The sequence below is a fragment of the Vanessa atalanta genome, chromosome 14 (assembly GCF_905147765.1).
Source record: "Vanessa atalanta chromosome 14, ilVanAtal1.2, whole genome shotgun sequence".
NCBI lineage: Eukaryota > Metazoa > Arthropoda > Insecta > Lepidoptera > Nymphalidae > Vanessa > Vanessa atalanta.
Genome location: NC_061884.1, coordinates 8,429,036 through 9,005,751, shown reverse-complemented (window position 1 = coordinate 9,005,751; position 576,716 = coordinate 8,429,036). Strand labels below are relative to the sequence as shown.

Genomic DNA, 576,716 nt, shown 5'->3' with positions numbered 1-576,716 from the left:
TTTAAAACTATACACCTAGCTTTAAAACTTTAACATTTTAAAGTCAACAACAATTGGAAAGACGAACAACAACGCTGTTACTATTCAAATTCTATTTAATACTTTAATACTGTGCTAAGACCACCTCTTCTTTTCTGAGGTAGATTTTAAGCTTGTTCCAAAAGATGAGTTAATATGTTTTGATTTATTATCTAACACATCAGTAATGCATGTACGACACGTGCAGTTTTCCTCAGGGTGTTTTCCTTCACCAACGATGTTTGACTTAGATGATTACCCGGATATGAAACCTGTTATATATGCTAAGGAGTAGGACTACGTCATAAAACTGCATCAATTAAACCGCGAGGTTATTTACACACCGATATAATAGAAGAGTTGCACTGACGGCGACGAAGCCACACGCACACACGTAAATTCTTACTTAACTACATATTATATAACAAAACCAAAATCTAGAGTTAAAATTGTCGTATTGTATCCATATAATATTTGTACCATATTTACATATATAAATTTTCCTTGTATGCTTAACTTGCACATGTTAAAATTTAATCAATATCCCTAGAATTCATAAAAGTGTACAACAATACCATTATTCGAATTCTTCCTACCTTGGGTTTATCGAGGTATGATTAACGCACAAAACTTTCTTCGAAAATGTCAATGTAATAAAAAAACAGGGTAAAAACTAATTTTATACATTTTGAGATAACTTCGAAATAGATACAAGACAATGACATATTTTTTTAACATTGTGTGCTCCGATTCTGACAGAATAGGTATTGATATATGCATAATTTTTATAGCTTGAAGATACATTTCATACAAGTCGTTAAAGTGGTCGCTTGTCGATATCACAATCCTTTTATAATGATTAATGTTTCCAATCCTTTTCTTTACTAACCACTCTTCACACACTAAAAAACGGTAAAACTATTGTAATTTCAGTAGTTCGGGATGGCAAAATAATATTATGTTGTACAATGATGTTTCAATCTCTCTCTATATTTTTACAATGATCACAATCATCCAATTGTTTTCCTTATGACAGCTCAATCACTTTTAAAATAAGTAATAGTGTTACATGCCAGTATTAAATGTTATTAAATATAAAATAATATTAACTAAAGTTTAATAATAATAATTTGTAATAATAATAATTTGATATTATTAATGATATAATTAATTATGATATCCTATGACGTAGCACCGTATTGGAGGCTAGGGCTAGTCTCTAACACTATATATATGTTATTATAATAGTGCCTGTAATTAAACTGGCTCACTTTAAGCTAGTATATATCTAGGTTACAGTAGTTTGAAGTAATCATAACGTGTTCCTGACCGTCTTCGATCAAGACAGACAATTTTAAGGACTACTCAATAACTTAAAAGACCTATTATATATTATTATTAAGATATATTGAAGTGAATTAGTCTAATGGAATAGCATTTCAACATGATCAAAGATAGATATAGACTTTACCATATTTTTCTATCTGGTGAGATATTGAAAATTTATGACTAATATATATTAATTTAAGCCTACTACTGAATTAAGCAGCTAGTAAAATTATAGATCGTATCAATAATATGTTCAAATAAGTTTACCATTTTAAAACTAAAATATTCAAATTGGTTTACACCTCTGATTAGTGTTCTAATAAAAAAAGATCCTCGACAATTATTATCCCAATGAACACGTCCTTCATCAAAGCGGCCATAACAAGATATAAGAAGAATAGACGTCCCAAACCAACATTAATCTGTTATATCGATCTCCAAATAAATTGCTTTAGTCGACTTCGGGGATTCTTTCCGCTATTTTCCTTAACAGCTTCCAGTGATTAACGTCAATACGACGCACAGATAAATAATTACAAATGTATACGTACGCTACGCTACTTATAATTCTTAAAAAGGTTAAAAAAAAATTGTTTTCGTTTGTATATTTTTTTTTTTCGAATAAATTTGTGCCTAGAAACATTTTTTTTATTTTTTAATTATGTTAAATGCTAACAAATAATAATAAATGATTACTATTAAATGGCGTTAGCACTGAAGAAAAATCTCTTCCTAATACCATGCCTTGCAAACAAAGAAAATTATAGGTGTACTCATTAATAGTTACTGAAGATCAGATAAAATAACAAATTATTGAGAAAATATATTCGTATTATGTTTTGGGTTTTTCTTTCATTTTACCCCTTTCACCCCCTACTGGGAGTAAATCAAATTAAATCAAAACCAATCTTTTTACTAAGTAAATATTCTTTCTGATCCTACTTTTGTAACTAATCGTAACAACGGTTAACTTACAGTTATCAAAGTTAAAAAGATTTCTTTAAATATATATACGTATCTAATACTATGCGGATTATAATAGGTTCTTAATACTAAAATTACCTACGTAAATTGCGTCATTTAGGGTGTGTCATTTTTCGTTTTGATCTCTTAGGGGGCTCCAATGATAGTCATAATGTTCCTATGAAAGATGTTTTCATACTAAAATTGACACGATCATGCTATGATCTCAAATCAATAAAACAATTGAAAGTTAGACTTGTTATTTGATATGGATATCGATTATTTAACTCCAACAAAAGTCGTGTGAATATGCCAAAATTGTCTTTACTTTAAATAACTGTAATACCATTTGTATTATTGTTCCATATTCCAAAATATTATCTTACAATAAATCAGAAACGCAATTATTTACACACGGGTGAGAGAATACGGCCCGAATAAAAAGTCCGTATGAATTGTTGGGACATTGATTAATTATCATCTATTTCAACGAAATCTTGTTGAGATTTTAAGTTATTGTTTTATTTTCCCTTTGAAAGCTTTATCTGATCTCGTGAACATTATTTCGATAAAAGTTGCAAAGTCAATGGTTGCAAAATAAGTATATTCTCTTGCTGTTTGAATCATCCGAAGTTTTATAAATAGTTCCATTATTATCGGCTTGTTTATTTATCAAACTAAAAACTTGCTTTAATGAAATGAAATTAAGTCTTAAATTAATTATTTTTTTAGTAAAATTACTTGTTGAGTTAACAAATATAATCTAATTTGAATGATTTGCTGCTGCACACTGAGCTACTTGTAAGCACAAACGTCACTAACTCATACTTATGCACACAAATAATAATTTAACATTTAACAAGGCCCTTGTGAGTGAATAGATTTGTTACTAAGTATAGTGTGAATGTGTGAGTCTGTGTGTGTATGTGTGTGTAAAGTAAATTACATCTTCTCTATAACGTGTAAATTCCATTCAATTTTATTTAATTATTGAAACAAAATAGCATAGGACTCCTACACTAAAACAACAACAAATTAGAATAGGCAACTTTTAAAATATACTTCCAGCCCACAAATCCACAGTGAGGTCGCCGGATAAGCTGGCTTTAAAATTTTTGTTTATCTTTTTCATGCAACGCTCTCAATTTTCAGTGCTATGTGGCTTTGAGCCATCAAATATACACCCGTAATAAAATAGCGTTAGGTTTTCCTTTCAATACATTCAGGCTCGATAAAACTATATACAGAGCCGAAAAACCTTTTATTCGAACTACATAGTTTTTGTATTACTTTTATTTCTGGATTTAAATTTAAAAGGCTTACGGTTCATACATATACAAAGGATTTAATAAAGTTATGGTACCTACTTATATATAGGTAGGTGGTCCTGATGGTAAGTGGTCACCACCGCCCATAGACATTGCCGCTGGGAGAACTATTAAACATTCAACAACACCAATGTGCCACCAACCTTGGGAACTAAAATGTTGAGTCCCTTGTGCCTGTAGGTACACTGGCTTACTCATTTTTCAAATCGGAACACAATAATACTAAGTATTGCTGCTTGTCGGTAGAATATCTGATGAGTGAGTGGTAGTTACCCAGATGATCTTGCATGAAGCTCTACCACCAAGTAAACCTAAACGCAGCAGTTTTATATTATTTTTACAATATATATATATATATATATATATATATATATATATATATATATATATATATATTGTATATATCAATTATACAATAATAACTAATTTATAATAGTACTAAGCAGAGCTACATAAAATAGTTAGTCACGATTTAAGATAACAGATCATTAACATTTAGTTCGAGCTTTTCAGTAATACTTAAATGGAAGCTACACGACTCTATCGGCTTGAAACAGGTTCGTAGCGTAAGTGATTAGTCTCACGATAAACAGCGTATCGGTGGATGATAGTTTCTGACACTCAACCTAAGGTTTTAGTTAATATTATGTAGTGAGAAAATAATTTAAGTCATTTTTTTTTAAATATATTTTACGATAAGTTAATTCTAAATGCAATTAGAGTTACGTACATAATGTAAAAAAGTACATATACAATGAATACGATTTTTTTCTTAGGAACGTATAATACGTTTGTTTTGCACCTTGCACGAAAGAATAAGGAAATGAAAACCTTTCAAAATTTCCATACAGCAAGTACAAAGGCATTGGACGATCAAAGATCTTTGCAATTTTATAAGCCATTGTTATCTTTGTGATACATTAATATCAATTTTTCTAGACGGGCTTTAGGCCTTGGCTGAGGGATGAAAGCGTTGAATTACTGAAAATGTGGAATAAAACTAGAAGGATAGAGCTCTTTATCGAGGTCTTGTGTAGAAATTAATTTTCTTCGGCGGATAAAAGGATTTTTTTTTCTAAATCCTAATATTATTAAGATGTTTTATTGGACTTTGTTCTATTCTGAATCGAGTCTATTAAGTTTATTAGATTTATTATATTTCCAAATATTTTTATACTGCTGCAGATTCGGTTTCAAAGACCTTGTCGGGACTTTGTTACGTTTTTGACTAAAGCCTACTGGGTATTTAATTATACCTAATATTCATTATACTATTTAAAAATACATTTATCCAGTGGTTTTCTTAGAAGGTTAATCCCATTTTGGGGTAGGAACACGTTATTTAGTTTACTACTAAAGAATACTAAGAAACTTACGAAAAATACTTAGTGACAATAATTCTTATGTAAATAAAGGTTTATTTTATATTAAATCTATCGGATTTTTAAGGCGATGATTGAATCGCTATTGATTATACTTTTAATTATCAAAATGACTTTAAATAGCGGATTCCGGAAAATAGCGTATACCCTTTGCTATTTCATTGAATTTCAAAAAAATACATACATAAATATATAAGCAACTTAGTAATTGAATGTTCGTATTTGTCGTGTTTACGTGATATAAAAAAAAAATCTTTATTTTTTTTTATAAATAATTTTTGAAACAGACAAACTATTTGAGTGAATTCAGTGGCTTGATTTTTTTATAAACATACAAAAAACTTCTGTGTTTCTCCGGTAAATTAACAATAGGGTACGATTTAGTAGTTCCACTATTTGTGGAACGTTGGACCAACATAAGTAGCTTAAAATAAATTTACTGAATTGTGTTTAAGAAGATCGTCTACTAAAATATGCAAACTACTTTAACGTAATTTCATTTGCAATTCATATTTAAACTCTTGGACAGCGTTAAATAGCTCAATAGTTTGAGTAATTTAAAGATATTTAAATAATTCTGCCATTATTTCATATCATCACATACCTAATTACGAAATGAAACGAAGAAGGAATTATTCGGTAAATATTAGCTGTATGAATGGCAACACTTTGAAATTTTCCATACTGTATACAAATACAAATAAATTATATATATATATATATATATATATATATATTTATTTTTTTTATTCTAGGAAAAATTAAGATTTTTTTTTACTTATGATTTTTAAAAATAAATAAAACTTAAATACTATATTGATGTCTATAATACAATATTTTAATCCAGATCGTTGCATTTGGTTTTTAACATACAGGATTTTGTTTCCCCCATTCTCTTTGTCAGCAAAATAAGGAAATACTGAAACTCGAAAGCCCGTTACGTAATTCTCGAATGTCCTTTGAATGTATGAATAAAATATATAAAGAACAAAATAACAAATATCAATCAGTACTTAAAATAATCTTCTTTTTTTCCACTGATTCAAAATCCGTATTGATTCGGTATCTATTGAAGTTGTACGCTGAATTAAATGAGCTAAAACATAAAGTAGGTCGAAACTAGGATTTTATTCGAATCATGAAAATTTATCCGCTCGACTGCAGAAGTAATCAACGTTTAATGAAATCGGGAAATTGTGAGAAAATTGATGTCACATTATTTATAACGTAAAATTAATATTACTTTCAAATATAGAACATAATGTGAATACTGTTATGTCAAATATTATTTCGGAAATACGATAAATATAATAATATACTAGAATTTACTTAAATTTCAGACGTTTTAAATGACAAAAGATATGAAAGCTATTAATTACAGCTTGCCACGCCTACCGTTTAACATTTCGTATGAATTATGAGCACATCTTTATTCTTTTGTTTCATGTATTATTAGCTGAATATAATAAAGTACATTAAATTTTAAAAACAAGTCATCATCGCGTGGAATACTATCTTTGAATAAGAATTGAAAAATGAGATTCGACGCTGTGGGCAGCCGTTGCGATTTAAATCATCGAAATTTTTGGCTATTCCTCGAAAATGTCGTTTAGTGTCGTTTTAAAAAGAAATATATTTATAATATTATAATAACAATACTTTATAGCTACGCACAAGTACTCACAAGGGGCTACAGAGCTGAGACAGAGGGGGCCATGACGGCATAAGAGAGCATTATGCCATTTTTCTTATTGTGTGTTACTGATCGAGTTCTACATGGTTTTATATCGCATTTTATATATGTACATATATACTAATATTCATATATTGACTATGTAAACATTTTAACGTAAACCTGTCTTGTCACTTTAGTGACATATGAATATTATGTTTGTCGGCGGGAAATCCCGAAAAAAAAAACCCGTATTCAGAAATGACTATTCGTTCATCATCAATGCTGACGTCATGTTTTTAAAAACAAGCTGAGACAAGCTACTTCGACATATTTTATATTAGGCGTCCATAATCTACGGAGAAATAACATATAAAAACATTTTTTTCTATTCCATATTATTTTAGTCTTCTACTTTTTAAGTGCGTCAAAAAACCCTTCTAATAATATTAACTTATGATAGAGCAATATGAAAGTATGAGTGTTTGATTGAGTCAAACGCGATTGACGGCGTCAAGAATGGATAATAATTTGTGTGGCGTTTTATTATTTACATAATTTTATTTAACCTTACTGTTTATTTTCTTAATAAAGGTTTGCTTACCAAGTCATATTCGTATCAAAAGTCAACAACGAATTGTAAGGACGTAATGTGTTGCCATGGCAATGTTTGTTATAAAAACGTTTTATAAATAAATAATTTAAAAAATCGATCAAAATATATCCACATTATAAACCGAAAAATTATGATTATTTAGTCGATGTATATACCCGCAAAATTCGTATAATTAAGGTGTTACGATATGAAATCAATAAAAATCAATGACATGACAGTTCAACGGGCGGCCATGTTTGACGTTTACGGCTGAGTTCAGAAAGTGTGTTCCAAATAATAATTTTGTACAGGGGTACGGTAGACTCGATTCACATTAAATTATAGATTTATCAATATACAATCTATCTAAAGTGTATATATATACATAAGTATATACATACGGACATACGGATAAAACTAAACAAATACGGTATATCCGTGATATACCGTATTCGTTTAGTTTTATTTATATTAGCGAAGCCGGATTGCATCATCCGGGTCATGTAAGAAAAATATAATATTAAATTTTTTTTATTATCAAATATCGATAGGCATGCTTTAGGGTGATTGGAATGCTGTAACGGCAAACGTCACGACGCTCTCTCATGCCGTTCGACTTCCGTGCGTTGCACGTATAGTATATAATATACTTTGTTACTTTATATTATTTTAATATATGCTTTTTGTAAACAAATGTATTTTTTTTTATTCAAATTTTAGCTTCTTTAAATAATTAATTCTTACAATCGAGTGTCCCGTGATGATATTTTTTTAAATACATAGAGAAAATTAAAGTTACAAGCGTTTAATTGCTTATTTTTTTTTTAACTTATAAATTTATTTTTATTTATAAACGTCAAAATAATGCTATTTGTTTGTTAAGCCAATTTTTTAATCATGAAGTTATATAAGTTTATTGAAATTGTTTGACGGCATTTTTATTTTAGTTTAAAAAGCGGATTACTCTTAATTGACATTGGACGTTGACAATTTACTAAATTGAGATATGTTAGATAACTGCCAACAAGCTGTTTGAAACAGCACTTTTGAAATGGCTTTAATGTTTTTTCATTATATTTTGTTTTTAACCCGCCTCTGATCTCGATCCATGTCAGTGAAGCCAGGTACGTCAAAAAAGTCAAATAATTTATACGACCAACGATTTAGATTTCAAATAGCTGCCTTATTTCATGTCCTTTGCAAGAGGTCGACGTGGACGTATTTCGAAATTGTTGTAGTGCCAACCCCCAACTAAATGCCCGGTTTGTGATAGTTGGCGGAGAGTGGGCAGATAAGGCGTTGAATGGATATGGTCTCATTTGTGAGCGTAAGGAGAGTCCTTCGGAAAGCCTTCTAGAGTGAAGTGAAGTGCCGAAGAAAACCGAGAATAAGAAGAAATATAAAATAAGAAACTCTTCTTAGGCTCGTTTCATGCGAATCATCCCCGAGCCAAGTGTTGTTAGTTTTTAGCACTGGTCAAAGGGCGCGTGAGTAAAATGGATGACCGCGAAAAAACTTACGAACTTATTACAATATTTAGAGCACATGACTTGGGACTTTAAACACCCTTTTTGTTATAACTCACACAATTCGACGATGAATTTCAACTTCTAACCGTAATATTAGCTGGGACTACTATTGTCAATATTCGAACCGACTATCCCGGAAGAGACGGTATGATTCAAACATACTCCCCCACTTTAGATGGGAAAGACGCTTGAAAAGGTTTTTCTAGAAACATCATATATATATATATATGATTATAATAATAATAACATATAATAGAGCTATACCAACAAATCCATAAACACTTCTACTTCCCAACCATCTATTGTATGGATTGAATTCATTTTTTTTTTCTCTCACAGATTATAAAGCATAGCATATACCAATAACAGTAATTATATTTATACAAAATCAGTCAAACAAAAATAAAGTCATTTTAAAACATTTTTTTTTATCATTCCTTTCATCTCTGCATGGGAATTGCCACACTTAAGTGGCAGTGGGCGGGGCACATTGCTCGAAGAACAGATGGCCCATGGGGCCGACGAGTTCTCGAGTGGCAACCATGGACCGGAAGACGCAGCGTAGGTAGGTCCCCCACATGGTGGTCTGACGACCTGGTGAAGGTCACGGGAAGCCTCTAGTTGCGGGCTGCATAAAACCGGTCGTTGTGGTGATCTTCGGCTCAGAGATGAGATGATTCCTTTCATTTCAAGGCCAAGACACAACAATGCGTAAAGTAAGTGTTCAATTGAATGGTTCGTTTACTCGAAGAATTTATTTTCGCTAGAATACTTTCAGTTACTTCCCTATTTATTTCATAACACTCGGAACCACAGCAAAGCGTGGACGGCCTAGCTAGTAGATGTTCAATAATGAAAAGGGGGTTAGTGTTCGTTTATTTGAATATATCTTGCATATTTAAATTTAATCGTGTTTTTGCTGTTCGTCTCAATATACTCTTCTATATTAATATAATCTTGTAAAATTACCTTTTAAAAGTGCTTGTAACATCCCTCTTGAATGAAATATAATTAGATTTGAAGTATGTTTTTCGGCTCTAGAACTTTATTAATTCTTTCTAAATAACCGTATAACACTTTTCTGTTATAATTGCCTTAACATGGATACAAGCAAAACGGTCGAATTTCTGGCTTGCGGACCATTACGCCAATAACAGTTATTTGATTACGAAACACAGGATTAAATGAGTGATAAATGAGTCATTCAATTATTCTCTCGTTCTTTATTTGCGTTTTTACTTTTTCTGATTTGAAGTACTCATACTACTAGCGTTATATAACCAAATAATTGTGCCCGCGACTTCGTGCGCGTTTGAATTTAATAAAAAAACATGACTTTATTAATACTTTACATATAATTCTAAAATAAAAGTAGCCTAAGTTACTTCTTATTACATCAGCTATCTGCCAGTGAAAGTCCCGTCAAAATTGGTCCAGACAGTCAGACAGACTGACAGACAAAAATTGTAAAAAATATTATTTAGGTATATGTACCATGTATACATATGCATTTAGTAAAACGCGGTAATTTAATATTACAAACATACACTCCAATTTTATTATATGTAATAGATAATATAGTATGACGCACTATTCATTGAAAAAGTACAAACGGTAGCATTAATATCAACTCGGTTTTTCGTAGTTGTTCGTTTGTGTAGAAATATAAATATATAATATTACGTATATCTTTTATAAACAAGAATATTTACAATTAACTTCCGAATTCGTCAATACGTAATTCATAAAGCAATATGTTAATAAAATTATTATTGAAATAAATCAACTATATCCTTGATCTATTGACTAACTTATTAGTTTCAGAACTTGAGGTCCTGTCATTCAAAGCCCTGGTCGAGCGAATAAATTTGTTTAGTTCTACTATCAAGATGTTCTCAGTAGCAGACTGGTGTTTGGAAGTTGGCAATATTTTTACTCCCTTGCCTTTAAAGCCGTTCGTCCTGCGCCTGAACTCTGCAGTCCTCTTGGAAGAACAACAACACGACTTATTCACTCTTATTAATCTAATAGGATCATAAGAGTGAGCGAGTAGGATATATAGGATAGAATTTCAATTAAATTTTCTCCTATGTTATTAATTTCTATAAGACTGCACTCGTAAAATAAATGTTAATTAATATTGATATGCACTTATAACGTTAATTAATCTTATGTCGCAGTACACACACATTGTAAAACAATGCTATTTTAGATTTATTGTAATGTTCCTGTAGCATAATTTTTTTTTTCATTAGTCTTAATTGTTAGCAGTAATCAAAATAACGAAAACATAATTCGTGAATAATTAACGCACGTAAATCTAACACAGTTATTAAATGAAAATATTTTATATAAATTTATATATAGATTACAGTTATTGTGTGCGTTCCGATTCAGACTATATTGTTTTAAAATTTGCAGTCGTTTGTTGTAGTTTTCTATTTAAATGAAATTAGTTAAATATCAAAATTGTATCTGTAAATATTTGGATAGAGATGGCTATTAAAAGTGACAGACGATTTACTTCAAAAACACATTGAATCGAGGAATATTACCAATATTTTTGGGATCCAGAAACTAATATCCGGTCTGGGCGTAACTCGAAAACAAATATTATGACTTATTGATATCAAACGCTTATTGTCATATCACGACTTGACTGTAACGATGAACTACTATTTTCTAAAAAAATTCAATTCTTGTTACAGTTGAAACACAATAACAAAGATAGGCCTATAAAATTATGTATAATGGGTTAATAGTTAAACACTGATTTCATCCCGTTCTCTCAACCCTAATTTGACATTCAAAAGAAGGAGAAGAAGCAATGTTTAACTTTCAAACAGCTGTATAAAATTTTCTGGGGATAAAACTTAAGACTTCGAAATCGATAACTTCATAAATCAGTCACACATAGAACAAACAAATACTGCTTAGTGTAATATAACAGATTTCTAATGCTTCATTTTGATTTGTATGAATATTATATGCCCTTTGATCCTTTTCATTTATTAAGTTAAGTCTACATATAGGATTCTAATAAGGCTAACAATACTTGTCTACTCTAACTAAGAAAGGTTGTTGTATAAATAATATATTCCCTGAAGAACGAGTAACTCCGATAAAATGAACCGTCGCTCGGGTTTTTATTTCAACGATAAAACTTTGCATTTATCCATTCCTAGAATAATTTTTAATTGCACAAATGGTAGTCTCGGAGTTGCTTTTAAAGTCATGGGAAGAATGGAAATGAAAGTCTTCATACAGAACGGGAATGTTGTCTTCGAGATTGTTCGGACTGGTGCATTTAGTTTGCTATAACATTTTTAAAAGCATCTCTTTCCAATTAGTCCACTTTTAGGACCATTTGTTCTTTTTTTGAAATGCAGTTTTAGTCTATTTATACATTTCTCTCAACATATGGTATTATTTGAGTTGTATTTAAGTGAATAATAAATAAATATTTGACAACATCACATACATTACTCTGATCCCAATGTAAGTAGCTAAAGCACTTGTGTTATGGAAAATCAGAAGTAACGACGGTACCACAAAGACCCAGACCCAAGACAACATAGAAAACTAATGACCTTTTTCTACATAGACTCCGGCCAGGAATCAAACCCGGGACCTCGGAGTGGCGTTCCCATGAAAATCAGTGTACACACTACTCCACCACGGAGGTCGTCAAAAAGTCAATATTTACTATGGAATGTATTTAAATAGTACTACTAAAAACTACAACATCGACGTCTAAACGAATAAATTCTTCGTAGTATTTCTACCGCAACTATTTCATCTTATATTTATATAGTAAAAAATATAAGACGACAACACATCATTTATATTTTTATTATTAAAAAAATATATATATTTTATTTTCTGACTTTCAAATTAGTTATACAATAAATGGATAATGCACATGTTTCGAGAAAATCAAGAAAAAAACTATTATTACCTATAAATGGATATTGATAGCAACAAACTCTGCAGAAATTGACTCCTCCCCGCTTATTTATGAAAACACAGGACTTGTGGCTAAGCGCACAATGTCTTAAAATAATATCCTACGTGATTAAGCATTGTGATATTCACGCAACCATGAAAACGAATGTTTTACATGTACTAAGCACTATTAGGCCGCATTGGCTACCTTCGCCCGCAGTTTTTACGCGAACTCCCGAACTCTATAAATCCTCGTAAGTGCCTCGTTAGTAGTTTCAGCTCAGTTTAAGCTCAATATGTGACTAATAAAAAATTTTAGGTTATTCGGTCAATTTATTGTTACTTTAGTATTTACGAACGTGTGAGTAAAAATAAAAGTGATATGCTACATTGACAACATACAAAACATATTAATAGTTTCTTGCCGGTTCTCGGTAGAATCTGCATTCCGAACCGATGGTAGCTTCACTTAATATATTTTGTTAAATGATGATTCAGAAGTGCTTGTAAAAGCCTACTTGAAAAAAGTATATTTTGATTTGAATAAGTATGACCAATCTATGTTATATAAAATGTTGGAGTGATTTAAGCAATGGTTTAACCATAGTATAAAGTTAGAAGTTTAAAATTATAGTGTATTAAATTTACGACTGCGAGAAGACATTTGAACGCTTTGACAACATTATATTTAAATCACTTTCGCTAAGTTAAAAGATGCAAAACGAATAGGAGTATATTTTAGTCAAAGTTCGCACTAAAAAAATATCACCTTTAGCAACTGCTTTAAATAGAAAACATTTTTAAAAATAATTCTTTTTGGAATACACATTTAGCATCATGTAAATTTTATAGTTATAATTTTTTTATATAGATTACACACGCACAGATATTTATATACATATCTATATTTGACTATATATTATGCTTGATATGATGATATTTGCAAAAAAATTGTAACCAATTCGATAGAACAAATTTGAATCTTTCCACGATCTTCGTTTAAGATCTTAAACAAAAATCGCAGGTTCAAACAAGAGAAAGCAAAAGTTTATTTGATTTAATCGAATTCGATTATAGATAGATCTTCCTGTGCTAGAAAAGAAACTGAGAGACGAGACGACTTTTGTGTCCTCCGAGATGAGAAGAAGCTAGGAAGGAGATATCGAAATGAGTTTGATCCCACATAATTCGGTTTTTACAAATCTTGGATAGCAACAAACATAAGTGATACAATTCCTACCTCTTTTTCTCAATACGTTTCAAATTCAAATTTAAGTCCAAGTTTTTGCTATTTTCATTTTACTTTGATACAGCTATAAGCAAAACGGCTTAAATTTGGTGAACTGTCCAGTTCTGAAGTTATGAATCAAGCTCGCATCGTCATCTATTTTCGAGCCCACCATGACGCTCATACCAATTAAGCGGGGACCGTTTTGTGCAATTCACAACACTTAGTTGTAACAACGCTTGGTGACCAGCAACGGTGATTCGTATCAGCGAACGTAAATTTCGTAGTTCGAGATCCGCTTTATAATAGAGATAAATCAGACTTTCAACGTGTTATTAATATTATAAATTAATAAGGATTGATTAAGAAGGATTGATTGATTGGAAGGATGGTTGACCATAATCGTTTCAGAGAATATATTAGACATATATTTATGATACGTTTTATTTTCTTTATGTTAATACCTCTACCCTAAGGTTACATCGAAAAAATCTATATGTCTTAACGATAAGGCCGCCTCTGCAAATCTTTAATGCGTATATTCTATTTTTGGAACGAAGTTTACGCGACTTACAGTAGAGCGAACTGGCAGAAATCATTACGTATGAATAAAGAGTTTCATCCCATCTAGACGACATTTCCCTCTCTTCTCTATCTCTTTGACTCATTTTACTGTATATGGTTTTATATAATATTATTTAATTTTTTTTTAATTTTAAGCAACATCACATACATTACTCTGATCTGAAATTAGCTCAAGCATTTGTGTTATGGAAAATCAGAAGTAACGTCGGTACCACAAACACCCAAACCCAAGACAACTCAGCCGGTAATCGAACCCGGGACCTCGGAATGGCGCACCCATGAAAACCGGCGTACACACTACTCGACCAAGGAAGTCGTCAAATTATTACAATTCGCACAAAATTTTTAATAACAATTTAGTAACTTTTTTAATTTATTTTATTGTATGTTATTTGAAACATAATACATAGCCTACGCATTACGTAAGCGACTTCGTTCAAACCAGGTCTCCCGCGATACCTATAATTTTTAATTTAATTATTTTCCCATACAAAAATATTTGTACTGTTTTTGCATCATTCAATATTAAATAAATAATTGTTTGAACTCAATTGCTAATACAAACTCGAGTAAATAGTGATCACACGTGTATCTAACTAATAAACACTAGAAAGTATCAGATAAGGAAGACACGTTTCAGACATTAACATTTACAACAATCTTAATTTTAAATCAGCCCTCTGGTATGAATGTCTTCATCGTATTCAAAACTAGTTATTAGCCGCCGCTTCGCCCTCGAGCATTTTTCCAAGATGAAACATAGCCTACTTCATTCTCCTATAAACTAACTAACATAAGGAGCAAACTGACACATATACAAACGTTCGTATTTGTAATGTTAGTAGGGATTAAACTTTGGAACAATTTCGCACTCAGTATAATACAAATTGTACGCCAATTCCGAAGCAATTACTGCGATAACTAAAGGTTAATCGTTCTAAGATATGATATAATTATTCATCCATAGTATGATGTACAAACATCATAAAAATTTGGTTTGGCGGATTGTTTACCCTTTGTTGTCGATTTTTATTTAATATTCATTTTTAAAAAAATACATTTTCTTTGTAGTTTTTAGTAAGTGCAAATTACCCGATGAAGTCAATAATATCATTGCTACTTTAATAATTGACATTGTTTTAAAATCGCTAAAAATATATTAATTATGAAATATATAATTCCTAGCTGGTATTATGCTACCAAATTGGAAACCCATAACAAACAACATTCCATACATTACATGAAATTCTTTATTTTTAAGTTGGTAGGGTGACGTACAAACATTCCATCTGATAGTAAGTGATTACCGCCAATAGACATTGTCGCCGTCGGAAACATTTACCATTCCTTATAAATTAGCTTCTAAAATTAAAAATGAATGATAAATCCCTTGAGCCTGTAGTTACACAAGCTCAGGGTGAGTGAGCTTGTTTTGTTCAACCGGACCACAAACTATACTAAGCAGTGCTGTTTAGCGGTAGCGGTGTTGCTGATAAATAAAAACGATTAGGGATTTATGGATATTAATATAATATACCCGGAATCTGCAACCTTATAACCTAGCTCCTACTTTTAATATGATTTCCATGAGTGCTATACTCGTATATAAATTGTATATTCGTAACTAAAATTCAACCATAAATCTGAATGTAGATGCCAGCAAGACTGCTTTAACATTTCCTTGATATTTTATCTAAAGAAATATATTTCATGCAAATCCTTAAACATTCGCATAGATATTTTATATTTTCAAAGTATTACTGTTTATGGAAATTGCGAGTATACAGGGCTATTGAAAAAATACCTAAACCTTCTCAGGTAGGAATTAATAGCACTAGAATATTTCGTGCTTAAAGACTTCTTGAAGCTTTCACATTTAATTTATAAAAATATATATGCACACGAGATCGTACTAAAAATCTTAGTGATATTGATTTTGCCGCTTATAAAGCTTAAACAAAAAAAATGGAGAAAAATGAAAATTATAATGCAATTAATTCAATATAGGTATACATCGAGACATATACGATACATCGAGTTTATTTTATTTTAGTTTTAATAGAAATAAAAAATAATAATAATGAACCTACTTTCAGCATAATTTGCTTGTACGCGATACAGATAATTGGTGAATTCTTAAAATGTCATACAGATTATAATTTTACTTCAATAATTTCAATTATACTCCTTTTCACATCGCATGGGTACGGCAGCGTTTGATTAATTCGGATTTACGCAGTTATTCTGCAAAACAATTAAAATAGGGATAATGAACCAGAATTTATAGATAAACGAGAAAACTGTTTTAATTTTCACCTTAAATTATAATATATGACACTCTTTTTAAATCGTCGTGATTAAAAAAATATAACTTAATTGAAAAAAGTCAAATTTTGAAAGAGCGACACAATCTAATTGTTAACTTGAAAGTATTTTAGCTCTTAGTGCCCAACTGCTGACTTCCCTGAACTATTTTCACATTTATCTTGAAAAGTCGCCCAAAGAATTTAAGTCATCGCATCTCATCACTTTCAGACCCTACCTTGGAGTCAGCTTCTTGGGGCAAAAGTACATTAGGAATGAGTTCTTATTTTAATCTAGCGAATTTAAGAACGATTTGCGGACTATATATATAACAATTTATTGCTTAAAAACAATTGTCAGCTTATTAGTAAAGTAAAACGAGTTTAAATAGCTTTTATTAGATGTAAGAATTTGTTTGAAGCATTGCCTTATATAAAAATAGCATATGTACGCTCGTTTGTACAGTGCACTGCAGTGTAGAACGTTCGTTTTCCAAGCTCAAAAGAATCAAAAATTATTTATATTTCCGAATAAAGATGACGCAGTTATAAAGTGAGAAGAAGGCGCTTTGAGTTCGATGCAACATTCTTGCACGTAAATTTCTGAATTGTACTATAGGTGCCAAGACAATTCTATTTTAAGTATATTGTCAATATACTGCACGTGATATTTTTTTATTCTATTTTAAAAGTAGTTATGTATTTGTAATATGTGTAAATTCCATGTTAAGAGCTCTAGTAAGTCTATATTAAACATACATGTTTTCATGTTTTTCATGTCTTTACTAACAGTAGGAATCCTACAATTTTCAGTTGGCAAAATCTACTGGCAATGCCCAATATAAAAATTGATTTAAATAAAAAAAAACAATATAAGTGTGTACCCCAAAGTTTTAATTGATATCCGATTTGGGTTTGATTTATAAGTATAGATTTTATAGATAAAATATTATAAGTTTTAGGAAAATTGATTCAGATATTAGAGATGGGATTTTTTTAAATAACCCTGTATAGTGTAGCAACTCTAATGGAGGCCCCAAATATAAGTACAAGGGTACATCTGTATGTGTGGTGTATAAAACTGTTTTATTCAGATAGAATGTACCTCGCTTTTTTCATTGTATGTAAAGCGAAAGAGGAAAACGTTAAAACTAAATATAAAGAATATGTGAGAAAATTTTACTAAAGCTCCGTCTTGTTACTTTACGTTAGATATATTTTAAGCTTAAGTGTATTAGAATAACCCTTAGCTAGACAACGTTATTAAGACATTACGATCTAAATACAAAATTATGGAATATTAAATATTATGTAATTTGGTAGAAATATTTTTTTCATTAAGCTATTTTTTGACTTTTTTTATATATCTTTATTAATTAATTTCTTAGTTAAGTAATGTAAAATTAATTAATAAAAATGTTGATATTAGTTGATTGTTTATTTTAGACTAAAAATGTTTTAGATGGGTTCCTTTTTATATTATGAATGACTATTGTTGCTTGACGACCTCCGTGGTCGAGTAGTGAGTAGACCGGTTTTCATGGGTACGCCACTCCGAGGTCCCGGGTACGATTCCCGGCCGAGTCGATATAGAAAAAGTTCATTAGTTTTCTACGTTGAGATCGGAGTAATGTAAGTGATGTTGTCCAATATTTATTTATTTGTTCTTTAAACAAGTCAATTTTACTTGGTTATATTTTATCGAGGCAATACAGAGAATCGGAAATCGGTATGTACTAGGGAGCTCACTCATCATTGTCATTCCACATAAGAGTCTACGTATCAGGATTTCATTGAACGACAAATATACAAAAATAATTCTTGATCTAGTTTTTCTTTTAGGCCAATAACCTTACGCGGAATCATACGCGGGTGTACAGAGAACCAATCACCAAAGGTCCGTCACAATCCAATGGTTTAACAACGAACACATAACAAGCATATGAATATTCATTCTTAATTATTAGATTAGATCATATTCCGCTCGGCTGTCATAATTACAGACACAATAAAACTTAGGTCGCATGCTTTGATATATTTTAAAATAAATTCATTCAATATTACTGAGTTTGGTTCTCAGTAGAATATTTTTTTCGGACAGGTGGTATTATCATATTTAATTTAATACTAAAACGCTATTGCTATTGAATGAAATGGCTATTGAAAAACTTATTTGAAAAAATAATATTTCGATTCGATTTTCTTAGAAAGTAAATGAGCCTTTTAATTCAAACTAAGTTTGAAAAACAAATCACGATTTCATTGGAATTATGAACTTAGCCTTATATTCTAGATAAATTAATTTTGGGTAAATACTGAGCCGAGATGGCCCAGTGGCTAGAACGCGTGCATCTTAACCGATGATTTCGGGTTCAAACCCAGGCAGGCACCACTGAAATTTCATGTGCTTAATTTGTGTTTATAATTCATCTCGTGCTCGGCGGTGAAGGAAAACATCGTGAGGAAACCTGCATGTGTCTAATTTCAACGAAATTCTGCCACATGTGTATTCCGCCAACCCGCATTGGAGCAGCGTGGTGGAATATGCCTCAAAACCTTCTCCTCAAAGGGAGAGGAGGCCTTTATCCCAGCAGTGGGACATTTACGGGCTGCTAATGCTAAATACTGAGCAGTCGGTGGTGCCTCAAATATTGAATTATAATTTATGGTGATGTCTTAAAATTATACGATTAGATAATGTGGTCCATTAAATTCTTGTATGTGAGATGAAACGTCAATAAAAATAAGAAGAAAATAATTGACGCATTTCAAATATTAATGAAAGGGTTCGTTGTTGATATTAATAGGGCTTCAAACTTTTCTTGATGAGTAACACCACTCCTCCGGCTTTCATGCAATTTCTGGCAATGATTTCGTGTACGTGTAGCCAAAATGGACAACGGTTAGTCAAAATAACCTTTTAAACTTTGTACTAAAAGTTAAAAAGTGAGTAAGGTATGTTTTAATATATATTAGCTATTAATTTTTACACGCCGCTCGCATTTTTGGGCTGGTGGAGTTTTAGACATAAAAATCAGTTCAGTAGTTAAATTGGCATTGAAAGAACAACGGACCATCATACAAACAAATAGGGTTACTTTCACATTTATAATATTCATATAGTTATACAAGACGTGTCAATAGTTTAATTCCGCAGACATTTTTAACTATGCCGTTTCATAGATTCAAGTCATTTGTAAAAAATACATTGGTAAAGAAAGCATATTATTCGATACAAGATTATATAGATGTTGACTTCCAGGTAGGATATATTACCTACATACATATATAATGATATTTAACTAACATGACTGTATTTTTAGATGTTGGAAAAGAGTAACTACTAAATTTCTTGCCGGTTCTTCTGGTACATTCCGAACCAGTAGTAGCTTTACATTAAATAGTTTGTTAAATGATGATTCAAAAGTGCTTGTAAAAGTCTACTTGAATAAATTATATTTTGATTGATTGATTGAGTACATACCTCTACGTGGAAATAATTTGGTCAAACGCTGATCTATAATATTAACTTACATGGCTGTATCATTATTTAAATAATGACCATGCGAAATCGAGCCGGAGAGATAGTCTTTAATAAATGCACTACTCGCCGTTCAGCTTGACCGCTGGTCACCGCATGCATTAGCATAGCATTACCCTGATAGGCCACTGTTTATTAAACCTAACAGCCACTGATTTGCATGCCGATTCATGTACGTGTAACTTTATTGGCTATTACTGTCTCTCTGTAGACCTGTTATATCGATCAAGGAGATGTGGTATGCGTTAGGACAAGATGTGTAGTAGTTGCTTAGATATGGTTGGACGAAAATGTTTCAATCAACCCCCGACGTCCCTGATATAACTGGTTAGGCTGGCCACAGACGCAGGCTAGGCAAATTTTATAACATTCAATTGTTTTTTGCAATCAATAAACTCAGAAATTTCTGAACCGATTGTTATAATTCTTTCACCATTAGAAAGATACTTTATCCAGAAGTAACTTTTGTGTAGTATATTTTATTTAAAATAATAATATTTCAGTATTTATGTAATTCCATGCGGGTGAAACCGCGAAAATAATATGTACTAATATTTCAAAGAGGTAAAATTTGTTTGCTTAAATTTAAATTTCTTTATTCCTGAAGCTTCATTATTCCTGAGTGATATAGAGTAAAGATAAAATTTATGTCAAATTATTTTCTTTATTAATAAATTACAGACGTGCGAAACTGAGGCGGATTGCTACTATTTTATATTTCGAATATACCCAAAGCTGATGAAGATATAGATTCGTATTTAAAAATGATTAACTACTTTAAATTTAATACATACTTCATTTTATGACATATTTGAATCAAATAAGTATGAAATCGACATATAAGTCACCGTTTTTTTTCAGGTGAAACGAAAAAAACAATTTTTTAAACAGTTGCTGGCAATATAAAGTTTACGTGATTTTTAATTTATATGACGTTTTAGACGTACTGGTATCTTTTTCATAATTCCTTATAAAACATGTGACTTTGCAAAAACGTATACCGATATTAATTTCCATATTCAAGTAACTTATTCTGTCATCTCTTCACGCATAAACCGATACTCTGATTTTTGATTAAATTTGGTGTGGACATAGTTTTACTCTCGGGGAAGAACATAAGCCACTCTTTTTTAATTCACCTCTCGAAGGGATAAAACGGGGGTGACTGTTTGTGTGCTATAGTTTAGTTTAGTTTAGTTTATGGTAAAGTTTTATAAATTTCGCGCGGTTAAAACCGCAGGTTCATTTAGTTATGTTATATAATTTAATTTTAAATAAATTGTGCCATTTTAGTTAGGTGTAGGGGCCGCCTAAGACGTCGCCCGCAATTAAGATAACTGTCCGGCAACGTACGACGGTGTGTAATATTGTGAATTTAAACATGAAGGATATTGATATAATATATATATTGATATATTTATACACAATATTGTAATGTTTTAGAATCACCGAAGTGAATGTGAGTAAGTCATGTCTTGTTTTTGCAACAGATTGATTTGAGTTGATGAAGAGCTGGATTGATAGCGATTTAAATTTTTTGTTTTAGTTTTTAATTAAATGAATTTAAATCGATTGAATGAAAACTTAAATCAATTAAAATATTTAAAATTTTATTTTTAAAGATAGATTGAATGAAAAAAATGTTAATGTTAATTCACACGGTTAATCAGCAATTACGTGTACAGATCATTATTTCGGTGGATAAAATTAATTAAGCTCAAAATAAAATTAAAAATCTATTCATAGCGACGACATAAGCTTGTAGATTACAAATGAATTGGTAACCCTGTTCTTTATTTAAAAGTTGGGTAAAAAAAAGAAACATATTATGTAATTAAAATCATAATCCTCTTATTAGGCTACCTGAAGAGGTGTTAATGAAAATTGTCATCAGTCACGAAAAAAGATCGAACTCAAAACTATTGTTGCAGAAGCCGATTGCAGAGACTCGATCGTGAAGGAAAGACATTTAAAAATATGTTTTTACACATTATATAATATTTATGACGTAACGAAATATTGATATATTTTTAATTAAAATGTATTTATTATTTCATACGTTACGTTAATTCATCTTTACACTTTATTAACTGTCTATTATCTTGTTGCAAAATGTGATCTATAATATAATTACAAAATAATTTCTTACGATATGAATAATTTCTTAGTATTTTATTTTATTTATTTTATTTAAGCCTCTATTATTCCCTAGTATAATAATAGTAATAAGAGTTTTTTTTTAATATAAATCTAATTTTAACTAAGGACCTCTCGACGAGTATAGGCCTCCTCCATCTCACTCCATTTTTTTCTGTCTTGAGCTATTCTCATCCAGTCTTTGTTTAAGAATTTTAAAAGTTTGTCTTCCCATCTTTCAATGGGGCGACCTCTTTTCCTTTTTCCGGGACGGCCAGTCCATGCAGTGATTTTCTTAGTCCACCACTCTTTTTCCTGACGTGCAATGTGACCAGCCCACTTCCACTTTAGTTTCTTGCAGTGGGTTAATGCATCAATAATTTTTGTCCTGTCTCTTATTTCAATGTGTCGTTTTTTGTCACTGAGTATCAGATTTAGAATGCTTCTCTCCATGGCTCTTTGGCATTTTCAATTCTTTCCTTCGTGTGCGTATTGAAGAAATTTTTTAGTTTATCAAATACATATTTTCATATGTACCTACATATATATGCACGTATTTCACTCAAATTCATACATTTTCCTTTTTTTTATAATATAGGTAGGCGGATGGGCTAATAGGCCACCGGATGGTAAGAGATCACCACCCATAGGGTTTAGCTCAGCAACAAATCCAACATTGGGAGCGAAGATGTCCCTTGTGCCTGTAGTTACGCTGGCTCACTTACTAACTAACTATAACACAACAATACTAAGTATTGCCGTTTGGCGATAGAATCACATAAATGGGTGGTACTCAACCGGACGGGCTTGCAGAAAGTCCAACCACAGAGAAACGCACCATTGCACACTGACGAACTTTTCTGAATTTCCCAAGGAAAATTAGTATAGAATCATTAGATCCTTTCGTACAATATATATTTCATGTTGTATAAAAACGAAATTTATAAGTTGATCAATTATATAATCACGTTAATACAACTCCGAATTTCATTGTTTTAATTGTAATCATATTCATTTTAATAATAACACATTAATGATATCTATGCACCGAGGTGGCGCTAGATAACGTTATCTCGACGTTGTTGTTGCAGGCCTGTGACAATACAACAATTGATGTTTAAACATCAGTAACAATAAACGCTAACAAAGCGTTATCTTCAAGGGATTATCATGTAACGGGGTCATTCAATTGTAAGCCGTGGTCAGTAAGTGAATGCCTTCGCTCTAAGTTAGGTATGCAGTACTGTTACTTCTCAGAGAACTTTGTCTTGTTTTTATATAAAACATTCATATATTTTTATTTAAAGTTACCGAGTACTAATAGTAAATTATTTTATTTAAAAGTTTTATTTTTTTGATTTTATATTCATAATCTTCTCGAAGGGTTTTGTTTAAGAATAATAATAATAGTAAGAAAATACTTTATTCGCTGTCCAACTTGTACTTGTACTTGTAAATAACTTAGAACACTATTAGATTAAATCTAGTATAATAAATTTAATTAATTTAAGTATTATGTAGAATTCTTCAGCAACCAATTTTTTAGTTAGGTGGTCTTTCGACACAGGCATCCCCTAGTTTCTTCCGTTCATCTCTGTAAAGACGTCTCCAACCTTTAGGTTGGTCATCTTCCCATCACTTGATTTGACGTCCCTTTTGTCTTTTTCCATTTGATTTTCTTTTGTTTTTTTTTATAATGGAAGGTTTTGAACACTAATTAAATGATTGGATTTTCTAGGATACTAATGGCACGTTCGTTAACCGACTTAATAGAATACGTTGGAATTTAAATTAGTTGATCTCAAGTTTCGGAAGTTAAAACTTGTTGAAATTAAATTCTGGAATTGTATTAAAATTCTTAAGTTATAACAAAACTTCTGAATTAAAATTATAGTTACATTTAATTACTATACTTACTTATAATGTTTTATTTTAATATTAAGTAAGTTTTTTAAACTTGATTATTATACGCGAAAAAGCGCAATGTTTTAGAAGATGATAATAATATTTAAAATGTTATTTGAATTATAAAAAATAATAAAATTTTTTTTGTAAATCATAAGAAAATAAAAAGACAATCCTTCAACGAATATTCGCAGTAAAAATAAACAAGAGTACAAACTTATAAAGTCTTCAAACAAAGAAATGTTTTATCTCAATATGTTTTACTACGCAAAAAAATCATAAATGAAATCGAATGGAATGAGTACGACCATACAAAGGTCTACGGATCATTTACCTAAATGAACATGATTTTTTTGCAGCCATATAAAATACAATAGACGAATATGTGATATACTAAAAACGCGTGAAAAATGGCTATTGGAAAAACTCAGCGAGCAAGTAATTCGTAATATGTAGGGATTCACACATCTGCGTCTATATAAATTTTATATGATTATGTAACAAAAAACACGCCACGAGAATTGGAAATGAAGATTGTGGTCGAATGGTCGGCTTTCATAAAGCTTTGTTCGGATTACAAGGATTTTTATTGCCTTCTCGACCATACGCGGTTTTAGAGGATTTTCAGTTGGAGAGTAAATGCGTGTGGGTTAGACAGTTCTTAAAGTTGATTTAGTATTAGTTAGGTTAACACAGTCAAACGTTGGAATTTTATCAACATTTGGAACTTTGATCTTATTAAGCATGACATCGTTTTGACAGATTTCATGTGAATCATCAATTGGTGCACAGTAGGCTAGACTCGACTCTTATCATACCCAATCTCCGCCATCGCACACTATCCGCTTGTGTGTGTGTGGCGCGTATACTCTATACTTCACGTATTTATTACACACACTTTAATCGCTTCAGTCGCGTCACATTTGTTGCTCTATTGGGGAATAAGAATCACGGATAAGAGAATGCACTTTTATTTGCTGCACATACTTTTGCACTATAATAAATCCTGCGTAATTGACTAGTCCCTTGAAAGAGACTAAATAAGTAAATGGGACAACTAACATAAATAATACTTAAAATAATAAATAAACAAAAGTTGTATGAGGTCCAAGAGTAACCTCTTTTTCTAATCCAAATATTAATTTAGTTTTAAGTATTGGAGTGCAATAAAGAATAAATTAAATAATTATACTCTAATAATTAGGAAACATACAAGTTAAATGGGCTTTAAATAATCTTGCGCTGTAAAATAGCAGTAAGAAATTGAGACTTTAACATTTTACTCTTAGGATTGACTTTATAATTGCTAATACCATATTTTAATATTGCATTAGAATTTTAATGGAAATGGTTTTCATGAGTCTTATCAAAATATTAAAGTAAATATTTTCAATGTTTAATTCTAATTATTCTTTGTAGAATTTAATTGCTCGAGACGCGTAATTAAATTCGTAGCGTTGTTGACAAAATAGTTTTAATAATATTTATATATATATTATATTTGTTATGTTATTTTTGTCACTCACTCACTCATCTCATATAAATTGATTCAAATCAGGTCAAATTATACTTTATTTAAATTGCGGACTTTATAATTGTCAATGACAGAGACTCATTAAATTAAATTATTATCGATTTGTCATGTACATTCTAATGAGAAGAACCGGAAAGATACTCATTTGTTATCCCCTCTTTATATCTTCCTTGCATTTTATTACCTTTTTCACTAGTCTTGGCATACAAACAATCAATTTATCGATTGTAGCTTGTGAAATATTGTTCCTTGTTATATCTTGTAAATTGTTGTTAGAATCCCTCAATCGTCTTCTTACAGCTGTCAACGACACCGTTTTAGATCGGGATTTGTTCATTTCTGCGCGTATTTCTGGTGCTGTCGGGCGCCTATTTCGCTTACTAGTAATGACGGTGAAATTATCCTTACTGAAGTGGTAGCTATCAGCCTTCCCGGTCGCGAACGATCTTCAAAACTGCCTGTCTCCCTGTATCGAGTTATTGTGCTATTACCACAAATCTTCGATAACTTCAGTTGTGAAGTAATCTCACGTTCAAATTTGCCTTGGTTATGTAAAACTACTATGGCAGACCGCACTTGCCTACTAATTTCGCGTGTTTTTCCCATTTTAGGAAGTCTTCGTTATAGAAACCACAAGTTTAAACTAACTGCGATTGTGAATAAACCCAGCTAAACTCAGGAAATAATACGTCAAAAATTCGTGTTTTCAGAAGCTAAATATTGACCAATGCGAGACAAAAGCAAAGTAATCATTAATGAGCACTCAATAAACAGATTATTTCACCTCTACCGCCTGGCACTAGGGCAGCGTTTGTCAGTATTTGAAAACAATAGAAGTTTATTGTAACTTCCAATCCAATAGCTTGAATGTAAACAAAAGAGTAATTTCTTTAAATATTTGATATTAATAATAGAATCTGCAGGTGTGCATTTATTTTATTTATCTTATGCTATTTTATTTAAAGTAGAGTAATATGCTTTGTATTTAAAAAAGAGCTAAGGATATTGAGCAAGAAGTTAGAGGAGAGGAAAGGTAGAAACGAACACCTGCTTGAAGAAGGCTGACTTAACTTGGCAGATAATTTTTAATGAATGAATAAGAAGAAAGAATATGATGAAAAACTAATGTGTTCTTAATCAAGTTTTTCTTTACTTCTTGTGTTTGTATGGCATCAGTCAATATTTTTTGTCAACAAAATCCTTATTGCAGCATAGAATTCCAAGTTTTTTTTTTTTTCTAAAATATATCTTAAGTAAATTTGGTATTCTCGTCTCGTAGAAGCGATAGCGACTGATTTATGATTGAATGACGAATAAAATATATACATATATATGTTTATGAAAAGTGAACTGAAATGCGATAGATCTTTCGTGAAAAGAAAATGAGGTAAGCGCGAAAAAGCTTTTTTGGAATACTCGACACTCATTGCACCCAAGATGCTCATAACAAAATATGTGATTGTCAACTGTTTCGCGACTATTGATATAACTCAGTACTAAAAATAATAACAAAACGTGACGTTGGACACTCGCTTTTAACGATCTGCCTTTTGTTAATAAATATTATTATATATAAAATAGGTAGCATTTTTTTTATGATTATGAAAATAAAAACAAATTATAAAAATTAATTTGTAATTTAATTGACGCATGCACCACACGGTTTACCTCCAGTACTGTACTTGTAAACGCACAAGCATACATAGTTTCGGCCTAGCTTCCATTTACCAAAATTGTTATTTGAATATAAATGTAATATACGATCCAAATATGTGTCTAATTCCAAATTATTTTTCTATCCCATTTGCTGTTGAAATACTTGGATCTTGGAGCAGTAGTGCAAAAAGCTTCATTAAAAGTATAACACCTCGCCTTATTGCCTTCACCGGTGATGGGAGTTTTGATTCGTTTTTGTACAGAGGATCGTAAATGCAAATGAATGGAGAAATCCTGCTATCATTCTTGCCACCATTTCACACGGTCAAGATCTATGCAGTAACTTTTTTTAATTAAAAACACTCTTATGTAAATAAAACGAACTGAATAAAATAAATATATAATACACAAGACAAACTTTTCACGGGGTATAGAGAACCCTTAAATTCCCGGCGATTTACATTATTAATTTACAGCGAGGAGATTAGTTAAATCGTCCACGCCTTCTTCTCCGGTCTTCTTCGGTGGAGCTGGTCAAGCGGGCCATTCTCTATGGTCCCGCTATAACGTAAAACAAACTCCTAGTTCAACCGTTCCGTTAAGCATTTATAGACAAATATAAATCACAGCCAACGGTGGAATACCTTTTAGACTTAGTACCTACACATTGATATTATTAGTATATATATTATTAGTAGGGATCACATCTACGAACCAAAATAAAGCTTAAGGAAAATGAAAACGTTAAGATTTATTAAAATATGCATTTGCAACACACCAACCCACCACCACACACTCATCAGATATTCTACCGCCAAATAACAGTACACTGTATTGTTGTGTTCCGCTTAGAAGGGTGAGTGAGCCAGGGTAATCACAGGCACAAGGGACATAACATCTTAGTTCCCAAGGTTGGTGGCGCATAGGTGATGTAAGGAATGGTTAATATTTCTTACAGCACCTTTGTCTATGGGCGGTGGTGACCACTTACCATCAGGTGGCCCATATGCTCGTCCGCCAACAAATGCCATAAAAAAAAAACAATTTACATAATCCTCTCAAATAGTAGGTTCAAAGTAATATAAAAATAAGTACATACATACATACATATACTATTTTAACCATTTATAACAAAATAAGATACATTGAACATGATAAGAAACTGCAATATATGTATATACTATATGTACCTAAAAAAAAGTCTTCAATGAAAAAGGTATCAATTAATTAATTCCACAGACAACTAGTAAATTTATATTATAAATAAGTTTATCTATAAACATTTTTGATAGTAATTATACTTTCATTTGATTACCATATTCGTTACAACGAAATACGAAGCTTAAAACTCATTGAGTATTATTAACAATGATTGTGGTAACATTACTCAGGCTTACAAATTCATTCGTATTCATTGTAACGTACTTCGAGGATTAAACAAATTCCATTCAATCAGTCGTTGACTTATCAAAGTATATGCAACATTTTGAAAACTTGTTCGCTAGAGTTTTCCGTTTTATTTCGTTTATGCCACTTTCACGAGTGAGAAAATTGCTTCCAGAATGTTCGCATGCTCGTAAACTAAAATTGAAAGTGTTGCAACGTAGCCCAATCCACTTAGAGTTGTTAGGCAGATTGGATCCTAACTTCAGCAAAGATTTCGCGATTTAAGCTGTATAGTTCGTTAAATAATTACTGCTGATGACTGTTTGAACCAATGTTGTACCCCCAAATTAACTTTTTACAGCTATGACATTTTTGTATTTTTTTTTCGGACGAGTAAATGGGTACCACCTGACGGTATGTAGTCGTCACCGCCTATAGACAATTGCGCTGTTAATAAAATTAACCATTCCTTACATCGCCAATGCACCACCAACCTTGGGAACTATGATGTTATGTCCTTTGTGCCTGTAGTTGCACTAGCTCACTCACCCATCAAACCGGAACACAAAATTACTGAATACTGCTTGGTAGTAGAATATTTGCTGACCTACCTAGACGGGCTTGCACTATTTGCTGAGTGATAAGTAACAAAACGGGCTTGTACAAAACCCTACTGCTAATAAATTATTTTCTAACTTAACTTTAACAACCACGGGGTTGTGGTATACGCATCATTCAGCCAATCGTTCAGTTCGAAGCGACGTCTCTATGCAGCTATTAAAATTCAAATAAACTAACTATTTGGTTAGATAATTTAAATCATGATGACATCGAAAACCTATTAAAATTGAAATTAATTAATTTATAAAGCTCAATATTTTAGTTGTAATTTACGGTTACATATTAATACGAACTAAATAATAGTCAAGTGACAAATACAAAACATGCACACACACACACACACACACACATACACACACAAATACACACGCATTGTATACTAATTTATTTATATTTTTGTAAATCACTGCTAGCCGAGGGTGTCCCCCAAAGATCTCCCAGCAGTCAGTCTTGCGTTAAACAAATCCAATGGCTTCTCGCGACTCTCACCACGTCTGCCCACGCTGCCCTCTTCCGTTTCGTGGTCGCCTCTCGACAACTTTTCTGCACCGAAGACTGTCAGTTTCAGTAGCTTTGTGCTCCGCCGACAGCCACTTCAGTGCGGCTATTCATTGGGCTATATCGGTAATTTTGGTTTGCCTACGGATTTCCTAATTTCTGATTCGATCTCGTAGGAAACTTCCAAACATAACCCTCTTGATTGCTCTTTGAGTGAATTTGAACCTTCTTATGAGGCGCTCTGACCACGTCTCTGTTCCATAAATTATCACTGGCAGCACACACTGGTCGAAGACTTTCGACTTGAGACACTGTGGTATTTATATGTTACGCAGCTGCCGTAAATTGACCTCTTTCTCAAAATTGGACCTGCCTAGTTTGATAGTCTGTCCTAGGTAAATATAATCGTCTACAATTTCGAATGCAGAGTATTCAATCTTTACCTGAGTGGGTTCAAAATAGTTATTCAACATCATTTTTGTCTTGTTATTATTCATTTTCATTTTTAGATCTATGTGCTGAGATCAGCATAGTCCTGAGTTCTTTCTTTTTAATAAAAACTGCATGAACTGACCGTGATGATGAATTTTTTTAAAACCTTATATTTAAATGTCCTACACTACTGTGACTGATACATAAGTTTTAATTTTATTTCATCAGTTTATCTGGGTGAGGAGCGTCATGTATTGCGATTGCTGAATCGAAGTTTCCTTTCTATAATTTGTCTTCAAACAGCCATGGCTTCTTCGATATAAGTGACCAAGCCATTATCATTTCATCCAGCTAATTTTGGTAAGCTATTTTGGTTGCTTTATTTCTTCTCCAGTTAATCTTATTTGTCTTTTTTTTTTCAAAGATATTCATTCACGCACAGTGACTTCAAAATTTTAGACTAGTTCATATATTTTCAATCAAAACAAATCAACAAGAGCAATTCTGAATAGTCAGTTTACAGGATTATATTATGGTTCAATTAATTAGAAATTATTCAAGCAATAAAGAGTTTAAAATCAGATAAAAGCCCAAGTCCAGACAAAGTTACAAATGAGGCTATTAGGTATGGTGGAACTCTGCTAGTCAAGCCATTGGTGCACCATTTTAATTTCATCTTAGACAGAGCGATTATATGGAAGCAATGGCTTGAATCAAATATAATTTTACTCTATAAAAAAGGTGACCCACAAGAGATTGATAACAATCGACTCATTAGTCTCTTACCGACGCTATATAAACTTTTTTCCTCAATCATAAATAAGCGGCACGCTAGACAAATGGCAACCGGTGGAACAAGCAGGCTTTCGAAAGATTTTTTCCACAATGGACCACATACATGCTCTAGAATTAGTGATTGAGAAGTACCAAGAAAAACAGAGACCTCTGTACTTCGCTTTTGTCTACTACCAAAAAGCATTTGATACAATATCTCAGAAAAGTATCTGGGAGGCCTTAAAAGCTCAAAAAATGGTAAACATGTACATAAAAATTATAAGAGCCATACATAGAAATAGCACAATTAAAGTTAAACTAGAAAAAATTGGTCAAAGCTTTCCTATAAAGACAGGGTGATCCACTCTCACCGAATTTTTTTTTGGCTGTACTAGAAAGCATCATAAACAAACTGGAATTTGAAAACATGCGGCTTGAACATCATTGGCAAGTACCTAAGCCACTTAAGATTAAGACTTAAGACATCGTATTATTATCAGAGACCAGGAATGGTCTGCACTATATGCTGGAAACACTTCACACTAATAGCAAACAGGTGAGACTAGAGATGAATCTCCCAAAAACGAGTCAAAGAAGTCAAAGAAGACTATTAGAATTAAAAAAAATACCGCTTGATACGTGGACCAATACGTCTACCTTGGTAAATAAATAAGCTGCACAAAAGTCGGTAATGAAATGGAAATAGAGCGTGGAGTCAAAAACGCCTGGAATAAATACTGGAGTTTAAAAGACGTATTCAAAATTAACATGCTTATAAAACTACCCTCTACCCCCTTTAACAAGTGGCTGCCAGACGGGAAAATTCACGAAAAAATGAAAAATATAATTAGTTCATGCCAGAAGGGTATGGAACGACATGTTAAATATAAAAAAGATGCACAAGATTCGACACACAAAGATAAAAAACGATAGATGCGCTGTCGTATGCCCAAACACAAAAACTGAGATGGGCTGGCCATACAGCCTGAAATAACTGGCTTATAACAGCAAAGAACAGAGACAAATGGAAAGCCTTGGACGAGGAATTCACCTGAGAGGGGTCCATGCATACACAAAATTGCAAGAAACTTTTTTACCTATGAAATCACATTGAATTATATTTATTTAATCATTTCAAATATTCTATTTAATATTCAATAATTTATTTTTATACAACTTGTAAAAAAACAAAAATTTGTAACTGTAGATTTATGCATAGAATAAAAAGGCTTTTCATTTTATTTATTTTTGAGGATAAAAGCACCGCTGGTTCGAAATGAATATTCTACTGAGATGTATCGGCAAGAAATTCAGTAGTTACTCTTTATAGACAATCAGTTACATAGATTATTATTATGAACACAATAATTGCATTTATTATTCGAGCAATTTCAATGTGATTTAGGTGTAAGAAGGTTATTCTTGATCGTATTTGTTGCAGATCTAAGACTATCAGCAATGGATGACGAATAAAAATACAACAAATTATCAACACAGACTTACAAAAAATCAAGCAAATAAAAATATACCACATATTAAATATTCTAATATCCATCCATAAATTATAATCCATAAAATATAAGCTGTCATTACGTAAACGTTTTTGAAAAGGGTCAGTCGACGGTTTTTTCTTCCGTAAGAAGTTTATATACTCTTTGGGTTTTTATGTGTAACCGGAAAAATACAAACGAAACTTACCTCTTTATAATATATAATATATCATAAGCGTGATCGACGCGGTCCATTTCCTAAAATATTAAGAGAGAAAATGCTGTATGTAAAGATTGTTTAAAAATGTTATTATTTACTATTTATGAAAAAATATTGTTCGTAAAAGAATAGCTCAGAAAATAAATATAAATACCTGAATAAGAATATCATACATCATTATAAAAATATAACCAATTTTAAGCGTCCGTGCTAAATTAACCGCTATTATTCATTGCTTAATAAAAATATCTTATAAAAATATATATCTAGCATTAAAACTATATATTGAAAGTAGACCACTGAAAATTCTTTTCAGTTTTATAGAATCGCAAAAGAACGAAGGCGAAATGTTTTCCTATTCGTATATTCGTAGGTAACCCGTCACCTGGATTCAGGATCGGTCCTCAATTCTGATCTAGACCAAAAATGTCAGTTGGTATTTTTCCCACGTGCCAATAACGTTTTTTCGGTTGTCAATGGATGTAATGCACGAAACTTTTATACGTATTTATGGACTTTCATGAAATAAAATTTGACGAAACGTAAATTTTATATATAAAATATTTGTTTTTTAAGCAAGTCTAAGTATTTAAACATTTCAAATATTTAAAAAAGTAAATATTGCACGGCCACAGAAGTCAGCATCATCATCCTCCTGCCCCTATCCCAATTTTATTTGAGGACGGCGCAGCATGTCTTCTTCTTCTCTGTCTGACGTCATCTCACATATAACATTCTTTCCAGCCATATCGTCTTTCACTCAGTCGGAAAATAAGTCGTAATAATAATGAATGAATTATAAGAAATCGATATTAACTTTTGGCATTTTCTGTAAATTTTATTTTCTTTATTTTCTTACTTTACAAGAAAAGTAAATGTTCTAGATTTAATTTTAATAGTTTCTGTAACATTAAACTTGCTCAACAAAACATGTATTCAAATAAAGTGAGCGAGAAAGTATTTTTAATAAGCAGTAAATTTTAGATGCTCTTAAAACTTATTTCTGTTTTCATTTCGTTCTGTTTAATAATATAAAATAGTTGTAAGAAAATTAAACTTGTGTAGTCGGAAGTGCATATCTGTGGTTGAGATTAAGCTGTGAACAGGTAATGCGTTTTTTATTTTTGATTTTATCTTCATCGAGATTAGCTGATTCTCTAGGCTGAGGACTAAGGCGTAAGGCGTAACTGACATTAGCAAAATATTATGTGACCTATTGTGACAAATATAATTCATTAAACAAATAATTAGTTCATTTTTTATATGTATCTTCAAATTTACTACCTAGCTTAAATAATATGCTAGACGAATTAAGTTTTTGATATTTTGTAACATCAACTCCTATTCCAGTATATTTCATAATACATTTTATACAAGAACTTGAAATTCGCGTCAATAGTATAAATAAAAAAAGAGGTAGAACTGCGAAGCGAACCTAAATTTATGAAACTTTACCTTAAAAAAGTATCCTATATACTTTCCTGGGTCTCAAACCACCTTCATACCAAATTTCATCTAAATCGGTTCAGCGATTTAAGCATGAAGAGGTAACAGACAGATTTACTTTTGCATTTATAATATTAGTACATATATTACTTTACTAAAGCCTTTTTGCTTCGTTCGGTTAAGTATTTGTTCAATTAGGCATACCAAATATTTACTTCACGTGTATTAGTATAGTACTAACTCTTGAAAAAAGTTAAATGCATTATGCAAAATTTATTACATTGAGCATTCAATAAATTTAAAAAAAAAAAACCTCAAAAATCTCATCAAAACTGTCCTTTGTAAAAGCATATTATACTACATTAACAAATTATTTATTTATTATTACGAATTGTGTATTCTACCCACAATAAAACGCATTAGCAGAATGGTGCCATTTACAGAGAATTTCATTAGTAATTTCCGAGGTGAGTATTCCATCATACATTCTTCTCGAGCCGCGGATGCTTTGAGATAAATATTGAAAAGCCGGTTGAATTCCTAGCGGATACCATTACGCGGTTTGTTACAGGCTATTATTTGAAATACTTTAAAAATATCTAGAATAGTAATGTCTATTTAATTATATTTTGTTATGATGAATATTTCATCTACGTTCCAAATTCCCGATATCATACTAAAACGTATTTTTTTTAATATTTTTTGATATTTACAATATACAATTTTATATCATTTTAGAAAATTTGCCAAGGGTAAAAAATAAATCAATCGTTACAGCGTCAAAGCAAAACCAACCACGGGGTCTAAGTTATTATGATGGTAATACCGACGCCGACGGGTGCGAAATCCCTGCCAGTAGTTCAAATAAAACAAATACTACATTGTATTAAGGTTTTTAATGGTTTTTCAGCTCTATTTATTTTGATCTCTACAATTTGCTGCAAACTACTTAATTATTCTACAGTTAACCATCACTGCTTTTTATTTGTATGCGACAGTATTAAAGTTCAGCGCGGTAGTAATATATTCAACATACCAACCCTCCCATCCCGCCCTTTCATGTGGGCGAAATGCGTAAATGCATCTTTCTGACAAAATAAAAAAAATGTCAATAATCCTTTTTAAATACCCGTATCGGCTATTACAACGGAAAATTAAATAAATATAATAATAATATACATATATCAAATATGCGTGAGGCATGATTTTCTTTTATTAAAAATGTATAAAAAATCTCTTTTGTATTACTGAAACGGACGACACTACTTTTCAGTTGCTACATGGCGAATAAATCATTTTTTACGTTTTATCAGTAGCAAATTGAAAAGTTAGCGATGTAAAAGCCGCCGGCTTACGCTTGATCCACATCGGTTATTATATCGATAAGTTTCACGACAAATAAATACGATAAAAGTACTGGTTGGTTAACAACTTTTTTTTAATACTATATTGAAAAAGAATATTTCAGATTAAAATATAAACTCTTCTAAGTATAAAATTATAATTATACATTTGAACAGTCCCAAGTAAGACTTTGTCCATGTGAACTATCACAGAATATAAAACTGTTACTAAGGTTTTATCTATTAAACAACGTAAGTATATAACCTCAATCCTCCTTTCTAACCACTTAAAGATATAATTCTAAAACACAATGTTGACATATATCTTTAGACACGTTTGAAAACGTTGTTTGTATCTTGTCTATCTCTGAAATTTGTATTAAAAAACATTGTGAAAATTTGCGTGTATATCGCATCGAAAACATTTTTTTCCGTACAAACTTCAATCCTCAAGGAGAAACGTTCAAGGAGGTTAAGCGAAATACATTATAGTCTATTCTTATACAGATAGAACGATTTAAATTATAATAATTTCTTAAATCAAATAATATTGCATAATAATAGTAAACGACAAAAATCTAAGTTGAGAAAATTGAAGTTTAAATGTCGAATATATATTTAATTATTTAATTTGCTTAAATATCAAAAAGTAACGCAATTTTTTTTTTACGTAACGGCTAAATACAATCCCAATTTTACAGAAAAAGAATCGATAAGGTTTTTCCGAATTTGAGAAAGTTCCGGGAAACTTTTCTGATTTCTCTTTTCATAAAAACCTAATTCGGACTATTACGAAAATTCAGAAACAAAAAATAGCCAATCGGTCCAGCCATTCTCGTTTAAGAGATGCGCTTATCAACGGACACAGTTAGATTTTACTTCATATAAATTATTTTCTATTTGGGGCCGTCTAATATATTTTAAAATACAAACAATATTACCAATTCATATGGTAATGCTAGAATCTTTTGATGATTCTGTAATGTATTCCAATTAATTATAACTATGAATTGGAATATTCCTTGTAATTACCATTACAAAGTAAGGTTGCCTTCACAATTAAGGGCATTATTCGAAACTAAAGCCATTATATCGTATACGTCTTCATTATTTACGTCTTTGTATAATAAACAAATATCCATTTAATTATAAGGATTTACATATTCATCAGTAAGAGATTTTTTTTATCAAATATTACGATTATAAATGAAATAATTATTAATAGGGATAGAAACCATCCAAAAAACTAAAGATCGGCGTCAACTTAATATTTGTTGATTTTAATAGATAAAGATTTAAATTAAATATGATTAAATTATTTTTATTTTAATCCTATGTAATTTAATTCGTAGAATAGAGTACCAACATGAGTTCCTTCTCTGTAAAACTGGTAACAAAGTCAATAGTTAGTCAACTAACTATTACCTCACTAGTGAGATCAGAGACTACATTTTGGTTGTATTTGAGTATGTATCACTGTGACATATGTATTGTCTTTTAAATGATGAAATAAACACAAATATAGCTGAGAAGAGTGTTACTGTTTACCATTAGCAATAAAATTATTTATTCATTTCTAATTGGTGACTCTGACCATCGTTATAGTTAGAGTGTACATAAATACACGTACGGATATAACTTGATATAAAGGCCGGTTGCGCTTCTTCATCTGACTTACCTTACAAATACTATACCATATTTGAGGCTGATATTTTACTACTGAAAACATGGTATATTTTAATTCTGGATAAAGTAGCTTCCTTATCGTGAAATATTGTTTATAAAGGGTTGAGTAACTTCAGGTTTTATGGATTACTAACTAGCAAATCTTTCCTCTTTATAATATTAGAATTGATTACATGGTGGTAGGGCTTTGTTGTCTAGCTACCACCCACTTATCATATATTCTACCTGCCAAACAGTAATACTTTGTTAGTGTCCCGGTTTGAGTGGTGATTGACCCAATATCACAACATGCGCATGGGACATAATATCTTATGAGGGTGATGGCTTATTGGTGTCATGTAAGGAATGGACATTATTTCTTACAGCGTCAATTTCTATAGACGGTAGTGACTAATTACTATCAGGTGCCATGCCGGTCCGCCTACCTTTAAATTTAAAAATAATAATAATAAAGTTATTTCATACAAAACTAAACCAGGGCAATACTACTGAGAATCAGGCTATACTGAAGAGTTCGGGATTTATATTCGTCCTATGAGTGCTTCCTTTCAGGCCATCGGCTTAGGAAGTCTTTGATGCCCGAATAGAAAATATTTAATATCCTAATACACTACACACAAGGCGTGAATATTAAGGGACGCAACAGATTTGCGATCGTGTCTTGGGGCTCGTTGATTAATTTTATCATATGAGTAAGATGATAACATAACGTATATTGGTTAGAAGTCATTAAAGTCACCATACCCTTACTAATGGATGAGGAAATAAGATTGGTGGACAAACAAACAGGCCATCTGATGGTAAGTGATCACAAATGTAAGTAATGTGTTTATGTGTGTAAGAAATATTAACCATTCATTACATACGCCACCAACCAAGTTGGCAACTAAGTTGTTGTGGCCTGTAGTTACACTGCAGAGTAACTACCAAGCACAAGCTACAAAGTAATACCAAGTAGTTTGGTGGCAAAATATAAGATCATTGGTGGAGTTACCTACCCAAAAAGGCTTGCACAAAGCCCTTCCAACAAGTACAATTTCTTTAATAAATTACGCTTTGTTCTATACTTTTCTCAAGTAATACCTTTAAAGCTTTATTCATTTAAACGTAACGCTATATAGATGATGAAAAGGTTAGATTTATTATTCCTTGATTTACTTGCAGGAATAATATTTATGTATTAATATCTTCTTGTATCAGTTATATATTTATAAAGGTTAGGGATCGATTGGGGTCGAGGCGCCATCTTAACGTTTTTGGTAAGAATAACGCAGTAATAATGTACTCTGGAAGAAAGAGAGAGCCGAGATAGCTACTACGAGCCGAGATGGCCCAGTGGTTAGAACGCGTGCATCTTAACCGATGATTGCGGGTTCAAACCCATTCATGCACAACTGAATTTTCATGTGCCTAATTTGTGTTTATAATTCATCTTGTGCTCGGCGGTGAAGGAAAACATCCTGAGGAAACCTGCATGTGTCTAATTTTAACGAAATTCTGTATGTATTCACCAACCCGCATTGGAGCAGCGTGGTGGAATATGCTCCTAACCTTCTCCTCAAAGGGAGAGGACGTAACAAATAACGCGGGTCTGAAGGTAAGTCTCTGAAGGTCTCTACTACGACAAAAATGTTACTACGCTAATGATATTTTATAGTAATAATAACTGTGATATAATAATTTTGAAGTAATTAAACATTGTGAAACTTTAATTAAATTGTACGAAACAGCTAATGCTTAGTTTTGTGCCCGCATTCCATCCTAATGACGCCCACAAGACCTGTAATCACTAATGATGATGTCAAGGAGGAATATACATATATATATGTATTTATATGACGGCAGCAATGATGGCGTTAGAGTTGTCTTTTTCTATGTTCGGTGGTACGGGGTCCGTCACGATTTTGTATCAAAATAAACTAGTTGTAGGTACAACCAAAGATTTATTACTGCGAATTACACTTCACTATAATTAGGTATGGATAGGTAAACCGGCAGTATCGCCTTGGAGGTGTAGGCTGATCGGATTCTTAAACGCAAGTGTCCGTTATACAGTCCCCGTACTCTCAAAAACGACTCTGTCCACGTGACTTCAACATCAAATGACATCACCGCGTTTACCCGTTACTACAATCATGTCAAAGACTTTTAATTAAAATTATTGGCTTTCCATGACATATATCGAAAGGGGTTAGGCATCAACTTATTATCAGACATTATGATATAAGTCTATTCGTTCACGATCGTAATATAACTCTTTTTTGATATTCCCTTAACCATGACACTTTCGGCTCTCCCGTTTTCTCTACGTCATACTGACGTTGCCAGCATGTACGATAAAAATAAGTAAATCCTAATTAAACTTATTGATGCTTCGACATATATATATTGGTTCAGCTATTTCCTGTTAGGTATTCAAACAAAAATTGCCTCTTCATTTATTACTATGGATTTTTAAAATTATATAATATTGTATTTATTTCAAATTACAGTTTCTATCAATAATTGATATTAAGCAAAATTTAGCAATGAAATTGATTTTGGTAACTGGTACGATAATAATGAAAATGTACATCGAATTTCTCGTAATGTAATTGGTTGTGAGCTGCGCTGTTCGTATTATTTATTGAACGTCAATTAGAAGCTAATGCTGGGAACGAACCAAGCAGTACAATACTGCAAATTGATTAAAACTATAAGGCTTTTATTAAAAAAAAGGAATGAGCACAAATTGAAACATTATTTTAATGGAATTGCTTTATTTAATGTATCTTATCTATAATAATATCTATTTTTAATGTGCCTGTATGTTTTAATTATCAGGCAGACAATATGGTCTTGACTTGATGGTAGATCATTGGCCCGTCTGGGTAGGTACCACCCGCTCATCATATATTCTACCGCCAAGCAGCAATACTTGGTATTGCTGTGTTCTGTTTTGAAGAGGGAGTCAGCCAGTATTATTACAGGCACGAGGGACATCACATCTGATTTATAAGGTGGCGAATTAGTTATCTAAGAAATAGTTAAAATTTCATTCAATGACTATCTATATATATATATCTATTTGTAGTTTTACTTAACCTTTGCCATAAAATAATTAGACGCCAATACAATTACGCATTTGACGTCATAAGGACAAGGCAACTTCTTCACCGATTCAAAATAGACCTGCTACTTTCCTTGGGGTGTTATATATTTTCTTGATTCTGGATTCCTGTTGGGATGCTATTGATACAATTCACCCAATGATGAAGACTAGGTGCAATTCTGCTACTTTATAAATGTCGATTCAACTTCGATTTTTCCTCCCAAAATTTAACCAAAGCTTAATCCTAACTGAGGATTAATTCTACTTATTTATATTACGATACGATCCCAATTATATTCTAATCCAACTTTGACTAAACTGCAACTGGATCGTTGTTTGTATAATAGGAAAAGCTGAACGACAACGATTATATTTCGATTTGATTGCGATAAACTGATATTTTTTTAGTACAATACCTTTAGTCAGTTCAGATATCTGTAAGGTTTTTAAGTAGGGGTCAAAAACTTCTTCGTAGTCCCCATGAGTAAAACCTATTTATAAGTTATCCTGTATACAATAAACATTTAGTTGACGTATTGATAAGGGTATATTTTCGCTATTGACTACCTGTCTTTACAGTTGACAGTTCCTATACATGCTGTGAAGTTCCGTCCAACAAATTGATTTACTTTTATAAAGGCACACATCAATCGTTATGTATATTGAGTGGATATGAAGTAGATTGTGATTTGTCTTATAAAATACTAGTGATCCGTACCGGCTTTTCACGGCCGCAATTTCTTAATAAAGAAACGTATATTAATATAAATTCAGCATTGTTGGCGTCACGAATGTCAGGGTTTGGATTTCTATTCATCCTCGAAGGTATGAAATTAAACTTAGGAAATATTCTTCTCTGATTTATTCCAAGCTGAGAAGGTCCGATCGCTCCGACGACTCGAACAAGCCTTTTGATACCGACGGGCGTTTGGCCTTTCATAACAAAAATGGGTGGGCCACTATTCACTCAATATAACACCTATTTATGAACGGTAAAATATTTCAAACTAATTTAATAATCAAACAGCTTTAAATTATTAAAATAATTAAAACAATAATTTCCGGGCACGTGTTTTTCTTAACTACGTGATTTTCCGCCGACATATCTATACTAATATTATAAAGCTAAAGAGTTTGTTTGTTTGTTTGTTTGAACGCGCTAATCTCAGGAATTACTGGTTCGAATTGAAAAATTCTTTTTGTGCTGAATAGACCATTTATCGAGGAAGGCTTTAAGCTATATAACATCACGCTGCAATTATTAGGAGCGAAAAAAATAATTGAAAATGTGAAAAAAACGGGGAAAATTATTCATCCTTGAGGGCTTCCGTTGCGTGCGCTGCGAAAACGGTTCAAGATATCAAAAATATATGTATGAAAGAATTATTCCTCTTGAAATGATCTAAAAAAATGTCAGTGACAGTATATGTCTATCTTTTAAGATTAACTCACTAGAACCGTTTTTATGGTAATCAAATTTGGTCGAAATCGACGCGCGGTCGGCTCCCTTCTGAACGTTTGTATGCAGCGTTATTTGTGTTGCGTGTCGTGTATAATAATACTTTTTAAATACTATTTAATTTTGTTTTAAGGATAATATTTTGGTTCTAATAATTTCACAATTATTGGCACTTTTTTTAGTTTTGATGTAGATAAAATTAATTATAATTAGGTGTCATAGTTTTCTTTATAGTATTGTTTGTATTAAGGATAGTATTTTGTTTCTAATAATCCATACTATCCATACTTCCATACAATAATATTATAAATGCGAAAGTAACTCTGTCTGTCTGTCTGTCTCGCTTTTACGCCAAAACTACTGGACCGATTTAAATGAAATTTGATATACAAATAGTCTAGAACCTAAAAAAGGACATAGGCGATGTTTTAATTGAAAAAAAATGCTGTAAAGGGTTGAAAAGGGGGATGAAAGGTTGTAAGTTGTTGAAGATATTGTAATTTTTAGAACTAGAAGCATAAAACTTATATTTTAGGCTGTACACTTATAAACTAACATATCATGATACCCACTAAGAAGGGAATTTTGGAAATTCTACCCCTAAAGGGGTGAAATAGGGGTTGAACTTTTGTATGGAAGTCCGTTATTTTTTAAGTTGGAAACATAATACTTTTTTTTATAGGATACTTATTAAAAATGAGTACATAAACATTTAAGCGTTTCTGCATATTCTACTCCTAAGGGGGTGGAATAAGGGACGAAAGTACGTAGTAAAGTAGTTACGGACGGGTCCATAATTTTTTAAGTTAGAAACACTAATCTTTATTTTTTTGATACTGATTAAAAATGACTAGATATGTATTAAAGCGTTTCTAGATAATCTACCACTAAGGAGGTGAAATAAGGGTTGAAAGTTATTATGAGAGTCAGTCATTTTATAAGTTAAAAACATGAAACTCTATTTTTGGAATTCTGATTAAAAATGATAAGGTACGTATTTAAGCGTTTCTAGATAATCTACCACTAAGGGCGTGAAATAAGGGTTGAAAGTTTTTATGGAAGTCGATAATTTTTTAAGTTAAAAACATGAAAGTTTATTTTTGGGATACTGATTAAATGATTAAATACGTATTAAAGGCTTTTTCGATATCTAACTCTAAGGGGTTTAATAGGGGTTGACATTTCTTATATAGATTAGTCTGGAAGTCCATCATTTTTTTAGTTTGAAGCATGAAATTTTATATTTGTGTTACTAATTAAAAATGAGTTAATACGTATTTAAAAGTTTCTTGATATTCTACCTCTGAGGGGCTGAAATAAGGGATGTAAAATTTTTATGAAAGTCCGTCATTTTTTCAATTAAAAATATGAAACTTTATTTTTGTGCTACCGATTAAAAATGAGTTGATTCGCATTTAAGCATATTTGCATATTTTACGCCTAAGGGGAGAAATAGAGGTTGACATTTCGTATACAGGATAGTCTAGAAGTCCGTCATTTTTTAAGTTAGAAGCAGGAAACTATTTTTGGGCTACTGATTAAAAATAAGTAGATACGTATTTAAGCGTTTCTGAATATTTTACGCTTAAGGGGAGAAATAGAGGTTGATATTTCGTATACGGGTTAGTCTGGAAGTCTGTCATTTTTGAAGTTAGAAGCATGAAACTTTATATTTGGGCTACTGATTAAAAATGAATAGATACGTATTTAAACGTTTCTGAATATTATAAATACACACCAATGTGGTATATAAAGAGGTCTTACATTAACGTAATTTTTGAAGTTAATTTGTAAATATATTTATATTCTACGCGGGCAAAGCCGCGGGTAACAGCTAGTATGATATAAACATAATTGATACCCTGTAACACTCAGGAATAATGTAGTTTTCTAACAGTCTTTTTAGAATTGAATAGTTCCGGAGACTACAAACTAACAAACAAATTTTACCTCATTATTATATTAGTTAATGTTATTATTTATGACTGTAGCGTATTTAGGTTTTATGCATATATTGAAACGTCAATAATTTTGTCCATGGTATGATTTTGACGTATGACGTACTTCCCTTCTCGTGTGGGCCGCGGTTTTTACCTGTGAAATAATATATTAAATTGGATTATTAGTTCCAGAGATAACCCACTTTATACAAACAAAGTTGTAGGATTTTGTGTAAAGCCGTTTCATCCACATAGATTAGGTACCGCTCATTCATCAGTTATTTGACTAAATGATGAGTGGGCGTCTTCCAAACATAATTATTTGTATTGTCCCGTTTTGAACTTTGAAGGCCTCTACCCTCTAAGAAAGGGTCCGAAGGTAAGCCAATACATATACTATGTAGTTACATATATATCATAGTCATGGAAGATTAATTAATTAATAAAAATTTTAAGTAATTTATTAGTTATTATTACTAGTTTTATTAGTAATTTATAAGTTGTCCTATTTATTATTATTTTATATCCCAAATCTAGACACTAGTCACTCTTGTTAGTTCTTTAAAATAATCTATAGTATATAAATAAAAATAATTTTTGGACTGTACAGACATAGGCAATATTGTATACAACTTGATGAAAGAAAAAAAAAGAAACAAAAGACATACGAACTAACGAAGAAGCACAATTATATGGTTTAGCGTCAATAAATATATATATATATATATATATATATATATATATATATATATATTTATATATATAACTATAAGGACGACTACTTTGGTCGAGCAAAAAAGCCACCCGATGGACGTTACCACTGCCCACACACATGAACACTGTAAGAAATACTACCTACCTTATAACTAGAATGCGCCACCAAAATTGAGAACAAAGTAGGCACGTCCCGCGTACATTCACAAAGGTCATTCACCCTATAAGCCGGAACACAGCAATAGTAAGTCTTGATGGCGGTGGTTTATATGTATGTTAAAAAAATTAAGTGTGCGACATAAAGCGACTTTTCATAGAATAGTAGTGCAAAGCATTGCTGTATTTGCAATTCCAGAAGAAGCTTCTAACAGATATTTCTTAAATATGGTACCTTACTTTCAATTTACAGTGACGTTATGAAAGGAATTGTGAAATTAAATGTCGCTTTGAAATAAGATATTCTTAAGCATTGAGGTTCATTGGATCGCCTAACTAGATTATCCTTTTAAGTTAATATTATCGTGAACTCAGTATACGCTTTAACTATAATACCTTTTAGATTATTATGTGAATAGCCTTACTTTATGCAATATCGAGCGTCTTTGAAGTTACTTATTTAAAAATAGAAAGGCTTGTTAATTTCCCACAAATGGGTGAAGCTATTACGTTAAGAAAAAAGACACGATAATTGTATAGTGAATTTACAGACATTAATATATCCATGTCGATATTTTTATAAGTGGATAAAAGAAATGAGCTACACGATAGTCACCAACGCCCAAAGTCGCTGTACCATTCCTTAACCGCTGTTGCCAAAGCACCAACCTTGGACACTAAGTTTGTAATTACATTGGCTCACTCAACCTTCAGATCGGAACACAACATTACTGCATAGTGCTGCTTCGTAGTGGAATAAGTGATGAGTGGGTGGTACTTTCCCAGACTGACCAGTCTGCAACAAAATATTAGTTACTAGTAGCTGGAGTTAGTTGTGAAATGTTAGTAGAAAAAATATTTCTTATGGGACTTTCTTCACACCAAATTTTATCAAATTCTATACTGTGGTTTGGCGATAAAAGCATAACTGACGGATAGAGTTATTTTAACTTTAATATCTGGAAACCGGCTGTCATGGTATAGGCATGTTATGCGGAGGAATTAGGACCATGTTGTGAGAAAGGTTTTGAGAATGGATGTGGATGGATATAGAGGAAGGGGACGAACGACCAAACAAACGATGGATGGATTGTGTGAAAGACGATATGGTTAGAAGGAATGTTACTTGTGAGATGACGTCCGACAGAGAAGTATGGAAGAAGAAGACATGCTGCGCCGACCCCATATAATATTGGGATAAGGGCAGGAGGGTGATGATGATGATGACTCTTAAAAACATACGCATGAAAAATGAATAATTTGCTCGAGTTCTTATTCACTACCGTCGATTAAGATAAAGCAAGATTAAATCAAATCAAATTAGGTTCGATCAGACTACATTATTATTTAATATGTTTTTTTTTTTACTTTAATGACATCGATAAATATTTTTTACTATTACAAAACAAAATTACATTATAAGAAATTTATTTTTTGTTGTTTTTTAGTAACTTAAATACTATATGCATTTGTAAACGAAGCTCTTTTACTCTCCATTTTATTTAAATTGCCCGCGCATTCCCTTACGTCAAAATATGCCATATCTATACAAGTGCTAAACTTTACTCTATGTCCATTCCAGAAATTCATCAATAGGAAAATTGTTTCTGGCTTCGTACAATAAAACGTGATTTTTAAAGGAATTAATTTCTATTCAGATTGTAATAATATTTAAAGCAACAGCTTTTAATGTTGATTATCTTAACAGGTTAGTGATTAATAATAATAGTACATAAGCTTAGAAATATATTTGTGTTTGCAAAAATAATTTGTGATAATGTTAAGAATAAATTTCTCTTAACAGAGCATCAACTTTTGTTTTTACTTTAATAAACAACTTTACACATATATAGACCATTGGTCTTGCACCTGAATTTCTATCCTGTCTATCGTGATGGATAATGATAACGTGAAAATAAAAATTATAATTGTGTTGCGCACAAACACGTTAACAATTACACGAATTGTGAGAATAGCTCTATTATAGTGTGATATATTCACACAATGATAGAGCTATTCTCCCTTAGCCGAGCTGGCCGAAATCGGTCAGCAGGACATGATAAGGTCAAAGACATTAGTTTTGTATATTATACGGCAAACATAACATTTTACATTCGTGACAAACTTTACATTTAAAAAAAAACAAATGCTTACTTTCTAATTATACTTGTACCACAACAGTTTTCGAATGAGCTTCGTTTATTTTAACTTTAGGTATGCACTTGACCGCTAATTAGGTACATTAACTGTATCAAAGTAACACGCTAACTGACCGTAACATTTATTTGATCATAACACTTATTTTGGATTACTTTTCTTAATCTAAAATAATAAATAAACTAACTTTAGTCCACGCTAACCCGCCAATCATTAGATTTAAGACACTATCCCTTGTCTGAAACTACCCAGCAACATACAGTATAGATCTAATGATGTGTCTGGTGTATCGTAATTTACCCAAATATCTTTAAACTTATCGATACTTACAGTAAACAGCTATCGCAGGTACAAAATCAAAATGACTTTGGAACCTCTAAGAAAAAAAACCTATTCATTCTTAAAAGGCCAGCAGTGCATCCGCAAGTTCTGCGGTGTTGCAGATGACCTTGAGCGGTAATAGTCACTTTTTATCTGAGGAACCAACTGTTCTTAATTTAAAAAAGCAAGCTGATAAAATGTTGGTAAAAATATAAAATAATGAAAGTATATATTTTTAACTTTATTTCTATTTTTAAATATATTATTGATGATGATATCTCCTGATTTTTAACATGGCGACCATACTCAAGTATAATACTTGATATATGCCTAATATGAGCGCCAATATAAGTACTCTCTCTATTCCATCACTCTCATAATCCAATGGGACGGCAAATCCGATAATACCGGACGAGTTCAGGCGCAGGACGAACGTCTCAACATTCTGTCCGAAACTCGGACGTGGCACTTTCAACTTCCAAGCTAGACTGCTTCCTATTTCCCAAACCCCAATATTTTTTTTACTGGTATGACACTCAGATTATACACAGGATCTGCAGCCTTATAAATTAGCCACCTACAAAGCAGTCAAATATCATATTTTACTAATTTGTAATGTACACTGTACATGACATCTAACTCAAACTCTTTTAAAAAAAACCTTATTCATATATAAACCATATTTGATTGAATTTAATTCAATTTTGCTTTAACATACTTTTATTTACTGTTGATAACATTACCTTTTTTACACAAAGATAAAAGAAGTAATAAACAAAAAGGTATATTTTCCGCTTTTCCTTGTTACGGAAAATTCATAACGCATATATTATGAAACTTTGTTAATATTTAGGTGAGTCGCTTTGTAACCTTTAATAAAAAACAACATGGTAAAATGAGCCCTCTGTCCTGTCAAATATATACAACAATGTAATATAATAATGTTATGAGTAAACATATATTATAGTAGATAAAGACCATAGATAAAATAAAAAATAATGCCGTCTCGGATGCCCTGCATGTGAAACAACGGAATTGATGAATATTAAAAAAAGGAGTACAATAAATACAAATAAATATTTTAGTTAATATAATAAATATATTTTTCTTATTATTAAAATGATATATAGTAACGAAGTATATATAATACCTGCCGTGCATGTTACAGGGAGAGCAGAGAGTATACAATTCGAGCTACGAGTACCAGTAGAAGTATTAAGGCGTTTAAGGCTCGTACAAAAATAGAAAAGGGAAATATCTCCAGACGTCACATACAGCAAATCTTTAGAAGTAATGTGTACAATTATTATGAAATGCATGCATATTATAATTGAATTGATTTTGTTTACTAATATATATATAGTTTTTTTGGAATAAACATCTTAGCCTAGCGACATCTGCGTCACGTCAAACAAATACCCTTTAAAAAAAAGGCGGGAATTTTTGGCGGCAGACACATTGGATCGCGATTATTATTTTGACTGTGTAGTGTGATTATTGATGGTTATTTGTCTTGTAGATTAAATGTTTTTTTTTTTTTTAATTTTGTAGTTGTTATTGTAAATTAAAGGTCATTGTTGTAGAGGTTAGCCTATTTGATTTTTTTCTTAAGTAATTCCTACTTCTGGTTCTAAAAATATATATAAATCTGGATGTACTATGTACACTTATAATTTACGTGTACCTACGCTTAAAAACAACATATGTTTATGTTATATCAAAACAAAATTTAAAAGAACGAATATTATGGAAATACTTAAGTAAAGACTAAATATAAGCTTTAGCTAAATATTTAATATGGTATAACCATCCGATATCTCTCGCATCGGAATTTCATATGCGTATTGGATTACTATTTCCGTCAAAATATGAAGCTATATATTTAATACTAGCGATCCGTCCCACCTTCGTACGGGTAAAATCCATATAGCGTTACACCTCTCATTTTTCCACTTAAAGTTGAAATTTCCGAAAATCCTTTCTGAGGAAACGTCTACGTCGCAAATGGGGTAACTAAGCTAAACCAGTTCGCACGCGACTTTGCTCGCATTTTAAGGGTTTATCAGGCATAAAATGTACAAGCCTATATCCTTCCTACTTGACTATAAACGAGTAAAATACAGACAGACAAAGTTACTGTCGAACCTATAGTTTTGGAGATTTCTATATATACTTAATCGCGAGATCTCCGAAAATATTACATGATAATTTTTAACTAATATTAACGAAATTAGTAGAATACTTATAATATCAAGTAAATTACATTGAAATCAAAGTACGAGACGCATCGGTGAACCTACTTTTACGCTTTAATGAAACACAAACACCACCAATCATTGTAGATTATTTTTCTTATTAATATAATAAATAATCATAATATACAAGAAAATATTTGTATGTATGAAAATAATTATAAAGCAAGACATATATTCACAGATAAAATAATTAAAAGTCTGTTATGTCGATGAAAACGAAATAATGAATGCCGTTGGACTGTATTGAAAAAGTTTTTCATCATCATTCAAACTTTATTTTTTTGTTTCTTTTATATTAATAAGCGAGTCCATTTACTTCCGAAACACAATAAAACTAATTAAGTTAGAGTTCGCCGTAATTAGCTCGCTGAATATCATAGAAAAAGTAAAACAATAAATGATAACGGCTGAACTGGGTTTCAGCTGCTTCTTATCGTTGTTATTATTATAGGATTGCGTTGCTTGTGGCTTTACTCGCGTCGAATTATTTGTTTTGAACTAGTTTCTGCTAACAACAATTATAATGTTATTCAATCAGAGCCGAGTGGGTCCGGTGGTTAGAACACGTGAATCTTAACCGAATATTTTATATTAACCGGAAATCTGTATGTGTTGGAAAGTATTCCACGAATGCATCCAACAATCTGCATTGAAGCAGCATGAGAGTAAGCTCCAAGCCTTCTCCTCAAAAATCAGAGGCCGCTAGGCCCAGCAGTGACATATTTTGAGGCCGTTACTGTAAGCTAAAAGTCTTATTTTTGTATTGAAGTAACTGTTAAATACAGATTCACGGTTCTTTTCATTTTAAATGCTCTGTAAAGTCACTGAAGTTTATCTACTTACTTTTAACGTTCTTTTGCAGGTGTTTAGTTAAACACTAATATCTTTCTTTCTGTCATCGTTGATTTGTCATTCATAACAAGAAGATACATCATTATTAAATAAATCACGCTACACATAATCTACAATATTCAATTAAGATGGATGAAAAGATAGGATGAAATGCGTCAATAGCGCAAAAAACGGGCCGCCTAGCGATGTAAAAAGTCGAAGGATCTATCCTGAATCCTAGGGCTATTTTCGTCCCTACTCCTAACAACAAGTATATAACACAAAGAATATTAGTAATTCCTTAATTAATTTAGGCTATTGCTAAAAATAATAATTATATATTATTTGCACTACCTACTACACCGGTGCTTGGAATCTACATTATAAATAAAATAAATATTAAAGATAAAGCCTGATAAAGTTTTTTTTATACATTATTTTATTGTTTGGTTGCGATCATTCGTCCTAGCATGTTGTCCAACGTTTCGACAGAAATGCACCTGACTATGACAAGTGATATAAATATATGAACATAATATCGTATTAAATGGATAAATATTTATATCAAAATATAATTAATATATTATTTGCCTCCACTGGTGACAAGACTGATACATTTTTGCCCAGAGAATCGGAATTGCGACTCAACGGGGAAATGCTACTAGAATTCTTGCCACCATACCACACGTTTATGTTGTATACAGTATCAAATTTTAGTTTTATTTGTACATAGTTACACACACATATACCTACATCACACTCGCCTCACACAAACACACAGGCACATTGTAATAATTATTAATTTCAGTTATCTTTTTTTTTTATATACTTTATTTATAATAATTAAAAGTTTCTTATATTACTTACGACGTATGGAAGAGTGGCTCCCTCTGACACTCACTAGAAACCTTAAATATGCTATGTATACTGTGGTGAAGAATTTATTATATTTTAAGGCCTTGGGGCTAATTATTCTTATATATGAATATATAATTAATATAACATAATAAATAATACTACGTTATAATCACTTAGATAACATCAATTGCCTGTTACGTCTTGTCACACGCCACGGACATTCATCTGAACATGTCCATTTCCGTACGTTGAATAGCTCTAATACAGCGTTGAGTATCATCCCTAGACTACTAGAGATCTAATTTTCTCACATAATATTGCTCACACTATAATTCTAAAACTAGGTACATATTTCAAGCACTCCTTAATATTTAATTGTAATGCTGTTTGAAATTTGGATAATAAATATACACCTTTTGTGATAATTAAGCAAACACTGGAATTTATTATCCCACTACTCCTTACTTTTTCTTGGTGGTAGGGTGGTGGTAGGGTTTTGTGAGAGGTCGTCTAGATAGGTACTCATTCATGAGGTATTCGGCCCCCAAACAGAAATACTTAGTATTGTTGAGTCCTGGTTTGAAGGCGAAATGAGCCAGTGTAACTACAGGCACAAGGGACATAACATTTAAGTTTCCAAGGTCTGTGGCACATTAGCGATGTAAGGAATACATAATATTTCTTAAAGCGCACATGTCTATGGGCGGTGGTGGCCACTCAACATCAGGTGGTCCGTTTTCCCGTACGCCTACCTATTACATAGCTAAAATAATCCTAATTGTATACTCTTATTAATAAAATAGTAAAAATCTAACGCAGCTAACGAATCTAGCTTGCCACGAAAGCTCTACGTTCAATATTAATTTCTACGTATGACAGCATGCATTTAATTTATGCTTTATACACAAAGTGCAGTACTTAAATGCACAAAGATAAAAATTAAAAACTATGGCAAGAAAGCCAGCGTCTCCGATGCATTGCAATACGATTCTCTGACTAAAAATGATCCAACGATCATCGTGAGCGCAATATCCTGAAGCTGATATTTTTTTATTTTATTTAGCTTAAAGTATTTTCTACGTACAATTATTTAAAATTTTTATTAGGATATAATAAAATACGTTCCATCATAACTTAATATGATTATGTTTTACGCATCGATGTTATCTTTGTCAAAATATTGTCAGGACAAAAAAAAGGTTATTTTCATATAAAAAATGAATATGAAATTTGTAGTTTCGTTACAGTATAGTTAAAATACGGAATATTTTTTATCAAAAGGCTGCGCGTTTTGTTAGGCGGGAAGTTAAAATTTGTGACGGGCTCGTGCTCAAAACGTTTTTGGACAAGGTTAGTTATTTCAATTTTTACTATCCGCCCTCGACCCTAACTGAGTTATTTTATTGTTTTGGATCTACGCGACCGCATCGGTTTTATTCGATGCATAATAATTCATGAGAACTTTTCAGTTGAAATAATTTATTTCATTGGAAATCGATACATCCACGCATAGTGTTATTAAATGTAAAAATAAATCTCATACAAATTAATTATAAATTTAATTGCACTTTAGTTTGAATGTGGTAATTTTTAATTTGACAATCAATAAGTAAGAGAAAAAATCTTTTATATTGAATAAAGAAGTTCATTTGATTTAGGATAATAAAAATAATATATTAAATGACAATTAAAAAATATACAGTCATGTCATTGTTGTAATGTTTAATTTGAATGGCAGTTTTATTTTCTTGACTCAAAGACTTGCACACAAATACTATTTAAAACAATATATTACACGCGTTAAGTACATTCTAAGCCAAAAAAACGAATAGCCCGACTGAGACAGCAGTCTGACACGCCCGGAAAGAGATAGGAATGAACAGCTTTACACAGAATTCGTTAACAGACCACCCGAAATAAACTGTATTAACTAAGCCCAAGATTTCAACTCGGGTCTTTTTAATCTACAGTCGTTATAGCTACTAAACCAATACAATAAAATTCTTGGTAGATTATTTGGTGATAGGGCTTTGTGCAAGCCCGCCTGGTGCTTACCACCTATTCATTAGATATTTTGTCCGTCAAACAGCTCTATTTAGTATTGTTGTTTTCTGGTTGGAAAGTTGAGTGACCCAGTTTAACTACAGCCACACACTCAGGGGACATAACATCTTCGTTCCCAAGATTGGTGGCGTATTGGCGACCTAAGACATTAGTTAATATTTCTTGCAGCGCAATGTCTATAGGCGGTGGTGACCACTTACCATCAGGTCCATTTGTCATTATCATTTTCGTAATATCATCATTGATTAATAAAAGGAACACACTCATTTTTATTTGTATATGAAAAATATAACTATAGTAAAGACACATATAAAAATGTACATTTTTAAAACTGAAAACCAAATAGCAGACGTAATGAAAGCTTAATAAAAACGGAAATCGTGTGAATATTTGTGTAACAGCTTTATAGTAGAGTTGGAATAGTCTACTTTGTATCACATTCAAACTAAACGATTGTTATAAAAAAGAACAAACGGTATTGAAACTGATTCTATAGAATATAACATCATATTGATGATATACATATTTGTACATTCGGTTTAACTTTATTCGAATATTCAAAAAAAAAATCCATGAAAATTATTAAATATTCTGATAAATAAATAACTTTCTTTTTATATGATAGCTTATAGAGTTTGGAGAGCCAAATGACCCAGTGCTTAGGAGGTCGAACCCAGGCAAGCACGACTGAGTTTTCAAGTGATTTATTTTTTTGACTAATACAGTGAAGAAACTTGAACTTAAATTAAGGTGATGGAATAAACTTCAATCCTTCTTTCCAACAGAACTTTAACCCAGTAGTAGGACATTTACAAATTGTAATAATAATAATATTTATATACTATGCCTTAATGTACTTCATAGTCATTAAATATAGTGGCATTTGTTATATCACTAGGTTAAGCAATTCCAATATATTCGAATTATTGGTCCAAAATATAAATATATTATACTATGAATACATACGTATATGCTTTTTCATTTTTAGTTGGAATTAAAATTCCGAAAAGGTATTTTGGCCACGAATTCTATTGAAATTAATATTTCACTACGCAGGATATTTTAAAATTTGTTACTCTTTATATACTTGTCAAAAGTAAAATTGAGTATTGCGACAATTTCAAAATTAAAAAATCTTTATTAAATATATATGCATTACACTTGCTTATAGATGGTAATATTCGTAACTAGCTTGTGTTTGTTCCTACTACTAATAGTAAGTACGATTATATCACGATTTCTAAAATTAAATAAAATTTCGATATTTTTACGGACATACATATATAACTAATAATTTTCTTAAATGCGAATACTGCAGTGTTTAGTCTACTCGCCAATTCTTTAATATGAGAACCTCATTGCAGGTTAGGTACACTCTGCACTGTTACCGAGAAATTTTGTAGGGTCTAACGCTTCCTAATAGCAGTTTTTATACATTTAATTTATGTAGTCAAAAATATTATACGTTTAATTTTCGTAATATTTATTAGTAGGCATCTTTTTGTTTTAAAAATCAAATAATTTTCATCAGCAAATAATACCAACTTATGCGTGGCGTTCATCAGTAGGTCATTTATATAAATGAGGAATATGAATGGACCAAAAATACAACCTAGAGTAACCCATCTTTATAGGAGCCTCAGGAGATCTTCTGCTATTCACATCAACTCAATATAGTTTATAGACACTGAAGTACTACCTGATTTAAATATCGGAATAATGGATATGAGTTTCATTGAGCCAAGAATGGCTCAATGAAACTTAGGGAGATTATTGCGCTCGCTGCTGACAATACAATTATTAAATATTAAGTACAGCGAGGTAAGGTAGAATTAGATCAATTACAACGACCTAAACAGATCTCTGATATAAAGATACATTCACAGTTTTTTTCTTGTGTAAAGATTTTAACTTTTTAAATTTCTTTAGCGTTTACAGTATGAAATATAAAGCTAGCGCCACAATCTTTAATACAATTCTACAGTTAAGCTAAAAATCAGTGACGGTTGGAGCGGAATGTAACTGTTTAGAGTTTCACGTCGGAATGTCAAGAAAAAAATTTCAAAGGGTCCTGAGGACAGAATACATTGATTTATTAACATATTAAGTGAATGATCGGATAGAGCGCCTTATGACTATCTACATATATAATATATAGCATATTTTTTTTATTTCTGGATTGTATGCACTTTACTCAGTATAAATACCACCACCATATAGTAAGTATATATTTGTAATATAATACAATTTCCCTTATTGTTATGCAATAAATGCATTTGATTTAAATGAGCCAAAAAATACTTATTCTGTAAATATTAAAAATATAAACCTTTTAAAATTGTCAGTAAAGGGTAATTTTGCCCGATAATGAGCGATGACTGTACAAATAATAACTGTACGCCGAATATATTCCTACGAGTTTAAAATATGAATACAAACAAAAAACATTTTCTGATCGATAAATATAAACATATAGTTTATTTTATTTGAATCTTGAATTTAATTGACAAACTTTGTAAGCGATGCTCAAGGGACGTGGAGCAGCCGCATTTCTGATTTAAGTCTCTTAATATGATTCTTAGATAGTTGAGTACATGTAAATTATATTACTTTCGAAAAATGAGCTTGGAACAAATTTGTTTTAATTAACAAGTATTCAATAGACTTAATACCCATTGTCACTTAAAGGTGTCATTTAAAGTGGATATTACCGTTCATATTGAAATATTGGAAACTAAAAATTATGTCAGCTTATGCATGTAGTTTTAATGGCTCACTGGCCTTTCAGAGACAGGTAAGTGATATATTCATAAAAGGTAACTCTTGAGGGGCATTTTTATCAACACATCTATGAGAAACAGTTTTAAAGTACTTAATAATGAAATAACACACTCGTTTGTCTATATCACAATACCGCACTATAACTTGAACTAAATAGTGACATTAACAGCCTGTAAATTTTCCCACTACTGGGCTAAGGCCTCATCTCCCTTTGAGGAAATAGTTGGAGCATATTCCACCACGCTGCATTAATGCGGGATGATGGATACACATGTGGCAGAATTTCGTTGAAATTAGACACACATTTCCTCACGATGTTTTCCTTCACCGCCCAGCACGAGATGAATTATAAGCACAAATTAAGCACATGAAAATTCAGTGGCGCTTCCTGGGTGAACCCGGAATCATCGGTTAAGATGAACGCGTTATAACCACTGGGCCTAGCTTAATACTTTTATCCTAAATTTTAAAAATATAATGAATATCTTGATCTTGAACGACTAAGCATGCAGCGTCTCTATACTCGTAGAATTTAGCTCAGAGACAAAACAATTTCTGTTCTAATTTTGAATCTAAGGATAAAGTCTTCTTAATTATTCGGTCTCAACCTCCAGTGCTAGTATTTTATAAACTTGAACGTAACTGTATTCCGAGATTAGCTGCTAATGGCCGTCTATAAATTGTAAGAACATAATAGCTCAAAAGCAAATTACGTTGAAGGTGAAATTTGTTGCTCGTTTTCCTCATTGAAAGTAATTAGTGGTTGATTCAAAAAACATTATGAATAAATCACCTTCCGACTGACATTAGAGTTTAAGAGAATATTATTTTTTTTAATTGCAAATATAATATAATTACCTTGTAATATTATTGTATTTTATAATACAATCAAAGAATCGTGATGGCCCAGTGGTAAGAAAACGTGAATAGTGACGGATGATTCCGAGGCCTTTTTTGTTCTATATATAAAAAGCCAAATAAAAATTTTTTTTTTTTAAGTATTGACATAGTCCGTTGGAACCGTACTTTTTGAAATTTATTGACTGCTAAATGTGTAATTTGTTTACGGAAAGAGAATTTATATAATAAATAAAGTAATCTCACTCCTAGACTTTCACAAAAATCACTTCTCACTATTATCGTTCTAAATTAGAACTATTTCTTCCTATTTATTTTATTAAAACGCAAAACCATATCATCAACACAAACTCGGCTTACTCGTATTTAATTTATTTCTTTTGTTCTTATCTCGTTCTACATTTGAAAATAACACATATTTATTTAAATGTATGGAATACGTGACAGTATTATTGCAGCATACATCAGCACTACATAATATATGAAAGAAATTACTTACTGCAACATACAAAAGGTTTTCAATTATCATAATTTACGGTACCTAATCGTCTTTTTATTATAATAAAGCTTGGATTAATATATTGTTGTATATATATATATATACAAAATACACCTCACAAAATCACTTTTGTTTATATATTAAACTATTTTTACTACATCCACACGTCCATGCTACCATGTGCCTTTCTACTTAAAATAAATAAATAAATAAAGCCTTTATTGCTGTTCTTTTTTATACAAAAAAAATATAATAAGATATATTTTTTTTTTAAATTGTCTTAAGCTTTTGAAGTAAAATATCGGCTCACGGTCGTTAATCTCCTACAGCTTGTCTTCCGACAAAGGCTTTCTCTAAAGAACCGCTGCTTTTTAATGTCGGCCTCCCATCTCATAGGCTGTCTGCCTCTGTTTCTTTTGCTGTCTCGGGGGTACCATTCCGTTATGAGCCTTGTCCATATTTCTTTCTTCTTCTTTTCTCTCGTCATTTTATGTTTATTTACAAAAAAAAAAAGGTTAAATTAAATACCTTTTAATTTTTACCTTTAGTTAGATAATCGATTTTTTTAAATACATTATAAAATTGAATCTCGTTGACTCCATATAGAACACGTAAATCCTTACAGAAAAAATCGAAATCAATCTCGTTTAATAATTTTGTTTCAATTTGAATTCTTCAATGGAAACAAAAGCTGGACTAAAATTTTTAATGAGATATATGTTTTTCCGAATATACTAAATAAATAACAACAGAACATTACATTATAAACAATATACGCATATTCAGTTTATTCAAATTATAAATAATAATTATAATTCATAAGCTTAATAATAACGACACACAAAAACAAATTAACGTAATAAATTCACATATAAGAATAACGATCTAAATAGAAATTGTTTCTGTTCTGTCAACAATATAGTGCTAATTTGTGTTTCTATGTATATTACGGTCAATAAACTTTATGAATCATAAGCATGAGCGTTATTTCATTGCATTCTCGTACAATGTAAAAACTAGTAATAATAAAGAGGTAAGAAGTAAATTATTTATATCGTTATTTGAATTCATTCAACTTAGTAACTCGATTAATATTAATTTGCACATTATATTTAAGTTATATAATAAACATAGAGTTTATATATTGTTGTCTATATTTTGATATAAAGTTTGTGAACGTAATCAGACAGAACATAAGAGGTATTCTAGAAATATTTTTAATTAAAAACGCTGTATTTTATCATCAAAAATCCAAATAGAAAATAAATCATTGATTGACAAAATTAACGTAAAATAATAAAATGTAACGTTTATAATCAGGAACATGGTTTTTAAATGAAATTAATTATTTATTATTAAATAAGTCGTAACGAAAAATTACTAATATGCTTACGTGAGCTGAGATAGCCCTGTGATCAGACCATGACAATCATTAAATGATTGTGGGTTCAAACCTGAGCTTTCATTTGCTTCATTATATTTATAAGTCATCTTGTTATCGGTGATACAAACAACCTGTATCTGTGTATCTACCAACCTGTATTGGAGCAGCGTGATAGAATAAGCTCCAAGCCATCCCACAAAAGGTGAAGGCTTAGCCCATTAGTGGACATGTTCTGTTTCTTTACTTTTTAACTAGTAGATTTTTTAATTATTAAGTTAAGTTATTAGGGTAAGTTACGTCTAAAAATAAGTATGTCCTCATAATATCATGCAATATTGAAGTGCGGTTTTGCTAATATGTTTCAACCTTGTTTCATTTTATTCCAAAATCTTGTTATGAAACGCTGCATTTGAGAGTCCAAGTTACATAGAATGTAGAGTATTTTATTTAAGATGCTAAGGAAATACAGATAGCAACGTCCAAGATTGGTAAATTTAGCACGTAATACAAAACTTTATCCGATTGAAATATGGGTTATAATCGCGTGGATGTTATCTGATTATGTGACGTGGGTGGATAATTGTAACTGTTTGGATGACATAAATAACTTCAGGAGGACAGAGGAGGGCGGAATTAGGTGCCTGGGGTCGGAGGGTAATTTGAATTCAGAGATTAAACCGTATGCGTCAGATTAAGTCAAATATATTTTATTTCTTTTGCCATTATTTTATGGTAAAACTCCATTCGGCGCTCAAAAATAACTCGAATAAATCAAATATGATATAATTATATATATAATAAAATTGGAGTGTCTGTTTGTAATATTAAAACAACCGTTTTTTACTAAATGCATGCAAATGTTATCATGGTACATGTACAAAAATAAAATTTTTTACAATCTGTCTGTCCGTTTGTCTATTTGTTCCGGCTAATCTCTGGAATGACTGGACCAATATTGATGGGACATTCGTTGATAGAGAGCTGGTGTAATAAGGGGTAACTTAGGCTACAACAATACTTAAATAAAATGTTGGCCATTATATGAAAACAGTAAGTAGTTAGAGTAAAATAACTATGTAATCTCAAACAGTTAAAAAATATTTTCTCCTATTATATATTTTCTTCTATAATATATGTATCTAGGCGGAAATGGCAGGTAGATGGCCGTCGGTCCAAAAGGGCCACCTGATGGTAAGTGGTCATCGCCACCCATTAAAAATGGCGCTGTAATATTAGCCCTATCTTACATCGCTAAAATGCCACTGACCTTGAGAGCTACATAGCAGAATAACTCTAGTTTCTACCTTGTAAATCTAAAAATATTGGTATCCCGGATTCGAAGCCCGCATCAGACCATTTAATGTTATTATATTTTTCTATAAAAAAAATCTCATCAGCAGTCTAAAGCTAGAAATCGGCAGTATTACACGACCATACTATGAATTACTTTGACGTGGAATGTAATGTTTCCCACTCCAACTTTAAGGTGTTATTATTATTTTATTACAATAAAGTTCTTAGTGCTCTTAATATAAACTAATTTTATTTTTTTATTTTTAATATAATGCATGCGCCTTTTTTGTCTATGCAAAATATTTCTGAAAAATCTTTAATGGGTTGTGTAATACAAATTATGTATGTAAATATTGTATATTTATTTAGGAATTGTGTATATGTCTGTTTTTCAAATAAATAAATGTGCAGCAACGTCCTGTAGCAGCTTATATAGAGTATAGTATAAATCCTCATACGTGAAAAATGCATTTACAGTTTCATGGTCATCGTGATAACTGTATCAAAGTGTATTAATGTAAAAAAAAAAAAACAATATAATTATATATAAACTATTCTCATTCCTTTGGAAAGGCTGAATATAAATCAAAATAAAGATTAAATCCCACTTCCTACAAGATGATCATAACTGATGTAATCAATGAGTACATGCATAATATTTCCATTGCTAGACCAAAGAACCGATTATGATAGCCATACATTAATTCAACGCTGTTAGCGGCGAGCGTTTCATGCAATAACTTAATTTACCGTTATACCTCTTGCTGTATTAAAATGCAAATATTTTCGTAACTACGAATAGCTTATGTTTCCACGAGCATGTAAATAGACCGCTCTTTATCTCTTATTGTATTTTGAATATATAATAGAACTCGCCAACGGGCCATCTGGTGGTAAGTGGTCACCACCGCGAGTGGACATATGGATGACATTAATCTAGATTATAAAAATTAAAAAGAAAACAATTATTGAAAAAGCTATGTTGTTTTATAAATTTTACGTAATGAAAATGATTATTGTTTGAATAAACTAAAACACGCTTTCATCACTGGCTTTTATTAGTGTCTCTGGGCTCACATACGCCTACAAAAACAAATCAAATGAACCCAAACGAGCGATTTACTAATGGCCATTGAAGATCTATTGTCTGCTCCAAGCTTCATCATCAGATCTAATACTCATTTTTTTCTCTATGTAAAATTATTCTGATTTTTTTTTATTGGATTGTGTTTCTTTTATGTAATATATTCATTTATGAATTGAGTAACTGTTTGCTTTCCTAATATAAATGTGGTGCAAATTCCTTTAGGAGCTAATTGCTACTAGAATAAAAATCTCATCCATGAGAAAATGAATGTGGAAACTCTATTATCCACCTCTTATTGCCATCATCAGATCTGATACTAAATTATTTTATTTTCATCCGAATTACTTAATTTGGACAGTTACAATTAAGATATTAAATCTAGTCACCTTCCTAATATGCGTTTGTCGTATGATACAAATCTTGTAAAACGGAAATAAATATAGATATAGACTGTAAAATATTTACTGACGGATGGAATAACGTAACCAATATATCTTAAATAAAAAAATACATATAATTGACCGAGAAGGATTGGTCACATTACTTTTCGATCACAAGGGATTCACTTGAAAACTTTTTAAATAAAGGATCACGTATTTGCGGTAGTTAGCCATTTCAGAGAAACTGAAATATAAATGTTGGTTTTATAAATAAATATGTAATATATATTTATCTGTAATGCAATTCAATAAGAATTCACTTCACGTCAATCGACTCACGCCATTTTGATACGTGTGTCCTAAGGATTTTATAATTATTTATCATAGACAATGTCGCATATCACATTCGGACATTCACACACGTGTTATGCGGTGAATTTCGAGTTGCGAATAGAGTACCCCTGTACTATAAACATCCCACTATTATGTTAAGCCCTCTTCTCCTTTTGAGTAATACGCTTGAGACTTATTCCACCACTACAAAGGTTGGTAGCAAGTGGTACTGGTGGCTGGCTCAAGTTGTTAGATATACATAGCAGATTTTTATCAGACATGCACGTTTCCTAACGATGGTCTTTCGCCGCCCAACATATTATGATACATTATAAGCACCATTTAAGCACATAATTTAACCACTGACCATTTTGGTTTATTATTTTTCTATAGGTTACTAAAATAAGACTAACTTACCTTACCATTAAGGTGATTTACTTTCTGAGTTATTTAACGATTTTTTTTTATCACACCAAAATGGTACAAAAATATTTCTGAAATGTATATATGTTTTATGCTATAATGAAATCATATTTTATTCAACTATCCTTTATTCTAGAGATTTTTATGAAAATATTTTAAATATTCATAGGCATAGTGTAAATTATCCGCGGATATTATTTTACATACAAAAACTAATACCTCTGCAACTTCAATACATCCTTTGTTAAGTCTATCAATATAATAAATAAAATATTTAAAAAATATATTTTATAGTGTATTCTATATCACCTCATAAGTATTGTGTATAAATACCAACTATTCGAATCATAATTCAGCTTAATAGTTGTGTGATAAAAGTGAGCCAGTGTAATATCACGAACGGTATAACCACTTAATTTCTACGGCTCGTAACGCATTGACAACGTAAGGCTCTCCATATACCTATTATTGCCATACACAATGACCGCACATTGGCAGAGATCCAGGAACAATCATTTAAATGTACACCATTGTATTTATTTTTAAAGTAAATTTTTCCTCTAACCATTTTAACACGTTTGCGCAAACTTTCGTACGAACCACTTTTGTAAAGTGAGCTATCACCGATGTTTGCTTATGAGACGACAGGCAAATGTTGGCTCGAAGCAATGGCCGGCAGTCCAGCTTGTCCGGCAGACATCAATATGCATTTACTTGCGTTTCACTTTGAAAGCTAACTTGCGTCAGTAAATACAACTCAAGTGAGAGATAACACTTTCTATTGAATATACGTTACGTTTGCACAATGAATTAGGTATTAGCGATTATAATTAACTTTATCTATATATAAATTGCGACTCAGGAAGGAAGGTTTACATGACTTTTAATTTTATAAGATTAAAGCAACAAAACCAGTAATTGAGATCTAATTGTGATCAATTAATATGAGTTAATGGATAAAACAAAGACCCTGTCGTTTTTCGTCTTTTTTTATGGCAATGGTTGCCGGACGAGCATATGAGCCACCTGATGGTTAGTGGTCACAACCGCCCATAGACAAAGGCGCTGTAAGAAATATTAACCATTCCTTACATCACCTATGCGCCACCAACCTTGGGAACTAAGATGTTATGTCCCTTGTGCCTGTGATTACACTGGCTCACTCACCCTTCTAACCGGAACACAACAATACACTGTAACCCACTCATAACAGTACACTGTACTGTTATGAGTGGGTGGTACCTACCCAGACGGGCTTGCACAAAACCCTACCACCCAGTACTATCTACTTAATTAAATATAAAGAGCATATACATAATTAAGGTGATAGTCTATATGTTAGTGAATAAACGTTGTAGATCTCAAATAAAGTCGCAGGTTCGTATCCAGAGAAGCAACATTTGACTATGTATAAGCTTTTTAAAATTCAACTCATCTTATCGTTGAAAAAAAATAAACGAAAATAAACTTTTATATATCAGAATTACTAAGGCTTTAAGGCTTATAAACTACCAAGTAGTGAAAAAATATAAAAAAAGACAAAAGCCTTTCCCGTTTTAGGAACACTTTACTCGGTAGAGATATATTAAGGAGATGTTTCTTTATACTTTATACACATAAAAAATTACCGGAGCTTGGGTTTTGTACAAGCCGGTCAGGATAACTTTCTAACCATATAATCCATAGCTAAACATATACAAATATTATTACATGTTTTAATTTTCCGGAAAACGTAAAAAATGTTTGTTTTGATTTGCTTCTGTTAGAACGCGTGTGTTAGACTTTTTATAGAGACTTAATACATTATGTCAGGATATTTTAAGAATAATTTCTATTTCTTTATTATTTTTTATATTTTAAGGTTATAAGATAATAAAAGATTATATATGAAACACAGATATTTATTTAGCCATTATAATAGCTGTAGTAAACGTAATATTGTATCAATTAATAATTACAATAAAACCAATTACCTTAATCAAAATATACTTTATTCAAGTAGGCTTTTATAAGCACCTTTGAATCGTCATTTAACAAACTATTTAAAGTAAAGCTACCACTGGTTCGGAATGTAGATTCTACCGAGAAGAACAGACATGAAACTCAGTAGTTACTCTTTTTCAATATCCAAAAATACAATCATGTTAGTTAAATACAATTATACTAACTTTGTATATATATAATACTAACTTTGTATATTGATAATTGCAAAAACACAATTCATATATTCATCATCAATAATTTAACAAGCAATTACAATTATACTATATCACAAAATTATATCGTACCTTAAATATTAGCAGCAGCTTGCTGGTCCAGGATCAAAGTGAAAAATAAAAGTCAAAGTAGTCCAAAGTAAATAGTAAACTCGAAGTGTTCTGTACCGAGCTTCCATCACTTATATAAGCCTCACTACAAATCACGTGACTCACAATAATGAACAGAAAAGTCAAAGTACTCTCTTAATTAATATCAATGTTATCAACACAATTCAAAAATAACTTAAATTAAATTATTATTATCACAGAATTAGTTAAAACATACAATACATAGTGTAAGCCTTGTTTGTAATTGTCTAATTATTTATTTATTTCTGACACGTGCATCTTAACTGATTCATCTTGTGTTCAACGGTGAAGGAAAACATCCTGAAGAAACCTACATGTGTTTAATTTCAAGGAAATTCTGCCAAATGTGTATTCGACCAACCCACATTGAAGCAGCGTGATGAAATATGCTCCAAACTTTCTCCTCAAAGAGAGGCCTTAGCCCAGCAGTGAGGAATTTACAGGCTACTAATGTGTAATATGGTAATGTGAAGAGTGAAAGTTACACGCCCAAGCCTCTTGGACCCCATAGGAAATGGTGCAAGGGATAGTGCAAGTCGATTTCTTCTTGCAGACACAATCTATAACTGAAGATAACAACTGACCCTTAGGTGGCCGATTTAATAGGATTTCCAAAAATAAATAAAAAATGAATGCAATTTTATCCTTGCTATTTCAAATTAATAGAAAATAGAATTCACACAATATTATATTAGAGTGTGGCATCGCGCCAATATTTCTGAATGCCTGAAACTAATATCCGTTCCGGACGTAACTTCGAAACAAATATTATGATATCAGAGCACTGATTTCCAGATTCAATATTCTAACAATTTGAAGATAAAATTAACAAAAGTGTTTATTAATTTGATATTGAATGGAAACGCCGGCTGTGAATGCTGAAATTATAATTTTAGATATAAGTTAAAAGGAATTATGGAAATAAAAAGTGATTACAATATCTTCTTCCAAATTAATATTTATTAAGTTACAAAACAGTGGTATAAGCAAAATTAGTAAAATAAGCGTATAACCCACAGCTGGGAATTTGTCTTCGCCCAAATAAGTCTAAGAGCTCATTTCATCGCCAATTCCAATTTCATCTTACACATATAGGTTCCTTATGATGATTTACTTCATCACTGACTCGCGTTGAATAATAATCTATACAAAAAAATATAAACACAGTATATTTTTTTATAATTTCAAGCGGAAAAAAAATATCTACCAATAAGGATCGAACTTATACAAATGCAGAGCGTGTCAAAAAAGACTATAAGTATAGAGTATTAATATCACTGAATAGCTGCACCTCATAGTTTCTCCCATTTTAGACTATCGTCGTGACAAGAGTGAATTCTTCTTGTATGAACATAACTTAACCACATAAACAATCAAAATCATTAAATCCATGCTGAACCATCACAGCTGGACCACCACAGCTCTTGTATCAGTATAGTTTGACTGATCTCGTTAACTTACCAAACCGTACAATCGTTAAATGTCATCGAAGCTTTATCGATAATAAGTTAATTTTAGTAGACCATATTCATATACTTCTGTGCAATGACCAAATTCAACGTTGACTAACCAACTATGAAGTAGATTTCATCATATCATAGTGCAAAATTGTCCAATTTCTGCCAAGGCGAACGACATCAAGTATCGAAGTAAATGCTTAAATCTGTTTATAGCAAATAACATAAACAATTGTTGGAAATAATGATAATGATGGTAGTTCCACCGAGTTATTTCTAACAAGACTAGTGTCGAGCACGAAAGTTCTAAAATGGATTCCTCGATAATGTCTCTCGGAAAAACAACTCCAATAAAATGAACATGCAATTTTTATTTTAACGATAAATCTTCACTCAGTTCTTACATAATATTTAATTGCACAAATGAGTTGAGTTGCTTTTAGTTGTAGAAATAATAGGAATGCAAGTCTCCATTCAGAGCGGGTATGTCGCCGAGACTGTACGAAGGTCGACGCATTTATTTCACTGCAAACTTGTTTAAAAGCATACCTTTCAATGCATTCAATTTGTCTGTTTTCTATTCGGGTACATTTGTATTATTTTCAATTATAATGACGTTTCTCAGATCTAGTTTTCCAACTTGCTTTGTAATGACTGCAGTGCTCGTTTCATTGACCAAATTGTTTTTACTTTGATATAAAATGTTATATGTAACTACGTAATAAGTATTTCAATAAAATTCGTCGTCTGTTAATGTAGAGTATGGCAGAAATGTATTCAATAAAGTTGTATAGTTAGAAATAAAATGAAACGTTGTTTTAAAATGTTTGTATCTTTGAAGTACGTTGTAGAGGAAATAATATAATGGGCTATTATATTATTGATATTCAGCTAGAAAATTAGTACGTCATTATATAATTCATTGAGTGCTTCTGACTATGAATTGATGTTTATGACGAATGCAAATAAAAATATTAATAATCTGACTTGAACAAATTGTTGTGGAATAAATAGTTTTATATCCGTGAGTTTGTATATTGTAAACAATTATGTTTTTTTCGCTAACTTAGAATTAAAATGTTGAAGAACCATTTATTTCTGTTAACTCCTAACTCCTCAATTATAAACAAATTTAAAATTAAAATAGTTAACGAATAAATCATGACCGCGTGGAATTATAAGAAATCTAACAGCATTTCCCCGTTGAATCACTATTTCAATTATTTGGGAAAAAAAATTAGCAACCCTCCTGGCTACAGTGTCGTCAACAAGGCGAGGTGTTATACTTTCAATTAAGGTCTTTGCACTATTACTTCAAGGTCCGAATGTGTTTCAACTGCAAATGGGACAAAAATATAACTCGGAATAATATACAAATATTTGAATCGATTCGCTGGATGGATCGTTATAGCTTTTTTCGCAGCGGCTCCAGCGCTTAACACCGTTTCCCTGATATGTTCTTTATACGTATATTAATTCACAAACACATACCCTATCTCTCTATATATTTAATTTATTTAAATATATTAACTGATGCTAGATCTGTAACGAAGTATTATATTACGACTTCATTATAAAATAGAGAATATAATGTCATAAATGTAATTTAGAATAAAGTTTTATTTTAAGTAAGTGTATGGAACTCAGATAGCGTCTGATAAGTCTTGCTATCGGTGATAAAGTACTTTTGTTGAAAACAAGCGAATACGACTAATATATCACGAAGTTTAAATTTCAGGACCCAGGAGGGTCCTCGCCACATACCAAATAATAATATGCTTCTGATTTTTACAAAAAAAGACATAATTTTTTTATGCAAATATCCATTGAAAATGTCGATTAATTAAAACTTTTTTATTATATTTATTTATTTATTTATGGATTTTTCGAAACACCATCGGCATATTTACAAATTTTTAAGAAAAAGTAGGAATATTAAAATACATGCTATATACATACTTAGGATGCTTAAATAGTAAGCGATGTTATTTTTTGCTGTCCTTTTTTTAATTATTTCTCCTACACAATATGGCGGATTTTGATGTTTTTACTAACTTACTATAGATAGCTTTAAACACAACTATGAAAGGATGTTTAGAGAAACATCACTTATAATTTACGAATCAAGACATGGATGTGAAATAAAATACTCGCGTACAAAAATAAATAAATGATTAAATATTCGCTAATCCGTTTTAATTTTTTTTTATATAATATAAGTAGGCGGACGAACAAATGGGCCACCTGGTGGTTAGTGGTCACCACTGCCCTTAGACAATGGTATTTGTAAGTAATATTAACCATTTCTTACATCACCATCAACCAATCAAAAATCAAAGTTGGAATTACTCATTCAACTTTTAAACCGAAACACAACAATACTAAGTACTGCTGTTTGGTGGTAGAATAAATAAATAAATATTGGACAACATCACATACATTACTCTGATCTGATCTGAAAGTAAGTAGCTAAAGCACTTGTGTTATGGTAAATCAGAAGTAACGACGGTACCACAACCACCCAGACAAAGACAACATAGAAAACTACTGAGAAAACAAACTTTTTCTAGATTGACTCGGCCGGGAATCGAACCCGGAACCTCTGAGTGGCGTACCCATGAAAACCGGTGTACACTACTCGGCAACGGAGATCCTCTTACCATTATTTATTGTATTATATTTATCTATAGCAACACAACTCTGGATGGACCTAAAGACTTGAAGCCAAGCAATACGCAACATTGAACGCGCACACTGTTGAAACGAACAGTCTAACTTGGATAACTCTTTGTACGTTAGATAGTATGTTTATTGAGGAATGTGAGGTTAACACCGCTACTTTTATCAAACACAGTAACTATAAACTTCAATGAATATAACAAACCATATAAAACAGACATGAACAGTGAAAATTAAATTAACTCGAGTAAACTACGGAACACAACTAATATAATAAAAATAATAGTGTGAAGCGTATTTTTGTCAACAATTGTAATTTATGGTATAATTTTTAAAGTAGTTGTTTCGGAAAATGCTCTACATTTTGTTTAATCTGTATACGCCATTATGGTTTCATATGACTTCGTTAGGGATAATTATGATATGATTATGATTATATTATAGTATGCGTAGATCAAATCACATTATACATATAGAAATAAGCTAAATCTGTATATATATATATATTTTAATTATAGTGTAAGCCACTTGATCCTAAGTCATCATCGCTCTACTTTATCAATGTTTCTTCAAAGGAGTCTACGATGTTATACATGTGTAATTATACTGGTCCACACACATAAGATGTAGTTACGTACACTAACATTGTTCTTTAATGTTAATATAGTCATATCTTTATACCTTCACGAAATACCGATTAAAAACTTTTCCGATTAAAAGTTTTGTACGTACACTAAAATGTGTGAGCAGTAAAATTAACGTGTCAACAATTGAACATATATATGTTATTAATTTTAAGTTAGATCATTAATTAGCATGAATAAATTAAAAGACAACTCAGTAACCTTGACCGACTCAAATAGACTGACAAGACCAATAGCTAGCGCATAGAACAAACTGATAATCCGTGATATTGTCAATGTATTTGATACGTCAACGTCGAAGCTATTTAAAGAGCGCTGGCACACAACGTGTGCCTTTCTATACGATATATTTATAGGTATATAATTATGCACATAAAGCAAATCGTTAAAAGGCACCAGATAGAGAGACTTACTGAAGTGTTCGACTCTGTGGTCGCTTGCGTTCAAATGACATCAGCGGTATCTGTTACGAAGACAGCACACTAAAGCGTCACTGCAGGGTTAAGTTCAAGAGTTCGCAGTAAAAAGTACCCATCTGCAAAGACCGGGTACATTACGAGTAACACACCCGGACATACAAGACCTTGCAATTTTGCAATCATCCCACGAAAATAGTAAATTATATTTGATTAAAACTTACTGTAACATGAATATTGTATTCTTAAAAAATATACATCCGACAAAAAACTTTATTGTATCCTTTAGTGTGAACCTTATCCAATTTAATCAAAACACTATTGTGACAATACTATCGTGCGCTATAACTGTTAACAGATACACAGAACTAACAAAGGGAAATACTACATTATATTATTCTGCATCGAAAAATAATATTCGTAACAGCCTCACTGCCTTTTGTGTCTTGTTTGTTTATTGTTTGAATGGAACGTGCAATTTAGATACTTCGTTCATATTATTATTCGACAAGTGCTCATTCAAGGAGGATTTATCGAAATATATTTCAATTAAAATATAAGTGAATTGTTTTTTCAGTGTCTGTCATTTGCTTAATAAATCAATTAAAGTTTCAACCATAGATTTTTAATTTGGGATGATTTGTTAAAACAATCCTGCGGTTTCCGTTTGTGAATGTCAAATCCTTGATGATTTGATTGGAATGTTTACTTGCTCTACCCCATGTCTAGAGCTCTACCACAGCTTTGTACAAGCCTGTCCGTTTATATAGCATCCAGTCATTATATACTCCATCGCCAATCAGCAATATTATTGTGTTGAGCTTGGAAGGCAGAGTAAGCCAGTGTAACTGCATGCCTAAGGGATCTAACATAGGGCGGCAGCAGCAGGTAATTTCTATCGATGCTGGTGACCACTTACCATCAAGTGAGACATTTGCTCAACTGTTTAATTAAAAAAAAAGACAAAAAGCTAGTAAGCAGCTTTTATTAGTGAGGCTGTTAAATAATTAAGTTTTCATAAAAATATATTTTTTACTTTGCTTGTTGTATTGCAAATCGTAACGTTAAACAGCCGCTAAAACCAATATGAGATGGTTTAAAAGATAGTAAACTATACTTCTAAACATAAAAATGAGAAAATGAAGACATCAATTCTTTTATTATTTCGTTCGAACAAGTCTGTATAACCTTTGTTCAAATAATGGTATGTCTATGCAATGTTGACTCGAACTACCTTCTTACAACTTATTCAAATTTAATTTATAATTTTTTTACATATGTTCGATTCTACTAGGCGTAATTCATAAGCGTCCGTATAATAAAACGTTTTGTACATAACGTTTAATATATGAACTTACCTTCATATAGGTATATGAAGGAACTGAAAATAAACATTTACTGTTGTACAATAATAAATATAATAGATAAATAAAGCAGTAAATGTTCATAAAATAATTTTATAGATTTTATAATTTTTATATATATTTATAAAGTTTCCATGATCATAGAATCGTTGACGTAAATCGTAGCGTTTGTAAGACACGTCGAGAATCTTCTGATAACTAAGATAAGTGAAACCGGAATAAGTAATAACAATAATAACATTGTATTGTATATATATTTTTATTATTTTTGAAACACTTTTAAACAAGTCTGTTACATTTTTTTTTATTTACCAAGAATTGCCATCTTGTTTATGTTTTTGTTTTGTTTATTTTGTTTATATTATGTCAAGTAGAATAAAGAATAGTGTATGTCTAACAACTAGGTATTAAAGTTAACAAGCAAATAATAGGAAAGGGTTATCTAAAATGCCTCTTATATTATATGAGCTGAAGTGATCACATACAACAAATAATATGTGTACAAAAGGTAATGTTGGACTTAAACATAAATAACAATTAAATTTATTTACAACAGAACCAACTCATTATATTATATTCAACAGATATATTACAAATAGTATTTATCATATATAAGTTATCACATCAGTTCAGTTAAATGTGACTGTGATATAAAAAGTACGTAATTGTAACACGATATAAGCAAAACATAAATGTAACAGACGTAGAACGCTACGAATGTAGCTGTTCGTAGCGCATTCAATCGACTCTAACATACAAGTTACGTAACTACCAGGTTCTTTGTCGGCAATAAATCAAATGACGTAGCGGTGGCGTAGCGCTAGCGTAGCACTTCCGAAGCATTTGGGTACTTGACTATTTTTAAATCTTTTTGTTTCTGAGTGAATATTCTTTCGTATTCACGTAATTTATTCCTCGTAAACATTTATATTACATCATGGAATTGGACCATGATAAAATTTAAAAAGTATTCTTTAGAAAATTATTTTATTTTAAACAGTTGTCGTATTAAAACATTCTATAAATCTACCATTTAAGATATCTAATGAGCAAGCAATGTAGAATACAAAAAAAAATTAAGTTATATTAAGGCTTAACAATAGGTAACACGATAGTGTAAGATTGATAATTATGTGAAGACGGTGATAATTATCACAGTTATTTGGACATTCAGGCCTCCATGAAAACGAGTGTTTAACATATTACTAAGCACTCTATTAGCCCGCAGTGGCTGCTTTCGCCCACAGTTTTTGCGCGGTCTGCCGCGATCTCTATAAATCTTCGTAAGTGCCTCATTAGTAGTTTCAGCTCGGTTCAAGTTCACTTTCTACCTAATACAAATTTTTGGGCTCCTTTGCACTTTATTTTACGTATTAAGACGACCGGTTTTTATTACAAGAAAAAAGCATTAAATTTATTATTTCAATAATAGTTTTGATATTGTTCAAATGTTCAGAAAAATTAAAAAGTCATTCTAGTATTGGACATTTTTTATAATATTTAATAAGAAAGGTTATTTTGGATGCATTATTATTATATATAAATATAATTAATTCATGTCATTTCATAGTTATTAAAGTAATTATATACAAAAATTTAATATAATAAAAAACATTTTGTCTAAAAATTTCTCAGAAGCAATTTTTCTCTAAGATTCAATTTTCATATTGAAATTTTAGATATTACAGATCTTATAATGTAGTAAGCCAATAAATCACTGAGACATGAATGATTCAATCATAATAGTCTTGACAGTAAAGTAAATAGTGAAAAATAAAACAGTATATATAAATGTATCCAATTTAAAAAGCTTCGTCATTTTTAAAATATATTTTATTTTAGAGTTCGTGAATGTGAATATCAATAGTGAGATATAACGAGGTAAAATCAAAAGTTATCCATAAATCAATGAAGTTTTCAGTTTAAAATATGCAAAATACGTTATTTTATAGCGGCACATAAGTTTCGATCATGGGATTAATATAACCAACGAGCATCAGGCACCTAATTTCACTCCCAGTGATTTTCAACATATTTATTTAACCCAAACAAATACGGTCAGCTCAGCAAATACAGAATGATAAACAATTCACGTAATTCGCTTCCATAACGTATTCACGTAGAGGTCAAAATTGTATGAGCTGCTTTAAATTTAATACAAGAGTATGTCTTTTAACGTCTTCAGTAAAATACTTGGAATGCTATGTAGCTCGTTTGAATTCTGGATAGCTGGCTTTCTTGTATAACGAAATACCGTGAATGTAAGAATATCGTTTGTATGCAATATAATTTACTATTAATAATTAAATCACTTCTTTGTGTTTAACACAAAGCTTAGTTTCAAAGGCTGAGTTTACACGGGAAAATAATTACACAGTTAATAAGCTGTTTGCTCGCGTATAATTAATAATTCCTCGCCTAAGAAGTATTTTATTGACCAGAATGAAGCATCTATACGCAAGGGATTTTGTAAAATATTTCTTAATTTGTGTATTTGTATTAAACAATTTATAATTATAATTACTTATCCATTATGAGAATTTGATTTTATTTATTTTTATATTCAAAATTCCTTCGTATTCAATATAAATTTTTGTATTATTTTTGTTATAATATATATTATATTATTAGTAATATATACAAATTCTCAAAAAAACTATTCTTTTTCTAAAGATAGATAGAGATATGTTAAAGAAGAAATTAAATATATCTTAAACTCTAAAGTTAAAAAATAATATTATATTTTACTTCTATGCAATATGAAAGTATCGAATCTAAAATTCTTGAAAATATTTGACTATTAATGAAAAAGATAGTAATAGTGCATTAGCATTAGCAGCCCGTAAATGTCCCACTGCTGGGATAAAGGCCTCCTCTCCTTTGAGGAGAAGGTTTGGAGCATATTCCACCACGCTGCTCCAATGCGGGTTGGTGGAATACACATGTGGCAGAATTTCGTTGAAATTAGACACATGCAGGTTTCCTCACGATGTTTTCCTTCACCGCCGAGCACGAGATGAATTATAAACACAAATTAAGCACATGAAATTTCAGTGGTGCCTGCCTGGGTTTGAACCCGAAATCATCGGTTAAGATGCACGCGTTCTAACCACTGGGCCATCTCGACTCTTACTCAACTCAGTAATAGTGAAATATTTTTAATAATTGAACATTCTATGTGACAAACATATTATAACATTATATAACATGACGACCTCCGTGATCGAGTAGTGTGTACACCGGTTTTCATGGGTACGCCACTCCGTGGTTCTCTCCCGGGTTCGATACCCGGCCGAGAGGACGTAGAAAAAGTTCATTAGTTTTCTATGTTGTCATGGGTCTGGATGTATGTGGTACCGTCGTTACTTCTGATTTTCCATAACACAAATGCTTTAGCTACTTACATTGGGATTAGAGTAATGTATGTGATGCTGTTGTTGTTGTCCAATGTTAATACCACAAAGTTACAAAACATATAAAAAGTAATTATAATCGATATTAATATATATCTTCTATCTATCTGTATATGTAAAATAACAAGTCTTGACTGACTGATTCATAATCGCCGAGCGTAAACTATTAAAGTTAGGCCCTAGAAATTTGGTGAGTAGGATTGTTTTATGAAGTAGACACTCACTAAGAAAGGTATTTTGAAAATTCAACCGCTAATTGGGTGAAATAAGGGTTGAAAGTTTGTATGGAAGTCCATCATATTTGAAGTTAGAATCATGAAAATTTATTTTTAGGATACTGATTAAAAATGAGTAGATACGTATTTAACCGTTTCTGGATATTCTAGCCCTAAGGATGTGAAATAAGGGTTGAAAAATTGTATGGAAGTCCGTCATTTTTAAGTTAGAAACTTGAACTTTATTTTTTGCCTACTGTATAAAAATGAGTAGGTAAGTATTTAAGCGTTTCTGAATATTCTAGCCCTAAGGAGCGAAATAGGGGTTACTATTGTTTATATAGGTTAGTCTGGAAGTTCGTCATTTTTGAAATTATAACCATGAATCTTTGTCTTCAGGCGTTTGATTACAAATAAATAAATACGTAATATATATAATATCAGCAATTATGGAAATTCTATTCCTAAGGGGGTAAAATAATGTAAATATAATCAAATTCAATGCACGCAAAGCCGTGAGGCAACAGCTAGTAATATATATCTTAAATATCAATTTGAGAAAATCGACGTACAGTCATTTGAATTGAACGATGATAAATTTGACATTCAAATTGATAGAAAATTAACCTACAAATTGAAATTAGAACTAAATTAAAAACATATTATATGCAACTACAGAAATAATGTCAGTTATTTAAATAAGCCTCCATACGTCAACAGAAATATATATACGAGCATATTATTTCGTATGTTATCTAGATATAATCAGATATATGTATATCATATATAGTAATAGTTATATGTATACTATTCAATTAATTCAACAGTTTTAAACCGAAATATGCAATAAATTGTTCTCTGTCGTACAAAATGTAGCGAGCCGCATCGGTCGAGATTGAAAACAATTACATAACTCAATTAGTGTTCGGCAACTGATAGCAGAAATACCGATTACTTTTAGGAGGAATTTTAACATTTTATTTTGTAAAATAGTTTCTATCGAATATGATAAATTCAATTCATATTAAAATTTCATTAATTAATTCAGTATAATAAATTTTATAGAGTTACCATAAAATATATTTTTAAATTCGAAATTGGAACGAATTAGTTGTTTTTACGAGACTGTGGCAGACCGAAATTAAACCGATTTAAAAAAAAAATCTGAGTCCATTAAATTATTATGTAATAAAATTGTTTCTTTACGTTATTGCTATGTGATATGATTTAAACGAGAAATAACAGTCTTAACGATTATGTGTATACTAATATTATAAGTGTGAAAGTTAGTCGGCCTGTCTGGCTTGTTTTACGACTTAACTATCGAAATTTGACATTGAGGTTGCCCAAAACCTGGAAAAGTCGACAATGTGTAAATAATTAATATGGACGGCCTTACACCTACTATGAATATCTATATAAATAAAGAAGAATGTTTGTATATTTGTTCTCTATTCGATGCTAAATCATTCGATTGTAAATAAACTTTGGTAAGTTGTTATAAATACGCCGAAAACCCGAAACATTCTGCACCAAAAAAACTCGTATTCAACAAATAATACGTGTAAAGCCAGGACGGACGGCTAGTATAATTATATAGATTATTCTACTAAATATATTCATATATAGACCTAAATTAAATTTCTCAATATTTTTACAAAGCTAAAAATAAAACTAGGATTTAATAATACGGTACATAAAAAATAAAAATTGGCGAGATTGCTATTTGGTCAGTCCATCGAATTTCCATTTAATGCCCTTTGAGGATATTCCCCTAAATATACACTCCTGTCTTTTGAACATACAGTTTTTTTTTTTCAATCAAGTTATTTAAAACTGATTCCGTTTATTAAATGCAAATGTGCGCAAAATGTAGTTAACTTTATTTGTAGTTAAAGCATTAGTTACAGTAGTAATTTTTCGATCTGATATTTACAATGGGGCTAGTGCTCTTGCCACCACTGCACACGTTCATCATTTGTACTGCACAAAGCTTTCTTTCGATGAATTTCTTTAGAAATATTAAATCCTCGATGCAAATAATTCTTATATAAGTATTTGTACAAATAACGACTATTTGTATTTATAATATGGGACATGTCACAATGTATACACACACATACGAACGTAATCTATCTCTATCAGTCATTTATGAAAATATTGTGATTTCAATTTAATGGTAATTTTTTCCCTCACTATCATAATCCGATTGGACGGTAAATTTGACATGCTAGAGAAAATTCAAGAGCAAGCAGTACGGAATTATACATCTTTAAAGGAGCGGGAGTGTAAAACTTTGTGCAAGCCAATCTAACTATATATCCTCATCTCATATTCTACTGAGAAACAGTAACATTTTGTAATATTTATTTTCCAGATTTAAGGATGACTAAGCCAGTGTAACTACTACTGATGTATAAAGGACATCACATCTTACTTCTCAAGTTTGACACATTGGTTATGTAATTCTTACAGCACCATTCTCAATGGTTGAAGGTGACTAGCTAACATGAGGTACATATGCCCGTCCGTCGAAATATATTTTAAATAAAAAGTGTAGTCACTACTAAGTTCCTACTCAGAATATCTCGACAAAAATCCTATCCAATTACTTTTCTAATAGTCCAACCCAATGTTTGAACCTAGTGGCATTCGATCATATAAACTAGCCACTATAATAACGAGGAAAGCAAACAAATCAACTGCCGTCGCTTTATTAACGGCACTAAAATATAAATGTATTTGTTATTTTCCTTTATACGTAAATTGAACATGTATGTATATATTAAAGTCCACGTATCAATTTCCTCATTCTGTTGGGGGTGGAATTTCAATACAATACAATACAAAATACTCTCCATCAAAATAGCGGAGTGACACTTGAAATCAAAATAAAACTTTTCAACGAATTTATTTTTATAAACCTTATAACAAGACTTCAAACAGCTGTCATGAATATAACATTTTACACGTTGTCGAAGTGAGGAATGTTTTTGACTTCAAAAAATATTCTATACGTAACAAGCTATGTACCCGCTAGGATTTCCTATTGGAACATTATTCAGGAACGATCTTAAACTTTAGGATTAATTTCCATATCTATAATAATACAAAGACGAAATTTTACTATTCATTTCTATTAAAAATGAATAAAATCGTTAATAAAATAAATATATTATTCTTATTATAACAATAACATGTATATAACAAATAATTATATATAATACCCATTTTTATAACGGGCTGTATTAAACAACAATCGCGAGCTTTTTAATAAGTTATTTATGTACTTATTTATATAAAAATTTTCTTCCGTTTTCTAATGTAATGACGTATCTCTAAACGTTGTCTGAAAAAAAATATTAATGATATAATGATAAAGTTGAAAGAAAATTAATTGTTTTTTTTTATAATGAAAATGAATATTATAGGTGTCCTACGAGTATGTATATTATATGAAAATGTGTAATATATGAAAATTAATATTACCACTTTCAAGTCCCACATTTCTATATATTTTACATATATAAACGGCTAGCAAACGGTGATCGTACATCAATTCTCGTTTTAAATTAACATTCATTCAAAAATACGCAGTTTATCTGAACGATACACCAGTGAAAGGCTTAATAGTCCAATCAGCATCAATATTAAAGGGTATCCGTTGTTTCATTGGTATTAATCCACTCATATGTATATGTACATAACACAGTATAACTTAGTCGTATATAACACTAAGAAACTCTTTTGACATAAGAAAAAATGATTATTTTTTGACTACACCTATAAATTATATTTTTAGCTTTATCTAAAAGTTTATATGAACGTTCTATTTGTTCGATCAAACAATATTTTCATAAAAAACGTATCTTCGCAATTATAGAGTCTATACTAATTAGTGTACTCTCTATTTTATACAGGTTATATTTGAATTGTACTAGTATGAAGTTGAAACAATCGAAACTGATTTAATATAGAGTTTTATCCATGTGACATGTGATAATTAAATAATTATTGTTTGGCTTCATAATCACGAGGAGATTGATTGAAAATACCTCGGTAACGAACTGACGTCGTGGACAAATTTTATATCATTCCATTACTGTGATTACGGTGTTACAAAGAGTTTTGTCATCTTCTTTTAAGTGAGCTCTAAGTTTAAATATAGTCGAATCAATTTCAAACGTTTTTAATTCAGCGTGTGAATACAAGAACGCGTTAAACGTCGATTAAATGAAATCAAAGAAAATTTGGTGCTGCGCCCCACTTAAAAAATTAAAAACATTTGTCTCCACATTATAAAACTTTTCATTTTCAAATATCTATGCGTTCACGTATAAAGTATATTATATATATAGAATAATCTGTGCGAAAGTTAGTCATGACCTTTTGACCCTTTATATAGCCTATTCTCTATGATATATTGACTATTTTCATCAATAGTGTATTTATTTATGTAATACAAATAATTAAATTCATTGCTAAAATAAACTAAAACAACAAAACAACAGTGAATTGAATCAATTAATTATAATTACGAAAGTGTATTTTTATCAATTAATCCAAATACTTCATTATATTTTTTGTTCAAAACTCAATGCTAATTAAATATAAAATACGATGTTTAATTAAGGAAATAGAGATCTAACGATGACATATAAATACAATTCAGTATAATAAGTTGAAAAAGAATTACGCAACGTTTTTAATTAACTACAGACGAATTAATTTCATTCTTTTGTAATGTTCGAATATGAAGCATGGGTATATCAGGGATGCTATGGATGTCATTTCGGATCTGGATATGGATACGGATATATGAATACGGTTACGGATACGAAATTATTTCGGATTATCCGATTGCTTAAAATGTTTTCGGTTATTAATATTACATTATTTTGAAATTGTAAAAAAAAGCATTACAAGATATTAGTTTGACTTTATTTTTAGGCTAATGTTTAGTACTAAGTAAATTCACAAAAAATAATAACTTTAAAACAAAATTATAAAAAATATATTTTATCGGTTACGGTTAAGGAGCTCCATGACATCTCTGGTATATACATATAATATTATGTAGATTATACAGTGTAGAGAATTTCCATATTTTATCTTTAAATGCGAGAGTTTGATAGTTGGTTTGATGTTCGTTATTCTTTGCGCAACGAATCGATGCAAAATTTTGGATAAAGAAGATAAATCAGAAAAAAATACACTAGTCCACATCTGCGCATCAAAAAATTAAATCAAGTTGATAATATATATACTTTAAATAGTAAAAGTAATATCTTATTATGACGGTGATAATGAAGATCAAGGTGTCTATCAACTGTTTCCAACTTTCCGATATTACTGACAACGGACTGTAACGTGCCAATTGCTATAGAGGTATATATGGAGGGAGGTAGGTAAAGAGACCAACCTTGAATGATATTCAGCCGAATCATCTCCCATTCATAGTATTACTTTCAGCACATTTTTGAATGTAAAAAATTGCGAATTTAGTTTTTGTTAGGTCGCAGATTGAACGACGCCGCTTAGTAAAAAACAGGTCTGCTAAATGGCGGAACAATCAAGTCGCCTGCGACAGATACACCTTGTATTTTTCTATTAAACTTTATGTACAAATTTTTTTGACAATACATCAATAGACAATACGACAATACTTTCGATTGATATTATTTGCTCATATCTCAATTAAAATCAAAATCAAAATATACTTTAAGTATGCTTTTACGAGTACTTTTGAATCGTCATTTAACAAGTGTATGTATAGAAGCTACCGCCGGTTTGGAAAGCAAATTCTACCAAGAACAACCGGCAACAAACTCAGTAGTTCCTCTTTTTCAACATTTAAATATACAAAGTCATTTTAGTTAAATACAATTACATATGTATATAATACATTCTGCCTGGAAGTCAACAAGTATTAGCTCCACCTTTATTTATCATCTGTATATTCTTGTATTGAATAAAATACCTTCTTTACCAATTTATTTTTTTACAAATGAATGATGAAGAAGTTATGAAATAAATAAAAATAATATATGAAAAATCTTGCCCTCTCAACGATTCTCAGCACTTTTTCGATTTAGGTCGTAGATCATTTGTATGATGGATTGCCCAGTCTCTCATCTCGACCAATATTATCAACATTTTATTAATTAACTCAGTCGAATTGACTTGACCTCAGATAAAAAATATATTTAAATATATTTTTAATCATACGTAACATAGCTTTGTGCATTGTAAATTCGCTTGTAAGAGCTCTTCAGAACTTCATCAGGTCGTGATAATTTCGTAATGAGGTCGTCGGAATGTTATTAAAACTACATTTCCATATTTATTTTCATTCCTCTTGTATCTTGCTTTTGTTACGACTTAAATATACTTAATTAAGACTCCATTTCCAATTAATTATCTTCCGAGATAATTATTATTGTTTTTTTTTTTATTTAAAATAATATAATATGTATTAATGAAAAGATTTCTAGTATTTTCTTATAACAAAGAGAATGAAAGAAAAATTGGATCGAGAAAACTTCAACGTAATGGTATCGATGGATTTATTTGTAATAATTAATTAAATATTTCACAAAGAGGAGTGGCGACTTATGAAACTCAGAGTCCACTAGAGTTGTATTACATATCAACGAGCTCTTTCCAATTGATATCTTATCAAGTGTAGACAACATTTTGATAAGCTACTTTGAAACAATTTTTATATTGCTTATAATTGGTTGTTTCTTTAGATTAATATATCGTAGATCATAGGTCCTACGTCTCTATGGTAATTTCTTAATACTCTGTTACATTATTAATCTTACTTTAACTAGGGCTTTGTGTGAGCCCGTCTGAGTAGTATCTACTGCCAAACAACAATGCTCAGTGTTGTTGTGTGCCTGTTTGAAGCGTGACTACATCAGTGTAATTACAGATACAAGGGACATAACATCTTAGTTCCCAAGTTTGATGGTGCATTGGCGAAATGAGAAATGGTTAATTTTACCAACGGACCCAACGTCTAATTGCAGTGATCACTTACTATCAGATGGCCTATTTGCTTATCCGTTTTATTTACTATAAATACATATAAACAAACTGGAACAAAGGTTTCAATGCAAGAAGTCTGTATTTTGAGTTAGGTAAGTATTTTCGTTCAGTACAATCTTATAATTAGGTGCCACTTCTTGGCCTTAGTGGGTAAATAACGCGCTGCAATTCTTCATAATAATAACATGTACGCCTCACCACTTTTTAACGTGATTTCCAGTAGTATCCGCACGATCGCAGGTCCAATAGTATCCAATAATTTCAACAATAAAAAGTTCAATCATTTTATAAAATGGATCCCAAAGATCATTAAAATAAACTTAACTATTTTCTAAGAAGACAAAGGCATTAATATTATTGGAAAAATATTGTAATAAATTATTATGTAACAAAGAACCATTGGCAGACGTTTTCTATTGATTATATACTAATACCTTCTTATTATCTCGAGAAAGCCTATGATAGGGTGCCTCGTGAAGTGTTATGGTGGGCATTGAAAGAGAAAGGTTTGCCTGGGAAGTATGTGGAGTTAGTCCGTGCTATGTACAGGGGATCCTGTACCTACGTCCGATCGTCTGCCGGCAACACTGACCAGTTCAGTGTGGCTGTAGGGTTGCACCAAGGGTCGGCTCTAAGTCCTTACCTCTTCCTGCTGATTATGGACGCTCTAACGGCGAACATACAGGAGGAGGCACCCTGGTGCATGCTTTTTGCCGACGACATTGTACTGGTTGGTGAAGATGGACCTGAGATCCAGAATAGATTGGAAGATTGGCAACAGAAACTGGAGAATGTTGGCTTGAAAATCAGTAGAACGAAGACTGAATACATGTTCTGCGATTTCGGCGGTCTCTCCGGTCCTGAAGCCATAGCGCTTGATGGCGTAGCCCTTCCAGTCTGTTCCGACTTCCGGTATCTCGGTTCACTCATTCAAGGCGATGGCGAAATAGATCGAACGGCAAAGCACAGGATTAACACAGGGTGGATGAAATGGCGGCAGGTTACGGGAACAATTTGTGACCCCCGTATTCCCCTTAGACTTAAGGGGAAGATCTATAAGACCATGATCAGACCTGCTATTCTATATGGATCAGAGTGTTGGGCTATAAAAGGGATGACTGAAAGACAATTGCATGTGGCGGAGATGAGAATGCTGAGAGCAATGTGTGGTGTTACGCGAATGGATAGAGTAAGGAATGAGTACGTAAGAGGAAGTTTGAAAGTGGCACCGGTAACCGAGAAGCTATCTGGAAACCGGCTGTCTTGGTATGGGCATGTTATGCGGAGGAATGAGGACCATGTTGTGAGAAAGGTTTTGAGTATGGATGTGGATGGATATAGAGGTAGGGGACGACCCAAGAAACGATGGATGGATTGTGTGAAAGACGATATGGTTAGAAAGAATGTTACTTGTGAGATGACGTCTGACAGAGAAGTATGGAAGAAGAAGACATGCTGCGCCGACCCCAAGTAAAATTGGGATAAGGGCAGGAGGATGATGATGATATACTAATACCTTCTTCGAAACGTGCTGCATCTTCTGGTAATTTTTTTTACGTAAATTTGTTTCATACTTTTTTCCAATTAAGGAACACAAAATAATCCAATTTATTAATATGGATTAAACTAAATACTTTTTGCTCGAAACTTCGATTAAGGTCATATAACAATGACGTCAGCGATATAATGAATTTTTAAAAAGAGAATTAAACACGCCCATGGGAGTATGTTTTATTTCGTTTATGTTTATATTGTGTACCGCAGTCAGACGGGCCATCAAATATGCATGAACCACGTTACGCATCTGAATGACAAATATTAAAGTGAAACTGAAGTCTGTACTTTAGTTTAAATTTTTAATGATTTTTAATTCGCTCGGAAATCAAAATAAAAATAAAATATGTGTATGATTAGTATTCGTTCGTCAATTCGAGCAATTTAACTTATAATTTTTTTTAAATAATTCTACATTTTTGTTTAAATTTTAATGCTTAAATTTTCAAGCTCTATTTTTATAACGTCAATGTCCACCCAAAGTTTTATTTTTTATAATAAGTGCAGTGCTAAATAGAGGACCTGATGGTAATTAGTATAATTTACATTGACGCCGTAAGATTTTTTTACCATTCCTTACATCGCCAATGCGCCACTTGTGCCCGTTTGTTATACTGGCTCACTCACCCTTTATACCTACAAAATTAAGAATTGCTGTTTAACGGTAGGATATATGATGAGTGAATGGTACCGACCCTGACGGTCAGACAAAGCTAAGTAAAATTAATTGGGTCAAATTTGTTCCTACTCCAGGCACACTCACCCAAACCAAAACATTACTATGCCAATTATTGCAGCTTAGCGTTGGAATATGTGATTGGTGAAAGGGCCCTTGCATAACGTCTTCTTACTCTCATAATCCGATAGCAATCCGACATGGCCAGAAAGGATCAACGGCTTTCATGCTTTTCGGGGTAAAGAAATATTATCCTTCTAACTTCCTAGTAATAATTAATATATTGATAAAAAACGCCTCACATAAAGACTAGATCAGAAGTGGTGCATTAATTCAGTTGTATCGAGGGTAACCAAATTATATCAATAATCGAATCAATAATAGTCAATAGGAATGAAAACGTGATAGAATTATTGAACTGTGAAATTTAATTTAGCGGAAAACTAAAAAATTGTTTCAACGCCCTCCTTTCACGTTTAAAGGTCAAACTTTCAATTCTTAACATTCCGGTAGAGTATAGCAGGCAAATACTAGCGAGGGAATAAATAAATCAGTACGTGGTACAAGTCTTCATAACATTTATCGATATGATATAACTTAGTAAATATTTATTTATTATGGAACATCTACAGATATATATCGAAATAATTCTAAACATAATATTTTATATTTTTTTTTTTTTCGAAGTTTTCAGTGGCATCGGACACGTAATACGGAAAATATATTGCGTTTTTAAATCTAGGTAATTACTTCTGATTTTTCATTCAGTTAATTGGTGTTTTAAGTTTAATTCGTTCTCGGCGTTTAAGGAAAACATCCAAAGAAAACATTGTATGGAATGTTGCTACGCGTAATAAAATGGGCCCCAAGTCCCTACTCTTCTCAAAAACAGAGAAGCAACGATGAAACAATTACAGACTTTTACTTTACTTTACTTAAATTCAACAATATGAATAAACACTAACCTAATCTTACAAAAAATAAAGGAAGAACAATAAAATTAAACTCAAAAGTTATATTTACACATACAAAAATCGCTATAGTAACTAAATATTATATAACCATACGGTAAAATTATTCGCATTCCTTGGCGGTTAAGAAAAGCATATCCAGTACCTGTAGGTACTTACTGTAGTAAATCTCTCTCATAAAGTTAAGAATGAATCATTGCTTTGCAGCAGAATTTTATAACTTTGTAGTAATATATTACACTGAATATAAACGGGAATGAACTTAATAACGGCTAACAGTAGTTTCTGCAAGTGTTTTTTCGCTTGTCCCTTTATAAGCGGTGTCATTGTCTAGTGTTTAACTTGTAAAGCCGCAGATCACAAGGCCCTGGATCTAAACCCGGGTCTGATCAATACAACGATAGCGGGTTGTCTTGGCCTGAATTATTTCTGGTGGTGTTTCTTTAGATGAAAGTTGATACTGGATGTACTTATGTTTGCACACACTTGTGTACTATTATGTGTTCTGCCCAAATAGCTAGGCTCCCTTGAGAATGTTAATTGTTAAATAAGAATAAGAAATATCAGTTAGGACGAAATACTATGATATATAAAATAAATTAACTCACGGTAACTTTAAATGAATATCTTGTCTGGCCAATTGTAAGTCTTTGCACGGTCGACTCAGTTCATTTGTGTAAAAAAAAAATATTTAGTATTTTTTTATCTCTATACCTGTTATAAATCTCCTAAAAAAATATTATTACGTTTGCCTATATATGATAATATTGCATTTCTATGCCTTTTTCGTTTTAATATAGATAACATAGGATTAATTGAGCTAAATGATTTCGCCTTTAACTTGTATCATACAACAGAAACATTCTACAGGCGTCAAAGAAAAATCGTAACAATTTATTAGGCGCGGCCGGCCCTGAAACGAATGGAGTGAAATTCGCTGTCCCGCATTAATGTCTATTTTTTACATGAATAGCTCAGCTACTTAGGTGTAAAACTATTTTAAGCAGTTATGTGGCTTACTTTGTTATGTTTAGTATTATTTTTTTACTATTCCTTGTAAATATATTAAATAGCCGCATTGACTGCACAGATCTTTTGAGCAAGCTTAATTTGATAACACCTAAAACCATAAATCGATTTCGTCAGCCCCTACTGTATGTCCTAACGGCTAAGACAAATTATAGGCAGAATTATTTTCTGATAAGAGCGTCTGCTAGTCTTAATGAGCTTGTCGAAGTTTGTGAAGATTTTGATATTTTCTGCAGAAGGCATAATAATGTTAAGCGATACATGACAGAAATGTTTGCAAAGATATAGTATTTTTTAACTTTTTAACTTGTGGTCTCACTGGCTTTTTTATTACAGATACTTAGTTTTATATGTATTGTTGTTATCATTTTTGTTTTTTTTTTCTTTTATTTTCCTATTCTCAGTCTCTTTAGTATGTTCTCTGTTATATGTGAGAACTGTTATTGGCCTAATAGTTATTAAGTATTTGTTATTTTCGTTTATCAACGGCTGTATGTTCTCCAATTAAATAAATAAATATTCAAAATTGACACGCACGCCAGCCTAATTAAAAAATCAATGGACGTTGTTGACATACCCAAAATTCGAACCAAACGGTTTGACAGCTCGTTTTTGGTGAGAGTCGCCAAAATTTGGAACGACCTGCCTGGGTTTATTTTTCCTGATGAGTTGAACTCTGGAACCTATAAGAGTAACAGGTTTCTTTTGGATGGGCGTGTACCACCTTCGTCTTCATCTACACTTTCCATCAGGTGAGATGGAAGACAAACGCCTATTCTACTACAACGACAAAAAGAAAAAGAGACGTATTAGTTTCAATTGCCTTACCATGCAATATACCCTTAGGTGTCCCGTATGTATATTTGTCTGATATACATATGGGACACCTTTATACGAAAAATAATTTAATATAAATTATATGAAAGTATTTTTTTCTTTATAAATTTTATTTTATTTATTCAAATTGATGATGATGTATTTTTTTTATTACGACTATTAATCGACTACAATTCAAATGATAGCGAACGCTGATTGGTTATTTCATAACCTAAAATCATTTTCAATTGGTTGCTTATTATTATTTTATTTTTAACCCAACCCTGGACACCTTATTATATACTGCGAAACAACTACTATGAGATCTATTACAGTTAAATATGTTAAAATTAATAATATCATAAAGGAAAAAATTATACTAATATGCATGTAGTTGCTTATTTTTAAAAACCTATAAAAAAACAAATGAACTCAAATCGTCTTTAGTATTCATTATAATAAAGTTCTTCAGAAAATGTACATTTTAAATCAAATCCAGAATGATCACAGCGTGAAGATAAGACTTGTGACTTGAGACTTTCTTAGAATAATGAACTCAATATTTTTTTCCAATAGAGACGCAAACATCCAAAATTTCTGCGAATTTAATATAACATGGGTTTTACACTAGTAATAATAATACGGTCTTTCATAAAACAAAGAAATTCATTAAAACTTTTTTCCCTATCTCAGATAATGTTCTTCGTAAAGAACAGGTGATGGTGTTTTCGTATAATCATTAAAGTTATAATTACAATCAACGTTGCCCTTAAAATAATGTATAAATTTTCTTAAATGTCTTGTACTTAGTTTATCATAGCAAACCTATTTCGTTTTCTTATCCGCTTCATGTCTAGAAATTTCCCTAGAGCTATTTTCGGCTTAGAATTTTATTTTATCAAAAGAAAAATAGTGAACAGTTGAGGGAGCTCCACACGAGCGTCGCCCGAGGCGTTGAGGCTTAAGGAACATGGTGTAGTTCACGGTCTTTTAGCAATAAAATTATTTTTGTATGGAATTGAATATAAAGCCCCTTCGTCCCACCTCGTCTTCGAACTATTCACGATATTAAAATATCTCGGATGCCGGTTCTTCACTTATTTCTAAGGAAGTACTTGAACACTATTACGATAAATATTCAAAATATCATGCATATACGAACAGTTTATTTGTTCTCTGAAATAAAAAAGAATTGTAAGAATGAAAAATCGAACATTTATCAAAATAATAGTATACTTCGACATTCGACAAGGTTCCTAGCACCGGATCTGAATGTTAATCCTACTGAGAACAACCGGCAAGAAACTCGTTAGTTACTCTTTTTCATCAATAGCCTATAATTATAACAGGTATAGTGTACATGACAATTAAATTTATCTATCCTGTAATAGAATGATATAATAATAAAAGCTGATGGAATCTTTTATTGTTTCGTCATTTTGTCAAGAGTTATACATTATAAATACAAAAGAGTTGTGTCAATAATAACATAACCCACTTTCCTATCCATCAGAGAATAAGAGATAAATCCTGAACAGTAAGCTGCTTTGCTAATTATCAGAACCCAAACAAGAGCATCTGCCGCCAGCCGCTGTCGCACCCACGTCAAATCTTATACACCATAAATGTGTCAATACATTTCAACGCAGCTTTAAACACATACTCAAATAATTACCCAATCTATAAATAAAATAGTTTGCGAATTTATACTCAATTATTAAATTGTGATTGTAAGTATAAAACTATTATAAATGTGATTATGAGTTTGTTTCTTTATTGAAGTGGTATGTCTTAACTATTTTTGTTTAATTCTATTGTCGATGTTCCTCTATTAATAAACATTAAAAAAAAACATTATCCTTTTAAAATTAAAATCATTCTGTATAAATTATGTATACTTATCGTAGAAGATATTGTCAAGGGACGTTATTGTCTTTTCCGATTATAGAATTGAAATAGAAACCGGTGATATATATGTTCCTTTATATGCTAAAATTATTAAATTCAATATTGCTTATTACTTCACGATTATACAATAGTTAAATGAAAGAAAGGCATAAGTCTGTTCTCGCAGATAGAACAGATCTACTGATCACCAAATGTCTGTCAATCATTTTTTTTTTTTAAATACTTTATTGTACACCACAAATTAAACAGATTAGCCTTATAGTAAGTATATATAAATAAAAGATGGTACAACCGGCGGTCTCATCGCTTTAAAGCGATTTCTTCCAGACAACCGAGGTGATATGGAGTAGTAGCCAACAGAGAGATGGTAGGTGGTGTAAAATAGACTACATACATACATACAAATAATATAATACATACATAAACTACTACATACATATAGCTAGGTACATAAATACATTTATACATGCATATATACATAAAGTCATCGTTTCTGGAATAGGGTAAAGACTACGGAGGTTCGGAGGTAGATATATATGTATGTATATAATGTAAATCGCAATTAACGCAGTGCAATAACACAGATAACTCATTAAATTGCACAACAAAACATAATAATGCGTCGAGGTGAAAATAAATGTATGAATCGTACCACAACTATTTTATCACGAATTAGAAACCTTAACATGGCACCTGGACTTCTGGAGGGGAAATCGGGTTATGTGGGATTCCTACTCACTAAAACCACTACGACACATGGTCTGTTGTCCTCGACACGGATCGGAGAAGCTGAAGAATCGTGTCGACATAACGCATCCATAACACATCGTTTCCGGAATAGCGTAAAGACTTACGCGTATTCTTTGCGGGTATGCAACATGTAACCAAGTAAATTCTAAGATAAATGAGCATGCATACATGAGAGTATATACGCCAACCCACATGAGTGAATTACGATAGATAGATAGGCTTTTTATTTAATCAGTAAAATTACTGTAAAGTTATCTGTTCATATCTCCATCTTAAAATGTTAACAACTGACTAACGGTGATAAGCAATTTTGATACTTGTATACTATAAATAATATAAAAATTATAGATAATATCGCATATCACATTCGGACATGTCACGCTTGTGTTTCCAGTGAGTTTCGAGTTTCTTAACAATATTTATAAGTCATTATGAAATTAATTGATTCAGGCTGGTTATTTAAATATTATACACATTAAAAAAAATATATATATTAAAATTTTTGTGTACTTTATTTTTATGTGTGACATCAGAATGAATGAATAAGCATTAATAGTTACTGTGTTATAAGTTTTCGTGATACATTATTGTTACACAACGTACTCAATGCTCTGATATAATAACATAAAAACAACCTCGTATGCGACCCTAAAGACCCTAAGGGGTCGCATACTAAACTAAAACTAAACTCGTCATTTACAAGAATGTAAATGTCTAAAAATTGTGAAATGTTTGAACTATATAATAGAACTAGCTGTGCCTACACTACACTACACACACACAAACATTACATACACTTAAAAATAATCTTAAAAGAACAACTTTATTGTTATTTATTTTATAAATAATTCTAAAATAAAAGTTTAAGTTAGTCTTTATTCCATCAGCTAGCTAGTGAAAGTCCCATCATAATCGGTCATGCCGTTCCAGAAATTAGCCAGAACAAACAGACAGACAAAAAATTGTAAAAAAAATGTTATTTTGGTGTATGTACCGTGTGTGTATATGTATGTAGCATATGCATTAAGAAAAAAGCGGTTAATTTAATACTACAAACAGACACTCCAATTTTATTATATGTAATAATAGATTTTAAAAAACATGCACATATATTTCTATAATAATTTATTTATTTAAATTGTTATTTTCATTATATTTTCCTAGTTCTCTGTTACATTGATGTCATATGGTATACATTTAAATTAAAACAACATTTGCTTACAACAAACACAAAAATGGTTTCGTGTAAATAAATCCAAGTCCATTTAAACATCTAAATATTGCGCTTTATACTCGAGTCTTCATCTGCTTGAAGGTCAGCTATTAAGGCTATTTGCCTAAATGCTCGAAATAAACCTTTATTTGCCGTCCTGAATGGACGGCTATTGGTGTCTGAATGAACATGCATGGCTATCTTAACTCGCTATCTCGATTCAAAACTGTGAATACCCTGCGTCGGCTGACTTGCGTCTTTTAATGAGCTCGCATGTTGAAACAAGGTGATACAAAAGTTGAATACGGAAGGTCATCAATCTTTGCTAAAACCCATTTTCAGTCTAAATTCGACTTCGTTAATTAGCGTTTCTTTAGTCTACTGCTGGGAAACGCCTTGGATGTGCTCATCTAGGTAAATATTCTCGGAAGAATCAACATCATATCAACACTGCACACATAAGCTCCAATACAAAAAATATTGAAAAAAAAACACAAGCGTGAGAGTAAGAATAACATTAGATGTAGTTAGATATGCTATGATAGATGTAGATATATATATGTATATAATGTAAATCGCGATTAACGGTAAGTGCATAAACCCAAAAATCTCGTTACACGGATCGGAGAGGCTGCAGGATCGTGTCGTCAACGCATCCGCCGTCCCATCCTTGCAGTGCTCCGTTCGTTACTAGTGGAGATATCCTCAGGGGCGAAGGTGATCCTTCCCCGTCGCACTCCTCGCACCGTACGACGAGGGCGTCTCGGCCATCATCCACATCAAGGCCGTTTGAAATAGTACACGCAAGGTGCGTCCACGGCCCCAGGGTCACGCTATATATATCAACTCCTCCGGCTTTTACGGCTTGGGGCCGAACTGTATGCCGTGGCGGCTAACGTCATGACGCTCTCTCATGCCGTACGCCTCAACTGCTGGCCTCCCTTGTGTGCACATGACGCGTTTATTATATATTATTATTCTAAATTCAAATAAACATTTGCACAAATCCTTAACACTTTATTCGACCGTAACCAAAGGCTGTTTAAAAGAAGTTATTTAAGCGATAATACCACCTTTTAGATAAGCTCTTTGTAAGATTTATTTTATCGATGTATGTTATTTTATTCCTTAGTATACAAAAGAGCATATTTGTATTGTATTGTATTGTATTGTAAGCAACATTTCCTGTTTTAGTACTGTACTTCGGTTTGAATAGCAAACGAGCAAGTTTAATTACAGGTACAAATTACGTACCAACTTTGATTCAATGGCTGCTAGTGTATTTGCAATGTGACGAATAAGATTTACTTACAGTAATGTATTGTTAGGAATGACCGTTTACCTATAATTTAGATTTGATAAATTTCGACCAATAAAGGACCACTTTAGCAACACATTACCGGAACTTTAGGAACTGAAACCTACAAATTACTAAGACCTACCTTAAAGTCTTTAATAAACAGCAAAGGTTATTTTTTTTAAAACGACGACGAAATAACCTAAGTGCCTCTCGGGACGCCCGAAAGAAGTGTTAATCTAGACTAATCTAGGTTGAAATTTTTAATATTGAAATTGTTTCACTTGAGAAAAGCTTAGGTTATTACTTAAATTTTATGTCCATTTATATAACAATGTGAGGAAAAGTTATTTATTAATAAAATCGTTCATTATATATTACATTAGAATTTTGTGTATGTACATTATATAATTAGTATCATTATTGCCTATCAACTGCTGCTATATGCGTAAGAGAAAAATAAGCCAGACAGACTGACGCCGTAACGCGTTACGTAACGAAGCGGTTAATTTTAATTAACTGGTAATTATTATTATTATTTTTTATGGCATTGGTTGGCGGGCGAGCATATGGGCCACCTGATGGTAAGTGGTCACCACCGCCCATAGACAAAGGCGCTGTAAGAAATATTATCCATTCCTTACATCACCTATGCGCCACCAGCCTCAGGAACTAAGATGTTATGTTCCTTATGCCTGTATTACCCTGGCTCACTCACCCTTCTAGCCGGAACACAACAATACAGATTACTGTTATTTGGCGGTAGAATATCTGATGAGCGGGTGGTACCTACCCAGACGGGCTTGCACAAAGCCCTACCACCAAGTAAATGTATGATCTCCTGCATCACACACGATTACATTAAGGAAATAAAACCTGTGAAACAAAACGATATGCCATTAGTCCGCCCGAATTGGTCCAGCGGTTAGCATTGAGGCCATTCATTTGTCTTCCCAGCGGCTGTAACATTCTTTACAGCAATTGACTATAGGTCTGTGATAGCTTCAAGCTTCAATCGAAATTCGAATATAGCCATCATTTATCATTCCTATAGAATACCCCAAAGTATATAAATTTTATCAACAACAACCACAGATATCTAAGCTTAAGGTTTATGTAACGACGACGAATATTATTATAAATAGAAGACTCACTAATCACTATAAAATATTTATTATTTCATAAATATACGAGTATATTATCGGTACACAATACCTTGAACGTTTTTGTCTAAAATCTTGTCTAAACTTATTCAATATTTTCATAAATCTTTGAAGGTATTCACAAAAAACCTTAGAACACAATGCTCAAACGATTTATGGAATTGAATGTTAAATCTTATGTTACAATAAATCTCACGAAATATGTTTTACAATTCTATATAACTTCTTTAATCTTTCACAAAATAACTTAAGACATATTTGCAAACTTGGTATTCATTTAAACGCTCACGCATTCATACGTAGAAGATATTAAAGCTTAGAATTTAAAGAAAATACTTTATAATGTTTTGTATAATGACATACCAAATAACCTACGTGTATTCTCCTACTGTTATATATCTTGTTAAGTTAGTTGCACGTTAACATCTATGCCGATCAACTGATCGCCATGACAATAGGTCTATATACAAAGACAGAACATTGCGGGGCATTACAAGTAAACATACTATTAAAATATATATGAAAACATCACCAGTCTTCTGGCAATACCAGTCATATAAAAATCTGAGTTATTGTTATATAAGGTATAACCCAACGTAAATCGTAATGCAGATATTCAAAGTCCAAAATAAACAGTTCGCGACTAGTCAAATAGCGCGGCGGCCATATATAGAAACAAATTCAAGTTATAATAAAACTTAAGCCAGCTAAGCAAGAACACTCCGCGAGTATAGAGTTTCACTGTGCGTCCACGCTAAAATAAATGCTAAAATTACTGCTACACTATAAAACTTGGTAGGATTTATAAAATACAATGATTCTTTACATTAAATGTGCTTTGAAAAAAAGTAATGCAAAATATTTTGTGTAGTTTTTTTCTTTTTATGTAAGTGTTATTCTGTAAGAACTAACTTCGAATCTCACTTGTAAACCGACTAACGATGATACCCTATTTTCACCGTTACTTTTAAATATTCCAATTCTTATAATTAATTTCGCATATCACTTACTAATTCATGATCGTATTCGGCGGTGATTTTCGAGTTTAGTCGTACAGAATACCAGGCTCTAACCGAAGAACAAATTAAATAATAGTAGATTAGGTAAGGAAATCACATTCTACTATTTTTAGTTTTCATAGACACAAAACATACACCAAATAATTACTGAATGGATAATTTGTTAAGAATAAATAAGCGGCAATCGTCGCAATGGACAAATATATTTCGGGAAACGTCTAGAATTCCCGCGCGTCACTTTAAAAGGAAATAATGGTTACAGTTAACTTATTCAGATGTTTGCATACAACACTAAATACTGAACACAGTTTTAGAACATTTAAAAGATCACTAAGGACATTTTATTCATTATAGTGAGGATTTAGGTTTTGTATATTAAACATTATTAAAATACATTTCTGAGCATTTGGACCGCTTAACGGTTAATCATGTATCATTTATACTTAGCTAATTTCTTTATGTGGTCACCGTGTTATATATTTTATTAATAAATGATATTTAATTAATCAGTATAATAAAACGACGAATATTATTATAAATAGAAGATTAATTTGCATTGCTTCTGAGCAGTTATAGTTCATTTTTAGAACCAGTTCTAGCACATGGAAATCTTAATCAATGACTGCGTGTTCTAACCCCCCCAAACAATGTGCCTTAATTTGTTTTAATAATTTAAAGAAGAATTCTCCATAAAGAAATCAGTCATTTGTCGAATGATATACTACTACCATGTGTATAATTCAAATATGTATATTCAACTGATTACGTAATAGTACTCTTAAATAATGGAATTAAAGTAATGATATTAATCTAGCATTATTTTTTAAGTGTAGAAATTTTAAGTTCCTATTAATGCTATGTGATTTTAAATAACATAAGATCTAAAATTTATAAAAAATACCTTATATATAAAGCTTCGTCTTTCTTTGTCCAAAAAACAGTTGGAACAATCATTATAAGTTGTGCGTGTAGTTACTTTGGCTCACTAACACTTTAAACCGAAAAACAAAGACACAAAATATTTAAGTTTGGCAATTGAATATGTTAAAAGTAGGTGGATTCTTAACGGACGGACTTGCACAAAACCAAACCTAGTCTTACTAATATTATAAATGCGAATAGATACAGATCTCTGTACCACATTTAAATTGTTTCGGCTAATCTATCTAGATTTTATAAGACAGTATTTGTTTTTGGATAAATAGACCAAATACTGCCCAATTCGCGGTCGAGGATACGGTAACTAGTATCTTTTTAGAAAACATATTAAAATATGATTATATTTTAAAGAACGTATGTATAACTTGTTTAAAGAGAAAATGTTTGTAGTAAGCAATGTTGCGCCTAGAGCATCCAGCCATACGTCCGCAAGCCGTGGTTGCTATTAGTTGCCGCTAAGGAGACGCGTGGGAATTCACGGAAACATTGTGATAAGTTTGTCTAACGCAAGGAATCTTGCTTAATTAAATCTTTCGAGTGATGTGTGTAAATTCAATTTGTTTAATAACTACTTATTTTTCATAGTTTATTGATAACATAATAATAACGTATTAACAGATATATATTAATAAAAACATTAAACATTGCCTCGTTAAAATAATGATAATAATAAAATTGGGGTGTCTGTTTGTAATATTAAAATACCCGCTTTTTACTAATCCATATCTAGGCACGCGGTAGCGTGTCACCCATGTATTAGACGGTACATATACCAAAATAATATTTTTTACTATTTTTGTCTGTCTGTGGGTTTGTTCCGGCTAATCTCTGGAACGGCTGGACCGATTTTGACGGGACTTTCACTGGCAGATAGCTGATGCAATAAGGAGTAACTTAGGCTTTTATTTTAGAGTTATACATATATAAAATATTAATAAAGTCACGCTGCAATGTTCAAATACTGTCGAGTACCGCGCATAGATTTTGTTAAATTGAAACGCGCCTGAAGTCGCAGGCACAGCTAGTATTAAAATAACAATGAATCACTTAAAAGAAACAACATCAAGAGGAAAATTATTTTATTAAATATTGTATATAGCAGGGCACTTAAGGCGACATGCGACATCGTGACATTTTTATCTGCAGCTGCCGCAAGGAATCTTGCTTTTCATTAAATTATGTAGTTGTAACGATTTGCATAAAAATGTATTCAAAGTATTCAACTCAACGATTCATAATATTTTTAATATAATTACATAACAAGCGTTATTCTTCTTTCATATTATGTTTTCATAAATATTTAAGTACTCATCAGAAACTGTAAATAATTTACAATTTAAAAGCGTATCTCCGTTATATTTATTAATTGTAATTTAATACAATTGCATACAATTTCAAAATATGCAGTGTTATCAATTCGATAGAGAACCGAATCTGTATTATGTTAAATATAAATCAACATTTTCCATTATATAGATTTATAACGAATCAATGTTACACCGGACCCCATTAATTTCTCAATTCGTCCATTCAGCTATTCAGCCACTCGTTGTTCGTCCGTTCGTTCGTTGTTGGCAAAGAACGTAATTTCCTCAAATCCAATTTTAAGTAAAGAACCGACTTTCGTCTCGAAAGTTAATGATGTTTTCGGTTAAACAAACATTTTTACGATTGTTTTTTAAATTATAATAGTAATTTATTATGCACTATAAGTGCAGGAATGAATCAATAAAAAAAATATTAAATAATGGCAAGTCTGATAATTATTTTGAGGATTTTTAATACATTATTGTAATTATAACAAGCCCGTTAACATTTAAATGTTACAAACACGCCCACAATACCTAAATAACTAAACAATGCAATTTATAAATATTAAAGATCCATTTATTTTCGTTATTTGTATCAAACCAATTTGACGTTGTGGCTCAAAGTCAAAGTCAAAAGTCAAGTGATTATTATTAGTAATATTCATAGGTAAATTCTAATACAGTTTACTAATGGAAAAAGTAACAGAAGTAACTCGAACAGCACCACAGTCATGCTCGCCATTGTCAGCAAGCATTTAGAATAGTATTCACCAACGGTACCCTGGATGCTAATCATACTCCAGTATTTCTATCTAATCACTATTTTATAATAATTACTTTTCTACCACCTGCACCTTCTTATTTTTAATAAAAATATTATATGAATAACACACAATATGGTATGTAACAATTAATTATATAATATTGACGCAAATTGACGTGTATCCAGATACACAACACATAGAGAAATCATTTAGATAATTGAACTTTCAGCCGTCATGTCATATTGTGAATCGGTAGTCACGCATTGCGAATAGATTGCATATTCTATCGCATTGAATTTATTTGCTTAAATAACAAATAGTAATGTAGTTAATACGTAACACACAACATAAATGAGTTAAATTAAGACATTTATTTCTCGCGTGTCACAATTTATGATAACGTGACACTAAACGGGCCCACTATTTACCTTTGCCAAGTTTGCATATTCATATGAAGTGCTTTGATGTTATCGCCAAGGTCAACGGCTTATTTGCATAGAGGCCTGCTCGCAAAGGAACATTTCCGCTTGACCCGCCACGGTGGCTTTATTTGACGCTTTGAATAATTCTACACGCATTGATGTCTGAATGGGAACGTCTAGTTATCTTAACTGGACATCTGACTTCAGAGTCCATGTTTATTAACGTGTCCGTCTCGCTGAAAAGATTCATGTTTAAATGGGAGTTCCATTTAAATATAGAATAGGAAAAACTATGATACATATTTACAGGGGAATCTGAAGAATACATACCGTGTGTTAAGTTTAGTGTGCCATATTACATTTGTAAGGCTTTGTGCACACCGGATGGTGTGAGAGTGGATACTCATCACTCATTATTCTACCACTAAACAGTATTACTTAGAATTGTCGCACTCGGTTTAAGGTAAGGGTGAGTAAGTACACGAGGACATAACTTCATAGTTATCAAGTTTGTAAACGTATTGGTGACGCAAGTAATGGTTAATTTTTTTTAAAGCGCCAAATGTGGCCCATTGTCTAGTCTGACAATTGTCTCTAAATATAAAAGGAAAAATATCCTTATTATCGGCACTATTTCCAAGGTACACGCCTAATTCTTTTTTCAAATTAGTTTCTTTAATTTTCTCTAATTCCAGAAATTTTAAGTTTTAATTCAATAATATAATTACGGAATGTTTCGAATATAATAATAGATACGCAAATATTTCGAAACGATCCGAATAACCTACAAAAAGTTTACGTGTACAAACAATATCCAGTATGTAATTAATTAATAATAATTATTATTATATTATACTAGGACTCGTCTATTACGGGTACATTTAAATAAATATATATTATAATTGCGTGACAATTTCAAACAAAACGAAACAGTACACATTTATTTTTCTAAATCTAAGTACATCAAAAATAAAATCCTAAACTGCGAGGAATATTTCAAGTCTACATGCAATATAATTATGAATATTTACGGGAAACCCAATAAGTAAGCCTCGTCGATCGAATTGGACGAAGGTAATGAATATGTAAAGTGGGAATTAGAAGCACCAAATAAGTTTGAAAGATTTTTTGATAATCAAACGCTATTAGATTCAATGTACTTTATTAAAAGTATTATAGCTTTAATTACTGAATGAAGGCCAGAAATGTATTAATTAAAAAAACGGGTTTATTGAAATTTTGTTTATTATAATATACATTTAAAACCGTAAAATACACAAACCTCATGTCAAGGATACTTTAAATATTTGAAAAATAAATAACAAACGTTGAGTAAAAATTCAACAAGTTATGAAATAAAGTCTAATGGATCTGTGCATTCCACAGGGATCAATTTTAGACCCTTTTTTACTCATAACATATATAAATGATTTGCTTTTTTATATGCAGGTATTTTTGATATTGTTTTCTATTCTATTAATCTGATACAAATTTGGTTATATTTATTATTTAATTTTATATTCAATGCTGCTTAATGGAGCCTTCTTAAATAATTATATTGAAATTTTTCGATTATCAAAATTAAAAAAAACAAAATTAGTTCTGCGATTAGCCTACTTGAAAAATATTACCAACATTAATTTAAGCACATATGCGTTATATTACGTTTGGTTTTTGTTTTAAATTTATTTACATAGCAACCCTAATGAAATGTATTTAATAATCGGCAATTTTAGGTTAATAGTATGTTTTGTATCTCTTTTGAAAATCATCGTATGTTAGAGAATACAATAAAATATGTTGACAACAAATTTATAAAATATATTTTTTGTTAACAACATAAAAAAAAATCCTTTTATGAGCACAATTATAATTTTTGATATTTAATATAAATATCATCAATTGGCTTTTAGTCATACTATTTCTCTAGTAAAAACAATCTAAAAATCCTTGTATTTGTAGATAATTTTAAGAGAGAAAAACTTAATTATTTATTTAGCAACAAACTATTGTAATAACGAGCCCCGTCTTTCCTTTCCTAAGAATATTAGTTTCATAAATTCAGTTTGAGCGTGTCAAGGTGCTTCAAAACTACGATAATGTCAGACTTTATTAAAGAGGTCTCGTCACTATATGCTGGCCGAGTGTTGCGAAGTTTTAATTAAAAACTTAACTTTTACAACAAATGTTATAAATATTTATATGCAATAATTTCATCCCGAAAAGCTAAAGAAAAAAGTAAGCACTAATTACATTCTTATTTATATTTATTTAATGGCACTTCTTCAAAGACTTTCCAAGGAAAACGGTGTTGTAACATTTCGTTTTTGTGTATATTTATTTTAAAATTTTATACGGGCGTAAATATCCATTCTGGTTTAAAAATATGGCGCATGACATATTGATGTCATATTGGAGTCAAGAATACTATACATACGTACATAAAATAAAAACCAAAAGTTGGGTTATTACTCAACTTTTTTACATAAAATAATCTTATAAGTTAGTTACTTATGACGACAAAAAATTAATAACGAATAAAATATTTTTAATTTGCATATTTTTTTTTATTTTTAAGAAATGATAACTAGTCAGTTTATTGTGGGTCTTCTCGGTAGAATGGACACACCTAACTAGTAATAACGCAAAAGCACTTGTCATTCCTTTTGATTAAGCATAATAATTTGATTAGATATATGAAGACATGCAGTCTCGAATATTAAAATTATACAAACGTAAAGTAAATTTCATTAGCATATTAAATTAACATCTAAAGTATTAAATCTCCATAAACACTCAGTCATTTAATTAAGTAAGATTCTTGCAACGCTAGACAAACTTATCACGGTGTCTCTGTGAATTCCCGCGCGTCTCCTTAACGGCAACTAACAGTTACCGCAGCAACGCTGCGCTGATGTCTAGCTGAAATTCTAAACGAGTGACACAATATTCTTGTATTATTTTTAAATCAGATTAATTTTAGTATTCAATATAATTTAATTAATTTTACTTTACATTAATACAGATCTGCAAGTAGATTGACTATGATAAACTCATATATTTTAAAACATTGAAAACATACAATGTTTGTATTAAAAGACGATACGTAACCGTTAATCGAATTTTGTAGACTTAAATTCAGCTAAGCAACATTAATTTGTATCATCTAGCGCTTGGCGGTGATGGAAAACATCATGAGAAAATCTGCATTTGTCGGATTAAATTATGCCTCCTGTACATCCTCACCAAACTACACTGTACCAATTTATAGGAATAAGTTCTGTAGCTTCTTCATGATAGGCGAGAGTAATTGCCTAACTGTGAAACATTTACACCAGTCATGTGTTTTGAATCACATTTCACTCATATAGTTTAGTTTCTTTCATAATAAAACATTTAGCCAAATCAAAATTATTACTATCGTAGTTTTCATTGGAAAGAAACGTAATAGCGCCAAAATTTATGTTTTGGAAAATGAAGTTTACTAACTTAACTTTAAACCCCATTTCCCAAAAGTGCCACTTTGGCGCTTTAGCGTATTCCTTTCCACTGATATATATTATGATATATATTAATACTAGTGTGATAATACCATTAGGAAATGTTGCTATAGATCTATTTACTTCGGTTCCTCTACGTTAAATTATTATCGGTGTGCATTAGTATGAGTGAGTTTAGCTCGAGCTTATACGTAAGACGCCTCAGTGTGCGTGAGATGACTTAGAGTAAAGACAACAAAAAAATACAAATATATATTATATTTATTAAGTTTATTTTATTTAATGCGAATGGCGCGGCTTAGTGGTTTAATATATATTCATTATTATTTTCACCACATCATCCTATTTGTATTGCAATATATTATTATTTATATTAATACATAAGTATTTAGTCAAGTACTTAATGTCAGTTACTATTCCTTATGAAGTTTAAATATATTGAATTATATGAGAGTACGATATGATCGTATAAAATATTTAAGAACTGATTGAAATTAACTTTAATCATGGTTAACGAATCTACCATTGTTACTATTAATTATTAGTCTGTATTATTATTCTTTCCTTTATGGATTTGTTGGCAGAAATCTCTTGAAGGGACAAGTATGTCTTTTATACTAAGGTCTCGTTAACATACGATTATAACATAACATATTTTTTGTGGTACATATAATAAATAAATAAGAATCTGCTCCGACTATAATATCATATATGTCTTATTTAGCCTCACAACTAACATTCAGCGTAGTTAATAAATAGCTATCCTTGTATGCTCTACAATTACATTCTCCGCATTCAGCTAGTTTTAGTCCTAATACTCTAGTACAGTGAAGCCAAAAATAATTATTGCATTATAAATTTAATCAGAATTATTAATAAAAAAATAATTGATAGACTAGCAGTTAAAATGCGTCTTAGTCAAAATTCATGTCTGCTCTGTTACGGTATGCATCGATTTTGTGAAGAGCTTTGGCTTTACAAATCGCACCTTTGGACTTTGGACTCTATATACTCTTTACAACACGTGCACTGTGTACGTAAAGAGTGATTAGATTTATAAATATAGTTATTGTTTTATACTGTATACATTATATAACAAATAATCTTGACCGAAAATTAAGAGTAAATTTACAAAAAGCTTAATTTTTGGTTATAGTTCGTCTCGTGCTCGACAATGAAAGAAAACATCGTAAGGAATCCCGCGTGTGTGGCATGAAAATCTCCCACATATCGATCTACCAAACCTCACTGGAGCAGCATCACTACACTGCTACGTCATTGAATAACCTACAAACCTACCTTTAAACCTACTCCACATTAAAATATGATTAATTAATAAACATTTAGTACAGAAAAACGAATTTAATTTGAATTAGCTGATTGGTACGGTTACAGACCATACAGCCCCTTCATCATTCCCCAGGGGTATAAAAACTGGTCAACATAATAAAAGATTGGGGTAATTTCAGAAAAAAAAAGTGAAAAAACTTACTAACAGCTCCGGTTGAAAAGGTCTAAGAAAGCCGTTGATCCACTTGAGCTCTTCGGTCGTGTCTGTTTGTCGTCACATCAGACAAATACAGTGATGGATGAATGCATCTAGCTCGTCCCTATTTGATAATAGGCGCCGCAGATCAAATATTGTCTTCCGTGTTGTCTTCGAATTTTAAAAACTGTGTTATCAAGTTTTGTGAGTCTGTCAGCTCGTTAACGATATTTTTCAATAATTTTATAGCAATAGCCATAGCATTTTTTCATTAATTACTTGATGGTAGGCCATCTAGGTAGGTATCATCCACTCATCAGGTATTACGGTGTAAGATCAGTGTAACTACGGGCACGGTTGGTGAACCATTAGTGATGTAAGGTATTGTTAGTGTTTCTGATAGCGCTAATGTCTATGGCTAGTAAAGACACTTAACATCAGGTGGCCCATTAGCGGGTTCACCTACCTTCTACATAAAAAGCCTTTTTCATAATTAAATATATATTAATTTGTAAAGTTATCCTTTTATTTAAAACATATCCATTAATCCACCAATTAAATGTAGGTATGATTTGAAATACATGAACATGTATGTTCAATTGGCAATAACAAATATACATAAATATTACAACTTCCATGTCGGCGGAAACATTTATTCTTCTGGGATGTTATTTATTTCTAAACGAAACAAGTTAACTCTTTAATAAATACGCAAGCAAAAGTTTCTTATTGACAAACGAAAACCAACCACCATTTCGGAACCATGACCCTGTGAAGTAAAAGAAACTCAGCAAGATTTTTCTCAATGGTATTTGTTTTATGAAAACGTCTCAATGGAATAATTTTATTCCATGCTTTCTATAATACAAATACGTTGAAGTGTGTATAACTTTAAACGAGTACTTTACGACGAGAGCATATAATATTTTCAAAACCTTCCAAGGCGGTTGTCTACATAATAAAAAAAATATCCTTTTAAATTATTAAGTTTTGAAATTTAAAAGCACAGGTTTTTTATTTATATATATAATGACACTTATGTGAGTTTTATTGTAGGAAATTTTTTGAGCCGAGATGGCCCAGTGGTTAGAACGCGTGCATCTTAACCGATGATTTCGGGTTCAAACCCAGGCAGGCACCACTGAAATTTCATGTGCTTAATTTGTGTTTATAATTCATCTCGTGCTCGGCGGTGAAGGAAAACATCGTGAGGAAACCTGCATGTGTCTAATTTCAACGAAATTCAGCCACATGTGTATTCCGCCAACCCGCATTGGAGCAGCGTGGTGGAATATGCTCCAAACCTTCTCCTCAAAGGGAGAGGAGGCCTTTATCCCAGCAGTGGGACATTTACGGGCTGCTTATGTTATGTTATGTAAATTTTTTGAAGAAAAATACTACCTTTAATAAGAACTTTAACTTCAATCAGTATATCATTACTATTTTCTAAGGGATAGATTTAGATGAACTGTGCTTCATAAAAAACACAAATCGATCCGTTTCTTTTTTGCCACAAGTCAAAAGGATTATAACATAGGCTATATATATATATATATATATATATATATATAAAGGCTCGTAGATGACTCACCGCTGCGATGAAAGTACGGCTCTCCGTTTAGCGATAATTTGAATTGAAGCCACTCTGCATCACTGCAGGTTGGTGTTTACACACGGGACTGAATTTTCGATGCGCACAGTTTATTTTGCAGGTTTTCCGCCGAACATGAGATTAATTATAAACACAAATAAAGCACATGAAATATCAGTTATATTTAAACGTGACCGCAAATGTGTGCTATCCTCTGGGCTGCCTAGGCTTACATCCATTCGTAATTTTATTTGGAAAGAAAAAACTATAAGACTTTCGTAATTGACTGTACTAGTGTACTCTTTCATGGCGGCGGTCGAGCTCGCGTTTAGTAGAAATTTGTTTATTTCCGTTTGTTTGTTGAACGTTAAAACATTTTCAGTACCCTTTTAAATCCTTTTATTTTGTAACTTCTGTATCTACTTACTCCATAAATAATGTGTAAATATTATATGTTTAACGAAGGTAATAAAAGCATTAATGTACAAAATCTGTGAACTTTATTTGATGTGAGCAAGCGACACTAGATTTTCTATACATATTACAATAATTTAATTCAAATTTTATAATATATAGAAATAACTTCGCACAAAATACAAATCTTTTTTTTTATTTTGTAATACGGTGGCAAACTTGGATTTAAGAATAAATTATCAACACCGCTCATAAACACTCACAATGCAATGTATTGTTGCGAAGCTATCGAATCCATGTTAAGTTGGTTGGTTAGTCAAATTAAATGATGCGATATACTCCTATAGTCTCAAAGAAAACTATCCATCTATCATAGTGTACCACGCATGCGTAAAAAACAAACCTTTGAGGGGTCACGCGGGGCAAGCTAGTTTTAAAAAATAACTAAAATTATAATTTAAATGTATCTAAATTTTTAATCAAAACCTTATTGGACGTAAAGAACTTCATAACAAGCCCTTATAAATTCCGTTAAAGAACGGCCATTGAAAGCAATACACACAAAGGGGAGCCCCTAAGACGCATGTTATATGCATGCAAGGTAATGTTCTATGAGCAACAGCTGCAACGGTTGATTAACTCATAAATATGCAGTATGTGTACCGAACGCGCCAACTCGTCTGAACAGTTTACGCCTAACATTTTACTAGATTTTTTTCCAATTGTATGTCTTGGAAAGTAAAGATGACTTGTATTTAACTGGCATGAAAATAAGGAGAGGGGTGCGACTCATACAATTATTATATAATCTGTATAAAAAAAATCGTTTATTATATGCTTAATGTCTTTGAAGGTCTGATTGTTATATATTTAAAGATTTATAACAAATACTAAAATCAAAACTTTATATGTGTATATCAATCAATATCTAAGTATAAAAAGTACTTAATCGTTAACCTTATTATTGCTTTCAATTATAAAATCATCTTGAATATACTTACATTACATTCTTACTTTCCAGTTACATTAATAGACTCATTACACAACCTCGCATTTGGTCCGAGTTTTTGTCAATCGATGCCGACGCCAATTTCAGCGTCAGCTGCCCAAAGAAAGTGTCTAACAAGCATCTGTTGGAACGTTGCCACGAAACCAAGAAATACTTAAACATTTTTACGTACATATAATAGTAACTATTATTGATAACTTATTATGAACAAGAAAACAACCAAGCCAATGGCACACTTTGTGTTGGTGGGATTTTGTGCAAACTCATCTCATAGGTAACAATTACTATCCATTTATTGGCCCATCACATCATGTCAATACAAGGGATGGTTAACATGTCTAACTGATCTATGGATGGTGGTAACAACTTGATATATTTACAAGTCGCAAATCAGAGTTCATATTTTAAATAAATAAATAAATAAACATCACCTCGACAATGCGCCACCAACTCAAACTGGATCACTCACTCTGAGACTGTTTCAGGTAGAAATGACTGAATAGCAATTCATAGTATTCGTGTTTGAATCAATAAGTAATATCAATAAAGTTAGTACATGATATAATTTACCGCATTTAATTTTCAATAACCATGCTATCAATAAAAGCTGACGCTTATCTGAACGTTTACACGACCATTGTAATGTTTAAACTGACGGATATTTCATTAAATTTTAAATTATGTTAAGCCCTAATTGATATTTAGTTTCACATGTATACATTGTTTGACATACGCTGTTTGTTTTCGAATGCAAATAAGATGTTAAGAGGTAAAGTAAATATTATTATTATTTAATTGAATATAAATTTTAACGATTAAATTTTAATACTGTTTGTACTAATAATTTGTATCGTTTTATTGTTTCTGTTGAGGAATTGAAATCGCATATGAAGTTGCTCTAGTATGCTTTATCATTTAAAACATAAAGTTGACTTAGTTTATTATATGTTTACTTGATGTTTTTGGAAGGTGTGCTTGAAGGACAAAATCGTAACTTTGTACGTGTACGCTGTTACAAGCTCTTGTAAATCGATTTACAGAACATTTATATAAAAAATCAACAACAGATAGTTAAGTAAATTACGTCGTTCGCAGCCGAAGGACTTAAAAAAAACCGAAAGTACTTTAAAAGTGAATTTATTTTAATACACAAACTTATTTTACAAATATTAATACTAATTTAATTAGACTACTTCATGTGTTGAGGTTGTAACACAGAATGCCCCCAGAACCAATTATTATATTATTTATATTATAATATTATTTATATTAATACTTTTCTTAATTCTAAGAGACACAGAAATTATAAAGAAAGATCGGTGTGGTCCGTTGTTGGGCGGCGTGATGTTGCGCAAGGGTGGCTGGTAACAGGCCGTCGTCGGTGGTCTCGGCGAACGCGATGTCCTAATGTACCTCCATATAATATAAATAATGGTCGCATACATAACAAGTATCTTTTTTGTTTCTGTTTATCAACAACTATTTCCTTTCTTTATTTTTAATTGGTCTAATGACTTGCTATATTATTATCAGAAAAATTGAAAAAAAATACGTTTCTAATAAAGATTATAATCAAATTACAGCCTATTGGGCGAACCTTAGTAATTTTAACGGTCAAGCAAAACGGCTCCTCAAATATTTATACTTTTAAGCATGTGATATGTATGTAGAGGCTTTATGTGTTAATTGGGGGAAGAAATAATTGTATGGAATAACATGTCACGTCTTAACACGTTCACTGTTGCGAAAACCACTTTCAGTATATGTATATTAATTTATTGAAAAGAATAACTTTGCTTAAATTTATTTGCGACACAGTATCAAAATAAATGTCAATTAAAGTTAACCATTATTGCGTGTCGTCGAAATACAACATTTTTATTAAATTATTTTTGTGACGACATTATAAAATTGGATCACATAACTACGTGAGCGTCTATGTCATAATGTGAGCTTATTTCCAATATCGAATCTTTCCTAGAAGTACGATTAACTTATGACCTTTTCCAAAGTTCAAACTTAAATTACTAAATAATATACGAACAAAATATACTCTACTCGTTAACTTTTATACAACTTAACGAGTAGAGTATAACTTTTATACACATTTTAGAAAGACGCTTTACAGATATCATGTCCATGTAATATAAATTTCCTTGACATCCAAAATGGGCAAAATATAATCCAGTAAAATTGAAAAGCCATCACAACATAAATCTGGCTAAAGCTTGATATGCGTAACAGTTACTTTTTAAATTGTATTGTAAACAATTATCCGAGACGACTTGCACGCCAACTACTGTACGTCGATGGTACCATGCCAGAAACCTTCACACAAGAGCCAAATACAACTGTACAAACTTTTAACTCAATCTGATGACCGAAGCGTGAACGAATGAACAAAAATAAGGATACATTTCAATATACAAAATAACTAATCGTCACCACCAGTTTCGCACGCCCCCCTAAAATTTAATTAAATTTAATTTAATTAATTATCAAATTAAATATACAGTTAAGTATTTTATAAATATTTCAAGTGCCTACCTGTTACCATTTATTGATATCGAGCAAAAATAAGCAAAAAATTACGTTTTTTGTATGAGAGCACCCTTGAATATTTATTTTATTTTGTTTTTAGTATTTACTGTTACAGCGGCAACATAAATTCATAATTTGGAAAAATTTCAACTGTCTAGCTAACGTGGTTCTTGAGGTACAGCCTAGTGACAGACAAACGGACATACAGACAGTGAAGTATTATGCTAGTAATATACGGAACCCTAAAAAGTAGCCTGTGTGCTTTCTTGGAGTTCAAGCTTTGGTTCATATCAAATTTCATGAAATTCAGTTTAGTGGTTTGGCCATGAAAGAGCAACAGACAGACACACAAACTGACATCATCACTCAAAACTTACATTATTACTCTCTATTTAAAAATGTTAGATTAAAAATTAATTGCATCGTCCTTGTGCGTCAATATTTCTGAGGTTCGATTCATAGCTTGCCTTATGAACTTTTCAAATTATTGGAGGATAGTTCAAGTAGAAAATGAGCCTATGTCAAGCAGGTACACATTTACAGGCCTATACTTTACTTAAGTTTTCTATTAAAATCATCATAAAATTAATTTGAATATTTTCCTAATTTATTTAGACTACGCTATAAAAATATATCTTTGTTACAAAATTGAAACGAGATCTTGAACGCTTTTACATAAATGATTTATCATAACCTCTTGTATTACTTTGTAACACGGCTTAAATGCAATTGATTACAATTCGTATTAAGACGAATTAGTATCATTAAGCAAAACTCAGAACAGCACAATTAGGTCATGTTTTAGAAATTAATCATTTACCTGACCCTATTTATAAAATTAGGTACAGATAAAATAAACGATTACTTTAAACACTACAATTAATTTAATGAATTAACATTTATTACAATTTAAGCGAACTGCCGCCTATTATTACAACTAATTTCAATAAATTAATTAACAATTTTCATGATGATGAATTACTCAATTTAGTATGAATATAGTAAGTACAATGGTACCAGATAATGGTTTTATAATTATTATCGTAGCTTTCGCTTTAATTGAGCTACGAACGAAACAAGGCAGAGTGGATACGAAGACGATCTTCGCATTAGTTTAGCGGAAAAGACTCCCAGATAACGCGATTGAGTACCTAATAACAATGCGTTAATAAGAAAATATTTTTTTAAGTAGCATCTGCAATGGTATGAAATGTACGAATATAGAGTCCTCCCACATTAATACACTCCAACACACGTGCAAAATTGATTAGTTCTCTATAAGATGGACAATGTGTGCGAAATAGTTTAGTAGGAAATTTATCATTCCCTCTCCATCCGGTTCACAATTCCACTCACTTTGAATAAACAAACCTAAAATATTTCCGTTCTAAAAACATTCATATGATAATTCAATCTCTGCTATCTTTTAAGATTGTTTTTACAATACTTATCCATACTTGTATTAGGGATAATTTGGAAATTATTCACTAAGTAAGTATAATTAGCATAAATACGTGTATTTCAAACCGACTCTCCTCTAGCACAGCCAGAAATCATTGCAGCTTACATAAGATGATTAGGAAGCGCAGTTACTCGTAGTCTGGGACCGTTGCATAATTATTTGCCGTCAGAGGAACTAAAATCCCCACGAACATCTTACATTTGAAGATGCAACGTCTTCGCTATAATTTAAAATTACAGATTTTCACAAATATCTTGTCCCACGGAAAGACATTTTATCGTAGAAACAACCATAAGATAGGAGTAGTGGCAGGAGTATCCGTAGGCGTTTTATACGAATAACGTTTGTTACCATATTTTAATTGAAACCTATAGAAATATAATGAAAATCAATAAATATTTTCTTCAAGTACGCTTAAGCACTTTTTATCGCTCAAAAACAATTTACACGTAATAATAATGTACAATTATATTTATGTATCCTATATGACCTTTAACAAATATTTACACCAACCTTTTCTATTTTTTAGCATACGTTTTAAACTATGGTGAAATATACAATATCTCTGGAATTTTATTAGGGAATGAAATAAAAGGCCCCAGGAAGGATATACTAACATTGACAAGACGAAATCTTGATGTAACAGTTTATCTTTACTTCACGGAGTCTCATTATTAACTTCGGATGTTTTTAAAAACATAAATCTCTAACATTGTTGGGAGAAGTTTAATTTATTATATTTTAAAAATGCGTGGAGTTAGTACTGGGTTTTCATATAAGATTAGATATGAGATAAATATTTAAAGGTATTTTATACAAACCCGCATTGGAGCAGCGTGGTGGAATATGCTCCAAACCTTCTCCTCAAAGGCAGAGGAGGCCTTAGCCCAGCAGTGGGAAATATACAGGCTGCTGATGCTGATGATGACGCTGATTTTATACAAATACATATAGCATTGAATTGGTCGATAAGAGTAACTTTTTAACTTCGTGCCACTTTAACGATTTTAATTCCGAACCAGTGATAACTTTAAAAAACTAATCCTGTATAACGACGAGTCTAAAGTGCTTGTAAGAGCTACTTTAATAAAGAATACTTTGATTTAATTTTCCAGACTAAATTACTTAGTTTCAAGTGCAGCAAATATTATTTAAATACGAATATCACTCCTCGTTTTAGGTATTGGAAAGCACTTCGAATCTGTCAATTCGCAAGTCAATTTGCAAAGAAGCCGACGGTTGGAATGTTATCTAGACACCATAGCAAGCAATGAATGTTAACTATTTTCTAAATATAACTTTCATCTAAACTTTAATATGGTTTCACAAACAAACTTTAACAGTAGTGTCGACCACAATTGTCTTCGAATATGTTCACTTCGGCACCGTAAGTTGCATTTGCAGTACTTCAAACTTTATACGAGCGTCGTGGTTTCCCTTTATATAGAAACTGATCAATAAAAACAACATCGTTGAAATACATCTAATTTTTCTTTACTTATGTATTATCCATGTATTTTTATTTAATTATTCATTTAGTATTTAAAGGAAACAGGTGTAAATTTTTTTTAAACTTAATTATATACTTTTTTAGCAGTGAAACTACCACAGCTTTTGAAAACATTCGTTATCGTATAAAAATTTAAATATCGATAAAACTTGCCAACAAGAAAAAGATTAACATCGTCTTAATATTTTTACAATTTATCCCCTCGTCTTGTTAAAACTCCATAATGTCTTTTCAATTATATATCATTAAAAAAAATAACATTTTAAGATATTTTTTTGTAATAAAAATATACAATGCAAGCAAGAATAATACATAATTTACACACTATGGGATTATATATACGTACATGGATTACAGATGTGAAATAGAAAATGTGCGTCTCGGGACGTCCGACAGAAATTATAACTTAAAATGTCGGAAATACGACTAGCGCTGTGAATTAGAGTTAGAGTGAGAGATGAGGAGCCTGCCTACCGTTGCCGTATGCGTAAGAGAAAGGGAAGCCAGACAGACTGGCTCCGTAACGCGTTACGTAACGAAGCGGTTTACCCTCCCATAAGAAGTTATTACATAAAAAAAGGCTTTTGGAATACCTTTGTAACACGCTTAAATAAATTTCAATATCTTATTTCTCTGTCAGTATGTATATACGATTTAAATAACAGTTATCAAATTTTTAAATAATATATAATTACTAGACCACAAGATTACGGAATTATTGCAAGTATTATGTTATGCAAAAGGCTATATTGACAATTAGATTTTAATGTAATAGGGTATAATTGTAATATTTTACGTACGGCAATAGATTTTAAAAATATTATCTCATGATTATACATAAAGCAGAAAAATAAATATAAATATTTTATACTATTATTTTGTATTCTGTATTGTAATAACCATAAACTAATTGTTACTAATATAATGCTATTTATATTTAACAATTCTTTGAATAATTACATTATTCTTTCTTAAAAAAAAATACGCTCCTAAATAATAATGATTTCACTAGTAAGATTATTACTACTATTTAAGAGCCAATAGCCGTATATTTATATAAAGATAATAACATATATGTACAAAATCTACAAAACGATTTCCCTAGACGGTCACTATCAAAACTCGTGCAAACGCAAAAACTCCTTTTGGCAACGCTATGCAGGTGAAAAGTTGTAGAAAACTAAGGCAACTGTAAACTGTACGTAAATTTATATATCATGTACAAAGTACCGCCTTTTGCCTGTAAGCGCTTTGTTGAAATACCCGCGTCTATAACAAAGTGAGTCTGTATGAGAATTACGAGCGCGTAGTCAATTAAATGGTAACAAGCATTTGGCACAATATATTTAATGAACTGAAAGAAATAAATAAAAACTTCTCAACAGTCACCATTTTTTTTTGCGAATATTTTCGATATGTTGAACTACATAACAAACAAATTAAACTTCGAGGAAAGTTCTGTGGTAAATTTTTGATGCTGAAGGTCTTCTACCATTAAAAGTTTGTATTAAATAAAAGTTTCTAAATTAAGATAAATGCTATTTCATAAAAAAAATGTGTATTCATTATTTTCTAAATACAAATTGAAAAAATTTAAAATCCGATATCGAGAAAATAATATGAAAAGGTGTTCGTAATTGAGTGTATGTAAATTCTATCACCAAGGCTTAATTAAAAATAGTACTAAATAGTGCATGCAAGTGAATGATTAATTACAATAAAATAATAATAATTTACTTATCAACAATAATAACAACATTTAAATTATTACAACGACAAATATTACGATAAATTTAAAATAAAATAAATATTTTAAAATTAGGGAAGAGCGACTTTATCGTTTTATTTTCATGTCAGCCTGTCATCATAAAAATCAGTGTCCCTGTTATCATAAAAGTCAGTGGCATCATAAAAATTCACACTCATAATTTTTCATAACGCGCCAAGAGAACTATAACTTCAAAAATAAACAGTTAAGCCTTATAGTAAGATGCATATGTGTAAAATTTTACACCTTACCTTAGTAATAGGCAACATTAATCATCAAACAAAAACATACTCCCGGAAAATGGATTTGTACCATTGACGGGCAACTTCAGTACCGTACGCACTTATCGGTCAAATCAAATAGCTTTTTACGACATAACTCCCACAGAAAGCAAGAAAAGCGAAAGGTAAGATGTTACACATAATTACGTTGAGGTTAAAATAAATTTAATTTTGGCATTTGTATATTTTTATAGATAACATTTCGTACAAATCATACACAGCGAATCTGTCAAGGCGTTAGATTTACGAGTACTAACGCAGTCTCTCTCTAATTTATGAGAGAAAACTTTCTTCGTGCGTAAATAACACTGAAGTGAATTACTAAATACAGGCTTTGTGGGATTTAGCGAGTTTTGGTTTAACATGCCAACCTATTTGCTTGATTAGTTGAAAGCGAATACTTTGAACAATATTTGTATGAAGCAGATATTATTTGTAAGAAAAATGTTTTACTCGTATAAATACATTTTAAATAGTATTAAATCATTTCTAATAATAAGAATTGTGTCAATAACGTCAACTATTTAAAAATTATACTATATAATTTTATTTATTTAAAAGGCACAAATAGGTCACCTAACGATAAGTGGTCACCACCGCCCCTAAGACATATCTTATGGCAATGCATCACCAGCCATGGAAGCTAAGACATTATATCTCTTTTGTCTGTAAAAAATATGGTACTATTTTTGCCGTAAAATATACGTTGAGTGATAAGTTACTAACCAGCGGCCTTCTACATGTCTCTACCACCAAATAATCTTTTGAACATAATTTATAAAAAAGAACAAAATGATATTCTCAAATATTTAATTTATTCCTTAATTGTTGCGTCTTCGGTCGATAAGAAACGTATCGTGTTAAAACCCTAACATTTCAAAGTATACTATTTATATTTGCTATCTCGTTCTTACAATATGTAGTACTAACATCACAAATACTTTTAAACGAAACAGTTCGATTATAATAATACAATTTTATCATAAGCATATCATCCAATTCAAATTAAACGCGAAGGTCCATTATTATTTAAATAATAATAATCTGTATTCCGTATATAAATATGGAAATTAATTCTAAGTAATTAATTAATTATTTATATGATTACTTAAAACATGTATATACATATATATTCACAACATTACAGATCCCGAAATCCAATGCTTTTAGGCTTATATTTAGCTCGTTTCTAAAATGATAATTATTAATAAATAACATTATAATAACTGATATATTTCGTTGCTACAAGCTTGTTATCTGTATCGTGTTTCAAATCAGAATTTGCTTATGTATTGCATTAATTTTACAATTCATTAATATCAAAGTGTGATTGTTTGTGACGTTTCCATGAGCATATTATAATTGTCGTGTGTATGACGTTATTGTAAACTAATCAAGTTTCTCATTATCCGTCAGCGATGTATATTCTCTATGCTCCATGGTGATGAAAATTACTGTTTCCGAAACATGTCGAGCATTCCGCGATAAATAATGAAAGTCATACTGCTTTGTAATATAAAAGAGGAGATATTTTCATGAATATTCACTGATTCGACACGTTCTGTAGTAAAAATTAAATCATATTATAGAAAAACACAAATGCTATAGCTATATTTAATTTATAGAAACGACATTATTGAGCTTCAAGCCCCAGGTTGGGCCGATGAAAATCTATTAGGTATTTGTTTCAACGAATTCTCATTAACAGCCCGGATTCTGAAAGATGGAAATTTGTGCACTTAGGAGAGCACGCAAAGCAGGCCCTGCCCATGAACTCCATCCGGTTGTGCGATTTCCTAACGGATTATGATAACAAAGAGTGCATCTGTGTTTACGCTTGTGCATTATAATATGACCCGTGTAGTTGGTTTGATTCCCGTTAGGTAACCTTGGCTGAAGCCTGTTAAAACGACATCATACTTTTTAGAGCCTTTTCTTTTTCATAACATAGAAATAATAACAGATAAATCAAGACGTACATAATTTTATACTTGTTTTTCCTTACTACACTTAAAAGTGAGCATAGCTTCATATAGTCTTTGTGAAGCATTTAGTTTTCACAAATATTTCATACAAGCTGTACAAATCATGCAAGTTTTAATACAAGGTACATTTAATCTCTTAGAAGAATTGTAAACGAGTATCATACTACCAATTGTGCTGAAATTCAGCACACACTTTTGGTACCGATAGCAATCTAGCTTCCTAAAACAAATAAACTAGTCATGAAAACGCTTGGCTTAAAAAAGTTTTATTCCTTTTTTAAACACAAGCCACAGATTCCAATAACAAAGAAATATTTACGTTTCGAATTTTAACAGATTTGTTCTATTTAAAAAAAAAATGTTCGCTGTTACTATTAATAGATTAATAAATAAAACGCTTATAAAAATAATTACAAGCGAATTAATTACTTACCCACTGTAAACATACTATAAATGTATTAATGGCTCTTTCAGAAGATTAAAATAAATAAAATACATGTTTGTACTGAAAAAGTAAACAAAGGATTGTTTAAAAATTACTTTTCGTATTGGTGTTTTGTATTTTCGTTTTAATTACTGAAGTAATTGCTACGTGTTCTGAGTGCTAGACCATAGACTAAATGAACGAAAAGAAATAGAGAATACATTTAATTAATTTTAAGCAAAGAACTCTTGTTGCAAGTAAGTGATATATCTACATTTTTTATTAAAAAAAATCTTTCTACTTCTAAATCGATCTTCAAGGTTAACGTTAACTTAAAACATTATATAAAATCATGTAAATAATTTAATTGGATATATATTTTTTTATTATTTTTACATTAATACCAAAAAGCATATTCATGATACAATTTCGTAACAATTGTTTAAACATTTTAGTGTTAAATTATACGTATATAATATTTTAATAGAATTGACGCTTTACTCAGGGAATAATCAATGTCAAACGCAAATACTTTGCACATTTTAAAAGTAAATGTTTAGTTCACTGCTCTGTAGTCCCAACTAATTGACCGGACCGCGAGAAGAATTCCATTATTCGAAACAACAAGAACTCCTAATGGAAATTAGCTCCCCTAGCTAATTGCCGTGAATAAATTTAACATAAATCAACGGTGTTTTAAAAAATATGATTCATGACGTGCTGGTGTGAAACTTGAAACAACTACAAGACCAATGAACGCTAAAATTATACGCGAAGCTATGAATTTAAATATCATTCACTTTACTTCACTCGACCTCGATTAAAACGAGCTAATGTATAGTACTATATTTTTACATTAATATATATTTAATATATTATTAGGATTACGTAAAGCTGATGACAAAGCGGAATCATCATCTGATTACTTTAGTGGCTGTCCGTCAACATATCATTTTAATACTAAATAAACGTTATAATATACTTCATAGAATATATTTTTTATTATCAATGAAAATAATGTTTTTTTTTTGCATAAGCATTATTAAGATTAAGGTCTTAACTGTATACAAATAAAACTTTAAAATTGTTACTGTACAAATTATGAACGTGTGGAATGATGGCAAGAATGCTAGCAACATTCCCCCGTTAAATCGCAATTCCGATCCTCTAGGCAAAAAATTAACTATACCTCCTGTGACCAGTGGAGGCAATAAGATGAGTTGTTATACTTTTAATGATGGTTATTTTTTCCACCATATCCTTCTTAGTTACATTTTATATAATTTAATATTATATAACACTTAAAACATATTAAAATATATACGAAAATCAAAATCTATTCTCTCCATCACATTGAACCTTCAGAAACCAGATTTCGACGGAACCCTCTGAATACAACTCCAATACAAGCATGACCGTTTTTTATTAAAATTCTTAACATTCATAAATTTACTTTAAGTTATTGCATAAAAAGCGGACTTAAAATAGATCTCTTACAGAATATATTATGAAAATATTTAAATTCAATAATTTAAACAACCTAACTTAATAATCCTGCCTGTTTCTGATCTTAGAAACATTACTCGGTTATAGTCTATTCCAATGGCAGGAGCAGCAAAGATAAATCAACCTTAGATATATGTACATATTCGATGCGATTTGCTAAAAGCACGAATATATTATGTAACAACACATCTAGATTGATATAATAACTTTGTTTAAATTACAAACGCAATTCCACTAACTGATTGGTATCCTTTGATTTTACTTCAATTTTTTATACGGTTGAAATGCACACTATAGTTGCCACTAGTCACGAAATAAAAGATTACAATCGTACTTACAGCAATTTTACATTTTTTTACAATGAATTATAATACAACAAATAACCTTAATGTTGAAACAATCTGATATTCAATCCATGTATTAAAACAAAAAAAAAGATTCTCTTGCAGACAATTTTAACTACAATTGTGTTTTTTTTTATGATATAGGTAGACGAAAGGGCAAATGGGCCACCTGGTGGTAAATGGTCAGCACCGCCCATAGACAATGGCGCAATTGCCATGGCGGGTCCAACCTTGGGAAGTAAAATGTCCCTTGTGCCCATACACTGGCACAACACAACAATACTAAATACGGTTGTTTGGCGATAGAATATTTGATGAATAGATGGTACCTACCCAGACGGGCTTGCAAGTAATTGTTAAATCGTGTTAAATTGTTGTATAATTGCATGCCCTTAAAGTTATTAATAGTCATCCATAATAGGCACAGCTTTATCAAATTAGGATAATGATAAATGACAATATTACAGAAGCAACTGAATTGTATAGTAATCCATGTTATATGTAAAGCTTAGCCAGGTAGCTGAGGCGACAGGCGGCAAATTAGTCAACCTAAGTTAGCTCTAACCGGTGCTGATGAACTATGGACAAGACGAACGGATATATCAAATTATAGTAATACTATGTAACACTTTTTGGCATTATACCTCCTTATTATATTGGGTATATGTTTTTAAATGTTGCAATGTATGTTATCTATTTTATATATAACACGTGTTAAATTTTACTGTTTCGGCCCCGTGTGTTCCCTCATAGTATCAAATTATATATATATTATACTAATATTATAAATGCTACAGTAACTCTGTCAGTCTGCCTTTGACGGCCAAGCCACTGAACCGAATCAGATGAAATTTGATAAGCTTGATCTCTAAGAAAGGACATTTTAATATCTTACATCTTAAAACCAACCCCTCGAACGCGATCGTAGTCGTTGGCAACAACAAATAATCTATAAATAAATAACTAATATTTTTTCAAATCCATCTAGTGCTTGAGATTATCGTGTTTATATAAATAAAAAAAACAAACTTCTCATCTTCGTATACATATAGTATTAATTTCGCACAAAATAAAAAAAATGTATGATCAACAAATATATGATTTATATTCAAAAACATATAGATTACTGTGATAGAAACAGATTCAACCCATTATACAATGATAAGTTTTAATTGTAACTGTGTACTTAACAATAGACACATTAGTAGATAGTATAAATAGTAGATTTTTCCCAACTAAGCATGAAGGTTATCGTATTAAATTTTTTAGAAGGCACGTTACTTTATGACTGGCTGTTTTTTCATTTTTTTCTACTTGGTACAAATAGTATTATAACAAAGGCTAACGATCATTTGGATTGAACCTACTGGTTAGTGATTAATAGAGTCAATCCATATGGACATCCAGAGGCCGATTGGATGTCCATATGGATGGATATGATGCCACTACCAATGGTACCACTACCAGTCGAGGGTAGGCAAGAAGGCAAACTACATAACTTCCTCGCATAATATCAGTAAAAAAAACCCATCACACTTCACGAAACTCAGCTAACTCACACTCCATTTCGCACGGCATTGCAACGCCTCTTTGAATCAGCTAGTATTTGTACAGCTTGTACAGCTTTAGTCAAAATCCCCCCCGCACCCTTTCAAGAGGTATTTTCAACTACGCATATGGTTTTGGTGAAAAGTCTCACCGTTTTACAACTACGCTACACATTCTCGCATCGCTTAGCTTCTTTAAAGGTAGAAGGTAAAAACCAACCGAAAAAAAATGTAATCTACCTCTTTTTTTGGAGAAAAAAAATCCCACCCTTTCACATCTTTGCTAAGTCCCCTCGAATTGCTCAGCTTCCTCGCCGAACTCTGGTAATAACGCAGCTTTATAATTAAAAGAGATAGTAACAAAACTTTCTTCATACATTTCTCAAGAAATTTAATTCAAACTTGCATTAATTCTGATAAAACTTTATTCCAGAAAGAGACTGACTGTCATGAAGAAGGTGACTGCATAACGTGATTAATCAAATTGAGAAACTTAAATTACGATGTATGTTATTTTAATTTTTAGAAAGCATAACTTTTCTTCATAAATTCCAGCAATTTACAAAAATTAAACAATAAACCACGTCGATGAAAATGTTTTTTGTTGTGCTTTTTGTAAGAGTTTTTAAAAAAATGGCGAAAACATTTTATTACATATTTTAGGACGACTTTGAACTTTTGTTTTTTATTTCATTACATATTGAAATCAATTTACAAAGCCAATTACGGATATACCTAAATGTATATTTTACTTATACTTCTGGTATGATTTTGTGTAAACCATATATTCATTTGTGTTGTATTGATCAAGTGACCACCAATGATAATTGACATCGACAGTCACTAATTCATACACTAACGAAATCTTTGACACAATCTTTCGACAAATTGATAGAGGCTTAATTTGAACGAAAGAGAAACACGAAATAGCTTCGACAATTGTCGATAGCACTTTGTCTAATCCCCAGTTAGTTTACAGTCAAACAGTAATATATTAGAGAGCTGTACTTCGGTCTGAAGAGTGAGTAAAGCCGATGTATTTTCAGGCGTAAAGAACATGACATATCAGATGGTGTACACTTTTGACAATTACATTGTCTACTGAATGAAAATATTCAACCACTAGATAAAAACCCGACTTCAACAATTCCAGAAAACAAATACGATTTATAATTTCCTCAAAAATCCATATTTTCTAATAGGTGGCGAAAACTAACAGTAATCATCATTTACACAGCTTTCTGAACGCACCCGTAAAAGTCAAATATGGCCGCCGGTTGAACTGTCACGTCGTTGAATTTCATGGATTTAATATCGAAATATCTCGATTTTACGAATTTAGTGGATATATATTGTCGAATAAAATCATTATTTTTTAACGATTTATAATTGTAGGTAGGTTTCGATCGGGTCTTTCGTAGACCTGCACGAAAATATTAATACAAATTTGATGAGATAAACAATTTGACAGCTCATTTTTTTAAGTTATGACGCGTAAATATTCGCTAGACTTTACATACAGCTGATCGAAATACATATAAAAATCTCAAAGGATGAACATAAACAGAGAAATACGTCAGAAATTGTTTTAGATTGAATATTCACGAGCTTAATACCAATTTTCTTAACACGTCAAGTTTCCAATTCGGATGCAAATGACGCAATGCATATCTATATGTAAATGGCCTGTGATTACGTTTAGAGGATGTCACATTGGCGTTACTTACAAGCTATTAAGGCCGCACAATGGTAGTGCGGTTTTCCTATTAAGCGCCAAAGCGCTTCATAGCTCAGCTTAAGAACAATAGTGTGATTATAAATGTATAAACATTACCTAATTTTATTAAGAGTGTTTATATGTACTTGAAGGTAATTATTCCATTTTTTTATATATATATATTTGTTTTGCTAAGAAAAGGATTCCACCACAATAAGTAAAAGTTTGGTAAGTATTCGTGTCAGGATTTCTTTCTACTTTTGCAGATTTTCTCACGATGTTATCTGTATTCCTATCTGACGTGGTTTTTATCCTGAATTGTATCCACCGCATGTATGATTTTCGACGGAATGGGAAATTTCAATGGATATATCAGGCCTCTGCGGATAAATCAAATTATGTGCCTGCTAAGGCTCCTTGGCCCGCTGTCTTCGATACGGATCGAAGTGGTTGTGATATTGTTTCCACACTGCATTAACAAGAACATAAAGTGTTATAGACACGCATTGTTATATAATAAATAATAATAATAATAATATATACAGAGTGTACGACATTATGTCACAAGAGAGTTAATTAATTATTTGAGAACACACTGTAGTGGTAACTTGAAATATATTTACTGGTTTCATTTTAATAAGGCTAATTGTTGTAAATACGCACATTACATAAGAGTACCACACGTTTTGATTTTAATGTGCGAGCAAATTAACGTTTAATTTAATGTGAGCTGATTTTGAATATGTGTTTCACTTAGAAAATTTGCTGTAAATATTTGCATGTAACGACTGTGTTCGTATTTTTTAATAATATATATTGATTAAAATAAACTCTAAAGTGTGTCCCATATATTTAACTATATACAAAACCTGGATATGTGAAAAGTGCATATACATATATGCGTAAGGCGCATAATTTCTATCGCATAACCCTATTCTGTAGGTGTAAATAGGTAATTTGTAAATTTATATATACATCTGTTTGTATAATAAATCTGTAAATTAAATTAAAATATTTTTTTAAATTTGGAACTTCACATTAAAGCAATTACTCAAAGTACATAATTTATCTTTACAGCGATGTGTAAACTATCTTGATCCACGAGCTAATGGCATGGCACAATTTAGTTTTATTGAGTTATAAGCCTTATTTATAAAGGTATTTTTGACATATTGTTATTTAAATTATACTACATAGTTTAAAATTTGAGAATGCTCCTAAACATACACATTCCATTAAATCAGTTGCTGTAAGTTTATTTTTTATTTTAAAGAAGACTTGTTTTATTATTTATATCAGAACTGAACTTTTTTCGCGCGCTATTTCTAAACAGCTGAATCGTGAAAATTGTACAGACAAAAATAGTGAAAAAAAATCCGACTCGACTAAATAAAAACGAAAAACCACGCGAAAAAGAGTGACCTGTCGAAAATTCGGTAGTATTTTTTTTGTCATACTTTTAACATTTTTTTTAAACGTAGCTTTACTATAGCTGTTATCTAATTGTAAAGTTAAGCAGTCGTAACTAAAATCAATAAAAATAGCGATTATCTATACTAATACTACACATATATGCAAAGGTATGTCTGTCTGTCTGTCTGATTGTTGCTCCTTAGGGTAGATCTAGTGTTTGTGTAGGTTACATCTTAATGAATCTTTCGAGCCCAGCTTGTAAGTTGCACAAATTCTTCTGGATAAAAAAGTCGTAATAATGTCGGCTGGCGACAAAAAAAAACATAACAGTCAAATTTTATAAAAGTCATTGAAGCTTAGAATCTAAAGTGATACCAAGGTGTTCTATTGTTTCTAAAACATATAATAATAATATCATATATAAATAAATCAATTTATTTAAGGCTCACAACACATGTTTTTAGCAATATTTCTTACAAACTATGTGAGTAAATTATAAATTTTAGATATAATCAAGAAACTTCCCTTAAGACACGGGAGCTCGGAGAACACGGGCGTGTGTGTACCCAGTGCCTCAGTCACGATTCTCATTAATCGTCTTCAGCATGACGTTAAAGCTACCCTGCATCCTGTGCATCATCGATGCAATCCGTTTTCGCATGATATTTTCTGTATGCGTGTACCCAAACACCGACACTAGCTGGCGCACGACAGTAACGGTGGAGGCCCAACATCAACCTGAAAGCAATATTATATTGCAAGTCTTATTGGATATTTAACCCTAAACCCGCCCTTGTGTTCTACTAATTTAAAACCAAATTAGAAATTCTTATATATTAATTAATTTAAAATTTTAATTCAATGTAAGTTTAGCTTTATTAAAATTATATATCGAATTCCTCACATTGGATGCGGGAAATCAATGCTGTTTCAATTTGTAATGCAAAATGCCTCGAGTATTACTACTACATACGTACTCGTAAATACTAAGCCAAATCCTTTGACTACGCCCTTATGTCTGGATTGCGCAGGATGTTTAAACAAAGCTTAAATCCTGCAGTTCTGTGTGTTGTATTTGATCAGTCAAAAGGCATCCTGAACGGGAAATGTTGTGTTGTCAATTTTGGCTTAGAAAGAAAAGGAACAACATTTTAAATTGGAATCGTAAAATTTTGTTTTAATTGAGTATTTGGAATATTTTTCAATTTCTCCATTTAAGTTACATATCCAGATAATACTAACTTGTTTCAAATTTTCGATCAACTTTCTATTTTTTACACAAGTACACAAAGAGACGAGATAGCCCAGTAGTTAGAACGCATGCATCGAAACCGGTGATTGCGGGTACAAACCCAGGAATTGTCATGTGCTTAATTTGTTTTTATAATTCGTAAAGGAACTTAGCCCAACAATGTGACATTTTACTTATATTATAAATAGGTTACTTTAGACAAAGAAAAATAAAAAATCGAATACGAGGTCATTCCCAGAATAAGACGGTCGCTACGACCGGTATCTCCTTAGTTTATTTTTAACGAACTGCGCTCGCATACTCTTGAAATCGAGTCTGTGACTAAGAATCTTATAAATACTGTAATTATATTAACCTATGCTACTTTGTAATATATATGAATTATTAATTATTATTTATGAGGTTCAGTAGTTTCAGAGTTTATCGATTGTAATCAAACAAATCCACCTCTTTTTTTATAGTTGTAATGGAATAGGCGTTTGCCTTCCATCTCACCTGATGGTTAGTGTAGATGAAGACGGCGGTGGTACACGCCCATCCAAAAGAAACCTGTTCACTCTAGTCTTAAAGGCTCCAGAGTTCAACTTATCAGGAAAAATACACCTCTTTATAATATTAGTATAGATACAATACATATACAGGAATACAATTTCATATAAGTAAATATAATGAGAAAAAAATGAAGCCAAAAACGAAACAACAAGTACACAAACATAAACGTCGGTCGTAAAAGCTAATTTGCGAATAAATTCGTGATTTACTGCAGCAGCTTACTTAATACCCGCGTTGGATCCCATTACTGCTACTAAATACGATGACGCTCGCGTATTTACATTTTTTAATGGAAATATATTCAATCTCGGGCGAACAAATGTGCAACATCGACAGAGGAAATTAGCTCTTATTTTCTCGTTAGAAACATTTTTTTATTTTCGCTTTTTGAAGTCTGTAGCAACATCTTTCAGTACAACTTTTTTAATAAATCGTGAACAGAAAAGTTTTACTATACATCATAACATCTCTAGTTATAAACTTATTCCACTCAGGATTTAATCTTAATATCGTTTGATATTCGACGTTAACAAGAATAACTTCGATCCTATTTCTTTAAAATAGTAATCAAACGAATCAGCTATTGAATACCTAAAACACAATATTTAACGCCGCGTTAAAATGCCATCTTGTTTTAATATATCTTCAATTAATCACTTAATTTATCGCAGTTATGTCAATTAGATGGTATAAAGGCTTGTAATTGACAGCTATTGATGCAATGTGATGTCGATTTCCAATATCTATTAAAGCAAAGGAATGTTTTATTCAAACGATAACGATACGACTTTACCGGAACGAAGTAGTTTCTATACAAATAAACCTTCGTGGTTAAAACACATTTCCTTAAAATTCCCAAAGGGTTCATTCTTGTTCCTGTCAATATATTTACGATATTAATTTAATCACTTAATGAAATAATAAACGTAAAAAAATATGAATATTATTATAAGATATATATATTTTTTAATTTATATAATTTTTAAATGTTTATAATAGAGAAAAAATATTGATATGTTGTTATTTTCGTAAGAATTTCGATTCGAAATATAAATAAGAACATATCGTGACGTCGTGAAGTTGAATTAATCGTTATCTGTAATTAAACACCCTCAAACGATGAAGACCTCTAGACATGGTTGGATTAAGCTAATTTGAAGTTAAAGTGTCAATCAACTGAACCATTACTACTCAATAGTAAATTTCGATTAAACAAGATAAGAACATTTTCGCTATTGATAATAAGTCCAAGCCTCAAGCCCAGACCAGCCTCGTGAGTAACGTATTCTCCTATACATCACGAGGTTCCGGATTCAATTCCAGTATTCGGTGAATAAAAGTTATTGAAATTTTCTTTGAAGAAGTTCAGTCAATCGACTCTCCAGTATCAACAAAATCATATTAAATTATTGGTCACTTCGAAATATTATGTAAGAAGCTCGAAATTCACTGTAGAACACCACCGGAAATGTCGAAATGTGATATGCGACTTTAACTATAATAATTATAAAGTTTAATGAATACTCGTATCAAAATGGCGTATCAACTGCAAGTCGGTTGTCAACAGTTACGAGTGAGATACGAAGTGTATTCTTACAATCCATTATTATAAAATATTTATAATGTAAGAAGGCTTTATAATTTCCTGAACTAACGACCTTATTTATAATCTCTATTTAGCGTTTAGTTGAGTACTAATTTATCTCTTTTTGTCATTTACAAAGCATTGTCTAACAAATCAATTAAAGAACACTAATCGTTAAAGCGAAGCGTTAACACGCTTCATCGAGCACATTTTCGAAGACACTACGCCGTCAGTGCAATTGTTCTAGAACCTAATTCAAATGATGAGTATATACAAATACAATCAACTTATATGTCTATATCCTCTATTATCCAATCAATTATATGCATCTGTCGCATGCAGTAAATTGTTCAATAAACCGTATATATATTCCAATTAACTGCAGGAGCTGCACGGCGCATTGGAGGCTACGGACTAATTTAAAGCAGTATCTCTTCAATCTTTGTCGACCATCGACACCTGGACAAAAGCCGATTTGGCTGAACGCCCGGCCCGCTCTTTAATCCCTAAAGAAGAATTTCAGGGTACAGGCCGTTAGTAATTGCCAATGTAAGAATTTAAAATTCATTTTATTTATATTTATAGAACGTAGCTTACAGAACGTTCGTGATGGTCACTAGAAAAAAACTTTTGGAGAACATAGAGAGTTAAGACAAATCTTAAATGTATTATCAGATATATTTTTTTTAATATTTTGCAATTTTCCTTATTAAATTTTTTTTAAATCTTTGTCCACTCTATTTTAGACAAACTACTTGCTAGTCATTTATTCAGGGTAGCCCCTGAATGTGTTTCTAAATAAAAAAAGTTATTTGATTATAAAAATATTGATTTAAATTTATTTTACGATACCACATTTGAGGGATGGTTGTCAGATATTTATACGATTAAGAAATTCTTCAATACTTGCAGGATTTTTAGTGATATTACTGTAATACAAAACAAGGGCACAGAAAACTCAGTCCTTGGTCAGTTTTAGGCTAGCGACGACACTATTTTTTTTCAGAGAAAAGCTTTTCAAGCCACGGATGGGGGTACAGCATGGGCGGTACAGTGAATGCGTATTTGAAAACGATCCCGCTGCCTCACCGAACCGTGTCGAATGCGTCCATCACCGAAATTTTAGTAAGTATAAATCCCAATAACCAAGTGATGAGGGTCCGGGTATTTTCCAACGATTTCCACTGTGCCTAAAAAGGGTAAGCCCAATGCTTAGGTTATTAGCATCAATTAATCCGACCGTAAGAACCTAAATATATATATTAATGAATATAATCATAACCTAACAAATAATGTAAATGTGAATGTTATTTTGTCTGTTCGTCGCCTCATCACGGCTAAACCACTGAACTGTTTGTAATGAAATTTAACAAAGAGGTACAAGGGGAACTGGATATGAACATTTTTATATAAATAATAATAATATAATACAAATATATAAACTTCGAGAAAAATTAGGCTGGAACTCACCCATACACATAACAAGACGTTCTGTAAAAAAAATTTTAGAAAATTATAATTTAATACATAGATTCCGTAGCAGGTAATACCAATTTTCAGATAAGGTAAAGAAAGATAAAACTACAAAGTTTGATTCATAATTTACATTTATTTTGTTTATAATAAGTTTCAGTCTGCTGACATTTCATACAGTCGTTAAATCGTTTTATAATTCTTATCATAGAAAGTCAATTATAAAGTTATATTGCAAAAAAAATCCTTTTGTATATAGTCTGTGCCTCTTACAATATCATCGTAATCCAAATAAGTATGTGTATATAAGTTTTTAATAAAATTTAATTTACACCAAGCGATTTTAGGTGACTATTATATAATACTACCAGTTTAATAAATATTTTGTTAACCACATAAAACTTTCAATATAAAAGCATCATATGGAAAATAACATCAAAAGTCATTATATGACACCAATATATTGTAATCGATTTGCAAGAAATTAACAAAACCACATACAATTACAAGTATCTATAGTAATCCAATTTTCATATTTAAGAATATTATAATGTATGTAATGAAATGTATATATGAAATGACATGAATATCAAATAATTTTATATAAATCATTGCCATTGTAAAAAAGTATTTTAACTTAAGTTTTATATCTATGGCAGTATCACTCCTATTCAAGCTGAATAAAGTTAATAAAAGTTTTAAATTAAAACGACACTTCCATAACATGATACGGCCGAAGCAAACAGTATTTATATTAAATGCAACTACAACGAATGTTTTGCATCACACGTTTTTATATCGCGAAAATAAAACGAAAATACGAAAGTCGGTCACTGTAAATAAATCCAATCTCACAACCATAAAAAAAGATAATTTCATTTGATTTATAAAATAAAAATAATAAATTAAACCTACATAAATTAAAAAAAAAAAACTGACGGAAAATCGTATTATTTTGATCGTGTTATTTACGTCAATTGTATTTTAAGTACGACGCCGAATATATAGTCGAATAATTATAAACGAACACGAAATTCTAGCCAACTTATTTTATATGCGATTTGAATTCGTAGACATTTATTGTATTCTATTTCGAATTTTTAAAATTGGTACAGATTCTAAAATATTCAAATAATATAGCGTGATTATTTTCACTTAAGTTTAAACGAAGCTGTAATTGAATTTATTTCATTAAAAAGATTACATATAAATTTCACTGGTATTATATACATCACATTTCACGTTTTATGTTTGTTCTACCTTATAACAGTAGCGACCTAATCAGAATTTTACAATTACAATTAGTATTATCGTAATTAAAATAACTCATATGGCGTATTAGTTACTGTATTCAAAAATACATTCGAATTAAAAAACAAAATACAATAATACCAGAGCAAGATTTTTTTTAAAATACATTACCTTATTCGATAAATAATACAACAATGTTTGTGTAACTTTATACTATCGCGGCATGAAAGATTTTCCCACAAAAATATTATTTTACATCTATATATAAATTATTCATTTAAATGGGAATGCAACTTAAGAGTGTAATCAGATCTTTACAGTTAATAAGCGCTTATACAAATTTAAAATTCATAAATCGTTTAAAAGTGGCCATTGAAAAAATCCAATTAAGACTGATAAAAATAGTGTAGCAAATTTTTACAATTACCTGATACTTTACTCAAGCTTGGTCAAAATACGTTAAAAAGAGATAAACAATATTGCCAGCTTTAAATTATTAAATACTAGTAACGATAATTTTTATTCGTTCGATAAGGCCACTCACGATGTAAAATTCATACAGAATTTTTCGACACAAATCATTTTCATTAGTCAAACTCACAATTCTAAACAACCTAATTATAATTAATTCTAAGTATTCACTAAAATCTAATAAAAGCAAATAAATGCCAAAACACCGAATCCACACATCTCACGTAAAACATACACTAAAGAAGCAATAAATATATTTTTGTACTCTCAAGAGTCCACGCACTTTACGCGATCGTTATCACAATATAATTTTGAAGATATCATTGTAAAACTACCAAAAATGGTAGAATTATTAAACAAGCAACTGTCAATTTATTGACAGTTCTTTCTGTAATATTTATAGTCCACTTTTAATTAAGCTTGATCTACACATACTGTCTTGTTGAAGGTCCGTTTTTCCTTGGATGTGGTAGATTATCGTCGCTACTGGTTGTGTTGCCGCAATTGTTGTTATGAAGAAACGACATTTCCACTCCACCATCACCGCCCTACGGACAAGTTCCATATTTGAAATATTTTTAAAGCGTAGTAGGTCATAAATAATAATGCAATGATACATATAAACTTCTCAAAAAAGACTCATTTTAATATCCCATAAAAGTGAAAGTACCTCTCCATGCATAGGGTTAGCTGTAATGGTGATGGGCACTTTCGCTGGAAGGTAGCCGTTAGCACCGCCCTCCGGCGAGCCTTTCTCTTCTGAAAATTAATGCGTACATTAAGATACGTGATAGTGACATGTAAGATATTTTAAATCTTAACCTTTTATATATCAATAAATACTTTAATTACAGGTACGAATAAGAGTGGCCCTTTATATTTTATGTAAATAATCCGCAGTAAAAAAATGATAAATGAGTTCTAAAAACTTTTTGTGTTTAATTCATGGATCCAATTCTACAAATGTACTTTAAAATGGGGATGAATTGAACATTATAAAACTAATGACTTTTTAGTCGTCTGCACACTTTCGGAGTGATGTGATCGCCTCCAGGCTAAAACAAATTAAAAATAAATATGTTTTATTGTGTAAAAGTTATAATTGTAAAATCATCTGATTTTTTTTCGATGATTGCTCTCAGAACCGAAGTGCCTAAATTACTTTTTAACATATTTTTTTATTATTAATAACAATTTATTTAATATCATAACACTTGATATTTATTAATATGTGTATACTTAATATATACATGGAGTAACTAAGTGTTATGTTTTTTTAAGTTATTTTAATAATGTTACTCTAATTACAATTAAAACAGCAAGAAATTTACTAGTTTATAGTAACCTTATAAATGATATGTCATAAACGAAACGAGAAATATTTAGACTTGCAACATTCTTTGCTTGTTTAAATATTTAAATTCCATACTTAACTGCAATATGTGGAGTGGAAGGCTCATTGATATTCAGTGTAAATAAAATTAGGTGCGTATTTAATGTTCGGCAAGAATCCTAAAATTCTAGCCCCATTGTCTGAATTGTACATACGTATTATAACTGAATAAATAGCGATTACATATTCCATGTTTCGAAAACAAAACGTGAATTTGGAATAAATATTATTTCAATTGTATTGTATTGTGTTGTGTTTAATTTTCATAAATCTTCAACTCCGAACTTGAATCGGGATGAAGAATAACTTCGTGAGGAAACCTACATGTGTCAGGTGAAATTTTGTTATCCACATATTCGTATTGGGATAATATAAACAACCTTCACCTGAAGAGTCTTTGTGTGGAAATATTAAGTTTATAAGTCTTGTCTAACTATTTACTGTACTTTACTAGCATTTTACGGTTTCTCTGGTATAGACCCTACTCATACATCGCTTGCTGACGTAAAGTCGAATATAATGGACACTAGAACTAATCAAAGACAATGAGATTTAATTTAATGACATAATGTTTTCGGTACAAATAATTTCGGAATTTAGAAGAAATAATACATCGTATAATAACAAACAATAACTATGATATCCCCACAATCTATTCGATCTGATCTGAAAATAATTGATTGATGAAACAATGGTATAAAAATCTAGAAATGCTTACGCCACACTTTTGTATACGCCATATTTTTAACGTTTAATTTTAGAAATAAACTAACGTAAATTAAACGTCGGCAAATCTGGCAGAGAATGTATACTACTAAATGAAAAGGACTTTACAGACTTTTACGGCCAGCTGCCTGAATGATGCGGACATTCCCTGGAAGATTTTTTGCTAGTATGTGAGTCCTCCCCCTCCATACGAATGGTCGAGGCAATCACGTGTTCGACTGACGAATGCGTTAAAAAATCGTTAGTGAGCTTTTACGAGACTCACGAGTTGAGATGGGCAGGTCTATTATATACTTAAGGATGTTCACGTCTTCATTACATAGTATAAAACAAAGTCGCTAACCGCTGTCTGTCCCTGTGTATGATTAGATCTTTAAAATTACACAACTGATTTTATTATATTTATAGATACATGGTTATGTATAGGTTTCTAATGTGATGTCGTAAACAAAAGCATTTTTAGCGCTTACATTGCAAACGCTGGCTGAACCCTACGAGATAGAACAAAATAATGTACTACAGTATTGTACACCTTAAAAAAGTCTTCAAAAAAGTCCGCGATGTTATATGTATGTCTATCTCTTAGGGATAACCCACAATAACCATTTTGTATCCTTTAATTTTTACATTAAATACATTGTGCAATTAATATAGATGAATATGACCCATTATAGCATATTATTTAAATGTATATTTTCGAAGATATTACAGATTCAAAATGAAGGGACATAGAGCGGTTTGCTTTGTCTAATGACTGAAAAACTATGAACGTTGTATATTAGTATATTTATCAACATTGCATCCGTGCAAAGCCGGGGCGGGTTGCTAGTTTAAAATAAAAGCAGGTATTCGTCGATAGATATCACATAGTCACTTTTAAATCCTAAGGTAAATAAAAAAAAATATTCATCACATATACTCTTGCCTTAGCATGCGATGTTTTGCTAATAAAGCTCAATCTTAGCGTTAGTTTCGACGACGTAGACACAAATAACTACAGACCGAATGTGTGAAACATGATCAAGGATATCAAACATAAAAACAAAATACATTTAACATATTAAACGCGCGTTCGAATGTGTACATACATTTGGGATCGGCGGGAAATAAAACGTAAACTGTAAACGTAAGGTGTCTGTAGAAATCTATAACCACTGCGGTAAATACAATACAATTAAGAAACATGAACAACTGCTTTCTCGTGTTGCTAAATTGAGAGGCGACATGGCACAGTGGTTAGGACGCGTACGTCAAGCGAGCACCACTGAATTTTCATGTGCTTAATTTGTGTTTATAATTCATCTCGTGTTCGGCGGTGAAGGAAAACATCGTGAGGAATCCTGCATCTGATTTCAACGAAATTTTGCCACATGTGAATCCAACACGCATTAGAGCTGCGTGGTGGAATATACTCTTAACCTTCTCCTCAAAAGGGAGAGTAGGCCTTAGCGCAGCAGTGGGAAATTTACAGGCTGTACATGTTATTGCTTAACTGTTACCTCCAAGTCCTCCATTATACAGAATATATACAGACGTATAAGTTTTCTCTGATATTTATTAAGCAACTGTAACTATATATAATTAATTTGATGCTTTCTTATTTAATTTTATTATAAAATGTCACATAAAAGACTTTTCTTCTTTCAAATAGCTTGAAGCAGTGAATGTAGTAGCGTGCACTAAACAATAGAAGTCAAGACAGAGGGGTCAAAAGCTATAAGAGCGATACTTTCGCGTATAAACTGTTGACCTCATTACTCGCAACTTGACACTTCATGGCATCTATTTTCGTTAATTTCAAGAGCGGAATGACTCTATGAGATTTTTCTTTTGATATCTTTATTTTAGTGATATCATTAAATATCATAAAGAATATAATTAAACTTTTTCTAATAAGTTTACAAAGTTATTTTAATGTTATAAAACATGTTTGTTTTTTTTTTAATTACTTTTACGACAATTATGACAATTGTCACAAAATTAATGTATACTATATTTTTTATATTGTTATCAATATTAATATAAAGATCTATATAAGTTCTGTAAATTAAGATTTGGCAAACCATTCGTGAAAGGACGATTGCATAAAAATTGCAAAGTGCTGCCGTTTGTAAGCGAAGCAATTTTTTTACAGTGGAAAATGAAAACCTACTCGTAACACTTAAACGTACACAAAACACGTCCGTTACGCCTCCAATCGTTCGTTTATCGAAACACATTCGTTCTTCCGGACGTTTATTACTCCCTGTATCGGTCGTTCATTTATTCATTCATTCGCTCCTCGCTTTACCGGTTATGAAATTCCAATATGGGCGAAGATTAATAATTGACACAAAAGGTATAGGCGTACTAAAGTGATATACAGGATTTAAACGGGAGAGTTATGGATGGGATAAAGCAGATACATACGAAATCCAATTCAAACGCTAATAAAGTTACGATGAATGGAAGCATGGCATTTATCTGGCTTTCCCTTTCGTAAATTCAATACAAAAAACATTCGTGCATTTGCTGAAATTATAAACGCGGAATAGTAACAATTATTGACAATAAAAACTCTTTAAATGATATTATTGTATTCGATAAAGCAATAACATTTATGTTTGTAACATGACTATTGTTAACGGATATTTGATTCTTTTTAACATTTAGAATATATTTATTCCTCATTGTTACGTCACGGAATCAAAGTTATATACAAACTTATACAACAAACAAGTTTTCATATATTGAGCGGAACACGAGCCAACTGTACTCTTCCGGTCTAATTTCCTTAGAAACAACGATATGAATGGCCGTGGAAAGCACTTCCCACTATAATCACAGTTCTTATCCCAAACAAACAATCCTATCCTAGCTTCAGTAAACAAGAGTCCACCAAAGCGACAGCCCCTAGGAACTTATATTTTTATTAGCATTTACAATCTGCTACTGAAAATGTTTTTATACAAACAGGAAACCGTGCAAGGAAAAGTTTCGTGTGTTAAAACCGACGCGACATGATGCGAGCGAAATGTTTATTTTTAGCCGCACACACGTGGGAATGAAGTTTACAAGTGTAGTTGTGGGTGACAACAGTGCCAGAAGTGTTTCTACGAAGCACCCAATTAGGCGAGCGTTTGTCGCGGCGCGATAACAGTATGTTTAATTTCATGAATTTTATGTCTGTCGCAGACATTACAAACATTGTTGGAGAATATTCATTTACGTATTCGGGGTGTCGCAATCGATACGCTTAATATCGTCTTCTTATTCATAGTTCTTTGCCATATTATTCTCGTCTGATCGAATATCACCAACCTTTTTACTGTGGCAATTGTATTTTAATATATAACTGGAATTACGTATTAAAAAAAGTATTTAGTAGTAGTAGTAGTATTCTCGCATACACCACGCCATACGAGAAGTATACCCGATTATAAAGAGAAACGTTATCGATAATTAACAGCTCACAAATATGGTTTATTAATAAGGAATATGTATTTGTTCTCCCAGGAATATTTATTCCTGGGAGACTTCGACATCAAAAGAGATGAAAACTTGCAGCGCCTGCTACGAATTCGCTCGTCGACACGTGGCTACAGATCTGCAAAGCACTCACTGGGCGTGGGGCGGCGCGCGCGGCGGCACAGCAGCAGCGTGACGGCGAGCAGCAGCAGCAGCGCCGCCACGCCCGCCGCGCCGCCCGCCGTCACGAGCGCCGGCGGCCCGCGCTCCTCCTCCTTGGGCGCCGCCTCCGTGCTGCTGCTCGCCGCGCCCGCGGCGCGCTGCGTCTTCGCGATCTGACGCACGTGGAAATACATGGAATTATGAACTAGTCATTTGCTATGAATCAATAATACGATACATTTTAAAAGCATTAATAGTGTACATATTGGTTTCATCCGAATGTGAGCTCCGGCTTCAGTATCGACATGTCCACCTTTATACAATCGTAGCGCGACGGCTCACACGCCATTTAACTTTATCAAACAATACTCGCTTTTGTTGTCTCGCGCACAGAGAATCAACTGTGCGTGTATTAATTTTGATTTAGATTGCAAGATAATTTCGTTTAAATTAAATTATTATTGACTGTTCTGTTATTTTCTTTCTAATATTGAGGACTTTAAATTGAGGTTATTATTAAATATATATGTGTGTCTTGTTTTTAATTTCTATAACAAAATCAACGAACGAGTTTTAACAGTAAAAGATTTTTCTAGAAATTAAATTCTGATAAATAACGCATAATTTTCAACAAAAACTTGTATGTATGTACTATGTAATAAAATATTCATCGATGTACATACGAAATTAATTAAGAAACAATCCCCACAAAGATATAACCAAACACATAAAGGTTTAATTTGTACCACGAGAAGGAATAAAAAGAATTATAGATATAATTAAACCTACCGACAAATATTAGTTTTAATAGTAGTCTTACTTAAGTTTAACAGAAACGTATTTTCCCTAATTATTTATTATCTGCGTAACATCGCTCGGTTGCGGTGCCGAGAACACAGGCAGAGAAGTTTCAATTTCAATAACCTCAAACACATCGTATAGTACCCTAATTGTGCGACTTCTATAGTGTTTCATAAGGTACGCTTCACAGAACACTTTTGTTCTATAAAGTCAAGTTAAATATTCCACAAGAAAATTAAAAACAATTTTAAAAGAAAATATTACAAAATATTAGTGGACAGAGATTACAGGTTGCCAGTAATAAGCCCAAAAAAATACTTATTCTATTTGATACTCTCTTTGTCTCAAAATAATACTTACTCTAAAACACTAAAATATTTTAGTTCTATCGATCAAACAATGAAAACGCCCAAGCGAGAAGATACATAAAGAGGGTTTTAAATTGTACCACGAGAATTTCTTTATATAAAAATAATGAGACATGAACAACAAATATTGCATAGTACAGTCAGAGTAAGAAAACCTTCGTCAGTTTTTAAATTCATTCCTTTATCAAGTCGCAAACTCTTAGTACATTTTGAAACTAAAGCATTAAACAGAAAACTGCATATAAAATTAAACTAACATAGTATGATAACTAGGTCCAAATAGTGTACATTGCGACGCAATATGTCATACTCAATCGGTAAAGCAGATTATCGCTCATACTGAGCACATGAAAATAGATCTTAAGGTGACGAACCTTTTCTAACTTAATATGTCATACTCAATCGGTAAAGCAGATTATGGCGCATACTGAGCACACGAAAATAGACCTTAAGGTGACGAACCTTTTCTTACCCCGACTGTACAATCGGTATAACGCCACTCAACGTTAACGTTAGGACGTTCATGCTTTGCTAAAATCTCTCAGACTCAAAATACAATCGACACTTTGCTTTAAGATTCTATTAAAATTAAAACAATAAAATTAATCTTGTATATATATATATATATATATATATAAATATATAATTATTAAGTAACTGAAATTGCATGGCGTAACTTACACAGATGTATAAGTAAAAAAATTATAAAATATAGATGTTTATAAATTCATATGTATTTTATAAAATATAATACTAGACTCAAAGATTGTTTAACTAATAAAGTTGTGATTTCCTTGTAATATTCGATGTTTAAATATAATAATAATACCTTCATGATTTTTTACATACATATTAACGAAACAAGACTCAATATTTTTTAGTTTTGTAAGTAAAATTTTACATTACAATGAAATTTCATAAAAAAATAAAATTAAACTTTTGATCAAACACAACCTCTATTACTATATAATTGTAAATGCAAATGAACCTTTGAATGACTTTAGTTCTCAGTTTAGCCTTAGATGGCGGCGAACGCACATAGAGACATCGAGGTAGACAATTTCAAGTTAAGCATTTCTAAGCCTTCCCTACAACTTATCCAAAAATAATTTGTATTTCTCCGCATGTTTTCTGTATGTATATTAAATCTCTTAACGGGTAGCTTCGAGTGTATAAAAGCATATTTTTTTATAATTTTCATATTTTATCGGACCACACGTAAACATGAAACATGCGGAGCACCAACTGACCAGGATGGCGCTGAAGTCGGAGGGCGCCTGCGCCGAGTAGGCCTGCAGCTTGAGCTCGTAGGCGGTGTCGGGCGCCAGGTGCGCGAGCTGCAGGCCGCGCGCCGCGCCGCGCGCCGTCACCTTCTCGTACGCGCCGGCCGACGACACGGCGCGGTAGTACACGTAGAAGCCCTCCGCCTGCACGCCCTGCCCGTGCGCCGCCCACTGCGGACACGCACGCGTCACGTCGACCTTCTCTCTCTGATGTGACTGAGAGTCTCTAGACTGCCAATCGAGTCTCAATCTCGGTACGGGTCGGAACTCTAAATACTAAATCCTTAAAATTTTACTAATGATTTTTTTAGCGAGAAGCTAATCGTTAAAGATCGTGTATCAGTACCGTCGATATACATAGCAAATGTATAGGACTACGGGTAGATTGTGTACCTTATCCTGATCCACAAATATATGCACAGACAAATTACACATGATAAATAGCCTACATATGTACATACAAATAATAATCATTATACGAAGCCTTGAAAATATATATCTTTCAACAGATAAAGATCAAAGTACATTGTAGCAAAACACATTGCGAAATATAAAACTTACCGTCCAATTTATCTGTATACTGTGGGGTGACAATGCAATAGCTTTATCGAGGACCGGAGCCCTCGGGCTCTGAAAACCGCCACGTTGTAAATAGAACTTGCCACTGCTCCTGCCAAGTTTGTTGTCTTGGTTTGAATACACTGCCGCTATACGGAACCTAGGAATTGATTCAATAATATTAATAATCAAACACATGCTAAATTTTGTTAATAAGATAAAAACTTAATCCGAATAAGGAATAATTTATTGTTATTATTGAATCTATTGGAATATAAGTAGCCTGTAATCGAACCGTTGCTTGTATCCGTCCATTGTATGTACACATCTTTTTAAAGACATTTTAAAAGATTTTCATACAATATGCACACAAAATATGAATTGAATTATTTAATAACTACGACCTTAGAACCCGTAATCTTTGGTTAAGCATGTTCTAACCTCTGAGCCGGCTCTAATTTATAGCCTCTACATATATATATGTAGAACATATATTAGTAGATGCAAATTTAATCATACACCAGTCCGAACATTACACCGCATTTGGGATCCAGCTTCACTATGAGATACAATTATGTTAATTACTACCAATAAATAATTAGACAATTGATGAAAGAATAATAATGTATATAACTATTTTAAAACAATGATTATATCGGCTTTATACTTTTTGCCCGTCTCGGGTAAAATTCATACAGTTTTGCACCTGCTGTTCTCCCACTTGGAAGTCTTTAAATTTTTCGAAATTTATAAAAAACCTATCTTAGGGAGCGTCTACGTCGCGAATGAAATAACTATGCTTCAAATCAATCGGAGTTAGTTTCGGAGATCTCGTGATGTATTATTATTTCACTTATTAATTATTTTTATCAGGAAATTATTCGTTTCGCTTCATTGAATGGAAAGTATCACTATAAAAGAGCTATCGTAAGTTTTGAATTTGCATAATGCACCAAAGATGACGACGACACAACCAGTAAAAACGTATAGGAACAACTTCAATCTTAACTCATAAACAACCCATTATTAATATCCAATAATGATTTAACAAATCATTATTATATTAAATAGCTTATCCATAATAATTAATCCCAGTATTACCGTTCTATAATTTTAGAAAACTATGTAAAATCGAGTGTGCACTTGTATTTGCCCACTCATTTGCACTATATTATATAGGTACTGCGCAAATCCCTTCAGAATTGCCACTGCAGCAAAAATCGTTATAAAACATAATACATAAAAATTTACATATCGTTATACTTTTTCTATTAAACACCACGAGCTATCAAACATAATATATTTAATTAGCACTTTAATTGTTTTCAATATTTAAATCAAATTGTTAAACGAATGTATAATTTATATCTCAATTCGCTAAAAATATTAACATCGAATTATTTTCTATATTAATGGTTTTACGCTAATATTAACCAGCAGAAATTTGATTATCGACAACAAATAGGTCTACTATCTCTATCCGAAAACAAATCTATTTACTTTCCCAGCATTGTGGTTTAGCAATTACTAAATCGTGATTAAAATTTCAGAGCAACTAACAATAAACTGAAATAGTATTTTTTAAATAAACTCATAATATAATGGTGTTTGTTTTGTTTTAAATTAATTGAATCCAGTTTTTTTTTTTTTATTATGAATATAAGTATGTGTTGGCTAGCGGGGGCGTATATTGTACGGTAATGTTTAAATGGACAAAAACAAAAGAGTTCATATCATTTTCTCGGCTGTTTGTCAAACGATTGTCTTGATTGTTATTTATTAACGAGCCTTAGTGCTATAAATAAAAATAGGGATAATAGTAGAAACTAGATATTTACAATAAACTAATATATATATTACATCGTTTATACAAGACAGTACATATCCCTTCCAGTCAGAGTCTAGTACTTGAATTCGAAATCAAGTAACTTTTATCATGAAAACTATAAACCTGTTCTGAAAAATTTGTAAAACATGATACTTACTTGTAATATTTATCTGGAGTCAACCCATCGATCTCAAAAGAGTGTATGTGAGCAGGAATATCATTGTTTTCGGTGTGCCATTGGATGTTTGACGAATTCGTCACTTCTCTATACTGGACCTAAAATTAGTGCAACTTCAAATAAATACAAATTTTTTTTATTGATCGTTGAAAATGACATCGGTTAAAAATGATTAAGAGCTATTTGGGCGAAAACCAGGCCTAAAAACTAATGTTTGGTTACCCCTAAAAAAATGCAAAATATTCAGAAAATTTACGAGATATATATACGCAAATATTATGATTATTAAGACTACTTAATGATCTTATGACATTTCGTAAGATTGACATTTAATTAAATAGCTGATCACTAAGATAGTGACGATTTGCAAGAGACAACAGATAATGAACAAAATGACTTACTTTGTAGAACTGAATCGGAAGACCGTGGTTGTCGTGCGACCAAGATACCATAACACTTTCATCGGACAGACGGGTTACGTTGGGTCGAGAAGGAGGGATCAGAACCGCTGAAACAAGATTAAATATTAAGCAAATTTTCAATTTTATTATATTCTTAACCTAAATTCAATGTATTACTTTAGAAAATCGACTCAATGTATTTAAGTTGTTAAAGATGTTTCGTTAATGTTATTTGTGGTTGAAAAAAAGTAATGTAGCCGAATTTAATCTTGTTTTCCTAATTTGCTTCGATTATACAAATAAATAAATTCCCTACAGTTTAGTAAATGCCTTCTATACGCGTATCTCAGAGTTCGGATATTTACAATCATTGAGAACCGTGGTGGAATAAGCTCGAATTTTCGTTAAGTGGAGAGGAGGCCTTTGCCCAAGAGTGGTTTATTTTTAATCTATTTTTACTTTTCTATATAAAGAAAGGAGATCTTACTGGACATATTAATTTTAACAACAACAAAAAAAATATTCGAAAATCGAATTAAGTCATTGTAGGTGAATTAAAATGGTTACTTAATTCTTTCATAATCATTATTACAGTCTGAACTAGGAAGCCGGAACATTACCGAGAAGTCTGGAATCCCGGCTAAAATACTAGACAGGAATTGTCTTAAAGGCATAACAAAGTGCAACTCGTTCTGGTTACAATGTGTTGGGTAAGTTAAATTAGTTTTTGCGTTATTCAAGAAATAGTAACTCTTGTGGAATAAAAATAAAATACCTTTGTGTTTTCTTGGATTTTTCCTATTATGTCTCTTTGGCGGTTGGGGAGGTATGTGCATCGTCTTCGGGGTCTCCGCTGAGTAATCCTGGAATTTTCATATAATTAAAATACAAATGCATTTTTCGTTAAAAATGCAAACAAATTATGTGTAAAGTAATAAGTAATATTTTATAAATAAAATCCTTAACACATATGCAAGTATCAAAAGTATTGTATTTTTTTGTACTCAGGTATATTCATTCGAAAAGTTATATTTTTATGCTACCTTTGTACTTATAATTTTAAAATCAATGGAGGACCTGGTCGGAGATCTGCACGGGCACGACGGTGAGCAGCGCGGCGTCGTACGCGCAGCCGAGCGCGTTGCACGCGAAGCACTGCACGATGCCCGCGTGGCGCTTCTCCGCGCGTTGGATCACGAGCTCCGAATCTACGGACGAGAACCGATAACCGGTGAACATGGCGACGTGTAGAAAGCCTTATCCAAAAATGTTAGTCTGTTAATTAAACTCAATAAATCAATCGTTAGACCACGCTAGCAATTTAAAAGTTCTAGCATGTTCGATTCGTTTCATTGTCGTATTTGCCGCCTCCGATGCCAGTGAAAACTATGCTTATTAACAGTTTTCAAAAAAGAAGGAGATTATCAATTCGTTTGTATTTTTTTATGTTTGGTACGTCGAAACTCCGTTATTTTGCCACTTATTTGGTGAATTCTTTTTTAGTTTAGAAGGGTATATATACTTCCCGATTAGTCCCATTTCAATTTGAAGAAAAATTTAAATTGAAGTTTATATTAGTATCATAATATTTAGACTACCAATGAAGCAATGAAAGAACCTTATTTTTAAATAACAACATTTATATATCTAATAATTTACTGAAATAGTTTTATGGGAGTGAAATGACATCTAGCAAAGCTAATTGTAGCAAAAAAATCTGAAATGAATAAATTTTGTAGAAAATATTCAGTGTTTGATAATAAGTCAGTGGCGGACTAAACAGGGGAAGGGGCTGCTCGCCTCGGGCCTTCTTGGGGCCCCCCAAATGCATCAGCGTTCCCCTGATCAAATCCTACACAAGACTTTAAAAATGTGCTTAGTACCTACATCATTTCATCAAAATCAAAACGCTACAATCTACATCCATCTAGACTTTTTACACATAAACAAGTTTGTATATATAATAAACATAATCAATTATAAATATAATAATAAATTTATACACACAAATGTGAAACTGAATAAAAAGCTTGTAAAACTAATTTTTTAATAAAGATGGGAAGGCCCAATTCTTCTTGGTCGACCCGGGCCTCTAACGTGCTTAGTCCATTAGCATTTTTTTTATTTATTTATTATGATACTAATGAGGTTAAAATTACTAAGGCAAACAACTAACAGCGCAACTAACGTAATGTCGAAGCACTTGTTATATATAAACTAACTGGTTTTAGCTCGAGGCTTCGCACGCCTGCGAGGAGCAGGAAGGTGTTATATAACCTATATATATATATATATATGAATATATAAGATTTATATTTTTATTATTATTATAGTAGGCGGACGGGCAAATGGGCCACCTGATGATAAGTGGTGACAACCCTCCATAGGCAATGGCGATGTAAGCATATAAACCATTCCTTACACCTCTACTGCGCCACCAACCTCGGGAACTAACATGTTATGTCCCTTGTACTTGTAGTGCACAGGCTTACTCACTCTTTTAATTGGAATACGACAATACTGAGTACTACAATTTGGAGGTAGAATATCAGATGGGTGGGTGGTACCTACTCCGACTACCTACACCACCACATGAAAGCGTAATAAATAAACTCCCTTTCGCATTTATAATTTTAGTTACGATTGAATATTTTTCCTAATCAAATGTGAAGTTTGTAATTATTATTAAGTTTCAAACCATTTACTGAAGATTAAATGCAGGTTAAATTGAGGTCAGAGAAAAAGTCTCTAATTATGAACAAGGATAGAGAAAGGAAGAAAGAGCTCCGTGTCGGAATCAGCTTTAAATAACTTCTTTAAAGTTACTTGAGCTAGCACTTTCGAAGTTAGTTCATTGTCGTAAACAATACAAGGAGTTAATAATTACAGTTAAATTTGATTAACGTCCATTTCATTTTGTTTCAGACTTTATTATTTTAAGCATTTCTAATAAGAGTCTACAAAAAAGTTTATAATAAAATTCAAACACACGAAAAAATATTCCTTTTTTTTTGGCTGGACATCTTCATGAGCAACAGAAAGTAGAACAATTTAACAAAGTTTTATCATAATCGACTTCATGTTTTAGAAACGTATTGAGAACAAACATTATTTACATAGCAATAAGATGTATAGATAATAAAAGTAATTGAAATATTTGACCTATAAAGCGAATCGATTCAGTGGGGTAAAAACAACCACTTGGACAGCTAAAGTTTTATACAACTCGGCTACTACTATTGCATATATATTTATGGTACCTATTTATGTGTGCAATTATACTGAACCCTGTTACGAATTACCTGTTGCTTTAATATCTTTCCCAGTTTTAATCAACTCAGCGTTTAGAACCCAATGAACAGTGGGCGCCGGTTGTCCGTGTGGGATTCCGCATGTGATTCGCGCTTCAGAACCCTCACTGGCATTCGCGCTGCCAGCGGCACCCTCCCAGTGCGGCGGTTGAAGAGCTATAACTTTCCATAGTCGACGAATACCGTTCGCGGAGCAGGAGTAGATGCCCTAAGGAATAATACTTACGTATACTACAAGATATTCAGTAAAGCGATAAATTTTAGATAGCGAGAACGCTTCATGTTTAAAATTATTTGTACTATCGATTACAAAAACATTATCAGCTAATTTGTCAAGTCAATATTATTTTAATTATTTTATTGTTAATAAGCTTGAATAAAAAAATAATAATAATAACCTCGTGTTCATTACTAAACTGTTCCACGACAAAACTGTGCGAATGTCCGGGAATAATATCAGTGCCTTTACTCCACTCGATCCGAGGTGGTGGCGTTCCCACGAGTCCGCACCACAATCTCATTGAATCGTCTGGTGCAACCGGTACAGTGAGCACACCATCTTTATCCACTGTACCTACATATTCTGGTGACTCGAGAAATCTGTTGAGCAAGTTATAGAATCTAAATTACAACGCTTCTTATGTTGAATAAAGACCATGTGACTCGTTTTTATATTATTTTGGCAAAACTGAAAGAATCGTTTGAGTATTATAAATTTTGACATTTTAAGAAAATCTCCTTCGCGTTCGCTTTTAGTGTTAATCATAAAACTTACCGAAGTCCATCATGCCCTTCGTATTGCACTTTAAGGTAAGTCCTCTCAGGTAAATCAACGGTTTGATCGCTGATGTCATTAGTAGCCGTACAGCCGTACGTTCCACTATCCTCTATAGTAGCGTTTTTTATAACAAGAACACCATTAGACGTTTCTATAGACTTTCTCGCACCCTAAAACAATCGCTTAAAAGTTTAGACTCTTAATTTCATAAAACTATTTTAAAGACAAGTGACGTGATTGACTGATAATTATAATAAAATAACACAATCATTTGATGTTATTTTTCTTTTTATACTTAACAATCTTATTTCCAAATTAAATATTATTAGTAAATTGGTCAATAGTAAATGTTGTACATCAAAGTATGCGATACTATAATTACAAATTGAAAAATTAATAACCCTTGCGCTTAAGAGAAAACGTTAGAAGTTTGATGCTTTTTCATCACACTGCTCGAATGCGAATTCACAACACGCTTAAGTCACTTTATCTGACAAGTGTAGTTTTCCGTTATAAATTGCCCTTTACCGCGAAGCGCAAAATTATTTTTAAATTAAACACATGAAATCTTGCTGATGCTTGCTCGGGTTTAAATCAATAATCTTCGAGCAACTGGGCTCACCTATTTGCTAGATGTAAAGAAATATTTAAAAAATAAACATGTTGCTCAATCTCGGAGTTAGTTGTTTAAACTTTCCCAAACAAGTGAATCGGCACACAATTTTACCTTCCTCTCAAGACTAACATCTTTTGAGTTACAGATTTAGTGTAATATATAAAGTTTCACTAACCGCTGATGTTTCCTTCCACCAACTCAATCTTGCTGGAGGTTCAGAGAGTGGTTCCTTGCAATGCAAAATTACTGTGTTGTGGAGAGGAGCAGTTATAACTCGCCTCTCTTGAGTATTCTTACGAAGATCAATCTTTGCAATTGAAAGTCGTGCAGGAATCGACACTAAAATGATTGATCCATACCATACTATGCACTGAAAATAATGTTTATCATAAATATTTTTCTAAAAACAACCGTAAAATATCGAAAACTAATTTAATAACTTTTTCTTGGGCTTGTATAAGATTCAACTTCGTTACAATTTTCTTCAGGCAATGACAATATTCAGACCATTTTTTTATTCCATTACATTTATGTATTAAGTACTAACGCATGCGTTGCAGTTCTTTCTTTATTTTAAAAGCTTTTATTTAACTTGCTATGTATGTATATATGTATGTGCGGGTGGAATCTTGCTACTTAATTTTGAAGCAGATATCTTTAACCGATTTGGCTGAAATTTTGTAAACACGTTAAGTTTGGATGACATTACACGATAAGGGATGCTTGACGTCATTATAAGTCCAATATGGTGGAACATTCGAGATGGCAGAATAGATATTTTTTATGCACTTCTACAATATAGGTATCAAATGATAGGGCTTGTTGAGAGTAATTCGCAAAATAAATTGACGTCATTATAAGTTCAATATTGTAGAACATTCGAGATGGCAGAATAGTTATTTTTTATGCACTTATGTTATATGGGTGTCAAATGAAAGAGGTTGTCAAGAATAAATTGAAAAATATTCTGACATCACTCTTAATCCAATATACCATCCGTCCGTAGAGATTTCGGTAAAGACGGTGTTCACCTCATTCAGCCCAAGTCTGTGCAATTTCCAGCAAAACATAGTCAAGGAACCGTGGAACGTCGAATGCTGCCACTTATATTATGCTGGGCTTGCATAGTACACAAAATGCAGGGTATTACTGTCGATTACGCCGTTGTTTATTTAGGCAAGAAGCTCTTTGTTCCTGGTCAAGCATACGTGGCCTTAAGTAGAGTAAAATCATTAGAAGGTCTTGTTATTGAAGATTTAGACTGTTCGAAATTAACCGGCAAACGACCTTGCAACAATGATGCGTTGAATGAGATAAATAGACTCCGAAACCTAGACAGTCATAACTAAAAAGTAAAAAATTCAAAGTAAAAATACTTTTTAAAAAAAGCTTTCATTTAAATTCTCTAAAAAGAAGAAAATAAAATTTTCCTTTAAAATTTTAACTATCAATTAATAACCCAATTTCTTTAATCATAAAAGCTTGCTTTTTTTAAAAAGTATTTTTCTTTGAATTTATTTTTGTTTATATACAGCTCGTTACGCGTCAAAGGTGTGTGGGGTGCAGGTGTTACGGATAGAAAGTATTAATCTATCTCTTTGCCAAATTTCCTTCAAATTCGTTCAGCCATTCATCAAAACTTTCGCATTTATAATATTAGTAAGATCTAGATATGATGATGCTGTAACGTACTGACCGAGTTCGAAAGTCATAGCAATGGATTGAACGCGACAAAATTTGAGGTGATGCAACATTTAATTGCCAGTTACAGCAAAATAGATAGATATAATACAATACACATACAAGTGTATGCCACCAACTTTCAAGGTGATTAATGATACGGTGTCAAGTCTATCGATCTCAAATCAATTTACCACCATTATGTGTTATATATAAGACAAGTCTTACGTGATATTAATAAATTATCTGTGACTATTTGGTAAAAATAAAAATCATTAAAATCAGTTAAAACCACAACACAGTGTCTTTAACCACATTCGAGTAGAAATGAACAAAGTAATCGTTTTTGTATTCAATGAAAAAAGGAGGTGATGAACTCGATGAGTGAATTAGGAACGTCATTATTTCTTGTTCGACTAATTTAAGTTCTTATTAATTGTTGTCTTTAGGAATTCCTTACGATAATTATCCTCGAAAACTGAGATCAATTTCAACATTCTTTCGTCTTACATTGACTCGATACTATTGAATCTCATTCCAGGAATACTTCGACGAATCCATTGTAGCCAAAATGTGGTCAGGTTGATTGGCTTCTGGTTAAATATATTCATTAAATAAATGAAAAACATTTAGTATTCAGTCACATTACTAAGTGAATGAAGTTTTTTTACTTGAAACGTCTGAGGTCCGTATTTACCATTGTATTGTTGGTTCTTTGAAACGTCTTATTTATTTAAGAGGCGACATTTTACTTCTGAGTTAGGTTCATAATTAATTAAGAACTATATTTTCACTAAACACGTATTCAAGTCTTTGGATGCCATATAATAGACAAGAACACAATCTATAAAAATATAATAAAAATATATTTAACAATAGTATTTTTAAAATTGCTCTTAAATAAAACCGTCTCTGAAGATCAATGATAAGATGGTAATCTTTAACTTTCCTTACCTGATACAAAGCAGTGGGCGTGTCCTCTTTAATCTGCACGACGAGACGTGTAGATACGCTGTCCTTGTCATTGGTCCCAGAAACATTATTCCAATCTGTCCATAAGTCATTGTCAGGTCGCCACCTCCAGGCTAAGCGCTCCCCAGGTACTCTTACAGCACACTCGAACGTGACTTCATCGCCGACTGGTGCTGTCACCGATTCCGGATATTTCGTGAATTCCATTTCGATTTCTGTCAATTATAAATACAATAGTTAGGTCAGCAGAATTTTGTTTTCATTCGCCAAATACGTCATCAGGAACATAACTTGATTTAATAACGTATTTTTTTTACTTTTATAGTATATGAAACTGATACTAATTATTACGAAAGCTTATTAGCACAATATTTACTAAGTAATTAAATAAATAGATATGGTCGTTAGGGGACTCCCGGCAGATGTAAAAATAAAAATTGATGGTCATTAGAATAATTTATACTTAAAGGAAATCAACGCAGTCTTTCATTACTAATATAAACATAATTTCTCATTATCTTATTAATTTTATATGCCAGACAGACAAGGAGGCGAGCGGCGGTATAAGAGATTCATAACGTTTGCCGACACTGCATAACATTCGGTCTTAGCCACATGGGGCGTCAATAGATGTTTTAAAACATTTTTATATTAAATAAATACAACGCGATGAATCAATTTTAATCTCTAGCATATACTTTAATAATGATAAAAAGTAAACGTTCAAAAGAAATCTTAAAAGAATCATAAGAGGCGTGTTTCAGATATACAAAAACATAACGTTTAACAATCAATACCGACGGTTTAAAAACCACATATTCAGCTCCAATACACTCAACCTAGAAACCAGATTAAAAAGCTCTATTTAATATTCAACTGCTTATAAACTTCCAAATGCATGTTGACGAGTTTTTTTACCGAACATTATTACGTAATCCAAAACCAAATCAGGCAGTGTAGCAAGTTAAATGGATGAAATAAAAATAATCGGGCATTTTTTATCAACATTCCACCTATCATGTAGCGACTAACGAATAAAAGAACGTACCTTGACGTCCTTGAAATATTATTATCCACACATTTTGATCTTGAAACGTGAATGACGCATCCAATCTGGCTTGATTAATATTGTGCTTTATGTACATAAATCCTAAAACTGAATCTTAAAATCAAGACCTGTAAGTTCAATTTCAGTCAACACTAGCATTGATTGCTTATATGTAGCATTTTTAATGTGGGTTGAGAAATGATCAGTTTTTTTTTATGTAGCAATAAACGTTCGAAGAATTTAAAATATTTATAAATATCTCCTCAATGAATGTGACATACAAAATCTATTTATAATATTGGGGAAATTACGTTAAAATATTCGTCAGACCACCGCTGTTAAACATGGCAAATTTAATGTACAGTTCACCATAAAGCTTAAGTTGTTATACACCTTGTGCTCTTAATTTTACAGGATAACGTCTTCACGAAAGAAGACAAAATAAATAATTAGGGAGGGGTCTTAAAAGGATCCAACCAACTGCAGAAATGTTGATTTCTTTATGATTGCTACCTGTTGCCTTATTCAACTTAAGACATTATCGTTTCTCCGTAAGCTAACATTTAAGCAGTTGAACGCACATTTGATTGTCCAATGTTAATGATTGATATACTCAAATTAATCTATGTAGATTATGTTAATTCATACTTTATTCTTACTTTCCCGGCTTCCCACGAGTAGAATAAGGGTGTACATAAAACGTTTATATCGTAATAAATAGTAATTATTACTCTATTTGTTTATACAGCGCACGCTAGCAAAACTTCCAGACGGCGTGATTTTTCCCGACATCAACAGTCATATTTCAACCAATTTACACACAAACTCCATCATTTATATACTTCACTCAATCCATTGGCGAAAAGCGTATGGAAGTCCGTGCGGTATTTTTGAATCTACGGCGTTCAGACTGAGAGACAAATGCGATGAGATACTTTGTTTTATAATATGTAGTGATTGTGTACGAAGGAGTTAAACTCAGATGTCACGCAAGAACTTCATTTAAGCTTAAGCGAAATTCCACGAAAGTAAAGTAGTTCTTCCCTCGAGAGAGCAACAATTTGTTTCTTAACTACTTTTCGGTTTAAATTGCTCATCTTGTCTTATACAAAAAAATATTTCCAATTCATGTAATTTTCTTTTACGCAATTAAGACAATTGTATATTAATGTTTGTTTCTCATTTTGAGTATGAAACGACGGTATAATGGATTGAGTGGATTGAAAAAACGAAGCAGACGCCGCCGCCGCTGGACCCTACGCAATAAAAACAAACATTAAAGATAGCAGACGTCAATTTATCAACTTAAAGCCTTATTTTATTTACAAGTAATATTTTGCATTTACAACCGAGATAAAAAGTCATCTGTCGTAATAATTACGATCTTCTATCTTACATTAGCAATCCAGTCTATTAAAACAATATGCTTCGTATAAAATTACTTTTATAAGTTTAATGAACTAGAATATTTTTATATTATAGCTCTAATTTTATTAACAGCTCACTGTAAATCTATTATGGCCAGTCCGATTTTTGGAAGCCCAATTGATCTCGAGGACGGCGATGACTTGACATTTTGGAATTCCACTGTTCGATTCTTTGCCTTTTAGAAATTTATAAGAATGGATGTATCAAAAATATAGACATATGTAATATTCGCGAATATACATATATTTAACAAACAACAAGGACGATATTATTATCGTCGTTATCGACGTAACGAATACCTGACAAAAACACAGTTTCAATTAAGAACTTTAAAGTGGTCGAATATTATTTTAAAGGCTGTTAAAAAGGTACGTTGCTAGTAGTAGTAGTAGTAAAAGTGTTCATGATCTATTTTATATTACTTCATCTTATTACCTTCGGTGATAGGGCTGGTCCATTTTTTGTCTAGAGGATCAGAATTGCGAATCAACGGAGAAATACTGCTTGCATTCTTGCCACCATTCCACGCGGTAATGTTTAGTGCAACTATTTTTATTTTTATTTGTATGTAGTAAAGGCCTTCATGTAAATAATTTTCATGTAAATAAATTAAATTGATTCCAAATTAGGTTTTTAATACTTAATAGCTTTAAATATTTCTCCCAACATACAACATAATATTTTTTATTATGTTATAATAATTATTATAAAAATGTAGCAACATAATATCAAACCAACTTGAAGATTACGGGCATCAGAATCGTCACCATTATGGAACAGTCCAAGTTGATTTATGATCATAGATTACTCTCTTGGAACAAGTATAACGGCTAATTATAGATAAAATTATTAATAATAAATCTACAAGCTATTTATAATAAATCAAAATGTATCTGAATATAAATAGTTAATAAAGATAATTTTAACCAACATTTGAAAATATTTTTCAACCCTTAATTGGTCAATAGTTAAAAACATCACTTGTCCTAATAGAAAACATAATGACGAGTTACTGTGAAATTGGTGTGTACACAAAACACACACAAACACACACCCATAAGGGCTACCGAGTTCCCGGTTCGATTGACCGGTTTTAAATTTTGAGATCCGCATGATGTAAAAATTTGTTGTTCTGGATTTAAATATTGATAATAGCTTTTTCTGTCAGTATCGAAATAACAAATGAACGGCTTTCAACAGTATTATTTATTATTTATTACCTTGATAATCATTATGTAAAAGTGAATTCCAAAGATTCGACGTAAAGATTGTACTATGAAATGCTATTAAACTCAAACAGACGATGCAGAGAAAAGTTTAAGCAACATTTTTAAAACAAATATTTTACAACACACTTGCTAGTCGAATTCAAACAAGTTTTAAAAAAGACCAACAAGAAATACGTATCTCTTCATATTTATCTCCGGAACCCGCTACTGGATTAGTGCTTTTTATTTAACCGACAATAAACGAGCTGTCAATGTGTGCGTGTCTACCTGCCGCATCCGCCGGGAGCAAGCGTCACGGACCAATTCAAAAATAAAGAAATACAAAAAACACTACACACATTTACCACTTCTGTCGCATTACAATGCCGCTTTAGTTACTAACAAGCTGGGACGCGTCCGGATTTACGCGACAATGGATAACGAATAATTTGTTAGTCACGCCATGAGATAGTTATCGGATGAAATGGGTCGCTTTGGAGAGACAGGACCCATCAATTTGTTGGAATTAAAAATGTAGATAATTATACTGGCAATTAATTTTAATGGGTTAACAAATCGAGATCATCCAAATAACTGCTAATACTTAAACTTGAAGATAGAAATTCGTAAAATAAGCAGCTTTTTGAAGAATTGTGTAATTTCTCATAAATTACGTGTCACCTTAACATTTATTTCTCCAAATATAATCCAGATAAATTATAGCAAATTTCTATTTCGTAACTAGTCCTTGGACAGCTTCATTCGTTTTTAACAACGAATGTTCTTCATCTTAGCAATTTGGATAACTTCTTTCCCTGAAGGGCTTTTAAAATTTATTTTGAAATTTGTACAAATTTACTATGAATTAAATAGTACATTACTTTCAGTACATTTAATCTATGTTTAGTATTATAAAATAAAGCGTTCCATCTATCTACACATAAACACACATAGTGTGTGTAGATTGGTTGCTTTGCAATTAATTTACAAGTCTGTGGTGTGCGTAGTCACCACAAATTTGTCGCATTATGGATTCTTCCAAGAACAGCCGGAAAGAAACTCAGTAGCTATTCTTTAAATTTGTTTTTAATACATTTATTATACGTGTGGTTTTTATTATACGTATGTGTGTGTCAATGTAACAAGTTTTTTAATTGATTCTATTTTTTCATTTCAATCTATGATAAATGATAATTATACGTAATACTTTGTCATTGCTTTTAATCTTGCCTTTACCTGTACTATATTGCCGCCCGCTTTTGATTGTCAGGTGTTAGGTAAGCCTGTAAGGTTAGGTAAGTAAGGTTCTGAATCTGATCAATAAATAGTCAAGTGGGTTTTTCTTTATCTTTTAGTAACAACTATCTGGAAATGGGCACACCCTTATCTTTTTGGCCGTGTCGGATTTGCCGTCCCATCAGATTATTAATGTAAGGGAATAAAGAGTTCATTTGAGTTTACTATACTTTGTCCTTCATAGTTGTTAAGTCTTCTTTAACAAACCTTTGAGAGCTGTGTGAAAATTTAACAAAAGAACATCATATATTTTATAAATTTAATTGTAAGCAATTCGAATATATTAGTAAGTATTTTTTAATAGTCACTTCTGAGCTTTTCGCCTTTTATTCTCGGATTCTATAAGTATTACTTACTAATTGCATAATGGTCTCATTTCTATGAGATTCCTTTTTATAAAAATAATATTCAATTTAAGATATTGTAAAATGTTTCCAATGTTTTTTTATTTTAATTATGGAATGCGCAGACCTGTGGTATCTAACGGTCTTCGTTCTAAATTTAATTTCGTTCAAATCAAACTTACATATAAACAGATATTAAATAGCATTAATTTATGAAATCCAATTCAAATCTTATCTTGAGACTTTTTTTTTTAATACAACACATTATTTACCCTTATCTTAATCAATGGTAATGAGAAAACTCGTATCAAGTGATGAAATATTCAGTTCAGTTTCTTAACAGCTAGTTTCTTTTGTATCTAATCTTCATTTGAGATTTTTAAATATGGAATGACGATTCATGAAACAAAATTAAATAGCAGCTGATTACATTAATAACATTTAAGTATTCTATTTTTGAAAATTTAGAACTTATGTATGTTTATTTCAATAAGTAAATTAGTACAAAATTTGTTTGATAATTTCATAGATTTTTCAAGCACAATGTTACTTTTTACTAATAATCTTTATTTTGTAGTAACAACTGAGTTTGACGACGACTGCGCTCGGTATAATAACGATGGTAGTTACGTTTATTTACTACGGTCACACTGGGTACTTGTAAGAACTTACTTTCTAATACGTAATTATAATACATACCCGCTAGGATTGGGACGACGATCCCGAAAATCAGATGTATCAGCAATGTCCACCCCATCTTGCTCTCTGAAACAATGGAAAAAGTTTATAATTCAATCTTATACACAAATGAATTTACATGTTCAGGGGTCAGTATAACAATAAAGTATTAATCCCTAACTGAAAAAAACTACTAAGCCAATAAACATAAAACTTATACCAGAAGATGCAGCTCGTTTCAGTGAAGGTTTATGATATTATATACATTATATATAGCTGCGATTCACGATTTCATCCGATTTAGAATATTGGCGTGGAAGGTTTCAGTTACTTGTTATTTTTAATTGAATCAATTGATACATATAAAAAATGGTGTATAAATTTCACGAAATGAGTGAATGTGAACCGAGATGGCATGGTGGCTATGATACGTGAATAGCGGAAGATAGCGAGTTCAAAGGGAACCACGAAGAATTTTTATAATATTCCACTTGTATATATCAAGTAGCCCATTAGAGCAACTAGTTAGAATAGGCTCCAAAACCTTTCCTTCAAAAATAAAGGAGGACTCAGAGGGACGTTTATAAGTAGTTGCTTTAGGAAAACAGACATAGCAGGCAATTTTTTTTCTTATCCATTTCATTAGATGTTTAAACTTAAACGAAGAGCGATCAACAAAAACCTCTGCGAGTCTCTCAGGTACTACCAGTAATGAATTGGATTGAACTTACTCTCAGAAGGACAGATTTATATAACGAATATATTTATGTATTAAATATAACTATATATATGATTAAGCAAAATATACCAGACGTTCAACCCTTTCATTTATTTAGTTCACATCAATATTAGTATTAAGTACTGTTAGTTCTAATTTTATTCAAATTATATTTAATTAATTGTTTATTGATCTTGCAATATTTAAATATATCTATAATTTAATTTTCACTACATAGTATTATTTCAGTGCATATACTAATATGTCAACTTTTTTAGAAAGTTAAAAATCATACAATTTATTTTTTTGTAAAAATAATTTATTTGCCTCTATTATTCTCTACCTTATAAATATGTTCTAATATTAATATTGTGAAAATAAACTATGTCTCTCCGACTATATGTTCTGTTCATCAAATCACTGAACTGAATTTGATGAAATTTGGTATAACGCATAGACCTGACGACCAGCCCCTAAAACGCAAACGAATTTACCACCAACACACAAACGAACCACAGACTTACTCTCTGTTACCTCGCTCTCGTAGCCCAATGAAAAAGCGATCTGACACAAGCGAAGAAACATAAGGTTCAGGGTACCATAGGAATTGAACCACGGTAGGAGTGCCTAATGTCCTAACAGATTTGAATATAAGATGAAAAAAGAAATTATCACCATCATCCGCGTAAGCTAAACAGAAACCAACGAGACAGACCTGTTGTATATGTAAATATATATTGAAATGTAAATTGTCGTTATCTTTCGAAACGGGGACAAATCGCTAATCTTTGAATAAACACCTAATCCGAGGCACGGATTTCAGCTACTTTCCAATAAATATTAATGTATCGGGTAATCGATTCTAAGTGTAAAGTGCTTAGTTGTGTCTAATAAATTGATTATTTACAGCAGTCTACGATCTTAAACGTAGAAAGCTCTTGAAAGTCATCGTCTCACGTTTATTTTGATAGCATCTTAATGCATTTTGCAGTGAGCACAGATTGTAGAAATCAATAAATATTTATTGAAATATTAACAACCTACCGCCTTGCTATAAAACATAATGTTACATACAACCTCCTTTATATTAAAATTATTTTCATTATAATAATGAAGGCCAGTATATTATTGGAAAACGTACGATATATTTAAAGTTACAAATACTAAAATTTAAGTGCTAAAAAAAATTTACTTGTATACGTATTGTCGTATTAGAATGTCTATTAAATTATAGTCATCCTTATCAATTTTATTATGATTTTTAGAATAAAAGCCTTAGTTTAATTTCTATATACAATAAATATTTATCGGATACAACGTAGATTTTATTTATACAGACAAAGTTATACATGTGCCTTTGTATTATATATATATATTTTAATTGGACAACATCTTATATATTACTTTGATACTTAAGTAGCTAAAGCACTTGTGTTATGGAAAATCAGAAGTAACGACGGTACCACAAACGCCCAGACCCAACACAACCTAGAAAACTAATGAACTTTTTCTACATCGACTCGACCGGGAATCGTACCTGGGACCTCGAAGTGGCGTACCCATGAAAACCGGTGTAAACACTACTCGACCACGGAGGTCGTATAATTTAATAAGTCAGAATTCATAGCCAAGATGACTTGTTGATTGAGCACGTGAATCATAAGCAATCATTTCGGGTTCAAGCTCAGATAAGCATCACTGAATTGTCATGTGTTTAATTTGTGTTTATCCAGTAAATCACGAAATATATTATCCCGGTGATTTTCGGTTAAGGAAAACATCTTGAGGAAACCCATAGGATTTAATGCCACACGTGTATACAGTAGGCCTTAAACTTTATGTTATAAGTAAGCAAACAGGGAAATGGGCCAACTCTTAGGTAGGTACGACCCGTACCCACCGAGAGCTATCAAAATCCTTGCCTCCTAGTTAAAAAATATTATAGGATAGATTCTACAATATTTAACACAAAAACTTAAGAGTATAAAATTATAAAGATCAATATTTGGTTGAAAGCGTATTAGTTGTTCAATATTCCGTCGTGGCCGAAGTCGAGAGGAAAGTTTTCTTTATATAAAATCTGACATATTTCCAATACTGCCATGAAAATATATTTTTAAACAAGTTCCATTTTTGACATGTTTTAAATATAAGTTCCATACGACACATATTTCTATAGACCACGGATGACTACATTTATTATACATTCCTGTTTAATATTTTCATGTATATGATAACTTTTTATGATATTTGTATTATTATTATTTAGTAAGAGCCTGAAATTGTTTCGATTTATTTTGAGGAAAAGGTTTTTGAACTCTGCTCCGATGTGGTTTGTTGCATAAACAGGTGGAAGACTCTCATCCGACACAAGCGGGTAAACACAAGTAAAATACATGAAGAATCATTTAACCTCTAATCTTCGATTAGGATTAGTTGGGTTACCCGTATGCCAGTCTGCCTACTTTTATTTAAAAAAAAATAATTTAATATTTCAATAACGGGAATTATAAAAAAAAGACGCAATCTGCTTCATTTACGGAATCGTAATATATGAACTAAATGAACGATATCCATTTTATGTAGGCTTAACCACGATCATTTTTACTTTGCTCAACGTTTCGACAGAATTGCATCTGCCATGGTCATGATCGATTTTCTCGAAACGTCTGACAAAATAAATGTCAAATTTTTGATCGTGGTTAAAGTCCGTTAAATAATATATAGGTACAATGGGTAATACATATCGTATAAGTTTGCAAATCTACGAGTTAATTATGATTGTAATTTGTAATAAGTTGTTGTAACTCACCTTTATATTTTATTCGCATAGATATTTCTGATGATATTATTTCAGTTACCTACCCATATTGTTGTAATAAGTATTATAAAATAAAACTTCACGAGACAAAATAGTTACAACGCTTAATGGTAGAAAAATATTCTTTTTTTTTTTTGAAAAAGTGAAACGGAATCAAAGAAGAGACATTTTTAATCTAGGGCAGTTAATAAATATTTCAGAGTCATTAATAATGTTATGTTAAAAATAAAAAGTGCTTATTTGAATACACATATATTACAAAAAAAATAGCATGTATTCAATAAATAATTATTCTACTTTTAAATTCGTAATATTTTATACTAAAACACGAAATTGAATCGAAATAATAGTCTTTTGTTAGCAAATGCTCGAAATCATATTACAAATGTAAACTTACATAGGAACAAGAAATCTAAAGCTGTATTCATATAATAACACATACATACATTAAAACGGTTAATATATTTAGTACCAATTAATATCATTTAGTACTAGGCCTTATTTGTAATGCCATTACGATCTATTATAAAGCATTATTAAATATTAGGTTTAATTTAGACCATTTTAATATAAACATTAGCACGTCTGACCGCAGTTTTAAATTAGTACTAAATCATATTCATACAATTATCATATGTTCCACTAATTGAATGCTTTATTAATTTATCGTTGTATTGTTTACGTTATATGATAATTTACGAATAATTAGTTATTTATTAAGTATAAGGGTTTTCTGAAAGTGTACGTGTATGAGGTTCGTGTTTGTGTACGTGTGTATGTAAATCCAGCATGGCTATTTTTATTTGAACGGTCTTTTTTAATATTAATGAATAGCCTCATTAACGTGTTTCGTTTACGACAGCCTTAATAATATGGACTAAAAAACTGAAGACATATTGTCATATTACCCAATTATATTATCTAACACCTATGGTTCAATGGGACGGCAATCCAACACGAATCGGACTGAGATCAGGTAAAGTACGAACGTATTAAATTATTTTCGGAAGTACAGGTGTATTACACCTTTCACATTTGTCACGAAATGCTATTATTATGTCCCCAAAATTCCAAAAATTTACTTCAAAATATATTACCAAAATATTACAATAACATTTAAAACGAAACAATGATTAAAGTAACTAAAAATACGTTTAGTAATAAACGGAAGTACATTATTAATTATCAATAAAAAAAGATATAAAATTATGGCTTAGAATGTTTCACAGCTGTGTTTCGCAAAAAGCCGTAGTTTAAACTATATATCATACGAGTTGGACACTAATATACGGTGCAATAAAGATGAAATTGCCGCCCAAGTTATTTACTGCTAATAGTTCGTTACATTAATCGATGTTATCTTGATCGTCTTAGATTGAAACACCGAACTAAATACTAAATTAATTTATATTAAAACAGTAATCAATAAAAAATATTCTATTACAAACTATAAATAATAAATGAGGGTTTAATTACTGTTATTATAAGTTTAATATTTTCAAGTTTCGTTTTTTATAACAAATATTAACGGATTCAATTATAATAATTTATCATTATGGGATGTATTAAATTATCAATATATTATAAAACTATGATGCTATGCTATATATAATATATTAAATAATATATATAACGCAAAAATTGTAATAATAGTGTTGTACCGAAATGTTAAGTTACGTAAGACGATCTTTCTTTAAAGTTATGTTTCTGAGATTAATTATATTACATATATTTTTACATAATTATATGTGTCACAAATCTAACACGGATGAAATTACATAAACATAATAATAAACATATAATGATGAATACTGATACAACGAGATACATTTCAAACCGAAATTAATTAACATACAAATATTCGTTTTTCTCATAAAAAAATGCGATGCTATTCAAATTAAAAGGAATATATTAACAGGCCAAATAACCGAACATTTTCGACGTAGTAAACTTCAAACCAATTGCAAATAAAGGGTGCAATTAGCTATTTTCAAAATACAAAAGCCAAAGGCAACTACGGCGGCGGACCGAATTTAAAATTCCGTGTGGAGTTTGTATCTAGACAAGAAATAAGATGAGAAAAGCTCACAGAAGCGTAACGGCAAACGTTCTATACAAACAACTCTTATTCCTGTTTGTCATTTTATTGAATATTAAGGACTTCATAATAACTAATTAATAATAATCATAACCAATCTTGGCGGTGATCCTGATTATGCCTTCCAAACAGTTTAGTTACAAAAAATATAGGTTTATTTTTTCTAAGTGTGTCATGACAATGTCAGAATTGCAAATATAAATATTAAATTAACAGCATAAGCAGACTTTAATCCAACATTAAATCGATTAAACATTATGCTCGTGCCAAACAATTTACACAAATAAATAATTAGCATTTAACGAATTATAAAATGATTCGTATAAAATAGCTAACGAATAAAACATTCCTTCATAGTTTTTTGTTTCAGATTTAAATTCCGATATTCAATCATCTATTTCCACATTTCCAATATCGAACACTCAACACAATGGAGAGAATGAATGGTTCATTCTGGTTAGCGGGCATTAGGAAATTGAGCAATTTATTTCATATCTGATGTCTACTAGTTCAGTTTAACAATTTAGCTTGTTACGTATCACGAACGGAGTCGGGAACATATAGCCGGTATTTGTGCAGGAGCACTTTTTAATTACTAACTTTTCAGAACAACTTGTCGGACCACTGCACGTGCTATGGATATGAAATCCTATGTAATATTTAAGCATCTATCGCTACATTGTAAGCTTCAAGTGTGTATTATATCATACTTACTTCTTCATATATTTTCTTCAAGATTAGTTTTTTTACGATATCAAGCAATATGTCTATAGCATGCATGAATATGTTAACTGTTACTTGGTAATATGCGTGACTGATTGTACTGTTAATATCAGATACTAATAAATCCGTATTTTTATATTACTATTCTATTTGTTCTGATATTGTCATAATCGGCTTCAATGTAAATAACAATATAATTATATATTAACAAAATAATACGTTAATAAAATCTACACAACACGAGAACACCTCTATTTAATAAGCGTTAAATGACTTCGCCGAGCAATACGAAACACGCGTTCGTGAATAATAATTGTGTTCTAATCGTTTCCCACTTTATTCTTGTATATTCATTCATAAAAACCTTTGTTTTTAACGAAACCTCGTTGTTTATTATTCAACGATCATTACCGTGTTTTGTAATAAAACAATTAAATATTCCTATCACGATTCACGGCTCCGAACGTAATTCACACTCATATTGACGTATCCTCGCTAATCCTAACAGTTTAGGTACGGCTTAATTTAATGCATCCTTGAACAAATACTGAGTCACACATACGTCGGATGCGTACTTTATAAGGTGATCGGATGTTTTTATTGGGTGACAACTCAAATACTGAATATGTAGTGAATCCTAACAAAGATATCCGACAAAATTAAAATGTCGAATGACATCTGTTTAAATTGGCAATCATATTAGCAGGTTTATGTTCGTAGAAATGAAATAAATTCCGTACCATATCCAATAATAGTGACAGCTATTCAGCAAAATCAAACGTGTCGTGATTGTAAATTACTATCATGCAATGTCGTATTTTACCCTTGACTTATAAAAGCTCGTACTATTGTATTAGGTACAATAATGCCTTCAATTATTGTACCCACTAAACGTAAGTTCCAACCTAACTTATCAATATGAGGGCCGATATATTGAATAGCATAATTACAGGCTGCGGTATTATCAAATTTACGATTAATTTACATAAATAATGCTCGGTAACTGTACATAACCTATTTATGAATGGCCATAACTCAATTATCATAAGTATTCTAAGGATAAACTTTATGTATTTTAATGTTACGAATATCATTAATAGTAATAGATTAATTAAATCATAAATTATACGACCCTATCGAAGGCAGGAAACTTCTTTTATTTCCGACTTTTAAACCAACTTGTAGCACACATCATTAATATTTAGTGCGGCAAAGCACCTGCAGCTGACGTGCGATTGAAAAATTTGTAAAACGTTATCTATCTTTCGTGGTTAAGAATGTAATGATTAATGAAACTTGCATGATTGACGCAAATCAATTTTTATCATTATATCAGTAATATAATATGTTTTAACACGGTTTAGAGCCGAGATGGCCCAGTGGTTAGAACGCGTGCATCTTAACCGATGATTTCGGGTTCAAACCCAGGCAGGCACCACTGAAATTTCATGTGCTTAATTTGTGTTTATAATTCATCTCGTGCTTGGCGGTGAAGGAAAACATCGTGAGGAAACCTGCATGTGTCTAATTTCAACGAAATTCTGCCACATGTGTATTCCGCCAACCCGCATTGAGCAGCGTGGTGGAATATGCTCCAAACCTTTTCTTAAAGGGAGAGGAGGCCTTTATCCCAGCAGTGGGACATTTACGGGCTGCTAATGCTAATAAAAAAAAAATTAACACGGTGCTGTGTCATCAATCTTAAAAGGTAATAAGACCCCAAAAGCATATTAGTTGTATAAAAGGCAAACTTATATAAGTTTTCTAATTACCTCATCAAAAAAGAAACGCAACCCTTAATCTATAAGGGGGTGCTATACTTTTTGTCTAAAATGTATTTATTAGTACGTACATGTATTAAATAAAAGCATTACTCTATAAACTTTTTTATAAAAGTAGTTTAATACATATTTCTTACTAAAATATAATATCATCCGAAATGACAATACATTCTGCTTGACCACAACGCGTATAATAGTTGCAGTGTTAAACAATGATAAATACATGCATGCAAAACAGATCATACAGTAATCAAACAATAGTGCATATGATAGAGGAATCGCATTACGTATCTAAAATTAGGACCGAGTTAATCAGTATTCGGTATAAATATGCATCTCTGTATTACAACTGATATGTTTTAATTAAAATGTTATTTACGCAAACAATAAACAATAATAGATATGGATAAGTTAAAGCTACATATATTCTAGTACGAAATTTCTCCATTTATATTCAAATCTAAATTCATTTGCGCAAGGCATTAACATTAGCGAGATTTGTATTAATAAATTATCAATTCAGCGTAAGATATAGCTATATATAAAAAATAAGAAAAATATATTACGGCTTAATCGAAAATATAGGCATTTTCGATTAAGTACATACAATTTTTAAAAATAATTTCAGAGTTGCTCTGTGTAGTGAATTAGTACATGTGAATATATATTTTAATACAAATTACATTCAATTTTGCGTATAAATCTTAGGATATTATTATTTTACTAATTCATATAACGTCCGTTAGTACGTTTAAACATTTAATCATTTTATTGCACAACATTCAGACAGTTTTATCGATACAATTTAAACATAAAATACCATTGTAAGTACACCCGTAATTAAAAATTAATTAATTTCAACGACTCTATTGTTCCTGCCGTAATCTATCGTTTTTTAAACAGTACAATCTCCATGTGATAACCCTATAAACTTCTATTAAGATGTCCGTTTCATAATGGTTTATAATACTCTCTAAACAATTGTATGTGCCCGCATATAATGAACCTTTGAAAATCCCACTTAATATTTCTTAGTTAAGTTGGCATAAAAGAAAACGGTTGAAAGCATTTTAAATTCCTTTAGATGTGACATTAATAATGGTCTCATTGTTCTTAAGAATATCAAAAGACTCTCTTTTTATCTATTTGAACTTTGATGATTCATTCCTTTGACGTCTGATTGTTAACAGATTTTGCAATTAAAAATAAAGCGATGATTAAATTCCAATTGATAATATTTATTTTTTTGACCGAATCTTACGTGTTTGTATATATTATATATTTTTTAAAATGAAATTCACAAAGGATAGGAAGTTAGTTGCCAATAAGTCTAAGTGGTTGCAAGTCTCATATGTTCGAGATATCATCCCCGATTCAATTGATCAAATCAACTCGCTTGATTGAAAGTAAATTGAAACTTGCAAACAGTCCCAACAAATGAGCTTCAACGTTCAATATTGACTGTCTGTCATCTTCATTTAAATGTTCTTACATTTGTGTACTTGTGTGTATTTGTGAATAAGCAACCACATACGTTACGTTAATGAAGAAAGATCAATAGATCATTGACGATATTAAAAAAAATAGGGTTCCAAATTTAAAAAGATTTTTTTTAAGTTATTCAAAAATATTGCATTTTGTATTAAATGATATAAATAATATTAGATTTAACGCTACGATATGACAAATAAATATTGCTTCTAACTGATTATATATATATCTTATTTTCTAATTAGATTTGTACCGCATCCTGTTTCTGAAATAGCTTATTAATACCGAGAACCCGAAACTGAGAATATGCTCGCGGATCGCTTTCGTTTATAACGGGACTAAGTTTACTTCTCAAATAAATAGTAAGAACTAAATTCACAACATTGTTAACGGAACGTGCCTTTAAGATGTTTAGTTTAAAAACAATGGAAACATAGTACTTTAACGAGAACTTGAAATCGAACCGAACGTTCCTAATTAACCACAACCTCGGCTTATTTTAATTCGTTTCAGAAACATGCCATACGAGCGCTTTCATTGCGCTTATTTTGTTACTTTAAAAGAACCGCATGCATGGTCCAGTGGTTGGAACGCGTGCGAATAAGATCTCCTTTAAGACTCTTTCTTTAGGACTTAGCCCAATAGTGGTACATTTAAAGGCTGTATTTTTTTAATTTAAATACTGACTGCAGTATCAATTTATACGGGCATAGGTAGAGAGACTGTCAATTGGGCCACCTGATGTTAAGCGGTCACTAGTATTGCTTTTTGGCAGAATATGTGATCTATAAGTGATACCCAGACGGACTTGCAAAAAACTCTACAACCGAGTAACAAATACAGGTGCACTCTATATTTATGGAAGTAAATTTGAACTATTTAAGAAATAACTACTATAATAACAATAATCACAAGCAATTAGGGATCACCAATTATTTTATAACCTAAGGCTGCCGGTATGGGGTTGTCAAGCGTAGTTGATGCCTCTCAATCTCATTATATATAAACTAGAGATATTTAACAGTAGGTGGTAGGTATTATTCGTTTAAAATAACCTGTCATGACATTAGATCTTATCTGCTCCCAGTTCATGAATATAATACATATAAACAACAAAAAAAAAGTGACGCAGTCTACTTATAATAAAAATCTATACCAATATTCTAAATATTATGTGAAATTAACTTTGTCTGTCTGTTTGTTGCTCCTTCACGGCCAAATAACTGAGCCGATGGTTTAATGTAATTTGTTTGAACAAGGTTTAACTCAAATGAAAAAACATAGGTTTCTTTATACCTAACACCTGATAACCAACATCAAAAACGCGAGCAAAGCGGTCGACAACTAGTAATATATAAACGGATAATTTAAAATTTCAACAGTTAAATTAAAATCCCGGTCCTCGTTGAACAAAATAGCAATCATCGATCAACACGTAACTCCTCCAGCCGGAACTGTGCGGCCCGGACACGGTCGCTGACACGTAGATTGTGTATCAAAATAAACCGCTTTGAAAACATTATTGATTTACAATATTATAAGTGCTGAAATTAAAGTAATATTGTTTGCGGAACTTGTTGAAATGTAAATTATTTTAAAAAACAGAACATACATATATGTAGGCAGACTGGCAAATGGGCTACCCGATAGTAAGTGCTCACCAGCGTCTACCGACTTTGGTACTGTAAGAATTATTAAGTACTAGCGACCCCCAGCTTCGCACGGGTGCAATGTTGATACTAAATATATTACAGAATGTCTTACAACGTTCACAGTTTTTCAGTCTTTCGACAATACAAACTGTTATGTTCCTGCGCATTAAATCTGTAATATCTTCGAATCAAAAAAAAATTGCTTAAAATCGCTTCGAAAATAAGCCATTATTTCTCGTAAAAGTAAAGGATAAACAATGGTTATTGTGGGCTATCCCTAAGAGATAGATATATACTATCGCGAACTTTTTTGAAGACATTTTTAACAATACTGTGGTACATTATTTTGATCTATCTCGTAGGATTCAGTCAGCGTTTGCAATGTAAGTGCAAAAAATGCGTTTATTTACGACATCATTTCAGAAACCTCTAAAATTATCAGGGTTTCTCTACTATATTGAGTATGTATTATACATATAAAACTCCCTCTTAAGTAAATCTTTCTTATAAAAACCGCATCAAAATCCGCTGTGTAATTTTCAAGATCTAAGCATACATAAGAATAGACAGCGATATGCGCCTTTGTTTTATACTATGTAAAGATCCCTTACAAAGTCAATGCGCCATCAACCTTCGGAACGAAGATGCTATGTTCCTTGTGACCGAAGTTATTACTTCTGATTTGAAGAGTTAAATGGTGTCATAAATTATAATGGTAGTTACAATACTTATATTATAATCAAGATAGATCAATGGATAGAACACACGGATGACGAGGGTTAAATGCGTCAGAATATCATCCGATAAATTACGAGCCGTCGATTATAAGATGAACTGAAAACAAATTAAACAAATGATAATTCAGTGGAGCCGGACTCTTTGGTTAAGATTCACTGACCCAAACATTTCACGACGATCATTGCAAATCTATTTATTTGTGTTTCAAATATAATGTTACTTGGTTTGAGTTTACTTGGTTGGACTTTATGCTTTCCCAAGGTTGGTAGCTTATTGGCTATGTAAGGAGTAGTTAATATTTCTTACAGCGCCATATACATACATAAATTGGCGGTTGTAAACACTTACCATGTAAGGCCTGTTCGCCGACCTATATCATAATAAAAAAGTTAAATTAATATCATATGATACACCATAAATTTACATTTTCCCAAGTGTGAGCGAATTTACTAGCCAATAATAATATTAGCATAAGCATTATACCTACTCAAGGCTTTTCGGCTTCCGAACCCGATATATTCTTACAGAAATACCGATATTATATGTACATATGCTTTTTTATATAAAAAAATATACAGTCAAGTGTTACGTTACGGGTTTAACCTTTTAGGATGAAAATACCAGTTATCGGATCATAGGCTTTATTTAAGTAGGTAAGGTAATGTCAATATAAAGCCACTTTTGAAGGAAGCACACGTAATAAACAATGTGTGAAGCGATAATTACATTTACACAGCGACCACTAACTGACGAATATACATTTGTCCACCGTAAAATACTTAAAGTAACGTTTAAAAACAAACGCATATTTGCATATTGAATTGAGTAAAGTCTACATTTATTTGCTGTGCACCAATATATGTACAGTCTAAACCTCTTAGTCTAGGATTTGATATATTATGTATCCTACCTAAGTGTCCAGGTTTGAACGAGTAGAATAAATGTACAAATCGTTTATCACATACTCAATACTCAATGTATAATAATCTATTCGTTTACTTAGCGCAAGACAATAAAACTCCCGTCGAGTCGGCATTATTTTTTCTGACTATTTCAACGTTCATCGTGATAGTTCAGCTAATTTAATCAACACCTTTCTTGAATTATTTAAACTTAAATATATTTTCTAAACGTAATAATAATTATAATTTTCTAAACTTCACGAAAAACTCCGTCCATTTGTGAAAGTCGTATTAAAATCCGTTCGGTGGTTTTGAGTATATCTCGTTCATACAGACAGACGCGGTAGATAGAATTTGTATTATTTATTGAATTTGAGTATTTCCCAGTAAGTGATACACCTTTAATATTTTTTTTACAAATAATTCTCCAATCCTCCTTGCGCCACTTATACCTTGATGGTATAAGATGGTGGTATCAGAAAATATCAACAAGATTTCAACTAAACGGGATGAATTGTACATAAGCACATATAGGACCAATATTAATTTACATATACTAACTATATACAGATAATTGTAAGTACAGCCGAGTAATATACGTCGGATTTGCAAAAATATAGTACGTTGATAGGCAATAAAACTCGATGGTGCAACACTCAGGAGCGGAGCAATAACCAAAACTAATCTGGCAAACTGTTCTGGTTCTTCGGTAATGAAAAGTCCTACATAAAATAGACATATGAAATCAAAATTTTATCGCGGAGAACTACTTCTTTTTTTAAAGAAGGAGATCTTTTATATTCAAATAGTATTTTTTTTGCATGTTCACTGATTATTCAAAAACGGCGAAACTGATTTAGATGGTTATCTAAACTATTATCTAATCTCAAATATTTTTGTTTGACGTATATTAAACCGAAATTGATTAGGTAATTTCTTAGTTAGTATTGCAGCTCAGATTAACACTTGTTCGCTTGCCGACTTCCAACAACTAATTAGTAATAACACCTGACAGAAAATAATAATATAAGTATTTATGAACATATTCAACATATTGAGTATATTTTACAACAATCAGCTTGAACCAAACAAGCGACCGATCGATATACGCGGCTAACCTCGTATGTAAATGTACAAAAAAGTTTAAAAGTCTTCAAGGGTTTGGGATCGACTTCAGACGGTCTTGAAGTAGATATAAAACCTTTTAATAAAAAACGCAATTGAGTTTTTTTATCTCTGTTTAATGCATATTATTAAAGTCGGTTAATTTCTGATATATATAATAACACTTGTTTTCACCCCGGTCTTTGTGTGCGTATGAGGGGAAGCAGGTGTTACGATAAAGTCCTCATCTGTACCCCAGAAAACGTGTATGCAAAATACATGATGGTCGATTGAGTAGTTAATGCGTGTAAATGTAAGAAATAAACAAACAAACAGTCACTTTTGTTATTATAATAATAGTTAGAATTTATTAATGATTCGATTTGAACTTTATGCATTTAAATTTCGAAATAAATGTCCTCATAACAAGTTGACAATGTCGCATAATTATTTTGTTAGATTGTTACTTCTAAATTCGTTACTAAACCAAAAACATTCAACCCGCAAATATAAGTTTACTATAACACGCAAACTTAATATGGTTTCGTAATTAGTCCATTTAAAACACAAGGCCTGTAGTTTTAGCTTGCTAAAGCAACAATTCCGCAGTAAAACTTGTGCTAATTTTACCAAGAACAGCAACAAAATACCACGGACCTGTGTAACAATACGCTCACGTATTTTAAATTTAACGGCGTACTTTTGCTCACTACCGGTTCTTTCAAATTCAGAATATAACAGATGTAAAATTCTCGAAAACTTCATATTGACCGGAATGGTTGTGAAGAAACGTGGACCGAAACTCGGTTATAGGAAAATTGTAGTGAATTTCATTTTCTTTGTCTATACTGACTGCTGCATAGTATAGTTGATTTGAATTCTAGTAACAAATATTATTGTGGTGTGTGGTGGTGATTGTGAATCAATTGTAATGATTCTAAATTATTATGATTAAACTGGCCTTATACTTGACAGCTACCTTTAACATTATTGAACCACAACTATTTCACCCTTAAGAGGACTACAAGAGCTAAGTGCCCTTGAGAATCGCACGCACACACTTACAAAATCGACAAAAACGGCAAGCCCGTGTACTAAGGGTTAAGCGAGGTAACGAGATTACGCCCAAATATTCTAATAGATGGCGTCAAACCGAGCGACGTAAGATCAATCATAAATCTCATAAAAAATAGATAGGACAACAGAATTATTTTTATTTCTTTCGATGTTAGTTAACAAATGATTATAAAATAAAACTGATTCAATTAAACTTACAATATTTTTATTTATATTTTGTATACAATAAAATAGACAGTTAGTTTTAACCTTTCTTTTCTATTATTTATATTATTATACCACAATTAGTTCTTATACTAAATATTGAAACATACCAATTTTTAACATTTTATAAAAGTTTAATGATCTATTTATATAATAAAATCGTAAGTGTTCGAAATCTGTAGTGTAGTGACCGTGGGGTAACATATAGCGTAGTATTTGTTTGTTTTATTAATATTGGTTCATAAGGAAAAAATATATATTCAATTAAAAAAAAAAAATCTAAATATTTACTAGAAAAAAATGTTGTCAATTCGATTTGGTTGAATCATTGATGAATGAAAGGTTAATCATAATAGGTTTAATCATAAATCTCATAAAAATAGATAGGATATTAGAATTATTTGTATTGCTTTTGACTGTTATTCGAAAATGATTAAAAAATAAAACTGATTTAATTAAACTTAAAATATTTTTATTTATATTTAGTATTACAAAAAAAAACATTTAGTGTTAATTTTTTTTTAAATTTTTTTATTTAATTTCACTTGTATGTATTAATGTTATTACATATGTCCTGGAATCTTGGAATAAATATTACACCCACTTTCAGCTGAAAGTTGGCTCACATATTTAATCTCGATGACAATGCACGATTCATGAATTGCTGCTATATTCAATCCAATATGGCGGACGTTACAAAAAAATTTAAATTTATGAATTACGTACAAATGACACTTCTAAATATTCTAGTTCTCTGGTTCACAACAATTACATTTTTTTTGTTACGACTTTACTTTTTTTTATTATTATTAAAATTAGTTCATACATAACTTTAATTCTTATTATAAACAATCGATAAAATTAAACTCTTACGCAATATAAATAGCTTCCGTGTTATTGTTTTCGACTTTCTTTATTCTGTAAAAAATAAATATATGTTAGTAATTACATTTTTATTAATTATAAAATTATGTATTTAAAAAATATGTATCTTAATATGTCATAGTAGTTATAATGAAAAAAAATGCTTCGAGTTCATGGGGATCGAATGTAGTCACTTGATCCCTATGAAAGTCAATTGATGTTTTCCTTCCTTTGACCAAATACTCTATCGTAATTATTAAGAATAGCTCGAAAAATCTGATTATATGCGAACTGATTGCACATTTTTCTAATAGATGTTTTCAATATTCATAATTTATAAAAAAAAATATGTTTACTAATTAAATACTCTTACCTTTTAATATCGTTCATATGTATGTTCGGCGCTTGATTTATATAAACGTTTTTTAGTTTTACTCACGCGTTTCACTTTATTTCCCATATTTACACAATTAAAATTTATAACAAATAATATAATAAAAAAACAAATGCCTAATTACTACTACACTATTTTAACTTAATATATTTATTTACAAGAAAGAATAAAATTTATTATAAGAAAACATGAAACAATGAATTTACAATTAAAATTACAAAAAAATATCTCGTAACGTAATGAATGATGCGGCGAAAAGATCGACACGTCTGTATAGCATCAGGCCTCCGCCGGCAATGTCTGTACACGGCGTTTACGCACACATGCGTACGCATTTTGTTCGAAAATAAGAATATCGGATTTAAAAAAAATCTATTGATTTTACTAAAAAAGTGACACCCAGGTTAAATAGTATATTGCTTGTAGAATAATCTGACAAAAAACCAGAATTATGGAACGTATATAAGTATAGTTATTATTGATTAAAAGATCTTTTTAGAGGTAACTTTGTGATTTTTTTCTATCGTACCAAATTAATTATATCATGTTTTAAAAATAACAAATACTTAGCATGTATCCTGAAGATTATCATATATTTTTTTCATTTGGTTTACTGCATTGGATCATATACTTTTTTGCATTATAAAACTTGCATTTAGCTCATGTAGTCCCCTTAATGCCAGAATGTGCTAAAATAGCTCCAAACGGTGTTCCAAATTTTAAAATAAAACAAAATCGAAGATAAAATTAATAATAAAAAGTAATACATAATGGGAGTAAAATTTGGAGATAGGATTTTTATTATGATTTTCTTTATAGATATCGATTTTTTTTAATCTATTGAACTTTTGCTACATTAGCTCCATCGAAAATACGTTAAAGTAAGGCACGGCGAAGACATTACACTGGCGTTTAAGACTCGAGACATTAGCCTAAAAACTTCCCTAAATATTCGGAGAGGCCTTCACGCAGGCTGCCATGTCGATGTTACGGTATATTAAGCAGAAACGCTACAAACCCTCGTCTCCATTCACAGAAAAAAACATTAGTGAAAAATAATTCATGAACTGCCCGATAAAGTTTTTCTTCAAACTGAAATCGGCTTTACTTATACGGAAAAAGCATTAAGTACTTTGGCGATTATTTTGAATAAAAGTCTCAGACCGTAAATGGTATCTACATTTATCATTCATTTTGTATAAAACTGTGTGTACATTATTCAACTTTAGGCCAATGGCTTAACGAAAAGTATTACGACGCTAAGCAACAAAAAATAATAATTAAATAAATATTTGCCATCTTTTCACTTGTACTGGTTCAGTTTTTAAAGTGATATTATTAATTATTTTCATTCGTTTACATTCTTTTATTAATGATAACAGTTGGTCAGATGATATCGAACTGTTAATTAGCGAGGGTAGTCAGTGGTAAATGCGATTGAAGGTTAAGCCTTTTACCTTTTTGGATCCTGATAATGAAATTCCTGATAATGAAAACATTATTTATTTTGTCTATTTTTGATCACGTGATATGTCAAATATGACATGTCATTCCTTAACATACATTATATTTATATTTTATACAAAATAATTTCTGTAAAATAGAATGGAATCTCGCGAATGTGAAACGTAACTTTCACGCACACATAGATATTAAAGTTCTACGTCTACCAAATCTAAAATATAGACTTATAAAATCTAAGACTCATGTTTATCTACCAATCTATATATTACTCACATGCAAATTAATATTTGTAACATTTTTTACTTCTACTGAGGAAAGAAAAAGTAAATAATAAAAATATATTTATATATATAACCGAAGTGTGTATAATAATAAAAATAAATACCTCTCACCTGCCGATATTACATTTAAAAATGAGTACGATATCTAGGAACGACTCAAAAATAATTGATACAACATAAATAGAAACTAAAAACTATATTTCAATCTTCTCTTGTTATCAACGTCTTAATCAGCGACTTAGCAAGACCTTAGATATTCGTACACCAAAAACTAATGAATAGAATTGAGTGAAAACTTGTATTGTGAATTAGTTTTTTTTTTATTTCCTACTACCTCCTACACACATACAAACAAAGGCAGGAATTCTTACGATATTTTCTTCGCCGAGTATGAAATGAATTATAAATACAAATTAAGCACATAAGTTATCGCATAAAATATTACCGAGATACTTTGATAGGCAGATAAGTATCGAAATGTTATACAAAATAATATTCTATTGTACCTATTGAACTTAAAAAATAATATTTCACCCATTTTGCGACCTACAGCGACGCAATTATCAGTATCATTAGCCACTTCAGCTCTACCTCGCTTCCCATTTACAGAATCCGACTACTTTCGACTTTTCCTGGTTTAAAGAGGCCACCATGAAATAGGAAGTTACGAAAATTCTTCGGCGTATAAGCAATAAGGTTGAAAATACGCCACGCGTTCTAATATTAGCGAAGATTTTTTTCCCGCAGCACGTGCTTAAGTGCCATCCACACGTGCATGCCAGCTTTGAAGAGTTATGAAAACTCGCCTTATTGGCGGTACAAAATCGTAACGTGTGAATCAATTAATTCGAATAGGCAGGTTTTGAATAAACATGAATACTAACCGCCGGAATTTTGGAAGCGTTGATATTTATAATATACCTTTTTGGATCCTTTACTTTTAAAAACTTGAATTTTAATATTTAATATGATAAATAAAAACTCAATTTTAATTGTTAAAATTTATATACATATGTAACGGCAATACACGAAGTATAACTTTGCAATCGTTCGTCTCAAAAACAATCCAATAATTTATTTATAATATGGTGACGTTATAAACTTTATTACATGAACTACGTAGCATAATTTAATAATATACAATACTTTACTTACTTTTTTATCGTTTAAATCTCATCTTCATATAATATTATGAGAACTTGAAAAACTTGCCTATATTTATTAATATTAGTAGGAAATATAATGTGAGCGAAACACACTTTACATTCCCAAGCGCTTAACTTTACCATGTATTAATGTGCTAAGGTATAAAGTGTCTAATTAATCGCACTAGATGAGTACGTCTGATATCGTCGACTGACATCATTCTTAAGAAAGGCGGTCTCCGATTTATCACGGACACAGAACCATAGATCCTATGAGATATCATCTTTATTAATAATCATCTATTGTCAGTTTTTAAACTTGTAGTACTTGTAGTAGCCTGATAGCATATTATACATGTAGTTATGTGGCTAGCATTTTAAAGGTCCCAAGGCCCTTGACATTTCTACTATGAATTTTAATAATTATATTTTAATCGATAATATAGAAGTTCATAACGGCAACTTCGATTAAACAATATGTAACTAAACCGCAATATATATTTTTTTATAATAGATTTAATTATATAAAAGGACAAATACAAAACATAATACCTATGTTGTGCCGCAAATTTCCAAGCACAATTAAAAATAACACCAATATTTTATACATTCGTAGCTGTGTGATCTTAGGGCGTGGACCCATGTCTACGGTGCGGTGCCGTTTGCCGTGCAGCGGTACGGCACCGCCGTCGGCAAATGGCGCGGTGCCGTGCTGCGCCACGGCGTCGTTTACCGGCACCCCACTCAACACATATACCAAAATTTGGCTTGAGCTTGAAAGAATGGGACGTGCTTCCACTAGTGAAATCAAAAAGTCTAAATAGAAATAATCCGCCATTTTATGCAAAAAATTACCGCACTATGCAACTGATAACACAATAATAGTGAGCACGTGCCGGTACACGACGCCGTGGCGCGGCACGGCGCCGCGCCATTTGCCGACGGCGATGCCGTACCATTGCACGGCAAAAGCGCCGCACCGTAGACATGGGTCCACGCCCTTAGATAAATTATCTTTTGAAATTAAATTTATAACGTTAACTATCATATTTTTTATTATCTCAATTAAATAATCAAGCAACGTCATGGCGATAATTACGTCACGTTTTTTACAAATAAGTTCTATCTTAATATAACATCAAATAAAGACAAATTACACAGCAGTAACGAGTACATATATGTTATATTTAATTAGTCTTAATTGTCGTAATAATAGGCCCAGAGATAAAAACTAGCGATAAAGATTTCACATTCTATAAACGTTTATAAATCATAAACCGAACCGGCTTTGGCCAGCGTCTTGGTATCGTGGGTACTACAGACTCACTAGTTATTTTAACCCCTAACAACACTGTAGTGTTGTATGCCGATTTGAATTGGGAGTCAGTGTTATTAGAGGCACAAGAGACATAATATTTTATATCGTATGGTTGATGACGCATTGTCACTTCCATTTGAGCCCATACTTCCGATTGATCTGAGTTTTGGTAAACATATGCATTTCGAGGCGATATGCGCGCTTAGTTTCGCAAGGAATGCGAAAGACATTGAAAAAGGCCACTAGTCTTCGGTTTGACGTTAAAAATAAAATTTCAGCCAAAACTCAGATCAATTGGAAGTAGGTATACCTGTTATGGTGAACACTTAACATCAGGCGGTTGGCTCATTTAATTTCCTTAAATAAAGATATATGTAGTCGCCGTTTTGAAGCCATTTTGAAAACGTCTTCACCGCGATATAAAACTTTTTTTTTTATTTAGCATAGGTAGGCGGATTATCAAATGAACCAGATGATGTTAAGTAACCATTTACCACACTGGTAACCATTTGTGCTGTAATAAATTTTAACGATTTCTTACATGGGCAATGCTTCACCAAGCTTGAGAAACTGAGATATGATTTTCCTTGTTCTTGTAACCCTAGCTCATTCAATCCAGAACACAATAATCCGAGTTATTGCTACTAAGTGGTAGAATTTATAATGAGTTTTTGATACCTACATACTACCAAGTTAACACATATCAAGTAACCCATACAAGTATTTCGCTACTAGGGTATAAAAACAATAAATTTCAATGAAAAATAAGTGACTTATTACACGAAAAGTCTGTTCTCATTAAACTGCCATCAAATTATATAAAATATTCAGAAAACTTAAACTTCGAAGCTATCGTATATCTTTATATTGCTCGCAGGTGCACTGCAAACAGCAACAGGGATTATTATAACAATTTATCGGCTGTTCTCCAGTTATTACCAGATTAATTGAAATATACGGAGCTATAGCGTACAATTAGCAGCAAACATTTCAACAATTACCATTGATTCAATTATACCAACGAATGTTTTATTTTCAGAGCAGTGGATTGCTGCTTTTTGCATACAGAATACCTCATTAAGAGGTTTATTGATAAATTTTGCTGATTTCATCTTTAATTATTTCAGTTACCCGAATAAATTAAAACGTTAACAATTGTCTTGGAATTACTTTATTCGAAATAATTTGTAATTTAAATTTTGTATAAAACGAACGATTATTCCGATGTAGGTAACTTAATCACATTAAATTTTAAAATAGAATATCTACAGCAAACAAATTCATTATGATGTTATCATGTAAAAAGTTTGAAACGTATCATATTACACATTACATTTTTTTCAACTCTAAAAAAATATGTTTTATGATATATATATATATATATTTGATATGAAACATGAATACCGCGAGTGAATAAACGAAGTGTATCTATGACACAACGAGCAGTGTCGAATTAATCAATAAAAAAATAATCACTATACATTGCTTACTTATAATTAAGTTGGCTGAGTATTCAAAAATGATTCTTAATAAAGAGATAAAGTACTATATTAATTTATAAAAATGGAGGTTGTCAAATATCTGTCTCCGATCTCTGATCAACAAATAAACTTGAAGGTATTTGACACTAAATAATTTGAATTATCACAAAATTACTAAGAAAAAAAAATGTCATTAGTCTTAAGGCAATACTTTCGGTCAACATTTTTTTTTACACTTACAACTTGTATCATCAATTTTGAATATAGTCCCAATATTATTTGCGACTTTTTTCTATAGAAGAGGCTATGTCTTACAAATCACGTAGGCATCTTCTTATCAACATTTAATACGTTATAAATAATCTTAGTGTACATAACAGATCACAAACTTAAGCACTTCGCATACTATTATTAACAAAACAATTACGAAATCCCGCATGTTTATATTTAGAAAAAAAAACTTGTTGGCTTTTCGAAAACTATCCTTACCAATATAAAAATAGCATATGGATATTGTTAACCCTTGATTATATTTTTATATGAGGACATGAATTTTTTCCACAATACACGAAGTTTTGTGATAAAAAAGGTCAATTTTCTCTCAACAAATTCTTCGACTTTGTTACCAAAATTACTAAGTTTTAAAATGCGGTCGGTATGAGATTAAAACAGAGGTCAACATTAATAATACATCTAGATCAGCTAACGCTTCTTTCAATGCATCGTTCGAATGAAATCGGTCGATAATCGGCTTACATATTTCTGTACCGGCCGGCAACAAACAAGCTGGAATGTGGTATATGAATACTTTCATTTAGAATTTTACATTTCCAATTTGGGGATGTAACAGAACATTTCGCACGATATTCCATTGTTTGCTCACCACGAATGTTTTGAATGATCAGTCAAATTAAGTCACACAACTCTCGACAATGTTTACCAAACAATAGAGTCTATAACTGAGAGCGGGTATTAGCGGAACTGAAATGTTTACTGTATACTTGTTTCGTAATTTATCGCCTGGACGCGTTCCGAAAATGTTTGGAAAACAAAGAATAGCCGGATGCTTTCAACGTTTTGTTCAATATTATATGTTTATTCGCTAAATTGAGTAGCAATAACTTTGAAAATTTTTATTAAGTATATACAGTAGGTGAGTTACATGTACGCTGAAAATTCGTACTTCTTTCAATTGTATGTAATTCCAAAATTGTTTTAATATACCGAATTGAAATCTCGGTCCATTCGCGAACGTTGTAAGGTCACTCGCGCATAAGATAACAATGCGTCTTTAATATGCTGAAGTTGACATTTTATTCCACTTTGTATGACGAACATAATGAGTGACTCAAAATACATCGAATTTAATCTTTAATAAAATCCAAATCTAACATTACGACACAACCGTTTAAAGGCTACTGTATCTCGCCGTTTGTTTATTTTAACACACATACGTGATGAGTTTTTTGAGTAAAAAATTTTATTAAACTGTCTCAATTTATACACCAATACAAAACTATATGTTAAAGTTTATGTTACACTTAAACTTTCAAACGTTAACTATTACTTTGTAATACAATACAGTCTTATGTCACGGCAATGTTTTGTGTACAAAGATGTTACGCTTGAACTTGACACAGCGTATGTAAATGTGTAACTTTGCTGCTAAGGAAATTCTCGGTCGTTTTCACATTGAGTGTCTACACACAATTTATCAAATAGAACTTCTTTTTTTCTTATTTCACTCAGAAAATACATGCACATTAATAATTCATGAACTCCTTTTGGAACGATCATTTAGATATCTCGTAAGACGCCAATAGGTATATTTTTTTTAATATTTTTATTTTGTGTGTAATAATATCATGATTTAAGTAAGTGGTTTTAAAATATATCTTTAGTAAATGTATAGAAGTAGCTCTCAGTTTGTGGCAAAGCTTAATCGGTTTAGTTAAAACTTGATTAAATACTAAATTTAAATGAATAGCTGCTACGATTCATATGATCAAAAAATTTTCGTCATAAAAGAAAAATTATTGAAGTCTCATATTTCCGTTAGTAAAATGAACTAAGCCCTTGGTATAAATTATAAATATATTTTTTTTATAAAACTTTTCATGGTTTTAGAATGTATCCTAGGTTTTGAACCTATGTTAGGTACTATTAACTCGAAATATGTAACTAGTTAGTAAGCACAAGTAATACAAGGCAAATATGTATATTAATAATTAAAAATAAATAATAAAGTATGTACTTCAGAAATAATATTAACTAGATTTTCTGATGGACAATTTAAATATTTGTACATTGTATATATGCGAACTTACTATAGATACTTTTTTAATAGTGTAAAAAATAAACAAAAGAATCTTAATTTTTTTAAATAATTTTTAAAGATATCTAATAATTTTGAGTAAATAAAAAACGTTAACAATCTTCTCTGATAAAAAGTTCATTGTATCGATTGCTTTTATATTATTAAGGTTAACGTCTCAACTGAAATTTAACCCTATTCGTGACCCGATGGCACTCTGTTACAAAACAATCGATTATCGGCGTAATTGTATTGATTCAGTAGTTTCGGGCCCACGAGCAAGGTGCGCCTGAGACGAACACGGTGCACTGCATTCTTCCAAGAGGGACGGAAGGGATTCGGTTGCATTCTTACTTATTCTTACCGCTTTAACTGGAAAAATCCACTAAAATAACAAAATCCACTTAACACATATTTTTTAATCCTCGTCGTACTATTTTCAAACACACACGAAATATTCTCTTTTCACTACCGAAAAAAATTGGTACATGACTGACAAAACACACAAGCGAATGACTGGGGTATAACAAGTAAACTGGATTCATTTGGCTTGTCCGTCCGACGCGGAATGCTATTGTTGTGTCTCTTTCCCTCTTAAGCCGGGAACGAATTTGTCTCGCTCGTTTAGAGAAAGGCGCCAATGCTCGGGCGCCGACTTCTTCCTCCGGGATGGTATTCAACAAAACAAAAGCTCTATTGAAACAAGTTACTGGTAATGGAGCTTGTGGCCTCAGGTGGCTGTCAAGAAAACATGATTTTTAAGTCTGTAACAAACGAGTATATCATAAGCGAGTTTAATAATATACAATTTACAGATGCTATAATAATTCAACTTGATTTTTCTAACGAATTAAATTATATCATTTCATTACCTTTTTTTCAAAGACCATTAATTTTCTTTTCAAAATAAGCATACAACTTTCGTCTAAAGTGAGACTGACAATGGCCTATTCGGTTAGGATTTCGGGATCATACTTTCGACGAAAATTTTCATTTATATATTAAATACATAATAGGTACGTGACAAAAACTTACATACATGATCTTATTTTGAGCATCATTTTTATATTTTTTTAAGCATAAATAATTAATGTAACTTTTTAATATTACATAGGCCAGTTACTCTCTTAATACTATAAATTTAGTACTTATGACATACCGTCTGCAGAAGCTTAGGTATATTTAAAATAAATAATAATCGCATAAATATTTACCGTATAACCTTAAAAATAATGCGTTTATTAAAAGGTGCGTTTTATTATCTGCATATTCATATAAACTAAACGACTCAATGAAAAATATAACAAAAACCACCTGTAAATGTAATAATCGTCGTCTCACTGCAATAAAAGTCAGCATTTATTTTATGGCTGCGTAGGAGCATATCTGATCACCGTATCTATAAAAAAAATTATTAAAAAAATAGTGGATGTTATACGTTACGAAATGAGTGGCTGTTTGTTTTACGCTATAAAGTTTTTAGTTTTATAATCAAAATTATAATTTATAATTTTGATTATTGATTATTGAATATATATTAGTTTTAACTTATGGAAAGTATTATTAAAACTTATTAATTTAACTTACTAAAAAATGTCTGCAACATTAATCCACAATAATGAATGTGGAAAATAAAATTGACTAAATTAAAAATTAATATATGTGGAAAAAAACGAAACAGACTTTGCAGTAATTATAGTTAATGTCAATTAAATAGAGTTAATATTAATCAAATAAGTTAAATTTACACTACTATTATAAATACGAAAGTCACCATATCTTTCTGCCTGCCTGTCTGTTGCCCTTTACTACAAAACCGAATTTGATGAAATTTTATAAATAGCTGATGCTACTTTTTTATACGTAATACCTAACCATCAACCCCTGCAAAGCGAGCGACAACTAGTACTGAATATTTTAAAGGCATTCTGATAAACAGCATATAGCCTCAAATTTAAATCGTAAATCTTTACATTTTTGGAAGACCTTTATTTTGTAATTTAGAGAGCCGAAAATAAAGATGTGTGACCTCAAAAGAGGGATCTTCAATATCATCCAATCGTTTCACTTAAAATGAAATCTTTATAACAAACTAAGACAAAAAAATAAAGCTGAAAATACCTTTTTGATGCCTTTTCAAAATAGAGAAGAACTAAAGATTTATTGCAAAAACATATGTATGCTTATAATTTTTAAACAAACAGCATGATATTATTTCGTCATTTAATTACAAGTTCGCCATATTCAAATTGTAATAAAGAAATGAATAACATAACTATAATAGATGTACAATCTTCATTTTAAAACGCACGGTGCAATAATCTTCACCAGACGTCAACTTCCGACGTCATATTTTTTCTATGGTGCGTTGCATTGTAACACATCATTTCTGGATGTATTATTTTTTATGATATGAGATTTATGATAGAATCTCACAAGCATTCCAACTAACAAAAAATGAACGGAAACATTAATGTTCAGACTCAGACCTGTATTATTATCACACAAAATCACTAGTCGCGTATACCTCTTAATACTCTATATACGTACTTATTATTATATAAAGGCATCCGGCATAGACTTACACAGCATTCTGGTGTACTGTTAAATACTATTGTTAATATTTTTAAGAAATATTAAGATATTCAAATCAGGGCCGGATAATCCGTTAGGTAATGTAGGCAACTTGGGACCTTGCATGGACTAGTAGTTCAAGCAAATGAAAAAAAGGAAGTTCTTGAACGTTTCTATAAATTTATTGTTAACAGAAATTGTTGAAGCCAAAGATTGCCCTAACTTAAATAGGCTCAGGTATATCTTCGTAATATAGCAAAACACATCGTAATTATTTATTAGGGTTATGCATTGCCTAGAGACCCCGATATGGTTAATTCGGCCCTGGTCAATAGACAATTACTACTTAAAAAAAATTAACTCACTAGTTAGAAATAAATTCATAACAATTCCAAAAAATACTTTTAAGCTTAGTTTCTGGTACATAACAAGCATGAAACCTATATCAATATGTTTCTTATGTTTTTTAAAGAAAATTAATGATCTCACTATCTGTATATTAGTGAAAATAATATCAAAATCCACATAGTTACTTAGATAGCGCGATATACATGTACGTATAGGTACGGTAACACTTCAATTTACAATAACAATGTTGTCTTTTCTAATATTTGATGATGATTGAAAGAGAGAATCATTAGGCATAATTAGTAATCACAACGTCTTAACCCTCAAACGAGAGTTGAAAAATAAATATTAATGCATAAAAATTGAATTCTAATTTTTTACCTAATTTAAAGCCTCAATTAAAATTTAAGTTATAGAATATCGATGAAATAACGTAATTACCTAGAATCTTAAAGAAGAAAAGAAAACATAACAAAAAATTTAACTATCACGAGATTATCACACTCAAAAATCTATTATCATAGTTCTAAAGACAACGGCCAATTCCAAGTAAACAATACGCCTACGTATAAATGGTGCCCATAAAGTGACCCAATCATTAGCCAAACTTTCTTTAGATTCCGTTCGAAAGTACTTCTTTTGGATAAAGTTCCGTCTTAGACAAACATTAAACAAATCTGTCACTGTCTGCTTTGTTAGTCAGACTATATCTAAGCATTTTGTGGTTCCTTATTAAAACTACAATAGTTCATTTATCAATTTATTTTATCTTTATATGCGACTGGGTATTTGAACATATCTCACATCTTTATATACCATACAAAACGTTTCCCTGGTACTCGTAAAATATTTCACTTGATTAGCTAATCCTACTACAAGACAAAATATACATTCCAAGCTACCCTCAATTATCAGCAATGATCGGAATACATTGACAGTTCACTTAAAGTTAACGAGATGACATTGTAGAGCTGTTACAATAACTTAATTTTCTACTAAAAGTTACAAATTATTGGCATTTTTAGTAGAAAATTCAACTTGTCAGTTCAGTAATAGAAAAAAGAAGGGAGAGTTTCTATTTGAATCACACAAGGTTGAAAGCGGTATTCTCGGGAAGTGCATACTGGATTATAGGATCCAATAAATAAATACAAGTCCGATGTTTATCCCTTTTTTGATATGCTCTATTTTTATGGAAGATATACATATATATAATTTCAAGAAACGATCCTGTGGTGTGAAGTAGTAATACAAGTCTTTAGACATGTAACAACAACACTATTTTATGCCTTTTCGAGAACTTTCCGTCGACTATCACTTACGATTCCGATAACTCATTACCAGAAATAATACCCAATGACGTAGTATACTTTTTCTTTTTACCTAAGGAATATTTCAGTACTAGTAATTTAAATTCATTTATATAAGCCAATATCAGATAAAACCGAACGATCCACTTCCAAGAGCTTTTTATTTATACATATCACATAAAATTTTACATTCATAAAATATTGTAATCTCGTGTTCATTTTGGGGTCAATGCTGAAATTGTTTGAATAAGAATCCGATGCAACAATTCAATTAACAAACTTAGACCATAAAAACGTTATAATAAATAATCAAAAACGCGACATGATAACATCAAACTACTTTACACACTAAAAATCATTTGTTGTTTTTTTTAATCTTTGCAAGTTAGCACCAATCAACAATTTAGGACCAACTAGTGCAACCACACGGTAAAAACATCTGTGACGTACGCAGCTTTATAATAATAATTTATTATAAAGCTGCGGTCACAGATGTATAATCAGGTGATTGCCAAAATCTCTGTTGTTATTTAAACTCGATAACACACGTCTAGCCGTAACTTTGCAAACGACCCCTAACCCAATTAATCTCGTAAGTATTCTTTAAGACCCTTTACATTTAATGATTGTAAGATTTCAAAAAGTTCGCTCTAGACGTTTTGTTTTTCATTATTTTTGCAAGGATGTCCAACAAATAATTTATAGAATGTAAACATATTTTTATTTTCTAATTGTCAATTTATAAGTAGGAAAATCATTAATGGTTATTTCATTTTGAGATTTTAGGTTTCATATTAAATGACACGTTCGCTTTTTGCACTAATTTATCACATAAAAATATTATTTTGTAATAGTAGTGAACTTAATTGATAGCATCTGAAATTCTAAATTATTTGAGAGATACACATGAATAAAAACTTATACTTATTATGTAATTAGGTTTAGCCATATAGAATAACTAGCTATGTTATAAATTCAATAAGTTGTTGATGAAAAGTCATCAAAGTACATATAAAGTTGTGCTTCAGTTAAATTCAGTACAAAAAGGGAACACACCACACCTAAGTTTTGAAGTAAAAAATAAATTAGACTAAATAAATTAACTTATTCCACACATCACTATTATAACTCGGAATGTTCAACATTTTCTTCACCTATTTGCGGTATTTCTGTCTCCTCACCGCCGGAATCTTCCTCTTGTTTTGGTTCTGTCACTGGTTTTTCTTCTTGTTCTACAGTTTTCTTTTCTTGACCGTTTAAGCCATTCTCTTCTGGATCAATGACTGTCTCAGTTTTATTTTCAGTCTCTTTCTTAGCTGGCTTTTTCGGCTTCCATATTTTCATCTTATTCAATAAATACTTAACTTCTCTATCCAAATTGGTTATTTTCTCTCGAATGCTATCAACCGTCAATTTTATGTCCTCATTTTTCTTCAATGCTTTTTGTTCCTCGATAGATTTCTGGAGCCATGATTCGGTTTCTTCAATTTTCTTTTCAAGAACAGTAATTTCCACGTCAGTAAATACGTCCCTCTCTGCATTTGCTTCTTTAGTATAGTTCTTGGACATTTTAAGGAATTCCTTCGAACTATTTAGGAGATTACGAATAGCGGCCACAGCATCTGGCCTTTCTCTGTGTTCCCAATGTTTGTAGAATACGGGATTAGTCTTTTCTTTTAGCAAAGACAATTTCTCTTCATACATTTCAGTTGGCGCCTCATACCCGTCATCATAAAGCCATTCCGACGTTTCGGTGCATATTTTTCTTATTTCTTCGATCTGCTCCGGTGTTCCACATTCGGAATATTCTTCCGTGTCAATTTTCATCTGTGCGTCAACAACGAATGCTTCCAAGTTATTGAGAGCTGTTTCTCTTTCAATTCGTTTTTTATCAATATTATTTAACTCTGTTATTTTTGTTTTTGATAACTTGAACTCTTCGGGAGACAGAGGTTCCAAATTTAAAATTTCTTCCTGAGCTTTGATGGGTTCTTTCAAAACAACAATTTTAGGTTTTGGTTTGCTTTCAGGTTCAGTAGTATTCTGTTTGTCTGTTGTTGTTTCGTTTGTTTTAACTGTCTCATTCTTTTCGGCTTCATGTGGTTGCTCATCTGGTTTTTCTTCGGTTTTTTCTTCAGCTTTTTCTGGCAATTCAGAATCGGATCCAAACAACTTGCTAATAGTACTACCAATTTTAGATAAAGTACTGTCCTTGTCTTCATCTTCCTCAGTCACAGTTTTTTCAGCAACAAATTCTACATTAACTAAATTGAGAACTCCAGAATCATCTAAATTGAAATGTGCCTTAATGCCTTTGTGTTCTATATTTTCTCCTGAATTTTTCACCAATGCTTCACGAACGCCAGTTAGTACAACTTGTGTTAAATTTAAGGTTCCAATACTTTTAAGTTCATTAGAAGGAATATGATCCAATTCTGCATAGTTCACATTGAAAGAGAAGTCATCCATGTGTTTGTTGAAAGTTATAACCTTTTTCTGTGGGTAGGGATTCATGGGTCCAAAGAGTGTTCTCTTAATCTGTAACAATTACATTTATTATCACATAATCAACCTATTTAAATTGGAATATAAATTATAAATTAAATAAATATTCATGATTAAAAAAATAAAATATATTTTCAACTTACATATTCCTGTAAAAAAATAAAGGAATAATATGAGTTACTTTGTAATAAACTTCTTTCTTACATCATTATTATTACAAAAATAACATTTTATTTAATATTATAGCTTACTTACCAATTTGTCATTGCCATCAACATGTCGAGTAAATACAACTTGAATAGGAAGAATGACAGCATCGCGTACGTTCAATGCCGCAACTTTATATCCGGTAGCAAGTGATGCCGCCCTAAAAAAAAATCCATTTATGAATCTTATCAGATTTCAGACTCTGCTTTATTTTATTTTATTATATAAGCACTTATCAAAAATTAAATAAAACTGTAAAGGGTTGTTCTACAGCCAATTACTACAAAAAAACCTGTACAAAGTAGTCCTCAAATGCTAGTTAACATACAATTTGTTTAATTTTTAAAACGTCAAATCCTCAAGAGACAAATTTATTTTAGATTTTTAACAGATTGTCTCCTAAATCAGCTGATCATCTCAATGTTATATACATACACATATACATTGTAGTCCATTAATATCATTCTCATGAGTATTTCTACTAAGTGCTCTTTGCATCATATCTACTGGCTTTCTACGGACTTTCTGAATAATATAATAATAACCTATAGACAGCGCCAAGTGTAGCCGCCTCATCAGCATTAATGGAGCGGGAAGGTTCGAGTCCCACTGCCGTCCTCAGCACTTCCTGCACAGCGGGCACGCGGGAGGCCCCTCCGGCAACTATGAGTCGCGCGCCGCTGCCCGAACCCGCCGCCGCCGCCACCGCGCGCTGGATGACGCCAGACACGCGCGGCCACAAGTCGGAGCAGAGAGCTTCAAAATCGGCGCGTGTCACCTGCATAATAGGAAACATATCCATGTAAATACATACTGATTAAACTATTGATATATTGTACATAACAAACAATCATATTTATCATGATCATACATAATAATTCATACATAGCAAATAAAATGAAGTTGTAAAGTTTTGTGTAGCAATATCATTATGGTCAACCTCAAAGTATTATAAAAAATAAATAAATAAACATTACTTTAGACATGCATGAATATACAATAAATCTAAATTATAGACTATAATAAGACTATATAGTTTTTACTATGTCTATTGACTATAATCAGATTTTGCACTACCACTACTAATCAGTTAATACTTATTAGAATACTAACGATTGATACATTTTATCAGTGGGTTCCAGCTTGGAGAGAAAGTATGTCAGTGTAATTACAGGGACTTATCACATCTCAGAAATTATGTTGGGATTCAGTAGTGGTAAAACTACTTGCACAGCAAATGGGCGACCACAACTATTTACCATCAATCGGACTTGTCTTTTTCCATAAAATAATAGCAATTGGGCCTTGATACTTACATACAAAATAGTGTTTGCAAGTTTAGCAAAGTAAAGTATATTTTGTACTAGCAAAAATTTATTTTGTAAACATTTACAAAAAATACTCACCAAATGTTTGAAGTCTTTATCATCCAGCAAGCTTTCAATCTGGGCGTAATGTTCAGTGTTAGCAGAGAGTACAATCTTCACCCTTTCAGCCTCCCTGAATAGTTTCTCCATAGAGCGAGGTGAGGCTCTAACATCGCCACCTCCATTTGCCTCCCAAGCTTTGATGAGGTGTTCTCTCAATCGCAATGTCATTTCTAGTCCTCCTAGAGTTCTAAATACAAAAATTCATATGAATATATATTAATTGAATTTAAGTTATAATCCTAAAACACATTTGCATAAAATTAATTAAAATAATATTACCTGTCATAGCCCACACCAATGACTTGTAATTGGGGCACCGTTTCAACGTAACCCTTCTCTTTAATCTTCACAGTTCTGTACTCAACTAGTGCAGCCTTGGTTGATGCAGCACCCATGTCAAAGAATAGTGCATGCCAAGCTGTTTCATTGATCTCCTATTAAAATAAAAAATATTTATTTAATAAAAATATATCTGCTCAAATTAATTAAATAATATAAAAGCCAATGTATAGTTGACAGAAAAGCATTATAATAAACAATATTTATTCTACCACTACTATAGATTAATAAATACACAAATAGCTTAACATCATATAACATCTGCAGCTTTCCTCATAATATTTAATATCACCACTTGAAATAAGAGAAAAAAATGCATATCTACTTATTATAAAATATCTAATTCATGTCCATATTATTGAAAATTATTTAAAGAGTTGCGTGAAAAATATCACACCTTTAAAAAGTACTCAAGTAATTATAACATACCTTTCGCCTAAATATACCATAGTTGATTGCAATAGCTGTATAATCATTGATCAATTGTAATACATTCAATCCAGCAAGAGATGCAGCTTCTTTCATAGCCCTTCGTTCAACTTGGTTGAAATATCCAGGGATTGTGATCACACATTCAGTTATTGGTTGACCTAATTGGAAAATAAGAATAATTTTCATGATATTTTATATAAAAAAGTATAGCTAATATTATTTTATTTAAATTAAAAATATTACTTAATCTGATATAAAATTAGAAAATAACATGCAACAATATAAAACAATTTCTTAATTATAACAATAAATCCTCCTATAAAAATGGACTATAAAAGCAAAAAAATGAATTGACTACTTTTAAAATATTTTAATGAGACAAATTTAAAGGTCCTTACCATGACTAATTTCAGCAAAATCCTTGGCTTTAGCCAAAAGCTGAGCCACAAGCTCTTCTGGTGTGTACTTAGTGTTATCATCATGAATGAACTCAGGGGTACCTCTATCTGTAGGCGCTATTTCATAATAGGGAAATCTCTCTCTGGAAATAATAAAGAAATTTTATCACCTTAATGCTTATTGACATTAAATTCATAATAACTAACCAATTTATGCATACTAATTTTTTCACTCATTTATTTATTAAAAGACTTTAACGTTAAGTACGCAATTTTTATTGGGAGCATATTAAACAGCCCTAACACTATTGTCAATTTTAATATCATAAAAATTTACATTTTACTAACTTTAGGATAACTTTTTACTTGGAATCTGCTTATGCACTAGCGGTTCTTGATTAATATATTTCTTTTAGAACACAACACTATTCAACTTGACCACATATATTCACTTTAGTTTTTAGTTCAGACAACACTTCCACAAAATTCTAAATTTAAATTTTTAAATATGTAGTTCAAAATTAAAATGCTTGATTAATATTTAGGGTGCAATTTATCTATTTTACCATTGGTATAGACTATAATTTATATATTGTATCCTTCAGTTACAATTTAAACTTTACCTATATTTGATATGACATTAATATTTATTAATTATTATACATGGTAACATTTATTAAATTTAGTTAGTTCAGTTCTTAGCTGTATAAATGAGTATTCAAGTTATAATTGGCAACTAAAATGCAGTTAATTACAGCAGATAATATATATATATATAAATTCACAGGCCTAATTCTCCCCGCAACTACCAAATGTTATTTATTTTTTCAATTGTATATATTAACCTATGTATATATGTACATATAAAATAAATATTTTATATTAATTATTTTATCCTCTTAGTTTCATCATATTTGATATTAAAACTCAAACAAAAAAGTAAAAGTGACAACTGAATTAGAAAGTATTTTACCATTCTAACCTTTTGTAAAGAAAAAAAAACTGTTTTATAAGAAAATAAGACTACTGTAGTAGAATCACTAGCAGAAAAAAAATTAAGAGATTTTAAATAAATTAAAGCATTTTACATATGTTTAAGAATGTTTGTGATTACCATCCATAAATAAATTGTGTAAATAAGCTCACTATTCATTGTCATGTTGTTATAATTTATACTAAGGACATAAACTTTCAAGTATTTTAAGTCAACTTACTTGTATGCTTGCACCAAAGGATGGTCATACGGCTTTCCAAGTAGGTCCAATAAGTATTTGTAAGAATTTTTGGGAAATCGTACACCAACTGTCACAGCATCTTCCCCAAATGTCCTCACATCATCTCGAAATGCAACCACAGCTGGTGTTTTCCTCTTTGACTCTTTATTGAGTACTATCTCCATCGGCACTCCGGGTGACACGATACCAATTTTCATCCATTCCGATCCGAAATCTACGGATATTACTGCGGCTGCATCCACATTCTGACTCAGAAGTAATGGTAACAACGCCAAACATAATATTCTACACATCTTCTGTGAAAATAAATAAATTCGTGTTAATACATCGAACACCGAAAACGATGTATTCAGAAAAATTCTAGACTGTCAACGCGGTCTCATGTTTTGTAGAAATATATGTACTTACGATAACTAGAGCCATTTTCTTTTACAAAAACACATCCAGTTTCTGAAACTTACGTATTTCTTAAGTTTAAGTGGTTAAATATTTATAATTTCTAGTACATTATTATTTTGTAAAGTGGGCCAGCTACTTTAGTCCACGTCAAGTTTAACGTGTTTTCTTCTTTTTGGCTGGTGACGTCGTTGCCAGATTTAAAAAAAATACTTTTTTTTTGTTATACTTCTTATTATTAAAAATATTTTATTAGAATAACTAAATGTAATTTTAAATTGAATTTATTTAATATTCTTTTAATCTATATAACGATACCTACTAATAATATAAAGCTAGATTTTGTGTACAATGGATCTCTACGTATCATAATAAAATAAATATTTGGATGATTGAAGGTTGAAAGTACAGTACCCAATAATGTAACCAGTCGCTGATCACATCCAGGCTATTGAGGTAAATATAACAAAGTGCTATGCATAAACATCACCCAATCCAGGAAAGTCGAAGAGAATCGATATATGATATACAATCTGCGAATGCAATGGTTGGACTGGAGTGTAAATTGAGAGACTATTACAGTTTTAGAGACATTACAGTTCATGAGTCTAATTTGGTGCTTACTAGTAATTAAATCAACATTTATAAATTCATTTTGGTTTAATTTAGTTTTACCATACATTGCAGCAATAATGTTAGATTTGTAGGAATACAATTTCATTGTCTCTATGAAATACTTGGCAGTGGTCTTATTCATTATTTAGTAACTTTATGTGCGAATGAGCCTTTAGTGTAAGGCTAAAGCTACACATGAATACTAATATTAATCACTTTCTTCGAATAAAAGCTCAAACTCAACAAATAATAAGAAGCAATACATGAATAATCATAAATCGGACTTCTGAATTGAAGGTCTCTGCCACATATCCGACTTCATTGAATTTTTTAAGTTTCCTTATAGACATTTGTATGACGCTCGGTATTATCGAGCTGTCAATAATCATAGTAAAGACAAGTATAGATCATATGTTTATTTATGTAGGTTACTCTTTAGTTTATGGATAGATTGGGTGTTAAGTGTTTGTTGAGTGTTGATTTCAAGTACGGAGGCCGCGGAATGCTGTTTATTATTAATTTCTAATTTGTGCATACAACAAACAACTCATCAAAAAAGTGAGTATTCTTTATATCATTCCTTTGAGCATAGACTTCATATGAAAAAGATTTTGTAAGATGTGAAATTAAATTCATTTATAAAAAGACGACGCACTCATATCTATTTGCGCATTTTGGATTTTGCTCCCTCAATAAGAAATAATTGATATCACGTTGCGTCTGTTTAACAATAAACGAAGCGTTTGGTGTCGTTTACATGCGGTTCTAAAAATGTGACGGGACGCAAGAGGAACGTAGAAAGGTAGTAGAGCTGGCGCTCCATCTAAATATGGAACTAGTGGCATGCGACTCGTATTTGCGATATCCTTGGAGGTGTAGTAGACATTTGTTGTCCCTCTAGTTATGTAATGGCCCTTCGTATTGCGCGTCGGCACGTGCATACGGCGTTGCACGCGGCGGTCCACGTAGAAGGTTCATCGCGCACGCGGTCGCACTCTGAAATCCAGTTTCCTAGCAACACGCTGTTGACGCCACTGCTGACCCAATGAATACAAAAACACATGGTAATCATTGTTACATCACATCGACCACGCGTCAGTATTTTTGCGTGTTACGTACTACTTAAAGATAAAAGACAATACAATTATATTCATAACATTATTAAATTCCTGAGTGCTTTTTGCGTGATCTTTGTGCTCATACCCTTACATGCTGAAATGGTAAGCATTAGTTTTTTTTTTAAATCTGGTCTTTAATATTAAGGATAATATTACACAAGATCAGTTGAGATTTTATTTATATTTAATTGTTTTATAGAAATTAATCTATTAATAATACCCACACCTTTGCATGACCTACTTTTTTCTTGTCTCTACTTCCTGAAGTAAATCTAAAAATAATTGTCACCCAGAAAACAATGCTCTACTATCAAATAACACTGTATTGTTATTTATAAGTATATTTTCTGTAATATTTATCACTCTCCGTATGTTTGACTTAAACAACTCACTACATTAGGCTATATCAATATCAGTGATACCAAGGCCACATAATCTTACTTTATGATAACTATGTGCCTAGATACAAATTTAGGATGTCATCGATTATTGTAATAAAAAATAATGTGATCTAATTTATTATATATATAAAAAATGACATAAAAGTTTTAAATTATAATATGCAATGGGATTGTATTATCCATAAAATAATTCTCATTAACAATTTATCATTCGTAATCTCAGAAGTTTATGATAATTATTTAGAAAACATATTTCATTTTTTGTCATTGAAATGATTGAATATTGAAAAAAAACTGTCAGTAAAAACAGAGTTGTACTAAATGTTGTGACTGCTACTTATTATTTTCTCTTTTCTTCTTGAAAATAACAACAAGGTTGTTATTTTTTGTAATTGAGTGCAATAAAGTTTTTATCTACTTATCTAAATTTTTTGGAGCAAAAGATTATATTTCTCAGACTATCATTAAAAGTCACTAATTAAAATTCTACTTATTCAAATAGGAAACAATAATTAACATGAATTTATTAACATTTGTCATGTAAATTACTATTAAATAAATTATTAAAGAACTTACATCACATCAAAAAAATCCTATATTTGGCAATGTTTTAACAGCGTTGGTTATGCATGATGTCTTGTGTGTGCATTGTACATTACAAGCTTGGTGAGTTATTCAAAATAAGGATAATAACAAACAAATTTAGTTATACCTTATATTTGTTTTTGTACTGCTGTTAATAATTTACATAATGTGGCTGTTTTGTACAAATCAAATCAATATATTATAGTTATTTCATTTTTTATCTGTGAACATATTTAAGTGAATCATTATGATTTAATATATTTCAATTTGATTTATATACATATAGATTTTTTTCTTACAATAATGTAATTTCTTACATTCGCCTTTGAAAGAAAGCTGATCATTAATAAGAAGACGCAAAAAGGATAATACCTACATGATGCATTGTGTACGTCCCGTTTGCGAGATACAGATGTGTGAAATGTTGACTGATTACCACGTCATTCCGACGGTGCTTTTGTGTAACATATTGACAATTTATTAATTTCAATGACTATCGTCTTGATACATTCCAACATACATACAATTTAGGACAGAAAAGTGATCGATAAAGTCATTAAACGTAGTTTAGTAGTGTAGAGAATGTTCTAGTTGCATCGCCATTTTTATGTTTGACTTTTTCCGTGATTGTATACGAGCTAGTAACCGAATTAAATTAACTTTCTTCGCATGCGTCTTACAATAAATATATAGTTATTAATGATCCGATGTTTTATGAACTTAACTTTAATAAAGAATATAATTTTTTGTGTTCTTTATGAGAAATAAATGTCTTTAAACCGAACATGCAGTGGCGTGCGATCTTTAATAATTCCTCTCAATTATTCTTATCATCAAATATTTCAGGTAAAAATATGATTGAATAATATTGAAAGAAGTGTTCTTATTTTTTAATGTTACCATTTACGTGAATACATCTCCAATTTCATATAACGAATTAATTCCCTATGTTATTTGCAGTTGACGGAAGTACCGATTTTACATAGTCATGTTAGATGCACTCGTTGGTAGTTGGTACAGCGCAGCTCCGCATACCAATTGGACACGTGCCATGTCACTTCCCTAATACTTGCTTCCATCACGTTTCAAGTGCGTTCAAATTTACTTAATTACAAGTCATTCAAAATAGTAAATATTTTTCATTTTGTTTAAAATTTAAAACTACAAATTAACGTTTTGGTAATGTAGTCGAATAAATCTGTCATCGCAATAAAGACTTAATGAATGTATAAAAAACTTTAGAAAGGTGTAAGGTGAGCTTGTTTATTCTGAACGCATATGATCTCAATAATACAATCAAACGCTACTTAGAACGGAAGCTTAAATTATCATGTCAAAATGGACATAATCATTTTACGACCTCGTTATATGAATTTTAAAAAAGGCAATAAATACAATGCCATACTGTAAATACGTGCTAATGACTTGATTACGTCTTAAATATTTCTTATAAGTTCGATTTGTACGATCTACCGTTTAGTATTAATAGTGACGTAATATTTGTACCGTAGGTTTTGTATCCGCAAGATAAATGACATAATCAATTTAAATAAAATTGTATTCGCACGCATCCGTCGAGCCGTCCCACTAGTCGGATGAAATACTGCCACATAATATGTATCCCACCAACACGTATTGGAACAGCGCGGAGGAATAACCTCCTAAAGCTCTAGCCTAAGTTTTTATATGAGAAACTCCAGCAGTGGGTAATTTTCTTTTACTTATCACTTTTAATTTTGAAAGATTTGTATGTTACTTCATGGAACGTTAACTTGTATCGGTGACTAACAAATTATACATTTTTTTCTATACCTGCGGATAAAGTGACATATAATAGAAGACTATAGATAGACATTATAACCAGAGCCAACTTCAGAGCAAGCGTTATTCATAGGGTAGGAAGAGACGCTCAAACAACAATAACAATTTCAAGCAAAAAGAAAATGTCTACATGTTTTGAGATCTACTCGCCTACGCGACAGAAACCCTAACGTTCAGAGTCCTTGGAGTTTAATTCTAGATAAACAAGCATAAAGGCGTTAAAGAGGCATGATTTAGATATGCACCATTGCAGGGGTCAAGGCTATAATAATGTCACCAATACAGCGGGGCACCAACGGACCATCACTTTCAAATCGAATAAAGAATTAGAACCGGTACCGATTAGAATTATTAAATCTCACCACTTTTTCATAGAAAACGCCAACATAACACTAAGTTGTACACGTGTCTACATATTAATATGAAACAATCATGTTTATTGTTTACTTCAAGTATATTGTTGTTTGTTTACGGCGGATAGAAATTAACTGTGTACTTGATTGATTGTACAGGGTACTCTGTAAAAAGATTGTAGAGTTTCTGTCTCCTACGTAAATCAAAAGCGATGATATTCTACAAGCTACCACCGGTTCGGAATTATGTTTCTACGGAGAAGAACCGACAAGAAACGGTTAATTAAGTGCAATTATATTAAATTACTATTTCCCCTAGATTTTGTAAAATTAGTCACAGTTTCGTAACATAAAGTTGGTAACTGGTACCAAACAAAGTAGATTAAATCGTGTTCTACCAATTAAATATTTAGAAACATTTCTGTATATTAAAAAAAATGCGTTTAAATTTTATCAATACCGAAGACAAAACCACAGTTTTTGATAACATTGTACGGTTTTATATGGTGCGTTTCGTTAGAACCACAGAATGTATGAAGTTAATAGTTATAGCTTATGGCCGGATTTAGCCAACGTTTAAAACTTTATCCGGTTTTTTTTACGAAAATTGCCTCTATCCTTTATTTATACCAACATGTGCGTATAATTTTATTACATGAACCGATCCTTGTTTGTGTAAAGAAACAGTATAATAATCACTTAAGGTGGATTAGGTATTTCAAATGACGAATAATTTCTTTTTTCATGTGGTATTATAAATATCCGTCAATATCAAGGTCTGTCATTCTTAAAACTAATTCAATACCATGTAAAAGCAAAAATTTAAAGCATCGTCACCGCGAATGCTTTTAATAAACTTCTATAGTGTTGTAGTTATTAGGATTATCTATATTATTAACGAAATTAGTATTTTTTTTTTTATTTACAATAGCGTAGCGCTCTACCAAATGAGCTCTACCAGATGATGAGTACCTATATGTAACAAATATTTGTCGTTAATATATAATTTCACACATTATTATCAATTCAATGAACATAGCGGAAAGGATGTTTAAAATACTTTGAATTTTCATAAGGTGCTCAAAGATGTATATAAATTTTCCCCTTCATGATACGCGTTACATTTCTGTAGAAGGGGGCAAACAGGCTCATTGCCTACATCAACACTTTCATATTTCATATAAGGACGTCATCAACCGTTCAATTGAACTTGTTAATCAGATTGTAGTGTCACGACTGGTTCTTATTGTTTATGTAAATATTTATTGTATTAAAATTTACTTCACCGCGCTCCGCTACGATAAGGTGCAATCTCAACCTAACGTTGCGAAAAGATAAACACGCTATTCAGATCTTCATTTTTTATCGATATATTATTACACAACGATGAAAATATCTAATAGTTCTCGGCATCCGTAAAAATTGTTTTATCAAAACGTTGCTACGTTTTGTGCCAACGTCTTGGAATGTCAGTTAGTCGGTCAGTGTGCCGTAAATATAGACATGTTGGAAAATAAATAGTAATTCGAAATGCTCTATTGAGCCCGGCCTATATTTAGGATTGCATTGATTTATATTAAACCTCCAAGTCAAGGTCGGGTAACAATTCTATTATTTGTATAATATTTGCGTGTTTTTTTCTTAAATCTTCAGCATTATTTGCTGTGCTTTAAATACTCAGTTATTTTGATGTGTTGAGTTCTAGATTGTCTAAGCAACACGATTGCATAGATACGCGATCGTCATTTATAGCGATGATTGATAATATTGACCAATTCTTATTGAAGTGGTCGATCTGATTATATGATCTGACTATAACTGTAATCTGACTATAATGTCGAGGTACCGGTAAAGTTAGAATTAGCGTGTAACGATTGTATTTATATCGTTCGACATTTATTTTTAACTAGTACCTAATTATCGCATGTGTCCGGATTTACGATGTCTTGAGAAATCGGATTCGATCTTTAAGTTAAAATGATTTAACGTTTAGTATAATGCCATTTAAGTAGCAATTTAGTTAATTGAGGATGTTTCCTGAATTAATTTACATTAAGAGGACTACAAGAGCTAAGTGCCCTTGAGAATCGCACGCACACACTTACAAAATCGACAAAAACGGCAAGCCCGTGTACTAAGGGTTAAGCGAGGTAACGAGATTACGCCCAAATATTCTAATAGATGGCGCCAAACCGAGCGACGTAAGATCAATCATAAATCTCATAAAAAATAGATAGGACAACAGAATTATTTTTATTTCTTTCGATGTTAGTTAACAAATGATTATAAAATAAAACAGATTCAATTAAACTTACAATATTTTTATTTATATTTTGTACACAATAAAATAGACAGTTAGTTTTAACCTTTTTTTTCTATTATTTATATTATTATACCACAATTAGTTCTTATACTAAATATTGAAACATACCAATTTTTAACATTTTATTAAACTTTAATGATCTATTTATATAATAAAATCGTAAGTGTTCGAAATCTGTAGTGTAGTGACCGTGGGGTAACATATGGCGTAGTATTTGTTCGTTTTATTAATATTGGTTCATAAAGAAAAAATATATATTCAATTTAAAAAAAAAAATCTAAATATTTACTAGAAAAAAATGTTGTCAATTCGATTTGGTTGAATCATTGATGAATGAAAGGTTAATCATAATAGGTTTAATCATAAATCTCATAAAAATAGATAGGATATTAGAATTATTTGTATTGCTTTTGATTGTTATTCGAAAATGATTAAAAAATAAAACTGATTTAATTAAACTTAAAATATTTTTATTTATATTTAGTACAAAAAAAAAACATTTTGTGTTAATTTTTTTTTAAATTTTTTTATTTATTTTCACTTGTATGTATTAATGTTATTACATATGTCCTGGAATCTTGGAATAAATATTACACCCACTTTGAGCTGAAAGTTGGCACACATATTTAATCTCGATGACAATGCACGATTCATGAATTGCTGCTATATTCAATCCAATATGGCGGACGTTACAAAAAAATTTAAATTTATGAATTACGTACAAATGACACTTCTAAATATTCTAGTTCTCTGGTTCACAACAATTACATTTTTTTTGTTACGACTTTACTTTTTTTTATTATTATTAAAATTAGTTCATACATAACTTTAATTCTTATTATAAACAATCGATAAAATTAAACTCTTACGCAATATAAATAGCTTCCGTGTTATTGTTTTCGACTTTCTTTATTCTGTAAAAAATAAATATATGTTAGTAATTACATTTTTATTAATTATAAAATTATGTATTTAAAAAATATGTATCTTAATATGTCATAGTAGTTATAAAGAAAAAAAAATGCTTCGAGTTCATGGGGATCGAATGTAGACACTTGATCCACATGAAAGTCAATTGATGTTTTCCTTCCTTTGACCAAATACTCTATCGTAATTATTAAGAATGGCTCGAAAAATCTGATTATATGCGAACTGATTGCACATTTTTCTAATAGATGTTTTCAATATTCATAATTTATAAAAAAAAAATATGTTTACTAATTAAATACTCTTACCTTTTAATATCGTTCATATGTATGTTCGGCGCTTGATTTATATAAACGTTTTTTAGTTTTCCTCACGCGTTTCACTTTATTTCCCATATTTACACAATTAAAATTTATAACAAATAATATAATAAAAAAACAAATGCCTAATTACTACTACACTATTTTAACTTAATATATTTATTTACAAGAAAGAATAAAATTTATTATAAGAAAACATGAAACAATGAATTTACAATTAAAATTACAAAAAAATATCTCGTAACGTAATGAATGATGCGGCGAAAAGATCGACACGTCTGTATAGCATCAGGCCTCGGCCGGCATTGTCTGTACACGGCGTTTACGCACACATGCGTACGTATTTTGTTCGAAAATAAGAATATCGGATTTAAAAAAAATCTATTGATTTTACTAAAAAAGTGACACCCAGGTTAAATAGTATATTGCTTGTAGAATAATCTGACAAAAAACCAGAATTATGGAACGTATATAAGTATAGTTATTATTGATTAAAAGATCTTTTTAGAGGTAACTTTGTGATTTTTTTCTATCGTACCAAATTAATTACATCATGTTTTCAAAATAACAAATTCTTAGCATGTATCCTGAAGATTATCATATCTTTTTTTCATTTGGTTTACTGCATTGGATCATATACTTTTTTGCATTATAAAACTTGCATTTAGCTCATGTAGTCCCCTTAAATTATTTAATTATTGTGATTGTTTTAATTAAATCGTCATTTATAAGTAGAATTTATATTGTTTTGATAAACGGTGTGTATTTGCACATCATTTAGAAATATAGGGAGGGATTCGATTTTATTTTAACATTGAAGGCGATGAAAATTACAAAAACGAATAGCATTAAATAATTTTAGCCAAAGACAAATTGATGGATATAAAATTTGATGTATTTTAATCCGTTTGTTCCTAGATGGCGCCCATGCGTGGCGAACGTGGAGGCTCCCCAGCTAGAGGGGCCCGAGCGTCACTACCGCTCCCGCGCCGCCTCATCCGCCAGATCGCGAGGCACGTGGCCTCTAGTGGTCGATCACTACGCCGGCTTGAGGTCTCCGGCCGCGTCATTGACAACTTCGACGACATAGACGATGCCTCAGACGAGTCCGATATGGACACGTCGCAGCCTGCGTAAGTTATATTTTGATACTTTAACGCTTTTCCCTAGCTGCTTGTATATGAAGTCGATTGAACTGTCATGAACTTACTACTTTCTGATCCACGACCGGCTTAAGAGCCATGAAAAGCCTATGTTTCGTAAGCGAAACATAGGCTTTTCATTTCCTATATGACTTAGATGTCATTCAGGAAATATAATTATGCATTAATGCAACGCTTCACTGTCTGTTAACTAATGTATCTACATCTTTGTAGTAGTAGTCAATTCTCTTAAGCACTGTAATTATATTAATCAATCGAAATGCTTTTTAAGAAGTAAAATATTAGTAAATTAAATTATTATGTCTTGCATTTTAGACGAGTCGTGACGCTTAAAAGCAATAAATTTAATATGTTTCAAAAGGTTCTTTGAAAACCAGTCTAGATACATACTTAATAACTTGTGTACCTAACAAGTTCTCAAGCAAATTTAAATAAGTTAAAATGCTCGCTGATACTACTGCAGTCGTTTTAGTAGAATGTTAAATCTACAACGTCACTAAATAATAAATTACAAGCAAAGCAACTAATTCCTTAATTAACGTATAATGTTACATCAGGCGTTTTATTTTTAATACGAATGATACGTAAAATGCAATTGAGAACAAATAATCAACTAATTACTGATGTTTTATTGGTTGAACGCTATCATATCTTCGTATGTTCAGGTAACAGTTTTAAGCTATTTTATCTAATGTAACGCGATTTAGTCTGCTTTATATCATCAATCAATGACAAGTGACCGAACGTTTTTAATGATAATACGTTCTTATCGTATTTTAGGTTACCGGGTAACGTGGTAACCTTGAGTATGAAAAAATCGCGTGATTATAAATGTATCTCATACAAGATGTATTTTTAAGAATACAATAAAGTATGACCAATATATTGGTACATACTATCAAATCTATTCGATGCTTCGAATCGACAGTGGTATTTGAGATGTTATTAATTTTACTGCGTTTATCGTCAAAGTGAAAATTACGCGTCTCGAGCGATTTTAATAAGGAAATACTTCATAGAGAGTATAAAGATACATTAGCAGAATTATAGAAACGTCATAAGCTATGTAACGTTATAAAAAGTGTACCTATGATTATGACGGGCTGTTACAAAATTTTACAGTTTTTGAAAAAAAAATTGTATTTTAGTAAGAATGCTACTCAATTTAAATTATATTTTCGAAAATTCTCCCCTCACAAGTGGAATCAATCGGCATCAAATCTTTATAAGCGACTGTTCCGAAGTTATTTCAAACTAAAAAATATATGTACGCATTTAAATCAATATTGCTGAGATTTTAACCGCGATGAGCGATCATACATTTTGCCTAACGTTTCGACAGTTGCATTTCTATGATCACGAGCTGGCCAGCGGGTCTAGACAGTCACATAACGAATAACGAATGACGATTTCGTTTGTAGAAAGGCCAAATTGTATGGAAATTACATACGTATTCGATGACGTGATCAACACTTACATTATTGTGTTGAATAATTTAGACGAAAGCGAAGTTTAAAATCACTTCGATATTTCTAGAGTGCACTTTGACTAGCCCCGTATATCAGGAATAGATTGACGTTTAATAACTTTACAATAGGTATTTTTTAAAATGCATGAGCATTTTTTTGAATATGAATTCGTAGTCAATGATTTGGTTCCTCCTATTAAGTGTTTGCAAATTCCAATGACGTTTGTGGCAATATTAAAGTTGTGCAGTGCACACATCTTACAAAAACATTGTTGGTACTTAGATATGCGTTAATTTCATTAATAGTAGCCGTATTAAAATACAGAAATAGATTGTATTTATGACTATTTGATGACTAGGAGTTAGGACATTGATTTTTTTTTAATTAAGTACATTTGACGCCAATAGGATTGATAGGTAGAATATAGCTAATAATTTAATAGGTATTTGTCGCAATGCCGATCGACTTCCAGCAGTCTAGTGATTAGCTTATAAGGCTCCGAGTTTTGAGTTTATTTCCGAAGTCTTTTTTTTTTCGTGATACTCTCAATAGCAGACCGGAATCTAGAAGTTGGCAGTGTGTACACTTCCGTAGCTTGGAAACCGCGTACAGCCGTTGGTCAGGAGCAAGGGCCGACGTTGTTCGGGTTGTGTCGAATTTCCCGTCCCATCAACCTGTAAGAGAGATGGAATAAAGCGTAAATTTGTGTTTGCGCGAGTACACTCGTGCACTGTAATACATCCCGAGCAATGGCTAGTCGAACTTGACGATAGTCCCTTGACGATATAGTATTGACGAGTCTGCCCGTGACCACGAACAATGCAAAGTGCTCGAAACGTCGGGATGTTAAAATAATTAATATACGCGATTAAATCCGTTAAAAACTAGTTTTATTTCAATTGACGATAGTCGTCGTGGCGAAATCGATTAGGAGAACAATCCCACAAATATTTATATATTTTGTATTGTCTGTTTTAAATAACTTTAATGTGGGTATATTGAAAAGTAAAAGGTTTCAATGTGACCACATCATCGTTCTAAGTAAACTTCCGATGGTAAAATACCGCTTTAGCCATCCATTTAAATGTCTATGACGCTTTGGGTATTTCCCTAACCATCGTTACCTTCTGATTAAAGTTTCATAAGTATTATCTTTGTACTTTTTGTTGATTTTAAAGGTAATCTTAAAATGTAAATGTATTGTAATTCGTTGCTTTTGCATTCTAAATTCAAATTAAATATACTCAATGAATTCTAAATATTATAGGTAATTACGTTTGTAAAAACTAAGTAAGTTTCGAATTTCAGCACAGATAATATATTTTATTTAATTAAAAAGAAAACGTAATTGTATACAAATTGAAAAAGGAATGCAGTTAGATTCACAATATTAAAATCTACACATTTCGCGAATACGAGACTCTGGTGCCGAACCGTTCTTAATTTAATTTTAGATTTTTCTGCCTTGCAATACTTTATTTCATTATTTTACTTGCAGTACTAGTTTTATTCATAAAACTAGTGTTTGTTTGAAACATTGTATGAAATATAATACGCAAGTTATAACGTGAAACGATTACGCTCACAAGGAAGACGTTTCCTTATCACTGAATTAAATAAACATATAAGATGAGTTATTAGACTGTTATTGAAAGACATTGATTGATATCCCAATATTGCAATCCTCTAATTTCTATGGTTTAAATAGAGTGACTGTATAATCCGGCCAAAATGAAAAGCATGAATAAGATATAGTTTTTGATTATAATATGTTTATCAATATTTAAGTATGTATGTATATTATAATTTATCAATTTAAAATATATATTTTCTAAAAAAGGGTGGCATGTGGCGGCAATGCAGGTAACTTACCACCGGCCGACCACGACGACGACTTGACGAGCTTAAGTTGGTTACAAGACAGAAATTTGCTAAGAGGTATGTGAAATACATTAGAAGTAAGTATAGGGAAAAATAGCTCAATTAAAAGAATTTGTCAGAGTAAACCGAAGATAGAAAGCACCATTGATTTAAGACTAAGCGCATGATGGGTTTATAATTCATTTATTTCTAAAGTAAAGAGTCTTTAAGAAACGTATGTCGCCAGCGTTGTGGGCCTTAAGAAGAGACTAGGCTTTTTTATGGATTGCTACATAAAATTCGCACACATAAGTAGTTGTAGTAGTTTCAATGGCTTAACTAAAATAATATAACAAGCAAACTTAGCAATTCGTATCCAAAAGTGATTTCATTTTAATACAATCGCAGTTGAAATATAACATTTAGTTTCACTTGTTAATAAAAGGAGCTTAAGCTCTTTGTGACAGCGCGCAAGTCGTCGGCAGTTTGCTGTGACGTAATTTAACTTTTATAGAATCGATTTAATAACTCGTAGAGCGTCTTTAAATAGTTTTATATTTACGCTACATTTATTGAATTACATCAAAATATTGTATAGAATCAGAAAGGTAAAAATCGATGTCTCCTTCCATAGGACTTGGTCGTGCAATAAAGTTTCATTCTTATATTACAGGTATAAATCTGACAAAGGGCGACATGGAAGACACTAAAATGATTAGTAGTCAAGTAATTGTAAAGGTAAGTTGCGCTACTATAAATATTTACCTTTGTTCTATTTAATGAGTATTTATTTTTAGTATCTATAATTAGTATTCGTTTTATTTTTATATGTAACATTCTCTCGTGTGTGAACACGACGGTCCCCTCATCAGAGTAGAGCAGACGAATTAGCATAATCAATTGACAATTTTATTTAAAACGGTAATTATAATAATTCCCGTTTAAAATTCACTAATATTATAAATACTTATTTTAACAGTTTCGAATTTGATTAAATATGATACGTAACTACATCGAGTAAAATCCTTAAACATGACAAAGGATACGTTTTTTTGTAATAAGAATAAAGAAACTAACATCGTATCAATTTACACATTGGCATCTTTCCCAATGATTGTCCGTGGATATAATACAGAGTCGCGTTATACTAACTAGTAATATTGAATAAATGTGACAGATTGTTTTTTATTTCAAGATAGTTTTTCAAGGAAAGTAAATAAGACTTAACTTAACAATTTTGTTACTTTGGCTGTATTTTCATTGATTATATCAAATCGATTGAATCTTAAAACCTTGGTAGGTTATTTTGATACATATTTTTTGTATGGAATATATTTAAATAAACTGTATAAATAAATCTGAATATAATTATGGTAATACTTACCTAAATGGTAATATCGGTCTTTGGAATAATTCCGAAATCTTCAACAAACTTCGAATGTGTTATGCGACAATCGTCATCAACTTCAATTGGTAAACAATCGACGGAATAATTTATGATAATACGTGTTTTCCTACATTTTCTGTTTGATTTGAACTTCCAGTTTTAAGTTTTTTTTTTTTTCATTTATATATAATTTTAAATGAGACTTTGTAATGTCGAACTGAAAAATCTACTAAAGCATAGTTATAACTTATACCAGAAGAGAGAAAGAAGGTTTTATATAATATTCACCCGTTTTAAATTTAGACTTGACGTGACAAACTTGAATTTCATGTTCCGGTAATAGCTATACGGGAACTGAAATCAAAGTAATATAACGCGAACGTAATATCTTATGATGAGCTGTTGTAATTGGCCTCTGGGGGCACAAAGGCCAACTAGCATAATAAAACAGCTTAAATTTATATCGAATATATATTGTTTGAACAGTTTTTTTTTTTTAAGTAAAGCCTTCAGTTCAGTAACTTAATCTGTAGATATTTATCAAAAAAAAATTAAGTACATCTTTAAGTAAAAATGTGGAACATTTCGTCAAATTGAATATCCACTGTATTGTAAAGTTATATTTCCTTAAGTTAAAAGTAAAAAGGTGAGGGCTTTTTTCATTAACCTATTTTGTATTTAGCCAGAGATATGATTGAAATAATAATTAAATGTTTCATTAATAATAAGTATTTATTTATTATACGCCTACTTGCTATCAATCGTCGTATAATTTCAGTAAGCTGTGTTATCTCCATATATTTTTACGTAAGAAAAAGCGTCTTCTCTTCCTCAATGATAAGACTAATTTATTTAAATTAGATTTTGTAAAACGATAACGTCTGCAAAGATTTTAAACAGCTTAATAATCTCGACTATTCCCTGTGAACATATGTACATAATACACGGTCATCCGAGTTCAGGGAAGCTGAGGGAGATATAGTGCATTCGACAATTTTCGAGGAAATTTCGAACTTTGCTTTCGTCTTAATTTTTCAAGGCAAAACGCTTATTGTTTTATCACCTGATAAAACGAATATGTATTTCATATCCATATATTTTCTGAGTGACTTCTCTATTTATTTAAAGATCTATGACCTCATTAACTTATCAAATTTATATTGTACTTGATATTTGATTAGTATAGGGGATATTGAGTATAGGGGGGATTGCGGGGCGTAGTTTGAAGATCCTTGGTGTAAATGCTTCAAAAATCTTACAGTATTACATGCCTTCAGAAAGTATTCGATAATAATTATGTCTTTATATTTGATCTCTTAAATGTATAGACACGCCACTGATAATATAGGTCAAAGTTTCTCTAAAATTTACATAAAATATGCGAATTGATGTCAAACAGAATGTATAGTTGCGTTATATTTGACCATGAAGCAATCGAAACAGCTAACTGAACTCTGAAGACAGTAACGATTTCTAGAAGCGAGCTAAACTACCTGGACAGCCTCAAAGGTTTGTTAAATCAATATCACACATTGCGAAGTTGTTACATAAAAAACATGTGACAGCGTAAGGAGAAGCGTTAAGCCGATTGAAGGTTTCATTAAATTAACAAAAATAACGAAAAATATTTTTGTTTCCATGCCGATATTATGCATGTTATACGAAGTATTATTGAGTTTTCTTAGACAAAGAATTTTTGCGAAAAAGACAGATTCATATCTACGGACAGCTACGTCATAAGTATAATACCCATCCAGGTGGCTTTTGGCTTTCTTCTCCTCTCTCAAAAAAGATTTTTAAGAAACCTTCTGTCCTAGACTTATTGACGGTGGCTCCTACGAGCGTCGGTATTTTTCCTCATCTTGCACCTTGGATAAGACGAGTCTATACGCGTGTACATATATGTAGTTTTTAAATTGTTTTTAAAACAAAAATTTACATTAGTAAAGTATTTATATATAGACGTGCAAACGTAATAAACAAACTTATTTTCTGTAACTGTAAAGAACTATTTTTTTTTAAATGTAGGATTAATTTTAATAATAATTTGAAAAGCAAATTAACCTTAACTGAACATGAAGTTAAATATTACCATTTTGTTCTTTATTCGAGTAAGCCTCAAACAGCACTTATGTAATAAAACAATTGTTTTCTTAGTTAAATAGAATAATAATAATACTTTTGTATAATCCAAGATATTCGGTTATTTGTTCAAGTGAAACTGCTATGTTTAATTTATTATATAACGTAAATACTGTTTATGTTCCAGTTACCTAAATAATAGACAATCGTACTTATCGAGTTATTAAAAACCTTCACGTACTGTCTTCCTCGTTTCTAATTTATCTTATATATATTAGAGTATCTTATATATCTTATATATACAAAATAGGCTTATGTCCTTTCTTGGGGACCAGCTTGCTCTATATCAAATTTTATGAAATACAGTTCAGCGGTTTGACCGCGAAAGAGCAACAGACAGTCAGAGATACTTTCCTATTTAGAATATAAGTAGTACAGATATTATGTTATCTTCACATAGAAATGTACTTCAAACGTCTTAATATTTAGGTCTCAGTTTTTAATTAATAATAAATTTTACCTAGACTAACAATTTGACTTAAGATTTCATTTTAAATGAAGACGATTAATTTAATGAATAAAATATAATACTAACTCATTCAATTCTTTGTTAACAGACAGAGTCTAAGACGCCACCGCCGACATCCCGCATCCCATCCCCACCTCGAACCCCATGCAAGGCTCCTCCCTCCCCACCGGCAGTGAACACACACACAAAGCCCCCCTACTCCTTCTCTTGCCTCATATTCATGGCCATAGAAGCGGCACCAGCGAGGGCGTTGCCGGTAAAGGAGATCTACGCCTGGATTATACGACACTTTCCTTACTTCAAGCACGCTCCTCAGGGTTGGAAGAACAGCGTACGGCATAATTTATCGTTAAATAAATGCTTTCACAAGGTAATATATTGTCATTGATGTATTATATTCAGTGTTTACCGTATGTTCTTGATTGTAATGTGGTTTTAATATAATTACAGGTCGCCGCTGCTCCAGGTCTCGGTAAAGGATCTCTATGGACGGTCGATCCACAACACCGTTCAACATTATTACAGGTTGGTTATATTGCTTTATTAATTTGTACATACTGCTTATGTCGGCGGACATTCTCTTGGGAGACTAGCTGGGGTATATTATTTGAATCCAGGACCTCCGGATTTGCTTTATAAGTTAGTCATAAGACCGACGTCATTCCGATACATGATTACGTAGTGTCTTATGTTTGGTACTGTCTATATATATAGCTTAAGTAAAGTAGTTTGTTAATAAGAAAATTCTCGTATTATTTTTGGCTCACTTTAAATTTTATGATTTCGAACATTTTCATTGTTTATACCTCGAGGTTGGAATGGATTTCTCTCTTATTCTATGTATGAAGTAAGGTAAAGTAAAGCCTGTCCCACCGTTAGGCATTATTATTTCAATGATAGAGGTTGTTCCATCTAAAGTAAAAGAAAAAAACACCATATAATTAGAATGGTAAACTCTGTACCACGTATTTAATATAAAAATTATAACACTTATTTACTATCTATTTTTAAACTATATATTAAAAATTTCCATCTTGAAACTCAATATGATTGTTAATTAAGCATAATAAATAATAAGCGTTGTCCGCAGGCGTTCGGTCGGCAGCCCGTGCCGCCGGTGGAGGTGGAGGCGGAGAGCGCGGAGGGCAAGAACGCGCCCGACCCGCAGCTGTTCCCGTACCTGGCGCGCCGCCTCGCCGACACGCGCACGCCGCCCGGCGCCGACGAGTACCTCGCCGCCGCCACCGTGCTCGCCATGAAGTACGGGCCCGCCGTGCTCGACCAGGTCCGTGCCACACCTGACACACGAGCATACTGAATAACCACACATCAATAGTGCTATGTTAGCACTATTGATTTTCATGTGCTTATATTTGCCAGCAGCGTGATGCAGTCAACTCCAAAATTAACATTAAAATTTGCCAAGACTCTAATTCACAATTGACGATTCAAAATCCCATAAAATGAAAGTATTCAATAATTATAATCGTAGTCTCATGTGACACAAAATAATAAACCGTTCTGCGGTCCGCAGCTGCCGCCCGAGGCGCACCTCGTGATCTCCCGCTGCGCGCGCGACGAGCACTCGTACAGCGGCGGCGAGGAGCGGCGCACGGCCGAGGCGCTGCTCAACCTGGCGGGCGTGTCCGCGCACGCGCCCAGCTAGCGCGACCCGGTCAGTATCGCTGCATACCCACACCGCCCCGGCGAGGCCGTGTGCTCACCCACCTAGTTACATATATAAAACCGTTTTGTTATCATTGTGTTAATATTTTTAAACATACTATTGCTACAATTTAACCTTGTACCTGAACCACTAAAACGCGGACTGGAACTAGCTTTTTTTTATAAAGCATCCACTCTTATACAGTTATTAGAATGTCCTATACTGAATGTTCTGCAATTAATTAACCATCCAACATATTTCGGACTGTGGTGTTTTGCAATATTGAAATTAATTTATGCAGAATTTCACGTATTGCGTACTGTTAAGTGAATATAATAATGAATTTGTTTTTAATATAATCTTGCAGGTAAGAAAGGGGCGTTGGTGATATCTCAGGTTATATCGAGTAGTAGCACTCGGACACGCGGTTGCGGGGACGGTAACATCAAATGTAAGTCTTCCTAAGAAAAGTTATGCTTCTTAATCAAACACTTCAGTCTGCCTATAAAATATTTATTTTGTCATGCGATACCATCTCGGTACTATATTGTATATTATAATTTGTTTATACCATTGGAACTATTATATTATAAAATGTTGTTTTAACTACCCTCAAAACGAATAATTCTTGTTATGTTATTATATATGCTAATGTAGTCCCTTATTTGAAACGTAAAAGTTTTATATTATTTGTTCTGTGTGTACTGCTCAAATGTTTTATTTGTAAAGCGATAATTCTAAGTTATGTACATATGATATCTCATAGTGAATTCTGTTTACCGCCGGGGCAAAGCCTCGGGAAGTGATCGTTGACATATACGTTCAAAGAACAAAAAAAGGTTTGATATCTAAAGTTGCTTGACAAATTCTATAAGGTTTGTCTATGATCACTAAGAATAGACAAAGGTTTACCACTCTCTAGTCCAATTAAGACAATTCATTAAAAAAAACTTTCAGTGATGTATACACAGATGTCTACTGTTATTTTTAAATTATATAAATTATTCAATTAATAAAGATATATCACGCTGTAATATAGAATAAGGCTCACTTGTTAGATAAGACCTGACTATTTCCATTCTATTTTTATACTTTAATCTGAATACATCACATGTAGAAATATTTACCTTCATAATTCAGTTCTTACTAAAAATAAATAGTTGAATGTTCCACCGCATATTTATATCTTCGACAATGAATAACTATTTTAACATTTATAAGTAAATAAATATCTCGATTTAAAACTACGTAGAGCATTAATAATAGATGTGATAATAATTAATCAAATTCATTAATAAAAGAATGGAATATAGTTGAATAGATTCCCTGCATTTAGGTTCCCCTTTTAACTATAGTCGAACATTTATAATATTAATATGAACACAATTATTAATATAATAAGGGAAAGTGTTATACTATTTCCGTGTATTTTAAAGTGAATATTATGCCGAGTATTGCCAGTATAAATGAAAAATGTTCAAGGAGAGGACGGAATACAACGGAAATATTAAACACGGTAGTATTAAGTTTAAAATAATTTATTTCGCTTAGCTGTGTCGAATTATTAAAAGAAATTATGAAAATTATATTCTAAACTGAGCAATTTAGGTAATATTGTGTGTGTACACATACAGGTGATCTGAATGCAATCATAACTATACAAATATGTATACAGGGCTAAATAAAATATATTTTATATAATTATTTAAGAAACAAAAGGTCTCAGGCGACTTTTTGTATCAATACTATTTTAATGAATCATCCTAAAACTTGTTTGTGGGCTAAACCGAATAGACTAAGGTCTTGCTATTTGTATTAAAATCAAAATTAAATAAAAAAAAAACTTAATAACACAGACATGTTGATAATAGAACAATAACTCGTATCTGTTTAATAAATCAGTGCTATATGAACTCCTTTAAAATAAAAATATTTATTGAACAGAGCATTTAGAAGTAATTTGAAGCACACCATCAGACAATTTCTTAAGTTCATAAGAAATTGATAAATAACTATATAATATCTACTCCTTATTCAAAATGTAATTACAAAATACTTTCGACTTTATCTATAAATGTTGTTAAGAGCTTAGTTAAACAAAGTTACGCCTGTAGCGTCTTTCTTCCGAATGTCAAATCAATAATGACAAAAAGAGAGCAAACTGTGAAATTTAACACCAACTAAAAAAATGTTTATAAGTAAGGCCGATTGATTTTAACTTCACATTGAATTATGTAGAGATATCAGTTAACAAATGAAATCATTTATGTTATCATAGTAGGAACCAATCTTTATTTGTCTAATTTAAAAGTGATACAGTGTTTAGTAATAATAATAATAATATATAATATACAAGTATAAGATACATAGATATAGCTATAATCGAGCTGTTTTTTGTGTTCATAAGCATGTGATCTATTGACTATCGCTTAAAACATTATGATGTTTCCATAATGTCTTGCATACTCGTGTATTTATATCAGATTATTTATTATAAAAATGAATTTTAATAAGTAAATTAATTGATGAAAACTGTATTTTAAATATTGCAACACTTGAATGATTTTGTAATAATTGAATTGTATAATATCGTTTTAATTCGGTCCAATAATCTTAAACACGAAAAATAAATAATAATAATAATTTATTACATTTACATTCTAAATTATTGGAATGTTAATAAAGTGCCTACTATATGTGTTGCCATTTATGTAACTCTTTTTATCTACATTTGTAAAGTAGAACAAGTTACTGTTTTAAACTTGAATGCTTATATCCAAAGATTCAATGTACCCACATCTTTTTGGAAATATTTGTTGCTTCGTTTCAATGTGGAGTTTAGTGTAATTACTTATTTAGAACCATTCTCTAGGCTGAGCCATGACTGATTTGTAAAGCAATATTATTTATTAGTAAATTAAATTTTGCGTTTAATTAAAAATGCAATGTAGAAAATTTTTATTGTTCTATAAATTTTTTCATTGTCTTTATTCATTGCAAGGCATTATTTCAACATAATCACAAATAAAGAAATATTATATTGTTGTAACACTATAATGAATAATTCGCTGTGTGCCAAATTATAAAATTAAAAAAAAAACATTATTATACCATAAACAAGCAAATCCAAATAAATAGGTACCAGAAATATGAGTGTATTTATATATTAATTAAAGGAAATATATAACGCATACTTAGATTAGGTGATAAGTGATATTATAGTTACATAATTTATGCTAAATTAAATACATACATTTTTGCTGTATTTAGAAGCGTCTTCCATCTTACTCATTGATTCTATTAGATTACGTACAGTCGCAGATAAATGTCCATGTTAATAAAATATGGATTAGATGTAAGAAAAGGATAAAAATTATATCTTAAAAATGATCATCAGATCTTTCTTGCTGTGTTTTGTTACGGGTTTTTTTCCATGGACTTTTCTCCGCGACTGTCCACTCACTAGCCTTTCTTTTGGTGGTATAAATGTGTAGATGAAATTTTACAGCAATAATTAGTACCTAATGTAGGACTTCGCTGGTAGATGCTACGTGTATAATTGTGTGATACTTTACGATTTATTTAATAAGTGCTATATTTAAATACAATTTTAAACAAATAATTGTGACACCTTGTTTATTTAATAAATCAAGAACGTATCAGTTGTGGGTCGCTTTGAAAAGTGTTTTCGGTTTATCAAAACCATGATGACATCACCCACAATCGCACTCATTGGTGTATTACGTATGTAATCAAAATTACTGAAAAAGTTATATCACTAATATGATATTAAAATTGTTGCGGCTCATACTTTATCAGAAATAATTTATCGATTAATTTATTTTAATTAGTTTGTAAGTTGTTATTGATTTTTGTAACGATTGGATTGTAAAACGATTCCTTGGAACCAGTAGTTTCGGTTTTGCTTCGTATTGTTTGAGATAATCGTTTTATATAATTTTATGGCGTTGCCCTTGTTATCAAAACAAAAAGAAAATTCAGATTATAAAAAAAAATATAATTTACCTGAAAATAATCTTCTTGTATCAACTTACAATAATTAAAAAATAGCAGGCTGCACTGGCAACGTCATTTTTTGCTAGAAATTAGATATATGTTATGTCCGAACTATAGTTAAGTCCAAAATCATTGTTGTTGTTGATAATTTATCCGGCTTGCGAACGACAAAATAAATTAGCTATTGTTAAAAGTTATTGCCAAATTTTTATTTGTCCTAATTTTTTTTGTCTGTACATATCCAATAAATAAATTATGTACTGAAGATCATACAGAGTTTTATTTTAAACCATAGAATAATAAAAACATTCTGCAATAGACAATTGACTCACGTAATGATGTCTTCAAATATCTAAAAATAAATTACTTCAAGATAGAAAAGCAATTTTGACTTTGGACCGGTTGATTCGCTAGAAATATCAACTGTCCGATGTTCTTGATCGATGGACGTAAACTCCTATATTAAATAAAATACTCCTCTAAAGTAAATTTTGACTACTTCCATCTCATTTGATCTATACGATACAATTATTGGTCTACTAGCCCATCTGCTACGTTTGTTAGTAAAATATAACAATCATTCTACACTCGAATGAATGAAACATTCACAGGAATGAAATTCCAAATATATTTTTTGCATCCTTATTCTTACACCCTTGAATTATAGATATAATTTTAATAGGATCGTATAGGATTTACTATTTTATAAATATATTTACAGATTTAAATATAATAAAGGAAGTAATCTTATCAACTTTTAAATATGCCGGTTTTATAATGAAAAACTTGTAACTTTATAAATTTGCTGCGCGCGCAACCTTCTATTAGAAGTTGTATTTCTTAAATAAAAAGATTGAAATGCTTACAATATTAAATATGGGTATTTTGCATACAGTATTATTTTTAGTACATATTATATACAAAGGATAGAATAGACTAAGGTGTTCATTAATGTTAGAAGTAGGGTTCGTTAGTTCTTTCATACTGACAGAAAATTAGAAACTAACTTCAATAAATCTTTTGTTTTAAACATATAGCGTTTTTATTCTTCAATACTGCTTAAGATAAAAATGAATCAGAATTTTTTTGACTGAAATAAATATATGCTTTGTATATAGCCGCGAAGGGGAGAGAAATAAAAATTTTTACTAAATTCAATTTATTAAAAAAAATTATACAAATAAACAGAAACTCGCGGGACATATTTACACAATGATAACGCTTACTAGTTTACTTTTATATTATTAAGTCTAAATATTTTTAAATATGTACGAAAAAAATGTAATCGTCAGATATTTAATATATACCGGTAATTATAATATTAAAAGTTGTATAGCGGTGAATATTTACACAATAATTTTTCTCTCTGTCTCTGAGACAGCAAGCAGCAATTATTCGTAGACGTTCGAAAGGAGACAGTGACATAAGTACTTTACGCCCGCTATATAGCTTAATTAGTAAAGACGCTATGTTTTTACTATATCATTGTTAAATTCTTCATATTGAAAGAATAATTATTGCTTTCGATATATTTTACATTTTCTAAGCAATTTTGAATAATCAGTGCTATTTATAATATCAATTGTTACTTGTTAATGATTATTTTAAAATCCTACGTTGTTTACTTTATAAATTAAATATATTCTATAATACATAATTTTATCTTACATTTTTTATATTCTTTTTTATTTCACGAAGTGTTTTTTTTTTTATTTACAGTACTACCATAATATATAATAATTGTATAGACCTTTTATAAGTTTCGTCTTGTTCTACACTAAAAATTTAACAGTACAATCATTTTTAATAATAGATATCTACAAAAAATGAGACGTTATTAATTACTGAACTACTCTGCTAAATTTCTTAGAAGCACAAAGTTTCATCAATCGTAAGACACATATTATCAACGTATATATTCTTGACACATTAAAGTACAGTTAGCTTCATTTAACGTTGCCGTTTCAAAACCGTGTTCCGTGAGCATTCCGTACGAAAATATATTTTAAACTGTTAGTTTAATTAATGAAAATTAATTTAGACGACTAAGATGCGTCATGTCCGTATACCGTTTGCTTAAATATTTATTCATTTTATAAATATTAATATATTTAATAATTGCAATCAAACTAAAACCAATTACGTCCATAATTATGTTCAACTTGAATTATCGTATTTAGAAAAAAATAACGTTGCACGTTATTACAAACTCTTAACGAATTTGACAGGACTAAAAATATTCTAGCTCTTTCTACCGTAAGTAGTTATCAGGCATAGCAAGCATTCTTAACCTGTAATTAGTTCATGAACAGATTATTCCGGTTTTATCTCTCATATTATTTCATAAAAAACATATGAATTATTATTAGATAAGTTGAATTACAAAACAATGTACGATAACTCTTTTCTTGAGATAATTCTCTTTATTTTTGAACCAATTACATTTGCTTATCTATTAAACAATTATATCAAACCTGTCAATTGTTTAATAAAAATAGTCTTTACACTTTTTGGCCTCTGTTGTGAATATCATTAATGAAGACGCCTATCATTAAAGAAACTAAAGCTAGTCATACATGGAAGTGTAACTTCATTTTCTGCTATCGCTTCTTTGTCTTAACCTCTAAATTAATTAAATATAAAATATATATTCATAAACAAACAACGCTCCTGTATATATCAGCTAAGTTAGCATTTATTCCGGCTTTTATTACAAGATCAATACAATTTGCCACTTCTCTAATATTTAACGAAAACGAAAATTAACACAATCGGTATTTTTCAAAAATTCTCATCTCTGCAAAAAATTAAGAAAAATATATTTGACGAGCTTCCGACGGTGACTGTTCCATTGGACAGTAGGGACACTTCAATCTGTAACAAGTTTTCGATTATCGATTTTATTATTAAAAACAAAATTATAAATAAAAAATTTGCTTAGAAACTTATGAGGCAGTAAGATTTATATATGAGTGCGACCCACTTGACTCCCATGGCGAGCTTGTTGAGCGCGTCTCGCGATATGACGTGTCCGCAGAGCAGCCGCATGGGCGGGTTGTGGTCGGATGCCTGCTGGCGCAGGATGGGGCACGCGAACACCGAGTGGTAGCCGCCGCCCTCCTCGCCCAGCTCCACCTGGAAGAGTTTGAGTGGGTGTTTATGAGGTTTTCATAGACAAAAACAAGATAATGTTAACCTTGTTATGAGCTACATATAAAGTTGCGAGGAGTATTCAGTAATGATAGTGGATTATATTATGGTTTAGTATTATATGAATTCAATATTCACAATTGAATTTCGTATGTCTTGCAATAATGTGTAAATAAATAGTCTAGGACGTCACCTCGAGCGGCAGCTCGTCGTCGGCCCAGGCGGCCAGCACGTGCGGGTGCGACATCTTGGCGCGGATGTCGTGCAGCGCGGGCAGCACGCGCGCGCCCGCCAGCACGGCGCCCGCCAGCGGCGAGTGCGGCGCCAGGCGCAGCAGCGCGCACGCCTCGCGCACGAACAGCTCCGCCGCCTCCGCGCCCAGCGCCTTCGGGTCGAGCAGGTGCGCGTACTGCGGCGGCGGCGGCGGCGCGGCGGGCGTGCACCACGCCAGCGCGCACACGGCCGCCTGCAGCTGCCGCTCGTGCCGCGCCGCGTGCGCCGGGAACTGCGCGCGCGCGTACGCGATCGCCGCGCACACGCCTTGCTCGCGCGCCAGCTGCGGACCGACGCACACTATGTATATACAGACCGACACACACACACACGCACACACTCTATGTATACAGACTGACACGCTTTTAGGTGCCTTCGCAGATTCCACCATGTTCCTATATCTGTATGTGCTTCTTGCAGAACAAATAGAATATTGTATTTTACGCAATCGAAGGTAAGTCGTAACGTGTGAGTTATGCAAACCAAATATTTTAATAATTTTAACACAAAGAAAAGGTAATATTTAACATTATCTCCAATATGACAATAATACCAACAGAGAAACTTAAATAAGTAAAAGCCTTAGTCACAATTAAACATGCATTCATTGTTTATTTGTGACTAATTACAACTTATTTCATCTTGGATCTGTCGATTGTATATTCAGTGTGGCTGTGACGTCAACGCATTAAATGATACCCCTAACAATATGTAACGTTTAAAGACAAAACACAAAAAAACTATCAAATAAATTGATTAACTTGGCCACAGGACATTTATTTCTCAATTTTAATTTACGACATATTTATTACATCGGAGATATTATTAAATATATACTAGCGAGTCATTAACTTACGGCCAAAATAGGGCTGAAGTCAAAGGAGACTGTGCGGGAATCGGGTGAGCGAGTATATCCGACGCCCGCGTTGCCGTTATTACAGGTTATTGAACTAATTTTGCAAATGGTATTTTATACTGCTTTAATTTTCATGTGAATTTTTTTGTTCAAAAATTGCACTTTTTTATTATTCTTCTACTTTTATTTTCGATAATTTAATCGGCCATATATTAATGAGCATTAACCATTTAATGTGATGACGTCGGTGCCACTCGTATATTATGCATATAAGTGATACCGCAATAGCTTCACACCTTGAGCGCCTGCATCCTGTGTAGCGTGAAGGGCAGCGGCGAGTGAGCGAGGTCGTGCTCGCGCGCGGCGGCCCACGCCAACGCCGGCGCGGGGTCGGCGGCCGCCAGCGCTCCCGCGCAGCGCTGCAGCTGGGCGAACGTGCTGCCGCGCTCCGCCGACACGCCCGCCTCGCTCACCAACGAGTCGCCCACCTCCTCTAAGCCCTGCCGAGAGGTCACCGTACATTATACCGTTAACTTCCATTTCTATAGGATGCATAGAACACAGTCTCCTTGCTGAGTATAACATTTGAAGCACATTCTACCATAATGCTCTAGTCTTTGTTATATATTTTAGAATTTTTTTAAAGTCTTTTTAGCTGAATATTGGTAACATCTAGAATGTTGTTGGTGTTGATTGATATTGATTTTGCCTTATTTAGCCAGACACAATGTAAAGTTTTTATTATATTCAACTCATTTACTACAGTATTATATATTCTTTGAAACATCTTATCTTATATTAATTAAACTGTATTTGTGATTGATATATCTATAACTAACATTTTTATTAATAAATATACTTACTTGTCTGTACAAATGTTGAGCTATAGCCTGTTCCATAATTGGCCTATTAGTATCAGAACAAAAAGACTCTGCTTTTGGCGCCACAGCAGCATAGTCTGCTATAAAGTGTCTATCAATAGATTTACCAACTCTAGATACAGTTGCATGTAACTCACGGTGATCTAAAAACAAATTTAAATTTATTTAATTTGTTTATAAATTATTATTATAAATAGGCACACAATGGTTAGAAATTTTAACAATTCGTTAAATTGCCAATGCGCCATATGCTAAAGCAATATTATATCCGTTGGTCTATAGTTTCACTGGTTAATTTAATAAAAGCTTCTATAAATGAATGAACATAACAATAATCTTTCTTTGATGGTCAATTTTATCAAGCATCTCAAATTCGTTTTATTTAAAGTGGAAACAGACATGATTTATGCGAATATGCTGTTAAAAATATGTTATAATAATTGCTGTCCTCTTTCGTTTCCTTTCCTTTATACATAAGTCTTTATAATACAAATGAATTAACTCATGTTCAATAATGTGATAGGAATTGATGTTTTCTAAAACAAAGTAAGATTGTTTTTTATACCTGTGGACAGCTGGAAAACACTCTGTTTAACTGTGGCTGTTAAATCACTAACAGCCTTTGCTTGACTTTGTGATAATGGTGTATTTAGAGCTTCTGAAATGAAACATTTGAATATGCTAATTAAAACATAGTAAATATCATACACAAAACATATGATGCAAGAATTGATGTGGAAAGTTATAATGTGTGTTTAATCAACATATAACTTTAATATTATATTGTATTCTCTTAGTCTAGAGGCTATTATTTATTTTATTGTTTTGGTTATGATTGTGTTCAGTATGCAGTTTTGTTTACATAACATAATAAGTTTAAATGTTCCATTAAAAATAAATAATACCCCAATATTTTAAAATTTGATTTGTGTTTTTTATATAATATGCAAGGGAAAGTATTATAGGTCCTCTTTAAGAAATGCCAAATCATTACGATACACAAAGAAAGTTAGAGAAAATTATTTCTACTTACGCTTTGAAATTTCTTTTCGTAATTCTTCTACTTGGCTTATAACATCTTCTAAGACCTTGCTGGCGTGATCATTCAATGCAGTAAATTTAGTCGTAGCTTTGTCTAGATCTTGTTCAACTCCTAGACACGAATCCATTGCTTTTAAATAAGATCACCAAATCACCAAAGTTAGAGTGAAAAATTTTCGTAGTTCTTTCACATATATAGATTAATCTTTATAAAGTTAATGTTTTTACAATTACTAAATGTTGTTATATCTCTATTAGGCTCAAATTTTTTAACTCAAAACAAAGATTTTTCCTTCGTTTTCCTTTGATTTGATGTGCTACTTTTTATTTTTAGTCTGTTGTTTAAATTTTGACTTTACGTTCATTTTACTTAAGTATTGCCATTTAAGATAAAATAATTAAAAATGATTTCTTTTTTAATACTACGTCATGGAGAGAGAACTTATACCCATAATTTGAATACACTCTTTTATAAATAAAGGCGGTTCTTTTTTCCGCCTTAAAAAAATACAATACAACACAAAAAATTAATAAATTATTAATTTAATGTAATCATTTAAGCATGTTACATAGTAGATACATAATAGAAGTGCCGCGGTAATCGGTATACAGAAATTAAAAAAAGTTTGATGAGCCTAAATCTGTTTCTCTATTAAATTAGGTGACGCATAATTGAGCAACGACCCGTCCCAGCTTTGTACGAATAGAATAAAAGTGTACGTGAAACGATTATATTATCATACATACAACTCTATTGCTTTTGTCAGCATTAATTTTTCGATATCGATAGAAAGGTTAGAAATTATTTGATGTGGATCCTGGACTCCATTTAGAACAAAACTTGGTTTTTCATACGATATATAATGTATTTTTGTTTATACTTTTCACAAATTTTCTTAAAAAATATAGATTTATATCTGTCTATTTTATTTATTATCTGTAAGTATACCAAGCTTCTCAGGTCTCGAGAAAATAGATTGTAATTTTTTATCTGTTCCGGATCGTTCCTTGAGTATTGCACAATTTATGCGGTTGGTTAGGTTATAAATTTTTATTTTAGTCATTGAAACTTAATAAAGTCTCGATTAACGATGGCGCAGAGTAAGTTTAATGATATGGCAGGAAAGTTTGCTAAAGGTGGACCCCCTGGTCTTGGCATCGGCTTAAAAGTGGCAGCTGTAGTTGGAGCAGCGGCCTATGGTGTTTCACAGTCCTTATTCACCATTGAAGCTGGTCATCGTGCAATAATGTTCAATAGAATAGGAGGCGTGCAACAGCATGTTATGACAGAGGGCTTACATTTCCGAATCCCATGGTTTCAATATCCCATTATATATGATATTAGATCACGACCCCGAAAAATTTCATCACCGACAGGATCGAAAGATTTACAAATGGTAAACATCTCGTTGAGAGTGCTTTCACGTCCTGATGCTAACAACCTATCTATTATGTACAGACAACTCGGTACCGACTATGATGAAAAAGTATTGCCCTCGATCTGCAATGAAGTTTTAAAATCGGTTGTAGCCAAATTCAACGCGTCACAACTTATCACTCAGCGACAGCAAGTGTCATTATTAATAAGAAGAGAGTTGGTAGAAAGAGCAGCTGACTTTAATATAATTTTAGATGATGTCTCACTCACTGAGTTGAGTTTTGGAAAAGAATATACAGCTGCTGTAGAAGCCAAACAAGTGGCTCAACAAGAAGCTCAGCGTGCTGCTTTTGTAGTTGAAAGAGCAAAGCAGGAGCGTCAACAAAAAATTGTACAGGCTGAGGGAGAGGCTGAAGCTGCTGAGATGTTAGGTAAAGCTATGGGTATGAGCCCGGGATACCTGAAACTAAGAAAGATCCGTGCAGCTCAGAGTATTTCAAGAATGCTTGCTCAGTCTCAGAATAGAGTATTCCTTCCTGGCAACAGTTTGATGATCAACCTCCAAGATCCCGCCTTTGATGATTTGTCAGAAAAGCTTACAAAAAAGAAGTAACATGAGGCTGAGAAAGAGTATGCCATAAGCCCCGAGCCTGCAACTACTCTTTCTGATGATGAAACTGCACTAATAATAAGTGGTGTTGCTTCAGCAGTTAATTAGCATTTGTTTACCATATATGCATTTTCTGATGTGTATAAAGTTACATGTTTAAAAGTTCTGTATGATGCATTTTATGTTACTTAGTTTGTAGGGGTTAGAATGTATGAAAATCAGTTGCAATAAAAGTAAAAAAAATAATTGTTGTTTTTTTTACATCAAGACATTTTAAAATGAAATATGATATGTTACATTTTGGAAAATAAAAAATTTCTTTGTTTAGACTGAGATTAATCAATCATAAATATGATGATGACAACTGTCAGCCAGTAAATAAACCCAAGGTTGGGTAGAGAACTCAACTCTAGTGCAAAAAATATAATAATATTAGAAGATGTATTCTTGTAGATTAGAATGGTTTTTATTTTAAATTAGATGTCCTCTTCAATTTTAACCAAGTTAAATTTGTATTATACATTAAAAAATGTGAACATTTGAATTGTTATTACTTTTGATCTACTCTACTAGTTTGATGAAATAAAAACCAAATGGTAGCTTGGAATACTATTTATAATAATTTAGTAATTGGTATTTTAGACTAACATGATTTCTAAATTACCAGAGATACACAAGAACTGTTTTGGTTTAAGTAACTCTCAAGGAAAAATATTAACTTAAAAGAGGTAATTATTTTAAAATCACAGACAGACACTTAAATTTTGTCTATTACTATAAATATACAGCAAATATTTATTATACAGCAGAAACAGATAAAGTTAAGGTAATATTTTAATAAATATATATAGATCTCATTTTCAAGCTAATTGATGTCTACTTGTTCTTAGGCATCTAATCTTGATGTCTCATACATTATTTTAATAATTTATGTGATCTTCAAAAAATTTTATTAACATTTCAAAGTGAAATAGGTACTTCAATTTAAGAGTTGTATGTAATAGTCGATAAAAATTATTTTTATAGACCTGAGTACCTTTTATTTATTACCTCAATAATATTCTTTTATTTATATCTTGCAAATGTATTTCAATGTAAAAAAAATTAAATATAATATAACAACAAAAATGAAAAAGTAAAAATTTGTATAAGGCATAAATATTGGCATTGATGGCAATAAAATCCAATGAAACATTTTTAAATTAATTTAATTATACATAATTACTAATCAACATTTTTTCAACTAAATAGTCATATTATTTATAATTATCTTGTTTTTTGACTACTTTTTAATGGCAGAAGGTTGTGGCAATCTGAATTTTGACATCTCGATCTCAGCTTCAAAAAAACTCATATTGTCGTAGCAGAAATATTCAGGTACTTTGTAAGGGCCGCTCTTGTTAGGGTCTACACCAGGTCCCAAAAGCTCTGTTGCTTGATGAATGACAGCATTGCTGAGTCCAGGTACATCGGTATTTACTTTAGGAGCTTGTGATGGAGGAACAGATGATGTGCCTGTACCATGACTCTGAGTTGTTCCTTCGCTATAAAATCTATTTAATTTATTTGCAATAATTCTCGTTCTCGCTAACATTCTTGAAACTATTATTACACAATCAAAGATTCTAATTTAATAGTTCACAAGCAGCCTAGCAATAAAAAATTGTGTCAACGTCAAATATTTTGATTTTAAATATTTTAAATTATAGATTCAAAATAATGTTATAAAACTATGCATGAGACAGTTAATACGTAAATAATATAGTAAACAACTACATTATTTTATCATATTTGTATTCAAATTGTTTGAAAGTAATATATGTACAATTTATTATCTTAAACAATAACCTAATAAATAATGATTGGTCCATCTTATTATCATTATTTTGATTGTACATTTAAAGAAAGTCAATTAAAATAGATTTAAGCAGAAAAAATCAAAGCATAGTTTACTTTCTTTTTATTCTACATCTGCAATCTCGCATTCGCAGTGTTTCTATATTGTCTATGGTTCTTTTTCACGACTGTTTTGGATAGTTTACCTACCTTGCATATTTCGCCGATTTTTCAGAATAGGAGTGAAAAATGTGTATGATTTGAAGATTATTGTGTACTTTTAAGTACAATGATGTGTTCTGAATATAGTTAAGTTTAGTGTTTTGAGTATATCAACGTAAAACGCTAGATCAGCCATTTACATGAAAGGTAAGTACAAAAAATTGGTACTTCGATATTTTTTGTTTTGGTGTAAGGCTATAGTCACAGCCTAACATCAAAGATAACAGAGTTGGTAAACTTTTATACAGGCATTATAATTGGTATTGTTTATGTTACAAGAAATTTGTGAGAAATTATGCACGTATTGTGGTATATAATATTATTCTTATGTATAACATTGCCGCTATTTTGTGGTATATTTGTATATAGTTAGTGTTACAACCCGACCAAGTGCAAGAGGCTCTGAGCGACTTACGTTCCAATCTATGCAACATACATCTCCAATGTTAAATTATCTGCGATATTTTGTGCTAGCAAGGCTGTTTCACCACGTTTTAGATGCTTCTAAAATGAATTGTGGGTTAAAATCAATAGGCTTGGGTAGTATTATATGCAGATTAAGCTTATAAGGAATATCTTGATGAGAAGTTTTGAAGTGTTAACAGTGATATCGGCTGAAAGAAAGGTTGTCAATGCGTTTTAAAAATCCATTTTTTTAGTCTGTGGTTTTATTTCTATTTTTAAGAATATCGATAGCGCGAATACTTTCTACAAAAAAATATTTATGTTACTATTGGGTACATCAATAATTCATTTTTACGTCCTATTACTCCCTTTTCAACGTCCAATTGCGTTATATGTGGTGAATTAATTACAAACAAAGTTATTGTGAAATGGCGGATGCTGTTCCCGTTCGTGATGTCTTGTGCGAAGCAATGGAATATTTGTCGAAACTTGGATCCAATTTAAGAGTCCGTTCAGAAAATCTAAAAGAGAAAAGATTAAGGAAAGAAAAACTTAAGAATGTACATGCAGTGCAAAAAGCCGCAAGTAAAGTCTTATTGATTTGTGAATTGTCAAAAAAGTCTATTGAGAATGTCGAGACCGGTGTCAAAAAAATATTGACTCAAATTGATGCATCGCAAGCTCAAATAGATTGTGGCGGGAAAAATGTTGAAAAATCAATGATTTCAAAGAGTTGCGTTACTTATGAACATTTTGAATACGAATCTCACAAATTAAAAATACGCGATAAAGTTAATGTTCAACATTTCACATCAGTTAAAGTAGTGGCTAAACCTATGCCCACATTATTGCAAGACAAGTATCCGGTATTTCATGACTGTAAATTGTATCGCATCAGAAGAAAAAACCAAAATAACAGTAAAGAACTAGACTTACATGATTCAAATAATATTAATATTACCGAAACTACTAAAGAACTAGAAAATGGCTCGAGTAAATTAGATTTACTCAGGCCAAGTTCACGAGAGGAAAATAAGACTTTAGATAGCAGTATTAAATTAAAAAATAATGAAATAAAAGAAGGTTCTGAAGAAAATATGGACACAATTTCAAATAATTCAAATGTAGAAGCTTCAAGTAAATTTAGAAAGTCTAATAAAAGTTGCTGTGACGATGAAATAAAACATAAAAATGATAGACATAAAAAATACAAAAATATTAAAATTTTAGACAGCTCAGACAGTGATACAGATTCAATGAAGGAACAAAAAAATTCTTCAGGCGGTGATTTAAGTAAGACTGACAATGTCTCTAATGAAAGTAATTGTGATGAATCTGGAAACAATTTAAGAGCACAAAGTGACTTAATTCCTAGTCTCAATGACAAGGAGAATGATAAAGGTAATGTTCCAATGGATGCTGAAGACTCCACAAAGGGATCAGATTTAGGCAAAAGTAAATTAAATGATGGTCTGTCAGATAAAACTATGGAGCAAGATAAATCAATCGCAGAATTAAGTGGTCCCGACATTATAATGCAGGATATCATTGAATCCTCGATTATGCTACGTTATGCCGATGATTCTGATAAAGACTGTAAAAAAACAAATCAATCAATATGTGCTGAAAAAACAAAGTATAATTCTGATGATAACATTAGTGTTCCTACTCCTGTAGATACAGCAAATATAGATGAACATTCCAATCAAAGTAATGAAGAAGGTAACAGTAGAACATCTTTTACTGTTACCAAACCTATTCTAGAGAGTGAAAATAGTCAGGGTTCACTTTCAGATTCAAAACCTTTCATAAAATGTGTTAATATAAATAAATTATTAAGAGAAGATAAAATACCAAAGATAAATGAATCACTAATTGAAATAATTGATAGTGATAGTGATAAAGAGAAAAAATCAGACATCAAGAGGAATAGAAAGAGTGAAAAAGATAAATTTGACAAAAATAAGCCGAGATCTATAAAAAAAGTCAACAGAGAATCTGTTGGTTCTAGAAAGGATATAAATAAAAAAGATGATGAGGAATACTGGAAACAAAAAAGGAAAGAAGTTGAAGCATTTCAGTCTAAAAACTTTGTTGTTAATGTTACAAAGTTACCTAAGTTAACATCTGATTATTTAATTTCTAATGAGTTAAAAAGAATAACTCAAAATGGATTAGTTGTGTGCGAAATTCCAATGGAAGGAGAAAATGATAAACAATCTAGCCTTAATCCTAAACAAGCAAAAGAAACGGCTAATCTCAGAGCTTCAACTGATATAAATGTCATTAAAAATACCCTATTGCATGAATCTGATTCAGATCATGATAAAAGATTAAAGAATGCCCTCCTTAATGATTCAGACTCTGATAAGAGTACTATAGATGATAAACAGCCAACCAGTAATACAGACTCTCAAAAAGCAAAAATGACAACAAGGAAACATAGAAGTAAAACATTGCAATTAACAAGTGATTTAAGGGACAAGAAGGCGGACAGCGATGATATCAAATCCTCACTACTTCATGATTCAACAGATGATTCAACCCCAACCAAGAAAAGGAAAATACAAAGCAACGATGCATCTTCACCACCATCTAAAAGAAAACATATTATGGAAAGTATGTATGCAAAAAAAATGTTACTAACATATTCATCAAGTTCCGATACTGAAGATGAAAATTTACGTAATGCATTAAAGGAGATAAGAGATACATTACTCAAAGGAAACTCTAGCGATGAAGAGAAGGCTAAAGAAAAGGATACATCATCGAAGAATTCTTCAGAGAGTGTGCAGTGTGACCTTGAGCAGGAGAAATCACAGGATACTTCAGAAAATGATTCATCTGCAAAAGATACAAATAGCCAAATTGATGAATATTCTGAAGAAAAGTCTAATACATGTTCTGAAAAGGTTAGGAGTGAGTGAAATTATTATACTAGCTTAATTTAAATATGTATTCCAAAGTACATTACTTGTACTAAATTAGCTTATGCTATAATAAGTTTTCTTTAAAGCATACTTTGCAATAGAAAAGTGTAAATGTAAAATTATTAATTATAGCAATGTATTTTTAACATTGTGCTTTAATTTGTTTGTATTTAAGGTTTATTTCTTAATAGTCATATAATATTTGTAAATAGATGTCTTGTGCAATGATTCTGATATTAAAATATATTCCAAAGTTTGGTCTTTCATTTTATATTGGCAAATTTAACAGATGAAAAATTAAAATAGTTAGGGTAATATAGCTTAGGTTAATAGTTTTTGCTCAGACTCAAAAAGACGTTACAATTATTACAGATGGGCCGCTCTAAAGGTAATTCAAGTGATAGCAGCAGCCAAAATTCAGATACTCAAGAATCAATTGAAAAAGACATTGATGGGTAAATATTTTGTAATTGGGAAGAGGGAATAAAGGGAATTGTGTGTGTATAAAATTGAATATGATACAATGCATTGCATGTTAAAAGGGAGGTTATATTAAGGGAAAAACAGCTAATAGAATTGAGCATTGATTTCCATAATCCCTTGTTTGTGACCCCGATTTTGCATGGTTTGCTATATATATTGGGAAGGAGTTTTTTTTCATTGCAACCAAATTGATAAAACTAAAAATATTCTAAATATTCATGACATTTTATAGGATTACCAAGAACCATAATGAATAATATTTTATGTCATTTACATTCTTGTAAAATGTTCGAGCTTAAGTGTTCTTTTCTATATAACAAATGGGGTATACTAAAAAAATAGAGTCCATAATTATAAACGTTAATATTTAAAATAATCTCTTTAGTTCGAAATCATAATCTGAACTATAATTTCGTCATTACGTTCAGAATATTGAGGTTTCGCCATTAAAGTGATTTTTTGGAATTAGAAATTTAGTGATCGATATTTTTACTAATCTACATATATTTTACCTTTATGAATGAATCTAAGAAAGTTATTATATGATAATTAAGTGAAACAAATAATAATTATATTCTGCAGTCGGCAAACAACAATACATAGAACAGTAACTTTACTTGGTGGTAAGCCTTTGTGCAAGCCCGTCAGGGTAGGTACCACCCACTCGGATTTTCTACCGCCAAACAGCAGTACTCAGTATTGTTGTGGTCCGGTTTGAAGGGTGAGTGAGCCAGTGTAACTACAGGCACATGGGACGTAACATCTTAGTTCCCAAGGTTGCTGGCGCATTGGTGACGTAAGGAATGGTTAATATTTCTTACAACGCCATTGTCTATGGGCAGTGATGACCAACATTTCCATCAGGTGGCCCATTTGCTCGTCCACCTACCGATATCATAAAAAAAAGTAATTACATCCTCAAAGGACATTACACATTAGATCGTGTTCTTGGCGGCACAGTGACAATGTAAGAAAAATGTTAATTTTTCTAGCAAAGCAAAGCAAAGGGTCTATGGGTGATGATGAACATGTATGAGTGTTTATATAGTTATGCAGCGTGGATTTCATGTTTTTATTTTCACGCCGTGGTAGCTTTTTATATAAACTTCTACATTTTAACGTGCTTGTAAAAGTCATAGTCCTGGTAGTTGAATTAAGGATTATTTTCATTTTATCCAATTGACCAATTGGCTCGATTGCATTATTTAAATTTTTCTTGATCGAATAGATCAAGAAAATTTTTCTTGTATTTTTCTTTTAATTGTAATGAGAAATTTTATATGTTTCATACTAAAAATTTTAACCATTCTTCGAGCTTATTCAATAAGTTATAAACCAAGTTCTAATATAGTGAATTCGTTTGAAAACAAAAATCATATTAAATTTAATTAATAACAATTTATATTCATAATTAATAAGTTTAATATAAATCAATTGTGTTCAAGAGGTATGTATAGGTATATATAGAGGTATATATTATATAACTTTGTTTGAATAGAATAGGATTTGTCGAGTGTTTTATCTTGAAATCATCCTTTGGATTTTATCGCCGCTTGGAAATATTTGCTAATGTGAGCGAATCTATCAAAATTATTCACAAGTTTACTTTTTGCAATTAATATTTAACTTTATAGATTTACAGATATATAAAAAAAACTTAAATATACTGATAATTTAAAGGTGTTATATTATTGGTGATACCGCTTTGTGCAGTTCATCTGGGTAGGTACCGCCACTATTAATCGGTTTTTATTTCGCCGAAGTTTAATTGTCGGTTTAAACCGAGCTACTGTGATCACAGTCACAGCTCACATGGGACGTGACATTTTGATTCCATGGTTCTCGGCACATTCATATTTCCACTACCTTTATATAGTTCCGCCCTATGAGTGTATTGTCTAGTTGCTTAAAGGTTGATTAAAAAATAAAATAATCAACAATTATTACTAAGATAATAAATAATTATGATAGCTAAGCTTGCAAATTAATAGTGTAAAATATATATAGTACACTATGGTTATACGGATTTTATGGTATGGTATATACTATGTGTGTGGTGTGGAGATAATCCTGAGGAAACTGTCAGGCAGCATGTGTGAATGTCGATGTTATGGATATGTCATTTCGGATCTAGATATGGATACGGATATATGAATAATATTTTACCGGTTTCAGATTCGGTTACTGATACGAAATTATTTCGGATTATCCGATTTTTTCGGATAGTTTCGGTTACGTATATTACATTATTTAGAAAATGGAAAAGAAAGAATTAATATATGTTAATTTGACTTTGTACGTTATTAAGAATGAGGTATAATCACAAAAAAAAACTAGTAGCTTTTATATACAACTAGTTTCTCTCTTTAAGTATAACACTGCAAAAACAAAATTATAATAAGTAATTTGTTTTCGGTTACGGTTACGGATATATATTTATTTCGGATATCCGATAGTTACGGTTGCGAAGGTCCATAACATCCCCGATATTCAGCTATATGTGTAACCATAAACCTGCATTGGTTGTGGAATTAATTCCTAGCCAATCTCAAGAAATAGGCAAAGGTCCAGCTGTGGGTAATTTACTGGACCCTTTGTCATGTATTCGTGGGTTACGTTCGGAACTCTTGTAGATATAGAGAAATGTAATGTTAAAATTAATTAATTGAATAGTTTTATTTTTGTTTCTAGACTTACAAATTTAAAATCGTTAAACAAGAAGCACCGGCGGCGGCGCTCACCTTCTACCGACCGCACTGAGAGTTCTAACTCGAAGACGAAGAAAAAAATGCCTAAAGTACCGCGTTTTAGCGAAGAGGGATTCCTAAAAGCAGAGACTAGTTCGGACGCAGCTTCTTTGGCGGATAGCGATGTTGGCGAAGGTAAAGAAATGTTAACTAAGACTTTATTTATTGTTTTCAAAAATGGAAGACTTAAATTCTCCATAGAATGTTTATACACGCGAGTTATTTTCTGAAATAAAACGATAGACTGTTCGTTTAAAAAAAAAGTTGAACTCGAAGGTACAAATTACCCGCATCATTGGTCGATGTGCACGGTAAGCGAGACGAATCCAACATGTATAACAAACCTGAGATATGATTTGGCCAATGACCAATGGCATAGCAACAAATGAGCGTACAAGGGGAATTTTCTTTGGAAACTCGTTTCATGGAACCGAATATAAGCAATGTTTCAATTTATATCTTAATGATATCTGAATTAAAAGTGTTGAAACTGACTTCGGAATACTATCTTTCAATTAACGTATGGGCTTGTAATTGTTTTTATTCATAATATCATAACATTAAAATTTACATTGTTTTGTTACAGAGGTAGAAATAGCAGCAGTACCGCTCTCTAGTCTGAACGGCGACGGCCTCGACCACCTCGCTAAAGACGACTTATTAGACGAGAGCGACTCCTCCAGCTCACAGCAAAAGAGTTCCCAGGTAATTTATTTAAAGCTGAATATATTTCAATGAAAAAATTAATGCAAATTTTCTTAGTAAAATGTAACTAGCTTGAAATAGATTATTATGAAAATATTTTTTGTTTCAGGATAATAAAAAAGAAAATGAATCGGAGGATGAAGAGTAAGTTATGTTTTATTATTTTCGTAATATTATATATTTATGATAAACTTATGCCGTATCGTGATATTCTTTTTGTATATTTGGAACTACAATTATAAAGAAATACGTTTTAGACACACGTTCGCTTAAACTTTTAAAGTGTGAATCATTAAATAATAACATTTTAAAACAAGATTTTTTTTACTTGTACTAATTTTATAGAATTAATATCCAATTATTTGTATTATCATAGATGTACAATACATGGACATATTTTAAGCAATGCGAGCTTAATAGGAATATTAAAAAAGAGACCAAAGATTTTAACCATCATAAAACGACAAAAGACAATCACGAGCGCTCCAAAACTTTGTGTCGCTATTTCTGCTACTGTGTTAAATAATGTTCGTTCGCGCAGTGTGAAACTAAAGCGTCGTAAAGCGAACGCGATATCGTCGGACTCGGAGGCGGGCGCGTCGCGCAGGAAGGAGCGCGACGCGCGCCTCAGCGACTTCGAGGACTCGGACGACGACACCTCGGAGACCGCCAAGAAGTCCAAGCGGAAGAAGAAAGGCTCCGACAGCGACGCCTCGGCCGGCTCCTCCGTCGACGGCAGGTGCGTTCCGGACGATCACTGATGTCCTTATTCTATTGTCTACACGTAACTCTCGTTCTGACACCAAACCATTGATATAAAACAGTTAAATTTCATATTTTTCCAAAATCACTCTAAAAGGTAAGGTGGGGTGAAACGGCTTTTACAGGAAAAGCATTAGTTGACAACCAAAATTTTGTGTTTAGACACTCATTTACAAAATATAAAAGTGATTAAGTTAAATAACCAGTGGCTTAAAATACTTTACATTGCACTTTTATTCATCATGCTATAAATCTGAATCGTACAAACTAAACTGAATGCTTTTTAAACAGTAAAAAGAAGCGACGACGGATAAAAAATATAGATGACAGCGAAGGGTCGGGATCGGAGAGTGAAACTGAGGGCAGAAATAAGCATGGCAGGAAGAACATCCGAAAGGTATGCTTACAATTTATCTTTAATTAAAATATTCCAATAGAAGTAATAATAACATTGAATTTATTAATTGTTTTGTAGTGTTGGTTAAAACACTTTAATGATTTATATTGGATACTAGCGACCTGCCCTGACTTCGCACGGGTGCAATTTGTTAATAAAGAAAGTGATGTAATATTCAAGTAATTTATACCCTATAGTAAGTATCCAGGAATAATAGAGCTATCAGTGAAAACATTTTTAAAATTGGATTATTATACCCCGGCATCGATTCCTGTATACAAGCAAATTAAATTGCTATAATATTACTATACGTAATAATAGTTGTCGTCGGCGGTTTTGCTCGCGTTTTAGGGGTTGGTCGGCAGGTATTAGGCAGAAAAAGTAGCCTATGTCCTTGGAATACAAAAATTGCATCGTACAAAATATCATCAAATTCGGTTAGTGGTTTAGCCGTGAAAGAGCATCAGGCAGACAGACATAGTTACTTATGGATATATAATATTAGTGTATATATGAAACATTAAAAAAGTGTTTTGTATATGAGTACACAAACTATTTCACTAGCTACCTGCTTGTTTATACATTTCCTAATATAATTATCTAAGAAACTAGTGTGATTGTGTCTAAAATATTTAATAATATGTTTTAGAGAGCAAGTATTTATAATTTTTTTTTTAATATTGTTTTTAATGATTAAAGGTTATGAGTAAAAATCAACTGGAAGAGGCAACTAAAAAGGCGGCTCGCGAAGAAAAGGAAAGGATTGCTCGAATAGCTGAAAGACAAAAATTGGTAAATCTGACTTTGATATTTTTAAAACACTATTTAATTTGAAAGAAGTTCGATATGGTAACATTAATGTAGCGGTTAACTTTGAAGGAACAACTAAATAACTAATCAAACAAACAAATCTTAAAATTATATTACAACAGTTAATCATTAATAAGTAAACATTGAAACTTGTTATAAATTCTTGGCATTTATTATAAATAGAGGAGATGATACATAAATGTCTTAAAAGTTTACTGAATTGTACCACGGATGTGCAAAAAAATGTTCCTTAAAAAAACATCTTGATTCTTGACCGCAGACGGTACAAGTGTACAATATATCAGCTGTGTACTAAGTGACAGTTATGCACAGGTGCTTAAAAGAGTGTTTATACAAGAAGACAATTTTATGCCTCATCAAACTTAGTCACATATAAATGAAACAAAAAACGTGAAACAATGTAAATGAAATGTCGATTCAATTTAACTTTTGATGGATAGATAAGTTTTTCACTTTTAATTTTGTAAAACATAATTTTGTAAACACAAATTTGAAATTTTATTTAACTTTTATTAATTAATTAATAGTATCAGCAAAACCCTGCAAGTGTCTGAGTGTTTATATGAGTAGTTAATTCCATGACACTAAGAGTGATTTATTTATAAAGTTTAAAACAATGTTGAATTTTACACTAGATATTAATTTTACTAAATGTCTATAATTTCAGTACAATAACTTGGAATTCGACGAATCTGGCAAACCAGATGAAGTGGTACTAGATAAAGTAGTCCTAGATTTTGATCCAGAGACCAAGGAGCCTTTGATAGAGGTTGACAAAGGATTGGTTAAGAAATTAAAACCACATCAGGTATGTTTTTTTAATAAAAGTCTTGCTGATCATCTGAATTGACTGCTACTGAATTATTAAAAAAAAAAACCTTTGTTTTATATGTATAATTTAAAAGTACCATTTGTGTTTTAATACATTCGAGTTTATGCCAAAGAATATTAATTATTTTACAAGGCATATTATTGATAGAAAATTAGGAAATATCATATAGGTTTGTGGATAATATTAGTTTATTATAGGCTTTACAAATTTTACCTTATTCACTTAATTATTTAATGTATAATATGAAAAAAAAAGTTAGTGTTAATTGTCGTCTTACTGATTCTTATTGGTAGAATAATTCTATGTTTCTTTTGAAATGTAAATAAAATAGGTATTGATTGCATTTGAAACAATGTATGTAAAGCTAATTGAAATCACAGGAAATGTAAAGATGAATAACGCGACACGGCATTGTAAGGATTTTTGCTCACATTTTTAATATTGTTTCCAGGCGAATGGCATAAAATTCATGTGGAATGCGTGCTTCGAGAGTGTGAAGCGAATCAAGAAAGATAAGGGATCTGGCTGTATATTGGCGCACTGCATGGGTCTCGGGAAGACGTTACAGGTAAATGACAATAGGCTTGTTTCCACTAATAATAAATCGGATGGCTTTGAGTTTCTAATGATTAACCATGATAATTAGTAAATAAAAAAACAACTTTTCTACAAAAATAATAAAAGATTAATTATATTTTTGGAAAATAAAATCGACAAAATGAGGCATTTAATCACGTGACATTAAACACCAATCAGAGTTGCGTGACGTCACACCTCGCGAAACAAGCGCGGAACGCTACGTTGTTGCTATCAATTATCATTATGGCAAATAAACTGGGGGTACTACTTGGTTCTGGATCTTTCAAACACTCTGCGATTATTGACAAACTTTGTTTTTTCAACATATATCTTCTTGGCATTCGAACTTCGTTGGTATACAACCTGGTTTCATGCGCACTTGTGTCTTTACCCATAATATGATACTCTGTATAATTAGTCATATCATTTGGCAACTAAAAAAATAAGAAGAGTTTGAATTATTACATTTTATAAAACGAAAATAATATTTTAACTCAAACAAATCATAAAATCCTATTCTAGTCCTAACATTTTATAGGTTATGTGTGATATATTATATTTGCTAAATTCATTTCTTTTACTATACATTTATAAATAGATATATCAAGTTGTATTTAATACTTACATCGAAATGATCTACACAGAAATAAATTGTGGAATTAGTTGACAAAATAAGAGCATCTTGCCTCCATGCCATTTTTAACCACTTTCGTATTTATTTATTGTTTGGTACGTATATGAATAATTTGTCTGGCGTTTTTATCGTTGTACTTTCACATAGGGGAACCATACAGTATTAATAATACGAGGAATTCATTATTTATTAAAAAACACAATTGACTGTCATACACAAACACGGCTGTTTCGCGAGGTGTGACGTCATTCAAGACGCCATGACAGTCTTGGCCTTTTTCGCGGTCAATTTCAAGTTCATTTCTAAAAACTCAAAATACTAACATAAAAAACCTATTTTTCTTAAAATAGTATATTTTTGGGGTGAAATAGATGCTAAGCTATAGTTTTAAACTAATTTCCAAATTTTGTCAACTAGCCTATTTACATTTTTTTTATAAAAGCTACAACTTTAATATTTCACTTGAATTTATTTGATTTAATATATATTTTAAATATAATAGTTAGACAATTTTTTGTAAAGAAATTTAATATCTGTTTAATTACTCCAATTACCTATCCAATCAAGCGTTAAGTATGGGGACGACTATTGAGCGAATTACATAAGTTAGAATCGAGTTTGCGAGTTTCACTTATCATCTAATAGTAAAATCTTAGTTTTAAAAAAAATATATTTTCTTCAGGTGGTATCGCTAACACACACCCTGCTGACTCACAGCTCGCTGACGGGTGTCAACCGCGTTTTGGTGGTTTGTCCGCTGTCTACTGTACTTAATTGGGTTAACGAATTCCGCATCTGGCTCAAGCATGCCGTGACAGACTATGAAGTGGATGTTTATGAGCTCTCTAGGTAAGAACCAAACACTTTAACCGGAGAAGGCAGTCACAATATAAGTATTGAGTGCTGTAATCTCTGGAAATTGAAAGTGTTCACACTCCCTTGTCTTAAAAAGCACGTAAATTTTCTAATCATCCGATTTCGACCCAACCCAACGGATATTAAGAGTGATATGTGTTTGCTAGTGTTGGCTAGTCTCTCTTAGAATGGCTGCTGTAGCCGAAAGACATAATTCTATAAGATACAAAAGTCATGTACATATAGTAGGTGTGAATAGCTCGGTTCGGATAATAAATATCAAGATAAAAATTATCTATTCCTTTTATATAATTAATAGGTCGAGCATATGGGTCAACTGATGGTAAGTGGCCATCATCGCCCGTAGACATTGGCGCTTTAAAACATATTAACAATTCATCTAACAAAAAACAAAATAAGAGAGCTAATGCATAAAATAAAAAAAATACTTAGCAACAGCTTAGAGACGGAACAATGTGTCTCGGAGAGGCCCTATAGTGTCGGCTCGTGTGCGCAGGTACAAGCAGAACTCGGAGCGCGCGTGGCAGCTGCAGCAGTGGGTGGGCGGCGGCGGCGTGTGCGTGCTGGGCTACGAGATGTTCCGCAACCTGTCCGCCGACAACGTCAAGAAGTTCAAGAAGAAGATGCTACGCAGCTTCCAGGAGGCCCTCGTCGACCCCGGTCAGATGCGCTTTCCGCTGCTTACATTTTATTTTTATGACGAAGTTAACTTTGACCTACTACTACTACTATTTATATTATTTAGCTGTCGTTTTTTATTTGGCACACGAATTAATTGTATGAACGTAAGTTATATCTCTCTTTGAATCATCTGTGAACTTTGAAACAAACGTCAAATCCGTATCCCTTAAAACATTAGCAGACTTTTTACATAAAACAATCATCGACTCGCAAAAGTAGCAATGCAGTAGGAAAATTGATCAATCCAAAATAGGCCCATCTAGGACGATAGGACGAAGTGATAATGTAAGCTGATATTGCAGGTCCGGACCTGGTGGTGTGCGACGAGGGCCACTTGTTGAAGAACGAGAAGACGAGCCTGTCGCAGGCCATGAACCGCGTGAAGACGTTGCGACGCATCGTGCTAACGGGCACGCCACTGCAGAACAACCTTAAGGAGTGTGAGTACTCCTTACATGCGCGCGAATTCATTTTAATTCACTTTATTTCTACATGAAACTATATAAGTAAAAAATAAACTTATGAAAAATTATTAACATTTGTTTATTAACATTGGTTATGTAGATACTGGATATGGACAAAAGTTTCCATCTCGCATAAGTAATTTGAGCAAGTATGTATTATGATTATTCAGTAATTTACTTTTAGATTACTGCATGGTGCAGTTCGTCAAGCCGAACCTACTAGGAAAGTACAATGAGTACTTGAATCGATTCGTAAACCCCATCACCAATGGCCAATATACTGACTCCACAGAGCATGATATCAGGATTATGAAGAGACGGTCCCATGTGTTGCATAAAATGCTCGATGGTGCTGTGCAGGTAAAAATACTTATGTTTATCTAATTTCTACTAAACATATAATATAAAATATTTTGCATATTTTACATACAGATATGCTATTCCAATCGAAAAATGAGTAAAGATAAAGAAACCTTCGATTTAATTATCCATACCATTTGTATATAGCTCTGCTGTGTTATACACTACAGACAGTATTTGAATAATATACATGTATATATAATATAACGAGATTCCACTTCGCAACCTATAACCACTTTCACACTTACTTCAAATGTTTGAATAACAAGTTCCTGAGATTCATAAAGCAATTTTTTCGTTGATCCATTATTAATGTCATAGACTATTCAAACTTAACCAATTAAATCGCGTCAATTCGAGGTGCTTTTTTTTTAGCATTAGCAGCCTGTAAATTACCCACTGTTGGGCTAAAGGTCTTCTGTCCCTTTGAAGAGAAGGTTTGGAGCATATTGCACCACGCTGCTTCAATGCGGGTTGGCGGAATACACATGTGGCAGAATATCGTTGAAATTAGACATGCAGGTTTCCTCACGATGTTTTCCTGCCTGGGGATGCCCTGGTTTGAACCCGAAATCATCGGTTAAGATGCACGCTTTCTAACTCTTATGGTTGGAATAGACTTCAGTGCTATTAGTTTTATATATAACTACTCATATTGTTGTAAATATTTGTGCAATAGGGCTATTTATTTACTTATTAATCCAATATTGTATATGTGTTTGATAATTGTGTAAAAATTGTCAGAGGAGAGACTACGGGGTGCTGGCGCCCTTTTTGCCTCCGAAGCACGAGTATGTTCTCTTCATCACCCTAACTGAAGTGCAAATTAAATTATATCAACACTATTTGGATAACTATTCAAGAAGGTTTGTACACTTTTATTTTTTAACATAAATATAACGTAAATGAAAGAAATTAAATAAGAGCCACAAAAATAAAAACAGAATTATTATATTCAATCAAAATAAGTTAAAGAGTTTTTGCTTTTAAGTATTTTATGTTTTTGTTCATATTATAATTGAGCTCAATATTATAAAAACGACTATCACTAAAAGATAAATACATGTTATTGTCAATGGAAAATTTGAAATGAAAGATTTAATCTTTATACTTCATGGAGCATAATGGTAGTACTATACTGTTGCCAGTACCCACTTAGCTATAATTATTATTCCAATTTTTCAGACCATTACCAGGAAAATCATCAGGATTCCTGTTTCCAGACTTTCAGTCCTTACAGAGGATATGGACACATCCGCTTGTGCTTAAATATAATTCAGAGAGATATGAAATTATGCAGCAAAAGAAGGTATGAATACATTAAATAAGTTTTGATCTTCTGTCAATATTTTTAATTAATTAATTATTTTAATTAATTAAAAATATTGACAGAATGTTAAAATGTGACAGAATGTGAAATTGTTAATTAATGATTTTATTTTTATCATTTTAGAGAGAGAGAGAAGAAGAAGATTCTGAGGGTTCTTTGGCAGATTTTATAGACGATGACTCAACACCTGACGTTAGTGTAGTTTTTTTTTAAATGCTTCATAAAACTTATATATTTTATCATCAATCATTTCCGTTTATATGGCAGTCACATTTCGATGGAATCATTTTTACATTAAAAAGACTGAATACTATTGCTAGGGGTTTGATTACCCAATACCAAAATGGGTTATAGATACTCTTAATTATGTACTCAAATGGGACGATTAAATTCGTATGGCTCTAATATGCTCTGATGAAGTCATATTTATTCCTTTTTATAATAAAATATCATCATTTTAATGATTGGGTTTTTAATTATCGTCTTCATTTTCCAGGAATCCTCATCAGAAGAATCTTCAGATAGTTTATCGGATATGAGCGACGACAGTAGAAAAAAGAATAAAAAGAAGAAATCTGCCAAAAAGAGTAAAGGGAAGGATAGTAAAATAACAACGAGGCGAGGCACGAGAGCAAATCCAAGTACTGACATTACATAATTAATGCGAATGAATCAAATATAATGTACATGTAGACATTAACAAAAAAAGTATTCTATGATCTGTTATTATATATTCACTAGAATTTTTACTAAAATAACATAGTTCGCATGTTTATTACAAATCTACTGCAATCGCTCGTTGAGACATGTGCCGTCGCTGGATTGCAGTAGAGCTGGACGACGAGGAGGCGGGCGCGGAGGAGGAGCCGCAGGCGCGCGCCGAGAACCCCACGGAGTGGTGGATGGCGCTCGTCAGCGACGACGAGCTGGACGACCTGCGCCACTCGCACAAGCTCGTGCTGCTGTTCGACATCCTGCGCCAGTGCGAGGCCATCGGCGACAAGCTGTTAGTTGTATAGTCTCTCCACAATACTAGTGACACTGGCGATGGACTTTATAATGTAACTTGCACATTTCGCAAGAAATTCTGCGGAGAGCAGTAGGTGGAACCTCTTTAAAACCCAATAGAAAACAGATTGATTCATAAACAATAATTATGATCGTGTCTGTTTTACACGTAAATTACATTTTGTCACCCATTAACCGCAGCTCTAAAGATATAGCAATCAGGTTTGATGTCCGGTTTGGGCCAGTAATACTAATTTGCTTCTACAGTCAATATACTATTCTTGAGACAATGACAATATTTACACTACCGTGTCCAAAAAGCACCTAAATCAATTGTCGCTGTACTACTTATTTCATTCTGCTTTTACTCACAGTTCCAGGTTACTATCCTGTTGAACTATGAGTGTATCGAGAATATTTTTACACATATGTGTACACTATAATATCTCACGCGCCTTTAATAGTTGTCATTAAGTGGTTGACGTGACCAAAACCAGTTTTCACGAATTATATCATTTACAAAATCATTATAATGTTTTTTTTATTTGTTGCAGATTGGTGTTCTCACAATCACTGTATTCATTAGACCTTATAGAACATTTCTTGGGTAAGGTAGACGAAGCTACACAGGAAGCACGCGTTGATGAGAAATTAAATGGACATGTTGGTGAGTAGCCATACAATAAAAATATGACATGTTTACTATTTACTTACTTTTGCCTGTAAATGTAAATTCTTGTGCTATGACGATCTTCATATACTCTTATGAATAATATTACTACTACCATATTTTATATATGTTCATTATTTTTTTTCATAGGATCGTGGTCACCTGGCGTAGATTACTTTAGATTGGATGGTTCTACCTCTTGTGAAAATCGATCGATTTGGTGTAAAAATTTCAACAGGGAAGATAATCCTAGAGCCAGGTAATCAATCAAGTTACTTTTAATTTATTAAAAAAACTTTGTTACTATACTAAAACGTCATATAGATTATTATTATTATTCGCATTTTAATTGTGTTAGTGTCCTCTCTATGTATTTACATTATTTGAATAATAAAATATTGTTTTCTCAGATTGTTCCTAATATCCACTCGAGCGGGAGGTCTCGGCATCAATCTCGTGGCGGCGAATCGTGTTGTGATATTCGACGTGTCATGGAACCCTTCACATGACGTGCAGAGTATATTCAGAGTGTATCGTTTCGGGCAGAAGAAACCATGTTATATTTATCGATTTTTGGCAATGGTGAGTATTTTGATCTTGAATAATTTAGTAACATGAATATACTTTACTATAAAAACAAAGATGTTTATATAATAAGATATATAACAAAAATAATCCAGTTAAGTAGTAATATTTATTAATTTATAAAAATAAATCATAGGTAAAGCTAGCTAAAGCAAGTAAGACTTGGCAAAGTCTTAAGCATGACTAAAACTAAGTATTTTTCAAATTCATCAGGGTACAATGGAAGAAAAAATATATGAACGGCAAGTCACAAAGCAAGCAATATCTAAACGCGTGATAGACGAGCAACAAATTGATAGGCATTACGCGGAAAACGACCTCGCTGAACTCTACAAGTTTGAACCGAAGCCACCAGTGCCGCGTGAACTTCCTCCACTCCCTAAGGATAGATTGTTCGCAGAGATGTTGAAAGAACACGAGGCTCAGGTATTTACGATTTTTAATTTGTGAGTAAGTAATTTATGAATTAATATGTTATTGTTAAGTTCATTTATGATCGAATATATAGATATCATCTGGAATTATGAGAAGTGCTATATAGATATAACGGAAAAAGTAACTTAAATAACGGTAATATTAGGGAATTTTCAACACAATAATAAAAAACAATAAATAACCATTATCATTAAAGCATATTGATAATAATTTCCACTAGGGAAGTTTTTAAATAATATATAATTATGTAGTCAAGCAAAATATAAACTTGTATATTTATTTATAAATTTAGTTTGTTAATAGTAATAAATGCTTTTGTGTAGATCTACAAGTACCACGAGCACGATTCGCTGCTGGAGAACAAAGAGGAGGAAACCCTGACGGAGGAGGAGCGCAAGGCGGCGTGGGAGGACTTCGAAAACGAGAAGACGCGCCCGCCGCCCGCGCCCTTCTCTGCCTACGCCATGCACAACGGCATGGGTATGTTTTTTCAAACTGTTACGGCTTCACCAATGCCACTCCAGACCTATGTTATTGGCAAACAGATATACTTTGTATTTTTGTATTCCTGTTTGCAATATTAGTGAACAAGTATTATTTCTTGCATTTGGCACGTCTTCTTTAGATTTCGGGGTGACTGCTAACATTACAACATAATAATTATTTCTGCCATGAATTCAGTAATTATACTCATATATTTTCTTTACAGTACCCGGTCTGCTTGCGCAACAACAACAGCAGTTGGCTTACGCAGCCCTGGCGGCCATGCTGCGTAAGGACATGCCTAACATAAACGACAACCAGATCCGAGACATGCTGCCGTTGATATACAACGCCAACCCTGGGGTTAGTGTATAATACACAACAAACATTACACCATCGTAAAATTAATTATATTTGTCATAATATATTTTGTAGTCATCACTGGATCTCCTCGTTGTAATTATTATCGTAAGAATAATGTTGCTAAAAAACAACATATTCATAAATTCTGTCTATATTTTTTTTTTCATTGTGTGCTAACAATAATAAACGCAAGTATTGAATATAGTATTATAAAGAAATATTATTATGCCACTAAAAGATTTAAAAATGAATTCAAATGATATGCGCCAATAACCTTACAAATTAATCTCCTAATAGATATTTATAAAGGTATTTATTTTATTCAATTGAACACTTTCTTAAATAAAAAGTTATTGCTGTTCATACTAACATACATAAGTACATTTATAAATCTTTTTTTTACTGGCTGCATTATACTATATAGTAATCCACTGTTCCTTTGATACTTTATCTTTATATATTTTAATAAATGTACATATATTGGCATTTAAAATGTTTAATTAAAAGTTGCCTGGCGAGAATGTATGTTATAAATACATAACATTTAGTCTATAGATACAAACCTAAATTTGAACGATTTACGTTAATCAAACCTTTTCAATGTTTAACATTTATCTGTTTAGATGTTCGGTGGATATGACTATGGCGTAAGTTGCTGACGATATTTGTTTAGATATTTTATGTTTTACGTTTTATGTACGCCACGTCCGTATATTCCTTAGAGCATGTAATTTTTTTGTATCGTATTATACATTTTTTCGCACTTTTAAAAGAATCTGTACAATTATGTTAATCTGTCATTTTTTTATACATACAGTTGATGCAGAAAATGAGTGAAATATACAAGTACACCCAACCTGGGATGATGAATCCTGGAATGATGAACGCGGTTATGAATCCAGGTAACATTTAATTATTAAAATATTAAAGTATTAACTGTTTACAGAATTTAAAATAAGTGATTATTTTAAAAAAATATATATATTGAAATATATTAAAATAAATAAGTAAAATTAATTCAAGCCTTTTTAAATTACTAATATAAATTCTTAATTATATTTAAAAGTTGTATTCTGTAAATGACTGTATTATAATAAATGGACTATATCTTCTATCATTTCTTCTTATAAATCAGCTGGTGGTGTAAGTGGAGGCATGTCACTGGGCGGCAGCAGCGGGCTGCAGTACGAGCCGCCGTGGCAGCGGCAGCAGCAGCAACTCCGCATGCAGCAGATGTTACAACACCAGAATGTGTGTGAAATTTTATGTAGCCAAAATGCCTTTAATATAAATTTTCCATCGCCTCTATTTGTATCGTCGCGTCGCTTAGCTAACAACACCGCCTAATCAATATTTGCTGAATAACTATTTTTCGAAATATTGTCAATGGACAGACGCGTAAAAAAAAATAAGTAATCGTTAACATTCAAAATGTAAATTACATTTATATCGAAATACAAATACAAATATATCGAACCGCGTGCTGTCGTTAGCTAAGCGACGATGTCAAATATTGAAACTAATTGCTTATCGTTATAGATGGGTGCGAAGTACTACGCCGGTGGGCTCGGTAGCCGCGACCCTGTGGCGATGGCCCTACAGCAACAGCGCGCCCGGGAGATGATGCTCGGCGAGAGGTCGCGTCCGCGCGGCCGCCCGCCCGGCAGCACGCGCGTCGAGCCTCCCGCCGCGCTCGCCGCGCCCGCGGACGTCGTCAACCTTGACTCGGACTAGACTAGGTAAATGGTGCAGCCAGAAAATACAGATTTACATCACCATAAAAGACGAACAGTCGCTTCGACTGTTATAGTACTCATTTCATAAGTATTTTGAATTATTACAAAAAAGAATTTAAATCATGTTACACTGTTCAATTTATTTAAAGCTACTACCGGTTTGGAAAGTAGACTCTATCGAGAAAAACTGACAAGAAACTCAGTAGCTTAGCTTAGTAGCTTGGCAGCTCACTTTTCTACCATTTTAATTCAGAGTATGTAAATAATAAAAAAAAAATATTATATATCCTAACTAGAAGTCAATAAAATATAAGTCCACGCTTATTTATCTTTAATATAATCTTGTATTGTGTTATACCTTATCAATGTTTTTTTTATATGAGCTTTAAATTTTTTAATGGGCCAGTTAAAAATACCGTACCTCAGATTTACATATTCCATGTCATTTGCAAATATTTCTGCAATAGGCTAGTTGACAAAATTTGGAAATTAGTTTAAAACTATAGCTTAGCATCTATTTCACCCCAAAAATATACTATTTTAAGAAAAATAGGTTTTTTATGTTAGTATTTTGAGTTTTTAGAAATGAACTTGAAATTGACCGCGAAAAAGGCCAAGACTGTCATGGCGTCTTGAATGACGTCACACCTCGCGAAACAGCCGTGTTTGTGTATGACAGTCAATTGTGTTTTTTAATAAATAATGAATTCCTCGTATTATTAATACTGTATGGTTCCCCTATGTGAAAGTACAACGATAAAAACGCCAGACAAATTATTCATATACGTACCAAACAATAAATAAATACGAAAGTGGTTAAAAATGGCATGGAGGCAAGATGCTCTTATTTTGTCAACTAATTCCACAATTTATTTCTGTGTAGATCATTTCGATGTAAGTATTAAATACAACTTGATATATCTATTTATAAATGTATAGTAAAAGAAATGAATTTAGCAAATATAATATATCACACATAACCTATAAAATGTTAGGACTAGAATAGGATTTTATGATTTGTTTGAGTTAAAATATTATTTTCGTTTTATAAAATGTAATAATTCAAACTCTTCTTATTTTTTTAGTTGCCAAATGATATGACTAATTATACAGAGTATCATATTATGGGTAAAGACACAAGTGCGCATGAAACCAGGTTGTATACCAACGAAGTTCGAATGCCAAGAAGATATATGTTGAAAAAACAAAGTTTGTCAATAATCGCAGAGTGTTTGAAAGATCCAGAACCAAGTAGTACCCCCAGTTTATTTGCCATAATGATAATTGATAGCAACAACGTAGCGTTCCGCGCTTGTTTCGCGAGGTGTGACGTCACGCAACTCTGATTGGTGTTTAATGTCACGTGATTAAATGCCTCATTTTGTCGATTTTATTTTCCAAAAATATAATTAATCTTTTATTATTTTTGTAGAAAAGTTGTTTTTTTATTTACTAATTATCATGGTTAATCATTAGAAACTCAAAGCCATCCGATTTATTATTAGTGGAAACAAGCCTATTATATTATACACTACAAACATTATTTATTAAATTATCTTTATTTGAAATACATTTTATTTTACTTTCAAAGTTCGGAGAACAAACTCGCCAACATCCAAAACCCCAATTTTTCGCAAATCCATAATGAATATCATAGGTTATTCAAGATCTCCACCAATCATATCACATTAGTTCTATACATCATAAGTTTTCTTTACTCCTCCTGTGTTTGAAATGGACTATGTACACATTAGTATGAGTACTGATTTTATGTGTAATTTATTGTTTCAGATTCCTGGTGTGTATTTAAACAAGTGTGTACAGTGAATGTTAAGGTGCTATGTTTTTGAGCAAGGTAAGCTGAACATAAATGTGGTGTAAAATGGCTGGACCAGCTCTATAATCATCGGCACACGAGAAATATTTAATCATTTTATGAGTGATTTAAACTCCATATATTAATGTAATTTATACCTTCAGGCTTACGTTTCATCACCACATATCATGAATCTCATACTTAATTTTACATTTATAACATTACCAGGATACTAAAATGCGTACAAATAGTTTCTTTCGTGAGGTGATTGCATTTACATATCAAAAGAATCTCCTAAACAGTACAGCCTAAGGTGAGACCTAATTTTATCGCACAAGGGTCAAATTTTAATGTTAGTATGAGTATTATATTATGCAAGTGCTCAGTGACATTTTATGAGTATATTCAGTGCTAATAGATAGACCTGCATAAATAATGAGAGTAATTAATAAAATCTACTATAGACAGATCTTGATGTAAACAACATTGTATTTCATATAAAACTATTTTCAAATAATAGATGTAAATATTGTATAAGATATATTCATACACTTGATTTTTACTTGAAAATGGTTTATGTAAAGCAAAAATTATAGCTCATGATTTATGTGTGCGTTATTAACATAAATATGAAAATTTTGAGCATTGTCTCATTGGTTATTTGATGGAATGTTTTCATCAAAGATCCATGGGAGGCTTTAGTATGTCGGCTTGACAATTTTAACTATATCTCTCAGTACAGGAAATTAGAGGTAAGTTATGATATGTCAGTAATTAGTTACTTCTGTGTGTTTACCATCTTAATGTTGCAGAGATACTATCGTATAAATATAATGTGTATGAACATAGTAGAACACTCTAGAACTGAGTCTCTGAAGACAAGTAATGTAGTTATAATAATAAAATCCTGTCCGTTCACACTTGAAATGTATCTATTTACCATTTTCAGGATTAACAAATAGTGTTTATTTTGCTCTCTCTATATATATTTTACCTGAATATTTCTGTATATTTGATTACATGTTTGTATTTTTTTATAACAAAATTTGATCATATTGTAATTTTTATAAACTTAATCAAAGTTATAATAATATATCATTCCAAAATTATATGTTTAGTACATTGATGTTATTACCAATATTTTTTTTAATTGTCCTTTCCCCAATTTGTAATGGTTGTTGTATTTTACCATGAATTAGTTTTCTGATATCCTAAGCATGTACTTTATTTATTAGCCTGACTAACAGGTGTTTTAGTTGTGATATTGCCTAATCTTAAATTTTTGTATACGTTTATTTTAATGCGTCACCATTGTGACTTTAATATTAGAATCAGCAATTACTATAGTTATATATTTTAGATTTATAATATACCAGTGTATTGGATAAAAACTGTAATGTTTCTTTTTTTATTAATATTATTTTATAAACAAGACATTTTGAATGTTGATTTTTTTACAAATTTCTTAGATTTTATGCTTACTATATGTTATTTATAGTTTAACAAAAAGTATAATAAATGAACAGTATTTCAATAGAATATAAGATAATTTTCTATCCAATGTATTTAACTATATGATTAATTTTTGTTTATTATTAATAGAAAGTGTTGCTACATGGACACTGAGATTTGAACATATATGTGAGGACTGCTATATGAGCATGTAACAGTTTTCTTATTTATGTAATATATAATTGTAACTGTAGAAAACTTCCTATTATTTTGTAGTACAATTGAAGTATAAATAAATAATTTGAAAATGTGTAATTACAATAATTTATTTTCCTTATTATATTAAATAATTCAAGTCCTTTCCATGCTTATATCAAATGTTCAAATTCGGAATACCAGTTTTAACACCTACACTCACTTCAACATATTTTAAAATTCTTCGAGCTACAAATTGTGCATCTTCGGATTTGGACACATTTCCATTTAACATTTCGAGTCTGTTTTCAGTGCAGAATGTGATTATTTCACTTGCATTAACGGCCATTGCATTAACTGGAAGTCCACTAGCATTTACTAGTACAATACGACGAATCCTAAGATCTGGATGAACTTGTTCAAGAACCTTTTTGGCCCATTCTATACAAAATATTCTACTCGTATCAATCGCAATTACAACAAAATCTATAGCTAATTTTCCAGTTAAGTCCGACTGTCTCACAATATCTTCTAAGTTAAACGAACGTAACACCACCAATTTCCATCTAAAATCACCTTTAGTGTGAACGTCAATAATTGCTTCCGATAAATTTTCAATAATATCACCGTTTGAAGAAAGAACTACTATTGTGAAACTTTTTTTATAGCATGTGGGTCCAACCCATGGCGCTATAATACAGTCTTCTTCGATAGCGGACATAATATTCGAGATTTGATAATGTTTTAATGTTATTATTTCTGTAGACGATTCAACGGTTAAGCTATGTTTTTAAATGTATATTGAGGTGAAATGTCACTTTACAAAAAAATATCCACAGATTAAATATGTAGCGGATATTCAAATTGTTTTAATTTTGTTTTTATTTATCTTTTGAAAATAGTGTAAATTATTTAATAAATAAAAAAGAAAGTGTTGTCGTAAGGCTTGTCGGGAGTGGTAGAATAAAAAACGCACTGTTTACATATTAATTGCAATCGCAATCGCCTTTCCAGCAGCGCCATGTCAAATGTCTTTTTTAATTCGAATTTAGGTTTGCAAGATGTTTTTTTAGACAGTACGAATGCAATATAATAAATCAATTTATTATTATTTACTGTAAGGCTTTTTTTTTACTTAAATATCGGTACTAAAATTCATAAGAAAATGTTTATATAATTAGTTATTTATTCTCTTCAATATTACATCAAAATAATAAGTGTTATTAAAATTAAAATTTTAAACAAGTTTTTAATTTCTATACATTATTATCAAATGTCAAAAATATGTCATTCCACACACAAATAAATACTCTTGGCGGGAGCTAGGAATTCATATTAGTATCTAAATATTGTATTATATATATATTTAAAATTAACATTTATTAAGAACATGAATATTCGATTTAAGTTTAAGTAATTTAAATACAATATGCGACGTAGAGATGAAAAGTTTCCAGATAATGGCTTCGAAGCTTGGGGTGGGTATATGCAAGCAAAGGTTGCAAAGTTAGAACAGCAATTTGCTTCTGGTATCGGCAAAGAATGTAAACAGACTGATTTATTTAAAGGGATAAGTATATTTGTTAATGGATTTACCACACCATCGGCAGATGAATTAAAAGATCTAATGGCGCAACACGGAGGGGTATATCATATTTATCAACGAAGTGAAGATTTTATTATAGCTTCTAATTTACCAGACACAAAAGTGAAGAAAATGCCTTTGGCAAAAGTTGTTAAACCTCAATGGATAATAGATAGTATAGCTGCCCAACGTGTTTTGGATTACAAAGAGTATTTACTGTATCGGAATTCAAAGTCACAAGCTAGGCTTCATTTTAACCAAATAAATAAAGTAGAAGATCAAGTAGAATTAGTCAAATGTGAAAAGGTAAACGATACATGTCCATATATTAAAATTTCAGAACTAAGTAACGATAAAGTATATAACAATGAAAACAGTATTTCATCGGAGAGACCTGTCAAAAGTTTGCCCTTAAATGCAACATCTAAGAAAAGTGAAGTAATCGCAAAAACAGCTGCCGATCCAAACTTTATATCTGAATTTTATAACAACTCCAGATTGCATCATATTTCACAACTTGGTGCATGTTTCAAGCAACATGTTAATGATCTGAGAGAAAACAGTAATTTCACATTTAGTGCCCGTGATGACTTAAGGAACAGAATATCAGTATTAAACAATTCACAAAATAAATTAACAAAGTCACATTTTCAAAATGGAAAAACAATTATGCATATTGACATGGATTGTTTCTTTGTGTCGGTGGGCTTACGTAAAAGACCTGAACTAAGAGGCAAACCTATCGCTGTTACACATTCAAAAGGTGGACAAAGTCGTCCAAAGAGATCAGGAGTTGATAGAATGACTGAATTTAACTTGTACAAACAAAAACAGGTCAAGAAGATTAGTAAAGCATCTGGTGTTCCTGAAGAAGATGTTGACATTGAAACGAGGATTGATAATATTACTGAAGATGGTGATCAATTTGGGTCTATGAGTGAGATAGCTTCCTGTTCCTATGAGGCTAGAGCTAAAGGCATCACTAATGGTATGTTTATGGGGGCAGCATTACGACTATGTTCTGATTTGCACACTATACCTTATGATTTTGAGGAATATAAGGAAGTAGCATACACCTTGTACAATACAATAGCACAATACACTTTAGATATAGAAGCTGTGTCTTGTGATGAAATGTATGTTGATTGTACTGAATTGTTAGATTACCTTAAAGTGAGTGTTGATGATTTTGCAACTGCTCTGAGAGAAGAAATAAAAAGTAAAACAGGTTGTCCATGTTCTACTGGTTTTGGTGGTAACCGTTTGCAAGCAAGGCTTGCCACTAAACAAGCCAAACCTGATGGCCAATTTTTTCTAACATCAGACATTATCAATAGCTTTATGTACTGTATTAATCTTAAAGACTTACCAGGTGTTGGCAGACAAATTTCACACAAGTTAGAATCTCTGGGACACCAGACTTGTGGTTCTCTTCAAAGTTTATCTTTAACATGCCTTCAAAAGCATTTGGGTAACAAAACTGGACTGCAATTATATGACCAATGTCGAGGGCATGATCCAAACCCATTAGTGTATTACACAGTTAGAAAATCAGTGTCAGCAGAGGTAAATTATGGTATTCGTTTTGAAAATAATGAACAATGTGAAGATTTTTTAAAACAACTTTCAATCGAGGTTCAATCTAGAATGCAGCAGTTCAAAGTAATGGGTAAATGTATAACACTTAAACTCATGATAAGAGCTGAAAAAGCACCTGTAGAAACTGCCAAATTTATGGGACATGGATTTTGTGATGTTATCAATAAGTCTACTACATTACTGACTGCTACTAATGATGTTCATCTTATTACCAAGGAGGTGATATCCATATGCAGAAAACAAAACATTGATCCAAAAGAATTAAGAGGAATTGGAATTCAGGTGACAAAATTAGAAAGTATTAATAAACAGGTTAAAGGTTCTATTAATAAGTTTTTTACAAACAAAACTTTAGTAAAATCAGAAAAATATAAATTAGAAATCCTTAAACCAAAAGCAGAAGATGAAAAAAGAGATCCAATCACACCAAAGAAACCTAATATGCATTTATCACCAGTAAAGAAATCTCCTAAAGTTGAAAATATGAAATCTCCCATTTTAAAGAGAAAAGGAAGACCTCCAAAAAATGGAAAATCCCAAATTTTTACTTCTTATAACCCAATTAGTAGATTTCTCCAATTTCCACAAACTATATCAGATGAAGTTAATACTAAAAAAGAGATGAATAGAGAGGTAAATAAACCAGTAGAAATTAAACCAACACCTAAACAAATAGAAGAAGAACAAGAAAGTTTACTTGGCTTACCTTGGGATAAAGTAAGAGATTTGCTTAGTGCATGGTTTGACAGTGGACAAGCACCTAAATTGTGCGACGTTAATTTAATATCAACTTATATGCGAGAAATGGTTATCAATAAAAAAATAGACAAGGTGTATGTTTTGGTAAACTTTTTGAGGAGAAGGATAAGGGAAATGAATATAGACATCTGGTACGAGGTACAGGAATCTGTTATTGATGAAGTACAAAATGCAATGGTAGCTGTGTATGGAAAAAAGTTGTGGATAAATGATCAATGAATGAGAATTCACTATTTATTTAGTGTTTGTCTGATTTTTAGTATGGACCAATTTATAATGTGTTGCAAAGTCACAGAAAAGGACATTAATTACAACATTATTATTGTAATGATAATCTTTCTCAATTCTCAACCTTTTTTACATTTTATCCTATGAAATTTAATCCATGATTAAAATGATTTCGAACTAAATTTTAAAACAAAGAATGATTAAAATAAAAACAAACTATAGGTAATTTCGTTTATTTCATATTTGCTATTAATACTAAACATTTGGGTCGAGTGAATATTGACATTTGAACATTATACATACTGCCCATTTGCTATTTGTCAACTATCCTAAAACACAAAACACATTTGGCAGATGATTTATTAATCCAGCAAATAAAAAAAAAAACTTACGGAAATAAAAATTCTATTATATGAAAAAAAAAAAATTATCCACATTAATTTGTGATATTTCTTACTGTATTTTTTTACAACTATGTTTGCAAAATGGCAGTTAGTATCACTCTGTGTTATTAATAAGCATTAATGTATTCAATGGCCAGTGATTTGATCGCAATAAATTACACGCATAATCAGATACATTTTTAAATACATTGAATTGTTACATACAATTGATAATTCAACCTTGAATCTTGTAATTCATTTATTTATAATTTATTATCACAGATGCTTATTGCAAAATAAAAAAATAACAATTTCAAATTAAGTAGTAAAAAAAATGAAAAAATAATCCGTGCAAAAATATTCCTAGAAAGCTTCCAGCTTCGACATTTACTTAAAATCTAATTGTTTTGTGACAACAACTAATTGAATTTTTAATACACATTGACAATTAATGATTTTAAAAGTTTTCTATTTTACAAATAAAACGTATTAGATTAGTAGGTACAATGTTTCATTACGTAATACAGTTTTATGTCGGGAATCTATTAAATATACATTAAAACTTCTTATTCAAACCACCGTCATTATGTCTGAGTAATTCAATGTACTTACGGACGCATGATAAGAAAAAATATGAAAGAGAACATAGGTTAATTATTTTGTTACAAAAACACAAAATTGTAAGAAAACTTTAACATATTTTACTGTGCGTTTGTGGTAGGTGCGGACCTTGAGCCTTTTGGCACAGTACGAAAAATCGAATAAAAAGTAACTCTAATCAAGTTAAGCCTTTTTATTTTCGAAACAAATGACGGTAGCCTTAATGATTTGACAATGTTCACAGACATTATGCGGTCGAATTGACTGAAATCGAGTGTTTGAGTGTTAATTTAGAAACGATGATAATTTCGTCGCCCGACCTGATGTTGTAAGAATATAGCTGCTTCGTCGGGAACCTCATCTCCTCGGGACCCTGGACAGATAGTTATACTTGGTATAATTTACATGGAAAATACCAACAAACATTATTACTCTGTTTTATTAAGTCTTTCTCTATATTATATGGTGGTGATTGTTCTCAATAAAGTACCAATTATACTCACATACAATAGTATCTTTACTAAGAATAGTACGTACTTATTGTTAAGTTATTGTTTATTATATATAAGTAGTAGATATAAATTACTCAATAATATATATATACGTATATTGGTGGGCAATATAATAATGTCTTAACAGTAAATTATTAAAGGATACCTACTATTTGCATATCTCTTAAATCCTGATCGACGTAAAAGAGTCGCATTTTTGAAGCAGGAAATCCCGCAAGTCGTTCAAGTTTCGTCTTCAAATCGGAAACGGTTCTGTAAAAACAGCGCACGTCAGAATAAAAGCTGCACGGCAATGAACATGGTACGTCCATTAGAACATATCCAGTAACCATACACAATTGAATAATAAAATCTATACAGTTCTACGGTAGGTATTACTTTACAGAGGAGTACGATTTTATATGCAAATTTTTGTCATAGTATTGTCATCTCTGATAGTAAAACAAGTGACAGATGTTTCGAGTGGAACATTAAAGTAAAGCAACAAAAGAGGAATACAAACCTCGGTTGTACGAAACGACGTGTCCTTTGTTAATACGTCAAAAATATTATCACTTTGAAAAAAAAATATGTATTTTGTTGCTTCTTCTGCGCGTTTTATAGGCATTGTGGTTTTATAATCTGAGCTAGTCATACTCACTTTATTACAAACTACACCATCAACTAAACAACACTTGTTTATAGAGAATATGATAACAATATAATAAAGTAATCTATTATTAAATATAGACTACATGGTTAGAGGAAAACTACGATTCCGTCCTCAAAAGAAGAAAGGTCAAGTGCCAAGTTATGGCATATGGTTAGTTACAATGCGTTACCTGTAGACGTCGACGGTGCGAACCTCGCTGGTGTCTCCGCAGGTGAAGGTGATCTGCACGCGTTTCTCCGGCCGCAGGTCCACTGACACCAGCGGGTCCAGCTTACCGTGTACTCCCACCAACTCCCAGTATCTAAAACGAGTTGTTCATGATATTATGTAAATTCTCTGATCTTATAATATTCAGACAACAGTTTTTGAGAAAGAGTTAAGAAGGAACGTTAGGGGCTTTTTCGGAAGAATTTCTGTCGCATGTTTATTATATACATATTTAGTAACGCACAAACATTCTTAAAAAGAGGTACGCCCTTCGGCCAGTTCTGAAACATGTACGAGAAGTTACTCTAACAAAAAAAAGTTTGTAAAATTTCTGTTAAAGTGGTTGAGTGGAAGTGGGTATAAATTCAAGGAACAAACGTTCCAACGAATTAGAAATAAAAATAATCCCCAATCCCCAATATTAAAAAAGAAAATCTCAGACAGTTCGATTCGCTTTGAAATTAAGGTTAATTCAATTTCACAACATCTCACCACCCACGATACTTCCTTATAAATCAGATATTCGGATGCCTTTCCTAAACAAGACTTATCCTATCTCTTTTTTCGGATGATCTGTGCTTGCAAAATAAAATATAATAAAATAGTGTCGAATTTGGGTTTTTACATTGATGTATTTGACCAAAAAATTACTCGCTTAACGAAGTGTATCTTAAACTTGCTTGTGACTTGTGACCTAGCCTAGGATGCCTAAGATATCCTTATGCAGTTTTTCCAAAATTTATGTAAGTCGTGTCTACTACAAAAGATGCAGACTAACTACAAATTGTGTGCTCCTTCAATTATATTAAGCAAAAAATATTGAAATACAGTTACGATAAAAAGTTGTTAAGGTTTCAAAATGAAATTTACAAATGTTTTAAGTTCGCTACACATTCTTTAAATCGTAAAAGTTAGTTTTGCGTTTTTATTACTTGTCAGGCCTATCCGATTCCGGTTTTTCCATGTAGTATCTGATGAATGCACGCTCAGCTGCGTCTCGTTCTTCAGGAGGCACCGTCCCTCCTCCGTTTAGTGTTCTGACGTGTGGTAGCCGAGCTACTAGTAGCAACCGACGCTCGTGTTCCGTAGACTCGAAGCGCTCCCATAACGGCCAGCCCTGGAAATAAATTTAATTACAGTCAGTTACTTTAATGCAATCTTTTAACACCATAATTACCATAGTTGGCGTCACGCAGAGGGTGTTTGTGAACATAGTTTATCCTTCTAACGGAAGTTTCTATACATGAAGGTGACTTTAAGGCATCAGATTACTATACTATTTTGCAAGACTAAAATATATTGAAAAAAAAACTACAACTACAAAGAAGGTACTACAAGGATTCAATTCATTTTTAAAGATAACAATAAAATAAATAATTAACGATGTTTATTGAGGAATGTTTGAAATGATTTGGAAAGAGTAGGTACGGCTCCCCTCATGATGGAGCGGACGCGTCTAAATCATGCGGCCGAGTCGTACGTAAATGACAGCCTATTATATAATAATAATATTTGTTTTATTTTGCAATATTATTTTGCATACTCTATTACAACCATAAGAGGCAAAAGCCGAATAACATCATTTGAAAGCAAATTGACGCGATATCATTGGTTGAGAACTTGAATAATCTATAATTTTGAACGTCGAAACTCTTATCAGAATTTTGGGCGTAAAACTAAAAAGTGGAAATAAGTAAATCTAAGGTTTGTTTATCTTTTTTCCCACTTCCATTGGCTACATTTGCTATATAATTTTTATGCATTAAGTTATTGGAACAGTTGATAATTGATTGACAATTTTGACTTTAATATATTTTTGTTTTAAACAAAACAGAATATCTGGTACACTTTCTCTGTCAACTACGCTTATTAAATTTGAATGCAATTAAAAAAGCCAATTTCGAAATAAAGGATTTTATACTTGAACCATTCATGAATCGTAATTAGTTACACCAATGAATGCTCAATGAATAACTTGTTGATACTAAATAATATATACATATAATCAAAAAAAAAAAAAAAACAAAAAGTTTTTACACCAAAGTTTTTTGGGTTACGAAGTCACGACTTATTTAATCCGGTTGACGTGACGGTATCAAAACAAAACAAAAATAAGACCCGTCTCATTGTAAAGGTTTTTGCTCATCACAAGTATTTAATCTGATGATACTAGTTTCCATTAAGAGTCACCGTTTAAAAAAGTACCCGCCTTTATTGGCCTTCGATCATGTATTATACTTCTGGTTTATTTAAATATATATGTTTAATGCAGATTTTAGGTACATATGTCGTTGCTTATATTTATAAAATATACATATTATTTAATTAAAAATTTAATTTTATAAGAGATTAATCGTCCTTTCTGGCTTACGGGTAAAATAAGGATTTTATTCCGAGATATTTTATGACCAGTATAAAACTATAATACTACATACATATTATTAATTTGGACAGTATGCAGTAGAAAAAATATGCAACATAGCATTCTGAATAGTCGAAGTCCGATCGGAGAATATAAAATAAAATGTATACAACGTATGTTCCGTATCAATCCGATTGGTAGGTTTTTGCGAAAAAAACGGAAAAACAAACAAAAGTTATTCTATTGGCAATATTTTTGTTCGGTAGTCAGTAGACTGTTATTGAACGTCGAAGAGACCATTATTGGCAATCGCATAAACCTACAATTTACATTAAGATTAATGTCAGTCTGTTCTCTGTTGAGATCATTGTCCAAAATTAGCAACAACCACTTACAAGTTTATCAGCCACATAAATTTCCATTTATTTCAGTTGAATGTATAAAGCGCATTATTGTTATTAATATATATAATATATAAATAAAAATGAATGTTTGTCCTTCAACATAAACATTTTATGTAGACCCCTTAAGTACGAAATGTCATATATACAAAATAAAATATATATTCGGGACATTATCACAGTACTGCTGGAAATGAGGTTTCACATCTGTAAAGGAGAAGGTTTGTATTCCACAGAGTTATTTCTCTACTTGTTGATGAATGCAGATTTACAAGATGATAAAAAAAATACAAATGAATCACGTGAAAATCTAATGGTGCATGTCTGAACCTTGACCCGCTATCTTCTGTCAGGTTCCACGTCGTGTTCTATGTATTTCGAAATCACGAAACATTTTGAAACATAGTAATTCTTTTAATATACTAAATACAATAAGCTAAAAAATCCTTCCATTAAAATCAATTTCAGCGTTTAGGTGTAAGTAATAAAATACTTTCAAATAAAATTCTCTGTCGTTACTGCGTAAAATGATTAAAATTTCTGCTGAACAATTATAAATTCTTTTAATTCCTTATAATCAAGCAAACCGAATGGATTATTAATAATAGACAAACGTCGTTTGCAGAATTAATTTAAAGAGTATAGACGTCATCAAACGGAGAGAAGTAATAAATTCCCTTTGTTTAGTTGCATACGCGTGTGTTCAACCTTGCTACCTTGTTTTGACCGAAAATGGAACGCGGAAAATACGAAACGACTTATGCATGCATTAGATCCAACGGAATTTAAGAATACCGCATTTTAAAACTATTAAGACACTTATAAAATACTATAGAAAAATATTATAACATATAGGCATACATAAGAAAACATTAATTAAGGATTTGACCTTAAATTTTAACCGGTAGTAATAATTATAATGAGACAAAAAAAACGTCTTATTAGTGTAATGGATAAGATTCGGCGTTTATTTCGAAAATACTTAATGTTTAAGCCTGAACAGATTGCGTACCGATTGCTAAATAATGTCTTGTAACATTTTATCCACTGATGTTACATAATTAAAAGTTAAAACCTACCATTATCTTGCATAAACGCCAAGATTTATATGAAAGTTAGGTAAAACAACAATGGAAATGAGAGAATAAATGTCCCGTGTAGGTACCTAGTATTTTTGTAAAGCAATTTAAAATGCAGTTCTGTTTGCCGAGCTCGTAAATCGCAAGCTGTTTTGTGGGAAGTTTTTTTTAGGGACTGGAAATGTAAAAAGTTTTCTTTATATCTTAATGAAAACAAATAAATGCAAGTAAAATGAATATAATGTTACATTTCTTTCTTTAAACACCACACATATTTAAATTCTATTAAATGTATAAAAAATGGAACAAATATTAAGTACAGAGATAGGTAGGTATAGAAACTAAATTTGACAGAAATGAATTATAAAACTTTAGAATTCGATCAGAATAAAATTGATCATTTTATATAAATCAGCCGGAAACATCTGCAGCGAACACGTCCCGTGCATTTATTAACCCGCGAACAGGATATATAGCGCGCACGCATGGCAACCCCAATTTATTAGTATTGCGTGAAATGGCGGGAAGTGCATTTGAGTAAATACGAATTTTCACACATCACACCCGCGCTCCGTACCACGTTGTGATGGAACCGTTCTATGCCATTGATTTTAAATTTAATAAGTAAATACGTTAAAGAAAAATAAATATTTTTTTAAATTAATAATAAATCACAACCTTAGCGTAAAACAGGCGCTTACGTAAAACATATATCTGTAATAATTGAATAACCGATTCAATAAAATTAATTAATTGCACACAAAAGATATTTATTATGTTTTTATTAAAACTAATTGGTTTATGTCACGAAATTGTGATTCATCATAGTTTATTTACATTAAGGATTTAAAACGTAATATGCGATAAGAAATGTAATACGCATTTAAATTGCGTATTATCTTGCACAAAGAAAAAATATACTTGAAGTATTTTTTACATTCTAGACTAAGAACTGGTGACAATTGCTTCTGTATAAATCCAAACAAGATAGATATGTCTAAGAAAGTACGGTTGACCTAGCTATTAAGGTAATGCATGCATAGGTCAACGCTGTATGCTAGTAGAGGGATATTATGTTGCGTTCTAGAAATCCCGCATTTTAGATTCAATTGTCTTTGCACAAATATCGTCTACAAGTTCTTTTTATTTGATTCACTTAAGCATATCACAATAAAGGTCTTTTAATGCTATTAATATTCGTTGAAATTTTCATTACTAAATGTAAGCACGCCGGTTACATATCCACTGTTTAGATATGAAAACGAGTCTGCTATGCAGTAAGAGACAAAAGACATCGTGTGTTACTTCGACTCTCGTAGGTATTTCCTTGCCTTTCAAGTCAGGGATTTAATATGAGGGGAGTTTTTAGGTCAAGCCACTCGTCTAACTATCAATAACGATTTGTCATAGATAAAATAAATATACTATTTGATTTGTAAAATTGTAAATTGGGGCTTTGCCTATTTCCAGCATTATTTACATTTTTCGAGGAGTAAAGATTGGATTAGGACTTCTACATAACAGTAAAATCTCATATTTCATACTTTTACTTTGCACAGGTTTGGCACATTTACATGCTGTTAGTGTACTGTAACACAGAATAATCATTTAATCTTTACGAGAAAATCTGCAAAGCATGCCAATACTGTAAGCGAATTAGAATGACCTGATATTTCTTATCGATTCTCTCACAATTAAAATTGCGACTTCGAAAACTGAAATGTCTTGTAATTAAAATAGGATTGCATTATAAATATAAGGAACTAAAAAATAATTAAAATAGATTTCGAAAAGAAGTCTGTCTTAATAATTTGACATACATTTAAAATAAATGAATAATTATTGCGAATAAAGTACCTAATAAAAAAAAGTAATATCACTTATTACAATAAAATATTATTACGGTATATATTCAAACAAATTAAACAAAACATTGATAACTTTATTTTGTGTTGAAATATTAGAAAAAATAACTGAATAAACTCAAAAACTCTGGTAAAGTTTAAGGTACATTTGGAAGGTAAAGATGACGAAGATAGGGTTAGCGTTAGCTTAGCGTTTCAAAATGTTTGTTTGTAAAATGACTACGAGTATATCATTGTAGAGCGTGGGTTGGAGAACAGACACGACCGTTGATCGGTCAATGTGATTCACGTGCATCTCATAAACTGGTTTCTTTGAACTCAGGTAATCTTTCAATTTGCTAAAATACAAGTCACACTTTATATTATTTATGGTCTTCCTGTATGTGGATATTGCGTTTTAGGAAGCCGTTGATATCATTATTTTTATGTACCTACTTCCTAATTAATATACAACATTAAGGCGTAATGTTTTGATAAACATTTATGTTTAATTTCTGCCGCGTAATTTTGATATTTTTAGTTTTTCTCACGCAACGACTTAAGAATATTTCAATGATAAAAACCTGTCGGTGTCAACCTGTGTGATAAATTGGTTAAACCACTTTTTAATTTAATCACACAATTATTTATTAGTTAAAACTGTCAGAATAAATAAACAAAATTGTTTTTTTACAAACGAGCTAATTTCTTCTACGAACTTTAGAAATACTTTTAACAAAGGTAGGAAATAGTTTTTTCGAAACACTTAGTTTTTCCATGATTCCACTATTATTGTGTAAAACAAGAATATTAAAAAAAGCATAATTAAAACGATTTGATGTGTCTTTCTCGGTTAAGGCAGTTTCTATAGCTGTTTCTATTTTATAAGCCATAACTAATTTTATTCCTTTAGCCATAAAGTATAAACTTACTTCAAATTTATATTCATGTTCTGCTCAAGGTCAAAGTAACGTTCGTAAAAAGCGCGTTCCCCATATCATATAATTTAAAATTTCTAAACATTAGTCACAAAACAAATTACTGCTATTATACGCTATCGAACATTTAAACAAATTTATTGTCTAATATAAAGAACCAATGGACAACAAATTGAATTTAATTTAAAAAAATATTTTACCTTTTATAAAAAGACGTAGCTTTTAAATTTATAGCCCTACTGACAATTGAATGAAAAAACGGTAGGCGAACGGGTAAAAGTGCCACTTGATGGTAAGTGGTTACCACAGTCCGCAGACATTGGCGCTGTAAGAAATATTAACCATTCTTTACATCGCGCCAATGCGCCACCAACCTTAGTAGCTAAGATTGTATGTCCCTTGTGCAGTTATACTGGCTCATTCGGAACTCATGAATACTAAGTGTTGCTGTTTGGCGTTAGTATATCTGATGAGTGGGTGGTGTCGATCTAGACGAGCAAAGGACTACCACCAGTAAACTGACAGCTCTAAGCGTATGTTTCTTGTTAAGAAGACAGTTTAGAATATATTTCATCACGCTATTCTATTGAAGACTACACATGAGGAATGAATGAATAAGACTCATAATTCTAAGAACTAGATACTGGTTGTATCATAGATACACCAACTGGCTGGACTTTATCCGGCTGAATTTGCATCGTCGAAACAAATTAAATCCATATTTTTAATAGTCTTCTAATATTGATTACGAAATTCGACAATCGGCCACTCGATAAGAGCTCCAATTGTTGTTTAGCCAATTGGCATTTGAAACATTGTCGTGAATTATAGAAGGTTATATCAGTAATTTACATTGAACAACACTTGCTTTTATTATTTGCTACATATTTACTACTAGATAGAAAAATCGAATTTCAACAGGATAAGAATAATAGTTTCACAATTAGATATGAATAATAAGTATTTATTTTTTCGTCTAGCAGAAGTATCAATAGCTATTTTATATAAAACATATGAATATAAAAATACTTGAACTTCTAATTTTATATAGTATAAAATACACGATAAAAGTAGTTTGCTACGGGTATACCCAGAAGAATAACAATTTACTCCAAGTTAAGATTAAGATAAAAAAAATCTAATTTTGAATTCAAAAGAAGAATAAAATTAAAATTAAAAGAAAAAATAAGTTAAAATAAATTTGTTCACAATAAATAGTAATTTGTATAATCAATAATAATATGTAGTGATTTGTAGTGATTAAATTTCTAGCATGCTGTGTTATGCAAACGGTTCTGGTGCTAAAAAAAAACAGTCATAGATCAATGAAAGATGACATTGTAACATCATTAAACACGGAAATATTTAATACACAGAGATAAAAAGTAAACATTTTCGACCTTAGTTGATTATTGGTTCAAGGACTATAGTTAATTTTATAGCGCGCTTCAAATGTCTGCAGCAGACGTAAATAGGTCAAGTTCACTTTGATTCCTGGCTGAATTTTACATACGACGAAAAAAAAATTAGAAATAACTGAATATACCTACACTTGATCAATAGATTAAAAATTAATTAACATGTCAACTATTAACCGACTTAATAAAAAGGTCTTCTGTTCCGCCTACGATATCGATTAGAAATTCAGAAAAGATTCACGATCCATTTAATGATTTCCTTTACAGAAGATATGTATCACATGTAATGTGATATATCGAAGAACCATTCTTATGACTTAAAGGTGCAGAAATTTATTTTTAAGTTTCGATGAACTCAGTTATTAATAAATGAAAAATGTATTTTGAACATCGTTTAATCAATTACCGTCCGTGCTTTATCCCAAAAAAATCGACGTATCCACAATGAGTTTACAAGAATATTTTAAATGAAGGTCAAATTCGAGCCTAAAAGTTACAATGGATTTCGGTGCGTTTAATATATATCACGGATACATCACAATAAAAGGAACTGCAATACATTACATATCTTAATTACATTAATGTATTTTTGTCGGGCGTAATGTTTATTTCATCTAATGTCTCTAAAGTCAACTGCAATATCTCATTGCTGCTTCCTCATCGAGATGAGCGTTTAATCGTGAAAGGTACGGCGAGAAGGTCGACCAGTGGCTTACTCTGTAAGAACGACTGGAAACTCGACAGTGAATTTACTAAATGAAACTTCTCAGCAAGCTATTTTCAATAAAACAATTATAACAAATTAAGGGCGTAAGGATCAAAATACCGTATAAGTACCGGAGATAAGTCAGTATCGAGTTCGTTCCAGTATAACTGACTTAATACGCAAATGTGAACGAACTGCATAGTGACGCATTAAGTATTTCATTTTCAATATGAATCATCGGTCGAACCCTTTTTCAATTCTTTTATTTTATTTTCCATTCATTGAAACAATGCACAGCATTCCCACCACGTGCATTTATGGCATAAGTTAAAATACTTGAAGCATTTTTTGATCGCAGCCGAGTTAAAAAGTTTCAGTCGGTATTTTATAGCTAGCTGCCAAGTTTGTAATTTTTATTTCTGCAACAAACTGTAACTCGCTAGGTAAATATATATTTTTTGTTTATTTCCAACTTTCCCGCCAACCGGCATCACCACTACGTATACGATGAGAATTGAGTTGTCCACCAGCTGCAATTTAACTTTTTTCCAATTTATTTACCTAATATTTAAATGTAAACGTTTTGCATTTCTTTTGCTTAATACTGTGTAATAGCAATACCGAGGGACCTGATTCTAATTCTCGGGACGGGCAAATAAAAGTAATTGGAATTTTTTTATCGAGAAATTCTCAGTAGTATCGAGCAATAATGAGGCATTCTACTGCCATAACTCGTAATACCATCCCATTAGACTGTGAATAAGAGAATATAGAAAGCATCTGAATTTGCTGAAAATACTTGTGCACTATCACATAACATCTTCTACGCATTTTCCTAAATTCCGCCGAAAATGGTCAAATTTGGGTCATGATGTTCCAAATCGATGAGAAGTTATCGATTTCGGCCATACTTTTGGGTAATAAACCAATTCTTTATTAACAATAGTCCGGTCAAGTGAATCCTATAATTGGTACCCCTATCGACTACGTTTCCACGCCATATACGAGGTAATGTACTTACGTTTTTTTTTAACGTAGTCTTCCTCCACGGTATATTTTACTTTAATGGAATTGAATGTATTCTCTTCCTCGACCTTCTTACATGTGACGTTCATATTAATGTTTGTAAGGATGAATGTCAATTTTGTCCGAAGTAAAAGTTGCCTAACGGCGCTCATATATCTATTTTCCTAGCTCTAGATGCAGCTCAGTGAAAATAAATATTGTAGAAAAATTGCAATAGCATCGAGAATGTTATTATTAATTTACCTACAATTAATGAGATTTAAAGTCTCTTATATTGAAAAGTTAAGAAGTTAATTTAAGGGTATACAATACTTATGACATAAGTTTATAAAATTCTCTTATATTTTTTCACTTTGTTTTGTTAATAGTTTTTGGAATCGACTATGGTATCGGCCGCAAAGCCCATAATATTATCCAATACAATAAACAATAATTTCGTAAACGAAATAGCTCCTATATACAGGTACAGATGAACAAATTCAGAGAAGGCATCTGAATATTAATGATACGGTATATATGAACAAATCTTATAACATTACGTAAAATCATTGGCGTTATAACGTCGGTAGGTTGTTTAATACGTGTCATTCAGAGCGAGTATGATAAACGAACAACACACGAACAGTAACACTTTCACGACACGCGTAGCGTGACGGTCATGTCGAAATCATTTAAATCTAACATAACATTCCAATTTTATAAACAAAAAATATAATTATAATGAATATGTAAATTTTGTAAACTAAGTTTATAGGATAATAAGATCAAGGTCATTTCTGATGATATAAAAGAAATAAAGCAACAGCCATTACAGAGCTCTCCGTCGAAATTATACAATTGGTAACGGTTTTGTAACATTTGAAGATTTTATTAAAACAATGTGTGTAATAGTCTTAAAAACGCTATCGGTAGTTATGTACGTAATAATAATAATAATTTCGCACACAGGCAAATAACACATACTATTCTGAGCGATTTACACAATGTTGAAATAATGCGAAAGGGAGTTACATTCGGCTAGGTTGCGCAAGCACAGCGGCCGGCGCTAAGTAGAACGGTACTAAATCCGGAAGACCTTCACCCATATGATCTCGTGTTCCCGAGGGACGATACTCGCATTACATACAATGTTTTAATTGCTCGTACGGTCGGGAACAATAATCGGGAACGATAAATCACAGGAATTTTGATTGACTTTCGACACACTTTTTGATTGAGTTCTCTATTGAATTTTTAAACATTTATAAAAGTATACAAGAGGTAAAAATAGAAGTTCAGTTTGAAGACAAGAAACAAGGGGCCAATTATTTGATTAATCATTCCTGTCAGAAAATCCCTGTGCATTGAAGATGTGTGTAGCAATCACGACATTGTTGTCAAGGAAGATTCCTCGATATGCTATCATCACAAGTAACTTATTATCTTAGAAACATTTTATATTATATTAGCAGACGGCCTTGAACTAAATGTCTAATATTATATTTAATTCTATATCAAAACAAAAATGTTCACGAATAACCTTTTAAAACAATAAGTCATGTACAGTGACGATCATTTGCAATTTATTATTATAATATAGATAATATAATATTGCATCATTAGTGGGTGTAATAAAAAGATAAAATACATTAAACGTCATCAACACGACTGTACACGAGACGATCCAAACTCAAGCAATGATGATGTAACGATTGGCGCGAGTAATTGAGTATGCAGTTGCAATAATAGATACGTACCTGGTCTATCACTGAGAGAAGTGATTAGGAAAACTACAGCGTGAACAGTGTTTGCAATAACATTAAAAAAATCCAATAATATATAATAATTTCGATTAAATTCAAACATTGTTTTTCGTTTTTATTTATTTTATTATAGAACACATGAAATCATTTTGGTGCTGGTCTGGAATAAAAATTTCTACCTTCGGCTTAAATTTATATAAAAAAATTGTTCTATCTGCTATGCAATCTCGAATTATTTTACACAACGATAAAAATATATGGGACAAAAATTGTCATTCATTTCATATTCGTTGCTTGATTTTTTTATATTTATAGATACTTCATGAAATAAATAAATAACATATTACGCGATAGAACTGAATAGTAATGTGAAAATATTTCTAATATGAACTATTCTTACCATAGATTAAAAATATTAATGTAAACTATAGACGAAGAAACCAAACATGCATCCTTTGATAATATTTCGTAAGTGCGAGATGCGTTCAGTAAACAATTGAACGAATTTACGTAAAACTCAGCATGTGTGTAGCTTGTATCAACACATGTCATATTTAAATACTACTGAATGAACTGTAAGTATTAATAACTTATTGTTATTACTGTGATTAACTAATTTAAGTAATACTTTTTATCGTAATGGTGCGAACGAAAAAAATCAAAAGCAAAAATGTTGTAAAATATTCTTCTTTATACATAAGTATTAGGTATTTTCCAATTTCAATATCAAAAAATTTACCTAGAATTCCATTTTAATGGTTAATTTGTCAGTCGCACGTTACGTAAACATTGTTTTAGGGCGCTAATGAACTATTTCATAAGCCTAATTACACCACGACCACATCGCACAATCTAACCACAAGATTCCTGCTTGCATTTTAATTAATTTCACATGTTTTTTTATATCGATAATAATAAAAGACTCTTCCTTATGTTTCATAAAATATAATGTATTCTTTTATTTCATAAAATAAAATATTACTTTAAACCCTCATAGTGTATATTTATGATTTTTTTTGATAAATTCGACTACGGTGAGTCTGCGTTCATACCTTTTTATTTTGGCTCGACGTTTTGACAGGGTTGCACCTGCCGTAGTCACGAGCAACGCAACTCGTATACAAAATATATAAAATGTCGTATGTAATAAGTTAAATTATTAATGTACACGGAAATCTCAAACAAAAATCAGTAATAAATTAAAACAAAAATACTATACTATGTATAAAAGTTTGTTAGCTAATGTTATTTTAGAATGTTTACAAGATCCAAAGAAACCGCAAGGTTCTTACAGTGAACATCCGGAACTTTGGTCGAGCATATTCATATAAAACCAGTATGTGGTCAGATAATACAAAAATAATCACTTACTTGAACTCTTAAACTCTTCAATGCAGGAAATTTAGCAATCCTGTCCACTTCGTCCCAGGTCGCCAGGCCCGTGTTGTTTAAATTTAGAAATCGTAGGTGCCTGATGGGTAGATAAACTGCATGAATGTCATATAAAGAGGAATCACTATCGATTGATCATACAGGTCAAGTACGTCAATGATAATAATTATGAAAGAGATTTATCACGCGTTGATAAATATAACATTGATATTTTACTTCATAACCCGTTACATTTTTTTTACATTAACAGCCTGTAAATTTCCCACTACTGGGCTAAGGCCTCCTCTCCCTTTGAAGAGAAGGTTTGGAGCATATTCCACCACGCTGCTCCAGTGCGGGTTGGTGGATTCATGGGTGGATGTGGCAGAATTTCGTTGAAATTAGACACATGCAGGATTTCTCACGTTGTTTTCCTTCACCGCCGAGCACGAGATGAATTATAAAAACAAATTAAGCACATGCTTGCCTGGGTTTGAACCCGCAATCATCGGTTAGGATGCGCGCGTTCTAACCACTGGGTCATCTTGGCTCAATTCATTCACGTAATTATAAATGGTATGGAAAACATTGTAACGGCTATTGATGACGTATTATATATTGGTAATCTTTAAAATGTTTTGGTAATGTTACATAGGAGGTAGGCTTCGTCATTTTGTGAGCTGGTCGATTGCTTAGTAAGGACGTGAAAGCGTAAAAAACAAAAGCATAAACTCACTTCGCATTAATAATACTCCTAGAGATAGCAGTTTTATTAATACTTACTGGAAGGCATCGTGACATTTTTTGTTTCCATTATTATCTTCGCACTTGTCACACGGATCTGGCTCCAATGTTGTTATAGGGCACTCGTTCACTAAAAGGGATTCCAAATTCGGAAAGGCATAGCCGAGCTTTGAAACTTCTCGCCAGCTATGGATAGGGTTCCCAGAGAAGTGAAGTTGCTTTAGTCTATCATGTATTGGTTCTGTAACATCTATGTTAAGCCGAGTGCATCCTTCGCAAAAATCGTTTTCCTCAACCTCTTTTCCACTCAAATTTACATAAGAATACTCATTAAGGCTCAAGTGCAACTCTTCAAGAGCTGGTAGAGCCTTGAGCAAGCCAAAAACACTTGGCCAACGTACGTAAGTAGAGTTCAAAACGAGATTGCTTAGACTATCCCAGCGCGGTTGAAGTGCCTGTGCAGCTTGAAGTTGTGCGGAAAGGCGGTTGAAACTTAAATTCAGAAATCGGACACGCGGAGTCTGTTCCAGTACCGCAAATACCTACAAATAAATGTAATAACATGATTGCAACTATAATACAGGCGGATGTTTAAAGTTGACAATAAAATTGCCTTATTACATCATAACAAAAAATTATATACTTGGCAGCATGACAATCCCCTTCAGTAAGAAGTCACTTTAGTCTTGAGCAACTGCATTAATTAAAAAGAAAAAAAAAAAGGTTTTTCTTACCTCCTTCCAATCTGTTAGTTTATTATGGGCAAGATCCAGTTCAACTACGTCAGCACATTTGTCAGCTAAGGCACTAGAGTCTCCAGCGCAATCTATGTCGCAGTCGTTCAGCACCAGAAGAGTGGGCACGCTGAGCCGTGGCGAACGTTTTGGTACGAAGATGGCCACTGGCATATCATCAATAGGAGGGTTGACTTCACCTTTTGCACCATATTTTCGCTCCAATGCTTCCAGAAGCGAAGGCATATTGACCTGTGAACAGGAATTAACATAATAATAGTATAATTTTATACAAAAAGTATAGTTTAATACAACGTTTTTTGTGTTTAAATATTTCTTATGGTACCAAATTCATGGACAGTGGTGACAACTAACCATCAAGCGGCCCATATGTCCATGGACCTACCTATTTTGTATAGGCAATCCTGTAAGCAATTTACTGTGAAGTCAACAGTAATCGGATATTAAAATTATTATTTAAATTTAAGATGTAAACGTACTTTAGTAATAATTTCGCCGTAACTAAAAATATTTCAACGTGTTAATCAATCGCATAAAAATAACTTTCAACTCCAAATTGCTGGGTTAAAGTACAAGGTTAATTGAACAACGTCGGTCACGTCAATGGTAAACTAATAAAGTGTATGAAATGATTAAAAACCTAAATTAGAATTCGCTATACCTCCTTTTTGTAATACTATTAGAATCTAATTAAGGACGTATTGTTGGACAATTATATACTTAGATTACCATTTGCGGTGGTTTTCTGTTTATAGATAATAGACTTCTCAATGACCAATATACTTGAAGATGCCTTTGTTTCCTTATTTATCTTGCGTGTAAGTTTAATAATGTATATTTTATATAAATGTCTCGTTCACCTTGGCGCTCGCTTATATGGCGTCCCTAAAGTCCTGGGTTCAAACCAGGAAAGGGTTTTTAAAAAATGAATGTTTAGGTTTATATGCGAATAGGCGCTAGGAGTTTGGAAGTTTGCAGTGTTTAAGGTCTCGTGTCTAGGAAGATGTTCGTCCTAAGAAGTCTAATAAGTCCTAACAGTAAGGACATATGTGTGCACACCCTTGTGTAATATTCATAGCATGTTGATTAATCTCCGTTGAGAATGGCGGCTGTGTCTAAAATTGGTAACGAGAAAATCATCATCACATATTATGTGTAAATTGAAATAATTCATACACAAAACAATTATCACAACAATAGTTATAATAACAACATTTTAATTTCAGTAACAGCAGGAATTTGATAATAGATCATTGTCTGTTTTTCATTATTTTTTGATGACTTGCTTAATTATGTTTTCGCAACTGCCATTAAAACGTTCTTAACTAGTACCGGTTATATTTGCTAATCACATCATTATGGTTTTGGTTTCGTATTATTCATAGAAATATCTTTTTATCTTCATTGAATTTGCTCGTTTGCGGAACGGTCATTAAATTAAATAGGTTTATACCTTGCTCACTAATATGAACTACATTTTAATTAAATATGTCCATTGTTAATGATTTTATTTATTACGTAATGTAAGTTGGTAATTAAAAGTACAATTTGTTTTCATATTAATGTATTGAGTTCCTAAGTAATTAATTATTATTAAAGCACTAGTTAATTAACAAAAAAATAAATAAATAGAGTTTTGATATCTGATGGAGACTGACATTTCATAATATAGAAGCGAAATGAGTTATTACAAATCTTAGATATTAACAGCAACCCCTCAACATTTAAATGAACTTTATATAACAGTCCCATTCAAACAGCTATTATTTATGACACTGATGGTTGTAATATTGAGTAAACGCTGGTGAGTAAGGTGGAAAATCCATGTGTTTAACATTGAGAGCACATGCATGTGCCCACAAAATACTCAACACATATAATCTGGTCCAAACAAAGCAGGAATTACAATTTGACATAGATTTGTTAGTTAAGAAGAATATTGTTATATGTTATAAAAGATGATTTATTATTAAAGATATATTAATCATTATATGTTTGTCGTGCATACTATAGCAGAACTATTAGCAAATCGCATAGAATATGTAAATTTATGGTATGTTTATATCTACTCCTTCGATTGGAATGGACTATAGCCAGTCGTGAATATTTGTAATATTCGTGTTAATATATAAACATTTAATGCATATTTCATTAACACCCCGCAGGCTTTGTCGCGAATAATATTTAAATACGACGAGTACGTAGTATAAATTACCTTTAACTTGACTTTGGCTGTATTCCGGTACGAAAGGATAAGCATTTGAATAACACGATTGACGGCGGATTGACATTATAAGATACTAGCTGAACCTGCGGCTTTATCCGCAATTTATAAAACACAAACCTCCAAGCCCCGTTTAAGATAGTCGTAAAATCTGTTTTTAGCGGATGTCGACACTCTATGAGGAATCTATTTGCCATAAATTTGAAGTATTTAAGTCTTATCGTTTCTGAGATTTCGTCATCAATCAGTGAGTGGTATTTCGCTTTTATATGTATAAATATAGATTATGTATTTTTAACAGTCTATGGGCAGAGGTGAAAGGTTGTCGTCACCTGGTTTATTTAGACAACTGTTTGCCTTTTTTATACGTCCAAGGTCCAATTTAACTTATTTATATTGTTTAAGATACAATCCCGATTATATTAGGAACCAACTTTGACTGAACCGCAACTAGGTCGTTGTGTTAGTAGAATAGGATATTATAACGGTAACTTTTATATTTTGATTCAATTTAGATAAAGTGACAATTTTATCGTAGTGTTCATTAATTGCGCTGGCTATCGTTTTTTAAAAACCATTTTAGAAGGGTTGGTACTTTGGTAAGCTGTGTTCATAGGAGGCTAAGTCGTGACCTTATCCAAGGTTACAACTTGTTTCGGTCGTGAATTTTGTAAGTTCAATTAAGTGTTTGTTTTATTTATGGCCCATATTTTAATCAAAATTGCGACCTTACAGTTGCTTTGTGAATGTAATCAATAAATATAATCAATGCTGACTATATATTCAACAATGTGAAATTATGGACTTCTAAAACCCTATAAAACCTAAATTTATACACTAAATAAATATGTTTATTGATTGAATTTTTTTATGGTATCGGAAGGCGGCCACCTGATAGTAAGTGGTCACCACCACACACACACACAATGGCACTGTAAGAAATATTAACCATTCCTTAGTATATGGCCAATGCGCGACCAACCTCGGGAACTAAGATGTTATGTCCCTTGTGTCTGTTGTTACACTGCATGAGAGAGCCCCTTCAAACCGGAACACAACAATACTGCTGTTTGGCGGTAGAATATATGATGAATGGTCGGTACCTACCCAGACGGGCTTGCATAAAGTCCTTTATTTTTTTTATTTTATTTGAAGCGAACTCAGAAATTCTATTGCGAAATTTCAGTCTAGAATTTTCAGTTTAAAATTTGTGACCCTACGTGTTCTTCAAACGGTCCATCTCGCTGAGGTTACTTTCAGATCATTCCTCATATTTAAGGTATTATTGATGCTATTAATCCATCTGATTTCATATTAATCTAGGTTTAGTTATAATATCTCATTTTTCATACAATGGAAGTTTTAATAGCCTGAATTTGGTTCTTTTATTTAAATAATAACTTCATTTGCTTGTATTACAAGCTGCAGACGACGCTTAAGAATTCAATTAGTGGGTCGACGCGAGCTAAACAATGGACTAGGTTAATAGATGATTTTAATCTTATTAAAGAATCAGCTGCATAAACCTTGATATTATAGATAATCGGTGGGTACTTTATAATTAAGAACGTACGCAATATTAAAATTATAAAAAATAAATTGTTTTTACTTGTCATTCGAATTATCAAATTTCACTAAAGATATAAAATGCATCTTATCTATGACTCTCTTGTGATCTCTATGCTATAAATGATAGCAATTGTAATGATCATGCGATTGTCAAGTTTATTTTCAGTGGATAAACCACGTTGATTTTCCGAACATCGCGGGTTAATACCCGGTATCCGCGAGTACATTTCAAATTCCAGGTGTTTAATATGTGTTTATACATCACACGCTGGACGGTAAATAAAAACTTCACAAGGAAAACATTTACCTTAACTAGCGTGGTTGAATAAGCTCAAAACTTGCTGCTCGAGAGGAACAGCAGGGATCAGCCCCTCAGACATTAAAGATTTTCAGTCTATTTAATTTTCATCTCACTCATTTCCAGATATCAACAAAGATATATATTGAAAGGTAGAGCAAATTCACAACACATAGGGTCTACTACAAAAGGTCATAAAGGCAAAGCTAAGCTTTATTCTTTACACCCCGTAGAAATGCAGTGCATCATATTGTAAAACGGAAATAGCACCTTTTTGAGACACAAAGCAAAAGTCACAGAGACTACTGAATGGTACTTTCAGCGAGATGTACCTACTCGTAGCGTCGACGAGAACAAAACACGAATAAATGTTTGTTTTTCCCCGCGTGACGGAACAAACATATGGTGTCGTTGTAAAAAAAGGTTATAAGTATGTACATATAAAGTTTATATTCGAAGCGTTTACAAAATTCCTTATATTTAAATTACTTCGGTTTAGTGGCTAGATATAAGCCAAAGATCACGTGCTCCTGAATTAATTCCCAGGGTTGGGCCAGTAAAAAGTTGTTGGGTTTTCTTTTGAAAAATTCTCATCCACCCAGAGTCTGAAACTCTCATGTTTTGGAAAGTACGTAAAACCATTCTAGGTCCAGCGCGTGACCTCTTTCCGGTCGTGCCGGACTTGTCATCCAATTGGATTAGGAGAGTGCATCTGTGTTTGCTCATTATTGGTTACTATAATATATCCTGCGTATTATTACTGGGTTATTATCTCTATCCCTTGTGATTGGTCAACGTGGCCAAAATCGGTCAGGAGGTCATCAACTATGTTTCCGAAAAATGAAGATGAAAAGTTTAAACGACCCTAGTTGACGAACTAGGGTCGTTTAAACTTTTCATCTTCATTTTTCGTTTGTGACGACAAACGCCGAGATGGCCCAGTGGTTAGAACGCGTGCATCTGAACCGATGATTTCGGGTTCAAACCCAGGCAGGCACCACTGAATTTTCATGTGCTTAATTTGTGTTTTATAATTCATCTCGTGCTCGGCGGTGAAGGAAAACATCGTGAGGAAACCTGCATGTGTCTAATTTCAACGAAATTCTGCCACATGTGTATTCCGCCAACTCGCATTGGAGCAGCGTGGTGGAATATGCTCCAAACCTTCTCCTCAAAGGGAGAGGAGGCCTTTATCCCAGCAGTGGGACATTTACGGGCTGCTGATGATGATGATGATGATGACGACAAACGCTACTCCTGAATGTTACATATAGAAGCATTTTACTAAATTGTATGCCTTTCTCGCTCATCTAATATACTACATGAAATAACTAAAAAAAATTTTTTGACAGTATTGCACAAAATGATTATAAAAACACAGATATCTCACTAACGCGTATGTCAACCAAAGCTAATGTAAGCAAGAAAAAAAGCAGCCATAGACTATTCAGATTCACAGTGACAGCAGATGACTCAAGATATCATACACTTATACGATAAAAAAAAATCTGTTTGCATTAATTCATGCTATCTGTTAATAGATGATATGATAGGAGATAAAGTTCGACGAAAACTTGGCTCGTAGGCCATGTACTCAATTATGAAGATACCTATCAGTTACTTATATTACTTAATAAATATATTTATTTTAAGTGTTAAATTTTATTTTAAATTGATCTGAAAGGTTTCCGTTTAAAAGCTCTGACCTTAATTATACAGCTTATCCAAGGTCCCATTATTTTTTAATAATATACTTTACGATAGGAAACGTGTCATAAATAATGACTTCAAACATTTTATTATATCATTTTAAGAGCTGATATTGAAATTAACTAAAAAACTTTTTTTTCTTTTGAACGAAAATTTGTAGAAAGTTTATTTCCGAATGCCATGTTTATAAACACAAAGCCTTCAACCATGGTGCTAATTTACTCTTTACCGATAATGGTTCGACTAAGAAGACAATGCGTTTCCGATGTTTGTATGCGTTTTATGTTACCACATATATAAAACCAAAAATGAATTTAGTGATCTTTGAAATTTACTTGGATAGTGACTACCTACGATAAAACTACGCAAAATACTACGCAAGAGTATTCAAATAAACCAAACGCTAGTGGTGACAGTATCCTCCTGACCGATATCAACCTCAACCTCCTTTTTCCATGGATGCTTCTCAACTGGGCAGGAGATACTTTTGCGTACAAATGCCTGAGTACTGAGTACACAGGTGTACTATCTTTAGCCCTCATAGTCCGTTAAGGCACCAACTAGACTGACCAAACGACCAAACATGTCGATCCTAGATATAACTTCCTATATCAACTTTATGTGATTTTCTAATTATAAAAAGATAAATTCATCAACAATTGAACAGTCAAGAATTGTTACACTTTCTATTAAAACTAGGCTACTGGTTGAGGGAAAAGAACATTAAAGTCCCTGCATATTGGTGTGTTGCCAAGATCCGTTGACCTTAATATATTACTTACATAATAAAACAAATTCAATTTAAAATCATATAAAAATATGTAAGTATGTATGGAGTTGTAAAGTACATAGTTATAATAAATCTTGTATACCACTTAGGGCACACCCCGCCGCGACGACGGAGGGCGCCGAACCTTAGCGTCTAGTCTGGAGTCTGCTTAGACCTTTGTTCTTTAAACTGTCTTTATCAATAACTTAACCATACTTGGATCATTATAAACTAAATTTATTGAAATAGATTATTGGGTTCATGATTTTTTTTACAATTATACCAACATTTAAGATAACATTGATTCTTTCTGAAGATATAAAATAGAGTACTTTTAAAAATATTAAACATAATTACAACAGAAGATTCCATTTAATGTTCTACCTTCTTCGTAATAATAAGTAAATATTTTAAAAAATTCGAGTAAGTACATACGTTATTGTTATTGAAGAAACAGAAAAAAAAACATGATTTATTTCTAAACGCAAACAATCACTAATCGCACGTACCATACCTACTAAAGTAGAGGCGTGACAAAATCGTCCTCGTGTCCTTCACCAGCGCTATTAAAAAACTGTTTGCAAACACCATTGCGATAAAACCAATATAAATATTGCGCAGTAGGTAATAAGTAAACCATTATTGTTTCCGCGTCTTAAGAATATTGCTACGATGTTAGATATTAAAACTTTAGCTTATATAAGTTATTAAGTTAACTTTAGTTTAAGTTCATTATATCTTAGTTACCAGTTTTAGTAGTCAACGATTTCATTCATCCTACAAAAATGCTCGCAATAAAAATAAAAAACCGTATTCGATTCCACTGGTATTACAAAATATCGTATTTAAATATAAAATAAAATATTAGCAACATATGGATGTTATGTTACGTTATACATAAGTTACTATGGAAACAGAATCAGTAGAGAGTATACATAATATATTGTGGACTTCTCTACATAGTTTAAAACAAAGTAGCTTTCCACCGTATGTATGCTTAGATATTTTAAACTTCTAAAAGTTGTATATAATTTTACTGAACCATTGTAAAGCCAGGGGTGGCTGGTTATATTAAAAATATACAACGAAATAATTGGTTTTTATGCATTACTGTTAATTAAACATGACAACATTTACTCTAACATATCGATTTGTTTCTGTGTGAAACAGACACAAAAACACTAGATCACTTTCGCATTTATAATACGAATAGGAAATTCCTCGCTATTGCAATGTTTAAATCAAGTAGGTATAAGTTAAGCGAAAAAAAATCTAATTATTATTACTTTTCAACTATCACATCCATGACACTCTACTTGTAATTTCTAAGCACTTGAAACATGCTTTTAATCATTACGGAAAAATATTTATGAATCAAATGATTATGCTAGTAGTTTATTAATATTTTATCATAAGTCTGAAATCAAAGGCAATATGGTTTACATATGTTATAATAATAGTAACTTGAATTTTCTATGTCATGAAAGGTACGGACACTTGTTAAGCTAAAATTACTTAACTTATAGGTGTGTTTGCATGCACAAGATAAATTATGACTCGGCAATATCCTTGAAGTCGTCACAACGATAGCTATATTTTGAGCAAAACCATCCATGCAGTCGCAGTGACTATTTATTGGGTGATTTATAAATGTTTAAAAAATATGATATATTAATTACTTTTTAATAAGGTTGACGTCATTAATGTTACGCATAGATTGTCTATTCAGTCGTATTTAACCCCACAATTGAAACGCAATTCACAATACTAAAAAAATTTTTGCGCCGAAAAAATACACTTCGTAGTAAATTCCAATTTGACTTCTCAAATTTTAAGACGAAAAAACAATAAACGGTAGTAAATTTTATATTAATGATTCATATTGAAATGTAATGAAGATTAATAAATCATAGTCGCAAATTTGAGTTATATTCGAACATTAAAACTCATTGGTTAAAACAGTGAGATCACAACGATTAACTATTGAACATCTTGCGGTAGACCAAGCTGATTTCGCTCGGAACGTTAGCAAGGACGGCTCTCTATTTCTGAACGAGAATTATGAAATGCGCGGGAATTTTACGCTTTGTGATTTTAAAAATGGAAGCGTTAAATTTGATTAGTATTGTTAAGTTCTTTTGGTAGTTTTTTAAGCATACTTTACCTACTTAATATGTAAAAAAAATATTATTTTTTTTATTTATGTAAGGAAGTCGATAACTAGGTCACTACCGAAATCGATATCACAGAGTAGTTTTTGCAGACTTTGTTTGTACAATCTTCTAAATCTATTAAGTATTCGATTATTTATAAAAACGACGTTGTCTTGTGTATTTTAAAAATATTCCATGGATTAAAGTCATGTTTATAAAATATATTATGAACATGTTTATGTTGTTATTTTTGCATTGACAAATATTTTTAAATTTGTCGTCCTATTAATTTTGTTATTAAATCGAAATTACAATATAACGATATTCATTAACCACAACAAATAAAAATACTTTTATAAACAATGAGTATGTACGATTATATAGCCTTCCCATTACTAAAGGTACTTAATAGTATATTTATCTACAATAAATAGTTATTCTGCTAGAATTTTAATATAATATATCACACGGTAGATTAGGATCAAAATAATTAAAATAAAATATTATACAATAAAGTACTTACGGATATAAAACTTTAGCGTAGCAGTTTACTCATTTATACGTTGAATTTCCAAAGGTATACAAAATAATTTCTTGTTCGCACTTCTCATAACAATGGAATTATCTTTGTAAAACACTTATAAGTAAATACAAGAACAAAATCAGAACACACTGTAACAAAGAGCACTATGGCAATTTGGTGGATACTATTAGAAATCGTAAACACTGTCACAAAATAAATCTTCCTGTTTTGTCTGTATCAGAGGTTTACACTTTACATGTTTTTCAGATGCTTCTCAAAAGATTTCCATACGCTCATACACGCTCTGAAATAAAATGACAAGTGAATGTTTACATCAATACATTGCACAGACGCAATACCAGTTTTCACTCACACATTAGCTTTGTTTGTGTGTAATAGTAAAATATTGACTAGTTTTGTAGGGGGGATGGAAAAGGTCAATGACGTTACCAGATAAGAAATGTAGGGTTTAACATAGACAAAGAAATTAAAAATACTATTTACTACAAATTGAAAATATTTGTATCTATATCTATTACTATTAAATATAGATTTATAAGTTGTAAAATTTATAACCACGATATTGTTTATTTCAAATACATACATAAGTTTTTTAATAAAGAAATGCACAAACCACTTTGAATTGAATTCAAGATCTCCTTATTTAATTTATCACTTATAATTTAAATGTTTCAAAGCTTTTACTAAAAATTTAATGCATTTTTATGTTTTACTTATTTATTATTTCTAAGAAAGTCAGGTGCTTAATATATTATAATGATATTTGTCAACATATTAAAAAAAAAATTTATGCCATATAAGTCTATGGCCAGATATTTTATTGAAATTTTGTGTGAACATAAGTATGATATTTCATTGGTGGTAAAAACAATAAATATCAGAACAAAATAATGTTTATTACTATTTTAATAAGAAAGTTTGTAACGATATTATGTTATTACTAATTTTTATATAAGCTTTTTTAGCTGTTAAAAAAGTTTAAGAAAAGACTGTTATAATTTAATGAGTATTTTTCACACTGTATTCATTTTTTTTCAATTTCATTCTCGATTTGTTCTTTAAGAATCGATTTTGATTCATTTTGTCAGTTTTGACAATGACACTATACTAAATTGATGTTAGTGTTGTTACTTGTTATTAAAAATCAGTCATAAGTCTAATACGAAATCCAGAAAAATGTATATTTTACGAAGAAAACTAAAGAAATAATGTTATTAACATTTTCTTTAGGTTAATTTGTTTTTTACAATGTTGCACGTGAAAAGTTATTATTAATTCATGAATATTTATTATGATTTGTTTAATTTTTTTTATCATCTGATAAAGACTTATCGCTATTGAGGCTATTGATATATTAAGAACCAAACTTAAGTCAACAATAAATGAAGTCCACGTCCAATGTACCGAATCAGGTGAATATATTTTTATAATTTATATATTTAATTTATATTTTTATAATTTATAATATTAATAATGTTGTGGCGTTATTGTTAAAGCTTTGTCATTCTTAAATTCTGGCTCTGTAACAGTAGGTAAAAAATAAAACTTTGATTTTTTTAATATTTACTTTTCACAAGGCGAATATATAAGACTCGAAAACTTTATGTTTTCCTAAAACAAGCCCGTCTTACATAGGGTGTAGGGGGGGTATAAAAAACCCAGGCGCCGCGAGTTGTGGGCCGCCTCACAAGTAATGGTCAAGTCTGAGGCAAAGGCTGACCTTCCATGAGGCAAAGGTCTCTTAAAAATCTATTTTGGGAGAGATTGCCTTTACACTGCTTTACCTCGGTGCTTGTTGTGTTTAAGACAGGGCCATTAACAATACTGCAAATGAAATGTGTAATTGTTTTATTCATTGAGTAATGGTATTCAATCGGTGTTTGAATATAAGTTGATACAAGATAGTTTTACATAATATTAAAATGGCTATGTCTTGTCATAAATACTTACTAAACATAGTGAAAGACACAGATCATACATACCGGTAGACATCATCAGTGACCTGTAACAACTTTGTAGGAGGAGCATTAAGTGTAGAGCTGCTGTAAAAAAACACACAGGACAATCTATACCACATACCATGGATACTCTCGGGAACTATTAATATAAATATAATATAAATAAATATAATGATAATTTGACAAATATATTAACTAAATTGTATTTAGGATTAGCATGCATATAAATATATACTTAAAAAATAATGGTATTGATTTTATGTTTTTTTAACATTTCAATAAATATATAATTAAACACTTTTCATATTTTTAATAGAATTCATACAAAAATACTAAAATAAAACTTATTCTGGAAATCATCAAGTTGGTTAACATTCTATCAATGTTGATATAAAACAATGAGTACTACAGAAAATATTTAATGTTGTACAGAAAACAATCATAAGCACACAATGGAAGCCAATAAATAAAAGTTACGACTGTACATTGTCATGTTAGCAAATAACTGACACTAATTAACTATAATTGTAGTTCTAGTGTAATGCTACATTCAATTGTGAAATAATCTTTGTTATCTTCAACAGTATGATACCGAAAATGTCATTAAGTACTCTGAAGATTGTGGAAACACTTCTAGTGTCAAACACTGGGAAGGCTAGGTGTATGTCTACAGGGATGCAGAAGGGGTCAGATTTCTTTTTCAGGCAGGTAAGGTTTTACTTAATAAATATTTTATTTTATATTTTTTCTTTTTGTTTTTAAATTATTTTAAGTAAAGTTTGTGTTATTGAAGAATGAAGTATTTTATTTATTTAGTTTTGGTATATAAATTTATTTTCTTACTTTTGTATTCTTTTTTTTTCTAATGTAGATTATGAATAATTATGGAACGAATAATACATTTAAATGATGTTTTGAGATTTTAAGCCTTATGGATAAAGATGTGTTGTGTTATTTAAGATTGAAGATTTTTTTTTTTTTTATTAATAATCAAAAATAGGCAATCTACATTATGTTTTTTATAAATTGTGCATATGTGTGTTTTAGTGTACTATATGTATAAATACTAACATATCATAAATTATTATACCATAATTAATTTAAATTATGTACCAAATAAATTAGGTATATGTTAGGTATTAAGTAGTCATTAGGAAAAAGTTACAATGATTGTATTTTACATATTCGAGTTCATACTTTTAATACACACGGTGTACCAATAAATATATTCTGCTTTTCAATTTTGTAGGATATCAGTGAAAAATATTTAATGTACTTGCTTTATTTTATAGAAACTTGGAACTTGTTATTAATTTTGGTTTGACACATTTAGGTAAGAGCAATCATATCTTGGTTTATATGCTGTGTTTAATGTGTGCCTGCCTCTAGGCAGGCTATAGCCAGAGGAAGATAACATTTGAATAATAAATGGTGCAATGATGGTGTAATATTTGTAAATATTTCTATAGGCGGTGGTGACCACTTTCGATAAGGTGACAGATATATAAATTAAATTAAAAGCATTATTAGCAGCCCATAAATGTCCCACTGCTGGGATAAAGGCCTCCTCTCCCTTTGAGGAGAAGGTTTGGAGCATATTCCACCACGCTGCTCCAATGCGGGTTGGCGGAATACACATGCGGCAGAATTTCGTTGAAATTAGACACATGCAGGTTTCCTCACGATGTTTTCCTTCACCGCCGAGCACGAGATGAATTATAAACACAAATTAAGCACATGAAATTTCAGTGGTGCTTGCCTGGGTTGGAACCCGAAATCATCGGTTAAGATGCACGCGTTCTAACCACTGGGCCATCTCGGCTCTCAAATTAAATTAAATATCTTGTGTTATTATCTTTTACAGTTATTCGACACAGTGAGTAGCACATATACATATTTACTGGGTGACATGAAGACACGAGAAGCTGTTTTGATTGATCCTGTTCTGGAACATGCAGAGAGAGATGCTGCATTGATAAAGGAGCTGGGTTTCAATTTATTGTATGCAAGTAAGTTCCTTATGTTCTTTTTAAGTTACATACATGATGTTATATACTTTTTTTTTAAATATTTCAAGAATGCTGATAAGATTTTTATACTGAATAACAATACCTACTTTTTTGGGAATCTAAAACTCATGCATATGCCATATATGGTCTTTGGTGTTGTTAAATTTGTGCCACCCTTATCCCATTTTTATTTTGATATCTTGGATGTTCTTGCTATCTAATTTGCAACTAAAATAATTAAAAAAAAAAATTGCACATGAAACATTGTACACAAGTTAGAAGTAAAACTTCTTAAATATATATCTCTCTTTCTTTTTCTGTCATATCTTTCTTCTCTCTCATGTAATGAAGTCTCCCACTACATTTGTATAGACTAAACGCAATAATTAAATTCTTATATAATATCATATTTCACCAAAATTCATTATGGATGATGCCTACATTAATTATTATTATATATTATTAAATTATTGTAATGTTCTGTCGAGGTCATATAATAAATTATGCATATACTAGATATTTGATAGAAATTTACAACCTTATTTATAAATTTGTTTAGTAGGCGCCAAGAAGTGATATATATATATTCTGATTTCTCTCTCTCTCTCTTTCATCATTGAGTTGACATATGAAAGAAGAAGACATTGTGATTGTGGAAACAATCCGTGTTTTAACAATTATATAGTTAGATATAGAAATATTTAATTATTTTTATCTTTGCTTTTGTTATTTGCAGTGAACACTCATATGCATGCAGACCACATAACTGGTACTGGGAAGCTGAAATCTCTTATCCCAGGCTCTAGGAGTGTCATAGGCAAGTCATCTGGTGCTAAAGCTGATTTGCACATTGTGGATGGAGATTTGGTCTCTTTTGGATCTTACCAGCTATTGGCTACTGCAACACCTGGACATACAAATGGATGTTTAACATATATTTGTCATGATCAGGTAATTGTAATTAATTTAATATTATATATTATAAATATAGTTAACAGATATTGTTAAAATATTTTCTACTTGAGTCTGTATCTCACTTAGACAATTTAATAGCTTTTTCTGTACACAAATTCCCCTAAAATTATGAAGTAAAAAGATAGAGAAAGATATTATGTTATATAATTTTTATTTAGTTATATTGTTTATAAATATTCCCATTTAATTTATACTATATATTTATATCAGTGTGTGTCTCCTGGCCGGTTTCGGCTACAGCGACTGTTATTCTAGACAAATTTATTTATTTCATTTCATATAATTATTACTGATATAATTGGTGAATTGCCTGGTGCTAAAAGGTACAATTAAGTAAAGTGTTAATTACATTTATTCATATTTCAAATATATATATATATGTTTTATTATCTTATTCGGCATAATTTTAACTTTACAAATACTAACTAAAAACTGAGATGGCTAAAATATGTGAATTGAATTATTATTGTATATATATATTGAATCCTATGATTGGACTTCAAAACTTCTTAAAAAGTAAATTAGGGCTATGCCCAGCTTTGGGACAAGCACAGGTTGTAGTTGTTGTTTTGTTACTTTTTTACAAGTTGTTCTTAAAGTAAAAATGCCTGCTCAAAATCGATTTAAAAAAAGGAGATTAAATAAAAACCTATCACACAATTGTGATAGGTTTTTATTTTATAAATCTTTTTAAGAAACTTAAGTTCTTGAATACAGGACATTTTTTTCATAATTAATTCCTATTATTATATGTGTATAAAAGTATTAATCTAGATATATATCAATGGTAATCGATTACCAATTAAGGAATCGATAACCATTCATAAGAATCGAGTGATGTAATTGCGCATGATTTGTTTCACACTAATTCAATAAATCAGCTGTTAAATTCTTAGATTTATGTTTCAGGGAATTGCCTTTACTGGGGACACGCTGTTGATCAGAGGTTGTGGTCGTACAGATTTCCAAGAAGGATCACCGGAGTCTCTATACAATTCAGTGCACACTAAAATATTCACTTTGCCCGATCATTACACGCTGTACCCGGCTCATGATTATAAAGGACAGACAGCCACGACTGTGGCCGAGGAGAAGAAATATAACCCAAGATTGACAAAGCCACTGAAAGAGTTTGTTCACATCATGGAGAATTTGAACTTGCCTTACCCTAAAATGATTGGTTAGTTTGTTTTTTTTTTTTACTTTATGTATAATAATGTAGATCGTGGAGATATAGTTTACGATTAATAGTAATTTCGAGTGGCGACTAATCAATGTTAGCTTGAACAATTGTACACATTACTTGTAGTAAGTACCACCAAGTAAATTCATTAATAATATTCGATTTTTTTTGGATCATGATTCTAGTACATTAATATCATCTATGTAAAGTAGGATATAATTTAGGAATCAAGTTTCAAGCCACATTATAATGATTATCATACTTTTTTTACTATGATGACAAATTAACGATTAAAAATGTAACGACTTGGTCCTACGAAAAATATCTTTTTGCATTTAAAAATTATTAAGCAAGCTTTTTCTTATAGTGATAATGTTAAATAAATATATCTTTAATCGAAATATATCGACTTAATAAAAAAAAAAAAATACTTATTCATTAATTTTGCATTTCCCTGTATCGGACATCCTAAACTGATGTGTCTAATGGGATGAAATTTAGACACAACGTCTCAGCTCACAAGGTTAGCGCATTGCCGTGATTTAAGGAATGGTTAATATTTCTTCCAAAGCGTATTTTTATGGTATGGTATATCAGTGACCATTTAGATCATCAGATGGCCCATTTGTTGGTCCGTCTACCTATTATATTAGAGAAAAATAAAGTTAGAAACATGGAAATCATTGCTTAGACTTATATTTATAATTAAAAGACCAACGTTACCGATTATTAACTGTTTTATTGTTCGTTTGTCTGTATTTAATACTAATAAAATATTTAATATTTGTTTACAGATAAAGCCGTGCCTGCGAACAGAGTATGTGGCATATATTAATCTTATAATTCTGTGGGTAGAACATCGTATTGCGTTTATATAAAATGTAACCAGAATTATATAAATTTACAAAATGTTACTTTATATATACATAATTATAAGCTTGTAGAAAAAAGTAGTTTGTAATTGTTGTATATAACAAATATGTATATAGAAATTTATATTTATTGAATGTTGGGTAGTAAATAAACAATATACATATAGGACTTTTAATACATAACGTTATCACGCCGTGTTGACGAAACGATAGAGTAGATAAGGTTCAAAATGGCACAACCTGGAATTTGTGTTTTTTTGGCTCAACCCAAGAATCCTATTAATTCCATATAAAATTAACCTTATGACTTTTACATATCGACTGTCAAATAAAAAACTAGTACTTGTCAAAGACATTCAGCGGGTTTTTTGTCTGGTTTTATAATTGTTTATCAATATAACAAAGAAATGTTCATAAGCGTTTCATTACCAAATACATGAACTCATTAATTGTGTTTCGGAATTTATTTATTTCTATTTCAGTTAAAACACCAAGGAAATATAGAAGTCCCCTACTTCTATATTGGTGGGGAGTATTAGGTCATACAAATAATTATGTTAGGTTATAGAAATATTAATGTCAGACTTTTGTGCCACATTTGCATAACCAAGTGGCGTTAATGCGAGAAGATAACAGATATTTTAAAAAGTTATACTAAAATAAAAATCTTATACAGGTAATCAGATTTATTGAATAATATTTAAATGAAATGTTCCTAAAAACGAATCAATATTTAATAAGACATGTTATCGATTGTTACAAATGTTATAATATTTATTTTTAGTAGAGAATGTAATAAAAATATTTTTAAAATTATATGAATGTTTAATTTTAGTTAAACTTTTTATTTTACTTAAACTTAAATTATAAAAAAGGTTTTAAGAGAGGATAGAATAATTTAATATACTTGCACTATACAATATACAGTTCTTTGTAAACAGCGTATTATACGAAAAAACCACAACACGTAAACGTTTTACAAAATTAATGAGATTTGCCAATTTAAATTCCCTATAATTTTACCTCCAAAGATCTGATAATAATTTCGTTGACAATCAAATTGTCTTGTTTTCATGGATCCATAATAAATACTATAGACTAATTATCCAAGAGACCATAACCCGCTCGGAAAAAGCAATTTGTCCCAAAAATATCTGTGTCTTTGGAGCCCATAGACACAGATTTTTGGGACACCTTTAAAAAGTATCGAGGCATGCTCTATATCTAATATCGCACAATGCAAAATAGCAAGCCGTCTTCAAGCGCTAGCTTTTATTCGTTATCCACATGGACAGGTAATTAGATGGAAGGACATATGACTATTTAGAGGATTGAACGAGGATTTTACAAAGTGCACTTGCATCTTTATGACAAAAAGAGCAATATTGTTATTTAACAAGAGAAAGCAGAAGACAACTAGACGCATGCCAGTAGCAAATTGCAGGCGATTAGGCTTGTCCTTTTTAGATTATTAGATTAGTATTCAATTGCAAGAGCTAATATAACAATATTAGAGACATGTGGAATACGGTATCATTTCAGCCAAATTTTTTGGTCTTATCGATTCCGCTGTACCGTCTCCTTTCAGACCTTGCCGATAAACTCCAAACGGACGTCAGATATTCACGGCCTGCTCGCTTACATAAACGATAACGTCTCAGCTTCTCTCGTTCTCGTCTTACCGATTCTGCTCAATTGTCTTCTTTCTGACCATTCTGATAAATCCTAAAAGGCGTCAGGTAATTATCGCACGCTTCTCGAGAAAATGCTTGCGCATTTGATCAAACAAGGTCTAGATATGGATAGATGGATGATGGATAGAAATTTGATAATCCGAAGAAGATCAAGAGATAAAGTTAGCAGGCTGAAGATGATCTGAAGAAAGTAGCAGAACTCGACTTATGCGGAAGGCAAAGAATTAACAGCATTGACTTGATTATAATCGGCTGAGAAAGAGTGACGATAATGATGACGATGCTTCCATATTCCTCTTTTTTTAAATGTCCACGATTGGTAGGGTATGTTGATATGTTAAAGGTATACAGTTCTACGATCTTGTCTGCTTATAGTTTAAGTGAAAAAAAATTATTTCCTTGTTTTCAGCGAGTGCTTTTATTATTGATTTTAAGACTTGGCAGATTTGGCACATCGATAGACTTACGGCAGTCAGATACCACTGAATATTATGTAAGTTTTGAACTCAGCCGCGCCAGACGAATTTAAACGTAGACGACATTTATATAACAGCTTAGTATTGCATAATCGTCATTGAATCATTTTTTTTATTATATCTATACTATACCTTATACTATGCGTTCTCTCTGTATTATGAGTGAAGTTATTACATTATTTTGTCAGACAGTCTTTAGGCGTTTAGCAAAAATAAAAAGCGCCATGTCGGTGGTTTTCTCGTAACCTTCAAAGAGTACCATTAGAAACCTCGACTTAAAATGAAACCTTCATTTAGTTTCACAAACTTACGCTAGATGTCGCTACGAGTACGTCTTGGTTTATTTTTAGTTAAATAATTATTAATTATTATTGCTATCGTCGGTTCTTGAAATTATATTATGTTTATTTTCTTCTTCTTTCTCATCGATCACTTTTACAGTGTTTTGATTAAATGCAGTTATTTGTTCCAGGTATAATAAATTATAAAATAAGCTAATAATTGTGTCAAATGATTCAAATCTCTGATTTTTTTAGTTTATAGTATTCGTTAATTGCTATATTTTATTCCTTAGAAGTTTTGTGAATATTTAAACATAAGTACACATATCTGCATATAATTATGGCATGTATAACAAAATCCTTGAACATAATACATGACGTCATAGTATGTAAGTACTTATACACTTAAGGTCACAAGCGAAGTTTTGCTGGCAAGTTTGACATTTTGCCAAAGAGAGTTCGTCATGTCCCCTGGGCGAGGGTGGCTCGGTCGGTCGACATTAACACTGCTGAAAACACAAAGGCGGAATTATTAATGGTTGCCTTGAGCGTTCGTTAGTTTTGTATTCGAACTACATAAAAGCATAGTTTATGACACAGATTTTATTAGAAAACGAAAGTAATCTGAATAAAGTAAATTAAATAACAAATAACCAAACATACGTGAAAAATTGTCGTATGTTTATAATCTAAGATTATATTTTATGGTGCTGTTTAATTAATTTGCAGACGTGTTATTTCGCTATCGCTCATCCGGTGCGATCGTTATTACGATGCCTTTTAGCGTAGCCAGCATTTCATTCTAAGGGTTATTAAAAGTGCCGCCGGTATGACAAAAAAAGTTTAAACTTTTTTATAAATTAGGAAATACTGTACTAACGTACAATTAAGTATTTATGTTCTTTATTTCAATTTTCGACATTTATTTTCAGGAAGATTATAAGAAATAATATAGACTACATACGATAATAAATGATAGCATTTCATTAAGGGTCGTATTTAGTCATCATACGATAATAATCTGCAAATAAACTGCTTCATAAAACGTATACACATGAAGGTATTTCATGTAGCTATAGCTGCGATGTCAAATTAATTCTTAATTAGCTAATGTGTATTTACTACCTAAGTAGATAGAATACCTACGTGGAAGTTCAAGTAACGATGTTGATGAATTAAATTGAATCATTTAACGATTGAACGCATTGCCGTAATCAGGTTTATATTCTCCAAGCAAGAATAAGATAAAATAATAGTTTTGTTAAGGTATTATTTTATAATAGGTAATAATTTATAATTAATAAGCTCTAGGTACAATCTTATGTCGTCCGTATTTCAGTACAAAATTTTACTAATGCTCACTATTTATATCATAAACTGTTTCATTGTTCACTGCGGTGAATATATTATGATAAATTTAGATATATTTGGGTAGGGCACCGGATTTCTTTCAATGGCCGTGAAAAACCCTGCTCATACTGTCGTATATACGTCGTACATACGAACTTATTTATTTGCCAGTGACTGCATCCTCTGCCTCGCTACGCCGATGATTGAGCGAGTTAAAATTAGTTTAACTTATAGGATGCATCATTTGGCTGTGTTAATAATTTAATAAATGTTTACATAATGTTGTCGAAAACGGCAGTTTTATATGTAATCCAAACGTAATGGGTATTCTTGCTTATATTTAACTATACATACTTATATTTCTTGTACACAAAAAAATATATAAAATTAAAAGTAAGCTTAAGATTATACGAAAAGGTCATATGATTATTTGATTTTAATAACATATATCTTTTTGAATTTTGAAATTCAAAAATAGGTAATAGGGTTAATTAAAGTGTGCACAATCTTGAAATGAAACTAGTTTGTCAGGTAGAGAGAGATTTACAAATGTCACTTTTGCGCTGAAAAAGTCCCCGCATCTTTTATAATTTTTACTATTATTTATAAATAAAACTTATGTATTATACGAAAGTTATGCAAATGTTTAGTAACTTCACGTAAAAACAAAAAAATTGCTGTATATGTATTGAACTAATTAAAAAATCACGTACATAAACCTACCATAGCAAAAAGTATTGCTGTCCCCACTATTAGGTTAGTCGCACTTATCTTGCATAGTCTTGTCAAATTACTTTTGATTTTATTGTTGAATCAGTATTGGCGTTAAGTGCACATAACGATAAATTTATAGAAATTACATCCAGATGAGACTTATTCAGTATGTAAATTCATTCATATTAAAGCACGAGCATGGAGATGTAATGGCCCATGACCAAAACTATTATACTGTTGTATACTCAGTTATGAGATAAGTTGGTACACTAAAATGTATATACAGCCAAAACTTTCAAGTAGTTTATAGTTATGAGGCATTGTTCAAAAAGGTCAAATATCACAATTATTAATTGGATTTAGTATAGCTTAATAAAGATTTTACATATTTTACTGTCATTCTTATTGTCTTTGGAACTAAAATGAACTATAATTTAGAAATACGAAAATATGTAGAATAAGAATATTACCTAACTCATCATGTGAAACTAAATTTAGGTTCTCATTAGCAAATTAGCTCGAAGACTTACGTATACCAAGTTCGGAGTAGGTACGGCCTTGAATAACATGTTTTATTTAGTTCTCAAGTTATTGTTATGATTTATATCAACTTTAACCCAATTATTATCTTTACCTTTTAAAATAAAACTGTGTCAGGGACATGCGTGATATACTTATTTATTAGAAAAATACGAAAGACTTCAGGTGAAAAGAAAAATAAAATATCTTAATAGCCAACGAGAACAGAGACCGGGTAAGAGAAATAGCTTTTATTTATATGATAAAACAATGAATGTTTCTTTGTTTGTCTCGTATTCTCATCCGTTTGAGCTGAAACACGTACAGTTGTTAGAACAAGCGTTAAGACTTCTGACGTAGTACTATATACGTTTATAACGTAACGCGGGAATCGTTTGAATTGTAAATCCATTTGCTAGAAAAACTTCTGTTTAGGACTGTTGGAAGCATTTTTAAATAATTTCTGTACAAATGTTTTTCTTAAGTATTAAATACTAATATAAATTATACATACTATCACTATGAACGAATATTGCAATAAAACTATTTACTCAATTTTTTTACCAAGGTAACTTACTGTTGTACGACTTTTTTATCATTTTGATTACAATTTCTTCCCAGACATGTGCTTCCGTGCCTTGGGTTATATCTGGTTTCTTCATTTCTAAAGAATTTTGCTCGGAATTGAAAATTACAAATCGAAATATCAAATATACCGTACTCGGATATATATCAGCGATTGATATAAATTGTTTTTTGATTTTATATTAAGTTTTAACTCTTGAATTTTACGGTTATCAATTTAATATAAATATAAAAACGTTTCATCGTGGACCATATTAGACGTTATAATTTCTTAACATAAGTATTAAATATTTATTGTTACTTTTATTACTTAAGTGGGAAGGTTAGGGTTTCCGAAGTTAAGTGATTACCTATGATAGAAATAAAATAAATATAAACCATTACACCGTCAAAACGCCGCTAACCGGCTCTGATGTTATTTCTTAAGATAAATTAATGTTAATTACACTGGCTCACTCACCGTTCAAATATATTACAGCACTATATGATTATTGATGTCTGGTAGGATGACAGATAAGAGTGGTAGCACAAGTCCCGAATACCAGTAAAGTGGTTGATAACTCTCGATACTTCGAAGTTATTCGTTAACCCGTGGTGGTATCGATCTGATGAGTGACTCACAGACGCAGTGTGCAGTTACACAACTGTTACTCAACACCGGGGTGGTATTTTTGTATCGTATTTTATTGATTAAAACCGTACATGATACATTTCGTAATTTATATTATACATTATAATGAATTACAGTTAGGTGATTTGTTTTTTTATGGATTTCTATTCGTTTTATATTAGAAAATATTTGACTCACAAATTTGTATGTGGCTTGGTATTTAAGTCTAAACGATATTCTTACTCTTAATAATCTTTCTAAAATATATTTTAGACATTAGTATCTATTTGTGTTACAAAATATTTGATATTGTTTTGGATTTCTAATGTTTGAGTAATTTATGAATCTGAAGGAATGAATGAAATGAATGAATCTAGTAATCTAACAATCAATCTGTCAACATGAAATATTCAGTTGATCTCTTAAATGATATTTTATGAAAGTAAATTTTAAATATTACTTATTGCAAGTCTTCTCAATCGATTTTTTGCTCTAAATAAGTAAACGAGCGTCATTATAGTTATGACATTTATCACAAATTCATAGAAGGATTTCATGTGGTTACGAAATACGTTAAAAAATAATAGTTTTAGTAGGTGCCTATAATTCACTATTTTAAATTTTAAACGCCGATGTCGTTTGCATATCCCAAAGCTTTATATATAGATTAGCCTTTAAATCGATAACTTACACGTGGTTACTCGTCGGTATGTAGTCTGACCTCTCTACAATCTGCGGTTATGTAATATTAAGAATAAAATATATCGAATCGCTTTTTAATATCAACTAATATTATATATTTAATAAAAATAGTAAGATGGTGTAAGATTAATCGTAGCCGTGTGCCCGAAGCTCTGATTAGGAAGTTTTTTCATTAATACTGACATTTTCTGAGATATCGAATACAACTGCCATACTGGCAGCTTGCCCGCGTCTTCGCCTGCATTATTGCGAAACTAGCTAACTATGTCAATAGCTTACGTACTTAAATGTTCAAGAAAATTGTCTGCGAATGAGCTATAAAAAACATTACAAATATATTGCCCCGACCTAGATGCCTATGTTGATTTCAATAAATAAATCAGATAAGCATATATGTATATACATGCTGTAGTTGTTCAAATATCTACCATTATGTCTATTATACCTATTATTATTTTTAATTATAAATTTGAAGCGAGCCAATCCCACGAACGACATTAGACAACTGTTGGATGCTTTATGGATGCTCTGAGTACAGGGTTATATTAACCGGTGTGCCAAAGAGAAGGTGTGCCTATGATCATCAGTGGATTAACAGGTGCTGAATATGATGATGATATGATAATCATTTTTATGTTTGACATATAAGAGACTGACACTTATTTGTTTGTGTCTTAGATTATTTATGTGTCGAATAAATAGTGGCCTACTCTTGGCCAGTAAATACACGCATACTAGTGAAATAAAATAAAATTCCGCTAGTGTCAAGCCTAGCTCTACGCACACTTGGTTAATCAAGTTGGGCCGTTCGTTTTAGTTCTTTTGTAGTGCGTCACTCTGCCTAGACTTATAAATGATCTAGGGTTTGGTATACCTAGACTTACTTTATTTACTATGTTGATGTTGGTGTCCTTATCGATAGAGGTCGCGAGGTCCATTCACAACACAATGGAGACTAACCAACTGCGCAAGAGCTATCATTGTTCGTTTTGGATTGTGTACAAAAACATATGGTCTCTCTCTACTTTCTTCCATTACTCTCATAATCCTACACACAGATAATTAAATAAATCAACACCACCTCGCACGAGTTAATTTGACATAGGATAACTTGGAGTTGTTGGTCTGATTTTGAACTTGGCATCTTCGGATCATGAACAAATTATCATAATATTCTTTGGGCTATCTCCGCTCTATAATAATATTCTGTGATATGTACGAACAGGACTTAGTTTAAGTCTTCATATGATTATGTAATAAAGGTATCTCAACAATGAAATATCCAACCGTGACCAATGAACTGTACTTATACGTGTCATTGAATATCTTTAGATGTATTTTATGTATATTACTGTAAACGCCACATGTGTATCCAACATCCGCATTGGAGCAGCGCGGTGGAATATGCTCCAAACCTTCTGCTATAAAGGAGGAGAGGCCTTAGCCCAGCAGTGGGAAATTTAGATGCTGTTAATGTTATGTTACTGTAAACGAACTATATAAAAAAGGGAATTTTTATTATTGGAAAGTTACTGTGCCATAAATATACACACATAAATGTAAGAATTTCATACAAACTAAAATATTAGAAATGATTAAAATAAAACTCAAATTGTGCCTGTTTTCACATTACTCCTTATTTCTTCTTCTTTAAAGTTTTTTTAAACGATAGTCTTTTTATTCAGGGAACTTCAAAGATTTTTTTTTGTAATTACATCACATATCTCGTACTTTTTAAGATAAAACTTTTTTAGCTCAATGACATTTAAATTTCAACATCTCTATCAAAAGCAAGTGACGCAAATGGTTTAATTTTTGTCACGTATGTTGAATCGCGCGCGTTTTAATTGGTTTTATTCAACATTTATCTGTTTCAAATAAATTACGTTTTAGCAATTTCATTATGATATATCAAAATTATCTGAACTCGTAACAGCAATACAATCAAATGATTGACTGCAAATTAATTATTGTCATATTGGAAATTGCAATCTAAATGAAATCGACACCACATCGACTGTACCATCCGTCACTGTTTCTCTAAGCACAGTGGGAATCAATCACTCAATTGACTTCAATTGACTTTGAATAATATCTTCAAGATTCTAGATACTAAAACATGTATTAGATTAGATGCTTACCTTAGTTCGCAGACGATATGAGTTTTTAAAAGCTTATAAATACCAGCCAAGGAATTAAAAAGTCCGAATCGATAGGCACGATAGATAGAATTTCATATCCAACAGTTTTATAATAATAATTTTCATTTCGAACTAGAGTTAGCTTCGCGTAAGCTGATAAATTATATCGTTTTTAGATGTTGCTCGGTATGTTTCAAATTGCGACGTTCAGTGAGTGGATGGCACGTGTACTAATGCACATAAAATATTCACTCAATTGGTTTGAAAAGTCTAAAAACTTGGGAGTATACTGAAAAGCACAAATCCGAGCAATCTCTAGACGGTTGACAGCCTTGTCCTCTTTCAATACTGCCTCAATAATAAAGTAGTTAAGGCTAAAACAGACATTAGACACCACAGTTTCTAAATACGATAATAATAAAATCTAATTAAATATTAATAATTATATCATTTATATTTATGGTAATATTTGACTAGTAAATATGTATTTGTCACTGTGAATTATTTCAATTAATTTTTATGGTACGTTAGCTGCAAGTCTATTCGCGCCACAAAATTAATAACACGAAAAAAAAAATATCCCTGTTTATAGTGTGTACACATCCTACTCTAAAGAAAAAAAAATTAAATAAAAAAAAAATACAATTATGAATAAATAAAACGTTCGTTTGTGGGAGCTTCGGTTACGGAAAAATAGCTTCCTAATTATCCCTTGGGAATCTTTCAATATCCCAAGATAAATATTCTATGTGTTGATGCGCAATATAACTTATTACCACGCCAAGATTAATTACAATCTATTCAGTGGTTTCTAACGGAAATTTTTTAATGAGAAACTATGAAACAAATTCAAATTCAAGTATAATTTTGTAATTGTTCCTTAAAACTAGATTTTTTTTAAATTATATTACAGAAGATCTTAATTATGTAACTAAAAGTATGCTAGTGAAAAACCTGCCTACCGCTTTAAAGAGCATCGAATACCGGACAGTCTGAAGGGGCATGTGATATCATCCGTCGCATATGCAAATATCTAGAATATTCTAGACAGTCTGCGTACAGCATCTGACTGCAGTCGCTGTTTACTGTAAACATACCCGTTTAAATCCTGCTCTTGATAATGATACTTTAGCCAGGTTATATAACTGTTTTTTTTTTAAATGGAACGTAAGTATATGATTTTTTTAACTATGAGAGTTTTGTGATGGAAATAAAAAAATATATTTTATTAGTCTGTAAATATTTTTATAATGTAGTCTCTAATTACGTCCCAGTTCCTGTTTTTTATTATCATTCATGATATTGCCTAAAAATAAGAGATCTAAGTATGTAGTTATGTCCGCAATGTAATATGCTCCTATGTACCTTTCTTTTGATTGACTGGACTTGGATCACGATTGTCAATTGAAGTTTTTATTGTCTTAAGATGTTATGTACCTACCTTACCTTATTATCCTGTGTTATATAAATTTCAGAAGTATTAAATTATTTCAAACATTGTCTTTATTCAAATTTTAATAATTTGGCAAATGGGTAGATTATTTGCCAATGTGCCTTATGGTAAGTGGTCATCACCGTCCATAGACATTGACTCTGTAAGAAACCACCCTTACACTGTCTGTGCGTCTCTAGCCTCGAGAGTCTGTAATTACACTATTTTAGTCATCCTTCAAACCAGAATATAAAAAAGTGTAATATTTTCGTTTGGTGGTAGACCGTTGAATATGACGTAATGTGTGGAGACCTACGCAGGCGGATTTGATCGAAGCAGAACCAAGCTATTTTTCGATAAATACTAAAATATTAATTATCTTCATACTTAAATGCATACAAAACAATTGAAAATTATGAGTTCGACTGACGATCACGACGACACGGAGTTTTTTGCTTAATTCTTACCGTAACTTTCACCTAACTATTTTACACAGTAAATGTGCCAAATTATGATTACTTACGATAATTTATATTATAAAATGATATTTTCGATCGATACAAATATAAAGACTGAAAAATTAATCACTTTATACACAACTCCGTTAAATTGGTTCTCGATCAACATCAATTTCAAGTACGATTGTTGTAATGTGTTTGACAATTATAATCGATGGTATAGTCGCTATGACATTAACATGCCCACTATAATTATTAGGATAATACAGATACTATTCATGTATAGGTTTTCTTTTAGTACTTCATAATTATACTTTATCTTTTTCGCTATCAGCGTCCTTAATAGTAAACTAAATATTCCTGGTCAGTTTGTCTATTGATAAAGACCCCTTCTAATTCCCTGTTCGATTAATAATTACAAGATAAATGACACAAAATAATCCAGGTGAATAAAAAAGTCGTATATACATATAAAAAATACCATTAGTGAAACTACAACCTTTGATTTTATGTCGCGATAGACTGTCAAAGCTAAGAACGTGTAAAAATAGTGGCCAACAGTCGGCCACTGAGTACATGCACACTAATAAAATGGTATGACGTTTGGCGACTGTCAGGCGTAGTTATTTTGTAGTTTGTAGGGACACTGTAAATTAAATTTAAATGACCAAAGACTACATCTTGAATCCTATGGCCCGGGCATTTAAGTAACAGCTTATACTTTGATGCTGGATGTCAATACCCTGTATGGAGCCACTTAACGGTAAAATGTTACTTTTGCCAATTTGCCTTCCTGATAAAATAAAAAAATATATACTTTGATTAATACGGTACAGCCAACATAATCATAATTTACTTTTCCAATAACGAAAGTTGATTACTTTCGGTTCGTAAATAAAGTTTATTTGTGAAAATTTTCATATAGAATTGTCGGGTTTAAACAGAATGTGTGGTGAACGTTTAACGTGCAATAAATTTGCATGAAGAGCAAAGGGACGGAACCAATCAAATAAATAACCAGAATAAGTTCAGAACAGAAGAAGTGAACCCCAATAAATTTTATTTAGAATCTTTTCATTCGAAATATAACCTTTTTTATATTTCGAATAATAAAGTATAATCTATGAATAAAAAATAATACATATATATTATTTTTATAATTATATTTTGTTTCTGATATTTCCGTGATGGTCCCGGATTAGAATAGGACCTCCCCAACTCTACCCGTGGGTGTCGTAAGAGGCGACTAAGGGTATTCAAGGCCCACTGCATATCACCTGCACTTAGGGCTACCCGCACGGTGGCGGGTAAACCACCACGACAGCATTCCCAAGGAGGGTTGGTGTCAGGCAGGCGGCCGACCATAAAATCTTAAGCCAAAACCCTTAGCAGCATGGATACTAAAAACCATTCGAGTGATAGGGCTAGGGCGTACCCCACAGGCGACGCGCAGGGGCAGCACCCGGCTCCTGTGGGAAATGGACAAGGGTTGTCGCACCGGAACGGGCGGGTGCGACGTAAGAAGCGAGCTCGAAGTGTGAGAGAGTTAAAATTGAGGTGTGCAAGTTGGAATGTAGGAACGATGTCTGGAAGAGGAAGAGAGCTAGCAGATGTTTTAAAAAGGCGACGGATAAATGCAGCGTGCCTGCAAGAGACAAAGTGGAAGGGTGCAAGGGCTAGGGAAATCGGAGAAGGATACAAATTATTTTATTGTGGAAGTGATGGCAAGAGAAATGGTGTGGGTATAGTTTTAGATAGTAGGTTAAAAGAATGTGTGGTGGATATAAAAAGAGCGAATGATAGACTGATAGCGATTAAACTGATTGTGGACGGCATGACACTGAATCTAGTAAGTGTGTATGCGCCGCAGTCAGGCTGTGAGGAGAGCGTGAAAGAAAAGTTTTGGGAGGACTTTGATTGCCTGCTGATGAATATACAGGATAGCGAGGAAGTCTACGTGGGTGGTGATTTTAATGGCCATGTAGGAAGAGAGAATGATGGATATGAGAGAGTGCATGGTGGGTGGGGATTGGGAAACCGGAACGCTGACGGTGAGACACTTTTACAAGCTGCCTGTGCCTTCGACCTGGCTATAACAAACACGTGGTTTAAGAAAAAAGAGGAACACCTAATAACCTACAAGAGTGGCCACCACGCGACACAGATAGACTACTTCTTAGTGAGGCGGAGGAGTCTATGCTGTGTCAAAAACTGTAAAGTGCTGCCAGGCGAAGCATTAGTCGCCCAACATAGGCTTGTGGTGATGGATGTTAAATTAAGTGTCTCCCCCAGAAACAGCCAAATACGGCCCCCTCCAAAGACAAGATGGCGTATGTTAGAGAATGATGAATGTGCTAGTAGATTTAGGAACCATATAGTGGAGAAAATTATAGAAATGAATGAGATGGAAGAGAAATTGGTAGATGATTGTTGGAATGAGATGGCCAGGCACATAAGGAAGGTCGCAAAGGATGTGTTTGGAGAGTCGAAAGGAAAAGGTCTGATAGATAGGGATACATGGTGGTGGAATTTGGAAGTGCAAAATGTACTGAGAGAGAAGAAAGTGGCATTTAAAGAATGGCAGGTTGTAAAAAATGTGAATACAAGTTTAAAAGATGAAAAAAAAGAAGTTTACAAGGAATTTAAGAGGAGAGCAAAGAAGGCGGTAGCAGTGGCCAGAGCTAAGGCACAAGAAAAGTTGTACAACTCACTGGACAGCCCTAGAGGCCAGAAGGAACTCTACCGAATTACGAAAGAGAGAGAAAGACGATCGAGAGATATAACACATATCAAATGCATGAAAGATGAGGCTGGTAAGGTGTTATGTAGAGATGAGGAAATAAAAGAGCGATGGAAGATTTATTTTGAAAAGCTTATGAATGAAGAGAATGACTGGAATGGTATTCTCCAAGAGGCACAAGTAAATAAGGGATTAGTAAGAGAAATAAGCATGGGTGAGATAATGACAGCAGTCAAAAGTATGAAAAATGGGAAGGCTTTGGGTCCAGATGACATACCAGTTGAAGTATGGAAGGTGTTAAAGACTGACGGATGTATGTGGTTGACTTTATTCTTCAATAAGTTGTTGCATGAAGAAACCATCCCTCAAGAATGGTGCAGTAGTTCGCTAGTGCCCATCTTCAAAAATAAAGGGGATATACAGGATTGCAACAACTATAGAGGGATAAAGCTCATGTCACATACTATGAAAATATGGGAGAAGGTAATAGAGAGAAGATTGCGAGAAGAGAGTGAAATTGCCCAAAATCAGCTTGGGTTTATGTCAGGTCGAGGGACAATGGACGCTATTTTTGCACTCCGCCAATTGTGCGAGAAGTACAGACGTGCTCACAAGAACCTGCACATGGTATTCATTGATCTCGAGAAAGCCTATGATAGGGTGCCTCGTGAAGTGTTATGGTGGGCATTGAAAGAGAAAGGTTTGCCTGGGAAGTATGTGGAGTTAGTCCGTGCTATGTACAGGGGATCCTGTACCTACGTCCGATCGTCTGCCGGCAACACTGACCAGTTCAGAGTGGCTGTAGGGTTGCACCAAGGGTCGGCTCTAAGTCCTTACCTCTTCCTGCTGATTATGGACGCTCTAACGGCGAACATACAGGAGGAGGCACCCTGGTGCATGCTTTTTGCCGACGACATTGTACTGGTTGGTGAAGATGGACCTGAGATCCAGAATAGATTGGAAGATTGGCAACAGAAACTGGAGAATGTTGGCTTGAAAATCAGTAGAACGAAGACTGAATACATGTTCTGCGATTTCGGCGGTCTCTCCGGTCCTGAAGCCATAGCGCTCGATGGCGTAGCCCTTCCAGTCTGCTCCGACTTCCGGTATCTCGGTTCACTCATTCAAGGCGATGGCGAAATAGATCGAACGGTAAAGCACAGGATTAACACAGGGTGGATGAAATGGCGGCAGGTTACGGGAACAATTTGTGACCCCCGTATTCCCCTTAGACTTAAGGGGAAGATCTATAAGACCATGATCAGATCTGCTATTCTATATGGATCAGAGTGTTGGGCTATAAAAGGGATGACTGAAAGACAATTGCATGTGGCGGAGATGAGAATGCTGAGAGCAATGTGTGGTGTTACGCGAATGGATAGAGTAAGGAATGAGTACATAAGAGGAAGTTTGAAAGTGGCACCGGTAACCGAGAAGCTATCTGGAAACCGGCTGTCTTGGTATGGGCATGTTATGCGGAGGAATGAGGACCATGTTGTGAGAAAGGTTTTGAGTATGGATGTGGATGGATATAGAGGTAGGGGACGACCCAAGAAACGATGGATGGATTGTGTGAAAGACGATATGGTTAGAAAGAATGTTACTTGTGAGATGACGTCTGACAGAGAAGTATGGAAGAAGAAGACATGCTGCGCCGACCCCAAGTAAAATTGGGATAAGGGCAGGAGGATGAGGATGATGATTTTGTTTCTGATATTGTTTATTGTCAAATCACAGATAATAAAACTGCTTAAAGATTTTCATTTAATGAAGTAAAGTACGTGAAATTTGGCATTATATTTTGCGCAGATATGTTTAAATCTGTGCAAAATAAAAGCCTACTTACGTGAATAATACTCTTAGAAACAGACGAGCATTGAATATCTGATAATATATTTTGTTTAATTTATATTTCGAATCAAAAATTTCATTCCTTTTCTTCATAATTAATACTAAAAATCTACGTTAATTTTTGATGGTCACGTATTATATAAAGATGCTTTATTCATACAAATCATTTCTATTGTTTCCTTTGTTTAATCATGTATAAAATTCCCGGATAATATTGTCAATCTGAGTTGGGATATACGGGGATACAAAAATCTTAAATTGACAAGCCTTTTACGTCGATGACGAGTGATTTAACATATAGAAAGTCTGAAAAGCAGGGAACCGTTATGTTATTTATCGTTGATTTTTGTTCAATAGAAATTCTAATATGAATTGAATATTTTTATATACTTCTTTGGGATGTGGATAATATTTGATTTGATGTTGAGTAATAAGTTTCTTGTTCAAAAAGGTTTTAATGTGTTTTAACTCTTTGTTAAAAAAACCCTGAAACCCGTTCGCTGCATAATTAGGTACAAGATAAACTATCTTGCACCCTTTCAAACACGCATAAAAATATCCTCAAAACAAATCCAGCCTTTTAATGGGAATTCAGTGACATATAAAAATTATAAATTAAACAACTACAAGTGAATTTGAACAAAGTTAACGGAATTAAAAGTTTACAATAAGATGACACCATAAGATATTGTTTTTAATTGTCAATTAGAACTGCCATCTAAAATCTTTTTTGTGTCTTATAAGAACTTTATTAACGAACGCCAACTTGACCGAGATTTTTAAGAAAAAAAAAATCGCTTTGTCCTTTTTAATTTCGAATACGAATTGTTTACTTTTATATCCAAACGTACAGAAATAACATCAATTCTTTATCTTTACTTGGATTGTTTATATTTAATGAGTATTAAAATTGATTTCTTAAATTAATATTACATTTTAATGGTTGAAGATACTTCCAGCTTTTTTCTTATGACCAATAACATAAAATTTGACTAAAATATAAATTATATTAAATATTATGTTTAGTCTTTTGTCGAATTTGAATACAATAGTCTTCTTATTATCATAATTATACTATCCCCAGCGAGGCTTTTTAAGCTTCAACCCCAAGCCAAAAATTATACAGCTTAAAACTAGAAATTTTGTCGTATAATAATAAAGCTATGAGAGTAAAAAAATATACATGTTTAAATCTAAATAAAACGAAACATAAAAAAGTATTTAAAAGTAGTTTAGATGTATTAAAATAATTACTAAGCTAGAGAGCTAGTCTAGACGCACGTCTTATCCAAGCGACAATATTATCGTGAAACCCGGCTTAATGTGAATATACGTTATTATATTCTAAGAATATGCAGCGTAAAATAGTTTTAATTTCAAAGTAAATGACCTGGCGGTGCGGACAAGGATATAAAGGGCGGACAAAGGCAATGGGGTTGCTCTGGTAGGTATCCTGTACGGTTGGGCTTTGTGCCAGCCACAGGCTCTACTCCACGGTATGATAGTTGTGCAATAATTTAACACTAACAAATCGAAATGTTTCTTAAAAATGCCTTATATAATGCCATGTAACATATACTAAGCGTCGAATTTCACCTATACGTATATCTTGGTCTAAAATCAATATTATTCTTGGACATTTCGTTATTGCTTTTTTATTTAAGTTAAAGTTAATTATGACTCATTGAGTGTAAATTGCCTTTTGAAATTAAGGGCGATAGCAATTGGAAAAATGTGTAAATCAAATAGCGTCCATGTGTTGTTTCTAATTAGCTGCTATTGATAGCAAATTAAGGACGATTTTCGCATGGCTTTTTATTAAAAACTGATGCCTCATCATCGGGAAACCCAGACAGGGGTAGACGAAGACAGCATTCGTGATTCGCTTCGTTATAGACGAAGTTCTCTTGCGTTGCGTTTTAACAGCACCGCGCATGCGTTATTCCGCCTCCTTCCTCCCTTTCCAACTCGCTTTACACGGTCTCCGTCCTTCTCGCTCCCGGGAGGGTCGATATATACGACGCTAGGTACGCGTACTGTGTCGTACCAACCAACTAGTACGCAGGTTTCTGGCGTCTAGCACAAACGTCAGTAGCGAGACGGGAACCAGAGCGCTTCATCGCGGCCGCAATCATGTCGCGTGCCGTGCTTTTTATTAGTGTTTTTACGATATTTTTGGACGTCCTGCAAGCTAGCCAGGTAAGTTTAGTATTTATTTCGGCGTGTTTTAGAGTATATTTTTGGATACAGCACTGCGGCGAGAAGCCGGGGCCTTTAAGTCTAAAATCGATTAACGCGCTTAGAAATGTTTTTAAGTCAGGCGTTAAATAGAGTAACCGGCTGTTTTCAGTTGCAGATACCATAAAAGTTTATTGACGGTAGTTCCTACCTCATGTTTTTTTTTGTTACTTTAATAAATATAGAGATTGCGTAATATAAAACGTAAGGATCATGTAGTTTTCAAGTATAAAGACGACCTGCTGTATCACCGGCGAAATGCAGTAACAGTTAATGCAGTAACGAGCCGTCATTTCGTTGTTTTATAATAACTAGGCTAGTTTTTGTTATAAATATATGCAATGCTGTGTAAAAATATAGACTTTGTAATTAATTCACCCTAATGATTTAACTATCCTTGTAATTCTGAATATAACATACTTTTGGAATGGATAGTTTTATTTAAAAATTAAAGTAATAATAATAATTATTAAAAACGATAACAACGGGTATACTTTTATTGTAATAGGACAAAAACGACTGTTATTAAAACTAGAACGTACATATATCTTATGTACGATTTTTAATAAAATATGGAGCAATACTAAAAAATCGATAAAAACTATGTTTATTTTTTATTTTTTACATGACTATCTATTTTATATATTAAAAAGGGTACATAATTATTTTAAGTTTAGATTTTTATGGATCTTACTATCAAGGAACTGAAGAAAATTGGAAGCCGTCGGCACCGAAAGTCCGCCCATGATAGAGCAGCAAAGAGTCAGACAATAATGTAACATAATATGTATTAAAAAACATATACAATGGTTACAAAAATATATAAATACAAAAAAAAAAAAACCAATAAATATTACTTATACTTCTAATTTACTCAGACCAAATAAATCTCTTCTTAAATGACAAAGATATCATTGAATAATACATTTAACATTATTTTTACAGGAAATGTATTACTAAAATTATATTAACATTTGCATATATTCTTATTTGAAATGATCAAATACACAGATTACATTAAACTTATTTTAAAATTGTTTTTTTGAAAAATTCAATAAGTACAGTGTCTTAATAATTCTGTCGTCAAATATAGTCTACAGATACCTTTTTATTAACAACGAATTAAGATTATATTTCGTTATGGAAACTATCCTATACATATGGCGCTATATTGATTATGCAATATTACGTCAGGAACCTTTATTTTTTACGTTTATTTCATCATATAATACTAATAACAGCTTCGACTTCTATACTTCTGATTTCTTTCCTACTTAATTATATTTCTTTAAATTAATTACTTAATTTATACAAAGAGCTGGTTCATTAGGCCGGTAGTTTTGTCGCAGGCTCTTGCTGTTTTAACATAGTATATATGTAAGTACATCCGACATATTTGTCGAGATTATACTTTTTGATCAAACTTGATTCAGTTTGAATTCGAACTATGTATGTTCATATTAGTGGATCAGTTCTAAGGATTATAAACCTTCACATTAAAGAAGAGGATAGATTGATGACGATGACTCGCATAATTGTCATCAGTATATTTCAAAGTTTGAGTGTATATCTTCCTTTATTCGTCGGTAAAATAGAATTATTCGCTCGTTTCTGAAGCAGTAATAAAATGAGATCTTATATATTCTGAAGGAAATAGAACAAAAGACGGCGTTCATTTAAAGTCGCCTCACGTTCGTGCGCTAAGTTCTTATTGATTACGATTCTCCATAACTCGAACTACATTCAGATCGTGGGTTTCCAGGTGGGAATTACTTAACCTTACCCCTTTGACATACATAACCGATTTAAACATACTTTCATGATTTCTTTTTATTTTGGTAATAAACCTTTTGCTATTTTGGATAATAACGATTGACCTCACCAGATTGATCTATCTGTCATCATTGATTTGACATTCGAAAGAAGAAGATAAAACATTGTTTCATTAATCACTCCTAAAATCAATTTTAGGTAAAGCCGTTTATTGGATAAAATATATATATATAATAAAGATAAGGATAACATTGTAATAATATTCATCAAAAATTATTTTATTTTCCATATATATTTAAGATGTTACTACATTTTGTAAAAGTTTTATACTGGAATTTATATATTAAATTCCTTGCAAACTTTTTGGAAAGCTGTCATCATCAGCTTTCGGAGCTTTCGGTTTTGAGCGTCCGGGTAAAAGCTATATAAACGTTTGTGTGAAAAGAGGAAATTGATAAAACTAAAAAATCTGTACACTATACAACTTAATATTACATCTTTAGCGCCAAGTTTTATAAAATATGTTTCGGAAAAGTGGGATTTTAATAATCAAACATTGAGGTTAATAAGTAGTTGTATTTGAAATAATTTCAGAACGTTTTAATATTATGTATGTATAAAACAAAAGTATTTCGAAAATCGAAAATTTGTTTAAATCCGTTGATATTTTTTTCGAAAATCGAAAATTTATTTAAATCCGTTGATAATTTTATTACTTCAACTTTAAAGTTATAAACTGCTTAGCACTCGCGTTCGTTTATTAAGCTATTACGTAAGATCTGCTGTATGACCACGCAGATGTTAATGTTAGTAGATCCTAAACTCTCAAGTTTTAGTGCACATTTACGAGCAGGCTTGTGTGCCTAACTGTTGACCGAGACTAGTGGAATAAAGCTACTGTTATGCTCGTACAGTGAGTGTCTCTTAACTAGAAATCATACAAGTTGAATATGACTTTATTCTGATTGATTGTATTATAGCCATAGTTTTTGTTTTTGTACAAATGTTTGCACAAGCACAGGTGCTTTTACTCACTCTTAATTCGAAGGGAAACCCACATGACGGGTGGATCATGCGTAACATTAAATGGTTTACGTTATTTTTCTAACTTCTACTATAGAGAATTTCTTGACAGAAAAATCGATTATTTCGTTTCAGGATTTAAACCCAGACCTATAATATATGGTATATATACCGTCGAAGCTGCGTTTGATATATATTATGTAGTCATTGAAGTTATAAGTAACAATGAAGCTCATGTCATTGTTGAATTTGTTATCTTGAATTAAACAATGTAAATGATAACTTGGCGATTGTCATTTTGACTTTATGCAGAACTCTTTTCTTGGTCTTGCAAGCTTGCCTGGGTAGGTACCACCAGATATTCTACCGCCAAATATCAGTACTCAGTATTTTTGTGTTCCGGTTTGAAGGGTGAGTGAGCCAGTGGAACTACAGGCACAAGGGACGTAACATCTTAATTCCCAAGGTTGGTGGCGCATTGGTGATGTAAGGAATGGTTAATATTTCTTACAACGCCATTGTCTATGGGCGGTGGTGACCACTTACCATCAAGTGGCCCATTTGCTAGTCCGCCTGACGATAACAAAAAAAAAACTTACGTAAGAGACCTGCATCGTTGATTCTCTTTTCTATTAAATGAAAGTATTTTTTCATTTATAACGAAGAGTTTTATGCTATGACTTATAATTTTATATAATCGAATAGAAATTGTGATAAGGAATCCATATATTTTCTTTAATAAATACTTTTTAAATTCTGCTTAATTCATGAAAAGCAATCGTTTAAAAAATAAACTGTAAATTGAATGTTGTAATTATTCTTATTATGTATTATTATTATTATAGGTAATTCAAGAATCGATTACTTTACTTCACGCATAATTAATGTATCCATATGTGGTGACCGTAAATCAAGCGGATATTATTAAAAAGTTTTATAATAAACTCTTTTTAATCGATGACGTACGAGGATATTTGAAAAAGGAATACAACTTAATAAATCGATAGTACTCCTTACAGAATAAAAAAAAAAATCGTTAATCACATTATTTATACCTTGAAAAGTGAAATAAGCTTAACATAATTAATTGGCGGTGCTTGAATGTGTCGAGCACATTGAAGGCATTAATGAGGGCGCGGGAAAAGCGCTACTTTTTTTCAGAATATTGATGGAGTTTATTTAAATAAGAAATCCTTTACTGTTACCGTGAATCCGTTAAAATACGGTAATAGCGTTATTTTTATACCCATCACTTCCATAATGGGACATTCGTTAATTACTTTAACATAGGTAATGTATTTTACGTTTAATTGTTATTAGTATAATATATGTTTGCTTTACCTATTTCATATTACATAAAACATTATTATTTATCTGTGACACGTAGTTATGACATACAGACGTTTCAAACCTGAATTTTTTTTTTTAAAGTTATTTTATTAATAAATATTTTACCTCAAGAAATAAAAGTGTATCATATAAAGAAGTTTTCATGTTACTCACGTGCGGCGTAAATGAAGAAAACTTCTGTTTATGGCCAGTAAAAATACGATAAAGCGTTGGAGAGAGCGTAAACTATACTCGAAAAGCCTAACAAACTGCTTTTAAAACTTTATATCGAGGCAACAGTAATAATTATAATTAACCCAATTAATATTTCTCGTCTTATAAACTGAATTCGTAGAGCACATTAGAAATAATTTATTATGTATTTCATTTAGGTCAAATATTTTCTTTCGTTGTTAGTGATGTCAAAAATCAATTTAGTTTTAATATGTTTCTTATCGACAACAGTTCAGTATTAGATGTTTCCGTAATTCAATGATACAATCAAGTTCAGTAATAGAATAAAAGAATAATCTTGTTTTCCAATATCTGAAATCGGATTTACTTAAATTATACGAAAGTGAAGTATATTTTTCTGACATTGTTAACTAAAAGTCGGCTTTGATGGGATTCAGCGTGGCACTTTTGAAACGTTTTTATACCGGTTCTTACTTTGTAAGGATTTACGGGCGTAAGCAGGCCCAAATATCATTACCTTTTCGCTATTATTACGACCATTGTTTTAATTTTCGACTCGGCTTTTATTTTGAATTGGATCAAATTGGACGGAGCATATTTCATCCTGTCGAGAACCTGTGTAATATTTAACTCTTGAAAACGTTTTATTAGCTTCATTCGCAATAACCACTACATTTGAAATGCAAATTGCAAACAAGCAAGTACATTCTATGCTCTATCGTAACGCATACATATATAGGAATATACTGTACACACATATATATCTATACGGAAAGTAGCAGCTTGTAAATGTACAACTGCTGTGCTACGGTCTTCAGTGAATACACATGCTCCTGAATTTCGTCTGACTCTTGCGTGTAGGTTTGGTGAAATTTGTGAATGAAACTTCTCATTCGAAAGATGACGTCAACGTCCATACGGGATCTTAGAACAAAGAATATATTATAGTCAAAGAATTAAAGGAATACTTTATAATCATTGTTTAGGTTTAAATATGTTATTTGACTTTGTGGTGTATTCATTGGACAACATTTAGTTGTACTAGATTTTTTGAATTTTAATTTTGAACTTAATGAGACATGAAAATCACAAACCATTTAATAATGGGCATACATATTTTGTAACTTATGTATAAGCTATCTTAATCTTCATTTTATAATTGATATATTTTAGTTATATAAAACGCAACATCGGGTAGAAATTCTATTAAATAAAGTCCTAAATATCATTAAAGTCAGAGAAAATCGGACTAATAACAACTTCAATATATATCTTATTTACTTCTTCTTTATTTCCCAGCTAGGCTCGACTAGTTGTCTAGCCTTTATTATATTTAGTAACTGGTAATCTCCGATTACATTAATATCATAGCCTCTAGGTCATTTCAAGTAGAAATATGTTATTAATTTTATTTTGTATCAAATAATCAATCACAAATTAACTGGTTCTCCCTAAGTCCGAGGTATTTATCTATGAATCGATGGTAGATTTTTGACAATCAATAAGTTTTATTTTGTATAAATATTGATTTGGTTGGTTTAGTTGATTAAATATCGTCAGACACTTTTATATTTCTTTAGTATTTACGACACCTTTTAAACTGAAAGCCGTGTCTTTTAAAAGTAGATTTTGTATTACATTTTGTCATTTCGTACCAAGATATTTAATTCTATTTTAATAATATATCTAACGATAAATGTTATATGATGTATAAATTTATACTTTCGCGAAGTTAGCAAAGCTGTACTTAGCCTAGAATTTATAACTTAGAATGCTTCTATGATATTAAATATTTGTAGACGATTTTTCTAATGATAGCTATAAAATATTATGAAATAGTTGATTTTTTAAAATAGTTTTTCATATGTTTAGTTAACTAATATTGGAGAATACGTAGTTACTGTCCTTTTGAATTTCGCAGCAATTGCTGTTTGTTTAAATGTGAAATGTCTCCTTTTATGAATTTCTTTATTGTAAATATGTATAATATAAATTGTAGATGTCAATTTTTTTTCAAAAATAAATAAAAATGTTAAAAATATAGTATTAACGAATTAAAATTCAATAAATAACATTGATCGATATAAGTTTGTTAATATGGGAATTACTAGGACTAATGATTAACGGCCTTGCTTATAAAAATGTTTAAACAATGATTTATCTCTTTCACTCATCATTGATTTGTCATACGAAAGAAGTAGACAGTATTGTTTACATTTTATAGACTTCAAAAAATATTTTCGTTCAGATAAGAGTTCTTAAGAATATACAAATTTTGTTTTATTTACAAGTATTTATCTACTAGTGCGTGTAAAATCGCCGATACTCGTTAGGCTTTTTATAGCCTAACTAGTTTCTAGACAAGTTTTTGTGCACCTGCAATGCGCTTAATTTGACCTCTTGGCGAGATGAGCTTATTGATAAAACTGCACAAACATTTGTATAAAAGGTTTATCGTGGAGAATTATATAAATAATCTTGTTATTTATTTTTTAAATTACAATATATTTTTTTAAAGCTTATGCGAAAACGATATAAGTTTTTTTTAATTGACTGGTATATTTTTTGTTTTTTATTTAATTTTAATTTTAATTGACTCTTGGTAAAACTAAAAAAAAGCCTTGCAATTTTTAATATGATATGATTATAAAAATATAAAAATATTTTGATATATTATTGTATAGAATGGAAAAACAAAAATAACTTTTAATATGCAGTATATCCTAGATATAAAAAATCATATTGAAATTATCATCAGCCTCTATTTTCTAGAATAAATAAAGAGTTTTGTCTTTACTAGAATATAATTAAAATATCCTCAAATAAAAAAAAAAACGGGTATTGTATTATCGACTACCGTGCAACAATGATTCCGTAAATAGACGGAACAACTAACATTATTGGCATTCCGGTTAAGATAGGTTTAACCTCCTTTCTGTGGTACCGTCCAGGGATCTATTACCACAAACCGAAACCAACAATGATGTATATAGCTAATAAAAAATTAACGTAGATTATATATAGCACAAGTCACAGGTAATAAGAGAATGTAAAAGAAATTCATAGAACTTTATATTTAATAGCAAACGTTGAAATATGGAACGGTTCTTTAAAGTTTAATCTCTATCCGCAAGATGGAACCGTATTAAGGCTTGAGACGAGATGAGCCACGAAATTGGCGAGCTGGGACTAATGCGTAGCTCACGGTTGTTCTATTTCGTGAGAAGGCCCGAGAGACTTTGAATATTATACGTGAGACATATTTGATATTGGATGAATTTATGAATATGAATTGTATTCAAGTTTCGTACGTTAACTAAGTTTTCGTTTTAATTATCGGGTTTTCTAGGTTTCATAAAAAACAGTAGTATAAAGCGAATTTGTTTTTCAACTCACGTTAAAAGGTAATGTTATATAAATTAAATATTAAAAAATTATGCCTTAGTAAGTATGATCTCAATTAATAAGCGGTTTTATGATTGATGTTTACCGGTATTCTTTTCATTATATTATCATAATCAGAAATGGTTTTATAAGCTTTAGTTTAGTAAAAAGAGTAAATAATTCACATATGACCTTGAATCTAATCGAAGACGACTGAATACATAATAAATAGATTTTTTTATAGATAAATATTTAAAGATGCGAGCATATTTGATATAACACGATGTCCGCCGGTTTCAAAGCCCGAAGCCTCCTTGAGACGTATTCAGCGGAACTTTACAGTAGTTTGCATGTAGTCTTTTGTTCGCAAAGTGCGCTTGGGAAGATACGTATGGACGGAGTTGGGTGCAGCGACTATTTTATTTCCCCCATTCCACCCTTTCACAATGATATCACAATTTACCTACAAGACATTCGCGTTTTGTACGGACTTGTAATTTCTATTCTCCTTTCTTTCGTCGTCTTATTGTTTGACGTCGGTATATAAGGTCTCTTTTAATTGGCATCATTTCGTTTTTGAGATCTTTTTTTCAGGAAGTTATTTTCGTAGCATTTAAAAAAAAATGTACGATGAATGGGAGATGCCGATGTCTTCTTGTTGTGACATTTTTAGAAAGAGAAGGGCGTAAGACATTCTTTGTTCATTTGATATACAATGATTTTTCTCCTGTACATATGTAATTTAGAATTATATTACAATGTTTGGAGAGGATTTATCAAATTAATTGGTTATACCGATATAGTTTTAATAATCTCTAAAAAGGACTATATATAATCAAATTTTATTTCGAAGATATTTTCATGTTAGCTAATTCATATTATATTGTTGTTTTAATATTAATATTTATTATCGTTGTTTTAATATTTTATACACGGAGTTTGAAATAGCAGTTAGCCATACATTCAAATTTAGAATGCCCATCTTTCACATAAATCTTTCTTTAATATTTTACATTGTAACCACAGTATTGGATGTACCGTATCATACTACGTCAGTACATTAAACTTTTCTTCGCATGTAGGCCACAGCTGCCTGCACCATTGTAGTCTAAGAGGATTACTTGCTGCCTCCGCTGAAACGTGGCGAACATCATTTAAAAGGATTTTTCATAGTAATTTCTCTTCGCTTCACGTGTTGGTACATGAACGAAAAGTTTTATGTAAAATGGCTTTAAGTTTTTATCACATTTAATGTTATGTGTGCTGTAGGCATTTCGGGCGTTGAGAACAATTATATAATTAGGAAGCTCAAAACCAAATTCAACCATCGTGTAAGGAGTTTTGAGACGGAAAGCCTCAAGGTTTGTTGCTAAGTAGCTGAAGCGTGTGTTTTTGAGGAAGTACGGCTTAAAATTTTCGCAACTTTTAATATGGTTTTAAAATTTATAACAAGAGTGAAGAGTTTTTCAAACTTTAGTTTTACATTAGAAATACATTCATTTATATAATATAGGCATTTAGGTTATTTACGAAATAGTTTTAAAATATACAAAAATAATGTCTTTATATAATGAAGTAAACATTTTATCGATATTTACAGATAGATCTAATTGTAAATAATTCAAGATATATTTAACTTTGTACTATTATTTATACTTTTTATACATTACACTTGACGACTAAACATAAGCAAAGCCTCGGGTGATAGCTATTTATCCATAATTTGCTTAAAATTACTACATAATGCATAAAAACAATTAATTAATCTTATCTAACAATTTTTACACGTATAATGATCTCAAGTTGAATAAATCGCAGTTACAAGTATTGTAATGGCTATTAAAACGTCTAACATTCTATACAAATGCCACGTTAATCGATTAAACTTTTCCCAAGGACAACGGTACAGAATAATCTAGATCAGACCCGTCCTTGTCCTTTTATAAGATTACTATCTACTATCGAGTACCGTATAGAGAAATAAATGATAATGTAATCCACTCGATTTTATATCTTGTCTTCATGGAAATAAAGTACAGTTCTACATAATTCTATTTATCTCATTAGTTTTATAAAAACTACTACTATGTACTATAAGATGCCGATGTACCCTATGAGATGGTAAAAAGTTATATTGGTTGCATGCGAACGGTGTTTTTGCGATGGTTCCCAGGCTTCGAAGCATCTTTGGCGTCACCTGTGCGACTAGAAAGGCAAGTTGATCGGTTTTTTGTTTCTTTCTTATCGGTACGGTAATACGAGTTGGAAATCATCGGTATAATGATTTAAAAGACCCTTTTCTTGTAATATTTGTAAAAATATCCGACTCATGGAAATATTAGGGATATATTTTATGTCTATCCGAAGTGGAGCGACAACTCGGTTATGAAATATTAATCTGTACTAATATTATAAATGCGAAAGAAACTCTGTCTGTTTGTCTGTTGCTCTTTAATGGCCAAATACTGAACCGAAATTAATTACATTTGGTATGAAGGAAGCTCGAACTCCAAGGAAGGACATAGGCTATTTTTTTAATCTCGTGATCTCATCGTTACATTTGTCCATGATTTCTTAAGTTCATTAAAATCAATATTTAGTAAGTCAAATTTAAATTCCTACCTATCCAATAGGAAATAAAGACTTTCGCAGCAGTGGGATATTTATGGGCTATTACTGTATTTATAGTTTTAAAAATAGAATATTATAAAATATTAATGCTTACACAATTTTACTGGTGAATTTTAGAAACCTGACCGAAGCGTCCTAAAATCACAAGAGTATAAGTACCAAGTCTCTCAGATATAGCCTCGAGGCTCGTCTTGCAGTAATCTAGTTGTAGCAACATAATACTCCGTAGCAGTTAATTGAGTCAGCGCCACAAAATGTCCAATGGGCCAGCAAATACAGCCTTCTGCTCCGCTTGACGACCTAACATTGATAGCTATACGACGAACTAATCCTCTGAATTTTATTCCACGCCGGGGCCCGTGAAAAATGAATTTTGAGGTTGTTCACCGCCCGGAGGAGGGTAAATTGAGGTTGAATAATTTACTTTTCGCTGCTTCTTATTGCGTGCTTATTTGCCTCTCGACTCAGCGAATTTATTTTTGAAGAAAATCAACTTGGCGTTGTTACGAAATTATTACTTTTTTTGCTGTTGTTATATATATTGAGATATAGGTTTAAGTAAGTTGATTTATTAGCAAAGTACTTTACATTACAGGCCGTGATGGGCAGTGTTGGGCAAAGGCGTCTTCTGTTAAGATGATTTTATAGAGTATTACACCACACTGTTTAGTGCGGTTCGATGGATACTTATCTTGATATTTTACATGAACACCGAGCACCAGATGAACTCAAGTATATAAAAACTCAGTGCTGATTGTCTCGCTTTGAACATGAGACCGCCTAAGACTCACTTGTTCAATTCAAGGAATGAAGCCCTTAGTTGATACTTCCAATAATTTCGAACGATTATGTCACTATGACAAAGTCCCTTAATCAGCTAATTTATCTAAACTACAACAGATCTTTACGCATTGTTAAAATATAACTAACAATACATTAATAATAATGATGATACTGTCACAGTAATATTACAGACATACCTGCCGTTTGCTAATAATTCAATAAATTCCACTATTGTCATATAACAACATAATAACGTATATTACCTGATATATAATTGCTTGACAATATTAGTTCTATAATTCGGTTCGCTTGAACATAGACAGATTAACATTATATGTACCTACGGAACCTAGAGAGCTAAGTGATGGTATTTACTAAGAGCATACAGCAATCCCGTAGGGTGTGTATTTGGTTAGAGCACAGCTTCTCACTATGTACCGGTCGAGTAGCTTCTAAGATTCATTGGATATTCAGTGGTCTATATAACACGAGTTACGATTTCAGTCTAGGTATTTGTCTACTATAGTAAACAATGATTGGATTGAGACAAGATTTGAAACTGTGGTAAAGTTGAAAACAATTATGGGAAAATATGTATTTATTTATCTGGAATAGAAATACTTTTAGTTACTTTTTATACTTATATACAATAAAAAAAATAATACCATAAACCAATTACTTAATGAGAGACTGCTCGTTCTTATTATATACAGATCGCTTTTATAAAAAAGTAAAAGTAACAGTCATAAATGTCCCACTGTTGAGCTAGGGCACGTAGAATAAGGCTCCAAGGGGCTTTAGTTAATACATTTGATAGTATGTTATCAGACAAGTTCATGTTCCTTTGACTTGTTTTCCTTCAGAAGGTTAAATATTATAAACGAAAATTACACATCAAAAGTCAGAAATGCTTGCCCGGTCTTGTGCTTTAAAACATAACTTATAATAAAGAAAACAAAATTTATTTTTATTTACTTACAAATTACGTAAGTAACATCCTTCGTTTGTTTCGAAATTTTAATTAATCGTTTTATGTAATCAATTATACTTGCAAATTCTGTTTTACGTCAAACACCTTTATATTATATAAACGAAGCATATGATATAATATGCATAATAATAAATAATATATGAATATTATACACGTAAGGAATTAATCAAACGAGCTCCATAAGCTGGTGACTATGACTCAATCCTGTTGAGCTGAGCTGTATAATATACCCTTTGAAAACAACGTCATGTTTTTGATATATCACAGTTTATCTGTGATGTATTCAAAAATCCAAAATAAAAAAAACATATATTCTATTTCCATGAATAAATAACAACATTCAATAAGCCTAAACTGCGTAGGTATACTCTATGTATGATGACCTCAATCGTATAGAAAGGATATGTAATTAAGCTATTCAATTAGAGAAGCAAATTACCTCAGTCAGAGACTCCAATCATACGTATAGTCAGCAAAACCGAATTAACTTCCGATCAATGATATATTGAGATCACTAGAACTCCGGTTTCTATAGCTCATACATATAAGAGCTATATTTGAGTTTAGATATTTATGTACTAATTCAATATGAAGTGTTTAATTAGACGTCAGTATCTTTTGTTTTTTTAATTATCAATAGCTTAGGTTATATTACTTCTCTCAAGATATGATTACATCAATTTTATTAGATTAATTAAAAAAATAATAAGGATTTTCTTAAATTACGAAAAAAATATAGTTTAATTTATAAAATATAATATATAATAAGTTTGTAGTAAAAAACAATCTGCTTTAAATTAAAAAAAAATAAACAATAAATATAGATTTAAATTTTTTTAAAAGATCCTTTTTTAATTTATACCGTAAGGTCGGGTGGATCGGTTCTTCGTTCGACTTCGAGATTTTATCTCGTTTTAATTATTTACGAATTATTAATTAGGGCTTACGCTACATAATGTTATTTAAATAAGGTAATATTGCCGTAATCCTAAGGTGTATGTATAGTTATTAGAATAATAATAACAGTTTTATTATATGTATATTACCAAATGTGGTTTTAAAAGAAAAAATATGTTTTTTTTCCAAGAATTAATTAATTAAATTTAGCATTATCTGTGGCTGCAGCTACTTCTGTTGAAGATTAATGAAACAAAAACGATACCCAAAACACACACTTAGCCGCAGACTTTTAAGGTTTTTCGAGCGCTTTTTCGCGAAACTAGCTTTACAGTCTTCTGTAATTTTTTATTCAACTTGTATCGTGTTTCCTTAACGATCTCTTCCGAGACTTTTTCCGTATTTTTTTTTACAAAGAAAATATTTTAGGATTTTATACTTTATTTAACAAGACTGGATTTAAAAAAAATAATGACTGTAATGTCTCAAACATTATTAATATTATACATCGATTAACTCACGAAGGTACACCTCTATATAAAATCAATAAATACTTTATTCAAGTAGTCTTTTACAAGCACTTTCGAATCGTCATTAACATACTATATTAAGTGAAGCTAACACTGGTTCGGAATGTAAATTCTACTGAGAAGAACCGCCAAGAAACTCAGTAGTTACTCTTTGTCAACATTTAAAAATACAGTCATGATAGTTAAATACATTTATATATCCTGCCTGGAAGTCAACAACTATATATATATATATTAAATAATTATTGACGTGCATTAGTATTAGTGAGTGACACTCGTGCTTATAATATGGCTTAGTGTGTGTGCGATGACTAAGAAAAAAGACTGCCAAATATGCATATAAATAATACGAATATTAAAAATTAATTAATTTAAGGTACAGGGCGTGCCTTCGTGACTAAATGACGAGAATATATATTTAATACGTAAATACAAAAAAAATTGAATACTTCTCTATGATAAAGGTATCATTGGATATTAATTGATAGAAAATCGTATTTCCATAGCTATATTATAGTATGGAAAGTTGGTACAATTGTACCACCGTCTGTCTGTTTTCATTACTCGTAAAATTTAATCTCTCTCTTAATAAACTTAAATTTTATGTTAATTAATGATAGCTGTTACTTATTTTTGTTTCATTTTAACATAAATGTGTTTAAATTGTGTTTTTATTAATTTATTATTATCTTATAGCCTTTCCCTCTTTTATGTGTGTTTTATTATATTTTCAATGATCTTTTGCACCTTGTTTCCTTGACAATATTGGACTTTAATGTTTTTGTAAAGTTTATTAATCTTTCTTATTTCATTCAATGTAATAATAGTATTGTGACTTGGTTGACAGTTTTTTAAATAAGGATATAGGATACGCATGTATTCATACTAATCATAAATTTCAACTAATATGGTAAATTGTACTTAATAATATTTAAAATAGGCAAAACCGTATGACATAGCTATTATAAGTCACATTAATAAATGGCCAATATTCGTAAAATTCAAGGTAAAAATATTAAGCCGGCTCAAATGTATAATAGCAATTGAATTTATATCGTAATTAGAGTTCTTAGAAAAAAATATCTTATAATATTTTATTTAATATTATAAGATTTTTCTAATTTAATAACTTTAGCAGAAAACTGGTTTTCCCAGAGAGGCGATATTGTAATAATAATGTTTTATGGTGTTAAGATAAGATACGAAACAATATGCATTTCTTTATTGCAAATAGATATGAAACAAAAGTGGTCTTATAGAGGTAAAAGGACTTAAAAACACACGAACCACCGAAACCACAATAGGCCTCAATATATGCAAAGATAGGAAAGTATTCAATAAAAGCATTCCAATGTTAAAAGCTGAAGTATCTCCATTATAAACCTAGGACTAGTCCTTAAGAGGGCAATGATGCGTTCGTTCACCGTCGCACCCTAATGGCATTGTAAAAGTTTAATGCGATTCCACAAGCCGTGATCTCACTGATGGATTCTGAGCCACGATTACCTCAGTCTAAGCGATAGCTGTTAATCTGTTTCGTCTCCTAATGGACCAGCTATAGTTCTACTAACGCCATAGTATCGAATCGATGTTATATAAATGTATACCTTATTTATTAATATAAAGTGAGTCACACTACTATAAAAAATAAGGCATATTATTCAACACAAGGTTATATAGATGATAAAAAGCGTGGAGCTAATGCTGTTGATTTTCAGGCCGGATATATTATATTGTCTTTAATTGACGTGAATTATTATTATTTGCTATATTTCCTATTACTAATTATCACACTCTATTACTTATTATTCAATTTAGAGACGTAAGTATAAGTTTTTTTCAATCATCGATTTGTGGCTTCTTGGCTTATCCTGACGTACCTATATATAAACGATATAATTACAAGGCCCATCCTCATTGAGGTGCTTCGTCACTGGTGCGTTTAATAAATTTATCTTGTCAAGGGGAATATTAAGCAAGTTTAGGAACAAATTACCAGCATAAAGTTGTTCGCACCTTCCAAGTTCGAGCGTAATTACCGTGGCATTTGCCCTAATGTCCCCTTCGAGCTCACGCCATTTTACTGCAGAACACAGGCCATATCACAGTTCCGCTTTGGCGCAAACGAGCATAGATAACCACTTTATTACAAGCCGTGCTGCCAGAAGTGTTTTCTTTTGAATCAATAACGTAATGTTTCCTTCCGACTCGAATGATGTTTTAAATGAAATAACAAGTATTCCTCTCCACAAATCTGATTTTCGTTGCTACTGGACATTTGAAACACAGTCATTTCATTGAAGTATTTTGTTATAGCGCCCAGAGCTACAAACCTTCGCCAACAACTACTTTTGTAAAAGTAAAACTGAATTATTTCGTCGCGCCAACTTCAAAGGTTTTGAAGGAAATTTTAAACTACCGTTTTGCTACATTGCACCTTGTTTTATTTAACGCATCTAGAATTTTATGTGCAGTCATTTTTATTTGAAGGACTTCCAATTTATTTTGTTGACATATCTTAGGAACGCGATCGGGGTAAATAAAACCTTTCTCATTTTACAAAATTCAATGAATATATATTTATCTGATTCGAATAAAATATATTTTTAGCCAATTAAAACAACATCTTGCTCCATTCGTCATAAATAAGTTTTACATAATATTTTATGTAGCACATTTTAAGTATCATCCTTAAATATAAGAAAAGAAACGTACGGAAGGATGAGCCTGTAGTAAGAGGCTCAGTACCAGGCGCGCAGTGGTTGTAGGAGTGTCACCGGCGCTGCTGTGAAACGGAGCATGTAGGTTAAGGGTCCTTCACGCTTTGTTAGCGCGCTCTAATCACTGCCGGCCCTCAGCGGCACGCGACTCGAGGGCTCGTGGCGCACTAGCGTTTTGTGCATCTCCTCTTCGCCGTATCTCCTACCACTCAATGTTGCCTCGCAACCTGCCATTAAGATTGGTAATAACGTTGCGTTACAATAAATCGTCTGGACATCGATTTACCGCAATTGGTGCATTACATTTCGTTACATATTCGGTAACAAATCATTTTTGGCGGAGACGTATAATATGACTGGCGTTTTTCCAAGCGATATCCGTTTTAGTTTAATATTATCCATACGTGTAGAACTTTTCAGGATAAACTGTAATCTAAATCACATTTCATATTCGCTGATTCAAATTCTGTTAGACGTGCATACAAATTCACACGTTTTATCATAATATTTTTTGCAAGTACTGATTTGTAATATTTATGTTACTTAATAATTAAAAGTCGATACATTGGATAAATGGTCTAAGGAGTCATTTTTGGAGTTCACACTGATATCTTCACATTTTAATAAAAATTTACTCAAAAACTAAAATCAATGCTTTTTCTTGAGTTTTTAGTATATGAGTGGGGTTTTGTCATTTATAAGAAAATACAGTTTCTTCCTTTACAAAATACATGAAACATAATTTCAAAGCGTAAAGGATTCTGACAAGCTAATAATGAGGTTGGTTTGCTTGTCCTATAAGAGGAGGTTAAAGAGGGGATAGGGGGAGGTGGCAAAACTCATTTCCTGGCCGTCGACGGAAGCCCAGCCGGCCAATAAGCACGGAAAAATTGTATTCAGAAATGTCTGGCCGTTTTTAAACCTTAATTTTGTATTTCCTTTTGCCTGGTCTAAATGTGATTTGTTTATATTGAAAAAAATATCTTCCTTCCATTATAAATCTTTAAAAAAAACCTCATTTATTCTAAACTCATTTGTTAAACGGAAAGAAGGAATTATTTTTCCAAATTCAACTAAAATATGTAATATGAATTTAGTAACTAGTCTACGCTCGTGGCTTACAATCAGGTCGTCCTGGCAAACCTCCAGGCTGGTTGGCAAACATATGTAGAACATCAAGTTTTAACATAACAACGCCCCTTGTGTCCTACTTTATGGATATATTTTTTGTTACCAACGTATAGCGTTTTACTGCACCGAATGTGTATTATTTGTTAATTAAAAAATGGGCGACACACTTAAAAAATATTAAAGTATAGCATTTGTAAAAGGAAACAAAGAGAGCAGTTTATTTGAAAGTAAACCAGCATAAAAAAACGAAAAACTAATAAAACAAAGAGTTTTAAGACGATACGTGCAAAATGTGGCAGGATTTATACATTTAATAAATGGGACTTAGAAATCTTGACGCGACGAGAATTCATTCGATTTTCTTTATGATTGAACTTTCTGGAAACTCTTCAATTCCTTTACGAAAAATAAAATATAAATTATCTTACTTCGTTTCATTTGTTTTGTCTTAAACTAGGAACATGAATTGAAGATAAATATCACTATTTAATGTGACGCATGGATTTTAGTAATTTTACAATACTGTATCAGCAATAAAATATCACTACGGTCTAAGGAATAATTCATGTGTGAAATATACCTCATGGTATTTTTGCCACAGGAATATTTTTTCTTATATATTATTTAATTAATTATATTAATTAATTGCTGGGATAATTACGCTACATTATTTTGTAGTGTATAATTAATGATTAATTGAATTGTATTTGAATCACCCTTAAATTTAAATCTCCTTTATTATAAAATCATAATTATCTTTTTGTATGCGTGTGTATCACTTACAAAAGAAGTATATAGTAACAGCCTGTAAATTTCCCACTGCTGGGCTAGGCCTCCTCTCCCTTGGAGGAGAAGGATAGAAGAATATTTGACTACACTGCTCCAATGCGGGTTGGTGAATTCACCTGTGGCAGAATCTCGTTGAAATTAGACACATGCAGATGACGATGTTTTCCTCACGATGTTTTCCTTCACCGCCGAGCTCGAGATGAATTATAAACACAAATTAAGCAAATGAAAATTCAGTGGTGCTTGCATGGGTTTGAACCGCAATCATCGGTTAAGATGTACGCGTATATCCATCACAAAAGAAGTGAATACAGTATACAATTGCAGCCTTTTATTTTCTTTATAAGAATATTGTAATCACTGTGGTCAACATTTAATGACTAATGTTGCAACAGGAATTAACCCGAACAAAATATAGTTAAAAATAAATATATTTGTTGTTGTAAATGACATGACATTACAATACATAACATGAAGTGATTGTTATCTAATAAACTAATAAACAAAGGGATATTAAGGAAGTTCCGAAACGAGACAAGTTGAAGTTAATTAAGAATCAATGTTAATTAATTATTTATTATATCTCGTAACTAATAAGTTGTCTTGACTTTTAAATACGAGAGGCGTTCCAAACATTAATTCATTACATTACTGAGGCTACATGATTATTTTTAATTATCGCAACGACTCCCTGTGACGGCCATCTCGTTGAATATTTATTCAACAGAGATCTCGGCATTTTTCTAGAGGCTCTCTAACCTAATTTCCAGTAATGAGTTGTGGAGATGCGTATCTCTATCAACGTAGGTTTCAAGCAAATTAAATGATGTCTTTGTCACCGTTACTTTGCTTTTCCTTTGATTACTATGATTAAACGAATGAAAGTGTACTTCACTTACATGAAGAAGACACCATCTTAGTAGTTTTAGCTGTATGTAGCCTTACTAAAATTTCTAGCCTAGTTCTCATGACTTCTATTATACAGTATCATTAATTATTATTTATATGTTTTTACTATAGATAATATAGATAAATATTTATTTTGTCGATACTATATGTGTATGTATGTATATGTTTTTTTTCTATAGTTTTATATATAAGTATGTATATTGTTATGTATTGTCAATTATATTATTACTGCCCTCATTGTTTTCTGTTTGACCTAAAGGTTGACTGGCAGAGAATACCTTCAGGCATTAAGTCCGCCTTTTGTCCCATTTACTTTGGTGGTTATAAAGTAATTAAATAAAAAAAAGAAATACATAAATTTTGATAAGGTCTAAAAAATTTGTCATAGTATTTCGTTATAAATAAATTAAAGATGGCTTTTGAAACATTTCATGAGCTTCTTATATGAATATTAATGTTTTAAACTGCAACTCAATACAACAAGTGAAATTAGCGTCATAAAAAATACTTTAAAATTTAAAATGTTTCGTCCGGAAACCCACTCAAATTCGAAATTTTCCTGTCATCGCGGTAAATGCTATATTTAACTATTTAATATGTTTGAAGTTCTTGTGATTTTATCTCAAAATATAACGTTTTGAGGGTTCTAATTTGAGCACTTTCTGCGAAGTGCCTATTTCAGATTTCATCTGTCAGATGGATGCGTTGTTTTGCTTTTTATTGTAGCCATAAAGGCGAGGCGTGACCTTAGAAACGACGCTTGAATAACAATTTAAGGGTTTATGACGCTTCCTTTGGTTATTTTAACAATTAATGATGCCATATTCTCTAAGTGTCCCCGTGTTTATTGTTTTTGAACTAAGTATAAATTGAAGATATGCTTATAGAATTCGTGTTTATAATATTATAAAAGTTAAGTTAATTATAAAAAAAAAATTATGACCTATAAGCAGCCCGTAAATGTCCCACTGCTGGGATGAAGGCCTCCTCTCCCTTTGAGGAGAAGGTTTTGGAGCATATTCCACCACGCTGCTCCAATGCGGGTTGGCGGAATACACATGTGGCTGAATTATCACCTATGGCGGGTTTGAAAAAGATTCAACTGTTTAATCATCTCATCTCATCAATCTTGATGAGCATAATCATGCTCATCAAGTATGCAAAAATAAAAATTTTAGACAAATAGTCCAATTGCCAATCGGCAATTGGACTATTTGTCTAAAATTTTTAACGTTATAGTCATACGGAAAATCTTTAGTTAACGTCGAAGTTTAGGTTTTTCGTTACGGAGGTCAGAAGCTTAGCCGTCGTGCAATGATAGCATGATAAAATCTCATTTCCTTCATCTCCTCGCATGCTCTCGGCTAGAATTATCCGGATATTACTGGCTGATGCGAAACGGATATAAATGAGCTGAACCAACACCTTTTTAATAAAAACCTCTTTTTTATAACTGACGCTGATTTAACAATTATAATAATTATTATTTTTATACACTATAAAGAAGTAGTAATCAGTTTATTAATAATACTGTTTCAATGAAAGGACGAAGTTGTGCTTGTAGTGCTCTATCTACTTGAAAGTAAATTATATTGAAAGAGTATCCTAAGTATCTCTTGAAAACCCCTTTAGTTACTGGTATAAGAAATATCGTATTATATGGCTAAGAGTTTAAAAAAAGTTTTGTTCATTTCATGTGAAATGACTTTGAAAAACCGATTATTATTGCATGTATTTATATATTCGTAATCTTGTAAAATATATAAAATTCTATAAACTATGAACAAATCACTTCAACATTAACAACAGAAACAGAACAGAAGTGTACAGGGTAACTAAAACCAGAGCCGTCCCCACACACTAGTACTATAATATTATAGTTCAATTATATGTGTAGACGTAAAGGATGCATACAGAGAACGTTACAGAGACTTAAAAGGGAATTGTTGCGTTTGTAATGAGCGGCAAAATGTGGTAGCCATTGTCCAAGTTCTCTTATTTGCATTGGATGACACACAGCTCGAATTATTCACATGGACACTGTGAAATTCGAGCGAGAAATAGGTTTTACGCTTGCTTAAATTACGTTTAAGTAATGTATATATGAGAAAATGGAATAACATGAACAATGTTATTTTTACTTTTGCAAAATAACTGGTTTTAGACTTAAAGTTTTATGTTCAGCAAGTAAATATGTCAACGTTACAATAGCCAAGATGTGTGGCTGGAACACGTGAGACTTAACCGAACATTGCGGCTTCAAACCCGGGCCTGTACCGCGGAATTTTCATGTGCTTAATTTGTGTTCATAATACATCTCATAGTCAGCAGTGTGGAAAAATATCGTGATGAAAGTACAATGTGTTTCATAAAAATCCGCCACATGTGTATTCATCAACCAGCATTGGAGCGCGTGGTAAAATAAGCTGTAAGCCCCCACATCGAAAGAAATGTTATTTATATATAAGTAGGTGAATATATTTTTTTAAAAATTTTATTAAAAAATAATAAAATGAAAAAAAAAAATATAAACACATAAATCAAATCAGATTTAAAATGCACCAACATTAAACATAATTTAACATAAATATCTCTCGAATCAGTTAAAGGTTCAAGAAAAAGCTAATTCCCGACTTTCGTATTTGTAACGGAATGAGGCAGGTCATTTAACGTGAAATAAAGCCCGTGTGCGCGAAATCGACCCATTTGTTAGTTTAGGGTTGTTTTGTTAGGCATTTGCACATGTGCCGGCCAATTGACTTGTTTGATTATACTCCAAATGGAACTACTGGAGCCGGCCGCTGTTTTCGCAGTAATTTACTTCGAATGACGTGATTTTTCGAGTCTTAAGCATTTAATTGATCGGTTTCATAGGATTTAAACACTTTTTTAATCATAAATAATTAGTAATTTTTAGTTGCATTATTTTGCTTTATCTCTTTACTAATGCAAATTGACTAAAGTGGGAAAAAAAGATAGGGCTATCGTTAGCTTTAAACATAAAGACAAATATTTGAATTTGGTAATAATAATACTTTGATTAAGATCAATATTATTTTGTCATTTTGATTTAATGAAAAAAAAATTAAACAAAAGTTGCAGGTTCATAACTGGGCGAGTAAACTCAAAAAGGAGTGCCGCCCTTAGTCCGGCAGTGAGTTATTTATTGGCTGATATTTACATATCCATAGTAGTTTGTATAAAAAGGTAAAAAGGTTATTGTACGTTACTATGTTACAAAACGCGCGTACAAAGTAGTTACTCGTAAAGTTTAAGACGTTCGAAGTTGATGGCTCTCTTGGACTAGTTTTATATAAAACAAGAAAAGAAGAGGATCTTTAATACGAAGTACTTTGCCGCTCGCACTGGAATTTAATTACGTTTGAAAATGCCATTTTCCTCTCATACGTATCTTTGTTTTATCGGCGACGTCGTACAATTTATTCAATTTCATCAACGTTTTTATATTACTGGTACGTGTCACTTATAATAAATACTTTATATAAAAATACTCTTCTTCACTGACATAAATTAGGTCCTTAGTATATATTTCCTAAGACAAATGTACCTTGAAAGAAGAAATTTAGTCTAATTTGTAATTTTGTCTTTGAATTTCTCATTATAAATTTGACGGATTACATTCTACATTATATCTAAAAATTTCTGGTTTATTTTCAGTTAAGAGTATCGGTATGTTAATTGTGATTCAGTGGGGAATTTGTGCTAGAATTTGTGCAACTATGAGGCCACGATTTGCACAGATAGGCAAATGGGCCACTTGATGGTAAGTGCCTTACCAATAAAATTGGCACATTGATAAACAATTACCATTTCTTAAGGCACTTATGTTCACCGCGACCGATTTATCAGAAACTAAGATGTTATGTGATTAGTCCTATCACTAAGTCTAATTTTCTAAAACGTATCAACCTGTTGCAATTTTGTATAATTCCATGACATATCCAAGCGCTTTTAATGCTATCATGATAGTATCTTGTAGTCGTAGTTAACGTTCTATAAATAATGGTGCAATGCGCCTTGGTGTTCTTCGCCATGGTTTTAAGCTAAGCTGTGTATACTAGGGCGTGTTTGCAACAACTCCCATCGGACCAGCGTCCTATTGTTTCCTGGTCATTAGTTTTGGTTTATGTGCAGAACAAGAGCCAGACTTTAATTACAAAAGCTATGCAATGAGAATGAATTATTCAAAAAAATTATGCACTTAGATATGTTAAAATTTCTACGAAAGAAAATAAAATTGTAAGATGAGAAAGGTACATTCGAAACTAGCATTGTTAGTTTTGTTTGTTCAAAAGCGTAAGGCAGTTCGCGATTTGAAGATAGCAAGTTTTCCTCTTTACTACTTCTAGTACCGTCAAACTTATACATATCTCTTTGAAATTCAAAAGTTTTAATCTATATAAGTATCATGATTCTATTAACGTACGTCACGGTTGCAGCGCGACACATATTCTCTTGAATCCATGGTGAGTTCAATAGAATTATACCATAAGAGTAGATGGAATGGGCTTTATAGGTTACATAACCTTATGAAAATAATGTCTCCTATAAATTGAGAATTTGTCTAATAGTTAAGCTGCACCTTGATATAGCCAGTCAGCCAGAGGTCATTGCCCTTATGTATATACATAGAAGGGCATTGCCCCAAGATGCTTTATATATACATACATACATTTACGTAACATAAACGAACTAAGCTATTCGTGGTATTCTACGAGGTGTAGAGCAATGCAGCTTTGTACAGTATTTTGAGCGTAAAATGAAGCGTTTACCTGAATATTAGCTTTGTGAAGTGCCTTTGAAGTCTTTGTTTAGTATAAATGCCAATTTGATATAAATTCCTACGCGTGTCGATTAAAATTTAGTAACCTGTAGTTTTTAATTGAGAAAAAAATAACTAAAGATATCAGAACTTTTTAAAGTTGAAAGAGCGTGAACGTTTATTATTTAACATAATTAAATAGTAAGAATATTGAAGTAAATTAAACATTTTTAAGATGCTTAAAGACTGTGCACTTTAAATAAGCCAATTCGTTGATTTTTACGTGGTATTAAAATAAATCAATAAAAAACGTACCTACAAAGTTGCTCAGGCTCTTAGTATAATTAACATTCCGAACCATTGGTGACAAAGTAACAAAATTTTTCAACAGGGCTCATGTGCACTCGAATAAAGTAAATTTTGTTTTTTTTTTTCCGAAAAATATGGGTAACTATAACAGAAATATATATTAAATAAAAACGAATAGCTGATAAGTTTCTATCAATCAGTAAAGAACTTCATTCGAGAACATTCTTGTAGCAAACTTTATACTGTGAAGTGGGATCTGAAATTCCCAATTTAACTTTTTCCTTTTCACCGTTAAAGTCGGATGCCTTATTTACTTTTTAAGACTATGTACTGAGACTGAAAGTTAAATTAGTATTTTGTAAATTTTACAACGAACGCTGTTAGAAAAAATGATGTTTTATCTCTTCGCTCTTTCCAAGTAATTCCTATATTGTTGGTTTGTTTGTTGTTCATTTTAATCTAACACTTTAAAAAAGAGATTAAGAATTTATGCAAACTTTCTTATATTACATACATATATATATATATATATATATATATTTTGCAAATATGCGGTAACCTTAAAAATATAATTTAAACTAGATTTATATGAGGTATGATTTATAAAATTTTTGCATAGTACTCGAAACACTTAGGAAAAAAAAATCAATAAATTTGAATATTTTAGAAGTTTCGATTAGTAAGCCAATTTAGTAATCTATAGTTACGAAATTCAGTTAAGCCAGTAAATATTTCACTGTTGAGCACACGCTCACCTTAAAGAAGATAAGTCTTTCAGGCTTCCACACAATGCTGCCTCGCAGCGGATTAGTGGATACAGGCAGGTTACACAAATTAACACATAAACTGAGCACACAAGCACATAAAGTTGTTTAAGATCCACATTTTCTCACTAATGGGCACCTCGGTTGCGTGGTTAACTAAAATTGACTTGACATAAGACTCCTTGTTCTAACACTACTTTAAGCACCTCGAACAAATTATAGAACCCTAAGAAACTACCTAAGTAAAGGAAATTTATTGTTAATCAAAATGGTATCCATAGAAATCCTTTAAATATCTTTGACGCTTTTCCATTTGTTCAGAGCATGAACTTAATGTTTCATTTTCATGTCTCCATAGAATCGATCGTCACGAGGAAAATGATCCCAGTACGGTCCTGAGTGAGATAAATGACATGCTTCCTTTCGATAACGGAGAGAGAATATTGAATATACGATCACATTATATAGACTATAGATACTTTATGTCACGTGTCTTTTATATACGTACATTCAATCTGAATTGATACAGTTTGCAGGAAAAATGTCTAATGATCTGTTAAAAATCATCAATGTCTGTAGGCGGTGGAGAATTCATACATTAAACTAACTTCCATTAACGGTTTCAGCCGCGTGTGATGAAGGAAATGTTAGGTATGTGTTCAATGAGGGTACACGCTATCTCTATTCCAAAGTTCATCAAAATTCATACAAAATTTCCACGTCCAAACACACAGACTTTCATATTTAGTTGGACAAAATACCATATGTATATATATATATATATATATATATATATATATATATATATATATATATATATATGTTTGTTACCCTAGATATTTTTGACACTTTTATAAATACATATTGAACTGGCTACTCCTTTCAAGATCTCCTTTATTTTCATTTCTTATGGATATAAAATTAAGTTAATTAAAACATGAGATGAGTTGAAGCGTCAAACTAGTAGCACGATAACAATCTCTCAACGTAAATAGCTTACGAAGTCACATGATCTCATACGTCCCGTAGGAGCTGAGTCGGCGTTTTGCGAATCAATTACCCAAAGATTATCCCAACTTGTTTGTGCTGACGAGCCATTTTCTCATTAAAACTCCAAGCGACCTCTGAAACGATCTACTTAATGGCTCCATGGTAACTTTTCACTGTTTGCTCGCATAATTCAGAGCTTGTTTCATTACTTATGAGATTAAATATATACAGCTTACATTTATAATATTTTAAGCCCAAAAATGATTTAAAGCGATTTTTTCTGAATATATTTTAATGAATAAGCAATTACTCCTCGAAATTTATGTAAATAGATCAAGCGCTTTTAAGCGGCTCTATTGAAAGAGCAGTTTTATGGAAACTAGTCGAATAAAAATAAAAAAGATATTCAATAATAAATAAAACGTACTTTTTTAATATAGAAAACAATTAAAGTACTTATGGTTGAATTGAAAGCGGCTTTAAAATGTTCGATATTAATTAAAATAAAATTGAAAAATATAAAACACTCTACAATAGAAATAACGTGCACGTTATTTACTGAAATACACTCTAATGCACATTTAAAAGCCTCATCAAATAAATCCAACTGACCCACATGCTCCAAAAACCTTGGTAAAGTTTATTCAGAGAATTCACTTATCCTCCCTGTGACTGCCCTAAGCTCTCATTACCGGCGCTTTGAGACTACGTACTATCTCGAGAGCGTCCCTGGCACACTGCCTCATTTTCTATAACTGCCAAGTTAAGGTTGCCGTTTTGGATAAACTGGGGCGAGTTTTAAACTTGTTACTGAAATCGTTAATGGCGACCGTTGTTCATGAAATGAGCGGTTTTGTTCGAATGTTTCTCTGAAAACGTTAAGCGTTATTAAATTTTTTTAATTGAATTGTTTAATTATGATCGTCGTAGCTTTTGTATGAAATCACTTTTTGGAATTATGATTTTTATTTATAAATTTGTAAATAAATGTATGGTCATTTATCAGCATTAGATTGAAATGCCAACCCTGATACTGACTGACTCTTGGGAAAACTCGCGCTTTGAATCAAAGGCCATGATTTCAATAGACACCTCGCAAAAAGAGGCCACAGCGGTGTGATAGAATATTTGCTTTGATATTCAATATTACTCCAGTTAACGTGAAAGCAGTTATTTGCTTCGAATTGCGAACCAGTTTAATAAATACGAAGCGATAGCCACTAGATTTTATAAAAAAAAACATATTTATTTGCATTTGCGTTTTAATTATTCGACTTTTATGCGGTATTTTTGATATCGTATTTTCTGTGATCGCCTAACTTATTTTATAATTAATTGAAGATTTTATTACGGACTAAGTTGATTTGCTTGTTTGTGTTGGCTAACACAAAAGAGCGTTAGGGTTCGAGATTTAAAATATGATATATTAATTTTGCATACAATTATATTGATGTATGATTTTGTGATACTTATGCTAACGCTAAATACTAATACTATTGAATTTTTGTAAAGTATTTAAGAGACAAACGGACAGCGATTGTTCTGTTATAAATACATTGAGAATACAATTGTAACGCAAACAAACGTGATCATGATTATTTTTGTAAATGAACGTAAACAAGTACAAAAAAGCTAAATATTTCACAAAGCGAGGAAACGGCGATGCTCTTGTTTCAACAATTAAGCTATTAAAGCGGTACTTGGTGTTTGAATAAAATATTTTTAGCGAAAAAGGCCAGCAGATTAAGATTATGTCCATAAAAGGGATTGCGAAAAGCGACAAGATATTTTTTACGGGCTTAACTTTTTTGGTTTCTGTTGAAAGAAATGTAATACAAAGAATGTTTTTTTTTTTTACTTTTTATGGTGTATTTTTCGTATTCCTTTGTGATAAGTTTTTCTCTGTCTTTTAACTGGCAACACATATACTAATATCTATGCTCTATTCGTGACTAAAATTATTCTTTTTTTTTAAATATTTAAGCATAAAATATTCAGTACTATTATTTCCCCAATTTTGAAATTAAGAAAAATCTATAAAACGATGAAACAGTAACATTTTAAATAACAACAACTGTTAGGATACTAATCAAATACATATAGTCGACTTTTTATACTAAAACTACATGATGCAATAAGTTGTATGACAATATATGTATATGAGGCTTTATAAATTATTAACAGTCACTAGAAACATAATCCCACGTTTCAACGATAGTCTAATTTTGAATAATTTCTGCTATTATTATTTAATGAGGGTTATCAATAACAACCATTGCTAATTGATCATGTGTCGTTGCTTAATATGAAATTGGAAACGTGGGTCAACCTGTCGATACCTAATCCTTTTTAAATGTCTGACGGTATTTATATACATATAAATAGGCAAAGGTGAAACAGTTCAGTACCTTTTTCTGGTCTGTTTGACAAAAGATTTTCAAAAATTAGAAAAAAAAAAAATATTAGAAAATAAATTCTATTTTTAAATTATTGATTATGATATGACTTTCGTTAATGAGACGTACAACTTCTGTTTTTTGTACCAGAAAGAGTGAAAATATGTAATCAATATCATATTCTGTATTCTCAGAATTCAATTCATTTTATAGAATGATTGGTATTCTGTGTTAATATAATTATAGTTTAATCCATTAGAGGTTCTGGTTCTGGTTCTGTTTGATTCGAAATTTCAAGTTCGAATTGCGTACTTCAACGTTGCTAGTGATTGCTTATAATTTGAGAGCAGCTAGTGCTTTCCAATGAGTATGCAATGGCACAGAGCGTCAGGTTTGGCGAAAAAAAATCATAATATTTTACTCGCCCGTGACTCTGAAATTATTATGCCGCTTGCCACTCTTTCATTATACCGCCTTTTCGAGTCTTATCTCGAGGACCCTCGCGCGTTCCTTCCGAGTTTATCTTCGGAAGTGTTGGTACTTCATAACTTTTAAAATTTTACAAGCCGACGCTTTGGTCTGCTTGGCATAATTATATTTATGTCGAGCATCTGCTTAGTTGTAACTTTTTCAAAGTTTACTTCTTGGTTATACATTGGTCGAGTTGTATAAATAACAACTGTTTTTAAATTAAGAACTGTCAAACAATGCGAAGCTCTTAAACTTTTAAGTATTAACACCTCCGTCAAAATGTGTGCTGAAAGGAGGGTATATACTAAGGTAACTGATTTAGAAATTGAACTCCGCCTGAGTAACATCATTGCAAGTAATTAAAGATTGCAACTCCAAAACAGTTGATGAAAATTATATAATAAAATTTGTAAATACACTTTCGTAGTACATTTCGCTTTTCCTAGTCCAATCGCAATTACTACGTATCATATGCGAATCTAACAGAATAAGTTCGTTACTGGCTATTGTGTTAGTAGAAATCAGAATAATTATTATTTAAAGGTACAACATACAAAGATTAAACGATCAAATCAATTTAAAGTAAGATATTAATAAATGTACATAACGGCCTGTAATGAATAAAGGTCGTAAAAATAAAAGATAAATCTATTTTTTTTTAACAATATTTTAATAAATATACTATAATAAAAGTTTATTTCTTCAATTTGTTCAATAAATAAACTTTACATTCAAATATTGGTACCTCTGCAAATGGTATGATTTTACTGGTATAGTATTTAGAATCTAAAGTGATTACACTAATATTACATGCACATAATAATAAACATAACGATAAATAATAATAATCACAGAATAATCTTTTCATCAAACAAATCACGTAACTTTTACATCTATCATTTCATTCACTCATGTGAAACGATGACTCAGTACATTTCGGTACACAGATTTATTTAATTTTTTACTTATTAAATAAAATCGAGATAGGCAATTTCCGTGTCATCAGCATATGCGATATTTAACACGATAAAGGTATGTTCATTAAAATTAATAAACGGCTTCGTAAATTATTTGCTTAAAGCACGGCCTCATAATAGTGGATTGTTAAAATGGAAATCAGTTTGCATATTTCATTACAAAGCGGTTCGTATGTTCCGTTCGAGTTCATTCACTTAATTACTGGTACATATGTCTTGTAACATCGTGAATCATGTTCACCTTACCATAATTACAAATTGCCGTATGTTATTGTTACGTGCGAACGTTGATTTGTTACACAATGCATTACACCCTAGAGACTTATCGCAGGACTCCCCCACTCTTAATCATGAGTAATCACTCTTGTCCCTCTTACTTCCCTCGTTTATTTTATAGTCTTATCAAACTGATAACAAATCGCTTAGAGAATGAAGGATTTCATACACATTTATAACGTCGAGTGTTACCAGTCTTCTCTTCTAAAGTGTCATTTTTTAAATCTATATTTATTTTTAACGTCAATTACATTTATTTAAATAATTAGAAGGTAGATATAAAATGATAAATGTTGAGACAGGAAAAGATTAATTGAAATTAAAAAAGTTTTTTTTGGACAGTTAAATACCTTAGCAAAACAATGTTCTGTTAAGTTGAATGCTTTTATTATTCGTGTCATAACCATGAAAAACGCAGTATCAAAGCAAATCTTGCATGTAATAAATGCTCGCTGTTGTCGTGATGACATAGTGAAATTCTCTATTTCCACAAAGGTAGTTTTAAACAATATATTTTTTTTATCTCACCAACCGTTCTTTCATTTAGACACTGTCTCCAAAATGTTTGTATATTTTCCGACAAGTTTTTTCCTTTGTGTGTCCCAGAGGGATTTCCGTGTTTTCATTTTAAAATTACGTCACGTTTTTATTTAACTGACACTATTTCATCGTTTAAATCCCATAGAGGTAACCGAGTTTTGTGCGCAAAAACTTCACTTTTGTCATCTTTGTTTCATTCTTTCGTGTGAAGTTAGCGCCAAAACGTTTTTCTGTTATTTTCCAAACGTAACAAACAATATAGTAAGACTAAGGATTTTTAAAAGACTGTAAGATAGCTGGCTAAAAAATTACACATTAATTTTTTAGTACTTTTGAATTATCTACAGTTTTTGAATCAAATATTAATACACCTTCCTTTTTTCATAACGCTATTGTTGAAAATAAAAACTTTTCAGAACAAATTGCATAAATTTTTCCAAGACAGGTACAGACGTGAACACAGTTTTATATAACCGTTTGCAATATTTCATATTATAACTCGAATTTTCTTCATTTCGTCAGCAACAGATTGCGACGAATGTAAGGATTGTATGCGGTTTGTCTCCCGGTAATAAAAGTTCTCATATTTTACGACTCTGTCTAGACTGCAGCTTTAAAATTTTATAGAAGTTACTTCATTGAATTTCATAAATAATGTGAAGTCCAACTGCCTTTTTATTTTTCCCTTGGTGGTCTCGTATGTACCTCCTATAGCATACATCCTGTGCCTTATTATATTTTAAATATGACTACACCAATAATAAATTTAATATAATATTTGTGTTAGATGTAAATATATAAGCCATATAAATTTGGCTCTTCAAATACAAAGAAATAGATATATATTGGGCACGTACATTACTTTAAGATTTCGCGAAACATATTTTTCATAATTATACTTACATATGATATGACAATTCCATTATTAGTATAATTCCAATATTGAGGGAAACAAAGCTTTCAATTCACGTGTGATAATTTCCTGATAGTTAAACCCAATCACTGGCCTAACATAGGGCTTTTTAAGCCTTAATAGAAGTAGTCTTATAAGATAGTCACTATACGAATGAGACGGCATGGCTATGTAACATTACATCTTATTATATATTATATAGATGGTATCGAAAATCGAAGGGTCATTACCTGTCATCAGCAGTCCACTAACGAGTGTATTAATGGCCACCACTCATCGTCCTCTAGTTACATCACTCACGGCTGTCGCTATAAATCTATTGTAACTGTGGACTGTCCAGAGTGAAGCCTTTAATTTACGTGTTTCCGCTTTGGTTACTATTAAAATTGAGAAATTTTGGCCTCATTCCGACAATTTATGGTTGGCCTTGTTACAGGCTATTGTTTAATATAATAATACATAGTAATTATTTATTACATTCGTTACATATTACAGAGTAAATTAACTATGAATTTCGATTATGTTTATAAAAATCTATTTTTATATAATTGTCGTCGTCATTTAAAATATAGCGTCGGATTGTGTACAATTAACATAGCTGGTTCGATTCGAAAAGAAACAGAATATTATCTACATGTCAAACTGCTTAAACTAATGAATAATATAAAAAGCAATGTTACTTCGAATAATATTACTTAATTAATACGATGAATTCAACGTTAAAAATATATTAGTATGCTTTTGAAGAATTAAGAGAAATAAATTTAATTAATTAAACTCGTAATTAAAATATTTTCACCTCTGTAAACGACTTCGCAAGCTTTGTCTGTAATTAATCTCTCGGTGATATATTCATCGTACAAATTCTAATTATTTCAGATTTAAGAAATTTTGCCTGAATACAAATTAAAATAAACATAAGTTGTTATAAAGAGCATGAATTAATGGTATGAAACTAATACTATATGGTTTGGTAAAAAGCCTTATTTATGACATTTTTTTTTAATTGAAAACATTGGAAACCTGACAAAGAAATAAAAGTTTTGTCACTAAAAAGTACAGATGAAAAATGGTAGATACTATTTCAAAAGCGTAAATAGGAACAAAGTTTTTAATTCAAACATGTGATAGGCAAAAACGTGCCATCATACAGCCTAAAAGAGATCCCATTCCGTTGAACTCTCACACCTCAGCTAAAAATCTCCCATTTCCTTTCTCTTGCGAAAGTGTTGAGGTGCATAGATTCGTGGAACTAAATGAGAAATTCCTGGAGTAGTACGTGTTAGAGCTAGGGATGTGAAAATGATGTAGGTTATTATCGAAATATTTTATCATAAGTTTCTTACAAATATATTTTTTAAATAAATGCTTTAACAACACATCATTTAAAAGATTTATGTAGGTTTACATAATATAACTCTTATTTAATGTATAGTTGTTCATATTGCTGAGTATATATAATAATAAAATCTTGAAGATGTAATGGTGACGCACAAGGCTTGTAATATAATTCTTCGTGTTTATTGGTTCAACATTTAATAAAACGACGAATAGTGTAAATATTAACTTCTCGATTGGATTTTTATTACCTCTATAAATACTCAGCTTCATCGTCGCTTCCAGCTCGATCACATCACTAGTGTGCCGTAAATACAGCGCGAATATTTGGAGCATTAATTCGAGGTACGGGATAATATGGGGTTTATTAAAGTCTCTTGAATTTTTCCCTCACTTTCATCCCGTGCTCGGACTTAATTATTTTCATAAAGCTTGGCTTCGTAAAACTCTTGATATTTCTGAAAAATTCGTTTAATACTTGATGTTATTTTATTTAATAATCCTTCGTTTTTTATAGAGTGTACTTACTTCATTTTGTATGAAAAAATAATATTTTAACTAGTCTGACTAATTATATAGCAGGCGTGTTAACTGAAATAAAAAAAAATGTTGCCGTTACAGGATGCCCGGTAGACATTAAAAAAAAACACGGATGACCAAAGAATGTGTATGCTATCATGTGTATGTTATATACATAGCCTACATATAGGTGGAGAGAGGAGCATGACGGAACATAAGAAAGCGTCATGCCATTTTAACTCTATTTTTTTTTAATTCTTGTTTGCCTGCATGTTTTTATTACCAGATCGCATCACAATTAGAGTTTTAAGATTAATGATTATTTTTTCAAAAATATATTTACAACAAAACACCAAAAGAGACAAAAGTATTCATTATAAAACATTTTATTAGAAATCTATAGTAAATTTATTGGGTCAAGTTGATGAAACAAGTAAACGTAACGTCGGTAGTCAATATGATTGGAATAACGTTTGTCGTGAATATCTCAATATTGGAGCAGAAGACAAATGGATTGATCCGAACCGTGGACCCTCGCCTGTTGACCGACGTCGATATCGGATGTTTGTGAATATGGAATGTTTTATATGCAAATATCACGACATAGAGACGGTCCGATGAAATATTACAAGCATTTGAATTTGTTGGAGATTGTTGACATGAGTATATTATTATCTATAGCTTTTGTGGATGAAAAATTTTGAATAACTACACGATCTTTTTTTAAAGACCCAGTAAGGTCATCTATCCAAAATTCTTGGAACAACTCACTTCATACATTAGTATTACTTGGGCGACCTTTGATTGTTTTCCAATTCTCTATCCTCTTACCTTCAGATTTTCATTGATTCATAACTTATATTTTTAAATTATTTATTTTATATCAAAAACGAACGATTACTTAAAACATGTATTGATAAATGCCAAATGACCCAAACAGGTACCCATGTTACAGGGCTACCTAGTTTGACCCTTATATGGTAGTATAGGGCTCATATTGTGTAAATGTTGTGATCCATTTTCTTAAAAGGATATTAATCTTACTTATTTTGTAATATATTCTCCGTTTCAGGTATTTACATTAAAATGTGTGTATCATACGTGGCATGAAAATTGAAAACAATTGAATCTACCAATGGCCTAGTTTTTTTACGGTCAGCTCGCTTATGAACCGACGTCGATATTGGATGTATTCTATGTTTTTTTTTGTTAACAGATAGGCTTCGTTTGTACTCTTAATCAAATAAAATTGTGTATAGTACTTGAAAAAATACATATAATATATAGGCAAGCAAATAATATAATATATATTATTTGCTTATATAATTTAATTATATATCAACAAGATTGTATTAATATTCGTGATATTGTTTCTATGGATGATATAATTTCGCCAATCGTCGTAATCAACAAATAACTGAATCCAAACCCAAATGTCAAAGTAAGTTTGTTTCTTACTCCTTAACGATCGTCAAGAAATTTTGCATAAACGTCCTCAATAATATTCTAATATACAATACAACATCACAGCGAATTTTAGTTGAAATGTAATATCACTATACATATTGTATGTCATTATGAGTTAAACGATGTTGTGACATCATTGTTTAATTCTGAAGCGGATTGGTCCACTTCTATTGTCAATGCTGCTAAGCCAATCAACGCGTGATGTGTTCTAGAATTTCCTAGTACTGCTGTTTCCGATAATTTAACAAGGGTCATTTATAATATCAGTGAATAAGACTAGTTCACCTACTTAACAATTTAACAGAATTTGAGATGATATTGTATGAAATTAACCCACTTTCAATACCGTGGAACATTACCACACACAAGACACATAAAATAAAATAAAAGAGAATTTTGCTGAATAAGAAATTTCTATAATATTCAATGCGTACTTTTACATATATTTTAAATTATATATCTGTTCTCAACGAGTATATTACAGAGACATTAAGTATTATTCCGCCTAGAGAAGACAAATGGGATTTATTTGAAAGTCACATCGCCTATGTCTCGGTCGATAATGGACTTTAGAACATGAGGCTTTGTGTTGAGGATAACGTGTCGGAATTGCTATAAAATATTCTAGTTGTCAGGCGGGATTTTATTCACATAATACATGAATGTAGGTTGTATATGAGATATAAACTACTTTAAGAAATAAGCCTAAAATATAATGATACAAAATAAAATAAAAAATTGTGACCTTCTTTTACAACGAAGTGTGCATTTGCTATATATTAAACATTAAATAAGAGGTACAATTAAATAAATAAACGGTTGAGAATAATTAAATTAATAGTACTAAAGCTGTTATTAAAAACCAACATTAACAAAAAATAAATTAATGAAAAGTTATATTACGTATATAATAGAATGAGAAAGAGAAAGGGAGGGAAAGGTCGCCTGGAGGGGCATAAAGCTTTTCCTTACTTGACGATTTCTGTAAGATCGCTTTACTGTAAGCCACGTAAAAGAACTTTGTTCCAATAAATCAAATACAGAACAGCGATCGAACCGGACTTAAACCTGGATCTCTCGGGTATCGGGTCAGATTTGTTCTTCCATTACGCTGTGCATATGAATTGTTGATAAACAACGTCAGAATTCTTGATACTGTAGCGCCTCTAAAACTTTAAATTTTATTATTATTAAGACTTTATGACTCTAAAAGTATCAACATTGTTTCAAAAGCTATGTTTGTACTGTATAGGCTATTATTTTTTTATATATAACAAAGATATATGAAAAATTTTAAAATAAAAATTTTTCTTTCTTTAGTTTTTATTGTAGTAGCTTTATATTTACCCGGCTACGCTAAGTCAAAAGAAAGGTTATGATTTAGCAGGTCATGAATGTTCATCTGTTACCGCATAACATCTGACCTACCTAATTATATGTAATAGGTACATCTTCAACCTGTAAATTATTCTTTATAGAGAGAGATGTTTTAATGATATGTTGTTTATTATAAAGGAAAACAAACAATCGTCATAAAGAAATAATCAAAACATTTAAATGATAACAAAAACCAATTAAGACAACAAAAACATAGACAGAAGCTGAGGTAGAATGAAAAAAAAAAACTAATTAAGTAACTAAGAATTTATATAAATCATAAAAATAAAAACAATTTATAATCTGTATTAATATTATTTTGTACAATTCTTGGATTAACATGGATAACATTGCGTGGGTATGGAAGTCTAGATATAGCATTAACTGGAATACTTTGGACCGGTCCCTTGTTATCAACTTTCTATGTCCTGCTTAGAGAGCACAAGTGGGAGTTAAATTTATCCAAGTTTTATCGTAAATTAGATTTCGGACGAATATTAGAGAAATTTATATTCGTGCATCATTCCATGATTACTGTAAATTCGATATATATATGATATTTTATTTGTCTAAAATAACCATATTCATTTGTGTTGACTTGAAATAGTTCTTAAGTGTAACTATGTATTTGTAAAGGGCATTTTTAAGGCACCACTACACCACACACAGTTATTCTACTACAAAACGTACATAAATATTACTAAGATTAATTTTATTTTCTAATAATAACTTTTTAATTCAAGTAATATACTATATAAAGTTGAGTGCCTTAAGCGTAGTTGTTAAAACATTTGTGTGAGTCAATGAACTTATATTAATTTACAAAATATTAAATTACTAATATTGCTAAGAAAAATTGATATAAATACAGTTCGAATAATAATCGTAAAATGAGATTGTCTATGTTTGATAATAAAATGAGAAATATAATCTATGTGTAGGTGAAGATATAAATTCTTGGGAGCGTGGGCCGCGTGTGGGTTATACTAAAATAACAAGTGAAGCTGCATAAGAATTCCAAGTATATCTAAGTAGATTTTTTTTAGATACGTATATGTATGTGCCGTTTGTAGAAATGTATAGAGAAAAATATTAAAAAAAAAATTAAAGTTTAATTTAAAAAGAAATAGTTGGGCAACTAATCTTAATGTATTATCAATACAGTCGAGTTACACAATTATCAAATTAAAGATTTTTTATTGTTATAAAATTTTTGTCTATCTAGTTTTTATCTTATAAATTTTTGGCATTTCAATACAAAATTAATTAATATATTATTTACCTATTTCAATATTCAATAATTATGTAAATTTTATAAATTAATTAATATATATTTACACAAATAAATTTCGCATCGTAATAATACTCGGTTAAAATCTTACATCTAAAGAATTTATTCGACAAGAAAACTAATAAAAGGCAGAACGTAGGTGTAAAATGGATGCGAAGCTTTTAAGTGAAGATCTTTCTCAGTCAACTTTGCCTTTTCAAGAGTTCATCATGCGAGGTGAATCAAAAGTACTGCATTAATATTAATGCTTCGAGCGTAAGAATCTTCCGCGTGAACGTCGTATCTATACATTCATATATCTCCATATACGTACGTGTGTAGAGTCAGTTGACTATTTACGGGGACTACTATTGGCTTTTATTTGTCAGGATGAAAATCTACATTCTATTAAAATAACAAGGTTTATTTCGGTATCAGTCCATCCAGGATTGATGATGATTAGTGAGATATATTCACTTAAATTTAAAGGAGGTCTTTTATTTATAACAAAAATAACAATCCTTAAACAAAATTCTGTTAAATATACATTGTTTTAAAATAAAATAGAAATTATAAGAGTAATTATATCCACTCTTATTATTTAATTAAAAAACTGAAATCAAAGTATTTATTGAGACATTTTCGAATTTATCTCTTCGTCGAACAGCTCTATGTAGGCAAATTGTCAAGAAGTATGGCATTCATCTTAGGGCTTTAGATCTAAACATTACTTACGTATTTTTATCCTTTCGGCTGAAGGGCTATCAAATATAAATCATACGGGATAGGAGAAAGGCATGTTACTGACCAAAGATTTATTTAAAAGGGATCTATATGTCCGCCACACACGCCGGGACCAACGTTAGAATAAAATTGGGTAATATAAAATATTATTCAAATAACTAAATATTATTTTGCCATTATATTTGTATAGTTTTATTTTAGGCAATAAATTGTGTGGGGCTGCTTGTGACGACATACTTCTCGCCTTTGTTTTAGTTTTGGGTCATGTAGGGGTCATTTCCAATAGGTTAATAATCAATCTTTTGAAAAATACGCTTTTTTTATACGTGTATCGTATAAATTTCATTACTATTATAGTTAATGTCGCATATTATTATTTTTATTCTTTATTCTGACAGTTCTCACTCATCACAATCTTCTTCGATAAGTTTAGAATTTCTTCTTACATAATACCTGACATCTGCTATCTATTAGATATAATAAAATTGGAGTGTCAGTTTGTAATATTAAAATAACCACTTTTTACTTAATGCATATGTATAGGTAGGTACATATACCAATATAACATTTCTTTTTCAATTTTTGTTTGGCTGTCTTTTCTGTTCTGTTTCCGGCTTATCTTTGGAACGATATATATTTGGACCTATTTTGACGGGACTTTCACTGACTGAAAACTGATGTAATAAAGAGTAACTTAGGCTACAACAATAACTATTTTGTTAAATTCGCACGCGCACGAAGTCGCGGGCACATATAAGCTTAAAAAAAAATGCAATTTAAAGTAAATTGGTATTTTTTTTCCGTTAACATTTAAAAAAAAATGGTACAGCTGACAAATTCGTTAAACGAAATGAGGTCACGGCAGTGGCTCAAATGATTATAACTTGAATGGGCCCAATAGGTTATTCAGCAACTAGTTGAATAGAAGTCGTGGTTATTAGGTCAAAGAAAAAGCATAACCTCGATGTAGATATTATTCGTATTATCTTTAACGTAAAAGATATTTAACTGGTTAATCTTCGTTAAAAAACGAAGGTCAGGTGTGTAAGGATCAATATGTTACACGTAAGAGTTATTTCAGTTACGTACAAAAGTGACTGCATAGTATATGCTCGTATAAGTATATTCGTTGCCTTTTAACGAGGCAACACAAAAGGTAATTGGCGAATTCTCTCTCAGTGCAAAGAGCTACCGTGACGTGTGTGCTCTCCAACTAGACGAGCTGAGCGACACAGTGGCGTCTCCATAACCTTCAACTGGTCTTAGTTGGAAAACGTTTTTTATCCAGTCACGCGAGCCTTCATACAATATTACTGAAGTGGCCCTGACTTCGTGCGTCCTTCAAAGCGTTTCTGACGTAATCTTAAAGAGTTGATTAAAAAAGTGTTTCATGTTATGGTAAAAAAATATATGTTAGAACTGTTTCACTATTATAATTAAAATTTATTTTTTAAAACTAATATAAAATCAGCTGACCTCGGTTCCATGGTCGATATATATAACGATAATTTCAAATATGATATATATTTTTAATATGGAATTGACAACATATAATTATATATGAAAAGGGCGTGGCATTTAGTCGTTTACCGCCCGGTAAATGTTCTATCGGCCTTTTATCATTTTACGCCTAAATGGGCAAACATTTGCGTGAATTAATAAGTATAAAAATATATAGTCAATATAATATGTGACATATTACAAATATATATTGTTTATTACGTACTTTATTTATGTATCATACATAACCGATATATACTTTATTCTTTAAATTTTTGAATATTTATTAGATTGTAAAGCTAAAGCTTAAATCAAAGGCTTCTAAGGAATCGGTATATAGATTATATGGAAAATAAATGGCAAGGAGCTCAGTAGGCACGTTGTTTTTCACAAATTAGCTACATACATTTATGTAAATTTTTTTATACGACATTTTAATAATTGGTCAAAATTACCCATATACATTCGCGCTGTCAGAAATTTTAACAATTTCTTAAATCATAGATGCAATAGAAACTATCGAAAGGGTTGTGGCGCATGGCGATCAAAGAACATAACATCTTAGAAGATAATATGTCCCTTGTGCCTGTAGTTTCACTGGCTCACTCACCGTTCAAACCGAACACAAAAATACGAAGTATTGTTGCTTAGCGGATTGCACAAAAACCTACCACCATGTATACATTTAAATACAATTGATTTTATTACTTTTTATGCATAAAAATAAACATGATAAGCGCAAGCTTTGTTAACATATATATAATTTAAAAATTACCATTGGTAAACATAAATATATCTGTCAACTTTTATTATATAAACAAATACTATCAAAATAATCAATATTATTGGCAGTGTGTATAATATTTTCGTATATTTATTACGCAACTGTAAGTATTCCTTACTTTGCAAAAAACATCCCGAAGAAGGGCTCGAGCTCGGCTTTTGGTTTTATATGGGTAGGACAGTTAAAATATGGGTAAGATTTCCCCAAAGTTTTGTGGCGTAACACAAACATTTACTGAAGATTCGATTCTTAAGCGATTCTTAAAAATACTGTGGCACCGTTTACATTCAGAAACTTAAGTCCTTCTTAAACATTATAATGAAAGCTTATAATTTCGTTTTCTTATTTAATAAATTGTGTATCACACATAATATATTGCTTATTCCGGTGCGAAGGGTGACTATGGCAGCGTGGGCAGACAGACATGTAGGTACGAGTCATAAGCATAGGTATCATAATTAACCGTGTGTCAGTAATTTAATCTGATTGTCCATTAGTAGAAGTGATCATAGGGTGTTATTGCTAGACTAACTCATTCATTTAATGTACAAAAACATTGCTAATAATAATATCATAGGTCACAACATCTTACGTCAGCGTAATTCTTCTATATTAATAATTTCGTACAGATCTACAAAAGACCCGATCGCAACCTATCCAAAATTATTGATCGTTAAAAACATAATGATTACTTAATTGACAACATTTATCCGCAAAATTGGTATAATCGAGATATTTTTATTTTAAATACATGAAATTCAATGACACGGCGGTTCAACGGGCGGCCATGTTTGGCCTTTACAGGTGCGTTTAGAAAGTGTGTTCCAAATAATAATTTCGTGCAGGGTTACGATAGTATAATAATATACTATATTTATATTCGTTTAGTTTTATTTATTTAACCCGAGTGGAGCCGGGTTTCCATATATTTATCATCAGTTAATATCAGTATTAATTACTCATTCGTTGAACATCTCTTTTATAATATATAAAGTTACAGTTTCAAATTATAACGTATGTTTATCAACAATAAGTTGAAAATAAAAACGGAAACATAATCTGGGTTTGTTTCAAACGCTTATTGATTACAATAGGCTAGTTGACAAAATTTGGAAATTAGTTTAAAACTATAGCTTAGCATCTATTTCACCCCAAAAATATACTATTTTAAGAAAAATAGGTTTTTTATGTTAGTATTTTGAGTTTTTAGAAATGAACTTGAAATTGACCGCGAAAAAGGCCAAGACTGTCATGGCGTCTTGAATGACGTCACACCTCGCGAAACAGCCGTGTTTGTGTATGACAGTCAATTGTGTTTTTTAATAAATAATGAATTCCTCGTATTATAAATACTGTATGGTGCCCCAATGTGAAAGTACAATGATAAAAACGCCAGACAAATTATTCATATACGTACCAAACAATAAATAAATACGAATAAAGTGCTTAAAAATGGCATGGAGGCAAGATGCTCTTATTTTGTCAACTAATTCCACAATTTATTTCTGTGAAGATCATTTCGATGTAAGTATTAAATACAACTTTATATATCTAGTTATAAATGTATCGTAAAAGAAATGAATTTAGCAAATATAATATATTACACATAACCTATAAAATGTTAGGACTAGAATAGGACTTTATGATTTGTTTGAGTTAAAATATTATTTTCGTTTTATAAAATGTAATAATTCAAACTCTTCTTATGTTTTTAGTTGCCAAATGATATGACTAATTATACAGAGTATCATATTATGGGTAAAGACACAAGTGCGCATGAAACCAGGTTGTATACCAACGAAGTTCGAATGCCAAGAAGATATATGTTGAAAAAACAAAGTTTGTCAATAATCGCAGAGTGTTTGAAAGATCCAGAACCAAGTAGTACCCCCAGTTTATCTGCCATAATGATAATTGATAGCAACAACGTAGCGTTCCGCGCTTGTTTCGCGAGGTGTGACGTCACGCAACTCTGATTGGTGTTTAATGTCACGTGATTAAATGCCTCATTTTGTCGATTTTATTTTCCAAAAATATAATTAATCTTTTATTATTTTTGTAGAAAAGTTGTTTTTTTATTTACTAATTATCATGGTTAATCATTAGAAACTCAAAGCCATCCGATTTATTATTAGTGGAAACAAGCCTATTCAAATGGTCAATAGAAACTGATAATAAGATATGGAAAATAGAAGCAAAGAATGTGAATTTTATAAGAAATATCTTAGTAAATCCTTTTTCTGTGTCTGTTCATGCGGGTAGTTCAAAAAGCGTAATCAGCCCGCTGAGCGCTCAGTGAGCCATTAGTCTTCTAATTGGACGGATGTCTAAGTGGTTCAAGGTCTAAATGCTAAGTATTCATTAACTGTTTTACTGAATGGCTGTTTTTAACTGAAGCACAATAAAAAAATATATTCGCTATTATTATTCGTAGAGCTTAAAGCGGAAGCTTAAGAAACGGAGGATAGAATTTATCCTGTGACAAGATTCGATCTAAGTTGTTTATTTTTTTTTAAACTCAATAACTACGGAAAATTAAAATTTGATAATTTTTTCTTTTATGTTTTCCGGGTAGACATATGAGTGCACTCTACCTGGTGGTAAGTGGTAGTGGAGTCCAAACGCGAAGACGGCCAGTACAGTCAGGAAGAATGATCTGTACTAGCCGCCTTCGTCATGCCGGCTCGCAAGATGCCTCACGCCTCCTTTGAAGGAACCCAGGTTATAAGAGGAGGGGAACATGTATACTAGTTTGAATATGGAATATGAAATATCGATAAATAATGTACCGGTTATAGCTGAACTTTTTTAATTGTAATAATATTTAAAATAGCCAGCAGTTTTTATAAATCATAAAAATGAAATCATCCATATAATATTTGCGTATTTATCGATTATTAATAAACGATAAGTGAAATAATTTCTTGCAGTACTACATATGTACTTTCGGAATATCGTAGCTCATTACGAAAAATATCATTTACTTAACGCTATTCAGTAAAATCACTGACTGCGATGCGATGTCATAAATGAAGATTAAAGAGCCCTTACTATCAAAAGGGACCTATTACCTTCTCTGTATCTTGAATTGACGTCCATCGACGTCAGCTGAACAATATGGGCACGTAGAAGGCACGATCATTTACAAAAGAGACCTACGTGTAACGAATTTTGTACGCAATACCAATGGAAAACGGTCTATATTGCCTTGTGTATTATTATTGGTGATGGCAGGCATAGCTATATCTTTTGAAATGCTTTGTTCGACATGTCGATTCCGAATGAAGCTGCGCCATCTGTACGAGATAAATAAACCACCTCAGCGCCTTCTATTTGCATTTCGTCAAGTGTATGTTTTGGTAGTTCTGTAAATGTTTTACGTGTACAGCGACGGTTGTAAAAATCAACAATTTCATCGCAAGTGTTTTATGATTATGTATTGAGTAATTTAAAAGATTTTTTTTAATAAGAAAAAAGTTACTTGAAATCTTAATTCACAATAAAATATCTGTGATACATTATATAAGAACATGTAAAAAATATATATATTTGTATGTAACTGATAAAATGTGGGATTATTTAATGAAATTGTGAAAGGTCGTACTTTTTATCGGAGTTATATCTTTTTAGGTCAATCGGGGCGTTGAAAGTCCACACAAATTGTTCAGGACTTTTTTGACTTCTCGAAGGGAAGTTTGAGAAAGTTCAGTCATTTTCAGGGCAAAAGAACAAACATTTTAAGGACAATCTTTATTATATTTTTGATAAATATAGTCCTTCTTATAAAATTAAATAATGACGCAGTCAGTGTTTATAAATTACAATAACTCCACATACTAAGATTTTTAATGTTTGAATTTAATTATAAGTACATTGTATTTCCTACAGTTGTTACTATAGTTAGACGAAGAAAAAAAATAACATATAATGAAATATTTTGAAATTAAAAAACAATTAATTTCTGTTCATTATGAGTTATTCTTATTGTTGCCGAATTATTAAAACGTAATTTAATGGCTCAATAAAAAAATACTATTAAATTTAATAAAATAAGATCCTTCCAAGCATTCTGTATTCCTTGCCTTATATCTTACCAATGAAATAGTGTTCTCCTTCAGTGGCAAACTTTATATACAAGCTTGTACGACGCCGCGAGGGAACTGTTTCAGGAAAAAACTTTTGTTTACATTGGAACCTTAAATAGACACAATAAGGTCTACAATACTTCGCTTCTAGCAATCAATTGAGCACAACGTAAATTGAACCTTCAGTCAATGTAATTAGGTACATAATGAAACAATTTGTTAGCAATCAAGTTCTTTATAGCAACAACTGAAACATGTAGCCTAGAGGAATTTTATATGGAGCTATACATCTGAATAAAAAGCATGCAAGGATATATAAACCTTGTGTTCTAAGTTATTGGATCTATATTCGTGAACAATGTTTCCCTACTGTAAATCGACATGGGTTTTGTTGTTCGTAAAATATGACTCGAGACGCCGTCTATGCTAATGCTTTTTATTGCGTGTATGTTGGAGGCTCGATTGGATTTGTGTTGTATTCGAAAACAATGTTCGTTGCGAATTTCTTATGACAAGAGATTTGATTTTGGTAATTTTTTACGTGTGATATATATTACTGTTTTAATAAAATTTAAATACCTAATAATTGCAATACAATAACGTATGAAAAGAATTCCAGCGCAAAACTTGAGGTCCTTGACAAAAAACCCAATAAAAATATTTAGTCTTATTAAGTGAACCCAGGACTGTTCAGCAGCGTTATAAGTTAACCAATAGACCAGATTATCCCTGAATAATATTAATATAAAATTATTCTTGTAATATAGTATTCTTAATATTCGATACAGTTTTCTTGCAATTATAGTTACATTATTAATAGCCCGTATCATACGATACCGTACTACAGCAAAATACACAACAATGATAGCTATTACAATAATGGCAGGCTTTATAGGAGTAATGGAAAGATATATGCCATTAAATGAGTTGCTATTTATCCCGTAATTTTCCGTTCTAGTTACATAATACTTTGAAAGTAATTGTACTTTTATATATCGTCTTGTTGATGACACCGTGGTACAAATAAATATTATTTTTTTCATTTCATACTTTTAATACGTAAAGGTAAAAGCGCCTGATTATTATGATACAGGACAATCTTCTGGTCTGTTTCGTTTTATTTTTCTCAATTATATAGTTAAGTATTTTGTATATATTCATTGAAATAGATAAGATTAAATATATTTTGCTGAATGAAATGGATCGGTCCAAGTTTTAGTTATTTCAAATTTAGAATTCTAAAACCTATTTTTCGTCTGCATGTTACAGTTATGTTCAATGTCGAATTCTATTATCCGTTTTCACATTTCAATAAAAATCAATCGCTTTCATCGCGGAGAGTAACATAATTTACAACTAAATTGACCAAAGCGAGAATTGATATGGAATTTTCGCGCTATCCTGTGAGTGATATTTGTATTGAGGATTGGATTTATGGTTTGCTAGTAACGTGTACGTTAAATTCATTTATTGAATTATCGAACTTATTACAATCACATTAGAGCTCAGAATTAAATTTATAAATAATGTGTTCTATTTTTTTAGAAATATGGTAACAGTTAACGTGAATGAAAAAACATTATTTTATTTAAGACTAGATCAAACCCGGTTTTGTTCAGTTAAAAACAATACTCTGTATTGCTTTGTTTCTTTGAGAAGCGTGTGAGTTTAATTAAAGGGACAAGGGCTATAATACCTTATATTCCATAATTGCCCACTCAAGGTATAAGAAGTCCTTACACCTTTTGCTTGTATAAGCAAGAGAAGCTCATGTAAGTGCAAAACTTATTACAGGAATCCGAGTAGCTCGGCTATCTTCTGAACATAAATAAATACAAAAAAAAAAAACAATTTAAAATGTTTATTATTTCTATTTACATTTGTTTGACTTACAGATAGAATATTTATAAGTTTAATTGTATTTGATTGATATTTACTTTATAATTGAAAAGAGTAACTACTGAGTTTCTACAATCTATATTCCGAACATGTGTTACTTTACATTTAATATAATCGTGTTAAATTATTTTTAAAAGTGTTTATAAAAGCCTACTGGACTGAAATGTATTTTGTCAATTTATTTTAGTTAATATAAAAAAAAACAAACTCGTTGATAATACTAAGAAATGCTTGTAAAAATTACAAGTGTAAAGCTTTTTGTTATAAATAATGGTCATTTCCATACTAATTGTGCTATGCTGAACAATCTCATTCATGAAGATTGAACAAAAAGCAACGTAGGCCAACTTGGCAATTTCACGGCATTATGAACTCATTTGCGTCGCTCTCAGTGCCTGTTTAAGTTTGCACAAAGTAAAATATTTCGTACCGGAATCCCATTATAAATGGAAATAGGACGGTATACGTTTGTTGAATTGATATAAAGTCATTCCCGTTAGCAATTGACTCGTTTTTGATTGATGTTGTAACTCGATAGTGAATACATTTTCGGAATGTAATGATGATTTTCAAGTATTGTATTTATTGTATAGCTGGCGACCCTTGTCATAAATATTTATTCGATGCGGCTGTGTATGAGAACATGCTGAAAAATAATCTACATACGAGAATTAATAAGCGGTGGCACATGGATAATTTCTCTCTTTCTTTTATCAGTAACATTTAATTCAAAAGAAAAAGACAAAACATTGTGCAAATATACAAACGCTATACAATATTCATTAGTGAGGACGTCAGTAGTTGTCTATTCATAGTTCTCGTATCTATATAGTTTGGCCAGCGTTAGCCGCAAAGGTGAAAACTCAACGATTTTCTTTCATATGTCAATACGTAATTAAGTAGACGATAATACTAAGCCTCGCCCCGGCTTCGCTGCTATATAAAATATGTACATCAGAATTCAGCTGTAAGAATGTTATATATTTATGTTTTTCAATAATTATTATATAATTTATATATTAAGAATTTAACTTCGATTTTATCCCTTTATTCTTATAAATGTCATGCAATTAATTTTGCCTCGGAAATTCATCAATGAATATTTTAACAACTAAAGTGCAAAATCTTTAATCTCTTTTACATAAAATTAAATCACGACTAATAAGCTTTGACTTTTGTTTTATAAGTTAATAGAGTTTTTATCAAATTAAAAGTACATCTTCTTTTTCAGGTAAGTGCTGTACGAGAGAAGTTCTCGAAGAATCTACGAGTTTTTAATTAAAGCGGTAGGGAAAAGAACGATTAAAAAAGAAATTCTTTGTTTAATTTTAAGATGTTATCTGTGATTTTTACAGAGATATTTGTTCGCTTTGAAGTATTAAAATTGTGAAGTATATGTAACTTTTTAAAACTTTTATTTCGTAAAAATTTCTCGTTTAATTTTTGAATCGCATTGTTTCATCGGATCAAAAAGTAACATTAAATATGAACGTACATTAACAACATATAACGTTTAGAAATTAAAACATACAAAAAGCCATAAAACTAGAAAACAAGTTTCAACACTCGCAAGCTTCTATCCTATTTCTGTTTTCGTTATGCGAATGTAGGAACATATTCAGTTTTTTATGTTATGGTTTTTATAGGGGGAGGAAGCGAATCGGTCCTTGGAGATTACGCGCTTATGGTACTGTGGAGAGAATCGAGCGTGAAACGGTTCACACTTACTCACATACAGCTATAATGCTGTTTTCTTCTTCTCACTTCAAAGATTAACTCATCATAATAAGAACTTCTTGGATTTTATATTATATACTTTTGTATTTGTATACTTATTTTACATTTTTATTCAATTACGTAAATAGTTAATATGAAAAAAAGGTTTTACTAAATAAAAAATCATGTTATAGCTGAAGTAGGCATATTTATTTTTTAAAATATAAGAAAAATTAAATATAATAACTATGGAAATAGCAGGGTTCACTGACAAATATCAACGTTGATATACATATCAATTGATATTTATAATATTTATTGTTAGTTCGAGTTTTGAGTCTTAGATATAAAATTAACCAACCCGATGTGACGCTGGCAACATTGGTCCGAAATAGCAATCTTACTTACTAGAAATTTCGGATATTCCTCGTAATGTGAACGCGAAGTGCGACCGTTTAGTTTTTTAATTTTTTATTATTTTATAATAAACAATTTTTAAATAAAACAAACTCAATCTTTATTTTACACTTTTTATTTAAAAGATCAAATATTAAAAAAATCATTAGCAGCTTAGAATTTTCATATGCATTATATATGTATATCCGATATATATTGGATAAATTTTAAATCTCGGATATTTTGACATCCATCATAAATATCTATAGATTTTTGCAAATCCTGAGAAATAGTATAAAGAAAAAGGGAGATAAGGCGTTTAACATATAGAGTTCATTACGTAATGCTACGAACTATCAAGGACCATTGAAAAATGGTTTTTACCTGACAATAACAAATGGGTGTATTAAGAATGGGGAGAAAGTTGTAGGCGGACGTTCTGGGACAAATGGCGAACAATATAAACGTTTATCGTATATCGCGTGCATTAAAACCCCCATAAAGAGGGTGAACGACCCCGGGGGTTTATTAAGCCATTAGCAATGAAATAGGACTCTGTATCTCTGCACTACAGATGAAATAAATAAAACAAATATATGTAAGCCGCATTCGACTTAACTCGTCGCAATATTGACAAAATCTTAAGCGACATATCAGTAATTTTCAATTTGAATCATATGTCTTCAATCATACGGTTGCACTTTAAATGTCAAAGTATTAAATGCGTGAATAGAGCATTGATAGGTAATACGATTCCGGTAGTCGAGTAGTTCAAACAGAGCAGATTAGAGGGAAGCACGTTGACGCTTGGCAGTAGTGTAAATCACCTCAAGTGTTAATGGAAGCAAACAAATCCGGTAGATGTAGTAAACGTACGGGATGTTGGTATTTCATGTCAGTTAATTTAGGCAATCGTACAAAGTGAAGTTTGTTGAACTACCAAAGAAGTTTGTGATCATGAACCGGGAAATATATTACGATATGGAACCGAGTCAATATTTTGTGGCGAAGTTGATAATTAATATTATTATTTCTCAACTATAGACATGTTACATAATATATAGAATTAAACGTGTTAGTTATATATATAATATAAAGGCCGGGTTATGTAATAATTAAACAATAAGCTGCATGGGGCACGGCTTCTTTGAATTTCAACGAAGCTCGTATAAAGGGTTTCCAGGAAATTGTCATGAGAATAATATAGGAAACCTTATACAGTTCCGAAATAAGAATATTTCGTGCAATTATATTAGATATTATAAATGATTACATAATGTTTAAAACAGTCGACATATAAATACAATACATTTATATAGAAGAACACCACATGTTATATAATAAAAAGCAAATATTTGGGCTATTATTAAATTCCACCAATTACTTTTGCGGGAGGGGGCAATGAAAATGTATATAACTTCTATTATGAAAATGTATATCCAATCATATCTTATCTAAATAAACAGTATATCTAAATGTACATATGAATATAATTAATTATGTTTTAAAGTACTATTTATTGATAGACAAAATAAAAGCTATCAGTAGAGACAACACAACAGGATCAGTGAAAGAACACATTGGGCTATTAATTTCTAGTTGAAATACATTTTGTAATATTATAAGTGTTATCAATGTATTTGGTAATCAATGACAGAATATATGCATGGTGACGATTACTCTGTACGTGACTGAACTACCTCGTTGGTCTGTTGATTAAATGTATAATACAGCAGATCTCGAGGGAGCAAACCAGGTCCAGGTCAGGCTGATAAAAAGTTATTAGGTTTTTTAATCGAAAAATTCTCAGTAACATCCCGGTGTCTTTAAGTTGCAAGAGTGTGCACTCCGGTGTCTCGTAAAGCACCTAAAGCTATTGGTCATGCGCCTAAACTCTTTCTGGTCGTGATGGTAAACCATACCAACGGATTATGAGAGTGTGTGAATAGAGATCGCATCTGTGTTTCCGAAACAATTGTGCACTATAATATGCCCTGCGAAATCCGCCTGGACGACATTATTACGTGACTAACATAACTATTATATATCTCATCGACCGAAAGCCTACACATTTTAGGTAAGCCATAAAAACATGATAACCACTTTAATTCCTCGAAACCTCTAAAATCTCATATCGCCTGATGTGCTGACGGTGCTATTCTTCAAACCATGACCATTCGACCATTTTATTATCGACGTAAAAATTTTACACTTCCCCTTTTTTTGAGCGACGCAAATAACATTGGCTCATTGCCCTTTCCGAGATCCAGTTTGATTACAGATAATTTTCTATTACAGCCCTTCATTCGATGGGATTTACGTTTATGTTCGCTTTATGTACCGCTTAAATTGTATTTTTCACGGTCTGTATATATATGTATAAATTGTTTTTCTCTTAATTAGATATAGTTAAAGGATATTTTAAATGTAGATTATATTTACGGATGATTCTCACTCCGTGCTCAATACATTAACGAACTTTTATTGATCTGCTGTTACGAGAATAACCGAAATTGAAAAATATATATTCTGGTTGTCTAACGCATATTGTAAATTTTTAATTGTAAACTATGTCAACTCCTTAATCATTCAAGCTTTCAGATTAAAGCCATCTCATGGCCATATAAAGTTATCTGCTCGCAAACTCAAAGCTGATGTCAATATCTCCGCACGTTGTCAGTACCCCATAACTGGCGTCTCTGACACGGCTTAAACTTCCGGAGGAGCTATGGGCAATTCGGTTTATCTCCTGACTTTAGTTTTGTACCATAAAGTTTAGTTTCTGTTGGACTTTGTTGCTATAACACTGAAGGTGATTGTACAAATAAAATAGGAATTGTATGGAAAATTCTGAACTAGTCGATCGTTGTAGATTTTAAACAGTATTTCAGTAGTTAAAGATTTTTTTTTGAAATTATATTGTTAGGGCTCACTTTATTTACGATCAGCTACGTGACCACTCGATCACAACCCTCTAACATTGGTCGTGAAAGAATTATTAAATATTGATCACACCATCGCTACGCCGTCATGGTAATTCCCATGGGTTTTCGATGTCACATCACTGTACAGAATTTTATATATACTAGCTTACGATAAAAACAATATCGAGTTATATAACCTACTTAATTACTCAACATTTAAACTGAAACGCAGCAATACAACATTACTGTAGTTTATATATTTATAATTAATGAATATAAATATAGTATAGTTACTTTTGGAAGCATTTATGATTATATATTATCTTTAAACCAAAAATACACAACTTTAAGTCGAATATCGAATATTCGTAACTGATACAAATTTAACAAATTCAAAAACACTGTCACTTGAGAGAGTAAATTTTGAAAAGTCAATAGCAAGATCAAAGCGAAAATGATTAAGACTGGGGTGGATTTTCGTTAAGTCTTTGATTTCAAACAAGGGCGGAAGGGAGGAAGTCCTACGGGAACTATTACCCTTGTGTCCTTCAAATATCCACTTAGAACCTTATAACTATAGGAATAAAGCTTAAAATGGACCGAAACTATTTATTTTGATGTCCTGCGGGGACAAGGAGTGGAACGTAAATCAATACAAACACCTATTCATTTGCAGTCAGCTCGAGGCCTTGTTTGAGGGTAAAATGCTTCGTCATTGTCAAGGGTGTAAATGCAAATTTGTTGGTAGTTGTTGTATAATTTCATTAAAACAGCTTTAAAACTTGTTATATTTTTAAATGTTTTGATTTAATACTTATTTTGTTGTATATGTAATCATATTGGCACATGTAGGCGTAGTAAGAAGGTCGTATATATAAAGTTAATTAAATAAGTATTTTATTCACTCAGCCCTATAGGTTATATATACAACGCATGCTATTATCTTTACCACCATCGATTATTATCTTTGTCGAATGGATCGTATTAATGTTACCATCATTTGACATTATGCCTTTGACGTTGCCGTGACGTGCCGCTCTTCGTTAAGTATTGACATAAATAATAATATTGAAAAGGAATAAACATTTATTATTTTTCGTATTGTATTGAACCTCTGTATGAAATTTCATTTCTCATCAAAACATTTTCTGTATTTCAATTTGATTTTTATTAAAGTAAGGTATGTACGCGACTATTGATCACATCTGACTAAATTTGGGCATGGTGGTCAGTATGTAAACAGACTAGACTACGCAGGGCGGATTATATTGTACAATTGTGTCAACAAATGCAAGTGCACGCTCTATGGGAACAGAGATCACTTTCATAGTAGGACATCATGATAGGACGTAAAAATCCACCATAATCGAAAAGAGTTCCGGCGCAGGACCAACGGTTTTAAGTACTTTCCGAGGCATGTAAATACCGCAAACTCCCAGACTCCGGATTGGTATTGATAATTTCGAAACCCAATAATGTTTTTAGTGGCTCTGCCCACGAATTGAACTGACTGACTTATAAAAAAACCACTCTAGTCAAAGTCTAGATCAAGAATGTAGTCAAATTAAAAATTAAATTTATGATCATACATTACAGAAGTTTGAACATAGACGTAAAAAATGTAAAAAAGTTGTATCGTCTTACAAAAAGATCAGCTATAAGCGTTTCAAATTTTAAAAGCGCGTCCTCTCCGTAACGCAATAAAGTCGAGCAAACTCAAGAAAAAAAACGAATTTAACCCGAGAATATACGGATGTTTCATATTTTCACAAAGTACGCTTCGAGCCGAGATTATTATGTTTACTCTGACGTACTCGGGAATCGACTTTATATGGAAATTGAAGTCTATGAAATAATGTAAAAAAATGTTGTTGACAGATAAGATTCTGTTGGAATTTTTAAGAATAAAACGTAGCCAGGAAATAAATGTGTTTTCAGCGGGAGAAAGACAAATCTACAAAATAGTTTATTCCAAATTCATAATCGGGATCTTATGATTATAACATTAAATTATTTTGAAGTTCGTACTTCTGTTTTATAGAAAAGAGCTTCTAAATTTTACATGTACATTGTACATATATGTATATTATAATATAAGCAAATATTACTAGTGAGTAGCCCACTTTATGTAATACATAATGAAGTCTTATTTGTAACTTCTCCCGTATCTTCTAACCTTATTTTATCAAACAGAAAACTTCACAATGAAGTCTTTATCATTGCAACAGTTTCGTAGTCACTAACTTTTCTAATACTTCACACAACATAAGTACATTTCAACCTTTATAACAAATGTACGATGTGTCTTGTGTTTATTTTATATTCTGATCGAGTTTTACAAGAACTGTATGTTTATTTGTAAGGTTTTTTATAGTACGTGCCTTAAAAAGGTATTATAAAGGTCGGTCTTTTGCTATACTACGGTATAGCAAAAGAAATAGATCCAAGCAGAGAACTAACACACTAATAATGGTATAAAATATCAAAGCTGTTACTCAAATATTGAAAGACGATACTTAGACAGACGATAAGAAATATTGTAAATTATAAACAGTCTCTCAGAAACCATTTGATTATTCTCAAAAGTAATCATTTGCGTAAATTAGTTCCGCGTAAATAAATAAAGGCTAAAGATACAAATGAATATTCCATTTTCAAAATTAACGAATTATCATCAAAATTTGTATTCTTTAAGGTTCTTAGATGAATTTTCTAAAATCCATTTAAATTGTACACTTTTTTGTAGAAGGAACATTCAGACAATCTTGATAATTTTTTTATAAAGATCTAGTAATCGTCTGCGGCTTCGCTCTTGTCTTAGTTAATCGTCAGTGTTAGGCATAAAACAGTAGGATATAGGTCCATCCTTCATCAAATTCGGCTTAGTCGTGAAAAAGCAACAGACAGACAGAGTTACTTTCGCATTAATAATTTAAATACAGATAAGACATTATCATGATATTACTACAACAATAATATTTACATTATATAGATATAATTCTAAAAGTTTTCCTTTTTAAAATATAATGTATTCTATTGAGGCCTTGTATTATCATTTTGAATTCAATTTTTCCTCAAATAAAATATTTTCGGGAAAAGTACTTCATAAGTGAAACATTGAAGGGAAACGAGAGGAATTTATATTATTCTTTGTATGGGTAGTGTGAATACGTGACAAAAAAGCCGCATTGCGTGTCCCGGGCCATACGCGAGATGGCTATCAAAATCAGCCAATAGAACGGTGGAGGGAAAACTAGGGCGAGTATTAGATATATTCTGCTGGCGACCGACTGTGACCTCACTTTTAATAGGTTATATCGGAATGCTTTTTAACTTTACCTATTAATAAATTAAAATTATAATTTAAAAAAGTTATTTTGATAAATAAGGTTTTACTGATTGAATTATTCGATAGAAAATTATATCGATAATGAAATACCGTAAGATAATTTATTTAACATACCTATTTAATTTCATGGATGGAAACGAGTAACTGAGTATCATGCTGGGTTTTTTGGTAGGATCTAAATACATGCCAAACAAGTAGTAGTTTCCGAAACAGTAACAGTCCAATTAATCCAGTATGTACAGTACTATGACAATTCATCTTGAGGAAACCTGCATGTGTCTAATTTCAATGAAATTCTGCCACATGTGTATCCGCCAACCCGCATTTAATTGGATTACAGGCTTGTTATTTTATGAGCTGCTCCGCGCGGTTTCGCATGCGTTTAAAGTACTGCTACGCCTCCGTGAGTCGTAGCCCGATTTTATATAGCAGTACAAAAACATTTTTTTTAATCGGCATCGAAGATCTTGTGTTTGACGCGTTCAATAAACAGACTCCCATCTCCATAGGTTTATTGATTGGTACTTTATGTAGTTTTTTAGAATTGTAAAATATCTATATTGTACTATCGCATCGCAGTATGGTAGTACTCAAGAACAATACTTAGAACTGTTGTGTTCCGGTTTGAAGGGTAACCGTGTCAATGTCTATAGAAGTAGTGACAACTTACTATATGGGGCCAATTTGCTCGTCCACCAACCCATGTTATAAAAAAAACACATGTAAAAAGTCTATTGTAGTACCAAAAATAATACAGCTATTATAATAAATTCTTATAATATTTCTACATTAAGCAACACAAAAAGTTAGGTCTGTTCTTCTGCAGACTGAACATTAAAAATGTAATAAAGCCAGAAAACAAATATAATATCTTTTCAACTATTATCTCTTTTTAAACGTTATTTTTTAACGTGTTCGTAAATTAAATTACATAAAGACTGTTTCACGTATATTTTTGCAAGCATACAATTACATATTTTAAGCCCACCGTTTAGACCTTACTAAAAAATACAGTACTATTCATGTTACGGATGATTTTGTTTTAATATTTTTTAGTACTTACATTTTAGTATAAATAGGATTGAAATAGAGCTCCATGCCTATCGTTGGCAAGCTCTGCTTGTTTCGGTACTTTGGCAAGCATTCCAATGGTTGCAACTGTCGTCTTAGTGGTCGTTAGTACATTTTATGGGGCACTTTACAGTCACGTTTTACAAGGGTAGATAAGGCAACTCTTTAATTTGCACTATTTATATTTTTTACTGCACAAAATTAATTCCAACGAAGTATTTATTTCTGAGATATTATGCTATGTTTATGAATTTAGAAGTCATGTTGCATATGTTAAAGGTATTTATTTAATTTGGCCGTATAATGGTAGGAATGTTAGTAGTTTTGTGACTCGTACTTAACTCAATATAGTACTTAGTTTTTTATTACTATTTATAAATTTAACAGAGTTAAGATCAATAGTTTTTGTATAATGTATACAAATAAGAAATACTTATAAGTATCACGTTAATTTTTGAATTAGATGTCGAACCAAAACAAAATGGCGGCGTATAGCATATATGACAGATAATCTCTGTTGAACTTTCTAAATATTTTAAGGTAAAATAAAACTAAGCTTAGTATAAATAATAATGAATTCAAAGTACATGTACAATATACCTATTATTAACATATTTTTGCATAACTTTAACAAATCCATACCCCTTGGTTTACTAATTACGTTGTTGGTAAATGTTTCCGAGTTAATTACAAGGATTGTATACGAGCTTAATGTGTAAGATATACTGAACGAAATTATATTCCACAAATATTCGTCTGCTCTATTCCTGTTCCATAGCAATATAGATAGTATGTCCAATACACTAAGAACTATTCGTTCCTTACTCAAGCAGTCGCACTTGAACTAAGTAGTCATACATAGTCAATGCGATGTCATTTCGGACCAACTCCCAGTCCATACCCTTTTAAGCTGATGAATTCCAAGCGAATATCGACGTTAAGAATTGTATAATTTATGATATTAATGACGGTTTTCCTGTGACTTCCTCGTAATATAATTGATCTCTGTTACGTATAATTATTTTTGTTATATACATTATTCAGGTTGGGCTATGTCGCTATTAATATTTAACGAAGTAAAGTGAAGACTAGAATTTGAATATTATGAAATTAGGATAAAATAGTTACATTTAATGATTATTTTAGTAGAACCTTTAATGATTATTTTTATAAGAAAAAATGAGTTATGTTCGTGACTTCAGCGGACGCGTTTTTTTTACGTCCGCATATTTTACACGTGAAATAAGTTTTTATATTTGAATTTATATTATCTTTACAATAATCTACAATTATATTATGTTTGCGACGTCTCGTTGGCAGACGTGACGATCGAACGTGTTTCGCATAACGCCTTCTACATTCCGACAACGTCACTGTCCTCACAGAAATCTTAGGATGTTCATCTTTCGGAGCCCTCACGGCAAATAAGGATATTTGCATTGAATCTCAGTACTTGGCTTTCAATTACGCTATTACGGACAGTGAGATCACCAACAATGCACTTAGCAAAAATATTATATTATGTTCTAAACAAAATGATTTTTGCGTAATGCATGTTACGTAGACAAACAACCAGAGGTAAATTTGGGGTTATCACTACTTTTAATAAATAATATAAAGATACAGGTGTAATTAAATTCAAGTATGTGATGTAAAATATTTAGACATAAAATATGATTGCAGGTAAGCATCCGCTATTATATCTCGTTTTTCCTAACGACAAAAATTGCATCTTTTGAACATTTTATTGTACAGTGAATAGTGTACTAGAAAATCGCAGAACTTTAAAGTGTACTTATAATCTTTTAATATTGTTTAGGATGATATTCTCAAACATAAGTCTTTTAGATCGTAGGTAGACAGTACGTACAAGAGACAATATTCCTAAGGCACACCGCTTCATTATTTCTGAAGCAACCCTTGCCATTTCCGAAGCAAAAGAAAGAAAAACTGGAGCGAGCGTGTTCTTGTCTTTTATCTTTTTCACGACGACAAAGGAACGTGAAAACATTGGCTTTCCCACTAATGAAACTTTTTGGTTGTGTCGTTGCCAATTCGATAATGAGTCGTGAAAAAGTTAGTTTTTTATCATCTTTTTTTTCGAAAACATTAATGTGTTTTCAATTGCGATTCTTCTCAAGAAATAGTTTCATTTGTCATGGTGTGGTGGACAGTTGCAAACAAATATTGGGTAATTATTTTCACTTTATCCGCTTATTATCAAGTTAATATATATACAATTATGTGTTCTATTCAAATCATCTAATCGGTTTTTAAATATTGCGAAAATATCACGTGAAAAGTATATTTATTTTCAGAGATTTCAGAGAAAAAGCCGAGTTTTTTGCCAGTAGTTTTAGCTTTGGATTGTCCAAAGTTTAGTTTAGATGTTAAAGTGACTCCTAGAAGCTCAATACGTTCTCACCTACTACCAAAAGCCTTACTGTTTATTCTACTAATTGCATTATTCACCTTGAATCAAATGACATAAACGTGCTATTCCTGAGTACCTCATAGGTTGGACTATCACATGTTAACATTTGAATTCGTTAAAAATTACAATTTCAAAAATTGTTATATATTCCATTAAATTGTCAAATATCCTATTCGATGTTTACACTTCTAAAATAATTAAAGTTTCAATATTTTAGCTCGGTATCCAATACGATTCAATTTGAGCGTGATAACAGTTTCACCGAGCGGGCCATGCATGGGGTATGAGTGACGTGGATTTATATCAGCTTGAATATTTATCCGCTATTATTCACGTCACTCACCCTGATCTACGGCGTATTGGGATGTTACGTTTGGGAACTCGACACTTGTGTCAAATTGTACATCACTATGTCACTAATAAATTATCTAACATTTACTTCACAGCTACATACTAGTTCTTGTAAACTTTGAGAAATATGAAAGGCTGAAGTTATATTAATAAATTTGAAATTAGCTTCGAATTTGTGGAGTAAAGTTGGGAACATGTACATGAATTTTGAATTCTGAAACTCTATTAAACGAAATTCAAATTATCTTTACCGTTTACTTATGTTAGTTTTGATAATCGGTTTTGAATCTAAATATGTTATAATATAAATGTAACGTTTTAATAACGAACATATATTGATAGAACTATATGAGCGCGATAAAGAAAGAACGACCGCAACATAATTATAGTAAAACAAATAAACCAATACTTATAAGTACCTCCCGGGGATTTTAATTAGAAGGATAAAATGTAACAAGAAAATATATAAGGTACGCATACCTCTAAAGTTTCATTTACAGACAAATAATTATATACTTTAGAATAATGAATTAAAAGCTTTATCAACTGTTATTGAAACCATAAATTGTTTTAATAATTCAAATACAGTACAGTCGCACTCTTCTGGGTTCCATGTTCTTATCGTGCAGAAGTACGATTAGAGTGTAATCCTCCTTTTACAAATATATCTTCTATCTAATAAATATTTACTTTGTATAGTATTCACTCTCATTATTTTCATTAATCTGCTATGGAAACGCTCTCCGTTCCGTTGTAATCACTCTCCGTCGTATTAAGTGCTGCATCACTCGACTGCTAATATATAACCTGGTAAAACAGTACTGTTTGAACTGCTAGTACTTTGTGGCTATGCTGGTAGGATATTTCTAAATTATGAGAACAGTGATTATCTCTTGTTTAATGTAGAATGTACATACAAAAATACTCATGCTTGGTTTAATAATAAAAAAAAAATCTGCTCTCACTGTCGATCAGTTATTAAGCATCTAAAGTCAGTATGATCTAAAGTTTTTTGGACTAATTTTTTTCTGACCTTTATGCAGTTTTCAAATTAAAATAAGAGTATAATTAAATTAAACTATTCAAATCATTTATAATTTAATTACCATTTAATTAATATTAACTGGAGTCGATAAATTCATTTTAACTTAAGATATGCAAGATGAAACAAAACTTTAGCAAACATACCCCCTTCCAACATACCTACCATCCTTAAAAAAAAGAACGAACTTTGGGAACCTCAAAATGTTAATATTTTCGTAATTTAGATTTCCAAAATTATTAATTAACGTACAGATTAAATTTTCTTAATGAGTTAGTAGCTGTTGAAAATAAAGGGTATACATTGCGTTATATTATTATTTATTACGTTTTTTAAGTTATATATAAAACATTAAATTTTTTTATAACAGTAGCTTATTCTAAATAAATTCATAACTAGTATTAACAAAACTCGTTAAAACATTTTATTTTAGAAATAATAACGAAATCATCTAAACGTAAAGAATAAAAATAATTATTAATTTAGAAATGATTCTCTCGAATATTGTATAAAATTTTCAACAAACTCGTAAATAAAATAACGCTTAAAATTATAAAGATTTAATTAAGCATTGAAGTCTTATGCTTTGTCGAGTATAATTACGACAGCTTCGTCGGCCGAAGCCTCGAGCTAACGCTAGTTTTGGAACAAACAAGCGTCGCCGGTTCAGACGGCGTTAGACATTTAATTGGTTTTGCTAATTGCTCCTCAGAGACACGACTGCGAAAACATATAATATATATATTTACTTAGACGCTTACATCTGTGCTTATATTAATAAATCTGTAAAACAAAGTTGAAGTATAAGACTAATATTATTTGTTATATAACCTTTTTTATCATCAATCCAATATATGTTTGCGATATGTATATACAAATATATACTATGAGTTTTAAATGAGGATCTTAACTAAAGGTCACGGGTTCAAAGCCAAGCATGCATTACTAAATTATTAAAGTGCTTGATTTAAGTTTTTTCGTCAAAATTCCAAGTTCTCCCGAACCACCTAGATGTCCGAAAATCTACACCAGCGCGATTTCTAAGGCATTTTCTGTCTCGCACAACCACTCTGTGGAACCAGTTTTCGCCTGTAGTTTATCCGAACCGACACGACTTACCTTCGAGAGCGTACACATTGCAAATGTCCATGGGCGATTGTAGTTATTTTCCATCAGGTTAGCCTCCTGTCTGTTTCCCACATATAGCACAAAAATGTTTGTAATCCATGTTGTCCTTGGTGTAATAGAAACAGTTTTACTTAGTGGTAGAGCCTTGTGTATTTGAAATAAAAAAGTATTAACGAACCACTGACCTCCACAGCAGCGATGTTTAAGCTGCCCAGCTGTGAAAAAATTAACAGACGGCTATTTCTTTATTTCTATTTTTATCCCAGCATATATTAAATACGGATAAAAGCCATTTGCTGTTTGTATGATCGAATTTGAAATATACGAGTGTTTCATATTCAGCCAGTAAGGTTAAATTAAATGTTTCATGCACAAACAAATTCTAATCGGATTGTTTGACGCTGTCACGATGTGAGAGCCATTGTTAAATATTTTATTTAAAATTTGAAATGAAATACGTTTTCATTTACGGATTTAGAAATGTATAAATTTAAGATGGGAAAACAGACGAGAATATTAGGGTTGTTTTGGAATATTTTTATTTTATTTATGAAATAAATCAATAAAATAAAAAATAAACTTTATTGTAATAGGCTTTTCCAAGCATATTCGTTATTTTACAGACAATATTATTATTCTGCAGTTTGTTTATTTGTAAATGTAAAGAAAAATATTCTTAAGCATTTTCCTCCTATTCGCCTCTTCCTTCGGGTAGATTTTTTAACTATTTATATCTTAACATACATAAAACATCCCTGATTATCACGAAAAATTTCTTGCCGTAAGCTGCTGTAGGCTGGCATAGTGCGAAGTCTGCTACGTCACTCGTCTTTTCAGGGATCAGTATAGAACAGAATACCAGAAAATTTCTCGTATTGAACACTGAATGTATGATGCTATCATTTCACAAGTTCTGGTGAAGTGTTGACTTTTAATTTTCATCATAATCGTAATTATAAAGCCAAAACATCAATAATATATATTTTTATTCAATATAGATGGTTAATTACTTATTAAAACCTTTATGGTAAATAAATTTACAAAATTATTTTCGTTTTATTTTTTGTGCTTTAAGAAACATCATTCAAATTATATATAAACATAAAATCGATTTGTAAAGGAACTGTAATCTGCATTGGATAAAAATAAAATTATATAACAATTTTATTACTAGTTTAGTATGCGATAAAAAGAAAAACAATAATTCCCGGCTTGGCCGCCCATTCTTTGTACCGCAAAACGCCACATGGAACCCACTCTATCTTCATACATCGAGTGTAAAAAAAAAACGATTTTTCAAAAGCAAAATTGGGTCAGGCATCTTTACAAATAGGATTGGCTTCTATTTGTCCGTCATCAGTCTGACGTGAATATTTTTCGAATTGTAGTTCACAATTTCGCAATGTATATAAAAATGTATTTTTTGCTCTTGTAAATACTGCAGACTTCGACTGGATTGGAAAAAAAACATAAAGACATATATATATATATATATTTAAATAAAATTTACTAAGGACAGATTTTTTTATTATATATTCGCCATTGGTAGATTTTATTTATAAAATATATTTTCGATATTGCGGTTTGAATATAACGTATATATTAAACTAGAGCTTTGGAATATTATATTTGTTATTACATTACGCTGTTAATGTAGGTATTTATTCATGTAATTGAAATTCGCTCTCGAATCCTTTGGAAGAAGAACTAATGAGCCTGTCTCACGTTTCCATTTAGCGAACTTTTTACTGATTGATTGAATTGGTTTAATAAATGACAATTACGATCGTTATGTCCTTCCGAACGATTGCACAAACATGGCTGTACTCTACGTTCTCGTACTTTCCAATGAGATAATGATATGGCATCCGAGATCAGAGAGGTAACAAAATAGCAATTTAATAATATTTTTACTTGTGAAATTTGAGTGAGGTATGCCAAAGGAAATAGCATCCCATCTCCATATAACAGGAGACCTGGTTAATTTTTCGCTCAGAGGAACGGAATTGCGAATCAATAGAAAAATGCTGCTGGTATTCTTGCCATTTTTATTTATATATACCTGTTTAAGTTTTCGAAGTAATAATTCATGCGTTAAATGAACTTGGTACACCAAGCAATATATTTCGCTATTTGAAAGAAAGAAATTCATTCCATATACATAACTTATGGATAGGACTGAAGCAACAGAACACCCAGGCTTATGTAAAATATAAATCTTTCCAGGAAATGTTAATGGCATTTTTATTTATATAACTAAGGAAATAAATATTTCTCGCTTTACAAGCATGTAATTAAAAGCGGTTCAGCCAAATATTTGTTTTAAGATACATGGTCGTTAGTTACAGGGGAATTTTTAAGTGGTGGTTTTCGAATGTACTTGGATAATTGTTTAACTAATATTGGGTAATATTTAATGAGTACATCTGGATTTTAAAATGCTACGTAATATAGGTCTAATAAAATTTCACGTAAACCCTAAAATTCGAGACTTAATTCTAGAATTCCTCGGAGATTCAGAGAAAAGTTTTCATAAAATACGCGAGATTTACGATTAGCCGTAAAACCGTTTTTGGTTGAATTAGTTTTCAAGTTATTATTTACTGCCCAAGTTGCACTTGCGCCAGGTTTACGGTCCTCCGCGGGCGTGATGAACTTGAAAAATGATTTTATGTCTCCACTATATAAAACTTACCTTATTTACCACCTGTATGTGAATTAAATTTTAATTCTTAACTTTCTTAAACCGAAAATCCATATTATATTATACGTGAATCTTTTATAACGTCAAGGGTTCAAATCCGGGTACAATTAAGATTTCATGTGATGTAATAAAATTCTGCAGATATTTTTTTATTTATTTTAAATATTTACTGTACACTCGATTATATAAATATGTAAAATTATTACTTGTTGATTTTGAGACTTTTTATTTAAATTTAGTTGTTTTAGATTGCCATAACTTTGTTGGAAAAGAGTAACTACTGAGTTTCATGCCAGTCTCTGTAGAACCTAGATTCTGAACCGATAAAATAAAATAATTCAAAAATGCTTGTAAAAATCTACATGGTAAAGTATATTTTAATATGACTTTATTAATATTTACGTTTCATCTTGGTGATAAGTAAATAATATTTAAAAAAACCAATACCGTTAAGATATAGTTCTTAAATCAATTATCAAAAAGCAATGAAAAAACTAACTTTTTTTCAAAAGGGTTAAAATACATTAATTCACTCAGATAACGAATTGTTTAAATTGTTCGTGTAGAATTAAAATGTAACATTTCCCTTCATGTTTAGCGTCAAAAAAAAGACTTAAAGTAAACGGGGCCGTCTTGTACGTACACGTGGTTGCGTTTCAACACCCGAAGCGAGAAGTCTTTGATGAGTGGAACGGCAGTGAATTTTCAGAATTTATTAGCTGGAGAATTTCAACGTAAGCGGAACGTCATTAAGAGGCATTACCGCGCCAGCACATATTCAGTTTTGCAGTACGCTACTCTCATTTACATTTTGTCTTTCGTCTTTTCATACCTTTTTGGTAACAGAAAGTATTATTTGGTATTTGTGTATTTATGGACTGACTCGTTGGTTCAGTAGGTCGCTTGTTTGGATGTCAATTATGAGGTCCCGAGTTCGAATTAGGCAAACTGTTAATGCACACACTTTGTACTATAATATTTTTCTTCGCTTTCTCCTTCTAAAATAGTTCAGTATAGTCTGTGTCCTATATTTTATTTAACTTAGCACATAAACTTACGTACGTACGTTTTATTCTATCTAGCAACGAAAGCGAGAAAGAAAATTTAAGATATGTACTTTTGGTAAGGATCGATTAAAACGGTACGGTTAATCTTTTTATAGAATATTTCTTGCGCAGACACGTTCTGTTCTATATGATATATGATAGAGAACTGTTTTTCATTGACATATTTAATACAAGTCGAATGTTCATGAATATAGACAAGAGAGGCATCAAGGCGTAGTTCCGTGATAGAGGCAGTCAACGTAGATGTTAAAAACACATTGCCTTTGTACAACGCCGTCGGGCTGTGAAACGAAAATGTACATCGGCTTTTGTTGATTTTAAAAGCAGTTTATTTTAGAAGAGTCTAGCATTGTTATTATGTTTGAAAAATAAATTTCACTAAAGTACACTGTTTTTGTTTCTACTATATTTTATTAATAAATGTTTAAGATTTTCTTTCTTATTGTTTACTTTAATGGAACTTAAATTGTTACTTAGAATTTTATCAATGTTAATCTATCGCAATACAGAGAATCAAGTCAAGAATAAACTAAATACAAACAAATTAAGTCTTGAGAGAGAGAGAGAGACTTATCGTTAAAAACATAAGTATAAATGAAACAAAACATCACGGCGAAATAGATCACGTAAAGACTGGTCTACATTTGAAACCAATTATTTTGCTGCTAATTAAAATTCGATAAATATCTGTGTATAAAATAATAATATACTATAACAATAGAATTCCCTAAGTAAGAAAACAAAATATTTATTTCGAGTATGACTAATACTTTGGGGCATAAGGCTGCATGCAAAGTGAATGTTTACAGTAATGTAGTCGTTATGTTCAAAGCAACAAGAATTATAATTCGATTTTTTTTATTAATACATAGCTTACACTTAAAAGGGTGCGTAGTTCACGGTCACTGCGGTATGAGTATTAAATAGCCGCACCTCGAAACACCGTTTTTAATCGATCGATTATAGCTACAGTAGCTCTAGCTAGCAGCCGGAGTGGCCCAGTAGCCAGAACACATGAACCATAAACATATTAAAATAAAACCGAGGAATTTTTCATTCGTTTTAATTGTTCTTATCCTATTTCCATTGTATGATGTTTAATTCATATCGTAATGTGTATTTTTCTGTAAAGTATTATGTCAGTGATTAATGATCAACGAAGCTATATACGATTAAAACGTTTCTAGCCAATTAGAATAGAGCATATATCGATTTATATAAATAAATAAATAAAAATAAAATAAATAAATTGAGTAAAGTTACCAAAACCTCGGCTGTCTGTTATAATACTTAATACATCGTCTTTGTCTATGGTCAACCTTTTGGGTAGATTTATTGTAGCGATTAATTATTTTTAAACATTCAAGTGCGCAAAATTCGTATTTCTGATTTACGCAATAATTTCTTCGTACTAGTAGTAAATAACATAATTCAGGATACATGTTATGATGTAGCCAACATAGATAACTCAATAACATCGACCGACATATGACGTATGGCCTCTTTATTCCAGGCGAATGATTCAGCCTGGGGGGTTGATATGGAACCATTTTCCCTAATGTCGAGAACACTAATAGCAGTACCGCGTTTTTTTTTACTTTCAATATACTATCGAAAGTTTGAACCAATAATTGGTGTTGGTAATAATTATGTGGTTTATTTCTGTGTGCTATATTGCCATTGTGTGATGCTTAATTCATATCTCAATGTGTATTTTTATATAAAGTATTATGTAAGTGATTAATGATCATAGTTTAAAACGTTTCTAGCCAATTAGAATAGAGCATATTATGTATTTTGATATAAAAATGTGCGGACATTTAAGGATTTATGGATACATATGTAAGTATGCATTTCGCTCCTCGGTATATTTATATAATATCTGGCATTCTGAACCAGAATCGTGTTTATAAGCATTTAAAAAACTTATCAATAATCTACACTATTTTATCAATTTATATTATATTCAAAAATTGTTACTATATTGTTAAAAACAACAATTAGTATTATTATTCGTTAAAAATCATTATTATGCACGTATTAGCGGTAGGGGGTTCGTGCGGTAAAACAGGATGTCCCCTGCACGCAAACATAAAAACAAAAAACTGAACAAATAATAGGGTGGAGTTGAGGTAATTACAGTTCTTTTATGTGTGTAATTTCACTTTGAAGCTCTGTTCTGAAAGTGCCTCTGTATAAAATCTTGTCTCGTTCATTATCTTGTTGTTAACGTATTTAATTTTCACGTAGCAATAGTAACTGAATAATATTATATATTAACCATCACGGTCAGTTGGTTATGATGGTGCATCGGGTATTGATTGAACCCATTCTTGTTTTATTTATGTATAGACCTTGAAGTATTTTTAATATTGTGCTCGTCAAGAAGCGCGCGGATCAACTGACTCTCAATTAATGGAGACGAGCCCTTGAGAATAGCAGTCACTCCAGTAATTGGAACAAGACAGAATACCCTAAAGTTTTGGTGACTAATCTAATAAGTTCAATATAAAAATACAGATTGATTATCTGAACTGAACTATTACCTAAATTAAGCCAGTTCATATTTCTCGTTACAATGCTTCCATTGAATGGTAATTGGTCCTGGAGTCCATGAAGCATGGCTGTGATGAAAAACACTCATAGGTATATTTTGTGATAGGATAATGCCAAAACCACTGTTGGGTAAACTTAAAACAAGCCTCGCTTGGTTTAAAATATTTGTTGGCCAAGAAAATCACGACAAAAAATTAATAAATATGATACGATCAGTAGTAGAAGCTTGACAAAGTTCCTAATTTACTAAGAGTTTTATTCAATGTTAAAAGTCTAATGTCGTACTAAATTAAACCAAAACCAAAGATCTGAAGCAAGCATGATTGGATATAGATAGGTGATAGAATATCTTGGCGCCTAAAACATAAAGAGCCAACCCAAATTATAGAGTAAGGCAAAGAAAAAGGAGAAGAAGAATATCACATCGTTTTTGTTAAACTTAAAAGGCTTGTTGACTCATTGTAATGGCTACGGCGTTTTTTTTTAATACACAGTAAATATTAAAATAAATAAGGAAAAAAATATACGAATAATTTATTATAAATAATAATTTATTATCAAATAAAATACATTTAGAATAAATTAGGATTTTTATGACATTGATTGATACTAATGAAATAAGAAACGCCTCGAAGAATTAATTGTTATTTCACAAAAGAAGTTTGCTGCTGAATATTGAACAAATCTAATTAAATAGACTTTATTTTATTCTTTTTAAACGCGCTACAAAGTTTTTTGCGAGTTTTGAAATTAAATTGATAGAAATTTAAAATCAGTGATTAAATTTATATTGAAGTTGAATTTAGACTTTTTGTTATTATTTACAATGAATAAAACATAAATTACGTATTTGCTTAAAACTCAAGACACTTCATGAAGTAGTAACTTATACAAAGTATTCATGATGACTTTGTAACAAGAACTTTCAACACTCAACGTTGAAAATACTTTTGACTAAAAACCTAGTTATCTGTAAAAAAAATGTTGAATAAGCTCCAAGCATTATCTTGAAATTATGAGAAGGCCTTAGACATTTTGTAAGACCTTACTTTACTATATATAAAAAATACGAGCCCGAAAACATTTGAAAACGTTTAATAAGTATTTTGAATAAAGCCGTTAAGCCTAGTTTCAGGGCCCATATCGAATCGACGCATAAATAGAAAAATAGTTTAAAATCAATCAATCTCCATACGCTCGGACGGTTTTAAATCTCGATTAGAACCGGTCGTATTTTTGAAACGATCGAGGGTTCTGAAATAAAAAAGTTCGCCAAACGTTTCCTGTGCGGTATTGTGGAAGCAATCAATATGCGCCCGGCCCGGCTTTAATACTTGAAACATACGGACAACCTTTTTCCTTTCTAGCGTCCAATTGTATAGTTTGAAAATTTGAATAGAGATACAATTGAAAGTAATTTTTGAATTGTCATATTATAGGATTAAATGTTGAGCTATCACCGGTTCCGAAAACTGTTTTTTTATGAGAATAATTATTCAGAAATTCAATGGTAACTCTTTTAGATTCATTAAACTACATTAATACAGCTACACAAATTCATATCTTGATAATAATTCATGTAGATTTTCATCCACGTTTCCGTCCTCCATATAATCTTATATCGAGTAATAAGTTTCTTCTATTAATATGTGTCTTTAACTTGAGATTAAAATGTATTGATATTTCAATTGATAAGAAATTCAACATATATCCAATGCCTAGGGTACAATGTTGATGTATGTTACAATATCCATTCCAATTCCAAGGGACAATGAAGATTGATCTTCAATTTCGAACTGTCAAACAGAAATCATGACTGCCAGTAAAATCTATATGACCTATTTTGTAATTGACTATATATTAGGAACAATTATCAATTATTGTTTCTAGATGAATGATATGACTTCGATGAAGAGTTTATGTGTAGTTAGAATGTAATACATTAATTGTTCTATTCAATTATTTCAAATATATATATGTAAAAAGGTCGAATATGCGAATAAAATATATTTTATATTCAGCTTTTCAGCTATCTTCCAATAGAACTGGTACGTTAGTATCGTCTTTTTCTTCATCGTCATTATATCTGTCCACTTACAACCCTTTAGGTAAACGTTTTTTACAATTAACATTTTCTGTCTCCTTTTCTCATATTGTTGACATATAATTCTGTACTTTTCATTCGACTAAAACGTTCCATTCCCCACATATGCTATCGTCCAAGAGAAAATTGTAAATTTCAATCAACTGATGACAAACCTTGGTTCGAACGTTTCAAAAGTGTACTTCAGTGTTATAAAAGATAAAATTGAAAATTCCTGAACCAATTTTAATAAAAGACAAAATGAAATGTCACCGAACTCAACCGTCTGTCCGTAAGTGAAAAATTGTCAGGATAAACTCATTGAATACGTAGACAACAGCTTAAATAAGATATGAAGTAATTGTTAGGTATTACCTTATTTTTCATTAACAATTTGTAGATAGGAAGGCTACCTGGTGAAGTCAAAATAATAATAATCAATTCTTTTACCGCTAACGTGTAATCAACCACGCTAACTAAAGTATTATTTTATTTATGCCTTTAATTATACTGGTTCATTTATCCTTTAAGCTGGAATACATATGTACATATATATAAAGTATTGGTATGTGGGATAGAATACGATCCATCAATTATAAAAATCAGTGGAAAATATGTAAGAGCTAAAATGGCCCTGTGGTTAGAACGCGTGCAGCTTAACTGATGATTTCTTTATGATTGCGGGTTCAAACCCAAGCAAGCACCACTGAATTTCCATGTGCTTAATTTGTTTTTATAATTCATCTCGTGCTCGGCGGTGAAGGAAAACATCGTGAGGAAACCTGCACGTGTCTAATTTCAACGAAATTCTGCCACATATGTATCCCAACGCGTATTGGAGCAGGGTGGTGGTATATACTCTAAACCTTCTCCTCAAAATGGATAGGAGGCCTTAGCACAGCAGTGGGAAATTTACAGGCTGTTAAGGCAAAAAAAAAACAGTGTTAACTTTTATATTGGTTTCTTGATAACCAAATGTGATTTAAATCGCCTCAAATATGGCAAGTCATTTTTGACAGTAATAAAAAGGGATATCTTTACAACGCTGTACAAGGGAAGCAATCAATACGTACTCACAGACACTGGCTTCCAATCAGTAGATGACACACTGATGTCGACAGTCAATCGAACGATTGTGGCAAGCATTTGAATCAAAATGAAAGTCGCTTTGAACTACGTTTGAATTACAAGCCTCTGTTGAAAAAAAATTGCGTCTTTTGCAAGATATTTTGCCTTTTGATCTTTTAAATGAAAATTGATTTGATTGTTACTCACAGTTTCAATATCACAACTATAGATGAAATACCGGCCAAGTACCAGTCGGCCTCGCGCTCGAAGGATTCCGTACCATTGTCTATAAAAACGGTAAAAAAAACACGTATGGGGGCCCCACTTAAATATTTATTTTATTCTGTTTTTAGCATTTCTTGTTATAGTGACAACATATAAAAAATTAATATGTCTATCACGTTCGTGAGATACAGCCTGGTGACAGACGCACAGACGGACGGACATCGGAGTCTTAGTGATAGGGTCCCGTTTTACGGGTACGAAACCCTAAAAAAGAGTTGCATTTTCATTTTAGTGAAAAAACATTAACAACTAAATTTCTGGAAGTTCCTGAAATCTTATAAAATTACTTTACCCAAAAAACCAAACGTTTTGTTTGACAATTGTCTAATTTCTTATTGAAATCAGTCATGTTCATACGTACCCTAATTTCCGCTGCTCGTAGATTTCGGTTCAATAAGTAACAAGCCAATGATAACCGCTGAAATATGCCTCGTTGACAACTCAAATATCTGTAAAAATACAAATCTTTTTTTGAATATCGAGAAAGGGTATTAAACAAAATGTCTCTTATAATGGGCTTTTTACAAATATATGACGTATGCCTTTATTGTTTAGATACAAACTATATGATTACTTTCTTCAATAATTAAGTTAAGTTTCGAACAATATAAAATAACAAAATTCATTCTATGTTATGATCCTAGTGTATTTCGATCGATTTAAAAATTGGGTTTAGACTATTCTGAGGCTTTCGTGTCTCGTAAAATGTTTGTGCCAATCACATTCGCTTGCAGACAATTCAATCATGCGATTGGTCCCTGACGCGATATTTTTCTGCGGTGTAATGTTGTATATCGTTCAATAAATAATATCTTCTTAAATTTGAAAAGCAATACCATTAAGACAAACGCAAAATTTCTTAGGATGTTATTGTATGATGCTCAAATGTTTTTTATGACTTTTGGTAAGATATACACTATATTTTACCAAAAGTCATCTACTTATCTCTATTACTGTTATATATGTCAAACTATAGCTATAGAAAAGATATTTCTGTTTTAGTCAACTTCCTAGTTTTACTTATAAGGGTAGGTTGAGCTGAGGTTCATCTTATAATTCTGGACTTGTAAGATATCCTTACAAGTCTACAGATCTGTGGTCTTGCTATGAAAAACCGGTTCTTGTTTAAATAGCAATGCCATGGAAAGCGGTTAAAATCATTGCGCCTGAATTTTTACCGATCGTGTCTATTTTGCTGAAAGAACACTTATAATGTAATGTACCCAGCGCGGCTAGCTAGCCTCTTTTGAGAATGGCCGCAATTGGTGAAATCGGTCGGGAGGACGTAAGCATCATTAACCTATTGCTAAATAAAATATAACTTTAAATAGCCAAATTACTAAAAGATTGATAGTACCACAGTGAATTATTACCTCGAAATGTTAGTCAAATACATATGTGCTTCTCAAAGGTATTCTTAAACTAACTTCATTTCATAAAATTTCTTCACTATTTTCAAACTTTACCTGTCGTGTACCGTAGAACCAATCAGGCTGAGGGACAATTCAATCAGCCGAGAGCGACAACTGCTGTAGAACCGAGGTCTTTTTTCGCGTCGCCATCCAATATTCTGTATTTATACCGGAGTGCAATTTAATTAAAAATCTTTCAATACGACTTCTTTGAATTGCATATTCCCAATAGATTTTGTTTAAAAATATGTCTTTCATCCATTTATAATTTCCTCGCAATTTATTTTATATTGTATTTTGTTGTCAATATTCGAAATTAAAATGTATAAATATTTTATTTTAATTGGTCACGTGAATAATAAAATAAAACGTATAATATATTTATTCTGTATTTATAACTGGTAAAGAGCCGACAGTTAACCAAATTAAAGTAATATTTATACGTTCTGACACGAACTTGTCACATGATATAAATTGTCGTGGCCGCCCGTCGTAACGCCGAACTTTTATTACTTACGATAATACCGATTTTAAATAAATGTAATTTATATTTTTTCATTTAATTAAAAAAATCTTTGATACTTCTAAGCAAAATATAAAATCATATATTCATTTGCATACTTAATAATAAACTGATTCTAAATCTTAGATAAAAAGTACACGCAAACAAACATGGAGACCCTTTATTTGTTTTAAAAGGGGGAAACTATGTCAATAATATCATACACGATATAGAACGCATTTCATTACGTTCAACTATGTAAGAAGTGTGTGAACTTTTTGTATTTTTGCAAACATTATGATCCTCATTAAAAACAATTGCAAACAACTTCAAATCAAATCAAACCAATTTTATTCAAGTAAACTTGACAACGAAGTGTTTTTGAATAGTCGATATTAAAATACTACCACCGTTTTGTAAAGCAACCTCCAGCGAGAAGAAACGGCAAGAAACTCGCATAGTTGCTATTTTCAAATAAACAGATTTACAATCCTGTTTTTTTACAATAATTAGCGTCGTGTGATGGAAACCGAGCCTAAATCCAGGCGTTTTTTTCTAAAAATTACTAAACTTTTAATGAATAATAAGACTTATTCATTAATTTAGTCTTAATAAACTTTTTAAATTTCGTAAATGGTAAATTGGTTACATTTCCCGGTATCTTATTATATATGCGTATGCTTAACAATATAACTGATTGATACCGTCTCAGTAGATGATTATAATGAATGCATAAAGAGCCAATTTTCAGTACCTACAGTTCCAACTTCCGACTGTTTATGACAACCATTAAACAGCTTTCCGCTCTCAATCACTCATTCATGCTCCCACTCGACTGAGTGGAGGGGCACGCCCTAGCACGATTTCAACCATTTCGGAAAATACTGGATTATTTTTCGAATGTAAAAGTGACGCAATTGAAGCTCTGAGCTGTGATGAGTTTACGTTTGCATACTTGAGGCTTATTAGCTTAATATTTGGTGTAATGGAATACTATTTATAGAAAATTATTTAGATAGCGTCGATTTTAATACTTTCTTACAGAACTTGATAGTATACACGTTTTCATAAGACATTATAATTGTTACTGTGACGCAATAAACGTTTAAAATGTCTGATTAATTTTAAACCATTTATGAATTTTGATGGGAGTTTTTTAAATTTAATATCATGGATAGCACTGCGTTTATATTCGAGTCGAAAATTTCAACACTTTTTCCACTATTTTGTGCGCGATATTCCGCTCATCACGGTTGGACACTAATTGCTCAATCTATTGCGTTTTAATGTGTTTGCATAACGAATGTTTTATTTCCATTATATTTTCATTTTTATGAACATGGTCTCTTTTTTACGAGCTGTCAGAAAAATTTAATTCCAATTTGATTTAGATATAAAGCTGTTATTCGTCCGCTTCGCTAGGCGTAAATTAAAATTTACTATATAATTTTTATTTAAAATAAATTAGATCAAATAATACAGTAGATCCATTTAAAAATACATATGTATGTAGTTATATAATTTCGTATGCTTGAAGTTCTTTGACAAGTACAGCATTGGTGTTTATAGTTTCTAAGTATTAATTTACATGATAAATAAAATAATCGTGAAACGTAAATAAACTATTTTTAATATCTCATAAATCTACATAAGTGAATATATAACTAATTTCACTGTACATATATAGAGTATGTATATGATTGTAAGAGTATATCTCTTACTTTTCCGTCTCAATTCTTTGGCATTTTTGTGTGTACTGAAAGTAATCTGTTGAAGGTGAAAACTTTTAATACATACTTGTACATTGTATTCTTTTTAAATATCGTTTAACAAATTGTTAAATAAATTGAAATTCCTAAACGTAGGTATACTCAATTCTGTAGTCTTCACAATGCAATACTTACTATACGACTGTTTGCACTCACGGGTACGTGTATTTATTTGACACTCGTAACAGTTTTGCTGTAATTGAATACCGTGCGTAAAACAAATAAGGCACCTGATTCATTGAGTCTAGACGTGGCTATCGATCTGTGTGATTCAGGGATATTAGTTGTCGTATAATTTGCTGACTCACTCTTTGTCCCCCACTTTCGTGACAGCATATCAGAAATACCCGTATTTATTAATTTTTTTTAATCCTTTTGGATTTATTTTATAGATATTCAATATTGGAAGACGTCTTCGTCAAATTATTTGCATTAAGTTCCGCAATCAAGATGCCGAAGTAATCAGTTTCGTTGGAAGGAGACAGCGATGCAGCGTTTATTTCTATCTCATTTCCAATCAAGGGTGTCTGTAAATTCAATGCACTTTAAATTACGTTCGATATAAATATAATAAATAACAGGGAATATTATAAACAGCGAAACATTGTGTTGCGCTTGAACGAATGAGGCTCATATTTTGCAATTAAATTTGTAACTAGAATTTAGTTTTTTTTTTTAAATACATTTATTTATTATAACCGAAACAACGAAATGGGAATTTAGTATATCGTTTAAAATAAACGAAGCACTTTAAAATTATAAACCTATATTTTTGTATATTATTTAAATTTACACAAATTTTAGTAATAGTTTATTGATAATTATTAAATTATGAGATGGACTCTAAAGTAACCTTTACACGTACAGTGTTCTAAAAATAATTGAATTTCATTTGCCCTACAGAAGGCCACAACGCCACGAGAGAGTTGCGCAGCGATGCGTTCATCCGCAAGTAATAGATGGATAGACATAATCAATAACCCCTAAGTGGTCGTTGTAATCTATTCTATGAACATTTTGATATATCATGCTGACATTGAAATACAATACAGATATTTCCTGAGATTTTTCTCTCATTTTCTAAATCATATTTTAACATAGATATGTATGCTGCTTAAACTTTCATTGTACGATTGAAAATTTTACTTGTCAAAAAATTTTTTTTTTTTTTAATTTTTTTATTACTATTATTTTTCGAACTTAGAACATTGTCATCGCATCTAAGTGAATAAGTAACACAAATATATAATCTCGTTTCGTTTTATCGAAAACAAGATTACTTTTAAATATATTTACTCGTTCAAAAGCGTGTGTGCAAATAAAATTGCATTTTCTATTCTACAATTCTCATCATTGAAAATGACAGCAAATCCGCCTGCCAGCATTAAGACTTCACATAGATGTAATAATTTGTCGTTCGAGAAACCCATTTATTTTTATTGTTTCGATCCAGGGTTTGAATCCGGGACATCTGTGGCCTTTTAAGCTATTACACCAATGAGAAAGTGGAGCCCTTCTGCGAGATATAATATGTCAATGTATTATATAGAATACTATCAAAACCCGGCACTTTTCTGTATAAATACCGATTATCATGGCGATCGGTTGAACGGTATCGAAGCAGAGGTGGTGCAGCGCCATCTAGCGGCGAGTTACTATAAAGTATTATATATAAAACTTATTCAATGAAATCCTAACAAATATCATAAATGTATAAGGTTTTACGCTTACGTTATGTTAAGCGTTTACTTCTTAACTATTTAACCGATTATCATGAAATTGAGAACATCATAGGGTAATTAACACGAGCCCTATTCTTCTGCAGATAAAGTCGCGGGCGATAACTAGTAATACATGAATCGTCAATTATTATCAGTCAAGTAGTGATGTCGTTTATACATCCGCAGACATTTTTAACTTTGCCGTTTCGTAAATTTAAATCATTTGTAAAAATACATTGGTAAAGAAGGCATATTATTCGATACAAGATGATATAGACGATACAAGGACGTGGAGTTAATGCTTGTTAACTTCCCGGCAGGACATACATATATATAACATACATATATAATTGTATTTAACTAACACGACTGTAACTTTAGATGTTTAAAATGAGTAACTACTGAGTTTCTTGCCGGTTCTTCTCGGTGTAATCTACATACCAAACCGGTGGTAGCTTTAATAATATAGTTTGTTAAATGACGATTCAAAAGTGCTTGTAAAAGTCTACTTGAATAAAATATATTTTGATATTGATGATATCACGAGAGCCGAGATGGCCCAGTGGTTAGAACGCGTACATCTGAACCGATGATTTCGGGTTCAAACCCAGGCAGGCACCACTGAATTTTCATGTGCTTAATTTGTGTTTATAATTTATCTCGAGCTCGGCGGTGAAGGAAAACATCGTGAAGAAACCTGCATGTGGCTAATTTCAACGAAATTCAGCCACATGTGTATTCCGCCAACCCGCATTGGAGCAGCGTGGTGGAATATGCTTCAAACCTTCTCCTCAAGGGGAGAGGAGGCCTTTAGTCCAGCAGTGGGAAATTTACAGGCTGCTAATGCTGAAAAAAAAAATAATGATATCACGATGGTAATGGATATAATTCGAGTAGTATTTGCACGGCAATTTGAGCGTGTCTCTGTTATTGCATAGATATATAAGTTAAAACTCATTTGCCCTACTGAACGCCACAAAAGCGTTGCGCAACGATGCATTCATCCGCGAGTAATACATGGTTAGACCAATAATTACTGAGTGGTCACGCTAATCGATGAGATTTAAAGCTTATATTAAACTATACTGATGTATGATAATGTATTCGATAATTAACGTGTTAGTTTAATTACAATACTGAAATTGATGCTTTTGAGATATTAATGCGTGTTCAATACTTTCATAAATCAATAATGAAATTTTTTTATCTTGATATCCTTAGTTACTCTGAAACAGACCAGAGCCAGATCTACCGTATGGCTTTTTGGGCTTCAGCCCAGGGCCCCGTGGATTCAGGAGGCCTCCAGCTAAGTCTAGTCAATTCAAGTCAAAGTCAAAAATAGACCATAATGAGAAAGAATCCATCACTTTTTTATTAAACAGATCGTATGGTTTACGAATCCTGCAATTAATTAAACCCATTCAATTAGTTTAATTCAAGTCTACGTTCAGGTGTGTCTTACGTGGGGCCCCTAAGTAGTATTAGGCCAGGGCCCCCTAAACTCATGGTCCGGCCCTGAAACAGACCGTTTTTAGTATTCGTTTAGCTTACCATGTCCAAAGTTAATGTAATTCTTATCGTTGGTGGTTTATACCCAACCCTATAATTCTACTTTGAATTGCTGAGTTCTGATTTGAATGGTGGGCGAGCCGGTGCAGTAACGTTAACTTTGACTATGTATATTATATTTTAAATCCCGAAGTTCGCGGCGCCTTAATGGTTTGTTTTATATTTCTTTTAGTAGTTATTCCTTTTTAAAAATAACCTAATGTATATATTAAATTCAAACGTCAATAGTTTAATTATTTAAGCGCCGCTTAGCAGTGTAAAAAGTCACAGGTTTCGATCGATCGATCAGGTTTGATCCTGACCCCTTGGGCTTGCAATTAAATAATGAACATTCCCTATCACACCAATGCGCCACCAAACTTGGGAGCATAGAAGCTATGTCACTTGTGCCTATAATTGGCTCACCCACCCTTTAAACAGAAACTAATAATTGCTGTTTGGCGGTAAAATATCTGATGAATGGGTGGTGGAACCTACCCAGACGGGCTTGCGCACAGCCCAATAGTAATAACTTAAAAGTAAGAATTGCTACTTCTTTTTTTATGATATTGGTAGGCGGACGAGAAAGTTGGTCACCTGATGGTAAGTGGTCACCACCGCCCATAGATAATTGCGTTGTAAGAAATATTAACCATTCCATACATCACCAATGCGCCACCAACCTTGGGAACTAAGATATTACGTCCCTTGTGCCTGTAGTTACACTGGCTCACTCACCCTTCAAACCGGAACACAACAATACTAAGTACTGGTGTTTGGCGGAAGAATACCTAATAAGTGGGTGGTACCTACCCAGACGGGCTTGCCCAAAGCTCGTCTATGTTCACCAAGTCACTATTCTTTTTTTTTAAATATATCCAAACTTACAGAAAGTACCGAAACATTTCGAATTCGAGCCAGAATCACAACAAATTTGCTGAGTTTATATTCTATCTCAAACTCAATCGTGACAGCCCCCGGCTGACATTCTATCACATGTGCATCCGCGAGAGTTGTGGAATAAGCTCAAAAACATCTCCTTAGGACAAGAAGAGGATCTTTGCCTTTTGAACATATTTAGCCTGTTAGTTTATTTCTGAAATTTAATTCTGAATTCGAATAAGCGATTGCCCTTTTTCTCTTCTGTCATGTACATATTAGACTTGTATAATATTTTGTTTCATTTCCAATTGGATAACTTAAAAATGGTATCGTGTGGTTAGTTAGATCAATACTTTTTTAAATTTCCTTTAGACTGAATTTTAAAATTGTTGCAGACTAAGCTATTTAAAAATAGATACCGAGGGCGTTAATTACTTCATATAGGGTATGATCGCGGCGCTAATATGATTACCGCTCCGCCTTATAATGGCACGGATACATCGCTCGCTTAATGAGTAGAGTGCCTTTGCTACTTCCAACTAATTGCGAAACGTAACGCAACGTTTTAAAATTATCTTCCACATCTTAATGTCAAATTTACGGAAAACAAAAAATTTATTTTATTTAAGCAGTAAAAGTACTGGCTCGCAAAGTTGATTAATTTTTTAGTGATTAAATAAAATGTCCATCAGGAGGTACATTTGCCAGTCCGCTTACGTCTTGCTTGAAATAAAAAAAAATGTAATACACTTGCCATTTCTGCCATATAATAATATTCCATGTCATTAAATCTCTGAATTATGTCTTCCTAAGGCTTATGTTGTTTTGTTTGTTCAGCGCTAATGTTACCAAATTAACATATTATTAACGAAATAATCGTAATGTAACAGCATCAATGATTCTCACGTGACGTAATATCCACTAAATTGTCATAACTAACGGCCATTGTATTCATAAATGAATTAAACGTCAATTATTTAAATGGAAGCTGAAAACAATATTACATGATATTACGGTAATAATTAACTTCTCCAATTATGTTCTTTTTTTATTTGTTTGTTACGAACGTCGACACGTGTGTCGACCTTAATTCGGAATCAAGGAGAAATAATACTTTGACATAATACAGTAGTAATTGTTAACGTACTGTATCAATTTCATCACTTATGTTGATACTTAACAGGATGTGTTATTATTATTTTCTCTTGGAATATTATTATGAAGAGAAATGTATACAGAATTTATAGTTTACATAAAATATATTATGGTATTTATTATTTTATTAATTACCGCAATAAAATCTATAAATAAACCACAAAATAGGACGGAAATTGTGAAAAATAGCTTTTTGTAGATATTTGGTTACAACTACCAAATTAGATTGCTGATACTTTGATGCACTCTAAGTTGACGTGCTAACATTTTTTAAATATTTCTTTTTAGACTACAGTAAAATTAAAAAAAGTCGCCTGTAGAAGAATTAACAATGATATTTATTCACATGAAATTGCAGCTACCACCAATAAAGCTACGATCACATAATTGAATTATGAAGATAAGTAATACCTCCAGGAATCACCAAGTTATAAGGGTATTGTGTATGTTACAAGCATAATCACATCACAACGAGTAATGACGCATTTACACACACGTATATGTTTCTATATACGTGTGAATATCAACAATTGGCCTAATGATATTTCAATGGATCGACTGGATTGATGAATTTTAAACATTTTATACAAAAAAACAACTACCAACGTCAAGCGGCGCATTGCAGTGCCTTTTGACCTCTAAACTAATTTAGATTGCGTTAGATTGCGTCACAGAATATAACAAGATCATCAAAGTTTGAATCTGATATATGAAATATAACATTTATACTTCAATATTTGACAGCTATGATTACCCCTTGGTTGGTTATATTTTCTATCAAATTCGGTTTGGACATTGGTGCAAATGTTTTAGCCAAGCACGTTATTTGTGATTAAGACTGTATATATATTTTTAATTCCCGACTTATTTTAAACATGTTATAAATGCTGCTTAGTATACTTAATGATTAATTTGCTGAGTTAAAGAGATTGATTTAAGTTGAGGAATATGAGCTTCCCATTGGTTCTTGTCACAGCAGTTAGACCAATGAAATATATTGGTAGTTTTTTTATAGAAATTTGTAGTAGTTTAGAGTTTGGATGCTGACAGTTTTACGATCCGATTCCTCGGAAAGCACGTAAATCTAAAAGAGATTTATAAATTTTCCGCCTATCGGTTTAACCAAATTGCCACCAATGTTAAAGTTCATACAAAACTAAAAATGAAATGAAAAAATACAGAACTCGTGCGAAGTAAATCGTTTACATAATTGGAGATTTATTATTCGTTTATTATTTGTGTTTCCATAAAATGTTGCTATAATTTAGAATCTCAAGTAGAGTAAAGTTGAAAGATATTTTCGGTATAAAAATAATACTGTTCACTTGTGTCCAACTTTAAGTTTCCTTGTGTGTGGGATTATTATTCTGCATCTGTATTCACTGCATGTGTCTTTACGCCAATTCTCTGATACGGACACTTTAACGCTCCCGCAATGCGGTCCACGTGACATCTGTCATAGCGCTAATTGTGCCAAAATGTACACAGTTTTTAATTGTAACTTTTTACTAACAATGTAATTAAAATTTCAAGGTGGAATTATTTGAATGAGATTCTTTTTATTTAACGTTAAAGTAACAGCCTGTAGCCTGTACACAGCTTGGGAAAGTTTGTTTTTGCACTTGAGGAGAGGGTTTGAAGATTACTTTACCATGCTGCTCCAATGCAGGTTGCTTATGTTACACATATGGTAGAATTTTAGACTTAAATAAAATATTTTTTTTGTAAAATTGAATATATTTTTTTGCTGTCTTTACGCATAGTCGTCTCACGCACACAAAGACATCTTAAGGACGGCTATCGCTGCCGTGGTTTATATTTAAGTACACATATGTAATATTTCACTTCTGTCAAGAATAATGTGTTGCACACGTTTATAGATTTGAATTAATTTTTCTGAACGTATAATAAATTATTTACATTTGTTTCATAAAATTATTATTAATTGTTAAAGAGAACTTTACCGCACCTGAATATAATGAAATGAGAAAACTCTTTATAGAGCATCACTGTTTTTTAATGTTCATAATTAAAATTAAAAAAGTGGTCAGAGTTATTACTTTTATTATGTTTTTTATTATAACCATCAACATTTTAGAACGAAGGAATAATCCTTATTCTATTATAAATGGGAAAATAACACTGTTTGTCTGTCTGTCTACGCTATCGAGGCGATCCTCTCTAATAGAAAATGGAGGATTGAGTTCATTACGCTAGTGTTGCTAGTGTAACTATAAAATTACTTATTTATTTATACTTGTCATGTTTACAAACAAAGTAAAAAAAGAACTAAAATGAAAAAAAATTGTCGCATCCTTTTCTTATATTCGAGATGACAATTCGGTAGTCACGGAATAAAGGAAGCAAGTTGTACATTTATCAAGGAAAACCCGCGAAAACTTTCGAATATTCCATTATAAAATAATATCAAAAGATTTTCCGTTCCCCGTTAATGTCACTCTCAGGACAATTTCCATTTCAAAGTTACCAAGAACTCGGTCTATTTTAATTTTATGGTATTAAATACTTTGATAATGGAATGTCTATATAACTTTAATATTACCCTGATAAATTTTATTACTTCAAACGTTTCCGATATTAGTACTTTATGGAAGTCAATCTAATGAAATGCCTAACTTAATCTTATGCAGATTAAGGAGGTATATTTAATGTAATTGTTAACGTGTTAAGCTATTCATTTAAAATTGCCATATTGAGTTATATGTGTATGCTATTTGAGGGACCTATGTCTTGCAGTGGATTGCGATTGGATGGTAAATTGAGGTAAAATGTACTACAATTTTTGAAGCAATTTCGAACTTTGCTTTTGTCTAATTATTCATTTCAATTTGATGATTATACATTTTTTTTTTTTTTTTTACAAACAAAATCAGCAATATCTATGTGATTTTGTTTAGGCCTACTGGTCTAACGACGACGATTTAAAATGAGCATTTACTAGTATATTAAAAGATATGTATATAACACAAAAAATCACCAAAAAATTAAAGACCTTAAATTATCCATTCCTGATAAAAAATTAACGTATTTTCGCAATATCGATTCCCGCAATCTCAATAATAAAATATTTATTTTATTCTCTATATTCATTTAATACACTATAGTTAACATACGCAAAATAATACCAAAAAGCAATTCGATCTTTCCCAATATATGTAATTATTTTATTAAGAAATAAACAATATATGTGTATTGTCCGTTATGGCTTATGCAAATACTAAATTCCTTATCATATTATAATAAATAATGACCGTACATTAAAGTACATAACGCGTGCGAACAAGTTTTTCACGCAATGCAATTTGTGCTGCAATCAAGTTGCCAATAGACGTCCTAACTTAGCTTTATTATATTCATAGGCCGTCCATCGGTCCGTTCGACGCGAAATTGCCAATTTCCTGCACTGCTCTGCAACTAGATCCCATTTTGCGTTAATATAAACACGTTACTTGCTTTCCATATTCTTTGACGTGTATTTTTTTCATAGGTAAAGGTAGTTGCTTGATTCGCTAGTATAATTTTTATTTACGTATAGGTCTTATGTGTTTTGACTTGATTTAAAAATAGAACTCTAGGTTTTTTTTAAATAATCATATTTAAATATTCTTCAGTAGTGCACTGATAAATATATATTTTCCGTGTATTATATGTTTATGATTCGGTAAGTTGAGATTAGTAGACAGAAGATATGTTTCTTGAATTTATTAGAACTTAATATTTGCTTAAAAATCTTTAAACCAAAACCTTTGACCTGTCATTTCATAAGATTAATTTAAATGTAACTTAACATCGGGTTGCTTCTTCCAAAAAGAACCCACAAGAAACTTCTGTTAGCAATTATTCATCTCGAGCAAGGCGATGTAGAAATTCTTCAGAAACGGGATGATCTATGTATAATATGTTAAAATAAATTATGAGACATACATATCTATCCCTGAGGATTGTTACTGAAAGAGCAGCGTGGTAGAATAACATACGAGTCTTAATAACACAGGAATAGCTGACATTGAACACAGACTTAAGAACGAACTCTCACAAAAACACATTAAACATTTAGAACTACGTTTTATTCAAAACGTTTGACAATTTCGATCAAATAGTCTTATCTAATATATTATTAACTTAGTGCGACATGGTACTCGATTTACTCGTAATGTACAAAACAAATACAGCGCTAACGCGATTTACACCGTCGTATTATACGCTTCATGCATCCAATATCTAGTTCGTAATACGTACCCAACGCTAAAGCAACGCTAGTATAAATCCTCGTTTATATAATCGAGATATCCAAACTGCATGCTGATGATATGTTAAACAGACTAAAATTCATACATTTTAAAATTGATGTAGATACACCCGCTGTAGGCGAAATTTCGGTTGGATTATCCGGGTACGGATCTGAGTGGTTATTTAAATCATTCGAAATGTGTGTTTGATATTTGCTTTGTGCTGGATGACAATTTATAGGAATATACACTCTACTGTGTCTCGGTGTTATGATTTGTGGTGCTGTTTTGGTATATAGCACCTTGGAATCGAAACGATCGCCTGCTGGCTATTTTGTTTTATATTGAAAATTATACAGCATTACAAAAAAAATAGAAAACTGTCTCGTCAAATTCAATACGTAAATTATTTAAGCTATTTAATTAATGGTAATAAACAAACATTGTTGCGATAAATATTTGAACGTTACATAGAACGTTTGACTGAAAGAGATAGCGTTATACGTCAATAGCATGAGTGAAAGAAATAATTAATTGTCGATGTAAGAACGGATTATGATTCCTAAATGAGCGATTTTAATAGAATGAAAAATAAACAACTTACGAAATAATTAAGTTAAAATAATTAAGTTTAAGCAATTTTCATTTGCGTATTCACATTCATAAAACATTCGAGGAGATAAAAAAAAATAATATGAAAAAAAAACGCTGCTTTAAAATAATTACAAGTTTCATACGTTACGACCAAGTATACTTTACTATAAGTAAAATAACAGTCTGCATAAGTACCGCCACTGGGCCTTCTCCCTACTTAGAAGGATGCTTTTTGATTCCACCTAGCTGTTCAATTGTGTAACGGTATATGTGCGGTAAAACATCTTCCTAAAACTGCATTATTCTCACGTTTTAATCTGAGTAGGAGATAAATCATCAAACGCTCATAAACCACATACAAAGTCGAACAAGTGATTGCTTGCTCTATTGGACCAACAAGGCTCTCGGATAATGTTTATTAAACATGCTAATATACTAACTTATTTATTATGATAATGATGTCTTCTTGACCGTTTTCCACACAAGTTAGAACTACACAGGTTATATAGTAGTGCACAAGAATGTGCGCAAACTTGGATGCACTCTCTCTTCTCTCACTTCTATGGCACGGTACATACGACCTGAGACGAAGAGTTCAGATACAAGACCATCGGCTTTACGTGCTCTCTGAGGCTTAGCAGAGAAATACTTCCAGACTTCAGTCCGTGACTGAGAAATTATCGACGGAAATATCAATAATATTTTATCGATCGACATGGGGTTTGAACTTGACCAGCGCAGACGCATTATTCATATACTTTTTTCTAATTGACCTTTAATTAACAAACCATGACATATACGTGAGCTAAATTAATATACATATATAATACACAATAAATGATCATTTTGTCGAAAAATACAAAAACATTATTAAATAAGATATTAAATGTATCTTAATAAGTCAAAAATATTCATCTCATTCCGTCTAAAGCGTTCTCATTGAAGTTATCAAGTCTGTTATCAACAAGGTGCTTTTCATGAAACTGATTGAAATCAAAGGAGATAACGACACAATAGAGCCACGGAGTATTCTTAGAGTGAAAATGTTTGTCGATTTTGATTAATTGATTTGATAACATCAAAAATTTTTAAAAGATATTTATCTATTAAATACTTATATAGATATGTGCCTATTTTTATGTAACAAGCAAATCAAATCAAAACACACTTTATCCGAGTAGGCTTTTACAATAATTTTTGAGTCGTAATTTTACAGAGATGTATTAAATATAAAGTTATAAATTGAAACATAGATGTCAATCACTGAAATTAAACAGAATGATGAGATGTTATTGATATCAAATGCTTACTTTTTATAAATTTTAGGCTGCAGTCTGTGTACACAACAGTTACAGATTTTAATTTAATTTGACACAGTTGTAGGTTATATTCTCGGTATAAACTTTGAAGAACAAATTGTTGTTGTAAACAAAGTAGGCAATACCAGTGAACTAGGATATTATTCTAATAAAAGGTGATAAAGAATTTAAAACTATTTTAAAAGCAAATTATAGTATTGCATTCAATACACACGTTATACTCACATATTTAATATTTTAAATCATTTAATTAAAATATATAATTTTTTTTATATAATTTCATTTTTACTTTGAATTTATTATTGTACAAATTGAAATATTAATTAGTGCGATAGATCATCTTGAAGTAGATACTATAAAGAACAGTTACCCACTTAAAGTGTAAATTATAAGGCGTATTCTTTGAACGTAATGTATCGTAGAATTAACCTTAGGGATTCAGGCGCACCCTTGTTCCTTTCACCCCCCACCCCCCACCCACTTAGAGGTGGGGATTAGGGTTGCGCGCGCAAACAAAATCAATACGGTTAATGTTACGCACAAATATACTGAGTAGAGATGTCAGGGATATGGTATCGGTATTACAATATTAATTATTTTTATTTACCTATCGAACAAATTGGATATTTATTAAAATGTATTCTAAACGAATAGTCTTATATATTATATTTAAAATGAGGTCCTTTTTCATTATTGTATTGAAATATAAATTACCATAAGTTTTAAAAATAGACTTTACGCTTACGCCATCATAAAACTCAAAATAACATAAGAAAATACGTTACAAATAATGCTTTTAGTGTTAAAAGCCTATACATGTGATCATATAATGTTAAAATCCAATTACGCGCACCTGCCTGTCAGGAATTTAAGTTCAATGTTGGCTAATAGCTTTGTAATAGTCGCGGGCGTGATTAAATTATCGACGTTTTCTCCTGTTATTGGTACATCCCCAGAGTATCTATAGGACATGATTAATTAATAAGTCTCTAAGATTTGCAATTTCAAAGGGGAACCATTGCCATTTGAATTCGTAATCAAAATGTTTGAATGAAGCTGTTTGTGTTGAGGTGTTAAACTTGCTAATGATTCTTTTCATTGTGAGTTTAAACTTTACACCGAATAACGGACATGGATTTAAATAAGTTAATGTTTATTAAGTGTTACGGTTATCACACGCAGTAATATTGTATGTACGTATTACATCGTTTGTTATATATATATATCTTGTCTTTTTAAATGTTGTATTTATAAAAAACCCGGCTTAGTCTTCTATTTGACTAATCTTTGAGACTAACAATAGAAGACCGCGTAGGACTTTATTTGCAACTGCTATTGAAATGTTATTTATATTCTGAGCACTAGAAGGCTATTCGTATACAGGAAATAGCAATATTTTCATTACTTCGTCTACTTAAAATATACTGATGCACCGTATTTAGAGAAGTGTTTTCTTTTGAACAATTGCTTGATATAATAAAATATTTTAATATAAAAGTTAACAAAAAACAACTCCTAATTTCTCAAAAATAAAGTCATCGATTATAACACAGTTTACTTGCGTTTTGGACTATGTATAGAGATACACTATATCATGAAGTATCCGCTAAGGGTTTTGCACATTTTTATATAAATTTTTCAGCAACGGATAGTTTGCGTTTAAAATACGCAAGGGACTCCTATCGTTATATCCACCGACATGTAATCAGACTTCTTTTAAATTACATTAGATAGTCACGTTATAAAAATATATCGCTGCACTAAAATCTAAAATTGGTGACAGTAATGAAAACCCAATCATAGAAAGACCTTGGGGATTAAGTGGTTATGTCCCTTGTGTCTGTAATTACACTGGCTCACTCACCTTTCACACCGGCGCACAAGAATACTAAGTATCCCTGTTTGGCGGATATACTTATGTATATTATATCTGATGATTGGGTGCTACCTAACCAGATGGGCTGGCACAAACCCTAACCTACCGACAAGTAAAATTCTTTTTTTAAATATCTCTAGAAAGTATCAAAATGAGTTTCCTAGTTTAAAGGTTGTTCTTGAAATATGAATACTCAAAAAACACATAATGTTTGAATTCCTAATTTGTACTGCAATGTTACCCTAATTAGTTTTATGTAACTTTTCTTTGTTTGAGTGAGTTTGAGGCTAGACGTATAATTGCGTTTACATTTCAATATAATTGCAATTTATGATTTAAATTGTAATTGAAATCATTTAATTTCGCATTACGTATCGGTATTCAATGCGTTCTATATGTTGTAGATAAATTTTAATCGGAGGATTATTATTTAAATATGGGGGTATGTTTAGGTCGTTGTTAATTATTTTAAATGAATAATTAATAGTCTCTATTATTGCAAACAAAACAATTATCAAAATTTCATACAATAATTTCCATATTATAATTCGTTTTGTTTATTTTTAACGTTTACGAAAACAAATTCAACATTTTCTCTATCTAATAATTAGTACACATAATTAAATGTTGTATTGAAGTATGTTTCATTTCGTAAACATACTTTTATTTTATCTAATAATCAAATTCGGAAGTTTTTGTTTGTTAGGTTTGCTGTCACGTCTTAACAATTCAATTCCGTATATAATTAAATTTGCACACGTTGTCAGAGGTACAGATAACAACATGGAGGTTTTCCGTGAGAATAAACTCGAAGTCACCGCTGAACACGATCGTGAAATTTCAGAGTGTGATATGCGACTTTGCATACAATAATTATGAAATATACATATATATAGGATACACATATCAAAAATGCGTATCACCATTGTGAACAATAATGGTTGTGAACAATTCACGAGTACGAAGGGAGTTCTTATAGAATAGTCAAAGATTGTGTCGTGGGGTAGAGAGATAGATAGATAAGAAGTTTATAGCCCTCCTTTGCAAAAGTAATAAATTTTACTTAAACAAAAAAGAAAAGCATAAAACTGCATGCAATTCGACATTATCTCTAATAGCGATCTCTTACAGGTAACCTCGGGTGTATAATGATTAAACTCACAGAGCAGGGTAGCGTAGATAAGATACTTCCGTATATTTTGAATTTATATTTTTTATGAGGGTGATGAGGAGATGGTGTTAGAGCTTATTTCACCACGCTTCAACGCGGATTGGTGGACACTTGGCGGCACATTTACATCCCACGCGAGCTGTTTTTCTCACATATTTTACACATGAAAATTCAGTAAAATATGACCGAAAGTTGACCAGTAATCTAAACTAGAAAAACATAAAATAATTCCTTTCCTGTTCCTTTAAATTATAAATTTCCGGGATAAAAATTAGAGTACGTCACTCTCCCAGAAAATATGTCTAGAGAAATGGTGACGTTGATTCGTTGCTCCGTTAATGCTCGAAATAAGGAAAACCAAGTCACTTTCACATTCATTTATAATTAGTTTCCGCTCGCGGTTTCACACGCGTGTGAGGGAGGAGAGCAGGTGTGAAGTTAGGGTATGTCTTTTATGTAACCCGGGCAACGCGTACGCAAAATTGTAACAAACAAACAAAATTACATTTTTAGCAGGGCTTTCTGCAAACTGGGTAGGTACCGCCCATTCATTATATATTCTACCGCCAAACAGCAATACTTTATATTTTTGTGTTCCCGTTTGAAGAGTAACTACAGGCACAAGGGACATGACTACTTAGTGTCCAAGGTTGGTGACGTATTGAAGATGTGAGGAATATTTCTTACAGCTTCAATGTTTATGCTTATGTTATGTGTTGGTGACCACTTACCATTACGTTATTGTAATAATCATTTCTCTATAGACAACAACTTTAGTGTATATTTTTACTATAATTTGGATTTAGTATACTTTGACGTGAATGTACCTTTCACCAGATATCTGGGTCTGTCTGATATTCGGCCAGTCTTTCTATGATTGGCTCTTCATTACTGTCACCAATTCTAGGTTGTAGACTAGCGATATATGTTTATAAATTGACTATTTCATGTAATTTAGTTAAAGTAGTCTGATTCCTTGTCGATGGATATAACGCTTCGAGTCCCTTGCGTTATTTAAACGCAAACTATCACGTTTCCGTTACTGAAAAATAGGAGTTCGTGCAAAACCCTTAGCATATAGTCCAAACGCAAGTAAACTTTGTTATAAGCAATGACTATATTTTTGAGAATTGACGAGTTGTCTTTGCGTTACCTAAAATATTTAAAAAAAAAACCTTTCTTACATCGCCAATGTCCATGGGCGGTGGTGATCAGCTGGTGGATTTGCTCGTCCGCCTATTTCATAAAAAAAAAATAAACAAATAAGCAAGCTTACTTTCGCATTATTTATATAAATTAGAATATTACGTAGTCAGAACAATAGTAGCTATAATAAAAATTCATTGTTTTCGTTCATTAACATTACGCTTAAAAGGTTCATATCATATCACCCGAGATAATTTGAAAACGAGACGTTGGTTATATCATTAAAAATGTACAAACAATTAAAATATACATTGTCATTCATAACAAGTAGCCCGGTTATTAGGAGCGATCTCATAAAATCCAATTAATTCCGAAGACTCCTCACGGCGCGTGATTAAAATTATAAAAGGTTCCATTACCGTCCACAAAGGACAAATCTATATATTTAGAACGTGACCTTTATGGTTTTTTCTATGTAATTTTTTTACTATAAAATTGTTTAACCTTTAACCAAAATGAATGGACATATAGCATACTAGCAGCTTTTGATATTTGATGGAGTTTGTCTGCAACAGATTCAACTACGTAGATCCAATGCTGGTTGGTGGACATAGTGGAAGACATTCTTTTGACACCTGAAGTTTTCTTTAAGGGAACAATTTCTTTTCACGAGGTGAATTCGAGAATTGGTGGTGTAACATTGTTTAAGCCACTGAACCATCTCGACTTTTACGAATGGATGTTATTAATAATTTCGACGCTGCAGTTATTCACATAGTTCAATTATCAAACCATATCGTGCGCGATTCGCAGGAGATACTGGCTTTCTTACTGTACCACATTATATATTGTTATAAAATTAAATAGAATAGCGTATTATATAAATATATTTTTCTATCATTTTATTCATAAGGAATACTGAAGTGTTGACAATACAATTCAATCAGAAGTTTTTTAATCGGAAAAACAACTTAACAATGCCCAATACTAATAAAATTGGGACGAGTCAACTTTGGAGCCAAACTGAGCCCAACGCAATAATAATCGTCAAACTCTATTCATAAATTAAAACGGTTATATGAATATATATAATAAAAAAAAAATTCTGTATGTTACCTCTTCCCTCTTATACCGCTTAACTGATTTCGATGAAAATTAGCGTGGAGTTGGTTTGAGTTCCTAGGAAGGACATAGGTTACTATTTTGAATTCACCCTTTTCTATAAAAAAGGGGTATAACGGTTTGTGTGCAAAAGTTTTATACATTTCACGCGGATAGCCGTAGGTTCACCTACCAGGATACTTAATATAAAATTCACGAAATATTCTCAACATCGCTTCAATTTTCACCCTACTATACTATATATCAAGATTTCCAAGATGCTTTGACTTAGGGGCACGCTCCCTCCCTCGGAGCAGATAAGATTCATTTTATCAGCACTATAAAAGGACAAACACGAGGCGTATCTATTGCATAATATATCAGCTGTGACAGACGTTTTACAATTACCTCGTGATATACTCGTGGCGTCGTTTTTCGTTGGTATAATATATCAAATATTAGTTATCATATAGTGTCGGTATTTATGCCGGAGTTTTAATTAAATATTAATTAACAGCATGGATATTTTAAATCACTGTACCGTATAGTTCCTAAGACAATGGACAAAGCTTACTTATTTCTTTATATATTAATTAAAAAATATTTTCAAAAGACATAGATAACTGGTTGGTCGCGTTTTAGGCATAAAAAAGACTACGTCCTCGGAGTTCAAGCTTGCTTCATAGCAAATTTTATTAATTCTATTCAGTGGTTTGGACGTTAAACAACAGACAGAGAGAGAGATTTACTTTCAAATTACTTACGAGAGATTTACTCTCAAAGGGAGAGGAGGCCTTAGCCCAGCAGTGGGAAATTTACAGGCTTTTAATGTGGTATTGTGTATATTTATTTATATCACTAAGTCGGGACGGAGAGCTAGTACTGTATATATTATACAAGATACAGCGTAATATGTAAACTTAGGCGAAGAGAAAATCTTCAGTCTAGGCGTCTTTGGCCAAAACACTATAACTTTCAACAACAACTCTTATCATACGGTATTATTGCTCTTTATTGCGCAACTGACTCTTTTTACCTTATACATAGAATATATACTCAAATAATTATAATATGCATTTGAATGGGTAGTTCTATATTGAGCATGTAGCCATAGTGCGCCGATTGCATATGCCTTTGTAAATGACAGTTTATTTCCTGGTTTCCGTTAAGAAATATTGGAAAATATTATATAGAAAATATTCGTTGCATATAAAATATGACCGTTCATATCTTCTGCTCTTTGAAAATTTTTCAACGTCAAGACGGAAATTAGAAAGCGAGTTTTTATTTTACAAAGAAAACTATACTCATATTACTTCTATAACTTATATGACGTTTCCTTTGAGTTCGTTACGTAATGCTTATTTTATTAGAAATTATTTAATAGTTTCAACTTGAATTATTTTTGTCGAACATTAAAGTATCGCTACGTAATTACATTATTGAAATTGCAGTAATGAAACCTTTAGAAACGAAACAACAAATCTCTATTAGATAAAAATAAATTTTCCTCTTAAATCAATCTACAAAAACGTTTCCAATACAATTTAATTAAAACTTCAAAGGGCAACGATGAAACAGGGCGCACATAAATTTCATTAGACCAAAACTTACCAACTTGCGCCAAGTTATAAACACTTAGAAGGTCTCCAAGTGGAGCGAAACAGACATTAGGTACTCGTATATTGAAGGGAATCAATAACATCCTTGGCGAAATGTTACGTCGTGTGACATTTCCCTAAACGAACCGCATAAGGCTTTACGTAAATATAATACTTGTACATTATACTATATCATAAATATTCAGAGATTGGTTGACTTTTCGTAAATTTTAATTAGGAGTTAGATTAAGTTTGAAAATATTTAAAGATATATTTCACTAAAAATCTCTTTTCTTATTTATAGGTATTACCATACTCTAAGTTTTAGAGCTGTGCACATTAAATGTATGTACATTGAATGTGTTTTAACAATCCAGCTCATTAATTTTTATATTGACCATATTCTCGAAACTATAAAAGAACGAGGAAACTGCTGTGTAGTGTATGTATCACTTATGTTTACGAGACTATAAAGTTTTATAGCATTTACAAAAACATTGTCTAGACATCACTCTCAATAGATGTTTTGCTAAAACTTTATCTCTAAAAGCCGTGAAAAGCTTTCGAATTCGTATTAACCACAAGCAACATGGCGGCTGTTTAAAATGCCTTATATTATGTAAATAAAGTCGATTTTTTCCTTTCCTCTGCTGCTGGGAGACAAATGGTCCCAACGTCAAGTTCAACCATTTATCATGTTTAGAGAATGTATTGGAGTCGTCGTTTTCAAAGGCGTGAATTTCAGAGGTCAAAGAGGGAATGTGTTTGCGTACAAAGCTGACAGACCGCGCTTTAGCTTCGAATAACAAACGCGCTATATGGGCTTTCATAAAACACGCCTTTGTGCAGCTATTTTCAGTTTTATACGAATTTGAATATCGTTTAGCGGTATCGAAAACTGAACCATATCGTTTTAATAATATTTTGTCTAAACGGAAAGAAGTCTTAATGTTTTAACACGTTCAAATCAGCTTTTAAATGATTTTCCTTCAAAATTGTCGACGTTGCGTTCACTTAAATATCCTCTTGAAAGTTAAATTAGAAGCGGTGAAAGTACCGTCGGTGTACAATTGTTAAAAGCCTGACTTGAAGTGTTGATGCACGGGACAATGGAGCAGGGTTGCAAGCATTACTTTTTTTTTACAGATTTTTATACATTTTTATGATTATTATATGTTCTTGTTTTAAAAATACCAATTACAACACTTAATTATCAAATTGTTCATAACATTACATGTAATACTATATACATATGTATTTTGTACAAAAAAACTACAGATCTATTGTTTCGTTAAGCCTGTTTAAAAAAAAGAAAATTACGAAACTATCTTTTGCCAGCCCTAATAACGCTTCAATATAAGAGTCGCAAGCAGTCTGCTCTACGCAATCTCCATACATTTGCATAGCAACCAAAGTGCTGTTTATGAACTCTTGGGAATTTTCAAGATGGATCTTAACGCTTCATGAATTATTACCTTTAATATTTGAAGCAAAATAACTGATAGATTATCGTAACTTACATACTGTGTTTGATATTATATACTAAAGACTTATATTATAACTTACTGATGTCTCAGTGAGTAGCCGCCTGTAAATGTGGGACTGCTGGACTAAAACCTAATTTCAACTAATGAGATGGTTTTGGAGCATACTTTACCAAAATTCTTCAATGCTGTTGGATTATGTAGTAAAATCTACTACCGTTCGCCACGTGCATGTTTCCTTACGTTTTTTTCCTTTGCTACCGAGCACCAGATGAATTATAAACACAAATTGTGTGCCTACATGAAAATGCAGTGAAGCTTCCTCGGGTAGGTTTTGTAATTATAATATTTGCAGACAATTCCCTCACTAAACTTAAAACACGAGTTCTTTCTGACGATTATAAAATGATTCGACTAAGTTTTCCTCGAATCCTTGAGAAAATAGAAAACGTCTTTATAACTTTAGCAACAAGTTACATTTAATACCGCTCGACGGATTTGCATACATTTGCATCGAAACTTAGAACTGTGATTCGCTAGTCGGTTTCCTTAACTTGTCTTTAAATTGCTCCTAACTTTCAGATTCACTTTCCAATGCTTACATAATTTCATAAAAAAATGTACTAGTTAGGTATGTTTGTAAAGTCGTTCCGAGGTATTTATTAATCAAAGCTATATAGTTCTCTGTGCTATAACAAGTTGACAAAATGGCTCGGTAGAAAAGGCTTGTACTTAAGCTCTGACGCAGTCGCCCTAAAGCGTGTTTGTGTGTTACTACTTTGTATCCTATAACCTATCATCATCTGGTTCATTTGTATGTCTCTCTTCTAATTCAAATTTTAGTGATGCTACCGGTCCAAGCTACTACTACTACTAGCTACTGAAGTTATTGTTTCACAATCTTGTCGGTGTTTTTTAATAGATAAGGAACTCAGTAGTTAGCATACTACTGAGTTCCTTGCCGGTTCTTCTCGGTAGAATCTACATTCCGAACCGGCGGTAGCTTTACTTAAAATAGTTTATTAAATGACGATTCAAAAGTGCTTTTCGTATATTTTGATCTGATTTGATGATAGTTCTATAGAATCTCATTTATCGATGTGCTAAACTTGTGTAATTTTGACTCTTTGGAATTTTAACGAATTGAGACAATAGACAATAAATTTGCAATACATTGTTATTGTATTAAAATATATATATCATAATGTCCGTTTTATTTTTAGGATATATCAGTATTTCTAAGCAATCAATAATTTTGGTAGCCATCAAATATTAGCGTCCTATGAATTCGGGTTAATTTATTAACATAACAATTGTCAAGAAAAATACCAATAAAACAATTACAATACATTGCATTACTTATATACTAATTGCAATTTAAATTATAGGCAATTATGGCGTGTTCGAAAATGGGTAGCTTACGCAAACATCAAAATTATTATTTACTTTACTTCAAATATAACAATTTTTCAAGGTTTTCTCTTCGATTTGATTCATCTTTGCCTATTCTTTGTATATTGAAAAAGAAGTAAAGAAGTATTTACTTCATTAATAAGGTTCAAACAGATTCAATTATCTAGTATCAGATTTCTTTATATTCCTGAGTATATATTGAATTTCTTAAAATCTTGGCAATTCCGATGTACGTAGATTGCAAATTCACATCGATGTTAATAAATTCTCTCTTCGACATCACTTCGTTGCCAAGTTTCCTCTCTAAATAAGCTCTTAAGAGAACAAAAACCTGGTAACTTTTTTTAGTTGAAAACTTATCTTTAAATCGAAATATATTTATTTGTCTTGTAATATATTGTATTCGGGGAAAGGAACTACGATTTTTTTTGGTATTTTTTTTTTAAGATTTGTATGGTTCTTAAGTACAGTAATTGTGTACAGTATCGTTATACTGTCGTTTTCTCTAGTAGGTAATTATTTCTGGCAAGAAATGTGACAAAGAAAATATCTCCAAGTCTCTTCAAAAGGAATAACTTCTGATTTTGCTTTCCCAATCGGGATCGTGGATACTCACACGTGTCTACCACATTAAAATAAATTTGAAAAAAAATACATGCCGGTTTCCTTACAATGCTTAATGAATAATTAATGAATGATTACTATTATTTAAGCACATGAAAACGCAGTGCTTTCACTTTGAACCCGTGATATTCGATTAAGATTTATGTGTGCCAGCCGATAAGTCATCCCGACTCAGCCCGGCCGGTGTTGCCCAATGACTATAAAGTTTATAACAAGTTGCTTTCCATTAAAATTGGCCTATTCAGCTTTTAATATTGCTTTATCGATAGGGTCATATGATTAATACCTTCGTTTGGAACCTCTTTAATCTTCTTGTTAACGTTACGATTTATTAGTATAAGACAAATTTATGTTCAACCGACAAATTAGAATATTGATGGCGTGTATATATTTCAAACCGATTTTACGAGTTAAGTAATATTTATCGACGGTATTAGAAACAGGCGTTTTATGATGAATTTGGGAACTTATGTCTTATAACTTATCTCTTTATTATGTTATATTTTTCGTTTATGTTATATTAGAAAATGTAAGTGAATTTAGTTTAAATTAATTTAATTTTCATATATTCTTCTCTAACAACTTACGTAGTATCTTTGTTATATTAATATTATGAGGCTGGATATTTTTGTATAGTTGAAAGTGCTACTTACAAAACTTATATATCATGTTTTTGTATTAGATATTCTGTTTATTAAGAAATGTTACGACTACACTCGTAGAATTTAATGTTACGAACCATAGAAGTGACGACCTCCGTGGTCGAGTAGTGTGTACACCGGTTTTCATGGGTACGCCACTCCGAGGTCCCGGGTTCGATTCCCGGCCGAGTCGATGTAGAAAGAATTCATTAGTTTTCTATGTTGTCTTGGGTCTGGGTGTTTGTGGTACCGTCGTTACTTCTGATTTCCATAACACAAGTGCTTTAGCTACTTACATTGGGATCAGAGTAATGTATGTGATGTTGTCCAATATTTATTTAATATTTATTTATATTTATTTAATAGAAGTGGAGAGTAACGATAGGCCTTTCTAGTAAACCGTAGATAACATCCACATAAAATCCTATTTTCACACGTGTTGAATAGTAGGAGATCACGTGGCACATCCAGTATATTTATTAAAATCAAAAATTCAAACTGAGCATAAAATATTATGCCAATGTCACGTATGATAGAAAAGACACGTCGGAGGTTCATGGTCAAAAATTTTAAGTCGTCATTGCTAACATAGGTGTTGAAAAAATACAAAAAAATAGTAGGTTTAAACAAATTATGTTTGTAAGCAATTCTAATGTCAACTTTGCAACATTATGACAGCACTTCGAAAGTTCACCAAAGAACGGTCAACGTATCGGATTGATTGTACCTTTACCTATAGATAATAAAAAAAAAAACAAAAAAAATGTACGAAATTTGTTTAAATTTAGATATTATTCGCTGATTTATAATAATCACAGAAATGCACATTGAAATATTTATAAATTTAAAGATTAAAGTGATGAAATAACCAATGATATCACACACTAAAAGTCACTCAACTTACAAAATAAAATGGATATTTATTTAACATAGCGAGTGCATAGGACGAAATAATAGTGTCACATCAGATACCTCGTAATTCTCCGGAACTTTCCATCCAGTACTAGAGTTTGCACTTAGCCCCCCTTCGTGCCCCCACGAGCACGTAGGGATTTACTCGATAAGTAGGACAAACGGAAAACTCTGACACATGAAATTAACATTTAGATAAAGAATATTTCAACTGTATGATGAAGAGTTACAACTATTATATTTCCTAAATCACATTTATATATTTAACACTTAATAAAATTGTATGCAGTTTTAATCATTATGATTATATAGCAACAAAATGCCCCACGTCGTGCTGATTGGGTTTCTTCGCTTCTGTATCGCATCAGGGAGGTTTGCTGTATTTAGGTTCGCAGTGTATATCAACACAACTGCCAGCAGATATACAACAAAACGATAAAATTCTAGCCGGTGATGTGTGGTTTCAGTTGGATATTAGCTGTATTTGATCTATTTGTTAATATACTTATTATTTTTAACGTAAGACCGTTTTGTATTTGAGTTTCTGCTACTTAAATAAATTTTTTTTTTTTAATAATAAACAGTAGTTTTGAAAGAAGATTTCATACAAATCTATTTATACATTTTTTAATTTGTAAACTCAATCGTTTTTTAAAATAATTTAAAAGTATTTATATGATAATAAACCATAAATTTTAATGTTAAAATTATTTTCTTATTTATTTTCATTGTTTCCAAGAGCTCTTATTCCACCGATCTAAGGATTCTTAACCCTATACGGATAGATGGCGTAAGGTATTTCAGTGCTACAAATCACGATTGTGGGTTAGGTCTTACCGAACTTCGAAGCTTGTCAGTCAGCTAACGAGGCAAGTTGCACAAAACGGAACGTGCCCCAGAAACCACAACTAATCCTTAACTTACTGGAATGCCAACATTAATTTGTAAAGCGAAAGTTGGATAGTATTTTGTAAATTCTAATGAAATTCCACATCGAGTTTATTATTCTGGAATAAGGTTGTTTATTTTTGGTTAATGACTTTTGTGTGTAGTTCTTTGGATATTTAGTTAGTAGGTGAAATTATTTATTATAGTTATTTTTTTTAGACGTAATTCTCCTTAGCGTTCGACTAGCGACTTCTGTGTTGACCTTTATTATAAAATTATAAACTAGTAGGTAGAGTAGGGCTCCTGCTTAAAGACTAAGCCGGGTACGTGCTTCGAAGCTAGCCTCAGTACCCGGCACTTTATCAAAAGTAGCATCGACTACCACGTCATTAACTTCGTGAATAAGTTTCGTAATTTAGAAGCTCAATAAAAAAGTATGTTGCAATTTTAGATTCTAAAGGTGGACTGTGAAAATTCGTCTATAAAATTCGTTCTTCGTCTCCAATGGAAACTTTTTGAATAGTTAAGCACTGTTTTTTAGATCATATCGTTTTAAATATAACGCTGTAATATATTTTTCTACATTTCAGCGGATGAACCCTCAACGCGTAGAGTTAATTTTATAACAAAGAATTTAACTTTATTCATATTAATATGTAATAGTTTCTCGTTCCTCGCATTCAAACACATGTGTTTGTATATTAAGGTTATAACAATGTAATGAATAATGCTAAACGAATTTGCATTCCTATACTCCATTCTAATTTGATATAAAATGCCTCCGGAATTTGAATAGGTATCTACTTAGAATATTCAGTAGGCGACCCATATCAAGCAGTGATCACGAAGTGATGGACGGGTTGAATGAAATAAGACGATCTCTATACATTTAGGGATATTACTAAAGTGATGAGGGCGGCACAATTGGAATGGGTGTGAAAGGGTTAAATTCTATATGAATGGCATGAGAGCACTTTACACATTTTAATTAAATCTTTATTAAACGCTGATTTATATGGAATAATCGGAATATATGGAATCGGCCTTACATATAAACATTTTTAGGCAGTTTACTTTGGGAACTTTGTGCTATCTCGACTGAGTAGGGACCACCCACCCATCGTAATATATTCTACCGCCAAACAGCAATATTTAGCATTGTTATGTTTCAGTTTGAAGTGAGCCAGTATTACTACGGGCCCAAGGGATATATTATCTTGGTTTCCAAGATTGATGCTATATTGGCTTCGTAATTAACTGTTAATATTTATTACAGCGGCAATATCTATTGGCGGTGCTGATTACTTACCATTAGGTGGGCCATTTGCCTGCATATTTTATAAAAATAGAAAGTTAAAAACTTCTTTCTCTCTCTCTCTGACATCATTGATTTGACATTCGAAAGAAGAAGACATCATTGATTAACGAATCATCCCCTGAACCATATTAATATATAAATCCAAATAATATTAGACATTTATTTAACTAACGTAATTAAGGTATTTTCAAACGTTTTAGTTCTTTCCGTTTGGTTCAACATTGAAAGAATAATAAAACAGGCAAAGCAATTGTTTTATCTCAGCTAGTTTGCACTGCTGTCTCTCGGTCTGACGAAACGCAATTAACTGCTGATCGTGAGCGCCATACTCGTTAGCGCGATTCAAACACATATATTTTTTGGAAAAAAGTTTCGCTGCTGTTTCTTGGTCCGTGCAAAATCAGACGTAGTTTGCCAATAACTGCTGCACAATCAGCATTATCCGAAAACAACACATACAAATACGATTACGATTACACATACAGATACGCCATTTTGTTGTCAAATTTTAAAATGGGCATTATCACGTATAAAATTTAGCTCTTCAATTTAATCGTTGCTTAGATAAAAAAAATATTAAATACTTATCTACAACTATAACTTTAAAATAAAAAAAATGTACTAATATTAAGCTCGCATTAAGACATCGTGATTATGAACGAAATCACGTGTGAAATAATGGTTTGTATTAAATAAAAAACCTGAAATTGGTGTAAAAAAATAGCAGTACTCAACCAACTTCATTGCGTTTCACTGAGCAGAAACAGAAATGACTTTATAGTTTAAAGCGAGTGCACTTTATTTAATTACCCAAAAAGGAAATGGAAAAGCGAAATAACGGAGCGAAAAGTCGCTAATTAACAGCGAAGAGGCGAAACAGCTTGGGAGGCGATGAGAGACACGAGTACGAGTTACATCGTAACGAGTTTGACTTTGGAGCTTTCGTATGCGATTCGAATCATTATTAATTCCAAAATTTGTGACGCAGCTTCAGTAGTCTTATTCTGTAAAACAAATTCGAAGCGCGATCAAGAACCTCGTTTATAAATGTCAGATATGCGACATTCTCCATATAAATGAAAATTAAAATAAAGGTTACAGAATATTCAGCTTCCATATATATTCTTTGAGGTAATAGATTTAAACGTGAATTAAACCGAAAAAAATAATCAAATGAATTATTACTACAAACAAAACTTCTTACTTACTACAAAAATGTTGACAATATTTAAAAGATACACGCATCAATATAACGCAAGTCGTTCGACATTTTACGATCGGGTCGAGCTTCATATTACATGGTTTGTTTTGAAGATTGCTTCTCGAAGGTTTTACAGTTACATGTATTTTGTTAAGGATTTTTGATAAGGCATTTTGATATTACTAAGAATGATTGTATGAATTAATAGCTTATTTTTATTTAATACATAACTCAAATGGCGTAAGTAACGTTTAGAGTACAAACACAGTTTAATAAATTTAACAAAAGTTGGAAATAAATGCAAAAAATAATGTAAACAAAACCACTTTAAAAATATCAAATATTATTTAATATAATATTTAAAAGGAGAGAAAATATAATATTCTTTTTATTAAAACAGACATTTTTGTTAATAAATTACACATAATATGGCCGCCGCTACCTCCGTCAAAAGCAAGCTTCTATTTATCATGTTTATTTTCAAACAAAGTCAAAGTACACGCCTCTCTGTGTAGGCGTGAATCGTGCGTGTATATAAATACGGATAAAACAACGGTAATTTAATATTTCCTCATAAAAGTAAGATATTATGTATAACTAAAAATAATAATTAAAAAAAGATTATTCAAAGAAATCACTTCGTATCTCACTCACGAAATATAACCGACTCACAGTGATACGCCATTTTGACTAGTGTATCCTATAAATTTTATAATTATTCTAGTATATATATAATATTCTGACATTTCAAACTTATTTTCTGAGGTGAGTTTCGAGTTTTTTGTTATTAACAAAATATAAAACGTTTTTAGTTGTTTTATTTACTCGCTGTTACTCTTGCAACTTGTATTGTCCAAAACGTCACGTGTTTTCTATAAAATGACAACTTCGGTACAACGGGATGATCTTATAAACTATCTGTCGAGTGATATTTTATTGTAAATGCAGATATTCTTTATAAAGTAACTTCTAATAAATAAGAAACGAAACCTAGTAATACAGGCAACAGAGAAAATATTTTATTCTTTAGTCTCGTCCGCACAGTTCATAACCAATAGACTGTGAACACAATAATCACATTTCAAATAGAATACCTTTGGATACGTCCGTATTCATCGTCTTTTTTCCGAGGGTTACAGTTTAGGGGCGAATGAATTTTAAATGACATAGGTACAATTACTTTAACTAAGATATACATTAGTATTTATATATAATAGTCTATGGGGTCCATTTCACTTCCAAATTTTTTTTATGTTATCGGTAGGCGGACGAGCAATGGGCCACCTGATGGTAAGTAGTCACCACCGCCCATAGACAATGGCGCTGTAAGAAATATTAACCATTCCTTACATCACTAATGACCCACCAATCTTGACAACTAAGATGTTACGTCCCTTGTGTCTGTAGTTCACATGCCTCACTCACCCTTCAACCCGGAACACAGCGATACTGACTGCTGCTGTTTAGCGGTAGAATATCTGATGAATGGGCGGTACCTACCCAGACGGGCTTGCACAAAGCCTAACCTAGTAAATATAATAAAATTGGATATAGTTAATATGTATAACCTTTTTAAAATATGATTAATTTAAGAGAGAAAAATAAATAACTAGAATTACTTGTGACGTATAACCGTGTAAATTTCAAATAAACATTATCGTTTACAAGTAAGAGAATCTCAGTTGATTACCGTATTAATTCCTTCCGAAAAATAATTAAAATGATACCCGTCAACAATATGGAATATTTTCCGTAATATAATAACGGTAAAATGGTAACAAATAATTTATTTAGCCGTAAATCGTAGCATGTTCACTGAAACATGTCGAATGGACGTATCAACGAAATTTAATTAAAAACCATAGCCGTAGCAACTTTATTTTTGGTCGAACTTAATTAAATGCGTATACGTTCAACTTTATAGTATGCTTAAAATATTGGTTCATCTGTTTATTTGTTACCCGACAGTGTTATGGCAATAAATAATGCACTACTACATACAAACAAAAGTTTTGTGCAAGCCCGTCTGGGTAGGCACCACCCACTCATCAGATATTGTACCGGCAAGTAGCAATACTTAGTATTATTGTGTTCCGTATCTACAGGCATAAGGGACATGACATCTTAGCTCTCTCGGTTAGACGCATTGGCGATGTAAGGAATGGTTAATATTTTTTAAATTATTACTGGCGGTAGAATATCTGTAGATCACCAAGTAATACAGCTACTGTTAGTATATGTTATTATAATATTACTTTTTACATTACATTACATTAGCAGCCTGTAAATTTCCCACTGCTGGGCTATGGCCTCCTCTCCTTTTGAGGAGAAGGTTTGGAGCATATTAAACCACGCTGCTCCAATGCGGGTTGGTGGAATACAAATGTGGTAGAATTTCGTTGAACTTAGACACATGCAGGTTTCCTCACGATGTTTTCTTTCACCGCCGAGCACGAAATTAATTATAAACACAAATTAAGCACGCGTTCTAACCACTGGGCCATCTCGGCTTAAGTTAATATTACTTATGTTATATTTTTAGAGTTATTTAAATAAACTTTGACAAAAATAACCCTATTACGAAAATTATATTTCGTAACTGTTGCCTAAACTTGTACTAGAACATTTAACGAAATAGGTATACCTGTTTCGTTAAAACTTACTCCTGAAATTTTATGTTAGTTTGACAGTTACTTGTTTTATTCAAATTAAACAAGTTACTAGTGAAGTACTTACTAGTCATGCTTTGAGAAATAATGTTTGTTTTTAATTTACAGAAAGAGTTTTAATTTCTCATATTATTTTAAATGTTGGAACGACATGGCAACAAAAATAGAAGTTCTGCTGAATGATGAGATGTCTTATTCGCCTCTTTCAACGGATTTAGTCAACTAAGCAGGAATATAGCTTTATTGCTTTCTTTTTTAAGCAAACAAAGATGTACTCTCTCTTCTATCACTTTTATAATCTGATGGGATGGCAATCCAACACGGCTGGTTAAGTGTTAAGGCGCAGGGCCAACGGCTTGACGTGCAATCCTCAGCACATTAGTGAACGCTGCTAACTTCCAAACTTTGGGCTGCCATTCTGGAAATCTTTAATTCTGGAATGTATTATCAGAAGAACCCAATGGCCTTGTATAGATACACCCGACCCGGGTATTGGACTGAGGTCTCCGAGATTTGGAACTTTATGAGCTAGCTAAACAAAAGACAGTAAAAAAAAAACAGTTTAAACAAAGAAAACGCCAAGCGGATATATATTCGTTTGTATAAAGTTTATTTTATCTACAGCAAGCAATTATTTCTCCGTTCATCGACCCCTTTATTCAATGTTTCCTTAATCGGAAAACTACCCTTTCAGAGCGTCTAGACGTCCTGAACAGACACTATTTGTCTAACTTACGCCCCGACTCGAGGTCCATTTTAAAAATAGATTTATATTGATTAAGGGATATTTTATTATATGCACATTTATTTATTTTATTTTGATATCAAAGTTTTTATTCATGTTAAAAGCCTCTTTTACTTTTTTATTGATATATATGAATGTCTCAGTAGTTTATCATCCAAGTTCCACTATAATAGTTAAAATCTTGTATATTTTTCAAATAGCTATAACCAAAATACAAAAAACACACTGTGATAGGATCATTATTATTATCTTCTTTGCCACAAGTCCAGTATCGGTGACAGAATTCACGTACGTTGTATTACAAAGGCACCAGCGTAAATTATTTATTAAGATACATATATAATGAATGACTTTTATCTAAGCTGAGGCTTAAAAAATCAACATAATATAATACAATTCTTAAGGACGCGTAAACAACGCGTAAAAATATGTATAAATAAAAGATATATTATTCCAAATATATTTATTTAATGAAAATTATTAACGAAGCAGCTAATATTAAATATAAGACTCAGTTCGTTATCTTATAGCATTTATTCACATATATTAATAAAGTATTTTTTTTTCACAGGCGACAAACGGCGCAGAGCCTCAAGTCGCAGTGCTATGCGAAGCCGGTGCAACCTACCATCCGCAATACATGTCCGCCGCTGGACGATGGACACCCGACCTCACGACTAAGCCCCACAATTGCTTGAAGGACAAGATGGAAATTCTCGATTACTGCAAGAAGGTACGAAGTAAAACTAAATAATTTTTAAGTATGTTATAAAAGCTGGGATTTTATTTTGTATTTTATGAAATATAACAACTAGGATCGGCTAAGGAAGTTTCGCTGTAAATTTGTAAGCTACCGTTAGATTATAATCTATCTCGGGAGATTGTGAACTGTCGAATTTAAAATATATTTTATTTTATATTTTATAATATAAAATAAAATTTTATAATTTAACTTTAATTTGCTTCGGTAGATTATAATCTACCGAAGCAATATAATAAAAACTCTAACTTAACCTAACTGAAATATCATAAACCATCGAAATTTTTTATGCTTTATTTTGAGTTAAATCATCGTTCACAATATTTCGTAAGTTTACAATCTCGCAAGATAGATTGCAATCTAACGGTATCTACAATTCTATGTTGATATATATAAATTATAACGACTACTATCAATAAAGCATGCTACCGATTGATTTCGACATTTTTAAAATCATAATGACATCAGTCAAATACTCCTATCATTACACGTTAGATAAGTTTTTACCCTACGATTATGTCTAAATAGTGGAAATTGATATGTGAATGGAATTTTTGGAAATAATCCAGTCATCCAGTATTTATCCGATAAAATGACTTTTACTACACGAAATGCAATATCGCGACAATACTTTATTAAATGTCTGTAAAGTTCATATTTTTAGTGACATTGACATTGTTTAAAACTATTTCCTTTCGAAGTAGTTGTCTATAATAGCTTTTCCCCCTTTAATTGTATAAAATATAAAAACTATTTATTAAATATTTTGAATTTTGTATAATTGCATCAGGTAATCTAACCATTATAGTAAATCGAATAATGAACTAATTATAGCTTGCAGAGATAAAAGTTTTATATAAATCATTATTTCTTTGTTCGAATAGAATATTCATTCCAATTTCATGATTCTAGGAAAACTTTTGCCATTATGGGAAAAGTTGTGGTTGTTTGGCTCACAGATTCCTCACTAACTAAATTTATGCGACTTTATTTCAAGAAATTTGAATACTTACCGTATAATAGTTCTGAATACATTTGATAAGAAACTATACCTACGCCAATTATTAATTAATTTTCTTTTAAACTTTCGAAATTATTAAATAGAAGATATTTTGTTAGTTTGGCATATGTTGCGTTTGTTTTTTAAAAAGGTTCGTTCGCCTTTCTTATTCTTTCAACTCTCTTCTTTTTAATCTTTGTGTTTTAAACTAATGGTAAATTATTTTTATCAGGTGTATCCAAGCCACGACATTACTAACATCGTCGAAGCGTCCCACTACGTCAAAGTTAGTAACTGGTGCAAATTGGGCTCCAGTAATGCTGCCAAGTGCAAGGTTACCAGATGGGTGAAGCCCTTCCGTTGTCTTGGTATGTATGTTACAATAGTTGCGTACAAATTTTCTTAGCATTTTAATTCTATCTAAATTTTAAATTTTAAGACCACTACCTATTTAATTTTTTAAAGTAATGACGTTTTATTTATTAATATTGAATTGATATAAAAAGTACCTAAAAATCCCTAAATCTATTTAGGGAAATATTTGTTGCCATATAATATTTTCCCGTTATCTACAAAGAGTATTTGGCGGCAGAAGGCCCATTCCAATCGGATGCGCTGTTGGTGCCGGAGAGCTGTCTCTTCGATCACATCCACAACCAGAGTCGTTGCTGGCAATTCTCCCGCTGGAACGCAACCGCTGGACGTGCGTGCGCTCAACGTGGACTCCGATTACGTACTTTCGCTATGCTCCTTCCTTGCGGTATTAGCCTTTTCTCTGGAGTTGAGTTCGTGTGCTGCCCTAAGCACTTCAAGGGTAAGATTATAATATTATTATACTTATAAATGATATTACAACATATTGTGGTTCTATTTGAAACTTAATTTTCATGTGATATTTCTATGCTATCTTCTATGTTGCTTTGTTTTATTATAATTAAAACAACAATTTTTATTTAGATTTATTAAAATATAATTAGACATACGTATATCATATTTCTTACAGAAAACGTTAAGATGCATAAGCCAATGGACGTCGGCGTTCCAGTGAGCCCTGGTGGTGAAGAGATGTTGGCTGCTTCTGCTGCTATGGATGAGCGTGATGACGAACTTCTTGATGATGAGGACTCTTTAACCGATGAGGATGATGATACCCTTAACCTCAACGACGATGACGATGATGATGATACTGATGATGGTAATATTTCTCACATTAAAAATAGTAATTGTTATTTATTTGCAAAAAAAAAAGTAAGAAACTAATTTTAACATTTCCCTTAGTAACATACTTTGCAAGCAACCAAATAATTTGCATAAAAAAGTATTAATTGCTTCGAATGGCGTTTTTCCATTTTAATAATAGATCAGCGACTAGTAAGGAATACTGTTATAGATATGGATGAGGATGAAGACGCAGACTTATCCCGTGACGATGATGCTGAAGACGACGACTACACTGATAGTGATGACTCGGCCTGGCCCCGACCAGAATCTTCGGCTTCCCCGTCGACTACCACATCAACCACTACAACGACAACTACTACCACTACGGTTAGTAACGTAATGACAAAGATACATTAATCGATTATGCAGGATGTATTTTCAATTTTGAACTCATACATTTTTTATCTGTGTCGGTATTTTAAGTGAAAGCTGATTAATAAATACATTATTTCTAAACAGACATATTGCACACAATCTTTTAGTATTGCCATAAATTGTATCCAATAAAGATAACCGGTACATTTTTTGCAGGCTTCCACTGCTACCTCCGACCCTTACTTCTCGCATTTCGACCCCCGGACTGAACATCAGAGTTACAAGGATGCGCAACAACGCCTTGAAGAAACTCACCGAGAAAAGGTGAAACAAATACATTTTTTCCACGTTTCATATTTTACACTATATTATCTATAATAGTAATCGGATATTTAATGTGAAATGTTTTCCAGTTTCATAATAATGATACTGATGTGTGTTTTTTTTTCTAGATTACCAAAGTTATGCGTGAATGGTCGGAACTCGAAGATCGCTATCAACAAATGATGACGTCAGACCCATCCACCGCGCAGACTTTCCGCCAACGCATGACTGCTAAATTTCAAGCCAATATCCAAGTAAGTGATCAGACTAAATTGATACTAAAATTAAATAACAAGATTTTTGTAGTTGTAACTTTATAATATAATTTTTGTACGCATTACTTAAAGTAAAATGGGATAAAGTAAGAAAAAAAAAGACTTAGAATATAAGAAAGTAATCATGGAGATCAACCATTATACTATAATATATTTGACATAGTACGAAGGTCTGAATACTTATGTATCGGATAATGAATATCAACGTTATACCTAACGTGTACGAGCGTATGATGACGTAAATAGTAATAGGTTGTCACATATGTTTCTGCCTCTTGCTATTCCTAAAGTAAGAAATTATAGGTTTATTTTTTCAATGCTGATCATGTGTTCGCCTACAGTCACTAGAGGAGGAAGGAGTATCTGAGCGTCGCCGACTTGCTGCCCTGCACCAACAACGTGTGCTTGCCCACCTCGCTCAACGCCGCCGCACTGCGCTCACGTGCTATACGCGTTCCTTGAGGGACACTCCTCCTAATGTTAGTACAGATAAAGAATGCTATAATGGTTAAAAAAATATCAAAATTAAGAGTAGAGTTTTACTAAACATTATAAATATTTTAGGCCCACCGCGTTCAGAAATGCCTGCAGCGTTTAGTCCGTGCTCTGGCTGCTGAGCGTAGCGGAGCCCTGGCCGCATGGCGTCGTGCTGCCGCCGCTGGACGAGAAGCCGCTGCTGCCGAGCGTGCTAGTGCTGCTGACAGATTACAGGTATTCATTTAAAAGATATTTATAAAAACCAATATGGTACTATTTGACGATTATGACTAAGTTTAAATTGAAACTGTTTGACAAAACTCGAGTAAACCATTTTTGCATTTATATTCTGCTTAATTCAAATTAAAATGTATAATATTATTAGTATTTTACTAAAGCAATAATTGTAGACGCAACAAATAAGTAACTAAGGTTGCATGTATATGACCACACATAATTATCAGAGATTGACCATTTATCATAATTTTTAGGATGCTGACCGTGCCTTACAACGCGCTCTTACCTCTCTCCGCCGCCGTCCTCATCTCTATGCCAGTATTGGAACCGCTATCGAGGACTACGTTCAGGTAATTACAGATGAAAACTATAAGAGTTCTGACTATTATAATACACGCACATACATACACATCCATACAGTTATAAAGACATTTGATATTATTCGCATATCTTGGTATTAATTTTCTTCCAATTTTTAAGATAACAAACTTTATTATAAAATTAAACATTTTTCTAGTCAATGCAATCTAAGGACGACATGGCTGTTTCTCTGATGTCTATGACTCCTGAGGCCGAAGAATTACTTCTGGATCGCATCGAAGCTGAAGTACAAAGAGAACAAGCTGCTCGTGAACAACTTAACGCGAAGAGGGATCAACGTACTCGTCAGCGACAAGACATTCAGAACGAACGTGTCAGGGTAAGGAAGTGTCCATATTTGTTATCTATATAGTTGAGTAGTTAATTATGAATTAAAAATATGATTTGTTAAAATATTTTGTCAGTTCTTTATGCATAAATTCCAATAGGGCCGTATCTAACGAGTTTTTCTTTATTATTAAACATAAATACAGTCTCAAAATACTGTCCGAACATGAAACGACATAGACAATATCTTTATTAAATTAAACTAGGACTTAAAAAATGAATACTGAATTAACAAATCTAAAATTCATGCAAAAATGCGGTCATATGAGCTGGTGTTTGAAACATATTCTTATAACAATTGGTGAATATGCTACTTCTATATTTACAAAATGATAGTCGCTTGATTTATAGTGTATAAAAAAAATCTTAATAAATTCTAGACCTCCAATGGTGTGAAGGAAAGCGAAGAAGCCGATGACGAGGCCAGCGAAATAAACGAAACTGAAGACACAACTACCGTATCGACAACTCAGACCTCCGCCGCGCCTTCGGCGTCCCCCTCACCCTCGGCATCTGTCTCCGTACATGACCTTACCACCCGATCGGCTTTCACTCAAGAAACTACTACTACTGTGAGTATACCATCATAATCATACATCAATATTCAAATATAATAAATACTAGAAACAAATTAGTTTTTTCTGAAACCGTGAAAGACAGAATTGTAAATAATATAAGGTTTTGTAAGTAAGAAATATATTTTAATCTGACTTTTATTTAATAAATTTAAATGGAACAAGGGTTTTTTTTCTGGCGATCCACCTTTAAAGCCGTATCACTTTGAATGTTACCTATATCAGTTGTTAAAATTAAGTGTTAAGTGATAAGTTGATGGTGTAACTATTTCAATAAATAAATAATCCCTTTCTGAGGCACAGGGGTGTAAATTCTGCAAAACTTTAATCGGGCTGCTAATAAAAATACTTGTCCAAAAATCCCAATAGGTTTTAAGCAGTAATAGCTTATATGAATGTTTTATTGTGTTAACAGGAAATCATTACCAGCACGATGACCGACGCTCCGGAGAGCGAAACGGAAACTAGCGAAGTTAGCGAAACCTCCAGCCGACGATCAACTAGCGAGGTGAGTCTTCTAACGCGTGTATTAAAAAATATCTTTGGGCTCTAGGAGAGTAGTTCAAGACTTATTTATTTTACTTTTCAAAGTCATATGTTTTTAATACTACCCCTTGGGGACAATTATTTCAGACTGAGGGCGAAGGTCTGCGCGCTGCCTTGGAACAAGCTGAAGAGAGAGCGCCGCCCCCACCAGCTCACGCTCTGAAACATGAACTGCAACACACCCAACCTGTAAGATTCTATGTCTGAGGCCATTTATTACTTTAATTACTCATAGAGATATAGAATATCGCAAGCCATGCGGTTTGCGGTTAATTATTTAGCTAAAGCCAAAGTTTTTGTCGTGGATCAGGTAAAGAAACCCAAGAGCTTCACTATGATAATGTCTTTCAGGGATTCACGGTCCGCGGAGCTAGCCCGAACAGCAGCGGGTCCGGCGCACTGTACCCCGCACTGTGCGTGGGCGGCGCTGCTCTGGCGGCCGCCGCCGCAGTCGCGCTGGCCGTCGCGCGCCGTCGTGATCGCGCACCCTCCGCGCAAGGATTCGTGCAGGTGTGCTGTCTCTCGTAGTTGAAAAGATATTCATGTACTCAACATTCAAAACTAATGTAATTTGTACACGGAGACAGATTCCTGTCTTTAATAGGAATAAATTTACTGTCATATTGAATAAATTGTTTGTTTTAATAAATGTTATACGAAATAAAAAAGAGATATTACATTCCAGGTGGAACAGACCGGCGCTGTCGCTCCTACTCCTGAAGAGCGACACGTAGCCAACATGCAGATCAACGGCTACGAGAACCCCACCTACAAATACTTCGAAGTCAAGGAGTAAATCTTCTCCTCCCTGCCACCGCCCATCAGACCTGCCTTACATTCTTCTTCTTACTTCGGAAAGCGTTAGCAAGACAACTTATATGAATATGTCTAATCAAGATCTCGTTTCGCTTGTCATTTCCTCGAGGTTCATTTGAGAACATTGACCATAGCTTAAGAGCTCAATAATATCTTATAATGCTTTCATGTAAGTTTTAAAATATTAAACAGCAAAAAATCAATGTAACGCCATCTATTGGCAATAAAGTTAGATTTTTATTCTTGTTTTAATATGCGTTTTTGTTGAACTCAAATGAACCGATGAAGGGAAATTAGAATGACATCTGTTTATGTTTTATTTGTGACGTGTGCTAGAATCCCTCATCTCTTTACCCTCTCCTTATATCTATTTCCTCGAATAATTAATTCTTTATGGAATGAATGTGTGTGACGATTAAGTGAATTGTTCTTCGACCGTAAAGCGGGCCTGGTGGTTAATGTTCTAAACGTTCATTATAATAATAAAGCTTGTGTGATTAGTCAACATATTTTTTGCGATTTCTCGCAATCAGTCAAACTAGACCTAACTGAGATTAGAATTTATATTGTTTTATATGTTATTTTTTTATGTTTGCACCAAAATATTTATTTGAATTTAAGGTTAGATCTAAGTTTCGTCTAGTATCCTAGAATTCATAAGTGTCACCTTGTAGTCGAGTTATTTAAATTAAGTTTTCGAGACCGCGTCTCGAGTGAAAACGCGCAATGGAATGAAATACTCACTTTTGATATTGTTTAACATTTAAATTATCATTCAAATATTTCGATATTAATCTCACGTTAGACTATACTTCAAATATTTATTTCCACGTTATGACAATTCGCTGCGCGTCGTCACTTGAGCTTGTGGAACAAACGTCCATGGTACGCTGTGTATATAGACTCCGCGTACAAATTCGAACCTAAATTTACTTACTCTTAAAGCCCGCTTTCTTTTTCTAACGTAGGTAGAACATAACGTGAATTTTATGTAATAAAATGCGAAAATATATTTTAATAATTATGTGTACTTAGCAATGGGACGGGCGGCAAAGCCGGCGCGGGTGAACGCTTAGCCTCGTAGTCTTCTTCTAGTCAAAGATCCCAAATCCTTAAATCTGAGGTACTTGAGCGATTTCTCTCGTGATCGCATCGAGACGTACCTCGGATACATACTCCTGTCTCTCTCCCCTTTCGTCTTACTTCGTTTACCCGCGGGACAATACTAATAGTTCCCGATAGGAAAGGACTGTGTACTCAACGTGTGCGAAAGAGATATAAAATCCAAACGCGCGATTCGAGAAGTTCAAAATTAAGAGCTTCGTATAATCTAGTCAAAAATAGGTGCATTTGAAAATCTGTTTAGTTTAACGGTTGTGTGCGCACATTGGGTACTCGGTGACGCCGAAGCAGTTAAGCTTAGTGAGTGTATGTACGGTTATTATATAAGTAGATGTACAAAAGTAATACATTATATAGATGTTTTAGCGTCAGATACATAGATATAAAGCAAAATATAATTATATATTGCATTCGTCCGATTAATGTAAGGGCTTGCGCTCGTGTCTATTCCCACGTACCATTCTTAATGTTACGCCGTAGTTAAGATGTAATTCTGCCTCAGTATTATATACATTTAAGCTTATTTGTTACATAAGCTAATTTATATACACTAATTCTATTTGTTTACGGGCGAAGTGGCGTTGCTACGTTAAGGAAGTCATATCAGATGCGCCGTGGCGCTGTACTTTCTTCACTCGGACACGTTTGTAAAATGTTACCTCGCAGTTCGGAAGCCCGACGAGAGATGGCGCTGTAAGCGTGTCGTTGTGAAAAAAGGTTTGAGTAGGCGCCCGCCCGTGGCTTGTACGGCATTTACGTAAGTTTACTCACTGTATAACGTAAGTCTAATCCTGCATCAAGTAACCGCTGTATTTTTACTAATAACTAAGTAACGAGCCGACCACTTATTTTTTTAACAAAACTTTTTGCTCAAAATCAGCTGTTTCTCGTCGGTATTGAAGTATGTTCTGTATTCGATGTTTAATATTTCGATGTCAACAATATTCAATGTTCGTAGTATAACCCTGGTTTATGTAATTTCAAATCACTGTTTCACGTATTTTGAGAATATAATAAATGGTTTGAAATCTTTTGTGTTTCCTATGCTACATTTGATTGTGAGTTCGAAGTTCAAATTGAATCAATAAATAGGAATTCAAATATTGGTGTTATTAATGGCGTTTTTGCTTATCCTAATCACTTTATGCAATATTATGTTAATTAAAATTCTCGATGGCGACTGATTCATTAATATCTATATTAATGCGAAAGTAACTCTGCCTGTCTGTCTGTTAATCTCACGGTCAAAACACTGAACTGAATTTGATGAAATTTAGTATGACGCAAATTTGACCCGTCTATAAAATAGTTAATAAGTTAAGTTAATACGTTCAAGAGATAACATGACTACAACATCCTTGTATAATGAAATACTTGTTCGTTTGGTCAAACCCTGTAAGCTACAGTAGAAGCAGTTTATTTTATCCTACGGAGTTGAAATTTTACAATTTGGTTCAGGTTCGATGACAGTGCAGTTTTTGATGGTAAGCTTGACAATTACCTAGGACTGGTTTCAAACGATGAAATTGTTAGACAATAAACAAAATAGACACGATTTTATACACATACTAGATGTCCGGCCCGACCTAATCCGGGGAAAACTGGAATTTTATTTACTTTCGAAATGCCACCTAATTTGCAAACTCTAAACATTCCCAAAAAAGGAATCGATATCGGTCCAGCTTGTTTATGAATTTAGTTACATTGTTACAGAAGATTTATATATACAAATGTATAAGTCTGTACGCATAGATCTTTCAAACTTCGCAACCGATTTTAATGCGATTTTCAATTTATCAATAAACAGTGTGATTCGAGAGGAAGGTTTATACGTATGATATATGCATACTAAAAAGAGAAGCTAATAATTCAATCTTTTTTCTCAATCTTAATTTTATATGGTACTTGTGCGAAGTCAAGAAATTTACTAGTTTACTTATATATAAGCTTGTTCTGAAAAATATTACTTTTAATTCGTTTTAAAGTAATGCAAACTCTTTTTTATTTATAATTCAAAGATAAGGTTAAATTATTATCGTTTAAGTATAATTTTATAAATTTGCCAAATTCACTAATATACTTTTCGTGAGGTAATTTTCTTAAGAATTACTTAAAATATATTATATTATTGTGTTGTTATGCACCCAATAAATTCGATAAATAAAATTTAATGATTGATTGAGAATGGTCTCCTTGGCTGGAGTCACGGGTCAGTATATACGCAAATACAAAATGCACTCGCTATGTATTACCGAATATCCCGAAGTAATTCAGGCGCAGGACCAATGGTTTGACGTGCTTTACGAGTCGTGGATGGCGGGTGGTGGCTGAAGATTTCTCGACATAAAATTTTATTGACGTTGCTTGAACCCAGGATCAGGGGCTTTATAAATATCTTATGAACTATAAAGGCAGATATTGCCTTAAATTCACATGATTAATTATTTATGTAATACTTTAATTCAGTGGAAAGTTACGGGGGCTTAAAATTCGAAACCCTCTCGTTTTAACTACTTATTGTTCAGGATTGATATGTGACCGATACGTTCCGTATTAATATGCTTAAATGCTTAGGGATTCTAAAAGTGTCACAATCAAATCAGATCTTGGCCTATTTTTAGGCTTAAAATTAAATAACCACAAAAACTGACCGTCAATTTAAATATTAAAGAGATTGATTCCTCTTTGCTTTCAACACTTATTATTCTTACTTATTAGTACCTAACGGTTGTGAGTTAGTCGTGGAAAAAATAAAGATATCGACACTATACTAATTAATCTTCTGTTCTTCTCTTTTCGTCATCTTCGAGTATGAATTTTGTAGAACGACATTATTTTTTTACTAATAGGAGTAATGCTCCATATAAGGAATTACTAATATTCCCATTTCAGTTAAGCTTAAAGCTTGAGCTAGTGGGAACGACAATAGCCCAAGGGATCAGGATCAAACCTGTGACTTTTAGATCGTTGGGCGACCCATAAACCATCGCGCTATTGACGCTTCTATATATGACTTTCTCACAATATCTCGCTTTATACAAGAAACATTAATTTTATCAAACACACATATAAAACTTTAAAATAAAATAAACCCTTAATTAACACGTTGATATTTATGAAAATTAATACGTAATCCCAAAAAAAAATACCTATTACTTTTAATGAAAACTAATACATAATTATGTTTGAAACTTGAAAATATAGAAAAAAAAGACTAAAATGAACTCAAAAGGGAATAAAAATTACAACCAATAAATAAAAGAAAAAACATTTATATATATTAACAATTACAAATAACAACCAATTCATATTCAACTTAACACTAATTTAACCAACAATGTTGTAATTTGTCACAAATCATATCAAGATAAATTATATTTATTTTATCTATCTTATAAGCACTCTAATGCATTTAAAAAAGTAAACTAGAATGTAGATTTTACCAAAAAGATTTTATGTTCCGGGCAGGCAAATAAATCCACTCCACCTTATGGTACGTGGTAATGGAATCCAAACTCGAAACCGGCCAGTACAGTAAGGAAGTATGAACTGCACTAGCTGCCCTCGCCATGCTAGCCCGCAAGATGTCTCTTCACGTCACGTTTAAAGGAATGGGTTATAACACGCCACAAAATGGTAGAGAATTCTATTTTGTAGCGGTGCGACAAAGACAAAATTTTGAATTGACGTCACAGTTAGGTGTTTACATCGTGAGGCAACATACCTAGACTTATGAAGGAAAAGGAAAGCACGAATTAGAAAAAAACGTCCTCAGAGCACTCACTATGATACCATCGATAGAAAAGGCTCAGTGCTGCTATCTCTCGACGCAATTGTGTAGGTTCGAGGGTGTTTGTGACCTTTACGTCGAAAATAATGGAGATTGAGCACTCTACGTTAAGTATTCTACAGAAACTGACAACAAATACACTAGTTATTCTTCCGACATTTAAATTAAATTTATTTTGTTGAAATTCTATTACATATCATATATAGACCGTAGCTTTGTAAAATAAGCTATAAATAGGACAAAAATCTATTACAGAATGCAACCCTTTATGAGTTGTAACTTTCATTAAACTTAATATAAGAAAAAATTATAACATACTATTTTTGCTGATACTAAAAATGCTTTGTATTATTGCGACATCTAGTGTCAAATAGCATAACTACGACAAAAATCATTGTGAGAATGCCCTCTACCGGTATTATACTTACACTAAATACAAAGAAAGCTGCGTTTATTGTAACTTAAAACAGAAAGAGCTGCGAATATTTATTAAAAGATGGCGCTCGTAGGACTCACGTGTAATATTTTTATTTATATAATTTTCAGCCTACAGCCACTGTGTATGTTGACTGTTTTATGAGTAACGTTGGTCATTCGTTCTTAATTCAGAAAAAACTTTCCACGTACTGTTCAAACTTCACTGATACAGCTATTCAATTTTATTGAAAACGTATATCTTTTGAATAAATTAGAATAACATAGTATTATGAATTGCTTACGTATTTTATATGGTTAAATTTGTATTGACTTATAAATACCTATTAATCCGTATCCAATCGTAATCCCAATAACACATAGTACTTTACATTGTGTATTAATTTTCTATGAATGTATTCCATATATGCCAGTCTGTTGACATAGGTAACCAATCACAGAGAATAAGGATATACTGAAGATATAGTATTTAATATTTAGGCAAGCTCCACAGTGTATAAATTATTTACTCATAACTATTAGTTCAAGTAAAAAGTTTTTATTACAAATAATTATAAACCCTTATCCAGAATTAAAAAAAAGTTGTTTTGTTTGTTCGTGACGCTTTTACGTCATTTTGCATATACGTTGTCAGGGGTATAGGAAAGGTCATAACTCATAGGGTACCTAACACCTGCAACCCCTCCTCCCTCCTCCTCACACGCGGATGAAGCCGCGGGCGGAAACTATTAATTTATATAACCACTCTGGATTTTTATTTTGAAGACATTTTTACGGTTTTATTCCCTATTTAGATTATAAATTTAATATGCTAACTAATTACTTAATACCTTTTTCAAAACTAATTTATTGTAATTATTTAATCGTAATATTTTTTTTTATTTATCTCGTGATATTAGTACAGAAATTTACGTCGTAATTCTCAGAGTATCGTTTTATTATATATATAGTAGCATAAAATAAAAAACAAATTAACCGTTTCTAACGGCACGTAATTAGTATATCCAGTAAAAAGATAATAATTACGAAGATTGAATTGTAAGTTCTATTTGAATGGCAGTGTTTCATATTAACAGACATAAGGTCAGTTAAAAGCGGATTTATTACAAAAAGTTCAATGAAAACTGTTTAAAGTTATGATATTCTTGATTATTTTTTTTTTTTTTGTTATCTTCTCGACTTCTGATAAGTGCCGTTATAAAATCGCTTTACATAATACACACCTCAGATCTGAACTGATAACACATTAAATGAACACTTATAAAATATGAAATACAAAAAAGAAATACGCACATTTTCGAGATTTGTACACTTATTAAAAATTTAGATATTGTGACATTTATATGAACATTCTAGATTCAAGAAATAAATATTATGTAAATATTTTAGTCGCCCGTTCGCGGGTATAACGCGCCTAATAATTATCCAGGTTACCCCACCCAACAGGTAGAAGAACGCCCAAATTTTGATGTATGTGCAAAAATTATATAATTGTTTGCTTTTGAAAAACGGATTGTCGTAATGTATGCATATATACTTTGATTAGTTTACGAAGGTTTTTTTTTTTATAATTATATTCTTTTTTTAAATATATCTTTAAGAAAATATAGATTGATATATAGATTAACGATTGTAAGTAGGAAATTCTTTGTAGTAGCTCATAATGTTTTCTCTTTTTTTATTAAAAATAGAGAGTTAAACGGGCCTATGAGACACCTAATATTAAGCGCCACGATCACTGAGTATGGCGCCGTAAAAAATATATCAGTAACAGTTATATTTGAGTATAAAAGTTGTAAAAGAATTACTAAGAAAAATTAGTCCCATTGCCTCGAAGAGCACATAAAGCTGTCGATGCTGCGTTTGCGTCCTCCCGTGACGGTTTGCCCACTCATCGCATTGAAAACGTAAGAGGATAGAGAATGCTCCAAGAATCCATGTTTGTGAACACACTTGTGTACGTCTTTCGTAGTTAGCACGTCTCCGTTAAGAAAACTTCGATGAGTGTATTTTTATATAAGTATCTACCCTTTTAATAGCTTATTTAGCGGTTGTTACATGATTACTGCACTTTAGACCTAAAACCTTTTTTAGGCATAGTAATACTATATCTGGGCCATACGAACCTATAGAAAAACTTATCGACAATATTGCGCTCTTATGTTGAATACAATGAAAATAATGATGAATTTTTGAGCTCTTATTCTCTTTCATACGTCAAATTAATATCCAAACTCTAGCAGTCTTGAAAATCAGACGTATAACAATCACGATTTTATAGAAACGATGCTAGTAATTTACATAGCAGTTAAATTAATATTCTTCATTCTTGTGTTTTAGTTCCAAACTCTAAAAAATCGCCTGAGAGTTGAGGATTTTTTTATCAAGCATTTACGCCGTTATCGGACAAACTTAGATTATTTTCATTTTATCGTACTTTAATCGCGAGAAGTGCGAATTTAAACTCACTTCATTGGATTAATAAATCAGAAGTCTTCAAAATAGCCCATGAATACTAAGCGAAGAATACCAATAATTATTTCGTGTAACAGATATTTTTTTAATAGGAACAATGTTATCTATTTGTATATGTGAAGTTAAATGATCAAAATTAAATAAAATCACTAATGAATTTCAAACGCGGACATAAACTGGTTGAGAATCGGAACGATCATTAAGCCTATCCTATCGACTCTCGAAAATAATGCAAAAATGTGAAAACGAATTTTGTATCTCAAAAATAAATGAAAATAATTTATAAATATATAAATCTTTATAGAAGTTCTCGGTTGGTATTTAAATTCCACCCACGGTTCACGGTTCACGGATCAGTAAAATACTGATCAGATATTCTAAAAAAAAAGTAAAAATTCGACTTCAATGTATTCTAATATAACGAAACTGAAGGCTTGTTTGAACGTGTTAATTACTGGTACTTGTTCAATTTAAAAAAGTAATGCGTTAGATAGACAATTTATTAAGGAAGGTTATAAGACTATAATATAATATCATGTTACGACCCCCGTCTGGGTGGTGCAGTATCGTTTATCCCGGGTGAAACCTCTCAGAACAACTTGTAAATATTTAATTCATGTATCTAATATATACCTATGATTAATACTTTAAGCTGTTTTCGTCTCAAAATAATATATAAGCAAAGACCAACTATACAAAAATGATTTGTATTTTTACCAAAGTAATCGTTCGTGCAGAACGTATATAAAGTATATAAATAACAATACAGAATTATTCAATAATAGAAAATGTAGCAATATATTTTTAAGAATAAGTCCCCCCCCCCCTTTAACCGGCAGTGGTGAATTATAATTATTTATTTATTTACTTACAAAAAACTTATCTAACATTACAGTAATCCAATGCGTTAGTTGAGTTGACTACCAAAATGTTATGTATCTTGTAAAGTGTTATGTCTTATTTAAATAATATATAATTAATACATTTTTAACTTGAGCCTCTAATTTATTTATTTGTTTATATTTTCTAAATAATAATAATGATTTTTTTATCTTTATAAAAACAGATCTTACATAATTAACAGATTGTAAATACATATCATAGTCGTTTTTTAATTTTTTTTTAATTTACATTACAACATCCACGGACTCACAGTTGCCCGTGCCTTTTTTCACATTTTATTTTTATTAATTTTGGCGTTATTTTATATTTTTGCTGAACATCAGCAGATCTTCGCTGGACTACGAGCTTGGCGTCTTCTTGGAAGACGTGGCCCACACTGACATTTATTTTTCAATTTACATGAATATATAAATAATCCATAATAAATATAATTATAATTTAATATAATATAATTTAATGCTAATTACTGCAATCCAGCGGGCCCTGCTCCGTGCTCGATCAGAGAGAGTACAGCCTCGGCGACTCTGATGTCGCATTTATCATATCATAGTCTAGAATGTGTGCTAAGCTGGTGTCTGAGTAAAGCATAAAAATGTCTGTATTACCAGGTCGTCACTCCACTGGAAAACAAGAGCGTTTGAACAAATTAAAAAAAAAAATTGTGCTTACGATAGAATAATTGATAACTCCAGTGGTAGGGTTGGCGCTCAGACGGTCGGCAGACGTGGGCAGCTTCGTATATATTCTGCGTCATAAGTACTGTAGATGTACTGAGAATAGAGAAGAATAAAGTCGATACAAAATCAATAATCGCTTAAAATGATGCTACAACGAAATTTTAAATATTATAGAAAGTTTAAAAAGAAAGTATTATTTATTTTTGAATTCATTAATTATTTCCTACGGTAACAATTTGCAGATTTTTAAACAAAATGAAAGTTGGAAGACAAATGCTTAGAGCACAGGGGAGTTTCATATAAATACATATATAATTAATTCTATATGCCTACTACACTGTATGTATGTTGGTATTGTATGTTTAACCAAGCTTCAAAACGGACCATAGTAATATAAAATATTGTTCATTACTAAATGGTCACGCAATACAGCTTGCACAAAGTCCTAATATTACTAATTATATAAATATATATAATTATTTCAAAATAATATAACACAAAATAATAGAACAGTCTAACCATTTGGTTCGCGAGTAATAATTATTCCAATGTAATTACAGATTTTCATATACATAAGTCAAAGTCAAAATTCCTTATTCAATATAAAACCACATTACAATTAGTTACTGATTGTCAAAAAAATCTAACAAAACAACTGATTACTTCCTTGTGTTTTATTATTATAATAACACTTATCGCTCTTCCTTTGCCATTGGTAAAAAATATAACACGGTAAATAAAAATAAAAAATAAGGTCAAAATCGACGATATGTTTATTTAAATTGGAACTAATGTTTAAATATGACCAAGCAGCAGCAGTCATGAGCATTTTATTAATATATTAAAATATTAAAAAGAAGTGTATTTGTCAATAATACATAAAAAAAATGTTATAAGATATATATAATAGAAAAGAACAATGGTGCTCAAACATCACAAAGCACAATATTAAATTACAAATGTTTGTTCATAATTTATAAATATTACCCTTAATATTTTATAGTAGGTACAATTCAATCATGGCCGCTTAAATGTTGACAAGAATGTCTTAATATGTATTGTGTACAAAATATCCTAGATCTATATTAATAATTTCGCGCAGGTCTACGTTAGGCCCGATTGAAACCTATCCACAATTATAGATCGTATACTCGTATATATGTTATATCTGCAAAACACGTATAATCGAGAAATTTCGATATTAAATCAATGAAATTCTATGACATGACAGTTCAACGGGCGACCATGTTTGACGCTTACGGGTGCGTTCAGAGAGATTTGTTCGAAAATAAAATATAGATTTTTGATAATTACAACGTTTATAAAAAGTAAATGATAAACCGTATTTGTTTAGTTTTATTTATTTTACCCGAGCGAAGCCGGGTTTTCATCTAGTTACATACTTAAATCATTAAAATTGTCGTCTCTGGTTCAAGCCAAGAAATGTGCACGTCACAACTTAGGAATCAATAATAACGAGCGTGGGATATATTTTAAATAAGATTTCATACTAAAAGGTAAGAGGAAAATAGTAATTGCCTCATTTGTCTTTGTATTGCGACATTTAGATAATGGAACACAACCTAGATTTTCTTTTAACATTATTTAACTATGGTAATTAATCTGTGGCGAAATATGGATCATACTTATATAAAATTATATCATCCGAACTAATTATAAATGGGAATGTGAGTTTGTTTATTTGTTACTCTTTCACATCTTAACTATTAAAACAATTATCATGTATTTGCCATACATGTTTTCACGGTTACGTAAAAAGATACACCTAGCACCTGTCCATGGCACGCGGGAAAACCGCGGACAAAAACTATTTTATAATAAATCTCACTCTGCGGTGATTTAATAAACCCAAGACAGTGAGACATACAGTTGAAATTTTGAACCATTTTAGCCCAGCACGTGAACATTTAAATAAATGTTCAATTATAGCTACTGAGTCTAAGATTGAAGTTTATGTCATCATGATAGATGTATAAATACCACTTTTCAAACCAGGTATTCGAGTGAGTTCAAGATATAAAAAAACACTTTGTTATACTTCTTTGTCCCTTCGGGTCTATATAAAAGGGCATTTTTACCTTTAGATTTCGTTACCTGATCCGTCACTGGAATATAAAATTCTTTGAGATTTCTGAATGACGGCGAAGTTATTTTGACGTCACGACTTATCGCGTTAAAGCCGCTGCTTAAACAAACTATGTTATTTTCCTACAGCATTACGTCAGTTTCAATTTTATCAAATATATCAAATACATATAAAGGCTAGAGTTAAAATTGATATAGTTTCTTTTTTTAATAGTTGACATACACGTAAATTGTTTTTGTAATGCCTAACTGAACAAAAAAAAAAACAATAATAAAAACAAGAGAGCGTTTTGGAGAAGGTTTTAGTTTATAATATCATTATATAAGAAATTGCGCTTCATAATTTCAACCGCCTTAAATTAAGACAATTGACAAACGTGAATTTGATGTCCTTGTGTATATTATCAATATTGCAAAATGTGAAATGACAAATTGATATGTCTAATCGTTATGATCCACTGTTAACGAAGATCAAGGTCATGATACGATTTCAAATAAATAATTTGCGTCTGAAATATATTTTACAAATTACATTGAAGTGAGAGGGTGTTTGTTATATTTAGTGAATTTGTTAAAAAAAATAATTTGTATGCATCGTGCAAAAAACCACAGACATCTCTCGCGATCAATATATAGATACGATAATCAGCTACGCGTCCCGACTTCTCACGGGTAATATAAGGATTTTATCTTGTGGTATTTTTTAACCAATGAATTATACTTTCGTCAAACGATCTATTCGTCGATATTAATTATTACATCGTACTGTAGTCCACGAGCTTATTACTTCGTAATATTTCTATTAATTACAGGTCCAAATTTGTGGATGTAAAATCTTTATAAGAACTATGTATAGAACGATTGAAATTAGTATGTTTTTTTATTTTGATAAAGATTCATCATTTATTACAATGAAACGAATATTCTACATTATACAAATCAATTATACAAATCTCTCTTATGAAGCTTTTTTTGAATATGTTATAGTTTTGACAGTGTTCGCAAGCACCTACACCGACATTTTTCTCTACAACAACGTTGTCGTATTGAGACACATATTAACATACTAAAGTCTATGCCCGACCTGAAATTTATAAAGTAAAATATCATGAAAATTTCATACCAATCGGATCAGTTTTTCTGTTTTTAACTTTTTATAATATTAATAATGTTTATTCTAAGAATTACAAAGAATCATCATTAAATAGGGTATAATTTTCCGTTTTCCACAGATCCGTATACCAGAAGGGTATACGGACATACAGGGTACATACATATAGGGTATACGGATATTCCAGAAGGCCACCCTTCTATATATTAAGTAAAATGGCTAAATATAAGTAAGGCTTAAATGACCACATAGTTAGAATCAGAAAATATTTAGCCCACCTATCTCCCAAAAAACGCATTACAATATCTAAATTACACACAATGTTGCAAGCACATCTCGTCTTAAACATGAATTATTATGAATTTTCAAGAAACATTATCATGCTACTTCTTGAATATCTGTATCAGGAAAGGACACTTTATATTATAATGTAGCTAATGTCAAAGTGGTGTTGAAATCCAATGCGATTTTTCGCATAAATTCCTCACATTAAATTTTGTTGAAGTTTCTGGAACAAACACGTATAGCAATACTATATACATATATATGTCATTATATAATGATGGTGTTATTCAATAAAATATACACGGGAACAAAAATTATTTAAAAAAAAAATTAAATAATTTTCAAATGGTAAGTAATTAAATAAAAAAAAAAAGAATACAGTAGGAATAAAAGATATGCCTACTTCTTTCTTACTTTCAAAATTTCAAACAATTTATTATATTATCAATTTAATATTTATCTGAACATTGGTGCTGTACAGTAATTTTTAGGACTTCAAAACGAAGGTTATCAATTCAGATGTATTTTTTTTATCTGTGTGAACATATTTTGATGAATTTGTTATATGTATTTGGTAAATTATACCATTAGGGTTTCAATTGGGTCCCTTTTTAAATAGAAAACAAAAGAGTGTAATAGAAGGAAATTTGCAGTTTTGTCACTTTTTCTGCGTACTCGATATCTCCGCTGATTGAGGGACTTTAATCTATTTTGAATGGCTAGACTGATACCAAATTAGTTTTAAGAAAAAAAAGTCATCGGTTAAGGAATAAGAGTGCAAAATCAGGTCGTGATTCGATGTTTCTCATTTGATTTAAAAGTTGCCCATAAATATTTTTATTTTTTTACTAGGAGGACGGTAAACCATTGCGCTATTGATGGTAATATTATATATTAATATAACTTATAAGTTATTCTCTTTTTTATAGTTTTCTGCCCTTCAGTGGCCCTTTAGTGGACTCCCAACCTCCGGCAGAGACCCTACAACTTGCCCACCCGCCCGGTGACGCTATAGAGGCCACTGTGACCAACAGCTACTGTAAATTCGAAACAAACAGTTGTCTTAGAATATCAACAGTTATCTGTTGAGGATTACGTAAACGTTAATTTTAAAATTCGTAATAAAAAAAATTGTACATTGTATCTTATTTATAACTTCTTAAAAACATTTTAATAACTATTATAATTGTATAGGTTTTTTTTTAAACACGTATTAAAATAAAATACCAACTTTAAAATGCATGTTTAATTCTCGATGCAAAAAGAGGGTTGTTATAAATCCAACGGATGTTTAAATCCGTTTTTGGCATCGTATCTTCTAAACGGATAAACCGTATATTAATAATATATTTAATTAAATTAATAATATAATGTGCAAAAAAACTGTAGTATCTGTGTACCTATTTACTAAACTAAAATGTGGCTAGTAGATAATAAATACTTTATTATTAAACATTTTAAAAAAGAGATATAGATTTTTAATCAATTGTCATCCGCTGTTCGTTTACTTTAAGTAATGGAGCGGAACTATTCTCTTAAACTTAACTTTCACTAAAGATAAGTTGGTTATTTCTAATTTATTCAGCAGTTGGACTTGAATTACTTAATTACAAGTAAAACCTTAAACTTCTTGGAACTATGCCTTAAATGAAAACATTGAGTTGTATAGTTATTCAAGCGGTAGTGTTTAAATTGAATTATTTATGGTTAATTTGTTTTTCATTCGTAAGAAATACACTTTGTTATTACTTGATTCCTAAAATAGACAAAACGGCCTAGGGGTTAGAATTAAAACATGTAAGAATCATAACCGATCATATTAATATATTTATAACTCTTTTTTTATCTCGTCGGATAAATTCATTTACGCGTTTCCCCCACTTTGTAGGGATACTGCATGTGATATTCACTGACGCTAAGTGCGTTGGAGTACCCAACCAAAAACAAGCGATACATTCTCCATCATAGAAATGTTCCCGGGGTACAGAAAACCCAACTACTCCCGGCGACGCTTACTTCAGGGGGAGAAGTTGCGCATAGCGCCGACGCCTTCTCTTTCAACGGAGCGGGACAGCGGAGGCAGCCACGCTTCCGCTCCGCGACCATCTGCGGCATGACACCTTTCGCGTTTTAATACCTGGGCAAACACCGCTTCATTTTTTTTCTTGACGGTAAACGAAGAAGTCGTCATGAAATGTACCTGCATGTGTCCGATACAATGTACCACATGTACCCCAACACCGGAATCAATTTACAGGCTGTTACATTGCTTAATTAAGTATTTTAACTTATATAATATTCACTTTATTACATAAGTTGTATTTCCAAGTCTCGAAACGATGGCCACTCTGAGTCTACCGCAAAAATTTAGTGCAGTAGACAAATCTGAGTTTCGTCAGCTGCTTCTTCTCATGTCATATGTTATTTTCCAAACCATTGATAAAAAATTTAGAATTAGAAATTTATTTAGTTTCTTATGCTTTTATAATATAATAGATATAGAATGTTTATTTATTAATAATTATTAATAAGGGTTTTAGTTTATCTCCTAGCCAATCATTCCAAGACTGTTCACCACGATAATACCTACCTCAGACTTTGATGTAAAGTTAGAAGGCTTTATCAACGATTTCATTGTATTATTTCATCAAGTTTCCAAAATACAATCTGATCTACATAAGAGTTCTCAGTTAGTTTCGTTGGAATGTAATATAGAATATTCATATTGTCATAAAAATAAAGAAGACATATTTCCAAAAAAAAACATCCTTATCAAAATGAATATTTTATTTAAGTAACGTTCACAGTGATACATTCAAAATAAATTGGGTTTCATTTTAATTTTATTATTAGTAGCCAAACATATAATATGTTATCTCAATTATATAATTTGATACGTATAAAAGTTCAACCTAATTGATTATATGAAAATTTAAAACATATAAAAAATCTTTAATTATTATTAAAGACCTTGGTCTACATTGAGAGAAAATAATTCTATTTTTTCTTTTTTTTTTTATACTAATGTAGGCGGACGTGGGTCATTTGTAAGTGATCACCAATGCTCATTTACATTTGCTCCGAAAGAATAACTACTTCTTACATTGCCAATGCGCCACCAACCTTGGTTACCAAGATGTTATGTCCCTTGTGCCTATAGTAACACTACTCATCCTTCAAACCCGAACACAACAATATTACATATTGCCATTGGTCGGTGGAATATATGATTAGTGGATGTACCTTGGCGGGTTACCACACAGCTCTATCACCAAGTAAAATTTTTAACGTCAGAGTGTATTTTTAATGTCATTTCATAATTCTAAATTTGTATAACTTTACTCAGTTTTTAGAGATCATATACGTTAGGTGTTCCGCGCGACTTCGACAACTTCAAGTAAGTCCCGTTTATATGCCTTATCAATCTAGGTCCAATGCTACATATATGTCAAATTTCATTAAAATCGATTAATTTGTTTAGTCGCTATGAGGTAACAAATAGACAAAACAGGTGGAGCTAGTTTCACATTAATAAAATTGGTTTGTATTTTAATAAATGAATAAATTTATATGTATTGCTAGGAAGCTATATGAATAGTAACATTTAACTCAATAGACTTAATTGCAGACCGTAATAACCAAATGTGTGACTTGTAAAATCAATTTACTTCGCAAACCATTAATTCACATATCGTTCAATAGTTATAGCCGCCAGTTACTTTGACCTACCCCACTTCCCTCCGTCGCTTCCGTCTGGTATTATACGGTGGTTTTGAATGGCATGCGGCAGGTCAAGTGGGCTGGTGGATAATAAAAGTTACCCTCGTGATAAACACAATGCAAAGGGCTGTGCCCTTGTTGTAAGATGCGGGGAATGGTAGGATGGTGTAGAATCACTTGCTAGGTTTGGTCTCGTTATTGTTAGAGGTTTTAACCGAAATATCGTTTTCGATTATTTTTACGATGAAACTAAAACTAAATCGGGATGAATCGATTCCGAAGAATTCTTACTAATCAAATTAAACTAAGTTTAATACTTCATATATTTTTGGAATTTTAAGCAATATGTTTATTTTAAAGGGTGGATACAAAATATATCATTCGTATCGTTATTTCTGTAATTAAAATTTTCAATCGCACAGGGAGTTTAATTAAAATGTTAGCTAACTTTGAAACTTACTGAAATTATATATGACGACAAATTCCATTACAATCCGGTTTAGTGTGATGAAGGAATTATGCTAAACTGCTATTTCACGGGAACCGTGCGTTATCTAGAATAAAAAATACCACGTTACACCAAAACCAAAGTGACTATATTTATAATTCAATACCTATGAAACGAAATGCAAAATTAACAATAATTATAGAATATAGCTACAATGTACCCGATATAAACTATTTATTTTTGAATCTTTTTCAGGATGAATCACATCGATCCGTTGCTCTGTTGCTGCGTGAAACAAGGACAATCAACAAACACACGCACACATACCCATTTATACTATTAGTGGGGGCCAACGAGAAAATAACGAATAAAAGAAATGGATGAGAAATAATCAATACTATGTATCTATATAATATCAATACGATTTGTGACAAAAATAATAATAAAAACAAAAAAATATATATTTATTTAAAATGTTTTTCGATTTTAAACATTTTAAAGAAAACATAAAAAAAAAATATTGCTTGCTTTAAAGTATGTGAGATAGAGGAAACTTCATTTCGTTTCTACCTGAGTAACCAATATCGTCTCTACTTTTGGATAAGCATTTAAAAATATAAATTGATTTGAAAAATCTACTGAGACTGACTCGTATGCCGTGACGGCAAACGACTCTCCTCCCCTGAAAGTCCGTGGCGAACATCTTATTTACTTTGTTACTATATGTTATTATAATAATAAGATTAATATATTTATTTTGTTAATTGAAACTCTATATTTTTATTTATTTTTTAATTATAAATTGTTATATAAATAAACATCGATTTCGATATTTTTTAAGTATAGACAATTTTAACCCAATTTAACCCCTCACCATGACCGCGCGCTGATCATAGTTAGCGAATAGGGATCAGGTTCAGGCTAAACACCGATTACGCTTGAACCGGATCGCTATCATCCCATACATCGTATAGTGCAACATACGCCATTTTTCTTACAAAGACACCGACACCACGTCAATATTTCAGAAAATAGTGATCTAAACATGATCTACAAAACGTCATACTTATTTATCTACTAACGGATCATTAAGTTTAATAATAACGTCATCTAAATTTGTTTGTGTAAATTTTGACAATTGACGAAACATACAAACGAGATAAACAAAAATTTGCCTTGGGGTTTTTATGCCCATTTTCGAGAGTTGTTTTCTGAGAAACTTAGCGATAGAGAATAATATAATTAATTAATTAATTTAATTTTATATTTCATTAGAAACACTATTGTTCGAACATTTAGAGTAGCATTAATTGCTTTCCTACTGGTGTCAGCTACCAAGCAAACATTGCCCGTGTAAGTGTATTAATAACTATTCTTATTTTAAATTTAGAATCAGCAGCTATAAAATATAAAAAAACTGTAGACATATTTTTCGAAATTACTCCATACTAATATTGAGTAGCTATGTATATTATCATGTGTATAATTTTGTCGGCGTTCGCCAAGACAGTTTCGGTCTTGTCCGATCCGGCATTTTTCTCTCATTACCTTGACATAATTGGCTGTATCGAATGAAGAACAAAAAGGGAACTTTACTATGTAACCAAAATAATAATATTAATCGAGCTTTCTTATACACATAGGTAATATAAATATATTTCAATATATTTTTCATGATTTAAATTGTTGATTTCCTATCTGATCTCTATTTTGGATCCTTGGTTGTTGTACAGCTGAAGATACGTTGGTGTTGACTGATCTGAGGGTCATTCAGACATTCGAGAGGGTCAACGAGCTCACGTAATTAGGGCTTAACATCATCATCGGAAAGATCTAGGAGCGAAGTCTTGGGATAGTATATTTAAGGACGGGGGCGAGTCAGCTCGCACGTCTATAATGTATATATAATAATAATGTATAATATAATGTATTATATAATTTAATTATTATAATATAATTTAATGTATAATGTATAATAGTAAATAAATTGTCTAGATGGTCCGGTACATATCGGAGCCTTTTCCTGAAGGGCAATTAGGGCTTGAAAAATAACTTTGAGTGACATAAAGTGGCGTGTCCTTCATCGCCAAATAGGAACTATAAGCAAGTGAAATATAGGTGTTAATTTGAATTCTATAATACAATAACATCTTCTCGTTTTCTAACAATTCTTATATCTCAGTTCTTAAAAAAACCGAATAAAAGAAAAATATTTTAATTAGATACGTTAGCTTTTATGACGTCATTAGTTAACCAAATTGTTTACGCCGAAATGATTAGCGATGACACATCACCGATCCTTATAGGGCGATTTATGAATCACTGAGAAGGTAAATTCTGCACGTCATATTCATATTCATATTCTACAATATCAGTAACTATTGGGAAATTACACACATCACAATTATCAGCTTGACGTAATATGTAGAAATGTTAATCATAATTTATAACATAACATAACATTTTAATTTATATAATACTTTAGTTTTAATATACGACCAATTAATTTTACGAGGTGTACATTAAGAATATATAATACAATGAAAAAATATTTGTTTCAAGAAAAAAACGGTTTTAATGTAATTTTTAAAGTCTTCATTATTTTTTTTTAAATGGATTCGTACTATTGACATGAAGTAGTAACATTTACATTTTTATATCCGCCCGATTTTTACGTAAAAGATGACCAACCTCGGGTCGACAAAGACACTTTAGAAAACTCAATAAACAGATATTCTAACGCCAACAGCAATAAGTTTACTAATATTGTGTTTCAGTTGGACATGTAAGAGAGCCAGTGTAGCTGCAGGGCCAAGGTCATAACATATTATTACCTACGTTTGGTGACACCAGAGCGACAATGATCGTTGGTGACCTCTCACCATTAAAATCTTATCCAAAACGCCTGTCCGGCAAATTTAAATGTTATTTGGGGGGGGGGGGGGTGATTATTTGAACAATGCTGTCTTCTTCATTAAAACTTCAAATCAATGATAACAGAAAGAGAGAAATCTATTTCAAACTTAACACTCGCTGAACAACGTTCATAAATAAGGTCGTAAGAGAATTATATGACAAAACGAGATTGCTTTAACGTTTACGTAGATTTTTTTCTTTGAAGTTATGTTTACTAAAAATGAATTCCCATGAGGCAATTGTGTCTTGTGTAAGAATTAGAATCATTATGATTTATAAATTATCAACGAGTAGCTAATTAGAATAGTTTGGAGTTGTAAAGTCGTGTGAAGTAATCGTCTAATTAAATATACGTCTATTATTAATAAATAGTATTCATTCATTGAAAAGGTTCTCTTATTAATTACATTATTATTTAGTCGGTTTACACTAAGATTTATCATAGCCAACGATTTTTATATATACAATAAATTATGAATGTTAATACAAGTAAGTAGATAAAGTAAAAAAGTCCGATTTTTTATTTGGGTTTGTGGGTGTGTGTGTTTTTATGATATACTAAGGCAATTCACTAGAAGGCACAAGGGACATAGCAACTTATCCTATTCCAACCATAGGACGAGTAAAGACAAACAACTGGAGCCTGAATTGACGTGATATAATATCGAGATATTGAATAATATAATCGATGTTCTATAATATTATGGGTACCCAAAAGATAGCGTTTTGAAGTAAAATTAAAGTGAATATAAGTATATAAGTGAGATAGTGCTGTTTCAAAAATAAAAAAATATATATTAAAAATATATATTTTTTTTAAATTAAGGTTATGTAATGGTAAGGATTGTTTATGTCTACTGATTCGATTCACAATTGTTATAGGTTATAATAGGTCCCGTTGTTAACAACGCACTCTTAACGACAAATTAATGACGTTTATATTAATTCTTATCCCAGTGCTATTAGCGAAAAAATTTGTCAGGTGCTCGTCTGCCTTTCTAAAATAAAACAAAAAAGTTTCACGAGTGATTGCGTAATCATGAATAGCCGATTAAGATTTTTAGTCTGTGGGCAAATGTTAAACAATTTGAAGACGTTTCACAAAATCAAGATGGCGACCAAAATGTCATTCAAAATACTTTAATGCTAGAAATAATCTGTGCCCTCTTGGCACAAATAAAAGCCAAAATAAAAAAAAAAAATAAAAAAATAAATCCTTTAATACTACAACTAAAAGCCATTAATCTAAGAATTGAATTGAATTACTTTAATACTTTAAATTTGAAGCATTAATAATAACATTTTGGTCAAATTGAATGCATATGCATTAGTAGGTAGTATATGAAATAAAGTTTCGCATTTTTTATAAATGTGGTCCTAGGAGCTTATGAAGAAAATAATTATTGTTTCTATGGACTTCAAATTAGAAGGTGATAGTGTGGGCAGACGAATTCGTACTCATATTATTTTAGTTTATAGCATATTATGTAATCCAAGCTTTTTTGTAACATACAACCTGGTGGTATGATTTTGTGCAAATAGGTACCACTCCCTTTTTTTACTGCCAAACAGCAATACTTATTATTGTATTTTGAATTGTGATTTAGCCAGTAACTACGGGCACAAGGGGATAACATTTAAGTTCCCAATGTTGGTGGGGCATTGGCGATGTAAGTTAGCATTTAAATTTCTTCGTGTTGGTGATCAATTGTTATCATCAGGCCCAGTTGCCTGTCCGCCTAAATTTTTTTATAAAATATCTGTATAGATTTATTTTATTTTTGTTATTATTATTTTCATTATATATACCTAAAGACCTTTCTGTACCAAGCATTAATAATTAATTTATTATGTCACTAAGAATATAAAATAATACTTTATTACTGTTCAATTTATATTAGTACTATAACCCAATGTGATTTTAATTTCATAAATTTACGTTTTTATAGTCAAATACTCTAAGCAAAGATACGTAATATAAAATATTGAATAGCTTAATATAAGCAAGTCTAGTTTAAAAAGAATCTTCAGCTAACATCTCAAGTCGCCTACGCTCTCTTTGGATTATAAGAAACCTTTTGTTTTTCGCAATTTAGAAGTTTTTACCTTTTGTTGTCTATGCTTTATCAAAGACTATAAGTATCACGTACCCATATTTTTCATCTCATTATAAATTGCATTAATATAAAAAATACCTATATCGGCAAAGAAAACAAACAAAATAATATAATATTAAATTATCAAGTTAATAGATAAGGTGAATATGCTGAATAGATTAATTGCTTATTTCAATCCGTTTATCTTACCATAGACAACAGAGAACAATGGTTTATTGTTCATACTTTCAGCAATATTCTTTTAGCATTTGTTCCGAAGTTTACAACGAATTGTGACTCTTACTGAAAAATATAACTGTTAATGTAGGCTTAACATTTAAATATAAATATTGGCCACATTATAAAATATTCCGTTCATAACATGAAAGAAGATTGAATGCCTAAAAATAACATTATATGTTAGGAAAAGAACCATTTTCCCGCTCTTATGCAAATTAATGAGCTTTTATATTACAGAATGGCTTTATTAATAATTACCTAATAATTTAACAAAATGAAACCAAAATATCGTTTTATCAATTAATTTGTCGGTTTAAAAATTATTGCAAATGGATTATAGTTTTTATCATATTTGAAAAACAAATGATATCGAAAAGTGGTTTCATGTTATTCATTTAGTAATACTTGGTATATAAGAACAATATATATTGTTCGGATATAATGAATGGGTATAACCGAGTCTAGGTTTACTCAAACGATGTCAGTGATGTCATAGTTTTAAAATGTAACATTTTGCATTTGTTTGTATAACACATTACGTTGCTGGTGTTGCTACATTGAAGAATTCTCAGCAGTTGCACTATCTCGTTTGTTGTTTATATAATATATAAGATACTTCAAAATCTAGTATTTTCTTATTTAACAAAATGTTTGGCTGTTATAGAGTATGGTAGTCTTAAAACTCATCTTTATATTTTAATAACAACAAATGTTGCAAGAGCAAATGTTTTACTATTGCGTTTTGTATCTTAAAATTATTTTTCAAAGGTTTACTTTTTTGCTTTTTTTTTCTATTCGTTAATACTCTTAATTTCTTGAATTATAAAAAAAAAAACTGTGTTATATATTTAATTTATTTTAAGAACTTGTTCGATGTTTAAAATTAAACAAAGTTTAATTTTTAATTTATATTTATTTAATGATCATCTCTTAACCTAAGACAGGAAACATTTATAAAATAGCAGCTAATCACAATAATATAATCATAACATTTACAAAACTCTTAAGTTTATTGTTTTAAACTGCTTACATCGCCTCTTTATATCCAAGCGCCGTTATCCAAAACAGGATTCACTATTTGTACCTTAAACAATGTGGTAGCGTTCAGATTCTAATTTTGTTTCAAGAACGATAAACTAATTTAAGAATTCAAATTTAGAGAAGTATTCTTCTGAATGAAAAAGGTCTAGTAATTAAATTAGGTATTTGTGAATTACTTTATTGATATACATTTTTTTTATTATAGAATGACAAGTGTTTGTTCACAACAAAACACGATAACATGTTTCTAAAATAGCCCAACGTTCAGCTTGGCAATGTATTTGTTTGCTAACGACTTTAAAATGCGTTTAATTTCTTCACTCGGCTTAAAGCTGGCTCATTAACCTCCGATAATACGGTAGATGTGGCACTGTAATGACGCGCGGGAATGTTACAGTTTATAATACACAACTTTGATACAGATTAGCAATGCTTAATGTTCTAAATAAAAATAAGAAAAAGTATAAATATAAACTTTTTCAAATAAATGCGTAGGTATTCTTAATTGATTTATGCAGCAGTATATTTACGTAGAAAATATATTTCACCCTTTATTGATCGCAAAAATAGTTTTTTACTAAACAAGCAACCGTAAATGTTAATAAAAGACAAAAGACGTCGCACTTTATTCAGACACTCGGAATAGACGTATAATTTGCAGTTATTGTTATTCTACAATGCGTGACTAACATTTTTAGTATTAAAGTTCTTTGTGAAGCACTCCTTAGTCATCGACATTATCGTTTACCCGAATAAATTAGGTAAGGATAGCAATTACTAAAAGTCATTCCTATGTGCAAAGCTTTAGACAACTATTATGAATTCGTAAAGCAATTAAAAAAAAAATTGCAATTAAATTTTTTAATTTCCTTCCTTTCTAGGACATAATAATAAAAATCGACTTACGTCATTATATTAGTAAGTTATTTAAAGTGTATTGTTACACGATGATATTAGGTCATGACAAACTAAAACTAAAATAGTGTGACTTAAGACTTTTTTATTAATTTGTTTATTACATTCATACAAACAAATAGATTCCCCTCATACATTGCAAAACATGTTTATTTGTCTCAACATAAACTATTGTTCAACTATAAATAAAAACAATGATATTTTTCAATAAAATTACGCGTACAAATTGCAACGGCTTGTTCTAAAAGAGGCGATAATTAAACTATAAAACATAAGTATAAATTACTTGAAACGATAACCTCTCTGTTTTGTAAATTATGAAATAATAAAAAATCTACTCGTAATACATAATTATGTGCGTTTTACAATATGTTTTTAAAAGTACATTTGGTTTCTGTTTTAACAACTAGTGAACATGATCTGGGACACGTATTCAAGAAAGCAACTCGATAGCAACTTTGGCTTTATATTTGTCCTACTCTTTCATAAGGACGGCGTTGTTGAGTGAAAGGGATGATGTTATCGCGTTTTGAAATTGCTACCAAGTTTTGTTTTTTTGAATAGCGTAGTTTTGAAAGTTCGACGTAATTTGTTAATGAAATACCGGAAGCTACCCGGCGGCAAAGTCATACAAGCACTTAAATTTACAATATACAATTCTTATCAACATACAAACTCCATACAAAAAAAGAAACAACTACATTTCATTACAATAGTGAAGAAAACATCTAAACGCACTACCGTCGGGTACGTGACTCGAAAAACCGGTTAATCCGTATAAAATGGCCGATATAGAAAAGGAATCAATTTTAATAAGCACATTATTTATACACAGCGTTAATTCCAAAAAAGTTGGATGGGGAAACTAGCACAGAATACAAATACGACATACAGGCTAGGCTAATATCACAGGAGGTACTGGGAACGGTGCGTCCCACTCCGCCACCCTTTTCGCCCCCACTTCCCCCACCGCACTCCCTGCCCTTCTCCAGGTATTTACTATTCAGAGGGGGCGAAACGGGCTACTACCAATATATTTTGCGACAATTAAGATTTTAATAAAGTATTTCAACCTCATTCCATTGCACAATGTTAGGTACCGACCGAAACTTGAAAATTGCACAATCTAGATTACCATTCCGATACATTTTTAACTAAATCAATCGTCTAAAATAAATTAACAATGACAACACATTTAACATGTATTCGCTAAGTAACGATAAGTACGTAATGATCGCATATCCAACCAATTATAAATCATAATGGTAACAAAGCGTAAATTGTGAGATAAGGTAACATAAAAAAGTATATAAATTAAAACAAACTGATATCGCTTTATAACAGTCGAATGTAAAATCAGACTTATTAAAATGCACGTTTGATCAAACGTTGGGTATTCGGCCCAACGTTTGGCCTTGCAAATCTACACGAGTAAGGTCACTTATGCTCATCTGTTGTCGAGTGTCGACGACGATCACACGTCATCACTTATAAGGTTTTTTTTCTTTTGTTACGGGCATATGATACGACGATAATACGTAACATTCGATTGCCCACTATATACACCAAGTATTTCTTAATAAGCGTGCCGTCTCACTCATCACAGCGAAGCACACTTGGCTTTTACTTTCAAATTTTATCGGATGCGAAATACTGTTGTAGTTTAAGATTACATATTGTATTTAGAGTTGAGCTCGTGAACGCATATTCTTTGTACGTTACTTGTTTTGAAATAAAACTATCCAAATCACTAAAAAATATATCTACAAATTCTGCGCAACCGTTCCCACATGTTTTGCACTATACCTTAATCACGAATTTATTTAATTATTTATAGTACAATAATGCATTAATAATAATTATGGCTTAAAATCTACAACTCCAATGTTAACCGTTGAACGTCCTCACTGTATTATCTCCTGGTCTGAATTGCAACTCGACGTGTTCGCGAACAAAACACACTGCTGGTCCTCCGATAAAAGAAGTGATCGTCGAACACTAATTGGACCGTGCCCGTCGGCAGCACCTGAGCAACTTTCACTAAATAATAAAAACACGTTAACAAAGTAAGTACCTCTCTTAAATAACAAAGAATTGGCTAAACGTCAACTGTCCGTTTCGGGGTAACGAGAATTCTATCAATGAGATGTCCAGCGGTCAGGTTGCGAGTTGCGCTCGACCGCGATCCGGAACGCATCGGGCACATTTGGGCGAGTTTGTTCAAAACGCGCCCGGAAACTCGGTCAGCGACTCGAGCGCCTACGGCTCGCGTGAATACTTCACTCGGGGCGCTGGCATCACAGCGAAGAGTGTACGTGCGCAGTGCGGCGCGGTCATGAGTCGAGCACTGTTAGAAGTCCAGGCGGCAAAAGGGCGTCTTGTCGCGAACCATCTTGCATCTGCCGTGCTAATTGTGCGCAGCCAAGGTTCGCATCGCCTAGTTCAGGTATTGCGTCTAGAAGCGCGAGACATTCATCCTCGACGGCACGTCGAGCCTTTTTTCCTATCCATGAGTCATCGCATTCTTCTCTCGCTCGTCGTCTTCTAGCTTCCTTTTCTTTACGAGCTTCTTCACTAAGACGGCAATATGTGTTATTTATGCACACAGAGCGTCTGAGATCTCGTGCAGGATCCTCGATATTTTCCAATTTCTGCGAGCAAATTTCAATAACTCGCTTGCGTTCCTCGTTGGCGCGGAGTCGTGCGGAGATCATGGAAAGTTTGGGTCTGGCGGCGGCGGGCTCGGTTCGCGACGGACCGAACATGTCGTCCTCAAAAGCGTCTGCAATCTCCGCTCCTCGCGAGCTCTCCCGCTCCTCTTGCGGTGTCATTCTGCAACAATTATAATAAAATATAAGCATTTATTTAAATAATTCCTAAACATTAATTGGGTATTTTAAAATAAAGTTATAAACATATAATATTGTCAACACTGCACTACTATACTGATCACACTACTCACTAGATGAATTAAACTTCCATGTACTTGAATAACTCAATTTATTGACTCGCATACAATATTCATATGTAAATCATTTGTACAAAACATCAGCGCGATTTAAAAGACAAGTAATTCCATCTATACAATTTTATGAGAAATAAAACTAATTGACATAAATGACACAAACTATTTTAGACATTCCGCCCACCAAGAACTCGTTCTTTTAAATTACTCACAAAATAAAAAATGAAGTTATATAATAATATAAAGGCCGCCCACCATGACACAGTAAATTAAACGAGTATAACAACAATTATAGTAAATAAATTTAGAACAAACACAAACACACAACTTTAACACTCTTAATCACAAAATTAAAAAAAACTAAATTTAATCACCATTGACAGACTCAGTCATGGGTAAAAAACAAAGTTTGTTACAAGCTCTTTTGAGAAGACCATTCTTGGTTTTAACTGTAACAACACGGGTTATGTTGTCCTTCCCCGAGTGCTTCTCCTCAATTTTTCCAAGTAGCCACTTTGCGGGTGGCAAATTTTCGTCTCTGATAATAACTATATCACCAATCTCTGGTTCAGCTCTCTTCGATAACCACTTAAACCGTTGGTTTAATGTAATCAGATATTCAGCTGACCATCTCTTCCAGAAATCATTTAACATTTTTTGTACAAGTTTCCATCGCTGTAGACCTGTGATATTGCTTTTGGAGTAATCTTCATCAGGAATTGTTATCAATGGTTCTCCAATAAGGAAATGACCGGGAGTTAGTGGTAATACGTCATCCGAATTATCACTCATTTGACACAACGGTCGTGAATTCAAACACGCCTCTATCTGCGTCAGTACCGTAGAAAGCTCTTCATAAGTTAGAATAGTGTCACCTATAACTCTTTTGAGATGATACTTTGTAGATCGAACACCGGCCTCCCAAAGTCCTCCAAAATTTGGTGCTTGAGGTGGTATATAGTGCCACGTGGTACCTTCATTTGCTAGCAAGGTTTTTATTTCCTTAGAAAAGTCAGAAGTTGCCTTATTAAACATCTCTCTCAATTCTTTATCAGCACCTACAAAATTGGTACCATTATCGCTATACAGATCCTTACAATAGCCCCTTCTGCTCACGAATCTTCGAAAGGCTGCTATGAACCCTTCAGTAGATAGGTTGGAAACTGCTTCTAAGTGGATAGCGCGGGTAACCATACATATAAAAACACATATATAGCCCTTATAAGATTTTGAACCGCGACCTGGCGCGACTCTCAATTTTATGAAGCCAGTAAAATCTACTCCCGTAGACTTAAATGCTCTCTCCGGCTTCAGTCTCACTGACGGGAGTTGACCCATAAATGGATGAGTTTTTTGTCGTGAATATCTGACGCAAGTAATACAATTTCTGTAGCATTTTTTCACATTATCTCTTGCCCTTAATATCCAAAACTTTGATCTTAAATAATTTAGCATTGCTAGCGGTCCACCATGCAGGGTTTTTAAATGAGCATCTTGTATAATTAATTTTGTGAAGTGACTCGTACTAGGTAAAATAATAGAATGTTTCGTATCAAAACTTGCCTGAGAATGTTCAATGCGACCACCAACTCTTAAAATACCATCGACATCAAGAATAGGACAAAGGGTATGTAAGTTGCTAGATTTTGATACGTATCCATTAGACTTTAACTTATTAATATCATTCTTAAAATGAAAATATTGGGTGTCTTTTATACAAATTCGTAAAACTGTGTTCCTTTCTTCCGGCGTAATGTTTTCTGGTAGAAGTTTCATCTTATTTGGTATTCTCCATAGCAGAACTCTTCGACAATAAGATAAATCTCGCAATAGTCTCTGCAAATTCGAAAATTTCGTCCACAGGAATTCCTCTTCCTTTATTTGAACTACTGCGCTCATATTCTTAATGGATCTTTGTTCCTCGTTAGTTATAAAATCACTGGATTTATATGATTTGTACTCATTAATCTCTTTGAGCCATGATGGGCCACACCACCATAAATTGAGATCCTTCAAGTCTTCGGCTTGAATTCCTCTTGATGCACAATCAGCAGGATTCTCCTTTGAGTTGACATGATTCCATTGGTCTCTATTTAGAATCGTCAATAATTCTGACACTCTATTGCTGACGAACGTCGTCCAACGACTTGGTTCGCCGGTTATCCATGCTAACACTATGGTGGAATCGGACCAAGCTCGTAATCGTTCCTTTGGAATGTTAAGAACTTGCGACACTTCAAACATTAATTGGGCTGCAAGAAGAGCTGCACATAGTTCAAGACGTGGGATGGATATTTCTTTCTCCACTGGGGCAACTCTAGTTCTTGCCGTGATTAGATGAACTCTAACATTCCCTATTTCATCTCTACTTTTCATGTAAACTGCAGCAGCATAGGCAGCTTGCGAAGCATCTGCAAATGCGTGAAGTTCTACGTAATAGTCACGTTTTACTTGCAACCATCTTGGAATCCTTATGCCTTGTACGTTAATCAAATCACGTCGAAACGCTAGCCACTCTTTTAACAGGTCCGGTGTAAGGTTATCATCCCAAGCTAAACCAGACTTCCACAACTTCTGCATGTAAATTTTGGCTGTAATGATAACAGGCGCAATCCATCCCAATGGATCGTACAATCTTGCGATATCTGATAATACCTTCCTTTTCGTTATGGGCATATCTGCTTCAGGTAAACGATGCAAATATTCAAAATTATCTGTATTTTTATTCCAACATATACCTAGAACTTTAATCATATTATTTTCTTTAAAAATGACAGCTTGATCTGATCTTATTTTATCTACTTTGATGTGATTAAGTAACTTCTCGCTATTTGTGCACCACTTTTGTAGACAAAAGCCTCCAGCATTCATCAATTTGTTCATTTGATCGTAGATATCAATAATCTCAACTTCATCATCACCGCCCGTTAATAAGTCATCCATATAAAAATCTTGCAAAGTTATCTTGGCTGCTATTGGGTACTTGGACTTCTCATCTATTGCTAGTTGTTGCAGACATTTTACGGCTAAATATGGTGCGCATGAGGTACCAAATGTGAGTCTTACATGTTTATAGGTTTCTATGGGTTTGTTCGGATCAAATCTCCACAAAATTCTCAGACAATCTGAATCATCACTATGTACACGAATCTGCCTGTACATTTGTACAATATCAGCTACAACACAGTATGGATGAAGTCTCCATCTCATTAAAATATGCCTAAGATCTTGTTGAAGCTTAGGACCTATGATAAAGCAGCTATTCAATGAAACGTTGTTAGATCCTTTACAAGAGGCGTCAAAAACACATCGAACCTTGGTAGTTTCTTTGTCTTCTCTTACAACAGCGTGATGTGGAAGATAAAATGCTCTAGAACTCGTATCTGAATTCGAGACCTTAATCATATGACCTTGAATTATGTAATCTTCTATCACCTTTTTGTAATCATCATATAAGGCTGGATTTTTTATTAGTTTTCGTTCTAGTAGTTTAAATCTTCTTAGTGCAATTTCTTTTGTTTCACCTTTAAAACACTGTGGATCTTCTTCCTTAAATGGTAACCTTACTATGTACCGTCCTTCTTCATCTCTTTTTGTTGTTTTTTCAAAAAACTCTTCACAAATTGTCTCGTCTCTTGTCATTTTCTTAACTATATTCTCTGGTCCTCTTTCTATCTCCCAAAATTTGGTTAAGAGTTGGTCCTCTTCCAATTGTAGATGGAGATTGATAATCTTATTATATTTATTAGTCTTATGAATACGTCCTGATAATATCCAACCTAATTGCGTGTTCTGTGCAATGAGGCCACACTTCGATGGATGTTTCTTAAGACCCTCTAAGATGATTTGGCTAAGAATGTCAACGCCCAAAATAATATCAACTCTGCTTGGTTCTCCGAATTGCGGATCCGCCAGTGATAAATTCTCAATTTCTGGCCAGTCCGTGATTGAAGTTGTATTATTTGGTAAGAAGGAAGTCAATTTACTCAAGACAAATGCTTCAACTGGCATTGTAAAAGAATGATATCGTGACTCTAGTATAAATGAAACCGAACTCTTTGTACGTGTCTTCCCGTCTCCTACTCCTGTTATAAGGCCATTCACTGATGTACGTTCAAGACCCAGAGCTTGAACAGTAGCTTCGTTAATAAATGATGCCTCAGAACCTTGATCTATAAGAGCACGCGCAAATTGATAATAGCCAGTTTTTGCTTTAATTTTGACCACTGCTGTAGCCAATAATACTTCTCTGCGTGTCTCCTGTGTAAAGTGAGTTGATATCTTAGTTTCAGTTTCTGTTGCGATGTTAAGCTCCTTCGACTCGCAAGGAGATGATTCTTGTTTTCGTTCAATATGCAACAAAGAGTGATGACGTTTTCCACAACGCCGACAGCAGGTTGATTGGCGACAAAACTTAACTGCATGATTATGTCCCAAACAATTAAAACACAATCTCTTTGCTTGCACAAACTCAGTTCTTTCTTCAGGAGATTTATTTGCAAATTGCTTGCATTGATATAGTATGTGTGATCCAGAACACATAGTGCAGGTATTTGTACGTGAAATAGCTCCATTTTTTTCATAAGTGGAATGAAATGATTTCTGCTTGATTAATTGTTTTGATGGATTTATCATCTCTAATGTTCTAAAGCGTGTTTCTAGAAATTGTGATAAATCTTTCCACGTCGGTAAGGCGTCTGACTCAGTCTGACTAACATGCACTTCCCATTGCTTACGAGATTCTTGATCTAACTTGGATACAACTAAATAATTAATGAATAAGTCCCAATTTTCAATGTTTACACCTAAGTTGCTCAGAGATTTCAGGCACGCTGTAGTAGTATCCAAAAGTTGTTTTAAATTAACCGCCGAATCAGTAATTATATTTCTTTGGCAAAATAGCTTCTTCATAATCTCATTGGTATTGTATCTGAAATTATTGTAGCGCTTGACTAACATTTTCCACGCTTCACCATAATTAATTTCTGTAGTTGATAAATTTTTTAATAGGTTTGCAGGTTCTCCCAAAAGACTGCTCTTTAGATAATGCAGCTTTTGCACTCCACTTAAACTTCCGTTTTCATGGATGAGTGATACAAAGAGATCATAAAATGTTTGCCATTCATCATAACCACCTGAAAATGTTGGTAAATTAATCTGCGGCAATCGTACTTCATACATGTTCGTCGGCTGATTTGAAGAATTTTTCTTTGAACTTGTTGACGTTATTTGCTCAAGATCTTCTTTTAACTTCACTTTGAATTCGAAATAAATTTCATCATATTTATCAAAGATCTCATTTCTAAAGTAACTTAATTTTATTTTATCAGCAACTGTCACTTTAGAAACTATTTCTAAATGTTGATCAAAGAAAATCGGATATAATTTCTCTATATGTTCAAGCTTCGATTCTATATATGCCCGTGTAATTCTTTCCCTTGGTGATTTTTTATAATTGCGAAAAGCTTTCTGTAAATTTTCTAATTGATCTTCTTGTTTTAAAATCGTAGACTCCATTTTATAGTTTGATTTACTAAACTGTCAATGTCAACGAACTCATATTTTGAAATCTTGAAATTATATATATAATTCAGTCTTTTAATACATTTTTTTTTAAATCTGTATATATATCGCGAATATTTGAAGTCTCAGTTGAACACAATTTATTTTTAAGTCTTTCGGAATTACACAATCATTATTTTTTCTAAGTCCCACAATTTCACAGATTATTCTTAGTCTTTTATCGCACTTTTATTTTAACATAGGTTCAGTTTTCCACTCAATACACGATGTTCTAAGTCCATAATGTATCTTCCTCCTCAATCCTGAATATTTCCCGGGTTTCGGCACCAGAATGTCAACACTGCACTACTATACTGATCACACTACTCACTAGATGAATTAAACTTCCATGTACTTGAATAACTCAATTTATTGACTCGCATACAATATTCATATGTAAATCATTTGTACAAAACATCAGCGCGATTTAAAAGACAAGTAATTCCATCTATACAATTTTATGAGAAATAAAACTAATTGACATAAATGACACAAACTATTTTAGACAATATACATAATCAAATAATTTGTGTCGAAAGATTTATTCAAAATGTCGTTAACCGAACTTGAAATGAAGGCGTCAAAAATGTAAAAGTTGTCGTATCCATAAATGTTTATTAACGTATCGCGGAACGAATTTAATAATAAACTGAGCCGACGCAAGTACTAGGTCAAAGAACAATGCCTCGATGCCTAAACGGGCCAATAAGATTCGCACTTGATATAATCCATCCGCAATCGTAATCGTAACATAATATAAAACGAGCAAGAAACTAAGTAAATATACTTTAAGTATTAATAAGGTATCTATAAATATTGTTACACCTACCTCGCTGATAATTCAGAAGAGATAATAAAAAATCCTGACATGTACATCTCCGAACGATTAAATAATTAAAAACAAGTAACACGTCAAATATCACAAAAAGTTCAAAACACAAGCACTGAAAGAGCGCTATTCGTCACTCGTCCTCGACGGTGAGCAAGTATAAAGGCAACACAAACAAGTGAAACAGAATTAAATTGCGCGAGAGGCGCGCGCGCGCAGCTCAACGATCACTCGACGAATGACAGTATACCTCACTGTAGATAAGACATTGAAAAAGCCAATTGCGTCACCCGTGTACGGCTACGTACGTGCAGAGAGGAAGCGGGTGACGTAGACTATAAACCGTCATTTAGACGCTATTGACTGTAATGACTCGTTCTATTTGTTTACGACACAAAAGCTTTCAACGACGAGCTAATCAGTTAAAACCCATCGATGGCACCTGATTGTAAAGGAGCATGAGCAAATTGTCTAATCAAACAATCCACATTTAGTAGAACTCCGAAGACAAAACCGGATCTCGTGTATAAACAGCAAATATACTAGCACGAATCAGAACTTAAAGAAATCAAATCTCGTTTAATGACTCTGCCAGTCATTATTATCGTTATTGAAAACGAATTAAGGAAAACCTATGTACTATCCGTCATACTTGAAATAATGAATAAGCAATTCATATTTAAAATTAAAAGCAATTGGGTTAATAATTAGATGATATATATTTTTGAGAACGTTGAAATGGCTATTGCCTGATAAGATCATCTTCAGTTGGGCGGTTTCGGCAATGGAAGTGCAAATGCCCTAATTATGGAATTAGATAAGAAAACCCAACAAGTTTCTGGTTATTGGTCGAGAAATATCTCCATCCAATCCAAAACAATAGCTTAAATTATTCCTTTCAGAATGACGAAGTGCTCTTTGCATCTTGTAAAACATATTGGGTCCACTCGAGGTTTGACAAAGTTCTAAGACATTTGACTACGCAAGTACTCAACCGAAATTCAACTCTTATGTAATATTTGAAGCCGTCCTTCTAAAGATACACATACATAATTAACAGACTTTAACTGACTTTTTGTGATGTTATTAAAAAGCAACTACTCACATAGACTATTTAAATTAATTATGGCAACATCATAAATCGCCAAAAATTGGAAGTGACTAACTTAATAATAGATAATCATTTGTTATTAGAATATGTTTTTAGTTACTGCCAACAAAATTCAATCAAAGAATAGTGAAAGTTGTTGGTTAAGTTCATTTTAGATAGAAATTGTACAATATTTTAACAAAGAAACAACAAATTTATCTCACTTTCTTTTTCGAGTTTTAAACTTTAAATAATACGATGTTAATTGTTTTATTTACTTGAATGAAAGCTGAATATCAAATACCACAATAATATAATTCTCTGGACGATGTGACTGTTTCCAAAGTTTTAAATATAATATCGTAATAGGAAAAATACTTATATATTTATTTACGTAAGAATTATTAACATTAAGTCCTTAAATATATACAAATATGAATTAAAATAGTGACTATACATCTTGAACGCATGAAATCTAGGCACCGTTAGTAAAAATAATAATTTATAGTAATTTAAAATAATAATAATAAATTAATTTAATTAATAATATTCAGACAGGAAAACAAAAATACTATAATTTGAATGTAGGTAACACAAATCATATAGGAGGACAATATTTCCTTGTAACAAATTACAATATCTTGTTACTAACTTGGACCAAGTTAACAGTGCAATGAATGACGGCTGACACTAGATTGAATATATTGTATTCTGAACGTAGTCGAGCTGTTTTTTTTTTATTTTTTGAGACGAAAGCGCGACAGTCGACCGTGTGTTGCCGACCCCTACAGTTACGATCTAATAAATCTAACTCCACTCGCCTCGAGGTTACATACTACCTCCACTTTCTTTTCTCTGTCTCACACGCGTGCTAGCACGAAACCAAATGACATTCTACCGAAAGATCTTAGAGCGATAAACGACAACAAAATTAGAGAATTGAGTGTAGCATTCTAGGAAATAACTTTAATAACTAAATATGGTTTTTAAATGTTTCAAATTAAATACTAAAAATTCACAAAAATTATACAATTAAACAATGATAACATTATAAATAAAAATCATATAACCCCGATACAGTTAATTGTATGATTTAATTAGATTTTAGTTTGTCAGTACAAACGTACGAGTATATGATATATGAAAATTAAAATACTGTAATTTGTATGTAATACATGTATTTTATTTCAATTTCTTGCAATAAACATTACGGCATCATTTCAAAAAGGCAAGTAACTGCTAGTATTAAATGTATTAAGTCAGGAGCGTTATTCGTTCAGATTGTTCTGGTTTTCGACAGTACAACGACCGAGCGACCCTCGCGTCCGAATTTTGTCGAATAGAAATGGCGTATACTCACTCAGTTATCGGCTTTCGACGACGGCTTCCGAAACCAATCATTTGAGAAAAAAATACGGCCTCTTAACTTGTAACACGACGTAATCTAACATTTGTTTAAAATGTTAATTATTAATTTCAAGTCAATTATATTATTATAGTTATTAATAAACGCGAGATTGATTTGTATGTAATTAATTAACCACTATATTGGATAACTTTGTGTTAATAAATCTAATTTTAGAATTAAAGCGTGGCTCAGCATTTTAACCCTCAAGGCCTCATGATGTAGTTAGTAGCGCATTCTTGAAAGAGGTCTCACATGTGATTGATCGTGGAATGTAGGCGTGAAACGGTACTATGAGCATAACGAACAGTAATATCTTATGATAAAACAACGCAATTTTCAAATATAGTTACCATTATAAGACGATTGTCTAAACTTTCTGTCGCGAATTCAATACTTATACTCGTCCAGTTGAGGGACTGCGGACAGACGTTTCGTATCTTTAAAAACACCGTTAGGCGTTGCTAATCGCATGGACTTACGCTAAACTATACAGAGGGGCAAATGTGTAAATGATTCACTTTTTTTACCATAAACTACTTTAAGCTTTTTGAATAATAGTAACAAAAACAATTCTTGAAATAATATATTTATATCGTTATTGTCACTAAAATTTCGATTTGTAATTCATATATTTTTGAAAGTAAAGCTTATTCATTTAAAATAACCATATCGAGTTATATTGTTATCGATACAAAGAAAAAGTTGCAAATATATACATTGTCAGTCATGAAAAGGGCAAAGGTAACTCCCACATGCTTCTCGTGTTTAAAACCTAGAATTGTAATGTCAATTTAAACATAGAAGCAGGTATACCTAATACATTAAATAACATAACCGTTGTTAATTAAATGTATTCATTTCATAATTGTTTTATTAGTAAAGTCCCTAAAAATATTGAATCAGTAATTTATACATGTTTTAAAGTTTGACTAGTAAAATTAAAATCATCGCAATTATCTTACATTCTAGGAAATTATCATTCGTTTATAGACAAAAGAACGTACAAGGCTATTTTGAACAGTTTATCAAATGTTCTGATAACGCATGTTACGTAATAAACAAAGAATGATATTGTTTCGTATCTTTCGCAGATTTTATAAAATTGATATTAATATTGCGAAATTAAATATTTAATTTATATATCAATCCATATAAATATGGTGAAGTATTGGTATGAAGAAAATGGTGGTACACTTATCATAATATTATATAGTACCACCAAGCGAAGTATTGTTGTGTTCCGGTTTGAAGGGTAAATGAGCCAGTGTAACTTCAGGCACAAGGGATATAAAAGCAGAATTTCCAAGGTTGTTGCTGCATTGGCGTTGATGACAGTTTACCATCAGGCCCGTTTACTAGTCTACCTATTTACTGTATATTAAAGAATATATAAAAAATGAATAACGGTTAAAGATATAATCATTGATGACAGATTTTTTGGCGCCTTACATTCTAATATTTTTTTTAACATAGGCTCTTGTGCTTTATGGTATAATATGATATCAGATCAAATGCGATACAGATAAGTTTAGTAATAATAGAAAATAGCCTTGATTGGCGGCGTATAGGCGTGGTCAATTGTAGAACAATCAATTGTATAATTAAACAAAAATATACATCGAGATAACCTAGTCTATGGTTAAATGATAAACGAAAATTTTATTATTTACATATTAATTATTATTATGATATGTAGATTTTGTGTATATATAATATACTTAGTTAATTGAAGTATATAACGATTAACTGCTACTAATGAATGTGAAACAAATAATAATGTGGTTATATAGTTCTTTCTTCATCCAACAACATCAAATTATTTAATAGCTTTCTATTTTTCATCTGTACCACTTTTGCTTTCCAAGTGCGATATGTTTTATAACGATTTTGATTGCTCAGTCTTTTTCTTATGCAGAACACTTTTACCGTTAATATATAATAACAGTTCACAATAACTATATCATTTAATAGCATGTAATTTATCACGAGGGCTAATCAGAATTACCATATAATGAACGCTATACCTTGCCCGCTTTGGATGAGGCACGCATAAAGTTAATAGGCCACAGTAGACAATAGACGCGATACAACGGGAATAAATCACGAGTAATGGCATCGCAGTCGACGCGTTCAAGAGTTATTGACTGCGTATATTACTTAATTTATAGTGGAATATCAACATTAAATAAAATTGTATTAATTTGAACAAAGAAATATTCTAACAAGAGGTTAGCGTAATCGTACGTGACGATCGAACTGTCTTAGATTTTTCATCATTCGCTTTTGTGCATTTTAGAATAAATTGATATCAATACTGTTTTGTGTTTTGATAACTGATAATAAATAGATGTACTAGAAAATAACCTTGATTTGCGGGGTATAGGCGTGGTCAATTGTAGAACAATCTAAGAATTTAATAAAAATAATAAAACCATAATAAATATCGACGTAATCTGGTCTAAAAGTAAAAAATATACAAAGAAGCATTTTAATACTTAGCGTGTAAAAATTTGGAAATACTTATCATTGAATATCAGCACATCACCACAGATAACGAATTAGATAATAATATATTTAAGTAAGGAGGCTTTCGCAGAAGCGAGTTCAATAATTATAGTACGGAATCACAAATCTACCTATTCCCATCACATCAAAGAATAGTCGTTACGCGATTTCAAAGGAAAAACTCGTGGCAAACTAATTTCCTGGTTAAAATATAAAACTTTATCTCAAACATAAATTATTAGAAAATAAACAGTTAGCTGTATATATTGTGAAATAACTTGAAATGGACATATTCTATATTTTATACCATAATTAATACTGCCACGCAAAAGACAATTTTTTTTTAAATTAAATACATAATATATAAAAAAATAAACACAATCTAAAAGATAATATATATAGTAATACTGCGTAATCAATTTTAAAAGTCATATAAATTTTCACTAAATAGTTTAGTTAATACAATCAAAATTAACGAAATTATTTCAACCGTTTTGCATTTAAAATTCCTATTCCGAAGATCCCAGAATTGTTCGTCATACGGTTCTACTCCTGTGAGTGAAAGAGATCGCTTCTGTTACGAACAATTGGTCAGGTAGAAATGACAAACGTGGCGGTTTAAAAAACATATTATCAATGAGTCGCAAAGTTTCATTGTTATTATGAAAAATTACCTTTTCTTAATTTTTATCGTTTAATTTAAATGCCTTATATATGGTAGTATTTAATGACCCAATTTGAAGCCCAATCCATTTGCGCTGGATATTTAAACTAATATTTAAAGGGCTTAGGTCAAGAGTAGGCGTTTAGGGTAGGTACCAGAATAAGTTATAGGAGAAAATATGTTAATCATTGTAAAGAAACTCGTACCGAATTAAATACAAAAAAAATATTGTTACAAAATAATATCTTCTAAATGGGAAAAAAATAAATCTGTTAATTAATAAAAAGTAAAAAAATCTTTAATTAAAAAAAGTATAAAGTATATAAAATAAGGTAAGTACGTAAATTTAAAACAATCTTTACCTTTTAAACTACAAAGAACACTCCAAAAATATTATACACCAATTGTTGTAAAGTTCATAAGTCCACTTAACTATTTAAAAAAATGCTTAATTCAAACATAATGCCAATCTCAACAAGCTGTATCACATGAAACAATCAACTTCACACTTGTCCAAACAGGCGAACACTACATAACTGATTTGAGAAAGTAATATCTACGTGTGCATTGTACGGCTTCGCGCGCCAAACTGATGAAACTGACAACGCCAGCGACCGCTGCCGCGCGTGGCGTAATGGCGGTGCTGGCGTTCGTTCAGAAACTTCTCCGATGGCAGAGGGCGCGCTGGGAAACACCCCAGTCCTACGGGCTAAAGCTATACGACCCTTTAAGGATACCTCATTATATTTACTGTAATCCATCGCCTTTAATCATTTTTATTTATAGCTCTAGCTATGACCTTTTTTGAATACCACCTTTCGGTTACTAATGAGGCGTTTGGTTTGATAAGATGTTAAGTTGACTGAACATTTGTCGCACCTTTCACAAAGTCAATAATGTTGCAGTATGTTGTTTAATATTTTCATTAACTAATGGGTACAGTTATGTGATTAATTATAATAACTTAAATAATTCAAACTGAGGATGGAACTTTTTCTTAACAAAAATATATCTTCAAGATTACTCAATTGATATTCAAGGCTATAGCTACAACAGTAGATACTTAATTGTAGTAGGTTAATCAATTTATATATAAAAATTAAATCGCTATTAAACTAAATTGTGTCGAGGATTATGAAAATTACCATTTACTTTGGAGGCTTTAAGATGTTTATTCGTGCACCAGAAACTGGTCGGTAATAGCCAAATTTAGAACATTTTATATGCTATTATTGAAAATATGTTCCTGTTGCTTGTTTTAACAACTTTATTTAATTTAACTTAAAAGAATATTTGTAATACTGAAATATTCTTTGATTAAATATATTTTCCGAACTAAGTATTAGTTGTAGAAATTGTAAAATTAAAAATGTAGGGTAGGGTTAAGAGTATTGCTATCGCGTTCGCTTCATTTTGAAGCTACGTATTCCTTTGTTTCTTGTTCCCGAACGAGACGTTATGTGCTATTATATAAATACACATTATATAAGCGCATAGTCGTAACATTTTTTCATATTTTGTTTTGAATTTAGTAGAGCTCAATATTGCCTTTTATTAGATCAACTTTGCAAGTCTCTGCCGTAATTTAAATTTCAATTAAGATGTCCCATCGTTATATCTTCACTTTTAATGCATCCTGTGCATTACAATAGATTTGAATAAGAGCCAAATGGTGACAAGCAGCTGCCCGACCCTCAAATCGCCTTATCCAATCATGCGTGAAGGTGCACTGCGTTGTGGGCTATAATAAACTTCATATTACTGCTATTATTTACAATTACTTGTTTTATGAAGGTTGCCCGATTATTTGTGATGCCACAAAGAAGTGAACCGAACTCTACAATTCTATGAATGTTTACGGAATGTTCTAATAATAGTTAGAAATGTAATAATTATATCCGAAGAATTCAATATATTTGATCGCGGTCGTTATAATAATAAATCATTGCAAATATTATTTAAAACAGGTTTTGAGTTATATATAAAGTTTATTGAAAATGATAAACAAACATCAATGTTATATTTGAATACAATTTGACCTTAAACAGGTTACGTGAAGAATTTATAGTGTAATCCATGACACCATTAAGCCCGAAAGCAGGAGGATGTTGGTCCGAGGCTCAATAATCGCTCGCCAAGACTTTCACCTTCGGCGCGCGACCGCGCAAGGCCGCACCGTTCCCCGTACTTCCGCGCCTCGCGCCTTGCGCCTCGCGCCACGCGACCGGCGACACAACTCCGAGACCGTTTTTGCAATCCGAGTTTCGGCTAGCATTGCGATCTCATTTTTGATTACGTAATTTTAATTATGTGTCACAAGTTGCACTAAAATTGAGTTTGGAGAGTTTGACATATTGTCATCATATTCATTTACTTACATGACAACCATTTTTTCAACAATACGTAAGAGAAAAATACTTGAGATAAGTTTTATCGAATTTAGAATAATTATTTGAATGTAAATGTTCAAATTAAGGAACAGACAATCTGTTGTCTGGTATGACTCGTCTATTGTTATTCATTACCTGCTTAGGGACGAAGTACTCTGAACAAGTTTGCACACCAGCCGACCCATATTTACAGACTACAGTAGTACGATCTCATTCCGCTCGTTAAATCGATGCTTTTAATAGAGATGATGGCTCAAGACTCAAGACTCCATTATATTTAAATAAACCGGAGCGCAGGCACGTGCGAAATGTTAACCTGACATTCTCAATACCGCATTCTAACAATATTCCTGATGGACAATACGAGATTTCATATAAAAAAATAATATTAATTCGTAAAAAGAATCATAAATATATTCAATTGGATTTGTAGCCAAATTCATCTTACGATATCATTTATTTAAATCTTAGTTATCGAAAAATCACAATATTTAGTTACTTTAATAATCTTTGAAGATATTTCGTTTAAAACCATGTGCAAACATGACGACAATGACCGATAATTTTAAAGCCGAAACAAAGCTAGTTTAACATTATTTTTTGTATTATCTCTTATCGCAAAATAGTCGCTGTGACGTTCAAAGATAACAATTACGTTCGATTACAAGTTTATCTTTACGGCGAACAGCACGTGAAAATTATAATTTTCCATAAACAATTCACACAAACTAACAACAAAGAGTCAATTATAATGTACTTCCACTAGTTCATATTGAATTAGATCTTATTTATACGAAACGTTTCTTGACAAAGTTACAATAAATTGATTGATATTATTTCTCCTCCTTAAAAAGAAACTAAATTTAACTAATTAAAAAAAGGAAGAAACTGTCAAGCTATAGCTAAGCTGTTTGTTTCATAAATCTAACTAAACTACTAAACAAATATACTTAAAACTTATACTAAAACATGCAACGCGTTTCGAGATTTTCGTGTATAATATTTTTGTATAAGTAGCTGCGTTTCGTAGTTTCATCCGCTTTAAATTTAGAAATTTATGTTATTGACATGACCAGCGTAAATTTCATGTTAATGAGTAAAAATAACTAAAAATCATGATCTTATTACTACAAAACATTTAACTGTATTTACTTTTTGAGTCTTGAACTGTCTTGACGTGAATGTATTGTTTGGAAATTTCCAAGATAAACAGTACGCAGTTGATCTTGTAATGTTTTTCAACATCTCAACCATACAGCACTAGGACACGTATCAACACAATTATCCATTGAATAGTTTAAAGCTATAAAATGAGGCTTCTTAAGGTTCTCATTGTGTAAAGTATCGTTACGTTGTAAAATCTTTCAGAGGAATTTTAAAAAACATATTACAGGTAGCCTATCTAATGACAGGAGAAGTAAAGGCAAATAAACAACTTGACATTGAATTAACGTGATGTCATTGGTCGAGATCTTGTATAATCTATGGTACAAATAATATTGATTCGTGAAAAAATGGCGTTTTGAATTTCGGTGAAGTTGTTATCGGAACTCTGGAAGTAATATTAAAGTATATAAGTATAAATGTAACATATTTGTTGTATTATAAATTAATATTTACAAATCGAGAACTGTTTGAAGTGCAGATATTGCGGAGCTATTAGCAAATCGCATGGAACATGTAAATCTAAGGTTTGTTTATCTTTACTCACTCGATTGGAATAGGCTATAGATATTATTGTCATAACTGACTGAACATGAACTGACTACTTGATTTTAAAAGTTACATGTAAATACATTAAAAGTTTAATTTGCACTAAGTACAAAAAAAAAAGCAAGCGCCACATAGTTGTACGTACAAAACTCTTTAACGCTTTATTGGAAATACTTTTTAAAGTAATAAACCTAAAAAAGTATTTGCATTATTATAAACGGTAGAAAATACAATCGAACGCAATGACCGTTGAGCATTCATAGTTGGTATAAATAATAATCAGGTAATGGCATATTATGAATGTATGCACGGCGTCAAAATCGATAGGGCTGCAATGTTGTTGTAATAATTAATCATTGTGTGAAGAGGCTGTTAAGTAATTATGATCAAACAGCTTGTGAAATACAATATAGTAATAGAAACTAGTCTTGGTAATAAACTAATATTAACATTAAAATTTTGTATTTATATTTCTGTAAAATTATATTGGAATAATTAAAAATATCCTTAATGGAACAACTCTCCATCAGTATGTTATTTACGGACTGTTCCTTTAAACTTTATATTTATCTTACAAAACCTTTTTCATGAATTTTAGATACCGATTTCAAGAGTAGTGCACTCTTTACTGTAAGTGACATATTTTATGTTGTAGGTTACTGTACGTTGTCCTGTTAGTCGAACATGATTTACAGTCCTACGCAACATGTTGGATCGTTAAATTAATATTCTTGTTTAGTACCGTTTAATATTTTCTTTATAACAAAACTAAATCCATTTAAAAGCAATGAGTTTAACTCTAATAACGTACGAATTTATTACCGCCGCAATCACGCCAAGTCAAGTTGATTACAAAATACCTATTTTGTTTACATTCGCGTCGGAAAAGAAACGGAGCAGCATTTACGATCCAACGGGAACAAAGACGCTAGCTTTGCCCGAAGACGGCCGACGATTGCCGAAATCTCACGAACAGCTGTGGCACCGATACACGTCGAGCCGCAATAAAACCGTCGAATTAGGCTAATTTATACTTTAACTCTCTGTAATAAGAGTAAAGTAGGTGTAATGTTTTGTGGCGCGCAACGTCCGCACGGTGACAGGCCAGTCCTTGATTATTGAAAATTTTTAGTAACATCAATGACACTGAATGTCCCATTAACTTTTTACGGTTATTCTAGTATAATTTGGTAGTATAACTGTCTTAAGTAATTATTAAGACTTCAGCTATTAGCACTGTAAGAAGTATGAGCATATTTTTATAAAGTCAATGTACTGTCAATTACGGGACCTATGACGATTATCTTTGCTTGTTCTGCCTGCAGCTCATTCGAATTTCAAACCAAAACACAGTAATATAGAGTATTTTACTGCTATATTTACCCCGCCAGATATACAAAACCTACCACCAGCTCATAGCCATCAAGTTGCCCACAGATAAAAAAAATGATGACAAAGGTCGCTTAGGAGATATATATGATTTTGACCCAATTTAGTGTAACTCAAATCGTACTTACTCAAAGTTTAAAATCGAGCAGGTCGTCTATTACTAATCATACTGTAATTTATATTCAAAGCGAGTAACAACGCAATCCGTTTTTTATACGATAGGCTCAAAAAAGGTAATCCTTGTAAATAAATCAGCCTGATTTTATTGATGACATGGTTTAAGGTGTAAATAACAATGATTTAACGCTGTAAGGTCGATGACCAAATACAAAGGAGTTACAACAGACATTAATTCCTACGTATATTACTAAAATTTGAATACCGTAAATATTAACACAATGTACACAAATGAAAATGTAGGAATTGGTTTCAAATTGACATAAAAAATTGAATCTTATCGGATATAATATGTAAAATTAATACCAATTACGTAACCATTGCATCTTGCGCGCTACTTTGAAAGTCATTCAGTAGATAGTTAACGAGACAGAAACAAGTATGTACTTATATACATTTTATTATATTATATTGGCATTAAAACTTAAACTAAAAGAAAAGGTTCCTTTATGTATAAGCAACCATTTTGAAAAATTATTTGTTTTTATTTAAAATGTGCGAGTAATCATCATATATTTTTTCTTACAAAAAGTGTTTTGTATTTGTTTTTAAAATAAAAGTCTAATAGCATTACGTATTTGGTGATAATACTGTTATAAATACCTAAAGATATTGTCTGTATTTATAAATAGTGAAATATTTATTGTGATGGTAATTAATAAAGAAATAACGCTACAAATAAAATCATGACTACAGCATCTATGCATTCCCGAGATGAAAGCACAAACTTATTCTGGTAACATCGAGTGTATTGATAAATCATCAAATAATAACATCATTTTTGAACATTGCCAATAACGATATTTAATTATAGTAAATTTAGTCACAGATAAAAATAATAGTTGTGACGTTAACGTTGCTTACGTCACGAAAGCGCTGAAAATATTATTTTTAGTTGTCAATGTCATTACATTAAGTGTCAACGACTCGACAACGTATTCAACACCTGCTTGTAAGAAATCGATGTATAAGCCATACAAGACAACAAAAAATTAACGACACCTTTGCAAGAGTATCGAATTGACTTCTAATTCACCACTTTTGCTCTAATTAGCATAAATATATATTATGATGTATTATATGCATGGAATAGTGTTAAAATATATGTACATATGTTAAAATATTCAAAATGTATTCATTCTCTGACATAATTTTGTACGCAAATTGCAATCAACTATTTATCTTATACTAGACATTTAAGTATAGAAAATAGGAAATAAAACCGTTTTGTCATTTTTTCTATTCAAATAATCTTCTTAAAACCTAAAAAAAAATCAATATATTTCGATTTTTATATAATCGAAATATATACTCTATTGTAACGAATACCATTTAATATACCACTATTTTAATACTAAAATAATTCCTAAGAACAATTACATTACTAGAATTACACTTAAGTTTTGAAATTAAAGCACGAATCAACACGTAATAGAGTTCTTATCCTTAAGGAGCATGTTTCCGTACAGTTGGAAAAGTGAAACTCAAACAGATAAACAAAATTTATATTTAGAATGTTACTATTACATTAAGTTACAATTGATGCTGGCAATCTTTGAACGTTATATTTAGAATTGATTGGAGTCCCTAAAGTAAGTTTATTAAAATAAAGAAACTGAACTGAATAAAAATATCTCATTTATTACATATTGTTACTTGGCTGAATCTCAGGTTTCTTTAACTGCAAATAAACATTAAGAAACATGTAAGTATGTAGGTCTGTCAATAACCTGAAACGAGTGCTGTACAGTAATTTGTTTTATTTACATTCAATATAGACTATCAAATACAATATTGGAAAAAAATAACGTAATGAGTCTTTTTGGAATCTATATTAACGTGTTTTTGAGACAAGCGTAATTAATAAATACTTATACGGTAGTTAAGATGTAATCCGATACACGTTGACGTGTTTATGATTCGTAACAACAAAGTATTTAAATAATGACGATGTATTAAGTTGGGACTTAGTCTATGTTAATATGCTATGATTTACAACCGGATAATAAAATTTCATCAGCGCTAGGCCGTTCTTTTAATGCTCGAGTATCAATTTGAAAATAGCATATTGTAGAATAAGTCATAGAATATAGTAACGAGTTAATTATTATGCAGGTTGGGATTTAACACAGAAACAGGCTGTCAATGACCCAATGCAGGGCTTCGCTCTCCTACCCTTTTTTTGACGTGAGTGTTTGGAGATAATTCTACCACGCACATCCAATGTGAATTTGTGGCAGATTTTAATTCGACACATACAGATTTCCTCATGAAGTTTTTCTTTAACATTTTTAGTGGTGCTTCTCAGGTAAACAAGTGAATCTTAGCCGGTGCTAACTGCTGAAAGCTGCTGGTTTAACAATTTGCCGCAGTTTTACATAACTCTTTGAAAAAAAAGTTAAATCTAAGCAAGCAATGACATAACAACCATTTCAAATTCTAAACCACTTTAGCTACAATTATTTTAGTTAAGAAATAATTAGCAATAAACGTATTAAAAAGGTATATAGTGTGTTCATTTTGCTACAATTAAATTACAAAAGAAACTAAATATTTGCGATAACTGTAGTCAGAAACTAAACCTAACACCCCGGTGTATTATCGCTCCCGGAGTTAGGGATTTCAAGTATTGAATGACACCGAATGGGGCTTAAAGAGTCCAGCTTTTAAACCTTCATTATAAACATATACTTTTAATAACTTTGTACGGTTATCAACTCATAATATGTTCAGATTATTTTTATCACGAAGTTGTAAGTACTTTTATAATGATTTGTATAACTTTCTGTACTATTATTTAATTATAAAGGTTTATGAGACGTTATTTAATTATAAAAGATAGGTTAGTTCATATATTATTATCGTGGAAATACTAAAGCAACTAAAACGTGAACTCTAGCTTGAAATTATCAAAACAATATTAAAGAATTAATAAAAAAATATTGACGCTCTCTATCAAAACTGATTATGATTTAATTATGCACGCAAGTATTTTGACAAGTGACAAAGTGTAAGATAAGACCACGGCACGCAGTATGCTCTGTCAATATACTTGACACTAATCGCCTTATTGATAAAGATATGTATGAAAAAAGTCAGCATAATAATTCGAGTTTTATTTCCATAAGCTTTGTTTATAAATTAAAAAAATACGATTATGTCGAACTTAGAGTAAACAAAACATTTTTTTTAGCAAAAATAAAAGAGACTACTTGAAACCGATTACTTCATGTCTTTTTTTCTATTTCCAAATCTCATTCTGAAATTATCAATATATGGCATATTATGAAAGGCCTTGACCTACGCTCTGCGCTTTTTTCAGTAACCTCAAAATTAATGTCAACGAAATAAGAAAAATCATTCTTTCTATGCGAAGAAAATGAATACAGAAATGCAGAGACTATGTTGAATTTAATTTCAAACCGAATTTTTCGTAGTTTTAAAGGGCTTCATTTCGGTAGTTCGTTTACAGGACGAAATTGAAGGCTGTTGACCTAGCTCCCCGCTTGAAAGAAGTGCGACAACGCTACACCGCGTCGAAAGTGTTGCCTAAATAACTTTTTATCTGATACTCTTGCTGTGTTACTTTTTAGAATATTAAAAAAAAATTAACTAACTTGACGATAGTACAAAAAAAAAGGTTTTATGAAATATATATTATTTTAATTTTGCTATAAAAATACCAATAACATTTATTAAATGAACTAATCTATGATGCCATAACCTATATTTAATAGTAACTATATTCATAGTAAGGTTTATATCTTCCAAAAAAAACAAAGCAAATTAATTAAAAATAGTCTTTAAGAACTAAGGTTTTAAGAACAATTTCAAAAAAATCAATTAAATAACACTGTTTAATATATGAATATATGTAAATATATATTCTTGATGAATATAGCATAACAATATGCTTATATTATTATTAATTTATTATAAACATTAATTGCGTTTATTTTCATATACGACACTAGTGAGAAGTGGGAAAATAGAATAAAATCATAGATTAGATTAAGATGTTTGAGTTTCTTTAAATTTAAATCTGCATCAAAGGCGAATTGGAAACTCTCATGGTGCCAATAGTTTAAGTTTGATAATAAAGATTGTAGCCTACAAAATTATTGCAAACATACCACTAGCCTGCTTTAATAAGTTAAAAATAATGTTATTGTATATTAAATAACCTTTTTGCTTAAAATTCCTGAGTGAAACCTAAAAAAAAGTCGATAACTAAATAAAAATATATTACTTATAAAATAATAAAATTTAAACATGCAGATAGCATGTTTAAATTTTCAATCAAAGTAAATTACATAAATTGCTCGATTTCGAAACTAAAACGTCGATCACAATGACAAAAATGTGGGTGACTTAGAGCAATCTTTAGTCTAGAACTAGTCTAGACCTGACGGCAGTCTGGCGCGAAGGTTCACTGACTGCTCGATGTGCCCTAACCAAATACATCACCAATATGCAGAAAAACTGCTTCTAAGATATATTATTTAAAATATAAACTTAACAACTATCTCTTTTTATCAGCAAACAACAACTATAGCGTTTAAAATTATTCTTTCTAAAGCAGAAAAAAAATGTTTAGAATCTCATTCAGTAATTGCTTTCTTATAATTTGAATATAGAATAACATTTGTATTTTTCTTACAATTATCAAATATTTGGTTTTTTTTTTTAAATTTATTTTAAGGGGAAGAACTCTATAATATATTATTAAAATAATTCATTTAATGTATCATTCATGCGGGCTGTTATTATTAGATACCTACCAATTATATATATATGTATATATATAATCTGAAACTATATGATATTTTTTGTTAAATTATAATCATGTTCTAATTATTATATTATAGAACATGATGTATTTATTTTTATATAAAAAAAAATAAATAATATAAGTATTTAATATTAATGTTATCATTTATACAATAATAGGTACAATTGTAATTCAATTGTTGATTAAATCCTGCTTTATTCAGGTTAGAATAGCAAAGTGGTCCAGAGATAATCTTAAACCACAATGCTATGATAGACCTAATCTATTAAATGAGGCCGTTCTAGTCTCGTATCACATTCTAGTAACTTCTAGAATTATTTTCCCTCAATTGATTTCATATAATTTAAGATTTTAATTCATCTCGTGCTCAGCGGTCAGGAGAAAAATGAAAATCCGCTACTCGTATCAAGCAATCAGCATTAGAGTGTTTTTGTGGAATAAACTCTAAACCTTCTTATAAAGTTGAGACGTCTTCGATTTTTTATTTTAAAATTGTTTAAGTTTAAAAGATAAACATGTTTTACAAGTCTCTTGTAATATGCTTAAAAGAATAACTCTGTGTCCTTGTTGTTCCTTCTCAGTATACTGTATATTCCGGACAGTCGCCGGTTCCAGCTCTACGGTTATAAGACTTCTTAAATTGAAAGATTAAAGAGCTCGTAATAGACTACTTTAATAAAGTTAATTTTTATTTCATTGCATACTAAAAAATCAAGTTGTAATCGTTTAAAAAACTGTGATATTAAAAAAAAATATCGGAAAAATCCCTTTAACAGTAAGAGCAAATGTTATTAGCAACGATGGAGCTGAAGATATTTTAGCTCTTATATTTAAAGACATAGAGTTGATAATAAACTAATTTAGTTTAATATATGTAACCGACGCAAAACATAGCGGAGCATGACGAGCGTAGCGTAATTCCTCATGTTTTCATCGCACCGCATACGATGTTCGTGATTAAGGACCTCTGATTGGTTTTGAAACTATGCGAACACTTGATATCCTGTGACCTATAATATATTTTAAGTACAACTTCACCGCTACAACACGAAGCATTGAAGAAAATACATTATTTGCCGTATTTTTCTCGTCCCAATAAGCATTTTTAATACTATTCCTAGGTCTTGATAAACTTTATTAATTAAATATCAAATTTAATTTAATAATTATTAATGATAGCGATGTACAGATAAAAAAAATCGCCGAAAGGGCACCATTACAGCAAATTTAACGGTGCCTATTATCTTCAACACCGTAAATTAAGCAGCTACGTAAGTATACGCGATAGCCGGACGAATCTGTGAACTAGTTGCGTAACGCAGTGGACTACTAAGGAGTTGGTGGATCAGTTGGCGGACGAGTGCGCCAATTTCAATCTGATTTCTTTGTCCGAAGCTTAGAACGCGGATCGATCGCGTGACGAGTTGGACGCAGCGGCGATGACATCTGTGGATAGGTTCGCTCGGGCCTTTGCGAAGACTACTATATAACGATGCTTCAAAGATGCTCGGGATAAAGGGGAGCGGGGCAGGTGCGTTCATTTGAGGAGAAAAGGGATTCAATTGGAGATCTCATATATTAATTCGCCCCGGAGACAGTTAGTTTAACATTAACACACGTATACACTCGGAGTAACTACAGTGGAATTTTTACGACGCGTTGCCGAAAGTTATTTATGACTTGTCTCAGTTTAATCGTAGAAAGTGAGACATCTAAAGTTGTGGTAATTTTAACTCGAAACTTCTTTATTCAATTTACTCGAGTTACTTTTACGGTGTGGACAAAACATTTCGTTTTAACATCAAAATTTTACCGCAAATAATATTTTAAGTAAAAAGCATGGTATTTGTATACATGTGTTTATCTTTATGCCGCATTAGAACACCGTTGTTTGTGCTGCAAACCCTCCCATTATAAAAGTAGGCTTTTGTGCGGCAGTTGGAATGTAATAGGCCATCGTACTTCGCCTAGCGTATTCCACGACTATGTATCAAATTGCTTTAGCTTTTTAATTACAGCAGTCACTTGTTTTATTCAAGAGTAGTCAATTAGAACGTTTCCTTTCAATGCTTCTTGTACCGCTTCCATGTGTTAAGTAAAATGTTGTAAGTTTATGATCTATAGTTATTACTTATTATCAAATAAAATATCTTATAAGGCAGTAATCATTATAGCACATAAAATCTCTGATAACAACAGCAAGTGAAGTCAGCAACAGGAACAGGTTTTTGTGGTGCGGAAAAGTGGTGCAATTATGGAAATGAGGTGTGTCAAAAAATAATATGACTTCCACGAAATATAAAGCCTGAAGTCTGAAGATAGCTACATTCACAGCTCATTCCTCTAAAATAACGAACTGCATAGCGGGTTCTCAACATGACTGTGAGGTAACTCCAATTTATTTCATTTTAATGTATAATTTTTTTTGAACTCTCGAAATTGTTTTTGTCTATTTTACTTTGAGTTGGTTCAGTTCGTAAAATGTGATATGCTTACAATTATTTATGGTTCAAAAGCTTGAAAATAACGAACGAAAAAAATACTGCTTAAAATTATTTTTTAATTATTTTGCAAGATGAACTTATTCTTTATTTGTAAATATTATAATGTATTCTTATTAAAATGTAATAAATAAGATTTATAAAATACTTACATAATTAAATATAAATTACGATTATAATAAAGGACGAAAAGAGATTTTACTTTTTTTTTTTTCAAATTAATCATTGTTCCACATACATTGGTGTTACTTATAACTTCAAGATATATTTACCAAACCTTTCCAAGCAACATACACTTTGATTACAAATGAGTGCAAATCAAATTTTTCGCTCAGAATATTTACAACGTTTTTAGTATCTGTGAAATATAAATACGAATATGTTGTTAAGTTTATTCTTATGTATTATTATAATCGTTTTAACCTTTAGTTTTATATTTTTGAGATCTTGGGAATTTATCTGGGAATTTAAAATTAAAGTTCTACACTATCGATTTCACAACGTTGATTAAAACTGCCAAGCCACTTAGGAATCTTTTAATTGAACATCATGCACATATTAGTCTGCTCAAAACCATGTAAAGATGTCCTAATTGTAACAAATTTCTAAGTAAGAAACATTTCAGAGAAAATTGTCCACATTTACATTGACTTATAAGTCATTACTTCGCTAAATAAGAAACATACGCTAATGGCGTATGAATCATGAATAATTAGAAGGTATATAATATATGTATATACCTGTATATTTGTTCTGCTATCAATCACATTTTCACTTCATATAAAAGAAATAGACCATAAAATGCCCTATTGCTAGCCAAAGTCCTATCCTGCGAAGGAGACGAGGTTTGTCACTGAAAAGGGTATAATAGCATGTTTTTTGAGAGTTATTTTATAAAGATAAAGCAAATTTTGTTCCTCACTATACTTTTGTAGCTACTTCGTCCTAATACGAGTTATTCAATTACATATATTCCTTTCGTTATTCACTTTTTTAATTCCACCAAATATTAATATCAGTCAAGCGACTCGTGTGAGCGAGAAAAGCGTTTCGTAGATTTTCTCTCCTTCTTTGTCGACATATTCACCTACATTTCATAGTCTATACCCCTAAAATGAATACACTTTATTAACGATTATTGATAGTAATTTGTATCATATGATAATTAGATATTTGAAATGAGATTATACTTAACAAAATATATATCTGAGAAAGAGTATAACGTAGTCCTTTATGAAATGTAAGAAGGTACGAACGAAACTTTACGTTTTATCGTAGCGTTAAATATTGCGGTGTTCGACCTAAATCCATTTGAAAATGTTTAACTTTTGTTACATTAATTTTATAATAATGACATAATCACTGTTACGTAATATCGTAACATCATTTTCTTACCGCAATTCAGACAACGAAAAGTTACAGAGTTTGTTTTGCTTACGAAAAAAGTTTTTTAAAGGTCAAGGAAACTTTGAAACAATTTTAACAGTTAAAATAATTCTAATTCATTCTTTGATTTTTTAAATATTAATACTGAAGATTAAGAATATAAAGAATAACAGACGATTAATAATTCACTGCTGTATCAGCTGTGCCAGTATTGATTATAGCACAACATAAATATAAAAAAATTAGTGATGAACTAGAACGCTCAGATCTTCGTTCGAACGGATTACGCGAAAGTAGTTCGAATTCCGGGCACTAGTGTCGTAAGTTACTTCCACCAAACTACTAAGAGCTCTCGCAAATTGGTTGCACTACATCAATTCGAGAGTTCCGTGACAAGGTATCGGCCAAAATAATATTATATCTATAATTCGAGGATGAAAACTATTTGAAATATGTACCAAGCGATAGTTCGTTCTTCATTCTGGGTCTTAACGAAATAGAATTGTCATGTCATTACTGTATACACATATTCTGTGAATATGTTTTCACTTTAGTTTTCTTTTGACATCATGAGATCTTAGTAATAATTAAAAATATGAATACTGTTTTTTATTTTATTATTATATTACTTATTAATAAAAAAAATATAGGTGTTTTAAAAACAATGTTCCCCGAAATAGTTTTGGTTCGGGAAACTTATTGACATTGTCAAATGTATTATTAAATTACCAAATTTAGTAAATTAGTTTAAATATTGCTTAATAAATATCAAAATACGAATAAGTCGTCTGCATATTATACGCTGTTTGTTGATTAAAAGTTGTATAATGTATAATGTAGTCATAACGGATCATTTTAGCCTGGTTATCGTCTAAGTAAGTACCTTTTACGATCTTGACGCGTCACTTTCCCCGCTCCGGCGCGTTTTTTCGAACGTAACTTGGCGATTACATCAAAATCGCATGCGGTACGTCCTCGTACTCTCACACTTGTGAATCGGAACGCGATATGTTTAACTTGGCAATTGCATTTATTGTTCATGACATAAGTAATATTAAAATAATGCTATTAGTAATCTCATATACAATATATTTGTGATTTTTTGTATGAGTTTCTGGTTCAGTTGAAATTGTGTAAGTACAATTGTTGTTGGCACTTACGCAATTCGTATCAATACAAAATAATTTATTAAATATATTGCGATCAATGTAAGGCAATATCAATTATCCTATACAATTCGCTGAAATAGGTACTAGTAACATATGAAACTATATTTTTTATGAACATACTATTGGTATTATTTAATGACATGCGTCTGATTAAATGCTCTTCATTTACACCTACTTTCCTATAGGAAACAAACGTGTATGATCCAAATTTAAATCCTGATAGAATTACGGCGCAGTACATTTTTATAAAGATACACATAGATACTTATTTACTAAAAATATACGAAAATTTTATTATATGATAAAATAACATTTCGTATCTACTTAAGATTTAATGTAAAAAAGGTTACGATCATGTACGCATAAACCCTGAGCGTAAAAGATCACTTCTAGAACAGATAACAAATTAAAGAGGAGTGAAGTAAACACGGCCTGGAAAATACGTTAAAAGGTTTACATGTAGGCGTAATATGGAAAGAATAAATATTCTTATTCTATGAACTCAAACTGTGTGAGCGAGGCACAATAACCGTCAAAGGCTAAATTAGTTTCGATTTTAAAAATAATTTGTTAGTCAAGTCGTGTTTTTAATAAAAGTAAGATTACCTACATATATGTATAAATTAGGGACTATTTGCCTATTTTTATGAAAATTGGGAAATTATATTTTATTTTAAATTAAACCTTTAATATTTTAATTAGCTTTTATATTGATTTTAACTAACTTAACTATTTATATTATAGTGCCTCATATTCTAATAATGTATTGGCTGAATACCGTAGCTCATTTAATACATCAACCACAAAGTACAAATTAAAAAAGTACCGAAGTAAACATTTTATGCCTCTAATGCTGTACACATATTTACTCTAGCAAAGTCAGAGCTTCAAAAGGTACGCCTCGCTTTTGTGCTTCGCCATCTTTGTTTTATAATCTGTATGCATCTTAGTGATATTTAGTTTATCGCGTGCTTATATTAACGTTACAATAATATTATTTTTTAACGGTAAATGATTTTAAAAAAGATAATATTTTATACTTTTAAGTTTATATAACTTTAAATAAGTATTGTAGTATTTTATTGTTGTTTATTTTAGCAAGCTGATATACTTATATAAGGTAATAATATTGAATATGTTATGTATGTTTGTTTATTCGTATTTTCTTAGATAACGCTGTCAATCGATTTTGTGTCATCGTAACATACGAAGATATATCTATTATATATTTAAAATTTTCTATATATTTTTTTTTCATAATACTTGAACAAAGAAAAGCGCTAATTTTTATTTTTAGAAATTTGTATTATGTATCTTAAATATAGCATTGATTTTACGGTCTGATGAAACCGGAGACATAATTAGAACTTACAATATCTACTTTACGTCGCAGATAGATCAATTATATAACATCTAGACGACAAGACCGAGTCTAGAAAGGTGTTTTACTTGTTCTAACATATTATAATTTTTTTTATAATCCATGCTTATCGTTCAATTAAAACATGAGTTTAGTGAAAATCTGATAGTTTTGAAACTTTAGGGTACTATTGGATTAAGACTACATCACTAGTGATTTATTATTAATGCGGCATTCGGAGCCACTGCGCCCCGCCCCGCAGAACTGGTTTTGTTAGCTAAAATCTTCTTTCACAAGTAAAACGGACTAAAATCTTAAGAATATTTTCATTTAGACGTATAATTATAATATGAATATACGTATGCTAATATATACATTATATACACAATTTAATTACGATATTATCCAGTACGACATTAAAGAAAAACTTAAAAAAAAATGTAATAAAACCTTCTTCTTATATGATGTTATTATGATAATACAGTTGCTAACATGGTTTGGTTTTTTTTTGAGTTAAACTATACGGTGATTGTATTTTTGTCAACTCGCGTTACTAAGCTGAATTCTAAATTCAAACGAAGAAAATATTATCTCATTCCATTCTTATATTCAAACAACCGCATGACGTGCTTTGTATCTATCCATGTGCGCGATAATAAACTCTATTACAAACAGAAATCGCTCAAAACTACAAAGTGTCATATCGGCACGTAATGACAATTACCAAAACACAATTTGTAGCTCTCAACACACACAAACTGATTAGACTAGAGAAGGACAAAAGATCATTCTTATGCAGGTTTATTAATAAGGCGGTAAATGTAATGAGTGTATTTTATCGCGGTAGAGGCGCGCTTCGGAAACGCACCGACATTCTATTTTTAAAATCGATGCGGTGACCGAAGTGGGGCATGTGTATATCTTTAACAATTATGGAACAGTTATCACGAATTTAAGGCGTGATTCTATTTAATGTTTGCTAAAATGCAAATAGAATCAATTAAAATACTTACATAACATTTCGAATAAAATTTATTTGATTGAGTTGCAAAATAGCGTAGAATACTAATCGAAACGTTCGCGTTTTAAAAAGATGGCTGTCTGCCAGTGAGTGCGACGTAAAAGCGCCCTTCATGCGTACAGTTAAATTTACCTGTATTATTCAAACCGAACGCTTTCTCCGCGTGCAGTGCGTTGAAGCGTGGGTAATCTTTTAGCTTGCCTACAATTTCTGTAACTCTATTGTTTTCTCTTTCCGTGGTTTTTTTACGCAGGTATAAATCACAATTTTATTACAGTTGTCCACATAATATAATAAAGTTGTTTTAAGTATGCCAATCATGAAAATTGTAAACAAAGATTTCTCAGTTTGTAAACAAAAATATTTTGTCGTCTAATACTAAACTTATAATCATGAGAAGGTAATATAAAACGCTTTATTCTTAAATGTATAATTTAAGAATAAAGCATTTTATATTAATTACTTCAGTAAAGAATATAGAAGATTCTTAAGTATTATGATAGATTACAGAATTCCAAGCATCGTGCTTACGTGCACTTTCAAAATAACTAATACGATATAATACTACCAAGTGATAATGGACAATATTCCTATGCTAATAAATACCAAAATAGCTTGAACCATAGAGAAATACAGATGTGTGTTCGAGCGCAAGCCTAGTCCATATAGAAACGTAATTGCATACAAATTAAATAACAAGTCTGTTATTGTTACGATCGTTTATACGTACTTCCAACAAATATAGTATTCCGTTATGTACCTGCCAACGCTTGCATTGCATGGGCACTGAGATTTAGGTCTTAAAATTGGTGATGATGATTTATATTCCCGGAAGATGAGTTGAATCTGTTGAGGAAATAGTTATAAGTATGTGCATTATCAAAACTCACAAGTCTTTTCTTTCACCCCATACAACAACGGCAAACTCGACAAGGCCGAAGAGAAGTAAATTTTATACCATTAAGCTGCAATTTTTTTTTTAAGTCCTCCTCAAAGGAACGCTAATACAAGATAATAAGTGATCTATTTTATTTTACAATTCTCTATCAGATCTGTACTTCAGAGCAGATTATTTAAATATTTCATAAGATTGTTAACTTTATTTTCATGATAAATAAATAACCTTTTCGCCTAGCACACAGTCGTGTACCACGCCATTTTCTTTTTGATTATTTGATATCTCTCATACCAGTAAAGAGTATTCTACTTGGCGTTTGGATTTTGTGCAAGTCCGTGATATGAGTTAAAAGAAAATATAATCATAAACTCAACTCATCACAAACTCTACCATCACACCAGAACACTGTAATACTTCGCATTTCGTATGTTCTGGTTTGAAGTATGAGTGCGACAGTGTGACTACAGACACAAGAAATATAGCATCTTGGTTCCAAAGATTGGTGCACAACGCCAATAACATTGGGCGATGGTGACCACTTACCGTCGGGTGACCCATTAGTCCGCCTAGTTAACTATACAAAAATATACGTAAAAGTAAAAACGCTCAAACCAAATATTTTACATAACCAACTAATAAAATGTATTACAAATAAACTTACATTTTAACAATGTCTTTCTTAATGCTGTAATCCAGTTAGATTCAAGTAAAAGTTTTATGTAAAGTGATATAAAGAAACAACCTGTTAATGTTCCACTACTGGGCAAAGGCCTTCTCTCTCTCTTTTGAGGAGAAGGCTTCGAGCTTAGCACCTGCTGCTCCAATTGAGGTTAGTGGATAAAGTTTTATGCGAATCGAATTAATTGTCTTTTGGGCATACGAGAAAAAACTAATAATATATTCCTTTTTTTGTATAAATATGATATGATGTCTATTTATATTAACATAATAAAATTGTACGTATTATAAATCAAAATGATTATTCATTCATCGTGATATTTGTCCTACTAGTGTGGGAATAGTCTTACTCAACGCGTTGGTCGCGTTCGAAGTTCGAAAAGTAACAGAAACATTCTGAGCTAAAGCGCGGTGCAGGCCGCTCCGCGCTGGACCGTTATGCGGCCATATCGAGTTTAATGACTTACTGCTACAATACAAGAACTCACTGCAGGATTCTAGAGGATTTAAAAATAATTATTAGAACCAAATTTAAATTCAGAATAAATTAATGTTTGGCACTAAATAATGTTTGTTCTCTTTTTACATTAATTAAGTATATACATTTTGATTATTTCGTTTTATTTTAAATTAATATTATGGAATTTAGAATTATAATGCTTGATTTTGAACTTTTATTTAAAATAGCTACAATATTATGAGAAATAAATTACACAATTTTGTTTTACACACTTAGGTACAATGTATGTATATCGTGTAATTTAGATAATTTAGTTTTGCATCTAACCGTACGCGCCTAAATCAAGTCAAGGGAATCCTTGAAAATGGCGGTCGGATTGTCTCAAGTAACTTGTTATGCAGTGCGGATTAAACAGATATATTGGACTATTGCCATGTAGTGTATCATGGTTTATTTAAGCGAACGTTGACTTTTTTACCTTATCACTCCGATTGCGGGACAGAAAAAAATCTATAGCTATCAGAAGATATCTATAATAATTATTCTGTATACTTTTTGCTATACTTTTTGTATAATTGTATATAAATTCAATTGTAAAATCTAATAATAACGTCCAATATAAACAGCTATTAATAAGCTCTTACTTTCCAAAGTCGCGATACAAGAACAAGAACTCATATATTTTGCATCGCAAAGAAAAATCAAATACTTAATTGTTTAAAATCAATACAATACCCAGTGATATGATTGTCAGTGGTTAATAACCACAATCCCCTGCAATTATATATTTAAAAAAGTGCCCTTTGCTTGCAAACTTTGAGACGGCGAAATGAAAATGAACTTTATTACTTGTAAATACAGTTCTGAGTTGAAAATAATTTTAAATAATTTCGCTTAAATTAGGGTTACATTTCACTGGCCCCAGTCCGTTCGAAGTTCTCGGCAGGGGAGAGGCACCAGGCTAGTGACAGAAGTTGCTCGATTAATTACGTCTTTCGCCCCTTTCGAATATCGAATGCGAGTTAAAATTACAGAATAGGGTTGTTTACTTTAATGATTTCGATTATAAACTCAGATTCTCCTTGCTAATTGAATAAAAGCAATAAAAGACAACTATACAAAAAATCGAAATGTTTGAAATCAGAATTGATTACTTAATCATTCTGATAGCTGATGGCTCATTAAAAATAAATCAACGCACACATATACAACTATGACGACGAGCGCGAATTGCGTGGTCTTACGGTATGTATATTTACAATTTATTAAAAAAAATGTAACAAGATATTATTACATTTTACTGGCTGATAAACTTAACAATAAATTCGTAACAGAATTCAACTTAAAACAAAACTGTAGACTGTTATTAAGATATAAATTATAGCTTTCTGTCGGGAAGAACACGCTGAGTCGAGTTTATGTCAACATTATTTTCACAAAAACTATTTGCATGAATGCAATTTACTACTACACATGCATATATAATTAAAGTGGTTATTCAATTTTTACACGTAATATTTTTGCGTAAGATTCTTTCTATAGATATTGATTGTGTTGGATGTTATAATTTAAATTAGTTTTTAATACTGAATTGGATGTCCTCTTTGGGTAATATTAATTTAGTTACAAACTGCATTTCTTTTGTAAGCTTATAAAAATATTTAAACGAAATATCTCTATTCCGTAGTCTTAAAAAAAATCACTTAGCATGATCCGAATTAATTTCTCATTTTCCTCAATAATATTTACACAGGATCGTAATTCGTATACAAGTATTTGCTGGGTTGTAAAATATCGCTCCGGTAAGGGTGGAAGAGTCGAAATGGCCCAGTAACTAGAACACGTGAATCTTAAACGATTTTTTACCAAGTTCATGCAACCACCACAGGGTTTTCATGTAGTTACTGTGTCTAATGTATTGTCTAGTGTCGGGTGTAATTGTCCAAATGTATTGTATTTTGTCTTAATAAAATATCTCGTATTTTCCAATCAGCATTAAAACAGTATACTGAAAAAACTCCAAACTACTCTATAAGAGGATAAAAGAACTTCGAGACCAGCAGTGGAAAATTTACAGGCTTAGATGCTTGGCATTGGCTTGTCCAAGGTTTGACAAGCAATATTTGGTAAATTCAAGTGTTTTAGCTACTGCGCCACTCGCCCAATCTTGTATAATGTAGTAAAAATGCATCTGTTAGTTCGCATATACATCAAATTGTTTGTTCTCAAAATAATTATTATATTATATGCAATCAAATATAAGGCGATTTCATCGTTCTGCGTATTTAATTTAATAAAACACAAAGATATACATCAATATGATACTGTACGTGTTAATTTTCCATTACTGGTGACTATCGAGGAGCTTAGCACATTTAAAAGCAAAATAAACCGTTTTTAAAATAAAAATATAGTATACTAGTTGCTCCGCGTAGTTTCTCTTGCATTAAATGTTACTGCTCTACTCTGAGTACCGGGATGTTATATAGTCAATACCCTTTCTCAATAAATGAGCAATCTAACGCAACAATATGTAAATCAGCCTATTAGATCATGACTTATTAAGTTCGTTCAAACAAACAAACCTCAGCTTTATAATGTTACTTAGAAAAAACTACAAATTCGTAAAAAATTTCTATATTTTTGTACCAATTATAATTAGATTTAAGAATAACGCCTAACTGCATTTTAGGTAATAACTTTCAAAATAAAAAATCACAAAGCTATGACTTAATTTTAATCATAAAATATAAATTAAACTACACAATGGACACGATAATACTGTCTGTATGTTGACATCGACCCTTTTTAAAAGTTTTACCGACCGTTTTTAGTGATGTATAGATACGGATGAAAATGTGTTCTATAGGCGTTACGCGAAATCCCCTCTCAGACCCCTTCGTTCCCACAGAGGAATGACGGGATTTTTCAAGAGATGTTAAGGACTCTTTAGGACGAAATGCATCGATGTATTTACCACGGCATTTTAAATCCGGGATGTTGGTTATCATTTTTGTTAAGTACTATTTGTTTTAATTTAAAGTGAACACATATTTAATCACTTGTCTAAATATAAACAAATAAAAAAATATTTAATTATAAATATCAAATTGATTAACACGATGGCTCCATAAAGGTATCTAATTTGTCTTTGATTTTGTTATTCATTGCGGGGCGGGACCGACCCTCTATCACCGCCACCTTATTTACCATCCCCCCGCCCGTATTTTCCTATCTTCCACGTTTCTACACAACTCATTATTTCGCCACATACCGTCATAACCACGCAAAAAGTATAACTTGCGTATTGCATAATAAATGTTTTATTATCTCTCCCTTTCTCTCCATATAAAAACAAAGGACGGCAATATACATGTATGTGTAAAGCAACGTATAGATTATTAACTATTGCCGATAATGTTTTATTATCATCGTGTGACATTTTAAACTTTAAAAGTTAGGGTAAAACAATGTTTACGTTTAAACGAGGGATGGAAAGATGCGACGTCTGTTAAACGAATTCGTTCGTTTAATCTTTTCAAAGTTTTAGAAACGTCTATTCTAGGTTTGGTATAAGTTTATATTTTTAGTAAAAACGGTAAAATAGTTCTATTTTGTTATCGCGTCAGTATAAATTACGTCTACATTTATGAGTTAGAACTCTAAACGTAGCACTTACAAAGCGTCATAATTATGCAGCAACAAAACGTCATTTGTAATTTACGTACATATTATTACATTGCTTTATTGTGTTATAAGCATTTCTTTAAAATTTTTTTTAAATTATTTAGCATTAAAGGTAGAAACGCTTTCATCCTCTTGAATTTAACGCATTCTTACAATCAACTCGTTCCAACTCTTCGTTTTACTTTCATGGCACTTAACGATCGGTGCATCGATGCAGTCTATCAATTTCGATTTAAAGATCGAGTTTGGTTCCTCCTCCAGTTATCCACATTATAAATCGTTTTATAGATGAAATAAAAAATAAATCCTTTTTCCAATATCTATTTGTTTAAGTCAGTTGGTTTGTAAATGATTTATACAACAGCCAGTGTTTCGTTCATTTGATTGAAATAGGTTTCGTAACTACGGCGAGCTGGCAAAAAATATACGCGGATAATTATTATTACATATACCTAAGTAAATTCTACACACAGACTTGATAATAAACTTAATTATAATTTAAGCCTGTCTCTTTGACCTTATAATTTACATTTAAAATAATATATTATCTGTCGTTAAAAATATACCGTGTTACTTTTTATTTTATTCGTATTTAATAATAATAAGACTCACTTTAGCGGAGAAAATATTATTAGCAGGTAAAAACTCAGTTAAGTAGGTAATTTTATTAACTTACAACTGTCGTTGATGGTAAATCTGTCAAGGATCGTAACGCTACTAAATTACTTACTACAAAAAAATACGAGAGATGTATTATAGATTACATAATAATTTTAAAACTGACATTGTATTGGTCATACGTAATAAATTATTTAATAACCATATGCACAGAAACTGGATGACAAATGAGCTCAGCTAATTATTAATTAATATGAAAAAGGATTTTGTAGCTTTGTACTGCAATATTCGTCAGGACAACGGAACAATGAAATTCTTTAATTACGAATATTGATGCCGACTACGGTGGAGGTCGACCCACTTTAACACGAACATTTTGTAGGTCGTTTATCGCAGTCATTCCCCTGGTACCAGCGATTCACGCACCGCTGTCTCACCGGCCGAAAGCAACATTTCAAATACCTAATAATTGTCATACATTTCACCGTGAATAAGCTATTGTTGTTCAAACACTAATGAATATAGCGCAAGCTATATTATACAGACATATTATCGACATAACTGGTTTGTAGTGGGTAGTGCGTTTCGCGCGCTGTTACCGACACGAGTCAAGGCCGAACCGTTGAGAAATAACGTTTACGTACAAAATGCTCTTAATTACTGTCTGAATAGTGTCAATGTTAATAAATATACACTTTTATAATCTTTATATAGTGTTATACATAGACACCCTAATTTAAATTATTTATTTTATTGTATTTGTTTGACCTTGTCTCTAGTTGAGATCAAATGGTAATCGCTTCGTTCAAAACAGGTCTGTTGTACATACAATAGATAAATAGATAGTATATTATCGTTTAATTTTGTAAGTTATATAAGCAGACCGGCTGCTCTGTATATTATAAAATAAAGAAATAATTACATTTCTTAAGATATCCTAAAATATAAATACACTTTGTTAGAAAGTTTCTTAAAAAATAATCTAATATTGAATTAAAATACCGGCAATGTTAAAATGGATAAACTTGTAATTTGTAATACTTGTTTTTGGATTATTATAAAACAAAATGTATTGAAACGACCTAATAAAAATAAATTAAAAAATATGCAATATATGTATGATTGATAAACATCGTCTAAAATCTTTCACAGGTATAAAAACCAAGACCGAATTCAACGCAATTATTAACCTAACAAAATTTGTATAACGTTACCATTCGATTCCCAAGTAATCAATTATGTTTATTGAACAATTAACTTTATTAACGACTGTTTAATACAATTGTTATTAAAAGTAGTTTCAAATAAATACTAGCAAAATCTGTTGTTGAAATATGTACATTGAATAATATGTCGATATATACCTAATTCGAATCGTTCACGTAAATGCGTTCGTTTATTAGATAGCAAAGCTGAAGCCCAGTTATTACAAGCGAATTAACACTCTTTATCAATCGTATTATAGTCTACTTTTCAATGATTGACGTAAATCTCTGTAATGACGATATGATTTGCTGCTAAGCACTATTGAATTCGCGTTTTAAATACGTTTTAATTGTTTTTTTTTTTGTTTTTAAATAACTAATGAGTTCAAGGACAACTTACGCGTTCTAATGTAATGATGTCAAGGAAACTGTATTACCTGCAAAGAAAATAAATAAAATGTTTTTAAATGTACAACACAAAACATGTCTAAAAATGTTAATAATTAATACATGGAAACTTTCTGTAATACACTGAAAATTGATGAAAATGTTCTAAATACAAAAAGTTAATTTAAAAAGTTCGTTACTTTTTAATTCGTTTCGATAGTGATTGATTCGGCGTTCGAAATTCAAAGTAAATAAAAGTGGCGACCAGTAATTATTATTAATCTATGGCGCGTTCCATTTGTGTATTGCATTCTGTAATTGACTTACAGATAAACACGGACAAGGCCGGCGCTACGATAACTCAGTATGCATAGCACTACATTTAAAGAGTTTTCTCTATTGTGAGTTCCCTATTAACTAATATTTTTTTATTATACACAATAAAGCTTATTTTATAATGAAAATTTTGTCATTATTTCTTCTGATCACGAGCAAAACTAGTCAAATTGACACTAATTTATTATTAAAAAATAACCTATTTCGTTTTACGTTTGTTTTTAATGTAGCAACTATATACCATCGAATATGAATAAAATACCACAATAATAGTATTTCCTATTATTTAATCAATTCGCATTAAAATTAACAGTGCGAAATACATGGAAAGTCAAATACTTATCTAGATATATAAAGTTAAATTGTAATGAAGCGAAGCTATAATGAAATATTTATTGAATAAACACAATATTATTGTATGGATTATGTTAAATTTGGACTAAAAAAAACTTCTGCCGATTGTATTACTGATTTTAATGAGACTCGTCTATTATGATGTATGTTAGCCAACATAATATAGTGAATATATTATATTACATGGGTACTTATAAAGTTAATTTATAGTTTATTTCCTTCGTGCTAGGACTTTTTGCAAACTCATCTGGGTACCATCCCGTCACCATTTTAGTATTATTATTTTACGGTTTTGAGGATGAGTGAGCCAGTGTAATTATATGCACAAAGGACAAAACAACTTACTTCCCAAGTTATAAAAAAAATCTTACACCACTAATATATATCAACGGGCCTGGAAGAGGTAACCATCTACCATCGTGTGGTCCATCAGCTCGCCCGGCAACCAATTTTACTGTTTTGTTTGGTTTTACTGCTATATAGCATCTTCCAAAATAAATTGTCTCTACTTTCAAATTCAATTAAATAGCAATAATTGGTTCTGCATAATATTTGAAATGGCCTTTGATTTTTAAGTTACAGGTAATAAAAAATATTAAATAGTTTAATGTTCTATTTACGAAATTTATTTCTTTAATCATTTTAGTATCAAGACAATACTAAGCAATAGGACTAAACAAAGGGATTTCTTTGTTTTTGATTTATAAATAATATTATAGAAATAACATTTTAAAGGATAATTTTTTTTTAAGTTAAGTTAATCAATATATAAATGTATGTTTTTAGAATAAAGAGATTAATATCAATCATTTTAAAGAAGCTTCGAATTAAGACAAGAGCATCAACTTTGTAGTAGAAACCATAATAAGAGATAAGTTATTTATTTGTCGTACGCGTAATATATTGAATATGGTACATATTATAAATTCAGAATATATTATTGACTTTGTGTGCTTCACCCTCTAGCATATTATGGCTTCTTAAAAAAAACAATGACCGTCTGCGTAAAAAAAAAATTTAAAATAAATAAAGAGATTACGTTCGAAAAGCCTCCTATAATTTTCTTAATTCCTGGTAACACGTTACAAAAATCAGTTTTCGAATATTTAAAAAATGATGTACCTAATAAACAATTTTGAAATTTGAAGCATAACTTTAGTTTATCTGATCAATTTCACTGTCCTAACAAATATTTATTAAGACAACCTCCGTGGATTACGTGTTTTGAAGGCACGAAACCGAACCAATAGAAGCGCATGTTCGGAGTCTTATCTTGAATAAATAATGATATTTGAGTCGTCGCTCGCAACCACCTCTGCTATACAAGCAACTAAACTTGCACGTGTAAATATTTAAACCTTATAGCTATACATATAAAGACTATTTTTCAATACAGATGTATAGCTGGCCATACAAGTAGCAGTGTCGCGATGAAGCGATTACTACCGTAAACAATACAGTTATTGTAGATTAACTTTAAGTATTAAGAATTACTTACTATGTATGCTCTATGAAATTTGGTAATTGATAGCGGTAACGCTTATTCGTAGATATCAAAATTTGTCAAAATACTAAAGTTTAGTTTTTCAATTTATTTTATATCTATGATAAGAGTACTTTGTGACATAGATTCAAGGACCAAAGGTCAGGGTTAGTTTCGGTGCTGCGTAATTTCTTAAAATGTTTCACATAAGCTGTTATGTAACCGAGTTAGTTGTATAAATATTGTATAGATCTACTCAATGACGAAGCTGCGCCCCTCTCCGTTAAATTATTAGTATCGGCGTGCATTAGTATGAGTGAGTAACGCTCGTGCTGGCAACATGTCTTAGTGTGCGTGAAACGACTAAGACAGCAAAAAGTACAAATCAGATTATATTTGTTAATTTTATTAAAATTAATTTAATATATAGCTTTTGAAAGAAAATCTATATAAATTCAAGCAACAATAGTTCTTTCATATGAATATCTCAAAAAAAATTAAATGTCATCATATCAATCCCCATATCGGAAAGTAATTATAAACGAGATCTAAATGTCACGCAGATTCAGGGTCGCGCCTTAACTCTACTTTTGGTTCGAATTTTGATCAAGTCCACTTAAATATGTTACGCTGCCTCTAATTACTTATTTCATTGGAATGTCAATTAAAATATCCCGTTCAGTATTATCTAAGCGTACAACTATAATAACAGTTGACTTATTATGCGTAAAATATATAAAAGAAACACTCTGCCGCTATTTTTGTTATTGATATATCTTATGTCTACAACATCTTTACTTATTAACGTATTATATAAAAAGAATGAGTAGAAATTATGATCTATGACTTTCATAATGCCGTGGAAAAGCCGAAAAACTGGGGCGAAGTGGAGGGCGAAGTCAAATTTGATAAATAAATAAGCAGCTATGTAGTTCATAGCCAGAGAGAGCGGCGCGGCCTCGTGACGTCACTGAGGTCGCGACGCTTCCTACAACCAAATAGCGGCACCATCGATATAAAAAAATAACCTTTAGAACGATTAAAATAATGTTGCTTATCTGTGGACGCTCGAGACAGCGGTAATAAAATATTTTAAATACTAGTGGTACCGTCAAGGTTACGCACTCATACGCTCTATTTTAATAGCAGTAGGTACTTACTATGGTTCAATATATAGAGAGATAACTTAAGACTTGGTTTTCTTAAGGAAGTAGCATTCTGAAAACATTATCAACATTTATTCGATGAAATCTTATTTAACCCGCCCTTATTTACACCTTCTTACACTTTTAAAGCGGTTAAAAACATTATTTATGCGTATTGCTGTTTATTCGTTAAACCTACATGTTCGATATTTAAATATTAAGCAGTCAGTTTTATATTAACAAGTAACCGTCGACACTTATATAAAGAGCGAAATTAAAACTTAAATAATTCTTACAAAGATAAAAACGTTTTTCTCCACGGAATGCTTATAAAACCGTTTTAATTAACATAACTGTATTAAACATTTATATGAAAAAAGCCTATATTATTCGTGTTGAAAATCTAAAATTTATTTTAATATTATCCTTCTGGAACAATCTCATAGAATTCGCTGGAAATTTCTGCGACATAAACATTTAATAATAAAACGTTACCGGTACATAACCGGGAAAAAGTTAAATTAAATTTCAGACGCTTTGTGGGGATAGGACAGTTTAGATAACATAACGGTTAATAGATAACTGTTACCGATTCGTTGATTCGTTACAATCTCAAAATTCAATATAAGATATATTTTATTAACCGATTCATTTACATTCACTTATTGTACGAAACTTAAATTTCATAGATTGCAGAAATATTATTTCGACCTGCACTAATTTGATTTCGTTCAGTCGGATATAAAAACCGCAATGCACAATTTTTTGTTTTATTAATTGATATGGAACGGATGAATATTGATGTCAGATGGTTTTCATTTAGCTGGAAGAAGATTCATTTGCTTTGCAGCAACTTACCCGTCTATATTTCGACTAGCTAAATTATAATCCGACTAAATTGGAATAGGAAAAAAATCACACAATATATAAAGGCTATTACGCATTTTTTTTAAATGATTAATATTATAGATTTACTCTAGTTGAGCATTTGTACGTCTTATTAATAGAACGGAAAACAATATCTTGGTGTTCTTTCCGAGACAATATCTTCTAGAGCACGATATAAACTGTTTACTATCTCCATTAAACATAAAACTACATCCTTTGTTGAAACTATTAAAACCGAATCGCCAACTACTTCAGCAATTACCTCTTAAAAAAACGATTCACGAAACAAAACAAAGTTTTTGTTATTACGAGGTTTGTATCAAGCAAGGTCGTCGAGAGGAAACACGAAACGGTATGAAAGTCGTAACATTATCCATTGCGCGAGTAGAATTAAAGGAATTTTAGGTCGGTGTTATCCAATCAGCAATGTTGTCGGTAAAAAGAGAAGTGTTATTTTGATGGAATAAATCACGGTATTGTTACGTAGGGCTCCGAGTGGAATAGAAATCGTTTTAGCGATGTCGTCACAGCTCTGCGATTGTCAACATCGGCTGCATTGGCTCAATGAAATCGTGAGCTATCTATCTACTTAGATGTATAATGTTTATCCTATGAATAAAACTGTTAACAATAATATGGCGCACCCAAAGAGGATATAATTTTTTGTATTTCCAAAAATCATATTTAGGTACTTACTTTTTCACAAGCAGTGTTGCTCCTTTTTAATATTATTACTAATTGGTTTATTTAATATTGTTTAAAATATATATTGATGAGGAAAATTTAAATTACATTTCGTATATAAAATAGGAAAAACTGCAATCATACTTTGAACAACAAAATAATTCTGCAGCAATTTAAAATATAGAACAAATGGAGCACGGTGTTTCGCCTTCAATATTATGAAGTTACGTATCGCTTACCCACGCGTAATCTCATTTGCAGCTGATTGGTCTAACTCTGGGAAATAACAACTACTACGATATTGTGTCAATGAACACCACATATACCAATGTGTTATATATCAATTGATTTTCTGAATTTAGTGTTTTTTGTAAAAAAAGAACTGAATGGGATCTAAAAATAGTCCTTGCGGTAATCCCTTAAATTGAACTACCTAAATTAATATTAAAAACGAAAGTATTAAAGATCGTAAGTGTATTTTTCCAATTATAATTGGGACCTTTGGGTTTAAGCAATGCTTTTATTAACAGAAACGAGACGATATGATAAAGTAATTAAAAATTTAACGAATACGAGATCCATCAAAGGACTAGTCGGCCTAAATTGTCTTATTTCGACCGGTAACGCCCTCTAGCGGGCGAGCGTGTAAGTTCTCATCGCCGTCACGTATAACAATCCGGCGACCGGTTGTCCTACAAGTTGTCGGATACTTTGTAGAAAAGTTTCCGCTTTATAACAGTGTCGGAGTACGGTTTGGGGAAATAAAATGATATTATTGTGAGCGCAAAGAGACAGGGCGTCATTAAGTTACTCTTTTGTATCTTGAAGTTTAATTATTTGTTCAGATTCCTGTCAATTATTCTTCATATCTGTTTAAGTGTTGTAACTATGCTCATTATAGTCCTATTAACCTTTTACTGTTAATTGAAATTTGTTAAGCTACGCTATTAATTTTTTTGAGTAGGTAGTAGTTGCTTGTTAAATCAATTTATCGTCTCGTTTAACATTCGTTAAATAAAAACTCTGGTTAAACCAAAACTGTTCGGAGGAGTGGCGTGTGTGATTCAGCTTGGGGACCTTTTTTTGCTATCAAAAGATCCCTAGTTATATATAGACAGACATTTGTTGAAGAACGTTCGAAAAATAGATAAAAAAATATTGCTCAAGATCATTTAATATTTCAATATATCCAACGTAAACGCTTTACATATTTAAACCGTTTTAGCGTGCACTGACAACTTTACAAGTCTGTTGTATCTGATAAAATGAATATGTGGTAGGTTGATATTTTATTTAAAATTGATGAACATATATTATTACAGCTACCGTTCATCCAATCAGGTATAAAAGAATATTTACAATTACTTCAATCAAAATTTAATAAAAAATAGGTATCAGTTTAATTATCAGAATATCCATATGTATGATATTCAAACTATGAAATTTGCTCACATATTTAACGTGATTTTGTAGTTCCTGAAAAATAGACATTGAATTATGATTTTTTGATTAGCGTTTGGGAAATTGAAGGCAATGAATGAGATTGTCAATGTAACATAAAGATTGCAAGTAAGAAGACATTATTCCATTAATGAAGACAAAGAAAATTTTAAATAAATGAATGGCTGCGAAAGTCTTCATTTCGAGAAGATTTTTGGAGCTTCTTCCACCGTGCCGATTTAATGCTGGTTAGTAACAACAACAACTAACAAAGTATCTCAGTTAACTTTTGAGTTGAGTAAAATAATGACGTCATCAACTACAAGTTGTCATGTTACATCGAGTTAGATTGAGGAAATGTGCTCTTTGACATTGATTTTATGAATACGAATGATCTTCCTTTTGTAATGTCCTACGTTTTATCTCTTACATAATCATTATCAAGTCGACATTGCCTTTAAGTAATTGAACCTTGTAATTAGTACTTCAGTTGTAAACGTTTTCTTTAATAGGTCATGTATGATACTTGATGTATCGCGATATTTATTCGAAGCAATAATTTATTTTTCTATTTATAGAGCAATCATAACATTTAAAATGTATTGAACAATTTGTATGATTGATTTATCTAGACTTAATAGAAGCCGTTCTATAGTATAATGCAATTGAAGGCATAGCAAGTTTACAACTGTAGTTCAATATATTCTATCTGGGAATATATTGATTTTCAAGGAAACGCTAAGCTTTTCTATGCATATATTCGTCAGATATTTTGTAACTCTTCCAATTTTAAATAATAAGTAAGAAAAACATATTCAATGACCATCTTCAAAACTAAGATGATGTCACCCTAATGCCGATAATTATTGTGGTTCACTCACCCTTCACACCGGAACACAAAAATACAATATTGTCGTTTGGCTTTGGAATATATGACAAGTGGGTGATTGGTACCAGTGGTTGCCAAACCATATGGGGTGTTATAGAACCACCAGCAAGTATATGCTATATATATATATATTATTAGAATGACACTTTATAAAAGACTCCCATTTCATATTATTTTCCTTCGTGCCTCTAAACTATAGAATAACTAATCGCAAAATTACTACGTAACCTCCAGCGAGGGTTGGTCTCCATTAATTAAGTAATCCGTTATAATAACATTTTAATTACTAAGCTGAAGACTCAACAAAATATTATTAAAATATAATTTACGAAAAAATTTAAGCATTTGTATAAAGTATAAAAAAACCCAGGCTGGTATAACAATATATTATTTAAGAACATTACATTAAGTATATGACATTAACCTTTAATATTTTTTTGTCTCCGCTATTTGCAAGAAAGAGACAAATATACATCAAATCCGAAAGGAGGAGACGATATAAATTGTAATTATAATATACATTTAAAAAATGGTAATGAATAGGAAGGTTAATTTTTATCCTTTAACGTTTATTAGCGTATAAAGATGTATGAATAATTAAATTTAATTCGTGTAATTTATACTAATTTATTGACTTCTATTAAGAGATGAATTTATCAAATGCAAATGTGAAACAGAGATAATATCATATATCGCTGTCTTTCTTTTAATTATCATTTGTATAATTAAATACTACCGTTCAAACCAACGTTACGGTACCAACTACTAAGTAATATGTAGAGTGACTCATTGTTTTCGGTAATGGAGCACGCCTGAAGTCTGAACAGTTGCAATTATCACCTTTCGATAGTGTGTTAGGAGTCTGTTTATGAGTCACAAGTTATGCAGTTGAACTTTAATTTAATTACATCTTGTAATATTCCAAATTTTAAATTTGGAATCAGAATATTACTCTTTTGTCTTTGATATTTGGAAAATAAATTTTGCTTAGCGTTAAAAGAAATATCAAAATTGTAGACAGCTTGTATTGTGGGTGTGCCTAGATGGAGTTATAAAGTTACACTCCAGAATACATTATCAAGATAAAAATAATATATTAAATATAAGACTAGATACATACCCGTGTACTAAATATTTAAATTAAAAAATAACATATATTAGCCTAGTTGAGACGAATCACGTTTGAACACGTAAATCTTAATTAAAGACTTCGGATAAAATCCCGGCAAGACCAACTGATATTTCTGTCCACAGGTTGTGGTATAAATTAATCTTGGACTTGGCGATACAGGAAAACATCATGATTTAATGAAAGTAGATTAACTTTCAAACTTTTTTATTTAAGAGTAGAGACCTTCACCTCACAGTAGTTTTTACTGAAATTTTCGGCTATTTACCGGTTATTTTTTAAAGTCATTGTTTTATATAAAATAGTATAAGTAATATTAGTAGTAGTTATAGTATTTATAGTGTTATATATATAATATATAAGTATGTATAAACTAAATTCAACGCTATTTGAAAAACGTAACGAGTTCTCATATTGCTAAAATCGATCGATATGCTCTGAGTAATGTAATTATACAGAAACGATATTACTCTTTGAGTAAGCTATTTTCGATTAAAAAGCGATGTACTGAACCTTAAGCCGATTGCTTGTGAAGTTGATGAATTAACGCCTTTACATTGTTGATAGAGCCGAAATGACCGAGAGTACGACATGTAAATCTGTTGTCATTTGTTTATTAGTTAATATAATTTACATTTACATTACTAAAAATAAGAAGGACGTAAAATGTTCAAGAGTATTAAGGGATTAAAATATTTTGGGATTGACAGACGCAATAAAATCTATAAATTATTTTTTTAAGCTCCCTTCTCAATCATCGAGTAAATTTGACTTCAACAAAATATAATATGGATTCGATATATATAATATAATCTGGCTTGTGGGGCTGGATATCAGGAATCATGGTTTGGTTCTCTGGTCGAGTCAGTTAAAATTAGCCACGAGTTAGGAGGTTTGATGCGTCTCTGTCTCGGAAAACACGTAGAGACATAGGTTCTGTACCTGATTTCTCTTCGTTGCACAGATCGCTACATTTCGCTGGGATTGACTGCAGTGGCCAAATTTGGTTAGACGGATTATTATGATATTTCCGCATGCTATATCTATGTATATGTAAAAAAGTATAGACCAAAAAGTTCAATACATTTATTAACCTTTTTTTAGTAATTATCAACGAGCTTTAGTGTTAAAATTATAAAAGCATTGGAAATAACAGTAGAAACAAAAACGTAATATGTAAATTCATAAATGTTCCTCGTTTTATATGTAAAATGTAATATGTTCTCAAATTTATGATACGGATCATGGCCGAATTTCGACCATTGAGCGAGCTAGCTACACTGCTAAAAACAATAGACGAAATAACCTTTCTTTGATTGGTCGTGCGAATCTGATGTGGAATAAAGGTAAAATTACAATGTATAATATATAAGAAGATAAAATAAACGTCGATAAAATTAATGCAATACGGCAGGTGAAAAGACGTAAACATATTGACACATTTCTTAATCATCAAACGATAATTTATAATGAAACTGACAATTTGCAATCAGAGAACAAGTCTCTGTTGTACAATAACAAGATTATATAGATAGAGGCAGATTTACAAATATAACGTCTATAGCCAGATCGTATAAAAAAACAAACGTATAAGAATTTCTCGATTCAATTAAGAAAAATCAATTTAAATATATTATCAAATACAGTTTATAAATAATAATGACTTAATTTTACTATTTGGAATTATTAAGCTAAGATCGTAGTCTACATTGACATACATTTAAAATAAGAAAATTTTAATCGTAAGAATTTATTATTTACAATGTACGTTGGCTTACGCGTTACAGGTATTATAAAAAACCAATTTGTACTCTCGTAATGCTTTCATATTTCTCGCCAAAATTTGTTTATAATTTTTGCAGTTTATATTGATATTATCTAGATGTATAATTATATATATAATTTTAGAATATTATACATGCTAGAATTACATAATTTCGTTTCGGTTTATAATTCGAATCTCGTACATATTTTGAATATGAAGAATTATTTTGTTTCTAGTTTTACAAAGATTTTTAAAAACGTAACGTATCAACTCATGTAAATGAAATAGGTTTTTTTTATTTTGTTTTACTTATTAACTGTTCTTGGTCATTCGTGTGTTTTATTCGATATTAATATCTACTGCTTATCACATAAAGACTAATATACTTTGTACATATACAGAACTATAGAGTAGTGTTTGGAAGCGTAATATGGATTTCAGCGAGATCTGGCTGCACCCTATTTTGCGAGACGTTCCCCGCCCTTATTAGAGTGCCCATACAGCTACAAAGAATATTCGACTTTATTTCTTAAGAGATAAAGTTTAAATTGTTTTGCACTAATAGTAAAGTTTCATTCGCTACTCTACAATAACGCCAAATATGATCGAAACGGTAATGTTAATACAAGTCTGATACAATCGTATCTAAATAAAAGTAATTTATTAGCGTTGAACATTTTACGCGTAACTTTTTATTTGTATTATAAAAATAAAAGTATGTATTTGTACGATATCTATATTAACGTGTTACGCTACTAATATATATCTTTTGATGATCCTACTAATATATAGAGAAGAAAATACAATATAGAATAATATAGCTATTTTATAATAACATATATTATGAATTTGTAAGGAATGTATTGTTTGTTTAATATAATATAATAATGAATGTTCTTAGAGTAACTGTATTTGATGATGAATATAATCGAACAGCGTGGGAAATATTTCGACCGCAAGCTTTTCTAGAAATCACTGCAATTCGAAACGATTTTATCTACTAATCGAATATACATATACAACTTAATGGTATAACTCAGTTATTTCTTAGTACAATATACCTTTTTAATAAATTTAAAGTAAAATAATTTTTTTTAATCAATAGAATATATTTAAGTAACTAGTAAACATTGAAAAAAAATTTCAATACGAACGAGCAGTACGGTCTGAAGCTTGTCCTCATCACAGATACGCATAATGAGCAATGCCATGGCAAGTTAGCGAGAAAGTAATTATTCCTATCGAAGTAATGAATACAGATGGGCTGCTTTAGTGATGTTAATTTGTTTTTAAATTAAGTTCCCTGAAAACGATATTAATATTTTGTTTAAATTAATAAGAACATAACTGAAAATTTTGGATTTATATATAATACGACGGAAAGGATAGCTTCTATCATTTTATGTACTAGAAGGCTAATGCTAATATAAATAAGTACTTAGAAGTTTTAAATCATTAGTAAAATCCCTATGTTCAGCTTAAAGCGATGTAATAAATTTAAAATCACTAGCAAGTGAATGTCGTAAGGTCGTAATGATGAAAGACTTTTGCTGTAATTTAGCTCTTATTTCTTAGAGCTAAAAGACTTCTGTTTTGTTTGTCTTGATTTCAGTACATATAATCAATCCTCGTTCATGGAAGGTAAAGGAATAGTATTTAGAAAAAAAAAAACAATGTATAACAATGTCATGAATATGCTGATTATTCAGGAAAAATTATATTAAAGTAATTTTTCAATGTTGTGTTTATTAAATGTATGTCGTATTTTTTAAGTATACTAATGTTCAAATGATCTGTCTTATATAACTTTGAATTTATAAAAATGCAATTAAAATTATTTAATTAACGTTAATTAAGAAAACCCATGTGCAAGTCTGCGTATTTATTGTAGGGAAAGTTCTGTATCTAACACTAATTTCTTTGTCCGCACCATCGCATACCAATTGGTTACGTCATGGGCGTCACGAACATCCCCTCCCCTCCCCACGCCCGTTCCAAAGCCCTGTTATCAATCATTTAAACTGATTATTAATAAAACCAAAGTTTATAATTTTTTATTTTTTTTTCCAGTTATAATAAATATTTATCGTAAAACAATGAACAAATAATATGTATGTTAATTACGTTCGCAATAAGGTCTATTTTCGTATACTCTCACGTCGTTTGTCGTTTCGAAAATAGCCCTTATTAGCATAACAATAAAAAGTTAAAATAGGCAGTTGAAGATTTAAAATTATCACGTACAAGGTCAATTTGTTAAGTCGAGTTGTCATTTATGAATTATTTAAATAAAAAAATAAGTTCATTTTTTATATTTATTATAATAAAACAATTTTTCATTTTAAATAATAATATTCCAAGTAATTACTTTTTAAATAAAACTTAAATAATAGTTGGTGACTCCTCTACTTTAACTCACAATAATTACAAACGTCAGTTGAGTTGATGTTATATCAATTAGTGCGTGCCAGATGCCTTTCCATGGAAAACCTGTTTCGGTCCTTTTTATCGTCGCACAAAAAGTATAACCTTTGTTTCATAAAAAAAACTGACTCCTATTACTGTAATTAGTAAATCACCGTAAATTATTTGGCAAATAGCTCTCAATCCCGGACATAATATCATTAAAAGCAGTCTAAACAAATTTAAAAGTAGTCCGATTGTGTCCGAAACGAAAAAAAGTTGGAGCATTTGCCTACCTGCTAATTAGACAAAGAGCTCGATCGCCGCGTCGGTGACAACACGATACACAAACATGCACACTAACACATGGATGGATTCGGTCGACAGCGGGAAACGAGTCGGTAGCGAGACGCAGTGAGACGGGCGGTGGGGTCGCACGTCTGCCCGCGGGCGGTTATCGACAAAGACTGCCTTGCCTGTGCCTGACTGCCTAGTGCCTGCCCGCAATGCACGCGGTATTCGAGCAACGGGCACGAGCGAGTCGAACAGCTGATGGGCTGCCTGCGCGCACACCTGTGCACTATCAGGCATCAGCGATGTAGTGCACTCTCTCTTTCTCGCACGTTACGACGCGTCGCCGGCGCAGCGTCTTGGCCTGAAATCGCTGTGACGTTATTGTAGTGGAATGAACCCCGTGTGAACGTGATGTGGCAGTTGGCAGATCTGTACTGAACTGTAGCGCGCCTGATCCGGCTACTTGCTTTGAGCGCTTGCATGGGATGCCAATTGATGAATGACGTCACATAGCCAGTGCAGAAATAAGTGAGAGTTAGGATCCGTGATTACTTGTAATCATGACAATGGCTAATAATACTCATTTAACATTCACGAGAAATACGCATAAAGAAGAAAATTATAAATAAAACATTCGAAAACTACATTTAAAATATTTGAATCAACATTTTTAATGTATCTATTACTTATAGTCCTAACCGAAACATTTTCAAACGAAGAAACTGTACTAAATAGCGAGTTAATGATATTATTACTCACAAGCATTTATTTAATTACATAACAATTAAACACCTATACATAGACGATAATCTCGATATTCATACAGTGCTAGTAACAATCATATACTTATCTATTACATTTTATGATTAAAACATACAATGAATTCTTCTTTAATAAGCACTTTCTAATTTAAAAAAAAATTGAAGGCGTTCGCATGACTGTTTTTAAAACTCATAATAAATTTAAAAACGTTTTGTTTGTCCCATTATATGCAGTTATAAAATACTTTTTAATAAAACAATAAACTATAATAGCAATTCAAATCGAGTCCTTAGATACAGGCTGTTTGCAAGCAGCTGACTTAACACGCATTGCAAAGCGGAAGGACGTAGACATTATGCGTATTGTAGTGTATTATATTTGGTTGGCCCCTTACGTGAGGCTGTACACGGTTGACCGCGATTACAACACTTTCACAAGCGCCCGTCTGACGTCTGACATTCCATATTAATTGAATCCAATGTGCTGTTAGATTTTTTTACAACCAAGTATAACTGATAATCTATGTGTCACTTTAAGTATTAACTACTTTTTGTAGGTGGACTCACTGACGTATGTTCTATGCGAAGCTAAAAGTGTCAATCCTTATGCACAGACAGACCATCTAATTTAATATCCCTCGTGCTTATATACTGACACTTGGTCTCTCGGAATCGACCTGAACTCATCATGATAATGTAGACGACGATAAAAAAAATTAAATATTAAGAATTTGTACAGAATAAAATAGCATGAAAGAAACACTTTTTTTAAGGTGTCTTTGCTATTATAATGTAAGATAAAAAGTATTTACCTGCGTCTTTCTTATTTATAATTTATTTTCTTTTTGAAGTCGCCTTAATTACCTAGAAAAGCTCAATGTAGTGACCCGAGTTACAACAATGTTGTTGACATATGAGAATAAATAATGTACTTATGTTTTATTTTCTGAATTATTATTTCAATTAAATGGAAATTAATTGTTTTACACCTTTTTATACAACTAGGCAATCATGAATTCGTAATGAGTTGAACACTTTTAAGTGATCCTTGAACCGCAACAGACCGTAAGCAACGGCCTAGCACTAGTCTTGTCATGTCAGTACAATGACTTCTTAATATAAATTAATATTTATATGTAAGGTTTTAAAGAAGATCTTTCTCTTTAAAATAAACTGAGATAATACTATAAAATAAAATGCACAAGGTACTTCGAACTATGTTAGATGATTAAATAGTTAACAATTTTTAAGTACCAGGCAATCATAAATCAAGCAGTATTTAAAGTGGATTATGCACGAAGCCCTTACGTGATCGCGAGCATTACCACTGTCATATCAGTGCAATGACTTTCCATATTATAGCAAAATAATAAATTAATGTAAGACCGTTTAATGCTAATCAGCACTAAGTTATCGAGATCATGACGTATGTTACGACTGGAGTATAGTTTTAAGTGATCCTTGAACCGCAACAATGACCGCAAGCAACGGCCTTAAGCGAGCGTGACCAGTCTTATCATGTTAGTGGACTAACTAAGATATTATAAACAGTAAATTATATTTTTTCATGATGCAAATTAATGGAAATACTTGTTAATTGCAATATTTTGTCTTTTAATTGTTATAACTTGGAATTAATACTTATTTAACAGGCTTTAAATAAATTATATTGGACCTTCTTAAGGGACGAAATATTAAAAAATCCTTTCTTAGTTGTAAAGTAAGAATTTCTTGCCAATTTAGTAAATTGAAGGAATTGTAAGTCATACAGCCAGATGCAGCTGCGAATTAGTTTTTTTTATGTACTGAAGTTGGAGTATTTGTATAGTTAAATGCGCTAATCTCAGAAACTAGCACTCCGATTTGAGTATTTATTTTTGCTTAGCCGTTAATTGAGCGAAGTATAATAATTATAAAGCACAAACACAAAAATCAATATAGTAATTAGGGTATCGAAACCGGAGCCGCAAAAATTAAAGCATATTTCTCATATTTATTTAAAATATATATATTTTTTTTGTAAAACCGATGTTCTGAGTAGTTTGTATATTATGTTTAACTTAGAAAAACTTAGAGAATCGAAAAAGTACTGTAGTTACATAATTTTTTTTCAGGATGTTATGAACATATATAATATAAATTGTCACCGTTTTGATATAATAAACTTAACAAATGTAATATGATTTCTTTGCTGTCTTTACTCGTAGTCGTCTCTCGCACACATACATCTTGTAATCACGGGCGTCACTCACTCATACTAATGTCGCCGATATCATTATTTAACGTGGAGGGGCGCATCGTCTTGGGGATATTCTTGGAATATTTATACAATCATAAATCAAACTTACGTGTATCATTTGAAGGAGAAAGAAATACACTAAAATAGTGTAAGCCACTAGAAATAAGAGCAAGCAAGTCAGTGTGGCAATAAGAGCAAGCTTAGTGTACTACGTGTCTGGGTATCCTCTCAAGCAAGTTGTAGGTACTAATTTATACAATTACATTTTGCGTAGTTATTTTTACATTTGATAGCTAATACTTAATTGTTTTTTTTTTTACATAAACTACTAACATGCGTCATCAAAAACTACGTAAGCAAACTTATAAAATAAAACAATTGATACTTTAAAGTAACAATCTTGTAGTATTAAATACTAAAATAATTAAATTAAAAAAAAACACATACGAATTAACATTTATTTCATTTTTATACAGAATATATTATACATTTTTCTGTGTCTATTGTAATCTGTGTAGAAGAGAAAACCACAAAGAACAATCCGGTGGTAAAGCTTTGTGCGTGTCCGTCTGGCCGGTAAGTACTACCAACTTACCAATGATTTTACTGCCCTACATCTATACTCTATTGATGTGTTCCGGTTTGGAGTGCAAGTGAGTCAGTGCAACTACAGGTAAAAGGGTTATAAAATATTAGATCCCATGATCGTAGCTGGTGACGGTGGAAAGAGAGGTTAATACCTCTAGAAGTGGCCGTTAGACAAGTGACCACTTACAGGTGGCCCGTTTATTCAATCATATTCCTAAAATAATGTAAAAAAAATATTATCTTGTGGGTTCTTCCCGATAAAACACACATTCCTAACAGATAATTTATACGTTAACTGATTTTCAATTTAATTTAAAATTCAATAGTATGTCCAACAAGCGTTATTGATTATTAGTACATTTTGATTAAATCAATAGCTGTCAAACTTGTTTTTAATTTAAACATGATAAAAATGTGTACTTCATATACATTCATGTCTGTCATTTGTATGTCTAACTAATCAAAATACAATATAATGTACCGTAAGTCGTAACTTGTAAGTAGCGCTTGTCATGTCGGCCGACTGTTCACAGATAAAAAATACACATCTGTACATATTGTTAACGTAAGATTGTTGTGAAGAAACTTAAGTATCTTATTGTCTCTGGTTTTTTAATACATTCAATTAATATACGTTTTTACGTATTGTGATTTTTAATATTTATTTAATGAATATTAATATCGATATAAGGTTATCTATTCTCGTGATATTTTAAACATATTTATCTTTGTTTTTCTATGCAATTACGAGAGTAATAATTTATAAAAAAATTACTCAGAATTTCCTTGGGTCGTATATCACAGTGCCATTAAAAATAGCTGTTTTTTATTGATCTCGTAAAATGTAAAACTACTAGACCGTTCAACCGGAACACATCGACTTCCTCGGATCAAGGCATACCGCATAATAGATTTTAGAATGACACGAAACCTTGCCTAATAACTGTATATTATCATTACATAGTATAAAACAAAGTCGCCTACCGCTGCCTGTCCCTGTGTATGCTTATATCTTTAAACAATATATAATACAACGGTTTTTATGAGGTTTTTTAAATAGATAGATAGATTCAAGGGGAAAGTTTATATGTATAATGTATGCACAATATAGTGGTGATACACTGATAATTTTAGATGTTTATAAAGTGATGTCGTAAACACATTTTTTGCGCTTACATTGCAAACGCTGGTTGAACCCTACGAGGTAGATCAAAATAATGTACTACAGTATTGTACACCTTAAAAAGGTCTTAAAAAAAGTTCACGATGATATGTGTCTATCTCTTAGGGATAACCTACAATAGCCATTTTTTATCCTTTACTTTTTACGATAAATAATGGCTTATTTTTGAAGCGATTTTAAGCAATACAGCATTAATCCTTATCCAATTAAGCATCTTAAATACATTGTGAATTTAATATAGATCAATATGGCTCATTACTGCATTTAATTTAAATGAATATTTCCGAAGATATTACAGATTTAAAACGCAGAGGAGCGGCTCGGATTGTCTATAGAATGAAAAACTGTGAACCTTGTAAGACAATCTGTAGTATATTTAGTATTAGTATCAGCATTGCACCCGTGCGAAGCCTGGACGGGTCGCTAGTAACTGATATAACTGAAAATATTTGAAATAATCAGAATTATATGCTATAAATGTATGACATCTTATCAAATATAATAAATACCATACTTTGCTTTTTATTGATTACGCTTAATCAATAATTTTTATAACAATTTTGATTGTCACATTTAAAAATAATAAAAATGTATACATGTATAAATGAACAGAAATCAACCTTATTAATTAGCAATTAAGTTCCAAATTTACTAAAGCCTTTTTAAAACTCATCACATAATAATATAAACATCCAAATAATGTTTTAAAAAAGGAAAACAAAATGGAGTGATTGTCTCAACATTCGAATTTCGAGCGTCGCGCCGAGTTCGGTCCGCGCAAGGTTGGCGCGAACACGAGGTCATTGAACATCGAGCTTTCAACCCAAATACCTAATACACAGGACGAATTAGAATGATCCATATATTATTAATATTTTAAGTAATTACAACAACAGGTATCGAAATCTAGATTCGATGTTTCGAGAGATTGATATATTATTATTATTATTTTATTTTTTTTTATATTTAACAACCGGAGTTGGATAGGCTTACTTATTTTTAAAAAGGAAGCAGATGCAGAAGCAAACTTATTTTTAAAAAGGAGGTCTTAGGATTATTTGTGTTTTACAAATATAAATAATTGAAAAATAAAGCGAAATGTTCTTATGAAAACTATTTAGTGACGTTGAAAACATTTGACAAAATGGAACAATATTTTAGCTTTCTACAAAAATTGAAACAATAATTTAATGGTACATACTGTTTCTATATAAATTGACGTGATGCATCGTTATGTTATATGAAAAATATTGTTATTCAGGAAAAGAATAATAATATATTATCTGTAATAGTGCACCTAAAGAGGTCTTATGTCTGTCAACTTTTTAATGTTAATATATTATGTTATGTGGTAACGGTACCGTGGTAGCGAAAGCAGGTAAAGTGTAGACAGGCTCACGCCGCAGTCTATTCTTAAAACGGTAGTGCAACGCTTAAAACGGATGATATATTGTTAAATAATATGGAAAGCAGTTGAAAATATTGTCTATCTCAGTAAGCATTACGCAAAAAAACTTGTTTCTTTCAAAACGAATATAGGTATATAGTAGGACAAAATTAACATCGGGACAAACAAAGAAATAATATGTTCTGTATGAAGATATATTATATTATATTTAATTAAAACAAATTAAATTTAAAAATTTCGTCGAGTATTTATACTGTTACTAATAATACATTTATAATATGTGATTACTAATTAACGGCCTTACTTAGAAACGATTTTCCAGGTGTTAATTAATGATTTCTCTCTTTCATTCATAAATAAATCGTCATTTAAAAGAAGAAGACAGATAATTTTTTAACAGATTAAAATGTCCTGATATGATTTTACTGGAAAAGTTAAATGACAACGCTTGTTGCATTTTACGTACATATGTTTCAATGAAATTTGGATTATCGGAATATTCGTTATCTACCGATAATTAATTTAAATTATGTGAATATTTGGGAATAATTTTAATAATATAAGCTGATGTTATTGTTGTTGTGACACATCCGCATTACACAGACATAGTTACTTCTACCTTCTATATATGTATGTATCTAAAGACAATTTAAAGATAAATCTTTATTGTTAATAATAACTTTTGCAGATTGAAATAAAACTAGTTTTTAACGGATTTAATCGCGACTGTGTGACAGTCTGCCCGTGACCACGAACACTGCAAAGTGCTCGAAACGTCGGGATGTTAAAATAATTAATATACGCGATTAAATCCGTTAAAAACTAGTTTTATTTCAATGTGTAATAATCGCGAAAATCTAAGACAACATTAACTTTTGCAGACATAATGATGAACAAAATTTGCATATACTGTAGCTGGTGTAGTTTGCCAGTATTAAGAAAAAATCCACGTATAACAACGCTTGAATCTTAACCGAAGATGGCTGGTTCAAATTCGGACAATCAATGAATTTCCGCATGGTTAATTTGTGTTTGTAATTCATCACGTACTCGATAGGAAACCTGCATATGTCTAATGAAAATCTGCGACATCTGTACCAATTGCTTTGGAGCAGTGTGCCGAGCTGCAAAATATTATCTTCAAAGGAGGTTCCTTAGCGCAACAATGTGACATTAGCAGAGAGTAAATTGTACAGAGCATAACCATTATCTCTGACTATTATCATGATAATTTAAATATGAATAAAATGTTACATATAAAACTGGTAGTTTACATCATGCAGCGTAATATGTTAATCCTAAAGCAACGGCCTATCATAATGATATTATTTCATGATCATCTAATTAGTATGTTTTACTTAGATAAGGAAAAAATAAACAATCTAACCTGATAACTATTTATGAACATGCCAACAATATGCCAATATGCCATTATACTTACATGTAATCTATTTGTAGATTTATCTATAATTTTATCTATCTATATTAATTATTTGAAGTTTGTAGGTAACCTTCGTTTTGTAATGCACTGAAGCACTAAGAGCACTAAGTGAGAATTATAAGAGGGTCACTGCAACCCCCTTCTTCCCCGTCCAATTGACCCGTTCTAAGATTATTTTTATATCGCACACAGACAAATAAATAAAGGTAAATAAAATCACGATAAAAAACTATACATATATTTTTTAAAAAACATTTTCGCAAAGCCACGGTTTGTTATTGTTGCTGCTTCTTGGATTTTTTTATATCGATTCCCAGGTCAGTTATTTTAATCCCCGAAGCGATGGGAGTTTTTACTTTCCCCATAAATAAGTAAGTGGAATGCGTATTAATTCGAATATCTAGTGCCCGATCGTAACACATGTGTAAGACATTGCTTTTGAAGCTATATCTCTAAATAGTACACAACAATGTCGCATCCTGCGGTCTGTAAGTTTCGATCTTTTAAACTGCATAACGAATTTATTGCGGTTTTTATCAACAGAGTGATTTAAGAGGAAGGTTTATATTTATAATATTCATATTATAGTAGCGATAAGTCGAGAATTTCAACTTTCCTAGCCGGAATAAAAAACAATATTTTTTCTTCTTATATTTGTTCTCCAATCTAAATGTCGTATATAGTACCCGTGTAAAGCCGGGGCGTGTAGCTAGTTTTATGACAATCTATCCCCTAAATATACTTCAGAGATTGGTAAAAATAATGCTCGCAGTTAGAGTTGACCAATCAGAGCGAAGTTTTTATTTACTTATGACATTTAAATTTCCTTCATTATAAATATTTAACGCAGAGTTGACAAAACGTTATTAAAAGTCAAGCCGAGAAACAAGTTTTTAACATCTTTAACATTTTCTTCAAGGCCTCCGATAGCTTAACGGATATTAAGTGCAACTCAATAACCGGCTGTCATGACTGCTCCTTTACGAGCTATTGGTCTCTGTGTTACAGTTTCTACGAGATCAAACCACTTGATAATTTTATTGCCATCGTTTTATTTCGGGGAATTTTGTAAATTATTTTAAACAGCATTAACAGCCAGTAAATTTCCCACTGCTGAGCTAAGGCCTCCTCCCTCTTTGCCATATTCCATCGCTGCTCCAATGCAGTTTGATGGATACATATGTGGCAGAATTTCGTTGAAATTAGACACATGCAGGTTTCCTCGGGATGTTTTCCTTCACCGCCGAGTACAAGATGAATTATAGATTGAATTATTTTAAACATCTTTTTTATAAAATGTCACAGTTTCATATTTTGACATATCGTTTACACACGCTCTCGGCTACTTAGTTAATAAAACCTAAACGATACACAATTTTTTTTTCTGATATTATTATAATTTGCTTTTAAATTCGTCAGTACAGTATTTTATGTTTGTTGTATCTTAATTTCATTTATTATATAATTTAGTTATTAAAATTTGACTATACATTTTGTATAGGTTAGTTTGGCTTATATTTTCGAATGTCGAAATGTTGTTTTCACCTTTAAAGACGGTTCACATTATCTTACCTATATCAGTTTTAATTCTAAGTGCTTAGTGATAATAATTAATAAGTTGATGGTGTAACTTTTTCAATAAAAAAATATATATGTTTGTAGTTTAACTTAATTACATTTGGATTGAATCTGTTATATTCTACGTACATTTTGTGAACCACGTAATATGTCTTTTCTATTAAGTGTATAAGTAATATTCTTTTCTTATAGGTTAGCCAGAATTTGTCAGGGGCTAACTTTTGGCCTTATTTTACTCGTAATACATCAAATATTAAAAGTACATTCGATTAATGCACTTTTAAAGAGTTTAACATTTTTAAATGAAATGAAATATTTTTACAAATAACTAATTGCCGTGCCGATTGCGTGAGGAGAAAGATTTTATGCCATGATATTTTTTTAAACGGGTTTAATAAATAATTAATAAAAATAAATATTGAGAGAGGTTGAGAAGAACTAAAGATTATGAAGAAGATTATATATATTCAACAATTTGATAGAAAAAAATAAAACTCTGGATATCGCAATAGCGAAACCTGCTGGTCCAAGTATAGATAAGAATCATTCTGGTGACTCTATAAGTCCAAAAAATACATTTTATCACACTCGACCAAGCTGTGAAGTATCAGAAGAAACACGAATACACGCATATTTAACACTAATTTTATTTATAGAGATATCCGAAAATGTAACCAAATAATCACTACATAAAGTTTATTAGCGTACACCAATGTAAACATTAACGGTAAATCGCGAGCCAAACCGCAGGCTAGCCCTAGTGCGTCTAATTTAAAATGTCACCCGTCTTCTTTATTGGTAAATCGCGCCATTTTCATAGCTGTTTATAGTCCGATATTGCCAAGAAGTTTGTATATGGCAGCTTAAAATCTCGTCGTACACCATTATTATCGAATTTTAAAAACACGAAAGCAAGTCAATTATTTACATTTAAAGGTGAAATGTAAATATGTTTTTTTGTACGTTATCGTATTTGATTTTCATAAATATGTTCAGGCGAATGATTTTTCATTTGTGAGATATCTGTTTGTACAAAATTAAAATACTAGCTGTCGACCGCGGCTTCGCTTGCGTTTTAGGGATTGGTCGAAAGGTGTAAGGTATAAAAAAGTAGCATATGTCTTTCCTTAGGATTTAGGCTTACTCCATGTCAAATTTTATCAAATTCGGTTTTAGTGGTTTGACCGTAAAACACGCAATAGACGGACAGAGTTACTTGCATTTATAATACTAGTATAGATATATCGATCCATATTAGATTGAATTACAATTGTTTAAAATATACTTTGTAAATAACATTTTGAAATTATATATTTCAAGATAGACCTTTGTGTATATGAATTTTACGCGTAATAGCATTATTTACAGCTGATAAAGTTTTCAATAAAATCATTTTCAGGTTGTTGAATATTGTATCGAATATCGTCAAACGTAGGGCAGGCAATTCAGAATAATCTTTTCTTTTTTGTTTTTACTTTTTTTTTTTTTTATTGGACAACATCACATACATTACTCTGATCCCAATGTAAGTAGCTCAAGCACTTGTGTTACGGAAATCAGAAGTAACGACGCTACCATACCACGGTATCAATTTCCATATTATATAATATCCTGGAATCATACATAAATAGTAATATGATAGATTTTTTCAAATTATCTTGAGGGGTGAGAGGGCTTTGGCTTTCACGTAAGGTGGTCACCAAGGTTTATACATTACGCAATGAGAAAAAAATATTAAACTTTACATCGTCAATACACCACCAACCTTGGGAACTAAGGTGACTTATCGCTTGTGCCAGCAGTTAAACTGGCTCATTCTGATACTACGTAGTGCTGTTTAGTCGTAGAATAAGTGATAAGAGGATGGTACCTACCAAGTAAACCTTGCATAAAATCCTACCACCACGTATAATATATAATTTCAGCCTTTGTTTATGACAATAGAACGTAGTTATTAGATGTCCAATTTGCTCATCTACACGATGTCAGCAAAGTATAATAGATTATTCATACCGTCATATAGAATTTCACCCCTTTTAATAAACTGGTGATGTAATCAAACTTCAAACAAGGGGCAGATATAGTTAGCAAATAATTGGTAATAATATTTACATCTAGATTAAATTGATATTCAAAGTAGCGATGGCTCGGTAGATAGGATGCAAGCGGAGATCACAAGTTCAAATCCAGGAAACCTCCACTGAGTTTACACGTAACATTTTTTTATTAACAATAGTAGGTAATGCCAGATGGTGTGAAGGAGATCAGAAACCCAGAGTGCAGTAGATAAGGAGTGATAGATAAGTTTCTAACCTTTTTATCAGCAGAGGAATATTTTTCCCAGCAGTGGGATTTAATGAAGACTGTATCTTTATATTAATAAAACATTTGATTTCTATATTTAAAACTTGAAAATTTATCTTAAAGAATTGTTTCAAAAGATGTTTCGTTTCTGACCCCATTGTATTTTTATGGTACGCATGGCCTGGTATTACACCCAAATTAAGGAACTTTCCAACGGTCAACATTATAAGCGCGATATATTGTTTATAAAGAATTTGTTTTTTACTATTAATTTATTTAAATAACTTAAATATTTATTCATTCTAGAACCTTTCGAATAGATCAACCATATATTCGAAGCTACTTTAATTTCAGACATAAAGGTCATAAAAACTTCCATGTAATATCCTATCATTGCTCTATCTAATATTCCCAACATTACTCAGCAATGTTAGGAATGGATATTGGGTAGCCCGGCTACACGCAGATACGAATATATATTCATACATTTGAAACATGTTTGCATTGATATGCATTTCTACCAGTATCAATAAATCAATATTTTACAAATATGTAAATTTAAGGCTTACATTAATTTTTTAATAAATAATGCGTGTTATTGTGTAGATACTAAAATATCATGGATATGGTATTCGTTCATTATCAAAGAGGTTCATATTCCATGATTTTAACACGTTTCCTGAAATACATAGAATAAATACTGATTACATTTTCGGTGTTTCTCGGTCTTATCAAAACTTGGAACTGGTGGCTTTACATTCATTTTCATCTTGAAAATGACTATTTAAATATGATTGTAAAAGCCTAATAGAACAAAGTTTATTTTGATTTTGATTACAATAAAACCATGAGAAAGTAATGGATGTGTTTGTAAAAAGGTCTAATAACGAAGACCCAATTGTCACTAACTTGAAAGTTAAAAGCGGATTAAGTGATTGAGGTTTAAATATCGGAAAAAGTTTCAATTAATGGTTACAAAACGAATGATAACCGAACTCAACGATTCCATTTAAAAGAATCAGACTCTATGATAAAATTATTCCTCATTCCTATCCATTGTTTTAAATTTCAAAAGGTGCAGGTTTACTTACCGGATAAAATCGTTTGAAATGAATAATACTATTTAATATGGAGTAAGATAAATAATTTAATTTGATTAAACGATTTCTTTGAAAAGTATCTTTATAGTTTTTTTTAGTTTCATTTAGAGATCTCAGGAGTTTAGCGCTGGGAGTTTTCACGGGGGATTCATATAGCTGCAAGTGTTAAGAAATATATCCTCTCGCATGATATACCTATATATATATATGTTTATTTTTCTAATTTCAACTACTTACTTTAATAATTTCAAAAACAATTTTTATCTGCTGACAGCGCTTATTAAACTAACTTATTTTTGTAACAATAATTAAATTTTGGTAAAAGTAATATTTATAATTAATTAAGTTACATTTATAATTTAAGCATTAAATTTAATTTAAGCCTTCCAATTAATTTTGTTAAGTGTGCAAGTTTATTTCATGTACTATGAAGTACCTATGAAAAATGTTATCTAGTTTCGGCTCTCTTTTCGATATTTGTTTGATCTAAAAAACTAATATAAATTTTTTTGTTAAATATCTTTCTAAATTAGGAGTACTATTTTTTACAATCTTGAAAAAATACTACTAAGATAGTAAGTAATAGGTATCGATAATATTCCAAAATCAGTAGCTTCTTATTCGTATTTAACCTATGAGCTACAGAATTTATTCGTTTAAAATAATCGATTTGTATATAAAGTAGAATCAAACAAATTGCTTGTTATTTAACATCACTACACGGTACAGAAATATGTAACTTATGTGAAACATCCTTGTAGGAAAATACTGATTATTGCGACTTGTCTAGCCTCAGATTCCAAGTAATGGAGGTATAGGGGTCTAAAGGGAAGAGAACAATGATTTCATTTGAGTTTCAGAGGATTTCGATTTACAGAGACTCTACTGTATATATATGTATGAGTGTATTTTTATTCGAATCCGGGTAGATTTACATAATGAATAATTTTGGATATGTATAATCTTTTAATAAAAATATATAAAAGAAATTACAAGAATTAGAATAATTAATTGTGAAGTAAGTAGACTATAAGTTTTACAATAAAACTTCTTTGGATTGAACCATGCTGTGAAGTATTTTAACGGTAGGAGGTGGACTACTATACTATATTTAACGGAAAAGTTTGATAATGTTGACTTTTCGTAAGAGCAGTGACATGATTCTATTCCTAATCTTATTAATTTTCTATATTTATTAATATAATTAAATAATCAATACTACAGCCCAGAGACTGGAATTTTTATTATTTTTTAGGATAAATTGTTTTTTGTTTTTTATAAGTCCACGCTTTTTTATCTTTAATATAACCTTGTATTGCGTAATATGTTTTATTTATTATTATTATTTGTCATGATCTTTGATTTATTGATTGAGATACAAATGTAAAAATGTGTACGGGATTTTTTTATAAAATATATAGCAGTAAGATATGGACTTTGCGGAATCGGGAACTTTATTATAATTCGTACTTATAAAGAAACATCAAAGTAATGGACATACCTGAAGTTGATTGTTAAATACTAGCGAATGCCAGACATGTATTACAATGCCTCTTTTAATTTATAAGCTATCATCCCATAACACTCGCGTCACATTGTACGTGATGATTTTACTAGATGGTTCTATGCCAGATATCTTCAAGCAAGTGCCAACAACAGTACTCTGTACTGTGTTTAAACTCCATAAACGTTGCTTTAACGTATAATTTACAAATTACGAGCCATAATTTATACATATCTATTAAAATCAAGACCATCAAACAAATATATTGTGATGAGAACATTTATGTTGACAGAGATCTTGGTAAATTCTTTTGTTTTATAAATTATTTTTCACGAGTTCATTAAAAAATAGTGTACTCGTTTTTTCAACAATATACCCAATTAAGTTACTTAATTCAATGATTCATTATTGTCCATCGGTAATGTATCTTTTTTGAATTACGAACCATTCTTAAGTTCTAACATAACATAAAAGCGACTTCGAGACCTTTTTATAAGGACGGTCGTTTCTCGAATGTACTTATATAAATGCAGGGAAATTTTATTTTACAAAACACAATAACAATGAATAAGTCATAAATGAATAAGTCGGATTAAAAACGTTAAACTCAAAATAAATTACTGGGATCTCTCAAGCCTTATTCATCATAATTAGTGGTTAATCAAAATATAATCAAAATGTTATTTAATTAACTTCGTTTATAGTTTGTTTTATATGAAATATCATTGTCAAATTAACCAGCTCATGCCCGCGGCTTTTCGTTTATTACGGAGTCCTCATCTTGTATCTATTACGGTATTTATCGTCAATAGTTTTAGTGATATGTCTCCGTTTCTGTCCGTAGCGTTTGCATAATATATTAAGTCTAATAATCACATGCATACTCTTTACATAATATTTAGAACAAAGATTTATATTAACAAATTTTCCTGTTTAATTTTTTTTTCTTTTTTTATTGATTATATAAAATCGATGTCAGTAATAATTATTGGTATTTAATTAAAACGACCAAAGGATCACCATAATAATTCAGTTGCAAATGAAAAATACAAGTTTTAACATCGTTTTGTTATGACATTAATTTGTAAAAGGACAATCAACTTAAGACTATATTGAATGAAAAATTGTATTAGTCAACATACACGGATATATTTTACTTCTTGCTACGAACGAAACAAGTGGCATACTTTAAGAAAGCCAGAACTGAAGTTACTTTGTTAGTTTCTTAACGGTGTTTAAAACTTTAGCGTATATATCTTTTCGTTCTATTAAGTATAACGTAACTAATTTTTATCGCGGAAATATATTCGAGGATATTGTTTGTAATACTATGATTATATTTATAAAAACTATTTCTTTGCCGTAACTACTAACAATATTGTACAAAAAAAATCATAGCAGAAATAAATTATTTGCTATGGCAACAAAAAAAAAATTGCTTAATATTTCACATATTTAAATAATTTAATTTAAAGGTTAAATATCTTTGTGTCAAGGTCATACATAGACATGCTATATTTAAATAAAGATATATTTTAATTATAGTATGTCCTTGTATGCATTAGTAGGTACATAGAAACATTAAAAAAAAAAAGTTATATTTCATCACAGTGACAGTAATTATATTTATACAAAAATGTCATAACAAATATTTTTCAAATTTATTTTATGATGATATCATTCTTAATGAACAATCCAATACTCTGTAATATACACCAATGAAAATCATATCATTAACACAAGATTATATAGATGATAAAAAAACCGTGGAGTTAATACATGTTGATTTTCAGGTACTGAACATATATAAGTATTATATATTATATAAAATAAATTATAGTTAAATATGATGCCAGCTATAGTTTATTTGGTAGTAGTTGAATTAACCAAACCATGTATCAATCGGCCATGTTTTTTTATATGGCTCTGCTTTCGCATGAAAAGTGAGTAAGCCTCATAATTACAGGCACAAGGGAGACTTCAACTTCTATCTCATAATAACGTAATAAAAAAGAACTAAAACATCCGTAAGTCTTGAACTAATTAAAAAATATTGATTTACTTTGATCTTGCTATCAACGTAATTCTACATTTTAATAAGAGACTTCATCAAAATTGCAGCTCTCGGTCCACGCTACACACCGTGTTTAGTTACTAGGTATGTAAATAAAAAGAACGTTAGGTAATCATTTTGAAAACATTTTTATCTTGTTTCACAACCCGCAAATCCTTTTCATCTATCGCGTTGATTCCACAAGTTTACCGAAACTGCATCAAAAAGCCTTTAATAAATGTAAAAGCTTAAGCTTAATATCGAGGAGTGAAACGCAACTAAGCGTGCCATACCAATTTGTGAACGTTTGTACGAACCCCCCTCGAGGGGGGCATTAATTATTCTACCTGCCGCCCGGTGGGCTGAACCCTTCAGTATTGTCTTATTCCATAAAAAAGGACCTTGAAGCTTCGTTTCAAACGTTACTGATTTTTTGGTTAGTCGTATTTTAAGATACATGTTTGGGAACATTTTATTTTGACTTCTGCAAGTTGTGTGTGTAATTATATCGAATGATTATGAATATTGCTTAATTTTATTGTTGAATGTAGTATAGAAGTGATTCGAACTCTTCAATGAATTGTTTACTCGGTTGTAGAGCTATGTACAAACCAAGTATAGCCAATTAATTATATCAATTATAAAGTGTTATTAATTAACTTGCTTGGGAAGAAGAGTATCTTTAGTTCGACCAGAATGCTTCACTGCGGATGTTAATAATATTTTTCTCGTAAAAATACATAGTCGCTACATATATCTTAGCGTCGAACGATAAGCTTTTTATAAATACTAATTTTCACTCAAAAAATCTTTGAAATCGAACACACGTCTTTCAGCTACAATCCACATTACCTACCTACTAAGACAAGACTTCCAACTACAACTTTCAAATTTCTACGAATAGAAATAATAGTGGACTATTTCATATACATTAAGCATTTATATGTGAGGGTTTCACACCCACACGAATACATAATTTAGCGAGCTTTTATTAAATATTCCACAGTGCAATTTTAGACCGCATTATGAACGAATACCGTACACAAACCGGAACTAATATTTGAGTGAACCGGAAATCGAATACGAATCATTATTAGAAAAAGCAGGTGTGCATGGAGTAGCGATAAAAAATCGTTTGCCAAACGGTATTACGCGAATTTTATTTATTTATTTTTGCAATCTTAATAAATATGCAAAATTGCAATTACTGTTAATAATGCCATCTGATAGTTAATGTAACAATTATTACGTAAAACGTCAATACTTCACCGCTTCACAAACCGTCTTACTTGTAATCAATATGTATATGAATATTATTTTTATAATAAATTTTAAACACCGTATGCGTAAGTAATATTAAACATTTAGTATGAACTTCAAGCGTATTATGTAAAACTTATAACATATTTGCTTGAACTCAATTTTTTTTATTAAATATTGCAATATTCCTTCGATTCCTTTCACTATTAAATGCGATTTGGTTATTTTAATATAAAGTTATTTATTTTATTTAAAAAAAAATCTTTTGGAACTTTACTGAAGTAAATAAGAAACTAATTGGTTATGGAAAAATAAAATACATAGTATAATTATAAATTATAAAGAGATAAGTTGTGTTTTTTGTGTTTATATTTTAGGATAAATATATACGATATTGTATGTTAATATGACGTAATTTTTTGAGATAGCTCATTAAGTCAACGTCGTCAGAGAGAAAATTGTCGGTTCGGTCGCTTTCGAAGTGAACGCTGCAGACTGTCCGACGCACGAAAACTACGTATCGAAATACAAAAATCGAAATCAAAATATACTTTATTCAAGTAGGTTTTACAAGCACTTTTGACTTTTCACATTTCATTTAACAAACTATTTTAAGTAAAGCTACCACCGGCTCGGAATGTTGATTCTACCGTGAAGAACCGGCAAGATACTCAGTACTTACTCTTTTTCAACATCTAAAAATACAGTCATGTTAGTTAAATACAATTATATATCTATAAGATTATATATAAGATTTGTATATCACTTAAATCTCTTAAAAAAGTCAGTCAGCATATATATTTTAAAGGGTCTGAAAAATGTATAAGTTTAAAAATGGGTTAAAAATTATTACAAATTATTTTTATTAATCTTTATTAATAAAATATTCCAATCCATTCCCGAGCCTAGCGGAACGGGTCAAGTCTAGCTAATCTATTTTTTTATAACTTAAAAAAAACTATTTATTCGTTTAATTTAATTGTAATACGAAGAAACAAATACAATATATGAGAAGCGTATAACGCAATAACCGCTGAATATTTTGATACGAATAAGTACTATTATATTCAGCGAGTTTCAAAGAAGGTTTTTGGCTAAACATTATCATATAAAATCATCGTATAAGATAGTCACAGCAACGCATGGTCGAGTCTGCTAGTTATATAAAGCAATGAAATAAATGCATTATAGTACATAAATACCAATTTTTATATTCTACCTCCGTCTACGTGATCCCAATCACGTCTGCACTTAGTTATGAATCTCAATTCAATTTAAAAGCTAGCACTTTTCGAAATAAGATAAAAAGAACAAAATTCTTGCTGTAAACAAGGTTTCGCTCATATACTGTTCGAGTAATTGTTAAAATTGTAAATGCATTTATAGTAGAGGATTCCTAAGCAATCCGTTATATATCCCCATATTGATTTATAAGTATATATACTAGAAGTATATCGAATTATATTTTAAATAAATACGGAATAGATATATGTGAATATATATACATGTATATTATTAATTATTATATATATAACAATTTGGAAAATAGTACGCTCTAAACAATATATTATGTGTTCTAAAAAGCACTATGTTTCTCAAATTATGTTCAATTATATTAATTAAAATAAGTTTATATATGTATATGAAGTTAAAAAATATGTGTGCCTATAATTAAATACAATTATTAGCTAGTAGTCTTGCGAGTTTAGCTTATCGCTTAAATATGCTTTGTCTCTTTTTTATAACCAAACGTGTCTTTGGAGTAACAAAGACAAACTATATTTTAGTATATACGTTTAATGAACTCAATGAATTGAGCATAAATATTACTACTATCAAAATATTCTATCAACAGAATGCATACTAATAACATGCAAATATTTAGAGAATGCTGAAAACCCAAATTATTTATGAGAAATACATAAAGAATGTCTGGGTGGGTACCACCCACTCACCAAATGTTCTACCTCTATAAAGTAATACTTTTTATTGATGTGCCCTTGAGCAATTAGTTAACCAGTATAAGTACTGGCACAAGGTATATAACATCTTCTTCTGCCTGGCATTTATTAATCCCAGCTGTTGCCAGGGTCCGCCATATCCGACTACTCTAATCTTAGCGTCATCCTGAGTCTATATCCATTGGCTCTCATGTCCTGCTTCACGACATCCACTCTAGTACCAGGTACAAATATATCAAGGCATAGGCATATGCATTTCACAAGGGATAAAACATCTTAAACGCAATCGTTGGCACCTTTTTGTGCGGCACATCAACAGTTCAAGCATAGTTTTATATTTTTCTTACAACGCCTATATCTATAGGCGAAGGTATAAGCGCTGACGGCAGTTAAACAATTTTCTTTGATAAAATAAAATAAAAGGTAAAGTATGTATATATTTTGTATTTATTTAATTTTTAAATTTAATATAGGTATATTATATTATTCAACTATAACTATACTTATGACAATACCAAGTTTCCATTAATAACCATTCAAAACAGAAAAAAAATAAGAGTTTAATTAATCATTACTTAAAACATTTAACATCTTCGATTTCAGTTAAAGTTACAACGTTTATTTTAGATCAATAACAAAAACGTAATCAGTAATACTAACAAAAATTGTATCTGTGGGGGCCGACGCCGTGCAGTTTCACCACCCCTAGCATGTTGCCCTGGTAACTGTTATTGATGAACGAGATATATAACCGCAAAACGCTTTATCCAAAATTATGATTTTATCGTAAACAAGTGCTTATCTTCATTATGTTTATCACTGTCTAACATACACTGTCAACTAGCTAATGGGAAAGAGACAAAATATGAATGAATGTCAACTTAGTTTTTGACATTAGTCTATGAATAAGCTATAATAAAAGCGGTTACTAATATTTTCTTATTTATAATAATATGGTTATCATAAGAAATATCTGTATTACATTTATATTGATCATATCGAGCATAGAGTCAGCACTTTAGCGCTATAGCTGTACAATAATGGCATCACGTCTATAGTAGCGGAATATATGGGAACTCTATCCAACCAAACTCGCAAAGTAAGTTCCCACGCCCGTGTCGATGATGTCGGGACTCGTTTACACTTTATCAATAATTTTATAATATGTTTCAAATAATATACGTGTTTAGCTTTGATTTTGCCCTAAATTATAATTCTGAAAACAGAGAATTTCCGACTAAAACTGTAACTGCAAATTGTTTATAAAAAGTCTGGGAAATCATATTATCTTATTTAATTTATCTTTACTTACACATAAAAATAATTAAATTAAACATTACACAATCCTAGATTAACATATACATATATGTTTATACTAGGTTCATTACAAAATGCATATCGTAAGTAATCTAATTTGTTAAAATGATTTGATAATGATCATAGAAACATATTTTATTTTAAAACATAAAAAAGTATGTCTTATTACGTAAGCATAAAGCCTATATTAAAGTTAAATTTTAAATTCCTTAAACTTCATAATAAATTAAATCTCATAACGAAGTATTACTAAATCGAAAATACATCGTGTCCAAACAAACAATAGTTCTAACTCACATAAATAGCTCTTAGGCATCATAAACAAACATTTACGAACAGGATTTGAAACCGATAACCGATATGTTATCTATAATAGACTATCATAATACTTTAAATGCATAAGTAACTCTGTCTCTCTTTTTGTTACCTCATTGATAATGAAATTTGAATTCGTCATAGACTTATAAATAATGGCATTAATGGGAAAAACATTGAAGCAGAGAACACAAAATATGACCTTAAAAGTTACTACTATACATATTAACAAACAAGCCCAATATTAATGTATAACAAAGCACACACTGTAATTAAAATGTTGTTAAGGGAGTATGTTATTCAAGGAGACACATTCCGTTTGAAGCGAATGAAACAGCTCCCACAACACAAACTAAATTCATAGCTATTTGACCGTCGAACTTGATTTCTTTTGAATAGGATGGTAGGCCACCGCAGTTCGCCGACAGCCGGAACCTTTCTAATACACGACAGCGATACGATGCGACGATCCCGCCGACATTATGCGTCATAAAAACCACGAGTTAGAAGCGAACAGATAGCAGTCCTTCGCTTTCTTATTTCAAAGGGCGTCGAGAGGTGCTATTACCGACGAAGTCGTATAATGTAAATGGGGCAAGGCGTGGGGGGTAAGTGGAGGGGGAGCGGGGACGCTAAACGGGATGCGCGCCTCCAATTTACATTTATGAACTCCCGTAACAGATTCCGTAGTGTTTACTTTCGATAATTAAAATAGTCTCAGGTGCTATGTGATCTTGTTTTATTGCCGTTGACAACTCCTCTGATGTTTTTGACGATTTTTTGGCAGAATTTTTTTTTGTAATAGATTTTTATTAGCTTCGTGTGCAATTTTACCAGAAAATTATGTTTATTTTCGTCGGTTGTAATATTTAACTCACATAATGTTCGACACTAATCGGAATCATTATTTGGGATTTATTAAAATTTGAGGAAACCATATATATATATATATATATATATATGTATGACAATTCATATATGTATGTTATCCGATGTCAATAAGCCAAAGTTCATTTCGATATATTTTTTCTAATTTTAATAATTTTTTTTGTTTGTTTGATAACGCTACTAATAAAAAAAAGGATAATCGATTCATAAGCAGAGGTGAAATAGGTACTGAACTCTATTGTTTTTGCCTATTTATACATAAAACAGGTAGGCGGACATAATATACATTAGTGATCTAAGAAATATTAACCATTCCTTACATCGCCAATGCAACGTCGACATTGGGAAATAAGATATTATGTTCCTTATACCTGTAGTTATACTGGCTCCCTCGCGTTTCAAACCGGAACACAACATTACAAAGTATTGCTGCTTGGCGGTAGAATATTTGATGAGTAACCCAGACGGGCTTGGACAAAGCCCTACCACCAAGTAAGATAGCAAATACATATCTGTCTTTATATTTTTAATAAATTAAATGTAAAATATTAATACAATTTATTTTTGTTCTTCTTGCGAGGTTTTAGACTTTTCTAAATGAAATATTATGATCGAATTTACGTTGTCAATGTTTATGTATACAGTATATATAGTACTATAGGAAATACCATGTCATTGTTAACTTCAATCTAAACATATGAAATCGTTTCTCCTGACTGACTATATCAAAACACAGCTTGTACCATTGAGAAAACTGAAATTTCAAACATAGATTTATTTTATAACGATTTATGGAAATTAAAACGTTAATAGGAAAACTGGGGGGGAAATCTTTGTATGTATTTTGGAGTCGGAACGGATAGATACAAAATAATATAATTGAAAACACAACGCAATTAGAACGTCTAATGAAAATAAAATCACCATTATCACAACTTACAAATCTATAATAAAAATATCAATTTCCAAGTTCTTTAACATGTATAACAAATCCAAAAATCCAACTCTATAACGCTGCGGATACTTTTATCTATCTTTGTCTTTGGATTAGCATTTTTTGTTAAAGTTAAGTCGACGATACGATTTAAATTTTAAACAAGCTTGTGTCTTTACTCAGCGTAATTAAAACTTAGTCTTTGTCGACTAATTACACATTTATTTGACATAAGGTTAAACAACTCGTATTAAAAAGATAAAATCAAATAAAATGTTATACGTACGTAAAAAAAAAACGGCTTTAAAAATAGTTCATTTCTCTCACACTATTATCTGAGTTAGAACTGAAAAGCGTTGAAATGTAGGTTAGGTTAAAATGCAAATCCTAGCTCAGTCTAAGACTAGTCACGTGACCACGGTTACATTTAGACTACTATCTTTATTGTACTGTTAAATGAACGTGATATCATCATATTAATAAATATAAATGAAGTTAAGGACAAAAAATACGACTTAATTCCTTTTTAATTCTTCAACTTTTTTATTAAGAATAACTTAAAAAAATAATCCAGACTCAATATTCGCAGATAATAATGCAAGATTTATAGAACATATTTCGTAAAGATTATTATATGATGTGATTTGTTTTATAAAAAAATAATGACTACTGAGTTTCTATCTGGTTCTTCCCGGTATTTACTCATTTAACGGGATCCGGGGTTAGCTTGACCTGTAACAAACTTCTAAATTAAATTGCTTGAATGAAGCATAACTCTAGGTATACATACTAATATTATGAACAGAAAAGATTTGTTTGTAATAGAATAATACGGAAATTTTTGAACCTATTTTAATAATTCTTTCATAATTAAAAGCTATTCAGAAACAATATGGGCTACATTTAATTTCAGTAATAATAAAATTTCAGTCTGAAATAATGGTATTTGTAAAAAAAGTCAGTAGAATAAACTGCTTCGTATCTACACTTATAATCACAAATTGAATTACACGCGTGTTTTAAATCAGCTGGCTCAGGTGATACAAATGAGTTATACCAAATATATATCAAAACTAAATATCCAAGTGATTTTTTATATATAAGCCTTCCGTAAAAAATTAACTAAATGCTTGCATAAAACATACACACTCGTACCTCCTGTCATAAGATTTGTTCAATTCAAGCAAACATTAATGAATTAAAATTCATTATTAATGCGTTAAATAATGAAACGATTATCAAAAAATATTTGTCAATCGGATGAGTTCTATCTCATATATTTGGATCAAGAATATGAAATTCCCGATTGTCACGTCAATAGTCTAAATTTAAGGCGAGTGAGACTGCGAAGCGCAGCTTGTATTATATAATAGTATTATATACTAAAAGCTTCTTGAAAACGCGCTGCATCCTCTGGTATAAATTTTATGTATATTGGTTTAGTAGTTTTTTTTAGAAATTAGAATTATAAAAAAGAAACTTCTTATTACAAACACTGCACGTACCATCATTGTGAAATTAACTTCAACATTTAAAAACAAAAACACATCACCCCTATAATATGTATTGGCAATATTTTATGAATATTATATGAGGTATAAAATATTAAGCCCATAGTTACTTATTCAGTCTAAAAAATATATCCTACCTTTGTATATTTTAACTATTATAATAACACTTTTTAAATTAAATATATCGCTTTAAAACTTTAGTAGTTGTAGTACTATAATCGTGTTTTATTATTATTAAGAAGTGTTTTATAATTATTCTCTGAATAAATAAATGATAAAGTAATTTAATTGCTCACAAAGAGGTCGATGTATCCGAAAATTAGGCTTTTAGAACCAAATAAGTTCATCTTGTAAACACTCAAAGAGTTTCAATCGAGCGATTTGTCTATCTAGATCTTGGCGAAGTTTCTCAACAGTCGACACCTTGTGTCTAACAAACAGTTAACTTACTTATAGTTGTGCGAAATCGCTGAGAGGTCGCTTTTATACGACTCTTTAATAAAACTTTATATAAATGTAGGTTTTTGACATGAATGAATTCGTATATCATTTCCTATATCATTTATATAATACATAACTCTCTTATTGGTTTATAGGGTACCTTATAAGGCTGTAGTAGGTAAGTGGTTACCACGCACCACAGACATTGGCATTGTTAGAAATATTAACCATTCCTTACATCGCTATTGTGCCAGTGCTTGTAGTTACGCTGGCTCACTTACTCTTGAAACCAGAATACGTCACACATCGTATTATTATATAATATATATTCATTAATACCATAAATTTGAACAAGACACGTACCCACCTATATTTTGTACAGTCACACCTAAGTTATACACTTAGTTTAAGCTATAACTCTCACTTGTTATATTATGTTATAGATTTGGTTGCCAATTCTACTACAACATATACAGCCTTTAAATTTCTGGACTATATATAAACTGCTGGGCTAAGGTCTTCTCTCGCTTTTGAGGAGAAAGTTAGGAGCATATAACACAGTGCAACAGTGCGAGTTGGTGGATGTTCTCTGTTCTCAATAACTAAAAAAAATTATAACGGTTACGATATATTCCCGATTCTATTCCGAACAAACTTCGACCGAAACTGGATGGTAGCTATTAGAATAGGAAACCTTCTTAAAGGCAACGATCACGTTTCGATTTGATTGCGATAAAATTTCATTTTGTAAGTAGAATTAAAGCCCTATTCACTCACAAAGCCCCCCCCCCCTCCATGTTTAATAAACGAAATTTAGTCATAATAAATCAGCACGGGTAGCCAGTAATATATGAATAGTAGACACCAAGGGCGTTTTTGAAGATACAATAACATTACTCGCTTTTTTTATAAATATAAGTATATATACACAAATATTTTTTACTTTTTTAAAAACACTACGCGTTTGTTGCCTTTGTTTCATATTTAAAAGATCTGTGTTTAGTATTATTATTTTAAATATTTTTTTATCCTTTACTCATAAATATATATATTAAAAAGAACATCAAAATAAAACATCCTTCTATTATTAATCGTTTTGTATATTATTTAATATTTATTACATGAAAATATTTTCAATTAAGTATAATATCTAGCTGCTCTTATATAATATACTTCAAGTTTGAGAAACAAAATAATCGAATAAGATTATAAAGTTTGACGAAACCAATTTATCCAAATCAAATAAAACGTTTTCATTTTGAAAGTATGATACTTGTAGACGCTTTTGTTACTAAGAAGGATGACCTCGAATATCCGTCAATACTCATCGCTTGCCTGAAATGTAATAATTGTAATTAAATTTTATGTGTTATGAACTTTTCTATTTCTATTTATATAAATAAGTAGAAGGACTGGTAAATGGGTCACTTGATGGTAAGTGGTCACCAACACTAATAGCTGTTGGCGCTATTAGAAATATTTACCATTCCTTACACCGCCATTGCGTCAATAACCTTAGGAGCAAGCAGAAGTAAGCAGTTACGTTGTCCCTGTAATTGCACTGGCTTACTCGCCCTATGAAATGGAATACAACAATATTAAGTACTAGTGCTTTGCGGTTGAATATGGAATGAGTGGGCGGTTCCCACACAGACGGGCTTGCACAAAGCTGGTAGGGCTTTGCAGAATAAACATTCAAAATTAAATAAATAAATTCAAAGATAATAAGAGAAGATTTCTTTCTATTTAGTTAAAAATAAAAATACTATATTCAAAAAGACTCTTAAAATAACTTTATTTATTATCATATTATTAGATATATTAAATTAAAAGCTATTACTAAGCTATTACTATTATGATACATGACATGATATTACTAAATTCAGTTATAAATAGTGTATGTATTTGTAATTATGTATATCGGATTTTACTACATTTTTTTATAAACTTTTAGTATTTCTGATCAATATATAGTTTTAACGTTGGCTTGCAATAGTACCAAACACTCTTGTCAATAGCAGTTTACTATATTTATGTGTGTACACTGCACAGTCGTATCGCGCTTGGTCGAAATTTACTCTTTTTTTTTTGTAACAAAATCGACACAATATTTTGGTATGTTGTTTTTGGACTTTATAAGTTGCATTCCCTTGCTTTTTAATAGATTAAAAAAGTAAATACGATAACTTCAAATGTTCGCATGAATATATAGACGATAAAATATTTACAATAAGATTGACGTAATCCAATCTTGTTGTCATATTTTTTTTCTCAATAACTGATATTCGAGAATCGAGACGGCATTTTTTTTTCGTGTTTCACTCCCGTTCCTCATCTTTCTAGGTCGAATTCGTGTCGTCCCCTATCTAGAGCAATTTAATCCCGTCTAATTTATAGCCTCGTAGTTTAGAATTCACGTAATATAAACGAATAAAACGTGCGTCACATCCATTTGATTCCCGCTATTGAATTTTTTAGCTATATATATTATAGCATATCACATTATGTACACCATATTTATACAATACTTATTTATGAATATAAAACATAAGCATTTATTTTAAATCCTTCGTTCCTTTTCGCAATTCATACATTAATGCTTATTCTGTTAATTAAGAAACATTTATTTATAAAATTTAAAATTGAATGCTTTTTGTGAATTGCGAATATTGAAAATGAATATTTATTAAGAAATCCAACTAATAAACGAAACCAGATGTCACTTTAATATACTCCAATATAACGGTTACATTTCGCCATTGGGTAGTACTTATTTTGATTACCTTCCAATTAAAAAATAATTACTGTCTTAAATACAATGTAGCTAAGTGTCATGGCGTGAACAATACACTTATTAAAACACCCGAGCTTATTAATGTAATTATTTATTACATAATGTGTATTTAATATTGTATATTTATTTATTTTATAATGTGGTATTTAAGGCTAAATAAATAGAATCGATTAAAAAATCAGTTGTCACTTAATATCTTATTCTTGATATTTATACATTTATTCGGATGACTAAATACACCTATATTATAAATAAGTCTAAAGTCTAGTATATCTAGACCATACAAATATTTGATTGTATGTGCTGTTTTAGTTTGAACGTTTTAAAACACCTATATATAAACAGAGGTCACTTACCATCAGGTATGGCAGATCAGTCGCGCTAATTTAGCCGTCTACCTTCCTGGTAAAATAAAAATAAAAACTATCATTCAAATGTTATCAAGTTCCGTTTAGTCATTCAGGCAATTAAAGATTTAAACTTTAACATTTTTAATATAAGTGATTTGATCGCACAGATAATAATAGTCAATTTCCAATAAATGTTTTTGTTTAAGTCATCTTTATTTTTGATTCAATCCGCTAAATATAGAAATAGACTAGCTGTTGATTGAAATTGATTATATTATCTACGGAATAATTTAAAATATTATGTTAATTTAAGACCTCTTTGTATAGCACAATACCACATTTGTAGTTCGACTTTCTTGGGCTAGATCCACCAGACAGCTCGTATAGCTGATACTCGAACAGGCTATTTAAAACTGTCCATGCGTAAAAAGTCTTCTCTTAGGTCTACTCCGACCATTTTAAAGATTTGACCTTTTGCTTTATTAATTGTCATGACGAACTTAAAGGGATATTCAGATGGTATCAAAGATATTCTTTTACGTCTTAAAATCCTCAGTAACATTATTGGCGCGCCAATCTTCTACCATAAAAATGACAGATTTCCATACAAACTATCAACCTCTATTTCACCCCTTTAGGGACAAGAATTTCCAAAATTGCTTTCTTAGTGTGTGTCTACTCAATAAAACGATCCTATTCACCAAATTTCATAAAGTTAGGGCAACTTTAATAGTTTACGCTCACGAATCAGTCAGTCAGGACATGTTATTTTATATATATATATATATATAAATTTTTGTTATAACTGCCATGAGGTTTTCCGACATTATATATAGTCTATCATTTGCGCAATCCCATGTTCTTACTGTATACCAATTTTTATAAGGATCGGTTCAACCGTTCTTGAGTTATAGCGGGACGTACAGACAGACAGACAAAAAAAAATGTATAACCGATATCAGTGAGTCATACAACGAATATTTATAATGAAACTCGACAAAAAATTTAGTGTACAGACAGACTCTACAGATTTATATGTAGTATATATTGATAGCACAAATTACAATCCATAAATAAACGATGTAGTCGTTTTCCTTATAGTCAATTTGTTTTTAGGTAATCCGTTCTTATTTTTGCAAATAGCTTTATTCGTTATCAAGTAACTACACAACAACTGATTATTGTAATATTACGAAAAAAATATGTTCAATATTATATGAGTCTGTCATATGATAAAGATTTTTTATTGCAATATAATTTTGGTCAATCAAAATCGTCATTCACGATAAACTATTACCTCCGCCCTCGTGGCATTAATTTTGCTCAATTCCGAGAAGGGTTATAACAATTCTTCAAAGTTCTTAGTAAACTAGAGAAAAGTCTCACCGAAAACAGTATAGTTAATATTAATGCATAACCATTACTGTTATATAAGTAAGTATAAAAACTTATCGCAGCGATATTTTCAGAATTAATAAAGTTGTTATTACTATAAAAGTACAAAGTAAACTAACAACCAGTCAATGACTCAAGCTTGGCTAAGTCCTACTCTTTTCTTTTTTGAGGAGAATTCTTGGAATTTATAATTTTTTTTTTTATAAAATAGATAGGCGGACTCGCAAATACGCCAACTAATGTGGTCACCGCCGTTGTGTCTGTATTTGGCTCAATACCCCTCAAACGGGAACCAGACAATACAAAGCATTGCTGATTGGCGAAAAAATATATTTTGAGTTTGTGGTACCTACACAGACGAACCCAAACAATGCTTACATAATATGTTGTATACATATATTATTTATAGCAGAGTTTTTTACATTCATATGCCATGGATTTTCCTTACAACCGAGCACTAGATGAATTTTTCAAATTGAGCATATGATGATCAATCTTTTCTCAAAATTAACGTGTTCTAATCGTTGGGCCATTCCGACTCACTTACTCGGCGTTCATATTATAATGGTTGTCAATTTGAACAATACCGTGTCAAGGACATTTTAGTACTTAGTAAAATACCTAATATCGATACTATCGATAAACAATATTAATCTTAATATTGCATAAACACAAATTCATTAATTTCCATGTTTAGTTCTTCCGAGAAACCTATAATTATAATTGCTAAAAATGAATTACATATCTATTTTTACGAGCGAGACAAGATCATTTTCATCACTACACTTTATGTAAGACAGCCTGTAATGACAATCTTTAACATTAAAAAGAAATTAAAACATGTACATAAAAGCATAAACGCACGTATACGCATACTATGTAGTATATTTAAATAAACCAGCCAGTCTAACAGGTGATATGAACAGCGTATTAGACCACAAACGATACGATTTAGCTTTCTCGAAGAGAACGGTTCACGGGAATGAAGTCGCGATTTAAAACTATGTCTGTACGTAATAATATGTTCTGTCACTTTCACTCGTGGGTTGTTAGCGAAAATACAAGCTTGTTATTTTCATTTGTGCCACAATTATTTCTTTAAATTTCTTTACAGCTGAATCAGTGGCATTATTTTTACCTTCGGCTGTAAAAAAACAACGTAGGTACGATTTTCACAGACATTTTTTTCTATTCATGTTCATTCTTTCAAATTAAGCCAATGTATATTGATTAATTGTATCAGGAAAGCAGAAAAGCAAATGATTACTATAGTCTGGTAGAGTTACAAGATTAAAAAAAACTGTTTAAATTATTGTCAATACGTTAACCTCGTATGTGTTACTGTTGTGTGTATGTGTGTGGTGAAAGATGTTAAGTAATAGATGAGTATAATATTTTGTCATTATTCACTCTTACTCTCACTTTCGGCTCGCTAACGTTCATATTGATATACAACTTGATACCTTAGTGTATCAGATTGATTGACGTAAATAAAAAAAAAAAAAATTATATATATGCATAAATCTACCACCGTAGTGGTATAAACAATAAAATACGTGATTTCTATGATCACTCAAATATGGTGTTCCAAGTGTTATAAAAGATACAGTTTTAAAATAAATCTGTGATAAAATTATGTATTTACTCTTTAGTGTAGTTCAACGAAATTTTTTCAAATTCTATTTTAATTTTAAAATATTATATAATTGAATTAGGCATTATAATTACAAACCAAATAATTAGTAGAATCAGTTTACTTAAATTCTACAGAATTTGTAATTGTTAACTCCTAAACTTAAGTAGTGATGAACTCATGAATATAAAACTGCCTCGCTTATCTTTGAATTGTCTCGTTCAAACGTATATCTCTGAAACCCGCTTGCCTCACAAAGTCTGAGACAAAGATGAAAATCACGTAGTCGGTGATTAATAATAAATACTATTAAGATACTAAGGAGATCATTTATGTATATGAAAAATGTAATAGCACCTAAAATTGATCCTAGGAGAACCGAAAGAAAAGAAAGAAGGAAGATTTTTAGCACAGTGCCGAAAACTTTATTCCGTTTAAAATAATGAAGATAAGATTATTATTTTATTTTTAGATTATTAAAATAAGAAGTGTTTAATAATAGTGTTTTTGATCTTAATTATGATTTTTTCTCTATGTCATGATAACTCAGTACCAAGGATATAAAGAAAAGAAACTATAATGTTCAACCGATAACTGATATTGATAATCTTTGATTACTTTATTATACATATATCCTAGTATTATTATATAGTGTGTGTTTGTGGAAGCTATTTATTTAGGGTCATATTTTAAGGTATATTATATTTGGATGACGCTATAGACATTACTTTCATTCTAAAAGAAGTTTGAGGTATTTTTTAAATTAAATCTCGTGACTATCTTCGAAATATTTTAACAAAGTAGCAATTGTTTATTGCTTAATAATTAATTAATTATATTATATTTAAAATAATATTCATTTACAATAATTATCGCGAATGAAGCAAGTTAATGGAAGATTATTATTTCAAAAATGGATTTAAAATATATGTATTTACAACAGACTCAGCATTGTAACTAGTAGGCAAATAGTTGTTTCATATATAAATCAAACTTTAAGTTCATATTTAATATCAAATCAAATCAAATCATATAAATATTTAAAGTAATTTCAGTGATGAGATCTAATAACCCTCATAAGGTATGACTTGAATGCCTCGTTGGTCTAGAGTCATGATAGGCCGCAGATCCCGAATTCCTGTGTTCAAAACCCAGGACGGGCCGATAAAAAGCTATTGGGTTCACCGTCCCCTCTGATTACGAGAGTAAGGGAATAGAGGGTGTACCTGTGTTAGTGCGCACACTTGTGCATTTTAATATGTATTGCGTAATTGACTGGTATTGCTAGAGGTAGGCTACCGTAACCGAAATCGGTCAGGACAACATAATCATCATTAATGACTTTTAATATGACAACATAGATTTTACTTGAGAAAACTGATTCCCGCCTTCAAGTAACAAGTCGTTACAAAATACTTGAATTAACAAGTAGTGTTAAATTGTTCACAATATGCAATGTATGTTTACCAAACAATTACTTTTCGTTCCTTCAACTAGCTATTAAAGTACATTTTGTTGAAGCTATTGAAAAAGATTTCATTGAACCGATGTTGATATTTTTAAATACAATGAAACGAGAATATTAAATACTTGTGCATTTAAAATAAATATCGAAAATAATCATCGCGATAATATTAATGTAAAATATGAGAAATTTAAGTTTCATTTAAACCACAAAGTTTCCGACACCGTAAAATCAATACGTCCTTCCTGCGGCAAGATATTCGATGGTATAATAATAATATACCGCATAAGCTATTTACATCTGGAAAACATTTCAAGCTTGTATTAAATAATCAATTATAATAATTCTATAACTACTGAATTATAAAGGTAAATTAGAAAACGTGGAGTTTGTATTTGATGATTCTCATTTTATATAAAGATTTTTTTATATAAAGATATAATATATTTATTATATGATTGATTACCTTGACAGGATTTAGAAATATTAAAGGTTTTGTGTACCTACTCCGTATTTCTGTATGTTTGCTATTTGATTTTAAATTACAAGACCTTTACTTACTTACAAAACTAACCGGGAAATATGTTTAGCTATATACAGATTTAGATCTTTTAGATGTATATAATTTATAAGAAGTTTATATATTATTAAACAGTGATAATGTTCTGCTTGTATTGTCTCTAGTCTCATCTATACTGAGGTCGTAGATCTTTGCCCTTCAATTTATTCATAATGAATGTTTTGAGCGACATTTTCGCTTTGATAATAATAATTTAACTATTTTCAATAATGTTCACTTGTCTAAATTGTTTAAATTTATGATCACAGTGATTGAAATATTAAATTGTAAATTGATAAAACGGATTTAAAAAGTTTGAATAATATTTTTATCGTAGAAGAAGCTTAAGGTCAATAAGGTCAAAATTAACAATTTATATTTTTTAAATATAATAATCTTTGTTTTCCATTATTATTTTTTATATATTACATCACGTACTTAGTGAGCCTTTGCCTACTACTTTACTATACTTACCTTACAAAAAAAATAGGTTGTTTTGTAATATGATAGGGAATTATCATAAAGTCGACATCTAGCGATTCTAGCGTATTTATTACAATTCAACCAACTTTATAAAAAATCTTACTCCGGTTCTTCTCAGTTCGGGATATTATCTTCTCCGAACTGGTTGTAGTTTTTAATTTGACTATTAATAAGTATAATGCTTACGCAATTATAATGAAGAAACACTTTTGAATATAAATTATTTACTACATTACGATATAGTACTATCAAAGGACCATAGATGGCGTGCGAGTCGTATCAGACATCGCAAGCCAGGCTATAGCTAGGAATAGCTAGTTTTTTTTTAAACACTGTACTTGAACTCAGTTAACTTATAATTTTCTGAATGATTCTAATTTAAGTTAGACGACAAAATTCTGACGTACGAGTATACACTTTTTTAGGTTAAAAGAAACACGCTTTATATTGATTAAAGTATCAGTCCTTCCGTTTGTCTATCTGTGATCACATCATGCTAAAATCACTTGATGTATGTTAATAAAACTCTTTACTGTAATTGTTAATATCCTGTACTTGAAGGTTATTTTTATTCAAAGTCAAATGAAGTCCCAAGTCGGAGTATATTACAAATTGAAGTGAACTAACTCTCCGAGGCAGGCCGAGTCTGAAACTTGTTGTAATCGGAGAGACATCGCACTCCGTAAACTAGCTTTTGACCGCATTTTATTCTATTTAAATAATTGTAATCGAATAAGATATTTTAATAAATTCAATTATCTTTAGTTCAATTTAGTATGTTCGACTTTTTTGTTAAGTCGATCGTATAGTTTGTCAACCAACGCGTCCACTAATAGAGGAAATAGTATGCCTTTTTTAAAGTCGCTTAATAAATACTTCACTAAGCACTCATACTCACTTTCTGTTTAATATTCACGCTTAACGTTTTCTTTGATATGTTGTGCTTTGAAATATTGCAATATTATATTAAACTAAAAGAAATGTATAAAATATACAATTAGTTACAAAGTTGGGTAAAATTCCCAAAGTGGAAATCGTTACGAAATTTAAATATATAATTACGGAAGTTACATACAAAATTACCTAATAATACTATTAGGATATAATCCTAATAGTATTATTAGGTAATTTTGTATAATATATCTTTACAATATTCTTTATACGATTGAATCTAGGCGTTTCATTGGTTTCGAACATTAAAGTGTTTACAGTTGTTGAGTGTATAGTTTATACACGAGGCAAAATCAATTTTAGAATAAAACCAAGGCTTTTACCTTTATTTTCAAAGTGTCCTGCATTACAAGAATTCTTTTACAAGAGGTGACAAGGGTCGACACACGATGCCAATCATTTGTCAACATGTTCTACCATTGTTAAAGCTTACGTAATATTCATATTCACATTCGCGGAAAGCTCTTAAGTTGAACGTACTTAATTTCCGCTTATAACTGTACGACCTTCAAGTATAGTGATAATAATTTGCACTTGACTACGTGGATAAGAAAACTATACAAATACGCTCATCGTAATAAAAGATTGGTCCCGAAATTTAAAGACAATCCGAGTGAGACCCAAGTCGTGCGTTAAACTGCTTAACCATATTATGTTTTAGAAAAAAAGGATTGATATTAAGTTAATTACCTGCCAAGCGAAACGTCCTTTTGTCGGTCGAGTCGACTGAGTTCATTGATTCCGTCCCTGCGCCCCCCGGCTTGACTCATATAACGCGAACCAAACAGTTTGACCTCTACTTCAACCCATTTTACCCCCGTTTCTCAAACATTCGGCTGCAACAAAGGAGGCGAGGTAGGTCAGGTGAGGTGGCGATGCAGCGCCAACATGTGTTTGTGGCATTGGCCTGTGTGTTTGTGGCAATGGCCTCTATGATCGTTCATTCAAATTTTGACCCTAAAACTGTTCCACAAGGCATATTCTTCATTGTAACAAATTTTTGGAGGTTTCGTTGTATTGTTTTGCTTAGGGTAAATAAGTTCTTTTGTACGTTTGAATAGAACTTAAATTCGTTTAAATCTTTCTTATTTTGATAACGTATTAATGACATATTAATCTGTATGAACTCTCTCGTTTAATTTAGGTGGATGATACGTTTTCATTGGATATATGTATGCTCTTACAAACATTTTAAAATTAATGTGGTTAGTAATGAGTAAGAAACATTCAAGAGATAAACAAATAATACCCCATATAGAAACCTGGAAACAAAAAATACGATGGTTGAGAAACGTTAAAACGAAACTCAAATTATAAGAAAATATTCTAATTAAATAAACTGTTAATTTTACCTTCAACATTAATATATATTTACATATAAATATATATTCGATTTTCTTGCTTATTTATATCACATTGTGTATGTACGTTACAATACTAGGAAATACAAATAAAAAAACAAATTTACGTTTCATACGTATTTTTATCGTGACAAAACATAATAATTAAAACATACAATTAAGAAACTATTTCGTCTGTGCTACTTCACTGAATTTTAGCGAAAGTATTTTCTATGAATCGAACAATGTAACTTTAAATAATACTTATTGTGGATTAAATTTCCGAAGAAATAAATGTTAAAATATTTAAAGACATATCAAACAACTACACGCTACATGGTTTTTACGAGTGTATAAATAGAAATAGAATAGAAGTAGTATTTTAATATATTCATTTGTATAATGTACCTAATTTTTCGAATACTATTTAGATTTAGTTTGGCAGTACCTCCGTCGCTAGCATGCTTGCCACCATTCCATGCTGACATTATTTCAACAACAATAATTATTACTAAATAAATTTACATAATATCGCTTATACTTCACTTGAAATAAACGTATGTGTTGCCATACAGAAGGATAAATTATGACGAAATTCACATGTCTGATATTACATAGTCAATTTATCTAAGTTTTTCATTTAATCACAACTTTAATTCAAAAATAAATAATATTAGGCTGTAGATTTTGTTACCTATGACCAGTTGAAATTTTTTTGTTGCATTAATTCAAAAAAGATTTGACGTAAAATTTGCTCTATTTATAAAAATAAATGACAACAGGTTTCGGCTAATGTAATGTTTGTTATTGCTTAACGTATGGAATGTATTAATTTTATTGCCGCCCAATTATTATACGAAAACATAAAGGCGTGACTCTTAGCGCAAATGTCACGTACTGACTACTGTTGTCAGCTTACATTAAATTAGGGCAGTCCCACACTATGCGATGTGGTCGAAATGAATAAAACGGTAATCGCGGTTGAACTGTTTACTCTAGTTTTATCAACAGTTTTAATTTTTCTTAGTAGAAAATAAGGTATATAATTTTAAATAATAGTACTTCACGAATAGGCCGTAAAGTGATTTGCTAAATTCGAAAATAGTATGTTTTGTAATTTGTTAAATATTATTAAATTTTTGGTATATTTTTATGTTTTGTCCTTGTCTAACGTAGGTATAAAAAATTTTTTGCTGTCCTATTATCACAAGTAAAAGAAAACAGTAGAATGAGTTCTTTAGTAGTATTTTGTATGTGTTCGACCTAATGTTACAAATACCTCCGACGGGCGACAAGGCGCCACCTATTTAAATATGTCATAAATATAATGGCGGCGATTAGGAGACCGGATGTTTTACCTGAATCGAGCTCAGCTCTATTGAATATTTAAAAATTTAAAAACGATCACACAAACATAAAAAATGAACACTAGGATATTGTAAACATACAATGTATTATGTATTACACTAAAATTATTCCAACATAATATAAAACTCAATATTCGTTTCATATGCGACTGAAATACCAGTTAGCCTAACCTATATGTTATAGCCTTCACTGGCTTAAAAATTAAATCTCATTGAATATAGCATAAATATTTAATTATTTTTCAACGAGTAATCAAGTTAAGGGATCACAATTTAACATCGATGTCAAAGCTACGCCCAGTTCGTCTCATTCATTTGCCCCTATTTACCATCTAAAAACAATTTCACACGCAATTTACACCTTAAACGTATAGCGGTAAAGAATAATTTATCATTTTACGTCAATAGATACCCTGTGGAAATAGCTTCTTTCATTCTGTCTGTCTCAAAAGAGGGCTGACGTGTATGTGTGCGTTAAATAATTGTTTGTATGTTGTACGTTGCTTGTACCGTGAATAATTCCTCGACTTTAGTCTCACTTGTTTCAGAATACATTGGTTTATGAATAAGGATTCTTGTATTACATTCTGTAGTAAAAGCAGCAATGTATATTATTGTTAAAAGTTCTCTTTAAACATTTTATAGAGCTCTTAGCAAGCAGCTGTTCTACTACGTTGATAATCACGTTCTGTTTCATTTTCTTGCCGCGTCGTCGTCGTGAAGTCGTTTTTATACACTAACACCAATATTTGATCAAATATTTGCCACATAATCCATTCGATTTTAAGATCACGACATTACGACATCGCGAGCTTCCAACGAAATGGCCTTCGTAATTTATTAGTATTATGTATTATCGGAATGGTCAATTCATAACACCATAATCAGTAGTTATTTTTGATGAACAAATTCGAAATAAATTTGTTGATTTCTATAGTGACATGATGTAAGCCGATATTGAAATTACGATCTATTGATGTTTGAATATTTATTTGTAATAATTGAATTCCATGTTGTATCAACGATTGTTTCTTAATACTATACTTTCGAATTAAACGCATAATATTCAATTAGTTTCCACATAATAGTAATGTTTAACATTTTTTGTTGGTGGTAATGATAGGGGATTGTGCAAAGCAAGTTAGGTCATGAGCTATCATGTGTTGTACTACCGAATATCAATACTTTGTATTCCAGTGTCATTTGTAAGGATGAGTGCACTAGTGTGAATACAGGCAAAAAGGACTTAAAATCATAGTTAACCTTGTTAGCGGTTTTGGTCTATGTTTAATAATATAATTACTCATAATGCCTCTTGATTAAAAAATATATCATAAAATATTTTTTATACAGTAATTATATGTAATGATTATTACTTAAAAAAACCTTATTGTGACATAATGTTCTTTTAAATATGACTAAAGTAATTACATAAATAATTTGGATATTTGTATTCATTGCATTAGAGCCATCTATATAATGAAAATAATATACTTGGTGATAGGGCTTCTTGCACGCACGCCTGGGTAGGTATTTCCCATAGCATATAACACCAAACAACAATACACAGTATTTGTGTGTTCCGAGCATAACGTGTCCCTTAGTTAACATCTTAGTTCCCAAGGTAAGGAATCGGTAATATTTCTTACGGCACCAGGGTGTACGGGCGATGGTGACCTTTTGAAGGCCTACCTAAGGTTTACCGTCCACCAACCGACTTTATATATAAATAATGTAGTCGCTACATTTTATAAAACTATAAACAGAAATACGTGTTATATTATTAGGTACGAAATAAATATTAGTAGTATTTCTACTAGTGTGACCGGAGATTCGTGCATAAATTTTTATTTTCTTTAATCAAGAAAATATTTCGAGTTTCGTCTTTTTTTACGTGTCTGTGTTTGTGTGTGTATATGTAAATGAAATAAAACATCAAATCTACTTTCTCAGTAAAAGTGAATATTTAAAAATACGTTGTGTAAATAACTACACTTCATTTGATATTTTTTAATTAAGTAAGTTTTTTCATAAAATAAGTCAGCACGCTAATAAAATAACGCTATTGTATTTAAATTTTATACCATTTTAATTATATTATTATATTTAATTGGTAGAAGAGTCACTTTTGTTATGCCGAATCTTGGTAGAGTTTACACTACGAAGATGTAAAATGACAATTTAAAATAAGTCATAAGCGTCTACTTAAACAAAGCATTGAAATTTTCATTATATTACAAGAACATGGAATTACCGTTTATCACGATAATAATCTAAAAAGACTGACGAAACCGCGAATCGTATCCACGTATATAATAATATTATATATTTAAAACTTCTGTAAACCGCTGCAACTCCTGTTGTAAGTTTTATGCATTTTGGTTTAGTAGTTCTTTTAGTAGGGCGTTACAAAAAATCGTGGACTGTATTAGTACAGATTTTTACAATGTTGTTATATAATAATATTTATCGGTCGTGAGGTGTTAGGCATAAAAAAGAATGTCCTAATTCCTTCCTTGAAGTATAATCCCACTTTATACCTTTCAAATTCGGTTAAGTATCAAAATACTTAAAAATGAAATTGTGATAATAATAACAAAATACTTAAAAATGATTCGGTAAGTATGAAAATACTTAAATAGTAAATCTGTCTGTCTGTCTGTGTTTTGACACAGACAGACAGACAGATTTACTTTCGCATTTATAATACTAGTATAGATTATCAGATAGTTAATACTATAATTAACAGTACATAAAACACAGATACGAATGCGTTAGATTAAAAATGTTTATCATTATTACATTTAAGATATGTTATTGGACCTAAAAAACTTGTCGCGCCTCGCCATGGGACAGGTGGGTCTTGGCGACAGGTGGAGTATGGCGAGCTTAGTTTTATCTTATTTATACTACCGGTCTATAACCATGACCATATGATATTATAAGGTAATTATGTGATATTTAAAAGACATGCGATTTTTGGCAGGTGGTTAATTGAGACATGGAAACTTACCGAATAGAATTACTTTACCTTTAAATCCAGGAAACATCACTGAATTTTCGTGTGTTTGGTTTGTGTACATATGATTCATTTCTATGATTTTGACCACCAGCCCAAGGGGCATGCATAACAAATGAATCGATCCGTATTGACCCGAACTTGAATTCCATGCTAACATTTACGAGCGAAACATTAACCAAAATGTTCGCCGGCTCACTAACCATTTGTTACAAAACGATTTCCAAATCTGGCATAAAATATTTATATGATTTTAGCCGATCCGACTCTACACCGGAGAGTTATGAGAATTATGATTTGACCCCTTAATATTATTTTAAATATAACATAATATTAGTATCTGTCCGTAATTTTCTAATGCGAGGTGAGTTTCTTTTTCCATTGCTATATTAAAATAATATCTAAGTTACTGGGCAGTTTCATAGTGAATACTCAAAGTGACAAATAAATTAGACGAATGTTATACACAGTATAACAATAGTAGGTAAAGTATAAGCGATGGATTTTGGTGTCGACATTTACGGACTCTACATATACTTTATACAAAGTTTGCGCGTAAGTATATCAGCTGTTTCTTTTTTTCGTAAAATTCGTATGAAAAACCCTCAAACCGGAATTTTTGCCATGGCAAGCGTGGGAGCTTAGACGGTAATAATATAAACTTGTGCTAATAATTACACGAGATGATGCCCAAGCGTTCTGCCGTATCGCAACTTAGGTGGTTATACTCGAAACTGCAAATATGCTTAAGAAATCGAACTGACAAGATGGCTAACGATCGCCTCAACGAAACGAAAAAATCGATTAACACTTCGGGACCTCGCTACCTCGCTTGGACCACCTCGCTATGAATTCCAATTCTGTTGAGCGACCCCACTTTTGACGCTACCATTCCTGGCCTACATCAATAGAAGCGGACATACGCACGCCGCCTCCGCGCAAAGCATCGCGTGCGCCAGCGCAGACGCGTCACTACGAGCTACTTTATCCGTCTCTTTCTGTTTGATGATCTCGAGCAGCATTCTTTCAATTATATTTTCTTAATGTTCTGTTAATTAACAGTTATACTATTTATGTAAGTATAGTATATATATTATCAGTGTTTTTTTTAACTCTAAGCATATATGGAAAATGATAAAGTATTTGAATAACCTGTTGTATATAAATATATTTAATAATAAATCTTCACTATACTGCGTTATCAAAAACTTATTAGTCAATGTTAACAAAAACTCAAACATAATACGGTAAGCACACATCGATATTTTTTACTGCAAACAGATTACAACACATCGTCTCGAAGGGGAGCTTTCTGTATAAATATTCAACAGAGGTTAACACCGGGCAAGGCGCCCCTGATAAAAAGTTGAAATGGCCAAGCTGTATCTCCGGAGCCGATCAATGGCGACTTTGTGATATATTGAACAGGGAAATTAGGTTCAAAAAGAAAAACATTTCATGAAGATTTATGTTATCTTTATTATTTACGTATTCTAATGGACTTACATATTTCTACCATATTGCATATGTAATATAATCATAGAAATATAATTTCGTTCTTTGATTTATTCTTTAATTCTAAAACGTATAGTTTGATGCTGATTATAAAAAACACGCAGACATACTAAAATAACAAAAACAAATTAAAGATAAGATACATCAAAGGCCTGGACAAATATCTGTGAAGATACAAATATAACAATGATATATGTATATATAAATACTAGTTGAATCTGCGCCTGTTTTACCCCCTTAGGGGTGGAGTTTCTTAAAATTCGGATATTTTTTTTTCATTTTTAGCGGATGTCTATAAGAAACCTACCTGCCGAATTTCAAGTATGTGGGTGTTATAGTTTCTGAGAATTTGCGATTAGTCAATGAGTTGTACTTTGCTTTTATATATATAGATTAGATACATATATATTCTACGACAACTTATATAAATTAGTGCGATACGTTTATTTAATTATATCACAAGCAAAACCGTGGGCAGACGTTTTTTGTCATGTATTAGACAAATACTAAAACCTATGAACCTCTGTACTTTATATATGTATGTATATTAGTTAAAAAAAGTATTCAAAAGTAACGATTTAAATGTGTCCGTTCCCACATATTTTTTAATCAATTCTCTGTCTGGACGCCGCGCCGGTGCAATATAAGACATCGCCTTAACGTATTTGGTGTTTTTCACTAATTTCTTCTCATTCAAGTATTTTTTTTTTACTTCAAATAATTAGTCAGACTAGTAATGTGTGACCTGATGATAAGTGGTCGCCACCGCCCATAGAAGAGAAAGAAATATTAAGCATTCCTTACATCTTTTATACTTCAACAACCTTAAGCTCACCTTTCTAAATAGAAAACAATTATACTAAGTATTGCTGTGGGTGGTACCAACCCAGACGGGCTTACACAAAGCCCTACCACCAAGTAGAGTTTAAAAAAGGGTATATTTTATTTCGTAAAAATATATCTTTATATTGATTGATAGATTTGCCCTTCTTAATATACATTCACGTAACCTTCTGAGCTTCCATCATCAGATCGCCATTGCAATGCCACACGTCCACTTTCTGCAATGGTCATTTCCCGAGTGTTATTTCCGTAAACTATTTGATACCAGAGATAAGAGTTCAGAGAAGTCATTTAATGAGAAAGTGAATAAAACAATGATATCCACATAAGAGTGTTTAATCCCAATAAAATGTGTTATGAGATAATTGTAAGCACCAGTTAATTTATAATAAACTATTATAAAATTTGTTATCTTGGTGGTATGGCTTTCTGCAAGCCCGTCTGGGTAGGTACCTAAGGTACTCACCAGATATTCTACCGCCAAACAGCAGTAGTCAGTATTGTGATCCCGTTTGAAGGGTGGGCTAGCCAGTGTAACTACAAGCACAATGGACATAACTCCTCAGTTCTTACAGCGACATTGTCTATGGGAGGTGGTGACCACTTACCACTTAGCAATACGGTCGGCATGTGATATCTTATATACTAAAACCTGTGAAGCGCGCGGTGTCTTTTGCTATAAATTTTACGTCTAGTGTTATAGTAGTTTCTTTTAGTTAGGCATTCCAAAAAACGTCTCCTCATTTATTATTGAGGATACATATTCTAAACTGTCGAAAAGTTGTAAGAGCTTGATTTAATTTACAATATCACGGAACGGTTAAATTTAAATTACAAAACAAAAAAGGTACTAAGTCACTATCCTAAAATTTTGCGATAATATTGTGTTTACGTTTAATCAACGTAACTTAGGACGTATACCTACATAGCAGAAGTTTCAAATGTTTTTTATGACTCTGCTGATAAAAAATTAAAACATATTATTCAGATCAATATTTCATATGCGATAAAAACTAATATAACAATTCAATACAGTTATCGTACACGATAAACCTTTTATAGAAGGTATCCAAACACATTTACACAGATTTACGCTTTCAACCGCATCCCTCGTGTATAATGAGCGATTTATAGCTCATAATAACTGACAACGCCGCGCCGCTGTTGCCTATAAACTATACGCAAACGTACATAGAACCTAGGCTGATTGTCCACGGGCACCGTAATGACGTCACAAAGGCATAACGCATAACTATATTACTCATAATGAGGTACTATTTTTAAAACACAGTGAAATATACCTACATAGAAGTAATATAAGAAAAAATTCAATACCTGATATCAATATGATAAAGTCAATTGCGATAAATATGAAATGTATTTTGTTAATTAGAGAATAATTCAATTTGAATCATAAATAATAATACATGATTTCTCAAACAGTATTTGGACCAGAATTTAAAATAAATAAACAAGTGTTTATGTAATATGTCCTATTCTACGATATAATCGATTTGTTTGTTAAAGTTTAATAAATTCCATACAACTGTTCAAGCGTAATGGAAGAACAAACACCCAAACAAATCATAACCTATCTGTAAAGGTGACCGTCGTCTTAGGGTTTAGAGATTAAGGAAGTATCGAGATTATTATTTTAATGGAACCCTCATAACTGATTTCTTCTTATTATAATTGTACATTGCAAATCAATGTATTTTGTTAAAAAACAATATGAAATGCAATCTAATATCTTTATGACGATATATATAAAATTAATAATATTGCGATTACAGGCAGTTTTTAGAGAAGTTCGTTTTCATATTGTTATAAACAAATCGTCATTATTGTAAACGATTAAAAATTAATCAGATTCGAATCAAGTGAAAATCAGATTCGTATAGCCCTGTGAAATTCTACCGTCATTATTTAAAATTATTTATGTTTATTAATTTACCGTACATTATTTTAGTCACATAAACGTAAATTAACAGTATATTCATTCAGTTTCAATCATTCAATAGCAATGATTTTCCAGGCTCTAGTTTGGAGGTTAATTGAGTATATACTCTCTGTCTCTCTCCTGTGCATTTATTATTCCCATCTGATGGTGGGGTCTTCCTTCCTAGTCTTTTGCTATATAATATATAAATAAGTATATACTATATTTAAAAATAAGGAGACCTTATTTGTAACGCCTAACTAGAAGAATTGTTCATAAAACTTATGAAAAAAGAAGGAGCGCGCTTCGGAGAAGATTTGATTAGTCTAGAATATGAATATATAAGTAATTGCGTTTGTAAGCACCATTTGACTACTAGATGTCCAGCCGTAAGCAAAACGAATCGTTTAGGAACAACTTTTGGCTTATTATTAGTAGCTAACATAAATACGATCGATTACTGATGTACAATAACGATTCGTTAAATATAAGACCCGGGGATAAAATGATAAATCAAATATACTTTATATTTTTAGAATCGACAAATTACAAAATTAATTAAAAGTAAGCTAGAACCGGTTCATAATGGAGATTCTAAAAGAAGCGGAAAGTAATGTACTCTTTTATATGGATTGTAACAAATGAACGTAACTTTTTTTTATATATATCTTGTTTGAAATCCCACGCGCTTTTATCATCTATACAATTTTTAAATTAAGAATGTTCAGGCTTCCCTTTTGATGTTTCTTAATAACTACTTGAACGTTACTAAGAGGCAAATGTTTGTGAGATTTCACAACATAAATAATCGCCTTAGTCAATTGGCAACAAACTCAGTAGTTACTCATTTCCAACAATTAAATTACGTAGATATGTTAATTAAATACGATAAAAAATATTATTTATTGTTCTTTTTTGTTATTAGTATAACTTTTATTGAGAAGATTAAATACTAATGTTTTTTTTTTAAATGTGCTATAAATTAATAATTGTTAAAAAGGTATTTGCGGAATTATATTAAAGAAACATACAAAGAAATGATATTGACTACTCTCTACTACTCATAGTCAGAATTTAGCAGTGATAAGTTTATCTTTTACAATCAAAACCTTCGACAGACGTTGTCCGTTTTCCAAAACGCGCTGCTTATTTTTTTTATGTATAAATTTATTTAAAATAAAACAGCTTCTTAGTTTATCACTAAGTAGGTTTTGCTTTTAAAAAAACTATTGGCGTGTACCATTTAATAAATGAGTTTCATACGTCATCAATATTTTATATCTTTTTAATAAATTTCCAAAAATTATCATGATTCATAATAAAATAGTTTAACCAAATTAATTTCAAATTGGATATCCTGAACGTATAAAATAATTGGAAATTATAGAATAATTTAATCTAATTAACCGTGAAGTACTTGAAACCACTAAACGGATTGATGTTGAAATTACATCGTTATATAATTGTATACTTTATAATTATACAACATATAGTAGTACATTCATAAATATAGTAAGTTTTGTTTTGAACTATACAGATTTCATAATAATGAAGAGTTCGCAAATCTCAGAAACTATGAGACTGATAAAAAAAATACGTTCAAATATTTATTGAGCTATGCTGTATATTGAGATAGTCCAGGGGTACATGTGAATTTTAAAGACTCTTGTTTCAAACCTCTGAAATTTCATGTCCTTAATTTGTGTAATTTATCTTGTGTTAAAACATTGTGTGTGTGTGACACAGTGTGTGTCAAAACATTGTGAGAATACCTACACGCATCGGATGAAAACTTGCCAGATCTGTATCCACCAATCGTCATTAAAGACGCATAGTGAAATTAGATCCAAAAACTCTTTAAGCCCTAAGGTAAACAGCAGTTACAACAAATATCTACCAAATATGGTGAACTTTACTTACATTTACTTAAAAGACACTCGTCTGTAAAAAAACATTCATATGTATAAAACAAATTTAACGCAGACGAAACCGTGGGACATAAGCACATTTCAAAGCGTCTAGTTAAGAAGAGAGTTAAAACTCTTAAGAAATATCGCTGTTCGAATATCGCTTAATCTGCGTACAAGCACAATAACGCTTTGACGCAAAACCTTAGAGATTTATGACCGAAGTTGGAACTGTAAAGCTAGTGGCGAAATATATCTTCACATAAACCTATCAATTGTACACGATTTTGATGATACAATATTACAATTCGTGTTGACTATTGCGACATTTTCTAGATCTTTACTACGCAATATTCTCTGATATTCTCTTATGGCAATACCTGACTAAATGAGTAATTATGTAACTTAAGGTAATGAAAATTAGCGTATTTCTGTTTTTCAACTAAGTATTATAATAACTACTTTTAATAAAAATACCAAAAATAAGTGTATATTATAAATTTTGTTATAGATTAGCTAAATTAGTTACAATACGTGAATCTTAACCGAATATTGCGTAATATCACATGAACCTAGTACCCGGTACCCGGTGCCTAGGTACCAAGGTTCAGGCCCCGTTGAATTTTCATGTGCTTAACTTGCGTTTATAATTTATTTCATTCTTGGAGGTGAAGGACCATACATGCGTTGGATTAAAATCTGCAATATATCTACCCACCAACCCGCAAAGCAACGTGATGGGATAAGCTTCAATTAAAAGGAGAGAAGGCCTTTACCCTTCAATGAGACATTTATGAGCTGCTAATTTGTTTTAACAGTAATTACAAATTCTAAAATATAATTATAAAATAAATTACTTTTATTCTAAAAATGTATTAATTTTATATCTAACTTTTTCTTAGAATTTGACATATTTTGAAAACTTTTCGTAATAAAATATTCAAAATCATATCCATAATATACAATGAGCTTACATAAGCATGATTGAACACGCAAGACACCTTCATTCTTATATCTAGTTATTGTAACCAGTTTTACAAGAGCCGTCTCCTCTTTCAGTTTATACGAAGAAATGTTCCTAAACGGGTCCACAGTATGGTCGTACCTTTTACTGGGAAACAGACCTTGAATTGATTGATTCACCTCGCTCGTGGGAGGCGGAGGTCATTTGTACGTTGTATTGTTGAAACAATTTGATGAATAAGTTTTGCATTCAGAGTTGTAATTTAAAGGCTCTAATGCGTGCTGCTAGATAACCCGACCCGCGCAGTGATCGCATAGATATAGCAATTACATCATACCCGACTTAAAAAATATTCTACAACAGTTCATCAATATCAGTTTATGTATTTATAGGTAAGCTGCATTTTGAAAAAAACCTCGGTGTAAGGGCCTTGTGCAAGCCCAATAGATACCACCCACTCAGAATTTTGTCTATCTTTAAATAACTCTACTTAGTATTGCTGGGTTACGGTTTGAAGGGTGAGTGCGAGGGTTTAATCACAGGCACAAGGGACGCGATAGGTAAGCTAATAGTGTCCAAGGTTGCTAGCATTTTAGCGATGTAAGTAATGGTGAATATTTCTTACAACGCTAACGTCTATGGGCGGTGGCAGCCACTTAACATCAGGTGACCCATTTGCCAGTCTGCCTGAAATATTGAAAACCCATTTACGATGTTACGCTATTTTGATGCTTATATCCTTCAAATGTTATGATTATTATAATCAATATCGCGTATCACTTTGTAACAATACACGAGCGTACTGCGTTCGAGTCTGTCGACGGAATAGCTCTTCTAGTCAGCAATAATGTAAATAAAAAAGTTGACACACCCGTGGGTATAGATGAATTTTATTAACCGGCAATTAAGTTGCCTCTGGTAAATAGAAAAAAAAAACTGACTAGGTTAAGGTTACAAGTACACGGTCAATCAAAGGATTCAGACAATCAGTTCGTAGCTGACGTCATATTAAAGCTCACTTGAGCACCGCAAATGTAATTATAATCACGAATTACAACACTGATTTCTATGAACGTTAAATTGATGGTAATATTGCAATCTATATATATGATTATTATATAGATAACAGCGATTGGATTAAATAGTTATGTATACTTGCGACATGCGCACAGTCCTTGTGTTTATAGAATTCTACACATCTACGTCCAACAGCTGGGCTTAGACATCCTTTTCTTTCAGAAGAAAGTTCGGAACGTATTTCACCACAATATTATAATGCGGGATACAGCGTCAGATTTTTATCTGACTCATGCACGTTTACTCACAATATTTTATAGTACCAACTAACAGACAACACACAGAAATTAAAGCACTAAATAAAAACGTGATTATTCAGAGATGCTTGTACGGGTTTGAACCAGCAATATTCGGTTAACATTAGCGTGTTACCCACTGGACCATTTCGGTCATTACATTGATTACCTTGTAACAATCTCGTTGAGCAATCATAAATTTCAGTTCTTTAAGAATCCGTGGAATAAAATAAGTAATATACTCTATATGAAAAAATACTTAATAACATCTGAAATTACACTTATTATGTCATTTCTTAAAATATGACGTCACAAAAGATATTCCGGCTATTGACATATTAAGCGAATCTTTTAATTCGTTTAGAATAAAAAAAAATCACCTGTTACATTAATTAACCTTTTTGTTTTCGGTTCCGGAATATTCTATAAGTATACTCGTTTGACTGCCTAGTTGGTCTAGTGTCAGATATAAGGCCGTGAACCCGGAGGTCCTGAGATCGAAACCCAAGCCCAACGGATGTAAAATGAATGGGTTTTTTATCGAAAATTTCTCAGTCACAGCCCGGGATATGAAAATTGCAAAAGTGTACCCGTATTGTGCCATCGGATAATAAGAGTGACAGAAATGAATGTGCACCTGTGCTTGGGCAGACACTTGTGCACTAACCTATCCTGCGCAGTTGGATGGCCTTTTGAGATTTGCCGCCGTAGCTGAAATCGGTTAGGCAAACAAGGATCCTGGTATAGTAATCTGTTTTTATTTCTTTATTTATAAATTATTGTTGAACTAACTGTGTAAGTTTTGTAAGCTATACATATATTTCTCGTCTTTTTGTTCCAGGGTTGAAAACGGTTTATAAAAATAAGAAAATTTTCAGGCTTTTCTGTTCAGAAATTCTCAGTAACAGCCCGGAGACTATAAGTTGGCAGTTTTTATACTGCCGTACAACGTAAAACCGTTAGTATTGCGAACTCTTTCCGGTTCTGTCAGATGATTCGCTCCACCGGATTATGGTAGAAGAAAAACGTGTGTACTTGTATTGGCGCACAGTTGGCTAGTCTTAGGCAAGAAAATCGTTCAGGTCAGATCACTTGGCAGTATGTTGACGCTGTGAGTGGTTTATACTTCCAGCAGTAGTCTGTGAGCGAAGATGACCACATACCATCAGATGATTTGCAATACTACAATAACAAATAAAAAATATTTTTTATTTTATAATATATATAGTAATTGCACGAACTTGCTGTTCGGGATGTTATTACCTGTGGCTACATTTTTTTCCTTCATACTTTATTTCTAATCAATTGAATTATTTAACATACGCATTAACTTATGTCAAATAAAGGGCGTCTCTCTGCTAATATAGCCGTGAGTTAAAAGGATACGCAATAAAGTTAACGCAGGTTATCAATGACTCATTTCGTATTCAAGACATGTGTTCCCACGTGATGTTGGAAAATCAAAATTTGTCCTTAGCCAAATGTGTTTCTTATTTAACATTAGAATAACACTCACTAAAAACGTGCATAATAACTGTTTCCTATCGCAGAATCGAACAGCTTAAAAAGTTAAAATCACAATTTTTTATTTTTAAATACTCTCTTATAAACATTTTTGATTGGTAATTTTATATTTAATTCAAGCTATTAAAACTATGAATATGTCTATGACTTCTGAAGTTAATTTTTTCATCAATCACGTACATTTACTGATCACATAATTATTATTTTTTATGATATACGTAGGCGATCGGGCAAAGGGGTCACCTTGTGATAAGTGGTCACCACTGCTCATTAATATTGGCGCTGTAATAAATATTAACAATTCCTGACATCGTCACCTCCATCACCTAAAAAATAAAATGTGATATTCATTGTGGCTGTCGCTACACTGATTCACTAGTGAGTAAGCCAGTATGGCAGGGTGCATAAAACCGGAACACAATAATACTAAGAATTGCTGTTTTGCATTAGAATATCTAATGAGTGGATGGTATCTATCCAGAAAAGTTTGCACAAAAGTCCTACTACCGAGTAAAAGATATGTATCTTTATTTATGAAATATTGCACTGTATATAATATTTATAAATAATAAATATATTCTTAACATTAGTTTTGCATTTATTAATGAAAGTAAATTCAAACCCAAATCCAAAACAAAAAATCAAAATATACTTTGTTCAAATAATCCCTTACTAATTTTAATTCGTTTGTAAGTATTATATTATTACAAATAAATATAAAATATTATAGATGTGCCTTAATTTAGGTTAAGCAAATATATTGTGTTTGTTTAATAAACTTTACCATATTTACTTTGCTCCTTAGGCAGCGTGTAGTTGTCTAACCTTCCTAAATAAATGGTTTATTATACGCTGAAATGTTATTGTTATGTCTAGTTGTACATTCCTTAAATTAGCGCACATCGATTCAAAAAACCTGTCATTAAAAAAGTCATATATTTACAGCTTTTCTCATGTAGTTACGCTCTTATTTAAATTACAGTACCATTAATATACAAACTTTTTAATTGTGTTTTATTGAATAATAATTTGACCAATACGAATGGTATTCTCTCTTGAAGATTAAATATGTAAGATATTGTACTATTTTTTTACAGTATTAATATGTAGAGAAAAATTGAGAGCTGACTGATTCTGAAAGAGTGTACTAAGCAAGTAAGTACCTATTTTATGTACTATTGATTGTTTTTTCTACGCGAACTCTACTGTATCGAATCGACATAAAGCATAAAACTTTCACATTACAATAGGTTATAAGTTTCACGATTACTACAAATCATTTGTTCGAACGTCGTAAAAAGAAGGTTAAATATACTATAAAACGTGTCATGGTCTAGTTTTATTTATTTCATAGACTTAAATTATATTTGCAATTGGAAGCAAAGAGGTTAAAATAGAAAAATGCATTGATAATCAAATAGGGTAAGCAGTACTATTTATTGGCAGTGCTCTGAGTAGTCAGTCAGTGCGCTTATAGATGTTACAATGTTATTTATCCAATAAACTGTATTCTTCGTATTATCATAGTGGATTATGATGTCCATTATTATTTTATTTTAACATTTATTTATAAAAATAATTTTGTTGTAACAGAAAATGAAATATAAATATAGTGATTATCTAAGCTTTGAAGCTTTAGCTTATTAAAGCCAAGGTTAGTTACAAAAATTATACAGCGTGTAGTCCCAAACAGATATTTATTAAGAACAACGATATCACAGAAAAATCTATCTTATTACAATGAAGATAATGCATATAATAGGTTGTAAGAATAATTCACAATTGTTCGCTGTAAGTGGGAGTCTATAAGCCTTTCACGAATGAAATCATCTCCTTAAACTTATATAATTGTAGCCGCTAATATTCATAAAGCAGAGACTGCTACTTCTATTACAATGATAACATAGATAAGGCAATTAATTATATGTTTCTTATTAATGTACACACTGTATTTAACTGTTTTATTGAACCTATTCGATGAAAACCTATTGTTGATTTTTTGTACCGATTTTATTTGTTTTGTATTATTTTTGAGTGGACCATGTTGGTTTATTCCCTAGGATTAATTAATTTAAGCAGCCTGTAAATATTCCATTGCTGGGCTATGGCCTCTTATCCTTCGTGGAAAAGGATGGGAGCTTATTCCACCACGCTTCTCCCAACGGATAGGTGAATACAGAAATTCGTTGAAATTAGTCACATGCCGGTTTCCTCTCGATGTTTTCCTTAAACGCCGAGCACGAGATGAATTATAAGCACAAATTAAGCACATGAAAATTCAGAGGTGCTTGCCTGGTTTTGAACCCGTAATCATCGGTCATCTCAGCTTAATCGACGTATTTAATGTACTACTACAGTGTTTGTTTTCCTGGTTAAAATAAAGTATAAGATGTAGAGTTTATTCAAAAAGCAAAAATTCTATTTTCATAATATTCATTTCTCATAATTAATAATTCATTACACAACATACAAATAGCAGATTACATTAGAATAACAGTAAAGTAAGTTTTACGAAATTGTGATCATATCACTTACAAACAAGCTTTGGTGAAAGGAGTTCGGTTAAAGAACGGATAAGTGTAGTCATAGTAAGAAAAAAATGTCGTCGTCACGGGACGCCCCGTAGACCTGAAATCAAGATAGTAATTGAAAACGATAATAACTAACAAAAGAAAAGCAACAGATCAATATGCAGCCATAGACATATATTTCATAAGCTTACCGTTACTCTGATGTCATCTGCTATGTGCGTGTTGTGCAATAAATGAGTAAATACATGACAGACCACGAAATTTCGAAGGATTTTCGCTTTTTGAATAAACCTTTCAACATTTTCATCATACGAATTATAATAATCGATCCTACATATACCTACCGAGCTATATCTATGTATATAGTATGTACAGTACGTACAGTGAGAGATAATATGTCTTTAATTATTGGTAAGCTTTGAATGTAAGTTATATTTTAGTGATATTAATTAATTTCCTTAAAATGGTGAATAGAAAATACTGAAAAATACTGAATTAAACTACGTGCTATAATATACACAATGATATGTTTAAATTAATAATAGTCATGGCAATAAAGTACAGATCACATATTTTTTTGGTGTAACGAGCCCAACGAACTTATCTCTATCAACCCTTATCTGACCATGTGGTCGTTATCGACTTACTGAACAAAAAACACGGAAAAATATTACAAATGACTATTACACCTTTAACTACATATAGAGACCGTTTTTTTATCTCGCTGGAAAAACGCGTTACGTGTTTCTCCCATGTGGGGGGGGGGGGGATGTGGGACTCGCTGGTGCCCTGGATAACGAGTGCGCCCCGGTACACCGAAATACCCAATAAAAAACCAGCGGTACCCTCGCCGTCTCTTTTGCGGGTGCCACGAGACCGCTTTCGCATGCTACCGTGACACAGTATAGATACTTATGTAACGATTATTTATCACTCCAAAAACATTTTATTTATATTTCAATGACATGATAAATAAATATTTTATACTCGTTAGAGATTAAATAATACTTTTTCTTTATTTAAATAAAAACAAACTTAACTAATAATGTAGCTTGGTTATTAAATTTATCGCGGTCATGATATAATTAAACTAGACAATAAAATTTAAATGCAACAAGATTCATAATGTTACCTAAGTCTTAGGATTCATATCGATAAGTTATAGAATCTATTTAACCGAATATAAAACTAAAGTCACACGTTCAAAATCAAGTACTCCCAAAAGACTAGAGCTTACCAACTTATAAAACTTTATGAATGTGCTAAAAATTTTACAGAAACTTTTATAGAATTAATCGCTATAGATCTAAGTAAATTAAATTTCGAAATCATGTTATATCCGTTCTTGAATAGAAATTGTTTTCATTTAAATAATATTAATACGTGCTTAACAACTTTCGTTGTGGATTGTACAAGCTGACAAATATTTCATATTCCATTCTAGGGAGCGCACGTGCGCGACGGGCGGCGACACCCGAATGCGGACGATTACCAACGGACACGACTCCATATGTAGATAAAAGCTTTATTTTAATATATCAATCAGTTGATTTTCAACCATAAAGGAAAGTAACAGAGTACCTATTACGTTAACATCAATGTGCACATAGCGTCTGTAACAGAAATACTACCGTACGCCCTCGAGACGACCGCGGCGCATGCGAACTCCACTTCTAACATTACAAATTGCTTGTGATCCAATGATGGTTTATTTGTACATCAATTTTTAATTTTGTTTGCTAAAACCGCAATGGATTTAGCTGAAGGAATTAATTTGTATTCATGATTAATAGTGTATGGGTGGTTACTACTTGCTTTGCATTCGGTATCATGATGATGTTCAAACCACTTTTGTTCACGATTATGTTTTTGTGATAGTCGACTGGCGTCGCTTTATTATTGTGCATTTATTATTCTTTATTTGACCTCATAACATATTTACAATTATTTTAAAACGTAACAAACGTTATCTGTGTATTTATTACTCTGTATTTAGTTTAGATTAAAAAACTGTAAATGCTTTATTTGAATCTTTGGTCGAATTAAATTTGAAACACTTAATTGTTTACTTATTTGACTCGCAATCACTTCATAAGATTCCAATTCCTTTGTAATTTTCGAGCATCCTCTGGGAGTCATTCATTTAATGGAATAAAAGTGAACAAGTACCTACATACGGAAACACGGAATCATTATGGCTTATGCCCTGGATGTTGCGTAAAAAGGGACACCGGTACATTGACAGACATCGGAGAAGATTGTGTCATGATTGCCACCATTAGATATAGTTTTATTACGAATAGGACATTAATAGGTTTTTACTACTAGAATACGAATTATTACTTTAACGTGAATAAGAGGCCATATGGTTGAAATTGTTATGTCAAGATCATTTTATGTATTTAAATTAAAAATAAATAGAGTTTAAACTATGAAAACATTTGGGACGTCAAAAATATTTAAACCAACGTCTAATTACCTTTCGGGTTATCGAGAACAGAAGATCTATTAAGAACTGTCGAAGTGTTCACAGCTATAAAAATGTAAGGAAAACCTCATTTAGTTTCATATAGTCGTTGACGTTACGAGCGTGATTGTAGATTCATTTATTTCATTTATTTGATAAACTATTAGCAAAACTAAATAATGCTACTCATCAATGTTTTAATATAGAACAAAATTCAATTTAAAAAATCTTTTAATTTCTAGTAATTTAGAAAAACGACCATAGAAACGGAATTTAAGCCAATGAATTGTTATTAAATTGTATAATTAAGTCGTTACCAGAAATTTGTTAAGTATCTGTCAAGTAATTGGTCAAAATGTAAAGGAGTAAATATTTACAAATTCATACATAGCTGCAAAAGTTATTTTTAGAATCTCCTTTCAATATTAACACTAACTGCGTCGAAGCTACACTGAGTTTCTTTTTGATAAAAAAATATATTTTAATAGAAGACGAAGCTTAGTTACAATATTTCAATATGGCTACCTAGTTTTTCTTTTTATAGTAGTAGCAATACCCCAGATCAATTAAGGAATTACTAATATCCAACTTATCCAAGGGGTCAGGATCGATCCTGCGACTTTTTACTTTTGCCCGTTAACCATTACGCTATTGACGCTTATAAAATTGCTTGTTAATATTATTTGCTTAAGAACTGAGATGTAAACACAATCCACGCAAAAGCCTGTACTGTCAAAGGAAAAAGTCGCGCTAATTATTCACAAGCAAACAAACATTAATCAGTAAATTGAAAATTTAGTCTTTGCTAATCCAACTGTGAACAGCGCAGAGACGGCTCATCACATATTCTAGCGCCAAACAACAATACTTAGTATTGTTGTGTTCCGGTTTGAATAGTGAATGAGTCAGTGTAACTGTAGGCTAAAGAGACATCTTATCTGGGCGATTGGCGGCGCATTGGCGATGTAAGAAATGGGCAATATTTCTAACAGTCAGGCCCATTTGCCGGTCACTCTTGAACTCGTGTATCTCACCCGAAGACCACGGGTTCAAATCCAAGCAATGCTACATTTTCAAGTGTATTCTTTCGTGATAAAACCCGCATGTGCAGGATAAAAATCTGTCACATGTGTATCTACTAATCCGCATTGGTGAAGCGTGGTGGAATAAGCTTAATTCATTTTCTTATATACCTTCGCCTCGATAAAGGAGATGTGGCTTATCTAGTGCGACATGTTCTTCTTACGTAGTAAAACAAAATGTACAATGTAAAAACAAAAACATAACCAACAATTCATTTTCATTTTGAAAAAAAAAAATGCTTTAAACGTCTTTTATATTATATATAAAAAAATATGTTGATATATATTTTAAGATTAGATAATAGACATCACTCAGTTGCCACATATAGGTACATTTTCATGGAGATAGTTTTTATAATATCCTCTTTGCTGTATCTCGTCGCTAGATCGCACTACAGTACATCAATTACCGATCAACCGACCGCTATGACTATTGGTATAATATATCGACTGCCAGAATAACGTCTGTCGGACTCGACTTTTTTTAGCTTGACTAACAATCACACTAAGACAAATATATTATCACTTACCATAACAATATACTAACTGTACTGATTATAAGTAAACACTATCTATCAGTTGCCAGGTGGTCTTAAAAACTTCCAAATCATTATACGTTAATGTATCCGGATGATTGTCAAGGGCGTCTAAAGTCTAAGAGCGGAACCGGACCGGATATCGAACCCGGGACGGAGGGTCGCAAACATCCGACTCGGTCACTAACCCCAGAGATGTGACAGCGTGCATGTGCGGTAGGGGATCGAGGGTAAGATTTTTTATTTTATTTAACCTTGATAAGTTCCTAACTTCCTTGCTAGACTCATTATTGCACCTAAATATAAATAACATAAATCGTATTAATATTTACTAAACAGACAAATTACAGTATTTAAAAGGCTTATTGGAATAAGGGATGAAAGCATGTATGTTGTACGTATATATTGATCAAGGGCTAAAACTATTGTGGTGCTGAGTTTTATTGATATCCACAGGGGGTTGAGAGACGAATAATGCTAGAAAATTATATATCCATGGTATGGTATAGTCCATTATATTAATTAAGAGAATCAATAACCTTATTATAGTTTTACAATCTCCATAATTTCTATAGATAATCACACGTGTAATAAAGTTTAAATAAAGAGGTTATAATTGAAAATAACCTTTATGACGTATTCCAATACATTTTTTTTTAATCTAAATTTTACATCAACGAATGACAATTTGTAACCAGTCAATAAATCAATCGTCGTTTTATGACATTGATATGAATAAAAGTATTTCGCTTTCAAATATCACGATTAAAACTCCTTTTTAAATCGTATCGATAGGTGGATGAGCAAATGAACCACCAGATTGTATGTAGTCAGTAAGATAGACATTGCCGCTGTTAAACATATTAACCATTCCTTACATAGCCACTAATCTTGGGAACTAAGATGTTATGTCCCTTGTGTCTGTAGATACACTGGCTCATATACCTCTTAAATCCGAACACAGCAATACTTAGCATTGCTGATCGACGATATAATATATGACGAAGGAATATTAAATTTGAAACTAAAAATGATTAAAATTAAAAAAGGTAGATACTGGTTACTGTCGCTGACTATTTCATCGACTAATTATGTGAGACCACAATTTGGTAGTCTTTGTTCCTCGCGATAATGATGTTCATGTCGAATAATTAATTAATGAAAACAAGATAAAACTAAGGACTTTATGTGAAGTTAGAATAACAAATGATTGATACTGAAACTATTAATCAACAATAATTTATGTAAAAGTTATCAAGATTATTCAGAGTTTGAGACCGAATAGAGTCGTCATTATTTATACGATTGACGTACGGATTTGTATTAATAGTAAATCGTGACTTTGTGTAACATTACTTTATTCCAAACTACATAAACCGCCTCTGCAAAATTAAAATTGGTTTTAAAATGTATAATAAATAACTGCATCACGTAATCTTGTTATACATGATGATGATGGTGACGTTGTCCTCTAACAGATTATATTCACAGTGGCTGCTTTAACTCGTAGTGATGGTTTTCACTCGTGATCATTTATATAATAGCCAATCTTTTTCAAGAAGTTCTGCATGCATTACGGACATGTGAGCACGCCATCCTTATAATTTTATCTGATCGCCACAGGTGGTCGGGCTTTCAGTTCGCCGTGTTTGCAAGCAAACTGAGAGTTGAGACGGATGCCGCTTCGCAAAGTCAAAAACTTGGTTTTTGTCTAGATCTCTCCACACCAAACGTGAGGATGCTAGAGTTCAATTTAAAAAAATACCGTTTTTGTAATTCGTCTTACGGGGTAACTGACCACCCTATTTTGTCTTACTTTCCTTCAGTATTAAATACAATAAGCGATTGGCTATTAGTGCCATCAAAGCTGAAGTTACATGAAATAAGCGTCGGGGATTCCAAGATGATTGGAAATAAAGAACTGGTCTAGTATGCAGAAATGTTGATGTATTTATGGAGCAGACACTGACATAAAACATAATTGTCTCGATTTAAATGCACAAAGGGGTCACATCACATTTTTGATATCAAGGCCAAGGCTAAGGCTAAGGCAAAAGTATGAAGCTTTTCAGAACTATACTTTATAGAACTGTATAGGTACCCATCCCTGTGTATTACCAGCTAGAGCAGATTTTTAGTACGAAACGGATACCAAGCAAACAAGTGTAAGCAACCACAGGCTTAGTCTAACTCCTGCTCAGTTCCCTCAACTTGGAATTGGCTAAACCAATACGTGCCGAGGTTCTTTGAGGTGTTCGTTCTAAGACTGAACATTGGTGTCTCAAATCTCAACTATGAGCGATAAAGAACATCTCGTCATTAAATTATGTAAATTTTATTTATTTTCGTTGATTTACTGTAAGGGGTAGAGTACCTTGTTTCTTTATCCTAAAAAATATTTAAAACTTTTTTTGTTATAAACTTGGGATCCCCCTTAAAATGTATTAGCACCTAGTACGACCGAAGAGGTCATGCTATTTGTAAACATCTCTTTATTTTAAAAAAGGTGAACCCTTTATATCCATGTGAAGTTGCGGCGCGTAGCTAGTTGTTAAATAAGTTAAATGAATAAAACATTGCTTCCACTGAAATCCATATTCATGATTGCGCAAGATCTGACAAAAATAGCATGGTTTGTTTGTATCCGAATAAAGCCTAAAAACGAATCAACCATGTTATTATAATGAGCATTATTTTAGTCTTCTTGAATTACTGTATGGCTTCACGATAAGTTACCCGTCAGAGGTAAATATAGATACTTGTCTAATTATTTATATATCTTGTTGTACTCAAGAAATATTTACTCAACGTTTCTAACTGGATATTGGGTCAGGCTAGTATAAGTTACTAGGTATTTAGTCAAGAAAACTTTTAATAGTTAATAGTTGTTAATTTAATATGATATGATATCTCTGGTCGTTACGGATTGTCTTATCCAACGGTTTGTGTGAGTATTACAGTGTACAGTTGCACTATTTTACACGCACTTGTAATATCTCCTGTATTGCAATATCTCCTACGTTGATAGCTAGTCTTTTACAATACTCACTGCCGCTAACATAAACTAGGTCCCGGTTTGTATAGTCTCGTCGTCGCGAGTTCCTCACGCGATCCGCAGAGCCACAATCTCGATATCCTAAGCCGAGGTGCATTCTCGCTTGAGACACCTTCAGGACATTCGTCTCACTGAACATTCGCGTGAGGTCCCCTTTCGTTTAAGTCTCAGTACTCGCCCACCCAACTGGTAACAATTATCAAATGTCAATGCCAGTACCGCAAACAGCACACACAATTATAAAAAAGGCTTATTTTGAGATTAACTGCTGCAGCTGAAATTATTCAGGAGAAATAGTATATTTTTCTGGATTTGAAGCTTGATCTTTAGTTAAGATCGACTTATATTAACATCGGGTATTCTAATTTAATAAAATTATTAAGTTAACCAGATTATTTTGTTGCCCCAATAAAATTAAAAGTTTTGATGAGATGTAATATAGATAGGAATGGGTGTGCATTTATGCACGTAATAGAAATAAAACCTTTTTACATTAAAAACTTAACAGTTCAACGTTACGTACAACGTTAAATCTATACTAATATTATTAATGTAAAAGTATCTGTCTGTGCTTCTATCGCTCTCTTGCTCTTTCACAGGGAAACCATTAAACTGCAGATATGAAGCAAGCTTGAACTCCAAGGAAATACATAGATTACTTTTATGCCTAAGAGCTGACTATCAACCCTTAAAGTACGAGAAAAATCACAAACTACAGGTGACTAGTAATGTAGAACGTAAATTTCATAACGTATAATACTTATTTATCGGATCTAAGAAAAATCTCCCTTTAAAATGGCCTTCTCTGGCAAAAATTAAGTAATAAATATACAAATAAATCTTATGGACAAATGTATGAAATACAATCGCATAATATTTTTTTGTGTCAATGTAATTCCGTATGAAGGTAGCACTTGAAACGACTGCATAACACGAGCGCGCTGTAAGCTAAATGTAGCTAAATGCTACTGTAATACTAACCTGTGTAAGAAAATTTTAAATTTGACATACAATGGCAAGTTACTAATACTATTTATTAATTCTATATTGTAGTTTTTATTAACCATATAATGATACTTATGTCACCTGGGACCTGGATAACGACGGATCTCTTATCAAAATTCACACCGCCAACCTGCATTGGTGTAGCGTAGTAGAACCAGCTCAAAACACTCTCCAAGAGATGAGAGAACTTTAACCGCCAGTGACATATATATATATAGATAGAGTGTCGCACTACAAAATAATTAAAACAAACTAAACAACCTTATTATTTTGGTGTGTGTGACGGCTACGCTTGACACTCGCTAAACGTCATACTACTTTACAAGTGTGCGTATACTTCGTGGCCATCTTTTGATACGACCTCCGTGGTCGAGTAGTGTACACAGGTTTTCATGGGTACGCCACTCCGGGTTCCCGAGTTCGATTCCCGGCGAGTCGATGTAGAAATAGGTCATTAGTTTTCTATGTTGTCTTGGGTGTGGGTGTACCATCGTTACTTCTGATTTTCCATAACACAAGTGCTTTAGCTACTTACCTTGGGATCAGAGTATGAGATGTTGTCAAATATTTATTATTTATTTATAACTTTTGATTTTCGGCACGTTCTCAATTTTGGCAGTTACAGATTTCCATATTGTTAGCATCCATAGTCGTATTAGTAAAATTAATATTTTTTATAAATCAAAAATAAGTCGCAATATTTTATTTCATAATATGATCGTCAATACCAATTTAATTGGAATTTGTCCGTAGAAACTTTGACAATTATAACATAATTGAGTTTGTGATGTATTCGACCTTTTAACCACTTTTTGACATTACTAAAATAAAATTAAAAAAAAACTTATTAGAAACATTCGTAACCACCAGCATCAAACCTGTTCATAATTCAAAGAAAAATGTTAATCTGCAAACAAACTCTTCTACGAAATTCATTAATTACCTTATCTGGATAAAAAAAGGATATACCTTCCTTTTATGACATGTGTTGCGAGTTCGATTTCCGCTTGAGACAAATACCAATTGATATCGATCATACAAGTATTACGACGTTTTACGCAACAAATGCTTAATTTGTAAAATAAAATTAAACTTATAGTCATTTAATAATGTAAGCGTATGACAAGTTGGCAACGCCCTTCACATGATTCATGTCTTATATACTCTAAACAGCTCCGTTTTGATTTAATAAGGGTAAAAACGTTGATATAATAACACCAGAGTTATTTATTTATGTAATAACAGTAACAAAAAATAATACTCTTGATTGTACATGGAAATCATGTACAAGAGCAATTATACCAACCGTCTTTAGAAGATCTCTGCCTGATAACCAAATGGGTTCTATAAGTAAAGGTTCAGAGTTCTGTATATGATTGTCGATGTATCTACAATACTTTAACGTTTAAAAGTTTAAATTCCTGCTCAGTAAGGGAGTTAAACCACACGAGTGACCGAAAGCTGCTTAATGTACATACGCTTACGTGATAACCCTAATCTCCTAAAGGTTTACATTGAAGTACCCCTTAAAGTTAATTTTCGTAAAATCTTACGGTCCGTTGTGTAGCACCGATATTTGTAGAGCTGCGGATTTTCAATAGACCCTACTTTGTATACCTACACTACTAAACATCAGTAAGGGAGTGGCGGTTCAACGTACACTGGTTGTATTATATAGAGGCCGTCGAGCATCTAACAAACTGGTCGGTCGACTAGTCTCTGGATTAATTGAACATTTTACGGGAGAGAGAATAATCCCGAGTGTTTCGCACAAAATAAAATATGTTACCGTCACTGGGTCTGTAAAACGAAGTACCGAGACACTTATTAAATAAACGTTGACTAATTTGTTTGGATTAATAACGTTATTCAAATATTTACACACTTTTAAGTCAAAACATAAAACGTTATTACTAAAATAATGACATATTAGAAATCTTTCATTTAATATCTTACAAGCTTTTGTTTAACCGATTGTGCTGTGCTTGGTGCTGGTTATAATACAATTTATATTTTTAGAATAATTGTACAAGTTCAGTATACGGATTTAATTTGAAGGTTATTTTTACAAAGGGTTTTTAATTGGAATTAACTGCAGTAGGAATTTCTGTGTTCGTAGTAAAAGCAACTATTCCACGACTGTGCTTTGTATCGTTATATGTCGGGGAAAGGAATGAGTTCTCGAGTATAAAATAAAGATACAAGAAATATTGCAACTTTGATCTCGTTCAAAAAATATTTTGACTCGCCTCGCTGGGCGTAAATAAAAAAATAGTCTCAATTTTGATGTATATAAAATACGGGACAAAATTAGGGTTCTATCCGATATATTTTAATAGTAAGTTTTAAATACCACAAAAAATCTGCAGTGTTATTCTATAAAGGCGAAATTTATAGCTGCGCTTGTCGTTCGAGTTTGTCGACGATATAAGACCAGTCGTGTTCGTAGCGGTATGAAAATTGGTATTCACAACGATAATATACTGGTCGGCGAAATGTAGCCTGTGACAACTCGACACTGTCTGTATAGTTGCTATGGATTGTTGGTATTTAGCGAAAAAATATTGAGTGGAAAACAAAGCTTTTTAACGCATAAAATATACTTAATTCTAATATTTGTTCATATTTTCGTTATATGTATATAATGATATACATTAATTATTTAGGCTTAATGATTTTTTCCTTTGACTGTTATAAAAATAAAGTCATATTATGGAATTATTGTCGAGTTGACAAGTGAAGAACTAACGAATAATCTGTATAGTATAAAATAAAGGCACTGCTCTGCATGTCTGGTATTAGCTTGCTTAGTATTTAATATTACACATAAATGTCTGTCGGCAGAATTGACCTCTATAAATATATATATTAAAAATTTAAAGACACGGTTGTTAAATGAAAGGAAAAAATATTAAGTTGAAAATGTTTTCATTTTCAGACTCAGAAATATTAGCGCCCAGGTGAATACTGTATACAATTACAAGCTTTTTTGTTTGTATGTATGTTTAATTTAACAATATCTACTAACACGCTAGAAATAGCAATATTTTGAGTGTTCGATGTGTCTGTTGTTTGCCCGTTCGTCTATTTATTACATTTGACCACACATTTGTACACGCTTGGTCCATTTGGGCCACCTGGTGGTAAGTTGTCACCATAGTCAAATGTCTATTGGAGACATTGGCGCTGTTAGAAATATTAACTATTCCTTACATCACATCAACGCGTCACCAACCTTGGGAGCTAAAATGTTATGTCCCTAGTGCTTGCAGACTCGCCACCCTTCAAACCGGAACACGATAATACTAAGTATTGCTGTTTGGCGGTACAATAACTGATGAGTGGTTGGTACCTACCCAGACGGGCTTGCTCAAACCCGTACCAATCAATCACGCGAAAACTACTGAATGGTTTAGTATTTAACTCAGTACGTAGGTAAACATAAATAATTATCAAATCATGTCAATTACAACAAGTAAGATCAGACACATTCATATATTTAATTACTTATATTAACATATTTATCGTTGAGAAAAGTAAACATGAACACGTAAATGGAATCAAAGCCGAAACTGCGGTGCGATTCTGTAAGAGTTCACTTCGTATCTCGTGAAATTTTGACAACCGACGTACAGTGATACGCCATTTTGATACGTGTATCATATAAATTTAATAATGATTACAGTTAATGTCGCATATCACATTCTGACAATTTACGCTCGTGTTCTGCGGTGAGTTTCGAGTTTTTTTACACGGTATACCTCTATTGATGTAAATTCGCCTTACATATAAATCAATTTAGTAAATATTTTATTGCAATAACGAAATAATTCTAAACAGAAACGGTTGGCATAAGTTTTTAATTACAGCTCTCGATATAGAGGTCACCTTATTTGTAAACTTGATTAAGTCGGGAGCTTTAACTCAGTAACTATTTATGTGTATGTGTGGTTTTATTATAACCGTGTCGAGTTTTATCCAGTAATATCAATTTATCAATATTGTAAAACATATAAGTACTACAATTAATGGCTTTCAATTACTTTTCTATAAACTACAAAAAAATTTTAAGAAGAAAACTCAAAGTTATGAACGTATTCATATTGTTTTTTATACTAGAATGTTACAAAAAGACAAGCTAATTAATATAAATCTTGAAACGCGCCCTCGAACAATTTATGGATATAGCGGTACTGGGGTCCGAGAGAGTTTAATCCGTGCGGAATTGAAGCACTAATAAAAAATTGGCATTTTTCCGAAAACGTATACATAATTTAGTATTGAAAATAAAATAAATATGAATTAATTAATGATTTATAATTTTATAGAAATGCAGGCTCGAATTTCTAGATCAGTACGAGTCCATATTTAGAATAAAATATAATATTATAGCTTTGACGTTAACTTCTACGTTTTCTACTTCTTGTATTTAAAAATTGATGGTATTATATATAATTGAGATTAATAGACTTTGACAACGTTTGATCGATCACTATGAAAGATACACACATATGTAGTTTATCATAAGGATTGTTTTTATACCATTAGCTTTGTTATAACGCGCCAATCGTGTACTTATCACCCGATTGCCGTGACAATTATATTTAAATAAGTATATACCAATATAGACTATATAGCCATTTTCGACATTTTTAAGTAATAATAATTTTTTTTTTTCTCTGTAACCCATAAGGGTTATTTTAGGGGTGTGTGCTTATCTACATATATGCATATGTTAACTTTAACTATGCAAAAACAACTTGTACAACTGTATTCGTATCGTCTGTTAGTTTAATGTTCTATGGCAAATATAACGTATCGCTGATTATGTCAAACTAATATAGGAATATATTAAATATTTATAAGCTCTGTTTTATTGAACTCCTGGTGGTTACGGAAACGTGCTCAATTAATACATTCAATTATAATAATCAAGATTGATTACTTGATGTATTGTCGTTCAAAAATATATTTCAATTATATTTATTATTCTTATATTTTTTCTCAATTACGTTAAACAGGACTGTTAAATTTTATAATATAACATTTATTATAATAACCATAACAAAAGAGTGTCCTCTTGAAATGCCTGAGATTATTTATGCGTTAGTGTGTTTAGTGTAATTGGTGTAAGTGTTGTTATATCAAATTCACAGTAAAGTAAGAACGCGATTATTTCCTTATGCCTTAATAATACACTAGCTGCTCGATCCGGCTTCACATGGGTAATATAAGGGTATCTATAAATCTTTTAGATTGAAAAACGTACATAAAAAGTGAAATACTTATCTTTATGGAAAGTTCAAATTCTCGGCTTTTATCTACTGTAATATAGATGTGTTTATACGTACATATAAATCCTCCTCTTGTTTATTGACGAAAACCGCAATAAAATCCGTTGAGTAGTTTAAAAGGTGTAACGATAAGTGTATAGACGTTAGGTAGCGACTTTGTTTCATACTATGCAAAGAAAAGACAGAATTTAGGAAAAAGGAAATAAATATAGGTGTATTTGCTGAATTGGATATCGAAGCCAAAACAGGCTCACGTAGGCAGCAACTATGCTGTCACTGCGTCAGACGATGATCGGGTTTTCAAGAATATAATATAATTCCAATATAGATCTATTTCCGATTGGAGCACAATTGCAGTCATTGTTTCTGAAATATGCTGTTTGTTATTTTTTTTAGTTTATGTAATGTAAGAACATACTTGATAAATAGCCGTTTCTTTTAAAATCGGAGGTATTTATTTACTTCTAAAAATATTATAGTATTATCACTGCCTTTTTGGCGTAGATCAAAGGTTAGGTATAAGGCCACAGATCCCGAAACTCTAAATTCGAACTCAAGTTCAGGCCGATAAAATGTGATTGGGTTTTTCTGTAAAATATTCTCAATAACAGCCCGGAGTCTTAAAACTGCAACCGTGTACACTCGCGTGCCGTGTAACGGTTGGTCCTGCGCCTGAACTCTTTCCGGTCGTGACAGATTTGCTATCCCATCGGATCATGTGACCGTGAATCCGTCAGGACGACGTCGTAGTATCACCATCATCATCAGTATTACGACAATCTATATGCAACTTTTAAAGCCATAGATATTGAATGTTTTTGCTTCCGTTAAGTGGCAAATACTGCTTAATGGCAAATATTAACGCACAGAAATCTAAAAAAAAAATCATATCTCTTCCTCTACCAACGTAATTATAATTATACCGAAGGTTTGCCGGTGTTCATGGCGAGCCCCTCTAAAACGATTTCCTGGAATATTCCCTCATCAAATAGCAGTGCCTCGCATAAAGGCTACGTTATTTTAGTCTATTTTATGAGAGCTATGAGCGGAATTTAATTAGGGACGCTAGAATATCAAATAATAGTTATGATGCGATGATATGTATATTTGTTGTGTATTTTGATAACATTTTTACACGCCTAAATATAAAGTGTCAGGCTTACGGAACGCTCCAATTATGATAATAAAAAGTAACTACTTGCGATTGTTGTATTATAATACAATTTTGGGCACGAAAACTAATCGTAATGACTGGTAATTAGTTTGTGTGCGCACACTGGTGCAGGCACACTGGTGCATACTGTAGTAAAAGAATAGGCGCAAAAAGAAAAAGTAAATGTTGTATATATTTGCAATCCCGGAATGTAAACCATGGAAATCAGGATCTGTAGCGATACAAGCTAGCTTATACGCTCATAATAAGACGGAAACAAAATCTATCTCCTAATAAAAAGTCAAAGAATAAGGTCATTCAATATAATATAAGCATTACACTTACCAATTAATTACCACAAAAAAAAACTCCCACTGGTTCAAAAAGTAATACCCCAGACCTGAGAAGAACCGACGAAAGAAACTCAGCCACAGATAAGATACTATAAGCGTGTTTAAGCGTATATGGATGTTCTATTATACATATATTTAAATATCAGTAAAAAAACAGCAAATAAAACCATTTCCGTAAGAGTAACGTTTTTATAATTAAATTGAGAGTAAATATACACATTGCTACTATGTTATGATATATATTTTTTAAATCTTACTTTACTTAAAATCGAAAGAAAAGTAAAGTAACAGTCTGTAGATGTCCCACTACTGGATTCAGACCTATCTTTTGGGGAGAGGGCTACGTTAGGTAAGCTTATTCCACCAAGCTGCTCCAATGTGGATTAGTGGGTAAATTAAGATTTCTCTTAACGCCGAACACAAGGTGATTTATAAACACAAATGATGAACAAAAAATACAGTGCTGCTTACCTGGGTTTAAACCCACAATTTAAACCTGGGTTATAGTACGACGCAACTTAGATGTAACGTCGGCAAAATTCGTAAAACCGATCACTTCCGAATTAAGTGCGTCTTCAAAATCATCAATCTTTATTTATTTCTTCTGTGGAAATGATCTTTACGCAAACGTAATAATTTTTAAATAATGTCATATAACCAAAAATACATGCGCCAAAATGACGATTCATTTTTTATTTTTTATTTTTCGATGCTACATTTAAATTGTGTCGTACTATACGTACTTAAGATGCAGATATTCTCTCCGCTAGGCAAACTCAGGACTCGAAATCGTAATTTCTAGAATTCATGCATTTATATAAGAAAAACTAGATCATTATAAACGCTCCTAAATCGACTACCGGCCATGTCTATTTAATTATACATATTTGTTTAATTATAGAGTCAGATGAATTAAAATTACGTAGAATTTAATCGTTTCCCCGTATAGATGTGACACTTAATAACAAATTCATCAAATATCCTACATTTCGTTAAGTATTTTTTGTTTTCCTCTCGCCGCGGGTTGTAAAAATCCACTTAAGGGAATGTGGGCCAGTGTAAGCGTGCGAACGATTGAATCTATATCACCAATAAATTCATATTACAAATATTGGTATCTTGCTCATGAATATGACGTTTTGTTTATTTATTAAAGCGGATAATATTGTAATAATTGTATCACATCACACGGGAGCTGTGACGTAATTGCTCACTACGTAACACGGATAGATGTTTGCGGTAGGGCTATAAAATATTAATCTTATTGTTATGTTCCGATTTCAAGCATACCTCCAGGAATAAGGGACATAATATCTTACTTGCCAAGGTCGCTGGCGCATTGACGTATGCGGGGTCAACGGGCCGTGGCCACTAGCCATTAGGTGACCCATTTGCTCTCGATTAACGATTTTAAATAAAATAATATTGATATATCTATTAGAAGCTCATTTAATCGTAGGGACAAACCTCAATTAGCGATTTTATTAAATTATTTCTATTATACAATATTATAAATTCCGTAAACGAATACTGAATTATAACAAGGGACGAACAAATTAATATCCCGGAAGAGTCGTGTTTCGTGTGAGAGTCATTTTTCCATAATTGTATTTTAGATTGTATCGTGAATTTTTATAGGGCATTAAGAAAATGTTGTTATTGACCGACTTTTACATAATGTACAATGGCGATCGTAAGGAAAGGGTGAATTTTTAACGGATGTTTCTCGTATGTATGTTTACCAATTACTCAAAAACAGCTTCACCGACTTGTACGATATACAATTTATTATATGCATCCAATACTGATTAAGTAAAGTCACATTTATTTAAAATCGCTTTTAGAAAATCCATGTATGTTAAACTATCAAAAATAGGTATATTCTATTAATATACCTAGAAAACAGTTTTGATTATTTAACAAAGAAATAAATTGTGTTATATGTAGGTAAAAACATATTTTTTTCATAGTTTCTAAGACATATTATAAGAGGTAATACTTACATTTAACTCATATCGTTTTTATTAAAATTGTATTACAGGATGTTTCCAAAAACATTTAGAACACAAAGACATGAGGCGTACATTAAACGATCGCATGTTACATTGACGCCGATTGTTTTAAAATAAACTCATCCTGTTGATTATACACATCTGTCATAGTTAATTATATTAGGCTACAAAATATTAAGGATTTCTTGGTGGTAAGGCTTTGTGCAAGTCCATCTGTTGCCAAACAGCAGTTCTCAGTATTGTTGTGTTCCGGTTTGTAGGGTGAGTTAGTCAATGTAACTACAAGCACACAGGACACAACACCTTAGTTACCAAAGTTATTGGCACATTAGCGATGTAAGGAATGGTTAATATTCCTTACAGCGCCATTGTCTAAGGGCTTCCACCACTTACCACCAGAGTCCGCCTTTTTTTTATCGCTGGAATAACGCGTTATGCGTTTCCCCCACGTGGAAGTGGGGAGGTTTGTGGGACTCGCCGGTGCCCAAGAAGTTAGCGGCACACCGGAATACCCACTAAAAAACCAGCGGTACCCTCTCCGTCTCATCGGTGGGCGCCATGGGATCGCACCTACCTCTATCATAAAATAAAATAAAACAATATATTTTAGAAGCATATACGATAAAAATAAATGGTACATTTAGTAGGAAGTATTAACGCAGTACGCATCAATCGTTTAATTGTGATTGTAATTATTATGCTCGATTCAAAATAAGAATTTGAAATACCGTTTAATGTTTTCAGTTTACAAAGACCAGACACACACATAAACATACATACACTTGCTAAAGAAATGAACCAATGTAGCCACCTAACTTAAATTGCTGTAATAATACTGCACTTTGATTATATTACGTGTTAAACAACTTTCTCATACCAGACTTCAGACGGTTTTATTTGGTACATATATAACCTTTTAATTAAAAAACTAAAGTTAGGTATTTTTCAGTCTTTTGTTCATTTTATGTTGATTTTAAAAGTTGATAATTTTATGATTTCCGAAGACGCTAAATGATATTGCACGTATTCCTTACATTAGTTAATACTATACAAAATCATTTACTTATAACATATATATACTAAATTAATAATACTATAATAATCCATTCAATCATTGAAATATCAAACATATAACACGTTATACAGTATCCTAATTACGATCGCGAAAACATAAGAAATAACAATAAAAAACGTTAGATGGACCGCCACCAACTGGTTTAGTACAGCCGAAGAGGTTTTGCAAGTTCGGGTCAATGTCTCCCGTCTCTTGACACACATTTCAATACATCGACTATAACTCCTAAATAATTTCGGTTTTAAAATAAGTTTTTCATATCGAACTAAAACGAAACCAGGTTTGCAATATAATGAAGCTTTAAAATTCATATAAAAATGATTTACTTGATTATGAATAATTTTAGAATGTTTTTTTGAATAGTTAATATTTTTATATATATATTCAAGATCTAACAATATATTAATAACACGAAAAAAAATAATGATATAAACTTTAGAATACAAAAATAGTATTGATAACTTTATTTCAATCAATTATAAATAGCAAGGTTTCGTAATAATTGTAATATGCAATCAATGTATGGTTATGACAAGGGGTGACGTTACTGTGCCAGAATAGAAAGCGCTAATATGTAAATCCTAAGTCTGGCGTTCGATAGTTTACTTAATAATAATATAATATCCTTTACCGGTTCATATTGGGTACTTTTTCGAAATAGGTGGTATAGATTTTAAGAGTTAAATGAAGATGTCGGCTTCGTCTCGCATAGAAATTGACTTAACAGCAGATCTTCTTTAATCTAAAGGACAAAACGAGTTAAAAACGTGTGACAACAGTGGTTGGGGCAGAAAAGTTGCAGCATGGACAGGCTACAATGTGAACTGACGATCTAGTTAGGATCGCGAGTAGCCACCGAATGTGGGTAGGGCAAGACCGGCTGTTGTGTAGATCCTTCTTCTTAGGAATCTCTTGTGCAACAGTGGATTTTTTCCGGCTAAATGATCATAAACATTCTAACACTGATGTTTGTTTACACTAATACACACACACACATATATATAATTTTATGTAACATTATTATAACATAGAATCATTAGTGCATGTAAAATTTGCTGTAGGAGAAATATATTTATTTATTTAATAACAAAAGATAAAAGATAGACAAATCCCTCAAAAAATCAGATAATATATTAAAAACAAATGATGTCGATTGCATATTAATATTTATGTGCACGTCTACGGTAGAGCACCGTTCAAATGATTAGTATAATTTTTCATCTTTTTCATTTATTATCGTTATTTAAAAAATATATGAATACGTAAATAAAAAAAAAAAATTGTAAAACCTTGAGCGACAATTCTGTAATACAGATAATTCTCTAATATCCACTATACACTTGATAGTGGTGAACAGATCTAGGTATACATATATATAGTATATATTTGATTTTATATATAAGTATATGTAAAAAAAGAGGCGTTGCAAGGCATACCAACGCCGGGTATTAAGTTTATATAATTATTATTGACTTTATAAACCCCTGATAAACTAGGAAGAACACGGCAATGATAATAATAAAAGTTTTTTTTTAGTATATGATATAGGTATGATATAGGTATTTGAAAAAAGAACACAAATAGATCGGGTGGATTCATGATTCCAGACGACCAATGCGACAGATGGTTTTAAATACACAATACATTTTAACAGCGTGCTGATATATCACCGATTTGTTTGTAGTATTTTGAATGGAGATACAGGTATTTATTATCTGTAGGAACTCGATATTTCTGATGACTTTTAAATGAGTAAATAAAAATAAAATAATAGTTTTGTTAGTTTAGTTTTATCATTTAATCTACTAAACTCGGATTTTAGGTTTTTGATCAATAATAGATATTTATATATTATTAACAAAATTTTTTTTTTGTAACAGATAAAGTTTTTATATACTACGTAAATAAAGGCATGCTATTGGCGCAAATAAAATGGATACGATATTAACCTACTTAACCATTACTAATAATCACAGTATAACAGTAATTATAAAGCGTGTAAATAAGGGTGACACGATGTTTTGTTTTCTTCTTTCCAAAGTTAAATTACTGTTGACAGAAAGAGACATCGATAATTGTTGTCCTACACGCACAATGTATGAGTAAAACTGATAGACATGATAAAATATAATATTATTGCAAACTGTCTGGAAGTGGCTTAAAGTGTATTGTTATGAACGACACCTATTTCATAATGCCCGCACGTTAATAGCGACTGATTTAATTAATAGTACATATTTCAAATTCAAAAACTCTATTAATCGGTATCAATTAAATTTAATCATGATTTAGCAAATTTATTGACATGACTTAGATTATTTAAATATCTAGATAGTGTCGCACTACAAACGAACCAAAACAAAAGACACAACTTTTATATCTTGGTGTGCGTGATTGACACTCAGCAAACGTCATACAATGATACAACTTTACTAGTGTGCGTGTACTTAGTGGCTAACTGTTGGCCACTATTTTTTTCAACACGTTCTATCTAGACATATGCATAATCAGTTCCGATATTAACATAATTTTATTTAATCAATTGTTTTGTAAAGTTATTAATATGTTTTTGATTTATTGTAAAGATTTACTTACATCTATGCATTTTCGTAGCGAGTCCGTCCTCCCTAAATTATCGGTTTGTATCACTATGAATGAAACTCGTGCTTAGAGTGAGTGAGATAACGAATGTAAAAATAAAGATAGCAATAAAATACAAATTACCTTATATATATTTGTAGCTTACCCATTTTCAATGATACCACCAGACTAATTCCTTCCGAGGTAAAAACTTAACAACAAAAAAGGATTTATGCAAGTATAAAAGATATTTTAAAAAATACTCTGAGGAAAATTCATATGAAGTAAAAATATCCTTTCTATTTAAACAAAATTATATTTGAAAAAGCTTAGATAGTATATTGAAACATAATTTCGCTACGCTAGGCGTTATCAGCAAAGTACGAACACACGAGATCGCGCTGAGCTTTTGCTACATGTATTAATAAATAATTAATATTCTACTTCAAACGAAACATCAAAAATAATGATTATCCGCGTCTGAAGAAGTTGAAATTGACATATTATCAAAAAATTATCTTTAATTTACAATGTACTCTTTAGTCTATGGTTATAAAGATATAAAGAAGTTCCGAGTATAGTTTAATATGCTTTGAAAACGTGTTCTTAATTTAAAGAATAACATATAAAATACAAAAAATAAGAAAGGAAACGTTTATTGGGAGCAACTTTCTCGAAGACAAGGTTACTTAATGTATTTTTCGGTACAAAATAATAAAATATTTTTTTTATATTTAAATATCATCATATTCATTTATAAAAATGAAATACATAATAACAAATATTTCTAAACATTAGGAACTGCAATTAATTTCTTGGCTAACACAATAAGTCTTAACTGCTATCTGCCTTCGCAAAAAATGTTAATGACCGCCATCACAGACGAATTTATAAAATAAACACGTCAATTGAGAAGCGGTAAGGCGCGAAATTATTTATACTTGGTAAGGAAATAAAGGTCAAACTCTACTAAACAAATCAATTTAATACACTTCACTTGATTTTCACTTCACCATATTTATTTTTTATAAAAAATATTATAGAGTTTTTTTTAACTGAATGAGCTCGTCTCTATTAATACAGTCCATCTATTATTATTATGGAACGACATAAATTTAGATTGTCACTTTATTTATTACGTGACGTCATAAACTAATCGTTGTGCTTCTCTTTCTCTTTTTGAAACATAGACAATTTCATTAAATATAAAAAGGTTATTTTATTATAGATAAAATCTCTACTTTAAAAGATCCGATAAAATATGCATTCGTTAAAAAGCTGACGCTAAATTTTAAGAGACGGTTAACATAAACGACTTAAATTTTATTATTTTATTTAAAATAAACTAGCTCTAGAGTGAGAGGCAATATTTTGTTGCGCTTTAGATCGCAACGTATTGAATGTGTTTTTGCCTTAGGATCGCTAGGTGGAGATGAAGGGGACGCGGTGCGGCGGCGCGGTGCAGAATAATCGATACCCCATAGAACCATAAGTAGGGTGGACATACGGAACGGATTTTAAGTTTTTGGCGCGAAACTAAGATTTGGAGAACGCCGGTTGTTTCGAACACAAAACTGTAAATAAAGTAAAGCCGACTTCGAAAAGTGTTTCAGATAGAGGTTATCAATTCTGCCTTAATTTTTGTTGAGTATTGTTTCTCATTCTCCTCGCCTATTGTGAACATTTCTTTTTTTACCATAAGTTATAGAGATATAGCTCAGGAACGGACCAATTTTAACCTAAAAGATAACCTACGCCTAGTAAAAGTTGTGGATTTTAGCGATTATAAACCTATCATGCGTTGTCCCATTTTAATTTAGTAAGGGTAGGGATGATAAGAGTTTGAATATCATTTACTTGATATCTTTGTTGATTTTAAAGTGACATTGAGAATTTATTTTTAACTAATAGATTGTATATTAGTGGTTTGATGTAATTTTGCACTCGTGTGGTCCCATTTTAAACAAAAGAAAAAACCAAACAGTAAGGGTTAAAAATATGGAGACTCATTTGTTTTTCTGTGAGGCGCTGTCTCATTCGTCTTCTAAAATTTAATATAACAACATTTACTATTGTATAAAACAACCAACTTCCGAATTATATAATGGTACATGCATTTAACTATAACTTAAAAATATACAAATGCATATGTATCTTGGCCAAGCTAGGGCACACCTTTTTAAATATTATGAACACTGACTACAAAAATAAAATATTTCATTTTAAAATATTTTATTCAGTTTCCTAAAGTATTTTTTTTTATATTGAGTTGTCCATAATATTAATCAAAACATAAAACAAAACGATATAATCCATAAATATGTTTTAATACTATAATAAAATAATCGCTTTAGTTTAATTATTTATAAAATCGAATTGAATAATAGACAATTAAGGCTAACAATAAAATTTTAATTTGCGAGAGATCCATCGAGTGAATCAACAACGCAATGATCGTATACATAAAGCCCATCCAACGGGAGATGTCGTTGTTTGACATTTAAAATTCATATTGTCACCCCAACACATAGTGGTTTAAACATTTCCTTTGCATTCTCCCTTCGCGAGATGCAGCGGTGCACCGCGGGTTGACTGACCTTAGTTTAGGGATGATCTATCCTGTAAGGAAACACAGATTATATGAACTACTTTTATAACGCGGGGGCATGAACTCTCTGGTTGGGAATATAAAACTATTTGCAATTATCCTATTTTTTTTTATTCAATTGTTATAACAATAAAAGAGTAGTAAAATATCATTCATTATAAAATCTATCTACAGGACTAAATATAATTTTGTAATATACCAATGGAATCAATTTAACTGCAATTCAAACATTCCGAATAGTTTATTTCTGAAACAAAGAAAATTTACAAATTATACTTATAAAATTAGTTTTTTGAATTAAAAAATTTTTTTTTTATTATTCAATACGAGTATTTTTTACACTCGAATGTGTCTGTTGTAAAAATAAATGAATATATAAAACTGAATAATAAATGTGTGTAAATTTCAGTCATTCTGATAATATTATGATCTTCCTTTTACAATGGATATTAATAAAGTTGAATCTAGTTTTTAAACACAATAGCTTTTATGATTTATGTGTCAAAGTAGAGATCCCGTCGAAAAAAAATAGTGGCAAGATGATGGCCACTAAGTACACGCACACTAGTGAAGTAGCATGACGTTTGGGGAGTGTCAAGTGAAGTTGTCACGCACACCAAGATAATAAAGTTGGCCCATTTTTATTTTCTTTTGTGATGCGACACTCCTTCTAGATATAAACATAATCTAAACTTATTAAATAGTGAAAAAATAGATATTATTGAATTTCTTCCACGGTAGATGCGCCGCTAAATATGTATCTATGGGATCTACAATGTCTCTTGTGGCTTTAATTCCTCTAGCTTACTCATACTTCAAGCCAATACACAAAAATACAAGTTATTACTGTTTCGCATTATTATTATTGATGAGTTACTAACGGACCATTTTTCAACGGAGTTTTCTACCATCATTGTTAATAAATAAATTTTGATTCAACAACACAACAATATAAATTTGTTTTGTTGAAATGTTGAAATTTGATTTTTTTAGTCTGTTCTATATATTATTTAAAACCGTATTTATACATATGAAAATAAATAGAAAATAGTTCAATCACATTTTTTAAACGTACTTTCGAAACAAAATTGACAAGTCAATATTTTTACAATATGCAGTAATCTCGCCTCATCTATAAAGTTCCTGCTCTATGTATAATTATGCACCCCGGGTTGATTAACCTTTGCGTAATGTATTCACAGTCACATTGTCTGAAATTGTCAATAATAAGACACAGATTATACATAATTCTTGTTTTAACATTCTTTCACAAGCAATAAGTTTTTATACTTTTGGAAATTACTGTAGAAGGCCGAATTTTTAATGGAAATACTTACAAATCTTCAAGTTGGTTTGGAAAGATCGAAGCTTTGTGTTTATAGAAATGTATTTCTATTTGTATATGTGTGTAAAATGTATGTATGTCTGTATATATATTTGTATGTAGATGTGACTATGAATGTATGTTTTAAGAACAAATATTTATATCGACTTTAAAACAATTACATCTTACTTAGATACGTATATCCTACGTACATACCATATTAAATGTCAATAAATGTATAGTGTAGGATTATAAAACGGCTTCCAGGTCATTTTTACTATATAAAATTGGCAACAACCTTCTTCTTGTCAGTTTTATAAAATATAAAAATGATTTATATAAATACAATTACATTAATATAGTTTCTTAAATATTTCAACTAGTTCTCTATATAATAACTTGCTGCAAATATCAAAAACAGTATGACGCGTATACGAGCTTGGGTAGATAAAAACAAAGTCGTATTGAAATCCCTTCCTCTCGGCTAAATCGAGAACAATATAAGAAGGGGAGTAGCAAACGTGACGTAAAAATACACATACCCAATAGGTATAGACTTCATGCCATAAATTATAGATATTGGTATTATAGCAGAGCTGACATGATCCGAGCATAGGATATTATTGCATGTTATTGTTCTAAATATAAAATTATTTGTCTATGATTTATGTTCTATATTTAAATTTAAAACTCGTTAATTAATTATATCGTGACGTATTGCTATTTCTTTTTCAGTTTTAAGTTTATCAACCTGTATCCGAGTGTTTATTAAATTCGATTTAATGATATATTGTTCAATATGTGAACTTGAATGACTTTTTATCACGTTTAATTACAGATTGTATAGAAAAGAAATCAAACCAAAGACACAGTTTAAAAAATTAGTAGGTATTTGTAATTTCTTTACTAAAAAAAAAAAGATTTTTTAATTATGCGTATATTTGCTACTTGAAAAAAAGTAATATTTACAAATACTTACATATATCACAATACCAAAAAAACAACTAACGCGACGAATTTCAATATAAAATATAATATGTATAATGCAACATTATGGACTTTTTATTTATCTTTTTCAATGCGCATAGACAAACAAAATAGATAGTATTGTTTATTGATGTTTATTCTTAAACAGATGGAGATATTATTGTTGTTAAAGGTTCAAATGTACATAGCCTTATCAGGAAATCAATTCATATCCCGCTTTAAAGCCAACGCTTGTAAGTCTCTACAAAATTAGGAGCCCTTTTGTTTAAAGCAATTGAGACGTTCTTTCTTTGTTAACCTTTTTAGTTTAGAGTTATACGAACGTATATGCATATAATATACTGCGCGAATAAAAGTCTAGACAGGAAAAGTAATGAATGATCTTAAATCGATTATAAGAGCCTAGCGAGTTAGCGATACGCTTATTTTAATAACACACACTAACCGCTTAACTAATTGTTAAATAATTTTGGTTTATAATACCTAGAAATATTTCAATAATGAATTTTCGAGATCGAGGTGAGATCACTTTCAGCCCCTGAGAAGAGCTCCGCCGTGTCATGAGCGAAGCGCAGTACGATAGGGGCCCGCGTATGCGTTATATCGACACGACTCCGGAACCTTTTCGATTCGAGGCGAAGATGTTATAGTGATTTATAGTGGATAGGAATCCCACATAACCTCACATATGACCAGCACCCGGGTGTACGTCTAAAGGTTACTACTGCTTAAAAAGATTGCACAGTTACTATTATTCATTATTCCTAGGTAGAACTAACACTGTTATTGTTTTTCCAAACAGCAATATTTTGTATTAGCGTATGAATGCAGATTTGTTGGTTATTGGAATCGGTGAAACTACAAGCTCAAGTTACATAGTTAACATCTTAGTTACAAAGGGTGGCGACACCTTACCCTGTTCAAAATTGTTAATAATCTTTAGAGTGGTAATGTCATATAATTATGACTCCTTAAATAAAATATATAATAGTAAGACGCGACTTAAATCACTTTGCTAAAAAAAATATAAGTATAAAAAGATAATCGCTTCGCTTCCACACAACAATCGGTACCTTCTTTTTCGATCTCGTTTATATAACAACAAGTTTAATGGATTATATTTAAATCACACGATTATGACGCGCGACAAAATTCTCATGTAGAACATTTTGTGTCAAGCAAAATATACACGAACAAAGGAAAACAATAACTGTTTATATATTTATTAAATAATATGCATGTTAATTTAATACTAAGTATATTAAGTTATCGTTAAGTTTATATGTTAATAATAAAAAATTAAATTGAAATAGATTTTAATTACCATCACCATACGATTTCCCGGTCATTTACAAGACCTTCCTGATGCCAATCTTCTTCGAATGGTGGGTTACTTTCTGCCATGATATACGTGTTCTTACGTGTACATACGTGCTCGATAGATACGATAAATAAAAATCGGTTCTTATGACACTCACGGTTAGGTTTATGAGCTGGTTCGGTTGAACTGTTCTACGACGTAACACAAGTGAAATAAATATTTATTATATTTAATTAAAATCAAAATACCTATTGAATATATTCATTAAAGAAATGCATACTTACATGAATTAATTACCAATAACAAATAATTTTATATAACGTGAATACATCAGTCAATAGAGATTAAAAATATTCGAAAAGCGAAGTGGAAGAGTAAATTCAACGAATCCTACGAAATACCCCTGCAGCCAATTAGCGCAAATCATAAAGGATCATGCTGCATACATGTTATTCGAAGCCGTGTTTCATATTAAAATATTCGGTTGCTCTTAATAAAGTTTTAATTAAATTTATTTTATATCGTAACTCGTATTATGACGAGCCAATTGATTAAATATGTAGATCTTACACAAAAGTTTACAGCTTAAAATTTAAGCTATATAATATAAACGATCGAAACGACATAGCTTGGAGCTTCACCACGGTGCTCCAATGAAGGTTGGTACATGCATGATTTCATACGACAAATGCAGGTTTCCTCACGATTTTTCTTCAACACCAACCATAAAATGAATCATAAAAAAGAAGTACATGAAAATTCGATGAAGCCCACAATTTTGGGTTATTCACGTGTCATAATCACTACGTTACCTCAGCTGTTAGTACTAAAAAACGAATAATTAATCACATACTAATTAACAAATATTTGTTCATTGTTTTTCAAGCAGTGATATTATTTTTAAATCAATGCCCATAATGCGTTTCATACGCACACGTTCATAGCACGTTTATGCTAACGTAAAATGTATTATGTAGAACCGAGCAGCGCCTCCGGCATATAGTTATGGCGGTTATCCAAAACGTAACAAATTACGTTCAAAAATCTTAGCAAAGGTACGAAAACTGAAACCATATATAAAATGATTACAAACACAGGACAATGTCTATAAACCTGGTAAAAAAATCTCGAGACCATTGAATTGAAAAATCAAGAATCAATAAGATCTAACTCACACATGTATAAGTTCACCAACTACCAATCGTGCGATAATTAAATGAATGTTATAACATTTCATAGCTTTTGTTTTTCCAAGGCCCTAACTTAACGGCCTTGTCATAACTTGATTACTTAAACTTTAATTTACAACGTTGAAAATGCAAGAACAATACCACAGCTATCACGAGCGGAATGTAGTCTAAACTTCTGTTACATTGACGACAAAATACATCCGTAGTCGACAAAATGAAATCAATTTCACCGCAGTCTTTAATCCCTTCGAATAAGATTCAAAATCGCATAACAATAAGTCTATGCGTATTTTGGTAATAGCAGATTAATTTGGTAAAAGCTCGTTACATTGACCGATTAATCTCGGCCTTTTTTGTAACGCTTATGTTTTGGTAATAGGATCGATTTTTGATTGGTCGGGAGGTATTTTAAGGGTGGAAATGACAACTTCGTGGTGGCCAATGATGGGATGACTCACATCACTATCGCCATGCATTCTTCACTCGTCCCGTATCCGTTTCTGTATTTTTTTTATTTTTTTCACTTACACTCGTACTTCTGTGTCGACGTGCTTAATGGCTGTCGGTAACCAGCGTCTATTACAAGATGAAACTGTTAATAAATATGAATAATAGAGTATAAAACGAATCTTAAAACAGTAAGAGCATTTTCTTTTAAAAATAAGTTATAGTTATTACATATATTTATTACGAAAAAGTCATAAGTAATAATATATTACTGTGATAAATTATAGTACCAACAGGAATAAGCTAATTATGACGGGTTTATTTATTTTTTTAATTTCTCTGCTTAAGCGTTTTGCCATTTAGACCTCATTTGATTTAGTGTCGGGTCGTAACGAGTCATAATTAGTATTTAAATTGTCTGTTTTTAAAATATTTTAAAAATAGAAGATTGACATGACAGCTTCTGTGGAATCATTGTCGCCATATTTTAATGAATGTAACCTTGTATTAACATTTATTTGAAATATCACTGCAATAACACAACGTCACAAGGCGAAAGAACAAAATACTTTATTTGATGCCCGTTTTTCAGGTGAACGCTATCAGTATTCTAAGGCGAAATACGCAATACGCATACAAAGGTGAGGTACTTCAGAAAAAGAGGTATTCTAAAATCAGAAAAATCTATGCCTTCAAATATATCGCGTGTGCCTGTAAGAATAAAGTATTTAAATTACATTTTAAGATATTAATTGTAAACGTTAAACTACTTGAATATGTAATCATTATTAATAATAAATTATCATAACACGGTTTGGAAGACTTATAATTATTATGTGACTTATTCGTTTTAATTAAAATGTTAATTAGTAAGACAATATCATATGAAGTTAGCGGTAAAACGCATTGTGATAAAAATAAATATAAGTAGGTATATTGTTTTTCGTATGCCCCTGACTCAAATGCTCCCACAAAGTCCCGCTGACCCAGAAAACATTACCGAATATACGACGAATTCATTACACGTTGATTAAATAATATTGTTATAGAAATCTCTTATATAATAACCTTTTGTATATATGTATGCGTACTATAAAATATTGTATATTATGAATCCATTCAAATGTTAAGGTTCTAGCGCCATCTATTGAATGATTTTGGAAACTATGGACAATTATTTCTATAGTTTTATTACTTTAATTTTATTTATAAAATACATATATTATGTCGCGAATAATTTAATCGTTTAATTTTTATTATATATAGAAGACTTTATACTTACATCGGTTTTCAAAAATCTTCACAAGAGAATGACTACCTGACTAAGAAATAAAAAAAAATCATTCATCATATTTATTTTTCATACAGTAACCAATTGATGTATTTAGAACTAGTGTCCGCCTGCGCCTTCGATCGCGTTGAGGAGAGGGAGGAGAGAAGCAAGATATGAAGTAGAGAGAAAGAGAAAGGGATATTGTAAGAAGATTCACTTCTTCTGAAGTTGTTCTTCTTGCTACACGCGCATTTTTCATAATATATTTTATTTACTTCATAAAGAGGGTTGTTTAACTTTTTGTCAATACAACAATGTTGACCAAATCTCCTACACGTTCTTATATATATCTTAACATGGACTTACACTTAAATATAGAACAATCTGTTTGTTATATTAGTATATACAGAGCTATTTAGTCAACAAAGTCAAAGATAAATTTAGATCAACCCTTAAGCCTTTGTGTTTTGGTCGGGTCACTTCGGAGATGCTAAAAGATTAACATCGTATAAATAGAAAATAAGTTTGTCAATCATCTTATCTTGACGTCAAGGTAAACTTAAGACGTAAAACAGTTTACTTTATAATTTTAGATAAGTATGTATATTATCGAAAAGTTACATTACGAGATTCAATATATGTAAAAAACAGAATTAAAATTTGCAACAATACAAGTGATTACCGCGTGGAATAGTGTCGGGAATACTAATAGATATATTATGTATTGCATTAATTAAGAAGTCCGTGCATGTTGACGGTATAATTACAGGTAAAAGTGACTTACATCTCGACCCAATGAGAGAAAGAGAGTACATAGACAATGTAAGCAACGATTCACTTCTTGCATACTTACCTACAAATTCTTTGAACTAAGATAACAAATTATAAATATGGTCCATAGTTATATAGTTCATTAAGTATCTTTTGTATAACAGAAACATCGTAGGAATTTGCATGTACCTATTGAAAAAAATTTACTACATAGGCATCCACCAATTCGAAGTGAAGCGGCATGTTGGAACGAGCTCCAAACTTCAAAGTTGTTGCAGTGTAATATGTAAAGGTTGGTATTTTATTGAAATAGTGTTGTAATGATTGCTAGGGTTTATTTAAAAAGCAACATTTTACTACAGTTTGTTAAGTTGAATTATACTATCTGTAGATAGTGAATATATGTTTTTATCTATACCATACGTTCAAACAACCGTAAAAGTAGTCATTAGAAAGTGTTAAACTTTAGAATATATTCTACAAATTATTTATTAAATACTGATATCCTGATACAATCATTCGGTTCGCTTATTACACGTTGCTTATAACAAACAGTTCAGTAAATAATGGATAAAAAAAATATTCTTTCGTTTCGAACGATTTCAACCCATCAGGTAAAATAACTTTTACGACGAAACTCCTACGGTTATCTGTCTCTTTCTCTCGCTCCGAATGTCCTTTCTATCTCTTTAACAGTCACAGTTGATTAGTATTAGAAATTTTGTAAATAGAACTTGTAAAAGCCATAATTTTTTTTCATTATAACTGCACAAGATTGTGTTTTGTTTTTTTTAAAGGAATTTCGAAATCGTCTCTTTTACTTAACGAAACATTATTCTGCAAGAGAATTGATAATTTTTTTTTTATTATTATTTAAAATAATGTTTTATCTAATTCTTTAGAGGTTATAATTTATTAAGTTTTGTCTACTCACCAAAAATGTTAAAGCTTTAACAATTGAGATGTTCGGTGTATATATAGTATATAAATTCATTCCCAACATTTGATCCAATCATTCAATAGGTAAAGTTAAATATAAAGTCGTATAACATTTCAGTAATACTTTTTTATTTTTTAGCATCTTATTTGATTAACAAACGATATCCATCTGCCAGGACAAGTTAATTCTATTAGATACTTAAGAGACATTTTAACATGATCCAAAATTGAAAATAATAGGTATAAATAAACAATAAGTTGGCTTATAATTTTTATTCAATGATTTTGTATTTACTTAAGTTGTGACACGCGTATTATGAATTTTCTATTTCCTGAAATTGCCACCTGGCAAACATTTGCTTTGCCCTCCTTATAATTTACACAGCAATAAATATAATATATAAATATTTTCCATTATTCGTAAAATTCTCGTCGTCGATCAACACTGACATTTTACGATCTTGTTCGTTCGCTAAGACGTCAATTTTTGTGGGTTTGCACTTCTTAAATAAAGCGAATTGCTTTATTTAAGAAGACTAAACTCAAAGAACATATTATGATAGCAAATTAAAGAGGGTATTACAATATAATTGTTTGGTCAAGAAATCGACAAATATTCAGGAGTTTTATATTTTGCAAACTTCTATGCAGTTGACATTATTTTTTCTCTACCTTTATAGACTTAATTATGTACGAAGTACTAACCATATTACGCCACATATTATCCAATTACGAAAATTACTTAATTAATAACTCATTTATAAGCCACAACTAATTATAAATATGTTCTGTAATTATATTTACTACCATGTACTTCATTCGATTAAGTCATATTTATACAAATATTTAACACACGAAGGATTTACCTCGCCATATGTAATATTATTAATTATTTCAAACTAAATTAAAGTAAAGATTATAAAATTCTAATACATAAAAAGTCATTTATTTTCAATTATGTAATTTATTAAAAAGGTCTTAAGAAACATATAATTTCATAAATATTAAATAAGTTGTTCTTTCAGGAAAATAGCTGACTAAAATATTGGACCTAAATTAACCCAATTAGTAGATAGATACAGCTAGGAGGAACATACTTAATCTATCAGAATATAAAGGTTATCAATTTAAAGACTTAACAGGTTAATTGGTAAATCTATATCATATATCATTTAATTGGTTGCCCTTTTACGAATCTACTACCTATTAACACTCGCTGTTAAATATCCTTTACAATCGAACAGGTGGCGTATGAAACGCTAAAACAAAAGACAACCTATCACAACAAATCAACTCTGTAATAATCAAATCCTTAAAACATCATAACGAAATTGTACTCTACAATCACTGACATAAAATTTATTTTCCCATCAAAACCCGACCCTAATAAAATAAGTACGAGCCCTATTGTTACTTACGCAAAGATGTAATCTCTTATTTTATTATTACCTGACTTGAAAGGGCCTGAAAAGTGTGTTCCGCAAAATTTAACCTTATATATATTGTACAAAGTTTATTTTCATTTGTTATTATTAGATTACAGAAGTGTGGTCCATAATAATTGTACACGGTCACTATAATACAGTGAAATACTGCGACTTTGTCCTTAAAACAAGAGCTCTTTATTCGTACGTATTGTGAGCAGATCTTTTGTACGACTGAAACCTAGAATATGATAAAAGGAATCTAGGCGTCGGCTGCTAACCCAACTATTTTAGTACAATATATCTTCCAAGGAATTACGTTTTTGATATTATTTTCTGTGTACGAAAGTAATTTGTTTCAGAAATTGCTTTGATTACAGAATGGTTCCCTATTACCTATAATATATATCAAAATGTTTTCTTTGTTATCAATAACAATGTTATTATGTCTATTTTTTTTAACTAGCTACCTAATGCGACATTTTCGAGGTTTAAATACTGATCTATATAACACGGTAATATTTAAGGCGTGCAAAATAATAATGCATATTTTT

The 576,716-nt window shown here is 31.4% G+C and overlaps 14 protein-coding genes across 31 annotated transcripts; 7 read left to right on the top strand and 7 right to left on the bottom strand.

The window, feature by feature from the left end:
- Nucleotides 1-127,800: 127,800 nt before the first annotated feature.
- LOC125068898 (interference hedgehog-like) lies at nt 127,801-178,523 on the bottom strand. Of its 3 annotated transcripts, none has more exons than XM_047678267.1 (16): nt 178,360-178,523; nt 153,457-153,522; nt 147,416-147,648; nt 144,957-145,151; nt 144,163-144,335; nt 143,786-143,987; nt 143,379-143,595; nt 141,154-141,284; nt 140,852-140,939; nt 140,077-140,183; nt 139,655-139,773; nt 137,673-137,829; nt 137,079-137,282; nt 134,652-134,832; nt 129,602-129,690; nt 127,801-129,479 (listed from the first exon to the last, which is right to left on the bottom strand). In XM_047678267.1, exons 2-16 carry the CDS (start codon nt 153,512-153,514, stop codon nt 129,357-129,359), a joined length of 2,277 nt encoding a protein of 758 aa, XP_047534223.1. In that variant the 5' UTR covers nt 153,515-153,522; nt 178,360-178,523; the 3' UTR covers nt 127,801-129,356. The 3 variants fall into 3 exon arrangements, with proteins under 3 accessions (XP_047534223.1, XP_047534222.1, XP_047534224.1); XM_047678266.1 differs by having other exon boundaries at nt 178,370-178,523; XM_047678268.1 differs by having other exon boundaries at nt 127,802-129,479; nt 134,775-134,832; nt 178,370-178,523.
- Nucleotides 178,524-178,588: 65 nt separating this feature from the next.
- On the bottom strand, nt 178,589-189,342 carry LOC125068910 (hypoxia up-regulated protein 1). 3 transcript variants are annotated; one of them, XM_047678285.1, is made up of 11 exons: nt 189,192-189,342; nt 188,763-189,079; nt 187,549-187,691; nt 187,148-187,308; nt 186,659-186,813; nt 186,356-186,566; nt 185,495-185,727; nt 184,998-185,109; nt 183,419-184,775; nt 182,782-182,787; nt 178,589-178,598 (listed from the first exon to the last, which is right to left on the bottom strand). In XM_047678285.1, coding segments are annotated over exons 1-11 (2,712 nt in total). In that variant the 5' UTR covers nt 189,207-189,342; the 3' UTR covers nt 178,589-178,596. The 3 variants fall into 3 exon arrangements, 2 of the variants coding, with proteins under 2 accessions (XP_047534241.1, XP_047534240.1); XR_007119800.1 differs by lacking the exon at nt 178,589-178,598 and adding an exon at nt 181,674-181,830 and having other exon boundaries at nt 181,871-184,775; XM_047678284.1 differs by lacking the exon at nt 178,589-178,598 and having other exon boundaries at nt 181,674-184,775.
- A 902-nt stretch (nt 189,343-190,244) lies between these two features.
- LOC125068911 (forkhead box protein N3-like) lies at nt 190,245-212,085 on the top strand. Of its 3 annotated transcripts, none has more exons than XM_047678288.1 (9): nt 190,245-190,352; nt 198,561-198,775; nt 202,115-202,212; nt 202,808-202,872; nt 206,221-206,502; nt 206,583-206,657; nt 207,223-207,417; nt 207,667-207,807; nt 208,166-212,085. In XM_047678288.1, exons 2-8 carry the CDS (start codon nt 198,561-198,563, stop codon nt 207,796-207,798), a joined length of 1,062 nt encoding a protein of 353 aa, XP_047534244.1. In that variant the 5' UTR covers nt 190,245-190,352; the 3' UTR covers nt 207,799-207,807; nt 208,166-212,085. The 3 variants fall into 3 exon arrangements, with proteins under 3 accessions (XP_047534244.1, XP_047534242.1, XP_047534243.1); XM_047678286.1 differs by lacking the exon at nt 190,245-190,352 and adding an exon at nt 190,694-190,858; XM_047678287.1 differs by lacking the exon at nt 190,245-190,352 and adding an exon at nt 190,997-191,014.
- A 1,423-nt stretch (nt 212,086-213,508) lies between these two features.
- Nucleotides 213,509-218,368, bottom strand: LOC125068878 (E3 ubiquitin-protein transferase RMND5B). Its single transcript, XM_047678235.1, has 7 exons — nt 218,009-218,368; nt 217,541-217,633; nt 216,958-217,118; nt 216,391-216,594; nt 215,159-215,521; nt 214,799-214,950; nt 213,509-214,689 (listed from the first exon to the last, which is right to left on the bottom strand). The coding sequence occupies exons 1-7, from the start codon at nt 218,142-218,144 to the stop codon at nt 214,623-214,625; spliced, it is 1,176 nt and encodes a 391-aa protein (XP_047534191.1). The 5' UTR covers nt 218,145-218,368; the 3' UTR covers nt 213,509-214,622.
- A 635-nt stretch (nt 218,369-219,003) lies between these two features.
- On the top strand, nt 219,004-220,250 carry LOC125068640 (prohibitin-2). Its single transcript, XM_047677891.1, has one exon. The coding sequence runs from the start codon at nt 219,108-219,110 to the stop codon at nt 220,005-220,007; it is 900 nt and encodes a 299-aa protein (XP_047533847.1). The 5' UTR covers nt 219,004-219,107; the 3' UTR covers nt 220,008-220,250.
- A 1,036-nt stretch (nt 220,251-221,286) lies between these two features.
- LOC125069003 lies at nt 221,287-221,598 on the bottom strand. The gene has a single exon (XM_047678408.1). It carries the CDS (start codon nt 221,596-221,598, stop codon nt 221,287-221,289), a length of 312 nt encoding a protein of 103 aa, XP_047534364.1.
- Nucleotides 221,599-222,038: 440 nt separating this feature from the next.
- LOC125068847 (transcriptional regulator ATRX homolog) lies at nt 222,039-245,795 on the top strand. Of its 9 annotated transcripts, XM_047678184.1 has the most exons (31): nt 222,600-223,934; nt 223,965-225,379; nt 225,770-225,852; nt 228,572-228,762; nt 229,214-229,332; nt 229,442-229,476; nt 229,874-230,071; nt 230,386-230,491; nt 231,191-231,283; nt 231,990-232,130; nt 232,606-232,722; nt 234,050-234,216; nt 234,740-234,903; nt 235,227-235,364; nt 235,573-235,748; nt 236,493-236,614; nt 236,934-237,057; nt 237,202-237,270; nt 237,575-237,719; nt 237,907-238,084; nt 238,641-238,753; nt 238,907-239,015; nt 239,167-239,338; nt 239,555-239,767; nt 240,100-240,256; nt 240,486-240,622; nt 241,246-241,269; nt 241,440-241,524; nt 241,758-241,873; nt 242,162-242,361; nt 244,150-245,795. In XM_047678184.1, the coding sequence occupies exons 1-30, from the start codon at nt 222,896-222,898 to the stop codon at nt 242,354-242,356; spliced, it is 6,141 nt and encodes a 2,046-aa protein (XP_047534140.1). In that variant the 5' UTR covers nt 222,600-222,895; the 3' UTR covers nt 242,357-242,361; nt 244,150-245,795. The 9 variants fall into 9 exon arrangements, 7 of the variants coding, with proteins under 7 accessions (XP_047534142.1, XP_047534143.1, XP_047534140.1 ...); XM_047678186.1 differs by lacking the exons at nt 222,600-223,934; nt 223,965-225,379 and adding an exon at nt 222,039-222,209; XM_047678181.1 differs by having other exon boundaries at nt 222,600-225,379; nt 237,910-238,084.
- Nucleotides 245,796-245,934: 139 nt separating this feature from the next.
- LOC125068851 lies at nt 245,935-246,622 on the bottom strand. The gene has a single exon (XM_047678190.1). It carries the CDS (start codon nt 246,540-246,542, stop codon nt 246,000-246,002), a length of 543 nt encoding a protein of 180 aa, XP_047534146.1. The 5' UTR covers nt 246,543-246,622; the 3' UTR covers nt 245,935-245,999.
- Nucleotides 246,623-247,132: 510 nt separating this feature from the next.
- Nucleotides 247,133-250,070, top strand: LOC125068849 (DNA repair protein Rev1). Its single transcript, XM_047678188.1, has one exon. The coding sequence runs from the start codon at nt 247,251-247,253 to the stop codon at nt 249,981-249,983; it is 2,733 nt and encodes a 910-aa protein (XP_047534144.1). The 5' UTR covers nt 247,133-247,250; the 3' UTR covers nt 249,984-250,070.
- Nucleotides 250,071-250,209: 139 nt separating this feature from the next.
- On the bottom strand, nt 250,210-276,629 carry LOC125068850 (tubulin-specific chaperone cofactor E-like protein). Its single transcript, XM_047678189.1, has 9 exons — nt 276,613-276,629; nt 275,979-276,282; nt 266,712-266,963; nt 266,017-266,519; nt 265,234-265,333; nt 253,279-253,463; nt 252,309-252,440; nt 251,637-251,739; nt 250,210-251,348 (listed from the first exon to the last, which is right to left on the bottom strand). Exons 3-9 carry the CDS (start codon nt 266,955-266,957, stop codon nt 251,223-251,225), a joined length of 1,395 nt encoding a protein of 464 aa, XP_047534145.1. The 5' UTR covers nt 266,958-266,963; nt 275,979-276,282; nt 276,613-276,629; the 3' UTR covers nt 250,210-251,222.
- A 611-nt stretch (nt 276,630-277,240) lies between these two features.
- LOC125068627 (persulfide dioxygenase ETHE1, mitochondrial) lies at nt 277,241-283,723 on the top strand. The gene is made up of 6 exons (XM_047677867.1): nt 277,241-277,411; nt 278,542-278,665; nt 279,822-279,966; nt 280,703-280,917; nt 281,851-282,121; nt 282,919-283,723. The coding sequence occupies exons 1-6, from the start codon at nt 277,398-277,400 to the stop codon at nt 282,957-282,959; spliced, it is 810 nt and encodes a 269-aa protein (XP_047533823.1). The 5' UTR covers nt 277,241-277,397; the 3' UTR covers nt 282,960-283,723.
- An 11,628-nt stretch (nt 283,724-295,351) lies between these two features.
- LOC125069002 lies at nt 295,352-300,607 on the top strand. The gene is made up of 3 exons (XM_047678407.1): nt 295,352-296,684; nt 297,246-297,622; nt 300,476-300,607. The coding sequence occupies exons 1-3, from the start codon at nt 295,352-295,354 to the stop codon at nt 300,605-300,607; spliced, it is 1,842 nt and encodes a 613-aa protein (XP_047534363.1).
- LOC125068631 (amyloid-beta-like protein) lies at nt 300,601-414,796 on the top strand. 2 transcript variants are annotated; one of them, XM_047677875.1, is made up of 17 exons: nt 300,601-300,748; nt 405,962-406,123; nt 407,383-407,518; nt 407,746-407,964; nt 408,154-408,345; nt 408,541-408,698; nt 408,903-409,010; nt 409,139-409,264; nt 409,627-409,764; nt 409,850-409,996; nt 410,254-410,349; nt 410,517-410,699; nt 411,088-411,279; nt 411,698-411,790; nt 411,916-412,017; nt 412,180-412,338; nt 412,514-414,796. In XM_047677875.1, the coding sequence occupies exons 1-17, from the start codon at nt 300,683-300,685 to the stop codon at nt 412,622-412,624; spliced, it is 2,388 nt and encodes a 795-aa protein (XP_047533831.1). In that variant the 5' UTR covers nt 300,601-300,682; the 3' UTR covers nt 412,625-414,796. The 2 variants fall into 2 exon arrangements, with proteins under 2 accessions (XP_047533831.1, XP_047533830.1); XM_047677874.1 differs by having other exon boundaries at nt 407,743-407,964.
- Nucleotides 414,797-436,992: 22,196 nt separating this feature from the next.
- Nucleotides 436,993-491,002, bottom strand: LOC125068608. Of its 3 annotated transcripts, none has more exons than XM_047677817.1 (2): nt 490,591-491,002; nt 436,993-439,756 (listed from the first exon to the last, which is right to left on the bottom strand). In XM_047677817.1, the coding sequence occupies exon 2, from the start codon at nt 439,753-439,755 to the stop codon at nt 439,258-439,260; it is 498 nt and encodes a 165-aa protein (XP_047533773.1). In that variant the 5' UTR covers nt 439,756; nt 490,591-491,002; the 3' UTR covers nt 436,993-439,257. The 3 variants fall into 3 exon arrangements, with proteins under 3 accessions (XP_047533773.1, XP_047533775.1, XP_047533772.1); XM_047677819.1 differs by lacking the exon at nt 490,591-491,002 and adding an exon at nt 452,310-452,547; XM_047677816.1 differs by lacking the exon at nt 490,591-491,002 and adding an exon at nt 446,281-446,514.
- Nucleotides 491,003-576,716: the final 85,714 nt, after the last annotated feature.

Coding starts and splice junctions, on each gene's coding strand:
- LOC125068851 (XM_047678190.1), bottom strand. CDS start 246,542: ATGTCCGCTATCGAAGAAGACTGTATTATAGCGCCATGGGTTGGACCC.
- LOC125068608 (XM_047677816.1), bottom strand. CDS start 446,327: ATGTACATGTCAGGATTTTTTATTATCTCTTCTGAATTATCAGCGAG. Junction 439,757..446,280: donor TCTTCTGAATTATCAGCGAG/GTAGGTGTAACA, acceptor TAATTGTTGCAG/AATGACACCGCAAGAGGAGC.
- LOC125068878 (XM_047678235.1), bottom strand. CDS start 218,144: ATGGATTCGTGTCTAGGAGTTGAACAAGATCTAGACAAAGCTACGACT. Junction 217,634..218,008: donor ACGAAAAGAAATTTCAAAGC/GTAAGTAGAAAT, acceptor GTTTCATTTCAG/AAGCTCTAAATACACCATTA. Junction 217,119..217,540: donor TGTTTTCCAGCTGTCCACAG/GTATAAAAAACA, acceptor ATTTGTTTTTAG/ATCACCGTGAGTTACATGCA.
- LOC125068898 (XM_047678267.1), bottom strand. CDS start 153,514: ATGGGGTGGACATTGCTGATACATCTGATTTTCGGGATCGTCGTCCCA. Junction 144,336..144,956: donor GGTGGAAGGAAACATCAGCG/GTTAGTGAAACT, acceptor CGATTGTTTTAG/GGTGCGAGAAAGTCTATAGA. Junction 137,283..137,672: donor GTATACAGATAAATTGGACG/GTAAGTTTTATA, acceptor GCGTGTCCGCAG/TGGGCGGCGCACGGGCAGGG.
- LOC125068847 (XM_047678180.1), top strand. CDS start 222,896: ATGGCGGATGCTGTTCCCGTTCGTGATGTCTTGTGCGAAGCAATGGAA. Junction 238,754..238,906: donor GAAATTAAATGGACATGTTG/GTGAGTAGCCAT, acceptor TTTTTTTCATAG/GATCGTGGTCACCTGGCGTA. Junction 239,339..239,554: donor TTTATCGATTTTTGGCAATG/GTGAGTATTTTG, acceptor CAAATTCATCAG/GGTACAATGGAAGAAAAAAT.
- LOC125068849 (XM_047678188.1), top strand. CDS start 247,251: ATGCGACGTAGAGATGAAAAGTTTCCAGATAATGGCTTCGAAGCTTGG.
- LOC125068911 (XM_047678286.1), top strand. Junction 206,503..206,582: donor TAAATAAATGCTTTCACAAG/GTAATATATTGT, acceptor ATATAATTACAG/GTCGCCGCTGCTCCAGGTCT. Junction 206,658..207,222: donor ACCGTTCAACATTATTACAG/GTTGGTTATATT, acceptor CGTTGTCCGCAG/GCGTTCGGTCGGCAGCCCGT.
- LOC125068640 (XM_047677891.1), top strand. CDS start 219,108: ATGGCGCAGAGTAAGTTTAATGATATGGCAGGAAAGTTTGCTAAAGGT.
- LOC125069003 (XM_047678408.1), bottom strand. CDS start 221,598: ATGTTAGCGAGAACGAGAATTATTGCAAATAAATTAAATAGATTTTAT.
- LOC125068910 (XM_047678284.1), bottom strand. Junction 187,309..187,548: donor TTTTGCTGAAATTAGTCATG/GTAAGGACCTTT, acceptor TTTTCCAATTAG/GTCAACCAATAACTGAATGT. Junction 186,814..187,147: donor ATGGTATATTTAGGCGAAAG/GTATGTTATAAT, acceptor TTATTTTAATAG/GAGATCAATGAAACAGCTTG.
- LOC125068627 (XM_047677867.1), top strand. Junction 279,967..280,702: donor TTTCAATTTATTGTATGCAA/GTAAGTTCCTTA, acceptor TGTTATTTGCAG/TGAACACTCATATGCATGCA. Junction 282,122..282,918: donor GCCTTACCCTAAAATGATTG/GTTAGTTTGTTT, acceptor ATTTGTTTACAG/ATAAAGCCGTGCCTGCGAAC.
- LOC125069002 (XM_047678407.1), top strand. CDS start 295,352: ATGGATACTAAAAACCATTCGAGTGATAGGGCTAGGGCGTACCCCACA. Junction 296,685..297,245: donor CTCACTGGACAGCCCTAGAG/GCCAGAAGGAAC, acceptor GGTTTATGTCAG/GTCGAGGGACAATGGACGCT. Junction 297,623..300,475: donor TTGCCGACGACATTGTACTG/GTTGGTGAAGAT, acceptor GCGTTTTAACAG/CACCGCGCATGCGTTATTCC.
- LOC125068850 (XM_047678189.1), bottom strand. CDS start 266,957: ATGCCTTCGCTTCTGGAAGCATTGGAGCGAAAATATGGTGCAAAAGGT. Junction 251,740..252,308: donor CGCACCGTCGACGTCTACAG/GTAACGCATTGT, acceptor CTGTTTTTACAG/AACCGTTTCCGATTTGAAGA. Junction 251,349..251,636: donor ATTTAAGAGATATGCAAATA/GTAGGTATCCTT, acceptor CTATCTGTCCAG/GGTCCCGAGGAGATGAGGTT.
- LOC125068631 (XM_047677874.1), top strand. CDS start 300,683: ATGTCGCGTGCCGTGCTTTTTATTAGTGTTTTTACGATATTTTTGGAC. Junction 407,965..408,153: donor CTGCCCTAAGCACTTCAAGG/GTAAGATTATAA, acceptor TATTTCTTACAG/AAAACGTTAAGATGCATAAG. Junction 409,011..409,138: donor AAGAAACTCACCGAGAAAAG/GTGAAACAAATA, acceptor TTTTTTTTCTAG/ATTACCAAAGTTATGCGTGA.